The sequence below is a fragment of the Tiliqua scincoides genome, chromosome 13 (assembly GCF_035046505.1).
Source record: "Tiliqua scincoides isolate rTilSci1 chromosome 13, rTilSci1.hap2, whole genome shotgun sequence".
Lineage (NCBI taxonomy): Eukaryota > Metazoa > Chordata > Lepidosauria > Squamata > Scincidae > Tiliqua > Tiliqua scincoides.
This window is the reverse complement of record NC_089833.1, coordinates 14,674,297-15,237,046: the sequence shown is the minus strand read 5'-3', so window position 1 is coordinate 15,237,046 and position 562,750 is coordinate 14,674,297. Positions and strand designations below refer to the sequence as shown.

General features: G+C 44.1%; 3 protein-coding genes and 4 pseudogenes across 3 annotated transcripts; 1 reads left to right on the top strand and 6 right to left on the bottom strand.

The window, feature by feature from the left end:
• Window positions 1–13,012: 13,012 nt before the first annotated feature.
• On the bottom strand, window positions 13,013–28,052 carry LOC136663608 (cytochrome P450 3A21-like). The gene is made up of 13 exons (XM_066640420.1): window positions 27,930–28,052; window positions 26,300–26,393; window positions 25,717–25,769; window positions 22,234–22,333; window positions 22,028–22,141; window positions 21,196–21,284; window positions 19,860–20,008; window positions 19,111–19,238; window positions 18,808–18,886; window positions 16,766–16,926; window positions 14,908–15,134; window positions 13,958–14,120; window positions 13,013–13,509 (listed from the first exon to the last, which is right to left on the bottom strand). The coding sequence occupies exons 1-13, from the start codon at window positions 27,998–28,000 to the stop codon at window positions 13,414–13,416; spliced, it is 1,524 nt and encodes a 507-aa protein (XP_066496517.1). The 5' UTR covers window positions 28,001–28,052; the 3' UTR covers window positions 13,013–13,413.
• Window positions 15,896–16,018, bottom strand: LOC136634135 (5S ribosomal RNA; annotated as a pseudogene).
• Window positions 28,053–32,598: 4,546 nt separating the features above from the next.
• LOC136663606 (cytochrome P450 3A21-like) lies at window positions 32,599–52,182 on the bottom strand. The gene is made up of 13 exons (XM_066640419.1): window positions 52,012–52,182; window positions 50,004–50,097; window positions 48,938–48,990; window positions 46,284–46,383; window positions 46,084–46,197; window positions 45,328–45,416; window positions 43,371–43,519; window positions 41,276–41,403; window positions 40,299–40,377; window positions 38,953–39,113; window positions 36,830–37,056; window positions 35,150–35,312; window positions 32,599–33,578 (listed from the first exon to the last, which is right to left on the bottom strand). The coding sequence occupies exons 1-13, from the start codon at window positions 52,080–52,082 to the stop codon at window positions 33,483–33,485; spliced, it is 1,524 nt and encodes a 507-aa protein (XP_066496516.1). The 5' UTR covers window positions 52,083–52,182; the 3' UTR covers window positions 32,599–33,482.
• On the bottom strand, window positions 44,064–44,180 carry LOC136633731 (5S ribosomal RNA; annotated as a pseudogene).
• Window positions 52,183–78,039: 25,857 nt separating the features above from the next.
• On the bottom strand, window positions 78,040–556,976 carry SDK1 (sidekick cell adhesion molecule 1). The gene is made up of 45 exons (XM_066640872.1): window positions 556,589–556,976; window positions 461,414–461,573; window positions 454,884–454,990; window positions 448,408–448,555; window positions 361,985–362,118; window positions 279,176–279,290; window positions 277,921–278,111; window positions 267,072–267,155; window positions 260,211–260,405; window positions 257,882–257,998; window positions 257,582–257,749; window positions 252,160–252,262; window positions 249,813–249,989; window positions 240,753–240,889; window positions 230,607–230,754; window positions 228,279–228,419; window positions 223,828–224,009; window positions 216,004–216,119; window positions 212,372–212,564; window positions 208,349–208,447; window positions 201,718–201,909; window positions 200,709–200,830; window positions 181,528–181,637; window positions 176,884–177,034; window positions 175,094–175,331; window positions 164,861–164,976; window positions 163,664–163,853; window positions 161,152–161,250; window positions 152,937–153,131; window positions 147,535–147,736; window positions 142,206–142,309; window positions 139,510–139,580; window positions 135,508–135,646; window positions 134,524–134,583; window positions 131,791–131,892; window positions 117,144–117,259; window positions 115,413–115,599; window positions 114,386–114,523; window positions 107,808–107,969; window positions 103,281–103,406; window positions 94,019–94,183; window positions 92,238–92,375; window positions 89,094–89,265; window positions 86,123–86,252; window positions 78,040–78,369 (listed from the first exon to the last, which is right to left on the bottom strand). Exons 1-45 carry the CDS (start codon window positions 556,974–556,976, stop codon window positions 78,097–78,099), a joined length of 6,801 nt encoding a protein of 2,266 aa, XP_066496969.1. The 3' UTR covers window positions 78,040–78,096.
• On the bottom strand, window positions 206,865–206,984 carry LOC136634078 (5S ribosomal RNA; annotated as a pseudogene).
• On the top strand, window positions 399,327–399,440 carry LOC136633721 (5S ribosomal RNA; annotated as a pseudogene).
• Window positions 556,977–562,750: the final 5,774 nt, after the last annotated feature.

Genomic DNA, 562,750 nt, shown 5'->3' with positions numbered 1-562,750 from the left:
CTTTGCTTGCAAATAGAAACTCAGCACAACCCAACCCTTTTCCAGGATTCTTCCATAGGGTGCCTACCCTTGTTTGCCCAGGATTGTGAAGTAGTATATCTGGCCTTGTCTGCCCGGATGGCCCAAGCTCGTGACTCTTCTCTTTCCCCCTCTGTTCAATCTGGGTCCTATTTCGCTTTCCCCCCAACTCTTACCTATTATGCTTCCTCTGAAGGCACCCCTCTCTCCAGCTGCTGCCTCTTTTAAAGGGTGATTTACCTGGTGGCTGCTCCTCCAGCTGACAACTGGCCCTTAGGAAACCTCATTGCCCCATGCCAGCTGCTGGGCCATCTTCCTGCCCTCAGCAGTGCAGTAAGCAGGGGACGGGAGGATGGGCTGTACCGGGTACCAGGCTAGAAAGGGTGTTGCAAAGCGTGAGTGAGCATGACCTCCAGCCTCTTTTTGAGTCAGGAAAAGGCCGGAGTGCATGAACAGTCACAGTGGTGGCTGGGGTGATTTTGTGTGCAAGGAGAAGCTCCAAAGGAGGAGGAAGGAGTGCAGCAGTCAGATCAAGAAGCCACAGCCACTTCCTTTTGCCAGATAGGAAGAGGCCCCCTCCCTTAAGAAAACCCAGAAGTGACATCACAATGTTGCTTTACAGAAGAACAGAAGAACAGCCCCACTGGACCAGGCCATAGGCCCATCTAGTCCAGCTTCCTGTATCTCACAGCGGCCCACCAAATGCCCCAGGGAGCACACCAGATAATAAGGGACCCCATCCTGGTGCCCTCTCTTGCATCTGGCATAGCCCATTTCTAAAATCAGGAGGTTGCGCATACACATCATGGCTTGTAACCCGTAATGGATTTTTCCTCCAGAAACTTGTCCAATCCCCTTTTAAAGACGACCAGGCCAGACGCCATCACCACATCCTGTGGCAAGGAGTTCCACAGACCGATCACACGCTGAGTAAAGAAATATTTTCTTTTGTCTGTCCTAACTCTCCCAACGCTCAATTTTAGTGGATGTCCCCTGGTTCTGGTGTTATATGAGAGTGTAAAGAGCATCTCCCTATCCACTCTGTCCATCCCCTGCATAATTTTGTATGTCTCAATCATGTCCCCCCTCAGGCATCTCTTTTCTAGGCTGAAGAGGCCCAAACGCCGTAGCCTTTCCTCATAAGGAAGGTGCCCCAGTCCCATAATCATCTTAGTCGCTCTCTTTTGCACCTTTTCCATTTATAGAATTCCATTGCACCTTTGCTTTATATCATGGTGTTGCGTGATGTCACAATTTCATCACCCCGGGCGCTGCAGCCTCTGGTGATGTTGCTAGCAAGCGTTCCTATGCTAGAGCAATCAGCTCACAAGGCGGTAACCAAAAAAGGCAACACTACTCATATCTGCAAAATATTTTCAGTAGGTCGAAAAGAGTGTATGGATTGCTTAGCAGCCTCAGAGAGAAGGGGAGGGGGGAATCTTGGCATTTAGTAAGCAAAACATGTGCTTCTAAATGGGATATTTAAAATGAATGATTGTTAATCTAGCCATAATACGTTACGAATGCCACATGCGCGGCACACGGAGTCTTCAGAAACGAAGTCATTAGTGTAACTGCATATGCTGCTCATTCTTTTCAAGATAGGGAAATATGAATAAATCCCTGCTGAGGGACAATTACAGCCTGCCATTCCCGCTGCACAAGGCCATATGCATCAAGGGGTAACAAGATAACATTAATAAGGATTCTGCAGAGAAAATTAGATCAATAATAGCTTGGCAGCTGAACATCTAATTTGAAAATGATCTCCCCAACGGCTTGGCAGGATACAACCAAAATGCTTCCTCTCTGCGTGTGGCGAAACCGTCTCCAGAATTCCACCTTATGCACCCTGAAGGGCAGTGGACAAATCCCAGCTCGGATGCACAGAGTCTTTGGGATCCCAGCTCCAAAGACATTTGCCTGGGACCTTCTTCGTATGACTTACACACAGCAAAAATCGAGTGCCTCCCTTTCCGTACTGGAAGGCTCTGCTGTGTCTCTCATAGGGTGGATTTGGGTATTCTGAAACAGCCTGTTCTGTGCTGGTGTTTAAAAACCAAGAGGCTTCAATGGAAGCTTCAAGTTGTCATAGAGAGGTGAGAGCAATCTGCATAATTTAAAATGGTGTCAAGGAAAGGGTTAACCTCCCCCCCCCCCATGGCCTAGTCCCTATGCTGAATCAACCTTCCCCACCCAGTTACATTTGACCTTTTGTTAAAAAAAACACAACAACTTAAATATGCACACGCGAGATCTGGTTATTATTACCGTGGGCCCTCATCTGTGGGTTTGGCATCTGTGGATTTGAATATGGTCTACAGCTGGAGGGTCTCAGTGATACCCCCAGACAGGAAGTGACTTCCAGGCCATGTGGCATCCCCACACCACTGCCAACCTTCTGGATGCAACTGGAAGGCACTTTTGGTTTGCCTGCATGCTGCTGCCCCCCCCAAGGATTGCATTATCTATAGAATTTGGTATCTGTGGTGGGGTCCTGGAATGAATCCCCCACGGAGACCGAGGGCCCATTTTATTAATAAAAATATTTATATACCATTTTTCAAGAAGAGTCCGTTCCACACTCTTGTAAGGAAGTACAAGAATGCTGAATAAAGTTTATACAGTCCACGTATATCTGTGTACCTGGCTACAATAATTATTAATTAATTATTAATTAATATGGGTATTTCTATACCGCCTTTCTTGGTCCTCAGATTTCTCCTTAGACTTTATTCAAGGCGGTTTACATAGGCAGGCAATTTAAATCCCTGTAGGGATATTTACAATTTGAAAGAAGGCTCTATCTTTCAAGAAACCACAACATTCAGATGTTTCTTTCTTGATCTGGCCACACATTCTGGCCTCCATCCTCCCACGCTCAGAGCAGATGGAATAGCTCGGCTCAGCTTGTCAGCTGCTTCAAGGTCGCACGGTGCCGGTGGCCTCGAACTGGCGACCTTCGGATGTTATCTTCAGGCAAATGGAGGCTCAAACCTTTCATTCAATGCATGTGCAATCTGTGTATAAGGTATGGGCAGCTTATTGATCTGTGAAAATGAGACCAGGTACAGTTCCTTCACACAGAAAGGTGTACCCAGGTTCTATCTGGGTACAGACATTCTGTATCTGAGTGCAATATAATATGCAAAGAGCCCCATTGTCTGAAACAGATTCTGGAGCATCCCTCTCAAGTAGCAGAGTATAGCTCTTGGGGCTTTTATTAAAATACAGGTTATCTCATACTCCCTTCAACGGCTGAAAAAAGGTACCTATATTGAGGGTTTTGAAATGTGCGAATTTATTTAAATGTAAGTGATAAATCACCCCAAAGATAGAGGATTAATCAAGTACACATTCTTTAATCATATGACAGCCTGAAATAAATGACTTTATTTTATTGGCTCTACTTTTGACGTGGACACCAAAGTTGCAAACGTGACAAGAAACCAAGAATTTTTTCAAGGTGCAGGGAGAAGCTTTAAATGTGCTTGAATTTTCGTTGTTGTTGGTTCACAACGAGATCTTCTGTTTTTTGTCATGAAATAAAGGAGCCTTGAGGACCCACAGAAAGGAATTACTGCTGTGAACTTTTCTAAACCACTCGTGAGATCTGTGGCATTGCTAAGGGGTGCAGGGGGTGCACATCACACTGGATGGCACCCTCGGGGTGTGTGTGACCCCGAAATTTTGAAAATCTTGGTATTTTTAAATAATGCCATCATGGTATATATTGTTTGATGGGTAATTTAATGCAGAGTGCAGTGAAACAAACCATGTTCAAATATATGTATTCTATCAAAGGTTATAGTCAAATAACCAGGAAAGGAAAACACAACTGCCTTATGTAACAAAAAGTGGATTTCTTTAACCCAAAACGGACCAATGAGACTGATTGTTTCAAGAGCCAATGGGTGTTATTATGACACAGTAGGGAAGCAATCTGGTGTTAGTATGAGTCAACTCCAATTTCCATGTATCAGAGCTCTTCCATTCAGTTGTGTGAGTGTCATTAATTTGGCCACTGGTTTTTTGTTGGGTGACCTGAACTGTTATATATTAAAATAAAAAAATACAGTTAATGGGAGTGGCACCACCTCTTATGATACCACTGCATTTAGGTTGTGTGCATGTTATTCTAATTTATGGTCTGATATTGATTGCTGGGGCTGCAATCCTATCCTATTATCTGGGAGTAAGCCCCACTGACTACAATGGGACTTGCTTAGTAGACATGCATGGAATTGGGCTCACAAGGAGGTCTATCATGGGGGTGACATGCTGAGCTCTCGCGCCAGGCAATGAAAACCTTAGTAATGCCTCTGTGTGAGAGATAATGACAGGATTTCTTTGCAAAATGCATTCTTAAGCCGGCACCTTTAAATGTTTCTCATCAAGCTACACTCCAAAGAGGCAACGAAGCAACATTTTCAGGGGAAAGTTGAGAAGGAAGGAAGAAAAGTTTGGACTCCATGCATTGTGTACCTTAAAAAATCCATCTTTCAGGGCCAGTCAGAAAGGGTTTTTGTTCTTCTGTAGCAACTGGTCCTCTTTTACGGCTCTCCAACTTTACCTGGGCAGCAGGTATTTGTGCACCTGTCTGAAAAAGCGCTAGATGAATAGCTGGAGGTGTCTATGAGACTGTCACATACTGTCATATACAGCTAGACTGTCACGTACAGCTAGCCCAGGGGTACCCTAACTTTTTGGCAGGAGGGCTGCATCTAATATCAAGGGCTGGAAAAAAAAATAACGTTTTAATTTAAATAAATTTGAATAAGTATATTATTCAAATATTTATATTAAATTTGAATAAATTTCAATACCCATGGATTAGGAAAAAATCTCTGATAGGCCAGAAGCACCACAGACCTGGTTCCATGATTTCTCCCAACAGATAAGTTTTCCTCTTACCCTGAACAGCAGAAATTAATTTTTTTTTAAATTTCTGAAAGGCCAGAGGCTCCACAGACCTGGTTGCATCAAACCAGCAAATAAGTACAAACAGCGCACATGCTAATGGCTGCCCCAACACCCCAAGGAGATTAAATAAAGAGAAGTAAGTCAGAGGCAACAAAACCCTTGAACCAAAGACAGTAAAACACACATGTTGGCATCCTTCAGTCTCGGAAGACTACGGTATCGCACTCTGAATAGTGGTTCTGGAACAGTGTCCTCTCCAGTGTGTGAAGCCAGGGTAAAGTAGGTATGGAGGATAGGTTGTTTCCCATGCAGCAAATCCCCCCTCTCCACGTCGCTGAAATGGTCCAATGGAAAGGCAGAAGCCAATACGGTTGGTTCCAGCAGCGTCGCAGGAGTTGCCAGAACGTGACTGTGTTCAGCCATGAACCGCCTCAAGGACTCTGGCTCCGGATTCTGCCTCGAGGTTGACTCCTGAAGCCTTTCCTATAACTGGATGTAGCCACAAGGCAGTGGAGGTTTGGGATCAGAGTTTTCCTTCTCTCAGATGAGCTGCCGTCCCAGGCTGACGAGTCCCATCTACCCGGTGAAAACACAGATTGAGACATGACTGTATCACAGGCAAGGAAAAAAGTGGAATGATTGGAAATTTGGTTTCACCAGAGACAGCAAACCAATTCAGCCCATGGATCTGATGGCCACACTCCCAACCCCGCCCCACTTTCTATCCTTGTATTTGTTTCGCATCACAAGCTAGAGAACTAGCCTAAATCTGAGAGCTTGGGCTACAAAGAAGTGGAGTGTCTGGGTGTTTGAAAGAAAGGTGGGACTTATATTCTTAAACATCTGAGCAAAATCATGAGGCTACCAACAACATTTAGTGTCTGCTAAATGGAACTTCATCTTCTGAGGGCAGCCTATCTTTGAGTACTAGATGACGGAAACAAGCAGGATGGCCAGACCATCCCACAGCCTCTCTGAGCCTCTGGCTGTGATAGAAGCAGGATGTTGGATTCTTTTGGTCTGATCTAGCAAGACAGTTCTAATGAGGTGTCCTCAATAACTCTGTTTGCAAATCTGGGCCGCAGGCACTGTGGTGAGAGTGTGAGGAAAAGTTAGGACGCAAAGCACGGCCGATTCATGTCTTGCACAACATCGGCATATGTAATCAGACAAAAGCACAGGGCTTTTGTGGTTATTGCTCAATGAATCTCTGGGAACTTGTCCAAGTTTCATTCGTGGAGGACTGTGGCTCTCTCAGAATGTGTTTTTTGGGTGGGGGCGGATTTGACCCGAGGAGTTCTAGGTTTGCTGGTGCAAGACCTTGCACTGGTGAAAATTAAAGTCCTCCGTTGCTCTTTTAGCTTGTGTTGCCGAGACTGTCAAGGGTGCTGACAGATCCGATGGCGCTTATCAGGATCACTGCAAACATTTCTCGGCTGCCTTTCTGTGCAGAGACCTCCGAGGCAGCTTGCAAACATATGGAAATGAGACACAGAAATTCACAGCATCCCCTATTATAGGAAAACACAAAACACACCATCAAGTTAATGGAATGGAATCATGAATAAAGCAGCAGGCGGGGACCTCCAGAGGCTCTCCTAAAAAAGGGGCCAGTTTGGCCTGCTGTCTGAAGGCCAACATAGGAGTGAGAGTTTTTTCCCCCCAAAGAGTAGCATTTCCTTGGCTCTGAGTCACAGATAAAATGCTATGCAAAATCTCCAGCTTTCAGCAATGGGCGTGTGATTTTGTTTGCACTTCCTCAAGAGCGTTCCTCTGCACAACGTATTTTGCTTCCATTGCCCACTTCTCCTGTGAAGACTGGGTAGAGACAGGTCCTCACTCTGGACAAGAGAGTGACTAGCGGAGGTGGGTGGTGGGCTTGATAGGGCATGGGGTCTGCCAGCAAGCACCAGCACAATGGCCTAGCTATGAGATATAGCAGGGGTGCCCAAACCCCGGCCCTGGGGCCACTTGCGGCCCTCGAGGCCTCTCAATGCGGCCCTCAGGGAACCCCCAGTCTCCAATGAGCTTCTGGCCCTCCAGAGATTTGTTGGAGCCCACACTGGCCCAACACAGCTGTTCTCAGTGTGAGGGCGACTGACCTCTCATGTGAACTGTGGGATGAGGGCTCCCTCCACTGCTTGTTGTTTCATGTCTGTGATGCAGTAGCGGCAGCAAAGGAAAGGCCGGCCTTGCTTTGTGCCAGGCCTTTTATAGGCCTTGAGCTATTGCAAGACCTTCATTCATTCATATAAGTTCATCTTTAACATATTCATTTATGTAAATTTATTCAAATTTTAAATGTAAACTAATTCTATCCCCCCACAGCCTCCAACACAGTGTCAGAGAGACAATGTGGCCCTCCTGCCAAAAACTTTGGACAGCCCTGAGATATAGGATGCAGTATGGAGAATGAACGTAAGAAGAGCCCTGCTGGATTAGGCCAGGGGGCCACCAGATGGCCCAGGGAGCAACCAAAACAAGATACCTGCATCCTGTTGCCACTCCCCGGCAATGGGCATGTCAGGGATAGCCTGCTTCTAAAACCTGGAGGTTTTGTATACCCATCATGGCTTGTAACTTGTCCTGACCACTCTAATCCCCTTTGAAAGTCATCTAGGCCAGGCGCCATCACCATATCTGTTGGCAAGGAGTTCCACAGACTAATTACACACTGGGTAAAGCAAATATTCTTCTGTATGTTCCAACTCTCCCAGCGTCTCCGAGGAATGATGGGAGAACTGTTCCCAGTTCTTTGTCGAGCATTCTGCAAGGGGGCCTTGAAATGAGGAAACAAATCAGGAAGGCGTCAAGGAGAGACAGAGGCTTCGTGTAATTGTGGGGAGCCTCCGGAGGTTCCCATGTGGACCCCTTGTGTCCGTAGATGGTTAAATCCATGGATACAGCACACATGGATGTAGAGGGTCCAGTGTATCAGGACACACCTGCATTTTCAACTCAGTTGCTATGTGCCTGCTTTTCCTGATATTTCCAGACACGAGGCTAGAGACTGACTTTTTGTAATGGAAGCTGAAAATTTAGGGAGGGCCTGGAGTATCTTTGAAGGGAGCCAGCCGCCCACAGAGCCTGCACGGCACCTCACAGCATTTGGGGACAAAAGAGTATTGGGTAGCTCAAAGAGGGATAACAGAATCACCGGCCTCTACAGTTCAACCGGAACAGTCCAAATTGCACAGCCTCATTTTCAATGTCAAGCTATCTGTACAGGATTTCAGAGGAGGAAGCTCCCTCCATAGGAAGCGTTTTTCCCTTGGCCTTCTCCTCTATAGTTTGGAGTGCTTTAGTAATTGAGTTTTTTCAGCTGTGAAGTCTTTGAAGCAGACCGTTTATTCTCCGAGCTGGAACCCTTTCACCTCCGTCTCGCATGGAGAAGTTGCGTAAAGAGGAGATCGAGGCTACTTTCCATCACCAAGACCACAGACCTCAAGCCAGCACAATTCCTGGAACTGGCACCAATGGAAAGGCGCATACTGGGGTCACATGCCCGCAGGTTCTCTTTGCTAAATCTGGTTCCAGTGACAAGGAGAAAGGGGTGGTTTGGGGGCTCTTAAAGCAAAACTGGAGCTACCAGAAGGGAGAATTTCTATCACATGTAGCCAGGGAAGCCACATCTCAGATGAATTCTTAGGGGCGCTTTAAAGTTTTCATTTCCCAATTCAGCTGCAGCGCAGATCCGAGTGGCCACAATGCCTAGGCTGGGACTTTACCCAGGGTAAGGGGATGCATGTACCCCTACCCCAAGGAGACCTCCAGCCTGCTCCTTCCCAGTGCTGGATACAGCATCAGCCGAGTGGCCCTGAGGTACCAGGGCTGGTTAGGATTGTGTTGAAAACTTTGGGCCTTTGGACCACCTGTTACCAAAAAGGGCTGTTATGTTTTAAGGGGAATTATTATATTACCCTTTTGGAAACCTCAGGATCGCAGGCTAGATAACAAGACAGCGTAATGCAAAGAAATTCCTTGTTTAGCTTAAAGAGGAGACTGGGAGAAAGATAACTTTCAATCAACGATTATATTTTTATTACAAAACACATAGGTAAACATAATGCACATGGAGAATTGATAAGTATAGGTTTCTAGTACTTGTGTCTAGTGTACCTAGCTTTATGGTGGTTGCATGTGCCGTGTATTTGGTGCATCCGAGAAGGAATCAGAAAAGGATAGGTTGTAGGGAAGGATTTTAGGGGTCCCTGGTCTGCATAACCCAGTTGCTAACTAAGATGGGGAGAGAATGGGAGAAATAGGTGGGGGAGAAGGGAAAAGATTCCAGATGCAAGATATAGTTACCTGTCCTGGGAAGCAGTTGGGGGTGTGTGGAAGAGTCCTATTGAGGACCTGTGCCTTGGGGGGCAGCCAGAGAGAGAGACCATGTGGCCGGAGCTTTCTCTTAAAGGGTTGTGGCTGACCTGAAATGACCCGGATGTGGCCTCCTGGATGCACATGCTCAGTACACACAGTGGTACACGTGGAGTATGTAAAACAGTGGAAGGGTCCAGAAATCAGCTATCAGCAAAGGCTGACCCTGGGGGAGGGGGGGGTAGCTTGCTTCCTGTTGCTACTGGACTTTGGAGTCAGGATGTATCTTAATGGCTGTGATTTAGTTAACAACAGGTGGAGGCTAGGTACTTAGACTTTGCTGCTAAAGTCTTCCTCCCTTATGGTGTTTGCATATGCAGTGATTGGCTTAAACAATAAAGACATTTAAACAATGGATTTACTCTTCCAGTGTCCCTAGAGAATTGAGTGAGCTTGTGACTTGACTCCTTTGTGGCCTGTAAGAGAAGTTTTAGGCCTGCATGATATTTTAAAATCATAACTTGGAAGGGAAAAGGGGATTTTCACGTAACACACCAGGCTCCACAGTGGTTGCTCTCGCCCTTGCCTTCAATCTCATTTTAGTTAAGAAACTGCCAGGTTATTACACAGAGAACAGACAGCTGGCTGGGAGACACCGCCAAGCACAATCTCCCCAAACCTGTAGCCAAGGGGTCAGAAAAAGTAGCATTTTCACAACGTTGTATAAGAAGTGACACACGTCAATGATAGATAGCAAAACAAGGGAGTGGGAGGAATCAGAGATAAGGCTATGACACTTTCCCTAGTCCACAGGGCAATGTTACTAAATATGGAGAGCAGTTAAGGAGAGGAAATGTTTACCACTATGTTTACACTGGCCTGACTCACTTCCATGGCTTGGCCTGCCCTCCGTGTCACATGGTCAAACCTGATCTGCTGTGTATTCAGTGGGGCCTCCTTATCCGTGGGCTCAGCAGCCACGTTTCTGAGCATCTGTGGGTGGTTAGTTTCTGTGGCACCCTGCAACCCCCTTCCCCGGGATTTCAACACCTGGGATTTCAACATCCGTGGACTTAGGAGTTCAAAGGCGATCATGAAACCAATCCTCAGTGGATCTTGAGAGTCCACTATACTCTGATGGCAATTTGTCCCTGGTTGGCTGCGATCCTTAGCGTGCCTGATCTGGGAATGAAACTAAAACAGGAGACCTGGGCAAAGAGGCACTGCATGCAGGCAATGGCACCAAAACTGCAGAAGTTGGGGGAATGAAGAGCAGGATTCGTCTGGCGGAGCGGGCAGGAGGTCTGGTCTAGAGGGTTGAGCCTCCGTTTGCCTGAAGATAATATCCGAAGGTTGCCAGTTTGAGGCCACCGGCACCGTGAATTGTGAGACCTTGAAACAGCTGACAAGCCAAGCCGAGTTATTCCACCTGCTCTTGGAGAGATGAAGGAGCTGCTTGTCAGCCTGCGTGGGAGGAACCTGGAGGCCAGAAAGTGATAATAGACCATAAAAGATCCATCTGAAATGTTGTGGTTCTTGAAAGATAGACCTTTCTTCAACTGTAAAAATCCCTACGGGGATTTAGAACAGCCTGCCTATGTAAACCGCCTTGAATTAAAGTCTGAGGAGAAATCTGACGACCAAGAAAGGCGGTATAGAAATGCCTGTATTATTATTATTATTATTTTGTTAAAAGGTAAACATTTGTATTCAGTGTTGCGGGGGGTGGGGGTGGTGTCATTCATTTATCCTAGCTTATTCTACTCCCCCAGAACAGCTATTTCCAGCCCCCCAACCAAAACCAAGCAGCACAAATATATGAAACAGCACAAATATATACCATTTCACTTGAGGCTGAGCTGTTACGCCCACAGGTTTTAATTCCACATGAATGCGTGTGCACCTCTGAACCCGGAGAAAAGGCCACCTTCATCGTAAGCAGAAACTGCTCCATCTCAACACAGCAAACTGCTAGCTCAGGTTATTGCTGACCTTATCAAGGCACAGCTTGTTTTTCTATCAGTTAATCAGCTTGGTGGAATCTTTTTTATTACACCGTAATCTTTTATATGAATGAAATAGCTTTGACAGGTGACAGATAAAAGAGCTTTCAGGAGTAAAAACAGCTTTCTAACTAGGGAGCGCAGACCAGCTCCTTGCACCAGAGAAGCTTCTCTCTCTTTTTCTGGAATCTACCTTGGAGACATCTTTTATTCATTTATTTATTTAATAAATTTCTATACCACTTTTCTAAAAACCCAAAGCAGTGTGCAACTAACAAACACATAAAGTTGCAACATTAGAATCAGCTATAAAAATAAAAACCATCAAAGCAATTTAAAAGATAACCATAAAAGAGCAGGATTAAAATGTCAGCACTATAAAAGTGAAGAAGGGGTCCCTAAGGAGTGCCTCCCTCCCCAAAGGTCAGGTAAAACAAATGGGTCTTCAAACCCCAGCAGAAACCATATACTGAAGAGGCTGCCCTCAGCTGATTCCAGAGGCGTGGTGCCACAACCAAGAAGGCCCTACACCTGACTGTCATGTCCCTGGCTTCAGATGGAGGAGGTACCCTAAGAAGGGCCCTCTCTAATGATTGCAGGGGACGTGCAGGAATATATGGGGGGAGGAGGTCCTTGAGGTATCCCAGCCCTATGCCATATAGGGCTTTAAAGTTCATCACCAACAGCATGAATTGGATATGAATTTTACAGACATGAGAGAAACAGGACCGTTTGGGGTCAACAGAGGAACCCACCTAGAACATAATTAAAGAATATTACAAAGCCAGTTTCATAGCCAGCAGACAAGGATCGAAGCGGCCGCACAGATTGTGTAACCAAGGTCAGGCAGGAGTCAAGGTATAAAGCAGGAGTGGGAATGCATAAAAGGCAGGTATGCAATAGGTCAGATACACAAAGCTTTAGTCTGGGGGAGGGCAGGTTCTGGGTCTGTAAGCTTTGTGGCTAAATATTAATGAGAACTGGAAGCTCCCTGTTTTAAGCCTCTAAACATTATACCATATTACTTTTTTAATATGGGGAACTTAATCATGCCATCACTTCATGGTTAGAAAACCGGAACCTAGAAAAACAGCAGCTATATTATTTTTCTTCATTTAATCTTTTGCATGATCAGTATTTCATTTCCTGAAAAGTTGGGGTTGAAAAATCTGATTCACTTTTTGAAACGAGGCCCCCCCCCCTATTTACATAAGAACATAAGAACAGCCCCACTGGATCAGGCCATAGGCCCATCTAGTCCAGCTTCCTGTATCTCACAGTGGCCCACCAAATGCCTCAGGGAGCACACCAGATAACAAGAGACCTGCAAGGCTTCCTGGGAATTGTAGTTAAGAACATAAGAACAGCCCCACTGGATCAGGCCACAGGCCCATCTAGTCCAGCTTCCTGTATCTCACAGCGGCCCACCAAATGCCCCAGGGAGCACACCAGATAACAAGAGACCTCATCCTGGAGCCCTCCCTTAACCTTCTGCCCCTGCCAAGTCTGAGGGGCACTTAAAGTATAAAGTAAAGCTTATACTTATAGTATAAAGAGGGTGCAAAGCATTAAATTTTGCAGGGAGCCTCACTGTCCCATGCAGGCGGCCCCTCCCCTTCAGAGCCATTCCGGGCCACTAGAGCAAAATGAAGGAGCACAACTCTGTTTTGGTCTAGCAGCCTGAAATAGCTCTGAAAGAGAGGGGAAGGAGTCGCTTGCACGTCGCGGTGAGGCTCCCTGCAAAACCTAATGCTTTGCACCCCCTCTAGCTATGCTACTGCTGCCTAGTCCTTTAACCGGACTAGCTGAATCAGCACAAGTTTTCATATGTATACTCTCTCTCTCTTTCTGTTTTTTTTGTCAAGGAAACAGGGTATTCCAAGGCATTCCAATCACAAGGATCAAAAACCACATCAAAAGGGAGAGGAGTATAATTTTGACCCTCAAGATGGAAAAAGTCAAAACATGCAACAGCCAAATGTTGCCTCTATTTCACAGTAGGAATAAACTTTGAGGCCCCCACTCAGCAGGGCTGCACCAAAGGAAGGTTCCTCTTCTGGTTAGTTCACTCAAGTTGCTAGTCCTGTATGAGGGGGAGGCAACAAGTCGTGGAAAGAGAAAGGTGACAGCAGCTTCAACCGTTGCCTTTTCGTTATTCCTCATGTTCTGCGATGGTTCTGGGGACAATACTCAGCTTGATAGGCTTTTTGGGCTTCAGGAAAAATGTGCTCTCCAGTTCCAAGGGTATCTTTGTCATTAACACGGGAAAAAGACAAGAAAAAAAAATATTAGCCAACAGCAAGAAACAGGAAAGATTCAGCAATCGTCAACAGCACTGGAAGCAACGGAAAAGCAATCACATATATCCCAAAATTTCTATTTCTTTCTCCCATTCACTTGTAACTTATTTCAGACACCCACTGTGATGGATTAACCAGGGCACCTAAAAAGGATAACAGAGAGATTGTTTGCCCTGCCTTAGGGCAGTGCATCTCAGCCAGAGATACGGGCACCACCTGTGGCACTTTTGTGCTCCATTGGTGCCCCTATTTTTTCAGAAAACTAAAAAAACAAACATTCAAACCTCCTTCCTTTAACTGCTGCTTTGCGAATTGCAACACAGCACTGGGCACCTTGTTTCATTAAATGAACACATGATAGCAAAAGAGCCCAACACGACAAACCCCACAGCCTACCGGCAACTCTGCACAGGTGCGCAAGGAGAATTTCTGGAGCAAGACCACGATGCCCATTTTCACGACCAGGAGCGCAAAGCGCATGGCTATGCAGTTTCTGGGACCTGCTCCAAAGGGCAGGAAGACGTAGGGGTCTCGAGTCTCCTTGTTCTCTTTACTGAACCTGTTTCCAAATGAGAAGAGAGATCAGGCGTGAGGATTCTGGAGGCACTGAGCACTTAATTCCTTCTTTGCTTAGAATCAGATGATATCAAGCAGCTTCCAAAGATATACTGCCCCTGAACATGGAGGTTTCACTCAGGGCTAATAGCCATTGAGATGCTGGTCCTCCATGACTGAAGAAACCTGCTTCTGTTTCCTGCACTTGAGAGCTATCTCAAGTTTCCCCCTAACTGAGCAGAAGCCCGATTTGTGCACAGGTCCCATTCATTTTGACAGGAAAATCATCCTGAACCAAATGATTCTCGACCCCATTGCAAGCCAAAAGTGGATTAGGGCCGCCCAATTCAACCATCAATTCTGCAGCATTTGCTCGGATTCTGACACAAAGAATGGCTTTTAAACAAGTTATCATTCCAGCTAGAAAAATAGAAAACCTGGAGGAGTAAACTTAAATTTCCTATGCGCGTCGTTACCCTTTTGTAGTACATTTCCTAGCTGCCCTTTGGCTCTTCTTTTTACAACACAACATAAAACCAGCCCAGTGTTACCACTGCTAAGGCAGGCATAGGTGTCAATATGCCCACTACAGCTGATTAAATTCCATGCACAGTTTATGGATCTAGATCATAAAGAGGCTTTGCGTGGCAATTCAGAGGCTGGATATCAACCAGTGACAAATACATTATTCAGCTGGTATCATCACACTCTCTCCCTGCTTTTCCCTCTAATTTCTCTGGTGTATATTCATTGGTTGTGTGGCTCAGAGGGCCTTCGCTCCTGCATTGTACCTCTCAGGTCTGAACTCCTCGGGTTCAGGCCAATATTCTGGGAGACGGTGTAGGGTATTAATGGGGATCAAGATCACAGCTCCTTTTGGGATTGTCACACCATTGATTTGCACGGTTTTCTTGCAAGCCCTTTCGATTGTCGCTCCTGGAGGGTACAGCCTGAGGGTTTCGTTCACCACCATGTCCAGATACTCCATCTGAAGGACTGCATCATAGGTGGGAGTGGCCTGCAAAAAAGCAAGGTATCTCCTGGTGAACGCGTGGCATCCCAAGTGGGCCTGATATTACTGGGTGATGTTACTTTGGATCAAGAAACGTGGAAGGAGGTCCATCTCTCACAGCCCAATCCTAACCATTGATGGTGCAGCAGGGTTGCTTGGCCCATATTGTACCCAGTATTGCGAAGGAGCATTCCTCACCTTAGCCTGGGTAAAGCCCGAGCTTGTGCAATGAGGCTACTCAGTTCTGCATCATTAATATTGCTGGTGCAAGTCTGAGCAACCTCTTGTAGGGCTTCCAAGCCCAAAAAGGGAACAGGATTGGTATGCGCTAGCGCTGCCGATCTCCTCTCCCTCCTGATCCTGATCTACCCCATCTCCACCCAGCCCGTTACACACCTCCCCCTCCTTTGCACCACAGAGCGGGAGCTTACCTGCTCCATCGGGCGCTCCTTCTGTACCCAGCTCCAGCAGGGTGGTTCAGGCCTTCCTGCTTGCACTGATTACTCTATGGGTGTTGCAATATTCTTTACTGGTTGGCAACCTTCAGTCTCGAAAGACTATGGTATAAGCCTACAGCACCCGGTATTCCCAGGCGGTCTCCCATTCAAGTACTAACCAGGCCTGGCCCTGCTTAGCTTCCGAGATCAGACGAGATTGGGCATGGAAAGACTATGGTATAAGCCTACAGCACCCGGTATTCCCAGGCAGTCTCCCATCCAAGTACTGACCAGGCCTTGACCCTGCTTAGCTTCCGAGATCATGGTATAAGCCTACAGCACCCGGTATTCCCAGGCGGTCTCCCATCCAAGTACTAACCAGGCCTGACCCTGCTTAGCTTCTGAGATCAGACAAGATCAGGCATGTGCAGGGTAATATTCTTTACTGCATACTTGCAATTCTCTATGCCTGGGCAGCAATCACTGTGCCAGCATAAACTACAGATAGGATTGTGCCACCAGGCTCCTGAGATTCCCAATTTCAATTATTGTTCATAAAATGAGCAGTGTCAGAACAGCTCTGCTGAATCTAATTGGACCCGGACCAGCTATTGCACAGCACTGCACTGAGATGAGTTATTTCCAGGCACTGGTAATGGTAGCTGGGCCATTCAGCTGGGCCTTCAAGCTGTGTTGAGGATAAGTAGTGACCCACTGAATGAGTCAGGACCGCAAATCCCCATATCTGTTGCAGACCATCTGATTCTTCCTCAATTGGCACAAGACCTTGGGAACATCCTAGAGCAGGAGAGCAGGAGTGTCAAACTCATTTACGTAATACAGAGGACCAAATAGCATTCATGATGCTTGCTGAGGGCCAGAAGTGATGTCATTAAGCAGGCTGTAACTAGAAATAAGCACTTTTAACTCCCTAAGGAAGTCTTAGCTGCAAATGACAAGAGAAAATACACAAATATTGATGGTATTTTCAAGATACGAGACAGCCCAGTTATCATGTGGGGCACCCTTTCAGCAGTGACACCTCAGCACAGCTCAGCAGCTGACGGTGGTGCTGGGAGAGGCCAATATAGAGCTTCTGGGGGCCGCAGCTGGCCCACGAGCCTTACGTTTGACACCCCTGTCCTAGAGATTCTTATTCAACCAAACAGGAGGCTCCAAGGGTATCACAAAGACTCTTACCTGGTTGGGAAGCACTTTATCAATCTCCTCCTGCAGCCTGCTCTGCACATCTGGGTGGATGGCCAGGCAGTAGGACAGGAAACTGAGGCTGGTGCCCACGCTCTCGTAGCCAGCCACAATAAACAGAATCGCCTGTGACAAAATCTCTTTGTCCGTTAGAGCTGGAGAAGCACAGAAAACAAAAGCATAAGGAAAGAGAGTCTGGTCCAACAAGAAGCTGACAGAACATACCAAGATCCAGGTCTACAGAGCTTGCGTCCTGAGTACACTTCTGTACTGCAGCGAGTCATGGACTCTTCGCTCACAACAGGAGAGGAAACTGAACGCTTTCCACATGCGCTGCCTCCGACGCATCCTCGGCATCACCTGGCAGGACAAAGTTCCAAACACACAGTCCTGGAACGAGCTGGAATCCCTAGCATGTATGCACTGCTGAAACAGAGACGCCTGCGTTGGCTCGGTCATGTCGTGAGAATGGATGATGGATCTCAAAGGATCTCCTCCGGGAGAACTCGTGCAAGGAAAGTGCCCTACAGGTAGACCACAGCTGCGATACAAGGACATCTGCAAGAGGGATCTGAAGGCCTTAGGAGTGGACCTCAACAGGTGGGAAACCCTGGCCTCTGAGCGGCCCGCTTGGAGGCAGGCTGTGCAGCATGGCCTCTCCCAGTTTGAAGAGACACTTGGCCAACAGACTGAGGCAAAGAGGCAAAGAAGGAAGGCCCACAGTCAGGGAGACAGACCAGGGACAGACTGCACTTGCTCCCGGTGTGGAAGGGATTGTCACTCCCGAATCGGCCTTTTCAGCTACACTAGACGCTGTTCCAGAACCACCATTCAGAGCACGATACCAGAGTCTTTCGAGACTGAAGGATGCCAACAAGGAAATATACTGTTCGGAAGGACCCTGCAATCAGGGTGAAATTAGGCATCGTCAGGGCTGGCTTTTAGGCAACTGGGGAGATTTTGCCCAATTGAACTCCGCACATGGCGAGAGCCCCATGCTGCCCTTCTGCCCACCGCTGTTTCCAACTGGCCTGACATTAGTGCCATGCAGACAGCAGCATGCGTGCCTCACTCTTTCCCTACCCTTGCAGCTCCGGGCACCATCCTCTCCCCCATTTTGCTCCGGATCAGGCTGCTGCAGACAGGGCAGCGACAGGCGAGAGTTGGGGAGTGCTGCGGGCTGGGTGTGTGCTCCCTCTGGCTGACCTCCCAGGTGCCTATTCTGCACAACCACTAAAGGTACAGGAGTCCTATCCACTTGTACCGAGATAACACGTTTTTTTTTTCTTGTTCTGCCTCCATTCAAGCTAAGACCTAAAAAAATTTGAGGAGCCCTGCAAAATTAGAGGGGGCCCAGCAAAAGTTTCTAATTAGGCCCGACAGCACCTAAGGCCGGCCCTGTGCATCATACACTGTCTGCTGTATTGATTTCAGAGTAGCTGAGGACTCTATCGTAGCATGTTTGTTTGGAAATTGGTTGCGAAGAGACTTTCAATGCCTTTCTGTCTCAGAACATGGTCTCTTGTTGGCATCCTTCAGTCTCGGAAGACTACGGTATCGCGCTCTGAATGGTGGTTCTGGAACAGAGTGTCCTCTCCAGTGCGCGAAGCCTGGGTAAAGTAGGTATGGAGGACAGACTGTTACCCATGCAGCAAATCCCCCCTCTCCACGTCACTAAAATGGTCCAATGGAAAGGCAGAAGCCAATACGGTTGGTTCCAGCGGCGTCGCAGGAGTTGCCAGAACGTGACTGTGTTCAGCCATGAACTGCCTCAGGGACTCCAGCTCCGGATTTTGCCCCGAGGTTGACTCCTGAAGCCTTTTCCATAACTGGATGTAGCCACAAGGCAGTGGAGGTTTGGGATCAGAGTTTTCCTTCTCTCAGATGAGCTGCCTTCCCAGGCTAACGAGTCCCATCTACCTGGTGACTGTTTAGTCGCCTCTTACGACAAGTACAGCCAAACTGAGGGCCTATTCTTATCCCCAGCCCCCAGGGGAATATCTACATACTGTTAGAAAATTCAGGGGCATATTTACCTTTATATGAATTTGCCCCATCCGATATGTCACCTGAAGCCTGGGAGTCCACCATGAGTTGCATGAAATCCACCCGGTTCTGCAAGGAAACAGAGAAGCTGAGAGAGACATCAATCAAATATGCAGCTTCCCATGCAGTCTAATAATGTGTCCAAGAAGCAAGAGACAGTTCTGACTGGCTAAGAGCGGGTTATTTAATGCAAGACTCTGCTTCTTTCACAAAGAGCAAAACACCATTGGCCACAGATTCAGTGAAACAGAGGCACGTGCAAGGAAGAGACCAACTGGGTGGAACAGACTGACCGTGCGATCGTTCTTTTGCCGGTCTGCTTTGATTTTCTTGACCACCTCAAAGAAGAATTTGACCGAGCTCCTAGATATGACGCCACTGAATAGCTTGTCCAACAGTGGAATGAGGAAGGGAAAGAGGACTGGAAAGGAGAAAAGAAAGATGACTCTCTTGAGAGAGGGTGCAACCAAGTGGTGACACAGTCTGAAAATCCAGCCAGGAAATCCTTCAGGGGTAGGGATCTGATAGGACAGACTGCCTTCAACACAGCAGAATACCAGCTACTGAGCACATACTCAGTAGGGCTTTTATGAGTAGGTCAATCAGCTGAAGATGGAGGTCATAATTCAGTATGCCGGCTAGCGAGCAAGTTGGAGTGGAAGAACTGGGTTTGTACTGGAGGATTGGGCCCTATTTGGAGTTTTATAAACCATGTAGGGAATGGCAGTTGCAAAAGAGACTGTGAGAAAAGAGAGGCTGCATTGCTACATTGGAATTACAGGAGCTGCTCCCACAATTTTGTTTTAAGTATACTCTATAGGAGAGTGTAGGCCCAATACTATCCAACTTCCCAGCACCGGTGCAACTACACTGCAGCCCTGAAGTAAGGGAACAAATGTCCCCATACCTTGAGAGGCCTCTTTGACTGACACCCCACCATAGGATGCAGTGCACACCCCGTTGGCAGGGCTGCACCGGCACTGGAAAATTGGATAGGATTGGGCCCTAAGTCTGTGTATCCATTCAAAGGGTTGATTCATACAAGCCAACATGAGCATTGGATTGAAGAGGCTGATCTTGAAAAACTTCTTGACGTGCAGAACTAGAGGATCGTTGGGGTTTTTCATGGAATCAATGTCAACACTGAAGGATGTGCTGGTGATCACGTCCATGCTGTAGGCACCAAGGAGCCTGAAGGAACAGAAAGAGGTGAAGACACAAAACGTGGGGTGGATCTTGTGGTTTGGACTGTCCTCCCAAAGAAGGATCTTACGTGAATGACCAATAAGGATTCCCTGACACACTCAGGCAGCAAAATCACATGGCTCCAGGGCTATAAAAAACCAGTAAAAAGTATTCCAAATCGATAATAAAATGACCCTGATTAATCCTCCAAGTCATCAGAGGCATTTTGTGCAGGGAGCCAAACTCAAAAACGGTGCATGTAGATTTTCAGTGAACTGGAATGGACACAGCCGGATACTGAAAATATTATATTTCACACAGGCATTTCTTCTTAAACTATTCATTAAACTAGTCAATTAGAATATAGAAAATACAGAAGTTTAATGTCTGCTTCTGTTCCCTTGCGTCCCTGATGTGTCAAGTTTTCTACATACAGGTCCAGCCTATTTATACACGGATCTGACTCAACACGAATGGCCGCTGCAAATGAGAAGGAATGTGCTGATCCCTGGAGAAGGGGAAAAATGCACCCCTTTAAAATCAGTTTAAAAAACAGAACAGTCCTTTAACAACAGCCTCCTTAATGAGAGAGGAGGGGGCAGCTGGCTGACAATCCATCAATCCTTCTCTCTCCAGGCGACCCCTCCCTTCCCCCTGAGCACATGAAAGAAAGGTGATCACTTTGCATTGGTGAAGGGAGGGGCTGAATGAAGCTTTCTAAGCTCTTGGAGGAGGACTGGTTGATGGACTGTCTTCTTAATGACTCTTATCTTACAACACAAAGGTCAACAAGGCTGTTTTTAAGTCACCAGAGCAAAGAAACTTTGTTTTTTAAATTGATTTGCTATAGTGCGTTTTTTGCCATCCATGTGAGTGCTTGGAATGGAACCCACGCAAATAATAAGGCTCAACCTGTACAGGATTTTTTCTTATATGGGGGACTGTACCCAGAAAAGGATGGCCTTGCTAAACATACAGGGTGTCTACAAAAACACTCCCTGATTTCACACAGGTATAACATGAAATCAGGGAGTGTTTTTGTGGACACCCTGAATAACTCAGAAGGCCTCTAATGCCCATACCAAACAGACACACACAAAATGACAGTGTGTCTCATCTGGAGATGAGACATCTCTTGCTACTTCCATTGCAAAATGGTCTATTCCTTCTCCATCAACACCACGGGGACTTACTCTTTCATGTCTACGGGTTCACCCTTCTCCACTTTCCTGTGGGCATTCTTCACCAAGATCTCCCCGTAACGGTTGATGATGGGCATCATCTAAAACACATGTCAAGGGCTGAGCTGGTGCAGACATTTTGCTATTCATCAGATGAAGTCATGATTGAGAAGTCTTTGGGAATGAGCACTTGCAACGTGACCACCATTATTAAAAGATCTGCCCTGGAGAAAACCTGTGACATTTCATTAGGCCAGGGGTTTTTAGAGGCTATAGTCAGCTGCCTGACTCGATTTCCGGATGGAATGCCAAGCTGTGACAAGCTGCTGTACCTGTTGTGGCAGGACAGAGTCACTAGTGAGCTGATTACTGCAGTGAGAGTGTGCGGGGGGGGGGGAATGTGCGAAGCCCAGGAAACGATGTTTTTGGAGGGTCTCTACAGGCATATTAGCTATGATTCCTGCTGAAGCTCGATGGCACACAGCCAGAAAAGATAACCATACTGTGACGGCAACACCTGGGAACTGAGGGGTTCGTGAATCTTCACAGAACATTTTGTAAAAACCCCACTGGAAAATGGTGGTTTAGAGTGGCCTGCCCATGTCAACTGCCTTAAATGCTGTCTAAAAAACAGAGAAAAGCAGTATACAAATACCTGACATGTCAGATCCAAGACTCCGAGAGAGGACACGGTACTTCATCACCCCCTGAGATAGCTTGCATCAGTCACCCTGCCACTGGGAAGGGCCAAGGACAACAGCACGCTGTCCAGCTGTCTAAGCAAGGTAGTGGTCAAAAACATCATTGTATTAGAAAGCATTAAATCCAGGAAGGGTAGGCTTACCTCCTTCATCCTCCCACTGGTGAAGTTGGGAGATAAGACAGTGCGAATTCTCTTCCATTGGTCGTCGGTGACTACAGTGAGGATCGCGTCCAGGTCTCCATTGAAACTGAAGTCCTATGAAGACCAAAATATAGATGGGTTAAAAACTGGATGCACATGGCATTGCAGGACATCTACTTAGGGAAAGCTCCGTAATGAATACCTACCCGGCGGTTGGTGAAACAGGTGTAGAATTCTTTGATCAGGATGGTTTTGATCATGGTAGGATCCAGAATTGCTATCAATGACTGACGGCCATCAAGCTGTCTAGTTGCCAAGAAGGAGGAGAAAAATCTGCAATCTTCTGCTTTGAATGCTAACCTCAGTTTGTAAGGAGGGGCTCTGCCCAGGGCCAAAGCCAACCCTAGGGTGATTTTGTCAACTTCGCCCTATCGGCAAAACCCCCAATAAGGGAGCTCTGTGCTAGGGAGGCGGGCAGATTGCCTGCTGCCCCAGCTGGCTCCTTGCTCGTCCGCTGACACTCGCGATGACGGTGCGGCAAGAGGAGTATCACTGCTCTTCGGCCCTACATGCCCAGCCACCCCTGTCTCTGTTTGGCCCAAAATGGGCCCCCTGGAAGTAGTTGATGGTGACATCGTCATGCCACTGCAACCTGCTTTCGTGTTATGGGCTGTGTGGCCAGTGCGTTTGGCTCTGGGCTGCCAGCCACTCATCCCGTTAGGTGCGAGGGACTCAAAAACCCTGCAGCTCTTAAGGCTGGTCCTGCCCAGGACATCCTAGCCCCAGCTGCAACTTCTCAGATAGATCAAGGGTTGGCAGAAGATGCTGTCCAGGTACTCGTAGGTACAGGCAGGGCTGTGTGTCTACTGTGATTCTATGGAGGTGCAGAAAAAGCAGAGAACGTTTCTACAGGTGCATCTGTTGGCACTGCTGCCATTTCAGCTCCTCTTGCTCACTGAACTCAATAAAGAATAGGAGCAAAAGAGACAGTGTGGAGGAGAGGAGAGTAGTGGACTCCAGGGCAGGGGTTCCCAAACATTTTAACACTGGGACCCACAAATGACACCCTATCGGGACCCACCTAACTTTACAAGACTTTAAAAAGAAGGTGACCTAGAATTTATTTATTTGCAAAAAACCTTGATTCATTTCTTGTAATGAAGCAGCCCTAATAAATAGCCTCAAGGCTTGAGGGGCTTAGTGATGTGGTCCAGCCTTCACCTGCCCCCACTACCTGTCACTGATAAACTTGGGGGGGGGGGGGAAACGCACCAGAAAAAAATACACTCAGATCTTGATCTCCCTCGGTTTTCACAATCTCACAAACTGCAGCAGCTCAGCCGTTGGCTGACAACTATCAACTTTTAACAACTGTCTTGCAAACTGCAGGAGCTCAGCTGTTGGCTGACAACTTTTAACAACTGTCTTGCAAACTGCAGGAGCGCAGCTGTCTGCAGGGCAGTTAGCAGCAATCTGATTTTTTGAATAGCCTCAGAACTTGAGGCAATTAGATATTCGATCTGTCCATCACCTGTGTTTTCATTTGGAGGTTTTGTGGGACCCACTGGAAAACAGGTCACGGTCCATCAAGTGGGTCCTGACCCACAGTTTGAGAAACACAGCTCTAGTCATCCTCTACAACAGGGGTGCTCAAACTTTCAAATTTAGGGATGCTGGACCTTTAACAAGTGCATAGAAGAGAGAATTTCAGCAGGTGTAGCTTGTCATCTGTGGGATGACAAGTTGCACCTGCTGCAATTCTCTCTTCTATACACTTGTTAAAGGTCCAGCATCCCTAAAGTTGAAAGTTTGAGCACCCCTGCTCTACAACTTCATGCTTCCTCTTCCACTCAATTTATCCCTTCCTTTTTGAGTCTAAGGAATGGGATAGGAAGGAGTGGAGGAGGCAGGTGAACGGATTGAGGTGGACTCCCTGTGCCAATTTGCCAACTGCTCAGTCAGCCTCATGGATAGGACAGCCCTGCAAACTTCGTACTGTATCTGTGCCACTTGGCAATTCCTTCTTCAGCCTATATCGAGGCAGGTCTGAGTGTTATTTCACAGGGAAGAGGGAGACTTAAGCATACTAAGGGCCAGTAAGATGCTTGCCCCATTGCTTACAAAACCAGAATGAATAATGCACCAAAGCAAACGCTGCAAAAGAAATTATGCAAGGGGGAAAATGATGCAAATCTATTTCCATCATTTATGCCTGCCAAATAACTCCATTTCTCTTGGCACACCATTTGGCCAGGCTGCGGAATTTGATTTTTATTCTGTTCAGCGCGGAGGACACACAGCCTTGAGCACAGAAGCTTGCGGCGAGAATAATGCCTGGAGAATAAAGGCACATGTAGAATTATTCTTTATTTAGTACTTAAAATGCTGCAGAGCAGAGAACAAAGAATAACCCTGAAAGATCTATGCCAGGATGCCTTATAACTTAATAGAAGCAACACAACAAGGAAGATGGAAAAGGAAAGAAGTACCGAAGCTCAGGCACATGGAGGTGACACAGTGATCAAGTGGAATCGCAACTGAGTGGGGCAAGAGTGGCACTTGGTCCCAGCAATGCCAGGCTGTTGGCAACCTTCAGTCTCGAAAGACTCTGGTATCTGAATGGTGGTTCTTGCACAGTGTCTAGTGTGGCTGAAAAGGCCAATTCGGGAGTGACAGTCCCTTCCACACTGGGAGCAAGTGCAGTCTGTCCCTGGTCTGTCTCCCTGGCTATGGGCCTTCCTTCTTTGCCTCTTTGCCTCAGTCTGCTGGCCAAGTGTCTCTTCAAACTGGGAAAGGCCATGCTGCACAGCCTGCCTCCAAGCGGGCCGCTCAGAGGCCAGGGTTTCCCACCTGTTGAGGTCCACTCCTAAGGCCTTCAGATCCCTCTTGCAGATGTCCTTGTATCGCAGCTGTGGTCTACCTGTAGGGCGCTTTCCTTGCACGAGTTCTCCATAGAGGAGATCCTTTGGGATCCGGCCATCATCCATTCTCACGACATGACCGAGCCAACGCAGGCAATGTATGCACTGCCAGGCTGATGCATTATCTAACTTACACTGCAATCCTGTACATCAGTGCTTCCAAAATTGTGGGTCGGGACCCACCGATGGGTCACGACCTGATTTTTGGTGGGGCACCAAACAGTGATGGAAAGACCAGATAACGAACTGCCTCAAGCCCTGAAGCTAATAAAAAAATCAGATACCGTAGTTGCTGATTACCCTGCAAAGAGGTACACTCAGCTCCTGCAGTGTAAAAAATGGCTGCTAACTGCCCTGCCTCCTAGATGCAATCAGAAGCTGCTTCCTGCCACATCCAGGAGGTCAGCTGGGGCCCTCCAGCACAGGTACAGAACCTGCACGGAGTCCAATCCACAAGTGCGGGGAATCCACCCTTGCAGCTTTTGTGCTCCCAAGAAGTAACAGGAGCTTAGGACATTGTCCAAATATACAAAGATGGTGCTTTTGCTAAGATTTCTACCACACACATTCCCCCCCCCCCCAAACCACTTCCATATATGAAGACTCCAAGTCTTCAAGCCCACAGAACGCAACTTCCAGGCCAGGCCAGTTTGACACGTCTTTGCATATCTGTTTTCAAAATGACCCACAAGATGAAGGGATATGCTTGCTGAAACGGGAAAACAGGCACTCCTGTCCCTGCCGGGATGAATTTTATGGGACACTCACTTCCAGATTTTACCATACTTCTCATAACACTTCTGGCCAAACTCGATAAACCCCTGCCAAGAAAAGAGAGATGTCAGAGTTAACGATATTTAAATTAAAATACTCTCCTTGAAGTCAGCAGAGAGCACAAAATCATTGGCCCTCAGCAGATGTGCCCCTCATCCTCCACCCAAGCTTCAGAGGGAACCCCCAGTGGCATCTCTAGGGAGTGCAGGGGATTCAGACCGCACTGGCTGACGTGCACAGGGGTGGGGGGTTGGGGGAGTGACACCATTACTGGCTAAAATTTTAAAATCTTGGTATTTCTGAATAACACCACCATGTTATAGATCGTGTTGAAATATCTGTAGTCAACCAAAAGTCTACCAAAAGTTATAGCCAACAAAGTGGCTATACAAAGCCAACAAAGTTATAGCCAACAATCACCACACCCACTGCCCAGGGCATTGTCCCTTCCACTGCATGGAAGGAAGTCCATCCTAAGGGTGATGCGCTGGCCTCCAGCACCAGGTGACGCAAACCCTAGTGACACCATTGGGAACCCCTAAGGGTTACACTTGAACGAACAGCCCGGGATAGTCACCTTCCGGTATATATAGAAGGTCCCAATGAACGGCAAAGGTGTTGGTCCCGGAATATCCAGCTTCCTGAAGGATTTGTGCGGCCAGATCCCGTAGCTGGAGAGACACAACCAGTGGGAGAAATCAACAAGGCGGTTAATTCACAGAAAAGGATCTACGTCTGCAGGGTGAGAAAAAGAGGTGTGGTTTATAACAAGGATATTCCACCATCACTGCCCCCCACTTTCGTGACTCTCTTCCCCACCTGAGCAGAGGTCCCCAAACTAGGTCCACAGGCCATACCTCATTTGAACTGGCCTTCTAGGCCCAGTGGAATTGTAATTATAAGTGCCCCCCTGACTCCCTCCTTTTCTCTCCCCCCCTTGTTTGCAATTATAATGCAGCTTCTTACCCTGCAGGAAGCAGCGGTTGCACACAGAGAGTTAAGCACTAAACGGTTATATTTTTTTTTTATAGAATTGACCCTCTCTGACCAACCACAAGAGCAGGGCTGATTGAAGTAGCCTGGTGACCTAAGGTTTGGGGAGCTCTACCATGAAGGATGGGAGGGGGGGGTGGAGACAGTCTTTTGCATCCACTTATCCCCGTGATGGGTCTTTAAGCAACTTTTAAGGAAGAACCAGGAATTCATGGGTCAGGATCCGGACGTGGTTGTGCCTGAGCAATAAAGACCCAGCTTCAAAGCTCAAGCAACATGTCACTTTGAATGTGTTTGGCTCGATCCTGTGTGTTTTGGGGTGTTTATGCCAAACACAGGTTGGGGTGGTGGAGCCTCAGGGAAGACTGGGAGCAAAATGTGGTTGTCCCCGTACTCCACCAGCAGTGGTTCTTCTGAAACAGAACAGGTGCTCCTGCATGCACAATTTAAACAAGAAAGACAAGCCTGGAAGGATCAAAGTGTGCAATGGACACACAGTTCAGGCTACGTCTTTGTGGACAAAAGAATTACAGAGTGCTGAAGTTTGCACCAAAGGTCTGTGACTTTACTGGCTGCAGGTCAACCAGGAATTCAACCAGTGCCATTTTTGCAGGCATGAAGATGTAGTGCTGGGTGGGGAGGGGAGGGGAGACAAGGACATCATGTCCTGTGCTCCATTGTGAGTTATCTCAGTACCTGCAAAAAGCCCCAGATATCTCTTAGGGGAGGGGGTGGGAGTTTTTTTGCCACTATTTTGCCACTCTTGTTTGCCATCACTTGGGGAGATGCCCAGAGCTGCTGAGAGGGGCAAGATGCCCGAATGCCCCCGCCCTCCCATTTGTTTTGTACTGGACAGTATGCTTTGTTCTGGCACCCTGGAAGCACAACCTGGGTGGGGGATTTTGCCCCTCTGCTGCCCCCTCTTCAGGCCTGGAGAGGACCTAAGGCTGCAACTCCAGGCACTCTTAGCTGGGAGTAAACCTCATTGCACAGAGCGGGACTTCTAAGGAACTGCCACGAGGCTGGGCTGCAGGAGAGGGTCTGTGCGCATTTCATCGCTCGGCGCAGAGGAGGGGGTCGGAGAGGGGCTGAGAAGCAGGACCAGCGCTGAGAGGGGCAGGACCTCCCTCCAGCACCAAGGGGGACCCCCTCCTCTGCATCTACCCCGAGGCTTGCTCCGCAGAACCCAGCACCCCCTTCCCCTCCATACTCACAGCATAAAGAGGGCGAGCAAGACCACGATCAGCACCCAGGTTTCTGGGAAGAGGCTGGCGGGGAAGCCCATCTTGCCCCCCGAGGAGAGAAGCCGCACCAAGCTCTCCCCCCTGCAGCTCCACTTTCCTGCAGCCTCCGGGCGGCGTCGCGCAGGGGGTGGAGAGAGCCAAGGGTCAGGCTGGGTTTATGTAAGTCCTGCGTCTAGGAGGCCCCCCCCCCCGCAGGCATCGCCCTCCCACCGCCTGGCTCCCAGGGCGCAGTGCTGGGCTTGCCTACTCAGAAGTCAGTCCCGCTGGGTTCAATGGACTCCCAGGAAACTCTACACCAGATTGCAACCTGGACGCATCTCCTGCAACGCGGTACTTTTTGTTCCTGCTTTGAAACTGGGAAAGGCGCCAGGGAGGCCCTCGAAAGGGAACAGTAATTGCTCAATTATCCTGGCTTTAAAGGGGTCTCCTTTTCTCGCCCTGCAAATGTTGGATCAACTCCCTCCCGGACTGTCTTCCCAGTTGGGAGTGACCCTGGACCTCAGCCTGGCTGTTCTGTGTTCAGCAGGACTTTTCTTCCTGTTCCCCCAGGACCAACGCACCAGGCTCTTCCCCCTTTCCCCATCATCCCCTGACTGACCCTCTGATGCAGTGGTTCCCAAACTTTTTAGCAGTGGGACCCACTTTTTAAAATGACACTCTATCAGGACCCACCTAGGTTTCCCAGACTTTTTAAAAAGGAGATCTAGAAGGAAGAATATATTTATAGGTAATAATAACCAGAAGGAAAGACCCACAGACGTGCATCCCCTACAGTCACACCTGCTTGCAAACTTCAGGAGCTCTGCTCTTCGCAGGGCAGGTAGCAGCTCCAGTATCTGATTTTTGAAAAGTTTCAGGGCTTGAGGCAATTAGATACTGGTCTTTGCATCACTCTTTGGCGACCCACCAAGAATCAGGTTGTGACCCACCGGTGAGTCCCCACCCACAGTTGTGAAATAGCTTTCTCACACACACCCTTTTCCACAGCCAGTGTGTCCTCGGGATGACAGAGGCTTCTTCACACGTTCAGACCTGATCCCCATGTCCTGCAAGTGCTCTGCCTCTGGACTATTGCTCCCCCCTCTCCAATATGATTGGGTTTTAATTGTGGGACTATGTGCCCCACCCTGAGCTCCTTGGAGAAAGGAGCTTTTCCCCATGTTAATGACAAAGATCCCCTTGGAAATGGACTCCACAGTTTTCCTACAGCCCAAAAAGCCTATCAAACTGAGGATTGTCCCCAGAACCATAGTGGGGCATGAGGAATAAATGATAAAGCAATGGCTAAGAGGCTTTCATCACCTTTCACCTTCCACATCTTATTGCTTCCCCCTCGAACAGGACTAGCAACTTGAGTGAACTAAATGGAAGAGGAACCTTCCTTTGGTGCAGCCCTGGTGTGTGAGGGCCTCAAAGTTTATTCCCACTGTGAAATAAATGCAACATTTGGCTGCTGTGTGTTTTGATTGTTCTATCCTGAGGGTCAATATGATACTCTTCACCCTTTGATATGGCTTAATAATATTAATAATAATAATAATAATAAACTTTATTTATACCCTGTCCTTCTCCCCAAAGGGACCCAGATTAAAAACAGATTAAAACATAATTTAACAACAAATAAAAACATATTAAAAACACATTAACAGATACCATAAAAACAGTAGTCAGATAAAAAGTCATATAAAAAGAGCATAAAGCAGCAGATCATAGAGGATTCAGGCCTGTAAAAAATACTAAAAGATGTAAAAAAGATGTTAAAAAGGCCATGAACTCAGAAGGCTTGTTTAAACAGAAGGGTCTTCAGGCCTCGCCGAAAAGTCTCAAGAGAGGGAGCCATTCTCAAGTCAAGGGTTAGTTCCATAACGTTGGTGCCACTACTGAGAAGGCCCTATTTCTTGCCGCCGCCCCACGTACCTCCCTAGACGGCGGCACTTGTAAAAAGGCCTTCTCTGATGACCTGAGAGGACGAGCCGGATTGTGCGGATCCTTGTGACGGGAATACCTTGAAAACCAGTCCCTGTTTCCTTGCAAAAAAATGCAAACGGGGGAGGGAGGGGAGAGAGAGAATGAATGAATGAATATACACATCAAAACTTGTGCCAATTCAGCTAGTCCAGTTAAATGACTAGGGAGTGTTGTTGATACCGCCAAGCAGAGACACTGGGGCAGCCACACCACTTCTCCATGAGTGCTGAGGGTGCAGTTTGGATGGGGTCATAAGAGAGGAAGAGCTTCTATGAAAAGTGACCTTTCAGAGTGTGCTTGTAGCAGGTTTCTCCATTGGTGTGTGAGGGCCCAATTCTATCCAAATTTCCAGCACTGGGGCAGCTGCAATGCAGCCCCGAGGTAAGGGAATGTTCCCATACCTTGAGGAGACCTCCAAGACGGCCTCCCCAACACAGGAAGCAGAACCTATCCCATAGGCACAGGAGCACCAGCACCGGAAAATTGGATAGGATCGGGCCCTAATTCAGGGAAAAGCTTGGTGGTATTTCCATCACATCACAAACCATTTCACAGTCATTAAAACAAATGGTTTTGGAACTATTGACTTGTCAAAGGTAATCTATACATTTTGTTTACTTGTCGGAATACATGTGTGCATTTTTTTTATTCAAATGTGCTTAGATCAGTGGTTCCCAAACTGTGGGTCAGGACTCACTGGTGGGTCCCAACCCGATTTTGGGCAGATCTCCAAAGGGTGATGGAAAGGACAGATAACTAATTGCCTCAAGCCCTGAGGCTATTGAAAAAATCAGATACTGTAGGGCAGGGCCTCTGAGAGGAATTTTATCAGGGGGTGCAAAGTTTCTTTTGGGCCCCTTTGCAAAGGGGGAGGGTGGTGATGGGCAAGCAGATTAGGGGCAGGGAGGGGCCAAACAAGGTGGGGGAGGGTAGAGACAGCTGGAAAAGTCTTTGGAGCCCAGATCTACCAACCCACATGGGTTGGTAGTGTCACCAGTATCCCATGTGGGCAACAAGTCTGAGTAGATAGGAAATAGTAATAATGCAGGAAATTTCTGTCCCCCCCCCTTTTGACCCTGGGCCCCGGTACAAATTACCCCCTTTACCCCCCTCTCCTAGGCCCTGCTGTAGCAGCTAATTACTCTGCAAAGCGATCAGCTCATGCAGTTTGCAAGCAGGTGTAAATAGAAGGAGACAAATTTTGAGAATCACTTCATGGTTATTAATAAAACATAAAATATTTCTTTCTAGATCTTTTTTTTTTTTAAAGTTGGATGAAGTTAGGTGGGTCCCAACAGAGTGTTGTTTTTAAAAGTGGGTCCCGGTGCCAGAAAGTTTGGGAACCACTGGCTTATTTGGGAACCATTTGGCCCATTAACTCTCATGCACTTTTTAAGCACATACTTTGTTTTCCATTCTACCCGAGAGATATGAAGCCTGTAATTAATGTTTATTTCTATCCCTCAGATTCTGCAGACCTTGGCTGTGAAGCTGGGGACCTGCAAAGAGCGTTTCCAATGGGACCCTTCAGCCCCTAAGGCAGGGGTGCTCAAACTTTCAACTTTAGGGATGCTGGACCTTTAACAAGTGTATAGAAGAGAGAATTGCAGCAGGTGCAACTTGTCATCCCACAGATGACAAGCTGCACCTGCTGAAATTCTCTCTTCTATACACTTGTTAAAGTTCCAGCATCCCTAAAGTTGAAAGTTTGAGCACCCCTGCCCTAAGCCTAGCCCTGCTCCTAGCCAAGGCCTGGGAGCAGAGCAAGGGAACTGGCTCAGCTGGCTGTGGCCCTCCTTCCACAGCTGAGGAGGGGCAGCTCCACCTTGCAATGCCACATCTTTTAAGCATGGAAAAGGGCGGGAACCCTTGACTGGAAGTGAACTCCTGCTCCTGTCTCCCATGCTCCCCACGTCTGAGGGGAAACAGGCCTGGAGATGCCTCACCAAAGATGGTTCAGCCAGGCAGTTCACCTTGAGGGGAAAAAGGTGCCTAGAACACCACCTCATGAGAGAACAGCATCCCTGACTGTTTGGGGGAAGAGGCCTGCCATCCTCATCCCTCTCAGGTGATAAAGCAGCTGCCCCAGGTTGCACTACAACAGGTGCTGTGGAGGGTTAGGCATGGCCTGAGGCGATTTCCTGCCATTCCATGGCACATATAAATGTGCCATATAAATGTGCCATATAAACGCTCAGGCACTTATGTTTATGAGGACACGTGGCACACTAATGCAGGTTTTGCTGCCCTGGGGATGGCCTGCTCCATCCGCTCCTGCAGCCTGGAGGTCACCTGTGCATCAGATCCACTGAAGACCCCTCGTGGCCTGGGCCAGCAGAGACAGAGAGCCTATATGGAAAAGGCTCTGCTCGCTGAGAACAGTCCAGGTCTGCAACATGGACCATTGCGCTGCCTTCCTGCCCTCTTGGTGGATGTTCTGGGGAAGAGAACCCCACTTTGGGAGACTTCTGTTGCATGTTAGAGCCCCAGCTGGTGATGGACTAGCAGCCTTCCCTGTTGGGGTCCGCTGTGACTCGTGGGCCACCAACCTCCCAAACCAGCTGCACAGCTCCTGCAGATTGAGCCCAGGAGCAAGAAAAAGCAAGCGTGAGTATGCCACAACTAGTTTAACCTTTGATTTGCTTCTGAGTAAACACACCGAGTTTCAGGTTTATATTTAATTTTATTTCTATTACAATTTCCCTTCCAAAATGGAGATTCCCAAAGCAGGGAACATAAGCATTAAAAAAAGCAAATGTTGCACACGTCACAGTGCAAATTCATTTCAGTGCCCTCTGCCAGTAGGGCTATACCATTGGGAGGTGCCACAGCTTCCACCTTCAGTCCAACTGGAGTGTACTCTGGTGAGTCTCCATCCTTCAGACTGACGAACCCCGACAAGAGTCAGAAGGCACAAGAGTAAAACATACAATCTTAAAAAAATACACTGTCCTGATTATCAACAATTAAGCATGAAAAAGTGGATAGCATACATTTCACCCTTGGGAAAGAAAAGGAAAACATTTAGACCCTAAAGGTGCCCGAGAGGGAACATGGTTGAGACGTACAAAATTATTCAGGGGATGTTCTTTTCCCCCTCACACAACACCTGAACTAGGGTGTTAGAACAGACAAAAGGAAATATTTCTTGACCCATCACATCATTAATCTGTGGAACTCCTTGCCACAAGATGTGGTGATGGTGTCTGGCCTGGATGCCTTTAAAAGGGGATTGGAGAGATTGATTGAAAAAAAAGTCCAGTATGTATTACAAGCCATGACGGGTATGTGCAACCTCCTGATTCTAGAAGCAGGCTAACTCTGAAAGTGAGTGACCACAGGATGCAGGTCTCTTGTCTCCACAACAGAGAGGAAGGTAACCCTGACCAACCCTGTGCTGGTTTTCTATTTGAAAGGAGTTTATTTTTTCCCATGTAGGAGAGAATTACAAAATGTTATCTAGCACTTGCGGTATTCGGTTCACTCAAGTTTCTAGTCCTGTGTGAAGACAACAAGGTGTGGAAGGAGAGAAGTGGCAGCAGCCTCTTGTCACTTTTATTCCTCAGGTTCAGCCATGGCTCTGGGGACAATCTTCAGCATGATGGGCTTTTTTGGTTTCATGAAACCTTTAGTGTCCAGTTCCATAGGAATCTTTGCCATTTAACAGGGAAGTAAATGATTAGAAAAATATGTTAGCAAATGGGATGAAGGGAAGAGTCAGCAGTAATCAACAGCATTGGAAGCAAATGGAAAGCATATATGGGTCTCCAAACTGTGGGCCCTTGGCCCACCAGTGGGTCATGACCCAATTTTTGATGGTTTGCAAAACTGACAGGGGAGATCAGACTATGTGCATCAAGGGTTAAACAAGTTGCTACTTGGGGGGGGAGCACTGCTGCCCAATCACTATTATAGCCACAGAGGCTTGAGCAGCTGGTAAAATGAAACTTTTTTGGGGGTGGGTCCCAAGGCTAAAAAGTTCGGGAGGTACTTTTTCCCTTTCACCCATAACTCACTTCAGACACCCACTGTGGTGGATTAACAAGGCCACTTAAAAAAGATACCAGGGAGATGGCTTGCCTCTATCCCATTCCACTCAACCAGCTTGTTAACTCTTACCTGAAGTGTTAACATAGCCATTCTGGGGTTATGACTGCTTAATCTCAAGCAACTTGAAGTGGCATATCCCAGTGGCATAGCCAAAGGAGGGGCAAATCAGAAAGCACTGCAGGGCCACCTAAGCAGCCCCTCCCATTCTCCATCAGAGCCATCCTGGGCAGTCATGGCAACGGGCAGGTGCTTGCTGAACCAAACAGCATCTCTGCTCATTGCCATCGCTGCCCAGAATGGCTCTGATGGAGAATGGGAAGGGCTGCTTATGTTGCACCTGCAGTACTTATCATTTTGCCCCCCTCTAGCTATGCTACTGGCATAACCCCTAGGACAGTGTTTGTCAAACTGTGGGTCAGGACCCACTAGGTGGGTCGCGAGCCAATTTCAGGTGGGTCCCCATTCATTTCAATACTTTATTTTTATTCTATTAGACTTGATGCTACCATGGTGTGTGACTGCATTTGGGGAAATGTCACAGACCTGTACTTTTATCAAGCTACTATATATATTCTTTTAACAATGATGGTAAATGGGACACTCCTGGGTAAGTGTGGGTAGGATTCCAGCTTAGGATTGTGAAAAAGTTTCCTGCTTGATGTCACCATCTGGTCATGACATCACTTCCGGTGGGTCCTGGCAGATTCTCATTCTAAAAAGTGGGTCCCGGAGCTAAGTGTGGGAGAACCACTGCCCTAGGATTACGCATTTATTCTAGGAATGAACAGAATCTGAGACAATAGAAGGTCCTGGCTTTTTCCTGGGACAAACCAGAAACATTTGTCCTGGTTTATTCATTCTGAGAATAAAGTGAAACTGGGCAGGTGCACAAATAGGTACAAATTGTGGTACAAATTCTGGGCAGGTGCACAAATAGGTACAAATTGTGGTACAAATTCTGGGCAGGTGCATAAATAGGCACTGCTAGGTACAAACTGGGGTCTGCTTTCAGAGCTCCCATTTGTGCTCCTATTTTTTCAGAAAATTAAAAAACCTCTTTCTTTTAATTGCTGCTTTGTTATTTGCAACACAGCATTGGACAACTTGTTCCAATAAATGAATAAATGATAGCAAAAGAGTGGAGCCCTGCACCAACCAACCCCACGGCCTACCGGCGTCTCCGCACAGGGGCGCAAGGAGAATTTCTGGAGCAAGACCACGATGCCCATTTTCACGACCAGGAGCGCAAAGCGCATAGCTAAGCAGTTTCTGGGACCTATTCCAAAGGGCAGGTAGATGTAGGGGTCTCGAGTTTCCTTGTTCTCTTTACTGAACCTGTTTCCAAATGAGAAGAGAGAAGAGCATCAGGTGCGAGGATTCTGGAGGTGCCAAGTACTTAGTTCCTTCTCTACCTGGAGTCAGTTGTCTGAAACTGGCACTTAAGAACCAACATTTGTAGAAGGAAATCATTTTGACCTAACTGGCTAAAAACAGATGCAAAGGCATGTTCATACTGGAATGAATTACAGTTGTGGGACTGCTTGTAAAAAACCACAATCACTGCTCGCTTTACCAAACCTTCAGTGGGACGTGTGCAGGCATAAGATAAGAACATAAGAACAGCCCCACTGGATCAGGCCACAGGCCCATCTAGTCCAGCTTCCTGTATCTCACAGCGGCCCACCAAATGCCCCAAGGAGCACACCAGATAACAAGAGACCTCATCCTGGTGCCCTCCCTTGCATTCTGACATAGCCCATTTGGTTGCACATACACATCATGGCTTGTAACCCGTAATGGATTTTTCCTCCAGAAACTTGTCCAATCCCCTTTTAAAGGCGTCCAGGCCAGACGCCATCACCACATCCTGTGGCAAGGAGTTCCACAGACCAACCACACGCTGAGTAAAGAAATATTTTCTTTTGTCTGTCCTAACCCTCCCAACACTCAGTTTTAGTGGATGTCCCCTGGTTCTGGTGTTATGTGAGAGTGTAAAGAGCATCTCTGTCTATCTGATAAAGAGCAGATATGTTTATTGGACCTCTGCAATTCATTCTTTCTCCAACAGCGGAGAACCAGATTCCACAGGGATCTCCTGAGCATGATGGCACAGGCCACCAGCAGCTTGTCCCTAGCACTTGATGCCAGTCTTCAACTCCGGGTTCCAACTCAGTCGCAGTTCCTTCACTACTCATGATGATGGTTGTAGCTTTGAGAGATTTCACAAAGCTCTCAGGGCTAAAATATCCTCACAAAAAAAGTATGATTCTTACACAGGTCCCAATCATTTCAACAGGATAAAATCTTGCTGTATTGTGCTAAATGCTTCTGAGCCCTCTTGAAAACTGAAATGGGTTAGGACCATCCATTTGCATTGGCTAGATAACAACTGATGAGGAATGCATACTTTAGCTGGTATAAATATGATTTAGATCACACTCCCCCCGTTTTCCTTTCCTGTTTCTTTGATTTTTATTCATCAATTACACAGGCCTACAAAATTGAGGGTCAGAAATGTTTTTCCCAAACTTTATGGTGGTTTGATATGAATTTGGGGTGCCGATTCCAAAAATGGCATCCATTTTGGAGACACGGCATAGCCTCATTAGTGAATGGTTCAAGCAGCTTCCTCATGAGGAAGCCATAGTGTAGGCTTCCTCATGAGGAAGCTGCTTGAACCATTCACTAAAGAGGCTATGCCGTGTCTCCAAAACTAGACACGATAGAGCAAAACAGATGCCATTTTTGGAATCGGCACCCCAAATATACCTAGGAATTGGTGAAATGTTTAAGGAAGCAAAATGTGTGTTGGCCTGTGTTATTGGGCAAAGGTCTTTCCCCGTGCATTTTACCTCTCAGGTCTGAACTCTTCTGGTTCTGGCCAGTATTCTGGGTCACGATGTAGGACAAAAGTAGGGATCGTGATCACGGTCCCTTTTGGGATCGTCACGCCATTCATCTGCACTGTTTCTTTGCAAACCCGTTCAATCCGCCCTGCTGGCGGGTAGAGCCTCAGCGCTTCATTCACCGCCATGTCGAGATATTCCATCTGAAGGACTGCCTCATAGGTGGGAGAGGCCTGCAAAAAGCAACATATCAGCTGGTCAGTGGGGAGCAATCTAGTAATACATAGGCCGGGGTGGCCAAACCTCAGCTCACAAGCCACATGTGACTCTTTGACCTATAATGTGAGGCTCATGGAAGGAGGTTGACTGAGCTTTTTGCATTACAATTAATAGAAAAAGGAAATAAGATATTTTCAAGCTTTATAATTCTTCACCATGTTTAAGCTGAGAGTCCAGTGGATTAAAACACCAAGTTTTGCAGTGAGTAAATGTATTTAAGAACTCAAATGCTTCTTAAATATTGTGGGTCTCAAACATCTGAAAGTTATTGTATGTGGTTTTTAAATTAAGAACATAAGAACAGCCCCACTGGATCAGGCCATAGGCCCATCTAGTCCAGCTTCCTGTATCTGACAGCGGTCCACCAAATGCCCCAGGGTGCACACCTGATAACAAGAGACCTCGTTCTGGTGCCCTCCCTTGCATCTGGCATAGCCCATTTCTAAAATCAGGAGGTTGCACATACACATCATGGCTTGTACCCCGTAATGGATTTTTCCTCCAGAAACTTGTCCAATCCCCTTTTAAAGGCCACATCCTGCGGCAAGGAGTTCCACAGACCAACCACACACTGAGTAAAGAAATATTTTCTTTTGTCTGTCCTAACTCTCCCAACACTCAATTTTAGTGGATGTCCCCTGGTTCTGGTGTTGTGTGAGAGTGTAAAGAGCATCTCCCTATCCACTCTGTCCATCCCCTGCATAATTTTGTATGTCTCAATCATGTCCCCCCTCAGGCGCCTCTTTTCTAGGCTGAAGAGGCCCAAACGCTGTAGCCTTTCCTCATAAGGAAGGTGCCCCAGCCCCGGAATCATCTTAGTCGCTCTCTTTTGCACCTCTTCCATTTCCAAGTTTTCCATTTCCATTAAGCAAGTCTGGCCACTCCTGACACAGGTATTCACAACTTGACCTTGGCTGACAGCGCAATCCAATTTGGCATGTTTACTCAGGGGTTAGTCCCACTGAGTTCAACGCAACTGACTCCCAGTCTCTCCCTGCAAGGCAGTCTCCAGTCTCCCTTCTCCCCAGAGCCTCTTCCGGCCTGCAAACAGGAAAGTCACCCTTCCATCTCCGCTTCTCTCCTGCTGCTGTGCTCAGGATGCCACGGCCCTACTCTGGGCTTTGGCTCTCCTGTCACTTAACAGCACTGCTGGCTAACATTATTTCTAAGCACTGGCAGTGGTGGCCGGGACCCTAAGCCACCCCTTCAGCTGTGTTGCAGAAAAGCAGTGAGTCAGTGAATCAGAAATGCAGCTTCCCACATCTGCTGCAGACTGTCTGATTCTTCCTCAATTAGCAGAAGACGCTGGGAACACACCAGATGTTCTTAATTAAACAGGAAGCAGCAAGACTATCGGCCCAATCCTATTGGCTGTTGAAGTTACAGAAACATGCTTTCCGGCAGTGTAAACAGCTTTACAGCTGACACAAGTGTGACAGCCTGGCTGCTGCTGCAAGTGACAAGTGGCTGGGTCTGCATAGCTATGGACACTGGAAGCCCTCCACCAGACAGGGGAGGGGTTGGGAGGGAGATGGTGAGGGGATGGAACAGGGAGGAGGACAGATCAGGTCCAGGAAGAGGGCAGGCTTCACGGCAGTGGTGCCCGCTGAATCCTAACCCCTTTCCAGGGCCCAATTCACCTTCATGGGTTATTGCAGCATTGCACCAGTGATATCTCTGGCACAGGTCCAAGATGACCCATGGTATCAGGCAGGGTTTGCCCTTGAGCAAGGGAACAAGTGTTCCCTTACCCTGAAGAGGCCTCCAGATACAAAAACTCCCCCATGGGCACCGCTGCATGGATGCACACAGATTTAGGTAAGATCGGGCTGCCCAAGAAAGGCTCTTACCTGATTGGGAAGCGCTTCATTGATCTCTTCCTGAAGCCTGTTCTGCACATCTGGGTGAGTGGCCAGGCAGTAAGACAGGAAGCTGAGGGTGGTGCCCGTGGTCTCGTAACCAGCCAGAATAAATAGAACAGCTTGTGCCAAGATCTCTCTGTCCGTTAGAGCTGGAAAAGCACAGAAAATAAAAATATAAGGAAACTATTACAAAGGATTCTGTAATCAGGAGGAATTAACTGTTACGCTTCATATACCATAGTATTGATTTCAGAGTGACTTGAGGACCTCATTGTAGTGTAGTTATTTAGGGATTTGCCATGTGGATAAATCCTTAATTACTTGCGGTCACAGAACGTAGTGGCATATCTCATTCTCCTATGACAAAGAGAAGCAGCTGTATTTCTAGGTGAAAGAAGATCTAAAATGTCCCCAAACTGCTCAACGGAACAGGTGTGTTCATATATTGTTAGAGAACTCAAGTGCTTAAGTAGTGGTTTTTGCATAATTGGGATATCTCCCTGGGTATACTGAAGTTCATAGAGTCAGTTCCCACTATCCGGTGATTCACTACCCACAGATTCACTTATTTACACTAATCTTGCACCATTTATGGGATGTTTTCGGTTATCCACGGTCTCTGTTGCCTTCTGAAGGCCTCTGCTAAACGCAGAGAATGTCTTGTGTGTGTCTCTTTTCTATTCCATTTTCTATTTTTCAGAGCCCTTTGGGAGCACAGAAGTTTAGGTAGGTCAACCAGTAAATCAGTCAGTCAGTGAACCATTTTCATTTGTGGTCTATAAGTGTGGCTAACTGTTCATCATCATCACCATTAACACTGAACCACTGTGCCAGGAATGCCCCAGGTGTTTCCAACACAGAAATTCAGCTTTGATTGAAATGGAGGTGTTTTTATTGCATAGAGTGTGCTTTTAATGCTATTCTATTCCATCCCCAGGCATAAGCCTGGCCAGCAGCCTTTGATGTCTTGTTGATGTCAAGGAGCGAGGACTTAAACAGAAGGATAATCATGGTGTTGGCTCTCACAGTAGCAGCTGAGTGCAGCTCTATGAGTTGGCTTTGTTTAGGAACGGTATGGGACATTTTGCTTCCAGCATGGGCGGTGGGACACTAAAAACTTCCACATTTGTTTACTCTAGGGAAGGTGCCAGGTCAGAGCATCAAAGCTTTGACACTCTGACCTGGCACCTTTTGATCGGTTAAACAAACAAATGCAAAAGTTGGTGACCCAGAAGTTTGGCAGTGACTGCACAGATCACTACCATACTTCTGGGTCAGCAAACTCTGCAGCACTGTGCTTCACCAGTCTCCGACCTCATGTCACTGATATTTACCTTTGTATGAAATTGCACCATCTGAGATATCACCAGAAATCTGGGAGTCCACCATGAGTTGCATGAAGTCCACTCGGTCCTGCAGGGAAACAAGGACAGAGAAGCTGCGGCTGGCAGGACAGAGGGTAGTCACTCATATATTTGGCTGCTCATGCAGTCTAATGGGTGTACAAGAATCTAGAGCAGTGGTTCCCAAACGCTTTAGCACCAAGACCCACTTTTTAAAATGACATTCTATCACAGCCGTTTTCAACCACTGTTCCATGGCACATTGGTGTGCCGTGGGTGGTTCACAGATGTGCCATAGGAACTTGAGGGAAGGTCATTTATTAGTAGAGCCAATGAGGATGTGAGCCCTCCACTGGCAGCATGGTGTGCCTTGGCAATTATCAAAAACCTAATGGTGCGCCTTGACAATTTTAGTGCTTTGTCAGTGTGCCATGAGATGAAAAAGATTGAAAATTGCTGCTCTGTCGGGACGCACCAAGGTTTAACAGCCTTTAAATAAAAGGAGATCTAGAAAGAAATATCCATCTGTCTATCAGTAATCATAACCAGAAAAAGACCCTCAGTATTTCTCCCAATATTTACTCATGCGTGCAAACAACAGGAACTCAGCTCCATGCAGAGCAGTCAGCAGCTATCTTGCAAACTGCAGGAGCCGAGCTCTTTGCAGGGCAGTTAGCTATCTGACTTTTGAATAGCTTCAGGGCTTGAGGCAATTAGTTACCTGGTCCTTCCATCACCCTAATCAGGGTGATGTGACCCACCAAGTATCAGGCTGTGACCCACCAGTGGGTCCCAACCCACAATTTGGGAACCATTCTTCTAGAGACAATTCTGAATGGCTAAGAGCTGGTTTTTTTAAAAAAATTCAGGACTTTTGTTATTTCACAAAGTGCACACACACAGCTTGGCCACAGACTAAGTAAAACAGAGGCACAAGCAAGGAAGAGAACTGGGTGGAAGAGACTGACCGTGTGATCGTCCTTTTGCCGGTCTGCTTTGATTTTTTTGACAACATCAATGAAAAATTTTATTGCGTTCCCAGATGCAAATCCAGCACTTAGCTTGTTCAACAGTGGTGCTAGGAAGGGAAAGAGGACTGCAAAAGAGAAAAGAAAGATCATCTTTATGGAGGATGCAACCAAGCTGCAACACAGCCTGAGAATGCCGGAAGTCTTTGAGAGACAGGGACATGGTAGGACCACTTGCCTTCAGCAAGGCAGCTACGGGAGTGAAGCATTTCTAAAGCAAAAGCCAAAAGCTTCATGGAAAACTGGGTTTTAAGCAGAGATCTGAAGGAAGGAAGCAAGGAAGGATTCTGCAGGTATTGCAAGAGAAGTTCCAAGCATGAGGGGCAGCAAGAGAGACAGAACAAAGACATTTAAGGAAGCAGGACATCTTTGGACAAGTGAAGGTGGTGGAAAGTTATAGGCAGAAATATGGTAGGGCACTAGAGCCGAGAGTCTCTGAAAAGAATTTTGTCAGAGGGTACAAAAATTACTTTGGGCCCCTGCTCTTCTCATAATTTGGATCATAATTTCATATGATAATTGGATCATAATTTCTACAGATTATGGTATATAAAACTACGTAGGATTACATAGCGAATACTAGTCTTCTCTGAGACCTCCCCAGAAGCAAAAGGAGCAGACACCGGGTAGATGGGACTCATCAGCCTGGGAAGGCAGCTCATCTGAGAGAAGGAAAACTCTGATCCCAAACCTCCACTGCCTTGTGGCTACATCCAGTTAGGGAAAAGGCTTCAGGAGTCAACCTCGAGGCAAAATCCGGAGCCGGAGTCCCTGAGGCAGTTCATGGCTGAACACAGTCACGTTCTGGCAACTCCTGCGACGCCGCTGGAACCAACTGTATTGGTTTCTGCCTTTCCATTGGACCATTTCAGCAACGTGGAGAGGGGGGATTTGCTGCATGGGTAACAGCCTATCCTCCATACCTACTTTACCAGGCTTCGCGCACTGGAGAGGACACTCTGTCCCAGAACCACCATTCAGAGTGTGACAACATAGTCTTCCGAGACTGAAGGTTGCCAACAAAGACTAGTCTTCACACAATGTAACATTTTCTGAGATCCCAGGAAATTTCTGGCTCCCCTCCTTTGGCTCCTGCGCCCCCTTTTTACCCTGGGTCCAAGTACACTGTACCCCCAGCACCCCACTCTCCTGGGCCATAGTGAGATCAGAATGGAAGAACCCAGGAAATTTTGGACCCCTTCTTTGGCTCCTGGGTTCCCCTTCACACCCCCATCTGGACCCCTTCACATGTGTATCTGGACCCTGGGCCCAGATACAATTTAACCCCTTCACACCCCCATGGGCCCTGGCTGAGAGGTAGGGTGGAGCAAGACCATGGAGGCCCCTGTGCTTCAAGTAAGGCTGGGGGTGAAGTCCAGATCCATTCTGAGGCTATTTTCGGTTAGTTAGTTTCAGGTCCTCAGAAACCTTGTAAACCACACTGGGAATGGCATTTGCGGTGAGACCATCGGCAAAAGCAGTGGTACTCAAACTCCCTGGGAGATTTGGAGAGCCAGTAAGTCTTTGCAGGGACGGGGGAGGCGGCGGCGGCGGCGGGGGAAAGGCGGTGGCGCGATCCCCAGGATCGTGCCGTTCAGGGGGCTGCAGGGACTTGGGTGCACTTACCCAAGCCTCCTGCAGCCTCCCTGGAGTGCGGGGAGCCTGGCGCGACTTCTGGCAGGGCTCCCCGCAGCAAAGAAAGTGGATGCGGAGCGATCACGCCCCGCCCCCGCAGAAGTGGAGCGCAATCACTCCGCATCCACTGTCCCTGCTGCTGCTGCTGCCTTCCCCCTTCCCCTTCCCCCATCCACTGCCACTGCCTTCCCCCCCGCCTCTAGGCTGCCGCCGCCCCTTAAGGGGGCAGAGACCAGGGCCCTCAGGCTGGGGCGTCAGGATGCCCCAGTTTGAATAGCACTGGGCAAAAGGTTGCATCACTATGCTGGAATGAGCTGCCTCCTCACAATTTGCAGGCTGTGTCTATATATGTGCCTCTGTGTGTCTATACAGGGAACGTGTTCAAAGGGTTGATTCATACCAATCAGAATCAGCATGGGATTAAGGAAGCTAAAAGAGAGCAGCTTTTTGATGTTCTCAGCAAAAGGATCGTTGGGGTTGTTCATGGAATCGATGTCAACGCTGAACGATGTGCTGGTGACCACGTCCATGCTGTAGGCACCAAAGATCCTGAAGGAACAGAGAGAGGTTGGGAAAAAAACAAATGCATCAAATTATTATTATTAACAGTATTTATATACCACTTTTCAACTAAAAGTTCACAAAGTGGTTTACAGAGAAAAATCAAATAAATAAATGGCTCCCTGTCCCAAAAAGGCTCACAATCTAAAAAGATGCAAATGAATACCAGCAGACAGCCACTAGAACAGACAGTGCTGGGGTGAGGTGGGCCAGTTACTCTCCCCCTGCTAAAAAAAAAAATGTACTGAGCCATACGGCAGAGAGTGCTCCCTTCCCTTTGTGAGACCTTCCTGTAGAAGCAAGTGATCAGGATTCCCTCACATACTTTGAAGGAAGATAACCAGGCAGCAAAGTCATGTGGTACAGGACCTCCAGGGCTATAGAAAAATTTTAAAAGGCTAATCCGTCTGGTTGGCAACCTTCAGTCTCGAAAGACTATGGTATAAGCCTACAGCACCCGGTATTCCCAGGCGGTCTCCCATCCAAGTACTAACCAGGCCTGACCCTGCTTAGCTTCCCAGATCATGGTATAAGCCTACAGCACCCAGTATTCCCAGGCGGTCTCCCATCCAAGTACTAACCAGGCCTGACCCTGCTTAGCTTCCAAGATCAGATGAGATTGGGCATGTGCAGGGTAACAAGGCTAATCCAGGTGTGCAAGAAAAAGATTCAATCCTCCATAGTCATCAGGCACATTTACAGCTCAGTCCTAATGGGGCTGCCTTTGCACCGATACACTGAAACAGCTGCTGCTGTATCCTGGGTGAGCAGGGAAGCAACCGGAGATCTCCTCGAAGTAAAGGAACATTTGTTCGCTTACCTTATGTTGAACCCAAGCCTGCCCAATGGGGCTAATCAGATCTGTACCAGCTCAGTCACTGGTGCAGAACCAAGTAGCCCCATGTAGGGCTGGGAGGAGGGTTAGGCCTCCTTCGCCATCCCTGTCCCCTCCGGGGCCTGAACCACCCTCTTTCCCCCTCCCCCAGTCCCAGAATGACCTAGCACCACTCAGCCGCACACTCACAGCTGTCAGGTCCTAGGACTCTTCCAGCCAGCATGGAGACCCAGCAGTGCTCACCCACACAGGCCTTCATGCTGGTGCTTCTCTCCATCCGGCCAACATGAAGTGCTTTATGGCACTTTTGGGGCAGCCATCATCTTAGCTACACGGGCAAGACTGGCCCTGCTGCCAGAATGGATCAGCTCCTTAGTGTAGGGAGCTAAACCCAGAAACCAGTTCAGAAAGGGCTTTTTAGTGAATGGTTTTCTACAGCCCAGTTTATGACAATGGAAGCTTGTTTTCTTCAAGTGGCACCTCGGAATCTGAATGCAATTTTATGATTGGCCCAAGGCCCAGTCCTATCCAATTTTCCAGTGCTGGTGCAGTTGTGCCAGTGGGGTGTGCACTGCATCCTGTAGTGGTGGGGCCAAGGTATGGGAAAATGTTTTCCCTTACCAGGGGCTGCGTTGTGGCTACACTGGAGCTGGAAAATTGGATAGGACTGGGCCCCCATTCTCCAGGCACTCTTATTCCTGGATGGGAAGCAATTGGATTAAACAACTGGAGAGGCAGGAATTCAGCCTGTTAGAGGACTCAACCCAGAAAAGGACTCTGCCACATGATTTTGCTAAATATGTAACTCAAGAGGCCTCTAATGATATCAGATAGCACCCCAGGCAGGACTCCCTCTCATTTTGTTCTATCTCCCATTAACTCTCCTGTGACGTCCATTATAAAATGGTCTGCTCCCACTTACCCTCATGGGACTTACTCTACCAACCCCCATGGGACTTACTCTTTCATGCCTACGGGTTCATCTTTGTCCACTTTCCTCTGGACATTCTTCACCAAGTTCTCACCATAATGGTTGATGATGGGCATCATCTGAAACACATACCAAGGGATGTTTCAAAGCTGGTGCAAACACTTTGCTATCCATCAAAAGAAGTCATGATTGACAAGCCTTTGTGTAACCTGACCAACATACTATTAAGAGAGCTGGCTTAGAAAAAAAACCTGTTATGTTAGGCATTGCTGACAAGGAATTGGAGTTCTCTTACTCTATAGCAGCACCCTCAAGTTCACATCACAAGGGTTTCTTATCAATTAGCAGAGCTCTGCCAGCATTTCAGTGTTGATATTCAGCATAGCAGCTGATAAAAGACTGCATTTTTCCAGTCTTCCAAAAGTATTGTAAAGGGCAGATTCTCAGCATTTTTGGGGAAACTGCTCATTTACTTAACCTGGACCAAAAGATCTTGGTCAATGGAATGATGTAACATGGAAGCATGAACCAAGAAATTCATTCCACCCTGTTTGAAATGCGATCTGGTTGTGGTTTTCACAGTACGTTCTGGGGGAGCCCTGACATGTAAGTTCCAAAACCCTGGGAGAGGACACTGTACATCATTGCTCCGTGAGAGAGCTTGCATCAGTCACCCTGCCACTGGGAAGGGCCAACAATTGCACAATGTCCAGCTGTCTTAGCAAGGAGCAGCCAAAAACTCCATTGTACAAGAGAGCATTATAGCCAGGAAGGGTAGAGGCTTACCTCCTTCATCCTCCCACTGGTAAAGTTGGGAGATAAAACAGTGCGAATCCTTTTCCAGTGGTCATCCTGGACTATAGTGATGGCTGTGTCCAGATCTCCATTCAAACGGAAGTCCTAAGACCACCAAGATAGAGATAAGATACAAACTATATGTGCATCATGGAACCTCACAGAGAGCTTCCTAGTGGCTGGCTACCTACCCGACGGTTGGTGAAAGTGGTGTAGAATTCTTTGACCAGGATGGTTTTCAGCATTGTAGGTTCCAGAATGGCCATCATTGGCTGCCGGCCATCAAAAAATCTAGTTGCCAAGAAGGAGAGAAATCTTTGCAATTTGTGCCTTCACTTCAAAACAGACTGTAAAGAGGGATTTTGCTCAGAGCTTCTTCCCCCCCCCCAACCAGAATGCTAACAGGAAGTAAGAAGCCTGCAGTTACGCTGCGCATGCCTGATCTTAGAAGCTAAGCAGGGTCAGGCCTGGTTAGTACTTGGATGGGAGACCGCCTGGGAATACCGGGTGCTGTAGGCTTATACCATGATCTCAGAAGCTAAGCAGGGTCAGGCCTGGTTAGTACTTGGATGGGAGACCGCCTAGGAATACCCGGTGCTGTAGGCTTATACCATAGTCTTTCGAGACTGAAGGTTGCCAACCATTTGTTAGCATCCTCTTAGCCTCCCTCTCCAGAAATTCTGGATGGCTGCTTCTTACATTCCTCTTCTAGCATTTATGTAACAGGCTGCAAAGGAAAACTCAGCAGTGCTTGGTGCCGTAGTAAGTATAGGGTCCCCTTTTATCCCCAGTTTAGGTATCTGCGGAGTGGTGATGTTGGGAATGTAACCCCCACAGATGCAGGGGTGCCTGTATATTGACACAGCAAGAAAAGAGATGGAAATATTAAATAACTAGTTGCCTCAAGCTCTGAGTCTATTCAAAAATCAGATCCTGTAGCTGCTAATTACCTTGCAAAGAGCTCAGCTCTTGCAGTTTGCAAGACAGCTGCTAACCGCTCTGCAAGGAGCCGAGTTCCTGCAGTTTGCAAGCATATGAAAATATAAGGAGATAAATGTGTGACAGTCTTTTTCTGATTATCACTAATAAATAAATATTTCTTTTTTCTAGATTTTTTAGAAGTCTGGTAAACCTAGGTGGGTCCCAATAGTGTGTTTTAAGAAGTGGGTCCGGGTTCTGAAAGGTTTGGGAACCACTGTGTTGTATAGTTATGATTTGCATGCTAAATAAGGCTCTGCTTTGACATTCATCCATTTTTGACTTTCATCCATGCTCTGGTCCCTAACCCGTCGCATAGAGCTTGGCCCTCAGAAGGCAGAGAGGAAGTTTTTTTAAAAAAAAATGTTCAATGACTACAGCAGCCCTGCTTCCCGCATGACGGACACAACCAGAATGAATTATGCAAGATCACAAACCTTACAAAAGGCATCATGCAAAGAGAAATGATTCGGACCTGCTTGGCTTCTTGCATAATTCATGTCAGCCACAGAGTTCAGCTTCTCTTGGCACACCATTTGGCTCGCCTGAGCACAGAATTTGATTTTATTTTTCTCAGCGTGGAGTACACACAGCCCTGGGCACAGAAATTCAGTAGCTGGAAGGGAATGATGCTGGGAGAATAAAAGGCATGTGCAGAGCGATTCTTTATTTAGTGCTTAACATTCTACTAAGCACAGTAGGAAGAATAAAAGTGGTGGAAAGGTAGGCTTCTCTACCACCACCCAAAGCTAGAAAGAAAGAAGCTGCTGGCGTAGAGCTTCCATCCAGGTTTAACAGAGAGCCACAAGATCCAGAGAGTTCCCTTAAAACAAACCATTAGTGCAACATGGGTGATCTGGTAGGTGAGGCAACCCATTCCTGGGTGCCCTTTAGAGAGAAAGGCAGAATACAAATCTAATAAATAAATAAATAAATAAATAAATTCCCCCACCCCCACTTTGAGTGAATTGAAGGGAGGTAATCAGTAAGACAAGTTTATTAAGAGGCTGAAAAATAAAATAGGGTCAAATGTAAGGGATAAAAGCACAGTGCTGATCAACTAGCAAAAGGTAGAAAAAAGCGGGGGCAAAGGCTGGCAAAGATGCTCAGACACAAAGGAAAATAAATATATGCCCTGACTTGACTAAGCGCCCAATCGTAACCAAATTTCCAGCACTTATTCAGCTGTGCCAATGGGGCATGTGCTGAAGGCCCCTTCAAGGTAAGGGAATTTTTTTTTTCCTTACCCAGGGCTGCATCGGTGCAGGGAAGTTGGATAGGATTGGGCCTTAACTGGGTAGAATCCATACCCTAATTGCTCATGCTGTTTGAGGGTGTTGATTCTGCCAGCTAAACATGCAACACTGTAAGGAGGTAAGCTCCCACAAAGCACCAGATGTGTCTGATGCCTACACCTGGGTCAGTGTGCAGAAGGGTGGAGAGGGGACGAGGGGGGGGAGAACTTGGATTCCTGGGAACCCTACTCTTTACAATCATATGGACTTCATTATCCCATGAGTGGGCCAAAGTAAGGTTCTTTGCTTAATGACCAGTTGAGGAACTAAAAGATGCTCAATACCAAACAGGAATACCTGCAGCCTCTTCAGCCACAACAAGGGAAAAACAGACAGAAAAAATGCTGGAAAATCTGAGATTTCCACCATATTCGTTCCCTACAAACCACCTCCATATATGAAGACTCTATGGAATCCTCAAGCCCAATGAGTGCAACTTCCAGATCAGATTGATGTGCCTTTGCATATCTCTTTACAAAAGACCCACTTTTCACTTGCTGAAATTGCAAACAGTCACTCGTGTTCCTTCCACAGCAACACACCCATTGGGATGAATTTTATGGGACACTCACCTCCAGATTTTACCATACTTCTCATAACATTTCTGGTCAAACTCAAGAATCCCCTGCCAAGGAAAGAGAGATGTCAGAAAAACAAGTAGCAAAGGGGGGAAAAAAGGGAGTTCTATGGATCCATTCCAGATCAATGGAAACACACTCCAAACCTATCCTCAACTTATGCTGACTAGACAAGGATAAAATATGATGCCCTTATACTATGCTGTTCACAACTGGACTAGTGTACCTGCAGCATCACTGAAACAATGGTGGTGGTAAAGATAGGTGGCATTGGAGTTGTGAAGGGGAAGAGTGGAACTGAGGAGATATTCTATGCTAGACCTCTGGTGATGGAAGAGCCAGTGCAAGTTAAAATATTCTCCTTGCAATCAGCAGAGTGCACAATGTCTTTGGCTCTCCCCAGATGTGCCCCTCATCCTCCACCCAAACATAAGAACATAAGAACAGCCCCACTGGATCAGGCCATAGGCCCATCTAGTCCAGCTTCCTGTATCTCACAGCGGCCCACCAAATGCCCCAGGGAGCACACCAGATAACAAGAAGACCTCATCCTGGTGCCCTCCCTTGCATCTGGCATTCTGACATAGCCCATTTCTAAAATCAGGAGGTTGCGCATACACATCATGGCTTGTACCCCGTAATGGATTTTTCCTCCAGAAACTTGTGCAATCCCCTTTCAAAGGCATCCAGGCCAGTCGCCGTCACCACATCCTGTGGCAAGGAGTTCCACAGAACGATCACACGCTGAGTAAAGAAATATTTTCTTTTGTCTAACTCTCCCAACACTCAATTTTAGTGGATGTCCCCTGGTTCTGGTGTTATGTGAGAGTATAAAGAGCATCCCTCTATCTACTCTGGCCATCCCCTGCATAATTTTGTATGTCTCAATCATGTCCCCCCTGAGGTGCCTCTTTTCTAGGCTGAAGAGGCCCAAACGCTGTAGCCTTTCCTCATAAGGAAGGTGCCCCAGCCCAGTAATCATCTTAGTAGCTTTGTATACCCAAGCTTCAGAGGTAAACTATTTAGGCTTCCAGAACCACACACAGCCTTGGATACCCACATGCCTGTAGTGATGGAATGTTCCAATGAATGGCAAAGGCATCGGTCCCGGAATATCCAGCTTCCTAAAGAAATTGTACGGCCAGATCCCATAGCTGGAAAGACACAACCAGTGAGAGCAATCAAGGCGGAGCATTCATTAAATTCATTCATTCAGAAAAGGATCTATGTCTTCAGGGAGAGAACGCAATTGAAGACCAGGACATTCCACACTGCTCATTCCCCCAACACATTGCCGACTCCACTCCTCACCTTAGAGCAGCATTCCCCAAAGAGGCCACAGGAGACCCACATAAACACATTTTAACTGGTCTGCTCAGTCCGGTGTTGTCATAAACACTGGAGATGTTTACTGGGGGTGGGATCCAGATTCGTAATTCACAGAGCAACCCCATGCATGTTTACTCAGAAGTAAGATACACTGTTCAATGGTGCTTACCCCTAGCTAAATCACAATGTTTGTCACCACGATCCGGCCCCCTAAACTAGTTGGCAACCTTCAGTCTCGAAAGACTCTGGTATCGCGCTCTGAAAGGTGGTTCTGGAACAGCATCTAGTGTGGCTGAAAAGGCCAATTCGGGAGTGACAATCCCTTCCACATTGGGAGCAAGTGCAGTCCGTCCCTGGTCTGTCTCCCTGACTGTGGGCCTCCCTTCTTTGCCTCTTAGCCTCAGTCTGTTGGCCAAGTGTCTCTTCAAACTGGGAAAGGCCATGCTGCACAGCCTGCCTCCAAGCGGGCCGCTCAGAGGCCAGGGTTTCCCACTTGTTGAGGTCCACTCCTAAGGCCTTCAGATCCCTCTTGCAGATGTCCTTGTATTGCAGCTGTGGTCTACCTGTAGGGTGCTTTCCTTGCACGAGTTCTCCATAGAGGAGATCCTTTGGGATCCGGCCATCATCCATTCTCACGACATGACCGAGCCAACGCAGGCGTCTCTGTTTCAGCAGTGCTAAACTAAACTATGTTTCCCCCCTAAACTATGTTTCTGGAAAGCTGAAGTGGTCAGTGGCCTTGCAGACTCATCTGCTCTAAGCAAATATGAAGAGCCCCAATGGCCCACCTGGTTCAGCTTGCTATCTCACAGAGGGCACAAGGCAACAGAAGACCTGCATCCTGGTGCCACTCCCTCGCACCTGGCATTCAGAGGTAACCCACTTCTAGAACCAGGAAGTTGCACATACTCATCACGGACTGTAACCTCTGATGGACTTTTCATCTAGAAATCTGTCCAATTCCCCTGTAAAGGCATCTAGGCCAGGTGCCACCATCCTGTCCTTTGGCAAGGAGTTCCACAGACTAATTGCATGCTGGGTAAAGAAATATTTTCTTTTATTTTGCTCTTCTGCAGCTCTGGATCCAGTAGTCAGGCTGGCCCTGGCATGGGATGAATACCATATAAATAGCCTCTCCGGTTCACCTGGCTGTGGTGTTTGGGCCTTCTCCAGGCTGGGACTTTCCCCGTCCTACCTGGAGAGGCCAGGAAGCAAACCTCCAACTTTAGCTGTGCATACAAGGCAAGGACTATCCCACTGAGCCGTACAGCCGGCTGTGAGCCCTCCCTGAAGGTGGATTCGGAGTTCAGCCAGAGCCATTATCCCTGGCATGAAGGTTGGGGGAGGGGGGCAGGACAGGACTGCACCTGCTGAACTTCTGCACAGTCTGTGCAACTGTGAAGCCATTTCTGCCCAACGTGGCATATGCGCAACAGGGATCCAAAGTGCCCACGGACCAGTGGGCTGGGCAGGAAGGGGTTTGAGAGCCCCAACTGGGGTGGGAGGCAGGAAGAGCCTCTGGTTGCTGGTCCTGCCTGGAGAGGGACCTGGTCGTGGGCAGGAGAGGCTCTGAAACTGGCGGAGGGTCCCGATCCCTCTGCATCAGGCCCCCTCCTCGGCACCCCCTCGCTGGAGCCCCGCAGGGAGCCCTGCGCAGGGCCCAGGAGGGTCCCTCCGAGGTCGTCCACCTGCCCCTGGGGTGGGCTCCGCCGGCAGAGCCCCTTCCCCTCCGTACTCACAGCAGCAGCAGGGCGAGCAGGACCCCCAGCAGGAGCCAGGTTTCTGGGGAGAGGCTGGGCAGGAAGCCCATCTTGCGCCCCGCGGGGAGACTGCGCAAAGTTGCCCAGGCTGGAAGCCCCTCCGCGCTCCTCGCCCGGCAGCGCCGCTTTTCTGCACGCCTCTGGGCAATCACGTGCGAAGGGCGGAGAGTGTCGAGTTTTGTTTACCGAGTTGGTCGGGAGTCTGGGAAGCTCAGCCCACAGGCGCCGGGCGAGCATCTCTCCGCCCTCCCGCCGCGTTCCTTTCATCCCCCATCGCTCTCCAGGACCTGAAGCCCGTGGTTCTGGAAGGAAAAACACTCTTCACATGCTCAGACGGCTTCTCCTTATTTGCTTTTCATGCTGCCCTTCCTCCAAGGAGCTCAGGGTGGGGCACACAGTCCCACTATTAAAACCCAATCATATTGGGGAGGGGGGAGCAATAGCCCAGGAGCAGAGCACCTGCAGGACACGGGGATCAGGTGTGAACGTGTGAAGAAGCCTCTGTCATCCCAAGGACACACTGGCTGTGGAAAAAGGGTGTGCGTGAGAAAGCTATTACACAACTGTGGGTGGGGACTCACCAGTGGGTCACAACCTGATTCTTGGTGGGTCGCCAAAGAGTGATGCAAAGACCAGTATCTAATTGCCTCAAGCCCTGAAACTTTTCAAAAATCAGATACTGGAGCTGCTACCTGCCCTTCGAGGAGCAGAACTCCTGAAGTTTGTAAGCAGGTGTGACTGTAGGGGATGCATGTCTGTGGGTCTTTCCTTCTGGTTATTATTACCTATAAATATATTCTTCCTTCTAGATCTCCTTTTTAAAAAGTCTGGGAAACCTAGGTGGGTCCTGATAGAGTGTCATTTTAAAAAGTGGGTCCCACTGCTAAAAAGTTTGGGAACCACTGCATCAGAGGGTCAGTTAGGGGCTGTTGGGGGAAGGGGGAAGAGCCTGGTGCGTTGGTCCTGGGGGAACAGGAAGAAAAGTCCTGCTGAACACAGAACAGCCAGGCTGAGGTCCAGGGTCACTCCCAACTGGGAAGACAGTCCCGGAGGGAGTTGATCCAACATTTGCAGGGCGAGAAAAGGAGACCCCTTTAAAGCCAGGATAATTGAGCAATTACTGTTCCCTTTCAAAGGCCTCCCTGGCACCTTTCCCAGTTTCAAAGCAGGAACAAAAACCACTATGTTGCATTCTTGGCTCTCATCTTCTCAGGGCCTCTGCCTCCAACCAGAGCTCTCCCTTGAGTAGCACAATTGGGGTGGTTGCCCTGGGTCTCACATTTTCCTGACCCATATATGGCCAATATAGGGGGACCCTATAAGGGCTGAGTGTATTTACTTTTTGCATTTCTATACTGTCCTTCCTCCAAAGAACTCAGGGTGGTGTATAAGGTTCCTCCCTCTTGTCTTCACAACAACCCTGTGAGGTAGATTAGGCAGAGAAAGATAGTTACTGGCCCCAGGTCTTCATCCTGTAAGGGATGGCTTTGCCTCCAACTGGAGATGAAGGTGAGGCAAGGTGCACCGACCAGTGAAAGATTCAGCAAGCAGGGCATGAACTGAATGCAGTGAATGTTGGCCACTGGTTTTTTGCTGGTTACTCATTTGTTGGGTGACCTGTATGCTGTTTTGCCAGATTCCCAGTCTAGACTTCACTTAGAGAATTATACCCACTTTCAGCTAATTAGCTCCCCTTCTTTCCCTCCAAATGACCCTAGTTCTGCCTTCCAGCACTACTGGACCCACCACCAGGGTAGCTCACCTGTTTAACCCAAGGAGGTTCTCCTCCCACCACTATAGCAGCACTTTGGTCCTCAGCAGGCCTCAGGCATAGCAACCAAAGACAATCTCAGTGCCTCTAGCAGTCGCCAAAGTCCATTCACCAGTCAGTCCATCAGCAGCTCTAATTGTCCATTAGCCATTAATCCAGCCTCACACTTTCCCCCTTCTACTACCCACACCCAACTCTCCCTTCATCAAGTGCTTTTATGCCTGAGGGCCCCATTCCCTTCAAGTGGCTGCAGCTGTGCAGCACAGCTCTGCTGAATGCCCAGGCCTTACCCTTAAAGGGGCCACTGCTGACACCACATCCTACCTCCTCACCAGATCTTCCTTGATTCCAGTTAGTTGGCAACCTTCAGTCTCGAAAGACTCTGGTATTGCGCTCTGAAAGGTGGTTCTGGAACAGTGTCTAGTGTGGCTGAAAAGGCCGATTTGGGACAATCCCTTCCACACTGGGAGCAAGTGCAGTCTGTCCCTGTCTGTCTCCCTGGCTGTGGGCCTTCCTTCTTTGCCTCTTTGCCTCAGACTGTTGGCCAAGTCTCTCTTCAAACTGGGAAAGGCCATGCTGCACAGCCTGCCTCCAAGCGGGCCGCTCAGAGGCCAGGGTTTCCCACTTGTTGAGGTCCACTCCTAAGGCCTTCAGATCCCTCTTGCAGATGTCCTTGTATCGCAACTGCTTTCCTTGCACGAGTTCTCCATAGAGGAGATCCTTTGGGATCTGGCCATCATCCATTCTCACGACATGACCAAGCCAACGCAGGCGTCTCTGTTTCAGCAGTGCATACATGCTAGGGATTCCAGCACGTTCCAGGACTGTGTTGTTTGGAACTTTGTCCTGCCAGGTGATGCCAAGGATGCGTCGGAGGCAGCGCATGTGGAAAGCGTTCAGTTGCCTCTCCTGTTGTGAGCGAAGAGTCCATGACTCGCTGCAGTACAGAAGTGTACTCAGGACGCAAGCTCTGTAGACCTGGATCTTGGTATGTTCCATCAGCTTCTTGTTGGACCAGATTCTCTTTGTGAGTCTGGAAAGCATGGTAGCTGCTTTACCAGTAGCTACTGTAGTTTGTTTAGCTACATATGGTAATATATTAATATTAATAAATAAAGTGAATGGGGGTTACCCCAGCCTTAGTGATGCCTCTGTATTTCGGCTGTGCATAAGATATTGCAATTTATTCTGTATGGTCTGGTAGGGAGGAGGTCCATCATGCGGGTGATGCATTGAGCCCTTGTGTTACCAGCCCTATGAGTCCAGCAAAGACACCGTTATTCCACTCAAAGTGGTGCAATTGCAAAGCTCTGAATCGCCTGAATTTATTATTCTCATACCGTATTATTATTTTTTATTATATTGATTCTGGATTTTCACACTTAACTTGAAATCATTTTTTTTTTTTTAAGTCAGTACATTTTGGATTGAGACAAGGCAGGTTTGATACATTTTATTGGCCAAGCTCTGCATGTCCCTTTCATCTCCCAGTTGCAGTATCCTTCAGCAGGTGCAGCATGACACTTGGATGGAGTGGAGTGCACCTGCTGAATTTCTGCCTGCTGTTAAACCCCCAAAGGCCCTTTGGAGAAAAAGAAGGGGGGGGGGAGCAGCCTTTTGCCAGTGTGGCTGAATGGGGAGTCCCAACTAAGGAGGCCAAAAGAGGGCAGGGGTCTTGTGCCTTCAATAGTCAGATATCTCCAAGCAGCAGCAAGTTCACCTTCCAGCTCTTAAAGGTGCAGGACCTTCTCCTCCGCCTCCTCTAGCAACACAGGTGCATTGAATTATTTGCTAATGAGCCAGGAAGGGGCATTGCAGGAGCCAGTCCCCCCCCCCCCTCCAAACGCAGCAGCAACTTTCCCTGGCGTGGAAAAGCCTGGGGGGGAGGAGGAGTCCCACCTGGTGCCCTGGTAAGAAGCTGTAGAAGTTTGTTTGGTGGAGTGCCAGGTGGAGTGGGCGACGGGGTGGTCGTGATCTCCAGCAGACTGCTGCCCCTGGGGGTGCTCCCCTCTCGACCCTGCACCCCTCACACCAGCAGCCTCTTGGGTCACTCACAGGGAAGGCTGCTGGTGTCTCAGGGGCTGTGAAGCTGGAAGCTTCGAACAGCCTTTGTGTGCCAGGAGCTCGGTGAAGGCTGAAATCCTGTGCATGCTTACTTGGGAGTAAATCCCATAGTGCTGAAACTGAGTGGGCTTGGCTTGCACGTGGTCTTGCCTGCATCTTGCCAAACTCCCAAGCTGTTAACTTCCTAAGGCTGCAATCCTAGCCATACTTACCTGGGAGTAAGGACTAAAGTGGGACTTACTTCTGAGTAGACATGCTTAGGATTGGGCTTCTAAAACTGGATCTGGGAGAGAGAGAGAGAAACATCAATTGCCTACCTCATAAGGTTGTTGTAAGGTTTCCAGATTATACTGTGTGTAAAGCCAATATAATTACTGGGTTGTTATTTTGCCACTGCTTTTACTACCTAGTGGGGAATGTGTTTGTTTATTTTACTGCTATTTTATTGCCTATTTATTTACCGCTGCCTGTTTTATTATGTATGAATGTTTAAATATTTTGATGTTTTGATTTTATTGTAAGCCACCCTGTGCAGTTCTTAACTGGAAAGGTGGGGTATAAAATCATAAAAAGATGTGCTTTGACTGTGATACTGGATTGTATTTATTGCATGCTCTATTACCACTGGCTCTTACTTTCTGGGCAAATCTTAAAGGACCCAGGCTGAAGGGGCTTTTTGGTTTTGTGAATTGAACTTCCTGGATGAAACCTAATTTCATTCAGGGCCATAGCTGGGTGGGGCCAGGGTTTTTTTTGCCCCTCCTCAGTCAGTAGTTTGCCCCCCTAGCATTTTTTCCAAACCTGTCCTCTTTATCTAATCTGGTGTCAGTTGGGGGTGATTTGAAGCCCTTTTTTGCCACATTTTTTGTGCACAGGAAGGTGCTTCTGGCAGAGATTGGGGAGGAGAGGGAGAGTGCATGTGTGTAGAGTGAGGAGAACAGGGTCCTGGGAGGGGGGGCTCCTGGGAAGTTATGACCTCTGGTCACGCTGCCCCCATCCAGAGCACATGGAGAGCAGGGCTGGTCAAGAGCAGCTACAAGAAGGTTGGGAGAGATTTCTACTTGTCCTGGCTGGGGGAAGGGAGGGTGCTGTTTCTTCTACTGTGGAACATGCTAATTACTATAATGGTACTGCTGTGGGGGGGGGGCAGGGAGAAATGTTTCTGTTTAGAGAAATCATGGGGGCAGGTTCTTGCTTTTCAGTTATACTTTTAAAATTAATGGCTGTTGCCTGGGGAGACCCTTTTTCTGGTGGGAGAAAACATGGAAGGCATTTGAGCTAAAGAGAACCAAGAACTTAAGTGTGGGAAAGGTTCTAAGCATTGCGGATCTGGGGAAGCCATGGGTGCATACCCCCCCCCAACTGTCCTGCCAGCAGGGAAGGGCGCCCGCCAGGATGAGAGCAAAATCAGGTGTCAGGGGAACACCTACTGGGCAGGTGTCAAGGAGATTGGCTGGAATGGGAGCCCAGATCTACCCACCCAGCAAACAGACACAGGCTTTAAGCTCAATCAGCAGCCCAGGTCTACCCAAATAGGTAGACCTGGGCTCCAAGTCCAGGTGGGAGCCCAGGTCTACCCACCCAGCAAATAGTCACAGAGGCCTGAGGAGGGCTATTTGATTGAGACATATAAAATTTTGCAAGGAATGACTAGAGAGACGTTCTTTTCCCTCTCACATAACACCAGAACCAGGGGACATCCACTAATGGAGTGTTGGGAGAGTTAGGACGGACAAAAGAAAACATTTCTTTACCCAGCATGTGGAACAGCTTGCCGCAGGAAGTGGTGATGGCAACTTGTTTAGATGCCTTTAAGAGGGGATTGGACAAATTTCTGGAGGAAAGTCCATCACAGGTTACAAGTCATGATAGGTATGTGCAAGCTCCTGATTTTAGAAGTAGGGTACCTCAATGCCAGATGCAGGAGAGGACACCAGGATGCAGGTTGTGTCTTGCTGTCTTTTGTGCTCCCTGAAGCATTTGGTGGGCCACTGTGCAATACAGGAAGCTGGACTAGATAGGCCTTTGGCCTGATTCAGCAGGGCTCTTCTTATGTTCTTATGTAGGCTATAAGCTCAATCAGGAGCCCAGGTCTACCCAAGCAGGTAGACCTGGGCTCCAAGTCCAGGTGGGAGCCCAGACCGAGGTCTGCCTGCCCAGCAAATGTCCACAGAAGCGATAACCCCAGGTTGGTTACCAGCTACCTGCCTGGTTGATCTGGACTCTGAAGGTAGTGCTCATGGCCCCTTCCCAAATATACTGGATCCACCCCTGGTTCTAAGGAGATTCAACTCAGAAAGCTGGGAGGATTCAGTTCAACCAGGTAGATTCAATACATTAAAATCTTCTGTACTTTGTTTTTTAAAAGTAATGAACATTGTAAAAAAAAAACTAGTGTTCCAGTGGCATTACTGTATTTTACTAGCATATCTTTCCTCTTGCTTTGATGTAAATAAATTTTATTGTAATATATATCAATGCATCAGCAATGAGTCATAGTCAAATGTTATGTAGGCGCTATGTAGGCGCTAGATAGGTGTTATATAGTTGCTAGATAGGCGCTATATAGGTGTTAGGTGCTAGATAGGCACTAAATGGGCGCTATGTAGGTGCTAGATAGGCGCTATGTAGTTGCTAGATAGGCGATAGATAGGTGCTAGATAGGCATTGAATAGGTGCTATGTAGGTGCTAGATAGGTGCTATGTAGGCGCTATGTATTTGCTAGATAGGCACTATGTAGGCACTATATGGGTGCTAGATAGGTGTTAAATAGGCACTTTCAATACAAGTAAATACTACCTGCATCCCAGTGATATGTTTTACTTTTGCAGGGTGGCAGGCCTGTGTATTGCACTGGTGTGTAAATGAAAGGATATGTTGCATGTTATTTCTACGAGTATGTAGGCAATACATTTTCCATGGCATGCAGAGATGCATTTATTCAATGCAAATTGTTACTTTGCTTTACAGATAATGAATACATCTTTAAAAAAAAAAAAAGAAAGCCACATTATTTTCTCTTCATGAAATTTGGGGGAGTTTCGGGTATTTGATGTTTCTCCAGACTTATCCTTTCATTTTGCCCACCAGTATAGATACCTGACATCATTGCCCCCCTTGAAAAAATGGTCACCCCCCACCTCTAGAATCCTGGCTACAGGCCTGATTTCATTGCATTTAGAGATTTAAGCAGCGTAAGAGCGGTGATTGTTTCAAAAGTGCAAGTTGCCACCTTTTCATAGCTGGGGTCTGGTGTATTGTTCCAGCCCAGTGGTCTTCACTCCTTTATGCTTCCTGTTAAGAACATGAGAAGAGCCCTGCTGGATCAGGCCAAAGGCCCATCTAGTCCAGCTCTTTTCCAGTTCACACAGTGGGAGAGGGTGCAGTGGAAGGGATGGAAGTGAATGTGGCCTAATGGATGGGCTGCCCATAGATGGTACATTTTCCTGAATGCAAGGGAGATTTATTAATACTAGTAATGTCTTACAAAAGTACTGGAAAGGCTGTGCCACCAAAGTTGCATATATAGCAAGCATTGTAAAAAGGCGAGTGATTTCTGAGAGCAGGTCTTTTTTCAGTTCTCAGTTGTCGCAGGCTCATGTTGTAGACTCAGATCTGGTTCTTTGTTATTGATCTTTGGGAAAGAACAAAGAGGATTATTGCATAAGGACCTCATTACATTCCTTTTACTAGTGACAAGATTCAATAACCTATACTACAGGGGGTGGACTGGTGTATTTTTTTAATAAACGAGAATATCAGCTGCAACTGGTAAAACATTATTTACCGAGTCCTCGACATAGTAGCTTTTGCATTGTCAAATACAAGCACCCTGAATGCCACATCCAATATGCTGGCAAGACAACAATTTTGGCATGTTTCCAAAGTGATAAATCAGCAATAACGATGACAGCTGAAGCAGCCAGTTAGTTGACCTTTCAGTTCCAGGGGCCGCAGCCTCTCTGACTTGGAGAGATTTCCTGTTGGAGAAACCATCAAAATATATTTAGCCAGGAATTGTCTTACTTCCAATGCCCCAAACGAAAGATCTGTCCCACTCCACAGTCTCAACCTGGGCGGCAATGCTTGGCTGCAGTCTTTTACTTGGGTGCAAGCCTCATTGAATACAGTGCAGCTTACTTTTTAGTAAAATAGCTTAGGATGTTGCTTGTTGAAAAGCAGTATGAAAATATTTGTTTACGTAATATCTGAGTGCGTAGTGATAGTGGCAATTTGAATGAACCTAGTAGTGTGGTGGGAGGGAAGGGGTCTGATCCTTCCCTCTGTTCTGGGAGCCCCAACTCCAGTACCTCCTCCATGTGTCCCCCACCCTGTGTCATTAACTAGAAAGAAATCTTGCAAGCAAAGATTACCAAAGATTATCAATGCCTATTACGTTTTTCTTCTGCAACTGATAACAGGGGAAAAGTTGATTTAAGTCAGGCAATTGGTTATGAATGAATGAAGGTCTTGCAATAGCTCAAGGCCTATAAAAAGCCTTGCACAAAACAAGGCCGGCCTTTCCTTTGCTGCCGCTGCTGCATCACAGATGTGAAACAGCAAGCAGTGGAGGGAGCCCTCATCCCACAGCTCACCGAGAGGTCAAACAGTTGCCCTCACACTGAGAGCAGTTGCATTGGCCCAGTGTGGGCACCAACAAATTACCAGAGGGCCAGAGGCTTATTGGAGACTGGGAGCTCCCTGAGGGCCGCATTGAGAGGCCTCGAGGGCTGCAAGTGGCCCCAGGGCTGGGGTTTGGGCACCCCGGTTTAGGGGGAGGGTTAACCCCCCATCATACCACAGACTTATTCCAAATCCCCCTCCCTGCTCTGTTGCTGTTTTATTTATAAAAGAAAGGGGAGAAAAAATAGTTCTGTGATTGGAATTAATTCCTGCTAGTTTGATCCTAAATCAGGATAGATTGGTTCATCAAAGAGGCCTTTTCTGTTCCTTGTGAAGACTGAAAAACACTATTGTATAGAAACACAAAACTAGAAATCAAAGGAGAGTCCAGCAATCCTAACAATCCAAGCCTGAGATCCAGCAACAATTATTGATCTGTTGGAGCTGCAGACAGTCTGAGCCGTTGAACATGCAGGGCAGGGGAGGGGGGGAAGAGCCATAAACTCCCTTGGATGATTTGCAGTCATATGAGGAAGCATGCTTGACTTCTGGGCTACATTTACCTCTCAAGTCAGGTGCAACTGTGATGTAACCTCTGAGTAACGATGGGCAGGTCCAGACAGTGACTAATCGCCAGCTTAGTCCTGGCAGCTGAAGCAGTTTTGCAAGGGATTAAGTCAGCTGGTTCCCCTGTGTCTCTCGTGCAAGAGAGCCATTTAGTTATTAATTAATAATATTTTGAACCCCGCAAGGCTGCTTACGTAAACAGTAATTTAAATGCACAACCAGGAAAAAACAGTTCCACCCAGTTTTGAAAGCAAAGAAATGAGGTCTGCCATTGTCTGGTGGATTGAGGTTCCCAGTATTTGTAGAACAGGAAGGGGGAAGCATGGAAGAGAAGAGAGTGGGGCTATATTGGGGCCACCCCCATCCCTCTCTTCCTTTTTCTGATCCAGGGGGGTGGGGTCGGGGAATAGTGGAGGCAAATGGCAGAAGGAGGTGAACATGCCCCACCATGACACTACTTGAGGCAATTGCCTCAGTTGACCTCATGGATGGGCCAGAAGCACAAAATTGCTTCCCATTTGGTCATCTCACTGGTTCTGTAAGGTCCAGTGACTGTTGTAGCCTAGACGCCTTTAAAAGGGGATTGGACGAGTTTCTGGAGGAAAAATCCATTATGGGGTACAAGCCATGATGAGTATGCGCAACCTCCTGATTTTAGGAATGGGTTAAGTCAGAATGCCAGATGTAAGGGAGGGCACCAGGATGAGGTCTCTTGTTATCTGGTGTGCTCCCTGGGGCATTTGGTGGGCCGCTGTGAGATACAGGAAGCTGGACTAGATGGGCCTATGGCCTGATCCAGTGGGGCTGTTCTTATGTTCTTATGTTGTTGTTATAAAGCATTTACTGGACCTGTGTACAAAGTAATGCACTGTCAGAAACGCACATCTCTTTTGTTGAAGGAGAACCAAGTGTGTGTGAAGCTTGGATTTGAATGGATAATATTGCCCTAGATGTTATGAGGCAGCCCCCCCCCCAAGCACCTCTACAGGGCAAGGCTTTGGAAATGCATCATTGCCAAGCCAAAGTTAACCCATTGCGACCTCAGGGTCCTTCCACATATTCCTTCTATGTGTGGACTGAATGCCTGAACAAGGTTACAGTTGGCAAAGCCTTAAATTCACCCTTGATTTTGTGAGGCTTTGCATTATTCACTCAGACCACCTACATTGCCTCTACACAATAGACCACCTTCTCTGTAGAGAACAGGATGTGCTCAAATCTACAAGTGAGTCTTCTATTTTCAGAATGGCAGGGGACAAGCCCTTGAACCTGGAGCAGGGATGAAAAGCTTCTGTGCTGGAATTTCAGAGTGAAATTTAGGCTGCAGAAATTCTGCAGCTGTCAAGAGTTTTTTCTCCTCTCAGAGAGTTGACAAGAGTACCTTTTTGGGAATAAGGGGATTCTTTTAACTACCTTTAATGCTAAAATGTTTGAGAACCACTGGGTTACGATACATAACATGGGGCTTGTTGCCAGTTATAGGATGTAAATAACCAGAATGCTCCCCCCATCCGCCCAAAAAAAGGACATAAATGTCCAGGGACATCAATGGTTTGTTTGACCAGGATACAACAGCCCAGGATTTAAATGGCCTGGTAAGGATATAAAATAACCAGCCATAGTGACCTTTGTAACCTGCATGTAGCCTATGGAAGGAGAAGGGCAATTCCGGGTGTTATATCACAAACTGATAAGAAAGAGCTGGAGCAGAACCCAGGAGAGAATAAAACAGGCTGACGCAGTCTGAAGTGAAAGTTACCAGGCAGAGAAAAGCCTTGTGTGGTCATATTGGTCATATTCTGCCTGGATACTGAGACAGACCACTTGCTGTATCACTTTGTGCCCATTTTGTTGGGCACAGAATGAGAGAGAGATTATTTTCTTGACTGCTGTGCAGCTTCTGACTGGTCTCTCATACAGCAATAAAAGTGTCGGACGTGTTTCGTATTCGGCTTACTGCACCAGGCGCGAACGGCTCTTTAAGAGCAGAGGCTCAGGATTTGAGCAGAGGCATAAGTTGGATGGCGCTGGAGGGGCACCTGCCCTGGGCACTGTGACAAAGGGGGTGGAGCATGACCGCATCCAGGCTCCACTCTAGTTATGGGGGAAGCTGCAGCGGCTTCAAGTCCCCTGTTCCTTCTCCTGTGGAGTTCTCGGGGGGGGGGGGTCACCACAGGAGAAGGAACATGGCTGTGAATTTGTTGCAACGAGTGTCCCTCCTTTAGGGAGAACCCAGGAGCAGTGCAGGGCATTCACTTCTGGGATCTCACTGGAGGAGGCACTGGCAGCTTCATGTGCCCCATTCCTCCTCTGCAGAGGCTCCCCAAAGGGAGATGGAACAGGGTGCACGAAGCCCTTGCAGCAAGCACCCCTTCTTCTGGAGAGAGCATCACAGGATGTCGCATGATATCACTGCCTTGGATGCTGGGACAGCACATTGACAGCTCTGGATTTGAGCAACACGGGTGGAAAGACGGGGTTAAAAAAAATCCCAGCTAAACATTAAAGTGTTAAATTTTCAAAATGTGGGCTGCCAAACACACTTTGAATGAATTAAAAAAAAAATATGCTTGCAAATTGTAGTGCCCTGATAAAGACTTTCAAAAGGCAAAAATGAACTTTGTTTCTGTGCATGTTAGAAGTTTCCCTTTTGGTATGTTTAACCCCTTTCTGCTCAGCCCACAGATGTACAGATTTGATCCTTGTTGCCTGTATGCAAAGTTGGACAGAAATGGCTTAAAGGGTCCATTTTCCTATGACAGCTAATCTTTTGCTGTAAAGAGAAGGGCAAACAGCATACTGTGAGTTCAGCCACTTTGTCTAATGGAAATAGCAGATTAGGGCTGCGGAGTGGGGATGGGTGCTTGTACCTGTTCTTCTTGGGACTAAATCTCTCTCTCCCCCCCCACTTGTGGGGAGGGAAGAAGGCAGCTGAGGCATGAGATCCTTAATAACTGAACTTCCGCAGCAGGTTCAGCACTGACGTTCTGTATGTGGGTACAAGTTGAGATCTGAAGTGGAGGTTTCCTGGCAAACAGCTCAGGCTTTTCACCACAACATAACACCATTCCCCTTTGTATGCTTGGAGGGGCAGTTTACTTTCTATAGTTACACTAGAGGACCCTTCCCCAGCTCTCTGATGCCGATGTTTCCTTGGGATTTAAGGGGAAATTGGCTTTTAAAAATTGCAAAACCACTAGCAATTATTTTGTCATTTGAGGATAATAAGCCTGGGGAAATGCTGGATAATGGAAGGCAAAAGCAAGTGTGTTAACTATTTCTTTCTTTTTTAAAAAAAGTAAAAGACAAGGGGGAATAATCAATAGCGTCGGAACTGCAAGGCAGTCATCATAGGGGATTTGCTGTTGTGTGTATTGGTGAAACAATCTTGCGCCAATCAAGGCAAGATCACCTTGGGAGTGATGCATCTCAGTTTCCCCCCCTGTGTTATGAAAAGTCCCAGTGGGGCAAAGGAATCCCAGTTTTATCCTGTGTTTGGAAGATGTTGCTCTGTACAAGGGCAGGATGCGTTGTTTAAAGTAAGAAGTTTGTCGGGAGAGGAGGAAATAATACACTTGAGTCTTTCTCCCCCCTCCTTTGATGTCACCAGTGCTCATATCTGCACTGCTGAAATGCTGCAGGAAAAAGCTATTTTGATGTAATTGCACATATGAAGGAGAGAGACTTCTGGAAAGAGAAAGAGAGGGAGGGCGGGCTCCTGGTTTTCCAAACTACACTCCATTAGTCCCTGATTGGTGTCAGCTGATTAGAAGCTCTGGCAAGATCCTGTGGTAGGCACATCAGACTCATGAGTTGCAGCTGAGTCCTGAGTTGCAGTTTCTCCCCCCCCCCCCCCAACAATCTGTACTAAGCCCAGAGAATCTTCCTATATCTGTTCAGGTCCTGCTGCTAAAATGGCACCCAGGACAAAACTTCTGAGTGTGCTTTTAGATCTAAAACACACGGAGCAAGGAGGGCTTCAGTATTGTGCTTTTCTTCTCCAAAGCTCAGCAGTTGAAGTCCCCCAGGACTCGAGCCAAGAGACGTGCAGTTATTGTACCTGATCTAGTTAAGTCCCTTGCAATGGAAGTGCTGCCAACTCTGTCCCATTGTCTTCTCCTCGCTCCAGCCCCTCCATGCTCTGTAATTTCTCAGTGAGGAGCAAGGGAATTAGATGGTCTGTAGCCAGAACTGCATCTCAAAACCCATTTATGAAGGGAACGGAGAATTGTTCTGTTCTGAAGCGCTAGTCTGTTCTCCGTGCCATCAAATATACTGTGTTGGAGGGACAATCTGTTACCCTGCACATGCCCCATCTCGTCTGATCTCGGAAGCTAAGCAGGGTCAGGCCTGGTTAGTACTTGGATGGGAGACCGCCTGGGAATACCGGGTGCTGTAGGCTTATACTATAGTCTTTCCATGCCCAATCTCGTCTGATCTCGGAAGCTAAGCAGGGTCAGGCCTGGTTAGTACTTGGATGGGAGACCGCCTGGGAATACCGGGTGCTGTAGGCTTATATACCATAGTCTTTCGAGACTGAAGGTTGCCAACCATCTCCCTATACTGAACACTATACTGAAATCTATGGTAAGGCCACACCTGGAGTATTGTGTCCAGTTCTGGTCGCCGCAGCTCAAAAAAGACATAGTGGAAATGGAAAAGGTGCAAAAGAGAGCGACTAAGAGGATTACGGGGCTGGGGCACCTTCCTTATGAGGAAAGGCTACGGCGTTTGGGCCTCTTCAGCCTAGAAAAGAGACGCCTGAGGGGGGACATGATTGAGACATACAAAATTATGCAGGGGATGGACAGAGTGGATAGGGAGATGCTCTTTACACTCTCACATAATACCAGAACCAGGGGACATCCACTCAAATTGAGTGTTGGGCGGGTTAGGACAGACAAAAGGAAATATTTCTTTACTCAGCGTGTGGTCGGTCTGTGGAACTCCTTGCCACAGGATGTGGTGATGGCGTCTAGCCTAGACGCCTTTAAAAGGGGATTGGACGAGTTTCTGGAGGAAAAATCCATTATGGGGTACAAGCCATGATGTGTATGCGCAACCTCCTGATTTTAGAAATGGGTTATGTCAGAATGCCAGATGCAAGGGAGGCACCAGGTCTCTTGTTATCTGGTGTGCTCCCTGGGGCATTTGGTGGGCCGCTGTGAGATACAGGAAGCTGGACTAGATGGGCCTATGGCCTGATCCAGTGGGGCTGTTCTTATGTTCTTATGTACTATCTCCTGATCTTGTCTGATCTTGGAAGCTAAGCAGGGTCAGGCCTGGTTAGCACTTGGATGGGAGACCGCCTGGGAATACCGGGTGCTGTAGGCTTATATACCATAGTCTTTCGAGACTGAAGGTTGCCAACCATCTCCCTATACTGAACACTATCTCCTGATCTTGTCTGATCTTGGAAAATAAGCAGGGTCAGGCCTGGTTAGTACTTGGATGGGAGACCGCCTGGGAATACCGGGTGCTGTAGGCTTATACCATAGTCTTTCCAGACTGAAGGTTGCCAACCACCTGTCACCAAGTCTGTCTGACTCTGCCTGAACTGGAACATGGTTTTGATAGATGCAGATTGAGCTGAGCAGCAGGGCTGGGCCTGGCCTCCTCTTGGCATGTGTCAGTTGTGTAGAATAGCTGTGGGCGGTTTGCCACTTCTCAGCCCTCCCTGAAGACCCCAGTTCTTTCCCACATGGCTGTCAGTCTAGTCAGTGCTTCTCATTAGGGCACATGGTACTTGACCCCACTGCCAAGGTGACCATATGGCGCTGGCCTGATCCTGATGGAAGTGGTGACTGGAGCAAGATGTGGCCACCCGGAGAGTGCTGCCCCCAGCTGTGGGGTGGGCTGAGTGGTGCAAAGCAGCCTACTCTGGTGGGAAAGCAAAAAGCAGAACTTGTGTTGGTCTTCCTCTTTTGCAAAGCTTACTGGTTAGGATTCCTCTCTTGAGACCTCCGTTCTATGCCTGCTTACCTGGGTATGAGCTGCAGTGGACCCAGCAGCAGCAACTCATAGGTGCAGCAGGCTAGACTTATTCATGAGTAGACCCTGAGTAAATTTAGCCTTGCTGCAGTTGCCACCTGCCTACTTTTTTTTGGGGGGGGGGGGGAAGGGTATATTTGAGGAAGGGCTGCTAAAGAGGGTTCTATAGAGGTGAGCACACTTACGTGGGGGAAGGTTTGTTGGACCCAAGGACCTTGCCCTTTGAATTAATAATCTTGTAATCTGCAGTAGAAATACATATGTATATGTAATCAGGACCAGTTCACGTTGTATGTCAGTTAAAGGTTTACCAGGAATAGTACGTGTCAAACTTTTGGTGGAAGTTTTCTGTGCTAAGTACATGGCTATGGTTGCATGATGCTCTGGTTCCCAAAATGATATATTTTCCCATTTTTCTACTGCCCTACTTCCAAGGAGCTCAGGGTTCCTTCCCTCCTTTTGTCCTCACAACCACCCTGCGAGGTAGGTGAGGCTGAGTGAAAGAGAGAGAAATTGGCCCAAGGACACTCAGGAAACTTTGAGTGGGGAACTTGAACCTGGATCTTCCAGGTCTAAGTTCTGCACCAGAACCACTACACTATCCTGCCTCTTGTTTTCCATTGTACTGGGCTATTCCGGTCATCTCCTGCAAGAGGCCCTTGTGTAGTGACTGCTTATTCCTTCTCTCTTAGCAGTGGCTGGCAATACTGTCACATGCCAGCGTGGGGATTTCTGCCACTCTTTCCCTCCTGTTGCCTCAGCCGGAAACTGCTTCTCGGTCACAAGGCCAAATGAAACCAGCAGGAAACTGCAAATTACCCTATGTCTTTCAATGAGGTGGGGAAATCCCCCTTCATAGGCTCCCTCTCACCTCCTTTCCTAGAATTCTTGCATCATTGCAAGAATCATTGCACCATTGAGTCTCTCAGTCACATCTCCGGGAATAGCAAAACTTGTCTCTTAAAATGCTTGACTCCACTTGTTGCAGAAGCTCTCTAAACAGATCAGGCAAATTCTTAAGAGGAGAGGTGCACCTCTGGTGTAGCTTAGTGGCTAAGAGAGTGAGCCCAGACCCTCCCAGTTTAACCTGTGTTTCTGCTGTGAATTTTCACTTGGTGGCCTTTGACAAGCTTCTTGGCCTCAGTCTTTCCTATCTGTAGTATGGGGATAATGGGACCTACTTTACAGGGTTGTTGTAAAGATAACATCAGTTGAAATGTATTTCATTCTCAGAAAGCGCCACAGAAATATTGAGGTTTGTTGTTAATCATTAACACACTAAAGCTCCATGTGTACGGGTTATCAGGTGCTAGAGAAAAAGAAGGGGCATGTCTCTCACTTTCACATGTACTGGTGACTCTCTTGCGGTATATATCTAATTGCTGGAAGAGACAGAAAGATAGACATTGATGAATTTTGGTCTGAGGCAGAGAATCAGTTGTTGTGTTCTTCCAAAATGAACTTCTTTACAAACCTCCAAACGGCTTTTCTCATTTAACCTTTCCTGCTTTTGCCTGCCTTAACATTTTGTTTGTTTTGGAGTCCTGGTACTTGCCAAGTTGGGGGGGGGGGATTTCACCTGTAGTTCAACCTCATGCTGTAACTGAGATAAAATACAGCCCTGCTGGCTCAGGTCTGTTCTAAGCAGCACCCGTCTCCCTAAATTTTCTAGCCAATGCCACCAAGAAGCCCAGGAAGGAAGAGGTCTTTTCTGCTGTGGTTTCCTAGTGGTATTTTGAGGTATAGTGTCACTGAAACTGGAGGCTCCATACAGGTTGCATAACGAAGGACGCAATCCTAACCCCTTACGTCAGTGCTTTCCAGCACTGGCATAGCGGTGCCAATGGGACATTGTTGCATCCTGCAGTTGTGTGTCGCTCACGGAGGCCTCCTCAAAGTAAAGGAATGTTTGTTCCCTTACCTCAGAGCTGCATTGCCCTTAAGTCAGTGCTGGAAAGCACTGCGATAAGGGGTTAGGATTGCACCCTAACAGCCACAGGCAGAGCCTACCATGAATTTGTTGAACCTTCTTTAAAAGAGATTATCTTGACTAGTGGCCATTGCCTCATTTTGTAGCATAAGTTAACAAGTACTGTCTTTTGTCTGTCCTGACTCTACTGCTATCCACGGCGTTGGAGGACCCCGAGCAAAATGTTTGTCTATTTTCTCTGCAGCCTGCAAGTGTGTTTGCTCTATTTTTCAGTATTTCCCTGGTCCTGTCTCCTGTCTCCTGTCCACCCTGTCTCCTGTGCACATTGGAATGAATGGCAGCCACCCACTAATGTGGAAGGAAAGGATTTCTGTCTTCAACTTGAGCATAGCTGTCTTCAACTTGAGCATAGCATAGCTTACTGATGTGCCTGACTCTTTTCAAACCACCATCCAGAAAGGGCCAGCTTCACTCATTCACTCCCACACGCTCAGCACGCCATGCAACATGCCTTTCAACAATTTGGAAAAGTCCTCTCTCCTCCCCATGTTAGGGAACTTCCGGCTTCAGGCTTTAAGTGCCAGCTTGCAGCTTTTGGGTGGATTGCATTATGTTGCTGAATTTGCTACATCAAGCAATGATGATGCAAACTCAGGGAAGGGCCTTAGCTTAGGTGAGAGCACAACAGGTCCCAGGTTCAATCCTTAGCATGTTACCAAAAATAGCCTCCCTGTGTTGATCTGATTCTTCATGCCATGTAGATCAAAGTCCTCAAGCTGTGTTAACTCTGAAATGTGGGACATGGAAGTGTGTGTCCCAACAGAGTTGGGAGTTGGATGGAGTGCTGGGGTAGATCCACAGGAAAGAAAAGATTTCTTTATCCAGTGTGTAATTAGCCTGTAAAACTCCTTGCCACAGGATGTGGTGATGGCATCTGGTCAAGATGCCTTTAAAATGGGGTTAGACAAATTTCTGGAGGAAAAGTCCATCACAGGATACAAGCCATGATGGGTATGTGCAACCTCCTGGTTTTAGAAGTAGGCTACCTCTGAATGCCAGATGCCAGGGAGGGCACCAGGATGCAGGTCTCTTGTTGTCTTGTGTGCTCCTTGGGGCATTTGGTGGACCGCTGTGAGATACAGGAAGCTGGACTAGATAGGCCTTTGGCCTGATCCAGTGGGGCTCTTGTGTTCTTGGGAGGGACAGCCTGAAGGCAGAGGCACTGTGGGTGGGAGGCCTAAACCAAGAAGTTTGTCGGAAGAGGAGGCAGGGGATTGAGCAAGGGTCTACTCAGAAATAAGTAGCATGAGTTCAATGAGGCTTACTCCTTGGAAAATGTGCATAGGATTGCATCCTTAGAAGGCAGAAAGACAGGGAAGCTGGCGGTCTGGGTAGGCTGACTGGCATTGGGAATGCTCAGGGGTTTTCTGTTCTCCAGGCAAAGATTCAAATCTGCACTGGAAATTTTGTAGTGAAACCAGTGGGCTGTGTTGAAAGAGGTGGCCCATCTACTGGCTGGGCTGGGAGTACCCACTTATCTCTGCTACTCCTTGAAAATGGGAAAAGGGAGGCAGAACTGAAGAGGAAATGTGCAGGGCTACAGCATCATGGAACTCGGTGGCAGGTGAAGGTGTCCCAAAGGGTGGCCCATCAAGGCATAAGAACATAAGAACAGCCCCACTGGATCAGGCCATAGGCCCATCTAGTCCAGCTTCCTGTATCTCACAGTGGCCCACCAAATGCCCCAGGGAGCACACCAGATAACAAGAGACCTCATCCTGGTGCCCTCCCCTACATCTGGCATTCTGACTTAACCCATTTCTAAAATCAGGAGGTTGCGCATACACATCATGGCTTGTACCCCATAATGGATTTTTCCCCCAGAAACTCATCCAATCCCCTTTTAAAGGCGTCTAGGCTAGACGCCAGCACCACATCCTGTGGCAAGGAGTTCCACAGACCGACCACGCGCTGAGTAAAGAAATATTTCCTTTTGTCTGTCCTAACCCGCCCAACACTCAATTTTAGTGGATGTCCCCTGGTTCTGGTATTATGTGAGAGTGTAAAGAGCATCTCCCTATCCACTCTGTCCATCCCCTGCATAATTTTGTATGTCTCAATCATGTCCCCCCTCAGGCGTCTCTTTTCTAGGCTGAAGAGGCCCAAACGCCATAGCCTTTCCTCATAAGGAAGGTGCCCCAGCCCCGTAATCCTCTTAGTCGCTCTCTTTTGCACCTTTTCCATTTCCAAGGCATGACCACCTCTGGATCTGTTCAGCTTCAGCAAGGGAATGGTTTTGCAGGCCCTCAAGCTGTTCTCTGTTCTCAGACACTGCAGCTGAAATGGGATCTGCAAAGAGCTTTGAAGCTCCCTGCAAAATGCCATATAAGCGTAAAGGTTTGTCTCTGCACTCTGATAAGGAGAAGGCGGGGCTGGCTGCTTCCCTGGTACTGGGGCACAAAAATGGAGGGCAGTTGCCATAACAGCAAGTTATAGCGGGCCACATTTTGCAGCTGTCAATAGCACGGTGGGTCTGCTTGAATGGAAAAGCAGTGGGGGGTGATTGGGTTTTGTAGTCCAGCAGTCACAGCCTGGGGTTTCAGCCAGTGTTACATTTTCACCATCCTGAGCTTTTCAGCCCAGAGTGCGTTTGACAAGACCCTGAGACGTTTCCCTTTCTCCTAAAAGACAAAACTGTGATTCAAGGAAATAACTTCCAGAAAAGAATGTTTTTCTTTTTTTATTATGAACAAAGCTTGCATTAAAAAAATAAATAAAAACACCAAAAGGAACTTTATTTCTTTTGCATATGAAATGGTGGAAGCAGACTTCAATGACGTGTGGTGGAATAAAAACAGACCCAAGTTCTCAAGAACCTCCCCATAGGCTAAAAGCAAGGATCTGTTTACCGTGGTGGTGATAAAGTTACTAATTCTTAAAGGTGGGGTGCCGTATTGGTTTTGTTTTCTAAACTGACAGTAGGTGTACTAAAAGATTCAGCTGAGAGAGTTGGCCAAGAAGCTTGTCTTGCCGCCTCTTTTGTCAACCCTAAGCAACATGTTACTCTTTCCCATAATCCTTTATTCATCCAGAGCATTGGGGACAGTGGACCAGGGATTTTGCTGGTTCAGTGGAATTTTCTGCCACCCATCAACCCTGGATAACCTAACTCTGCTTTTCAGGACTGCTTTACTACCATCTACCTATGCTTTTTTTAATGAGTCAGACTGTAAACTTGTGCATCACAGTTTTTTCTCTGGCCCCGAATACCAAGTGCAGATAAAAGCCCTCCCTCAAAACCAAATTATTTGAGGATGGAAAATTGTACAGGGCATGTAAATATATGCAAATCCTCCCAATTTATATGATTTATCCCACATAACCTGAAATCAACCTGGAGCAGTTTGTGAGTAGCCAAGAAATAACTAATGGGGCTCCTTCCATGCATTGCAAAAATTATCCCACCTTGGCTTCCTGGGGGAAGTGTGTGATAAATGCCCCCATTAACTCTTGCCAGGCAAGGCTAGGATGGTAATCTAGTTAGAGGTTGGTGTGAGAGAATTGCTGCAGGTGTTGTGCTCAGCATTAACGGAAGGCTAAGTACTTTTTTTTCCTTGTGGGTAAATGAACAGCTTATCCTTTGGAAGCATATTTAGCTCACACTGCAGAGACTCAGTGGAAGCAAGTGGAAAAGCTTTTGCTGGACTGTAATATATTGGGCTGCAAGTGGTGATCTGGTCGCATCTTTGGATTCTTTCTTATGGGAAAGACTCTGTGTATGGAACAGTCACTGAACTCTTCTCCATGACATGCGGAGATGCAAGAAATGTATTGGATGCTGGGGCATTCAAAGACTCGCCCCCCCCCCAATCTGTAATCTGCACAGTCCAGGAAAAGCTTGACTGTGGATTCAAGTCATGGTATAACTCTGCCTTCTTTCTCCAGAGATGGGCCTCCCCAACCTGATTATGATTCTATTAACACAAACTCTTGGGTTGGCTCCTTCGCCCTCTCCCTGCAGTCTGATCTGCAAGGTGTTTCCAACAAGCAGTGAGGATTCTGGGGATAAGTCATGGGCTGGCAATGGCTGAAGCAGAGCAGTGCCCTCTGCTGTCTCGTCCTCTGTAACGTATCGGAGAAGCTTGGGGGATTTTTTTTGTCCGCTTGGCTGCACAGCAACAAAGGTGTCAAATTAACAGAGATCTCCTGGTGAAAATGTGCTGGTGCCCCTGAAGAGAGTCAGTGAGAGGAGCTTGGTGGAGAAAGGCAATATGTCAGGCAGCCCTGATCACTAGAAAGGACAAAATTTACGCTTGTAATAGGATAGCAAGTGACAACTGGGGTGTTCTTTTTCTTTTTTTGGGGGGGGGGCTGCTGTTTGTGAAAATTCTTAAGCTCTACTGGTGGATTAGGATTTATTACGGCATTTTGATCGGGTGTTAGGGTGCTGTTGTGTCCTGATTTTGGGAGGTGTGCTGTTCTACCTGCTGTAGAAACTGTCCCCATATAGCATCTTCTGCTTTGGGTCAAAACTATGGGCAGATCCAGTATGCCCCTTCTGTCGTCCTGGCTCTGTGGCCTTTCAGAATGCAGCAGTTCAGGTAGTCCGAAATGAACATGTGTAAGTGAACGTACTAAAATTCAGATGTATGTGTGGAGGTACCCCCATGTGTTCCCTGCTGGGTTGCATGCCTGCAGAGCATCTGAACCCAACCAGTGTGAAGTCTTTGTTCTTTCAGTCAGTGACGTGCATGGATAGTTATGACTAAACCCACCCACCTCGGATTACTCTGGTGCAAAAACAAAACAGAGGGCAGCAGGACTCTTTTCTTGGCCACGGTTCAAAAGGGTCCACAATCAGCGGTGGCAGGCAGGGTGTATTGACAGTAGGAGGTGTTCTCTGTATCTTCAGAATGGCCCTTTCTTCCTGCTGAGTGATCGGTGCCAGCTTCCTCCCTAGTGATGGGAGCAGAGGCTGCTAAAGACTCTTGAATGGTGATGGTCATGGTGATAGTTCAGTGGCAGACTACCTGAACCAGTCCCAGGTTCAGTCCCTGGCAGTATCTCTGGGTAGGGCTGGGGAAACTGTAGAAAGCTGCTGCCGGTCAGTGTTGACAATGGTGTGCTACCCTGGCCAAATGGCACTTGCCACCAAGTGGCAGCTTCGTAGTTGCACCACTCCCTGTTTTGGTAGATCCCAAAATAATGGAAGTGGCTCAAAATGGAGCACAGCAAGTTTCTGCCCAGCTCTAGATTTGATATCGATGTTTGTTTCTTTATCTATCTATGGAGAAGGTGGTGAGGAGAAGGAAGCAGATGGCTTTTTTTTCTAAGTATGGAGATAGAGCCTGTGTGTTCAGATAAGGACGGAGTGTGGATGGGCTGCAAGACAGTCCTGGCCCTTCAGAATAGAAGGTGGTGAAAAGCAGCATCTTGCTGGTTTCCAGGCAAATTATGATTCCCAAAGCTTTCAGCTGCAAAGAGGAGCTGTCTTGCGAGAGCCAGCAATTTCCTCTACATCCATGGTTAATAATAAAAATAAAGCCCACGGTTAATCTTACTGTTATCTCTGCACACTAACAGCAAGGTGTGAGGCTTTGTCAAGCCCCTAATACATGATAATGAGGGGAGGGAGAAATAAATCCATTCCTGTGTCTTGAGGATATCCAGTTCCGTGCTTTGGAATTGCCCGCCCTCTTTGGACTCTGGTTGTAACTGAATAAACACAGCCAATAAAAACACAATTATGGAGATGGATGTGGATTGGGAGAGCCAAAATTACTGTTAGTGTCACCTTTTGCGCCTTGAAAGAATCCCCCCTGATATCTTCCATTTGAAAGGCAAAAGGGAAGGAGGGAACGTTTTGATAAAGCCAATTCCTCTTGCTGTTGGAAAACTCTCAGGAAGGAGGAGCAGGCGCTTTCTATTATAAATTCTCGATTAGGGGGAATGGTGGCTGTTAAAAGTCCATTTTCTTTTGTGCGTCATTCTTTCCAAGCTATTTACCTAAAGAAAAGTGGGACAAAGATGTGCGCTGCTGAGTTTCTCATTCAGACTGGGCTTCAGAAGCTGTCAGCTTGCCTTACTGCAACAGATGGGTATGTCAACAGCAGGGCCGTGCTGGCTCCATGAGTGTCTGAGGCTGGGGACTAACAGGGATGGCTCTCATCTTCACGACCACGCTGAGTTTGCACGAATGCACAGTTGGCCGCTGTTGGGAGGAGGCAGAATGGGTGAGATGGGCCTCCACTGCACCCGGGCAAGGCAGTTTTTTCCATTGTTGCACCTGTGGGAAGGCTCAACACACTTGCCTAACTGAGCAGCGAAGACCTTGGCATGCTTTCTCAGCCATCACCACAATCGAGTCACACAATTGCTGGCCCGCCTCTCAACAACACTAGGACTGCATGGGGGATAGGCACCGTGGAAGCAAGTGTTCACAATTTCATCTAAAAATTCAGAATCTGATTGAGACAAAGAAAAAAATCAAACTGAAATAGGGAGGGTAAAGACATAAAATTGAATCATTAAAGCAATGTCCTTATGGCTTTGTAGACCAGCAGAAAGGTAGAGGAAGCCTTCTCTCCATGTTTGGTGTTTCTTTCCTTGTCTTCACATTAAACTTCCACCGGAAGCCCAGCTCAGCAGCTGTGAGGAAGGGGCCACCCTTTCTCTCTCTCTCTCCAGGCTTCTTAGCACCGATGTCATCGCACTTTGCTCAGTTGCAGAAGTGGTACCTGGAATTGTGGATTGGGATCTTGGTTCCAAAGCCCCCTTCACTGGAGAGAGTATCTCATTCAGGGAAAGCTGACGCAGACATGAACAAACTACCCTGGTATTTAAGATGTGAATGTGATACATGGAAAGACACTTATTTTAAGGCTTGCTCTTCAAATTCCCGGCTTTGAAATCTGGAATTAGCAGCACTCTGACATTCAAGGCCACCTGTATTCACCATTCACTCAGCTCTGTCAGCTGTTGAGAAACAAGAAAGTTCCACTGTGTGCAATTTTTTTTTTGTTTCCTACATCAGTAGAAAGCATATCTCAGGTGAGAGGGCAGGGAAACCTTGTATGTTGGTGCCCTAGGGACAACCAGCCCCAAAGAGACCTCTGTGTGCAAGTCAGGGGGGGTGTGCTGCAGACTCTTACTGACTGACTATCCAGTCTGTATGTCTATAGTGAAAGGGATGCAATTGGCCATTCAAATGTTTAATAGCAGGTGCAAGCAATGTTGGGAAGAAAAATTCGGCAAATAAAAGCAGTGTTGACAGGGCTGTACCAATCCCATTCCTCACCTGTCCTGAAAGGGCACAGGTACAAATAGCCCAGAGCCTGTCTTAGCCTTGCAGGAAGAGGCATTGGAAGGGAATGGAGCAGAGCAGTTAACTTGCTCCTCTCCTGCGTGCACAGAGCAGTGTTCATCTTGGGGCTGTGCTGCTGCAGCTTTGGAGAGGATGTTCACCAGCACTTGCAAGTCCAGTGTTTCTGGAGGAACACTTGTTTGGGGGGCAGGCACAGCAATTCCAAAGATGCAATGTGTTGACAATGGCTTTTCTGCCTGAAGACAGTTGTCACGTGACTTCTGTCAAGCCTGGATGGCTAGAGTGGGATCAACAGCTCCCCCTTGAACTCACAACCCAACAAGAAACATAATGGGCTTTGAGGAAGAGATGGCCCCACCCTGGTGGGTCAAAGACAGGGCTGTGCACAACAGAGAGGAGAACAAAACAGCCTCTTGCACAGAAAGCTGTGACCAGCTGTGCACTGAGGCAGCTTGGAAAAAAAACAGACAAGAGGTAATTTGCAACCCTGTGGATTTTTTTTTTTAAAAAACCCACTTTAGCTTCTTTCAGAGATGTGTGGTTGTTTTTCTCACCCACACAGTGGAGCAATTGTGAAAAGGCACCTGTGGACACCAAAACAGCTCACCCACTAGTGTATGATGTGTCTTTGTATTTAGAAAAAAAAATCATTAAAAATATACATTTTGTTTAAAAAAATCAAAGAAATCTGGTGATGAAATCAACATGGACTTTTTTGTTTGTTTTAAACAGAGCTGCAGAACAGGGTCCCATCAGCACAGCAGTCAAAAAGGGTCAGGTGGGGTGGGCTGGTCTCCTTTACACGGAAGGACACCTTTGGAAAACAGAGATGTGCCATTCGGCCTGCGTGTTCTCCCTGCCAGTTCCCAACGGACGCCCTCCTTGCCTGTGTCTTCCTGGGTTGCTGTCTGCCTTTTGAGATTTACAATGGACATTGGCACATGCAGTCTACAAAGAAGGAATCAGACCCACAATGAGAGCAAAACTGTCAGCATTTCATCCCCAGTTGTTTTCACCTACTGCCATCCATGGTGCTTTTAAGCTGAGGTGTCTTGCAGAAACCCTGGAGAGGGGAATATTTTTAGGAACACAACAAGCTCGGTTGGAGCCGAATAGAAATGAAGGCAAGAGATAGTTGATCAAACACCACCAGGAGTGAACCTTGCAGGCATGGGGAGAGACATGACATTGAGACAAAGCGATTTGGCTGAGTGCTCTGAAGGCAGAAGCAGCAAGGAGAGAGAACGGTGTGGGGAAAGACACATTCCTAGAGTTCCCTCCTCCTCTGGGTGTGTGTTTCCTAACTGACCTGCGTGATATGAGAGGGGAGAGCGTGTTGGGTGATTGTACGATGTCACCCTCAATTACATCACAAGAGTGTGACTTGTCCACAAGTGTGGAATTCATCTCCTTGCTTGAGAAAGGGGGGAAGGGACCCACAGCAGGCTGCTTCCCAAAGCAGCATTACAAAACAACTTTAAAAAATCCCCTTAAATTATATTCCAAAGTGGTTAAAATTGTCAGTTTTTGATCAGGCGTGGGGGAGTGGTTTTTAAAACAATCAAAGCAAGTTCAACGAGTCCCACTCTGCATCTTGGAGTTGATTGTCTTGGGGGGGGGGGAAACAGACATTCACGTTTACATCCATTCTACCCTGATAAGAGGAAATTTACCCACAGTTCACTGGACCCGCCACACACACAACCCAAAGCTGATGGGGCTGCTGCAGATGGCGGCCTTCCAAACTCTGCAGGCTGCCGAGCTTTGTGGTTGCTGCTCTTTTTCCCCCAGTGTCAGACGAAGGAGGAGAAACCTGTCACTGGAGTCCGTGAGCCTGGTGCAGACTGTCCTGTTGGGGTGTACACCCCTCCTGAGCTCTGCGTCGTGATGACAGTCTGGAAGTAAGGATCTGGCTCGCTTGCCACGCACTCCTCGTACAGGTACGGCGTCGGGTGCTTTGTGCCTTTCTGCTGCCGCTTCCACGAATTGTAGTATGTGGGGTCGCTCATGTAATGGTTGACGAAAGAATGCTTGGGCAGCTCGTCTTCATAGTCTGAATCCGTTGCCTGCGGTTTGAGAGGCAGAGAGCGCGTGAGAACTGGTGCTACTGGAGTCAGTTTTAAGCAATGCCTGAAGAAAGAGGGACCGTTGGCCTATCTGTTTAACCATCAGATTTGCAAGTGCAGGAATCAGTTTCTCAGCTTCTCTTTATGGAAGCTGCACTGAAATTTTGAGAAAGTGGGATTTGAAACAAGTTTCAGGGATCCTCTGAAGAGGCATATTGGAGAATATTATGAGTTTCTAGTAAGACAAGTGAGTCCTCCTCATCAGTGGGGCTCCTCATCAGTGGGTTTGGAACTCATGGATTTGACTCGATGTGTGTTCCAAACCTGTGTCAGGAGGACACACAGAGGACCTCTGGATGCTATTGAAAGTGCATTCCAGTTGCATCTAAAAGTGTCTTGAGATGCGCAGAGGTCCTCTGGCTTCCCAAGAAACCAGAACTGCCTCTCAAAGGCCTTCTGAGGCACAGAGAGGCTGTGCAGGGAGGTCCCACACCTCAGGACATCTCTGGTAGTGACTGGAAGACACTTCCGGTCATCCTCTGTGTATCCCCCAATGGGTACTGAGGTTCAGCCTGTGTATTCTTACCAGCCTCTCCTGTGCTATAGTATAATCTTTAAGAATCGCCAAGACTGCTCCCCTAACTTGGACACTGAGGGCCAGCCCAGACATTCAGCGGAATTGACTGACACAGCTTGTCCTGGATTAGGGACACAGGAAACCGTTCCCTAGTGAGTCAGACTATTGCCCGTCCTGATCATGCTCACGTACACAGCCTGGCACAACTCTCCGAATTTCAGACAGACTTCTTTCTCAGCCCAATCTGGAGCTGCTACCAGGGCCTCCTGAGGGACAGTCTCATTTTTGTTTTGCCATTTTAAGACCACAGGGGTTTGGGGACACCATGTTTGAATACCCTCCCATATAAAAATTCCTCCCTGCACATAGAAAAGTAGTATGTCAGAGTAAAGGGCTTATCCTTTTTGGTATAGAGAATTTCCCAGTGTTCTGTACCCTGGGGGTTGGGTCTGTCTTCCCTCCCCACCCCATCAGTGGTACTTGAGAACCAATCCCTGAGATAGCCATATTGTAACCAACCTGTTGCCCTGCTCTCTTTGAACACCAGAGTTAAGCAGCAACATGTTTCATTTATAACGTATTTTAGCTGCCTTAAAAACACATTTTTTAAAATGCGAAATCTGCAGGTTACAGTTTGAAATGCATAAAATCAATTCTCACTTTGCAGCTGCCTCTGTAATAAAACATTCAGCAGTCAGGTTTCAGCAGTGGATTAAGGGCACTCTTTAACAAGCTGCGTGATAGCTGTGTGTCTGCACTGGGGATCAAAAGAAGGTAAAGGGGGGAAAACACACACACACACACACACACACACACACACACACACACACAGCCCACATTTCTGATTGGGAAAGGAATAATGGGTGCTTGAAAAACGCTCAAAGAAAAGTGTCTAATTGGTATTGAAAAGTAAATCTACACAATCTGTATGGAGCTGCTTTTAGAACCTCTATTCACCCATAACAATGAAACCAACCATGGATGCTGTCGACCAAATACTGTGTTAGTATAAGCCTTGGTCATGAAACCTGGATTAATGACAAATATTCAGTACAGCTCGTCCTTAAAATGACTACTGCCAAGCTATTTCTGTACATGGTGTTTTACAAAGTACAAAGGGGCCCTGTCTCGAGCAGCTTACCATCTATACTTCAACACAGGGGAGGCACTGAAATGAATGAAACAGAGGTGCAATGATTTTGATCCACTGGAAGCAGTGCTCCGATGCAGATGCCTTAAGTAGCAGCGATTGGCCTTTTTAAAGGATCTTAAACCTGGATCACTTCCTATCTTGGGGAGGCAGGGATCAAATGTGGTGCTGAAAAGCCCCCTTGATGTCATAGTGAACCAAGTTTATTTCCTTTTAATTAGCATTTGGGTCCTCCAAAATCAAGCACTCAGAGTCCTGAGTACTCTGTTTCATAGGACAAAGGAGCCACACTAACAGTTTGATCAACCCCATCTTTCTTTTTCCAGGTTTTTCTACACCTCTGGTCTGGTCACTTGCAGAAGCCATGACCCTGTCGGGATGCTACCTTTGGTAGGAAGGCCTGGAAGAAGAGACTCTCTCTTGTGTGCAACTGAACTCCATCAGAAACTGGTGAGGAAAATGGTGAAGGCAAAGAGCTGGTTCCTGAATTTGCTTCCTGTTGCTTTTTCTGGAATTTTTCTTAGACTGAGCCATTATTATAAAATCTGTGTTTGTCAGAAAAGGCATAAATGGATTTTTTGGGGTTTTGGATTAAGGAGAATTGTTGTCAGTCCTGTGTGGAGATGCCCAGGGTTGAACCTGGGCCATTGTGCTTGCCAAGTAGGTGGTTGGTCCCTGAGCCCCAGCCCTGAACAGACAAGGGCCGGCTGTGGTCCCAGCAGCAGGCACAAGAGGTGGAGTTCGAGAGCGTTGCCTAAGAGGACAGGATCCAACCACCTTGTTGAAGGTAAGTAGGCTGGTGCCAATACGGGTGACTGCCTAGGCCAGCAGTTCCCAAGGTTGTGTTGCAACACCCTAGGGTGCCACAAGGTCCTTGCCAGGGCATCATGAGTCGCCCACTGCCAGGCAGGGAGACCACAGCAGGACCCTACAAACAGCAGCAGGAGGCTCTGAGCGGTGGGGAGAGCTGCAGTGTGCAAAAACCCTGCTCTGGGAAAAGCTCTCCTGCCCATCCTGACCCTCTTGCCATGATTCTGAGGCCTGCAGCACCTTTTGAACCCAGAAGTGAGTGGCGGCTGATGTCACTGCATAATATGTTTCGTGACATCCCCACTTTCTTCCAGGTTCTGAGGGCATCGTAAGCTGGATAAGCTTGCGAAGTGCTGGCCTAGGCTGTATGTTACCTTGAGTTCCAGGATGAAAGAAAGGCTGGATGTGGATGATGGTGAAGGAACAAAGAGCCAGCAGGCAGCTGAAGAGGGTGGCAACCCCTGTACACAAAAGTGGCATATTATCATCCAGCGCAGGGATGAGTTGGCAATTACGCAGTGCGCCAGGTGGAACTAAGGAGATTCTGGGAGCCCCAGTTCTGGTGCTGATCACCCAGGGATGCTGGAACTTTATTCCTCCCACTGTCCCCTCCATTATTACCCAAATTGCTCCTACAATGGGATTGTGCTTTAGAGTGGCCATATTATTTTTAATGATTCTAAACTATTGACTAAATGGAAGTGCTGCAGGGCCATTTTCAGCTTGGCTGTGTGGCGGGCGCCCTTCCCCGCAACAGGAGGCTGGTTGCTGCGGCAACAGCAGCGGCCTGGAATTTGTTTGAAGGTATGGCTAGATTAGAAATTGACAAGCAGAGGTGCGCGGATGGCTGTGAAGCCACAGTATAGACAAAAATGCTTGACATTTTGAAGTATTTTTATTGGGAAGATGAAAGAAACAAATGCTATTAGGGGACAAATTAGAGACTAGTGGGCTAGTTTAGTTTAAGGCTGGCGTTACAGGGAATTTAAACACAGTCGCGGCGGTCAACTCTTGTTTGAAAAGGGCTGCAGCAAAAGCACTGTGTATTTATTTATAACTAGCCGTGGAAAGCACAGCTGCACACATTCAAGCTTTTCAAATGACCGCAGTGGGAATCAGCACAGTCTTGGTGTCATCGCATCAAACCAGGGTGGAAATGGGTAGTCCTGCCCCCTCCACCTCTGTTCTCCAGTGTTCTTCCCATCAGGATCTCTTCCCCCCGGAATTACTGAATTCCAGTACAACAAATTCCAGAGGGTCTGCTGTGAACAGAAACACTCCCAAGTTTTGAGGTACCATAAATTCGTTGGTTTTCAGGGCACTGTAAGTCTCTTTGTTGTTTTTCCATCTCATTGGAAGCCCAAACTGCCTATCGGTCTGCAGAGCGTTGGTCTAGAGCCAGTTTTTGTCACACCATTTGCAACACGATGGTGTGGCCAAGGATTGAGCAACTTTCAGCAGCCGGGACGAGCAGCTCGTTGGAGCAGTTCTCTTTCAACCTTCTTTTATCCCAGCATCATTATCTTGGTGCTCTCTCTCTCTCTCTCTAACCATTACCAAGAAGCATTATTTATGTGCATGGCTTAGCCTCGTTAAAAAATACCGCTATTTATGTTGGACGGCACCCAAAATGTTAAGACCATTAAGCTTTTGGCGTGGCGGCAGTGTGGTTGATATAGGATCATGGTTATGATCATGATATAGGTCATGATATAGGTCATGATATAGGTCAACAATGGTTCAGGGCAAAAAGACAGGTTGCCTTGGCAAGGATCTGCTGAGGTAAGGTAAATATGGGGGGGGGGAGAAGGACTGCAGCAGGGGGGACTTAACCCTTCTCTCTACTGCCAATGCAACTGTTCCACCCCCATCAAGTTTATTTCTCAAAGCCCAACTGTGGCAAAAGGGCCGAGGTGGAGGGGTCCTTTGCAGGGGAGGAACCAGTGACAGGAGAAAGCTTCAAACACCATCTTCTGCCAGTTCTTCCCTACACAGGCCTTGTCCCCACACCAGCATTTTGGGGAGGACGTAGGAATGCCACCCTTGCCTTGCAGTTGTCCTACGTACATCTTCCCTCAAATGAGGAGGGCTTTCAAGACGGCTGGCTAATCAGAGTTTCACTGTGCGTCCACATCCTCCAATATTTGGTGGAGGAATACAAGTGTACACTTTGCCTGCAGAGCAAGCAGTGCTGTGGGTAATGAATAAGGAAAACTAACGAACTGCCTGTCCATTCTGATGTGATGTGATGTTCTTCTATAAATTGCTCCTGAGCTGCAAAACAGCAACTCCTGGACCCTGAAGCGCAGAGCGGGACTCTTGGACTTCAACCCCTGCCAGGGAGAATCTCTCTCAGACCTTTGGTGACCCGGGAAGACATGCGTGGGGTTGTCCTGTGTCTCCAGCTGCCAGGCCCAGCTGGGGTTTGAATCAAATATATTCTACTTTGTGCCTGTTACAGTGAGTCACACGAAGCTACAGTCTGGGGGAAGAACAGGGGAGTATATGGACCTCAACAAGTGGGAAACCCTGGCCTCTGAGCGCAGGCTGTGCAGCATGGCCTTTCCCAGTTTGAAGAGACACTTGGCTAACAGTCTGAGGCAAAGAGGCAAAGAAGGAAGGCCCATAGCCAGGGAGACAAAGCAGGGACAGACTGCACTTGCTCCCGGTGTGGAAGGGATTGTCACTCCCGAATCGGCCTTTTCAGCCACACTAGACGCTGTTCCAGAACCACCTTTCAGAGCGCGACACCAGAGTCTTTCGAGACTGAAGGCTGCCAACATGACCTAGCCTAGTGCACTAGTCCCAAGGGAGCCTACCCAGTCCAGCATTCTGATTCTCACAGTGCCCCTTCCCCAGCAGTACATGAACCTCTGGTGCTGGGTTGCAGCCACGGTACAAGTCAATGGGACATGGCAAAACTTTCCATCATAGCAGCAGCTGAGGTATCTTAAAAGCACAAGGATAAAGATTTTAAGGGGAAACTTATCAAGCTGATTCTGGCCTTGGAGCCATTATGCATTTGAGTGCAGGAAGTTCTGTCAAAGGAAAATAGTCCTCTGACAGCTCTGCTGTACAAGAAAGAGCACCTGCCAAGCCCTCCTCATGGTAGAGGATCTTTTCCTCTTAGAGAGGAAGTGGCTGAAATCCTCAGGTAAGCAAAGCTCAGCACAGTTCCCCCTCTGCAGTGCTGCCTTTCCCTAACAGAAAGTGAAGAAAGCAAAACAAAACGACACCCAGAAACAGAGCAGGAAAAGAAACAGATGCTTTCTAACTGAGAATAAAATTGTGTTGTGCTAAAGCCACTTTTCCCAGGATGATCAAAGGAGCCTGCAGCCTTTGTCCCGCCTCTGCTGGGTGTCTGTTAAGATTTCCTCCAAGCAACTATAAGCCTCCAGAGACAGACAAGTGCTGAAGAGCCAACTGGAGCCTCACTGGCTATCAATGCCCCCAGGGAAAATGGGAACTTTATTTTGCTTGCCACACCAACGTGGTCATTGTGTTCACAGCAAGCGGCTCAGTTTTGTCCTGCGTAGGAAGCTGTGGGCGGCGGGCGCCTTCACAACAAGGGCAGAGAAGAATTGGTGAAACGGGAGAACAGATCGCGCTTGGTGACCTCCATCTATGTGGTGTCGTCACGCTGAAGTCGCCTCAGGCAGAAGATGGTCATTATGCACCATCAGGAACTGGCATGCGGCACTCCTGACATGAATAGCAAAAAGGCGACACGGCACAATCCATATTTATGCTCAGCACGCTCTGCTAATGGCAGGTTTAATTCCAGGTTGTCACAGAGAGAGGAGCAGAGGCACTGCAAGTGTAATCTCAAGATAATGTGTGCACATCACAAAAGACTGGCTGGAGATGGTACAACAAGCAACGCCGCCTCCCCGGCACGTTGGTCAGAGGGCAGCGCAATGCAGCAAGCTGCCCGGGGAAATTAACGAGAGGTGCCAGGCAGGTAAACGAGAGGAGGCCTCTGCCAAGGAGCAGCAGAGAACGTGCCCTTCTCCTCCCTGCCCTGCGTGCTGATCTTGTTCCTCCCCGGATTCTCGTTGCTGAAGGTCTTATCTCTGAAAGGCTGCTGCTTTCTGGATTTCAGCAAAGGGGATGCTTCTGCAAACAGGTTTTGCTTCCTGTAGGCCTCCCTAAATGCCCCTCTTGAGCCTCTCCTATTACTGGGGTCCAAACTGCAAGCATTTGACGCAGGCAACACAAAGCAGGCCAAAGAGGAAACAGAGGACAGACCCAGCCTGCGCCATTTTCTCTGCACAGAATTGTTGAGTTAAAACCCCCAAAGATGGCAGAATCCCATTATGAGGCTGGAACCATCCTCTGAAGCTGCAGTTCTCCAGCATTTGCACTCCAGTTTCCTTCTGGTTTTTTTTAACCACCTAGTGGATTAGGCATGGCCAGCTGTTGTGAAACATCTGGGAAGCTGCAAAGAAAGCTGGAAGCAACTCCCAAGACAAAAATTCCTGTCGCAGAAGAAAGAGGCTTGTGGCAATTCTTGCGCTCCCCAAAGGATTCCTTAACATCTGCCCCAAGTATCCTGGTGCACAAGAGGGCATTTGAGTATTTTGGTCTCACAGGTTTTGCCTCTTTAATGCTCTTCACATTTCCCCCCTGAATGTGCCTTAAGTGGCTATGGTTTGTCACCCCTGCTACCAACTGCAGCAGTGGCATGATGTGCTTAAGGGGCTGGTATGACCCCCCCCCCGGAGGCTTTAGTAACAAGTGGGGGGGGTGCCTCCCTTTCAGTCTCACAAGAACTCCCACTCTGGAACCAGATTTATGGGAGCCACTCAGTCCAGCAGAACCAGCACTCTCCTCCTGCCCTGTTCGCTCCCCCTGCAGCGAACTAGACTTCTCCCAGAACTAGCTACTGCTCCACCTTGGACCTAAAACTTCACCACACTGAGACTGGAGACAGAGTAGTTTTCATCCTCCGAAAGCTCAGTGCTGTGAACACTTTTCTTAATGTATCTTAAGAAAAGTTACCTTATTTCTCTGGAGCCAAACCAGTCTTAGGTTTGCTGGCTGGGAAGTTATCTGCTTCTTCTCTTGCTTTTCTCTGGGGCTTCTTTACTCTTATCCTGACAAACTACTGCACACATCCTATAAGCCCAGCTTTGCAGCCACAATTTGTCCACAGATGAACAGCCCCACCCCATTCTCTGGCAGTTACTACAACTACTGCAGGGATCTAGACTCACATCTGATTCCGAAGCATCGAGGGGTTTCTCAGTGAGCGCCACACTTTCGGTCAGTACTGCTCCATTGTACTTGTTACAGATGTCCTCGTCGGAATAGTGCAGCCCTCCAGGGCTTGGGCGAGGAGGAGATCTGGAGACATCCAAAGAAATAAAGTTAGGTGCATGACAGCCTTTTTCCTGCTCGCAGCCAGAACACACACAACGTGTGTGTGTGTGTGTGGCGATAAGCTCAAGCAGGCGATAAGCCCACAGAGGCGATAAGCTCAAGCAGGAGTCCAGGTTTACCCAGCTGGTATACCTGGGCTCCAAGTCGAGAGCCCAGGTCTAGCGGCCTGGTTGACCTGGGCTCTGAAGGTAGTGCTCATGGCCTCCTCCCAAACAGACACTGGATTCGCACCAGGTTCTAAGGAGATTCAACTCTCAGAAAGCTGGGAGGATTCAGCTCAACCAGGTAGATTCCATACATTCAAATCTTCTGTACCTTGCTTTTTAAAAGTAATGAATATTGTAAAAAAAAGAGTGTTCCAATGACTAGTGTATTTGACTAGCATATCTCTCCTCTTGCTTTGATGTAAAATAAATAAATTTTATTGTAATATGTATCACTGCATCAGCAATGTGTCATTGACAAATGCTATGTAGGTGCTATATAGTTGCTAGATAGGCACTATATAGGCACTAAATGGGCACTATGTATACGCTGTATAGTTGCTAGATAGGCATTATATAGGTGTTAGATAGTTGCTAGATAGGCACTAAATGGGCACTAGGTAGGCGCTATATAGTTGCTAGATAGTTGCTAGATCTGTTTGATAGTTGCTACCTGTTAGATAGGTGCTAGACAGGCATTAAAAAGGCAATATGTAGGTGCTATGTAGGCGCTAGATAGGCGCTATGTAAGTGCTAGATAGGTGCTAGATAGTTGCTATGTAGGTCTTAGCGCTAGATAGGCGCTATGTAGATGCTATGTAGTTGCTAGATAGGCGCTATATTATTATTATTATTAACAGTATTTATATACCACTTTTCAACTAAAAGTTCACAGAGAAAAATCAAATAACTAAATGGCTCCCTGTCCCAAAAGGACTCACAATCTAAAACTATGCCAAGGAATATCAGCAGACAGCCACTAGAACAGACAGTGCTGGGGTGAGGTGGGCCAGTTACTCTCCCCCTGCTATAAAAAGGAGGTAGGTGCTATAGGTGCTAGATACGCATTAAATAGGCACTATGTAGGTGCTATGTAGTTGCTAGACAGGCGCTATGTAGGTGCTAGATAGGCGCTAGATAGGCGCTAGATAGGTACTAAATAGGCACTATGTAGGTGCTAGATAGGCATTAAATAATTGCTAAATAGGCGCTATATAGATGTTAGTTGCTAGATCGGCACTAAATGGGCGCTAGGTAGGCACTATATAGTTGTTAGATAGGCATTAAATAAGCAACATGTAGGTGCTATGTAGGCGCTATGTAGGCACTAAATAGGTGGTTAGGCACTAGATAGGCAATATGTAGGTGCTAGATAGGTGCTATGTAGGCACTATGTAGGTGTTAGGTGCTAGATAGGCACTAGGTAGGTGCTATGTAGGCGCTATGTAGTTTCTGGATAGGTGTTAGATAGGTGCTAGATAGGCACCAAATAGGCACTATATAAGCACTAGATATGTGCTATCTAGGCGCTAGATAGGTGCTATGTAGTTGCTAGATAGGCGCTAGATAGGTGTTAGATGGGTGCTAGATAGGCACTATGTAGGTGCTAGTTAGGCATTAAATAGGTGCTAGATAGGCATTAAATAGGTGCTAGATAGGTGCTATGTAGGCGCTATGTAGTTGCTAGATAGGTGCTATGTAGGCGCTAGATAGGCACTAAATAGGCATTATGTAGGTGCTATATAGGCGCTAGGTAGGCGCTATGTAGTTGCTAGATAGGTGTTAGATAGGTGCTAGATAGGCACCAAATAGGCACTATGTAGGCACTATGTAGGTGCTAAATAGGCGCGATGTAGGTGCTAGATAGGCATTAAATAGATGCTAGATAGGTGCTATGTAGGCGCTATGTAGTTGCTAGCTAGGCGCTAGATAAGTGCTAGACAGGCCTTAAATAGGCACTATGTAGGCGCTATGTAGTTGCTAGATAGGCACTAGGTAGGTGCTATATAGGTGTTAGATTGGTGCTAGGTAGGTGCTATGTAGGCACTATGTAGTTGCTAGATAGGCGCTATATAGGTTAGATTGGTGCTAGATAGGCATTAAATAGGCACTATGCAGGTGCTAGATAGGTGCTATGTAGGTGCTAGATAGGTGTTGTATAGGCACTCGATAGGCATTATATAGGTGTTAGATAGGCACTTTCAATACAAGTAAATACTACTTGCATCCCAGTGTTATGCTTTACTTTTGCAGGGTTGCAGGTCTGTGTATTGCACTGGTGTGTAAATGAAAGGATATCTTGCATGTTATTTCTAGGTAGGCAATACATTTTCCATGGCAAGCAGAGATGCATTTATTCTATGCCAATTTTTGTTACATTGCTTTACAGATAATGAATACATCTTTCAAAAAAAACAAAACCCACATTATTTTCTCATCATGAAATTTGGGGGAGTTTCAGGTATTTGATGTTTCTCCAGACTTATCATTGCCCCTCTTGAAAAAATAGTCCGTCCCCCCCCCACCTCTAGAATCCTGGCTACGGGCCTGCTTGTCACTGCAGGGAGAGAAATGTAAATTTCAGATCACCCATAAAGTGCTTCTTGGGATAAGTTCAGCACCATTCAGAAGAGATGTGGGATGAGGGTTCAGCTGCTGGGGTGTGCAGTGGATGGAGAGCTGTAACTGTCCTGGTTGCAAAAGGCTTTCTTAGACCTGTGTGAATGTATGCCTTGTTCTGATTTCTGACATCCGCTATGTGTGGCTTGTTGCTGAAGGGCCACCCACCTCTCCAAACAGCGCAGGGTTTGTGCTGTCTTACCTGGTCCCGTTCTTCTTGGAGAAAGTGTTTTTGACATTGAGGTGTCGGCTGTTGAGCTCCAGGGCCGTAAACCCCCCATTATCCAGCGTGACGGACTCTTCCACATTTGAGATGCTTTTTCCTGGGGACAAACGGCGACAGAATGAGCACAGGCAAAGGCCCTGCCAGGGCTCTGCGTGGAGACAGAGAGAAAACCGCCAGTTTCAGACATTTCATCCTTTCTCTTACAAGGTCTTATCCCATAATACAGTTTGTCACAGGGATTTGGTACAGTACACTGGTTGTTGGAGTCTACCAAAGCAACAGTTCAATTCACATTCTAGGAATGAAATCTTTTATCAGGCCATCTTCAGTAGTGTACATTCTTTTTCTTTTTTTAGGGGTGTGTGTGGGGGAGAGTAGGAGCAAGTTTCCCAAGAACATGAAGACAGAGGTGGATCTGGAGCAAAACGAGATTAAGGGCTGTGGTGTTTCTAAGCCTAGTAGCTTGCCACAGTGTGCTCTCAAGGCAAAGAACCCCCATCTAATTCATGAGACTTTAATGTACAGTGAGCCTTCGGTATCTTCAGGGAATACATTCCAGGACTGCTTGCAGATACTGAAATCCATGGATAATTAAATCTGTGGGGAGGGGGGGAGGGAGGGAGGCTGGTGCTGCGCAACAATAACTTACTTGGGGGCCACACCCAGCCATCCAGATGTCATGTTGGCCTCCTGGCCTCCCCACATGGCCAGGAAGCACTCTGAGGCATGGGCTAGACATCTGCAGATGCTCACATCTGCAGAGGCCAAGCCCATGGATAAGGAGGCCCACTGCTGATTTCAGTGGGATTCATTCCTAAGAGATCATCAGAGAGGCTGCAGCCTGAGCTACCTACTGCAGACTGACCAGTGGGAATTACTTCTGAGTAAATATGCCCAGGATGCTGCTGTCGGATGTGTTGCTGCTACTCATTTCCTTTGGATTGCACACAGTGGTAGTATCTGAGGCCTGTCTCGAGAGGCTACCCACCTGGGGCTGATAATAGCACTGAATGTACAGCAGGGGCTAGGTGGGTGCTGGCACTAGTGTTTTCACACAACCCTTATAAGGCAAAGAAGAGACCACAGAATCCAGTGGCAAAGTTGGTTAAGGTGTCACATGAGAAGGGACTGGGACAGGGTGGCTATTTAAACCAAGATGGCTCTTGAGAAGGAGGACAGAAGCTGGATGTGAAATGGAGGGCACAGAAGGCTGTGTATTCTGGTTCTGTGAAGGGGGAGAGTGGCAGACATATGACCCTTCTGTCTCTCTAAAGGCAGAACATCTCATCCACTGGAGGAAGGCAAATGGTGTGCCAAAGCTCATGCCACAGATCCAACTGCACAAATTGCCCGGCCAGTTAATCAGAGGCTGTAGCACAGAATCTGTGGCCCATTCATTCCTCACCAGGATCAATATCCATCTGGCAACTGTAGTCTCGTACAGGGTATTGTGCATGACAGGCCATTTGACTCGGTCACCCAAGTGGGGGGTGCCCTGCAACTCAAAGCCTCCCTTGGACTTCTGCTTGCATCTCTCCCCAGGTCTGGTGCTTTGAGCCCTGGATCATTTAAGTCTGGTGTCTTCTTCAGGAAAGTATTTTATCTCCAGTTTAACTGCAATGCTGCATTAAGCCCTGGGGCGCGAACACAGCTTCTCAGGAGGTGCAGGTCAGAGCTGCCTGTTCACGTCTGTCCTCCAGACAGAGCAGGAGGAGGGAGATGACAGATTTGTCTATGCTCCGTGCATAGGAATCCGTAATAGCATTAGCTTGGGAAAATGCCATGGCATTCATCTATTGCAAATCCCACCAGAATAAAACCTGATTTACTAATACTTGTTAGAAGTGAGTTTTTACTGAAAAAATAAATCCTTTTCCCAAGAGCTGAACTGCAGCTCCTTCCCATTCCATGCCCCCCCCCCCCAAATAAACTGTGCAGCATCACAGAGGCCAGGGCTGGCCCTAGCAACTGGAGGTTTGGGGGAAACACTGGCTGTTGGCATCAAAGAGTTAAGGCACCTGTCATAGATGCATGCAGGCTGGTGAAATGGCACACACCAGCAGCAGCACTTGAAAGGACTCTGGTGTCTCAGGAGGAAAGGGCAAAAAATTGATCTGAGAAGCTCCAGAAGCCAAGTTCAGGGTCTGCACAATGAATATTTAAACACCCCTCGCAGCTGCCGGAGAGAAAGACTGCCGGAGACTGAACCTGGGATATTCTGCGTGCAATGTGGGGGCGCTAGGGTTGAGCTATGACCCCTTCCCACGCTCCTTTCGGGTGTGCCTGCCACTGTATCCTTCCCCTTGTGGCTTTTCCTCCTTTTAAAATGTGGCATCTCCAATGGGGGTCTTTCTCTTGCTTTGCTCTAACAAGCAGCCGGTTTGAGCCTGGTCTGTAAATGCCATGAAATAAGGCAGTAGAATGGACAGAGGGATCTTCTTTTAAGGCCCTTCTGTGTCAGAAACTCCCTGCAAACAGAGAACCAGTGCAACAAGCAAAGGCTGGATAAGAATCCTTGTCCCTGAAGTGTTACCTTTCTGCCTGCAAAGAGCTTTTATACGGGGGAGAGAATTCTGAAATAATTTTCTCCCATGCATTGTATAAAGTGGTGCAATCCATTCTTCAAGTCACAGTGTTTCTTTTTTAATCTTATTTCTTTTTCTGTCTTTTATGTCCCATTTTTCAAAAGTAAAATATCCTTAAGGCCCCTCACAGTCACAATAAAATAACGTGTCATGTGAATTTAAACAGGCAGACATCGTAAAGCAGCAGGAAGATAAAGCCAGGCTTAAGACACAGCATAAACATGCCTGCTGGAACAGACCTGGCCTTTGTTGCCTACCTCACAGCTATCTATGAAGTGGTCAGTTGCCCCTCTCTTGGGAAGCCAGCCCACATTTGGGGCACTGCAGCTGGAAAGCCCCACCCCATCTCTAGGACCTACCCTCTGTACATTTGCCAGTAGGGGCAATACAGTAGGCTCTTACGGTATGAGATGTGGCACTAGGGTCCAGACTTCTTATTCTCTGAGCCACCAAGACAGCTATGGGCAGGGGCACACAGTTTCTGCTCCATGGTGTGTGAGACCACTGGCAACCATTCAAGAGAGAGAGAGCTCACCTGGGTTGCAGCTCCTGTATTTCTTGGTCTGGCTGTGCAAGATCAGTGCAAATACCACCAGCAGGATTAGGATAAGGCTGCAAAGCGCCATCACAAGCAGAAACCACCACTCTTCATAGAAAGGAGAGTCTGTGTGAGCTGCATGGAGAGGAGGAGGACAAATACAGTGTTATCAGTGGGGTGGGGCTCCGAGGGGTAGCAGAAATGGACAGAGGTGCTTAGGTTCTACTTTAGGATGCTGCAAGCCAACATGGAGAACCCAAAATGCAAGTAATGGTCAGATGCCTGTCTGAGCCTCTCAAGGAGATAAGCTGTTCTCTGCTGGTGCTTCTCAACAAAACCCATTTGTGTTCTCTAAGCTGCAACCGCTCAGCTTGGTTGTGGCTACGGAGACTGGGCGCCACTCTGACAGCCGGATTAATTAATTACAGACAGACACAGGTCATCATTCAGAGTGACAGGAGCCCGCAGTCCTTTGCTTCCTGCATTCCTGTGGCTTCCCACAGAAAATGCCTTTCTTTCACTTGGCCAATTTGGAGTGTGCATCAGAGCATTGCGAGGAAGTGGATTAAACAGTTCTGCTCAAGCCGAGAACATACAATAATGCAATTTATTTGCGAGGAGTCGCACATATAGCTGTAAAGGCAACCGCAGCCTGCCCAGAAGAAGGGGGTGACGGGAGGACACTCCTGCAAAGTGTCCCTTTGCAAATGGGTGAAGCGATAGGAACAGGGAAAGGGTCCTCTGCTGTGTTTCTGAAGCGCCTCTCCGTCCTGCACACCTGCTCTTCCCTTGGGATGGAGGAGGACAGGGAGGTTCTGACTCTAAAATTGGAGCTGCCCTCCAATCTTAGGGGCCACCAGGGATAGTGAAGCAGGGCAGAGCAGGGAAATGAAGATAACTGTGATGATGGCAGCATTTTCCTTCCACTTTCCATTATACTCCTGCTAAATTGTACTTGAGTGTCTCGCACGAGGAGCGGAGAAAGGGCGAGAGGAGTGTTGAGTTGTTGTTTTTTAAAAGAGCACAGCATTGCCGGGCCTGCAGAAGACTTTGAATTTCCCCTCAGGTACCAAACTTTTTGAACCATGGAGATTTTTAAAAACTGTTTTTTCCACCTCCCCCCTTTTGCTGAAGCAGCAAAAAGGATCTGAGCTATGCCTCCCTGAAGCTAGTTGGAGCGAGACTCTCAGTTGGCGGAGACTGGAGCACTGTGTCTTACAAGTCTGCGCCTGAGACACGCCACTGGTGGCTGGCACTCAGAAGCAGGGCTTCCCTTAGCAAAACACAGGTTAAAAAAAAATAGGGGTTCAGGCCAGGACTTTCCCTTCATACGCATTCAGAACCCTGAGGAGGGGGTGCAATGGTCAAGGTGGTGGGGGTGCTGGGAGGAGATTAAGCACACCCTCCCTCCACCACATCATATGCCCATAAATCTTCACAGCAGCAGTGCCCATTTGCCGTGAGAATGGTTCAGACTGGTGGTGCGTTGGGGGAACAAAAGCACTTGACCCTGAGCAGAGCAGACCCATGAATCAGCCTCTAAATGTACAAGAGAGAGAGCGCCATGTACTAAGAGGTATCAGTGGACATGCATGTTTGTAACGTACATTTGCAGCCCATTGCAAATGTGTCCCCTCCGTGGATTTATTTTGTAAAAGAAAAATTTCCCACGCAGTTTTTGTATGAAAAAGAGCCCTTGCAGATCCCCAAACTCAATCCTTGACCATGGCAGGAACTGTGTCCAGGTCTGCAGGGAAAGCTTTCTGAAATGCACCAACCTGAGACTGCCACGGAGGGAGCGCTGGGTTCTCCGTAGCCAAACTCGTTCACGGCCACCACGCGGAATTCGTAGCTCACATCCTGTTTCAGCTTGTCCAGACCAATGGTGTAGGAAGTGGCGCTGCGAGGGACGTCCTTCACAAACAAGTCCCACAGTCCTTCATCTAGGGAAGCAACAAGAGAAAGAATTTGGTGGGCATCCCACCTGCAGGCTTTTCACAGAAACAACCTCAAAAGCATTTCCAGCAGCTCAAAGCTAATCTCTGCCACCAGAATTGATTCGGATTATGGTGCAGCATCAGGAATCCCAATATCCAGTCCATGCTGGGAAGGACTAGGGTTCTGTCCCGGAGCCAGAAGCTCAGTGGAGTTGCACTGCTTGAGATTTTCAATAAAGCAAAGCTGAACCTTTTGGGGAAGGGGATTGTGTAAGACTAGAGACATCCCAACATTATGGCTGGGCAGTGGCTTGAATTAAGAACACGTTTCCCTGAAACCCATCCTTAAATACCCTATAGAGAATCTCTTTCCTCAGCTTTTAATATCTGGCAGTGACCTGCACCAGTTGCCTTGTGTGTGACACTTTATAATCTGAATGAGACAAGACGATCTGTTTAGGGCCCCTTGAGGAAGCCATTTGTCTGCAGAGTGGGTGCTGTTCAGTGATCTGTTCAGGTGCCTCTGGGCTTTGTGATCTATGATCCTGCCGTTCCGCTGTCAGGGAATTTATCAGGTACCACCTTGTATCACATACAGTGAATGACATGCCTCATGCAGCCTGTTTGTTGATCAAGGTGATTGGCAGCCCCTCCGTGGACCGAGAGCACTGGCTGAAAACACGACTGCGTTTGCTCCCTTTTTGGGAAGCAGGAGAATAACAAAGTGGGTAATTTTCTCGGTTTTGTTTAAAAATCAAGATCAGAGCATCGTTTGCCTGCATGGATCCAAATAAAATGGAAAGCCACAGTTTATGCGTCGGGTTATATTTATATAGAGGCTATAAGACAGGAAATAAAACACTGTCTTGTTTTTTAAATAATTTTACAATGCAATAAGGAAAGCCAAGAGGTTTTATTTACTTGAAAGAGACAGAGGGTAGATATATAGCAATGGGGAAGGTACGTAAACACAAATGAAAGCTTCATTTTATTCTGCACAACTTCCTTGTAATAGATGGGACTGTCTGAGTTAGTAAATACCGAGGAGAATTTCAATTTAGGGCCTGTCCGTAGGGTAGCTTCCTATTTTAGCACTGTAGCCTCCTAGGAAGACCAAATTCTACTGGGGGATCCTAGTAAAGGAACCACACAGCCTTTTCCATTTACTGGTTACACAGCAGCATCCGTCTGCCTGGCCACTTGACACAGAGCGAAGCCCCCTTGAGGGACTCACCGCCCAGTTTTTGAGATGAGCTGCACACTCTGGTTCCATATGCTTCCTGAAAAGGGCTGCTGGGCCTCCTCCTTTCACAGCCTGCAAACGGCATTGAGCTTTTTCTAGGATTACACTTCAGCCCCCAATTTCTCAGTACTGTTTGCAGGCTGTGATTCTTGACCGGATCCCCTCTTCTCTTCAAACGAGCACTTAAAATGCAGCCTTGTCAAGGGTCCCTTTTCCTGGTGATCCAGGTTCCATCTTGGACATATGAAGCTGCCTTCTACCTTCAGGCCACTGGTTCATCTGGTTCCATGTTGCCTGCCCTGACAGCTCTTGACAATCCCAGATAGTGAGAGATCTTGGACAGCATGGCCTCCACCTGAGGTCCCTTCAATTACAGATGCCAGAGCCTGAAACTGGGACCTTTTGCATGCAAACCATGGTCTCCACCAGAGGTCCAAGACTTCCACATAGCTCTCAGCCTGCCTTCTCCTTCCCTGTGGGTGGCTTTTTCCCATTCTTCTCTGTGCCAGGGCATAAGTTAAAACATGACTTCAGAGTCTGTTTGCAATATTAGGATGGCATGAATAACCCTCCCATCTGGCTGGGTGATCATCAGCCCTCCATTTATGCAGCTATCCCCATTTTTCCACAATTCCGTATGGATGGGGATACAGAATAGTTTTCCTTTCTATAACTGAAAGCTGCAACACCACCTTTCACACTTATACAAAAATGTCAATAAATGAATATCTGAAAGAGAATGTTATTGATATGATCCAGAGAGAGAGAGAGAGAGAGAGAGAGAGAGAGAGAGAGAGAGAGAGAGAGAGACTTTTGCATTCCACAGGGATTCCTCAGCAGTTAGAGCCCAATATGTCCTCCAGCCCTCATCTTGATGGGGGAGGCAGTCCTTGCATACAAAAACTAATAAACAAATTGGTTATTAGTTCCGAGAGAAGCAAAGTTTGCCATGCTAAGCCACACGCCCCCAAACAGGCATCGACGCCGTTACTCCCTGTCAATTCTTGCTTAATGTACTGTGAGATGCAGCCCAGCTGGCTACGGGATTACAAGAGGATTGCTCTCAATTGCTTTTTGCTGCAGAAACATCTGTCCTTTCCTTACGTGTCCTACTGCCTTCATCAGGCACATGTCTTTGGAAAAACACCAACCTGAAAAAAGGGAACATTACTAAGGAAAGAGAAAAAGAAGCCCTGGGCAGACCTTGTCACTCTCCGTGCCTTGTTGCCTCCCAGCCCATCCTTATTTCCTTTAACAGTGAGGGGGGAATGACTTGATTTTGTTTAACCACGCTTGAGTCCTTCATTCAATTCTGGAACGTGCAGAACAATCGTGAAGGGAGACAATCACAGGAAGAATTGCCCAGCCTTTCTCTCATGGCTTGGAAGCATGCTGGCATTTCAGTCTTCCGCGGTGGCAAATGGCACTGCGAGCTGCAGGTGTGAGAACAGACGCTGCACCCACACCAGAGTGCGATTTCACGGGCAATTAATCAGGTGCTCTGGGCTGCATCAAGCTGTCAGTCAACAAACAGGGCTTCGGCCCTAATGACACAGGCCGCTGACAAAATGCCGGCCGTGTTAGAGCTGCGCCTGGATTGAGATCCACCACATTTCCGACTCTTCTCCACCGTGGGCGATTTGCTAGCCTGCATGGTGGCTGGAGAGCTACGCTATAACACCTTGCCCTAATCTCACACCAGTAAACACGGGTGGCCGAGCATTCAAAGGTCTCTCCCAAGCGGGGTCCAACGGGAACCGCATTAAAATGTTAATTTATTTTTAAGGAGAAAAGGTTGGGGTTGTGGCACAGACTCACAAAAGGACAAGGAAGTAAAGTGAAGGCTGACAAACTGTCACTGCGCCGCCCGCCACCCAAAGGACAAAGCAGAAGAAAAAGCCCCCATGGCTGGGATCGGTCAGGCAGCTACAGACTTCACTTTGAATTTACTGGCTCACGCTGGTTTGTGTCCCTGTGTGAGATGGAATAAATAGAAGCTATACAAGAACCATTCGAGAGAGCAGAAGAGAACTGATGAGACATCATTTCTCGGAAGTCTCTGAAACACAGTTCCCAAGAAACTCTGTGCTGTATTCTTGGAGGGACTGGAATTCTTGTCTCTATCTTCAGGGTACAACACTGGCCAGGGGATATCCACTAAAACTGATCTCTCCCCAGAGTCTTCAATGATGATGAGCCTGGGAGACGCCAAAGAAATTTTGCGTCAGAGGTTGGTAGACCTTGAATTGAGATCTGCGAGAGCCAGGCTTTCTGTGTATGTTTTTCTTGGGGATCAAGCTCTTGCGTTTTCTCCTGCCAGATATTTTTATAATATTGTTATTCCTAAATTTAGGATTGCTTTTACTAAGGCTAGGTGTAATGCACTTTTATCAGCAGTTCTTTTGGGGCGTTATGCAAGGCGTCCCTATTCAGAGAGACTGTGCCCCTGCCCTCAAAACGTGGGGGAGACAACTGCCCACATTGTTTTGCAATGTCCACACTATGATGATTTGAGATCTAAATTTATCTCCCCGATCTTCGGTATTGAAACGGGGATGCAGGCGGAGGAAAAGCTTGCTTTTTTGCTTTCTGATGTATACTCAGATATATCACTCAGGGTTGCCCGCTTCTGTTATGCTGCACAGTTGGTAAGGAAGAAAATTGAGAGTGTAAATCTCTGATTTTATGATTTTACATATGTGTAACGGGGTGTTGGTTTTAATTCTGTGTATTTTGTTTTGTTGTTTGTGATCAGCTGGTCGGATGACCGTAAATAAAGTATCTATCTATCACTAAAACTGAGTGGCAAGAGAGTTAGAACAGACAAAAAAAAAATGCTTCTTTGCCCAATGTGTCATTAATCTGTGGAACTCCTTGCCACGGGATGTGATGATGGCATCTAGCCTAGATGCCTTTAAGAGGGAATTGGACAGATCGATAGAGGAAAAATCCATCATAGGTTACAAGCCATGATTGGAACACACACCATACTGGTTTTAGAAACAGGCTACCTCAGAAGGCCAGGTGCAAGGGAATGGCAAAAGGAAGCAGGTGTCTTGTTGTCTTGTGTGGCTTCCTGAGACAACTGCTGGGCCACTGTCAGATGCAGGAAGCTGTAAGAGATGATCCTTTGGCCTGAGTGTTTGCTGAGCTTGTGGATGGTGGTCCTGGATAAGCCAAGATAGTTCTAATGTAATGCCAACTCATAGCTTGTTATGATGTCTGAACCCTCACCGTCTGACAAACAATAGCTCGTGAGTTGCCTCTACTATCTAAATGTAGGACCAAGATTTGAAACCATGCTTTGAGATGCATGGTTTGGAATGCTGCTTTGTACGCATGGAACAGAAATCATGGCTTGGAGCCTGGATTCTGGGTAGCACAAACCAAAGCATAGTGTTATGTCTTCCCATAGCAAGAAGGTTGGTCTGTGTGGTTGGTCTGTGGAACTCCTTGCCACAGGATGTGGTGACAGCATCTGGCCTAGATGCCTTTAAAAGGGGATTGGACAAATTTCTGGAGGAAAAATCCATTCCGGGTTACAAGCCATGATGTGAATGTGCAACCTCCTGATTTTAGAAGTGGGCTATGCCAGATGCAAGGGAGGGCACCAGGATGCAGGTCTCTTGCTCTCTGGTGTGCTCCCTGGGGCATTTGGTGGGCCGCTGTGAGATACAGGAAGCTGGACTAGATGGGCCTATGGCCTGATCCAGTAGGGCTGTTCTTATGTTAGAACATTTCCTAGATTTCAAGCTCAGTTTGGGAGTGGAGCCCATTACTGAGCTCCTTCCAAGGGCTAGTTCTGGTGAGAGTGAAAGATTTGCTCTCTTGGCCCAATTAGGTGCTGATATCAAGAGCAAGATGGTTCCCTGTAGAAGGCTGTTTCCTCGCTCTGTGATCCTCATTCTGCTTACCTTCCAACATTTGAGGAGAAAGAAAGAGATGCACTTGGTTTCAATTATGACCACAACAAATTAAGGTCCCTGACAGACTAACAAAGGATGAACACTACTGATCGAGCCACAGCAGTTAGTGGCTTCCATGTGGCCTGGCCTGGCTGTAATTTTGGAAATGTCGTCTTGAAAGAATTTTGCAGTGGTCTAGAAAGGATGCTTTCACATTTGATCATCATAAGCCTGCACATTTTTTAAAATACATGTCTTGCCCCAAACCACAGTTCAGAATGTTAAAGTTCAGTGCACTCAAACTGTGCACTGAAGACCTCCAGGCTGTCCTTTTCACCAGACCTCTGGGTGCAACAGTTGGCAGACAAGCTAGCAAGCCTCAGGATTAAGAATCAGCATTGTCTGTCGTGGAACACCCATGTGTAAGGTCACCACATACTACAATCATCACACCGACTTTACCCTGCTCCTCACACAGAATCTACCAGACTCCTATAAAACAACCTTGGCGACCACTTCAATGACTGGATATTTATAATAAAATGTGCTTGTTACGCGGATACTGTGTGACTCATTGAACAGGCTTGGCAACTGGGGTGGGGCAGCTGGGATTCTTCATAGGGCTGAATTTGGCTGCCAGGTTCTGAATCTCAATGGTAAGGCTTTCTTCTTTGGGCTCTTTGGCATTCGGTGACAGTTGTTAATGCTGGTCGAGGCACTCAGCATGTTTTAAATCCACTACAGGACATGGCTGGCCACCCCACTGTCTTTGGAATCAGGTGAGCTAAAACTGTAAACAAACAAACAAGCAGCTTTAGCTTGAGGTGATTAAAAAAAAAACAGTAAGCAGGAGTCCTTTGAAATGGAGAAGCCTGCCGTTATCTGTCAGGTGGAGGCAACAGAGGCCGTGGACGGCATTGATTGCACGATGCATTTTTAATTCACAGGCTGAGAGCTATGGTGGAGTGGGGGGGGAAGGCGGGAGAGGAAGAGAATGCAGCATTTAATGTTTAGGGTAATGAGGCCTATAATAGATGACAGCTGAGATGCTAAACCCTAAGGTAATGGTAAGTTGTTTAAATATTGACAAAATGCTAACTCTTTCCATTTGCCTATTAAGAAGCCTTGGTTGTGGTTGCAGAGACACGGGGGTCCCCCCACCTCTATGGCTGTGTGTGCTGCTTGGGATGACCTGTGATGTCACTGACAGCAGCACCAGTCCGGCAGCGAAATAAGGCCCATGTCATCTCCAGCATTAGAGGAGAACAATGACTTGGGAGACAGGAATTAACCTCCTCTCTGGCTGAACTCCATGTCCGGAGAGCAAAATCTTCCAAAGTGTGTGGGGGAGGGGGAACCTTTAGCAAGATACGGAGCATTTTAATGAAGCTGAAGCTTGCATGAAATAAGCCGGCATTCCAATTACTGGCCTCCCCCTTGCCTGGATCACATTTCACGCTCTCTGCAGATTCCACCCAAATAGGAGCCCTACTGCACAAATGGCCCCATTGGCTTATGACGGCGGCATGAATAGGATTAAAATAATCTGTGGAGGAATTAAACGACTCAGTTCTTAGGCCTGGCGAGCAGGAGCAGCGAGGGGCTCCCTCTTTTCCCCTCCATTTGTTTGCAGATGTGGTGGAGTGGGGCCAGGCTGCACAAAGCTATGTTAATGCAGCAGAAAGTCTCCTCAGAGGGACCATCTCAACCGTTGCCCAAGAAGCCAACATACTGCAGGCTGTCAGGCCTGGCACAGAGACTGGCTATGGCAGCAAACAATGGATCCAGCCTAGGAGTCCCTGAGGAGACAGCCAAGACATCCTGGGTGACGTACAGGTGGGGCCTTGGAATCCATGAGGGATCTGTTCCCAGACCCCCTGCAGATACTGAAAACCATGGATAATGCAATCTGTGGTTTTCTGGCCCACTGGAACTCCGAACATGACCGAAGCCATTCTGAGCCTTTTTAAAGCAACTTCTGGTTTTCTCTGAAAATTGGAAGTCACTCTAAAAGCCTCCAGGCGACATTCAAAGGGCGCAATCCTAACCCCTGATGTCAGTGCTTTCCAGCACTGGCATAGCGCTGCCAATGGGACGTGTGCTGCCTCCTGCAGTTGGGTGTCACTCACGGAGGCCTCCTCAAAGTAAGGGAATGTTCGTTCCCTTACCTCAGAGCTGCACTGCCCTTATGTCAGTGCTGGAAAGCACGACATAAGGGGTTAGTCTATGACTCCCAGATGTGACTGGGACAAGGTTCCAGTGGTGTTTGGGAGGTCTGCAATATGGTGATCTGCGGGTTAGGCATCTGCGGTGAGACAAATTCGTGGATGCCAATAAAGAGGTCCCACCTGTACATTCTTTTAATGGGGAGAACAGTCCATTGGGGAGTTCTATGCAAGCCACATTAAACTGAACAGTGGGTGTGCAAGCACACTTATTTTAATATGACTTGCCCAGGTGAACCTGAATTGTGCCCCATGGGCCAGCTCTGTCTTCCACCCTTTATGGCACCTGAAATCTACTGCTGGAGGCAGCTGCCACACTTTCCCTTGTGGTACAACCACTTCTGGGTATAGCCATGATCAATGTATCTTATCATAGGGGTTGTTTCATAGAACAGGAGGGTGAGGAAGGGGAGACCCTGGTCTTTCTTCCCCAAGATGCCAACAGTTCAGTGGGTTCAGCACACTGTCTATAAAAGGCGCAGCCTGCTTCCATTTTCTATGACTGATGCTCCGTCTTTGAAAATTCTTGTTTTATTCAAATCATTAATTTACTTAAACCGATGGAAAAAAAAGTTACAAGCTTCAGTGGCCTGTTTTGCCCAGAAATGATGGTCCTTGAACGATCAGAACATTTCATTAATTTTGTTGTGAAAATGATCATCCAGGCTGCATTGTGTGGAAATTAGGGAAAGGTAATGGAGTAAAAGAGAGCGATGAGCGCCGGGACGGAAAAACACCTGTCCTCAGCACGAGTGGGGATTTGTCGCCTTAGGAGCTAATTTGTCTGGCTGCCCTGAAGGGAGACATTCAAAAGCACTCCAGAGGTTCCAGTAAATGGCACTTCACAGGAAAGGTGAGTGGGGGGGGGGGAGATGCACAATGGAGATGCCAGGGTTTCGGATAAATGTAATGCTCAGTAAGCTCAATGGGACCTTCTGAAAACTGCTTTGGCAAAATCAAGTGTGAGAAGCTGAATCCAGTGCAGAAAACATGGCAGCCTACAAATGCCCTGGAGTTCTGGACCAGTGGTGATTGGTAGTCAACAGCAAGCCCCCTTCAGCCCCCACCTCTCCCACCCACTCTCTAAGAGTACTGCAGGGCTACAGGAGCACCTGGAGTTATAAGAGAAGGTGGCTGCACTGGCAGAGGTCGTGGAAGAGGGGTCAACCCAGGAAGAGAGCCTCAAGGCAGAGCAGGTATAAGTGCCTGGGCCATGACCGTGAAGTGCGCTTGCTGGAAGAGAAGTGGACTAGACTGTCTTATGACATGCTACTCAGTGTGCGATTCCACCCTCTTAATAAACCACAGCAATGGCAAATCACAAAGTCGAGCAGCTGCAGGGCTTCCTGTGCACCAGGGAGCAGGATGTAGTGATTACCTATGCAGGTGCCTCAGGGGAACCTGACTGGTCGGTCCTGGGCATGGGAGCTTGGGGCAAATCCTACAGTTTCCCCACAAAAACTGCAGTCAAGGCCACTCCTTCTGATTTGTCCGCCTCTGTCCTGAGCAGGAAGAAGTTTTGTCCTTTCTCTGCAAGTCAAGCTAGCGAGTCAAGGGCTCGTTTAGGATGGAAAAAGCATCCTGATAACTTTTTAGAGAATGCTTAAACAAGGTAAGTAGAGAGACCCTCTCTTAGTCCCTTTCTTAGTGCATTGATTTCTGGAACCTATGTCTGGAGTTTTGAACCATGAGATTTTTATGCATTGCCTTCTCATGTGTTGTTTGCGTACCTGAAGGTCTGGTTTCTATAACGTAGCCAGTGGTGGGTTTGTTTCCTGAAACTCCTTCGGTCCAGTACAAAGTCAATCCAGAAGCTGTTTTGGAGACCAGAACGTGCTGAGGAGAACCAGGAGATCCTGTTGAAGTTGAATCAAAAGATCTACAGTGAGAGCACGAAAAAGATTCACACACCATGTTCTCTAACTGTGTCAGTGATGAGAGATCAGAAAACAGTAAGTCATGTTGTCTCCTTTGGAAAGAGGTGATAATGCATACCCACTTCCAATCACTCTTGGCACTGCTTTACAGACCCACTTGCACCTCACCCAGAATACACCATGCCTTAAGAAAGCTACTCCAGGGATGTCTGCTGGCCCCAAATAATATTTTAGAGAAATTATTTAGTGCATACCTGGATCACAGGTCCTCCAAACCTATTGTTGATCTGCTCAACCAAGAATGGGGGAAGCATTCTCTCTTCCCTGGGACAACTTTGGTCTCAGGCTGGAGGAAGAAAGCCATATGGACAAGGATTTGCAAACCCTCCCCTTCTCGCCCTGAATTGGCCCAGATATTATTTCCTCTCCTTCCAAAGTGGATGATTTTGAGAACCTATATGAGGTTCAGAAAGTAGCCAACCACCTTATGGCTAACTCGTCTCCCGAGCATCTTCCTTGCCCTGTGCCTTGAAGAGTGTGACAGGGATGTTTTTTGCCTCCCAGTGCCATAGTCCAGGCAGAAACCTTCCCTTGAAGCTATCTAATTTATACAGGTTGCAAAAGTTGGCTTTTGGGGAACGGAATTGTTTGTTTTGTTTGCGCATAACTTTAAAAAGGTGGCAGAGCAGCTTTTAAACTGACCCCTGGGGGAAAGTCGACAGGAGCCGAGGGGCATCCGGTTCGGGACTCCTCATCCCTACAGGACGAGGATAGGGAGGTTAGAGAACAACAAGACAAAGGCAGAGTAGGAGAAGAAATTGGGAATGATAGCGTGATGGGATGTGATAGACGGTTTGGCACAATGAGAGGATTCAGGGATAAAGGAGCGAATAAGCAGCCCATCCTGGGGCATTCCATGCACAAATGCTTTTATGCAAATGCCTGAAGTCTCCGAGCAAAGATGGGAGAACTGGAATGTCTGGTGACAAGGGAAAACATTGACATAGTGGGCATAACGGAAACCTGGTGGAATGCGGAGAATCAGTGGGATACCGCAATCCCGGGCTATAAATTCTACAGGAGGGACAGGGAGGGGCATGTTGGAGGTGGGGTGGCCATTTATGTTAAAGAAGAAGTAGAATCCAGCAAAGTAGAGATTGAAGGTGGATCCAACTCCATAGAATATCTATGGGTTAAATTACCAGGCCTGAGGAGTGATGTAATACTGGGGGCGTGCTATCGTCCTCCAGACCAGAAACCAGAAGGGGACCTTGAAATGAGGAAACAGATCAGGGAGGTGACAAGGAGGGACAGGGTTGTAATCATGGGGGACTTCAATTATCCTCATATTGACTGGGTCAATTTGTGATCTGGTCACGAAAAGGAGACTGGATTCCTTGACATGCTAAATGACTGTGCCTTAGAGCAGCTAGTCATGGAGCCCACCAGAGGACAGGTGACTCTGGATTTAATATTGTGCGGTATGCAGGACCTGGTTAGAGATATCAGTGTTACGAAGCCATTGGGGAACAGTGATCATGCTGTGATCCGTTTCGACATGCACGCCGGGAGAAGAATACCGGGCAAATCTCTCACAAAAACCCTTGACTTCCGACGAGTGGACTTCCCTCAAATGAGGAGGCTGGTTAGAAGGAGGTTGAAAGGGAAGGTAAAAAGAGTCCAGTCTCTACTGAGAGCATGGAGGTTGCTCAAATCAACAGTAATAGAGGCCCAGCGGAAGTGTATAGCACAAAGAAAGAAGGGTTCCACTAAATCCAGGAGAGTGCCCGCATGGCTAACCAGCCAAGTTAGAGAGGCTGTGAAGGGCAAGGAAGCTTCCTTCCGTAAATGGAATTCTTGCCCTAATGAGGAGAATAAAAAGGAACATAAACTGTGGCAAAAGAAATGTAAGAAGGTGATACGGGAGGCCAAGCGAGACTATGAGGAACGCATGGCCAGCAACATTAAGGGGAATAATAAAAGCTTCTTCAAATATGTTAGAAGCAGGAAACCCGCCAGAGAAGAGGTTGGCCCTCTGGATGGTGAGGGAGGGAAAGGGGAATAAAAGGAGACTTAGAGATGGCAGAGAAATTCTTTGCATCATCTTCACGGCATAAGACCTCGGACAGATACCGCTGCCCAAACGGCCCCTCCTGACCCAGGAATTAAATCAGATAGAGGTTAAAAGAGAAGATGTTTCAGACCTCATCGATAAATTAAAGATCAATAAGTCACCAGGCCCTGATGGCATCCACCCAAGAGTTATTAAGGAATTGAAGAATGAAGTTGCTGATCTCTTGACTAAAATATTGTCCCTCAGAACAGCCACAGTGCCAGAGGATTGGAGGATAGCAAATATCATGCCAATCTTTAAAAAGGGAAAGAGGGGGAACCCGGGAAATTATAGGCCAGTCAGCCTAACATCTATACCAGATAAGATGGTGGAATGCCTCATCAAAGATAGGATCTCAAAACACATAGACGAACAAGCCTTGCTGAGGGAGAATCAGCATGGCTTCTGTAAGGGTAAGTCTTGCCTCACGAACCTTTTAGAATTCTTTGAAAAGGTCAACAGGCATGTGGATGCGGGAGAACCCGTGGACATTATATATCTGGACTTTCAGAAGGCGTTCGACATGGTCCCTCACCAAAGGCTAATGAAAAAACTCCACAGTCAGGGAATTAGAGGGCAGGTCCTCTCCTGGATTGAGACCTGGTTGAAGACCAGGAAACAGAGAGTGGGTGTCAACAGGCAATTTTCACAGTGGAGAGAGGAGAAAAGCAGTGTGCCCCAAGGATCTGTCCTGGGACCGGTGCTCTTCAACCTCTTCATAAAAGACCTGGAGACAGGATTGAGCAGTGAGGTGGCGAAGTTTGCAGACGCCACCAAACTTTTCTGAGTAGTGAAGACCAGAAGTGATTGTGAGGAGCTCCAGAAGGATCTCTCCAGACTGGCAGAATAGGCAGCAAAATGGCAGATGCGTTTCAATGTAAGTAAGTGTAAAGTCATGCACATTGGGGCAAAAAATCAAAACTTCACATATAGGCTAATGGGTTCTGAGCTATCTGTGACAGATCAGGAGAGAGATCTTGGGGTAGTGGTGGACAAGTCAATGAAAGTGTCGACCCAGTGTGCGGCGGCAGTGAAGAAGGCCAATTCTATGCTGGGGATCATTAGAAAAGGTATTGAGAACAAAACAGCTAATATTATAATGCCATTGTACAAATCGATGGTAAGGCCACACCTGGAGTATTGTGTCCAGTTCTAGTCACGGCATCTCAAAAAAGACATAGTGGAAATGGAAAAGGTGCAAAAGAGGGCGACTAAGTTGATTGCTGGGCTGGGGCACCTTCCTTATGAGTAAAGGCTAAGGCGTTTGGGCCTCTTCAGCCTAGAAAAGAGGCGCCTCAGGGGGGACATGATTGAGACATGCAAAATTATGCATGGGAAGGATAAAGTGGATAGAGAGATGCTCTTTACACTCTCACATAACTCCAGAACCAGGGGACATCCACTAAAATTGAGTGTTGGGAGGGTTAGGACAGACAAAAGAAAATATTTCTTTACTCAGTATGTGGTTGGTCTTTACTCTTTACTCAGTATGTGGTTGGTCTGTGGAACTCCTTGCCACAGGATGTGGTGATAGCATCTGGCCTGGATGCCTTTAAAAGGGGATTGGACAAGTTTCTGGAGAAAAAATCCATTACGGGTTACAAGCCATGATGTGTACGTGCAACCTCCTGGTTTTAGAAATGGTTTATGTCAGATGCAAGGGAGGGCACCAGGATGCAGGTCTTCTTGTTATCTGGTGTGCTCCCTGGGGCATTTGGTGGGCCGCTGTGAGATACAGGAAGCTGGACTAGATGGGCCTCTGGCCTGATCCAGTGGGGCTGTTCTTATGTCCTTAAACTACAATTCCCAGGAAGCCTTGCAGGTCTCTTGTTATCTGGTGTGCTCCCTGGGGCATTTGGTGGGTCGCTGTGAGATACAGGAAGCTGGACTAGATGGGCCTCTGGCCTGATCCAGTGGGGCTGTTCTTATTTTTTCCAGTGCAAGGAACACAGTCAAACTGAGTATAAGGATACAGCTCTTGTCAGTTTCACTCATACTGGACTGGTTTCTGTGGGCTCCTTGGCCACCTGATTTGAGGTGTGAGTCCTATAAGCAGAGGCCTCTTTGGCGGAGACACCTGGCAAATTGCAATTACGGTACTTGTTAAGAAAGTGACTGAATGATGCTGTGCAACTCAATTCTCTCCTGATTGGAATATACATTTTGAATACCTTCTTTGTTGCTAGGTGTGGTGTTAATGCAATGAATGTGGCTTTTTTCCTCCCCCTCCCCACACTTTTTGACATGCCCTTCCCCATCTTACTCACCCTCTGCTGGTCCAGCGGTGACGTTGGCTTGCAATTCAGGTCCATAGACCATGGTCCTGGCCTGCACACGGAACAAGTAGGTGATGCCCTTGGTGAGGTCTCTGACCTTGAGCCAGCGCTGCCAGTTCCCCTTGATCTCCACTGTCACCACTTTGCTCACCCCTGAAAGAGGCCCATCCAGATGAAAAGCAAGTTGGGCATGAATACTCCCCCCCCCCCCCCAAAAAAAAGCAGTTGAGTGATGGAGCTTATCCAGGCTAGATTACCAGCGAAATGATCTAGCAGTTTGCTCAGGAAGTATTTCTTACAATTAGTGGGAATTTAAGTAGTGATAATGGCCAATTTTCAGCACAGATAAGTGTAATTAGACTTTAAGCTTGATAAGTGGGTACTGACAAGAAAAAACCTTACAGTGCAACTGGGAGATTACCAAGAGGCTGCAGACTTCCTCCCTAATTATACTGGGATGGAGGAGAGGTGAGCAGAGGGGGCTGCAAAAGGCTTTCGCTCTCTTCTTCATCCCAAGCCTTTGCCTGTGGTGCCTCCATGCCAATCATTCTGTCAAATGGCTCCGGGGAAAAATACACCACATCAAATCTCTACTGACCAATGCAGGCATTTACAGCAAAGCAACATGAGTATAAATCTTTAGCACTTCAGGTGTGATTAGTTGTTTAAATGCACTTGGCAGCAGTGAAACCACCACCAGTGGTGGGAGAGGGGGAATGGACCCCGCACAGAACACAGGAGCGACGGAGAAACAAACATTCTCAAATGATATGGTCCTGTGTGAATTTGCTTGGAAAAACACAAATGTGCATTTTCTTTATTCAAGTTCCTTGAAGTGTTCTCCATAGTAGATGCTGCTGGATGGAGGATTTCATGGAGAAAGGTGTAAAAGGAGTAGATGAAAAAAAACCTGAAATCTGCAGATAATGAAATCCACAGGGGAAGGCAGCGCGGCAAGACTTGCCGGGGGGAGGGCGCTGCTTCTGGATGCAAGCAGAAGTGACTTCCTGTTCATGCCACTGACTTCTGGTGACATCAGAACATCTCTGGATGTGGCCAGCATGAACTGGAAGCAACCTCCGGCCGTGTCCAGGAGGCCTTCTGAGGCCCTCCAGCCATGGACACCGCATCTGCAAATACTCACATCCGCAGATGTCGAGCCCATGGATAAGGAAGGCCCAAGAAGTATTTCCTGAGGTATGGGATCAGGGCGATGATGGCAGAATTCAAACTCTTGAAACAGAGAGTGCATTCCATTGCACAGGGGAGAGTACTTGACCTCCTGTTACTTCTCTGTAAAAGATTAATACTTCGTAGGTTCTGCAGGGCAGATTGCGCAGCAGAAATAACCTAAAATACGGCAGCCACTTGCAGTCCCTTCTCACGTTTCCTGATTAAAATTACACACTCTGTCTCCAGTAGTGCTTCATGCTGAACTTCTCACCAGTGCTGAATAGTGAAAGCTCTTTTACATTCTCCTGCTTTCATTTAGAAGTACAATTTGTTCAGCATGGAAGGCATGGAAATTCAAGGCCTAAAGAAAACTTCCTTTTTTTTCTTTTCCTTTTAGGGACAAAAAAAGAACCCAAACAACAATAGTGATTGATCCTCTTGTTCGTTTGAATCAGCAAGAATTAGTTATTTGAAGTCAAGAAGGCAAAAGGTGAACGTGCGATTGGGCTACTGGCAAGGCACAAGAAATATAAAATAAACATTAAATAACCGGCACGGCCAAACCTTTTAATCTTTTTCAAATTTACTTTTAGAATGATTTTACATTCATTTGCAGAGGGATTATCAATTCTTTCTCTGCTGATATTTTGGTAAATTAATCTTGCCATTTAGGCTCCCAGTCAATGGGGCTAGATTAAATTTTGGGGGGTGGGGGGATTTAAAATGCTGTCAGCGAGCAAAGAAAGTATGAGCACAGCTGAAATAAAGGCACTGAAATAAAGGCACTGATCACCAAAGCACTTACTGAGAAGAATGTGCTTCAAAGGGCGGGTGTCAGAATCGCTGGGTGAAGGATGCATGGAAAAGTGTAACAGTTTCTTCTACAGCTCCTTCTCATGAGAACTTTTGTGCCAAAGTGAAATAAGGAGTTTGGAGATTGGCAACTTCAATATGGGAGTACAGTGGTGCCTCGCAAGACGAATGCCTTGCGCAATGAAAAACTCGCAAGACGAAAGCGTTTTGTGATTTTTTTGGTGACTCGCAAGACGAATTTTTCTATGGCCGTGCTTCACAAGACGAATTTTTTTCCCTTTTTTTTTTTGGTTTGTTTTAAATCGCACTTCGCAAGACGAAAATTTCTCAAAACGAAACGACTCACGGAATGAATTAATTTCGTCTTGCGAGGCACCACTGTATATATTATATACATAGTATATAATGTCAAGGTCACAAGGGCTTTCTTCCTGCGACCATGTCCCAGTTTTCAAGGCAGAAATCTTTCCCAGCCTCTGCTAGCTAGATTCTTTTAAAGTGGAGTGGATCGATCCTTTCTGCACACTTGCATGTGGTCTGCCATTGAGTTTTGAGTCCTCCCCCTAAAAAACATCAAACACCTCTGGGCCAGCTTCCACGCGCAGGGCCAGCTTCCACGCGCAGGGCCAGCTAGGCAGGCGGAGATCAGGGGTCTCAATGCGTGGATGAGACGGTGGTGTAGGGAGGAGGGGTTTAGATTCGTTAGGCACTGGGGAACTTTTTGGGACAAGCGGGGCCTGTACAAGAGGGACGGGCTCCACTTGAACCAGAATGGAACCAGACTGCTGGCGCATAACATTAAAAAGGTGGCAGAGCAGCTTTTAAACTGATCCCTGGGGGAAGGCCGACAGGAGCCGAGGGGCATCCGGTTCGGGACTCCTCATCCCTATGGGATGAGGATGGGGAGGTTAGAGAACAACAAGACAAAGGCAGGGTAGGAGAAGAAATTGGGAAAGGTAGGGTGATGGGATGTGATAGACGGTTTGGCACAATGAGAGGATGCGGGGACAAAGGAGCTAATAAGCAGCCCATCCTGGGGCATTCCGTGTATAAATGCTTTTATGCGAATGCCCGAAGTCTACGAGCAAAGGTGGGAGAACTGGAATGTCTGGTGACAAGGGAAAATATTGACATAGTGGGCATAACGGAAACCTGGTGGAATGCGGAGAATCAGTGGGATACCGCAATCCCGGGCTATAAACTCTACAGGAGGGACAGGCAGGGGCGTGTTGGACGTGGGGTGGCCCTTTATGTTAAGGAAGGGATAGAATCCAGCAAAGTAGAGATTGAAGGTGGGTCCGACTCCACCGTAGAATCTCTGTGGGTTAAATTACCAGGCTTGTGCAGCGATGTAATACTGGGGGTGTGCTATCGTCCTCCAGACCAGAAATCTGATGGGGACCTTGAAATGAGGAAACAGATTAGGGAGGTGACAAGGAGGGACAGGGTTGTAATCATGGGGGACTTCAATTATCCTCATATTGACTGGGTCAATTTGTGTTCTGGTCACGATAAGGAAACCGGATTTCTTGACGTGCTAAATGACTGTGGCTTAGATCAGCTAGTCACGGAGCCCACCAGAGGACAGGTGACTCTGGATTTAATATTGTGCAGTACGCAGGACCTGGTTAGAGATGTAAACGTTACTGAGCCATTGGGGAACAGTGATCGTGCTGCGATCCGTTTTGACGTGCACGTTGGGGGAAGAATACCAGGCAAATCTCTAACAAAAACCCTTGACTTCCGACGGGCGGACTTCCCGCAAATGAGGAGGCTGGTTAGAAGGAGGTTGAAAGGGAGGGTAAAAAGAGTCCAATCTCTCCAGAGTGCATGGAGGCTGCTTAAAACAACAGTAATAGAGGCCCAGCAGAGGTGTATACCGCAAAGAAAGAAGGGTTCCACTAAATCCAGGAGGGTGCCCGCATGACTAACCAGCCAAATTAGAGAGGCTGTGAAAGGCAAGGAAGCTTCCTTCCGTAAATGGAAGTCTTGCCCTAATGAGGAGAATAAAAAGGAACATAAACTGTGGCAAAAGAAATGTAAGAAGGCGATATGGGAGGCCAAGAGAGACTATGAGGAACGCATGGCCAGCAACATTAAGGGGAATAAAAAAAGCTTCTTCAAATATGTTAGAAGCAGGAAACCCGCCAGAGAAGCGGTTGGCCCTCTGGATGGTGAGGGAGGGAAAGGGGAGATAAAAGGAGACTTAGAGATTGCAGAGAAATTAAATGAGTTCTTTGCATCTGTCTTCACGGCAGAAGACCTCGGGCAGATACCGCTGCCTGAACAGCCCCTCCTGACCGAGGAGTTAAGTCAGATAGAGGTTAAAAGAGAAGATGTTTCAGACCTCATTGATAAATTAAAGATCAATAAGTCACCAGGCCCTGATGGCATCCACCCAAAGGTTATTAAGGAATTGAAGAATGAAGTTGCAGATCTCTTGACTAAGGTATGCAACTTGTCCCTCAAACGGCCACGGTGCCAGAAGATTGGAGGATAGCAAATGTCACGCCTATTTTTAAAAAGGGAAAGAGGGGGGACCCGGGAAACTATAGGCCGGTCAGCCTAACATCTATACCGGGTAAGATGGTGGAATGCCTCATCAAAGATAGGATCTCAAAACACACAGACGAACAGGCCTTGCTGAGGGAGAGTCAGCATGGCTTCTGTAAGGGTAAGTCTTGCCTCACGAACCTTACAGAATTCTTTGAAAAGGTCAACAGGCATGTGGATGCGGGAGAACCCGTGGACATTATATATTTGGACTTTCAGAAGGCGTTTGACACGGTCCCTCACCAAAGGCTACTGAAAAAACTCCACAGTCAGGGAATTAGAGGACAGGTCCTCTTGTGGATTGAGAACTGGTTGGAGGCCAGGAAGCAGAGAGTGGGTGTCAATGGGCAATTTTCACAATGGAGAGAGGTGAAAAGCGGTGTGCCCCAAGGATCTGTCCTGGGACCGGTGCTTTTCAACCTCTTCATAAATGACCTGGAGACAGGGTTGAGCAGTGAAGTGGCTAAGTTTGCAGACGACACCAAACGTTTCCGAGTGGTAAAGACCAGAAGTGATTGTGAGGAGCTCCAGAAGGATCTCTCCAGACTGGCAGAATGGGCAGCAAAATGGCAGATGCGCTTCAATGTCAGTAAGTGTAAAGTCATGCACATTGGGGCAAAAAATCAAAACTTTAGATATAGGCTGATGGGTTCTGAGCTGTCTGTGACAGATCAGGAGAGAGATCTTGGGGTGCTGGTGGACAGGTCGATGAAAGTGTCGACCCAATGTGCGGCGGCAGTGAAGAAGGCCAATTCTATGCTTGGGATCATTAGGAAGGGTATTGAGAACAAAACGGCTAGTATTATAATGCTGTTGTACAAATCTATGGTAAGGCCACACCTGGAGTATTGTGTCCAGTTCTGGTCGCCGCATCTCAAAAAAGACATAGTGGAAATGGAAAAGGTGCAAAAGAGAGCGACTAAGATGATTACGGGGCTGGGGCACCTTCCTTATGAGGAAAGGCTACGGCGTTTGGGCCTCTTCAGCCTAGAAAAGAGACGCCTGAGGGGGGACATGATTGAGACATACAAAATTATGCAGGGGATGGACAGAGTGGATAGGGAGATGCTCTTTACACTCTCACATAATACCAGAACCAGGGGACATCCACTAAAATTGAGTGTTGGGCGGGTTAGGACAGACAAAAGAAAATATTTCTTTACTCAGTGTGTGGTCGGTCTGTGGAACTCCTTGCCACAGGATGTGGTGCTGACGTCTAGCCTAGATGCCTTTAAAAGGGGATTGGACAAGTTTCTGGAGGAAAAATCCATTATGGGGTACAAGCCATGATGTGTATGCGCAACCTCCTGATTTTAGAAATGGGTTAAGTCAGAATGCCAGATGTAGTGGAGGGCACCAGGATGAGGTCTCTTGTTGTCTGGTGTGCTCCCTGGGGCATTTGGTGGGCCGCTGTGAGATACAGGAAGCTGGACTAGATGGGCCTGTGGCCTGATCCAGTGGGGCTGTTCTTATGTTCTTATGTTCTTCTCTGCTTTTGGAAGTTATGCTCTTGGCTATCATGGTCAGGCCTTCTCCTGGGGCAACACTGTCCATATGGATTCCCTTTCCTTAGGCACACTCTCTTGTCACCTTCAGGAAGCTGACAAAGACCTTTCATCTCGAAAGGACTTGGGGGAATGAGCTGCTGGGGCTGAAGAGATTCACTCTCATGCTGCTGCTCCTGTTTCTGGTATTTCAGTATTTATATGCTTTTGTTTTAAAGTGATTGTTTCAAACTGTTTTCAATGTGTTTGATGAAACATCTGGAAGCTCCCTTGAGGTCATCCCCAAGCCAAAAGGAGGGATGTAATTAAAAACAAAAAACAAACTCACATTGTTCTCATTCCAAAGAGGAATCTCTGCACTAATATCAGCTCCCACCAAGTGACAAGAGGTAGAGTGGTATCAAAGAGACAAATGGTGACATGTATGTTCATGGGCCTCAGTCTGTATGGAGGAGTGGAACCGCCCTGAAGTTGCTAGAGTCAGAGGCAATTTTTTCATCCAAAATCCATCCTAGGCATTCTTACCTTGAACTGGGGCCAAAGGCTCATAGATCACCCGATAGCCCTGCAGTATACCATTGGCTGCGGCTGGCTCCCCCCAGGACACATTCAGTGTAGAGCAGGTGATTTCTGAGAAGGCCAGGAAACTGGGGGCACTGGGGGCTGCAAGAAGCACAGATACAAGTGCACTGAACAGCAGCAGGAATGCTTAGAGAACCGACTATCATAGATCTCCTCTTATTCAACAATATTGTTCCCAGTGTGGTTGTGTGGCCCACAGCAGAAATGGTCTCTCTTTTCCTTTCTGTGCTTCAGAGCCCTTTGCAGCACTAGTGCTGGTTTGCAGATACCTTTGCAAAAGGATCAGTCTCTTGGAAATGAACAACCTTGCTTAGTAAACTGCTTTGTAATAATTCAGAGCTTGTGATCTAAAAACCCAAACCCTTGCTGATGGCTGTACTTGGGAGTCCTCCCCAGGAGTCCCATGGAGATATTGCTCTAATCCAGTACACAGTGGGGGGGGGGGACGACGGACTGGGACCAGGATTGCTTTGGCTCCTGCTCTGCTTCTGTTGGCTGGATGTTTGAATAGGGACCTGCATATTGAGAACCAGGGTTATGTGCAAACACTGTTATCCGTTCTATGAGGGCAGGCCCCTGCTACAACATGGAGTCCATGTTGTCATGCAGGCTGACTAGTGGAACCACAATCCCTGATGGTGTGGAGGCTCAACAGTTGGACTGCCTCTGCTCAGAGCCAGAGCAGCTTCAGATGTCACATTTCCCCTGGGTATAGGAGAGCAGGCAGAAAGAGGCCAAGAATACACATCTTTGTCATGTCATTGCTTCAGATTTGAGCTGGAAATCTGCATCATTCTGGAAAAGGTCTTGGTTCTTTGTGACAGGCAGGTCTCGTGCCTGATCCTTCTGATAGTCTAAAGATGTGTGCCTTGGACACTTTTCCCCCCTTTAAAACGTGAGCAGAGAAATCAGACAAGCAAAAGAGAGTTCATGCTTAGCCGTGCTTTAAACAGGGAGCACAAGTTCTTACCAGCCTGGTGGGTTCTGCCCTGCCCAGGGCTGCTCTTGGGACCATCCCCTGCTGCGTTGAAAGCAGAGATACAGACCAGGTACTTGGTGTAACTGGTTAGATTCTTCAACCGGATGTTAGTTTCTGGGAGGAATAGAACTTTCATTTTCTCTGTGTCATTCTGGCTGTCCACCTCCCAATAGTAAACCTGGTTGGAAGACAGAGAGGGTGATTCACTTGTGACTTTAACCCACAAAATTTACACTACTACGTTTACCTGCCCCAGCAGTACCATTTGTCTTTCCCATAACCCAACCCTGCTACATTTTATACATCAATAATTCTTGGCCTCTGTCTCCTTTTTTCATCCACCCAGCGCAGATCAGGCCCTCAGCAGGGAGCAAAAAAAACCCTGCATTGTGGAGAGAGAAAGCTAAAGTTGTCTCTCTCAAAACACGAGAACTCGGGGTCATCCAGTTCAACTGATTGGCAGCAAATTCAGGGCAGAAAACAGAAAGTCCTTTTTCAGCATGCCACATCATTAATGCATGGAGGTTGCTGCCATAGGATGGGATGATGGCCACTAGCTGAGAAGGTTTTGAAAGAGTATAGACACATTCATGAAGGAGGAGAGGCTTTCCAGTGCCTATCTGCCATAGGGTGGGAAGTGCCTGAACTGCTGATCCATGGTTGCGGGGGGCGGGGGGGGGGCGAATGCCCTCTTGCTCTGCTTGCATCTGGTCAGCCACTGTGGGAAGCGAGATGCCGCTGTAGTCTGATCTGGCCTGTTCAATGCTCAGTGCTTTCCTGGCACTGCCTTCACCTGAGCAGCAGCAGTACCAGGACAAAGATGTCCTCCTCACCCTAATTACTCCCTAGCAGGCAGTGGCGCTGCCTCCAATGAATGTAATGGCTAATCAATCCTCTCCTTGCGCAAGCCAAGAACTTGACCTCGGTGCCTAGCCAAGAGTTTGCCTTGATGTTACAAGCCAAGCTATTAGGACAGCCTGTGCACAAACAAAGAGGAGAAATATACACATTGTTATAGCAGGTAGCCGACTTCTGCCAAGCGGTCCTGCCAGGTTATTTTCACTGGCTCAGCTTTTCTCCATTTGCGGCTCTGGCACAGGGCGAGAAGGCAACACACACAGCCAGGCACCAGGGCTTGTGATAGCTGGGCCTTGGTGCCATCTCCAAATTGGGGTTATAGAACTGCAATTAGCCCTCAGTTGCGGCTCATCTTGCTTCTGCTCCTGGATATCCACTGTGCTTCTTTACCAGCTGTGCCTTTACCTGGACAAAACAGGGCTGAGCAGTGGTCACTCATGCTCCGTTGCAGTTCCAATAAGGTACCTGCCATGTGCCCAGTCCAGGGCCACCCTGGAAAAGTGCTTAGAAATGATAACCAGTCAAGATTGCAGCAGCTGGGCTACAACCTGGAGCCTGCTGCTCTGAGCATAGGACTGAAGGAGATTCAAGACAGACAAACAGCAGGAGCTCTTTGTACAGCAGGTCCTGTGGTGGTGTTATCATGTAGGCCAGAACCGGATGTTTCGACAGACCCATGGAACCTGACCGGTGGTTAAGTGAGGGTGGCGGTTAGTGCAATAGATGCATCTCCACGTATGAAGCGGCCCCTTAGCAGAGAGGTGCAGGTGGCCCTGATTTCTCTTCCTAAGTCTGTTTGAAGCAGGCAAGGCTAACACGCTGAAAGAATTCACAACCGTGCAGTCAAGACGCAAACAGACTTGCCTTATAGCCTTGTATGTTCCCATTCTGGCTGTCAACAGGAGGCGGTTCCCAAGTGACTTCCAGCTGACTTGCAGAGACTGCATTGACTTGGATGTTCTGGGGCGACATTCCTGGCGCTGGGGAAAAAGGGGGGGAAGGAGAAGACTTAGAAGTGCAGGCAGAGCGGGCATCAGAGGCAGGTGGGAGGAGGGCCAGAGCCAGGCAGACAAAATGGTCGGAGTTCGCAGGCTGCTTTCCCCAGAGGCAGTGGCTGCTGCTGCTACTGCCTTTCGCACAACTCTTTGAAGCTCCTCTCCTCTCCTTCCTTCTCCCCACTACTCTTTTCCTCCTTTGTCTGGCTTGAGATCACGGGGAGCAAGGACCTCTTTATCCCGTCTATAAGAGAAAAAAACAAGCCCTTCCACCTCCACTGGGCACAGCATTGGGCTTCTGCTGCTCCTAATTGGCAGCAGGAAAACAGAAGACAAATTCTCCCTCAAAAGGGACTGTAGACGGATTTTGCAACCAGGAGTCGATTCCTTCAGCATTAATCACTGCAAGGGCAGGTAGAGAAAGATCCCAGCACAGGTGCCCCACAACTGTGGAAAGAAGTCCTTTCCCTAGAAGCCTACTGAAGCCCAGGCACCAAACACGTCCTCTTTCCTCCACACTCCTCTCTTTGGGCAGCATTCACTGACCAGGCTTCAACTGGCATGGGGAATTTTAATTTAACTGGGTACTTTGTTTTTATTACACGTGTTTTTGTCATTTGAGCCCTTGGGAAAAGGTGCGACAGAAATGGAAATGAATCAGACACTATTTTCTGCAATGTCCAGTTGTCAAGCACCAGACAGTATCTTTCCTGCACAGCTCCTCGGTTGGCTCAGAGGATGTCCTCTCCCCAAATCTCCTGAGACAGTTAAAAACACATTTGCCCATTAGAAACTCATTCCAACCAATAGCCCAGCTATTCTGGGCTATTTGTGTGATGCCTCTAAGAGCACCAAGGCACAGAACCTGCAACATGCCTTTGGAAAGAAGAGGTGCAGCAGCACTTGGGAAAGAGGAACACAGCCTTCAGCCCACCAGAGGTTCTTCCAGTTTCAGCTGGAGCTGGCTGAGAAAGGAGTCAATATTCCCGCGACACTTTGGCCAAAACACACAGCCTTGGAAAAGGCACCCAGTCGACATTCTGACACCAGCCACTACCGTCTTCCTGTGTTAAGCGGGGGGGGGGGGGAGTAGCTAATGGGCACTTTTTACAAGTGCAGCCATAGCAGAACACAACACTAGCAAACCGTCTCCTTTTCTTGCCCGAAGATGGTACTGCAACAACCTCAGCCCACGATCCTCATTGTCCATTAGGAGACCGCAAACGGGAGCCACAAAACATTTGCCATCCCAGGAAGAGAGCCCTGATTATCTGCTTCTCCCGAGAGCCGTCTACACAGACAACGACCTTCGTAAAAACCACATTATTATTACTGTTATTATTATTTTTGCTCTCTTCCTCTCTGGGGTTATAAAATAAAATAGTAATTAACGCCCACTCAGCCTGACACCAACTATTTATTTTGTTCTAACTGTGCTGTTTCCATATTATCGCTGCCCACCCTGCCGTTAATGGAAATGTTAATAACTGGCGCCAGGTTGTTGTGACAGATGCTCGGGCTCATTATCAGAAATTCTTATTTACCGCTCCATTAAACGACAGAATCGCACACCCAAAAGAAGAAGAAAAGGGGGGGGGGGGAGACGAAACAATTCAATCAAAACTAACTGGAAGAATTTTAAGAGCTGCACTAATAATCCAAAGCATAAATAAAGTTTTGTCTTTTCTTTGCACGCTTGCCATTGGCAGCCGGGTTAACAAATTACTGCTGTACAATTAAAAAGTGAAATGCAAAATCAAGTACAGCCATTAAGCTGCCATTTGATTCAAATGACATAATCACAATCAGGGTAGCAGTAATCATCATCCTCTCAGGTTCTTTTCTGCAGGACGCAGGCAACGCACGGGAGATGAAGACGACGAGTGCTACACTCTGACCAAACATGGAAACTAAAAGCTCTTGGGGCTCTTTGAGATATTAAAACATTTGGACTGGCATGAAAAACCCAGGGGAAGACTTTGTTGGCGTTGACTGCACAGCCATGTGCTTCGCTTCCTGGATACAGACGTTAGCCATGGCTTGCTGTGTTTGTATCTAGCTGGAGCACAACCCAGAACACTGCCCAGTGCCTCCTGGTGTCTGCCGCCTCGGCACAATCACAACAAAAGAAAGCGTGGCTGCGTGCCGTGCTCCTCACCGTTTCAAGGGCAGAAGTGCAGGACCCTGCGAACGAAAGGAGCTCCTTCATTCTGCACAGTCCCTGCCAATCAAGCCAGAAGTCCTGCACTTCTGCAGCTGAAGAAACCACGGCAGGAGCAAGATAAGGGGGCAAGTGATCCATTTTCCGCTTGCTTTTAGCAGGTAGAAAATGGACCGGTGCAGGCTGGACCCATGGCAGGCTGGAGGAAGGCAGCAGTGGCCGCAGACTCAGGGCACAGGGCTCACCCAACGGCTGGGTCATCCATTTGCATCTCTGAAACAGACACCTTGACAGCACCATCCTATGCATGTTTACTCAGAAGTAAGCCCCACTGTATTAATTGAGCTGAATAAACATGCATAGGATGGTGCTGTTAAGTCCCAGCATCGTGCCATTCCCTGAGCAACCAGGTGTCTGTTTCAGAGATACTCCCAGGAAAGCACGCAGAGGATTCCCACCTTAGAAAGTGATACTGCTACTCCTTTCCTCGCTCTTCAGCCAGAATGACTCAGCAGAAGGATCAGGTGCTGCTTTTCTTCCTTTCTTGTTTTTAATCTTATATATCAAAAGATGACCCTGGGGTCAGGCCAAGGCCAGGATATATCTCAGAGTGCGGAAACTATGGTCTTGTTGAGGGAAGCACAGACATGCGTGATCACCAGAAAAGAGGCATGTTCTTAATATGTATTTGTTTATGAAATGTAGAGTTCATTTGCTTTTGCTGTTACCCAACCCCACAAGTATAACTTGCCCCCCCTCAATCAATTGCAGTGTTTTTCAAGGCAGACAGCTGTCCTGAGGACGCTACAGCAGCCAAGCTGTTGATCCTGCCCGCCCCAATCTCCAGAGGCTTATCTGTGGAGCTTCTCCACAACCCCTTGCTGTGTGCACATTTCAGCCTGAGCTACAGATGGTATTTAGCTTCAGAAATGTGCCCTGCTAGGCAGAGAGATTTTTGTTCTCCAAATTCTCTTTGCTGGGCAGCAGACAAATATGCTTCAGTACCTCTCATCAGTGACTAATACAGAGAGGCTGCTGGCATTTTCACCTGTGCTGGGCAGCCTCACTCAGAGCTGATCTAGACAACACAATGATTAAAGCACCACAGGCCTGTTGACATGAAGCACACCCACAGATGGAGCTGCGCTGGCAACGGTCCCGTTGGGAGAAATCTGGGGGAAAATTACAGCATAGGTAAAGGCTGGGACTGGGAACATTATTTTCTACCTCCTGATTTTCTTTCAAATTTAGCTGGTTTTTCTGCCATCCAATTTTCCTCACACTCTGGCTTGCAAACTCGGATAGCTTGCTCTAACTCCATGCAGACCTCTTGAGGAAAGATGGGATGCTGGAAAGGGGGGGGGGAGAGCTGTGGGGTTGGAAAAGGCTCCAAGTCTGCAGTCCTCTTTGAGTTCCAAGCAGGAATGTTTGAATTCCAAGCTATGCAAAATAGCAGCACGAGAGCAATGGATTATGGGTTGTGTTTGAAGTCTAAATTGATGGTGTCACTTGCAGCCATGACATCACTTCCAGGTTAAGGACATCACTTCTGGTGGGTCCCAACAGACTGTCATTCTAGAAAGTTTCTCCCGATCGCCCAATTAAAGAGGTGATCAGAGTTTGTTTTGCCTGGCCTGGACACGAGAGTCTAGTCCCTCCCCAAGGGGGAGGTGAAGGGGGCTGGGTCTGGCAGCCACTTTCTAGACACTAAAACATTTGAGAACCACTGGCTTAGTGGCAGAGCACCTGTTTGTCAGGAAGTTCCCAGGTCTGATCTCTGGCAGCATCTACTGGTAAAGGCTGGAAAAGGTTTCTGCCTGAAGCCCTGGGGAGCTCCCTATAGCCAGCAAGGGCAATCCTGGGCAAGATAGTCTGACTCTCTGTGAGTTCACCTCCCATGTTCTTAAACCAAGTTGGCTGTAACTGCATTGAATGTACCAGAGGTATTATATTTCAGAACACCAAAGCTCAGTTGAATCTGAGGCTGTTTTTTCACTCTAGAATCACCAGTCTCTGAACTGTTGATCCTTGAGGGCGGGGGAGCAACATCAGCTTGTGAGGCCCTGATCCTTCCCATCATGGTCTGCTGCACACCTGTCCTTGCCAAAAGACATCCAACCCTCCCTGGCATGGTTCAGTCTGCTCTTCAGGAAGGCCTGTGCAGACTCAGACTTGCCCTCTGAAGGATATCCTCCCAGAGGACTCAGGGACTGAATTTCAATAACCACAGTTACAATCAGGAGCTACATTTGAAAACCCTTTGATTTCATATCATCTGATTTTTGTGTGGGCAGACACTGATTACCTGGGGTAAAACATTGGGTGGCTGAAACAGGCAAAAAATCAGTGTTGCAGCAGCTCTGCTAGGAATGTGGAACATACATTTTTATGTATTTGCATACGATTTCATAGAAGGAGCAACAGATGTCAACATGAAAGCACAAAAATTAAAAGCTTTCTTACGAAGCTGTTTGGAGCCCGATTGCATTGGCTGAAAACATGGGGTAAGGGTGTCGGAGCAACTTCAGAAGTACAAGCGTATCTTTGCCGGGAGCGGAATTAACGGTTCTCAACAATCAACGACATAAGAGAAGGCAGGATGCCAGCCTGTGTGTTCTCCGTGATCTCTCACCATCAGTCACACACAAACGAGGGGCGAATGGCTTTAGGTGCTGGTGACATTATCAAGTGTAACAGGTGCAAAGAATAACCCTGGGGGAGCTGAACCTGTTCTTGGCAGGGAAGAGAGGGCATTGGCACCGACAGACAATATTCTGACTTGTTCTTGCTCTGCTCAGGGATCTGGTGCTGCTTTTTGTACACAGTTGCTATTTTAAGGATGATTTGCTTTCGCCTCCAGCCTGCTCCCACCAAAGAATCACTCAGGAAAAGAGTAATCGCAAAAAGAAAAAAAAAGGAGCAGACTGTACTATTAATTAGTACACAAAAATGGCAGAAGGATTCTGCCCCCCTCCCCTGGTCTGGATAGCAAAAATCACACAAAAAACCCCAAGCCTGGCTGTGATTCAAGCGTCACACAAGCATCCATGCCATACACAACTATGCACAACGTGGGGCTGCAACATCCTTGCCATACTGGGGTGGGGGCACAGACCCTGCTCTCTCCCCTTTCGTTAAGGACACTGAAGCACTGAACAGGCTGAGCACCGCTTATTTACTGCGCTCTGCCCTGCTTTTCCTTATGCCCAGTAAACCTCCACCACGGTAGAGTCTGGGTTCCTTTCCCATTTCAATCACACGCATAACATCATTCTTTCCTGTCGTCCCAAGTTATATGAGATCCTCCCAGGACTTCTGAGAACCGCACGATTTTCTTTGTTGATCATGTGGTGGGGGCGGGTCTCAGTGCCGCCCTGTCAGGTGAGGGTGGGCTCCTTTCCAAGTCGTTAATGTTGGTGTCCCAAAGCACCATTCCAGAGTGGAACAGGTAACTGGGAACGCTGATGTTTTTCTGTTGATTATGAGAAATAAGCATGAAGAGTGTATATTTTGGGCGGGGGGGGGGGGAGGATCCTAAACAACTGCTAATCCATAAAGTCTTCATTTTAGAGAACGGACCCCCCCCCCCCCACTGGCACCATTTCCACAAAATAACAGGACAGTCTTTTTCTTTACTGCTTGCCATCTAGACCAGGGGTGTCCAAAGTTTTTGGCAGGAGGGCCACATCGTCTCTCTGACACAGTGTCGGGGGCAGGGAAAAAAAAGAATTATTTACATTTTGAGTTTGAATAAATTTGCATACGTTTACATAAATGAATATATTAAACATGAACTTATATGAATGAATGAAGGTCTTGCAATAGCTCAAGGCCTATAAAAGGCCTTGCACAAAGCAAGGCTGGCCTTTCCTTTGCTGCTGCTACTGCATCACAGATGTGAAACAGCAAGCAGTGGAGGGAGCCCTCATCCCACAGCTCACCGAGAGGTCAAACAGATGCCCTCACACTGAGAGCAATTGCATCGGGCCAGTGTGGGCTCCAACAAATCACCGGAGGGCCAGAGGCTCATTGGAGACTAGGAGTTCCCTGAGGGCCGCATCGAGAGGCCTTGAGGGCCGCAAGTGGCCCCAGGGCCGGGGTTTGGGCACCCCTGATCTAGACTGACAGCTGAGAGTTAGTCAATGAGTGAGTGATTCAGGGAAAGTGAACTGAATTGATGGCTGATTCTGAACATGCAGCACTTGATTCTACAATTGTCTCGGCACCAGGCTCTCTCTATTGTGCAAGAACATCTCTTCTTTAAACATTTTTTAAATGTCTAGTTTGTTCCAGTTTCTCAAAGAGCTGAAGTTCTCAAGCTTGCTTTTTACCTGAGTACAGGAAGGGCTACTTGAAAGGTTTCTTTTTGAACAGGGAGCAGACCATGAAGTAAAACACAGCTATTTTCATTTCAGGACAGCAATATGTTTTAAACTATATTGTGCACACTCTGGATGAATTTGTGGTGACAAGATGGGGTGATGTCCTCACATTTAGAAGCTTATAGAGATGCATCCCCGTACAAAAGTATTAGGCTGGGGCAGACAACAAGCAAAGGGTATCACACCTTGCTTGCTGGCTCCCCTGGGGAATTAGTTCGCAATTTTTGTTGCTGTATGGACTATGGGATCACAGTTCATTGAGATTACATTTATCAATGTCTGTTTGCCAGTTGCTGGAGTTTCTCTTTGTGGGCTTCCCACTGGGGCATCTCCCTGTTCACAGGGAGAAAGAGGTTGCTGGACTAGACAGGTCTTTGGCCTGATCAGTGGCATAGCTATGCCATTTAGCACCTGGGGCACAATTTTTTACATGCCCCCCCCCGAAATGCCTTAGAAAGACACTTCCAGTTTTTGGCAAAACCTGAAAGTGCTTTTCTAAGGCTTCTAGCAGGCCTTCTGAGGTTCGGGAAGGCCATGCGTGGCCTCCCCAGGCCACAGAAAGGTACCCCCTGACACCCCCAGGCATGGCGCCTGAGGCAATTGAACCCCCAGTCCCCGTTTAGCTACACCACTGGGGCTGATGCAGCTAGATTGCTCTGAAGACAGGATGTTGGGCTAATGGCCTGAGGCAGGACATTCTCATACAAACCTGCACACTCAGTGGGGCTTATTTCTAAGTAGGCATGCCTAGGATTGCACTGTTGAAGAAGAATACGAGCAGCCCACGTAGTACAGAAACATCCTCTTCAGCATACAGGTTCAGGTGACAGCAAGCTTGCACAGTCAGAATCAATGCAATTAGTTAACTGACTCATTTCACCTGAGCTGTTTAACACGGCTGCCCTCCACTCCAGGGAACAGATTTTAGCATCAAAGACTATTAATCAGACGATGATTGAGAAGGGCAGAGTCCGATCACGCCACCACGACCTCCCTACAACAAGGAAATCCCATGGTAATTTGCCAGTTACATTTATGAGAACTTTTGATCATCACCTGGAGAGCCAGAATAGTTGGAAAAGGGGCTATTTGGACATAAAGAATTTCCCAATACAGAAAGGCACAAAAAGAAGAAAAAAAAAACTAGCCAGGCGAATTTAAGTAAATTTCCTAAACCAGATTAACCCAAACAAAAGTTGACTGTGTCCCATTGAATCTTAACCACACTGGTAAGTGTGATGGAGTAAGTGCCATTGATCAAAATGGGACATACGTCTGAGTAAACATTTATAGGTTTGTGCTGTGGCTATATGTCAAGCATGTTCAGCTCTTTGAGCATATAGGAAACACAGATATTTATTTGATTTCAATGGGCAAAGATTGGTTGTCAAGGTTCCAATCTGGCAAATGGTGGAGAGTCCAGCCATCAGTGGGGCAAAGCAGGTGAGACATCAAGGGGGCCGAGTGTGACCAAGTATCTAGAAACATCATTTTACTGTACTCATTAAATATGGAGTCGGAAAGCAGGGCACAAATGACAAAAAGGTTAACAACACTGTCGGTTTCAGCCATTTCAGCTTTCCTAACTACTTTGCCAAAGTAGCAACAGGAGTTATACCTATAAGACTATTCATCTGACTTCATTATTTTTTAAAAGCATACTAGCTGATGCTTTTTTTTTTTTTTTCCTGGCTGCAGCAGAAGCCCCCCAGATGCACATTTTACGAGTGGCCCTGGAAACTGTGATATGCTGAAGAGCAGGAAGCAAACCCATTTATATTTATATATGTGTTCAGAGAGAGAGAGAGAGAGAGAGAGAGAGAGAGAGAGAGCAAGGGCTGAACTGCGGGGAGTACTTATTGATGCTTGTTCAGATGCACAATTATGGTTCTATGGGAAATATATGGACAAACTCTGTCCTTAATACCACCTTCTACTTATTACGGTATGATTAATTGGAACAGTCCATCATGTTACGAATGGCTGGCAACTGCAGAGTTAACTGTGTGCTCACCTCTCCCATTAAAGCAAATGGAGCTGAAAAGCGCTTCACGGCATTCAGTTCCTTGTTGCCATTACTCCAGATGGATTCTTGGCACGTGTATCATCGTCAACTGGCATGGCCGCATCTCAATGCAAATCTGTGCACTTAACTCATTTGCTCACAGAGAGAGAGAGGAGGAGCAAGTGCGGAATTTTGGGAGGTCTGGAGAGGGAGAGATGGTCCATCTGCCTGGGCACTGCCCAGCCTGCCTAGTCGTGTCTCTCCAGGGTGTGTGACCTTCTTAGCCATACCTGGAGATGCTAGCAGGGATTGAAGCCAGGGATTTCCACTGGCAAAAGATAGCATATGCTCACACTAGCAAGTGGGTCTTGAAAGAGTGATCCAAGATAAGTTAGCTGACATGCCACCACCGAAGCTCTGGCCAAGAGAAGGCCCGGGAGGAAGACCAGCCAACCAGCCGCCTTGCAGCAGGCTGGAGGAGGTCAAGGGATGCTTCCGGACCCTTGTAAAGGCTCCTGAGGCAGGCAGACTTGCTAGTGGAGACCTGCTGGGTGAAGTTCACTTTCAACACCTCCCGCCCCCTCCTCTGCCACTGACCCCCCGCCCCCCCCCCCAGGAGCACAGAAGTAGATCCTGAGAGCAGCCCACAAAGAGGGATCAAACAATTCACATCCTCGGTAGCTGGCCTGCAACTTTCTCAGAAGTGTGCCCTTGGTGTTTTATTCACAGCTTCTCCAGTAATGACCTGCTTCGTGTTATACATCAATGCGCCTCCCACACAGGCAGTGAGGGCCAGTTGCTTTTCGCTCCCTGCACAGTTATTAAGACCTGTGCAATTCTGGCTTTATCCAAGGACTGCATTGGAGGGAAAGGGGCCAGAATACAGCCGCTTTGTTCTTAATATGATCCTTGCTCATTAAATTGCTGTTGATGACCAGCCTAATTGTTTTTATAGGAAAGAAAGAAGCCCTGCTTCTCTTGATCAGCACTAATTTCCTCTGAGAGAGACGGAGTTCACCTCCAAGTGCCATTAGGGGGAGCTCAAAGCGCTGCAATCTCCGCTTCCTGGTGCCTCTTCCCAGGAAATCAATGGGAAATTAGCATACAATTGTCCTGTTAGGCTGCAGCAGTATATGCCTTTCAAATGGCTAGTTTTCTACTCTTGCCCCTTCTGCCCTTTCTACAGAAAGCCCCCTTCCACCACTTCGTCATTTCTGACCATCTCCTTGAGATAGCTGAGGCTACAGGGAAGGATGACAAGCCAGAACATGGACAACAGCAATTCCCAAGCAAACTGCTGTGCCAGGAAGATGTGGGAAGAAGACAGCATATTAGTGACCAAGTGGAGGGACACCATTAGAAGAATGTTCCTCCCCAGTTGTGGCTTGCATTGCAAGCCCATTCATATCCTCCACTAAATGATGGATTTCCAAAGGGGATTAGACAGCTCCACAGAAGAGACAACTGTCAATGCTTCTGTATAGGTGAGGCCTCTTTATCTGTGGATTCGGTACCTGCAGATGTGACTCAGTGTGGGTGCCAGACCTGTACTGGAGGGCCCCACCTGACCTTCCGGATGCAACCGGACACACCTTCCAGATGCATCCAGGAGACTTTCTGAGGCCCACGGAGGCCACACATGGCCTCTTTGATCCTCAGAACATGTGTTGGAAAGACACGTCAGGTTTTTGCAAAAACTAGAAGTGCCTTTCGGACACTTCCAGGGACTTTCTGAGGCCAGTAGAGACCATGTGCAGCCTCCCCAAACCTCAGAATACCTCTGGACATGACCAAAAGGCACTGGTCATGTGCCCCCTGGAAGGGCTGGTTAAGATGAAGGGGGGCAGCTTTGGCTAATGCCTGTGGCTACAAATGCTGAGAAAAACATTTTGACCCCCTTCCATTGAATCCAGGCTCTGTGCTCACAGTGGGGTGGACTGCTCAGGTGGGGCGGGGGCTTGAAACCCTGGGCAGGCAAACACAGGGAGCCACTGAGCCTTCCTCCTGCCTCCCGGCACAACAAGCGGGGCACTTGGCTAAGAGTTCAACAAGGCGCCACTGTGCCGCTTGCGCTGTGCACCACACTGAGTTGTGGGGAGAGGAGCTTATGAGTAATATTAAGAGCTTAATGAGCTGTTAATGAGGCGCTCAGTCAGCTGCTTCAGCTTGCACTGTGAAACCAGAGGAAATTATCTCCTAGCTTCTCTTTTTTTGTCTTGCAAACAGAGAATTAAGGATGACAGATAAACCCATCCAACATACATCTCAATCTGGACATTATTTTCCTGCACATTGTTTGAAGATTTCCTGGTGGAAAATCACATTGCCCCGACAGAAGAATGTGGCGCTTTAAAAATGCTCCCCCCCCCCCATCAATGAGTTGTAGCATCCAGCAGGATGTCGGGTCAACAGGCTGGCATCATGACCCCCTTCTATGTACACCATCTGACCCTTACAGGACCACAACCAAATTGTGGTTTCTATGGAGGGTCCAGCAGGATTGCTATGCTGCCCACAGGGTCTACTTTTTGGAACAGATGGCTGCAGCAGTAAAAGCCCCCAAGCCCTGGCTGGAGGGCAGTGAGCCAATCACCCTGCTGAAGTCAAGCAGGGGCCTGCATGGGCTATTCCCTGGTAATACACCTTGCATCTCACCTGGACACTTTCCATTTGCTTCATTTCACTCTTTCCTGTTGTATTCAAAAGAGGGGAAACAACAACAACACTGACTCTTAACCAAAGCTGCAGTGTTGAACGTCTCATCTGCAATCCGATACGCAAAAGGAAATATAAACAAAGATATAGCAGCCCTGGAATAAGAGTGAAGTACAAATGCAATACTACCTGAAAGGGGGGGGAACACACACAGAGAGAGAGAGAGAGAGAGAGAGAGAGAGAGAGAGAGAGAGAGAGAGAGAGAGATTGGGCCTTCCTGATCCATGGGCTTAGCATCTGTGGATTTGAGCCTCCATGGATGCCAAGCCTGTGCTGCTGATGGCTCCTTGGACCCAACCAGAAGGCACTTCTGGTTTACTGCCTGATCTTTTCTGATTGCAGTATTCTCTCTCCCCTCGCCCTCGCCCTCCCCCCCCCGCCTGCAGAATGCATAATATCTCTGTCAAGGAGTGGGGTTAAAGAAGCTGAGGGAAGGGGCCTTGCTGAAGAAGGGCTGAAACCCTGTGAATCTGACTGACTTCAGTGGGATTTGAGCAGCTTGATTGTGCATAGGGTTTCAGCCAAAGGGCGTTCGTTACTGGACAGTTGGAGTAGGGCTAGGGGGAGAGAGAGAGAGTCAGCTGGAGGAGGGAGGGGGTACATGGCCAGTAAAAACCCTGCCAAAGGCGCCCACATTCCCAGGATTCCAGTTCCCTTCCTCCTTCCTTTACAAGGTTGAAAACAAATTTGGTGTTCTCAGAAAACACACATTTGTACTAGATCCACAGGCTCTGTGCTGTGCACACACACAGTGATATGCCCTGGTTGAAAGCAGGGATTAAAGAAGCTGCAATTACAGCATCTGGAGTTAACCCCCAGTTGGAACCAAGTCCAAACAGAACAGGTGTTTAAACGCAGCTCCCACTTTGATTTTCTTTGTCTGACACCCAAATGCTGCCAGAAGCCAATTTCTAGCCTCTGCCTTTCTGTTTCCAGCTAAGAAACCCTGAGCATGTCCTCTCAGTCTAGGGGCAGCCTGGCAGCATCCGTGAAGCACCTTCCTTTGATTCTGGTCTGCCCATTAACACCTGGATCCCCCCCGAAATCCAGGGCTGCTTCTGCTCCTCCAGCTGTCAGGAGAGAACAGGCTGCTGGGACGCACGACCAATGCTTCAGACACAGGTGGGGAAAACAGTTGATGGAAAATAAATCGGTTCAGTCGTTTCTGGGGACATATGCAGCCGGCGCCGGCAGGGGGGCATTGAGAAATAATTACAGTTAACAGTGGGAAAACAGGCTTGCTTTGGGCTCTAGTAGAACTTGACTAAAGAAACAAATCAAGGCTGTGTTGGAGGAGAAAGGACACCTCGGTGGCGGGACCTCTGCCTCGCTCCTTCCCTCCTATCACACTCAGCTCTCTCTTTACCCAATGAAAAGTGCACAGAGCAGAGGTTTGTGCAAGGATGACACAGCAAGTGTCAAGTAAGGAAGCTCCTTCCTCCATGTTCCTTCTCATTACTGAAGTTGCCATCAAAGCTGATTGTAACTTCTTTAAAAAATTCAAATGAGGGGGAAAGAAATTCCCAGCTGCATCAGCTCCAATTGAGCGTGAAGGTTGTCAGTGCCCCCGTCAGTTACAGCGAAGCGTGTCAGTCCTGTTGTCTCCTTCAAAATGGAGGACGTATCGCTTTGGTTGGCAAAGACGTTGTCTTGCTGCATGTCATGCCTCCCTCCCTCTCTTCCCTGGGCAAACCCACCTCTTGCAAACATCATGCCTTCTGTTCGACCAAAGTACATCTATGGGGTGACAGAGAAGCAGAAGAGCCTTAGCGTAGGGTCTCCTACTTGTTCAACTTCCCAAAAGAGAAGCTCGGAGGGCCCTGGGATCAGGTAGCAAGAAGCTGCCGTGTGGGCAGGCGGCTCCCTTGTGCTCAGCCAGGAGCAAATACAGCAAGGGTTCAGATTTATAACACTCGAAGGAAAACTGAAGGAAGAAGTGAAGCACTTAGCCCTCCAAGGGAAATACCCTGATAACCCTGTGGGTGTCCTTTGTGAAAATATGCATAGTTAGCACCCAGAGATCTCTGCCCAAGTTCTGTGAGGTTTATCTCCATGGTCATTTCTGCCAGACAGCTCCGCAGGAAGGCTGCACTAATGACAGCTCAATAGTCAGGACTGCCCCAAAGCACAGTTGCCCTGATTAATTTATGGCGTTTAAGGAAAAGATAACAGAACGTTGCAGCAATGCTGGAAATGAAAAGGTCAGGAAGAGCTAATAGCTTGTCCAAGGCCCAAGACATCTTGAATGTAATGAAACTGTAATGAAAATAATTCCAGAATTGGAAATGAAACCTTTGCATGTTAACTATGAAATCTCAGGGCAACAGGGGCGAAAGCAGATGGAGGCAAGTGAGTCGGAAGCACAGGCCAAACCCAGCTCAGTGACCTTCCCTCAATGTGCGGCAAGAGGAAGAACAAAATGCAGGGCAGTGTGTCTGAACGCACAATAGAAATGAGCTCACTCTGTGGGAAAGGAAGCCACGTTACAGCTCTGACTTAGCGTGCTGCTTTGTTCCGTGTCACATTGAAGCTGTGGCAGACATATCGGATGTGCCAACCCACACCCCAGAGAGAAGCCCACCATGGACCTCTCAGAGACTCTGGCTCCCTCCTTCAAAACCGCCACCTGCAAATGGAGTGGCCACTTCCATTCAACCCTCTGCATAAGGTGTGAGTCCCTGAGCCAAATACAGCTCCCCCCCGGCACCAAAACCCTGCCCCCTCCTGGTCACGGAACTCTCATTCAGCCACCTCCTCGACTTCGGAGACATCAACAGGCATTGCGCATGAACTCTCAAGCACATGGTTGCAAGCCACCAGGGCTGGAAATGTGCATTTTAAAAAATGCAGCAAAAATCAAGACTGTCAGCAACATGAATTCTGTCCCCAGTACCCCAATGGCTGCTTTTTCTGAGCTCCTCTGGAGTTGTCCATGCAGAATCCCAAATGTAAGAGGCCCCAACTATGGCCAAGTGGCTACAAAGCACCGTACTGGGATGTTTTTGTACAGCAGGTCATACCCCAGAAGGCAGAGACCATGTTTTGCTGGAATCTCATCCGCTTTTCATGCAGGACCAATCCCTGATATCTCAGTTAAATGGATTTTAGGACACAGGGCTGGGAAAGACCCTCCACGCTCCATCCAGAACCAATTGTTCTGATTCAACAGAAGGCAATGTCATGCATTCATTCTACAATTCCAGAGGTTCATTCAGACCGTGCTTTATAGGGCTTCCACAGCCAATTTACTTACCTGCTTCTCCGACAAAGACTTCAACAGGAGCACTGGCAGGGCTCTCCCCGACAATGTTATAGGCCGTCATTACCACTTCATATCTCTTGTACTTTTTCAGCTCTAGAAATGGCAAATAATTGGGTTACAAGCTAGCACTGTCTTTGACGCGGCACAAAAAAGTCCTCAATAGAGCATTAGAAATACAAGGAAACTGAAAAGCATCCAGTTAGCATTTACTGCATCATTCAGGATACATGCGAGGGAGGATTATGCTGGCTTTAAACCAATTTAACTGTCATGGCTTCCCAGGAAGAATCCTGAGAAATGTGTTTGGTGATGTTGAGAATTCTCTCCTAGCGACCCTTCATTTCCCTCAACAGCACAATATTTCCCAGAATTGTCTGGGGAGAGAAGAGGGCAACTGAAATAACCAGGGGCTTGGAGCAGGAAAGGCTAAAGTGTTTGGGGTTTTGTAATAAAAAAAAAAAGATATAACTATAGGAGGCATAATAGAGGTTCATAGAATTATGCATGCTACGGAGGAAGAGGGGACAGAGTAATCTATGAGAGCCAGGATGGTGTGGTAGTTCTGGTGATGGACTCAGAACTGGAAGATTCAGGTTCAAATTCCCGTTCAGCCATGAAATTTCCTGGGTGACCTTGGGCCAGTCAAACTCTCTCAGTCTCACCTACCTCACAGGGTTGTTGTGAGGATAAGAGGAGGGGAGGAACAACATACATTACTCTGAGCTCCTTGGAGGAAGGGTGGTGTAAAAATGTGAAAAATAATACATAAACCAGTTAAATGGCCTGCCAGCAGATCAGGCACTGACATGAGTCCTTTTTCGTGCAACACGCACTTTGCCGGTGGAAGATGTGGTGAGGGCCACTAGCTTGGATGGCTTTAAAGGAGAATTAAACACATCCACAGAAAAGAAGTTTATCAGCGGCTACTAGCCACAACAGAGAACTCATAACCCTTCCCCAGGGATCCAAAAATCAGGTCAATGGCAGGTTTCCTCTGAAATGGGTAAGGAGAGGAAGTCAGGCACCTGGAATTCTGGGGAGGGCTTCACATCTGGAATGGGAGGAAAAGGATAGGAGATCACCAGTGTGCACCTGGCCTCTGGGCAACCATTTCTGAGTGAAAAAGCCCAGGACCTGACACTGACGTAGACGAGAAGAAAGCGAGAGCAGGAAGGAATGGTGGAGAATGAAAATCCCTGGCTTCAGCTCAGTTAATAACTGGAAGCATGTCAGTAAAGAGGAGCAAATCCATGCACAATCCTTCAGAGTGGCTTGTGGATGCCTGCGGTTCTTGGATTTGCATATTCCAATCAAGCCTCTTATCTCACAGAGAATATTGATCATCTGGAGAGCCTACCAGCAGAATCCACTCTGGTGGCCAGGCTGGTAACATCATGAAATTGTGGGGCCTCATTCCGAAATTCTTCACTTGAAAATCAATCTTTCCACTACTTGCAAAAGTACACTTCAGCCAGAACACCGCTCTGGTTCACAGCAAGCCATCGTCTCAGTAAAGGTTCCTGGAGTCTAATAATGACAACCTTTCTAATTTCAGATTTCCTGAAGACTTTACAAGTATTCTGCCCACGTTTCTCGAGTCAAGCGTTTCCTGCCAATTTCAGGTAGACACACAGCTGATGGTATCTGATTTACAGCCTGAATTTTCTCAGCATAATAAATAAAACAATCTGATCTATTGTAGGAAACAGACATTTTTATGGGAATTTGAAACCCCTGCCAATTCAGATGTAAGGACGTTTGTTTTTGCTGTTATAAAGGACATGATCTATTTCTAAGTCAGTGTAGAGGGAAATGGCATTGGAGCATACCAGGGAATCGCCACCATCTAAAAAGGCTAAAGCAGCAGAGGGAGCAAAGAGTCGCACTGGCGCAATTTGTCCATGGAAGGTCATGAAGGCTGGGAGACAAGAGCTTTTAGAAGGATGGAGGGGGATATATGAGAAGAGTCTGAGCTCAGAACAGGGGTGGTGAAGAACAGGAGGGCTGAGCAAGCAGTGACTCAATCACCATCACACACACAAACCAGCACGAATCCCAGGAAAACAAGAACTAATTGGAACCTAGCGGTGTGTGTGCAACTGGGGGGTAGGGAATGCCTCAGGTGTGGTTGCTCTGCACAGCCTGTCCTCTAAAACCACACAGCACAATTCTTTGCCTCTCACAGACACACTTGTCCACATGCACCATGGACGGCTGCTGGACCAAAGACAGTTTCAGCGATTGCCAGCTTTTTGGGCTAACAGCCTCGGAAGCAAAGGGCCTTGGGCCTTTGGTCACAGGCAGCTCAGCACCCTGGACTTAACCCCATGCCTCCCAGAGGTCAGAGATAAATTTCCACAGAGGCCCATGTCTAGCTGGCCTGCTGGAAAACAAACCCCTGGGAAATATGAACCAAGCAAATCCTCACTTCCTATGTCAACAGACGCACCAATGAGGAAACGTGGGACTGTGCATGAGTAAATATGGCTCCACCAGTTGCAAGTTTCTTCCTCTTTTAACAAAAAATAGTTTTTTTAAAAAAAGACTTGTCTCCTTCTGCCATTGCATTCCTTTGTATTGCAAAGCAAAAGGAAATCAGGGAAGCTGCCCCCCCAGTTTAACTTTGTTCCCCCGGGGTTCAAGGCGAAGGGGCTACGGGGTCCACGTACACCTGCGGCCTGCAAAGAGCTACCCAACAGCACGTCTGGAGTTGCGCACACTTACGTGTTAATTCATAAGTTGTTAATACAGAGCTGCTGTTCACTGTCTTGAAGCTGCTTTGGGCTATTCAGAGTAAGCAAAGCAGAAAGTTGTTAAAGTGCAAGGAAACGGTTATTACAAATGATGAACAGCACAGACAGCAGGGCAATGATGCAGTGCGCGCATAGATGGCTTTCAGCTGGAGGACTGCACCTTGACAGGCAATAAAAGCCACATCACTTTCTAGATAACACGCCGAGAGACTGTCAGTCACCAGGGCGCGCAGGCTTCCCTCGCCACACAGAGAAGCAGGCAAACAGGCAATGGCAGGGAGTCTTGAATATCCTCTGAGTCACTGAGCAAACACCCATCGGACGGATAAATCTCCTCCAGGGCTGTCGTCCCCCCAGGATTCTGCGGCATTCTTAGCATTGGGAGTGGGGGAAATGCAAACAGAAAGTGCCCAGTCAGGATCCAAATCAGAGACACACAATGGGAGGATGCCCACAATCACCTCTTAGGAATCCACTGGTTTTACGTGGCAGCTTGTGAAGTGTTTGGGTACAGAGACAGTGCCTCCGATGGCAAGCCAAGTGATGACACAACTCCGCAGTAGGGACACGGCTTTCTCTCTTCCCTCGCCTTTTGCTGTCCCCTCCCAATCAATAAAACCATTAATCTGATTGACTGAGGAAGCTTGTTTGGGTCAACTGATTTACTGGTGATGTACCCCCAAAATGGAAACAGCAGAATGCCGGAAGCTGGAGAACGACTGGACCAGAGAAGAAGAAAAAAGGCCCACAAAGTCAGCCCCTAGGAAATCCCATAAATCCAGCCGCTAGATAGCAGGTACACTCCAGGCCTGTCCTATTTTCATTAACCATTTTTAACACCTGTCCTTTTGATGCTAAGCCCAAAAACTGCAGCCTCCTTTGTGAAGCTTCACCACTGAATAATGAGTGGATGGGAAATAATCGTATTGCATGCACAGGCCTGCGGGTTACTCACGTGTAAGCTCTGCCCGCAAAGCAGAAGGGTTCTTAACTGTCTTGGACTCTGGTCCTGGTCCGGTGCTTTCATACTCCAGCTCCCGGTAATAAATGCGATAGCCCAGCAAGAGCCCATTCAGGCTCTCAGCCTTCGGAGGCTGCAAGGAGGTTCCATTAAAAAAAAAATACAGTCAGATACGAGACATGCCCAGTAGTAGCCAATCAGATGTGCCACTTAAATATATGTACCATAAATATCTGTCAAGCCCAGCTGAACTTTCGAGTGAGGAAGTGAATTTCACAGAGCCCACCTCACTCCCGAATTGGCCTTTTCAGCCACACTAACGCTGTTCCAGAACCACCATTCAGAGCGCGATACCAGAGTCTTTCGGGACTGAAGGTTGCCAACGGTGACCCACGGTAGTGCTGCTCTGCCTGAATGGCCACATGTCGTCCAGGATCCCGAGGAAATAAGTCAGAAGGGAACTGACTATTCTGGGCCTACAATTCAAGCAATTGCTTGGGGACAAATTATGAGGCAGCACAAAATCCAACAGATGAAGTCCAGGACCCCTTCTGGGTGAGGGAAAGTATCTGGGACACAATCTGCAGCCATGATCTGGGGCATGACTTGAAGGTTCCATCTCACCATCGTGTGCACCATTGCATGGAACATAAGAACATGTTCAACTTGCATGTGCAAGTCTTAAACAGACTCATTAATTGCAGGCCCGTTTCTGGTCTCAACAGGGATGCTCGTACTTCAGTGAGGAACAGGGGAGCTTATCAACAATCCTGACTCTCCAAAAACCAGTTGGGGACAATCTTAAGGCCTCATGGACTCTTATAAATTGCTTGGTATGGTGTAACCTCATCTGCCTGACATCAAGTTTTGAAACAGCCTGGGAGTTCATTAGCAACTTGGATGAGAAGGAGGGTTATTTGCACGGGCTTCTTTTGATCAAGAGCAATGCAGGAGACATACGGCCAATTCAGTTAACCTCTGGTGTTGAATGATCGTGATCAGATTTGAGATTTCACAGTATCGCCCACATTCTCCTTTCTCACACATGTCCTCATTTGAGTACAACTCAAGTACAACTCAAGTACAAGGACAACTCAAGTACAACTCAAGTACAACTCAAGGACAAGGACAACTTCTGTTGTCCTTGTTGGTATAGCTGGTGGTAATTCATGACAGGGCCTTCTCTGTTGGGCACTGAGCCTGTGGAACTCCCTCCCACATGATGTTAGGACCTCTCTATTGGTGCTAGTGCTCTGTGAGACTTTAAACATGGTTCTTTTTCCACATGTCTTTAGGCAAATTTTTGCAGTTTAAAGTTGGGTCTCATCTGGTTATATCCGATCTGTTTTTATTTATCTGGCTATTAGTTTTGGTGGGATAGTTTGAAGTTAGTTATTGATTTGTTTGATTTGTCTTTTTAAGCAGGCGTAAACCGCTTTGGGTTTCTGATTGAGAAGGAAAGGCGGAGCATGAACATTTTCAAACACACACACGAAAGCCTCCTGACTCCGATTATCTCCCTATTACAGAGAGAGCAAGCTGGATTCTCTCTGGAGCCCAGATCTTCTCTTGGAATCAGAAGCTATTAAGATACCTGGCACAAAGCTGCCTCGGAGATAAACAGCCTGGGATGCTCTTTCCTCTTTGACTCGATAATCGTGTTTTTCCTCTGGAAAAGGTGCTTTGTGGAAAGGTCAGGGGCATCCAACTCTTATCTGTCTTTCATAGATGCAATGGATTACTCAGGATTTTCTATCTATCTCTAAGAGAGGTCCAGAGGTTCTGCAGAGGCAGGTTAAGTAATTATGAGTGGCAGCTAGGAAAGGCTCGCGACACAACAACAATTTGCTTATGTTGTGAAATGTGGACAAATGCTTTGGTTGACACAGCAAACTGAACAGAGTCAAGGTGAACTGCAATGCCACAAAGGACCCAGAAATTACAGGTCCAACCTTGTTAGACACTGATTTTTTATACATGGATTTGACACAACACGAATGGCAACTGCAAATGAGAATGAATATGCTGATCCCTGGAGAAGGGGAAAAATGCATCCCTTTAAAATCAGTTTAAAAAACTGAACAGTCCTTTAACAACAGCCTCCTTAATGAGAGAGAGAGAGAGAGAGAGAGAGAGAGAGAGAGAGAGAGAGAGAGAGAGAGAGAGAGAGAGGCAGCTGGCTGACAATCCATCAATCCTTCTCTCTCCAGCGGACCCCTTCCTTCCCCCTGAGCACGTGAAAGAAAGATACTTTGCATTGATGAAGGGAGGGACTGAGTAAAGCACCTTTGTAAGCACTTGGAGGGGGACTGATTGATGAATTGTCTTCTTAATGACTCTTATCTTACATCGCAAAGATCAGTAAGGCTGTTTTTAAATCACCAGAGCAAAGAAACTTTGTTTTTTAAATCGATTTGCTATAGTGCGTTTGTTGCCATCTGTGTGAGTGCTTGGAATGGAACCCACGCGAATAATGAGGCTCAACCTGTAGTCTCAAATGCTGGGACTTCCAAAAGTCTCCATTCATTGCAAGCTGGGTTTAAAACAATGAGCCAAGGAACTTAACGCAGCCACATCTAATTCCGTGTTGTGCAATTCCAAGCAAAGGACATAAACGTCACCCCATGCAGGGCAATCCACAGCACCTCCAATTCCGCCTCTGTTTTCAGAGCATTTAGCTGGAGCATGAGCATACTTTACATTTTTTTATTTGAAAACTACAGTGTGGTTAAATTGCCGAGCACCCAAATAACAGAAGCGTCGTAATGACATGTAATTGCCTTCAATTCCCTCAACGCGGCTCGGGTGCAACTATCCCATTAGGTTTTCAGGAAATAAAAAGCACCCAATTATCTAAACTACCACCTATTTCACATTCATTATCCACCCAAAATCTATCAGCGGAATCAACCTTTCTTCCAGCACACGCTCCGCATTGTCCGCTGTTCGCATTTCCATTGGTTCTGGGCTGTGATTGACGGAGAGGTGGGTCGCTGATTAATATCTACATGTGGCTCCTCGGGTAAAATCAGCCAACATGCTGCACACCGGTTCAGCATGTTGTAACTGAGAGCATTGTTGCTGTGTGAACAAGGCCTTCCTGGCATCTGCAGACTAGGCTGCGCTAAGAGACAGATCCAGGAAAATCTGCCGCAGTGACTCTCATGTAAATGGCAAACTATTCCCACCTGCCATGCTGTCTCAGGACAAATTTGCATGCGTGTAGGGCAGTGGTCCCCAAGTATTTTCAACTGGCAGCTCCCCTTTAGGGTTACAATCCTATACACTGCGTAGGGCAGCAGGATTTTCGCAAGGATTCCCAGGCTCCCCTGGCTGTTTTCCATGACTCCCTGGGGAACAGTGGCTCATAGTTTTGGGAACCACTGGTGTAAGGCATAAAGTGGGGAGGTCCTGAGACCAGGGCCCCTAGAGGTCAGGCTCCAGTGTCTTATCTTCTGCACCAGTTTCCACTACAAGCCCGGCAGACCAAGCTCAGTGCTTTAAGGGTGCCTCCCAGGCTACAGCGCCGGCCTGCCTGAGCATTCCCTCAGCTGACCTCCAAGGGTCAATCTCTGCCCACCAGGCCCTTTAAAGCACCTGCCCCAGAGCCTGCAACTCTGGCAACTTGTCTATTATCTACTGGGTGCGAAGTTCCTGCAATCTTGGATCCTGAACCATGCCTGGCTTTGGTTGTGCCCCATCTGCCATTCCACCTGGACTGACAGCCAACTTTTCTCTTGTCCCAGAGCCAGAGACTTGCCAAGGGCTGACAATGTGACACTGAGCCTTAACTTAGTGAGCCACTGCAGACCATGTGCACTCAGGATGTTCAGGAGGACGGAGGGGTGTGCAACATGGTGCTCTGCAATGCCACTGGGTTGGCCAGGCTGGTTGTCAATCCTGGGAGCAGAGTCTTCTGTCCCCTCCTGGTCAATAGAGCACTCTCTTCTGAGCTGACTTGATATCTTAAATTCAATTCTTTTGTATTCCACTAACCTGCCATTGCACGAGGACAGACGATGTGGTGTGTGGGGTCACTGATACGGAATTTGGTGGCTCAGCGGGCACTAAAGGAAAAAAGGAAGAAAGTAAAAGTGAGAAAGGAGCTGAAAAAATCCCCTCCATCAACGAGAGCTCCTTCCTGCTGTGTGTCATCTCCAAGGCACAACTGCACTGCCTAGTGGCACCAGAGCGAGTGAGCGAGCACTTCTCCCCCCCCCCACTGGAGGAGCCCTGCCATCTAAGCCTGCTTTCAGCGTCTATCCTACTTGTGCAGCAAAGGCACAGAATGTATCAGGGACAAAGCTGGAGAAGCTTATCAGGAGCTCCCAGCTCTCCACACTAAAATGCTCTACCGGCAGCACCGGGTTTGCTCAGCAAAATAAATCCTCTGAGTTTGCTGAGGAGGTGAGAAGCTTCTGCAGTTAATCACTTCTGCTGTGTGGAGGCCAGAGTGTGTTCTGGATTCTCTAAAACCCCAGCCCAAAGTGTGTTTGAAAAAAATAAATTAAAATTCATGGGAATGAGTTCCAGAACATCAGCTGTGCAAGTTTGCTGCAGGAATAAAAAGAAAATACAAGGCAAGACAACTAGTGGCACCTTAAAGATAAGGCCGGGATTCAAAAAGCAAGTGCTGGCACACCTCTGGACTTGCCAGAACCGGGGGGGGGGGCGGTTTCTGAGGTTTCTGTTGAGTCACAGACCACCCCTTTCCTGTGCAATATAGGAAGCTGCTTTGAAACGCCACTCAGTTGCCCTTGGCCAGGCTGCAGAGGGGTTGGGAGGTGAGAAACAGGCACCCACAGTCCCCTTGCCTGCAGGAAACTAGTTGTGTGGGTCTTTGGATCCTGGCCAGATTGATTCATTGTTGCTGCATTAGCATCCAGGTGACAACGAGACACCTTATCTCAGGAAAAAGTGAGCTCTTCTGGACCGAGATCAGGCACCCTTTTTGCACTGTTGATGAGCTCTGTGAATGAGGGAGAGAACTGGGGAGAGGAACCAAATGTGAACTGCAGCCGATATAGGTCTGAAAGCAAAGCTGATCTAAATTCAGCCTCATGTGTGACTCCATCTTGAAAACCGCACAAACTGAGACAATTGGGGTCCAGATACACACAATTCAGAGGCCCCAGGTGCCCACAGAAGAGGCAATCTACCTGTTGAGCTCAGGCTTCCTAGTGACGGGGGAACCCATCCACACTCTCTGGCTCCCTCTGAAAACCACTCAGGCGTTTAAACATTCCAAAAAGTCTGAAAGGGTGAAGCTTAGCCCCCCCCCACTATTGAGCCCCCTCAAGCAAAAAAGATTCAGAAGCACGTGAGGGAGGCCCCATTAGCAAGCTCTCCCTGGCACCTGCTGCCTTCTCCCCCGAGGCAGGGTAACGTGGGTGACTTTTTTAGTTTGCGGAAGGTAGGAAGATGATTTTGCAGGGAAGTCTGGGTAGTGGCAGGAGTGAGATAAGGACCCTGTTTTGAGTCAAGCTTAGCACAAAGGAGTTGGGGCCCATTCTGAATTGGGGTCATGCTTCTTGAGTGGGGAGAGCTCACATTCTGGAGTCTGCCCCATTCACAGCTGTGCAACCTCTCAAGTGCTTCCTTTTCCGATATTACATGGGGTGAGTTCTCACCGTGCCTCCCCCTCAAGGGCGAAACATCCTCTACCAGGTGCCAAGAACCTGGAATGAGGGATTCTGGAAGCCGGATCCAAGTGCCTGACTCTGTGCCCCTGGGGTGGATTGTCAGGTCATCAACCTGACATCCAGATGGTTTCTGGCTGGCCATACATTCAACCTTCTGGGTCAGTGGCCAGGAGGGTTTCGCCTGGCCTGCAAACCCTCCAATGCCGGACGAGCTCCTCACAGTGTGAACAATTCGCCACCCGGCTCTGCCTTGACTGCTGCACCTGCTACTCTGCTGAAGCCGCAGGCTCATCCTCTAGCCAAGCAAACACTCTCTCTGCTGAGTGCTTCCCTTGCCTTTCCGACCCCTGCCTGCCTCTCCAGCAACAACTAGCTTTTCCCCCCTCTCCCTGCTTCAGACCACCAGCCTTGACATACCCACAGGGCAGGCACAGCAGCTGTGTGAGCACACAGGGACACAATTACTCTGTGCCCTGGAACAGCGGTGCCAGCATCTCAGCTGGAACTGCCACTGTAAATGCTTCCTGCCTGTGCCATCTAGCAGGATCAAATGTTTATGTGCACAAGACATGAACACCCTCCTCTCCCACCCGCTCTCTCCATAAAGTTCAACCGTTTAGCACAACTGCAGCCTGGAAGTGGATCTGCAGTGAAAACAATGGCGGAAAGTTTTCCAAACACATGCTCAACTCTGCATTCATTTTTAATGCTCCTCAGTAAATTATTCCATTTCAGGAAAGATAATGGTTAGTTAGCACCAAACTTGGAAGACACTCAAACGGGGTTTAATTCTGTTTGAAGGCTCCTGACAGCAAGATTCATTATGGGAAGGCGCTGCAGGATAGTGGCCTATTAAAGGAGGCTAAACTGCGTTACTGCTCATGTCAATGCTAAGCCAACAAGGAGGGCTGCCTGCGTGCAATTCTCTGTTTTCAAGCCTGAAGCGGCACACCGCGATGGACATGACTGGAGAACGCGTCTCCGGGATTAATGTTAAACAGGCAGAGCAATGCTCGGTTTCCACCCCAGGCTGCCTGCTCTGGCCCTCACCATCCTGTAGAGTAGTCACCGCGTCCGTCTCCGCTCCGAAGTCACTGTCACCGATATCGTTGGTGGCTTTCAGACGCAGCTTGTAGGAGGTAAATGGGTTCAGCCTGTAAAACGGAACAGTGAATACAACAGAGGTCAGTTCTTTATCTTCCAGGAAGCTGCCTCACCTGCCAGCCTTGCAGGAAATTCTAAGCTCAGTTTGGGGCATCCACAATGTCTTCTCCGGAGCTTAGGCCACGTCTAAACCAGCGGCAGCAAGAGAGTCATGGAGACTTGTAGTGCTCACAGCCTCTCTTTCTGTCTTAAATACACCTGTCCAGTACTCAAAAACAGATACAGCTCAGGACTGAATTACCAATCCGAAAAGTACATCATGGGATTGGAGAGGCCATCTACAGCTGAACAGCAACAAAAGCCTAACTAGTCACTCAGTGGGCTTCATCTGATTTATCTGTGGCCACCATTCACGCGCCAAGTCTGTCTGTGTGTGGGCAAAACAGAAACCTCAGACCCTGCTTTGCATGTCAAGGGCCCCAGGTTCAGTCTCCAGCAGCTCTGGGCTCTATATTTCTGGCTACTGATTAAGCATCCTATTTTTTTTTTTTTTTTACTGCAGTTTCAGTTCAGTTCAGAATCCTTTATTGGCATATATAACACATACTAGACAAGAAAAATGAGTGATAACCTAAATGTATTCGTAGCCGAACTTCCTTCTACTCAGCTTCATCGTCTGCTGCAAGAAGACTACCACCGGACTGACATTCTCCATTGAGAAATCACTTAGCATACTGGAGATCTTAGCTGAATTGGACAACCCTCACTTGGTTCCCATCATAGAGTCCAGATGCCTTGAGGGTATCTTGGCATAGAGGGAGCAGTACAGAAACAAGTGAATGATGGTCTCAATACTATCTGATCCCAAGCACCAAGCGGTGACAGAATTTGGCCGGTGCACTCTGCTTCTCTTGAATTCTGATTTAAGTAGGAGAATTTCTAAAATTACTTTTGGAACCAGAAAGGAAACAAGCTTTTATGCTCCTTAAACTGGTTTGTACAGGTCCATCCTCTATCCACAGATGAATCTGACCCAACAGGGATGAAATCCACAGGTCCCAATGCACATTAGGAAGGTGTTCTGCCCAAGTATTCTGTCAGCTCTCAGAGCTTAAGAAGTCCTCAAAAGGCCTTAGAAAAAAAACAGAAATGCATTTCTAAGGCCCTGTGAGGCTTGGAGAGGCCATGTGCAGCCTCCCTGGGTCTCAGACCACCTCCCCAATATCCCAAACTGTTGATTCCTATGTCTGCAGTTTGAAACATCTGCAGGGGTTCCAAGAACTATGCACACACACGCAGATTGAAAATAGAAGTTGGAAGTCTGCTTTTCATTTTACTTATCCATTCAGGTGATAACATGAATGAACTGCTACCCGGGCACGCAACACAATGCTCTGCACAAAAGTCAGAAATTTTAAAAAATGGAACAGAATGTTGCTAACACATCAGTTGTGCTTCTGAAACAGAACTCAGTTTAACTCGGAACTTCAAGCCTAAGGCAAACATGACGTGCATCAGAGGCACCCCTGCAGTGTATCTGGAGCAGTTTCCCAAAGTTTGTTTGGGGGGGGGGGAGAACTTTGCAATAACTACCATGAGGGTCTCCATGCAATCCTGCAACGTTTGGCTAGGTGCAATCAGACATGCTTATTGTACCGTTCCTGTCATCGCGGCATCCACCCACACATTTCCAAGAGAATCTGTGCAACATTCTTTGCAGGTGATCAAAGACAACCCCCCATTGCCAGGTACTCAGGAGACATCACCAGATTGTCCAAGGGCAACCAAAGGACCAGAAGGGCAGCTGGCACAGGCTCCCTGGCCACAAGCCTCTTGGTTCATCTGCTGGACAGGGCTGCAGGAGTGCTGTTTTTCATCGGGGTTCCATTTCCAAGTAACGCTGTTACTCAGCTTATTTAACACAGACAGTGACAGGGGATTCCCTGCAGGTTTTCTGTGTACTCAGTGACTTTAAGATATGCAAAGACCCGACTTCCAGCTGAGGTGACTTCAGCAGAGCCTGCAGCACAGCCAGCGGGAGGCTCCCATTCCAGCCACTAACAAGGTCTTCTCGCATTCAGAGCCACACATAATAGGCTTAGCTAATTAATCGGTTAAAGCCAGTGCAAGGCATTGGTCCTGGAGGGCCAAATAGCAACACTGATGAAAGCACTGGGAACAGATGATTAAACACGCTGGGATAAAACGCTTTGCGATGGGCAGCGAGTTAAATAGCTCTGAGCAATCCCCACAGGGAAAATGCTCCTCGGGAAGGGGCAATAAATTGGTCTCTCAGTTCTTGGAATTACACAGTTATTACTGTGTTGATTCCAGCAATTAAGGCCTGGCCCATTCACACATGCATGTTTTGCAGCCATCACAATGGTGGAAATCGCAGGGGGAGCATCAATCCAATTTTGGCCTTCCATTTCTCTTTATGATCCTTGTACCCAAGAATGTCCGGGATCGTCTTCAAAGAGCAGACAAAGCAGCTGTGAGCAAATCCCAAGAGTCTGACAACAAGATGCAGCAGCTATTTGATCAACTCCTTTGACTATAGGAATAAAGAAGCTTTCAAGTTACAAAAAACTCTTCATCGACCAGGGAGGAAGAGCAGCCCGTTCTTAGCGACTTCAACAATGCAAGAGAAGTCACTTTGGCTAACGGTGTCTAAAGAGACTCACATTTCCTTGGTAAGAAAGAGTGAAAGATTTCTATGATTTTCTAAGCACCTGTGAGGGTCAGGAAGAGGCAAACCATGGTTAGCCTTTCAGGAGTTGGTCCCAGGGCTCAGGAAGATCAAATGCAGAACAGAATTGGGTTAGGGGAGGCAGGGCAGGGTGATTTGTTCCAGGAAAAACAAGATAGGGAAGGAGGAAAACAGGTGAACCTGCAAAAATGGAAACAGGAATTCATGGCAGAAAGCAAGCAAAAGGTCACCAGGAAAAGAAAGAGACTCAAGGATCTGTGGGTAGGTGTAGGACACTAGAGATCTGGCTTCAGTAGAGCCCAGTTGCTCTGGGGGATGGCCATAAACAGGCAGTCTCTCCTTGGGTCAGGAGGCTGGAGCCTCTTGCTATCACTCACATTTGTGCCCTGCACTTCTTCCATGGAGCTCAGGCAGTGGATGCGAATTGTTCCTTTTCATCCTCAGAAGAGCACTGTGAGGTATGTGAGGTTGCAAGCGACTGGCCCAGAGAGTCACTTGGATGAGTGGGTATTGAACCCAGGTCTCCCTGGGCCTAGTCCAATACGCTGATCTTTTCTGCTAGAAGGCTGGAGGCCATAAGGCCAAGAGGTGGCAGAGAAATTGAAAGTGGAATCGGTAACTCTTTCGGTCAGTAAGATTTGGGTTTGGGGACGGACCTTATCCATGTCCTGGAAGGGCCTGCTAGGAAGGAGGATGTCTCAAGGCACAGAGGCACACACTTTGCACGCGCAAGGCCCCTGGTTTAGTTCCTGGATTCAAAGCAGTGGGCTGGAAAAGTCTGCCCCAAGCCTCAGAGCACACGGCAGCCACTATTAACAGGCAAGGTGAACTCAACTACAAGGCTACAAGAGTGGGGAAAGGTAGTCGCGGCAGAGGCTCTCCTGTTGATGTTCTGTGCTCCAGGAATGTCCGCCATTTCTGCTCGCGAACATCGTCACCAGGGGGAGCAATGCCCTCCACCTGCAAATTTTCAGAACTGCAGCAAACAGTTCTTAATTTGATGCCAGGAGTCGACATCCCATCACCCTTGTCTTCTTTCCTAGCACGCCAACAGCATTTCAAAGCAGCCGCACCTCCTTTGTGGGGACGGGGGGACGGGACGAGCAGCAGCCGGCAAGTCTCCTTGCAGGTTCAGAGGGGGCTCCGGCAGCCGACGCTGCAAGAATTCTAATTCCAGCCCAATCTAATGAAAGCTGGAGAACACAGTTTAAACAGTGCGATCTTATCTCTCCATTCCTCAGTATGGCAATACAGATAAAATTGCCCTCATTTCATCTGAAAACAAGATAAGGAACTCTCAGAGACAGAATCTCAATGCATGGATGGGAATGAATTTCAACGACCGCCCCCCCAAAAGGAAACTTGGATTTTCCGGAGCGCTGCAAAGCTGAAGGGTTTGGGTCACAACCAAAAGACAAGAAAACATGAAAATTATTGAGGTGAAAGTAGTTGGAAAACCATTTCTTGGGGGTTAAAATCTTGCTTTCCACTCTTGACAAAGAGCTGCCCCTCAGAGAGTGACTGCGAACAGGGGCTGGCAGTGACAGCTCCTTCGCCACGAAACCCAAAAGGAGCAAAAAGGCTTTACAGAGCCATCCGGAGGCTGAACATGGATTTGCTAGAGAATCTCCTTCTCCTGATGACTTATCAGAGCCTTGCCTTACTCTGGCACCAGCAGCTTGACAGTCTTCTAGCTTGCCCACTTCTCTGCTGCCTTTGGTGGGGAAAGGAACAGGGATGCTGTCCAGCATTCCCACCCCCACTAGACACCATGCTCAGTGCCAATCATTAGTCCCCTCCCCAGGCAGCGGGATGGTTTGGCCAATGGGTCACTGGCTCAGCTGCCATCTTGGCATTGTACAGTATCCTTTGAGGTGGGCAGCAGCTGGCTTTGTTTCCAGGAAGGTCTCTGGTTGTATGTGGGGGGGGGGGGAGAGAAATCACTGCTATGGAAGGACCAGAATTCAACAAATGCACAACACAGAGACATAGCTAAGCTGTAGGTAGCAGTCAGGGAGAACCAAGACCAGGAGCCAGGAGTCAAAATTGGAGAACAAGCTCAGAGTCAGAACCAGTACAATTGCCTGGGCAAAGTCTCAGCCTGCATAGGAAGGATTTATAGATCTTCCAGATGAGGAGAGCCAATCTACCTGGAGGGGCAGAGTCACTCTGCACCTGGGACCCTGGCCACTGCCTGGAGAAAGGATCCTTGCTGGCTTGCCCCATGGAGCTGTGGGTGTCTCCTTTGAGCTCTGGCACCTCGTCTCACACACTCTTAGTTACCACCACAACACATCACTGGAATTATTCTGAATGAGACTCATGTTACGCAGACTATACAGCTTCCCTATTGTTGAACGATCCTGTTAGTTTTTACAGGTCTACTCTGCAGACAATTTCAGCCCAAGCATCTAGAAACATGGCTTCTGCACACAAGACCCTTTGTAGTAATGTCTTTGCCCCTCTCTCCACATTGGTCCAAGCCTCGTCAGTGCATTGGGGTCAGAAGACACACCCTGCACCAAAACGGGCTTCTGCGGTTTTCTGCTATGAAACGTGTGGTACCTGTCAATCGTGCAGGCGGTCGCTTCGTGACTGATGGAGGAGGAGTACGTTTGCCAGTCCCCATCTGGCAGCTCCTTCACCTGCACCGTGAAGTAGCGTATTGGAGAAGACCCATCGCTACCGGGAACCCAGTGCAGCTGTAAACTCCGGGAGGTCACTTCAGACTGGGGGACTCGCAGTTCCCTGGGAGGAGCTGGTCGTTCTGAAATGAGACACCAAGTCTTTGATCATGCTCAGAGGCAATGCCCGCAAGAGGGAACTTTGAAGCGTTGTTTCAAACACCACACTGTGTGGCCCGACTGTGCTTGTGGTGCAAATGCTGGAGCAGAGAGTTCTGCTCCGCTTGGAGCCATCTGCCTCCCCCCACCCACTTGTCAAAGTGTGTCTGGATGACTGTGCCCTTAGAAGAGTTGAAAAGCAGAGAGCAGACATGGTAATGGCTGCTGAGAGTGGAGCACACCTGTGCAATGCGCCAGTGATATCCAGGACAGAGAAACAAACACCCCGTGGCTGTGCTAGAGAGGGGCGCAAACACAGGAAAGAGAACTCCACACTTATAAAAGACCAAATTCTTCCAAAGTAAAGCCAATTCTGGCATCTTTCTACTTTACGCGTGTGTCGTGTGTGTTCTGTGAAAATATTCCATTATTTTTTTCATATCATGAAAGGGTTCTATTTTGCCATGTGGCCAGTAATAACAGGAGAAAATGAAGCCCCAGGCATTGTGGAGGCAGAACTGCCTTTTCCATGACCTCCTGGGCTTTCTGCCTCAAAGTCAGCCTGTTGAGATGCTCAGACATCAGACACCAACATCTCCCCATCCACAGCCTCTGCAGCTCCAGTCGCTTGTCAGATAAAGAAAGGAAAGGGAGATATTTAGAAGTCTGATGAACTGGTAGGAGGGCTTTGGGGGAGCACAAGGAGCGACAAATTCTTCTCCAGCTCAGATTTTGGAGGCTTCAACATCTTATCTCTGATTTGAGCTGGGCTTCAATGAGCATCCAAAGTTCTTTCCTGAACCAGGCTCAGGGAGGATCTTGCCAGCAACTCTGGAATCAAGGCCTGCTTATCCCTGCTCAGGTTCAACAGGGTACCCATGAGGTCACTTGTCCTCAGTCTGTGCTCCAAGTGGGTTGTGCTCCTGCCAAATTCAATAGAGTCCTGAGCCCCCTACAGCATCCCCCACCCGCATGCTGATGGTACCTTAACCAAGTGAAACCTGTGATGGGGGCGGTCCCTCAATTTTGCTTTCAGCACTGGAAGTGAATTTACGGTTCATTCACATCAAAATCAACTCCTGCTTTTCCCCAAAACCTTCTCTGTTTCTGCAGCTCAATTATTTTTAGAGGGAGGAGCCTTTCAGTTGTTGCAATTAGGAGACAGAAGCCCCTTGCCAATCCAGTGCAAATTGCCCGAGAGTTGGAGTATGTCCCCATCGATCTTCTCTCCACCCCTGATGTAGAGACACTGGAAAACAGTGACTGGCAACAGCTCCCAACAAATGTGTAAGTGGCAAAACAGACATATGTGAGAGTACAACGGCTTTCTCTCCTCTGTCCCCACAGAGCATGCGTCAGACACGAAGTAGCCCACACACCCCTTTCATCCCTTCTTACTTCCTAGGCAATCACCCTGCAGGCAGTCTTGTTGAATCAGCCAGTCTCACAGGGAGAGCTCTGGGGCAGCAAACGGTTAACCTGCAGGTACCACACGCGAATACAGATTGCACACCTGGCGCCATCTCTCAGTGCCCATCGATTTCAATAGAAAAACTCAATAGAGTGAGGAATAATTGTTTAATTGTTTATCATGGAGCGGATCGATCCTGATTAAAATGGGTGGCATGTAATAAAGCAGGCATCGATTAGCAATACTGCGGTGACTGCCTTTGTGAAGCCCATTCAGTTCGACTCCATCAAAGCCTGTTCCCATAAACGCACCCCTCTGGGCGCCAGATTCTCCTACAGCTCTGCGCAAGAGCCAGTTTGTGTTTGGGGTCTCTCCGCCTGTCGCCCTGCCCGCCCATGCTCTGTAAACATGTGCTTTGTAGCTCAGCGTCTCATGGGAAGCCGTCAGTTGCTCGCTGGTGCCAAAAGAATTGTACGCAATTAGCCTCTGAGAGTCCTCGACACGGAAGACGCCAGTTGTACGAGATGATGCGTGGGTCACCGGTGAAGTGCTGGGGTTATTCTACTGGAGGGAGCAAGTGCCTGGCAATGATCGAGAGCGGACTGAATGCTTTTGTCTTTGTGTGTGTACCTGAAGCACGGCTGGTGCGCTCACCCCCTCTCCCCTGCAACCACATTTTAGTCTGTTTCTTCCTAATGATATCAGAGGTCACCCTCACTGCCACGCAGGTTCCCTGGCTGCATGTAGTAAACCATTTCTGCTGGCCCTCCAGAGCTCAGATTAGTTCAGGAGCAACTGTTTCTGCAGAAAAGGAAAATCGGAGCCGTGACTCTGCGGTGAGTCCTGGCACGAGTAATGAAGTCACTTTCCTGCTGCCTACTCGGCCCTACTGCCTCAGTTTTCTTTTCCTGGAGATGCCGGGAAGCAAACCTGGGCCTTTCAAGTGCTCCACTCTGAACTATGGTCCCTCTCCTGTCTTTCAAGGCAGGGGCTCCTCCTCCCTCCTCAGCAAGGGGCATTTTCTGTTAATGGGAACTGCGATCTGCCAGCCCAGCTTAGCTCTGCTCTCACCAACATGTCTTGCAAGCCTACAGGGCATCACTTGAATGCAGAAATCCAAAGGGATTAGAGCCACCTAGCGCTGCTTTGGTCCAACAAGTGCACCCGGCAATAAGGAGCTCGGGAGATGCTTTGTACAGACCCGTTTGACACTCAGGTTTCTAAGGGAGCTTAAAGGATTACTGGGGTGCCCAGTGCCCATTCACCATGGAAGGAAATTTACCTATGAGTAACTCCCTCTGCAAACCCTGGCTTGGGGGTGTAATGAGACATGATGCTGATCGGGGGTCCCTGTCAGTACCAGGCACGACTACATCGAGTTTTCTTTAACCTCCCTGTCGTCATGTCGTGGGATGTCACTGTCTGGGCAGCACTGCACTGCCACAAAGGGGAGGCCAGCAGCCTCCTCTGCCCAGGAAGGACAGCGCTCGGGCCTAGCAGCTGGAGGTCCTGGTTGAAGACCCCCACTCCTGGAGCCTTCTCTAGCCTCCCTCTGCTATGGATGCCCCCCTGCTTGTCTTTAGGCACCAGTTCACCACAGGGATATGTGGCAGACCCAGCGCACAACCCCTTCCCTGGGTTGCCTGCAGTGGCCCTGAGTTCACTCGAAGGGCCGGCCCCGGTTGCTGCTGTAGACAGAAAAATCCAAAAAGGTTGTTGCTGGCCCTCATGCTACTGTGCTCTTGCGCAGCTCCCCTTCACTTCCATGGAACTTGTGCAGAACTTTTGAGATGGAGTAGGTCAGATCTGTTGTCCTTACTAGCCCCCCAGCTCTGTGGCCTGAGAGGAGACCTCATGTGCCGGGGGGGGGGGGAATGTTAGGAAGGTGTTGCAGACAGATCCATAAATACAGTTTGAGCAGTGCCAGCAGACTTTAATTGTAATGCAGGGGCTTAACGCTCTTTGTGTGTGTGAGGTTTTTTTTTGCCATCCAGTTCCTAGGAACTTAACTATTCTTTCTCATTGCCACACGGCAGGATACGATGTAGGTGGGACACATAGCCACACATTAAGGGGAGAGGTTGTGTTTTATATAATTGCTCTTGTATCCAAGTACCCCTAAATGTGTCACAATCATGGGGGCCTATTGTTAAGGCAGCAAGGGGAGATTATGTGAAGCAGTCATTATGCACCCAGCAGTCTCTTCCCGCAGAGGCTTGTTTAATTGGCTTTATCAGGGGCAGGAATAATGTTTTTCAGACCTCCAGCATCCTTGCTTTTAATCTGTGGGAATGTTTCAGGAGTGGATGGGGGGCACTGCCTTTGGTGTGCTTAAAAAGAGCAGGAAACTGAGCATTCTGTCTCTTGAACGCCGCTTTAAACACCTGACGTTTTGTGACATTCCACCGGTACTGCACAGAAAGGGGGGGCTGGATAGAGTTACTAGGTGGACATAGTGGTAGACGTTTTTAGGGAAGCATCAGACATGCTCTGGAGCATGTAACCGCAGTGTAATATATTCAGGTCTTGACAGGGTGGGCACATATCTGTACTTTAAATAAATCAACTCTGCCTGCAAGTGTGCTTGATTCCCACCTGCTCAGCCAGCACATTTGGAAGCCAACAGTTCATTACTAAAGGCTCCAGTACTCTCTGCACACAAATAAGCCAAACTTGTAAAAGGCAACCCTGGAACTTCCAACTGGTTAGGAAAGTGGGAAGCGTGAAAGAGTACATGATGCGTGTCAGCGATGCAGCCAGACGTAACATGTGCAAGCTGCTTAATAGCCTCTGTGACCTGCCCATAGTTCTCTGTCAAATTCACCAAGGGATGACCTGCTAGGGATTAACATCGGTTACCCATGAGTGGCCATGTCCAGATGTCAGATGAGCCCAGGGGTGAGTCAGGAGGGCAAACACACTCCTGGTTACACATGGTCAGGGCTCGTGGCAATCAGCTTGTGCCTTCAGCTAATCAAGTGAAGCCATTTCGAGGGGAAAATATTTGTGTGGATTACTGATGAAGATGATTTAGGATGCAATCTTATATCTTTACCTGGGAGGAAGTCCAATTAACTTCAGTGGGACTTACATCTGAGTAGACATGCAAAGCATTGCCCTGTTAGAGAAACGTGTATCTTAGGAAAGAGTTAGGAGAATGAGGAAGAGAACCACAGACCCCTGCCAATTTTACAGAAGCCTGGCAGCTACCAGTGGCCAAATCTAACTCCCCAAGTTTCCATGGAGAATCATTTTCCATATGACAATTCTTCTGCTTGCTATGGTTTTGCAGTGAATCGCTGCAAGGACCTGAGTGTCATGAGAAAGACAGTCCAGGGTGGGAATCTATATAGAAGAGCACTCCTGTTCCGCAGTGGGTACACGGGGGATTACCATGGGAGGGGGGAGAGCAAGGCACAACCCAGAGAGGAACCATTCACTTGCTTTCATATGCATGCTCAACTCCCATGAGGCAATGTACTTGTGGCTACTGCAAAGCAGTCCATAATGAAGCAGAGCAAGACAACGGAAGGCCTGCTCACACCTGCATTCTCGAGGCAGTGCACTAAACCCTTCACTTCCTTTCTTGTAATGTCAAGGCGTGACTGTATTCTTCAGAAGGGGAACTGGCTGGTGGAAGGGGGGCTCGCGCATGAGCCAACACAACAAGACAACAGTGAAGCCTGGCCAGGCCTGGTGTGCATGTGTCTGGGGACGCTGACAATTTGACTGTTCTTGCAAGCCCAGAGTTCCACCCCAGCTGCAGCCATTACCTCTCTTCTCGGTGGTGATGACTGTGGCTTCCAAAGGCTGCCCCCAGCCCTGGCGGGTCTTGGCCGAGGCTCGGAAGATGTACGGCGACTCAGGGAGGAGATCTGTAGCCACAAACTGCCTGACGGTAGAGCCAACTTCCACCGTGGTGAACTTGTTTGGGGTGCTGGTGGCCAAGCGGTATGCAATTTGATATCCTATATTCATCACGGCCAAAACAGAAACAAAAACAAAAAGCAGAAAAAAACACAGGGGGTTAGGTTTGTTTTTACAATCTTTTAGCAGGGGGAAAATGCCAAGACTATTAGTGCATCCTAATTACTTATTTATTTCAAGGCAAAACAATGTAATTTGCCTCTTTTAGTGTTTACCAGCTGAGCTTTATAACATCCTCCCATCCCCCAAGTCTGATGCAGTACATTATCTGGGAAATTACTGACTTGTGATGAATGGAAAAGGCCTTCTGAGCGATAATCTACCATGAAATTTGTTTCACATTTCATTCTTTAAAGAACGAGATAGGAGAACAGTTTCATCTTCCTGGAGCATACTGATGTGCTGTAAAAATGCTACAGATACCAAACAGAAATGTATATAGCGGATTTTGACAGGGCAACACTGGTCAAGAAGATTCACCGCCCCCCACCCCATCTCAAGCTCACAAAGGAACAGAGGGAGGGTGGGAGGGCAGAGCAATTGTCTGAGAATACCTCCCAACAGCAGAGCCCACTTTATTTCTGAACCACACCAGGCACGTGCCCCACAGATTGAGATGAACCATCTTTAATAATACTGTTTAATAAAACTGTTAATAAGTAATCATCATCATCATCATCATCTCATCCTGCCAAAAGACCTTCTGCTTGCCTCTCCATTTTGTTCCTCATATTTTGTAGGAATGGACAACCCCCTTTACCCTTTCACTTATCTTTTAGGCAGACTTAACTCCTTTACAGCGTCATGGCACACTCACAGGGGTGCCAAAGGATGTTCCCAATGGTTCCTCCTACTTATTTCCCCAGGCACTGCCAATCTGGGATCTCGTGAGATTTTGTGCGATCTAAGATGGCAGAGCCCAAATATCACAAGATTTGGGCACCACCGTTTTGGACCTCATAAATCTCATGAGATTTGGGTGCCACCATCTTGGATCTCGCAAGATCCAAGATGGCAGTACCTGGCTGAGCCAGAAAGAAGAGGCTGCGGGGGTGTTGTGACCCAGGTAAATTTGGGGACCACTATGGAGAAACTGGTGTTTGCTTTGAATTTCACCTGTTTGACGTATTTATATGCCTCTGAACGTGAAGGAGACTCAAGTGCGCAAACTGTTTTTGATGGGGGGGGGGAGATCTTGATGGGGGGGGGAGGTGGGGTTAGATTGAGAAAACCCAACAGGGAGATCTTCATTTCCAGAAGGTGGCCTCTCTCTGTTCCTCTGAGTTTCTCTCCCGAGGTCAAAGCTCTGATGCCTGGAGACGAGGGAGAACGGGACACAAATCTGCGAAGGTGATATGATCTCACCAGGCAGCAGCAAATCTGCCCATCTGTGATGCCATCTCTGCTTTTTCTTCCTTTTTTTTTAAATTCTAGGCCATTCAGAAACAAACGACTGCTGTTGCAAAGGGAGTGTGAACGCTTGCAGGCAGCTTCTGATAAAGTCTCTGCTGCAAGAGATGTTTGGTGATAGGAAAGCATTTCTTTGCCACTCATCCTCTCCATTCCACAGTCTCCAGTCTGAGAGATTATCAAGCAGAGCAGCTGGTACTGGTTATGGGGTGAAGGGCAGCTGGAGCCTGGGGAGGCCTGGGAGAGACCTGACCTCCATACAGACCCTTCCAACGGTTATCACTGGGCTCACTGCAAACTATGCAAGGCCAGTGTTTCCAGCACAGCATAATGAGCTATTGTCCCCTCGGAGGATGCACCAACTGTTCAGGCGCAACCTGCAAGTCCTCGCCAATGCACTGGGCCTGCTTTCTTCTGGAGCTTATTGGGCAGTAAGTCCAGCTGCTAAGCTCTGAAATCAATTTCTATCAGGGATGACAGGGGTGGCTTTGCTGTAGCAAGGACTGTTAAATGCTTCATCAAGCTACATGGTAGGGAATGTGGAGGATGACGGCCAAATAAACCAAAGCAGAAGCAGCTGAACTCGGTGGTGACAGACATCTGCTAGCCCTCTGACCATCCTCTGAACTCCAAAGAGCTCTGCAGAGACGGAAGGTTTTATTTTTCCCCCTCTCCTTTGGACTGTGCATCCCTGCTGCAGATCCTATACTCACCATATTACAATTGCAACAAGAGAAAAGAAGCTGAAAAGAGAGGGCAAGATCAAGGGATGGAGAAGAGAAAAAGGATGCTGGTGGCAGCAGGAACATGAGATGGGTGTTATCATCCATCTCCTGCTGAAGGGGACACTGACTGCCATACATATATGTGATCGAGGCCAGAGGTGATAAAAGAGGATTCACTGAGCTCTTTGCAGAGGCAATTCTGTACGTGCTACGCATTCCTCTGCAAACTTTTAAAATTTGATTGAGACACAGATGGTGCTAATTGTGTGTAGTGGGGCTCGTGATGCTTTTATGGATAACCTGTCCTCTCCCTATATGTCTCTGTCTTCTCCCCCCCCCCCGGGGGAAACATGATAATTTGTGGCAGCTGAATGGGAAAGTAGATGCTTCTCTTTCCCCCCAGTCAATGTGTCACTGTGAGTCACGTCTCACGTCCCTTGCTGCGTCTGGGGTGCCAACGGAGAGGACCGCATTTCGTTGATACTCAAATTACAACAGACAAGATTTGAGAGCAAGCCCAGTAGTGGTTGAGGCCCGTCTTGGAACTGGGAAACACACAGACAAGAGATTAGAAGGCCATATATATTCAAACTTGGCTCCATAAAACCAAACTACCAAGTGTGTAACCTTGCCAGAGCACCTGAGCCACAAGTAGGCGCCAGGAAAAGCTATGAGATCATCAAATCTTCTTCTGAATTGGACTGGAAAGATTTTGCCGGTCTCATTCCTTTGCCCCGTTTCTAGTCCTCCTGGCTTCCCAATAAACTATGGGAATTTCTAACTTTAATTCTGGAATAAGAACAGTTTCCCCAAGTTCTTTCTGTACGCTGTATTCTTGCCTCCTCCTCCACCTGCTACAGGTACACATAAGTGCACTGGTAAAACACTGCAGAAAAAGTAGTCTTGATGGAATTGTGCACAGGACTATATCAATATTATTTTGTGCGGCGTTTTATTAATGCACAGGAGAGTGCAGAAAGACTGTCAATACTTCAAAATTGCTGTTCTGATGTGTTTCACCCATGCCCATTGGTTTTGTAGAGGAGGGAAAGACAAAAATAACTGAACTCTACTCCAAAACTCCAATATTTGGGGAAATATATCCAGATGAGATTCTTCAGAAGCTTTCCTGCTTGTGACTACATTCCCACCCTGGATACTATCTAGAGGTTGCATCATCTCTCATGAAGTATACAGGTTCTGCATTTTGTTAAGAAATTGATGGCTGACTTAAAAAGAAAAGACTGAAAGGGTCTACCCAGTTCCTCTGGAATTTGCAATATGTTAACGCAAACATTAGGAAAACATTGTACCAGCTGGATGCTGTTAGACGTTCCCATAAAAAAAGAGCACAAACTTAAGAGATCATTAACTACCCACAGCTTCTACGACAGCCAGAGAGCGAGAGAGAAACAGACAGACCCAATTTTGAATATATTTAGCTTTACCCTTTGTAAATGTTAGGTTGCTGTGTAGGTATGCATCTTACATTCTGCACTGGGAAACCCAGGTCCAATTTAACAAAAGCGACAGAGTTTTATTTAATGATTTTTAAAGCCTACGAATCAAAGAGCACATTGGGGGATAAGCTGAAGAGATGTGTTCTGACCTTTCCCCAGTTTCTGTACATGTGCAGAAAGCACAACCAAAGCCACAGAGACTCCCAGCTGGGACAGGAAAGGAACGTAAGGCAGGGGGAAGCAGAATATGGGAGAGCGACACAGAGTGGCATGCAAGCATTAAAACTGGAGATAAATTTTAAATCAGAACGCCATCAAAACAAGAGAATGCATGATGCTTGGAGGGAGAAGGCAGAATATGACAGGGAACCTGCCTGCATCCAGAGTGTAACTAACGTGCAAGTACAGATGCTATCAAGAGAACATCATTTCCAACACGTTTCATTTCTTGCTCTGTTCCCCTTCAAGTCAAGCATGTCAGGGATCAATAAAAATCACATATTCAGCTATTAGAGCACTCAAACACTCATTCTGTTGCTCCGTTATAAACAGCTGCGTGAAGTGCTGGAATAAAGGGAGTGACTTCATGCTGTCCACTTGCACAGCTCTGTGCACGGAGAAAGGGGTGTCCACAGGGTTCGGCTGAACCTTTCCTCCTGCTGCAATGAGCTCAGCTGCTACGAAATCCAGGCCTCGCATGCAGGCTTCTCCCACAGAGAGCCTCTGTGACACGAACTGGAGAGGAACAGGCCAATGGAATCTTTTATGTGAGGTATGGGAAGGTCTCTCTTCATCAGGAACAGCTGCCACAGGTGGTGGTGTGGTGACTGTACACATCCAGCAGAGAGCCAACAGAAGAGGGAACAAAGCCCCTTATGGGGATCTCCTTGCACAGGAATGGATGTAGTGGACAGTAAATACACAAGCCTTCGCTACATTACACAAACAGTTAGTAACTTCAACAGCTAGTTATGCTGAACTAAACCTGCTAGCCAATAGCTATTAACGGCAAAATCTAATGCCAGCACTCATGCATGTCTTCTGTGTGCTGGCAGTGTTGATGAAGGGACAAATGTGGACAAGCAGGCTCGTAGAAAGCCAGGGGGTGGGGGCTAGTTACTTTTGTGGCCTTGTTTGCAAGCCTGTGTTAACATATACAATTGCTGCTTGCCCCCACTACACAGAAAGAGCTGGAGGTGTGCAAAGTCTGTTTTCCAGCGATTACCCACTAAAGACTAACTTATTCAGCCACCACGTGGTCCCGTGTGGTCAATGAAAGCCCCACGTTCTTTGTGTGCTCTTGTGATGGGGAGCAGGATATTTGTCCGGTTCTATAAGTAAAAGGCAATGATGGGGGTGTCCTGGGGAACACTGCTTGACAAGAGCACCCAAGGGAAATGGTAGGTCCTGGAACCTCATCTGCTGGACAGTGGACTCACTCTTGAGTCTTCCCGTACTCTGAGGGAGATTACTTCCTCCTCCTGGTTGTCCCTCCCCCAGACTCATGACCATTTAGCCTCTTTATACTCATTGGTGTACACCCCTCTCAGTTTGTAGATGGTGACTTTGTCACAACCCACACCACTCATTGTGGGCAAACTGGTGGTCTGTGCTTAAGGAGGGCAAACACACATGGAAGTTCGCCACTTGAAATTTCAGAAGACTGAATTTCTATTAGGGGAAAGGTGGCAACTACACAGACTGAAAAACAGTCACATATGGCGGTTGGATGAATTAGGCCTCCAGATGGCAATAATGGCAAAAGGCAGATCACTCCATCAAATAATATGTGGGGCATACAAAAAGGAGAAAAGACGGGTGAAAATGCTGGTTAGAATCAAACCAGAGAAATCAATAGAGGTAAATGGAAAGTGTTCAAAGAGAAATTAATGTATGCCCTGGGGCTACAGAAGCATCGTAGCAATAAACGCAATAGGCATTTTAAAGGCCATTAAGACATGAGCAATAGCAACTTCGTATTAAAAAAAAAAACTCAAAAGACTGCTGAACACGGTAAAGAAACTCACAAGGCAAAAACAAAGGAATGCTTATCAGAGTAGAGAATGGCTATGTGACTGTGGCAATAAGACTCTTCTTCAGGCCATAGGAAGATGCAAGTGTGTGGAAAAATAAGTTATCATGATGAAAAACTGTCTCGGAAGGGGAAAAGTAATAATTCATAGGACCTTGAAATGCTTACACAAGAATGCAGATACTTCTAATTCTCCAGATTTCTATGGCCCTCATCCTGATAGGAAGCTCTCTTTATGAGCTTCATAAGCAGAAACACAATTTCTGATTGGCTGATATCATTATGCGCTCAGCCAATGTGATAAAAGAGCTAAAGAGAAGGCCGACTGAGGGATTGTTCTTGTTGGCAGCCAAAGATCTGCATGCAAGTCAGGAAGGGCAAAGAAGAGCACAAGAGCCCACCTTGAAGAGCAGGACAAAGGTCCGTCTGGCCCAGTGTTCAGGTTCCAACCATGGCCTGGCTGATGTCATTGGGAAGATTGCAAGGAGAGCACAAGGACAACCAGCTCTTCTGCTGTTTGTCCTCAACATCTGGTACACAATTCCATCTCTAACCAGGGAGTTTCACTTATTTATCATGTCTAATAGCTGTTACTAGAACTGCCCTGGCATTTGAAAGGCATCTAAGCTACAGGCCATCGCTGTGAAGGGGAGGGATTGTTGCTCTCTTTGCATCATGATTTCTGGCGCCTGCCCATGGCCTGGCAAATGAGAAAGTCCCACTCATTTCCACCATTGTTTTGGTCCACATAAACCTGATCCTGACCCTTTTCAGACCACTGGGAGCCCTTCTTTAGATGCTGAGCTTCACAAGGGCTTCGAGGATGACTCAAAATGGTTTTTGTACAAAAGCAAGCAAGTTGTGGCATATCTGCACTTTCAGAACCAAATAAAATTCAACAGTTTAATGCACTGCTTAAATGTTGGCTCCCTCCAAGGTAGCCACTTGTTTCCTCAAAAGCAAACAGGTCGGCATGGCTTTCCCCATGACGCTTATGTTGTCCTGTGCTTCTTATCACCAGACAAAGACCATCAGAAGTGAATCCACAACACCAGTCTGCAGCAGCTGCAATGCACCTGAGCAGACAGACATCTATTAATTTGTTGCAGAATTTCTTTTTGGGGGGAGAGGACACTCCGTGAATAATATTGAGAGATTAAAGTTGCTCAGATGTCGTTTGTTGATTTTTACCACTTTGCATTTCAAAGGCTGAAGGTGCAACATGAGATCAAAACACCAATTTGCTGACTTGAACTGTATCCAACTCCACATCTGATTCTTGAGAGAGGCTCTGACAGATATTGCAATACGTTGCAGGTTGAGGCAAGACATAAAGAGGAGGAAGCAACACTAGCCGGGCAGTGGGATGGGTTCAAAGGAGCTCTCTGTTACAGAAGCAAAGAACACGTGCTCTTAGTAAAGAACCACTTAAGGGGTACACACTTATCTGGGAGTAAGTTCTGTTGAACTCTGAGACTCACAGCCCAATCCTAACTGCACTGGAAGAGGAAAGCCAAGTGTATTCAGCACAAGGTAGGTGCCAATTGGAGCGCAACTCAGAGTAAGGAGATTTTTCCCCCTTACCCCATGTCGTGCCCCTCCCCCCCAATGAGGCTACTTGGATCTGCACCAGCAAAATCACTGATGCAAACTAAGCAGCCTGGTGTAATGCCAGGATGGCCAAGAGGGGTTAGAATTTGACCTGCGGTGTCACAACTGCAGGGAACAGACTGTTCAGAGGCTGGACAGCACTTATTTTTAGGGAATTCTCATGTCTCACCTGAATGCATTTCCTGTCGGCGTCAGTCATGCCCTCAGGAGTCACAAAGAGCAATTCTCCCCTTCTTCTAAATGACAGCTCTTCAGATACTTGAAGATGGCTATCATCTCCCCCTAGGCATCTCAAGTTTTTTTAACTGTTCCTCAAAGAACTTGGTTTCCAAATGTCACACTATGTTGCCCTTGTCTGAACATGCTCCAGCTTGCCAGTACTCTTCTTACCATACGACGCTCAGAGCTGCACACAGTATTCCAAGTTAGGTATGACTTGAGATACTGAGATACTCAAGAGGCCATGAGGTGGCATTCACTGGTTCAGAATTTCTTTCATAGAAGTCAGCCTTGGCCTTTTTGGACAAGTTAAGCTGTTTTTGGCATTGGGCAAAAAGCAGCTTAGGGGCACAGCATTAGCCAGTAAAATCCACTGAACTACTTAAAAAATACAGTGTTCTTGGGGATAGGCAGATTTCTCTGTCCCGTCTGAACTTCACTCAGTTCTATTTGATCTCCATTCTGCTGACTTCTGCCAAAGAACCCTAGATTGTTTTCCTATCATCACAAACACACAAATACAGACACACACTCATGGTCAATGCCTTCACTTCCATGCTTCTATTCAGTAGTAGTAGTAGTTGTTGTTGTTGTGTTTGCTTACCAAGAATAATTCCATTGGGCTCTTCTGGTGGCTGCCACACGATCCGTACAGAGTTGAGTCTCACCTCAGGAAACACCAATCTCACCGGAGGGCCCGGAGCTGCAACAACCAAGATGAAAACCAAAATGACTATCATGCACTCAAGTTTTAAACAGAAATATAGACCTGCCCTTCTAAATACTCTTGACCTCGTTACCTGGCCACAATCTAATAAGCAAGTACCATCAGCATGGTCCTGAGTTCCAGGCGCTGCAGCTGGGCAAGCACACCAAAGCTGCTGTCTCCATGACAAATTATTTTTTGTGAGCCTCATGGAGAACTTGTGTAAAGAATCAGTAATCAATACATGGTTGTTAAACAACGATTACCAGCTCTCAGTCATAATAAACTTTATTTATACCTCGCCCTTCTCCCCAAAGGGACCCAGGGTAGCTATGTCCTGTTCTCCCCAGGGACCCAGTCACTATGCAAGCAATAGATAAATAGATACATAGAAATCAAGCTCCAGTGAAAAGATATCCTTTTTTCACCCCTTTGGAGATGGTTGGCATGACTGGGTTGAAAATTCTACCCCAGGTTTATTTTATTTGCAGAAGATCAACTTTAATGGCAACAAGCTAAATGCTGGGTATGTTATTGAATCTAGTTGCTGGTGTCTTAAAAGGCTTCAGAGTAGCTTACTTTTTAACAAGGAATGTCTCTGAAGGGCAGATTGAAGTTTAAAGGCATTTCAGAACTCTGGTTCTTACATGTGTATCATATACAGTGGGGATGTTAAATTACCTTGAGAGGGAGAGGTGATCTTCTATGTCATTCCTCTGTTTATTAGGGTGGAAAGGCAGGATATGAATCATTGAAATAAATACATTCCACAGTTGCTGAAGATGAATCTCATTCTCCAGTCACATTGATAGCTCACAATCTGAATGGCCTCTTCGTTTCATGTACTGAGCATCTCGGTTTGGCCACGAGCACCAGTGGAAGATCAACTGCAGCCACTGCAGATGGCAGGCAGGCAGCCAAATTACCTATATCAAGGTCGCCAGGGAGAGCTAATGATAATTTCCAAATTCGGAGGCATCAATGTTCTCCTTAAGCTGAAATCTCATCTTGCGCCTCGCCTATGATGCTTTTAATTAAATTGATCAAGGAAGAATCAAGCTGGCTTATGTCAGGGCTGTGTGGGGATGGAAGAACAAATAGCACCATTTGCCAACAAGGGCAGCACAAGGAAGATGATAAAATGGTTTGTCAAACAAGAACCTAAGAATGCCCTGCCACATTTGCTTATCCATCTTTCCTCCAAGGTGCTCAGAGCAACACACGTGGGGTTAGGAAAGTGAGGCTCTGTTCCCCAGGAACTCCTAGATCTGTGTACTGCTGTCCCATCTGCTGAGACACCAGTGTCCCTTGGGCTAAAAACTACTTGAAGTTGCCCTCTCTCAGCACTTATCCGTACATTGCTATTGCCATGTCCTTGATGTTTGGGGCTGGGAGGGGTCAGCAGTTGGGTTTGCAAAAATGTGGCTTCCGACCCTAGAGCCAAGACCACCCATGAAGCCAATGGTACCCCAGGCAAAGAATGTCTTTCGTTCACCATGCATTTGTGTACTTTATTTTTCCACTGCATTTGTAGCCCCTTTCATGTCTCTGATTCACACTTGGCATGCTTGACTTATCCTTGTCATGTCCAAAGTGACTGACTTGTGTACAAGGATATACACATCTGCAACTATTCATGCCACAGATAAGCAAATAAATACCCATTTGTTTCCTCTAATCTTGCAGACGCTTTTTAATTTTAAGGGCAGCAGAACTGCGTGGCGCTCCCAAGCCTGCTCTCTCAGGCAGCTGCCTGGGTCACCCATCCCTAAATCTGGCCCTGTTTAGAGCAGTGCACTATCTCGACATCCATGTGGTGAATAAACACATGCGCCCTCATTCCATTCCAGAACAACTTCAATATGTCAAAGTCTAAACGGGAATTCTATGGCTCGGGGAAAGCACTGGAGAGAAGCACAAAATAACGTTTACGTTCATTTTGCAAAAAAGTCATTTCATTATTCTTTTGTTAAGGCTGGGGTAGGCACACTCCTGGGAAAGAAGACTCCACAACTCCCTCACATTCCTTCACAGTTAGGTTTGTTTATCACATCCTATTATGCTGCAGCTTTTTTTTTTATTGCTATGATTGGATTTCTGTAGGAGTTCATAATTGGGCTGTAAAAATTTGCTTCAGGCAGGAACTGGCTATAAAATATAAGGTTTTAGAGTGAAATAGTCTTTTTGTCAATTACCCCCGGGGGGGGGGGGGAGACCATGATTTTGGGAGCAGATTCTCAGCAAGAAGTTAATAGGACTCTGCCTGTTTACATTAGGGGAGGATTTGGATCTTTAAAGATTAAACGCGTAATCAAGCCAAGAGGCTGCTAAAGTGGTGTTCTTAAAAGTCTGGATATCAGAAGTGGTCCTCATCCTCAAACTGGAAGGCCCCAATGACCCAGCCACTCACCATCATCCTTAGTTCTCTCAATGACCGGAGGAGTGCTGGGAACGCCGTCCCCGATACGTGTGAACGCCAGCACCTGGATCTCGTAAAGCAGGTACTTCCGTAGGCCGGCAAGGAGGACCGAAAGGGTGTGGTTCCCTCTCACTAGCTGACTACGTAGCTTGTTTTCCACATCTTTGGCTCTGAACAAAATCTGCAGAAAAAAAGAATATTGAGAAACAGGTTACTCCACTTCTCTGGTCGGAAGGATGTTTCAGAGACAACATTTTGAGAAGGAATTGCTTCCTTTGTGAGAGAGAGTAGTGTGGCATTTTTACAATAATGTTTTATTCAGAAATATATGCGCAGTGCAAGAGAGAAGAGGCACACATCAACACAGACTATGCTAATATGGAAAGCAGCATCAATTCCCCCCAAGCAACCTGCATGCCCCTTGCAATCTCAGCCAGTCTCTTTTGCTGGCTAATTTTCAAATCCAGATTCAGAATGCCTCTCTCTCTCTCTCTCTCTCTCTCTCTCTCTCACACACACACACAGGGCAAAACACCGGTCTCACATTCACCACCCCACAACAGTACCAGGAACTCAGGAAGCTGCTCATTGCCAAGTCAGGCCATTGGTTGATCTGGCTCAGGATGTTCACACTGGCCAGCAGCAGCTATGAGGTTTCAGACAGGATTTTCGCTTGCTTGTATTAGGAGAGGTTGCCAGGAACTGTCATGCCCTGTTGCTAATAGCAACCAGCCATCAAATTACTATAGTCTAGCCACTAGTACCTATTAAGGGACTATCTTAGATAAATAAAAGATCAAAGAAACTACACTATCCTCAACTGGTGGCTTTTATGGTATTCTGTTTTTCACATGTTCAACCTGCAAACAAGCAACTTGTGCTGGAAAGGGACCCCTCCCTGCCTCTTCATCTTCTGCCTGAAGTCCTCAGTGGTCCACTCCAGTAAGAAAGGCCCTACTTGATTGTCCTGATAGCGTCTTCCAGCTCTAAATTAAGATTGTCCCTTGAATTGCTTAGAACAAAAGTTGATGCTCAAATTCTGGTGGATTGCATATAGAACTGGAGGAGGTTTCATGATGACCTTGTTCAACTGCTAGGACTTCTGCACTCCACATGATATGCAGATCATAAAGTCATTCATATAGATATGAGCACATCTCAAGAGCACACTACAAATTGTACTTGTACCTTGTAGCCAAGAATAAGCCCATTCTGCTCATGCTCAGGCACAGCCATCCACGTCAAGAGGATCTGAGTAGAGCTCACGGCTTCAGCCGACACGTTCTCTGGTGGAGCCGAAGGGACTGCAAATGCCCAAATGAACAGAAATTACATGTTGTGTAATTCATTCATATTTCTAGAATCGGCACAACTGTCAAGTATACCACACCTGGAGTATTGTGTCCAGTTCTGGTCGCCGCATCTCAAAAAAGACATAGTGGAAATGGAAAAGGTGCAAAAGAGAGCAACTAAGATGATTAGGCGGCTGGGGCACCTTCCTTATGAGGAAAGGCTACGGCGTTTGGACCTCTTCAGCCTAGAAAAGAGACGCCTGAGGGGGGACATGATTGAGACATACAAAATTATGCAGGGGATGGACAGAGTGGACAGAGGGAGGTTCTTTCCCCTCTCACACAACACCAGAACCAGGGGACATCCACTAAAATTGAGTGTTGGGCGGGTTAGGACAGACAAAAGAAAATATTTCTTTACTCAGCGTGTGGTCGGTCTGTGGAACTCCTTGCCACAGGATGTGGTGATGGCGTCTAGCCTAGATGCCTTTAAAAGGGGATTGGACAAGTTTCTGGAGGAAAAATCCATTATGGGGTACAAGCCATGATGTGTATGTGCAACCAAATGGGCTATGTCAGAATGCAAGGGAGAGCACCAGGATGAGGTCTCTTGTTATCTGGTGTGCTCCCTGGGGCATTTGGTGGACCGCTGTGCGATACAGGAAGCTGGACCAGATGGGCCTATGGCCTGATCCAGTGGGGCTCTTCTTATGTTCTTAAACTACAATTCCCAGGAAGCCTTGCAGGTCTCTTGTTATCTGGTGTGCTCCCTGGGGCATTTGGTGGACCGCTGTGAGATACAGGAAGCTGGACTAGATGGGCCTATGGCCTGATCCAGTGGGGCTCTTCTTATGTTCTTAAACTACAATTCCCAGGAGGCCTTGCAGGTCTTCTTGTTATCTGGTGTGCTCCCTGGGGCATTTGGTGGGCCGCTGTGCGATACAGGAAGCTGGACCAGATGGGCCTATGGCCTGATCCAGTGGGGCTGTTCTTATGTTCTTATGTCAAAGACTTTTGGGAACTACGCATAACAGCAAAAAGCAATCCTTGGGATTTTTTATCAGGGCCTCCAGAAATTTCCTGGAGTTTGGAAAAAAAGATATATTCAGGAATAGCTTCAGCTGGAGTTGGCAACCCTAGACAGGCTGCACCAGAGGCATGTCTCTATGATTACCCTCTGGGGTAGGTCTGCCAAGGAACAACCCCAAAGTGCTCCACACACCAAGGTCCCTGGGACCACTGGTGCCTCTCCCTGGAACTTCTCAGAAACACACACACACACCCCAGCCATTGGGGAGAGCTCTCTGTTGTGGAATCCTCCATAGCAGTGTGGGAGAAGGCTTCCCAAATGCTGTGTTTCCTTTCCCATTCATCCCTCCTTCAAATAAAACCAGTCCTCCCCAGCAATCAGCACACATTCACCATTGCACATTCCTCCCAGAGATGGCAGCAAGACTGACGGAAGACTAAACCTGCATGCAACAGGTGCAAGCAACCACTGGGCAATGGCGTCTCTCCAAACCAGGAACTGCTTTTGCCAAGAGAGGTGAGCCTCAGGCCTCGCACTCCTCGGTCGTAGCATTTCATGCCTGACTGGTGCTAGAGCCTCAGGTGCTGAATTCTGATATTTTATTTCCATAATGGCCCTAAAATGAAGCCCAGGCCTCAAATGTGGTCTGAGTTAACAAACTGCTTTCAAAAAAGGAATAAAAAGCAACCAAAATAATGAAATGAATACATCAGTTCTTTTTAAAGAACGAAAGTTGTAATCTAAAGGTCACACAAGAATTACTGTCACAAACCTTTGCCTGCCAGGGAGAAATCCGACACATTTGCACTGAATCCCCTCTACAGTCATGAGCCTCCAAGCTCCTTTAGGCCAGCTGAACTCCACTCAGTTAATACGATTAGATTTAGAGGTGGCTTTAAAGGTCCCGGCAGAGAGGTGTTTAATTTTTTTTCTACTTTATTGCTTATGTGTTTCCCCCAGCACTTCATATGTACATATCGAATGTCCAAAGGGCACCTTTTCTCAGCCAGCCCCAGAAAAAGGGAGTCTTCCCAGGGAGAATTTTTCCAAATGCTAAGAAAAAAAATGCGATTTTCTGTTCAGTGTGGAAGTAGTGCCAATGTATGTGGTTGCTGGTGGCAGAGAATCACTTGTTTGCATTTCAAAAATGTGCAGACAGAGAGTGGGGCTGTGTAGCTGGTGCAGAAGAGAGACTGTGATTAATGTGCAGCAGAGGAATGCACTTCTCTCCAGTGACAAGGAGGAGAACTGAAGCCCACCTTTGTACCTGCCACCTGTTTCATGGTAGTGCAGCCACACTCCCAGCTGGGAGCCTTTTCTTTCCCCCTCCTCTACCCACGAGACACCAAAGTGTGTTCAAAAACACTCTCTCCTATTCAAAAACACCCACCCCCAGCTCTGCAGCCAGCAACCAGAGCAAAGCAGCTGGAGATCTTGGCTACTTTCGATACAATACTGTTTTTTTTATAGGGAAAATTTAAATTCACATTAGCTGGGTGGGGGAAGAGCTAGTTCATGCGTGGGGGGGGGGACGACACATGTTCACAGTTCCTGCAGCAACTGCATATTTATCATACAATAAAAAGATGGCATTATTCTAGAGCAGTGGTTCCGTTAGGAGCCTGCAGACCACTGAGGCAAACATTGGAATTGTCGTGGACCACATGCAACCCCCTCCATCCCCAACACACACACAAAAAATACAATTCAATTTTGTAGCCCATGGGGGAGTGCTAGGCAAGACAATGGAAATGTCAGCTGTGGAGGGTCCATTCTCTCTAGTGGTCCATGGGGAAGCATCTCGCTGAGTGAGTGCTCCTCCACAGACCAGCAGAAAGTATGGGGAATGAACCCCCCCTGCAGCTGGCACTTCAGCAAGCACTGGACCATCCGAGAGGGTGAAGAATGGAATACCTATAGCCACAGCAGACACTTCAGTGGTTCATGGGGGAGCGCCCACTTGGCAAGACACTGAAAGTGATCAAAGGTGATCATTCTTTTTTTCGAGACCTTGTGGACCACTTCTTAGGGTCTCATGGACCACCTGTGGTCCCCGGATCACAGGTTGGGAACCACTGTTCTAGAGTGTGTGGAGGAGTCAGCAACTAAGGTCCCTGGGCTATGTCTAACCTTGCAGAGGGTACTGACTGCCCCTTCCCCTTTACCAGCGTAGGAAAAACAGTGGAGCTTTGAGAGAGACCTGAGATCACTTTTGGGAGATGCGAGTCAGACCCTTGGATCATAAGAACATAAGAACATAAGAACAGCCCCACTGGATCAGGCCATAGGCCCATCTAGTCCAGCTTCCTGTACCTCACAGCAGCCCACCAAATGCCCCAGGGAGCACACCAGATAACAAGAGACCTGCAAGGCTTCCTGGGAATTGTAGTTAAGAACATAAGAACAGCCCCACTGGGTCAGGCCAGAGGCCCATCTAGTCCAGCTTCCTGTATCTCACAGCGGCCCACCCAATGCCCCAGGGAGCACACCTGATAACAAGAGACCTGCAAGGCATTCTGGGAATTGTAGTTAAGAACATAAGAACAGCCCCACTGGATCAGGCCAGAGGCCCATCTAGTCCAGCTTCCTGTATCTCACAGCGGCCCACCAAATACCCCAGGGAGCATACCAGATAACAAGAGACCTCATCCTGGCACCCTCCCTTGCATCTGGCATTCTGACATAGCCCATTTCTAAAATCAGGAGGTTGCGCATACACATCATGGCTTGTACCCCGTAATGGATTTTTCCTCCAGAAACTTGTCCAATCCCCTTTTAAAGGCGTCTAGGATAGACGCCATCACCACATCCTGTGGCAAGGAGTTCCACAGACCAACCACACGCTGAGTAAACAGTAAAGAAATATTTTCTTTTGTCTGCCCTAATCCGCCCAACACTCAATTTTAGCGGATGTCCCCTGGTTCTGGTATTATGTGAGAGTGTAAAGAGCATCTCCCTATCCACTCTGTCCATCCCCTGCATAATTTTGTATGTCTCAATCATGTCCCCCCTCAGGCGTCTCTTTTCTAGGCTGAAGAGACCCAAAGGCCGTAGCCTTTCCTCATAAGGAAGGTGCCCCAGCCCCGTAATCTCTTAGTCACTCTCTTTTGCACCTTTTCCATTTCCACTATGTCTTTTTTGAGATGCGGCAACCAGAACTGGACACAATAGGTGTGGCCTTACCATAGATTTGTACAACGGCATTATAATACTAGCCGTTTTGTTCTCAATACCCTTCCTAATGATCCTAAGCATAGAATTGGCCTTCTTCACTGCCTCCGCACATTGGGTCGACACTTTCATCGACCTGTCCACCACCACCCCAAGATCTCTCTCCTGATCTGTCACAGACAGCTCAGAACCCATCAGCCTATATCTAATGTTTTGATTTTTTGCCCCAATGTGCATGACTTTACACTTACTGACATTGAAGCGCATCTGCCATTTTGCTGCCCATTCTGCCAGTCTGGAGAGATCCTTCTGGAGCTCCTCACAATCACTTCTGGTCTTCACCACTCGGAAAAGTTTGGTATCGTCTGCAAACTTAGCCACTTCACTGCTCAACCCTGTCTCCAGGTCATTTATGAAGAGGTTGAAAAGCACTGGTCCCAGGACAGATCCTTGGGGCACACCGCTTTTCACCTCTCTCCATTGTGAAAATTGCCCATTGACACCCACTCTCTGCTTCCTGGCCTCCAACCAGTTCTCAATCCACAAGAGGACCTGTCCTCTAATTCCCTGACTGTGGAGTTTTTCAGTAGCCTTTGGTGAGGGACCGTGTCAAACGCCTTCTGAAAGTCCAGATATATAATGTCCACGGGTTCTCCCGCATCCACATGCCTGTTGACCTTTTCAAAGAATTCTATAAGGTTCGTGAGGCAAGACTTACCCTTACAGAAGCCATGCTGACTCTCCCTCATGTGTTCGTCTATGTGTTTTGAGATCCTATCTTTGATGAGGCATTCCACCATCTTACCCGGTATAGATGTTAGGCTGACCGGCCTATAGTTTCCCGGGTCCCCCCTCTTTCCCTTTTTAAAAATAGGCGTGACATTTGCTATCCTCCAATCTTCTGGCACCATGGCCGTTTTGAGGGACAAGTTGCATACCTTAGTCAAGAGGTCTGCAACTTCATTCTTCAATTCCTTAATAACCCTTGGGTGGATGCCATCAGGGCCCGGTGACTTATTGATCTTTAATTTATCAATGAGGTCTGAAACATCTTCTCTTTTAACCTCTATCTGACTTAACTCCTCGGTCAGGAGGGGCCGTTCGGGCAGCGGTATCTGCCCGAGGTCTTCTGCCGTGAAGACAGATGCAAAGAACTCATTTAATTTCTCACGAGCTGTGAGTAATTGGATCACGAGCTGTGACTCCATTTTCCAAGAAACCTAGAAATTTCAAAGAAATTTCCAAGCCAAGTAAGGGCCCAATCCAATCCAATTTTCCAGTGCTGATGCAGCTGTGCCAATAGCGTGTGCACTGAATCCTGTGGTGGGGGGCACTCATGGAGGCCTCCCCAAGGTAAGGGAACCTTTTGTTCCTTACTTTGGGGCTGCATTGTGGCTGTATCAGTGCTGGAAAGTTGGATAGGATTTGGCCATAAGACTCCCTGCAGAGGATCCACAAGACAGTGGTTGTGGGCATGTGACAGGGGAGATATGAGACTCTAGGGAACACAACACAGGGCCTTCCATACCCTTCAGAGAAGCCCTCACATTATAACTGTATCTGCACATTCACATATGCATCTTTACAGAGAGAAAGAAAACCCTCCCAGGCAGGTTATCTAATAATCTTGCGTTTGGGAAAAATTTCTCTGTTCCCAATTAGCTGGAGCATGAAAAAAAAAGAGCATGGAGAGTCCTGCTGGCATTCAGCTTCCTTCTCCCAACACGGGCTTTTTTCATCTTCTCCTAGATTTATCCCGCACAAGGATATAATTATGTTAAAGGAATATAGATTGCCGGGAGCCATGAATGTCTTTGGATCGCAGCCACGGCTTTATCCGTAGATCTTCACAAAGAGTGGCTCCCACATGAAACACTTCTGCGAGAAAGGACAGCGCACACAGAAAGGGGAGCGCCAGATTTCTGGAGAACGAAACAACAGCAGTTTTTTCGGGCTGTGCTTCTTCCTAGGTTCACTTGTTTGATTTCGCCCATCAAGAGGAGAGATTTCTTTATTTTGACGAACTGCTTTTTTTACTTTGCGCTTTTTTGGTTCAGCAGACAGAGTTTCCCCCCTTCCCTCCCCCAGATAGTTCACAGGAGGACAAGATTGAAGATGCTTTCAAATCTTCCTTGGGAAAAAAAGACATGTATGATGGAGTGTTGCTGTTTGGTGAAGTCAAGCCTAGCAATGAAGATAAGGTGGCTTTCCCACCTCTCAAGGTTGGTCGAGGCCACGGGATCTGAATCTTGCCCAGGGCTTGCTAGAAAATGCTGACTGTGAGGATCTGTCATTTTTCAGCATTCCAGAGCAAGTGCATTTGCTTGCTTCCAAGAAGGCGCAATTGAAGATTATGATCTTAGAGGAGGAGGAGGAGGGCAAGGATGAATGAAGACTTTGCTTACTTAATAGAGATGGGCTTTGGGCCCTTTTCAGACTTGCAAGTAGGTCCACAGAGCTCACCAGCCCAGAAATACTTTTTTAAGGGCTGCCACCCAATTAAAGGAATCAAATAAGCAAATGAACTTAAGCAAATGAGTCTTAGTCTTCACAAACTGCATACAAGAAAAGAAAAAGTGGATACTCAGATTCTAGAGCTTCATTGCAATGGTGCCCCATTGACAGAAGCACCGTCAATGAACAGGAGAGGTCCATAAGAACACAGGAAGTCCCACTGGATCTGACCAGAGGCCCATCTAACCCAGCTTCCTGCTTCTCACAGTGGCCCATCAGATGCCTTAGGAAGCTGCACAAGACAACAAGAGACCTGCATCCTGTTGCCACTCCCTTGAACCTGGCATTCTGAGGTCCATGAATGGAAAGGTTCCTTGCATGGAGGAAGGTGATTCTGCTGACAGGGCACCACTGTGCAAAAAGGTCTGGATACTACCCTGTTGCTCTAAAGAAACTTTGTTTCTACTACACAATTGCCCTACATTAACTTTACTCTGTTTTCATTGACCCTCAGACATCCCATAGTAGGCTTCACCCTAGAAGAGACAGTCCATATTCTACTTGCACACCCAAGAGAGAATGCCTCTTCTAAGATGGCATTTGTCACCCACCATTTATATAAAGAGGCATATTTATTAACTCATAACATTGCCTAATGTATAAGCACTTGCGTTAAGATATTTTAAAAACAAAAAATAAGGTAGCTGGGGCATCCTTTTGAGTTTACACAAATATTTCTCATCAATTAATTTAATGTTTTTGACAGTTGTCTCTCTCATGTCATTATATTTTATTGTAAGCTATTCTACGGCAAAAGACACAGTAGACATTTTATGAGCATATAAATGAATAAAACATTGCAGTTCTATGATATTTGCTAGTTCACTCATCCATAAATGACATAACTACGCTAGCCAGTTGCTCCCAGTACAACTCCTAAGCCACTTCTCAAATGAGGGCCTCTGGAAAGCTTGACTGCAGCCTCTAAACATGGCCATGATTATTATTATTATATAATATTATATAACTTTTTATATATATAACTATTATATAATATTATATAATATTATATAAACTTTATTTATACCCCGCCCTTCTCCCCAAAGGGACCCAGGGCAGCTTACAACAGGTTAAAAGCAGATTAAAACATAATATTAAAAAACAGAGAAAAACATTAACATATTAACAAATATGATAAAAACAGTAATCAGATAAAAGTAAGAGCTTGATACGGTCAGCTCTTACATAATCATGGCTATGGACACTCACGTTCCTGAGACCAGTGGCAGCTTAGCAAATATATAACTATTTCAGACTTCCAGGAAGAGGCTCAGGGAGGACGGGAGGGCTTTTCGAGCACAGAGAAGCATGCTTTGGAGCTCTGCCCACTGAGCCAAGTCTCCTACTGCTGTTTAAGTATTTTTAGGACTGCGGGACACCCAACAACTACGCTGTAATACGTATAGTTTTCTACCTATCATCCTGGGATGCAAAAGCGCATGAATGGGTGCACTGATGCGGCCAAATGGACTGTCAGTGCATCATGCTTATCTTCATTGCATCACCACCACCTCCCTTTCTCCCTCCACCATAGTTTCTTTGGCTTTAATTGATCCCTTCCTCCAACAGTAATGAAAATATGCAAATCCGAGGACGTTGCACGGTTTTCAACACAAAAGGCCGAAATCCTGTTTAAAGTGATAAATGGAACTCAGCCTTAACCAAGCAGCAGTGGCCAGCCCAGCCCAGCCCAGCCCCTCTATGATTATGGAGACAAATTGCAAACACAACCCCTACTCATTGTGCAAGTTAGTGGCGGGGATGATTTACTTTCACTATTGAATACTTAATTCAAGAAAGGTCACTCCACTCAATTATTCACCCACAGTCGAAAGGTAAATTACACTGGATGCTCGCAGGCTGGCACTGAGCAAGAAGCCCTGCTTGAAGTTATCCCGATAACAGCTTAATAACCACCTTCTGCAGATGCTAATGAGCAACGATGGCTTATTCTTGCCTTGCTAGCAGGTAGACTGTTTTCTTCCAGCAAATAGGAATCCCTGAGATCTTTGTACTCGCAGGACCCAGACCACCCAACCAAGCGGTGAAGGGTTTGCTGGTAAGATTTATCAGCCGGCACAGTGTGCCAAGAGCACAAACCTGCACATTTTGGTGTCTGCTTTCAAATAATGCCCCCAAGTTTCTGTTAACTAGAAGCCAGCAGTAGCAATGCTTAGGCCAGTCATTCCCAGAGCAAACTATCTGCGACTGTAGAGAACTGCTGGCTTGCAATGAGAAACACACGTCATATAATCAATGGCTCCAAGTGAGGTTCTAGGCACGCCTCCTTTCCATTGGCTTCCTCTGTGTTCCTGTATTGCAAGGGTAGCACCAGAATAACTTGCCCTTGAAGGTGGCCACCTATTGTGTCTCTGAGTGATCTGAGTGCTTCTCAGCTACTTCCAAAGGAACAAGGAGAATAAGGGCAAACGTCTGGAGCCCTGGTGGAAGAAAGTAAAGCAACTGGGTACGAGGAGTAGAAAAATGGTCAGAGGAGCAAGGATTAATAAATCCAGCCAGAACTGCAGCCTCCAGAAACTGCTTTCATGCTAGGGCTATGCGCATGAGTACAGAGCGGGTGGCTTGCCCTTCAGAGAACCAAATACACATCAAACGTTGTACAAATCTATGGTAAGGCCACACCTGGAGTATTGTGTCCAGTTCTGGTCGCCGCATCTCAAAAAAGACATAGTGGAAATGGAAAAGGTGCAAAAGAGAGTGACTAAGAGATTACGGGGCTGGGGCACCTTCCTTATGAGGAAAGGCTACGGCCTTTGGGCCTCTTCAGCCTAGAAAAGAGACGCTTGAGGGGGGACATGATTGAGACATACAAAATTATGTAGGGGATGGACAGAGTGGATAGGGAGATGCTCTTTACACTCTCACATAATATCAGAACCAGGGGACATCCACTAAAATTGAGTGTTGGGCGGATTAGGACAGACAAAAGAAAATATTTCTTTACTCAGCGTGTGGTCGGTCTGTGGAACTCCTTGCCACAGGATGTGGTGCTGGCATCTAGTCTAGACGCCTTTAAAAGGGGATTGGACAAGTTTCTGGAGGAAAAATCCATTACGGGGTACAAGCCGTGATGTGTATGCGCAACCTCCTGATTTCAGAAATGGGTTATGTCAGAATGCCAGATGCAAGGGAGGGCACCAGGATGAGGTCTCTTGTTATCTGGTGTGCTCCCTGGGGCATTTGGTGGGCCGCTGTGAGATACAGGAAGCTGGACTAGATGGGCCTATGGCCTGATCCAGTGGGGCTGTTCTTATGTTCTTAAACAACCATTTTTGGCTTGTGAAAAATTGTCCTTAACATGCAAACACACACCAGATGAACAGGAAACCAGAAGCAATGGCAAATATTAACAAGCAATGGGCTACCACTGCAACAAGATTCCCCGCGTCATACCTGACTCCCGCGTACGACCTCGCACCACGTCGCTCCAGGGTCCTGCCCCAATGGCGTTAAACGCTTGGATCTGCAGTTCGTATTCTGTCCACTCTTCCAGGTCCTCGACTGTGTGTTCCCGCTCCAGCCGATCGCTGATGACCTTCGTCAATACGGGCAGCTGGGCATCCACACACCAGTACTTGATCCTGTAACCTACTGACTCAGGGTTCCCGTTGTACTGTGTATCGGGCAGAGGCTGGGAGCAGAGAGAAAGAGCAGCACTCTAGTGAAGGGCAAGATGGGTAGCCTGTCATTTTCAAAGTGTATGTCATGGCCTATTCCATTATTATTACAAGGCATTTTGTGGCGGGCAAACAGTGGAGGAGATAATTGCCATGTGGCATCAAACGCCCTGGGGCCTTAATCCAGCAGAGGCCGAGCAGCTATACTCTAAACCACAGCGTGGATCTGAAAAGCCCCCATTCAGTTCCACTAGGGGGAGTAATAAACTGTACTGCTGAAACCCTCAACCTAAAGCCTGCTCAACAGAGCCACAACTGGTTAGGATACCACAGACAGACAGACAGACCTGCCCACCCCCCAAACACTGGCAGAACAGAATATTTGGCTGCAAAGTCCTTGGTCGTCTAAAGCAATAAACAAAGCCTTAATTCATGAGTGCTAAAACTTCCGGATCGGATCATCCTTTGTCGACTGTCATTAAGACTTAAAAACGTACTTCACTTGGGTAGCAATGATATTAATGCACATAATTGCAAGTCACGTGACAGGCGCTTTTCATCTTTTCCTGCCTCACTGGCTGCCTGCCCGCTAATCCATCTTGCTTGCTTAGAATAACACACACCTCTTTGACTGGGATCCAAAAACCTACTTTAGGCATGCCAGGGGCCAGTGGGTGCACCCAGGAGGCTTTGGGACTTGTTTTGCTTTGAACAGCAGACTCCCAAAGCATATGCCAGACAAGAGAAAACATCAATTTCCTGTTGTGATGGGAAGGCCCGGTGGCTCAGGAAGTTTTGTCAATGAGCTAGGCATTTGGAAAATGCATGCATGGGATGTTCCTCTCCCGCACAGGAGAGCTACTCGGGTCTAACTGGGACACGTTCTCTGCCTTAGGAATTTGGGAGCACACCCTGGGTGTCAACACAGTAGGAGCCCTTGGGAAGGAGATGTGAAGCAAAAGAGCAGAGGAAATTGGAATATTCGAACGGCTTGCAGACAGATAGGTTCAGGGGTGGATACAGCAGTCAGAGGCGTACGATCACTTCATTTATCAATGGTCCTGCAATTTGTCACCCAGTCCCAGAGTTAATCACTTAGCTCGGTAATCTATCACATGGATATAACCTCCAATTGGCACAGCTCTCTTACATGTTGAAAAATACTCCCTGCAGTTTTACTAAAACTTCAATGGAAAGCAGTGCCAACGAGCGGGATTTCACAGGATTTCCGCAGAATGATGTCACTCCGAACAAACTGGCAGCAGCATCTGGTCTATCCTAATTATATCACATATACAATTTCTTGTTATGTTTTTATCGTTTGGTTCATTCGTGAACGCATCGCAGCTAGGGACATAACCAGAAATGGGCAGCTTCATCTCAAGTCTGCCAGACTGCAGACAAGAAACAGCAGGGACTCCAGGCAGGGCTTTAGCATTTGGGAGAAGGAAGCCACCTTTGTGCAAATGCATGAAGACACTGACTGTGAATTTTGGACACCTGGAGGGGAGACACTAAGTTAAAATGTCATTCCTTTTCTGCACACTTCAGTTACCATCAACTTACCACCCAACGGACCCACAAGCTAGTCTCGCTGGCAGTGCGCACAGTCACACTCCCTGGTGCAACGTCTGGGGGTGCCTGGAGTGTTTGGATGACACGAGAGGGCTGACTGAGCGGGCTCTGTCCAACCACGTTCACCTGTTTCATTCTGAACCTGAAGGACAGAGAAGGGCACAAAACACACAGTACAGATACGTTTTGCAGTGGAAGTGTCGATTGGCCGGTGACCAAACTTCATAGCAGGTGGCTTCGGAGATAGTGAGGAACGAGTTTCACAGCATCCCAGTTGCACAACCTCTACTGCTTGTTGTTAGAAAGAAGACCCACTTCACTTCTTTCTCATGCTCTATTCTTGTTTTACACCAAGACCAAAATGGCCTGTAAATATAAATGTTTCCTTAACTTTCAGCCTCCCTGATTAAAATTTGCTTTCACCAATTAAGATCACCTCCCATCAGCTAAAGCTTTAGTCGATTAACCTACTGATTAAGCCAATTAGAGGTTGCAACCTACTCTTTGCTGATGCTGCTAACACACTGGGTCAAAAAAAAAGTGAACTGTATGTATTAATCCCATTACGCCGTCCCCTGCGTTGCAGTCATTACCAAACCTTTGTTGAATGATCAGCAAAAAGGCAGTTGATTTGGACCAAACTGCTTCACTTTCAATACAAGAATAATAGGCTTATAAATAGGGACACAGATTAAAATGGACTCAATTTGTTCCAACTCATTCACTATGCAGTTGAAGTTCCTGGAAGAGAGCAACAGTTTTAGGGGAACAGCCTTCCCATTCAATGAAAGACGCGACTTTCTGCAGGCTTCGGGGGCTCACACAGCTGTCCTGAGCCAAGGAGAAGCTTTCCATTCTGGACTTCTTGCACCGTAAGCTGTTCAACCTGCCCCTAACAAGGTCTGGATTTCTGCATTAAAGGACTGGTATTGAGGTATTGTTTGAGAAGCTTATGCAATGCCATTAGCCTTTCCACTCAGATTTCAACAAGGAAGTGCATTAAAGGAAAATGCATTAAGCAAAACAACCCTATTAATTTTCCAAACATTGACAGGGCAGAGAAGAAAGAAGGGCACTTGACAAAGACACGGGCAGAGACCAATAATTAGTGCTTTATATGTTTTCCCCCTTTCCATTGTGTAGGAATGTTGTGCCAAGACGATGGAGCTGATAAGCCCAAGTGACAGCCAGAAGGTGAAATCTCTTCCTCATCGTATGGACAGCTGCACAATGGCTTCGGGAGGCTCAAAAGTAGCACAAGTACAATGGGACAAAATGAAGTTCCGAAAGCAATTTGCAGAGAGGTAACCTAGGCTGGCCCAAATCGCCCAGGGCACTTCTTCTCCACAGATTTGTTCAGTAGTGCTGCCACCAATGGTAGTAGCCCAGAATCAGAATAAGCAGGTGAAGCTTTTAATGGTAGGGAGGCAAGTGCTTAGGAAAGCTTCCGCTAATTAGTTTCTGCGCATTAAACTGATGTTAGGCACAGAAGCAGGGGCAGTAAAATAAACCTGCACTTTAGTGAAGTGCAGAAAGAGCAGGTCTAACAATGCTGTCCTTGCCCTAACATATCTGTGTACATATTCACAAGTTCCATTATTCGCCTGATATAATTTGAAACACCTGAAACCGCTATCATCGCATGAGCTATCAGGATGATAGAGATTTTCATGCTACTAACTCAAAGGCTAAAAAACCAAGAAACAAAAGTGAACAGTATCATTGAAGAAAAACAGGCACACTGAAACCACTATGTTCTTTGGTGCTACCCCTTCAGCTGCCATTGATAGGTAGTCCCCACAGGGTGGCAGCTCCTTTTCAAGGCTCAAGAGCAGGGGTGCCCAAACCCTGGCCCTGGGGCCACTTGCGGCCCTTGGGGGCTCTCAATCAGGCCCTCAGGGAGCCCCCAGTCTCCAATGAGTCTCTGGCCCTCTAGAGACTTTTTGGAGCCCGTGCTGGCCCAACGCAACTGCTGTCAGCAAGAGGACGACTGTTCGACTTCTCACCTGAGCTGTGGGACAAGGGCTCCCTCCACTACTTGCTGTTTCATGTCTGGAATGCAGCAGTGGCAGTAAAGGAAAGGCCAGCCTTGCTTTGTGCAAGGCCTTTTATAGGCCTTGAGCTACTGCAAGACCTTCATTCATTCATATAAGTTCCATCTCCAATATATTCATTTATGTAAATTTATTCAAATTTGAAATATAAATTAATTCGGCCCCCGGACACAGTGTCACAGAGATGATGTGGCCCTCCTGCCAAAACGTTTGGACACCCCTGCTCAAGAGGATGAGTAGGACCTGGCTCCTCACGACTGCCATCACGATGAGACCATTTGGATAAGGTGCGACCATCCACCATCAGTTGAAGAACAAATCCCAAAACACAGACTGCAATGGCTTGGCCAAGTCTGCAGAATGAACACCAGTTGGCAGCCACACAAGCTCCTCTGGCGACGAAATTCAACGGGCAGCAACAAAAAAAACGTGGCTCAGACAGATTGAGGAAGAACTAAGGGACTTGCGACTATTGATAAGGCTAGAAATATTGCTAATGATCTCCAAGAGTGGAAGCAGGTCATGAATGACACATGAATCTCAGCGGCACCCACAGCAGCATACTGGCTGAGAGGATGACCTGCTCCCCAAGTGCCAGCTAAGGATCAAGGGAGGCGGAGGAGGACCTGACTTAGCTGAAGCAAAGACCTGTAATGTTTCTGATCACATCTAGGAGATAACTAATCACTGCAGCCAAACTGAGCATGATGCTGTTGCCATTCAGAATGAAGACGTAACCAGCCCTGAGGATGCCCTCGCTCAAAAGGCAGGGTAAAATACGACAAATGCAAAGCATAATTACACCAAATTTAAACTAATCCACAAGCAAGATTTACCTAATCTGCTCCCTAACACAGGGGTTCCCACATGATACCCTGGAGTGAGATGATGTTGCAAGCTCCTGCTCAGAGTTTTTGCATGCTGGGAAAGGCCTGCCCACCTGCCGCCTCTTACCACAGCTTGCAGCATTGCGTCGAGGTCTCCAAACCCAGAAGTAACTGGCAAAGATGTTATTGCCAGTCACCTCCAGGAGCCACGCACTGAATTTGCAGTGGGGAGGGGGGCGTCGCAGGACCCAGAATATTGGGAAGTGCTGCCCTAGCCCAAGGTCACTTTTTTGTAGTCTCCCTCAAATGAAGATCCATCACCCACGGCCTAGTGAAGGAGTCAACATATGCAGACCGATTTCAGTTTGCCAGCACAAATGTGTTTCATCTGATCCCCCATGAAGCTTTCCAATACACATTTCTTTTCTCACTATGCGTCTTTATTCTCCCCTGTTGAGTACTGACTTTACGGCGTCCACTTAACTTCAATAGAAGATATGTTTCTCCATTAGCCAAGGAGTTAAGTTCGTAACAGAATCTAATTGAAGGCAAGCCTCACCAGTTGTCTGAATCACAGCCACTCAGATCATAAAGTAATTGACACTGAACAGTCCTTGACTTAAGAGTTTCTGAACTGCTTACAGGAAAATTCTGTTCGGTATTTTACACACAGTAAGCACTCTGCTCCTCAAAGTAGCAACGTTTCTGTTCTTTGTTCCATGTCTCACATCTGAGATGGCATATTCAAAATTTCTGCCAACAAGACATTTCAGGGTGGGCAGCAGGCGTTCCTGGGGGCGGGTGGAAAACGGGAGACAGGGCCAGGATTCGGCAGTTATGCTGGATCCTAACCCTGTTCCTGGGCAGCCTGGGGCAGCTCCGGGTTGCTTGAATTTGCTCCACCTCTTGAGGTGGCACAGATCCGAGTAGACCTGTTGAGGCTGCTGTGGCTCTCCCCTGGGTAACGGGAAAAGTTTTCCCTTGCCCCGGGCCAAGCCGCAGACAGTCCCAAACTTGCCCTGGATTTAGCCGGCCCATCTTCCTGCCTGCTCCAGCACAAGTTAGGAGTGGGGTGCCTGTCAGTCAAATTAGATCCTTTTTAAATGGTGAAGAAAAAGGCAACCTTCCATACAAGGGTGGACGGGGCAACACAGTGGAAATTTAGAAAGCAGTGGATGGTGTGAACATTAATTTAGGGAACTGAGTGCCACAAGGCGGCAACCCCCCTCCCCAAACCCTTCTCTCAGTTCCAAATCTGGACTGGGGGACCTTGTGACTGCTATTTTTAAATACACACAGATGGAAAGACAATTACACATTTAATGCTACCTTGAGCTTGGCTGAAAGTAGAGTGGGAAAAGAGAGTTAACTTGATTTAAGTTCCAGAACAGAACCAAAGTGATCTAAGGAGCAGGCTGCCAATTTCAAGGCCGCTTTCCCATAAACGAAGCAAGATCAATTTTAATTAAACCACTGCAACTTTCAGTCTAGACAAACTCTCTGCATTGGGATGTGTTAAGTTACTCCACCGCACTATTTAGCAGGGCATTTTACACCTTGCTCCACTTTCCAGATTGATTAATTATTTTACTATGCAACAGCAGCAATTAAAATACATCAAGCAGGGTCGTTTAAGTGCAAACTCTTCGGAGGTGCAAATTTTCCTCCTCCACCCCTGCTGCCAGCTGCTTGTGAGCAGGGAGACTGCCCCTCGCTGCCTGTTGACGCAGCAATTAATTACTTGCTGGGCTCACCTGTAATGAGTGTAAGGCGTGAGATTTGGGATCTCCAGCATCTGAGCGTCTGATTCTTTCTCCACCTCGCACAGTGTCACCCACTCCTCTTCCTCTCCGATAATGCCAACCTGCAAGGACAAGGAGAAAAGTCTTGAGAGAACAGCAAGCTGGAAGGGGGAGGAGGTTTAGGATGTATTCAGACACGACTTCTCAAGCAGGAAGAGTTTACTCTACAGGAATTTCAGTGCTTTAAATCAGTGGATCTTCACCTTGTTGGGTGGGGCTGAGACCTTCCTTAAACCCCACCCTGCAACATGGACCCCACTCCAAGAGTCCAGCAGGTGACGAGGTGGGCAGCTGAGCAGCCAAGGAGCTCCAAAGGGCCACCAATCAGTGTGGGTGGTTACTAGGTCGTTCTGTGCCTCCTTTCTTTCCAGGCCAACTGGAAGGAGAGGTGGGGCATAGAGTGGCATGGCCAAAACGACCACCCCATTGTGAAAGACAAAGGGACAGAAGGAGAGGGCAAGGGTGACAGCAAAGATAGTGCGACCGCAGGGGAGCAGTAGCACAATTACAGGGGGCCAAATGGTAAGTACTGCAGGCAGTGCGACACGCTGTGCAAGCAGCCCCTCCCACTTGCCGCTGGAGCAGTTCTGGGCAGTCATGGCAATGTGCAGGAGACATGGTCTAGTTCGGCGGGCGCCTGCACATTGCTGGCATTGCCTGGAATGGCTCCTTAAGGCAGCGGCAACCCTGCGGTGATCCACCTGAAATCAGGCCATGACCTATTTATGAGTTCCACCCACCAGTTGCAGACCAGTGCCTTTACATAAGACCGCTGGCCTGGCTGCTTTGGTGAGGTGTAGCAATGCCAGGTCCTCTGGATGAGAAATGAAATATTCACTCATTTGAATTTTGTTTGAAACATTTATATTCCATCTTTCAGCTATACATTCTTAAGGCAGCTTACAAGACGACAAACGGATTTCATCAGACAATTACAGGTAGAGCCTGTTTATTCGCGGGGGTTCCTTTCCTGGGATACCAAAAACCTCAGATAATGAAATCTCAGAGTTCTGGATCCCACTTGAGCTCTGGATGAAACTGGAGCCTTGCTCCAGTTGCATCCAAAGCCATTCTGAGCTTCTTCGGGGCAACTACCGGTTTAAGCTGAAAACCCAAAGTCACCAGAAAAAGGTTCAAGGTAGCTTTCTGACCCTCAGAGAGGTTGCATGCCACCCTCCCAGATATGACCAAAGCAACAAACCTTGTTCACATCTGGGAGGTCTTCAGTGGGCTATCGGGGGCAGGGGGGGTTTGGCATCCGTGATGAGGGAAATCTGTGCATGCTGAATCCACGGATAAAGAGGCCCCACCTATAATAAACTTATGAATTAATCAATGAACATTAACTCACATCAGAATAAGAGTACAGGTGCAGCCTATTTATCCATGGATTTTTTAATCTGCGGATTTGTCTCAACGAAAATGGGGTGGGGGTACTGAAAGTCACACACACCTTTCCTCCTTTGCCCTGCTGGTGTCTTGCAGCCCAAAACACTGCAAAAAGGCTCCGCCTGGCACAGGCATGGAAATAGCCCTGGAGTCATGGAAGAGGTTCCCCTTGCCAAGGAACAGTAAGACTCCTGGAGCCCCTGAGGCAGCAAAGATGCAGGGCGGGGGGGGGGGGGACTGTAGCCAGATCACATGCAGCGAGGTGGAGAGCTTTCTCTCTCTCTCTCACTCACACACACAACAGAGGGGATTGCTTAAAAAAACCCAGGGAGTGTTTGCCAAATTTCCACCCCCAGATGGTGCAGGCAATCACCGACACAAGAACCCCCCCCAGATGGTGCGGGCAATCATCAACACAAGCAACCCCCCCCCCCATGGTGCAGGCAATCACCGACACAAGTGAGCCTTCCCAGCATGAGGAGAGTAAGTAAGAGATTTAGGGCACAATTCTTTCCACACTTTCCTGGGAGAAAGCCCCATTGATTACAATGGGACTTACTTCTGAGTAGAAACGCATAGGACTGGACTCTTAAAAGCCCAGCATCCCACCTGTGAAAGAAGTGGGACAGCTGGCAATGGGGATGGCTCAGGAGGTGGAGACAGGAGGGGGAGGAGAGAGGATTGCTTTAAAAAACCCAGGGAGTGTTTGCCGAACCCGCTCCCCCCCCCCCCCAGATGGTGCAGGCTCTCCTGCTCCAGCCATCACAAGCAAGCCTTCCCAGCAAGCAAAGCATGAGATTTACAGCCCAATCCTCTCCACACTTTCCTGGAAGTAAGCCCCATTGACTAGAATGGGACTTACTTCTGAGTAAAAATGCATGGAACTGGACTCTTAAAAGCTCAGGATCCCACCTGTGAAAGAAGTGGGACAGCTGGCAACGGGAGGGCTGAGTAAGAAGCGGAAGGGAGGGTACTGATAACAGCTGCCTTAGTTTCCTTCCATCTGGAAGTGTCAGGCTGCAGTGTGTTTGTGTAATTCTATGGAATTTAGCACAACACGTTTTTTGTTAATTGCGCCGAGTCACAGAACGGAACTAACGCGGATAAATAGACTCCACCTGTAAAGTGAAAGCAAGGGGGATCAAGCATTGAGCTACCACAGGGAAATTTTGTAATCAAATTATTTTCTGGGAAACGGATGAAATATAGACTACAACTCATGGAAAAATGTAAGTCGGCAGGGAGAAAAGATTGGAAAGGCCAGACAGACACAGTGGGGGTGCCATTCCCTGCCTTTTAAAGAGGATGCCCACAGGCTCCAAGTCAAGAGAACGAGAAGTTTGCTTTGTTGTTATTTTAAAAAAGCTCCAATGCCTGGAATCTGCATTGGATCCTCTGTTCTGCCAAGTGCTGTAAGATCATCAAACTTGTATTGATTTCTAGAGTTCAGAGGGTTTCAGAGAATCATGCTTCAGTGCAAAACTCTTCGATAGAAGGAAAGTTAGAGAACAAAGATGCTTTGGATATCCCTGCTGGCTAAGCAGCACGGAGGCTATGCAGTGCTTTGTATTAATTAGCCACTGTAAGTGACCAACAGCCAGCTCAGCAAAGCACATCTGCTAGAACTGTGCCAGCAGGATTGGAGCACTAATAGCAATTTAAAGCATTTTTTTTTTCTTCCATGCCACCTTAGGGGAGAGAGCTGGCAGTTCTTAAGAAAGAAGAAGTGGCAGAACGAAAGAAAGGCGAAGGTCTCAGAGCAGCCCGAAGGGCAGGGTGGGCTGCAAATCTACATACAGAAAATAAATGTTCTTTGCTGATGTATTACAGCAACTCTGCGCAAAAGCAGCCTCATAGCCGTGCAGAGTAAATGGCTCCTTCTGCAGAGATAAGAAGAGCAGAGTGATACAAACCTTGAACTTCTGGTGCTAAACTGAAAGACACCATTGACGAGGATCCTTCACAGGCACAGATGGAATAAACATCATCCCAGACAGATAACTGGCTGGACTGATACCATCTCTCAGAGTGGTAGCCATATTCAATTTGGCACCAGAAGGATCCAAACAAGGCATTAAAATTTTAGTACAGGTGGCCCTCATTAGTGGCGGGTATTCAGAACCCAGGGTTCTATCTGACAACTGAGCTAGACCAGGGGTTCATCTCGCTCAGTACTGTCCTGGCTAGTGGCGGTTCTGCAGGATTCCTTCTCTGCCGCACTCCAACTTGAAATGTTGGAGACCAAAACTGCAAGCTTTCTACACACACTAAAGTCAGTGCCCTACTGCTGGGCTGCCACTGACTCCCTCCCTTGCAGATCTACTCCCTTCTCATGAGCACCACTTCTGCAGAACAGGCAGAAACGAAGAAAAGGCCACTGGGTAGTGTTTGAGCCCCACTCATTTGTCCATGGCAAAACTTTAGCATCGCCCTCTTTCCCATAATGGGATTCCTACATGGAAACTAATGCAGAAGTAGGCCTGCTATTACCATTCATTCAACACCACATGTTTAACCTCTAGCATACAGCAAGCAACTAATGTTCCTTCGTATAAATATGGTGATCCTCTTGATTTAATGAATTATCCCAAGTAGTCATTTATTAATTACATAGTACGCCCAATGCACGTGGTGCTTTTCAAAACCGTGCAGAAAAAAAAAATGCATGAGAGCTGCAAATCTAACTTTTGACAGTGGGGAGATCAGAAGGGGGAGGAATCAAAGGGGTTGGCGATTCTGCAGTGTTTTGTTTTAACGTTTGCGCTTCCAAACCAGCAATTGGAAAGGCAGCGAGAAGCACTAAAAAAGGATGCCCCAAGTGAGTGTTTGAACCAGATCACAGATTTTCATCATTAGAGAAAATGATTGGAAGAGTCTCGGAGGGCAAGACTGACTCAGGACCCGTCTGGAACAGGGGAAGATTCTTCCCTGAAAAGCCAGCTGGGTGACAGGTGGTGTGCTACCTGCTTTGGGGCCAAGGAGGCCATAGACAGACAGAACTCTGGCTACAACTCAGAGACAATAATTATCTCTCCCGTGCCTGCAAATTGCTACGAGTTGTTCTGACAAGGGGGTGAGAAGCACATGCAACAGTGCCTTCTCTCTGAGACCTTCTCTCCGCAGACAGGGCAAGCAAGCCTCATCAGAGCACAGAGAAATTGCTGTTCCTTGTGCAGAAGCAATTCCCGGCTGCTACACAAGCATGTGAAGAGTTAAGTACAGACTAAGGATTCAACCATGCCCTGAAGGCTGCCTTCTGGTACCCAGCAGAATCCCTTGTCCAAAATCTCTCTTTATTATCTCTTGCAGTGACATTCTTCCTTCTGAACTCTTCCATACTCACTGTGTTTTTTATTCTCTAATCCAGCCCCCGGTGTACTGTGACTCTATGCTGTGAGAACAAGTCCTCCACTCTTTTCTGAGTAGGAGGGCCAAGTCATTTTCGGCTCACTGTCTTAAGTGTGGAGCTTATCTGTTCTTCCAACTTTCAACTTAAGTGTGGTGCTTATCTGTTCTTTCCAACTGTTCTTCCAACTGATTATCAGTCAGCCGGGTGAGGGAGGTTCCCTGGGGTGATACCCAAAGGGGGGGTCTGCTGCTTAAACTACTCTGCTTCCCCCCCCCCAAAGAGGAAACTATTTTTAATTTCCTCCAACAAAAGTTACACTACATATGAATTGCAGTTAGCAAGTTAGCCTTTTGGTCCCACTTCTTAGCCCAGAAAATAGTTCAATAATTTCTCAGTTGAGATTTATTTTATTAATTGAGAAATTATTGAACTATTTTCTGGTGGCGCAAAGAAAGGATAGGAAAGTGTAGGATGCAAACACCCGCCTGACCGTTCTGTTTTTAAAAAGAACTCCTATTTTGGGTTCCACAGTCTCAAAATTCTCCCGACACCAGCTCAGGCCAAATGAACATCCCTGACAAGAAATGTTTAGCTCATGGCAAGAGATTCACAATCTTCCAAACACAAGAGGACAAAATATAAAACACAAGCGCTTCTTTCCCGGCCTCAATAACTCTGCAGCTGTAAAAGAGAGATCTTTATAAAAATCAATGAGAAATTTCATGTAAGCCAAAAGCATTTTCTCCCCAAGCAAACTTATAAAGATGTTCCTTTTACATTCGATGCATGAAGCCTGCTCAGACCCAAAGAGTGAAGTATCTAGTGCTCGCAATACGGTAAATCGACCTTGAAAATCCAACCTGCCCGCTTGTTCCAGCAGGGGTAAATTTTCATGACAGTTTTGTAAGGGTGCAGTAAATGTCCAGGAGAACACCCTTATATATGCCTTCCTAGTCTGCTTGGCTTACGACGGTATTTCCAATCTGTCTTGATCATCAATTCTTTGACGAGGATGGGATGAGGAAATAAAGTTTAAAGTCAGAGAAGTTTGGTAAGGAGAGTCATTTCCATGATGGCCAACAAGAATGGAAGTGATGCTGGAGGAAAGTCAATATCACCATTTTACTGGAGAACATTCAGCATAAGATTCTGAGCTACACAGAACCTTCTTTGTAAGCAAATACAACGGCTTAGAGTCATCTCATTTAGGGCCCAAACCTATCCAACTTTCCAGCACTGAGGCGACCATGCCAACAGGACATGTGGTGCATCCTGCTGGGGAAGGGGACAATCATGGAGGCCTCCTCAAGGTAACGTGTACATTGCTATTGCACTGGTGCTGGAAAGTTGGATGGGATTGGGCCCTTAGTCTAAGTCACAAACAGCCCAATCCTATCCATTCCTCCCCCATCGATGCACAAAATGGCAACCGCTGCATCCTATGGTGGGGGGGGGGGCAGTCCAGGAAAACTTCCATGGTGCCTAACTAAAAGTCTTCACCTGTTATTGAAAGGCAACCAGTGAAGCTAATTTTATGTTGAGATTTGGTGGTTTAGAAACCTGTGAGCATCTTCATAAGGTCTGCTTCAAATATCATTACTTTCTTACTTCCACTTAGGGAAAATCAAGCAGTCTCTGTATGGATTTTCAGGTGTAACATTCAAGACAGTGCCTATAGCATTCACTGTACACACTGAAATCATGACTGGCTCTGGGTTCCTAGCACGAGTACGACCACTGAAATTAATGTATGTATGATTGCAACATAGGACAGTGTACCCAAATGATTTTTGTGCTGTATGGATGTGTGTAGGAAATTTGTGTCTCTTTCTGAAGAACTGAACCAGATACAGAGATGCAGGTTGCAATCTTACAGTCATTCACCTGGAAAGAGATTCCATGGAACTCAATGGGACTCTTCTGAGTAGCTATGCATAGGATTGCACTAGAACTTGTTTTTGAAAAATCTGATGTCAAGATGCAAAATTAGTTTCTGACACATAAGTATAAAAAGGTCTCTGTGGCGTGCAAGAGGCTGAGTGCTTGGAGAGAGGGATTCTATCCTACCACTCAGTTGAGATATGAACACACGGATTCTTTGGAAATCAGAGCTCAATACATTGTTTTGCAAGTGCAGACAAACTTAACACAACCAGATAATAGTATAGGACAATGGTATTGTTCAAGCATATGGCATGGATGATTTGGTGTGGGTGAAACCTAACACTTTATATTCCTCTTCGAACGATCTGAGCCTGTATAAGGAGTACAGTCTTTGAAGGGGTAAGCAGTATCAGAGATTTGGGTTAAGTATATAAGAAAGACCCTGAAATGTATGAAGATGCTTTTAAAAGAAAAATAATTTCAGCAAAAGGTAATTAAATATCAGTGTAAAAATGAGATTCAGCCGTTTCTCTTACCCAAGAAAACCAGTAACAGGAAAGATGGAAAATGTCCTCAGATTATGGAACGGTTATCAGTTAGCAGTAACTTTCAATGGGAGCACAATGTTCCTCCATTGTTACACCAGCAACCTGCGTTCTACTATAGTTCCGACGATGTCAGTGTTTTCATTATAGAGGTTTATAACTCAGTCATTTGAAAACGCTTTGGGATGAAATTTGGTACACAGGCTGCCAGCCTAGATGCAATTTTTCCCTCATACAAAAGAGTACTTAAATCGATTCAGCTGTTTTTGATTTAAAGATTGGCAAAAGCATAAAATTGTCAGAGTCTCGGGCACTTTATTTACCAAGCTCTAAAGTGAAAATGACATCAAGAGGAGCCCTTTATACAGTGGATGAATCCTGATGGCACCGTTGACATTGAAAATCTGACTTAACCCTTAGAGCAAGAGAAACTCACAAAGAAGTTTGCCAGCACTGTTCCAATCAATGTGCTTCGCTAGTTAAATGCACGTATTAGGGCATTTTCAGAGGTAATAGTATTATTACCTTTATAATATGTATATGGATATTAGTTGTCATTTTATATAACACACATAATTTAACAATTATAACTATAAAATTAAAAAGTTAAAAACTATATAATTAAAAATAACTATATAATTAAAAAATATAAAACTATATAATTAAAACAATTAAAACAATACAAATAAACAATAATTTTATTATATAAAACATTATTATACATAACAAGATTAATATTATATTATATTATATTGGAAAACAGACCCTGCTTATAAAGGCTTACAATTTCGAACACCGACAAGAAAGCCAAAATGTTTTTTAAAAACATTAGGAAGAAAAGTAGGGCGAATAGAAGAATGCCAAACTTAAAATAGTAACAAAATGGACCAAACTGTCCTAAGTCGCTGAGGCCAAGGAGTCTGTCTCTCCAGGGATGCTTTTGTGATGTGTGGAATCAAAAACAGGTGCTAGTCAGTGAGCAGATTTTAACAGGTGTTTCATTGGCAGAGGTCAGAGACCCTCTCCCCTAATTTTAGCTCTATGCTGCACTTCAAGTTTTCTCCTCTATAAAAGAAATCTTCTAGCTAGCAGAATGCGTTAGATGCACCAAGGGCCTGACACTTTTAGCTGTGGCCTCCTGCCTGGACTTTGGAGACAACAACTCCTCAGTATTTATATACCGCCTTTCTGGTCATCGGATTACTCCTCTGACTTTATTCAATGTGGTTTACACAGGCAGGCATTTCTAAATCCCTCAAGGGGATTTTTACAATCATAGAGGTTCTCTCTTTCAAGAACCAACATTTCAGAATGGCTCTTCCTGGTTTGGTCTCACTTCTGGCCTCCAGTTCTCCCACACAGGCTGACAAGCAGCTCCATCTCTCACATGGCAGCCAAGACGCTTCTTGCTCACACCAAGAGCAGGTGGAATCACTCAGCTGGGCCTGTCAGCTACTTCAAGGTCTCGCCATTCTCAGCTGTTCAGGAAGCTGCCGGTGTCCTGGAACTGGTGACCTTCTGATGTTATCTTCAGGCTAATGGAGGCTCTACCCTCTAGACCAGAGCTCCTGCCCACCTTGACCTGCTCTTCCCCTTCTCTTTCACCATGGCCTGCACCTACTTCCCATCTGGCTCATGGAGCTGCACCCCTCCCCTTCCTTGGGTCCTTCTTATCCCTTCCACCAGTGGGGTTGCTTCATCTCTAACCAGGCCTCTGTGGATTCCATCTTGCCATAAGTTGGCCCACATAGAAACTGGGACTTCTAGATTCTGCTGCCCACAGCTGCATGGCCTGTCAAGTTCTTCTAGTGCACTCTGGGTGAGAGCTGACCTGCAACTTGAGTCTGACCCACACCACACACACCCAATCCCACAAAACCTACCAGTCATTTATGGCATCCTATTTCCTGTTTCTGATGCCTGTCTAAGACTGTCAGAACAAAGATGGGCTGCTGGACACTCAACGGTCCACAATCAATGGCTGGTGTGGGTTGCTCTTGGGGGTGTGTGTCATAAATTGTGCAGGCCTGCCCTATAGAATTTCCCATTAAAACATCAGAAAAAACGTTACCACCGGAAGGTAACAAAGGATTTATTGACATAAGTTCAGGATTTCTTCAGTTCCCACCCAAGGTAATTCTGAACTTGCCCCCCCCCCCAATGAAGTATTGCATGTCACCTGGAACAGGTTTCAATCAACACACACTTCACCATCTCATGACCCTCCCCAGGTTTTGCATTAGCTGCATCTTGGGTAAAAAATAATTACTGAAAGGTTTTGATTTTTTTTTTAATACAAAGCATAACGCCTTGCTTCCCTGAAAGTGATTCTTTTGCTTTTAAATTCAGCTTTGCTTTATTATGCTGGGTTCAAATGTACAGACTGAAGCAGATGAAAAATTAGAACTAATAAATTTTAATAGACCTTTTAAGAAGTATGTCATATGACTGTTCTATAAATCAGGGTGATGGGATTACAAGGTCAAGCATATCTTGACCTGCATGAGGTAAGGAATAAAGAATTGGATTCTCATCTCACAAACTGTGGAGTAAAAAACAATGTGAGTGAAGATTTTGGGGATTCCGGTGTCATTTACACATGGTATATATAGACAGAAGAAAAGGTAAAAGGTTACTGAACCTATCTTTTGAGATAACATGACATCTGGAAGAGTATCCACCTGCCTCTGGACAAAGATGGGCATAACTCACCAGGAGGTTCTCCTGGGAAGCCCAATAGGTCACAGAAGTTTGAAAGGAGTTCCACAACCATATTCTGGCACAGCTCCCATAGTTTCTATGGCACTTGTGCAGGCAGATTGTCTGACGTTACCATTAAGTTTCGGTGATTCCTGAACCAGTTCAGTGCCTGAATTATGGGGAGGGGGATCCTCTTGTGTGATTACCCCCATACCTATTATGGGGTAATTTACCAGGTGGCCATGATTTGACCAAAACCGGAGAGATTTGGGATGCAGCAGGACATGTGTTTATCCTAAAGGGTCCTTCTATTCTCCCCCACCCAATCATTCAAGAACGGAATCACTCAAATTCACAGAATCTATGGACCACTGGTGTCAGGATTGTGACCAACAGGTTGTATCAAGGCAACACAGTAGTCATGTTGTGCACACACAATAGCACCAGGTATCTTTCTTGAGATATTAAGAGACTGTCTAGGTCTCCTGAAAACCTACTATGAACATGCATAGTAAATAAACATTCTACTACAACATTCCAGGTTTACTGTCCCTGCAATTCTCTGGCTTATGGACTAGTGTTCTAAAAATTACTTTTCTTGAAATCCTTCATTGACTCCTGAGCGCAAGATACGTGATACACAGCTCGGCTGATGGCTTGTCTGACTGCCATCGCCTAGGGGAGAAATGCCAATAGTTCTAAGACTGGCCATTATTTCCTTTAAACAAGAAACATGTCTATTCAAAGCAACTTCATTAGGCTTTCAAGAAGCTTGTAAAGACCCTTCTTTCAGAGACAAGCTCTTAACAGCAGTTTACAAAGCAGAAGTTGACTGATGCCACTGGATTTGCATTAGCAGATCCAGGCTTTTAGGATTTGATTTTTGGATTTTAATATTGCTTATAAATTTGTGTTTATTATTGACGTTAGTTTAGCTGGCCAACTTGAGTGTCAGGAAGATACAATTCAAAACCTAATCTTTTACTCCCTATAGCAGTTTGTGAAACTCTCTCCCGAGGAAATTATGTTAGCCATTTTGAAATGTTGTCACTGAGTTGACAGCTGTCTCCCGTCAGATGGTCCACCTGGCCAGGGAAACCCCCAAAGCCTCCATACTTTTGTCAGTGGTGGCAGCCAATGGCCCATCAGGGAGTAGGCAGGTGAGTGCTCCATGGAGGATCCCATGCAGAACTCACTAAAGCTTCAAATCCTATCCATGTTTCCTGGGAGTAAGCTCCATTGAACACAGTGGGACTTACTTCTCAGTAGACAATCATGGGATTGTGCTGTAAACCTAATTTGCTTTAAAACAGACACTCTCAAGTTGTACTCCAAACCATTCCTGTGTTCAGGCTTAAATGAAAGAAAGTGCTTGCTCATTGAGTCGCATGTTCAGGCCCGCTTAACACTGACTGATAGTGACATTGCATAAGAAAAGTGTGCGTTGCAATATCCATTTCTAGATTTGCATCTTGATGATATGCCTGGCAAAGCCAGAGGGCTCAAGCAGCAAAGGAGTCTTCATCCACTGCATCTCTGCAGTATCAATGGTTTCACTGAACAGTTAGAGAAACTTCGTGGTTGGTGCTGCAAAGTGGCAAAGCCTTTTATGTCACCTCTGGGACCTGGAATCCTGGTTCTTGTTGAGGTTACACTCTCCCAGTGCCATCTGGCATTTCAGAAGTGACAGAGCACCTTTACTGTTGATAAAAGGCTTCTTGTGTTCACTGGCAGCTTTGTCTCTCATGCACAAGTGCATATTGATAAAAAGAGTGTAAGCAAAAAATGTGATGGTATGAGTGATTGTATCAAGATCCTTTCTGTTTATTGGTAACACGGCAAAAAAAAAAATCTTCATTTAACCATGCACACACAATCACTCTGACATGGCTTTCTGCAGTGTTTTAAAGGTAGAGACCACAAATGGAAGTTGTGCTGCTGAGGGTGAAAAGGGCTCTGGGCCAGCAGGACTGGTCAGGGGCTGCTTTTAAAACTTTTTCAAAGCAGCTTAATTGAGAACCACCATCAGGCTCAGCAATAGGAAAACTGAGAAATTTGCCTAGGGGGCTTACGTTACTGTCCAGGCCATCATTTTCCCCACAAGCTACCCGAAAGACAGTATGTAGCACATGTTGCATTAAGGGTACAATCCAAGTAGATTTACCTGGGAATAAAGGTACAGGTGAGCCTATGAGGGGTGTCATGATGAGCTCCTGCACCTCAACATTTACCACTATGCTACTGAAGGTGGGAACATTTTGCATGCAGAGTGCTCTGGACAATATTTGGGACACAAACCTAACCAACTTTCCAGCACCAAGGTAAGGACGATGCAACTTGGAAATAAGGGAACAAACTTTGCCTTAGCTTGAGGAGGCCTCAGTGACTGCCCCCCACTGGCACAGCTATGCCAGTGCTGGAAAGTTGGTTAGGATTGCGCCTTTAGAATTACAAAATTGAACAATGGAGGATTCCTACTGATTATGCTCCACTGTGCAAATCAGACCAGATAATTTGGAACTTTATAACTGCAGGAGAAATAAATGAGAATTAAACACACACACACTTCCAGTGTGTGTATATTATGTACCAAATCTTACATGTGCCCTCGCTTCATAACTGCTGTCAGATGCGTGTATTTGGGCTGAAGTATCCAACTGAGAACAAAAGGAAAGTGCAAATAAGCCCCAAGAGCTCCATACTTTGGGGACTGCTGCACCTCTAGAGTAAGGAAGATGCATTTTTTTTTGATGATTTTTTAAAAAATAAGACATTAAGTACATTTTAATCTCACACTTCAGAAAAAAATGCTATTTCTGTTGGCAAAACAGACTACCCTCCCTGCAGCTGTTATGACACTGAATACTTGGAAGAATTTTATGCCATTGTTAAAAAACAAAAAGGGAAGATGCCAGAGTTGATTCTGTCTAATAGAGTACAGTAAAAGTTGTCCAATTTGCAAACCACAGGCTGTTTTCAAGTATTTTGCAGATGTACAATTGAGAATGACAAAAGAAGAACTGAACTCTAAAATGAAGCCCTGAAAGTAAAATGTAGCATACTATAAAGCAAAGGGGACCCGGTCTGGCACTCAGAAAGCCAGGTGGGAAGCAAGGGTCGGCTCTCATTAGCAATCCTGATATTTCAGACGTTTGTCTTTGTGTCTTGGGATTGGTTGAACCGAGACCTTCAAGAGTAACATACGTTTTCCCTTCTATATATTTAAGCACAATGCTCTCTCTGACACAAAGACATCCTATCTATATTTTTTAAAAATCAAAATGAAGAACAAATTAATTCATTTTAAAACATTTGTCTCCTGCCTTCCTTCTTGTGGCTATTCTACAGCTTACAAAGCAGCTAATTGGTAACAATGAACTTGAGCAGAAAAGAAAGGAAAATATCATCCAAACTGAAAGCCACCCCAGCACCCCCACCACTTCCACAACCCTAAACCCCCCCCCCCACAACAGATGAACAAAATTAGCAGATTTTACCCAACCTCCTGAAGGGCAGGGGAGTCCAGGGTAGAGGTCAATTGAACCTCAGTGCATTTCAAGTGGTCAGTGCCACCACCAAGAAGGTTCTGCTCTTGCTGTGTGCCAAACCAGTGGGGTCCCTGAACACATGCTACCACCAAGATGCAGTTGGGAAAATGGAAGGGGAGAACTATAGATCATTATAGATACAAGTGTGGGGCGCTTAGTGATGTTCCAATGAACAACAGACTGTGTACTCAGTAAGACCTTTATTGACATAAAATACAGAGAAAGAACAAAACAAAACAAAAATATACAAGACAACACAACATAAACATCAGTCTTCTCCTCACACACTGCCCAGAGTTCCAGGGCTCTGCCTGGCTACTACCCCAGATAAAAAGGAAGCGACATTATCCAGGGTCTCAGAATCAGGTGTGGAAAGGAGAGACTGAAGCATGACTGAATCCTCCCAGCCTTGCATCCTAGCTAACAATGGGCCTAGATATTTCTTGCGTGATGCATCATGTAGCAGGCAGTGGAAAAAGGTATGCATTAGAGTCTCAATGCAATCCCTACCACATTTGCATTTCCTCTCTGAGTAGGGAATACCACTGAACCTGCCCATTAGCAAGGCTGATGGAAGAGCATTACATCTTGCAAGTGTGAAAGCTCTCCGAGCCTGCAGGCACACCAGGTGGTAAAAGAAGGAGGCCGGTTTCCCAAAACTGACTGGAATATGAAGATGGAGTGGAGAGCATGTGGTTCTGGCGGCACTAAACAGCTCTTGTTGTTCGATATCAAGAATTCTTTCTTTGATGATTCTGTAAGCTGCATCACAACCAATCATACCTAACTCTACAGTGTCCAGCCCTATTGACTTAATTTTAGTTAGAAGATCAGTGATCTCTAAAGGCAGGACTGGAAATGGACTGTGTATATGACAATCCATCATTGGTGCATTGGTTTACTCTTGTTTACTAACTGGTTACATTTGCGTGGATGCTGGAGGCCACAGAGGCATCTTCCAGGGTTGTGCAGGCACTAATCCAGGCTCCAGAAGCCTCTGAAAGCTACTTTCATTCTTTGTAAGCAAACCGTAAGTGAATTTCTGAAAACCAGAAGCAGCTTTCAGAGGCTTCTGTGGGCCATTTTGAGGACCACAGAGGCCACCAGAGCCTGAATTAGAGCCGGTGTGACCCTGAAAGTGGCCTCCAGGGCCTCCACCAGCAAGATAAGGATTTGCTTAACGACTGCTTCACTTAACAATATATCCCTGTCATTAAGCGATGTATACCTGGTACTGTTGAAATGTTGGTCGCAGATTATGACCAATAGGCTGAGCTAATGGCAAGTTGCCAATTTAAGCATCTTCCTATTCCGGGTTCTGTGACCAGCTACTACATTTAGTTTGAACTATGACAGGGGAAAGCAAGACCCACTGCAGTACAAAACACTTTGAGTTGAATCAGGAAGAAGGTTTGGTCAACTGAGAGAGGGATGGCTGCTCCCAGAAGACTTAGTGTTGAGACACTCCACCAGCAAGATACAATTATTTAAAATAAGAGTGGCAGGAAATTGCTTACGTGTTTTTGATGACCGTGTGTGTTTTCTTAAGAGAAAGGAGAGAGAGAAAAATTTCTGCTTCACCTATTCTGGGCTAATGCAGGAACATACAGTAACCATGGTTACCAGATTGGGAGCACACCATAGGTTTCTGCACTCCTTCCTTTCTTCTCTCATGCAACCTTCATATCTGAACCATGGTTAGCTCTAAACAGTTTGCAACAATGGTTTGCAAACAAGTCAAGTTTGCTAGCTATGGTTTGACTTACCTATGGTGAGCCAAAAACAAAACAAGACACAATACAAGTCTAATGCTAAGAGCAGAAGGAGGGAGGAGAAGGCAGCAGGATGCTCAGGCTCTCCTAGTCGTATTTAGATCAGACTATGTTGCATACTCTCAAGGTCCCTCTCCAAGCTATTCACAATTTTATAAACTTCTATCAGATTCCTCCTTCAGAAAGCAAGTTTTGCATATACAGCTAATGCATAGTTTCTCAAACTATGGGTTGGGACTCAGTAGGTGGGCCATGAGCCAATTGCAGTTGGTTTCTCATTCATTTCAATGTATATTTTATTGTTAATATATTAGACTTGATGCTACCATATGTGACTACATCTGGGGAGATGTTAGAGATTTGTATTTTTAACAGGCTACTCTGTATATGCTTTTAACAATGATAGTCAATGGAGCTTACTCCTGGGTAAATGTGGATAGGATTGCAGCCTTTGGGATGTTTGAGGAATTTTTTAGGAACATCAACAGCCTCTTGGGAGGGTTAGGAGTATTCTCTATTTTAAATAAATTTTTAAACTTATACTTATTGTAAAACTTAATTTACTTACTTAATTTGATTTTGTTGTATGGGAGGGGGTGTTAAAAATTTTCCTGCTTGGTTATGTCATTTCTGGCAATGACATCACTTCCAGGTTAATGACATCAGTTCCGGTGGATCCCAATAGACTGTCATTCTAAAGAGTGGGTCCCTGCGCTAAAAGGTTTGAGAACCACAGAGCTAATGGATAGTTTTAATATCAGTGCCACAACTGTTCCAAGAAATGCAAGTAATTTTATTTATTAAGATAGTTATGTCCCACATTTTTTTTCTCCCATCATGTACATGCTAAAGGCAATTTCCAACAGAATAAAATATAATAAAATCCTCTAAAATTAAAACACAGACACAGAGCCTTAGAGAAATGCTGTTTCAGCAATACCAGGATGTTCCTGAGTCATTCAGTCCTAACAATATACTGTGATGCCCTGGGTGAAAGATTCTGTTCAGAAATCACAGACCAGGAGAGGGGTTAAATACGTCTCTCTGTGTTAGCTCAACAAGGACCAAACAGTCTAGAGCAGTCTCATTACCCAATGGACTGCCAGTTTTGAGATGTGGCAGCATCTGAATCTGGTTGAAGGAATTCAGCATTTTAATCTTAAAAGTACCAGATTATATTAGTTATAAAGACCGGCAGGTGAGAAGTGCAATCCACCTGACAGGAGAATAAATGAGGAAGAGTTATTTTCTCTAGGACAGAATGACAGCAACAAAAGGGGCATTGTTCAAAGTGATCATGGAGAGTATTTCTCAGAGGCACACTGAGAGAGTTGAGGTGGGAAAGCTCCAGAGCATTTCATTACTGCATAACAACCTACTCAGTTACATGAATGATTGGAAGGATATTTTAAAAGGCAATTCATTCTGTACCCCCTTGTGGCCTATAATGTAATCTCCCCCAACATGTTCTGCTTAGCATAGAAATGCATGTCATGCAATCTAAAATCGGAAGGATGGTCCAGAAGGAGAAAGGGTACACTTTGAACGTGTGTACAGTAGGATAAGACAGCAGGTCAAAGTGAGGGGGAAAGGACAAATGATTAAACTGTGCCCACAACTAGATCGAGCCCTTCAAATCGAATTATCCATTCAGTCGTGCACGACCCTTGTAATTCCAACCCTAGACCCTAAGGTGAAAGACTGCGGGTATACAAACACTTCAACTACCCCCATTTAGCAGAGGCAGCCTGCAGAGAAATCACGGAACCTATTTTACTTTTTGGAGGCTTATTTGACCATTCTTTACCAGTGATGATATCGACATTGTACTTTAATGAAGTGCTCAGGTGGCAAATATTTTGGAAGATCTTGCTGCTGTCTAAAAGCCTGGACCTATTTCCCCTTGTGCCTGCTGTTGAAAATGCCTCCCCCCCCCCGAAGTCATTTCTCAGTATCTCTCTCCCTAACCCTTTGGAAGCTAATAGCTTCTGCAATCTAATTATCCAGTTGCTAGATGGAAAGGCAGTGGTAAATGTTCTCGCCTTTGCCCTTGTTTTCTGATCAGAACTGAAGCCAATTTCGCTTCTTGTGTGTGCGTGTGCGTGTGTGTCAGCGCACAATGTCTTGCATTAATAAGGAATCATCATCTACCTCTTTTTAAACTGGCATCCTTCAACTACTTAAGAACATAAGAACAGCCCCACTGGATCAGGCCATAGGCCCATCTAGCCCAGCTTCCTGTATCTCACAGCGGCCCACCCAATGCCCCAGGGAGCACACCTGATAACAAGACCTGCAAGGCATTCTGGGAATTGTAGTTAAGAACATAAGAACAGCCCCACTGGATCAGGCCATAGGCCCATCTAGTCCAGCTTCCTGGATCTCACAGCGGCCCACCCAATGCCCCAGGGAGCACACCAGACAACAAGAGACCTGCAAGGCTTCCTGGGAATTGTAGTTAAGAACATAAGAACAGCCCCACTGGATCAGGCCAGAGGCCCATCTAGTCCAGCTTCCTGTATCTCACAGCGGCCCACCAAATGCCCCAGGGAGCACACCAGATAACAAGAGACCTGCAAGGCCTCCTGGGAATTGTAGTTAAGAACATAAGAACAGCCCCGCTGGATCAGGCCAGAGGCCCATCTAGTCCAGCTTCCTGTATCTCACAGCGGCCAACCAAATGCCCCAGGGAGCACACCAGATAACAAGAGACCTGCAAGGCCTCCTGGGAATTGTAGTTAAAAACATAAGAACAGCCCCGCTGGATCAGGCCATAGGCCCATCTAGTCCAGCTTCCTGTATCTCACAGCGGCCAACCAAATGCCCCAGGGAGCACACCAGACAACAAGAGACCTGCAAGGCCTCCTGGGAATTGTAGTTAAGAACATAAGAACAGCCCCACTGAATCAGGCCATAGGCCCATCTAGTCCAGCTTCCTGTATCTCACAGCGGCCCACCAAATGCCCCAGGGAGCACACCAGATAACAAGAGACCTGCAAGGCCTCCTGGGAATTGTAGTTAAGAACATAAGAACAGCCCCGCTGGATCAGGCCAGAGGCCCATCTAGTCCAGCTTCCTGTATCTCACAGCGGCCAACCAAATGCCCCAGGGAGCACACCAGATAACAAGAGACCTGCAAGGCCTCCTGGGAATTGTAGTTAAGAACATAAGAACAGCCCCGCTGGATCAGGCCATAGGCCCATCTAGTCCAGCTTCCTGTATCTCACAGCGGCCAACCAAATGCCCCAGGGAGCACACCAGATAACAAGAGACCTGCAAGGCTTCCTGGGAATTGTAGTTAAGAACATAAGAATAGCCCCACTGGATCAGGCCATAGGCCCATCTAGTCCAGCTTCCTGTATCTCACAGTGGCCCACCAAATGCCCCAGGGAGCACACCAGATAACAAGAGACCTCATCCTGGTGCCCTCCCCTGCATCTGGCATTCTGACATAACCCATTTCTAAAATCAGGAGGTTGCGCATACACATCACGCATACTTCTTCTTAATGGAAAAGTTTATCCTTTTCACTGACTGAAGTGCATTTGCTCTGTTATCTCCAATAGGGAGACACACCTGAAGGCTTACAACTGATCAGTCAATTTATTTAAAACACTTACACTCCACCTTCCTCAGGACCAAGTCATTCCAGTGTGGCTAATAAAAATAAGACAAACCATCTACAACCTGTAGTACTTGCTTAGTAAAAGTCAGACTAGGAAAGAAGGGAGGAAGGAGGGAACCTTCCATTGGCTCTAGTGAAATCTTCAGCTTGGCATCCTGGTACCTCAACTTTAAGAACCTAATCACAACTTCTTGCTAAGTTATCCTTTGAATGATCCAATGTTCATGACTTCAAATCTTGATAATTAAAGTCTGTTACAAATTTGGCTCCTCAGATTTGTTTAAATGATTAAGAACTTATCTGCAATTTTTTTTTACATACCTGACCCTCTACTATCCATTTGGAGATTGCTGTTTTTCCATCGTACCCAGGCCGGAACTGAAGTGTAGCAGAGCGAGGGCTGATGTTTGAGATCACCAAATTGGATGGAGCACCAGGAAGTTCTGTACAGGTCAGCAGAACAAAAGATAAGAAGATTTAGTATTTTTTTTTTAAGAGTGGAAGGTATATGTACACAGCTCAATGTTTCCACATTTGTGTAACTGTATTATTTTTCAGTACTGAAATGCCTTTGATAACTTAGGAGGATCTCCAATCTCTTAAAACAGCTAATGTTTCAAAATAAGCAACACTTTGGTAGATTAGGTAGCCAGTAGAACAATAAGTCAAAACTGGAAATGCAAAGCTCAACCATTAAAGTAGTGTGACATGGGTAGCAGGGTGCAGATGCTTTCTGTGGCAGAGAGAGTAGCAGTTGAGAGGAAGGAGTTGGCTGGGGTGACCTACTTTTCCTTGTTCTCTGCTCCTTGACCTCATTAACCACTCAGCAACCACTGATGGGTAGTGAGGGTCACCCTTATATACACATGGGTCACTGTCATTGAATGACAAGGTGAGATGGGGGAGATACCCAAGCTATTCCTTCCAACTGGCTCTCATCCATCCCACTCCAGTGCGGATCCCTAGTCTCCATTTCTCCTCTTAAGGTATTCATCCAGATGCAAATGTAGGCAAGGATACCAGAATTAACTGCATTGTGTTTGCAACTGAATTCCTATAACTGAATAGGGCATCTGTACTTATTTTATCATTAACAGTGAAAGGTTCCCATTACCAAACATTAGGGTGACCTCCCCCACAAATCTTCTACAAATCAGTGCCCCACCCACACACACCACTGACCAATGTAAATAGAACTGATGCCAAGGTGAATTTCTTTACAGTACTTCTGTACTTAGCTCCTGTGACTTGGATTTTTTTTTAATACCGCGTAGTATAAACATCACACCAATGTTTCTTTGGCCTCCCCCAACTCTGTCATCTTACTAACCGGGGGGAATGCCTGATGAAATAGTAGATGAAGTGACCAAGCCGGTGCCTTTTGCTGTCATCGCCGCCACTTCTATTGTGTAGGTGGTGAGAGACGACAAGCCTGTAATTTTGTACTCAAGAGTTGTGTTAGCAAGAGTGCGAGCCAGGCGAGACTCGTTCCTGCTGTACACCTCCCAGGAGATCTGGTAGCCTGGAAAGAAAAAAGAAGACACTGAAATCAAGCAGCTGTTATCAATGGTGTCTTCGAAGGAGGTTCCCTGAACCTGAATAGGCTCTCAAGTATGTTCAAAAAATATTTCTCCTGCTTGGACAAGGAACCACCAGTGTGTTCATCATTCAACTTGAAGAGGAAAGTGCTCTCTTGCAGGAACCAGTCTCAGGCCATTAATCTCATATATCAGCTGTCGCCAAGCAAATATTGCCCCCCTTTGCTCAGGAAGGGATCCCTCCACTGCCCTGCCCTTGGGAATTCAGAAAAAGCCAGCTCTATGGTACACAGTAGTAGCCATACTACTACTAGTAGTAGTAGCCGTACTACTTAGTGGGGGCTTAGTGTTTGCCTCTCAACTGCCAGCTGAAGTATGAACTCTACCCCTTATCCCTCGGCTTCTCTTACTGGCACCTGTTCACATGGGCCACAAGACCTGCACGAGCCCCTGGCTTCCAGCTCATCATCACCAACGTTCATCCCAGGCACACAAAATGCTTCCTGCTCTGTCCCCCAGTCCATCAGAGTCTAATGTCTTTCCTTGACTATAACAGTCTTTCCACAAGCGGGTCGTGTCATGTCTTGAGAGTTCTCCACTCTTGTCTCTTTGGAGCAAGCTTTTAGGACTGCATATGTCTCCTCCCTCCCTTTTCTGCTTTATATCCTTGCATCCAAGTCTTCTTCTTGGTCTCCTTTCCCCCATTTTCTTCCACTCATATACTGAACGAGTCTCCCATTTCTTAAACCACGTCCTGCCACACTTGATTGCCTCTTCTTCACACACTGCACCGGTTCTCAACCCCTTACAATCCTCTCCAATATTTCTTTATTACTTTTGCTATCTAACCAACCTGCAGGAGCAATCACCGAGACTGTCACAGAACCTCAGGTTGGCAACTCATTTCTCAAATATTTCCCCATATTTTGCACTGAGTGACAACTGACTGGCTAGAAGCATCCATTCTGACTCACTTGTGAATAAGGGAGGGGCCAGACTGCTTTGCATGAAGAAGGCCCCAGCTGCAATCCCCTGCAGCATCTGCAGGTAGGGCAGGAAGAAAAGCCTGAAACCCACCAGTGAGTGCTGACAACAGTGAGATAGATGGACTGAAATGGCATAAAGCAGCTTCTTGCGTGCCTATGTAATACGGCAAAGCAGAAGCAAATGGCTGTCTAACCCTCCCCACGCCACGGTGTGTGAATTTCTTAAGCCAGTCTATAATTCAGGTGTCTGCAGCACGTTTTTCAATGCTGGGTGCATACTAGAAAAAAGTCTCAGTTCCTCTCAGTTTATCACTGACCGCCTGGCCCAACAATAGGAAATAATCCATCCCCAAATGATGAGTATGACTTTAGGGCATAAGGCCAGAATATTAAACCAAAGGCATTGCAAAAACACACTATAGCCTGGTTGGCAAGCTCAATGAACCAGGAAAAATGTGCTTGTACACCTACATTAGAGATAAGGCTACCACACAAAAGAAACTGTCGCCAATGAAAACTGAGGGGGAAAAAAACTTAAGAATGAGATGCTAATCAACCCAGAGGAACATGCTGAGAATTGTAAAGGAATAGAGGGGAAAAATCTCCATTCCCTCCAGCTGCCCTTGCGTACACTATTAAGCAGGGTGAATCATTATCTTGTCTTTTCAAACCTTGTACAGGAAATCTATTGTCCTAATCTGTTAACACCTGACCCTCCACCTCTCTTTTCTGTTGCAGAGTGCCTGTTAAGTCCTTCATCCCTTTGCTCTTTTATTGCTGTCTGCCTTCCATGAACTTCCCTGAGTTTCTATAACCTGATTTTTCTCCATTTTGCTTCTGATTTTGCTTGTTCTCCTCTCTCCCTCCTCTGAACCCCTGGTGACAACTTTATTCTCCCTGGAGGACATTTGAACCTTTCTTATGACAGTCTCTAGAGAACCAGTCAGAAAAGTTGGCTTGATTGCAACTTTTCTGGTGATTAGGATCAGGGCCTGAAAGTATGAGCTGCTCTTGATGTGAATTGGATGTGATTCAAGCTCAAATCAGGAAAGAAATAGTCTAAATCAGCCATTGACTGGTCTGGACTTGAGTGGACTATGAGCACTGACAAAACCCTAGTCCTTCTAGACTCTCTCAGGGCTTAACTTGGAAGGGGGGAAAAGTGCAGTATTCAGGACTAAGAAATTTTTATGGATGCTACTACCACCTGCTAGTGTGTTACCTCATGCTGGACCCAGATATGGAGACACAAAACAGAAACAGGAATAAATCAAGCAATTTTTAACAGTAAAACTGTCCCCCAAGCAGGTCAAAAGATTGGTGTTGGGACGTGTGCAGAGTAAAATGCATCTTGTCTATTTTCTAAGTTATTTCTGTAATTTATTTAGGTTCACTGTGCAAGGTTTTCCATGGGTCTCTATTGCTATGTGACAATAACAAGTCATGTTATAATGAAACACCTGCAGCACGCAACTTAAGTCATTCTTATGTTTGGTAGCCTGTATATAGCTTGCCTTCCCCATCTGCAGGTGAAAGGACTGCAGATGGCTCCCTGAGTTATTCTAGTGCAGCCAGGATGGCAGGGCCTCCCTTACCATTTACTAGCCAGCCAGTCTACCCAAGGAGTAATTATGTTAGCGCCCATTAATGCAAGATTTAATATCTGTATTTATTGTTGATTTTTTTTTTGAAAGTCCTTTTCTGAGTGCTTTCAGCTAAAAAACAAATTAAGGGTACAATCCAAACTGTAGGTTGAGCTGGTGCAGACCCCCTGAACTGGCTCTAGGGTGCTGCAAACATGCTGTAAGCCACGTTAGTGCTGATTCAGGAGTCAGTTAGTCAAGTGCACAAACCTGCATCAGCTTGAGAGGGCCAGAGCCAGCCCTTGTGCTGGCTGAATGGGTTAAGTCTGTACCGGGTGACACAGGGGGAGGGAGCGGGTGGCTGGAGGGCATTCTGGGGATGGGTGTTTTGGGACAAGGGAGGGCGGAATGGGCAGAGGATCAGGCAGGATTATCAGTAGCAGCGTGCATCAAAACCTAACCCCAAGCCTTGTAGTCCTACATTGGCTGCTCGGATTTGTGCCAGTTAAATTGCTGGTGCAGATCCAAGTAGCCCCATGGGGTGGCTGAGACTTGTCATGAGGTAAGGGGCCTGCACCTAACCTGAGCTAGATACAGCGCAGGTCAGTGTGGTCTGTCTGTTCCAGTGCAGGTTAGGATTGTTCAAATAAATAAACAAAAGCACCTTTAAGGGCTGTCATCATTTGTCCACAGAACTTGAGCTCTGAGATAGTAAGACAAGTTGTTGTAACTGAAGAGTACTTAAGGGCTATTGAATTTAAGAGGTGCACATCTGTACCGTAATGCACTAATCACACACAAGACACGTCTCCTGATATTTTAGCTGAAGTTTAGGAAGGGGCCTTCATTTCCTCATCTCTCACAACTGCTCTTCAGATCTAACTTCTAGCATGCAGTGCCTCCACAGATTTAGTCATTTATTTTTATCTTGTTGTCTTCCCTATCTCCAAAGATTCAGGGCAAATTGAGACACTCTATCAAAATCTTATTCACTTGGTGTTCCTGAGGACATTGGTTCCTGATAGTAGAATCAGCACAAGGTGAAAACAGCTGGGCTATCAAGTCATGACTGCAAAGTCTATGTCAAAACACTATGACTGCTCATTTGAATTCAACTCCAGACTAAAGGAGTCCATCTGCCTGCTCATGGGATTGAACAAACAAAGAAGTGCATTGGTTGTTCAAGGTGAGGTGTAAAATATGAACAACGAACAATTCCAGGTGAGGGCAGACTAATGCACTTTTAAAATTGGCATTTGCAGCAGGTTGACTTGTGAATGCTTCTTAAAATGTGCTGGAAGCTTCATCGTATTGCCATGTCTGAAAATGCCACGTCCACCGGCACTGAGCAGTCTGCCAGACACACCCACAGCCCACCAGCAAAGTCTGCTGTCAGAAAGAGCCCCGTCAAACCAGAACAAATCAAATAAAGCAGACGGGCCAAAAGTTGATGGAAAGGAATTGATCCAGCAGAAGCAGCCCTGCAGCCAAAAGCGTGACAGCAGGTGGGAGAACGTTAGGGAAAAAAAAATCCTTCTAACCTTAAAAGCCATGAACTGGACCAAGCAAATGTCCAGGAGAGCCACATTATCGAAGAGACTGAGCCCGTTTTATCTGGCTCAAGTCCAAGCAGGCAGCAGAGAAGAACGACCGAGCGTCCCTCACGCCCTGGCATTAGCGCCTTCTCCACAAGCTGCCGCCTAACTGAAACTAATGACCAGAAGAGTTTCAGAAATAATTTTCTGTTGATCTGGAGTAAATTCTGTATGAGAGAGCAGTACATCCAATCACAAACTGTCCGTCTGCATCCAGGCCCTCATAAATCAGAGTTTACTGAGGGAGAGAGGAAGATACTGAAATGCACAATGAGAGCAATGGGCAAGTTACCCGCACTGGCTGGCTCCCTCCTAATGCCCTCTGCGCCTTCCCCCTCATTCCGTGCATCAGAATTAAAAACCAAGTCACAGTAAATGACAACCGTGCCCAGAAGTGATGAAGTGGGAGCCTCCTAAGCATTTTTAGATTCCTAAGCAGCATTGTGTAAGCCACTGAACCATTCGAGGGAAAGGAATGATTTCACCACCTCCCATCTCCCGGCCTTAAATGCGATGTTCACAACAGGGAAGCTTTTTCTTCCTTATAAACCTTGCCTGGCACATCTTTACACCCCCATAAATAAAAGGCATCCTTGGCTCCCCCCCTTTTAAAATTATTGACTTGATTTGGTGTAGAATAAAAACCATTCCTTCACCCAACCAACTTCCAATGTACTGTCCAGCACCAAGTTGGGACATGTCAACTTCTCACCCTTGCTGGTCCGGCTGCATCATGGTTGGTTGGCAACCTTCAGTCTCAAAAGACTATGGTATAAGCCTACAGCACCTGGTATTCCCAGGCAGTCTCCCATCCAAGTACTAACCAGGCCTGACCCTGCTTAGCTTCCGAGATCAGACGAGATCGGGCATGTGCAGGGTAACAGGGGCTGCATCAGGCAGGCACTTAATCTTGTTCCATTTTCAGAAATTCAAGGTCCTGCAGACATGCTACATTTTCAACCATTGTTTTCTCTATGAATGACAGGGCAACTTCCATCCTCCCCTACAACACGTGAAGGCCCTTGCTTGAGTGCATTACATACCACTGAATCATTGGTGCATTATCACTGGTGTGCTACACTGTCAGACACACACCTCTGTATCTGAACCAAAGAGAAGCTGCTTGCATCTGGAGACTTAGTATATAACTTGATGTCTTGATAGCCATATGTTGCTAGAAAGCAATCCCCAACCCACCCCCAGGACAGACTGGTAGATAATCTGGGGATTTCCTCCCCCCCATCTCTTGTACCTTGTGGTTTGAATCACTTATTAATGGCAGATTTTTCTGTACTGTGAAGGCATCTCAGGGAGGTATTCCTTGTTCATTCTTGCTTTGTGTGCAGGTCTGTATTATATCCAATCTGAGGATGGTGTGTGTAGGATTCCATGCCAATTTGACAGGTGTAAGCTGAATGAATTCTGATTTCCATAACATTCATTTCTGTTGCTTAGGGTGCAATCCTAACTTGCGCTGGAACAGGCAAGCCAGGAGGCTTGCGCTGTATCCAGATCAGGATTGTGGCCAGAAGCGGCTTAGCCAGAGGCAAGGGGAAATTTTTCCCCTTACCCCTGGGTAAGGGCTGCTGGTGGCTATGGGTCTCCTCGGACTTTCTGTCCAACACCTAACTGCTCATCGTCTGAAGAAGTTGCAGAAATATCTATCACAAATTACTAGTAATATGTGCTTATGTTCCCAAAGTCTCGATATATGGACAGCTACATGAAATTAGTTCCTTATGAATATGCAGTAAATAAAAAGTGCAACTGGAAGGCTTGTACAGCAGGGACCAAATGTGCCTAGCACTTTTGCATTCTGGTTGGATGGTCAAGGTGAAGATAAAATAACCATCTTAGCTGATCATGATGCCCTTGTGGTAAAGTCAGCATCAACTATTCTCTCCACCTGGCAGCAGTGGCTGTTGAAGCCTCTGAGGATTGCAGAAAAACAGACACCGAAATAGTGGTGCTTAATCATCTCAAAGAGCTAGTTGGGGTCTGACTGCTCCTGCAGAAAACTAAACTAGTGGCCACGTTTGGGAGCCGGTGGTAATTGGATCTCTAACACTGTCCTTGTTGATTTTTCAGTTTTCCAAAGTGGGAGAGGCAAGCTTGAATTTTAAGTCAGAGATGCTCAATAATAGCTGGCCTCACTGCCTGTGGCAAGGCCACGTGCCCTCCTCGACCCTTCTTCCCTTCCCCGGTCTCCACACCCTATTTTGGAGAGAGTTTTTGCAACAGCTCTTTGCTGCTACTTGCCTGTAATGATGCCGTTTTTCTCCACAGGCTCTTGCCAGCTGACCTTGAGCGATGTGTCCAGAATCTCCATGAAACTCAGATGTCCCACAGCTCCTGGCTCTGGCAATCAGAAAGGGAAATCTGTTAACAGAGGATCTATTTGCTTTGGGTCTGAGTCAGGTGGCACAGTTAGGGCTGAAGACATGAAACCTCCCAGCCAGGGTGAGAGGAGAGCTGCAAGAATAATCAGGGTGTGTTAAGCATCATGTTAGTTATCGCCCAGACAAATTATTGCATCCTTCTCTCAGCTATTCACAGAATTAAAGACTGCAGCTGGAGGAGATTCACTTCCACTGGTTTTCTTTTCTTGATGTAATCTAATCAGAAGAGGTAGACAATCTGAAGTCTGAAAAGGAGGTTTCCTGCCCCTGAATAGGCTAAGGAAACCTGCATCTTTCTCCTTGCACCTTTGCAGACACTGGGCAACCAGAATTTGCTTCTGCAAAGGCAGTGCATGCATTGGACTGGGCCGCTGCAATTTTGCAAGTGCAAATCAAGGTCGAGGATATCCACCCAGCCCCCCTTGGATAAATCCACTTCCAAACAGCTTTTTCAAACTGCTCGCTTGCACAGTTACGATCTTCAGCAAATGCATGCAACTGGGCGGAACTTTGGCAGGATGGAGATTTTTTTCTTTTCATCTGAACAGCTCCTTAAGATAGCATTCCCTGGTGGGTAATGAAAGAGTGTAAAACAGAACGATTGTCCAAAACGTGCCGTCTTCATTCAATCCTGATTTGCGAGACTGCTCGCCCTGCTCTCCCCAACAGACAAATTGAGAAGAGGGAGCTTCGGCTCACTTGCTATTCACTGTGCTTCTGTTACCTGGAACTCTGCCGGATTGGGCTGCCCTCCTGCTCTGCTGACACCACTTGGCAATTCATATTCTGTTTCCTCTTCACTTTTGTCCAGTCTCTTAACTTCCCTCCAGCTATGAAGAAGAAAGATTGCCAATAGGCTTGGCTCTAGCCAATTTGCTATGCTGCACCTGGAATGCAGGGACAACTGTTGGCACCGTGTCCTCATGCAGCCGGATGCCAAGCATCACACCACGAAAGGGCACTCTCGCGGTCAAGGACAGACTCTAGGATCCCCCAACAGGAGGGGCCCAGTGCTTGTGTTCCGTAATTCTCAGTAGTCCCCATTTAAAACTTGGAGTCAGTTTGGACATGCTGTTTGATTATCATGGGTTGTGAATGGAATATTGTGGAAGGCTAGAATGTGAGGACTGAAGTCTGCAGCGGGTAGCTCTGGCAAAGGGTGAGGAACTGCAGGGAGGGCAGTCACACCTAGAAGGAAGCACCTTTACCCAGTAGGCCAGAGATGATCAGGGGGTACTTCTTGACCACCTATCATGACGTATAATAAGCCTTTCTTGCTGGTCTGAGCAACTTTGGAGGTTCTATTCTTGCCATGCTGTCCACAGCTACTATAGACTCTCCTTATCTGGTTCTCCCTTTGGCCATTGCCATGCCAAATTCTGAACTCACAGGAGCCAGGGGTGAGACTGAGAGATTTCCTGGACAAACATGCCAGCCAATCAACCTATCATACTGTCCCTAAAATTCCAGAATGCCTCTGTGTGTTTATAAAATACCAGAGATGTTCTCTTCTCATTCCTTATAATTCAAATCATGTTGATTGACCACTGACAAATGGGGAGGGGGCAGAGAGAGAGTGAGATGGTTGTTGCTGGTGCAGAACCATCTGCTGTCATTGCAGAAAAAGGACAAAAAAAAACCCCAAACTATAGCAAGACTGCAATACTTTTAGTTTCAATATTTGCACTTTTCACTGCATAGCGCAGTGATTGCTCTCAGGCAAAATTATCAAGACACTAAATGAATGTGCCAGTATCCAATCATTTTTCCTCACTGGCCGCAGGGCTGATGTCTTTCTTGCCACCTGCTGCGGTTCTTTCGAGTTGGCTGGACCTCTGCCTGCAGCTTGGTGGGAATTGAATTCTCGCTTTCCTCTGCAGCAAAAGTAGCCCTGCTACCTAGCAGCCAGCTAGGCAGAGCTTAAGAAGCTGAGCTGTGCATCTGGAACGGACTGGTCTGAATCTTCTCCCTCCCATGAACTCACTAGGTGCCCCCCCTCCAGCCACAACCATCCATGTATTGTAAGAATACAAATGAAAAAGATTATCACACTGACAGTGCTGTTGTTATTACTGCCACATGGGGCAAACTGCAAGCAACAAATCTCTTTCCAGCCACAGTGACAACGAGCTCCCGTATGCAAGAAGAGTCAACCTTGCAAGAAGAGGCTGGCTGGCCTGGAGGAGCAAGAGCCCTAGCCAGCCTCTCATCGGTTAAAATGAATCACAGCATTCGTCTGCCTAGGCCAGCACTGTCAATTGTGGCTGGGAGCTACTCTTTTCCAGGCCTACTACCAGAGACCCTCTGAATGAAAAATGCCAGAGTCTGAACTTGGACTTTCTACATGCAAAACCTGCATTGTGCCAAAGAGCTACGACCCTTTTACACCATGTGGAAAAGGATATAAAAACCAATCTCTTGTGCAGCTGGTAAAACAGAACAATACCCCCCCCCCCCCGAGAACAAGTGGTCTAGAGTCATGTTGGACGCAAGTATTTCACAAACAGATCAATTGTTCTAGCGTAATGCGTGTCAATGGAATTTCTGAAGCCTTACAAATCAGATTACATTGACAGTAAATAATCTAAGCACGTGCTCCGCTTTGACTTTTTAGCTTTAAGCAAACACACTGAAAGTTAAGTAGCTTTGCAGATATCCAGTGGTTAGATTGCAGCTGCTTAATACCCAGAAAGTTCTGATGGTAGCAATTCTGCTCTTTGAACATGGAGGTGTCACCAGCTTCTTTTCCAACAAGTCTCTCCCATGGCCAATTTGTCAGCATTTGAAATCAAATACTGACGCAGTCTATAAGACTCTTCCTTTGCAGCATGAATGACTAACAGATGGTTATTCTTGAGGCGCAGGGACAGGAAATAGCCACATCAAGAAGCTGCTGGTATCTCCTGCATTGTCAGGGTTTCTCTCTCCAGCAGCAGGGGTGAGATTTCAAATGGGAAGTGGGAAATTGAAGTGGAGAGTACTTGCGCTGTACACCAAAGAAAGTGTTTCTTCTCCTTGCAGGCACTGATAAATTAGGCCAGGGAAAATGATAAAAAAATTGCCTAAGACACAATATTATAAATTGGACATACTGTGCATGGTTTTTTCCCTTGTTGATTTTTAAATAACACTTAAACTGCTGAGAAGACAACATATAAAATACAGCTTTGAATTGAGGATCCTTTAGAAAAGAATTGTGCTGCTTCCTTTCATAGTTTTGCCAACTTGATTTAATTCTCAGTCTGATATTCAATATTTCAGTCTGAATTGCATTGAACAGGTAGAGCCCAAGACAGCCAAATCCATTCTAAAATGCATGTCTGTATGATAGCTGTGCATCCAAAACAAGTCCTCTTACTTTTATTCCATATAGTTCCCAGGGAATTTCTCCTGCCAAGATGTATGGCACAATGCTAAGTAGCACACACACCAGCACAGTGTATACTGCACTGTGGCAAACGTGCCATAAAGTACTTTGCGCTGAACCCCTGCGCTGGCATCCACGCACGAACAAGCATGTGCCAGATCAGATAAGATTCATGTTGAGTGGCATGAAGGCAGAGCAGGGTGGGGGAGGAAGGCAAGGAGGGTGGAGGTGGGCAGATCAGGCCCAGGAGGGGGGTAGTATAGGCTGCAGCTACACACCAGCCGCATCCTATCCCCCTTCCCACGTCCAATCAGACAACATGGATCCACATGGACACGTGTTGGCTATTTAGCTCATGAAGGTCCAAGCAGACCTGTTGCGGCTGCTGGAATTTGTCCTGGGGCAAGGGATGGATGTCTCTTTACCTCAAGGAGCCCACCAGCCTTCCATCTTCCTTCACAGGATGCAGTGCGGTTATCTTGGAGAGATTACAGAAACGGGCTGCTGGGTACTTACTGTCTTCGTGTGTCTTCAGCAGCTGTGGTGGACTCTGGGGTCCATCCCCCGGGGTGGTGAAGCAGAGGACTGAGGTGTAGTAAGTGGTGAATTTCTTCAAGTTGGTAATGGAACCGCTGTGAATGCCATGAAAATCTGGAGTGATGGTGACTGTTGTCACAGCTTCTGGTGCGTCAATTGGCCAGGCCAGGAGCTAGAATGAAGTGGATTTAACAGGTGATGCAAATCACATTAGAGATGGCTCCCCATCCACAAGCCAATACACTTGGACTGCCAGGGCCTTATTAGCTCAATTGGAAAAGAACAAACATTAGCCGGTAATGCAATTGTCACCACTATTGCTGTGTATACAGACTTAACCTTGTTACTGTGTTGGCTGAAACGGCTTGCACATTACACCCAGTGGCAGAAAGAACTTTGCAAAAGCAAGTCTTGAGAATGTGTTGTTGTTTTAAGTCAGTGGTCAACAAAAAGCGCTTACGGCTACATTTTAAGAACTGTGACAGAGCACAGGGAGAACTTGACCCAGCGGTTAGGCAAGGGGCTCTTAGAGAGAGTCTACTCTGGACAATCAGGGACAGCCCTGAAGGGAGTTTGGGAACAGCACATTCCCTGGCCACTCCTTGATTTAAAGAGCCTTGCCTCATTTGCAACACAGAAACCAGCTTCAGCTGGAGGCAGATTGCACAAGCTGGGACTGGGACAGCTCCTGAGGCCTAGTCCATCGCTAAGAGAGGCCTGGGAGAAAGCCACGCATCCAGGCTCCCAATCAGTTGGACTTCTTAAGAGACTGATTTGACATGCTTGGCAGGATCCTCCCTACTTAAACTGAAGTCAGATGGCAAGAAGAACAAGCCATGCTGCTGAAAGGTCCATTAGCACTTGTTACCTTGATTACTTTTTGCAACACAACACAGCTACATTGCTGCTGAGTGAGTACTATTAATTGTTGCTAATTGGTGCTAATTGACCCTCAGAGCAGGTAAATGAAGATCAAAGCCCTGGCCTACTTAACACGTGGGTGCTCTAGGTTTGCAGACCATTGGCAATTCAAAAAGAGAACCAGATTTTTTTTTAAATCATTTCTCTGCTGCTTTGTGTATAGCTCAGTCAGTGCTGAAGGTTTTCATAGAAAAAAACTGTGCAGGTCTTGCCTCTGGAAAAATGGCTCCAAATCTTGTATTCTGTCACTGGGCTATGCGGCCAAGGACATAGCTGGGAAATAAAGCTAAGCACTTATGGTGTGCTTTCAAGTATTCAAAGCACTCCATGTTGTTTATCAAAGCAATCCACAGTCTTGAGAGGCAGGTCATGCTGTCACCTCAGTACTGCAGCTGCAGAGCTGATCCAGAGGTAGATGCGGAATTGGAACCAGAGAGAAGGTCAAGCCAGGAGGCCAAACTCAAAGGACTCTTGTTGCCCAGGCAAATTCCCAGCCGCAAGGGGCAGAGCAACTTTGGGTTGAGAACACCTGACTATCTATGGTGACGTTCCAAACTCTGGGCACAGCACTTGACCACCCACAGCAGCTGTGCACTGAACTGGCTCAAAATGGTTGCCCTAACAACTCCCATAGAAAAAATCATTCACTTCAGGTCACCTACAGCCCAATCCTATCCATGTTTACTTAGATAAGCCCCATTAAAGTCAATGAGGATTACTCCCAGATACAGGCAGATAGGATTGCTCTGCTAGTGAGCAAAGACGAGAAAAAAATCTTCATCAAGGACTTCTTACTTGACTTACATTCCTGATTCATACTCCCAGGCACTGTCCCACACCACTTCCATCAATATGGAAAAGGTTGTGTTATTCAGAAACAACAACAATGGGCCAATCTATCGCCCACTGATGTTGGGCAATATTGCATTGCTTTACTGAAAAATCTCCACTGGTCTCTCCCGAGGGTGGGCATTAAAAGCTCACAAGATTGTTCAAATGCAGGCGGGGGCACACTGAGTAGAGGGCATCTCCTTGTGGCACAGCACAGACGCAATCTGCTAGGAGAGCTGTGGCGCTACACCTGAGAATGACACCTGGATGACAGCCACCATGCTGATGTGTGCACGAGCCTTAAGAGCAAGCACACCCCCGAAGTTCCTCAGGTTCAGGCAGGCAGAACCGACTCCTTAGCAACACAAGAGAAAGCCAGGTTTGTTTTTTGCCCTCTCCTCCTGCTCACAGAACTGTCAGACTGTGCCTAAAGACTCACTGGAATGCAAGCACATTTTCAAAGAAAAGAAACAATTTCATAATGGCAAGCAGAAAGAAGGGTTTGCATCTCTTTCCTAAGTTATATCTATGAAACACAATGGAAACGTCCAAATGTCAGACGCTGAGCTTTCCATGCCTCTGATGGGTGTAGCATTCGGCAGCCCCACTAAACCAATCCGAGTGCTTTTGCCATGGAAAATCTGCAGTGGGTGGAGTCCGGCTGGCAAGCACAGACATAAAACTTTGACTACTGGTAATTTATAAATCATTACAAAAATTACGTGGTACAGCTAAATATGATAGAGATGTCTTGCCCACACTGTCCATATAACAGTACCAGAAAAAACACCCTATAAGAGACATATGAACTGCACGTTTTCATTCCTCTTTGCATGAACTACAAAGAGGAATAAAAAGCAAAGCACAGCAAAGATAATGGTGACAGTTAAAAGCAAGGATATCAACTACCTGTTGACAGGTATGAACCAATCAACATGTTACTTGCTTTATCCAGTTGTTAAGAACAATGAGGTTGGAATAGATACAAAATGAAAAATCAGAAGCTAGCTGGAATGAAAAGTTGAATTACAATTCTTTGAAGGCCCACTGAATTCAGGACTCTAGCCCCATGATGAAAATGGCTCTGGCACACATCTCAAGCCTTTGACTCAGGTGCAGGCACCTTAAGGCAGAGGTTCTCAAACTGAGACAGACACCCCAGCCTGAGAAGCACCCTTAAGGGGTGGGGCAACCTCACCAGCCGCACTGGCACTCCTGCAATCATGCCAGTGCTGGGGACATTGGGGCTAATGTTAGACTTACCAGGGCCCGCAGATGCCCACTGGAGGGTGGGGGAAGCCTATAGGACTCTCGGCATCATGTTTGGGGGGAAACAGCTCCAGGAAAAGCTTTAGCCAGAATTTCCCCAAATAAAGGAGTCCAGGATCTGTGAGATTGATCCACGACTTCATTCACTGGATCAGAGGCCTGGTCTACACATGCAGCAGAATGAGGTGATACAATACCTGGGTGGCAAAATGAACCATGTCCCTAAAGACTGAAAGTGAGGAGTTGCATTTCTGAATACTCCCTTATTTAAAAAGCTTCCTATGAATAGAAATCTAATAAACTACCACATTAGGCAAAGAATGTGGCTCAATTAAACTCTCCCTGGTGTGCTAGTTCTCTATTTTTAGGAAGTTTATTACGTAGTGGACCAAAGTGGCATCCCTCACCTGTAGTCAGAAATGACACGAGTCTTTGTATCACTCAATTTATTCTGTTGCATGTGTAGACCAGGCCAAGGTAGTATGCAAAGAAAGGTATCTCTGGAAACTGACAGGATAACCATTCAGTTCCTGAAGTCAGTGCACCTGCAGCACAATAAGATGTTTCGCGTGCATGAAGGTAATCCGCACCTTGTATCCCTGATTGATTCCGTTGATGAATTGCTGGGGAGGAGGGTTCCAGAAGAACTGGATGGTGGTGGAGTTCACGGCTTCGGCTTGGACGTTCTGTGGTGGTGCAGTGGGCACTGCTCAATGCCGGTCAGGAAGACGACAAAGTAAAATTGATTGCAGGCGGAGAAGAAAAATTGAAGAAAGGAGAGGTGAAAAGAAGGAACCTTTAGCTGCCACTTGTGATTCACAGGAAATAACAGTGGTGCAAAAGGAGACCGGTGATTTATGTTTCTGATACAGAGGAGTGACTTAAAAAGAAAGCTAATTGGGTTATTTCTCATTTTCTGTTGGAAATTCTTTCAATGGGAAGAGAAGGGGATGAAACGGTTCTTGTGGCTCACTATTAGACCGATGAGCTTTCCCACAGACCCAAGACAGAAGCACCGATGATCATGAGTGAATACATCTCTCTCAATTATCTGTGGCTGTAATGGGAATCCACAGTGTCAAGGTGACACTTCTCAGACTCTTGCAGCAATCCTTCAGGAGAAAAGCAATAAGAGAATTGTGGCCCACTCTTCTGTTTGTTAATAATAGGATTTTGTTTTATTTTTTATTGTGCAAAGTATCAGTTGGAGTAGGGTTCACTCACTTTGGTTAAGGAATTAACAGTGTAATCCTGCGTACACTTACTTGAGAGTAAACCCCATTGACAATAATGGGGTTTACTTCTGCATAAATGTATAGACTTGCACTGCATACTAAACAATCTCAGTCGGTATGATATTGAACACAGAACACTTGTAATCATGTTTCAAATTATACTCCAGTTTGTAAACTAAAACAAGCAAATTCAGTAAATTAAAAAAAAACAAAACATGTTTATACCAGGGGGATGTCACATATAATCTTTCAGTGAGTCATACTTTTCTACAGCTTCATTTCAATGAGAACTTCCCAGTGGTTTCTACCTCTGGTTTAGATCAGCTTGTCCCTACTGCCTCTTTCGCCATCTCTACTGCATCCAGTGAGCTGGGATGACAGACTCAATATGCTGCTTCCGGGTAAAAAAAAAATCTCCTGGGAGACAGGGGACTTTAAGGTGCTTCTGTCTCCTTGGGGAGGTCTGCCTTACGCTTTGAACACAACGGTGGCTACCTGGAATGTGCTGCAGTCAGAATTCTGAAAGCATTTCACACAGAGCTTGCCCTCAGAAATCATTCGTTAACACTTCCCTGCTGCCCGCCTCTGAGCGTCACCTTCCTCTCTCAGAATTCTGAAGATCTTTGACGTACAGGGAGATCTGTCTTTGGGGACTGAGGCTTGCAAGAGGACTCAGAATATCTCAAAGGACTGTCACATGCAATCAAAGAGCTTCTGTTCATAGCCCTTACTTCTGGGAGCTTTTTAAAAACAAAAATGCTGAAGTAATTATTGACAACATTCCCACTAATGTGGTTTTCTTAAAATGGAAAGATAAGAAAAAAAAACACCCAGTTTTAATGGGATGGTAGCATTTTGAACCCAGATTAAATCATGACAGCATAAAAGATACCTGTTGCAAGGAAGAAAAAGGTGGGAGATAAAATCATGAATGGAAAAATTGCCTTTCTGGAATCATGATTTATGGTATTAATTTATTTTTGGGTTTCTTTAGAGAAAATCCTCATCTGACAGTCAATGAATGCAGTTAATATGTGAACAAAACAAAGTTGGCTAATGGCTACCAGCCTTTTTATATGGAAGGATATAGAAATATTTATTAATAGATTCATTAATAAAAGGGAAAGCTGCAGTGTTCAACATTCAGTTTGAGAGACTGTCAGCACTCCAGGGCCAGCCGTCAGAGCTGTGGGGCCCAATGCAAAACATGCTTGAGGGGCCTTTACCCCATGCCCCCCCCACTCACCAGTGGTGGTGAGGCACCAGCAGCAAGCAGTGTCACTGCCAACTTCTTCCAACCGGGGGGTATGCTGCTCACTTCCCCAGTATGGGGCCCCTCCAGACACATTTGGCCAAACTGTCCTAGGGCCAGCCTCGTTCCACTTGCGTTGAGTTACACATCTGTGCCAAATTCTGGGCTTGAACTGCTCACAAATGCAGCCTTCCCATCACAGTGTCAGAGAGAAGTTCCTGGGAGTTCCCTGCCTGGAGTGCCCCAACTCTCTTCCTGTCTCAGAAAACAGATTTAGGGTGGTGGTGATTTGGGCTGAGGTCATGGTGTGGGTGGGGAAGGGGTCCAACCCTTCATTCTGTGCCAATGCTCAAACTTAAATCTGCCCCCCCCCCCACACACACACAATAAAAAGCTGTTATTAGGCCAAATTACACATTCCATTCAAACACATTTTGAACAGACTGTGTTTGTTATTAAAGTTAAAAAGCTGCCATGGGAAGGCCTGATTTTTCATATGGAATAAACTGCAGAGGCTTCCAAGCGTAATGCACAAGTTGTCCCACAGAGGTGTCACTGAAACCAGAACTCTTTTCCCTGGCTGCCTGCCCTGGCAGCATCTTGTGACAAGTTAGAAGAATTCCCCCAATTTTGCTACAAAGCTGGTGCGACAGAACCAACCTTTTCTATATCCTCCTGGTAAAGTTCACTTAGCTGGAAATGTATTAGAACTCAGCTGCTTGAACGGCAAGTTAATATGTTGCATTCTCCAAGTGCTTTTAGCAGAAAAGGTCAGGAAGGCGGTGTGGAAAAGAGCCATTAAATGGACTTGGGCAGCACGATAATGGGAAAAAGAGACAGAATTTAGGCAAAACATGTTACTTGCTACTTGTGCATATGCAGAGGCTCAGAGAAGCAATTTTTAAGATAAATGTTTAGCAAATGCTTGAAAGGCCTTCAAAGAAGCCTCCTGATATTTAGGATGTCAGCTTCCACTTCTAAACATGGCAGGCCCCACAGAGTGCAAGTTCGCTGAGGATTCAATTTTTCTCTTAAGGTACTGGCATCAGTTGCAGAGCTCCAAGACCTCCACCTCAGTTCTAGGCACATTCATTTAATGGATTGCAACAGAATGTCCTCTCAAATAAGCACGCGCACTACGTTTGTAACCTTTGGGATGCACAGTTTGACAATACAGAAGCGTGCTTCCTTCCACATCTCTTTAGGGGAGTAATAAACTGTGCCTACCTGTGCCCCCTTAGCTATTCTCTGCTATGCTTTGCATTTCAGTAAAGAAATGAAAGCACCTGCCATTCAGAACTTCTCTGGGTATTTCTACACTTTTTTACCCTACCAACTCAAGCATTTAAAACTCAAAAGGTTTTCCCTAAGTGTTCCAAGGCAGGTACATCATCCAGGCAAGAAGCCTTCTATGGATGGACTGATCTACCTTCTTTTTCAACTTAACAAGACTTGCTTGAAGCCATGATGGATGCAGATTCACCAGATAACAGCTGAAGGCCCAAATTTACTTTGTCACAGAAAGACAGGTCTGAATTACGGTGAGGAAAAAGGACATCAAAGCACATCAGTCAAAAAGAATCATTGTGCCTTCCAAGGTCAATTTTCAAATGCCGCATTGTACTGAATCAGCATCCAATTCATAGAGTGTGATTACAGACCCTAAACTGCATGTACAGGTTATGCACATCCAGGTTAAACAATTATGTGGTCACACCCTTTCCGTATGCACACAAAAAAATGCACAAACATCCACTTGAAGGAAACTCAGAGGAAGCAGAAAGAGTTGCAAAGGCCTTAAATGAATTACAGCAAACATATGTAGGTCAAAGAGCCATGCCAACTATCACTCTGAAGAAGGCTTTTAAGGTTCAGAGAGAGTCAGTGCCTCTGAACTCGACACCAGACTGCTGTGCCAACAAGCATCTCAAGAGAACCTAATTGGCGTTAGACTGTTGATGCTAAACAAGCATTGAGTAACAGCAATAGTAGTTGTCACTTTGGTGGCAGGGGCCTGTCTTGATGAACTCCCAATAGTTTGGTTACTTGTGTCTAAGGCAGATGTGATTGTGTGACAGTAGACAGCTGCAGGGGTGTCCAGTTGCCCCACAAAGAATCCACACAGCAATCAGCTCAAGGGAATGACATGTGCTAGTCTTCTCCTGGCATTCTCTGGGGAGAGTCATAACAGAACTTCGTGTTTCAGGATCTTCTCAGATTTTCTTCCCAAGACTTAGTACAAATGCTGAGAATCTCCTAGCAGCAATTTGTGTCTTACAAGGAGCTTCTTGTTGTTTCTCTCATCTGGCAGTCCTACCAGGGCTGTATTCAAGGGGGAGCTCTATAGCTGGAGTGGTGATGGCATCAGTAAGAGCACCCAAGTGTTGCCCTTGACATATTTTAGTTTCAAAGGGCTTGAGCCAGGAGAAAACACTCTAAAGAAGGAACTGATTTTGTCTGTGCGCTCTAGTCTTAATGGCGAGTGTCATGATGAGTTCCTGCTCTTTAAATTTTACCACTGCATCAGAGGTAAATCTATTTGCAGCAGTCAGGCAGTGGGGTCTCCTACACAGAAGCATCATCACCGCCGCCATTAGCTCCGATTTGCTTTCTGCCCTCCTAGCTCAGTGACCAACGCCTTGGTTTAAGTGAAATGGTAGGACACGCAGAGAAGAAGGCTGGAAAAGGGGGACTGGCACATCTCCACACATTCGTGATGCATTACAACTCCCTTCACTCCTCTCCTCTCTTGTCAGATGTTGTTTCTCAAACTCTTGCCCTGGATTTAAGAGCTGTTTATTTTATTCAGGAGTGAAAAATGACCACGAGCAGCAAATCGCTGGCCTTTCTCCAACGGCTGTGCAATAAAGGGAAAACCCATCATTTTATGGTGAGGCTCTGACATTAATAATGCCTCAAATTATACTGGGACTAAGCAGCCAGTTCTTTTTCCAGGCTTCCGTCCAGGCTTTCAAAAAGAGAAGTCTTCAAACGCACACAGTTCCATACAGCCTGCATTGGCACAGGGCACTGCCCATGTTGGAGTAATCTGTCCATATTATGAAGCATTATCAACGTAGACTACAAACGTCCAGGCTTTAATCCACAAACAACCACTATCTATCAAGTAGTTAAAGAGCTTTGCCCAAGAAGAAGAGACCCCTGCATTCTAAACGCCACCCTTAATGCAGAATGGAACGCTTTTGATGCACCAGACAGGATTTATGTATTTATAAATGACTACAGACAGCTGGTCAATAAAGGATGATAATAACATCACATAATATCAAGCAAGCTGCATTAGAGCCAATTGCTGGGCTTGAGGAAAGGAACTGCAAGTCTGAGAGGCAAAGAGGTGCTGAGGGAGAGGCTTTGGGTGCTGGGCCAACCTGCAGTGTCAAAAGACAGAAAATGCCAAACCTCAAAAGGCAACAGGAAGGATGTGTAAAAAGGAGCACCAGAGTGGGCACAAACTATTTCTCCGCAGAGATCTTGTCTGTAGTGAGGAATACCATGGGGTCTTATTTTAGCTGGTTAGTCTTTCCTCTCCAAACCAAAGAAAGGGGGTCATGCCAATAGCAGGACAAAGGCAGTTAGGAACAATAACAATGCAACGAACACATCCCAAAGCGTTTTCGAGGGCTCAGCAGTTAAAAAGATACTGTTGGAAGGAGAGGTTGCTTTGTGGCTATTTAATAACAGCCATTTTTCCTGATGAAGACAGATTGATCAATAGCTGTTCAGTTGTCACTCCCACAAATTGGCTTTGCCAGTTGCACCCGACCTTTTACCATCTGAAGCCCTTTGGCAGAATTTAGCTTGCCCCCCTACCAGTTTCCCCAGCTGTCTGTTGCTAGAATCACCCCTGGACATACATACAGGCAACAGCAGTTCAGAATAAATCCAAGGTCTGCTCTTGTAAGCAGCGCAGCACTTGTACAGCTGTACAGCGGGCGGGGTCTTAACATGAGTGCGCTGTCAGAACCAGTGGTCTTGTGCTGCTGCTGGGACCAATAAGAAGAGCCCTGCTGGATTAGAGAGAGAGGCCATCTTGTGCACCACCTGGTCTCCTACAAGTGGTCTGCCAGGTGGCTCAAAGGCAGGTATGAAGACGCTACTGCAGCTGGGGTAGCAGCTACAACTGTTGATCTTCCTGCAGGCTAGTCTTTTATATGCACTGGTCGTCCCCTACCTGCTACAGCATGCTAGAACCAAACGCTTTGGGGGAAACCCAGAGGCAGCCAGCTGCAACCCAACAGGACACTGTCTCACCCGTTTGCCAATTGCATGTGTCAGTTGTCTTAGGCTGCAATCCTAACCACACTTTCCTGAGAGTTAGCCCCATTGAACAAAATAGGACTTACTTCTGAGTAGACCTGGTTAGGATTGTGCCCTTAGCTATTTCACTGTTGATTCCATGGCATGTGGAAGTGCCTAGATACTCAACTCGGAAGCAAGTTGCCTTGTTTATTGACCCATTGAGCTGCGATTGCCATTTCCCCCTCGTCGTTATCCAAAATGCAAAAAGGAAATATCTCCTTGCACGGTAAACGGCTTTTAGTCTTGCAATAATATGGTGCTCTCGTTCCCAGTCAGCAGAACCGCTACATGCACTTTACTGATTATGAAGTAACTGATGTACTGTATCTCAAATGGGGGGTTTTAATAGCTTTCCACTTTTTACAGCCCACTAAAGCAAGGACCATGACACTGTCTACTGCTCAAAATTCAGCACTGGTCTGCACTTTGGAGGAAGAGCCGGAAACAGAAGTGGCCTCATATTCAGATGCAAGAGGTTTCCAACACCAACTGGGAAGTTTAGAAGGTATCTCGGAGAAACAAGGGCAGCAGGGCTGAGAAGACTGGGAAGGAGATGAGGAATACTTTCTTACTACCTTTTTTATCTGCAGATCAAAAAGAGGAGGTCCAAATGGCCTGGGGCCCAGTCTAGCTGCCTTCCCCCACATGCACCCAGAGCTTACTTTCTCTCTCTTGGGTTGTTTTTATTATGAAATTTTGCATCTCTGTTTTTAGGTTAGTGCATGAAGAAAGCAAGCAAGCAAGCTGCCTCAAGTCTTGCAAAAGTAAGGTGGGGTATACATTTTTGAAAATTAATTAAGGGCCCAATCCTATCCAATTTTCCAGTGCCAGTGCAGCTATGCCAATGGGGTATGCACTGCATCCTGTGGTGGGGAGACAGTCACAGAGGCCTCCTCAAGGTAAAGGAATGTTTGTTCCCATACCTCCAGGCTGCATTGTGGCTGGAAATGCTGGAAAATTGGATAGGATTGGGCCCTAAGTGACTTCCACAAGTGGGGATTCAAGTTGCATTTCAGTCCATGTCTATTCTCCCCAGCCCCATAAGCTGTGAGATGGCTTCAGAATGAAAGATGGTACACAAACCACAGATAGGGAGATACTGCTACGGTCCTCAGGATCTGTAGCAGACATTTTTTTCTGGTGAAAAGGCATGACTGCTCAAGAATGGTGCAAGAATTCTCAGTGGCTAACGTGCAGTTCCCAAGGATAAAAGACAGCAATATAAGGAAATCATGTCTTCTGTTGCCCCAGTAAGGTTTGTCTACGACTATGTTCACTTTTAAGATCCTTCCTTTTTACCATTCGAGTTCTGCCTTCTGAAGAATTCAGAATGCTGTGCTGTATATTCCTACATCAATCCTAGCTCTTTTGGTACAAGATATAATCTTGACTACTTTGTACCTGACTACTTTTAATAATGTCCACATTCAAGAGATGAGGCAGGAGGCCTAGAACACACAGTAGGCTATGCAAAGATATTGCAGCGGTTACTTAAATAGCAACAAAAAAGAAACAAACAAAAAAACTATATATAGAAACATGTTCCATTTCTAGAGCAGCTGCAAAGCCTCTAATTCAACGAGAGGCCCAGTTAGAACGAAGCTCACCTCCTTGCAAAGTGTATTCGGTGACTGCTCTGCTGAAGGGTCCCAGGCCAGCTCCATTGTAAGATGCCACCTGGATTTCATACTGAGTCCAGATGATCAGGTCTTTGACCAAGCAGTAGTTAATTTCTGCACTGGTGATGTTTTTGTATTGGTACTCCCCAGGGAGCCCTGCCAGTCGGTACCTGTACAAAGAGAGGACCATTTGTTTCGGCTCAGTGCCTTCAATTAAAGCAAAAGGCACTGATTCCCAAAGCAGTTTCCTTTCTAAAGAGGAAATATACAGAATTTAATGAGGAAATAATATTAATTCTAATAAAACAAAAATAATTACATTCAGCCAGGAGCAACAGAACAGAATCCTGGTTGATTGCTACAATATCTATATTCTGACCTCACCCAGAAGACGCACACTGGGCTAATCAAAACCTGTGTTTTGTCCTGCTTTGTGGCTGCAGAATAATTACACCCTGTCTAATGAAAATGTTGACTTACAGCCCAATCCTAAAGGCACGTTGTGCCAATGCAGCCCCCCTGTACCTGCTCTTGAGTGTTTCACACATGCTGTAAGCCACATTTGTGCTGACTTGAGAGCTAGCAATGCCGGTGCAATGAGGTACTCTGGCCTGCCAGCGCCGGATCCAGTCCCTGTGCCAGTTGGCACAGGTAAGTTCATGCCTAGTGGCATGGGAGGTGAAAGAGGGTCTCTGCAAAATAGAGTTAGTGGGGCTAAGTACCACACGACATACTGTGAAGCCTCAGGGACTAGCACCAGTAGTTGAAAAGCATTATCTTTTATGGATCCGTTTGTGATGGATTATGGGTAGAAAGATGACTGCAGATCAAAAAGATGGTGCCACAACTGAACAGCAAAGTAAAATTACAAGCTTTAATGTGGACAAATAAAAAAGACCACAAAAACACTTAGATGTAAGGTTTAATAACCCTCCATGTGGGACTATGGCGGATTTTAAGATTTATTTAAATGTGCCACCTACTTTGGTTTGAATGTTTTCAATTTGCTCTATGGAATTAAAGGTGAGATGGTTTGTTTTGAGAACAAAGACAGAATTTGAACCAAGCTTTTTAGCTAGGCCCACAAAGCATGCCTTGGGAAAAATGTATACAGTTCGTTCGAATTCCTCTGCGAGCAAGAACGAGTGAAAAATTATATATTAAAATAGATACCGGTACAGTTATAAGTTTTGACATACAATAATATATCTGGATAAAAGGAAGTGATTTTTCTTTATGTTCAAACATTAAAGAACAATGTTTCAAAATGATAAGTAGCTGGGATACAACTCCTGGTAGGACATCAAGTGTTGGAAATGCAGGGGAAATATGGCTAGTTGTTTGTTTATTTTATGGTGGGAACGTGATTGTGATAAGATTTTGAAGATGAATATGAGGTGCCATTGGAAAGACAACTAAAGATGCTGTTATATTCTATTTTGTTTCTGTTATCTTATGCTGAGCCTATTCCAAAAGATTATTTATAGCTAATTTCTGTTAGCAGCAGCAAGAGTTTGTTTCACCAAACACTGGAAGTCAAAAGAAATCAAATCAATGTCCCTGTGGCAGGAATGACCTAAAAAGTCAAGACCATCTGGTGAATCCCTCAAAGCTGGTAGAAAAGAAAACACACACACACACCATATATTGCAAGGAAATAATTAGCAAAAACAAACAATCCTTGGAAGCCTAAGAACTTGAGGGGGGCAGGAGGACTGTTTGCTCTTTCCCCTTCAGGAAACGAGCTGTACAATAGCTGTTCAGAATATGCTAATCCACATATCAGAAATAAGAAGACCAAACAGCAGCCTGACTTGCAAATGAAGCATTATGACTCCGGGAGAAAGCAAACATAGAAACAGCTTGAGTGTCTCTGCTTTTATTTATCTCTAAATTAACGGAAGCTGTTTGGGCAACAGGGCAGGCTTTCCGAGAATGATTCCACGAAAGGCCTTGATTATGTCAGGGCTTCACAGATCACTGCTGAAATGACCACCTTTCAGCCTCTGCTGAAAAAGCCTCGTTCAGTTTGTTCTTGGTTTCCCTGTCCCCACCAGCTGCAGCCAGAGATATTGGGGGGGGGGGGTGAGTGTGTGTACAAACACACTATAATGAAGTCAGGATGCAGGGTGAGTTGAAGAGAGGGACTGTGGCATGGGGGCTCCCATTCATGGTGGTGCCCTGTGTCTTCCTGCCCTCAGCACATAATGAAAGGACAGGTTGTCTCCTGGACAATGCCAGATGTCTAATATTATATTCCAACTAGGTGTCAAAGTCCACAATTACAATGCTTTAAAACATGTTGATTGCTGATATGAATTCACATTTGGAAATAGGAACCAGAGGTCTGGATGCAGACTATTGGCTTTCCTCTCTGTGCCCTGCACACCACTACTTGAAAACATCTTCCCCCTATTTCCTGGCTGTTCTCTTTGCTTGTCTCGCTCATGGCAGGCAAAGAGTGAAGCGCTCCTATGACTTAGTGATAAAATGTCCTGGTGGACACAACAGCCTGCTGGGCAGGAAGGGAGCAGGTGATGGCCAGCTTGGAAATGTCACAGCCTTTTGGTTTTCCCCTCACCGTGAGCTTTGACAAATATGATAACTGATGGTTCAGGACACCTTCAGGAGTTATAGCCATTGGACAACAGAAAGGTGGCTCACTTCTGGGCCTGACAACTTCTGTGCCTGACAGACATAACACCTTGCCAGTCTCGAGCTCTGAATACGCCATGCTAGCATGTCAACTCTTAGCTCCATGCTTCAGTGAAGACTACAGTTGAGTGCAGAACACTGTTGACAGTTGATGCTGCCAGAAAACTAACAAGAGGCTCATGTACCAAATGAAAGCAAAACTAAAATTTTGGGCAGTCTCTTCTATAAGCCAATGGTCTGGTCCTGGGCACTGCTTGCCTGGAAAGTGCCTCTCAAGGACAGGCCTTGAGACTGCGACAAACGCTTGATTTTGTAAGAAAATCTGCTTGGCTTACTAATCAATCAGAAGCAAGAACAGCCATCTTGGGGCCGGCCCAGCATGGTCTAGGGAAACTCAGTCCTGCTGCAAGGTACAGACTACAGTTCTTAGTTCAAGAACTCTGGCTGCAATCCTGAACTCAGGTCCTGGAAGGGGAACAGGGAATTTCTTGGTGGGCCAGTTAGCGCTCCTTGGCTTAACTTTAGAGGCCAAGGCTACTCTGCTCTGAGGAAAAGAACCACCATGTCTACCCACAACTCCTCTAATAGGGTGAGGGCCAGAAGATTTGTCCATCGCTGTTCAGTGACCTGTCAGAACTTCACTTACACATCCTGAGCATCCACAGAGAGCATCCAGTTGGCTGAATCAGAACCCCCATGGCTTCTCTTTGAGTGTATGTACTTTTCAATGCTCTTATCAGAGACATAAAAATATGTCCAGCTCTGTGACACTTTTCGGAACATACACAACTTGAAACAGTTGCCTCTCACTGACCCAGAGCTACTGAGCCTGCGTAAAGGCCCCACAAATGAGGCACTGTGCCTGCGAAACTGCCAGCTCAGCCGTCCATGATTTGGATGACCGTAACTCAGAGACAGTGTATTTTTCTGGCTGTCCAGAGAAGATTCTGCCCAAAGAACAGGTTAGAAATCTACTAAATCAAATAAAAATAGTATTTGGCAACTTAAACTACCTGGTGCTGCTGTGATCAATTACGAGAAAATCCATAGTCAAAAATGGCTGTCACTGAATGTGCTCAACCTCCACCAGTCATGGCAGTCAAAGCCATAAGGAGAAGTGGCAAGCCAATGATACGACTGTTGTCATTGAAGCAGACTCTGCAATTGCAGATTGATTCAATCGTGTCTCTTATGTGTTGATGTATGTTGCAAATAGCCACAGATGCCATTGCTGCAGATACTGCGATTTGCACATTTCTAAAACAAAAAGCCTCTTCGTTCTCTGCTATTTTTGATACAGAATTGCTAATTAGCCCCTGACACAACCAGTCTTACGAACCATGTTTTTCTGTTTCTGTTCAGCGGGTAATGTATTACTAAGGCCAGTGGTTCCATTTCAACAACATTATACTCACCTTTCTCCAAAGCATTCAGGGCAGTGGGCATTCTCCCTCTGCCTTTTGTCCTTGTAACAGCCCCGTGAGATGGGGTAAGTGGAGAGAGGCAGACTGGCCCAAGGTCACCCAGTAAGCTCTGTGACTACGAAGAGATCTCAGTGCAGGATTCCCCATCTGAACTGAGTGCTCTCACCACTACAACCTACTGGCTATCTGTGTGGTTGATAATCCGTACAGTCTATCTGTTCAGTTATAATGTGAAATTAAGTGTTGGCCACAAACATGCTATTAAACTTCTATTTGCCTGATGTCACATTGTGGGAAAACTCCATCTCCACTTTACTTATAGGCTTAGCTGCAGTTTCCACACACGCAAAGGCCACTTACCGCAAGATGTACCCGTGGAGAACTCCATTATGTTCGCTTTCAGGAGGAGGCTGCCACTGAACCATTATCGACTGATTGGTTCTGCCACTGGCCACAATGTTTTTAGGCGGGGCACTTGGTGGTTCTTCAGGTAGCATCAGTCTAAATGGGTGCAAGCACAATGGAAAATGGCCTTTGAGAGAAATGACGCTGGCCTGGGTTTTCCCTTAAAGGCAAGCCGGCTTTGTTTCCAGGGCCCTAACTAGTAACAAGCACAGCTCAGTTGCAGCAGACATGCTTGGGATACTCGCAACAAATTCACATAATAGAAAATCAGTTAAGCAAGCAGACAGCCGGGTTAACCTGATTCTGTTTGAATCGTCCAGCTTGCCGCAATCTGTTAAAAAAGGCTACAAGCCTGACTGAGTTCATGCTCCAACCCAGAACCTGTGACTCTTTCCAATTGTTTCTTTCAGCTTTGAATATATAAAATGGCTACACTTTCCCCCCCCCCTCCCCATGATTTAGATTGCAAAGTTTCTTCAAAGTTCCCAGGAAAGGAGCTGGCTGACAGAAGGCCTGCTGGTGCATTTCAAACTGAACAGGTTAGATACTTCTTTCTCTGTGTCCTAGATGAACAGATTTCTGTTCAGGCCTCAGGGAAATGGCATCACCATTGCACAGTTCACCTAGACCAGGGGTGCTCAATAGGTCGATCGCGATCGACAGGTCGATCGCGAGGGCAAAATGAGTCGATCGCGGAGCTGCTCCAGCTGTTCCTGCAGTTCCACGGCTTGGCCAGCAGGCGGCGCCAAAGAGCCGCCCTCTGGGTTCTGAGAGCCTTCGCAGGGGCAGCCTAGAGTGCGATGAGGGTGTGTGCGCGCTCTGTGACTCTCACCGGGCATGGGGGCGGGCGGAAAAATGAAGTGAGGGCGAGCGCAGTCGCCGTTTGTCGCTCCGCTCGCACCCCCTCCCCCTCAGCGCCCGGGCTGCACAGGAGAGGCTGGAGCTGCGACAGCGCAGGCCACCGGACAAGGGTGGGTGGGGGGGAGGGAGAAGAGAGCCTTGCGTCACCTCGCCTCCCTGCTGTGCAGCTTTTGTGAGAGAAAGCGCCCCTCTCTCCAGCCCACCCCTAGGGTAGAGGGTGGCCTGGGCGCAGCCCTGGGCTGGAAGGTGAGCGGGCGGCGGGGTCCCTGCAGGCGGAGCGTGGGGGGCTGCAGGAGGGCAGCAGGTGGTCCAGGCTGCTCGCTCGCCCGCCCGCTCTGGGAGGTGTGACTGCTGCTGCTGCACCTGCACCTGCTGCTGGACCAGGCGGTTCCTCCCCCCTACCTCCGCAGCCTGTGGGGAGGGGGCTGCCAGGGCAAGCCCGGCCACCTGCTTCTCTGCCTATCCTCCTGCAGGCGGGGGGCTCCCGGCACAGGCCAGGCAGGGCGTCCCTGCGGAGGGAGTGAGCCTGTGCAGGGAAGGCGCTCTGCACGTGCTCAGGAGCACCTCCAGCCGGTGGTGTAGCTGGAGGGGGAGGGGCACCCAGTCTGGCAAGGGGAAAAACACTTTGCACATGCTCAGAGGTGGTGGCACAGCTGGAGGGGGGCGGTAGATCTCCACGCCTTGCTGGGTTTCAAAGTAGCTCTAGAGCCAAAAAAGTGTGAGCACCCCTGACCTAGACTCATAAAACATTAGATGGCTTGGGCCTGCACGCTTGGGAGGCTACCATGGGATTTTGAAGAGTGTCGCAGTATACAGACGAGATAGAAGAAGTTTAGGAAGGTGGGGGGGGGGGGCTATAATGCCCAGTGACTAGAGAATGGATATGGGCACCTTCTCTGTGTTACCCTACTTCAGTGGTTCTCAAACTTTTTAGCATCAGGTCCCACCTAACAAAAAAAAAAATCCCTTTATCAGACTCTATGGCTATAATGGTGAGTGGGCAGCAATGCTCCCCCCCAAAAGCAGGTTGTTTAACCCTTGATGCACATTGCCTAATCTGCCTTGTCAGTTTCGCGAACCACCCAAACGTGACCCACTGATGGGCCATGAATCCAGTTTGAGAGCCACTGCCCTAGTTTACTCTAGTACAAATGGTCTATTAAATTCCACATCATGTTTGCAACAGCAAACATGTGCCATGGAATGATCCATCGTGCACCAGCGATTCTGACCAGAGAATATGGGACTTTTGTGGGACACAATAGAGGAATACGGCTCCAGTAGCTTGGGAATAGCCGTTTGATTTGATTTGTGCCGATACTGCAGGAACTTTTGTTTGCACAAGGCTAATTAGCCAAGAACTGTACTCAGAGAAGTGTTGTCTGCCCCACATTCCCCCAAGGGTTTCGTTTTGCATGGTACCTGCTGGTTTCAGTACTGTATTGGCCTTTGCCCACTTGGTTAACTGCGCAGAGTCTAAATTGGTAGGTACGGGCTGGTGTTAAGCCGCTCACAGTGATATTGGTCATCTTTGGGTCTACGTCCAAAAGGTGTACTTTCCACGGAGAATCTGGTGGAAAGAAATGGCAGTTCAGTAAAAGTAAGCGCAACAGTTTAGCAGCCTCTCTCTGTAAGTGGTCTGATTTGGGATGACTCCCAGGGAGTCAGTGCAACACTGGTATGGGCATTCCAGGTTCTATTGCTCTCCCTGACTCAGATACCTTTGCTCTTCCCACTTTCTGTTACGTATTGGCCTTATATTCACAACCCCATCACCATGTTGTGCAGCACCAGGTTCCATTGGGGAAAGCACAGACATAATACCGTCAAAACTGAAAGGAGTCTTTTCCTATTCAAGATTTCCAAATCAGGGCTCTCTTCTTACAGCTCAACCTGTGTACCCATTAAAGGCAAGGAACTTGGCCTTAAACTGATTTAGCTTCATTGCTTTTGGTTTAATTGCTATGAAGACAGAGCTGTTACACCCCAATACTAAACACATTTATTGAGAAGCAAGCTCAATTCAAACCAATGGCCCTTGCTTCCAAGTAAATGTTCTTAAGATTGGCTGTTAGTCAATTAATGGCCTTGCTTTCAACCAATTAATCAATTGATTAGCTGATTAAAATAAATATTGCAGCAGGTCAGAAAAAAGAAGTCCTATGAGGATATCTAACGAAGGCAACATATTTATTCTTTGCAAGAAATCATCTTCCATTCTCTGCCAGGCCAACAAGGTTTACAGCAATGCCGTTATTAGCAGGAAACACCTTTTCATGAAGAAAAAAACTCTGATTTATATCCAATTAAAATTCACCTTTTAATCCACCTTGTAATTATTTTATATACCTCTATCACATCCTCTCTTAGCTGTCTTCTTTTCCAAGTTGAAGAACCTTAATCTTCTTAACGCTATTTTCTGCCATTACCTCCTTAATAGCACAAGTGCCTTTTTCTCAAGCCCTGCTCATTCCTGAACATATTTGGAAATATACCTTAAGGACTAGAATTCATTCATTGGGACCAAGTGCATATATGAGAATAATTGATGTCTGAGTTAATGTGATTCACAGATTCTAATACAAAACCCTAACACTGCCCAGCAGAACGGCACAAAGACCCAGTCAAAGGCAATTGATATTCTGTTTTCACAGGTAAGGAACATGGAGATGGAAAGATAAGTGCTTAGAACAAGGCAAGGTACAGAAGACAACCCCCCAACCCCCCCGCCCCCACACACTTACTGGAATTAAACTACTGAGAGGCAAAGACCCTTGCTGATCTCCTGCAAATCATCTAGCAATTGATCTGCTATAATGTTATTCTTATTATCCTACTCAGTTATCCTATCCACTTTTCAAAATCAGTGTTGTTAAATTCCTGACCAGTGTGAAAGCCCTTTTGACTTGGCAACAGGTTATTTCCAACTTCTCTGAGAGAAAACTTCTGAGAGAAGTTCATGTCTGGTGGAAAAAAAAACCCAGCCCCCATCAGCCATTGCGGTTAAGCAGATTGAACATTCCTGTAGTGGAAAGGGATGCTGCACATGTCACTGCATAATAAATAAAAACTATATTCATTAACATTTTAATAAAGGAGGAAATGAGCATGATAAAGACAGATGGGCTGTGTATTTCTCAACCCATCTGTTTGGCAGTCCATTACGGCACCACACCCATGAGTGGCTCTGGCTGAAGGATTGTAATGAAATTCTCAGCCAGCCTGGAATATCTTCCTCCGCCAGCTTCCATGCAGGTATAGAACAGTGACTCTCCGAGCCAGATCAGCTCATCACTACTGCAAACCTTGAGACAGAATTCTGCTTTACGGCACGTTTGTGACTCACCCGGGCTGGCGCAAGGGACCTGAAATGGCCCAAGGCGAATTTAGGATTGTCCACTTAGTTTCCACTCCCAAAAGTCTTCACAAAGGGAATCAAGGAGAGAAAATATTTGCTGGAGCCCCAGCAGCAAACTGGTTTTAAAATGTAGCATATCCAGCAACAACAAAGATACCAGCTCATCTCATGTTCCCTTCTCAGCCAGCTAAAGAGAACTTATCTAAAGAGAACGGCAACATGTCCACAGCCCCTGCCTTGCTTTCCCTTTGTGGTCACTCTGCTGAAGTCACTAACTGCACAATAACAAAGAGACACACAATACAAAATGTCAAACAGGCTGGAGAAGCATCACACCAGTGCATTAATCACTAGGACAGAGTTTTTGTTAACACAGACAGCAGCCCGTCAATGTCCTCAGGGATACTCTGCCAGCTGAGCCATCATCAAGGCCACATATTTTAGCTACTCAAAACATTTATTACAAGAGGTCTGGGGGAGAAAGGCCAATTTCTGCCACAGCAAGCAACAGGACTATCATGAACTGTCACGAGGGGTGTGTGTGTGTTCAGTAATGCCTGAACACATGCAGGAAGACATCAAATAAAGAAACCAGGCTGACATAAGATCTCACCTTATCAATAAGAGCTGTGATTAAGTGACTCGAGTGCCTCAAACCCATGAGCACATCTGGATTTACAAGGCCATATTTTCTCCAGTGAATTGCACTACAAACCCCAAAAGTTGCTGGAGGATAAACAGGAGAATAAGCTGGGACACGTGCATGCATAGGGATCAGGCTCTTTGCCTTGTTAATGCCTGACCCAGCCTTGGGTTGGTTATGTGTCAATGAGGGTTACATACATAACATCCCTAGGAATGGATGGTGTCAACTCACTTCTGAGAATATGTACAGTACATCATGACTTTCTTCAACAGGGCTCTTCAAGGCAGCATACATGGGAATTCCAGCCTGTTTCCCCTCCAGACACTGGCTATACCGCTGCCTAACTTCAGCAGGATTGAGGGGTATCAAGCGCCTTTAGACTGTGCCCTAAGTTAGTTAATTTTCCCCTTAGCTTCTGGGCTTTGGCTACTGGTCATGATGTCCACCTGCTACTTCCACATGCAGAGACCAAACTACAGAAGAGGTTACTGATGATCTACCCAGAGTTAGATAAGATCCAACATTACGCTGATGGAGCAAAGCAAAGACATTTATTCCCACACTCTAAAGCAGCATTTCTCAAACTATAGGTCAGGACCCACTAGGTGGGTTGCGAGCCAATTTCAGGTGGGTCCCCATTCATTTCAAGGTGTATTTTATTTTTAATATATTAGTCTTGGTGCTACCAAGATATGTGACTGCCTTTGGGGAACAGATCAGCAACTGCTTGGGAGGGTTATTTATTTTAAATTATTATTGTTGGCATCCTTCAGTCTCGGAAGACTATGGTATCGCGCTCTGAATGGTGGTTCTGGAACAGAGTGTCCTCTCCAGTGCACGAAGCCTGGGTAAAGTAGATATGGAGGATAAACAGTTTCCCATGCAGCAAATCCCCCCTCTCCACGTCGCTGAAATGGTCCAATGGAAAGGCAGAAGCCAATACGGTTGGTTCCAGCGGCGTCGCAGGAATTGCCAGAACGTGACTGTGTTCAGCCATGAACTGCCTCAGGGACTTCAGCTCCGGATTTTGCCTCGAGGTTGTCTCCTGAAGCCTTTTCCATAACTGGATGTAGACACAAGGCAGTGGAGGTTTGGGATCAGAGTTTTCCTTCTCTCAGATGAGCTGCCTTCCCAGGCTAACAAGTCCCATCTACCTGATGGCTGTTTAGTTGCCTCTTACAACAAGTACAGCCAAATTGAGGGCCTATTCTTATACTTATTGCAAACTTAATTTACTTACTTACTTGATTTGATTTATTCACATGCAGGTGTTCAAAAATTTTCCTGCTTGATGATGTCACTTCCGGCCATGATATCACTTCCAGGTTAATGACATCACTTCTGATGGGTCCTGACAGGCTGTCATTCTAAAAGGCTTGAGAACCTCTACTAGAAAGCATCCATTGCATCTTAAGCCACCTTTTGTTTGCTTTTTACAGATGTTTTCTACTGACTCAAGGAAACCTTCATTGAGCTGTTTCCAACTTGTCCCAGCCCAACAAATGTCCTGTGCCCACGACAAGAATGAATGGGAAGCAGGATCTAGAGCAGGGCAGAATTAACATGCAGCCTGAAGTTGCTTAATCAGGCAAATGGAAGATCAGGCAGTAACCAGAATGCTGAATGTCCACAGCTATGCTAATTGACACCAGTCTGTCTCCTGGAGCAATTCTGATTTGTCTGTTTACAGCAAGTGTAAACAACACTTGAGAGTGCTTAACCCAAGCCCTTCGATCTAATGAACAGTTTGATTCAACACCAGAGCCTATTAATCTCTCCACCAACTTAGGGTTGTGCTCCGTTTATACACTGCCTCTGTAGAATACTTTATTTATTCTTTTTTCCTTTTTCTCGGTTGAAGATAAAAGATCTGGCAGGAAGAGAGATTAAACTGAAAACTAATATAAACGAACCCTATTCATCTCCTGGGCACTCTGCTTTGTACAGAGAAGTGGTTTGGGGGGAAGATTCGCTTTCTGGCAGAGCCAAGGATTCAGCAAGTTTGTGAAGTACCTTTAAAATTTAAACAGCAAGCCTTCTCTTGACAATCAAACTAAACCTTTCCAGAGGCTGCTCCTCCCTTCAGCACATAACAAAAGAGATGAGTGGCAAAGCAGCTTGTTGCGCGGCAGAAAGAGGACAAGAGCGTTCCACATGCCCGATCACTTGTGCTGCCCTTTTCTACCCTGCCTCCAGAATAGGAAACATTCCATAAAAATGTCAACACCCACTTCCTTTTCCTTTGGGGATTACTGTCACTCGCCTGACCCAGAAAGCCTAGAGAAGCTCTGCGGCACTGACAACAGGCACACTGGGTCAAGCTATTAACTAAGCCTCCATTATACTGAACAGACAGCGCTAATCTTTCATTTGGTGTGAGCTACCTAGACTGCACTCTCCGCCTGGGCTGGCGCTCTCTTCCGCTGCAAATGACACAGTCCGAAATAACTTCCATTTGCAGTTGTCGCTCTTCAAACACATTAAGTCCCACTCAGGATGGAGAGCATATGATAAGGAATGCAAGTTCTAAGAAACAACTGCTCCTCAGCTAGCATGCTGACATCCACCAGTGGGTAATATCAGGGTATGAAATGCGGCCTAACACAAGTCTATTTGATCAAGGCCTGCCCAGGGGAGCTCTTTCAATGCCCCCCCCCCCAGAAACATCAGCCTCCTTTATCTCCATCTTGTTGCCCTGGTCTGCCTTTTTCGGCTTCTGAAACTAACTAGAAATGGGAGCCACCAACAGGGATGCCATCTGCTGTCCCCAGAAGGGGTGGCCAACAGATCTACCCCCTTCCTCCCCCGATATGTCTCACTCAAAAAGTCCCATTACTCTCCTTCCCCACCCACAGCCCACTCTAGCAGCCAACTAACCAACGCCTGTGCAATCTCCTGGAGCCGATACTGCCTCCTGGAGCCACTGTTCCAACTCTTGCCATTTGCAGCAGCAACCCAGCAGCACATGACAGCAGCCCAGCTTTTGCGCCACTGAAAAAGACCTTGCTCTGCTGGAACACTGACTCTGGCAGTGCAAGGTCTCAATAGAACTGAGGGCATAATCACCAAGAGCTTCCTGAGGTGACACCCCCAAGCCAGAACCCCCCAGGGTTGACATCTTCTGAGCGGGAAACCTTCCACAGAGCCACCGCCCTCCCCGCCAAATATTTCCCTTTTCTCTTCAAAACGTAAATCAAAAGTTGCTCAAACGCTAGCAGCGTTTGCAACAACTGAAAGAAACCTACTTTACTCTGGGTCTGGTGGAGGGATAGGCTTGTCTTCCATAGATGGGATAATTATTCCCCTGAAATTCAGACTTATTACACTTTACCTTCCTTCAACTGCTTTTCAAACAACAGATGGCTTTATTATGGAATCTCACATGGCACATGTGCAATGGATGCTAAAGCTATTAGGAACATATTCATTCCTTAACAATCAAAAGGGGGAAACAATAAACAAATGCAGGACGCAGTCTTGACAACAGGTATGTTACAAAGTCAAACTCCCACAAGGCTTCTTGATTCCGTACAAAAACACCACAATATCGTGTGGCAACACACCCTTGGCAAGTAGAAAAAACGATGCGTGGGCCTCCCATCAACATTTATCTGCATAAAAGCAAGCAGGGATTAGGATGCCTAACACATATTGTACCACTGCTGACAGTTAAAAAGCGACAAATACAAGCAAATGAGCTTGTGGAAAGCATATGTAAAACTCAGTGACAGTTTAAATACACACACACAAAAGCGCCTGTGCCACCAGACAGAACAAGCGGGGCACTGAAAGCAATCTTCGATGCAAACAGCAGGGACACTTGGTATGCAGGAGACAAAAGCGGTGCCAGCAGTGTGTAAAAAATATCAGATGCAAGCTCTGGCAAGAGTGCCAGAGAAGAAAGAGTGACACAACACCCATCCTTCGGTACAGGGGACAGGAGATCTATATTAGCAACTGAGAGATGAAAGTACTAATCCCTCTCTCAGATCACACTCATCAAAAGCTTTTGGAAATGGTGGCGCTTCCATCTTCCTGTGCCACTGGTACTTTCCAAAAGACGGTCAGACAGAAGAGAAAGGAAGAGCTCCAATACTGGCTTCTAAAGCCACTCAACAGCAAGAAAGAGTTAGTACTGAAATACGAGGCAAAGGAAGGGAGACAGACAGTGACACAATGATATATTTTGAAGAAGAGGAGCTCTTCCTGATAGCCCCCCATCAAAAAAAGTCACGCCCCAGAAGGACTAGACAACAACAGCAACCACCCAATGACTTCATGAGGGTGTTTTCTTTCCCTGCCACTCATTCCTATCTTGAAATTTACTACACAGGTATCCATCCAGTATCTGCAGTTTCAGGTACCCATGGTTCTTTGCTCCCCCTGCACACATATCTCGCAGCCATTACCTTTCATTTTCTTCTTTAAAAGTCAAGCGTGTTTCTTACTTTTACAGATGCTATAAGAGCAAAGCAACAAACAGGCGGGAAGCCTGCATGCTAGTGGGACAAATAGTGTTAACAGGAAGCTGGACAGTTCCTACTTCCTGTTGATGTTCTGACTGTGTCCCTCTAGCATGCAGGCTGCTACTAGCTGCTGCTTTGCTCTTATAGCATCTGAAGGTCCATTCCCCTGCCACTCACTGTTGACCACACTGTTGGAGCCAGGTAGGAACTTGGCCCTTGTATAGTGGAAAAGCAAGTGCCACAGTGGACAAGGCCACGAACTACCATTTGAATGTACAGGGATACAACCGATCATTTGATTATTCAATTTCATCAGGTTATCAGAATTAAATATTATTCTTTTTCTGCCAACTAATAGCTATACTATCGGTTTTCGTCGTCTTTTCTCATAGCGTAGGAAAACTGCACATCCCTGAAGGGAATAATTTGCTTGCAGCCATTTGATCCTGCAAAGGCTAAAATGCAGAAGGCAGGCAGGCTTTGATCTGATTATTGGAATAAGCCCTAGTTAAATTCTTCATTTCTTTATACAAGCTTTTAAAGATTCCCAAATATCTTATGCAAGGAATTGATCTTGAAATTTAAAAAAATGCAAAAGCATACACACACTCCATGCACACAGTCCATGAAATCTCAAAACATGCACAGAATAAAATAACACTTTAGTCTCCATAAGCTAGTATATCCTTTAAACTCAGGGTGGGAAACATCTAAATACTATAATACGCACTCCAAGTGCACTCCATGCTTCTCTATGGCTCAATTCGGACATTGCATTTTGAGCTTCCAAACAATGTACTGGAGGACTAAGAATGTGATGTAGATTCATGAGCTTTCCTCTCCCATCCTCAGTTTTCAGTAAAGAGTTTTTCATTACATTCAAATCAGGAAACCCATGATTAGGACTGTAATAATTATGATGAGGGGAACGGCTGTGGATCAGTGGTTTCAAACCATGGTTTGGATTCCTGGTTAGATTAACTACAGTTTTTCTAATTCAAATGCTGCAGCAAACTGGTTAGGTGGGAGTGGATGAGATGCTCAGCACACTCCTTGTCTTGATGTCTAAATTCGGTCTATGTCCCTTCACCCAACACACAGAGAACAAGATCAGCTGGTTGTGATCAGGTGGCCATTTTCAAGTTTGTAGAACCATTTGAACAAATTGTGTTACAATCTTCCCACCACTGATCTCTATGGTCATGTTGTGATGTAAAATGGGTCAGGGCAACCTCTGTTATTCTCCACACGGGAACTCAAGCAAGACAAAATGACTTTCACAAGGTCACCAAATGAATCCATGGGCAATTCAGGATTAGAAGCCAGTTAAAGCAGACTTTTGGGGTCAGAATTCAGCAACTGTTTCCACTGTCCAAAATGGCCCTCCCAAGTGATTAGGCTGCTCTGAAACAAAGGCTCTCTCTCTTTCCACCTGTTACTCCCTGAACTATCTCTCCTTTCTGTGTGCTTACAAACACAAAGCTTAGTGAAGAGCAGGTATCTGATGTGTACTGAGCCCTGTCTGTGGTAGATTACAATGCCATCAGCTAAAATCATTGGATTTGTCTGACAGCGTGTGAGAGTTCAGAAAATCCCTCCGTACTCTCCAGGATTATCGAAGCAATTTCTATAGGATGCTATCAGATCTCTGTTGAGCTTCTTACAGATTTTTAGTGGTGAATTACTGTATTTTCCAGCTGACAGCATCACCACCATTTCCAGGACAGGCTCCTGATATTCTGGATCACATCTGAAATCCATGCAAAACTGCTTTTAGAAACCCACCTTTCTAGCCAATGCAATTGCCATTGCTTTTTTATTCTGGGGCATGCTTACCAAAATATGTCTAGAAAACAACAGAGTGCTTGAAGAACAGGGCAGGAGCCCTTGGCTAAGAAAAGAACCTGCAGCCAGACTTGAAAATATAACACGCATGTAGCTTTTCCAAAATATATCATGCAAGTGCTGGCATGTACTAGGCCTTTCTGTGTACTTAGGTTCACAGAAGTCAGTGGGAAGTTTCCATCAGTGCCACGCGTTGCACATGCACAAACAATTCATTCTTCCTGGACTGAATTTGCATCCTTCTCTTCCATCTCTCGGTCACTTTGGCAAGGCAGAAAGGAGCAGGAGCAAAAACTGCATCAGAAACAAGGATGGCAACACCGAGTATGGTGGAACAAATGGACAGAAGCCAAGGAGGCTCAAAGGGTTAAATGAAGACCACCACTTTGGAAGCTAGAGAATTGCTTTTTATCTTCAAAGCTGCTGCTGAATCTGGAGATGAGGCATTCCAGCTCATTCTGGTCCTTCCATCCTCCCCGACCTCCTGTGACAAGCAGCACTTCATGGGGAAGAGTGCAGATGAAAGGACCTGGGGAGAACTGGCAGAAGAAGCCTTGATGATTTCATGTCTTGGTTCAGAGCAGCAGTTTTAAAGGTAATGGGGGAGTGGGAGGGGGAGCTATCCAGGTGGCAAGCTGGCAACCTCAGAAGGAAACCGATGTGCATCTAAGAGAATCTGGTGGTGATGTTTAGAATTAGAGGAAGAGGGCTTTTAATGGGGGATGCAACAGCAGTTTAAGAGCGTAGATGCTTGGAAAAGAGATGCTGAGGACTCTTAATAGGGATCTGGCATACCAGGAGCTCTGACAGTAAAATGGCAATTCAATTACATTTTTACTAGCGACTTCCATAACAATAGTCATAAGACAAACTTCAAAACTGCACCAGGGCAATGTAATTGAACTCCTGAGCAGCTAACATCAAGGCAGCAGACCCTGGTGTATTAACTCAAACATAAAGGCATGTGCAGCGGCCTGAGAAGCAGCTGCGGCTCTCCGGGAGATCCCAATTAGAATCCCCAGTGTAGCAGAACAAGGGCCTCCTCGCTTGGGGAGAGAACTGCTATCATCATTTTTTCCAGTCACACCTATGTTTGCAAGCAAAGGACCAAGCAGGCAGGCGGGCAGGATGCCAGGTTCGTGGACTCAGCATCCTCAGCCTCAGATACCTGGAAGGAAGAAAAACTCCCTTGGAAAAAAAGTCACAATGGGTGAGAAACATAAATGGCTGCAGATTAGTGATGCTGCACTTACTGTTTTCAGACAGTTCCACAATGTAATAGAGGACAGGGCTGTTTCCATCAAATGGGCGCACCCAGGAGAGGATCACGCTCCTGCCGACAGATGGATTCAGGGAGGCCAAAAGGTTTTGAGGGGGGTGCGGCAGCTCTCTAGGGAGAGAAAAGGAGACCACAGGTAATATGGAACCGACACATGTCAGTGCATGTGCATTTGAGAATCAGGCCCTTGATGGACACCATGCTGGAATCACAAGGAATAAAAATAAGCCCTTAAGAGTGAGTCTCCGTTGTGTCTGGTATCTAAATGATGATTTACATATACACTCTGAAAGTTGACACTTAAATAGCTAAGAGCACTGTCACTTAAGGTGGGGGAAAAGCCAACTTTCTAATTTGTTTTTTTTAATTGAGACAACTCGGTCCGTAAATTCGGTGTACAGTGAATTCTTCCTAATGGAATAGCTGTAAAACATATGAACAGGAGACCAAGGAGGTGAGGAAAGATGATTTAAAGTGGAATTTTCCATACACAGGCAAGCAGGGGACATTGCCGCCATCCATACAGAGCTCCCAAGCAAAATCGCAGTACACACTCCAAGGCTGCTGCCGTTTTAAATGTCCTCGGCAGCCTGGGCCCTGATTGGTAGAATGTCTCCGCTGGTATAATGAAAATTTCTTGGAAAGCCACCCAGGCAGAACAAGTGAAAATGCCTGCAGAAACTACATAACAATGCTAAGTGAAATGCTTCTCTTTAAAACAAAAGAAAACAAAAAAATAGGCTTGAATAAAATCAGAATGTCTAAAAATATGCATGGGTTACAAACCCCGCCCCCCCCAGGTTAGGATTGGGATCTGCAACACCTATTGCTTTCAGCTGAAAACCAGCCACAAAGATTTTTGCCAGTTATAGCCATGGAATGCACCCCCCCCCCCCCCACAAATGATGTACTGTAAGCCACACTACTGCCTCAGGTAGAACATACAAATGGTGCCCTGGTTGGTGGCAATGCAAAAATGACATTGACCATTTCCTGTCCTTTAATGACAACCCAATATCTGCCACCTGAAATGGGCCACCAGACCCTGCCTAATCATACGGCTGGCCTAGGACCACACCCAGAGGTGCAAGGAGGCCAGAGCACACGGGGGCAGATTGGGGAGACTGTCTCAGGGCACCAGATTGCCAAGGCAATGTTTTGTTGGGGGGGGGGAGAGGATTTTGGACCTTCTGCCTCAATTGCCAGAATGTCTTGGCTTAACAATAGCTCAGTGGGTGCTCGGCATGCAGAGGCTCCCAAGTTCAAGGCCTAGTATCTCTAGTCAAGAGGATCAGGTAGGGCAATGGGAAGACCTTTCACCTGAGACTCCAATCAGAGTAGGCAATCCAAGGCTAGGTGGATCTGTAGAAACCCTGTTAGCTGGCAAACCTTAAAACTAGCTGGCAAACCTGGGATCTACTCCCTTTCAAAATGGAGTCCAAATCTCCTACTCAGGAACCGGCGGAATGCAACCAACCCAGTCATTTATCACTGACTGCTCACGGGAACTCCTCTCTCAATATCAATTATCACTGACCCTTGCTGGTCAGACCAAAAAGCAGTAATTATGCTTGACATTCTTTAATTAAAAAATGTACTCATTCCTCTTCATAATTTATTAAGCTGCTACACACTTAGCGCTATCTAAAACCACGAGTCCACATTCATAAACAATTCCAGCCCAGGGATGTGGTTTTAAATCAGCTGTAAACAGCATGCTCTGAATGTCAGATTCCTTCCTTGTGGTTGTAGGGGAAAGAAGAGATATGAATTTAATTTTTTATTAACTTTGAACTATGTTCTGTATTTTATTATAAGCCATACCAGGCTGGATAACCTGCATGGGCCAAAAAGCAGAATTATGTCTGTGTTGGTGAAGTGATTATGGAAAGGGGCCTGTTTCAATACTGTTTATTAAATTCTACTCCAGCCACACCACTTTTTTATACAATGAATGGATGACCCAAAGTGAGCAATGCAAAGAGGGGAAGGAGCTATGATTTTTTTAACCTCACTATGATTTTAGACCTCTGAATACACTTACTTGGCAGAAAGTCCCACTGAATTCAATAGGGTTTATTTGTAAATGCCACAAAATCTGAATGGGGTAAGCAATAATCCCTCCAAACCACAACACGCTTTCACGTGGGGGTTTAGCAGCAACCTTACATCAACACCATCAATAGAAACTGGTTAGCGGGTCTTTTTGGTTAAGTAGCCTTGTGTAGGAACTTGTAAGGCCATAAAATAGCAGTACAATGAATTGTAGCCTGCCGCAATCTGTAACTGCCAGCAACAGATGATGCCGACGCACAGAAGTCCCTAGAGGCAAAGGCAACGAGCATGGAAAAAAAAACACATCTCACTAGAAACAATCACTTAAAACTGGAGAGGAACTCTTGAGCGGGGAAATGTATTGCTCTCTCGATTGTACGCAAAAGTGGAGATTAACAAATATTAATCTCTCTTTAAGAGATGCTTCCATGTCGCTTAAAGGGGGGTAGAAAGCACAGAGTGAAGACGATGATAAATGAGTTGCCACTACCATTATGTATAGTTATGCCCGTGGTGAAAACTGCCACTTTCTTCTGGAAAGAATTAAGTCTTCTTGCTATTAACATCCATGAAATGACTTGCTTGTTATCTGACGGCAACCTCTAGACGGAGGGCCATTCTTCCGTGGCAAACGAAGAAGGAGAAGCACAAGGCCTCAGTCCTCAAAGCACTGCAGGTGGAACACGGGCATTCATAAGAAGATTCATCCTGAAGAACACTGGCTGAGGATTGCAACCCAGTGAAGGCAGCCAACAGCTTTGATTGCTGGGCCTCTTTTGGTTGGCATAAATGTGCATAATGTTTAAGTGCAACAGAATTTAGCTTGAGGTCAACTTCTGCAGGCACGGGAACTCTGAATTCCTGCGGGAAGATGCAAAGTTATGTGGTAGCACAAACCCATCTTCTCTTGGCTGAAATGAAACATGATATCAAACCAAGGAAAAATAAAGATTTCTTTTTCCTCTCAGGGCTGGTTTTTTCCAAACCTCTATAATGAGATGCAATATTAAGATTTTATGTGACAACCATCTCAGCCAGAGCATTGTATCCAAAGCCTATGATAGAATTTTTTTTTTCTCCTTTGTCATCTAAAACAAACTAGGGATCCAAGTTATAAGCCGTCCTTAGTTAAAGCATCTGGGATACATTTTTTAGTCCTGGATTATAACTATTAATATGATTTTTAGTTAATGAGCAATTAACAGAAGAAATATCTAATTTGAGTGATATCTCTGTATGGAAAGAGAAAGTTTGGGCTAAGATGAATAATCTAATCCATGATAATCATGTTATTTCTTATGAAGACTTGAAGACTATGACTGTTTCAATACTTCCCGAGCATGCATTCTTTTTGAGCCCATCTGGCAAAGTACAACATTACAGGGTAAATCCCTTTTTGAATCTTTAGTGGTAATACAGAAGAGGCCTGAAAAAATAATATTTGGCTATATATGAATGGAATAAATGCTATCTATTCTTAAAAGGAAATGAGACAAAAGTTTGAGCTGTAATAACTAAAACTAAATAGTCATCAGTATTTACTCTGTAATATCCCAGCTAGATTTATCTAGGCTAGCTTCAAGGAAACTCTTTTAAAAGATGCTATGTTCATTAATGGCTATTTATCAGTGGCATTAAAAACTCCACTGGAGACACAAGATCTATTCCAATGTTTATGATCTATGTTGGGGTACAGAGCATCCCACCTGGACTGCATCCATAGTCTGGCCTTTTCTTGGTTTTGGAAAATAATTAAACTTATTCACAAAATGACTGGTTAAGCTATTTCCCTGGGATCCCTTATTTAATTAAGAGGTTGGATTAGTGGATCTAGATTTTATATTCACTCTTTTATTAGCAGCTAAGATCAGGTATGAGTTACTCTTTCACTCTCTGAATGGCTTGGAAATACGTATATGGGACACTGCTTTCAATAATGTTAGCTTCATTAGCAAAGCAAACTGACAGGTATTTCAAAAGTGTTCTCCATTTGTTATGTTTCTGAATAATAATTGCCTCCATCAAGACAAACTACAGCCATATGTTTATTCCCCAGTGTTAATTTCTTTTCCTTTTTAGTGATGCTTAACATATTTTAATAAATGCCATTTTAAAAATTTCATGTCAAATTTCATGTGACAAATAGTTTGCAGACGCTCTGCTTTCATGTTCAACAAACCAATTGTTGTCAGACAGTACCTCTGAGAAGGTTAATAGATTTTAAGCCAATATAGGCATGTTCAAATTACTGTCACACCACATTTTCATGAAGTTCTCTGGATTTCTGCCGCAAATGTTGACATGGCGGGGATGGGCAGAGATGAAAAATGTTCATTTAAAAACAACAACAAAAAAAAACTACCTTCCACTCTATTGTGCAGATTTTGCACCTGTTCTCAGCCAGGGTTCCCTTGACCTGCTGCTGTTGAGAGACGATGAACAGGGAAGACATCTCTGTTGCCTAGCAATCTGGGTGACACTCTGTGCCTTGCCAACATTACCTGGTGGTAATTGCTCGACAGTGCTGCAAGACATCCATCTCATTGATCCCTAGTTGCATTCACCACTAGTTGGGAGAAATGAGACTGGGGATAAGACGCTAGACGTGTACCCAAAATGCACATCTCACTGAAAGTAACATAGTGCAGATGGCTGCAATCCACAACTGAATGCACACTGTAATGTGCACATCCTCCATTTGCACTGCAGCACTTTCAAAGGTAAGCATATTTTGATCCACATTCTGCCTCATCTAGTCCATTACGTATGACTAGATTTAGGCACAGGTATGTCAGCCCAGTGGACTCCACCACAGGGATGCATCCCCTCTTCCCACTGTACTTGCTCCTTGTAAATTGCTTTACAAGACGTTAAAAAAAATCAGCAAAACTAAGGTGGATTTTTCAGGGGCGAAAATGTTTGCAAAATACACAAAACCCCATTTGGGTTTCATAGTAGCTAAAACTATCTTAAAATGACCTCAGACGGTGAGGGTCTGGTTTACGGGTTGAGCCTACAGTTATGTTCCTGGGATTATGCTAAATCTCTTCTTCCCTTGCTATTCAAACACGAGGAACTTATTTAAGTGAATGGTAGGGCAAGAGAATACTATTAGGGCCCAATCCTATCCAACTTTCCAGTGCTGGTGCAGCTGTGCCAACATGGCATGCACTGCATCCTGAAGTGGGGGTGGGGCAGTCATGGAAGCCTCTTCAGGGTAAGGGAACATTGTTCCTTTACATCAGGGCTGCATTTCAGCTGTATCAGCACTGGACAGTTGGACAGGATTGGGCCCTTTGATCCTCAGAGATTATATATGGTAGTTACAAATACCCCTATGTTTAAGCAACCAGTTTGTAACTGCCAGAGGGTGGCTGAGAAGTTTATTCAGCAGACACCCACAGAGTATCTTACAAAATTAGCTAAAAGCAAGCTGTTTGCTAAGGGAAATAAACCAGACATGTTTTTGGAAAGATTTCTCAGGGAAAAAAGAGCTCAACAGCAGGTAATTAGAGAGACTATGACTGAAGAGAGGATTACCAAGGAGGCGAGGGAGATTAAGCCAGCCTCCTTGTCATTTTGTCTTTTTTCAAACGCACTCCTCCTCAGTTACAAAAGACTGCCAAAGTCAAGGCTGCCACGGAGTGTGACTTGTGGCAAGTGGCTCGGCTGGACGAAAAAGTGCAAGGCATAAAAAGTGACGCAGTAAAGAAAACGGCAATGAGTTGTGGCTGAACTAGATCCCTGGTGGCAGAGATGTGTCTGGGAGCCCATGTTGCTGTCCAGCAGTCACAAAGAAGGAAGAGGGTGCCATTTGTCATGGAAGAGCAGTGGCTGCAACCAAGCGCTGGACCCTCCCTCTGCCTGCTGCTTTTTTTTTTAGCAATCCCTACCCCTGATTGCAACTTTGGAATGCATTTGCTACATCACAGGGAAATACACCTAGTGGGAAGAACAAAGTGCCACCTTCCGCCGTTGCTTCTCTGCTGCATGTTGAGCCTTTTCTCCTCTGATGCGTTGCAGCCTGTTTGGCGAGAAACCATCTGAACTGAGCAACCAGCCACGTGTGCCACTAAATGGCTCCGTTCAGCCCTATGGTTGTAAACCTCAGCACAGCTTGGAAGTCAATCCCATTGATCTCAATGAGTGGACATGATAGGCTGTAGCAGTCCACACCATGCTCAAGGGGATGTAAAAAGGGCAGACCCTTATTACGTTCAGTGGATTTTCATGCTGACAGCGGCAGCCAAGTTGCTCACTGGATAGAAACTCTTTTATTTTTTTTTATTTATTTACTTCATTTATACCCCGCCTTTCTCCCCAAAGGGACCCAAGGCAGCTTACAACAATAATTAAAAAGAGCACAACTCTTGCCACTATGCCTTCTTACATTTTCACACCAGCCTGATTCGAGAGGCATTTAACAACCCTATGAAAGACATTTTGAATTTTACTTAGGTAAAACTGGGTACGATTCCACAGATGACTTAAGTAAATATTTAGAATCTGGCCTGATTTCAACATGAGCTCACAACATTTGGTGTCTGAGGAGGACAGAGCCTCCTTTTCCTTGTGTTTTTCCCCCCATTGCAGGTAAATTTGGATGCAATCGTAATTTTTCTTTCCTGGATAATAGCCCACCAGAGAGGCTGGAAATTACTAAAAACCTTCTCCATTGTGTGGAAAGATAATCTGCTTTCTGCCTGACTTCTTTCCGATTGTTCTCACTTAGACGAAGCAGGCAGAATGAAAAGGGTACAAATGGCAAGAGGCAATCAATGCAATTTGAGGAATATATGGAAATGGGATCCACAACAAGATGGGTTCTTAACAGGGTGTCATTTGGAGTTTTGTTACCATACATCTCTGAGAATCACTATTATCAACTCTCACTTAATAATGGAGAAACTTGAAATTTGTTTTGCTCCTGCTACTCTGGTATTCGGTCTTCTATTCTTTCTGATGTCCCTGTAGCTCACATAGGTTGACAACTTTTAAGAAATATTTTTTAAGTGATGCATGGATAAAAGCTGAGTTCTGCTATCTGACTTATTTTACATTTTGGAGGTTAAGGAAAACGGGGGCTATGGCAAAAGATGTAAGCTGTGGAAAGGAGAGGAAGATCACTGGATGCCATACTGGTTAGTGGACCTGACCTTGAATGTAAGGAGTCACTGGGGAGGAATATTCACTTGGTGGTAGAGCCCTAGCTTCCTGCATGCATAAGATCCCAGTTTCCATTCCCAGCATCTCCAGCCAGAAGGATCTTAAGTAGCATGGCTGGGAAAGTCCAGTGCTTGAAATGCTGGTGGACCTTCCTATCAGGTGAGCAAATGACAGAATATGATAGGGTATAAAGGACCTCTCACATTTCCTAAGCTCTCTATTTCAGAGATCTTCAGTAGGCGAGTTGGGACCAAGAAACTTGGTCCAAGTTTGGATGTGAAGGGTTGTGGCAAGTGCTGCTGCCACCATTTTGTTTCAGGGCTCTGGCATGTAGCTGAGGCTTCAAGTCCCAGAAGAGGAAAATCCCAGTAGAAGGCTTTGGATGGGGGAGTGGAACTGGCCAAGCTCCTCAATCTTTGATGATCCATCTCCTTCTCCCACCCACATGTTGGCTCCCCGCTCTGCTCATCTCTGCTTCATCTTACTTCCTCTGCTGTTGCTATGCCACTTTCTGCCTCATCTCTATTCAATTGGCTGGTAAGTGAGGAGCAGAATGATCCAGTAGCAGTATATGCTGCTTGGCTGTGACTGGGTGAGCAAAGGAAGGGAACTATGGACGCCCACTGTAGCCACCCACTAGACCAACTATCTTGCCCCTTGGACTTTTGAAGTCAAATGCTCCAGGTTGGGTTTTGAGGTGGTCTCCAAGTCTTGACAACCTCAACAGCACTACTCTAAATCCAGCAAGTTTAAGTTCACTGCTTAAAGATCATGGTGGATACATAACAATACAAATGTGCTATTTGGCTTTCAAAGTCAAGGATATACAGTTGCACCCAGTCTATTCTCTTTAGTCCCTAGGGAGGCACAAGAAACAACAAATTAAGTACAGGAGGTGGCAATCTGTTTGGCATTGCCTTCACTTCCTTGGATTCCAACCAATAGCACGAATGCATTCCAGGAGGAGAACTGAAGGAGAGAGTGTAAAAAGGGATGGTCTGAGAACAGAATTCAATCTAAGCTTGGCACTGAAGAGCGGATGCTGTAATAAAATCGAGATGAATGTAACAAAACCTCAGAAATGAACACTTTATACAGCAGGGTTGAAGAAGCAGCCTCAGGCGTCTTCTCAAGGAGAAGATTAGTTGTGACCAGCCAGCAAAAACTGATGCAATTTCAGAAAGACTTACTACACTACTACTATCTTATGCTAAAAAGATAACTGCATTAGAATATCACCCTGTCTGGCTCAACAGAACCACCTGACTCTCTTGTGTTCCATTTCTGTCAGAGCTCAAGGATCAATTCAGCTTAGAAAAATGTGTGCTCCTTTCAAATTATTGGGTATCAAAGCATTGGGTATCATGGCACACAGGTAGCCATGACTAAACATAGGAAGAGGAAAGTAATATTGTGTCAGGGTCTGCAGAACTAGGACTAGGACTTTTATAATCAGATCTGGGGGACCTGGCCCTCTGAGCACCTTAGGACTGTGTCTGCTGCTCAAACCTTAGAGTTTACATTGACACAACAAGAAGAGATTGAAAATTAGCAAGCAACAAAATAGGATGATTGCTATTGCCGCAATGCAAATCAACATTTGCTATAAAACTTTCGAGTAGCTATAAAATCTCTGGGCTATACAGTTTCATTGATCTACGTGTGGTGAATCAAATTGAAGGAAAATGCCTTTGGAGACAATGGTACTCAAACGGAGAACTGGTTGTGCTTCTTAAAATGCTGGACACAAACAAGAAGGTGATACTAACAATTCACAGCATTGCCCAGACATGCCCACCACAGGAACACTCACATCACTTCCATTCGAGCCACCCTGGAGTCATTTCCGCCAAAGGATGTGACTTCACACGTGTAGTCCCCAATGTCACCGGACCATGTCTGGCTAATGATGAGGGCGCCGTCCTTCTCCACGGTGATTCGGGAGCTGCTAGATGGATTTATGACAACGTTGTCCTTCTTCCAAACATACCTGATTGTCACAGTATTTCAGACTGTTAAAGTCAGCTGTCTATTTCGTTAAAAATGATGACATATCAAGTGCTGAAATTATATGGCAAAAACAGAGCTGCATAATTATATAGTACAGAGACATTAACTAGCAATCTTCCAAGGGCTCATTTGGATGCAAGAAATGCCTGATAGGCCTGCAAGATTAACAAAATGCACGGCTGTTCAAGATGAAGGGTATAATTCTGCTTCTTTAAAAAATGGCAAGTTTCCTATTGATTTCTAACAACATCAACAGGCATGCTAGGGGCTTGGCTTTGGGGCAAGGCCAAAAGACAAGAGACAAGGCTACTCCCCCTCCTCAGCTGTGCCTTAGCTGCAGTGATTGATATAGCATAGATAGCTTTTGTGTGTAGGTCTGTAATGTCAAGCAATTCCACCCCTAGGCTTCACTGGTGACCCTGCTCTGGGTTCCACTTCTGGGCCCCACCAAAATTCTGGCAAGCCTAACTGCAGCCCAAGTTTTGATTTTCATTATTATTTTTTTAAATGCATGGTTCAAAAGATGGCTTCACACACAATGCAGACACAATACAGAGTAGGCATGGCAAGGACCTTCACCCCACAGACAGATTTCTCCTCCTCCGCCCAGTTCTCCTTGCCCTTACATCAGAACAAAACCTACCCTCACCCCCTTCATATGTACTCCTCCCCCCCTAACTGGTCCCAATCCCAGACAATTGTGCCTAAGCCTATGGATGTCATTTCAGGTATCAAGGAGATGATGGGCAACCCTCACAGCAGATGAGGCTGTGTAATTGCTACCAGTATGCATTATGCAATATAATATGAAATGTATCATACAATCTTTCCACTTTTTAAATGCATGACCCACATATTCTCTCTTTTCCATTTCAATATTATGGTTTATAGCAGCAGTGCCCAACCTCTCTGGGAGTTTGGAAACCACTGCAAGTCATTGCAGGGGAGGGGCGAAGGCAGGGACATGATGCCCAGGATCAAGTCAATGCTGGGGTCAAAGGCTTTTTTAAAAACTCATCGATAGCAGTGCTGGCCTCTTGGGGTGCCTGACACCTCCACAGGTCTCCCCAGGCCTCAGAATGTCTTTAAAAAGTGATTGCAACTCACTTCTGATTTGCGAACACAAAACTGGGAGTGCATCATGATCTTTTAAAAAGACATTCTGAGGCCTGGGGAGCCCTGTGGAGGCGCCCATGGCGCTCCCCGCACACCCCAGAGGCTGGTGCTGCTATTGGTGAGTAAAAAAACCACTCTTTGTCGCCGGCAGTGGTGTGATCCTGGGGACCATGCTGCTGTCTTCCCCCTCACCCCATCCCTTAAGGAGGCAGAGACAAGACTTCTCAGTTGGGGCATCACGACGCCCCAATTTGAGAACCTCTGGTTTATGGAATAGAATGATTTTAAATGGTCTATAGTGTGATTTAGCCATAATTCTACCTGCAGTAGGATTTACAAAAAAAAAGGGGGACTAAAAATCTGTTCTCTTTATACAAGTCTAGACTTCGTTCCTTCTATTTTTTTATTTTATTTTTACGCAAGCGGCATTGTTTAATGTTCTCTAAAGGGAATTGCTACATCCTTAGCTAACTTTTTTCCTTTTTCATTTGTGCTACTTTTCATTTATGCACATTTTCATTCTGTCAAATAAAACGGAGAGGGAATTCCTCTAAGATCTACTTGTAGAGTCTGCTAGTTTAAAGGCGTATACTTTCCATTCTGCAAGGTTGAATTTGGTACTTCATTATTTTTGGGGGGAGAGCAGAAAAATAAGTGACATTGTCAGGAATTTTCAAGACCCTCTGTGTAAACATTCCTCCAATCCCCTTCAATCTCTTTGGGTTTTATTCTCATTAAGTATCAGCTTTAGACAAGCCGGTTTTATTGATATCATATTAACCTTGACAGTCAATCATGGGAAGTTGTATTGAAGTCATGAAGTGGAACGTAGCTCATTGTAAATAATACATAAGGTTGAAGGGAAGGGAAAAAGGACTTGACATGATTAATGGCATAACCTACAACCTCATGACGCTGTCATTGGGAATACAGGTGCCAAGCCTGGCATCTGGAAAGAGCGCACCTACACCACTCCGCCGGTTTGTAAGATGAAGTTCAAATAAATGGCACATATGACTGCAGTCAACACTGACCTGATTGAAATTCTGGGGTCATGAGCAGCCTCACATCGCAGCGTTGCTGTGGTTCCCTTAATAACTGTGCTGTCCTCAGGAGGGCGAACAATAAAAGTGCGATCTGAAAACAACACAGCCCACAGTTCAGGTGAAATTGCCAACTTCCATCTTAACTTGGGTGTTTGCCCTCAGAAGGCAGGGAGCAGAGCCATTTGTCATTCCAGACAAGAACCATTTTAGTGTTCTGCCGTTCCCCCCCCCCCAATTCAGTAAACATGTAAGGCTTTCCAGAGCAAGTGTTTAGTGGAAAGGTTTAAGGGAGGGGAGTCACATCCTCTTCCAATTCTTACTTAATTTCCCATAGGATTCCAATCACAGAAACATATTAGAAAAGCAAAATCTGAAGCAAACTCCATAGCAGAGATTTTGTCATGAAGACCAGTGGCTTCTTCTTTGCTATAACTGGGGACCAGGCTTGGGAATGCATGCAGAGGAAGTGGTAGAAACTGTCCAGTTCTGGTGAGATGGAGCCCACACACCGGCATAGAGAATGTCAGTTCCACAAGCAATCTGGGACTTAGGGCAGGCAGGAAACAGACAAGGAGAGTTCAGTTTCTGGATCAGGGAATATCAGACAGCCTTTCAGCACCCTGGACACGTCACAGGGGTTAGAGGTCTTGTCTCAAGGGGGGCCTTAACCTCACTGGGGACCTTTTATACTTCTTCCCCCCCCCCCCCCGACTGTCCCTCTCATGCTCCACCCCATTGCTGAGCAGTGCAGAGTTTTACAGTGCAGAGTCTGGCACTGCTCCATGACTTTTCACCAAGCGTGTTGCTGAACAGGCTCAGTGGAATGTGAAGCCCTAGGATGCCAGCCACTTGATGAAATGTGGCCCAGGGGCTGCAGTGGACATGGAAGGTTTGGACTTGCACATTCGTGGGCTCAGAACCAGTGTCTCTACTATTGCTTCCTTCCTGCCATATGTGCCACGTTCATGTTGCTGCCAAGTAAGGTTCATGACTAGTGGTACCTGTAATCATAGGTAATGCTAAACAGAGTTTCCACTTACTAGAATTGGAAATAACAGTTTAAAGCGGATTTCAGATCCTTAGTCATGCAGAATACTGGTTAGCATTAAATGACTTCACTTAAGATCTACGCAACTGTTTCCCATAACTGTGGGAGGGGAGAATTTGTGTCAGAAAGGGGAAGGGGTGGGAAGAGAGAGCATGGTCCCCCAAGGCTGGCTCTTGGTTTCTTAAACACTGTTAGGAAGGGGATTGGTGCAGTTTCTACACTGGTCCTTAACCCATGTTTGACTTCGAATAGGAACCTTCCTAGGAAGTTACTACCTCTTAGTGCCATGCAATAATACTTCCAAGTATCTTCTTAACTTTTGTTACTCAAAAATGTTTGCAGAACTGAAAGATATTCACTGACACAAACCTGCCCAGGTCCCAGAAATCACCTGGCATTTCCCTGAGCCTTCAGAAATGATCAAAGATTTTTTTGCCAGCTCCTCATTCAATCCTCTGAACCTCCCTGACATGACCAGCTATTTTCACTGTATAAAATACTTTTGATGTACAAAGTGATACAGTCTGCATCTCACTGAAAGGCAACCGATTGCAGCCAATTATAATGATGCTCCAGTGGCCACATCTCCAGAGGAGGTCATTACTGCCACCTGTTTCACAAATGTGAAACTGAGGCTGGGCTGTAATTTGAACAGCTACCTGGTCTCATGCTAGCAACTTGCAGCAGACCAGTGGCAGCACCACTATAGTAGCACTGTGCTAAGTTATGAAAGGGCAGTCGGCCCACCAGTCAGTTCAGATGTTTTGGTTTGATGCTGTTGGATCACTGCTTCAGCAGCTACACTTCACTACCCATTTGTTTCACGTCCCAATTCAAGATTCTGATATTAACCTTTAAGGTCCATCATGATTTGGGTCCAGGTTATCTGAGGGACCGCCTTCTCCCACCTATTCCCACCCTCTTAGGTCATCTGAAGGGTCATTTCCTCCAAGTGCCACCTCTATCCCAAGTCAGAGGGTGGTGGCTCAGAAACAAGCCTTCTCTGTATTGGCACCACAATTGTGTAATTCTCTTCCCGGAGTATTAAGAACTACCCCCTCCCTCATGGCTTTTCAGCGAGGCTCAAAACATACCTGTTTTGTCTGGCATTTGGTTGACAGATGGCTATTTACTGTCTGCGCCTCTGGAATTGTGCTGGGGCTTGACTGCTTTCCTGGACTAATTAGTCCCGTCCCCCCACCATGACTCAAGACTGTGTGTGGAATTTTGCTTCGTTTTAATGTTTCAGTGCTTAACTGTTAAAATTAATGTCCTAATGCCTTGTTTTGATGTTCTTTCCACCTAATTGTTGTGATGCGTCGTACAATTATTATAGAGCTTTGTAAGCCGTCTCGGGCATTTGCTTCGGCATGGTAAAGGCGGGATATAAATTTTTCAAATAAATAAATAAAATACATCATAAAGCATAGAGTAGAGTGGACATTAATTCATACGTGCAAGCAAGACAAGGACCAATGATGTACTCAGAAATAAGAAATGGATGGACAGCCTCAATATTAGATCCATGCAAACCTGGCAGCAGCTGTAATGGGAGAGACGGGAAGGATCAAATAAAATTGCTCCATGGTCAGGAACTATCCTGTGCATAAAAGGGGTAATGTTGCTTAAATCCCACCATTCACACATGCCCAGAAGATGGAGGTCACTGCAGCAAGCAGCAAAAGCACAAACTATGTCTTCAATGCCGGCTGCAGAAAGAAAGAAAGAAGTGCTGCAGACCACATCAGCTGAATCCAGGTACAAGGGAAGAAGATAAATGGAAATGTGAACAAAGCCCCCTTCCTCAGAAGAAATAATAAGCCCTAATGCCTGAACAGATTTCTGTACAAGAGTCAAGTGCTAAGTGTGAACTTCAGACACCATTAAGCACCACGTCTGAGAATGCTGGATATTTCCACTCTACCCCTCGGGTTATGTAGCAGCGCCTGTGTCGTTCTCATAGCTGTACATGCAGGATGTGATTAAATTACATCAAATTAAAAAGGATTCAGCAGGACATTAAATGGAACTGGCAACCTGTGCCTACAAAAAGAAGGAACTTCTTGTTCCTGTTCAGGAGGAACTTCCAATGGAGAGTCAGCCTCTTCGACACCCACACTCCACTGACTAATGCCTGCATCGCAAGCAAGCTGCCTCCTGATCCGTGGAACGGTTGCATTTTGTCAGTATGATGCTGGTGGAGCAGTCACATGGCAGCCAAGATTTATTGTGTATGTATCACTGAAGTCACCTGCAAGTACCTCAAGGGTTGCATTAGGATGGCTTTTGTGAGCATTAAGCAAGCAATTTGAAATGCAGAGGTGTTAAATGTGCATCCTCTGTTCAGGAAAACCAGTCCCTGGGCTGAACTTCAGGTTCAAGACAAGAACAAAAGCAACACACAACTTTATAAAGACCAGGCTGGAGTTACTGAACACCACTCTAACCTTAAAGTTGATCTGATGTTGTTATCATTTTCTTTATGAACATGGCTAGGATGACAAACAGTGGTTTGAACATCATCTTAGTTAAAGCAGGATGAAATTACTTAAGAATAGCCCTTTTGGATCAGACCCTTCCCACCTATGCCAAGAACCTGTTTTCTAGCTGCAGAGAGTAGCCAGCTAAGCTCCTTCAGCAAGTCCAAACCAGGGGAGGAAGGTGTCTTCTCTTGATGTTCCTTCCCAACAACTGGGATTCAGTGCCATTCGGGTTCTTAAAGAGGTTCAAATAACCACTAGGGATAATAGCCATTGCCAGACTAAGGATAAGAACATAAGAACATAAGAACAGCCCCACTGGATCAGGCCATAGGCCCATCTAGTCCAGCTTCCTGTATCTCACAGCGGCCCACCAAATGCCCCAGGGAGCACACCAGATAACAAGAGACCTCATCCTGGTGCCCTCCCCTACATCTGGCATTCTGACTTAACCCATTCCTAAAATCAGGAGGTTGCGCATACACATCATGGCTTGTACCCCATAATGGATTTTTCCTCCAGAAATTCGTCCAATCCCCTTTTAGAGGCGTCTAGGCTAGACGCCAGCACCACATCCTGTGGCAAGGAGTTCCACAGACCAACCACACGCTGAGTAAAGAAATATTTTCTTTTGTCTGTCCTAACCCGCCCAACACTCAATTTTAGTGGATGTCCCCTGGTTCTGGTATTATGTGAGAGTGTAAAGAGCATCTCCCTATCCACTCTGTCCATCCCCTGCATAATTTTGTATGTCTCAATCATGTCCCCCCTCAAGCGTCTCTTTTCTAGGCTGAAGAGGCCCAAACGCCGTAGCCTTTCCTTATAAGGAAGGTGCCCCAGCCCCGTAATCATCTTAGTCGCTCTCTTTTGCACCTTTTCCATTTCCACTATGTCTTTTTTGAGATGCGGCGACCAGAACTGGACACAATACTCCAGGTGTGGCCTTACCATCGATTTGTACAACGGCATTATAATACTAGCCGTTTTGTTCTCAATACCCTTCCTAATGATCCCAAGCACAGAATTGGCCTTCTTCACTGCCGCCGCACATTGGGTCGACACTTTCATCGACCTGTCCACCACCACCCCAAGATCTCTCTCCTGATCTGTCACAGACAGCTCAGAACCCATCAGCCTATATCGAAAGTTTTGATTTTTTGCCCCAATGTGCATGACTTTACACTTACTGACATTGAAGCGCATCTGCCATTTTGCATCTGCATGATCCCTTTAAACACTACCTAAGCTAGTGGCCGTCATCACATCTTGCATCAGATAATTCCATAAATGTACATTCTGAGAAGTTGTATGATCTGAATTAACTGTCATAAAATTTCCATAGATAAGTTTTGTTCTGTCATAGGAGACAGAGGAAAGTTTCTCTCTGGACACATAATCACTGGGTTGTATCCTAAATTTATTTAGTCGTGACTAAGGGAGTCAGTCATGACCAAGTTCCACTGAAAACAGTCATGACAATTTAAACTTAGGATACAACCCATAACTTTATAAACTTCATATTGTCTCATTGTTCAATTTTGTCCTAACCAAAAAGTTTCAAAACTTTAACCTTTCCTTCTCGCGAATCACTGAGATCCAAGAACTTCGGAGACATATTCAATATTCAGATATATAAGTTCTCACCAAAAATAAAGTAAGACAATCATTTTAAAAAATCCCCTCTGATGAAAACAGAGGTGGTATTTTTTTTAGATCTCTTTCAATCTTTCAATAAAACACACATGCATTATTCCTATTCAATTATTGAAGGATTTTTTCCCCCCTTGTGAAATTGAAAGATTGTAATTGGCTTCCTGAGGGCACAATGAGAGCTGATTAGGCCTTGATTAATATTAGAGTTTAAAACAAACATGGTCCTTACTCCACACGGTGAGAGTGGCAGAAGCATGCAGGGCTCCTTCAGAGTTGACGGCACAGCAGGTATAGTTGCCAGCATCTTCAAGGAAAACGGGTGTTATCTGAAGCCCACCAGACTCTAGGAGGATGAATCTGGGGATCTGAACTGAGCCGCTGGCCAGAATTTGGTTCCCTGAAATGTACCAAAACGGAAACAGCTTCAGTTCTCTGATTTGCAGTGCATGAAGGAACTAATGCTATGCTAATTCCTCCTGGCAGACAGTAGTAATTAAAATGATTTCTCAATAGAACCAGAACATTTTACCCCTTTTCCATGCAATGGCAGGCTTTGGTGCCCCTGAAACGTCACATCGTAGAACTGCTGCCATCCCTTCGGTAACGGTGGTATCGGCTGGCGGCTGGGTAAAAGTTGGAGCAATATCTGCAATAAAACATGTTTTTGAAAAAAGAAGGTCACTGATCAGCTCTTTGGACCCAGATCTCTAAACCCCAGGTGCAATTTTTTATCCATTTCTATGCAACCAGTACCCAACAAGCACATGATAATCATATGAACACCTTTCAGAAGAGACAGTAACCTTTCATTATTTGTCTCTCAGAAATTCTCCTTCTCCAACTTGGGTTACTGGCTCAATGAAAAATAAAATTCTGGCAGTTTATGTGTTTGAGGTATAGCACAAAGTTTTAAAAAGTAGATAAATGGAAATAAAAATTATTTGCTTCCATTGCAAGAACCTGCTTCATTAAGGTGAAAAGCAACTTCAGTCCAATATTGGCTTGCAAAACTAAATGTTGGGTAAAAGAAGTTTCCTTTTGATGAAGTATTTTTTACATTTTGGTTCTCTGATTTCCTCACCATCTGTCCATCATTGCTGGATCCAGGTCCAGCTTAAAAACCCTTCCACCCCCACCTTCCACCATAGTAGCAACTGTCATTGCTGAAGATGAAGCTATCAGAGGGAGAAGAGGCAACTGCCAACATTCATTCATTTCACCTGTGACTGAGTTTACACTTCCACTGCAGCAAGGAATAATTATTCCATATGTTGTCATGCCTGAGTCTAGTGGGGAGTCTGTTCCTCCTCTCCTTGCTATTTCCCACTTGTTGGAGGAGGTGAAGATGCTTTCATTTAGCATAAGTTGGAAAGTCATAGGCTTGTAGAAGGTTGATTGGACACATAACAGATGGGGCGAGTGTAGTATTGTTCATATGAGTGGGAGAAAACTGAACCAGAGGGTGTGCCCATTGAATGTGAGTTTGGAAGCTTGGCATTCTGGAGCGGGGGGAGGGCAGATGGTGGACGGCCCCAGGGCGGGCGGGTAGGGAGCAGGAGGCGGGGCTGAGACCCGGCAGTTATGCCAGATCTCAACCCCCGTTCCCGGGGAGTTCAGAGCAGCTTCAAGCACAAGGTAACACAAGTCCAAGGAGACCCATTGGGGCCAGGGTGCCTTACCCAGGGGTAATGGAAAAAGTTTCCCCTTACCTCTGGCTGAGCCACTCTGGGCTCCTATCCCGCGCTGGATATAGCACAAGCCTCTAGGCTTGCCTGTTCCAGCGCAGGGTAGGATTGCACCCTAATTGTGTCGAAGGACCACTTTGGATGCTACTTTTTCCTCAGATGGAAGAGGAAGCTGTCACCTTGGCAGCTTTCCAATATAGTTAAATCTGTGACACTACCCACGCCTTACAGAGTTTATGCTTTTTCTGACACATAAATCACTATACTGGAAAAAGGCCATGTGGTAAATAGCCACTTGTGGTTATGTTATTTAAACACACACACACACACACACACACACACACACACACACACAGAGAGAGAGAGAGAGAGAGAGAGAGAGAGAGAGAGAGAGCGCTTCATCCAATTCCCCTTGTCCAAATCTATTTGATACCTGAGTTTATTGTATCTTCCAGGTCAAAGAAATTCTCTGTGCAGTGATCCCTGCCCTAAAGGCTTGCAGAGAGTTTACTATTTGAGAAAAATTCAGATGATCCAAATGTTCCCTGCTAAATAAAACTGTACTTTGCTTTTAAAAAAAAAAAAAAGACAGCCGGTTCATCTAAAAACAGCAACATGAACTTTTCAAAAGACACAGGGTTTTCAGTGTGATACAAAGTTGCTGCATGGCTGGTCACTAAGATGAAGGTGAGCTGGTAAAGTCACAGTTTGGTTCTCTGATGCAGGTAAGAATGTGCAACGGTCTGGTCTTCACAAACGTCAAAGAGAAGCTCTGTGAACTTGACCTTGCAAACCTCATACCAGCACAAACGGGTTTCATGATGGGCAAAAACTTAGTAGGCAAACATTTTACATTTGTTCACTTAAGTCACTTGAAATAACTTTTCTTATAGAAGTCAGTCAACATTCACATGACCTGTTTACTCATTATGAACTTCAGTTCTCCTTGCCTCATTCCCAGAAAAATGGTCTGTCAAGCAATGTACAGACAAGAAATGCACGCATGGGTAGCTGCTGGAAATGCTATTCTGAGCAAGGGCTGGTGGTCTTAAAGAAAAGAAGTGCTACTAGTCTCAAAAAGATCTTGGAGAAAGTTCTTATACAGGTTGTGTGCATTTGCACCAGAAACTTTCCTCCAACCTTCCTGCCCTCCCATAGACTATGTGTACATACTAGTGACATCCAGGATTGTATGGCTCTGCATCTCCCCAGCTTCATTCTTTGCAAAACACTGAAAGATTCCGGAATCCTCAGGCTGCAGCCTCTGGATCTGAAGACTCCCATTCAGCAGAACTTTATAGCGGGGATTCAGTAGTTTGTTGACAGGGATGGCATCCTTGTACCATACCAGAGTGGGAAGTGGGACACCTGAGCATTGAAGACAAGCAAGAGGGAAAAAAACCCTTCAGTTTATGCATATACACAACACATTGATGTACCCTAATTTTCCATCACATGATTTTATTCAAATGTGCTATTCAGTAAATTATTGCTACACAGCAAAACTTGTATTGTCAGAGGGGGAAAAGCATTCCAAACACAAGTATACAACTCTTGCAAAGATTTGTACATGGAGAACAGATACCATCAAATCTTTTTTTGGCTGTAATCAGATGGCTTGCCGCAATTAGACTTGTCTCAAGTTAAAAGCAATTCACGTCACAATTAGAGAATTAGGGTAATTGTGTCAAGGCTTGAAAAAGGCCTAATGACAGGACAGCACATACTTGACAGATGCAGCCTGTAGGAAGTAAGTCCCAGCAGGACTTACTTTAGAGTAAACTTGATTAGATTTGGGCTGTTAATGGCATTCTTCAGAGTATTCAGATGACTTCACGTTAATATGTTACCTCAGCAGGAATCCCATATTGTATATGGGAGATGGAGATGAGGGATAAGTGGTGGCTTAGACCTACCAAAGAGCTTTATTACAGAGAAAACATTTGTACCAAGAACCTACCTGGCTTATCATTCTTACCCCTAGCTGGTACACTTGACCAGCTCTAAATAGTAAAAGAAAGGAACAGTGTGCAAGCAACAGCAGAATGCTTTAAGCACTATAAGCTATACTTAAACTCTGTATTCTAAAACTCCTCCTCTGATGACACTTGATAACTTCTGTTTAAGAATATGAGGCAGCATCCTTCTACTAGCAGTTGGCGCTACAGCTCAGCCACTCCTACAAAGAACCTGGGAAACACACACACACACAGTTTCCCATTCTTAGGGAGTTATGACTGCACAGCTGTAAAGCAAAACCAGATAAGCAAAATCAAACCGCAAGACTGGGTTGGCATGTTTATTCTGTTGGCCGAGAGCTGCCATGTGATTACCCAATAAGGAAGAACAAAACAAGATTAGATATAAAGCAAAACTACATGGTCAATCAAGAAGCCTAATCAACAGAACCTGAATCTGGATAAAGTAAGCCTAATGACTTCAATGGGCAAGAGGCCGGCTTCTGATTGATCAAATAGGACAAGAAATGTACACCAAATAAGATGTTTACAACAGTTCAGCAATAGGAACACTGATATTCACACTGAGTTGGTCTACCCCAAACCTTTTCCCCATTCATCTTAGTCAAAGAAGCCACCTTCCTTTCCATGTATGAAGTGGCTCCCTCTACCAAAACGAGTGGTGATTTCTTTGCACACAATGTGAAAGGCAAATATCTTTTACTGGATTGATCAGAAAATACTTTCACCTCAGCAAGCTTTCACATTGCATGGAGAGTCAACATCACTCTATTATGTGGGTTTAGTAGCTAATTTAGGCACAGCCTACAATGCCACATCTAATTACAAAGTCAAAAGTATGCGCAGGACCTCAATAGAATAATCCACAACATTCTCCTTTCAATTTGCTCATTTTCTTGTGGAGAATGAAAGATACATTATTCTTCTGGAGAATATACTGACAAATGAGAAAACCATTTTTTTTTAAAGGATGGGGAAAACATTTGAGTGGTCACAAAATTATATTTCTGTACAAGTATGTAATCAGTTCTTGAAATTGCATTTGAAACTTCCACTTTGTTTGAATAATAAAGCTATTTATAGCCTAAGAGAATAATAATCCTGTGGGTGCAAGATGTGTTGTTTGACACAGAATAGATGCGGTGTACCACTGTGAAATAAACACAATTTAAATTTCATACCAAAGTCCCATCTACTGAATTTGTGTACAGTCTGATTGTCAGAATTTTCTGCGCAAGTGTTATTCATCTCTTGAAATCCCCTTGGGCAAACAGAAATTACCACCAAGTAATGAGGAAACAGATGATGCAAAAACAGAAATGGTCCTCCAGACAGAGGATGCTGGAAATGGTTTGAAGCTTAAGTAACAGCAATTCCATTATATTTGACAAAAAACAAAACACAGTGAAATCTGGCACTCAGTATTATCCTCCAAATCCCCTCTGACCATTTAACAATGTTAGGAGAAATTTTAATCATATGATCAGTGGTAGAGCTATCTTGCCAACTGTAACTGAGCCGACAAATTGAATATTATTTCTTTAGTTCTTACAACACACCAATCAATTCAACTGAAGAGCGGCACCACGTTCTAAGCATTGTGAACCTTTGGAGGAGGATCCGGGTATTGACTGATGCTTTAATTATCTTCCCACGAAAGCCATGGGTCAACCCACATACACGGCAGTGCTGCAGGGCGCTTTGTGCTTCACTCAATTGAGAAATCCATAGAAAATCTATAAGGGACGTTTTCTCTCTGATATCTCAAAAAAGGTTCTGGTGATTTTGCTGGGGATGTCACATTGGTGGAAGAACAGGCAAGCTGCTTTTCAACGATCTTCTGGAAAGACACTAGGGAAGAAGCCCATTAGGTAGGCCTGGTGTGCAGCAAGAGTGCCTGAAATGATGATGGGAGTGCCCTGAAATTTCCCCTAATGAGGGGAGTGCCTGAAATCTTCTGCAGAAAGATTGCAAATAGATCCACTAGAAGAAGCCTGTTGCGGGTGCTGAGAGCCAAGTCTGGATTTTCCAAAACAATTTTAAAATGCATCTAAGAATACTTATTTTATAAAATGAGAATCTATTATTTCTATACCATGTTTAACCAGAACAGAGGAAAGCAAAAACAATGGTCAGTTTGTAAAATGAAGAAGAGGCAAAAAGATCCTTGTTAAGCATGTGCTTCTAAATATATTTATTAAGGCAAGATGAATCAGATTTGGCCCAAGACCTCGTGGTGCCTGCAGAGGCACACCAAATGTCGTCCCACTTACCCAGTGGTGTGCTACTCTCTGTCACTTCTCCTCTTCCACCCTGGACTTGGAAAGATCAAGGAAGCTGGAGGAGGAGAAAGTGGTGGGCTAGAGCATCTCCATGCTGACCTCCCAGGACCATCATGACATCATTCATGAGTCAGTTGAGGTCAGTGGCTTCCACACATTACTTTTTAATTTACGTATATGTCTTGAGCATTTGTACAAAAATAAGACCACTGGAAAAAAAAGAGAGAAATTATAACACCCCGGGTCAAATGCGGCCCCCAGGAGCAATTTATCCGCCCCCCTCCATGATAATTGTGCTCTCACAGCTTGATAGTTGGGCTCTCTCATATCTTGAAACTATGAACAAGATTTGCACATTTTCTCTTCTGTCCTTTGCAACTAATGAGCTTCTATGTGAGAATGAAATGCTAATTTCCGGCCATCATCTGCTTCATGATGTCACTTTCTGCTTAATTAAATCACTTCCAGCCCTCAGCGGGCACCATGAATGCTAACTTTGGCCCTCTGTATGAAACAAGTTTGACACCCCTGATTTATACCACAGGAAGGACTTGCATCACCATGTTGTCCTCCTTAATGGCAAACTCATTTCAAAATTTTAAATCAAGACATGTTATCCACAAAAGAAAACGGAAACCATCAATATTTGTGGCAGTTTGTATTTTGTTTAACCATTCCTTAATATCGGGTTTCTGGGGTGAGCTTGGCGAAGATGATACTAGGTGTCATTAACACATTTCCATGCAATGTGATTTTTGTGAAACAAATAAAAAAAATTTCAGACCAAAAATACACGGAAAGTTCTTTCTAGATCATACTATTTTTCTGTGAGTTTTATTTGCTTACAACTCCCCCTCCCCCTCAGCATTTTCCTGGAGAGTTATTAAAATATTCCAAAACTATTTGTCCAACCAAAAATAGAGTTTCAATCCAATTAATAATAATCCCTTTGAGCCTCCACACCACATCAATCACTGACAGTATATAATCCAAGGGAAAAAATGGTAAAACCAATTCTAAAGGAAAATGCATGGTATTTTAAATACTTGCAAACTCAGTTGCAGTTGAGGAATACAAAATGGAGCCTTTCTATCAAGGAAACTGCATTAATAGCAAAGGAACAAGTTGGTCTTTACTAGTTATAATTTCATTTAGAGATAATCTTGTTGTATCGAGTAAATTTAATCTGTGTCTCTCAACTCACACTAGCCAAAGCCTGGATAAATGGGATTTGTGCCAAAGAATGCCCCCAGGGGTAGTGAATAAATGAGGCTGCCTGCCCGTTTACGGACAGGTCCTGGAACAGGATCCACGTCCCATGCTGAAGACCCGAATAGGCACTCCTTCATTTTGCTTTATGTCCACTCAGAAGCACTGGGATTCACAAGGTGTTTTCAAAACAACAAACTTAAAACGTACATCTACAAGTACGTACATTTAGTACATCGTACTAAATTTAGCACTAAGAAATCTGTAAACAGAGGGCTAAGCCAGGTAGGATTTGGAACAGTTGTCAGACTGTGAGGTCCCAATAACAAATTTATGGGTTGGGTACACTGGACTGGAGCCTTGTGTTCCCTCCATCTTCCTCACCACCAACCAGGATCACTTCTGCCCGACTCAAATTCTGTCTTCCTGCTAACTTACGTCATGGTACTGGAAGAGTAAGTCCTCTCCTTCCCAGGGGAGTTTCTTGGCTGGGTGCTACTGTAACTCACTGGAGACTAAGGTTCTTAGGAAGTCACACTAGGGAGACCTCTCTTGAGATCCTGGAGAGTCGACCATTGGGGTAGATATACTTAGCCAGATAAACTTGACAGTGCAAAGATGCTGCCTATAAGATACTTACATCTTGGCTCCTTGTCTATGGAGACAGCTACAATCATAGAGGTATAACTCATCACAGTGCCTGCAACTTAAACTAGCTCACAGCACTGAGGGGATTAGAATTCACAACATTAAAAGACTGAACTGGGCAGCTTCTCTCTCAAAATGCTTAGGAATACGCTGCTATTGTAAAAGGTCTGCAGATGTTGACACAACAGACATAACATATTATGTAGTTTATTCACCAAGTGGTGAGCTCTACTGCCCGCCCCTCCCCCCCCAAAAAAAGTATACCTCTATTATGTCTTCTTATCCATGTCAGGATATGTGTGCATTTTTTAAATTTTAAATTTAGGTACCTGGACAATGATCTGACCTGAGTTCGAGAAATTTCCAGTACATTTAGCAAAAATACAGAATGAAAGCCCCCATTATCACCTCATACTCTCATGTAGGATGAGAGGGGTCAGCAGAAAAAGAAACAGAGAGTCAACACACTGTGAAAACATTTTGGGTGGAATCAGTCAAGGAAGCTTCAAAAAGAGCCCCTTGAAACTGCAGAGGATTAAACACTTGCTCCTCCATATCACGCACAGAATGATCTTAAAACAGCTCTGATGGTGCTCTTCATTTGAGGATGTTATGGTACACTCTTATTTTTAAATATGGACTAGCAACCTGACATCTAATATTAGCCATGACATGTGAACTGAGAAACTGATTTAAGCACTGCTTACAGACTAGGATATTGAGTTTGATCCTGGTTTGTTGGCAGCACTTAAACAACAGTTTCCTGTTCCAGGTACGATGCAAAGTGTGGTTTAGCAAACCAGGAAGTTTTCCATTCACCTCCTTACTCATTTCTTCACAATCCAACCATAGTTTATTGTGTTGTCTGAACAAAGTCATTAAGTTGTTAGGTATACACTTTAAAGCATCTTAAGGTCAGGTGCCCATTTGGTGGCAGAGTCAATTCTCTGCAGATTTAGTAACTTGACGTTTCATGCTCTACTAATTGGATTACAATTCTTGTTTTTCTTTTTTCTTTTTTCTAATTAGCGTGCTAGAGGGATACACAGGTTGGCACCTGCTACTTTAGAATTATCCCTGGAAAAGGCATTTCATTTTAAGTGGACTTATAAATATTTTGGGGGTTTTATAGGTATGCAGACATCCTGCAATTAATGAACAAGAGCTGCTGCAGAAGTGTAACTACACTTCAGTGTTTCTGCCATTGACATTTTCTTCATTTCCACTGTAAAAGCTCCATAATTTTAAGAAACGCGGAGCTTTAACTATTGCAATTATTGATTGTTTCCCTGCATCTCAAGTTATGGGTCCCAGAGCTACTCCATTAATTCACTCAGCTCAAGACACTAATTCTTTTCAGCCACCACCCTGGTTGTGCACTTCCTTTCAGGCAAAAAATGAAAACAAAATGAGGAAGGGGCTGTTTACCCAGCAGGTAAACCTGACTCATCTTTTCAAATCATGTTTCTCATACGCAGCTACTTCCCATCATACAAAATGCACATTTAAGCTACTTGGTAGTCACATGCCATTTCCAAGCGATGCCCAGTCTATGGAATGCCTTGCCTCATGAGGTCAGGCCAATTTTTTTTAATAGCAGGTTTTCATTCTGTCAGGGGGCTAAGGGCCCAAACCTATCCAACTTTGCAGCACCAATGCAGCCACGATGTCAGCCTGAGGTAAAGGAGTTTCCTTACATTGAGGAGGCATCCACGACTGTCCTTTCACAGCAGGATGCAGCACACTCCCCATTGACACACCTGCATCAGTGCTGGAAAGCTGGATAGGATTGAGTCCTGTGTGCTACTCCAGCTCTGGGTCTTGTTAGCTTAGCTCCCTATTATTAGGGCAGAAAAGTGGAGCATAACTTTCTTTATTCATAAAAAAATAAAGAGGTGAGACTGCTTTACACTTACCCATTGCCTGGCACAAGAGTTGCACAGTCTTCTCTGCTTCAGCCAAAATTCGGCTTTCTGGTTCCACAACAAAATAGGGTGGCTCTTAAGAAGAGAAAGCAAATTAGTGTGAGATACTATCTTAGTTCACAGCAGGCCTGGATTCAGGGTTTCTGGTATTCTCAAGTTCACACACACAGGGTCTGGATGTGCACAGGGACACCCATTATCAAATACCAAGTAAGTCAAGACCTTTCAATGAAAAGACCAGAGAAGCTTTTGCTGGCAAGCAGAATATGCTCCAGCATCATGGCTCCTGCACCCAAACATACTCCAGATTGGGACAAATGTATTTAATACTGTCTGTTTCAAATAGTCTCACTTGACTTCTGTTTTGGTTTATGGCGTCTTTTAAGTGATAGCCTCATAAAACAACCTCAACAATTACATGTGATGATGAATATGAATTTCAAAGAGCACTGCACAACTACCAATTTATATTTATGGTTTTACAAAGCAAATTAACATCAGAGCAGAGGCCGCTTTTTATTTTACAGGCGTGAATCACAGAATATGTTAATCTTCAGCTTAGAAAGGCTATCCTGGGAGGTTCATAAAGGTTCGCTTATTTACAGCGGCGCATTTTATAGCAGGGTTTGCCTCAGTATCTACGCACCATCCCATGGAGCTTGGGACATATTGCAGCACAGCATGAGAATAAATCTACATCAGGGGATAGAACACAGTCGTTTTTAATAAGAACTTAATAACGGTTTGTTTTTGAAACCACAAATAGATCTCATAACGCTTTTCTTGAACACAGGAGATTCAAAGTAAGTAATACAATATAAATTACTGGACTTAGCTTGGCATTCCACAGAACTCATTCAACCTCTGAATCCTGAAACATGAAAAGGCAGTCCAGTCCGTCAACACCCTATGTTGGAGATAATTGCATCTACTTTGTTTCTGGTATCCCTTGGGACCAACACAGCAAAAGTTTCCACTAACGGAATTCAGAATAATGGCCAACACTTCAGTGCCACAACCAGAAATTGAAGCTCGAATTAAATACAAAGCAGACTTCAGGAATTGTAGAGTTTCATCACTGATACTCATACAATTATAGAAATCCACCCCTTCGGTATATTTTGTACCTTTGTAGCGTTTAGATCTGTTTTGGCTACATCTAGGCCCACTGTCCAAACAAGCAGAACTAATGCTAATAATTCTTGCCTATGACAAAAAGATTGGGTCATCGTTCAGGCTTTGGGATTCCAACTCTGGTCATATATTAAATGCCATACTTTCTTTAAAGAGCAGCTTTAAAAAAACAAAAACAAAACTAAGCATTAGAGAAGTGAGGTTCTCAATGCTTGCATTTACTCTGAAGACTTCATAGATGGCACATTTTATAGAAACCGTTCTAAGGAGCAGCACTCAACATCCATAGATAGTACAAGATGGTGTAGCATAAGAGGACAGGCCCTTTCCTTTCACTAGTAGTAAAACTCAACATAAATTCCCCTGCCATTGCTTTTCCGCTGAGCCTTGAATGACAGAGCTGCGCTTACCCAACTTTATGGCCTTTACAAGTTGGGAAGGCCAGCACAAATTGCACTGGCTATAGCTTGCAGCAACGAGATGGTATATGGGTTCATTAGGAAGGCAGACCCTGTTGCTGGTTGTCAGCCTCAAGCCAGCTGGGATGCCCTGCATCCTTGCTTCATCTGTCTTGATGCAGAAAACATCAGGGGGAAAATCTTTCGCAGCCATAGACGTGCAATCATAAAAATGATCTTGAAGAAAAGAGTGACTCGTTCTGCTGCTGCCATCTTTATCCAAAGAGTTTGGACTGGAAAAGAAAGGAACAAGGGCCTGATGGGCACATGTAGACAGACAACTTCAGAGCATCTTTATAATTGCCCCTATAATCATGATGGCACACGGAACACCATGCTAATATTAATACAAGCAGACTCAGTATCTTTGTTTAAACTTCTTTGCACTAGGAAGTTGAATTCCCCAGAAAATTGACCTACTGAGAGAAACCAATAAACCTAGCTGTCCGCATGATTTATAGCTTTTTAATAATATAAATGTACACGAATTATTGATCCTGAGTGCCTAAGTAGATGATGGCTATTAATACAAATATATGTCAAAAAACAAGCTAAAAAGCAAGATCGGGTTGGAAAAACATAGTAGACAACAGGATTTCATCATCCTTGCTTAGCCAACGACAACCGGCACCTCAAGGCCATATCCACACCAACACAAAACACAGAGGTGGCCTGCAGTTGTTCCACTGATTACACTGAGGCTGACAGCTGACATGCTTGAAAAGAACAGAGGACTCAGGGCACAATGCATGGAAGTTTTGTGGCTCTAGGACTCAGTGCTGAGCACAAACCAGAAGAAGATGAGGAGCAGGAGAAATGCAACTCACAGCTTTAGCACGGGTTGTGGAACAGCATGCATGAAGAAAGTGCTTCTGGCACTTGAAATGAAAAGACTCTAGCCGCACTTGTAGAGACCACACAAGGCCGGGGCTATGAAGTGCGGCACAGTGAAGAGGAATGTTTACCAGCGCTGCTTCTGATGATAAACGTGCTTCTTATTGAGGGAAACCGAGTTCACCTACGAAGAAGCTGGCTCTTGGATAAACTTACTTTCCTGAGTGCTGAGTCTCTCCATAAATGCTCACCCTTGACAATGTGCACTTTGACAATTGTGGCGTCTTGTCAGTGTGCCAGGAGATGTAAAAGATCAAAAATTGCTAACTTAACTGTTGGTATAGGATTATGACTACAAACCAGGAAGGAGTGGACACCAATCAACTTGGCTCCAGTGTTTCTGAACAGCTGAAAGGATGAATGAGAAGAGAGAGACATTTGTGTCAAAAGTTCATGAAGCAGCAGGGGAAGGTAAAGAACCACGCCAGACACGCGTCTATAAGTCGACCCCCAGATAAGTCGAGAGCAGGTTTTGAGCCATCAATCATGGAATTTTCTATGGCCCTCGGATAAGTCAGGGGTTAAACTTAGGGGGGTGTCTTACTATAGTTTTGTCTGATTTTACTCAAGGCCAGATCCTGAAAAATAACCCGCCACTAATTGTTACCTAAGAACTGTAGTCTCTAATTTATTAAAAACATAGTAAAAGATCATAAGATACATTTTTATTCTTTTTTAAATTCTGGTCTTCACCACCTTTTTGTAAGCACTATCAGAGTAAGTGCACTGTAAACTACATACCAGTTAAACAGTGGTTCCCAACCTGGTATTCATGTACTCCCAGGGACACTCAACAGGACCTTTAGGGGTACTTGAAAAAGAATGGAATAATGGCAGAAAAAGGCAGGCCGTGCTCCAGAATGCCTTGCAAGGCAGGAATGCCTTGCAAGGACCAGCAAGGCAGGAAGGGAGCTAGCTAGTTGGCTGTGAAAGCCCCACCAATAGCTAGTTTTTGGTCATCAATTCATATATGAACCAGTGATTGAAAACCAGCACAGTAAAAAAGCTGAAACATAATATGGAAAGTGAGCAATCACCCAGAATTTCTCAGCACACTTCTGGTGCAAAACAGCGCAAAGGCAGAGTCTTCTGTTCTTCAAACAGAGGAAAAAGAGAAAACACTGTGATAAATACATGAAGTCTGGGCTTTCATAGAGAGGAGATGAGGGCTTGTATTATTAGCTACAAACATTTTGCTAATATGAAGGGTAAAATTTATGAAAATGGGCTGCCAAGGGATATGCAAGTGAAAAAGGTTGGGAACCACTGCAGGAGAACCACGAAATCCACCTTTAAGGTGTCTGTTGTGTTAAGCCAGAAGCTCTACGTACAACAGACAACCCATAACACATAACTGGGAGTGTACAATTCAATTTACAGCAGAGAGATGCAGCTGCATACATTTGCAACCCTTTTTACTCAGAAGTAGACCCACTGCTTTTCATGGGTGTTATTCTTAAGTAAGGGTGCATTGAACTGTAGTCTACTTCAGATGGAAAGGAGGATTCCCATCCTGGTGTTTCAAAAAACAGACCTGCTTTGCAAACGTTTGCAAAGCAGAACCAGACTGCAGCAGAAGGAAGGAGAATAAAAGTTTAACCAATTGCTTCTAAGGAGCTGTGCCTGTCTGCCGCTTGAGAAAGGAAACTTTTCAGAGTTGAAAGTCTTTGCCCTCTGATTGACCCGGAGATAAGGCGAAGTGATAATTGGAGCTTGATCACTTGGCAAAAATTTCATGTACTATATAGGTGAGTATCTATGGTAACTGCAGTGGAGACACATGGAATATAGAAGAACTAAGCTGGGTTAAGTGCCACTGTGCCAGCAGAAGTGAACTGCTGCTTAAGGGCACAATACTAACCAGGTCTACTCAGAAGTCCTATTTTGTTCAATAGGGCTTACTCTCAGGAAAGTGTGGTTAGGATTGCAGCCCAAGCTGTATTGCCACTAGAAATCCATGAGACTATTCTAGAACTGCAGGGGGACAGATACAAAAGCAGGGCTCAGCCTCCTTCCCTAAGCAAAGCAAGGCCGTTCTGCCAGTCACCAGCTGAAGCAAACCGTATCTCTCTGAAAATGTCCGTATACCTACAGGGACTGGGATCATTATGCCATTTGCCATACTAACTGAAGAACAAATGTTCGTTGGTGGGGATTGTCTATTAATCACCAAGGCCCAAGTCCAAATAGGTGACCTAAGATAGAGTAAGGTGCAGACACAGCCCATTACCATCCCATAGAGGCATCTATTTCACACTGAAATGATCCCAGATGATGCTATAACCGGACCAAATACTGTTCCAATAGGCCAGTGATACTCAAACCGGGGCGTCGCAACACCCCAGCCTGTGGGTCCTGGCCTCTGCCCCCTTAAGAGGTGGGGGCAGCCAGGAGATAGGGGGAAGGCAGCTCAGGGGGGCTGCAGGGGCTTGGGTGCACTTGCCCAAGCCTCCTGCAGCCTCCCAGGGATGCAGGGAGCCCTGTGCAACCTTTGGCAGGGCTCCCCAGGTCAGGAAAAGCGAAAGCAGAGTGATCGGGCCCCGCTCTGCAAAACCGGAAGCAGAGCACAATCGCTCCGCTTTCCCTTCTGACGGGGCTGCAGGGGCTGGGATGCACTCACCAGTCCCTGCAGCAGCCGTCCCTGTGTGCAAGGAGCCCTCTGCGAGCACCTACAGGGCTCTCCAGGTCAGGGAAAGGGAGAGTGGGACGATCGTGCTCTGCTTCCGCTTTTGCGGAACGTCAGCAGTAGGTTTATGGGACCAGGCCAAAACGATTGACATTTAATTACCAGTCACTGAGGTTAGGGACAGAAAATATTTATTGGATTAGAATTTGGCAGGGTCACTACAGGCCAAACACTCTTTTGCTTCCAGGGTTGCATTCAGCATGCCGGCCTCCAGTTAGAAATCTCTCTAATAGCACCAGTTTGCTTCTCATAGTTCCATATTCCCCAAGCCATATTCCCCATTCTGGAACTGTCATCAAACGCTCAGAAATGCACATTCTTGCAACTTAGGAAAACAGCTCAACACACAGGGAATATCCCACTGACTCTCCCTACCATGGTTAATCTAGCTGTGGTGGACTGGCACTGCTGGCCCCGATCCAGTATCCCAATAGCCATTTGCTTACAACTGGAGTGAGGGTGCAATTAGTTTCTTGAAGCTCTCTCTCTCCCCCCCCCCCACCTTTTTTTGCTGCCACCATCTGCTCATGTGATTCCTGGCAGTGGTGGTGATCACATTCCCCACTGCTACTGGGTAGAAGCGCTGTCCACTGCTTCTTAGCCAAAAGACCCAGAACATGGGTAAGAAGCTGACTGGGCTTTAAGAAAATTGGGTGAGGGCAGAAGCAAAGCTTCTTGCTTTCACTCTGGCATCTTCTGGCTTGGAAAGTAGTGAAGAAAAACAGTGCCAAGCCTCAGCAGATTGTGGGCAAATGGGGTAAAAAAAAGTCTGCCCCTGCCTCCAACTTGCCAAAATGACCATCAACTTCACAGTCTGCTAACCATGATGGTAAAGTGAGGTCGGGAGATAGGGTCAGCCTTATTAAGAATTATTTTTTTCTAAGTGAGAAGTTTCAGGATAGGTCAATGAGGTTACTACATAAAAGACCTTTTCACCCAAAGATACATGCAAGCAGACCCATGTGCTGATGAAGTGTTTATGGACTGGCGACACTCTCTCTCTCTCTCTCTGTGTGTGTGTGTGTGTATACACACTTACTTTCAGAGTTATCCTAGTATCTCAAAGATAAACCGAAAGGAATTGGATAACAAGCAGAATCTGTTCCATTACCAGTGGAGTAACAATTAAGATAACTATGATTTGGGCACATATAACTTTTTCCCTATAATTTAGCCCAAGGTAGTTATCATCAGTTTCCAAACTTAGATTATTCAGAGGCTGTAGCTACCTACGGCTGAACCAGTGCGAAACAATGGACACACATTTGAGTTATGATGATCAGGGAGACCTGACTCAATATCCCCCTTTATCCATGAGACAAACTGAGTGTTTGTTTGCTATCACTCAGCCTAAACCACCTCCTGAGATTGTTGGGATGATAAAATGGCCTAAAGCCCTAAGATCCTTGAAAGGGGGGGGGGAATCATACAAGTGTTTAAAGAAAATATTATCACCTCTCGTAGGCTCATCAATGACTTGCATCTGGAGGCCTCCAGATCTAAAGATAATCTAGAAGCTCTTGTACAACATGGGTGGCTCTACACAGGCATCAAAACTCTTCTGCATGCAAAGACAGGCTGGATCAGTCATCAGAACGAGGAGGCTACCAACTTACAGCAAAGGTCGAAAAGCACATACCACCTCCCTTGATTGCACACTAGGTAGTGTGCAACCATTTCTTTTGTTCACCCTCCCCTTTCTAGTCTTGACCTATTCCTTTTCACTTTCCTCCCTTCTGTAGGTGAAGTATTTTAGCCCCTTTGGGCTAAATGTATTTGATGTATGATGTGTTTTTAGCTCTCTTTAGCTCTTTTTAGCTTTTTTGGACAAAGATGTGTTTGGACAAATGATGTGTTTTTAGCTCTTTTGGACAAAGATTCCAAACGTAAGTTGCTCTGTTATAAAGGAAAACGTTTGATAAACTAAAGCACATTCGAAAAAAGTTCAGGCAGTCCCATAATAAGAATGATACTTTTTTTTCAGCTTTTAAAGCTTTTCAGCTTTTCAGCCACGCTAGATGCTGTTCCAGAACCACCATTCAGAGCGCGATAGCAGAGTTTTTCGAGACTGAAGGTTGGCAACATACTTCTTCTTTTTTTTTTTTTTAAAGATAGGAAAGAGGAATTCTCCACTGCGCCATTTGCCTTTGCTTCATCCTGTCACTGTCATTGCCAAGTGGTCATTGGCAATGGAGCGTTAAAGCTTCACACAATTTGCTACTTGGTCCCACCAGGCCATCCGGACATCTTTGTATCTGGATACCTTTTCTTTTCCCCTTTGTCCGAGTTTTATTTTCAGTCATAGCCTCCGCTTTAAAGCACAATTGTTCATTTTATGCAGTGACACGATTTCATAAACTCCCACTGAAACAGCCGTATAAAAATAACTATTTAGAGCTGTTATATTAAAAAAAAAAAAAAAAAGGCCTCCAGATACACGAGGAAAACATTGTTTTAAAAAAAATTAGTCCTGTTTTCAAATGAGTGTGATGACAATACTTAATCTTGAGATGGGCTAGTAGAAGAACAAATATGTTCTTATCTAATCTGCAGCAAATCTTCCCCAAACCGCTCTCTGTCAGCTCTGGAACACACTACCCTTTAAAAAATTTATAACAACTGCAGCTAATAAAACCAGAGTTTGGAACCACCTCCGTTTATCTTTGCTGGAATGATATGAAGACATCAAGGGGAGCTTAGCCCTACTTGTTAGAAATTGCAATGCAGCAGTAGGTTACTAACTGATAGGGATCATTTTATTTCTTGATGCATCACTGGCACAACTCACTAAATATTCACATTCGGAACATTTTATGGGCGCTTCTGACTAACATGACTCTAGTGCATTGAAATGTATTCATGTGCACGTGTGGGTTCTTTGGTTTCTGCTGAACTCACAGATAAAATTTAACACCACTAAAGCCAAAGACATTCACTCCACAAGCACGGCACCCTCGCTGAGAGGAGGAGGCTCTGAGTTGGCATGACAAAACTGTATACTGACTATCTCTGTGTTTGCAAACATTGGCATCTGCCTGTCATTATGAAATTGCCCTGGCATTGCCCATACTCTCTGCCCAATGGCTGGCTCAGCAAATGTTAGTTTGGGGCCATTTAAAGCTCATTTTGCCACGGTGTTAAGTGATGCATTGTCTCTGGTTTTGCTCTCCAGATGTTAACAACCAGGCCTGCTCATCATAACATAGTATTATATTAACAAGTGTTCATCTAGCCTCCCCCTAGCCTCCCAAAATTATTGAGGCTAGGTCATGCCACTCACTGTTTAACTCCTGTGCATTTCTAACACATTTTCCAAAATATTATTTCCTTTCCAAAATCCAGATTGCCTTTTCCGTATAACATCACATTCATCCACATTTAGTCTGTTGTTTTTAAATGATGATTCCTACCAACTAGCCCTCAACACAGATTCCGATCATTATCTGTAGATCCTTGGGTCAAATCCCTACGCCCTTATTAGGACACAAGTACGAGGACACCCATAGAGGTCAAGGTGCATTATCCAGAGATCAGGGGGAAAGTTTCCCCTTACAGCTGGCTGAGCCACTTTGGGCTCCTATCTTTCACTGGATACAGCGCAAGCCTCTTGGCTTGCCTGTTCCAGCACAGGGTAGGATTGCACCCAAAGAGCCAAAAATAAAATAAGACCTACATTTCCGTTTCCAACTATTGTTCTAGTTTTCCTCACTGGGAAAGAGGGTTCATATGCAACACACTCTCTCCAGTATTCAGGCTTGTGAAGCCTGGTGGAAAGAATTCCTATTCCGGAAAAACTTTTATGTCAACCTAGAGTACTCATTGAATACAACATTTTGTTCAAGGCAAGCTTCGGAAACTTCCTCCCACCTCGTGTCATGAAGCACAGATCCCAGTGTGGTGCTATCTACTTGTGTACTCTACAAATATTTTATGTGCACAAATGGACAAGCATAATTGAGTCCTTAAGTGCTACTAAAACAGATTTTAATAATGCAGGTTATGGAGGAAACACCTTCAAGGAAGCTTGGAGAGAACTATCTTTTTATAGAGCGTCTTCTATCACTTTTTATTCTTGTCTACACCTTCCCCCTCAAATCTGTTCCCTCACTAATTATGAAATGGCCCTGTTCCATTTGGAGCTCCAGCCTTTTCATGAATTATCCACTAATCTGTTATCTTAGTTTTCTGCTAGCGACCCTTCCTGCTGTTCCACAAATTCATAAATAGCAAAAAATGTAGCAGGTCAGGCTGACACTGGCAGTAAACACTTGCAACAAGAGTAGTTTGCTCTGTAAAATGCATAATACGAGTAATTGGCAACCCATTTGTTTCTAGACTTCCTTTCATCCACTTACTCCTACCTTGAGCTCTTTTCATAATTTCATTCACCAGCAGCCCTGTAAAACCGATCTAAGAAACAAGCAAGGCACTGCCAATGAGGAGTTCACAGGCTACTAATCAACGCTGTCATTGCCAACTTTTAAGATCTTTTCCCCCAGTGTTTATTTTTTTTTCCCCTGCTTTATCTGAGCTCTGCTTAAGTACTGTCTGCACTGGCTTGAAATACTGCGGAAGGCATGATCTGACAGTACAACAGCAAAATTAAATTAGTCACAGTAAAATTGTGGGAATATAGACGAGCTTAAATCCAAATCATAAATAATGGAAATGGGCTCCTGATCTTTAAAGGAAAAGAAGCTGGGAGATCATAATTTTGAGGAATAAAATAAAAGTCCGAAAGAAGCTAAAACCAAAGTTCATACAGTACATGCTGAAATAATAAAAAAGGCACAATGAATAAAGCTGGAACACAACTTTGCAAAGGAGAAACTGCTTCTTAGCCAACACAAAATAAATTTGCCTCTTTCCAGCATGTACCCTGGCACTCTTGGCTTCTGTCCAAACCTGGGAAAAGTAAAGTCTGACTGGATCAGCTTTCAGGTGTTAAGATACTGTTATACTGTTTCATATACTGAACAATGCATGGGGGGGGGGGTAGATCCAGGTTCAAATTTTCACTAAATCATGAAGCTCATTGGATGACCTTAGATGGGTCACTTCCATTCTAACCTTGCTCATAGGGCTGTGGTGAACATAGAATTAGAAGAGGAAAGGGAGAACCTTAGATATCACCCTGATAGCTCTGGGAAATGGGTGGGATGGAAGTGTGATAACAACAAAGAAAACACAAACACACAAGGATTTGCCATGAGCAGCACCTTGGGGGTGCCTATAGAGTTTCATAACATGTTCCTCCCCAGAATGCCAATTTTTTTTGCTAGAGCTTGAAGAATACACACTTTCCTAAAAACTCCACCAAGAACAAGCTGGGAATGAAGCAGGGCTTAGCACAACAGAAACTAAGATGTGACATTTGTTTGATAAGCACTTTACCCTCATGTTTCTTCCAGCTTCATGATCACAGTTGAAGATTCACACCAATGGTCTAATCTAGACAGTATTAATCTTTAGGGAAAGAATTTTGTGATGAATTTGCATTCACAAAGAATAGTGACAGAATTAATTTTGAAGATAACCCTACTTCACCTCTTTGGTTCTGTTTGCTGAGGAGTGGTTCAACTGTAAGGTTGGTGAAATATTAAAATACCCTTTTCTATTTCCTATTGTACTTTGGTTCAAGACTCGTGTTACAAAAAAGCAGAATTACCCAGGATAGACAGGAAAGCTTTTGCTCTCTCTGGCTCAACAGTGCTGCCTTTCAACTGAGCCTCACAGACGTACATTCCAATGTCAGCAGAGGTTGGGTTGGCAATTGCAAGACGTCTCCCCAGACTGCTAACTCCACTGCTTATTTTGATTCCGTTTCTCTTCCAGGTGATGCTTAATTTCTCAGCGGGCCTGCGAGGGTAAAAGTCACACCAATTATTACCGTGAATTATGTTATCTGCGGTAAGAACACGCTGAATGTAGGACTCACCTAAGCTCACCCAGGACTGCAGGTGCACTGGGCAAAAGACTCTTAGAAATAAATTCAGATGCAACTGCAAGGTCTTAAGCAGCTGTGCCTCAGAAGCAAGTGGCTTCCTTGAGTGCCATCCAACAGGCATTGCTAATTCTTATAGCAAAAGTTGTAATGATTTGGTGTGCCTAAGCTAACTACAGCAACATAAATAGGACACTGCGACTTCCATTATAAGTCAATTTTGGAGATAGTGCTAACTATTATCAAGAATGTCTCTGCTTTCACAGGGAAGAGGCAGTCAATTGGCCCTTCTCTGAAAATTTCAGATCTTTATCTCTCACCCAGGATGCATCTATTCTCCTTCTGTATTATTGCTTCCACTTAACATGATTGTGGTACCCAAAGAGCTGCAGACAATTGATGCTCAGCTCCCCTTGCCCAAACACACAGGATTAAAGAGGCAAGAAAAAAAGATCCTCCCAATTTAGCTAGCAAGAAGGGCAGATTATCTGAAGTAATATAATTAATAATGCCTTTCAACTGATACCATTGTAGATCTCTGTCACAAGCAGTTTCCAAGTCACACAAGTTTACTTTTTATTTTTTTCTTTACTAATGATAGACCAACATCATTATTTGTTTAAATTGTGCTCCCTCTCCTGCCCCCCCAAATAACACATATAACAATAACATTAAGCAAAAGTTTAAAAAAAACACTACTGTGGGACCCCGCTGCACAAGAGGTATCTTAATTATAATTCAGGTTTTGAGGGTGGCAGGGCTAATTATCATCATGAATGTCCCTGCTCTCATAGGGGACAGCCAACCGATAATAACATTCTACAAATACGGCTGAGATTACCACGTCTTGGGGAAAAGCTGACTTTGCCCTCCATTCTGCGCACTATCATTTTGAATTCAAAGGCCCTTGCTCCTGTTTCAGGCACGACATACTCCCAAAAACGTCTTACTTGGTTTGCTGTGGTTCTGTTTGCATTACCTGCCATTGGCCACACATTCCAAGATGGCTTCATTACTCCCAGCTACCACACTGGTATTGCGCGGGGGAATCACGATGACAGGTGCTTCAGCAGCAGAGGAGGTGTTGTCAGCCCCTAGGGAAGCGAGAAGGGACAACTTTCAGAAACATTTTGCATTCCAGGGTTAGGATTCCCAGCAGTTACTGTTTATTAGTGCAGGGTTTCCTAAACTGTGATCAGGACCTGCTTGTTGATGGGTCATGAAACTGACAAGCTCATAGGAAAATGTATTGAGTCCTATGGAGAGAAAAACTGACAAACTCATAGATAACAAGGAAAATGTACGGAGTCCTATGGAAAGCAAAACTGAGCCACACATACACATTTACTCAAGAGCAGGCAAGCGTTGATGGACAGGTGAAGGGGAATGTAAGGTCACCAGAATGGTCCTGATCTGATGAACATAGAGCTCAACCAATGCTCCAGAAGGCAGTCCCGTCCCCCCCACCATAGTAAAAAGGATAAAAACAAAGGCTTGAGTAGCTGGTAAGGTGGAACTGGGTTTTTTTAAGCCTTGAAAATCTAGGTGGGTTCCAATAGAGTGTTGTTTTAAATAGTGGGTCCTGGTGCTAAAAAGTTTGGGAATCACAATAGCTTTCTTATTAAGGGACCAGCACTTCAATCATGGGTTTGGGCTGTTGCTCCCCCCCCATCTTCTCCATTACTTTCATTATATCATGCAATTCCTTTTTTCAGTTCTTGAAGCTTTATACCACTGGAAGCAAGCAGATCACAAGGACTGCTCCCAAGCAATATGCAGGAGGGCCCGCTCCTCCAGAACAAATAAATTAAGCTCAAAGAGGCTTTTCCACCACCAAGCGCTTTTATTTTTATCAAACATTTGCTGACTTATATTTTTAGGATCTTTTCATGTTTTGTTTAATCGTACTACTTCCGCGCAGTTTCAAAACAGCCTGCCAGTACTTGAGTGAATTCTTTTTTCAAAGAATTTTATACACCAGGGAACAAATATGAAATTAACAAAGGAGTGTATCACAGCAACTTCAATCCGCTTTCCTTATCAGAAAAGTAAATATCCCAAATCTGCTTCTCTTTTGTGAGTCTATAAACTGTAAATAATTTAGCTTATGCAACATTCAGCATAGGCTATGAAAAAATGGCAGGAGAGAGAGAGAGAGAGAGAGAGAGAGAGAGAGAGAGAGAGAGAGAGATGCTGTCTCAGTCTTGTTTCTTTGTAACAATGTTGATGCATGTATTTAATAAGTACATTAAAATGCCAAAATACACTTGCTTTGCTTCAAGCTATTCATCTGGGGGAAAAAATCCCCACAGCATTGTTTCTCCTACATTACAAAAAAGATAATAAACGATTGCTAAAAATAAATATTAAAATAAAAGAGTATAGAGGAACAGAAAATTAAGTCAGATCTCAACCAATGAACATGCAAACTAGCTCTGTGAACATTATACATCAAGGCGGTAGAGGATTATAAACTCCACCATGATGAGTCAATAAAATTCAGAACTGGCAACTGAAATATTCCAAATCCTTCCATCACCAGCATTAAAAAATTATCCTCAAACAGTAGAGAGGGAATAAGCAATCTTGGCATATTTCATTTAGTTCTTCCTTTGGACATTTAGCAGAACATTGTTTGGAAATACTTTATGGGCAAAGAAAACAGAATGAATAGGCACAATCCAAAATGACCCAGAAGCGGGATTTTTAACTACGCTGAACTAGTCTCAGAGTTGAGAAAGAAGCATAGAACAGGACGGAAAGGTCAGGATCCAAAGCGCTTGTTTGGTAAGATTCTTGGTAGCAGATCTCTGCCCCCAACCCATATTCCAAACAATTTTTTTTCAAACTCCCCTCAAGCAGAAGTAGCTATAATTTTGTGGCACAGAAATAATGCATAATAACTTACATTCACATTATCAGGCAGGTATGAAAGAACCACATGCTTCCAGATAAGCAGGTGGAGATTTAATATTCATATACAGTTCTATTCTCACTATACCTTGAGGGCTTCAAGTGGGAAAAATGACTAGGACTCACTGCCCTGAAAAGAGGGAAGGGGAATTTTCCCAAACAATTTTTCAGGGATCCAGTCAAATGGGGGGAAGACGCTGCACTCACAGAGCTACTCACAGAGTAACTTATTTGACTGACTGGAATCACCTAAGAGAGTTCCAGTTGCAGCTGAAGCAGTGTGGTGAGATGCCACCCCATGCCCCCCTTGGATCACAAGACCATCTCAGACAAAACATGCCCAAGGCAGATCTCCAACTTTCTCTCCACCCAACTCAACCCTCCCCGGCAACTTCCTCAAAGCCCACCCTCCTTTCCACCCTTTCTCTTGTTCATTCTCCTCATCCTCTATCCCCTCTTCAGTGCTGTTCATAAGAAGAGTCCCGCTGGATCAGGTCAAAGGCCCAGCTTCTGGTATCTCACAGTGGACCACCAGATGCCTCTGGGAGCACACAGGACAACAAGATACCTGCATCCTGTTGCCACTCCCTTGGATCTGGCATTCAGAGGTAGTCTATTCCTAAAAACAGGATGATGCCTATTCTCATCATGGCTTGTAACCCATGGTGGTCTATTCTTCCATCTGTCCAATCTGCCTTTAAAGGCATCTAGGCTAGGCCTCCCCCCCCCCCCGCACCTGCCAGGCACATGAAAAGAAGAAAAATCTCTCATTCCAACTATCACACTCTGCTGTTCCAAAAAGCTTCCCCCCCCCCTTTGGAGGGAGTGAAGAAGAGTAAACTGGTGGCCACTCTGGAGCAGCCCCCAATTTACTTCTCCCCTTTTGCAAAAAAGACAAAAATCTCCTGGCGTCCTTGTTCTGATCACTGCTCTGCTGTTTCACAATCCACTCATTTATCCTCATATATTGTTCTCATATATTTATCCTCATATATTTATCCTCATATATTGTTCTTGACCTCAACAAGTGGGAAACCCTGGCCTCTGAGCGGCCCGCTTGGAGGCAGGCTGTGCAGCATGGCCTTTCCCAGTTTGAAGAGACACTTTGCCAACAGTCTGAGGCTAAGAGGCAAAGAAGGAAGGCCCGTAGCCAGGGAGACAGACCAGGGACAGACTGCACTTGCTCCTGGTGTGGAAGGGATTGTCACTCCCGGATTGGCCTTTTCAGCCACACTAGACGCTGTGCCAGAACCACCTTTCAGAGCGCGATACCAGAGTCTTTCGAGACTGAAGGTTGCCAATACAATGTTCTGGAGGGGGGGTGGAAAGCTGGTTCTTAGGTCCTCATGTCATTAGCAGAAGGGAAAACTATATCCTGTGGGGGAAAATGCCCATAGTTATTTGGAGCCTGCTTTTGTTAAGACACTTGGTTTTAACAACATGCTAGCTCTGATGTATGGGGCATAACATCAGAAAGAATAGTCTCCTTGAGTTTTAAACAAGGGGAATAATTAGAACGAGGTAGTACATGCTGGAAGGTCAATAGACAAGGTTCTAAACTGATAGTAGCGCTCGCCTCCACCTGCAGTGCCAGGTCTGTACTTTCTCACTCCTTCATCTGCTTCACAAGGAGCCAATAAACAAGCAGGGATGGGGTGGTAATGACCTCCAGCAGCTCACACTGGATAAGAGCCTCTTTGTGCGCCAGACAGATAAGCCTAGGAGCTGGGGTGAGCGTGATTGTGCCTGCCATGAAACGGATCTGGGCAGGCCTTCGTTTGTGACTGATTACTAATTGCCAAGGGAACAATGGTGAGCAGTATTTGTGCATATTTCATTTTTATTCATGCAACGTCCCAGAAGAAGCCTATTAGCCAAATTAGTCATCTGATAATGGTTTCTGAACATGTGGGGTTAAGATGATGCTGATCAAGACCTAATATGTTTCTTTTGAATCCTGACATAACAGTAGAAGAACACGGGCTTTTTATCTAATGGAGAGCTAATGTGCTTAGGATATTGAATAGCACATAATATGTCACATTGTTCAATTATACTAAACTAATCAAAATGCTCCATGATTGGCCTGCAGGGCATCAAACTGAAGAAATAATTATTCACAAATACGCAACCAAACACACGGCCCTTCACATTTTGGAAAAGACCCTATAATTAGGCAGTGCATCATCACTTTATTAGAGGATGGAAAAGGTAATTTGCCCAGCCATGTTGCCAAATCTTTACCCTCAGTGCCTTCCATCCTTAAGTGATGGACATCCACCCAAATCAGCTTGTAGAAGTTCAACCATATATCTTCAATTGTTCATTGATGAGGAAAAAGGGAGAATAATTCTCCGCCCACTTAAACAATACCTTGGCAAGGAACTGCTGGCTGTACATTCAATGCTCTTGGCACTGCAAACCAGCAAAGAAAAAACCCTGCTCACATTTTTGAAGGGTTCAGTACATCCAGAATGCCAAGCTTGCGTCCCTGTCCCAATCCCATTTTGACCATTTTGACCATTTACCATAAAGGAGAGGGTAAGCAGTGCAAACAGCTGCCAACTTTTACTAGCCCTATTCCTGTGTCTCCTGCAGCAGCACAACTCTCAAAAATTATCTTAACCCAAAGAACAAACAACCCCCCCCCCCCGAGTGAGTTAATACAACATGCAGTGGATGAGCAGAGACTTGAATAATGATTCATGGTGGCTGGGGAGGCCTTGGGCACTGATCTTTGGTATGAGAATTTCGGTGCTGACAAGTGTGTTCTTATGCTCATTTGCAAACCCAAATGTATTCTCCTGCCATGTCAGTGATGAGCAATGGATGAACTCTGCAAATTCTAACACAAATTAAAATCAAAATTTGCAGCATTGGAGTTTCTTTTTCACGTTTAGAAAGGTGACAGTCTCAGCTCCTGCCATGTTCTGGGTGTCTCCACTAGAACCAGTGTCTAACTCCAGGACATTCCAGCACAAATTTCAAAGGGTATTTAGTGTAGTGCTGCAGAAATTAAGCCCATGTTCTATTATGCAGCTTTTCCATTGCAGCTCAGCTGCTGAGCTCAAAAGCAGGTACAATTTTTGTTCTCTCCTCTGAACTTGACTTCTGACAACTCTTTGTGCTCAAAGAGCAATTTGGAAGTTCACACTCTGTCACTGACCTGACCTTCCCCTGTAAGCGCAGCGAGGGGTTTCTTTCGGCACAGAAATGTAGCATTCAACACATCATCAGAGTTTTAAACTTGGAAAAAAACATACGCAGCTGTGAGGCATTTCATCTAAAGAATGCTCAGGTAGCTTTACAAATTTTTTTCAAACTTTAATATCAAATATCTGGCTGGCAGGAGTGTTTAATCTTATTCAACATTAGTTAAAGGCAGCCAACACCATGGTTGGGCAACATCCCCAATTAGTCCTTCAAAGTCACACAAAGAGCAATAGGTGCCATAGCCTGTCCCTGACAACCACCAGGGGGCGCCAGTTAGTTTTCAACCTCTACCAAGCCAGCAAGGCAAAAACCGCTTTGTTCTCTTAAGAATGGAATCTTTGCAGTGTGACAGCCGAAGGAATGTAAAGCAGCTGATCGTTGGAACTGATGCTTAGGAGGGCTACATATATTTCATGATCTACTAAAGTAAGAGAAACATCCTTGCCAATGTATGCGAAGGTAGTAATCTCACAGGAGGAAGGAACAGGCAGATTTTGTGGGATCACACAGGAAAGTTATTAACTTGCTGGTGAAAAAGACAGAAATCCTGGTCTTCCCTTCTGAATCTGTAACACACCTAATTATCAGATTAAGGGCCCAATCCTATCCAAATTTCCATTGCTGATGTAGCTGTAGTGCAGCCTCGAGGCAGCTGCAACACGTGCTCTAGTGGCATGGCTGTATCAGTGCTAGTAAATTGGATAGGACTGGGCCCTAACTTCCATGCTCTATTTGAGACTGGAATTCAGCATTTCTATAGCACTAGAGTGCCACATCCATTGGCCTGGATCTAAGGAAACACAATCTGAAAACACCCATCCATGTGGCTGTAGAACGACTGCCTTCTCACATGTTTCAAACAAACACAGTTTGGGGGACTAACAAGTTGGCGATAGGGAACTGCTGCTCAAAGAAAAAGGCAAACAACCCTGCTCGTGGATTTCAGGTATTATTGCAATAATCCTTACAATAATCTGTCGGTCAGTATTATTATTTCCATATAACAGACTCTGTGTGTGTGTGTGTGTGTGTGTGTGTGTGTGTGTGTGTGTGTGTGCTGAGGCTGAAAGAGATGGCTTGTATAATGGTGAATTCATGGCAGAGTTGAACTGGGGACTTCCTAGTTCATAGCTGTGTCTCTGCCCTAGTACTCACTAGCCGCTCTGATTTCCCCTCTCATCTCTAAGAATCAAACAGTCAGAACAATAGCCTCAACAAAAGGGTTGAGAAAGAGCAACTGGACCAGTTCTACTGACCACAGACGTATGAGATGATGTGAGGTGTCCCCCTCCCCAAAAACACCTCAAACCAATCTTCAGTTGGGTCCTTTTAATCTACAGATTTGGAACCCGTGGCTTTGACTCAGCGTGGTTCTGAACCCATGCTGGAAAGCCCTGCCTGACCTCCCAGACGCGACTGGAAGCAGCTTCTAGTCATATTCGGGAGGCTTTCTGAGGTCTGGGTTGGCCTCTTCAGGCCTCAGAAAATCTCTCCAAAGTGTTGGAAAGGCATTTACAGTTTTTGCAAAAAACAGAAGAGCCTTTTCAACACATCTGGACTGGGCCAGAAGGCACTTCTGGTCATGTCTGGAGTCCTCTGTGGCCTGGACCCGCAGATTTTGATTATCTGCAGGTTTCAGTATCTGCAGGGGTCCTGGGAACGACCCTCCCCCCATGAATAGTGAGGGTTAACTGTATAGATAGGCAACTTAAAATAAAAACCTTATATACAAAACAAATAATGCGAAAAGTTTTTTAAAAAATAAGAATTTTCAATATATAGGCAGAGCATGAAGGAAACTTCCCAAGGAGTGCATGTCCGTAGATAGTATACATGCACTCCCAAGGAATGCTTCTGAGATGTTCTTGCATCAGACAAATGAGAAATGAACAGGAACATGCCCCATCTCTTGAGGCACGCATGATTAGGAAAACCCGTTCCTTACAGGGCAAATGGAAACGGGCTCTTTTTAAGGGCAATTTGGTTCCTGGTTTGGTTTGGTGCCTGCATAGGACAGGGGAGCTCAGCTGGCCCAATACATGCGATGGGAGCATTCACACGTGCAAAGGGTGAACCCAGGCTTGGAGCAGTCCCAGGTGTAAAAGGAGCATGTATGCATTCATAAGTATTATTTTGCAAATTAAAGCTGCCATCCTAGCCACACTGAACACAATGGGACTTACTACTGAGTAGACAAGCATAAGATTGGGCTTCAAGGCTGCAATCCTAGCCACGCTTTACTGAGAGTAAGCCTTATTGAACACAATGGGACTTACTTCTATAATTTTAAGGGAGGGCACCAGGATGCAGATCTCTTGTTATCTGGTGTGCTCCCTGGGGCATTTGGTGGGCCGCTGTGAGATACAGGAAGCTGGACTAGATGGGCCATGGCCTAATCCATTGGGGCTGTTCTTATGTTCTTAAGCCATGATGTGTATTTGCAACCTCCTGATTTGAGAAATGGGCTATGCCAGATGCAGGAGAGGGCACCAGGATGAGGTCTCTTGTTATCTGGTGTGCTCCCTGGGGCATTTGGTGGGCCGCTGTGAGATACAGGAAGCTGGACTAGATGGGCCTATGGCCTGATCCAGTGGGGCTGTTCTTATAAAAAGTTCTATTCAAGAGGAGGGAGAAATGAGCACTGGTCTGCCAGCTAGAGCTCTGGAATACCCCAAGATATATTCTATACAGACATAGCTCCTATATGTGGGGCTGTTCAGAGACCTTAGCAATAATATTCTCTGACAACCTGACTAAGTGTTGAGTGTTTCTCCTGATTTTGAGCACACCTCCATTTTGAAACGAATGGGAAACAACAAGGAACACCTTCTCATTTGCCTGTTACTGGGCCAACGGCAAATGAAAAACGACAAAGAAAAGCAAATGCTGGAGAATGAGGTTTGAAAGAGTCATTTTAAGGGTGAGGAGACACTTTGGGATAAAATTGCATAAGAAATTGCCTCAACTTCAATAACAGCTAACTACAGGGAATAAGAGCTGAAACGACAGCTGCTATTTGATCTCTATGCTCAGTGGAATAACATTTCCTTTGTCTAACCATGTGCTGGTACCATGCAACACCTGCCTCTGAAATATCTGCCCTGACACACCTGCCTGTGATGCGGGAGTCATTTTTCGTAGCACGATGGTACACCGGGACAGCAGTTGGCAACCTCACTTCAAGCACATATTAAAGGCACAGCTATTTGTTAGGTCACTGGCATCGCTAGGAGAGTGTGGGGGGTGTGGGCCGCACCCGGTGACGCGACAAGGGGTGACGTGCCCTGGGGGGAGGACGTGCTAACTTCGCAGGGTTAGGTGCTACCCCATCATGCCATACACCGTTGGATGCAGAATGGCCAGCGGAGTGCAGTACACAAAACCGAACTGAAATCACTCCTTTCATTCAAAAGTTATGGCCACAAAACCAGAAGGAAAAAATGCATGGAGCCCTATGGCAAGTGAAAGTGAGCCGTATCGCGTGTTTACTCATGGGCAGGCATACTTGCCATAGTCTGTTGGAAAAGGCAGGCTGAGAGGAATCCAGTGACACTAGAATGGTCCCGATCCAATTAATGCAGCCCCCCCCCAAAACACCCTAGAAGCTCCCCCCTCCCAGCTGCGAGTCTGAGCCTCAGCTGGAAACGAAGCCACGTGGTCACGTTTACTCGCGAGTAGGCGGGCTTGACGCAGGCTGATAGGCTCCAAGGACGTCAGAATGGTCCTCATCCAATGAGTGCAGCCCCCAAAAACACTGGAGAAGGAGGTTCCTCCCTCCCAGCTGCCTCCCTCCCAGTCTATGGAGCCCTATGGAAAGCAAAGCAGCCTCACAGGCGTGTTTACTTGCAAGTAGGCAGACGTGCCTTGTCTGGTGGTCAGGCCAGGCAAAGAGGAATGTGAGGACACCAGAAGGATCCTGATCCAATAGAGCTGCTCCAGAAGGCAGCCTCCCCCCTCCAAAAAAAGAACAAAAAAGAGGCTTGAATGGTAAGCGGAAAGTTTTCTGTTTTGCACTTGCAATGCTAGGTGGGTCTATTCTGATGTGCCTGATATAGAAGAACTTTAAACTGGGCACTGGGAGGGCTGAAGAGCTCACTGATTCTTTTTGGGGGGTTGTTATTGCAGGCAGACTACAGAGTAAGCCCCACTGACCACTATGGGACTTACTTCTGAGTAGACATGCATAGGATTGGGCTCACAGGCTACAATCCTATCCACACTTTCCTGAGAGTAAGCCCCATTGACCACTATGGGACTTACTTCAGAGTAGACATGCATAGGATCAGGCTCACAGGCTGCAATCCTACCCACCCTTTCCTGAGAGTAAGCCCCATTGACCACAATAGGACTTACTTCAGAGTAGATTCACTTGGTGGAACAGGACTGGCTCCCCCTTATTTACTTATTTTATTTTAATTTAATTGTTTATAATTATTTTAATTTGCTTGATGATGTCACGTCTGGCCATGACATCACTTCCAATGGGTCCTGGATAGATTGTCATTCTAAAAAGTGGGTCCCAGTGCTAAAAGTTTGAGAACTGCTGCAATAAGGTGTTAGTAAGTTGACATGGGTTGCATGTGTGTGAGATTCTACAAGTTTTCAAAATCACTAAAATCAGAATTTGGAGGAATAAGACCATCACGTTATATATCAATCAATGTGTAATTTCATGCAGAATGCAATGAAACAAACCACATTGACATATCTGTGTTATAACAAAAGGTACAGCCAAAAAACCGGTGGGGGCGGGACGATGGTACATCACCACGCCCACCTGGGGCGTTGCCCCGCCCACTACATGGGGTGATGCGCAGGCCTCCTGCACCGGGTGATGTGAATCCTAGTGACGCCACTGTGTTAGGTCAAGATACATAACTCAGAAAGGCTCATCCCTTCTTCCCCAGAATGCTGATCATGGCTGCAGACTTTTGAAGCACTCAAGGCTCCATTAAAAGTGTGTCTGCCTGACAATCTCTTAACACAACACAGCACAGATGGAGAGAGCTGAAGCTTGTGGAGGCGGGGATGATGATAACAGCTGCAATAAGAAAATGACTTCTGTGGGAGAAGCAAGCTCCTTTGCTCACCTATTTCTTTGAAACCAGGTGGATGGCAATAAATGGGGCCTCTCACTCCTCTTATTTCCAACTCCTTCTTATTCCCTCCTGATAAGATCACACCTGATCTTAGGAAACAGGGTGGGGTCAGTCTCTTTGCTGGATTTATTTTTTATTCAAAAGTATTCCACCTTTCTGGTTAAAACTTCACAAAGTGGCAAACAACAACTAAAACACAAGACATCATCACAGCAACAACAAACAAAGCCGCAAAAAAACCTTGCAGAAGAGATAGGTGTGGACTGCATGCTTCCAAGCAACAGCATGGGAGATCTGGCAAATCTCTGTGGGGACAGAGTTCGAAGTTGCAGCATGGCCATCACAGAAGCCTGTCCACGGGTCCTGCCAATGGGATTTGTGTCAGAAGTCAAGCCACAGGGTTGGGCTTGCAAGGTTCAGGTAGACTTAAATGAACGAAGATGACCATCTTAATGAAACCCAGTTCCAGATGGCACAGGTCTGATATCAGCAGGTGCTAACTCAGCAAATCGCATTAGGACGCCACTCTTGACATCCAAGAAATTCTAAAATGTTCCTCTATCTGGGTAGTGGACAGGTCTCAGCTAATCAATTGCATGGAGTAATTGCTTTCATAAGACAATGTCAAGCACCTCTGGCCAGCTGCTACAATACAATGCAATGGTCAGCTAGCCATTAGGCAACGTACATACTGAACTGATAAACACCGGCTAACACAAGATATTGTTCGTTTGTTTTGTACACCCAACAGGCTGGAGATATAGCAAAGGCAGAAAAGTTAGAATAGAAGCACTTCATCTATGAGAGGCAATGGACCAGACCCAATATTTCCAAAGCCTCTAAACACCTATAGTTCATTCCCATGTCTTTTTGCAACCAAACCAATGATGCCCCATTGAAGTTAGCATCTGTACACAGAATCACACAGAGACAACATTCTCAGTTCCTGCCATAAAACGTGTTTCCCTCTGTAAATGATTCAAGAGCTTTTTATTCAAGGCTTTGGGACCCGAGGCGAGCTGCAGCTTGCACTTTTTGCACTTGCACTGTTGTAGACTGCAGTCTCGGGTACATGTCCTAGGTAGTTGTACACTCACTGCATTTTATACAGTGCCTAGCACGCCACTGAAGCTGTAATAATGGACACAAACCAACAGGTGATTCTCCTTTGCTAATGCCTTTGAAATAAAAGGCAGCTGACAAAGTATTGACTTGTGGCTGGCCCAGGAAAGATGAAGAGTACAAATAATTAGTACGGGAACTACCATAGCTCAGTGGTACGGAACATGCTTTATATGCATAAAATCCCAGGTCCTATCTGTGACACAGTTCAAAAGATCAGGACTCCTGCCTAAGAACCCCTGGAGACCTGCTGCCATTTGGAATGGGTTGCCCAGACCACTGGTCTCACAGTGCATATGGCAGCTTCATGTGTTCCTTCAGCAACAGGCATAACAGCAGGGATGAATTTGGAAGTGCAAGAGCTCCTCATGACACCCCACAGTCACACCTCACGGCCACATCTTGCTCATCCAAAAACATTCCACTGTAACAATCAAGTTAATGATTCCATCTCCAGGTACCGTCTCCTAAGTTTCATCCCTTACCATCAGTTAAATAGCATGTGCAAGCATGTACACACGAACACACACGTGGAAAAATCAATCCAGAACTACCCATAAAAAGTGGCAGGCAGAGTGGATGGGATGGTTGGGGCACAGGTCAGGACCAAGGGGGAGAAGAGGTGCTGGAGCACCCAGTTCCCAAGTCCCTCTATAATTTGTTTGGACATATTCACTCTGCCTTTGGGGCAGGAACGATGATTGTGACAAGACAGAAGTGGTTGGCAAGAGTGACTGCTCCACTACTTCCTTGTTTCCAGATTCATGATGCAAACTATGGGTGGTCAGGAGCAGCCAGGGGTTGGAGAGGGAGTAACATTGGTGCAGGCTGGCTGAGAAGGTAATGGTAGAGGTGAGTTGTAGTAGCTGCAGACAAAAGTGGGAGAGTGCTGCTTCCCCCCCCTTCCCTCCTCTACACTGCTGAGCAGGACATAAACAGTCCTAGGCACCAGAGGCCATGGGAGAGAGATTTTGCAAAGTTCTCGGGCCCTATTCTGGATGCCTTCAGTAAAGTCAGCTTGTAGCTATAGAGGAACCATCCTTGTGAGACAGCACCTGAATGTGGCCATTCTGTCTCTTGCATAATGTTGCTCCCCCCCCCCAATAACGTGCATTAATGCAGATTTCTTTCAGCTACAGAAACATGTAGTGCAGAACCATGGCACACTGCATATGGAGATCTGGGAGACCAGCCCAAGCCCAGCACGTGTCAGCTGGTGGTAATCAAAGGATATTAGCAGGCGCAATGAAAATCTGCAGGGAATTGTGGCAGCATCTAAAGGAGGACAGCTCTCAAAGCATATGGTACTTCTCTATATCTTACTAATACACATTCCTACATATATCAACATCTGGACTATGAAGGAAGAACAGACATCAGTTCTCTAAGGAAAGCCACATACATCATCTCACTTTGAATGTGATACAAAGGAGGGGGAACCCTGGCAAGTTCTTAGACACTGAAGCGCTGATTGAGCTTGTTGTTCACATAACTTTGGGAACACAAGAGTCTTTGATGCTGATTACTTTCAATGCACATTTTTTTACCCTAAATATGTATTTTGATTTCTAAATTAAAATCTCAGCTGAATGATTCTACAAACAACCTCTTTCCCTCCTTAAATTTAGAATAGTTTCTTGATTTTGGTCCTGCTGAGATAGCACTTCACAGGCACAAATAAGTTTTGATGCGGTTGGTATCTAAATTCACTAATTGCTTCTAAAAATGCCTACAGTTTTAATCTTGCACTGCATTAATATGTTTCACCAATCATGGATGTAATCCATTGGGTAAACGTAGCTCATAAAATTCCTTGGTCGCCTCCAATGGTATTAGGGATATTACTCTCAATGAGCTGAAAATGGCATAGATAACCTAGGGTACTCCAGTCAGTCATCAGAGTCACATTACAGACCAGACAGTGGTCACAAAGAAGTGTGAAGGGGCTAGTGGCCCAGGTCTCTTATTTCTTGTGTGAAGCTATGCTTGGTCATATGTGCAAAAGCCTGAGGCCCAAATCCTAACCAATTTTCCAGCACTGACATAGCTGTGCCATGCCCCATTGGGTGGCAGTCATGGAGGCCTCCTCAAGGGAATACTTATTCCCTTACCTCGGAACTGCATTGCCCTTACATTGATGCTAGAAAGTTGGTAAGGATTGTGCCCTGAATCGCCAATTGCTGCAAATGGCTTTGCCAAAATGATACATCTACTATGGTATCTACAAAGAATCTAATTTTGTGAAAGGCATTGTATAAATTCAATCTAACAGCTTCTCCCTGTGTGCATATATGTGTATGCGCATTTAGCTTAAATAAACTAACAAGACAGCAGAAAGGGAATGGGAAGGGATTCATGGTAAATGAACCAAAAGGAGAAATCAGTCATTGCACTACGTGCCAACCCAAACTCTCCCTAGAAAGTCCATTTGTATGTTCCTGGAGATAATCATTTCCACTGAAGATCTTTTTAAGCTTGGAAAAGAAATCAACATGCCTTCTCACATCCTCCTCATTTTATTTTTAGAATGAGACTAATGAGGGCTGTTCCAGAATGAGGGCTATAAAACTGGACTGAATGTAAGTGGTTTCGTGTTGGCTTCTGAAATCACTGCTCATGCCAAGAAGCACAAACTGTGCAGCATTTTAAGCTCAAGGTCAACTATTGTTGGCTTCCGTTTACAGTGGTGCCTCTCATAACGAAATTAATCCGTTCCGCGAGTCCTTATGCGAGTTTTTCGTTTTGCGAAGCGCGTTTTTCCATAGGAATGCATTGAAATTTAATTAATGCGTTCCTATGGGCAAGAAAAGTCAGAACAAAGTCAAATTTGGTTTACAAAGTGTTTATTAAGTGCTCTTTAAAGGCATACATACTGTACAGAGGATTTCAAAAACGGGGGGGGGGATGCTGAGTGGGGAGCTTGAAGGCTGTAATCCTGTGCACACTTTCCTGGGAGTAAGCACAATGGGACTTACTTCTGAGGAGACACGCACAGGATTGTGCTCTAAGCTGGGGAGGACACCGCAGCTGCACTCAATTGCTTGCTTTTGCCGTGATCATGGGGGGAAACGTGAAGGAAATGGGGCAGTGAGAGGGTGAATGAGCGATGGGGGGATGCTGAGTGGGGAGTTTGAAGGCTGTAATCCTGTGCACACTTTCCTGGGAGCAAGCTGACATGAAGATCCTCCCCTTACTAGGGTGGACGGGATCATAAAGTGACATGAAGATCCGCCCCTTACTAGGGTGGACGGGATCATAAAGGGACATGAAGATCCGCCCCTTACTAGGGTGAACGGGATCATAACGGGACATGAAGATCCGCCCCTTACTAGGGTGAACGGGATCATAAAGGGACATGAAGATCCGCCCCTTACTAGGGTGAACGGGATCATAAAGGGACATGAAGATCCGCCCCTTACTAGGGTGAACGGGATCATAAAGTGACATGAAGATCCGCCCCTTACTAGGGTGGACGGGATCATAAAGGGACATGAAGATCCGCCCCTTACTAGGGTGGACGGGATCATAAAGTGACATGAAGATCCGCCCCTTACTAGGGTGGACGGGATCATAAAGGGACATGAAGATCCGCCCCTTACTAGGGTGAACGGGATCATAAAGTGACATGAAGATCCGCCCCTTACTAGGGTGAACGGGATCATAAAGGGACATGAAGATCCGCCCCTTACTAGGGTGAACGGGATCATAAAGGGACATGAAGATCCGCCCCTTACTAAGGTGAACAGGATCATAAAGGGACAAGAAGATCCGCCCCTTACTAGGGTGGACCGGATCATAAAGGGTATATGAAGATCCGCCCCTTACTAGGGTGAACGGGATCATAAAGGGACATGAAGATCCACCCCTTACTAGGGTGAACGGGATCATAAAGGGACATGAAGATCCCCCCCCTTAAGACAAACCAGGACAATAAAAAAAAATTCGTTATGCGAAGCATAAGTCATAAAAATTCGTTATGCGAGTTACCAAACTTCGCACACCGCTTTCGTTCTGCGGGTTTTTCGCTGCGCAGGGCATTCGTTATGCGAGGTACCACTGTATATAGTTCTATATGGGAAACATGTTTCAAGATCTAGACTGCTATCTCGGCCCCCAAAGATCTGTTTTATGAGCTTTATTCACAACAGAAACAGAACTGAAAAGCAAAGATCCCGCTCACAGGTTTCCTCCAACAACTGATGGAAACAAACATGTCGGACCAATATGTTGAGAAAGAGATTGTTGGGGCCATGTGGTTGAACATTCTCCACACAAATGGCCTAAACCCACAGTTTTCTTTTCTGCTTCTGTAAGAACATTACCTAACAAATGGGGAATGGTTCGGGTTGCAAAAATCTAGACACAAATAGAATGTTTTTTTTGCATGCCACGTAAAAGGATAAAACCAGAACTGAGTCAGAGCTTAAAAATCTTTATCCTGTGAAAAACAACAAGAAAAAAAGCAAAACAAAAACCATTTCCTTCAAGCATAGATGTTCTTCCAAAGAAAAGTGATGCTTTTCTTTCTCTGTCCTGTGTGATTATCAATCTTATGGATATTTTATATTATAAAATTGGCGCAGAACTCAGCAGGAAGAAAAAATGCAGAGAGCTGTACTTCAGCCACAGAAGGAAGAAAATAATGGAGATGCAAAAAAATGTTTCCTAACAGAAGATAATGGAGACAGCTAAACAAAGTATACACACTGACTCATTCAAAAATAATTCCACAGATGGATAAGCATTTAATTTTCTAATTTCACAATAAAACAGCATTTCTCTTTATGAGGCAGGAATGGTGCTTTTCTATCTCTCTATTTACGTACAGCTCGCCTAGTCATGCACTAAGCATACCGCCAGTATGAAAGCTAAGGGAACTTTATTACTCCGGGTCTTTTTTGTGGTAAGTGATTTTTGTAGTACAGGCAGCATCAACATTGTTAAGATTAAATTGTGAGGTGCCCCTTCCTTGGCCAGGACTAGTGCTTGCATTGATGCAAGATCCGTTATCTGGTGTTCACAGACAAAACACGGTTCAGGAGCACAGTCTCTCCTGGATCTTGCCTTGACTGTTTGCTTTCTATTAAAAATAGAGGTCATTTTTTTTTTTTTCTTGCCAAAGTGGAAAGGAAACAGCTCTCCTGAGCAAAGCAGGGGACCACCTGTATGGCAGCAAAATAGGCCTTATGGTGACAGGGAATGTCTGACATGATGCATTTTATAACTCCAGCCCTGGCGGTTCACCAGAGATGGTAAACAAACAGAATATCTCACATGAGGATGCCTTTTACTGAGTCAGCCCTTTGGTTCATCTCACTCAGTATAGTGGATGCTGATCAGAAGTAGCTCTTCAGTGTTCCAGACACGGTTTTGTTTCTCAGCTGTACCAGGGAAGCTGGGAAATGAACCTAGGACCTTGTGCATGCAAACTATGTGCTTTGCCACAGAGCTATGGCCTCTTCCTAACAAAGCTCCTCTCATGAGCCTAAGAACAAACCAATAAACCAACAGTATGTTTATTGCAAGCCATAATTTTTCTGAAGTCATTTGGGCAGCCCAAATACTGGAAAAGTAGCAATATCCTGCACTTGATGACCCCAAAAGCTCTATTAACCAGAAATTGGCTAAAAGGCCCATTTTCAAAAGGCCATGAGAGTTCAGAACACCTGTGTGCCTCTCCCAGTGGCTGATGATAAGTAACTTTGTTTGGTGTTATTATGGTTCATGGTGGGGGGACATCCATGGGGTTAGGTGTAACATCCTAAGAACTGGAAAATGAACAGTATCTGGCAACCCCTCAGTTCTGGAGATATTTGGCTATTGCAACTTTTACTATATTGTGCATGTGTTGGGTGGTTCTTCCACAAATGACCCCCTCTAAGGACATCCATTGTTTCTTATAGAGCAGGGGTGCCCAAACCCCGGCCCTGGGGCCATTTGCGGCCCTTGAGGCCTTTCAATGCAGCCCTCAGGGAGCCCCCAATCTCTGGCCCTCTGGAGTCTCTGGCCCTCTGAAGATTTGTTGGAGCCCACACTGGTTCAATGCAACTGCTCTCAGCATGAGGGCGACTGTTTGACCTCTTGCGTGAGCTGTGGGATGAGGTCTTCCTCCACCACTTGCTGTTTCACATCTCCGATGCAGTAGCAGCAGCAAAGGAAAGGCCAGCCTTGCTTTGTGCAAGGCCTTTTATAGGCCTTAAGCTATTTCAAGATCTTCATTTATGCAAAGTTATGTAAATTTATAAGGAGGTTGTCCATGACTTTGTGTACCTTGGCTCAACGATCTCCGACACTCTTTCTCTCGATACCGAGCTAAACAAGCGCATCGGTAAAGCAGCTACCACGTTTTCCAGACTCACAAAGAGAGTCTGGTCCAACAAGAAGCTGACGGAACATACCAAGATCCAGGTCTACAGAGCTTGCGTCCTGAGTACACTTCTGTACTGCAGCGAGTCATGGACTCTTCGCTCACAACAGGAGAGGAAACTGAGCGCTTTCCATATGCGCTGCCTCCGACGCATCCTTGGCATCAGCTGGCAGGACAAAGTTCCAAACAACACAGTCTTGGAACGTGCTGGAATCCCTAGCATGTATTCACTGCTGAAACAGAGACGCCTGCGTTGGCTCGGTCATGTCGTGAGAATGGATGATGGCCGGATCCCAAAGGATCTCCTCTATGGAGAACTTGTGCAAGGAAAGCGCCCTACAGGTAGACCACAGCTGCGATACAAGGACATCTGCAAGAGGGATCTGAAGGCCTTAGGGATGGACCTCAACAAGTGGGAAACAAGTGGGAAACAAGTGAGAAACAAGTGGGAAACCCAGGGAGACAGACCAGGGACAGACTGCACTTGCTCCCGGTGTGGAAGGGATTGTCACTCCCGGATTGGCCTTTTCAGCCACACTAGACGCTGTGCCAGAACCACCTTTCAGAGCGTGATACCAGAGTCTTTCGAGACTGAAGGTTGCCAATACGATGTAAATTTATTCAAATCTTAAACATAAATTAATTCTTCCGCCCCCGGCCCCCAACACAGTGTCAGAGAGATGATGTGGCCCTCCTGCCAAAAACTTTGGACATCCCTGTTATAGAGTAACAAGAGATCTCCAGATTCCTGGCAGATTGTAAAATAAAACCATATACCATTCTGACCTTACAGAAATGGGCATGTTTTAGCAAAATGAAAAATAAAGCAAAGTGAAGATGGTAGAAGGTAAAAAAACACCATGTGCAAACCTGAGCTATGTATTCAGTAAAATCTCACCACTGATACTTTTCTGGATTGTACCATTCCAAGACTGCAGGAAGGGGATCGTATCTTTTAATGCTACACTACATTCCAAGAAAAACCTTTCCTGTATTGAGAATGCCACATGCTGGTGTCTGTGAGGCCATTTAAGTTAAGAAGAAGGGAGCATTTCAGAGTTCTCTGAGTTGTTTGGCAAGAAATTATCCTGATTTACTTTGATGTTTCGAGTTCCTTCTGAAAAATGCAGAGGGCCCAGCCTGCGGGAGTTTGTTGCAAATCCTGAACACTTGGGATCAGGTGAGTTAAAAGGATGCTGAAGGCACCTCCTCAGTAACAACAACTACAATTTGTTGCAGGGTATTCCTTCTACCATTATGAGTGCCACCAACTTGAGGAAGACTAAAGGCCCAATCCTATCCAATTTTCCAGTGCCACTGTGCCAATGAGGCATGCACTGCATCTTGTGGTTGGGAGGCACTCACAGAGACCTCCTCAAGGTATGGGAACATTTGTTCACTTACCTGGAGGTGACATTGCTCTTGCACCAGTGCTGCAAAGTTGGATAGGATTGGGCCCTAAGGCTTCTCCATCTTACCAGTACTGCATTCGCAGACTGAGAATGGACCTGTATTGCAACAGGACACCATGCACAGAGGAAAACCGAGAAACTTTGAGAATTCTCTTGGAAGGGATTTTGTTTGTGTTTGATATATGGATATAAAGGATAATTTGAGTGTTTTAGTTAGTTAGTTAGTTAGTTAGTTAGTTAGTTAGTTAGTTAGATAGATAGATAGATAGATAGATAGATAGATAGATAGATAGATAGATAGATAGATAGATAGATAGATAGATAGATAGATAGATAGATAGATAGATAGATAGATAGATAAAAGGTTAAAAAAACACAAATTCACATCCTGAAGTGCTATAATCCAGAGTGATGGTCAAAGTGGCAACATTGTCACTGGATGACTCTGTGGGGTGGGACAAAACTCAGAAAGGCTACTTGGATGGGCAATGAGGTAATGAACTGATGACTTGTTTGTTCACCCTGCTGTAATCTGCATACACGTTCCCAATATCACTGTTTCTTGAAAGAAACATTTTCAGTTGTGTGAACTAGCCATGAGCTGCTCTGAGGATTAACCAGAGAAAGTTGAAAAAAGAATGTGCTGTACTTGCCTGCCTAACGCAGCTGTCATAAAAAAAATGAGATTCTCTCTCCTCAAGTACAAAAACTTAGAGCTCAGTGAATACAAGACAGATTTTGATATGACCCCAAGTAACTTGTTTGAAGCCAGCTTCAGCGGCAGTGCTAAGATTTGAGATTTATAGTTGTCAAAATAGCCTAATCTTGGTTTGGTGTAGAATTAACAACACTGTTGTCGCCATTTAAGAGGAGAACAGAACAAACCTACCTTGAAAGCACAGAATTTTGAAATACAGACAAGCAGACATTAAAAGCATCCATCTAAAACAAACAAGCTCACTTTTTTAACTATTTCACGTACATAGCCGGATATAACCAGCTGATACTGCAAGGAGCATGTCGCACTTTCCTATCGATAAAAATGTCTTTCAGATATGGATTAAAATTATGTCAGGCAGTTGAACATTTTACAGGGAGCCATAATGAGAAGTAGAAAGCTAACCAGATTTTACTGATTGGAAACAAGAGTTCACTCTGAAGCATATCAGTCAGCCTGCAGCACTGAGACTGCCTTTATTCCGCTCTTTCAGCCTAAGCCGCCTTTAAAAAATTGCTATTAGATCTACAAACTCTGAGCAGCTGTAATTGCCCACTGTGAAGGAGAGCACAAACGAAGAGCAGAGCTGTGGGACATGCAAGGCAAACACAGGCTATCTGGATCGCAAAATGCAAAAAAACCCTCACAACCCCTTAGAAAGGGAGAGATGCAGCTCTGCCTTGGTGATAAGCAGGACACACCAATCTTGTGCTAACTCCAATAGTCACCAATTTGCATCAGGGCTCTGTTCAACAAGCTAGTTTTGACCTTTAAAGCCCTAAATGGTCCGCAAATAACTGAAGCATCATCTCCACTTACTGTGGCCACTGGGCCCTGATTCAAGTTTCCCAACTCTCTGATGTACCTGAGATAGTTGTGTTTTTTTTAAGATGTGGTGCCCAAAGTCTAGAACAGCCTCTCAAGAGAGTGTTTCAGTGTGTTTTTGTCAAACACGGGTCACAGTCTGTGAAAGTGCCAGAACCCTTCTTCTTCTGCTTTACATTTTTACCCCCTCAGCTTTCTAGCTTTTCATTTTTCAAAGCAAGTTATGCGATTTAGCTTGTTTTTAGTAGTTATGGCAATTATTGCTCCTTGCTTCCTTCCATTTAAGCCACCTTGAGTACTACATAGAAAAATGGGACAGACATTCTGAGTAAAATGCAACATCAGGCGTCATAGCCCAAAGTGGGGGTTGTCTGTCCAGGCAGAACAGCAGTGGTCACCAGGTCCAAAACAGCCAAGGGTCAAGATCCAGAGCAGCAGACCCTGCTCTAAGCAGCTGGGGACAGGTGTGTGGCCCAGGTAGGAAGAGGTCATGATCCAAGGCAGCAGCAGAGGGTCACAATTAGAAACCTAAGTCAGATATGCAGAGGTCATTATCCAAAACAGCAATCAGGGAAAGGAAGAGGGAGCTTGGCAGTGCATTCAGGCAAGATACACATCGCTTGTACAGAGAGGCTGGCTCTGAGGCTAGATGGCAAGCTAGGATTAGCTCTCAAGCTTAGTAGAGTGGATACTTGGGCAGGCTAGCACTTCGATAGGAATGTTACCCAGGAGCTCGGTCTGGCAGGTTGGTAGAAGGCAGGTTTGGGGTATTGAGCACTGGGGAGAAAGAGAAAGATTGCAGTGATAGACAAGCAGTACCCATTCATCTGCAGGTCCAAACAGCTCACACACATGAAGGATACACAATTAGGGGTCTCTGCACAATCAGGGATCCTGTTTTGGAAGGATCTCTGATCACCTGTCTTGTTGCTCATACATTCTGACCACCTGACAAATGCAGAGAAGTTGAGGATCCCACAATCCCACTCCCCCGCCATGCATTTGTTGTGCCTTGCTTGTTGTCTGGAAGAACCTTGGTTGTTCACACGGGTGAGGTGAGACCTATCAATTGTCTCTCCAAAGCAAAGCAACTCTCCTCACCATCCCATATAAGAACTGAATCAGAGTATGATCTACAAATGAACATTTTGTGCTGTTGATTCCTGGAGCTTTCTGCTTCACACTGCTATTTGAAAGGGTACTCTTGAGTTACTGCCACTCCTGCAAAAGCACCATCAAGGACACAGTCTATCTGGAAGTTCCTCTGAATCCCACTGAAATGAGCTGGAGATCTAATGATATGCCTGAGTCAGGTGACCTGTCAGTGGGCAAGATTCTGAAAAAGGATGAAATCTACACCCTGGCTAGTTGTGCAGAATGAATGTGCATAGGGGGGCTGGCCCAGCAGGAGTGAACTCTGCCCTAACTAGAAGTGTTTGAGGGTGGAGCCTGATGCCCTCTCTGCTCATTCTACACTGTGCCAGGGTGCCAAAACAAAGCAAACACCCACAATGAATGAGCAACATGCCTGGCCCTTTTAAGAGTTCCTTGATTAAATAATAATTATGTGGTTGCTTTTAACTGACCTCTATTACCACTTTATTGCTTATGTACTGTTGCAGTTAAATAGTTTTTAATTAGTATAAATGTCCATTACTCTGGATATTTTCATGGTTGCTTTTATTATTCAAGTTCCTATTCCCCGAAGGCTCAAGGACCACATGTCAGCCAGGTGTCAGGCCAATACGTCAAATCCAGAAATGGTTTCTTAACAACGTTTTCCAGTCATGTGGTGGGCATATAAAATGTGAATTAATTAAACTTCATGCACAGGAGTAGCTGAATCTTAACTGCTGCCTCTGAAGTCTAAGAGGGTGGTGGATGCGTTTCTGTAATGTACAGTATGGAGAGGAATAACGGAAAGTGCTTTGCCCCCTTTTCAGAGCGTGAAACATAATAATAGCTATTGCCAGCAGAATCAAGAAAAGCCATTTTAAAAATGAAAAGAAGTTTATTTCCGAACAACTTGCACCCCCGCCCTTTTATCATCAGGTCTATCTGTGGGAATGCAAAACATATAAAATGGAGCCAAGAATGAACGTTAAACATGTTACGCGGCTAATCCAATTATGCATGAAGTCCTTCCTCCTCCTTTTAACAAACCGAAGGGGAAGGGAACCAGGAGAGTGGAATTTATTACTGCGCCTGAGAAGGCAGCTCTTGGGAAGCACAAATACCTGCTCAAAGTCTCATTCCAGAGATAGCATTCAGAGTGAAACAACTATGAATTCCAGGTTAGTGCGCGCTTTAGTTTGTCTAAGCCTATTTTCCGTGTTTCATACTGCATCCCACACAAAAGGGATGGCAGTTTCCCAGAGAAGGCTAATAAAAAACAGGGACTGAACAGGGACTGCTGTATTCTTAGTCAGTATTTATATAGTGCCATTGCAGAAAAGGCTCTGCCATCACCACTTAGTTGTTCCAAAGGTCCAAATAGGTCCAAATGAAATGAATGACACCCAGTTCATTTGGAGGAATTCGGGTCCTCTGGTCTTCATTTTGGGAGAGCTGACATAGCTTAGGGGTTAAGAGTGAGCAGCAAATCATGACTTCCTGAGTTTGAATTTTGCCTCTGCCATGAGCCTCGTGGGTGGCCTTAGGCAAGTTGCCCCCTCTCCCTCTCAACTGCAATATGGGAATATTAATACTTGGGTTGCAATCTTGTGTATGTTTTATTAAGAGAAAGCCCAATGCAACACAAAGGGGTTTACTTCTGTGTAGACTGCATAGGATTGTGCTGTTACTTACCTTACAGATTTTTATAAGGACTACAAAAGATAATGCACATGAAATGTTTTAAATACCCTGAAAGTGTCACATAAATGTTAAGTATTACTATTCCTTCCAGAGGGTCTCATTCATGTCACTCATCACAACATGAATGCACACTCCTCTTGTACAATGACATCCTGCCTTTGTTCATAAGCCACTTGGGGAAGATGGGCTTGCTTTTTAAGACTTAAATAGCAGCCGGGGGGGGGGGGGGGTTCAACCAAGATTGGTACTGTGTCATGGGGGCAGAGGGATTTCAACTTTTTGTCCTTGTTTCTAACAGGAACCTCTCTCCTGGGTCAAATATGGGAAAGAGGGCAGAATGTGAACTGACAGAACCAGAGACATTAATCCCCCCACCCACCCACCCACACACAATGGTCCTGCTTGGGCTCTCTCAAAAACAGCTTCTATGCAAATCATAAAACCCAATCACACTCACCTCTGCCATGGGTTTAACATAACATATAGTTTGTTTCACTTATTCTGATTGCAAAAACTAGGATAGGATGTATAATACCCCCTCCCACATTTCAGAGAGGAAATATTCTTGAACCAAAAATCACTGCCAGAGCTCCCTTCCCATTCTGCATTGCTGACAGTTGTATGCCATATTCATTTACCCAGCCTGTCCTCCACTGATTTAAAAGCCAATGCTCTGGTACTTAAAGCCATTTTAGAAAAAACGTAATTGCCTAATAATACGCAATCACACTTCAAAATACACCAAAGCCTCTACAGTATGTGAAATGGCACCCTGTGCACCAAGAACAAGATGCATTCACTCCTCCAACTCAAGATACTTAACTTCTAGAGATTTGGGAGAGGGGTGGAACCATGAAGAATTACAATTCAAGGAACTCATGCGAATGAAATGTTAACAAGGCAACCCCCAAAGGCAAAACTGGAATACAAAAGGGATAGTGAGTTCCCAGAAAAAGCCAACTAGAAGTAAGGACTGAGCAAGGAGTGTGTGGGATGATGATTATGCATATGGCACTTTGCATAAAGTGACAGACCCCTACCCAAGGGGCCTACAATCTAGGCTACAGAGGGAGGAAAGGGGATAGAGGCAGGGATAAAAGGGGAAGCAGAAATGACTTTCAGTTACATTTCCTTAAACTTTAAAATTTCCACCACATTAGAGAAGGAGGCCTTTCAGCTCAATTGTAGGTATACCAGAAGTAAAAGTGTGTAGGATTGCAGCCTAACACATGGTTCCAAAGCAGTCACAGAAAAGCTGGGTCTTCAGAAGAGTGAGGAAGCGTTTCATAAGTGTTCTGCAAGTTAAGCCCAAGCATAATTGTAGTGTGGAAGAAAGGACAGATGAGGCTGATGGAGCAAGAAAGATTCCTGGATGGTTAAGGATGCAGCTGGCAGAAAGACCAAAGGTCACTGGCAGGTGTGTAGCGGGATACAAGAGCTGAGAGGTAGGGAGGGGCAAGACTAGGGAGGTTGTTGAAGGTGAGGAGAAGGTGCTTGTGCTGGATTTGGAAGTGGACAGAAAACCAGATAATGTGGCAAGATCCCAAAAAGTGGCAGAATCCCAAGGACCAGGTCCTCACCTGCTAAGACGGTTCCACACCAGTGGAGTTAATTAGCCCAAGCTGGGAACTTTTCTGGCTGCTAGGGAGTTTCACATCAAAGATGAGTATTAAGAAACTAGCCATAAATGCTGGTGCATATTAACCCATCTCCTAGATACACTGTTTTGTTTTTTTTTCAATGTTGGTGCATTGTTTTGCTTGCCATAGCCAATAGTGTAAATAAAATTGAACTGACCTGACCTATTAATTCTCCTCATTAGCTTCTTCTGAAGGTATTCATTCTCACAGACTATCAGACCAGAAACATCTCACCCACAGAGGCGCACAAGAGAAACATATCTTGATCCCAAATTCCTGTAGCCCCAGCCCTCACCTTGGACTGAGAAGTGTGAGACTGGAAGCAAACTTTGCAGCATGCTCTGAAACCAGGCACTACAGTTCATAGGAAGCAGCCTTATCCTGAGTCAACCCCTTGGTCTACCTAGCTTTGCAGCATTGGACAGCATAAAAATTGCATTAGTATTTTGGGAAGAAGGGTTTTGTTTTTTTAAACTTGAGCATCACTTATGCTGTTACCCTTTACCAAAATTAGAAAAAAAAACAGAAAAAAAGAAGAAAAAACCCATGCATTTATGTTAGCTGGCCCTCAAACTTGCTCTGAAAACATTCCAGGGCAATGAAATTACACAAGTGACAATAGCACAGATTTCTAAGACACAGGGGAAGAAGGGGGGGTGCTGTTTTGCTGAAAAGTAAGGTCAGACAAGGCTCTCAGTGTGGCTTCTAATAATCGCTTGAATATCTACTGCTTTCAAAAACAGCAGGTGCTGTTTGTTATCACAAAGAGGCAGAGAAGATAAAGAAAAAAATAATAATAATTCAGACAGAAGCTTCAATAGACATCAAGTGTTTCTTGGGAACAAAGAAAACACCAAATTCAGGTTGCTAGAAATGGAAACCCAACATTAAAAATGTAAATGTCACTTTATAAATGCATGCAAAAACTATCAGCGTAAAATATACTCCAAGAACAAATCAATGCAATGAGTCAAATTACCAGACCTGAAACAGTTTGCTAGAAACTACCAAGCTCCTTTAGGGCACCCCGATAACAATGGGACATGAAAGAAATGCCTGCACCACATCAAACCCAGCAAGGAGACAAAACGTTGAAACAGCCTCGGGATGATCCCAGAGGTACTTCGGAAACTTTTAACCAGCACTCTGTGAGCCGCTCATTTCTCAGACACATGAGCAGATGGACTAAGTATCTAATTCACGGAAACAGAGACACCCTCAACATAATCAAGTACAAAAGGTATAACAGCCATATCAGCAAATTGTCCTGCAGCATCCTCAGCAAAAGGATAATTCAGTACCTAATGAAACATTAACTAATCCATGAAAGCCAAATAGGTTTTCTCCCTGGATACAGAACTACTGACCATATATTTACAATATGATCATGCTGTAGCAGGCTTGTTTTTTAAAAAAGAGGGGGCGGGAGGAGAAACATCTATCTGCTTCATTGACCTAAAAAAACACGTTTGACTCCATCTGGCACCCGTAAATTGGTATGAAGTGGAATTAGAGGGGAAGCATATGATGATCCGACCACAGCTACGTACCAATTCATCAAGTACAGAATAAAACAGAGCAGGGTATGTGTTTAGCCCCAGTCTTAAAGAGCTCTACATTTTCTTAGAGGGGGACACACTGGGGTGGGGATGACAACTCAAATCAGGATCATGTTGTTGGGGGAGGGTGGAACCTTTTCCCTTCCCATATCATTCTCCCAGTGGATACAGCAACCAAGAGAAGACAATTTCCTTTGTTAGGGGAAACTTATGTGCACCCCCACAAACAGCAACCTCAAAGGGGTAGTTTTTAGGAAGACAGTATGGGGGGGGGAAAGGAGTTTAAATCACCCACCTCCAGCACTGTGTTTCTAATATGAATGATCCCCTCCTGCTGTGCCGGCTTTCTACAAACATTTAAAATAACTGGAAATCTCATAATGAATCACTCTAGGCCAAGGCGGTCGAACAATTGCTGTGCACACAGAAACTCCCAAGTTTGATCCCTGGCATCTCTAGTGGGACTAGAAGAGACTCCTGCCTGAAACCCTCGAGAGTCTCCGTCAGTGTCAACAATACTCAACAAGACAGACCAATGGCACGCGTTGGTATAAGACAGCTTCCTATATCTAGCTTGAACCGTAAGCATCTACCCCACACAGTGGCCTTGTTCACCACATACGAAAGAGCGAGTATGTGAAACTTGACGAAAGTCGAAACCAAGGCTTTAGAGACCATACTTAGAGCAGATTCTTCATTAATAGATCAGGGAGTCTCAGACGACCTATCAAAACCCTGCAGGAGGATGTTCTATGAGTTTTCGATGCAATTCAAAAACCTTGATGACAATGAAACTGTCACTAAATGTCACCTGACAGCATCATCCAGGCTCTCCCTCATAGGTGTGAAATACAAGGACCATGATTTTACAAAAAGGGGGGGAAACGGTTTTATATCAATTTCATTAAATATAACAGTTGCTGGTTGAATTCCTGGAGTAATAATGGCTTGCCAATGGTGCCTCCAAACTCCCAGATTTCCAATACCGTACCTGATAGGTAACAAATCCTCCCCTAAGAATCCACCATGTGTACTCCTGGATAAAGACTTTCTTTCCATTGCTGCACACTCCATTTAAGCCAGGCTCAGGGAAGCAGTGAAAGTGGTAGGGATGTAGCTATGATGGGGAGAGAAAATATCTCCTGATTTTAGAAATGGGCTGGGTCAGAATGCCAGATGCAAGGGAGGGCACTAGGATGAGGTCTCTTGTTATCTGGTGTGCTCCTTGGGGCATTTGGTGGGCCGCTGTGAGATACAGGAAGCTGGACTAGATGGGCCTATGGCCTGATCCAGTGGGGCTGTTCTTATGTTCTTATCATGTAACCACCTGCCATTAGACAGGAACAGACTGTTGAGAACCATGAAGTTGGGGAAAGGGCAATATCTATAACAGGTCTGGGCTCAGAAGGGGGTGTTAGGAACTTGACATGTGTGGCTGCCACAGAGATCCTCCCCCTCCCAGCCCATCCCACTCCCTACCCACAATCCACCCTCAAGGGTGAGCTAACTGGCTCTGGCAGAGGTCCCGTGGCCTGCCACTGGTAGCACAGGACTTACCAGCATCAGCTTTACAGTCAGTGGCATAGCTAAGAGGGCCCAGGGATTCAATTGTCCTTGGGACCATGCCTGGTAAGGTGTCAGGGGATGCCTTTTGGAGTCCTTCTGAGCCCCGGAGAGGCCATGAGCTGCCTCTCTGAGCTTCGGAAGGCTGCTAGAGGCCTTAAAAAGACACTTCTCGTGTTAGCAATTTTTTTTTTGCCCCAGAGTGCCAGATCCCTTAGCGTAAGGCCCAGATAAGATTGAGTCATCAGTCCTGCAGACATGATTTGGTTCAGTGAAATCTCAATCTTTCTTGAACTCCCTCAATTTGTGGAGCTCAATCAATAGTTTTTATGACGTACTTTTTCAACTTACCAGATTCCAAAGTTGCAACCCAATCTTCACGACCTCGTTAGCGCTCTGTGGGAAGAGCCACCTCGACAAGTCATGTCACGCACGCAACTCAAGAACAACGGCATGTTGCCATTATTAGGTGACCTGCTTCAGGAATAAACCCGTTTACCTTGGAGACCGAATATTAATAGCGATAGCTCCATTTAATGACTGTAGAAATGCCAAACCTCCCGTCAATAACAACTTGAGCAATGAACAGGCCGCAATAGAACATGTTGTATATGCATCACCAGATGCAATTTCTACATAGAAACAATTTTAATAGTCCCCCTTTTCCCCATCAGCAAGTTTATGCAGCCAGGGATTTATGGCTACATTATCCCTCATAACTTGAGTGATTTACCACTTTATTCACAGTGAAGTTTCCAAATTCTAATGATACTGAAGGGCTTCATTCCCACAACTGCTTTCTCTTTATTTTACTCAGAGTTAGAACTGGAAGTAACAGAAAAGGAAAGAGAGATGTTTAGTTCTGCACCCAGTAGGAAAGGACAACTGAGCACACATGATAGCTAAAATGGGGGGGGGGGGGGAATGCTGTAGCTGTTGAAAACTGATAATAAAAATGACTAATAACCAGGTGGAAGAGAGAACAGTGTACACTGGCCCATACTGCAGACCAAGGATAAAGTGGCCAGTGACCATTTAGAGGTACCCTCTGGGGGAAGAACCCCGGATCTTTCATCCACAACTGCTCTAGGAAGTTTGCATCAGCATGGTAATTGCTAAAGATCAGATCAGCCTTCCGTCTTGATTTCTGATGATATAATGTGGGTCACACAGATAAAAACTCAAGGCATGAAAATGCTGGTATTCCTAATAGTCAACACCGTTTCCTAAATGTCTGTCTACTAATACAGAATGAACAAGCGAGAGCTGTTGAAAGCGTCTTCACTTTCACTTTCAAACTAAAGTTATCCCTTCATTTGGTGATGCAAAGTTCATATTTTGGAAAGGTAAACAGGGCTGTGCAACAGTGAGAGCAGGAGGAACACAGACTAAGAGAGCAGGCAGAAATGGAGAGGCATGCAAGCAATTCAATGTTTTAAAAGCTTTTTGTTTTTCTGCACCAAGTCCCATTTCTCTGAGCCATCCCTGGATGCTGGCACTTTTGATTCTGCTCACTTTTACGTAAAATGCTCAATTAAGAGTTGTTTTGGAATACAGTTGCTGAACACCTACAGCTATGCTATTTATAACCAAGATTAAGGCAGTCTGAGCACTCTCCCATGGTGGAATCCACACACACACATCCTGTCACCGTAATGTACATGCTGCAAAGTCACACTGCTCTCTGGTACTCAGGGCTCCTGGGGCAGTAGAGGAGGCTGTCACTGTACAGCTATACATGTTTACTCAGCAATATTTCCCATTGGAGTCAATGGGCCTTACTCATAAGTAAGCATGCAGAGGCTGAGTTAAAACCTGATACATCATGAATTCAGTTCTGGTGATGTGGCCAATCTGAGTTTGATTTTCTCATAATAAGACAACTTGTGGTCATGACTAAGAAGACCGGTGTGGGTCACATGCCATATTCCACCCTTCCTAGGTCCGTAGAGATCCCCTAATTACAGCAAGGTGAGAAACTGTCAGTGAAGACTGGGCTAGTGAGACAGAGAAACAAGAAAACATGAGCACAGCCTAACAGCTTGCTTGACTCTTGAATTTTGTTTCGCTGTGACCCCATATGAAATGAGGAAAACGGTGTTCCTAAGTGGCTCAAAGCAGTAAAGTTAAAACAAACAAACAAACAAGCCCAGAAATTGAATGAACTGATTCTTAACATTTGATTTAGCTTTTAATTACCCAATAGACAGTAATAGCTCCTTTGGAGCGGTAACATTTTATCGTGTCAATTCGCCTGCCACAAATGCACAGCTAAAAATCATTATGAAATTATTCTTGGAAGGGGTTGCTAGGCATGTGCTGTGCAGGTTTTGCAAATTCTTCGCCTTACAGTTTTTTTAAAGCTTTTATAAATAACTGAAGCAATTAGATTGCAGTTATGAAGCTGATGAAAACCTTTTCTTCAGATTCAAGGTAAGATGACTTGCATGGACATAAAAACATCACTAACATGTAAAAGCTTTCTCTTTCACTCAGCTAAACCACATCTTAATATTTCAGTCCTATGTGACAATTTCTCACATTGGGGTATATTTGGGCCCTTCCAACCTTTATGAAGTCTGTCTCAGGAAAGGAAAAAAAAAAATGCAAGTATCTCCGAACAAGGAACAAATCTGAGAAGCCTTCAGAGAATTGAGAAAACAGACTACAAGCCAAAACAACATAAGGAGATAGAGGGAAGCAGAAGAAAAAGAGATTAATTCAAGGCATTAACTACAGCAGATGAGCTGACTTGGACACTAATTACATTAAGAAGAGATGGAAAGGAGACAAGAAATGTGAGAAGGAAAAGCCAGATGAGGCTTAATTGAAATCACAGCCTAAAAATATCAAGCAAGGTTTAGGAGTGGGAAATATGGAGGCTGAGGCTGCCACCGTACGCACATTTTCATGGGAGGAAGCCACATTAACACAGTGGGATTTACGCTAAGAAAATTTGCATAAAGATTTAGATAAGGACAAAAGAGGCCTTCCTCCCATTTGGCATCCACTTCTGGTTATGTTGCCATTCCACAAAGACTCAGTAAAGAAGCAAACTGATGAACAGCTCTCCTGAGAGTGCTGGCTGGGCACATGTGCAGGAGGTAACCACACCACCTTTCCAATGCTTTAGAAACAATTCTCACAAATATATGCGGGAAGCTGCTCCAGGAGGCCTCAGAGGACTCCTTCAGGCAGCCAACACCATCTAGGTAGTTTCTTGGTGCCACAGACTGTCTAGTCCTTGAGCCTGCTGGGATTAGTGGTCCTCAAGGATGCTTCTTCAAGTGCACTGAAGAGCCACATGAAATAAACAAAGCTTCATATTAAAAGAAAAAAAAGAAAGAAAAACAACCCACTTTACTCAAGACTACCTCAGGAGATGCTCTACGAAAGACAAGTTTTTCAAAAGGCTTTTAAAAACAAGTAAGTGCTTACTGATGTTGTGTAGCGATAAATCACTTTAAGCATCGGAGCACCCAAGTGTGCGCACACCCCGAGAGGCACAAAACTCACCACTCCACTTTTTGTCCTTTCCAAGTGCAGTTGTCAAAGTACACAAGTTCATGGTAACTTGGATTACCAGCAAGTAATGTAGTAAACAAGTAATCAGATGAGTGGAAGCTAATTCTCAAGGAAGAGTTTATTCCTTCACTGGGTTTACTCAGACTAGTCCTTTGCAATTATAGTGAACTTTTTAACTCTTGTGCTGCGAAGAGCTTCTAAGGCAAGTCACAGCTCCGGTGCTACCATTCCACCTACAAGTCTGACTTTTTACATTTTAAAATTTTTTTTATACATTTTAACTACGAACACAAAGGTAGATAATAAAATAAAAACTGAGTCTATTTTTTTGAAGTACAAGAGCTCAAAACTCTTGGAGGTGCTTGGGGTTTCCCCACCTGAGAGCAGGGGTAGAATGCTTCACACAGCACTGGAGTCTTCCAAGGTCAGCTCTGCACACACATGCATGTTCTTCAGTTCCTCCATAAATTCATTGCAAGAAGGCAGCTGCACATCTATTACAATTTGAAGTTACAAGCAGATAGGTTTTTTTAAAGACTATATTGATTTAGATTGTTGTGTTTTATGGCAGAGCAAACATTTAGGAAAGTGAAGTGATCTGAAAGAATACAAAAAAAAATGAACAAAAATGCCTGATTTAGTTGTATTGACTATTTTCTGTGAGGGTCAAGGAGTGAAACCTCTTCAGTGTGGGATGGTAAATTCAAGAAGGAATGAGCAGTCAAAGATCTGGGAGAGACACACAAGCCTACTTCAGATATGGTTAGCTAGAGGGGATCCAAAAGCCAATCCAGTCCACCCTACTCCTGCAACACAGGACTGGTCACTACATCGAATGACTCATGCACAATCATGAGTGCAAGGAGACTTCATAAGAAAGAAGCTCACCACACTTCGCCACCTACAGAGCAATATTTTAGCAATCTAGACATGTGCCTTGGGAAAAAGTCTCACAGATCAGAATGGGATCACCTGGTCCTGCCTCTTTCTTCTTTCCCACCCAGCAAGAAGACCAGGAAGATGAAAAGGAGAAGAAAGAGACGCCTGACTGCAGCTCTAGTGCCTCCACCTCTGGCTTGCTCAGTCAATCTTGTTTGTTACTAACAGGGTTGACAGAACTGAGCGGCACTACTGGAGCTGCAGGTAAGACGAAAGAGAGGATTCCTCATCACTGCACCACATCTCACGCACCCAGCTTCTTCTCTAAGCAGCTGGGTGGGTGAGGAGGGAGAAGTGGTAGTAGCAACAGCAGTGGTGGGCAGCACTTTTTCTGTACATGGGAAACAAGTAAGGGTGGTGGATCTGCTCTGATTTGGGTGGTGGAACTGATCAGGCTGCTCCTGGCCTTGTGGTCAAAAGGTGGAGAAACTCAAGCCAGTGGTTCAAAAACGGTGGGTCATGACCCAATTTCTGGTGGGTTGCGGGCCCACCAACACTGCAATCTAAAATGACAGATGACCTGGAAGTCGCACCCGGGTTGCATGCATGCCACTGCATCATAGTCCGCATTGTGCTGTGTCCCCCAAACTGTGTGTCACACTGGTGCGATGGTCAATATGTACTCAATATGCGCTCATTTATTCTTGGGAAGTGTATGTAACTGTTCCGGCTTTGCTGGTTGGAAAGTGCAGCCTTTGAACTTATCATCTCTGACTCTTTCTCCCTTTAGTGAATCAACTTGATTAAACAGGAACAAAAAAAGAAACGAAAAAATGAATTCCTAGATGAAGCTACCTGACAGCATACATCTCAGCTGGCTCCCTCGCCTCATTCCATCACCTACATACACTCTTCCTGTATCACCAAATTAGGTAAATTTACCTTGCATTACAGGGTCTGAAAAATAGCACTTCCAGATCCGCACAGGCTGCAATATCACCATGGTAATATAAAGCTACACAGAAACCTCTCATTTAAAATTTCCCTGGGCCCCGTCAATTTATGGGCCATTAAAGAGGATTTGGATCGGCACGCAATACCTTTGCGCATTCCATTCCAGTGGCACTCGCCAATGCAATCGCTACCTGACAGACAAAACTAATAAAGGAAGAGGTTTCATAACAACAGATGTAGTGATATTTGAATATTACACAGCAATCACAAGCGCAACAACATATTCATTTAGCATAACACTTTAGAATTTGAGGCTATATATTTCCTGCACCAGCCAAGTTTCTCTGCTTTTATATAAGATGGAAATTTTAAATGCATCCTGAGAATAAGCAGAATAAAATATGCAAACTGATAGTAAAAGTGACAAAAACGGTGCCTGTTTATTTTCTCTCAGACCTTCCGTCTTTCATAAGAATAAGAGTTCAATAAATCTATGAGCCGTTTGGGTATCTCTTAGAAGAAATATAACTAGGGGGAGTTTATTGCACTCTGTAGAATCCTGTAATCTTCATGCAGTCACACAAGCAATAAAATATATATTTTATTATAAATTAGTTTTTGCTAAAAATGCTATGCTGTAAGTAGAAGCCGCATTTGAGATTTAGCTTTGTGGTTGATCTTGGGTCAAAGAGGTTGCATTTTGCAGAACAAGGTTAATACAATAATGTACAAAAATCAGGACAGGTCTGGGCAAAGTTTTGATGAGATTTAAAAGAAGTCATGTGACAAGAGAGTCTCTTTCCCTGCTCAGTGCCAGAAAGACTTCCTCAACATGCTTGGGCAAATTTGATCAACTCTTATGGAAAAGACTGGCTCCATGTTTGAATATGCATCTCAAGGACAGGGAAGACTTTGGGTCTGGTGTACACTGCGCACGGGATCCTCCCTTCTCTCCCTTCCTCTCATACACAAATTCACATACACAAGCACAGCTGTATCTAGGCACATGCTAGCAGGGCATGTGCCCTGGGTGCCACTCGAAGGGGGCAGCACTGAGCAGCAGCTTTCCAGCTAACTCTCGGCTTCCGCTGAGCAGCTGCAAACCATCAAGCACAGCACTGTGTTTGGGGGCAAAAAGCAGCTAGGCCAAAGCCAAAAGTCAGATGGGAAGCTGATGGAGAAGGAATGGAGGCAACAGTCATAATATGAAGCTGCCACCATCCTTTCCCAAACCCAGAAGTGATGTCACGGCATAACATGACATCATGTCATTGAGTGACATCATTGCCCCCCACACATGGTGTCCAGGTGGGAATACAGAAATATTGCAGAATGCCAGCTCGTTCTTTGTTTATGATGCTCCTGTACTTAAGGACTCTGCATGCTGTGCTGTTCCTTGACCACAGCCTCTGCTGGTCCAGGTGGATAAGTGGGGACACCAAAACACACTGTTTAAACATTCCCTTAGTTATGTGTCTTTACACAGACCCACCTCCCCCGCCACACTTACCCCTAGTATCTCACACTAAGAACACAGGCCATCTCAGCAGGCAAAGCTGCTTTGAACCAGTCTTGCACTGCAGCTGCACAGAGGTGCGCTGGAGGGATGGAAACTGGGAGGAAGCTTGAAAAAAACAGTGCTGTCTACCACCATGACAGACTGTTTAACACATGCTCAATTTTGCCATTTGTTTTAGCATCTTCCCCATCACAACCGACCAAGACAGTGCACATGAGGATGTAAGGGATGGAAGCAATTTTTTAATAGGATGTGGGGGGGGGGGGAGAGAGAGCCTATTAAGGAACAAGAAAGTAATAGACCCTTGCTTGCCGAAGCATTCACTCAATCCACAATACAGGCGCATGCGAGTGAAGTTAAGACTAAGGAATTAGACATATTCATTTCAATAGGTCTGCAATTTAATCATCTGGTTGGCTTTTCTAATACAAACATGATTAGTAGCACAGTGTAATGAAATTCACTCTCCAAAATACAGAACGTGCGCTCAGGAAACTCTGCCACTTGATATGCAGCAATTCCAAAGATGCCAGAATATTACTAGTATAATTACTAATATTACAACAGCTCAGGCAGTTTGGTGATGTGCAGAGATCTATGGAAAATATCACACGGCAAGTGGTTTTAGAGAGCAGGCTGCAAGAGGTTGTGGCTGCACGTCACATGGAAAGTACCTGGAACGGTTCATGCTCCTGACTCCCAGACCTCTTCAGGCGCAGCAGGCACAGGAAAATTACTAAAATCAATCTGCCTGGCAGGCCAACCAGTCATAAGAGGCCTCCAAAAGGAACACCGCCAGCATCTACACCTGGCCTGGATGTTTTGACCTTCCCTGCTCATGAGTCCCAGCCCCACTTACAGCTTCATTTTTCAATGAAACATGTTTGCTGATGCTATTCAGGCACAAGGAGCCTTAACCGTTTTTCATTTAATTCAGTGTAGAATGCAATGAAACAAACCGCATTGGAATATCTGTATTCTGTCAAAAGTCATGGCCAGTTAACCAGAAAATGAAAACACAACTGCCTTATGGAACAAAAAGTGAATTTCTTTAACTCAAAACTGACCTATGAGGCTGATTGTTCTGAGAGCCAATGTTATATTATTATGATACAGCAGGGAACCAATAAAGTATTAGTATGAGTCAGCTCTCCTTTCCATGTATCATAATACAGTTACCCCTGCTAACTGGATAAAAAGGCATTTTTCAAGTGGTGCTCCTCTTATATTTACCAAGGGGAGAATAACTGTCCCTCTTCACACCAGCATAATGTCTCTAACCAATAAAGGGCACACTATTTATTTACTTAATTAAATTTGATTTTGTTATGGGGGGCTAAAAAATCGTTTTTGACCTCTGGTAGCCTTAACTATGCCATTGGCTGAAGGGTTGAGGCAGAACAAGTTGGTGGTGAACTGCTGGGGGGAAGAGGTGGGCTTTCCTCAATTTTCACTTTTAAAAGCCTGGGTGTGACATCACTTCTGGTTGTGACATCACTTCCAGGGCATCATTTTGAGCTTGGCACTGGGCTACATGATAATAAGAAACACCACTGCCCATGTTCCTTCAGATGAACAGTTGTCCAAAGTCTTTTGATCAGAACACTTTGGGCATGCGCAGTGCACATTGCCTATTTTTGTCTGCTTAACACAGCCTAATTTATTGATTGGGGGGGGCAGCCAAAAAGTTCTTGGCCTAAACAAAATGAAGCTGGGTTTGAAATTAGGTTGAGAAACTTTTAGCCACCGTCATAACTAGAAGAATATAGAAAGCACACAGAAAATGTGCAGGTGGCATTGGTGAAGTAGAGTGCCCTGGAGACCTCTTGGGTTCTCACCAGTGGAAAGCTCTCAAACCAGTGTTGAGGGGGAAGCTCCATGCATTGTTCATCACAATGATCTGTACTTGATGAAAACATGAATAGCTACAATCACACCCTTATCTGATGAACAGGGTTTCAGCTTTAAATACTTTTAGATCACCACTGAGTAAACAGAGATCTATTTGGGTCAAGGGTTGTGTTTTCAAGAGAGGTTTAAGAAGCTTTCTTAAAAATAAACCATTGTCAAGCCAGCAAAATAAATGCTTGAGGTAAGATGCATTCATCCCTCTAACAGTAAGAGTCATAAAATATGATGACAAAGAAGAGGTGCAAACAGATCTGCTGGTGCAAATACCTTAAACTGGGACATAGCTTCTTGATGTAATCAGAAATCAATAGCTTAAGCCAGGGTTACTCAAACTGTGGGTCATGACCTAATGTCTGGTGGGTCCTCGGCTAGACCTTCTCCCTCGCCCTTGTCTCTGACTGGCGCCAAATTTGAGCCCTTGGGATGCAACTGAAGGCTGCACCAGGCCTTCACAGGCCTCAGAAGGCCTCCAGAAGCAGCTGGAAAGTCACATCTGGTTTACTTCTAGGTTTGTGATAGTGACTTTTGGTTGTTTCTAGAGGCCTGCAGAGGCACACAGCCTCTTCTTCCTGGTTCACCAGGCCAACATTGCACAAGATTTCTGGAACAAGTGAAATGAACTCCTGAAAGAAAGAAAGAAAGAAAGAAAGAAAGAAAGAAAGAAAGAAAGAAAGAAAGAAAGAAAGAAAGAAAGAAAGAAAGAAAGAAAGAAAGAAAGAAAGAAAGAAAGAAAGACTTGCCACTCATTGGATAATGCAGCTGAACATCATTCTAACTAGACAACTAGTCTGACAGTCAAAGAAAACATAGCATGTAAAAACAGGGAGTGTAACACAGTTCAATCTCTCTCATAATAGTAACTATTTCTTAGACTCAACATAAAATGTGAGAAACACCAATCTATATGTTGATCTCTTTAAGTGCTTTCAATTAGCATGTAGATGCTTTTAGTAAGGACACCTTCACACCCAGGCACATTTTTTAAAACAAAAGTGTAAAGTCAATCTTCTTTTATGCATTTGAACGATGGTTCATTTTTCACTCTGCAGCTTGTACTGAATGTTGCCTTCCTGTCGGTTAAGCTCTCTTTGCTGCTGGAGGATCACAACACAGCACACAGTTTTTGAAAGCCAGAGCGTTCACAGGCATCCAATTTCTCCACACTTTCTTATCCTGTTATCTTGCCTACAAGATCAACTTCAAACAAGCAAACATCATTTGCTATGGACAGGTCTATGGACAGGTCGATGAAAGTGTCAACCCAATGTGCGGCGGCAGTGAAGAAGGCCAATTCTATGCTGGGGATCATTAGAAAAGGTATTGAGAACAAAACGGCTAATATTATAATGCCGTTGTACAAATTGATGGTTAGGCCACACCTGGAGTATTGTGTCCGGTTCTGGTCGCCACATCTCAAAAAAGACATAGTGGAAATGGAAAAGGTGCAAAAGAGAGCGACTAAGATGATTACTGGGCTGGAGCACCTTCCTTATGAGGAAAGGCTACGGTGTTTGGGCCTCTTCAGCCTAGAAAAGAGGCGTCTGAGGGGGACATGATTGGGAAATACAAAATTAGGCAGGGGATGGACAGTGGATAGAGAGATGCTCTTTACACTCTCACATAACAACAGAACCAGGGGACAGTCACTAAAATTGAGTGTTGGGCAGGTTAGAACAGACAAAAGAAAATATTTCTTTACTCAGCATGTGGTTGGTCTGTGGAACTCCTTGCCACAGAATGTGGTGATGGCATCTGGCCTGGACGCCTTTAAAAGGGGATTGGACAAGTTTCTGGAGGAAAAATCCATTACGGGGTACAAGCCATGATGTGTATGTGCAACCTCCTGATTTTAGAAATGGGCTCTGTCAGAATGCCAGATGCAAGGGAGGGCACCAGGATGAGGTCTCTTGTTATCTGGTGTGCTCCCTGGTGCATTTGGGGGGGCCGCTGTGAGATACAGGAAGCTGAACTAGATGGGCCTACGGCCTGATCCAGTACACTCATGCTGCAATCCCATTGTGTGCATTATTTTAAGGAGTACACAAGAGCCTTAAATGAGCACCCCTCATTTTGTCTTGATAGATTAACCACTTTCTCATTTTAGGTGAATAGGAAACAATATTAAGAGATTTGTGTGATTAGGGCAGCTTGATAACATCCTGCACATATGAACTGGGTTTTTTGTTGTAAACATCTCAGCAGTTTTCAGAGGGAGTTGACACTGCTATGGAAAACTTATCTTCAAAGATTTATCTTCCACACCTCTACCTCCCCATGCTTAGGACCCCAAATAGTTTGCAATCTCCTCATCTAAATATAAAGCTGTTGCAAAAGGCAAAAATTACGTAGCTTCAAAGTACCAAATTGTGCCACCATTTCTAGTACCAAACTTGTATCCAGGTAATTCCTTTGTATTTGAGTTCAAATCCTTCCGGTTCAGGAAATCTGAGAAACATGCAGTGCTTATCTTCCAAGAACATACATGGGCACGACGTCTTTCTTTATAAAGGATAACTTTTTATATTGAAGGTTCCTCAGGACCAAGAGGTGAAGCCTCTTGAGATCCAGAAACCGGATCGTTTTCTGAGAATTATTAACCTATCGCTACATCACGCTTATCCAAGCCCTGAACTCTATTCTAATAGAAAAAGCCATCACTGTGTAATTAGAATGACAGATGTAAACAAGGCTGTTAATGCCACATTATTGTGGGCAGTGCATTTGCTAGATCTAATCCAGCAAAGGCACCTCGAAAAGGGTGTACATTGTTATAATGCCTGTCTTCCACAACATGCACAAAACAAACAACTGGGTTTGATCCCCCAGGTTATAAAGGCAGCTGTGATCATTTGCAATTGGCCCGAAGTTCACACAGTGCTCTCTCCTCCTCTTCCTGCAGCCAGCATCTTGAAGAATGTTTCTGTGATTTTTCTTGTGCTGTAATTTTTCACTTCTCCACTAAATCTCTGGGAATGTGCTGCTGATGGCCCCAGGAGCCAAAGTGGCAAAGACGAAGTAAAGCGAGAAACAGAGCTGTCTTGTTTAATCTATGAGTGTTCACAGGCAGGATTCTGTGTCGAAATTTGTAATCAGGTGCTTCACTGGTGATGGTGCTGAACTTCCATCAAAGCTGGGGTTGGTGTCACTTGCAGGACTTCGAAAACAATAACTCACTAGCCCTGTGCCTCCCTCTCATTCCAAGGCTCTCAAAACCACCTGGTAACACCTCTCACCTTCATAAAATATAGTTGGCACAATATCCATAAATATCCTGCCCTACTTCCACAGTACTAACTTGTAAACCTCTGTAATTTAGTTTTCAATCGCTTCATGAAAAAGGAGCAATCAAGAATTTCACTTGGCATTACTATAGTCAAGACATTTTCACCCCAACTATTAGTTTTAGACTTTGAATGAGCCAGTGATTTCTTATTGGGCAGTACAGGCCTTGAACCACAAGCCATCTGTTCCAAATACTGATTTCCTCTCTTTACACTCAGTATTTTGCCCAAAAGATCTTACTGAAATTTTCCTGGATAGCCCAAACCCATTCACACTAAGAACAAATAATATGCTCACCTAGATATACAACCATGTAGTGGGCAATGAGATGGCACCTACCTCGCTGCTCACCTGATATCCCTGCCCTACCCCTGAGGCCATGGGCATAAAGTTATTAAAAGTATACATGTAGGAAATTCAGTATTGGGTTAGGCCCAAATTACATAACTGTCCCCCAAATTTTATCTGGTACATCAATAGCACAATCACACATACCTTTCATAATGCTACACCAAAGCAGAAACACTCAGATGTGGGGCAGGAAGTCTTTGTGGGGAGGTAAGGAAAGCATCTGTTTGCTGCCACGGGTAGATTCAGTCCTGGATAACTCGGCTGGGCATGCACTTGCAAAACTGTGTTTCTCTTTTAGCCTCAATAGAACATAGATGTTGTTTTCACACTGGTGAGCTGGCTCTTTTGACCTATCTACTTCTGTACAGACCTCTACACTCCTGTAAGCAGGAGACTAAGTGCTCTGGAATGCAAATTCTAAGTGTGTGGCTGCTTGAGATGGTGATTCTCACCTGTATAATCACCAGCTGCCTTGAACCTATTTATTTCCAGGATGGCACATAGCAGTGCAAGAGTGAGTGCTCCAAGGCCTGTAGGATGGCCATTTGCAAGGAGAAGTACATTTTACGCAGCACATTTGTTCTGTACAGCACCTCGTTTTCAGGTGCTCAAATACCGATACTGCTGTTTTCAGCTATGCAATTTCCTCTCCCTTAGAGAATGGAATAAAACGTCTCCAGGCTCAGGTGGGAGTGAATCTCTTTCAACATCCTCCACATGGAATCTTTGCAACAGGTAGGCAAATCGTTTGACTCGATGTCCTTTCTGTTTCTCCTGCTCTTTGTTTCAAGAGAAAGTCACAGACAACCTGCTAAAGGTGCCAAAAGACTGGCTACAACTATTCAGTTGTTTTATAGTATCAAACCGGGCAGGGCTAATCCAAGATGTTTTGATGCCGAAAATCCACATGGTCCCCTCTTCCCACCTGAAATGCAACCTTCCCCTGAGATGTTCTCCTGTGAAAGCCTCACTGAAATACCAAACATTAATAGAAAAAGCATCTTGCTACTGAGTTCATTGTCCCCAATACTGTCTCTACAAGTTCACAAACTGAAGTAGTTACAATTCTGCAAGCTGAGATCCTTTTAGGGAGAAGACCACCAGAGACTGAACCCTGACCCTCTTACTGTTGTTTGGATGTTTGCAACAACCTCTCAGCCCAGAAGCAAGTGGCTGGTGACTCTGTCACGTGACGTGTTTTTTGTGTCTCCTCCACGTACTTCCTGGTTTTGAGGGCATTGCAGCAGCACTAAGTTTGGGAACCACTGAAACAGAGTATCAACCAGAGGATTCCTGGGTTATGGCTACAGGTGTCGCCGCATCTCAGAAAAGACATAGCGGAAATGGAAAAGGTGCAAAAGAGAGCGACTAAGAGGATTACGGGGCTGGGGCACCTTCCTTATGAGGAAAGGCTACGGCGTTTGGGCCTCTTCAGCCTCGAAAAGAGACGCCTGAGGGGGGACATGATTGAGACATAGAAAATTATGCAGGGGATGGACAGAGTGGATAGGGCGATGCTCTTTACACTCTCACACAACACCAGAACCAGGGGACATCCATTAAAATTGAGTGTTGGGCGGGTTAGGACAGACAAAAGGAAATATTTCTTTACTCAGCGTGTGGTCGGTCTGTGGAACTCCTTGCCACAGGATGTGGTGATGGCGTCTAGCCTAGACGCCTTTAAAAGGGGATTGGACAAGTTTCTGGAGGAAAAATCCATTATGGGGTACAAGCCATGATGTGTATGTGCAACCTCCTGATTTTAGAAATGGGCTATGTCAGAATGCCAGATGCAAGGGAGGGCACCAGGATGAGGTCTCTTGTGATCTGGTGTGTTCCCTGGGGCATTTGGTGGGCCGCTGTGAGATACAGGAAGCTGGACTAGATGGGCCTATGGCCTGATCCAGTGGGGCTGTTCTTATGTTCTTATGTTCACTCATGTGACAGGTGAGGAACCAGAGCAGTGGTGAAAAGCGGAAATGGTTGAAAAGTGCAACCGGATCTTTTTAAGTTTACATATGTTGCTTCCAGTGCTTTTTTAACTAGCAAATTGTAAATGCCTTTTTTATCTTGCAAATTCCTGCTGTAACAGAAGGATTTCTGCAAATGGACTCTCATTAATGCCTTCAGGAATGGGAACAGACCCAGAGCCACAGTCAGTGTATGTGTTCTCCCTCCCTCTCTCTCTCTCATGCACACACACACACCAAAACAGTTTTGAATCAACATGTCATATGCAAATCAACATGGGGAGGGCAATTTTAGCATTTAGAACAGCAGAGAGAGGTTGAAAGAGCAGAGCATGTACTGAATGAATGACCTCCAGGTATAAATGAAATGTATTAAAAAGCGGATCATCGAAAAACGAACCATCAGAAAATGGGGGATACCTGTATTAGCATCTCATTTTCCCCCGCGTACGCAAAATTCTGGTCTTAAAAAAATCACCCATGGAATGAAACTGAATAAACTGAAAGATCATTGAACAAAACAGCAACCACTGCTGCTGGCAGACAGCCCTGAGCAGCAAAGTCGCCCTCTTAGTGAAATGTTGTGAATCCTCAATTCCAGGGAAAATGAAAGAGCATATTTATTAAAACAGTAAATCATCACAGCGGGAAATGCAGCAGGCAGTGCAAACTTGCATAGGATAATTCAGGATAGCACAAGGGTATCACCTCACCCACACTCCGGTGGTCTTTCATGGTCAGTCCATTAACAGCTTTCCAGCAAGCTCTCAATCTAGCATGTTCTTTATTGCCCTGGTTGACTGTTAGGTGTCTCAGAGGTCTCCACCTGGCACCTTTGATTGCTTCTGCATCCACTGCATATTCCAAGAAAACCAATTCAGCATCAGAAATAAACCACTTTACTTCCAGCAAGCAGTCCCCAAAGCCGCAGCACTGCTTGGTTGGCCCTGTAGCAATATCCAATCTGAGAAGTCATATTGTGTTTGCTGCCAACTCCAGCAGCCCAATCTGTCTTATCTAACCACCGATTTCTACAGATTCTGCTTTTATTGTATTGATCACAGTGTACTGATCACTTCAGCTGGCTATTATGCTGAAATCTTTGGTTCAGTTCCCTGAGCTGAGTCAAGATGGTTGCCTGCTTCTTCTGAACTGTGCCTGCTTCCTTAAACATTGCTTGCCTGACCTCCTGCATCAGGTATTAACTGCCAAAGTCCTAATTAGGATTGTACTCAAGGAGAGTGGAAAATGCAACGGAGAGAAAGACAGGCTCCCTGAGGACACAGACCTATACACACTTTCCCCTACAGGACACCAAGGGATTAACTTCTGAGTCAACATGCTTGGAACTGCAGTGCGAACACCATAAGATAAGCAAAAAAGTGGTTGACGAAAAAGCCTCCTGACCCAGCTTGACACAGCTTCTTCTGTACTTGTCCTATTAGCTTCTACATTCTTCTCATTTCTGTGGGCTCTTTCCTCTCATTTATACCTGTTGAGTGTTGATATAGGTGACCAATTTCTATTAAGGTTGCTGGGAATTGCATCAGTAAATCTCCCAGGCACTGGCTTCTTTCTTTTCCCATTAACTTGTTTTCTAACATTTCTAACTTGCTTATGTGGCTGGATGTTTCTTTTCCACATATTCACCTTACTGTTTAGCTGCCCCTTCCTCATCACTGACCATCCACCTTTGCAGATAAAATGAATGCCACAGGGGTCTTCATAATATTTATTTCTACTTCGTTTGTTAGGTAGGTAGAAAAGGTACCCCAGAGAAATGAACTGACATTTCAACTGGAATATACCCTGCTAGTTTGCTGACCTGTCTCCCACTTCCCTTCACTGCTGCTGCATCTGCATCTGCAAGTTGGGCCCAAAGTTCACAAAGGAATTCTTTACCTGGGCAGCCTGAGTCTTATGGGGATGAAGTACATCTGTGCAATGTCAGTTAGAGGGCCTTCAGAGAGATGTGGCCTCACAGCACACAGGAGAGTGGGGATAAGGGCAGGAAACAAGTGCACAGTGGGGAAAATTCAAGACACGTGGAATGCTGGACATTGGGGGGCCGTTGGGGGGGACCTGTTAGTTTGTGGTTCAGTAGGTACATTGTCCCAAGTCTCACAGCTTCTACCTTGAACTCAAACTACATCTTGGGGCACATATACAGCTGGCTCCTAGAGGTACCTGCTATGATGCATTCTTCTAAGCTTAGTATCCAGAAGCATCCTATAACCTGAGCATGACTTCTCCCTGGAGGACACCACCAAAGACCAGTGAATTCATGGACCCAAGTAGGTATCTCCCTAGGCACAACCATCTACTCCTTCAAAGTCCCTTTCCCAAACTGGACTACAGCACTTGTTCTCTGCTTGTATCTGTAAGCAACTTTATCAAGGTTCCTTAGTGCAAACCAGGATTTCAGCTATGCTTAACTCCTGAAAACGGAAAGCATCTTTCTCTTCTACAAGGGCTGAGCATTTTGCTGCCCCACTAGTCAGATCTTCGGTTTTAGAAAAGCTGAGGTAATATATTGAGTCCGAACCGAAAACACTGCCTAGTGTCATCAACTTGTGAACCCAATCCCTTGTACTTGGTGAGTGTTTCCTAACACACTAATATTAGAATATAGGATTCTTATATGTACAAGAAGAGCCTCCATCTTTTACTGTTGATACTCTGCTGCACTAAATTCAAGCCATAGCCCTAGAGTTGCTCATAACTTCTTTCCATCTTACACTTTGGTGCAATCTGACAAGTCACATCATTCTATGTAAGTGCAGATAATGAAATGTGATGAGAACACTTTATGGGTACAAATACTGTATTCTTTTCCAAAGATAAAGGATTTTTCTCCAAGCTATTTTCATTTATTGTCACTCACATTACAGTGTGTGTGTGCGTGTGTGTGAAAATGTGCATGTTCAGGCATCCCTGTAATTTGCAGGGTGCATTTGTAAGCTTCCACATCCAACACAAGAAGCCACTTCAATATCAGGGAGCTTCTTTGACTACAACAGGCAGCTCAGAATTAGGCAGCACCATAAAATTTAAGCCTACAGCAGAGATAGGAGTTGGAAGATGTAAAAATCTAAAAAAATAATTGACATGCCTTGAAAAACAGGGTCCTGCTAAACAGTTTTAAGTCTGTACTTTCTTTGGCACTGACTGGGATACATTTGATAGCCATGCAGACATTAGAATGTGTACTTCAGCCAAGTCTCCTATGGATGCCAGCAATCATAATATATTTCATGCTGTTGAGAAAGTCTGTGGGTCATATTTTTGCCTTTGGTTACATCCTTTATTAACTTCCAGCAATGTGGTGATGATGTAAGGGGAGAGAAAGCCAGCCCTGTCCCACCAAGTGAATTTTTACACCAGTTTCAGATAATTTATTCAGTTGTGCATTTGCTGGTATATGGAAACACCCTGAATTTTTTCTGCAATCACTTACCACTTTTTGGAGGTTCCCTGAAACTGGTGCAAAAACGCGCCGTTGGCAGTGGTGCGGAAATGCATCATCAGCAGAATATGGGTAAGTCTGCATCTGGCACCCTCCTTCAAGTAGCACCCAGGGCAGATGTCCCCACTTGCCACACCCTAGATGTGCCACTGTACGTGGGTAAATTAAGCTCAGTTTATCTCAGAGGCAAAGTAAATACATAAAATGAAGACTACACACTCTCTCCCCCCCCCTTTTGGGTTTTGTTTTTTTTAAACCTTCCATCTGAAATTCTGTAAATTATGGCTGCATTGAGCCATATGTTTCAACTAGAACCACATGTTTCAACTAGAATATTTAGTAGGAATACACTGCATAAATAGCACCTGTCTTTAGCCATGCATACAAATTTCCCCAAATTAGATCCACATTCTAAATAAAGCATCCCATTCATGTATAATTTATCTAAGTCATTTCCACCATTGTTTTGAAATGATATGCTGGACCAAGTATTATTACTGTACAGTTTTGCCAAGTGAATAAAGAATATAGCTGTGGTCTATGCTGGGAGTTTTACTATTTTATTCAATAAGATGTCCTCGATGCTTTGTCCACAGAAGGCTCTGGATAATAACAGAGTTTATTGCCACCTGCAAGCAGTTTCCTTTTCATTCTCATCTGTGGACATCATGGGCCTCCATTTTTCTCTTCTACTTACCAACTGGTGCTTGCTCTCTAGTCTGCTTCTGTCTTTAACCTGCTGTAGCTAAAATTCCTCTCTCTGCTGCATTCACTCGGACGATTCAGCACTACTTAAGATTATTCTAAATATTCTTTATTTCTTCCTTTGACAATCACATTGGTAACACAGTCCTTCACTATTTAAATAAGCTTGTAGCCTGACATATATACAACATACCTACAAGAGGAGTCATATTCACCTTCTCTTATCACATTAATTCCAGCACTGAATCTTGCAGGCCTTCTACCCAAACCCAGGTTCAGACTCTCATCATCTCTCACCTTGATTACCATAAAGTCTGACTTATCATGACTCATTTTAAAACTCTCATCCTGGTCCTACATCCTGGTCAACAAGTCATCATATCCTTTTCTCACTGCTTCAGAATACATCATTCTTGTTCATTCTGTCATCTTGCTTCTTGTATGGCGTTTAAAATCTTTCACTACCTCACTTTCAAATCTCTTCATGATCTGGCCCCTCTCAGTCTTCTTTAATTTCGTGTTACTCTTACAGAGAAAAAATCTATTCCATTGACTCCCTTTTTCTTCTCCTTTGACCTCTCGCCTTTGTTTTACTTCATCCTTTTTCTTTATTTTAATCCCAGTGCTCTTTGTCTTATTTTTAGATCCTCTCTTGCATTTCTCTGTTTCCCTCTCAAACTGGCTTCACCACTGAATTCATCCTCCCTTTCTCTTAATTCAGGATGCTGACAAATTTGCCTCCACTATTTCCCTTTTTTCTATCATATCTGCTTAGACTGTAAGCCTGCAGGCAGGGATCTGTTCAGCACCTAGTATATTACACATGCTTAATAAATATTTATGACAATCTTTCTGCATAGATTTCTCAAGTGCAAAAAAAGAAAAGAAATGCTTTTAAGTGTATCACTATTATGAAAAGTCATTGAACAATGGCCATCTACAGAGAAACCAAAGCCTTTTTAAGATGTAAGGTGCAGGAATGCCTTTCTAGGTAGAGTCAAGTGTCTTTGGGCAAAGAGGAGAGAGAAAAAGGCTAGCAGGCAAAGCACAGAGGAATCCACTGGGTTAGTGAAGATGGACTCTTAAGTCATCTAATTTCAAAGTTCAGGCCAGGGTCATAACCTAGAGGATTTCCAAGCCAAAGGTTATAAGAGACCATACTAGTAAGACGAGAAAGTGAAAACAGGGCACTAAGAAAGAGAATTGAAGACCCAGGGATACTGTTGCCATTTCTAAGAGATAAGAGTATAATGGTTCTTTAAATTGTGATATGGAGTCTTGGGCTCAAAAAGTTACATAGGCAGTAATATTTGCCTTTCACACTTATTACCCTTTCTGGTAGTGAATCTGCCTCCAATCGGGTCTGGAGCAACAAAATGTTGCCTTTTCCAGCAGTGTGCAATGGATGACCCGGACCAGCTTTCTCCATGAATTACCCTCTGATAAAGCAATGCCTGCTGTTTGGATCATTTAGTTTAATAATGCTCTTTGAAACTTTTTTTTAACTTCAGAAATAATTCCACTGTGCCTCAGATTTATTTAAATGCTGGAGCCCATTATGTTGTGACAGCATTCTCTTTCAGTGATTATAGTCCTTAATCGCCATAACCCCAAATTTAGGATGGAACTGAGGTGGCAGCAAGGGAGAAAGAATCTCTCTCTCTCTCCCTCTCTCTCTCTCTCTCTCTCTCACACACACACACACACTCCTAAATCCACTCTGTGTGTGTATGTGTGCCTGTCTGACTGACTGACTGACTGGCAGGCATCTAGAAGTAATTAGCTTTTAAATTCCCAGTTTTCTATGCTGAGACTCATTGTACTTGCATTTTTCAAGAGGAATAAAGACTCAGTGCAGAAAGGAACAAGTTCTCTCTGGGTTGTGTGCTCCTGTGTGGTTTAACAACAAAACAAATGAGTTAGATTAGCAGCAGCAGCAACCATGGCCCCAGGCATTTCTTAGGACTTAATGAGCAACTGGCACAAGTGGCCAGAGGCAAAACTCATCCAGTTGGTCATAACTCATAGGATATATCCAAAACATTGACCATTCTTACTGATGATGCTTTGTCTCTCCAAAAGCTGGAGTCAAAATCATTTTTAATAAAGCCGTATTCATTCTGCATCTGCCTAAGAAAGCATTAACTCCATCACGTTTGGAGATTTTCTGTGTAATCCTTAGATAGTAGCGGATAATATGAACAGTCTTCCCTTCAGAGTAATCTACTTCAGTTCTCATAATAAAACAGATTATATACTTGATGCTGAAATAAAATTAAAAAATAAAGCAGGTGTGATGAGAGCTTAGTCTTAGATCAAAAGATTTAAGCATAGCATCAAGTGTAGCTATTAGTGGAAGAAAAAACAGAGTGGATTTTAAAGTAAGAGCTCTGCAACATTGTTGTTTGTGATTTTTACAATAAGTTTAATGCACAATTACAAGTCTTACTTCAAGCATCCTCACAACAGTCCTGTAAAACAGAACATTAACATTTGATTTACAGATATGGCAGGGAACTGACAAAGGCCACCACCTGGCAAATTGATGGACACACAAGGATAGGCTGAGTATCAGCCATAGTTCAACTGCTTTAGAACATATTATATGTATATAATCTGCCTTCTTGAAAGGGGTCAAAAAAGTTGGACCAACCAACAATAGCCTTTAAGTCTTTCTTGGGAGACATAAGTAGACCATTACTGATGAATTTCTATGGAGCTCAGAGGAAGTAGGAAAGAGAGTGTAAAAACAGTACTTTTTGACATGGATGAAGTTCTTAGGACACAAATGCCAAAGTCCTTTTAGGAAGAGTTCATTACTAGAAGTTTTGCTGCTACTATTGCTGGGGTTGACTGGTTGTCAGATATCAGTTTCTTCTCCAAAGAGCTGAATCCACAGATAGCTGTCTTGGTATTGAGAACACGTTTCTTAAGCACTGGCTGAAATGGATGAGGAAAAGTATACAGTGAAGACACTGAATGAGGGCTTCAAGAAGGACGTTTTTATGTCTAACTGAAGGTGACCTTGGGTGCTGAACTCTAGGCCTGAACAAAGAGAACCACAGAACTTACTAAGTATGACTTATTGAACAGAGAAAGCAGGTAACCCCAGACATAAGATAAATAAAAGTAACTAGATGGTTGTTTTTTAAGACTGTTAAAGAATTTATGGGAAATAAAAAGTTCATTTTATTGGTTATAAAAAATGACTGTGGCCTGCACTAGGCTGAGAGTGTCTCTAGAAGGACAAAAAATTGCAGAGAGCTCTATGTTCCAGCTGCAAGTGATACTAATGATTAGATGTCAACACAGGAATGACTCTTGGAATCCTTACAACTCAAGGATGAAATTCAAGATAAAAATGACATAAGTAGCAGGTGAAGCTCCTTTGGAGAGTGCATGATGTTCTGTGCAACCTCCTGAGTAGCAGAGTCTCCCCCTCCCCCGAACAATATTCATTTAAAGGCCAAACCACACAATTATGGTATCACAGAACATAACTTCCTCCTAGCACATGAATTCAGCATTGATCAAAAGGAGAGAAACAGAGTGACATTCAGAAATTATCTACCCTCCGCAAGTGGTGAAAACCTGCTTATTCAGGATAGTTTTGGAGATGGCCAGTCCCGCACTGTGCCTTAATATGGATCTGTTTACTTCTGTTTTTAATGCTAATGTGTGTGAGAAACCGATGCATGTTCATACCTGGCCAGTTTTCAAAGGAAGCACAAGATATTTAGTATGAGTTGGTGTGTAACTCCTTAATATCAGGACTGTGTCTGACTTTTCAGTGCTGGAACTGTGTGGGGACTCTGCAATTCACTAACTGGGTGTAATTTACTTTGGGACTATGTGCAAGATATTAATGCTAGGACTGAGTGCAATTTATCAGAACTGTGCGCAATGTGGGACACAGGGACTGGAATTAATAGATTAACATTGGGATTAAGTGCAATTTATTAACTTTGGGACTGGGTGTAACATTGGGATTAACATTGGGATTGTGTGCAATTTATTAATATCAGGACTGTGGATATTTTTGCATATTTATTTTATTAGCATTTAGATTGGATGCAATTTTTTCACTAAAACAATACATACAACGATCACGGTTATATTGATATTGGAATTGAATGTAATTATTAGGGTAGAAGAAATTCATAAAGCTGGATAATTGTCATAAATGATGATTTAGAATTTGAGCTTTGGGGTAAATGATATCTCATAACGATAAGAAGTGTCAAATTATGGAATTTATGACCTAACCCTATGGGCTGTCCTGTGTTGCTTTAACTTGCATTCTGGCAGCACAGAATGCTTGATGGCAATCGCAAAATGCAGCATCCCATAGAGCAGGGGTGTCCAAACTTTTTTGGACACCCCTCCCCACGTTCCTGCCAGCCGGGAGCTCTTCCAGGCTCCTCTGGCTGTCTGCCTAATCAGCACGCGGGGCAGGCACCAGCAACAGCAGGATCGTCCAAGCCCCTGCGTGGCTGCCCCTTTTTCTCCTGCTGCCGCGCTACTCCAAGTGGCCGCTTTGCCTGCGCGCACCGCAGCAGCAGCAGCTGCTGCATGACTCCCTGGCCCAGCGGCACACCTGTGGCAGCTTCACGGCACACCAATGTGCCATGGCACAGCGGTTGAAAACCACTGCTCTAGAGGATGGTTATAAATAAAAGGAGAGAGAGAGAGAGAAAACTCAAGCTAAAAATTTTTCTCTTGAAATGTCTTCTCTGTGGAGGTGAGGGGAGCAGAGGGTGGGCGGAGGCATTTGCACATATCCACAGTTTCACACCAATATTGGCAGAATGGTACTGTAAGGTTTGGGATATCGTAACAGCAAAGAAACGGACACATTTCCAAAGAGAGAGAATATCAAGGTCAGCAAACAACAACAACAACAACAACAACAGTATTTATATACCGCTTTTCAACAGTTAGTTTCAACAAACAAGTTAGTTTACTGCAGGGTTGTCCGTTCAAATATGTTCTATAGCAATACGCTAATTGGGATTAGAACATGTGTTCTTTGCATTGCAAAATAAAGGGTGGTGTGTGTATTGATATTCATTTATATTTTGTCCTCAGCCTTTGAAAATGGTTTTGTGTTGTACTTTTGTATTTTCAGAGTAAAAGAAAAAAAGAAACAGCCATAACAGCTCGCCATAGAGCCTGCTACACTGGGAGCAATCAGTATTCAGCCATTCTTATACTGCGGTTCCATATTCCTAATGTAAGTGTTTTACATTTTAAATACACATATCTTGCAAAGATTATTCACATTATAGCCTACTATTCTTCCCCAATTAGAAGACAAGGCTCATATTAACAAAAGGAAAATTTAAGGCAGACATGAGACCCGTTCAGACTTCTTCAGAGAGATGCATTGGAAACAACAGAAGGGACCAGAACACTGTCTGCAAATGAATGGACTGTTGCAACTCTTAGTTTGAAGACTTTTCCCTTAGATTAAATTTCTTTGTCTTGGGGGGGAGGGGGCGGGAAGCCTTCAACAGATGTTTTATAACAGGTCCCCTGTCAGTACAAGTGGAACAGTTTTATTGATTAAGTATGTATTAAAAATTTAATAGCACTAAAGGGTTGCCATTGACATCTTGCCCAAGCTTTTTTTATGAGGGATCAGTTCATGCAGACTTCTAAATGCTAATATGAAGCACTGAGTATCCTCAGTGAGTATTGCCACTGGGTATTAGTCAGAGATATGCATGGCTGGGGAAGATGAACCCAACAGATACTTTTCAGCTTTAGCTTCCTGTTGCCAGAAATAGTCTCATTTCTCATGTGCCAGAAGTGCACATGAGATCAGATGTCTTTCCTTGTGGTTATTTGACCAGTGAAACTCGGAGCCTTACACTTCCTTTCTTTCTCCATGCAGGTTTTTATCACTAAACACAACAGATCCCACCAAAGTTCGATATTTGGACAAGCTTCAACAGAGGAGTGTGCCCAGCCTTGAGGGTGGAGACACATTTTCATTTTGCATACCTTTCTCTTTTTTAGGAGATAGGGATGAGTCAGATAATGCAGTACTAAACTAAATGGCACAGTGTATATATATGACAATTGATTCTGCAACTGTTCAAGCATTCAGATAACAGTCTTAAAAAAACACTTTAACAAAGACTTTCATAGAAATGAGAAGCCACAAATCATCACTGGAAATTAACAGAAATCTCTGTGCTATTTTTAGATCTCACACTGAGAATCAAGACAAGCTACCAGATGCATGAGACCTGGCATGGTCCCCTCTATACGATGTGCTACTTGGAAAGGGCATGACTTCAACAACCTTCTTCACTCAGCATGTTTCTGTAATGGAGTAACATAACTTAAGGGACGGCCTGCCTGGTAGTGCATCATTTTGGCAGAATTTCACCAAAGGGACCTAAATGTTCAGCAGTACCATGTTCCTGCTATGACCTTTTGACTTGTTCACATTGAAGCAGCTCACCTGGGACACTGACTTCCTCGCTTTCCTTGCCTGTTCCCCCCCCACCCCGGCATTACTTACATTGTTCAAGTGCACCTTTGCAAATGCTGCCTTCCTGCTGCTTGACCAACTGTTAGGGAGTTGCAACAATATTTTCACCAGCTTAGCCTCTAGACTGAGAAAAATGGACAACTGTAACCCCCTCCTGTAACTCCATATGCAAACACACCATCTCTTTGCTTTGCAGAGGCCGCTAACCTTTACAAAACACATACCTGTCCGCCACAAAATTATCAAAAAAGGAAATTATGTTCATTAAATAATCTTTTCAGGACTATGATACCCTTAAAATCCAAACATGCCAAGGATGATTGATCTTGGCATCCAGGATTAAGGCAGCATTCTTTTCTTTGATTACCAGCAGCAGAATATGGGGGTAAAATTATAAAGCCATTGAGAGGATTAATGCTGCCTTGACTTCTCTCTCTCTCTCTCTCTTTATCTCAAATGATTAAAATTCTTGAGGAAAAAAAACTGGTCGTAGCATACGCCGGCTGCCATGGATAGATACAGTATCGGCTAAATGCATCAGCTCCCAATGACAGCCAGCGCAAAGGTTAATTATGCATGCTGTATATAGTTTTAATCACTTTAATCAGAGCACCATTCTGCTCCATCCCAGGCTATAACATCTCTACAAGCAAGGAAGTGCTTGTTTCAGAAGAGGAAAGAAAAACGAAGAAATATGGGACGCTCGCTACAGACAACAAAGATAATGTTGAAAGCAATTGACTGAACAAGCCCAGGGCTACATGCCTTGGTGTGAATGCTTATTGTGATGGCCAAGGGTGACTGTAAGATCTCCAAGTTTGGAAACCCTGTCCTGTGACTCACAGCCCTGGCAGTCTCTGCTCCCAGCTTGGTACAGCCAGAAACCATCAGCCTCCGAGAGCTGAAAAGCAATCACAGGCCTACACAATCCAGACTACACAAACACAGAACATTTTCTCTTCCAGGAGCTTGGCACAGCCTCCCCCAATCCCCTTCTACTCCTCTTATCTCTGACCATAATTTTGGCAACGTGAAACAAAAAGCAGAAATTACTAAGTGAAAGTAAAGCAAGTTATATGAACATGTTACTACTAGTCAATCTGCTTTTGTGAAAAGAAAATAAAGGACTCACCATTAAGTCATCCATGGGGATTACACTGGAATATACTCATTTTGATTTAAAATTGAAGCAGCTTTGAGTGCATAGGGTAATTTCATTTCCACCCCCCCCCCTCACACACACACACAGATGGGAACTTCTGAACTGTCAAGAAAAGGGGTATAAACTGTATTCTTGTTGCTCAGAGAAAAGTAGAAAGATATTAAACTGTGACGATTGGTTGGAATTTTTGTATTCAGGTTCATCTATTTCATATGAATTTTTGTATGAATTTTTGTATTCAGGTTCCCAAATTGTGGCTCGGAAGGTCGTCATGACCCACTTTTTGGGTCATGAATTTTTGTGGGTCCCATAGAGGCTGAAGAGAACCTCCAATGAAAATACAGGTGATAGAAAGATCAGATAATTAATTGCCTCAAGCTCTGATGTATTCAAAAATCATATATCTGCTAATTGCCCTGGAAAGAGTTCAGCTCCTGCAGTTTGCAAGCATGTGTAAATATAGGAAGATATATGCTTGACCAATTACTTGTTAATAAATAAATAGATGCCTTTTTCTAAATCTCGTAAACCTAGGTGGGTCCCAATAAATTGCCGTTTTAAAAAGTGGGTCCCAGTGCTAAAAAGTTTGGGAATCACTGATCTATTTGATTTTGAACCATGCTTCGTCCATGATGGTGATCAAGGCTGCTTATGTGGGATTTTTGGGTGATCTCCCATCTAGGCATGGATCAGGCCTAGCCTTTCTTAGTTTCAGCAAATTGCTTTCATCATGCACCCTCAGACCAGATGCCTCAACATCTCAACACCTCCCCAAAGTGCCATTCACTGGGAACTCAAAAATTCCTTCAGTGAAGTGGCTGCTGTTGAAAACTATCTTTTCAGTCTTTCGAACCCCACATGCCTGCAGGAACATTTGAATCCCTTAATCAAGCAAGTCTGCCAGAGTTCATTAGTAATACCGGTGCCAGGAACCACTCAGACATTCCCATAGTTGTGTGAAGCCCCAGTTATGCAAAAATGATTTTTGGCAGCAGCCGCACCAAAAAAATAGTAACGTTGGAATCAGACATCTTTCCAGGGCTGACACAGAATCAACAGCAGCAGGGCCTGGAATGCATTGAGGTTACAATGGTTGATTGACAGTTTCTCTCCACGGTTCATCTTTCTGACATTTCCCTATGTCTTAGAATAAGTTCCTATCACACTTTTCATTTTTTTTGCCTGTAACTTGACTACTGGAGTGTTTGAAAACTGCTCTCTCTGCTAAGCTGTTATAGATCATCTTTTCACATCAGATCAGGACGTTTCCCTAACAGATGAGAAACAGGTTAGGAAAATGATAAGCCTTCAGGTTTGCTATCACTTCACATGATGGGGGTATACTCAAGGGTTTGTCTCTACGGTCCCATTTGTATGAGAAGAAAAAAGTCCTATGAAGCATAAAATTGCAATGGCACACCACTGCTATTATTTGGTCAAGCATCCACAGGACTTTAGTGATTAATTAACACAAGAGATCAGTGAGTATGGATGATATTGGAACGCTTAGCTGAGCCAGAGGAACATTACTGATGATATAAAACAATATGCAGCAAATCCATTAGCAGTGAGGCCTCGCACATTAAGACTCCAATCCTATTGTTTCCCTCACGCCAAAATGGCTACCGCTGTATCCTGCGGTGGAGGGAGCCAGCCCAGAAGGTCTCCTCTGGGTAAGAGAACCATTGTTTCCCCATCCAGGGGTACGTTTCTGTGGTGCAGAGGAGGTTACTCAGACCTGCACTAGCTAAATAGTTGGCGCGTGTCTGTGTGGACCCACACCGTCGGATCAAGTCCAGGAAGGTGATTAGGATTTGGTGGCTGCCGGAGCCACTAAACTCGCATCCTTCCTGAACCTGATCTGCCCCATTGCTGCCTGGTTCTGCCCACTCCCATCCCATCCCCCCACATCTCCTGCCAACTTACCCCATGAACATAGTCTTTACACTACTCGGGAGCACACAGAAAGGCTCCAGCCTTCCTGCTGGTGTCCCAGTAGTGTGTGGATTTGAGCACTGCAAGAGCACCTTTTACGGCAGTCAGCACCAGCAGAAGAAGGGTTCCACCAGTGGCCAGTGAGTATAGAAACTGGGTCATAAGTTAAGCAAACATATGCAATATACATATGAACATACATATGGATAAACATATAATATAATGTATATGTAATGTAATGTATAATGTAATATAATTTACATATGAATATATATAATATACATATGTTAAAAAAACATATGCAATATACTTCTACAGCATTATCAATGCTATGCAGATAACAAGCACATTAGAATTATACGGCATTTTTTTAAAGTTAGTTTTTGAATATTACTGCCAAAGTATTGATATTAAGTGGAAGAAACCTAATGTTGCATGAATGAACAAATGGCGATTGAATATATGGCAGACTGGTAAAATTAATATACAGGTGTGCGCCACTTAACGACGGCGATTCCTGTTGTTATGTGATTATGATGTTAATTGAACATTCAGGCCAATCTAATGCCTTTGTGGTGTAAGCAGACACTGGCTGGCTGCACAGGCTCCTGGAGATAGATGGCCTCTTCTTTGCATTAACAGCCTCTCTGTTGTGCAAACAGACGTTCTGCTGCAGACTGTGGCAGACCTGACTGCCTCATTAAAAGCCTCTTTGTTGTGCTTTGACCACCATCATATATGTGGAACATCCTTAAGGACACACTCCTGTAGTTCCCACTTATTGGAAAATAGAGGAAATGGATAAATATTTTTGAAAAGAAATTGTTTCCTTTTATTATACAGGGGAAGGGACAGTACAAATGGGAACTAGAATGGTCCTTAAAATCTCTCTCACACTCTTTTCTTTTTAAGATCAGCAGATCTGTTTGTTGTATGTGGGGAAAAAAATGTTTTATCCCTTCCTGGTTATGGGCACGCTGACATTGTATTACAACATCAGAATGTTTAACAAAAAGGGAAAATGTTTAAGTTTTGTAGGTCAAATGGATCCCTTGATGAGATTCACATCCCAAAGCAGAACTGCCATGCAGTGAAGAAGGCAGTTCTCACGAAAAACAAGTTTCAAGTCATTCATCTTCACCCCACAAATGAGGACACCTGAGATGGTGTCATGTCCATGGCGGGAGGAGGCCCCTGCCCTGGGGTCTGTACCGAGCACGAGGGGCTTACCCGGTCTAGGCACAGTGGTCGGCGGTGAAGTAATGCACAGGACGCGGGTAGGGCAGCTTTACACAGACGGTTTAATTGAGTCAATCTCTTTACATTCATGGGGCTCGCTGTTTCACGGCCCCCTTCAGTCTACGCTGACTGATGCCGGCATCGGCGGAGTGGTTCTGGCCCCGTTCCTTCGGGTTCCTGGGAGTTGGGAGTCCAGGCTTCCCGGCCCGGGTCCCTCTGCCCTGTGCCTGGGTTCTGGAGGCCTCTGCCCCGGCCGGCAGGGTTCTGGCTGGCTGGCCCTGGGATGGCCCCCGGCCCCTTGGTGTTGGCTCCCTTCTCCGTTCGTACTCCAGGTTTGTAGTTGGCGTCGAGTGCCACTCTCGACCACCACGGCTCTCCAGGATATGCCCCGGGTCCTGGAGGTTCTGGCCCCAACCTCCTGTCTCTGTAGCTGACCGTAGACTCCTCCCTACGGAGGCCTCTCTCCTTTCCCCTTGGCCGGGGTCACCCTTTCCCTCAGGCTTCCTCCTGGCCTTCCACCCCTCTGGCGAGGAGTGACCCCCCTCTTCCCTCTCCAGCTCCCTTATGAGGCCTACCTCCTGCCGGCCTGACCCCACCCTTCCTTCCCACGTGTCTTCCTGCTCCCAGCTGTTCCTTGTCCCTACTCCCCTGTAGGTGTCCTGCCTGGGCCTCCAGTCCTGCTGACACTTGGGGCTTCCTCCCGAGTAGACCTTGTCTCCGCAGGAGACCCTTGTGTCTATGGAACTCCAGGCCACCTGAGCCGGGCCCAGGTGACAGATGGTTACTAATAACTTTTGCCCTTTAGAAACCTAAGAGCTCTAGATTAGACGGTGAGCCTTATGAGTTTCAGACATCTGGAGCTGCAAGAATGTTTTCTGAATTACACTATCACTGCAATGTTCACAATCTAACATCTTAACAAAAATCTGACGTTAAGGGCATGTGTTTACATCTCGAAGAACATAACGCATGCAGTATACTTCCTAAATGTGCTTATTTTGAGAATGCCTTGTACAATTACTCACAGGTTCGAACTAACCTGACCATCTGATGTGGTTTCTCATACTTCCTAGATCAGGTCATATTTTAGCAAAGCGTTACACACTTTTGAGGTTTCGTTTCACGATCTCATTGAAATAAATGGAACAAAGTACAGTATATAAATATTAATACAATATTTCTGAAATTAATAGATCACTGACTGCACTGTGGATTTCAAAAACAGCAAACAAAGTGCTCTTCCAGTTGTGTAAAGAAACCCTTGGCCTATAAATTGAGCACCTGAGTGGCCTGTGGTAGACAGCAATAGTCTTTACCACATGGTGATGTTTGATCTAAGAGTTGCTCCAGGTAGTTCTTTTGGGGGGATAGGAAACCATTGTTTTATTGCTCACTACAAGCACTACAGAATGCAGATATTCACCCATTTAAGCAAATAACTCACCCCTTTTTGTTGGGAGAAAAGTTTTTCAGGGAAAGCTGTATATCAAAAGGTTGGAACCTAGGATATAAGTGATGTCTCACAAAAGTTACAAAGGAAAAGGGACAGATTTGTAGCATAAGAACTCACTTGCACATAACACCATGTACTAAACTGGAACGACGTCTACTTTTGCATTGCTCCAGGAAGCTAAAGGGCTGTCCTTTCCTATTTAGACAGAATGCTTCCCCCTTCTGTCAAATGTCAGCTCCCTGGATTAGCATCAATGAAAAGCAGGAGGCAGAAAGGCATCACCATGATATTTGACAAACTGCAAATCATACACTTTTATCAAATCAATACTTTGATGTTGCAGTACCAGCAGCATACAACCTGTGCATAAAATAACCCTGCTGGAATTTCACAGGGCTACGTTCTACTCAGAAGCCAAGTCATGGCTTGCTATTTACAAAGCTTTCCTGTTTGAAATTTATTAAACAGCAATGCAAATTAGCCCTCAAAATTGGATAGTGAACCGTTAATTGGGTGTCACCTGTGATGTAAAGTCAACACTGATCAGGCAGCCTTCACTCTCTCTGCTGCAATAAAGTTTAGTTTCCTTATGTAGACAATTTCAATCTCATTACACTGAAGATTTTGTTCAACGGTATTTAATAACCCCAGTGTTATCAAGAGACACATCCCTTCGGTAGAGATGATACTGTTTATTGGAATAAATTATACAGCACATTTCTCCAGAATCAATGACTAGTGACAAGTTTGTTTACTGTTCATTAGCAAACAATAAAAGGTATCACTATGGCTGAATAATACTGAGGTTACTTGATTACATTTCCTTCCAATTATTGCACCTGACCTATAACTCACCCGAGATCGGGGCATTTATTCTGAACTTTGTGCAAAATACAGCAGCAATCCTTCATTGTGGCAGCTAACTATGCCCGGTTTAACATTCTGCTAAACAATCAAACAGAAAATTAAACCAGAGTTGTAAAGTGCGAGGTTATGAGACAGTTTATGCAATCTATGGATTCTGATTGGCTCTGGAAAGATATAAAGGATAAGTAATGGTCTGCCAGGAGATTATATTTATCTCTCTGTTAAGAAAACATGTCAACCTTGGTAATGAAAGGAAAAGGCCATAGGAGAAACTGTAGGTCTTTTAGCTTAATCTGATGCTATCAGAGATAATTGTAGAGCACATCAACACTCAATCAGAATTCTCCCCATGTGATAAAAATGAAATTGCTTACCTGTTTTAAACACACAGAGAGAGAGAGAGAGAGAGAGAGAGAGAGAGAGAGAGAGAGACGAACCTGCTCAATACATTCTGCTGGACATCAGAGTTTAATCAGATGACCATTTTAGGTCCTTTTTAGGACTCTATCCCCCCCCCCCCAAGTCTTTCAACAGACACTGCTAAAATTTAAGTTCATTCTCTTATTTCCCACAGTGATTCTTGTAGCAGTCTACTAATAGGCTTTCCTGCTTTTACTCATAAGCCTTTTAATTCAACCAAACATTGGATAACGCTGCTTTTGGATATTTGCATCGTATTACTCCTTTTGTCTCTTCACTGGCTTCCCTTCACTGGAAGCTGCTTGTATTTACTTTCAAATACTATTGCTCCTCTTGCTCCTTCTCTCTTTCTCTATAGGCTTCTCTTCAGACACTGTTCAGGTACCAAATTCCTAGTAACTTGACTGTTCCCTGTCTATGTGCTCTTCCCTGGACAGCTTGCTATCACTGGAATGCCCTTGATCTGCATGATATTTGACTTTGTTTTTACATCCAAGTGCCTCCTTTTCTGTCCACCAAGTCAACAGATCCCTTCCTCCCCCTTTACTTGCTTTGTGTGTCTTCTTTTTATTCTGAGATTGTAAAGATTGAGGAAGGGCCTGTTGTTGTTTCAAATTTACATACAGAAGCTAATAATTTTAGGTGTCTCAAAAATTAACCACCATCAAGTTGTGCGCTAGCTGTCAACAACAGATGCAGTGTGGGATGCTCAGGCATATGTAGAAACTGAATCTTTTTCAGCCTGTATTGCGAACTGATCAAATTGTGGTTGGTTGGCTGGTTGCGTGCCAAGTTTAGCACACTCGGTATGTGAGGCCTTTTGTCATGTCATGTGAGATCTCAGCAGACTCTCAAACAGTGATGTGAGCTCAGATAGAAATACAAAGAGACATGACGCATCACTGAGCTGATACATTCACAAAGTGTAGTACACATTACACAACTGAATACACCTTGACAAGCATCAGTCCCACATGAAACTTGCCCCAATTATGTCATGTGGACTTTCTGTTATGAATTATAAACAAACCTATCCAAAAGATAAAATGGATTTTAATATGGGGTATAACATGTGATAGTTAATAATTAAATGGTTAAATTGGGAGTATGTTGGTGTGTGGTGTTGGAACAGCTCGAGAAATAAAGTGACTCAAGCCTGAAACAACATGCTGATTTTTTTCACGATTTGTTTCTCCTTGACAACTAAAGTCTCTTTTTTGTGTTGTTAGCAATTGTAGAAGAATCCAAATTTACATCCATTCCACTTTCAGTCAACACTATTTCAGTTCCACTATTTCCTCAACAGTCGCAGCTACTTACACCATCCGTATGCTTCTACCGCTTCTCATGGTTTAGATCAGTGGTTTTTTTTCTCTTAGGAATCCAGAGATGCTGTGAACTCCGTAATCTTGCACATGTGCAGGGCAAAGTCAGTTTCAAACTCTCTTCAGTGGATCTTCCCACAATGCCAAACATATTACAGCTTTGTCACTAAGACATGTATTGAGCACAAATTATTTGTTACCTTCCTTTTAAAAATATTGAATGTTTACATACAACACTGACAAAACCAATAACTCAACAGATGCCTTTTTTTTTAACCGCAAAAGAAATGTGCCCTTTACCACACAAATGAAATAAACACAAACTTGCTAATTCAGTAATCAGGACAGATAATTACAACCCTTCAATTGTTTTCCCTTTTTTTCCCAGTTTAAGTTCATGTCGATAAGAGATGGTAAAATTAGTCCACAGGCCATCTGAAGTTTGCTGCCTGCTGATTAAAGCCCTAATTGATTCAGAATGTTTTTCAAATCAATCTTCGAGAATTACTTTGGGATCACAACAGCTACGAGTAAAGAAGCATTTAATCAAACCACTTCTCCCACCTCCCAACTATCTGGATTGAGAGACAAGTAAGCATAAATCTATCCTGGTAAAAATGTCCAAGCGCTTTCCAGGAAGGCACTGGAATAATTCAATCTCTATTTTAAGATTATTTACTTTTTTTTAAGCAGCAGGAAGCAAACTCAGATCAAGCAAAAAAGGGGGATCATTTTATAAAAGGATTACCAAGGCCGTTGTTGGACCAAATCCACTATTATTCTTGCCTGTGGTTGCCAGCCTAGAAACAAGATGGATGCACAAATGCAACAGAGGTGCGTAACTTGGGAGTATTAGTAGAGCTCCATTCTGCGCAATATCCCCCAACTTCTCCTCAAAGTACCCCTCCAGGAAAGTGAGTTGCTGGCCTTATAACTGTCTAAAAGCAAAGTTGCATGAACTGGCTTTTCAATGTAAGGAGTTTAGTGCATTCTATTTTCATACCTCTCTTCCCCCTCCCATATGTTCATTTATAGCTTTTCATTACGATCCTGAGCCTTTGGAGTCATTTCCACTCAGCTCACCCACGCTACTGCCTCAACTAATGCTCTAGGATAAGTCCGGGACATCCTCAAATATTGGAGTCCTTATTCAGGTGTCTTGTAGGGGCACTTACCAGCTGCTCAGTGACCTGCTTCAAATGGCAGAGGTGGTGGCAACTAATTGTTGTTTTGTAAATTTAGAGGGCATGATGGCAGCCCCAGAAAAGAACTTATTGTTGATCACCTTACAACGCTGAAAAAAGAACTTCTCAGGCAAGTCTATGTTGTTCTTCTGTAGTATTTTATCCCATCCGTCTCATGCAGTGTTAGTCAACTGTGCACGTTTTTCTTTTAAAACTTTTTTAAAACTTCTGCAGTGATTAAAGCTTTAAAAAAAAGTTAAGTTCATGTACTGTTATTATTAAGGGGTAATCAAACTCAGTAGTTGCAGAACTACTGACAAAACAAGCCCTTTCAAACGTCTGGGTTTGCAGAGGCCAGAGTCTGGACAGAAGTACTTTAACACAACTGCCCCCCTCTCCTTCCCCTGCACTGATGATTCATTTCAGCTCACCTCAGCTTCCAGTCTCAAAATGATAACACACTTGTTAGCGTTGAAACCACTTAATCCTTACCGTCTCACCATTTCTCTAATAAACTGCCTTACGTCTGGTATGTATAGGCGGAAAAAAAACTTGGCAGGCATCACAAAATACGTGACCCTTCCTGATATCCTGCACCAAGTTATCTGCTTTCTGAAAGAAATTTCTGAACTTATACCAAGGCTGGGGAGTCCACTCAAAACCCGTTGGGGGACACTATCCTAAACTGTAAACAAGGGCACCAGGGCAAACTCACAGGTCATTATAGGATGTCCCCAGTGGCCTCTTCTCCCAGCTCTCCTGGGCACCACCATCTTGAATCACATGTTTCAAGATGGCAGCGCACAGGAGCGTCAGGAAATCGCACCACCAGGACAGGGCTCCATGACTGCAGGGCACTGAGACTGCAGTAGTCTGGGAACTGCTGCTACATGGGATAACCAAAATCTAACAGGAATTGTGTTTGTATGGGAAAAGAGCAATGATATTTCCCTAATTGTGTGGCCATGGTACAGCATGATACCTAAACTCTATCTTCACTACACCACACACATGCAACCTGAAAAGTTAAAAAAAAAATTGCAGATATGGGGCTTGCTTTAACCTGATTTATGCCCCAAGGACTAAAAAAAAATTAGTCCTTTGAATAACGCGCATTGACACAGTCCAATACTTGCTGGCATATTCTCTGTGCCCTGGAAAACATCTAAGAAATCAATGCACATTTTGGCTTCCACTCCTATTTATGTATGTATGTATTTACTTAAAAGGTATTTGTATTCTGCTTTTAAGAGAAATAGCCATATCCAGCAGTTTTTAAAAAATGGCAGCATCAGCATACCGTAATTAAAATGCTACAGCCCCATAAGTTCACTGAGAGAGAGGTATTTTAATGACAACTGGAAGGTTAGGTGAAGAGAGAGAGAGAGAGAGAGAGTCAGGGGATGTAACATAGGCAGGCATTCAATAACTTTGGGCCACCACAAAGAAGGTGCCCCGACCCTTCCCAGGCCTGAACTGCACTCCTCTCTGTCCTCTCTACCCAGTTTTGCCCCTGCCTCACCCTGGAACACCTCATGCCACTCTGTGGCAGAATTACCACAATTCCTCCAACCAGCGGAGAAGCCCAAAGCCCACCGCACTGATTTCCACACCCGCAGCTCCCTCCTTCTAGTCACTGCGATGTGCCTTAATGGCACTTTTGTGACATCCATCTTCTGAACAACATGTGTAAGACCAGCACTGGCCCTGGGTTGGATCAGACTGGAAGTTTTTCAAGTAAACAAGCACAGCATCATCTCTAGTAAAAGTACCTGCTCTGCTTTCAGTTTTGTTCCTCCGTTCTCTTCCTGTTAACAAATTTTAAACTTATTTATTCTCCTCAAGGGTAGTATGTGTGCACAGACAAACTGCTGTATGTGCCAGACACTGCCACTAGCAATCTATAGGTCCAAAGTGCTCTCCTGACCAATTTGATATGTGCCCAGGTATATGTGCAATCCCCAATGAAAATGCCAACTTTCAGAAGCACAACAAACAGTTTAAAATGGCTCTGGTTTGTGTTTAATGTGAGAGATAGTGGGCTAGAGGGCCCCTGAGCTACAGCCGCGGAGTACAAATCACAACTGCACACTTCACAGTGCAAAACAAGTAAAGTTTGACAGTTGTGTGACTGTCTCAAAGAAATATGCTATAACTCTAGAAGAAACCTGAAAACCCATATCATAAATATCATAAAAAGCACAGCTGGGATGCAGAGTGTCAGACTGTTTTGGAGTGTTAAGGGTGGGACACATCTGGATGGAGTTGGGCTCAACCTTCACTGAAAAGAAGGGCTGCTTTGCACATGCATTTTCACACTTTGGGAGACATGGCAGTTGATAATTATTTGTGGTACACAAGCCCAGAAGATGCAGAAAATTATTCTGTTTATTTATCTGGGGATTTTTCATTCTTCCTACCTGCCAAGATGCTCACAGTCTGCCAAGTCAAATATAATCCAAATGTTACAAAACCATATATCAAAAAAAAATAAAAAGAAACAATACATTAAAAGGTAAACCACATTTGCCCAGCAAAAAAAAAAAAAAAAAAAAAAAAAAAAAAAGTGAGGCTTTGGAATAAGGAGCACATCTGGGCAAGTAACACTGTTCACATGAAACACTGCATGGTATTGGTTACATGTGCCGCAATTTGAAAACTACACTTGTGACTGCTTTTCAACAGCATAGGATCTTGTTCTGTGCTATGAAGTGATGGACGAAGGCATACTGCACATCGGGCAATGTTATCTAATAATGCTTTGGCTAAAAAAATAAAGAACTACATGGCTTTGGTGTATTAAATGCACTTGAAGCAACACAAATCAGCCCGCGTGTGAGTTGCCCAAGTTTAATTTGAAAGTACATCAAATTAAATAGTCCGTGGATCATGGCCTAAGGTGGTAAACGAAGCTAAACTGCAGGAATATTTCATTATGGTCCAGATTTTTCTTAGGCCCATCTGGAGTAATGAGGGCTGTCTGTGCAGAAAGGTTTACCGGTGTGCAGTGAATAATCAGTCACAAACCAGCCTATAAATCAGATAACTTGTACTCCAGGTTAATCCAGATACATTTGGAAGGTTGTTATTAAAAATATGATTGGCAAGTGTTCGCATCACAAATATTCCTAATCTAAATTGTAGTTCACTGGGGATTAATATTTTGAAAATATTGGTCCATTAAAGATAACTGCTTACGACAAATCTCATATCTGTAACAGCTTCATTTTGTGCTTCCAACCCTATTGATAGATTGCATCATGAAGCAGGTGAAAATGTTGCAGCTAGAAATTGAAAACCACCAAAACTGCTTACAAGATTATTAACAAGAAACTGAAATGAATTACCCGCCAAGTAACACATTATAAAACAGTTTCACTGGCTCATTAAAATTTTCGCTTTTAGAGAATTCAATAACCAGGGTTGGATTCTAACTTCGTTTAAAATAAACACCTTATATTTTAAAGGAGCAGTGCTCAAATTTATACTTTACCATTGTGCGTTTACAAGCATTGACTTGTACTTCCTGGTGAAAGCTACAAACCATGTTCTCAATGAGGTATGATGAAATGTGGCATGATGCAGCACAACTGCAGTGTTGCCCATTTGACAAATTGTATGTGCGCGTATTGCGCAATTAGTACTTAACCCTCTCTCTGCCTCTTCTACGAGAATCTGTCAGTTCAAATGCTGTTTCTCTCTTCATTCACACCCAAGAGGGGGAGGAATCACCTTGTGTCTTGGTCACTCTCTCAGGTAGATGTATTTGAGGAGCTTTGTTGGTCATTAACATAGATTAACCCTCATTTGCCAACCCCATACAATCTTGCTAAGCATTGCTTCAGGCCTTGGTTACAGTGCCATGCTCATTCAAACATCAAATTCCAGCCTTGCAACACTGTTTCTCCATTTCTGATTTCACATTTATATATTCTGTACTATGCCACAAGAATTAAGGATCCACCACTTCTTTCACCATTGACTCTTTTGAAAGGTACACTGATAGACACCATTTTTAAAATAATCAGCGGAAACAAATAGCCTCACTTACATGATCAAACATCTGTGTAATATGGCCTGATGAGAGGATATCAATCTATAACAAAAATGTATAATTACCCAAGACCCTTTTGTCAAAATAAATTCTGTGTTATACTCAAGTAGGAATTCCACAGGCACCATAAAGTCTGAAAAGGTCTGTCAGATCCCATAATATTCCTCTGCATTAGCCTGTGAAGTGCAAATAACCCTCTCCATCAACGAGTCTAGTATCTGATCTCTCATCCACTGTGTAATCAAAGGCAGTCTCTTTTTCTTCTTGTCCTTGCTCTTCTTGCCTAATGGATTTTTTTTTCTTTTGCTGCATCAGTGCCAATGGCACTAATTTCTATTTTGAAGCATTCAAGTCCTTCTCATTCCCAATATACAAACAGTGGTGACTGAACTATATGATTAGAAAAGAGCATTTTTTTTTAAATCTCATACATCTCCACACTGATGTTTTATCATCACTCAGACACCCAGGCATTTTTGCAGAAGAGTTTCACTTTAAAGTAAGAAAAGTCCTTCTTTACAGAAGATCACCATCATGCACATTATTGATGGCAAGTAGGGAGTGTAATTGCATAAGGTAAAATCAGTAATCACCAATTTCTCATTGAGCCTGCTTTACCTAGTCATTAAGTCAAAACTGATGACCTCTACATATTTGTACTGTGTGTTGAAAAGATTTGACTCTTAGTGCAAGCAGCATTTTCTTGGTTTCCTTAGTCCTGGTAGTCTCAAGGAGATACGATGCCTTTATCAAGGCAAGAAGGCAGCCTTCCAAATAGGTGGAGTCAACATGGAAGTCAACTGTGGTAATTATGGCCATTTACAAATCCAGACTTTCAATATCAGCAATGTCATACAGGAAGACTCTATGCTGAAATCTGTGGGGTCAGTTATTGTAATAATAATAATAACAACAACTAGGTATTTATATACCGCCTTTCTGGTCATCGGATTACTCCTCTGACTTTATTCAAGGCAGTTTACATAGGCAGGCATTTCTAAATCTCTCAAGGGGATTTTTACAATCATAGAGGTTCTCCCTGTCAAGAACCAACATTTCAGAATGGCTCTTCCTGGTTTGGTCTCACTTCTGGCCTCCAGCTCTCCCACGCAGGCTGACAAGCAGCTCCACCTCTCACATGGAGGGCAGCCAAGACGCTTCTTGCTCGCACCAAGAGCAGGTGGAATCACTCAGCTGGGCTTGTCAGCTGCTTCAAGGTCTCGCCATTTTCAGCCGATCAAAGAGCTGCCGGTGTCCTCGAACAGGCGATCTTCTGATGTTATCTCTTCAGGCTAACGGAGGCTCTACCCTCTAGACCAGACCTCCTGCTCCTTGAATAGACTTGTATTCAAGTTCTATCTCACCTTTCCTTCTAGAAGACTCAGAGTGGCTCACACTGAGGTTCTGGTTATCTCCCATCAAGCACTCTTGATGTCAACAATTCTACAGCATCAGTTGTTTGTGAACCACTCACAGAGCTGGGGAGAGATGCAACTTCCAAGAGAGATCATGAAACCATCAGCTCAGCCCAGCCCCTCTGACACCCACCATAAGGTCAGTTGCTGCTTCCTCCCTGCTGGAGCACACAAAGGGTGATATGCAATTTCCCACGTCGCACTCACCACCATGCTCCTCCCCCCCTCCACTAAGCCGCCACTTATATTGCACTCTGAACTGTTAGTCTAATGGTCCTCATCAGCAGACTGGACCTGGAAATCCAATGAATGTCCCAGCCGAAAGGGAATTTTTCCACAGGAGACAAGACTTTGTGCCAAACAGGTCTTTCATAACACAGAGCCTGATCAATTTACCATTAATGCTGACCAAACATTTGCTGTCACAGATACACTGAAATTCTATTAAAGGTGATCAGGTTCAACAGACATACAACAGAACTCTATGCACATCCATTCAGAATTAAGTCCCATTCAACTGAATTTATTCTCAATAATAATTGTGAAGTGCGGTGGTTTCCAAACTGGTGGTTCACAACCAATCACGGGAACTGGAAGAGAGTCATTCCCCCTGAAGGGGAAAGACAGAAATTAGTGCCCCAAAGGCAGCAGTGTGCTCACTTAACTTCCTGCAACATATTCTAAAGAATATCAATAAGTACAACAGCCGGTTCTTTAATAGATTGAGATGTTCTGGGGGTTGCCATGAGTCAGGATTGATACTGTTCTCAGACGCATGCAACAAGATTCCTTTATTTAATTCCACTATGTCAGTGGTTCCCAAACCCCTCCACGGGAGTTGGGGCAATCCTGCTTCATAGTAACCACCAGAACATCTCAGTCTACTAAAGAACTGACCTTTGTACTTATTGATATCCTTTAGAATATGCTGCAAGCAATAAGAAGAGTGCCAGAAGGATTTCTATATGAGGCGCAAGAAATTCCACAACAAACAGAAAACTGAAATTTGATTGATGCATAGTCCAATCAATTACACACATTAATTACCAAAATGTTATTTTTTACTGCTTTCCTCAAAGACTTGAGATCTCTCTGTAGATGAGATCCTAGCACCCACAGTAAAATCGGTTGGTTGGCTACCTTCAGTCTCGAAAGACTATGGTATAAGCCTACAGCACCCGGTATTCCCAGGCGGTCTCCCATCCAAGTACTAACCAGGCCTGACCGTGCTTAGCTTCCAAGATCAGACGAGATCAGGCATGTGCAGCATAACAGTAAAATACACACCAAAATATGAGCAACCAGTTCCTTAGTCAGGGAAGTTGGGAAGAGTGAAAGATGGAAAAGTAGCCCACCTTTAAAGATAACAGATGAAAAGTCCACTTGCCAGAATCTTCATTGTCATCAAGTCAGCGTACTCATAAGAATGCATGCACACACAAGTACTGTATGTTCTTTCCATTCTAGGATGGAACATCTACATGTGGAAACCCTTCTCAGATACTGTAAACAATTTTACTCAAACATGTTTGCAAGCCGCCTTGAAGCTCTAAATGATGGATATAAATTATACATGTGGTCCTTAACAAGAATTTGAAACCATGGTAGAAGCCTGCTTGATTATTCAAAGATTCAGCATTCCCATTTTTTCTGCAGAGGTCTACAGAGTTTTCCTCGTGTCTGTTTCACAGATCCTTTCACCTACCTTTTTAATTCTTGATTTAATATCTCCAATCACCTTGAAAAGCCCATCTGCAATTTTAATCACTCTCTCCTAATTACCTCCTGCAATAGCTATGGGACTGTCTCTCAGAGTGATACCTGAGATAAACCTGCTCTGACTAGGGAAGGTCGGTGCCTGCATGAGACGACTTGCAAATTCAACACTTAGTGCCATTCATCCCAGTCTTTTAAAAAGTACTCAAACTCTGAAAGCAAGAGTGCATTTATTTGGGGAGTGAGTGCTGACATTTTGTACAAAGCAAAAATAAAGCAGTTTTATTAATTTATTTTAAAATGTTCTGTTCCATGTTTTTCCTTCCCATTAGGGAGGCTCTCAAGTCAGCTAACAATAAATACTAAAAAATGAATAATAAAAAGATAAAAATGCAGAGATAAAATAGCAGCATAAAGCAGCACATAAAAGCAGATAAAAACTGCAGGGATAAACCAGAAACAACTAAAAGCTCCAGAAAATCAGGGTGGGGGGGTTGTCCTCACATCAAGCTTTGGAGACATGAAGAACTTAGAGACATGTAAGTTCTTGGGTCATGTAAGTTTGGTGATGGGGGTGGGGTTACATACACCTGTAGGTTGTCAATTCATTTCCCTTAAAGCAAAATACAAAAATGTGAAGGTTAGTTCACCAGTTGAATGTATGAAAAATGCAATACCACTCCCAATTAATTATAGAAATGCCATCAAGCAGTTCTATGGGATAATGTAGGTTTGCACACACAGACACGTCTTTATTTGAAGCTTATGACTTTGCCCTATATTCTTGCTTCATAAAAATCAATGAGAGTTTTGCTATTGACTTCCATAAGAGCAGGGCAGTGCTGCTTGGAAGAATAAGAGAAAAAAAAAGCTTTCACACACACAAACAACTTATTAACATTAAAATCCTCACCTTCTACATGTTTATAATTTCAAGATGCTTGCCAAAAGGAAAACTCTGTGTGCGTGTTTTACAGTTGAAAAATGACTGTCTCAGCTACTTGTCATACATTCTTTTTAACAGAAGAATTTAGTTTATATAAAATGCTTTCTCCTTGTAGCTTGGCAAAATGCTTTTGTTAAGAAATAATGAGCATGTAAAGAGTGACATGTTTATAAGACACTGCAAACTCTGCCAACACAACATATTTGCTTCACAACAGTTAATCTTGGATATGCACATGGAGAATGAAACCAGGTCACACACTTGCAGTACATGAGCTTTCACCACCATGTATAAGGAATGATTGAGGGCTCAATCCCTCAGGGGGGAGGGGGTTCTTGTCCCTGTTCCACAGATATGAATGGGAGTCACACAGGAGCATGATGGGACTTTTACATAGCTCCCATTCATTTCAGTATGGCTCTGGCAGGAGAACATTCCCTTAGAAGTCATATTTTGGCACCAAGGTTAATGGGAGTCTAAGTTTTCTCATTTGTATTCAGACAATGGAACCTAGTCATGCTGGTACAAAATCTTTACTGAAAACGTCACAGAAAGTATATCAAGGGTGGGAAACCCCACATTTTATGACTGGCTGTTCCCTTGAACAGTCTTTCTAAATTCATATTTCAGGTCAATTCATCCATCACTAAAAAGACCACTTGGCATAATACAGAAACTCACAGCTGCTCGTGAACTTCTTTAGAAAACCACAGGGATTTCTTTTGGGGGGGCATCACTTAGTTGGCAACCTTCAGTCTCCAAAGACTCTGGTATCGCACTCTGAATGGTGGTTCTGGAACAGCGTCTAGTGTGGCTGAAAAGGCCAATTCGGGAATGACAATCCTTTCCACACTGGGAGCAAGTGCAGTCTGTCCCTGGTCAGTCTCCCTGGCTGTGGGCCTTCCTTCTTTGCCTCTTAGCCTCAGTCTGTTGGCCAAGTGTCTCTTCAAACTGGAAGAGACCATGCTGCACAGCCTGCCTCCAAGGGGGCCGCTCAGGGTTTCCCACCTTTTGTGGTTCATTCCTAAGGCCTTCAGATCCCTCTTGCAGATGTCTTTGTATTGCAGCTGTGGTCTACCTGTAGGGCACTTTCCCTGCATGAGTTCTCCATAGAGGAGATCCTTTGGGATCCGGCCATCATCCATTCTCACGACATGACCGAGCCAACGCAGCATTGTTGTCTTGCCACAAGTCCGAGTATTTGTACTGGGAATGTGTCATTTCTTTCAGAAAACAGATACCTGTCTGAGAACTCTGTTGGACTGATTTACATTATTGTTCTATACATGCCCAAAAGTAACTAGGTGCTGGAATTAATAGAGAGACTCGCATCAAGTCCAGCAAGAACTAGCAAAAGGAGGCACATTAACAAGGAACACCTCCAAGAGTGGCCTTGGAGGAGGGGTTACTAATTCTGGATCTGCAAAACCAAATTTATTCAGACCAGTATCAAGGCCAGGCAAATGAGATTGTGTTTATCTGGAGCTTTGTCTTCTTTTCCTTGGCAAATGATTTTTAAAGCAAGTCTAATTAAGCTGTCCTGCAGCAAGCTCTTTAAATAATGCTAGTTTAGCTCAACTGCTTGGCTGGTCATGCAGCATTGTGAGAAATTGACAGTCCTTTTATTACGGGTTATTTGTTGTTAGTCATCTAACAGCCCAAAGAAATGGTCACTACGGGACATTACTATTCAGCTGAAATGAAATTTCTAACACAATAACAGAATAAATACCATGTGTTATCAGGGAATTTTTTAACCTTTAACTATGGCCTTGTAACTATTCTCCCGACTGCAGTCATTTTATCAAGAGCCACACAGCATCGGAAGTTATTTGTACAATTCTGCTGGCCAAATTCACAATGTTTCCACCTGGCAGGAAGAAACCGAGACAAGGCAAGGTGGGTGAGAAACTTGGGTGGGTGCATGCTCCCTCCCAATTGGGCAAAGAGACTTTTTCAAGTCATGATCTTCTTACATTTAGCTGACGGACAGCAGCTGTCTGCCTGCACCCCAGCACAGCAACTTTTCTGGTGGCTGTCAGCTGGTGTTGCTTCTGCAACCTTTTTAAAAAAAAAATTGTGAGACCTTTGGGGATTACTTATGTAGCTTACATTACTTACAATGTAAGTAATGTAATATTACTTACAATATTACTTATGTAGCTATGTAAACTACTTTATGAGCTTTTTGATGAAATGTTGTGTGTGTGTGTGTACATATGAAATAATAAATAATAATATTGGAAGGAACTGCACTTTTTGCTTTCTTGCAAAATCAGAATGAAAGTTATTTTTCGCTTCACTATATTCTTTTGCTGCACATACTTCTGTCATTGCTCAAGAACAGCAGGACTAGAAAGAAAGAAGCAAAGATGGAACAGGAAATTGGAATGCCAGATATTGCAGGAGGGAATGTCAAGCCAGGTGTGAGACATAGGTAGATGAACAACACCAAGCCTGTGGAACTTGGAAGCCAGGAACACTGAATCAACTGAGGAAATGAGAAGGGTGAATAAAGCTCCACTGAGATTACAGTCAATATAGGGCCTTTTTTATTTTTTGACATCCTATAAAACTTACAGCACAGTCCTATGCATGCGTACTCAGAAGTCCCATTATGCCCAGTGGGGTTTACTCCCAGGGATTTGGGCACAGGATTGCTGCTTTATGCCCAGGTTGCCAGATGTCTATCCAAGGATTTACCCTTCCTTTAGGTATGCCCTAACAGGATCTGAAAAGAAAATGCATTCACCTCAAAATTACTGCCATGTAATCAGGGACTAGACTAGTCAGGCTTTTCCAACCTTACCCTTCCAACCTTACCCTAGTTCAGGGTTGTTGTGTGAATAAAAATGGATTGGATGGGGAGAACCTGCCTTGAGCTCTTAGGAGGAAGGATGGGATAAATATGAGGTAACTACAATAATGTTGCCAGACTCAGGAGCTGGAAAGATCTGCAGTTAAGTTATTCTGGGATTTAATCTAGCAATCTGGATTGCCTACTTCTGTCCTGACACATGCTGCAATTCCTACATTTTTTCCAGTTAGTTGTAACACCAGATTCAGTTTTTTCCTTCAGTTAGCGCTTGTTATTACGATTAGTGAAACATCATTCCAATATTTTGTTTTCTTGTTCAGTATGTTGAAAAGAACCAGGGACTGCAAGCACACAAGAACCTTTGCACAGGAATAAAATTTTGTTGGTCTTCCAGTAAATAACCACAGTTTGTTCAAGACTGCATTTCCCTGGATGGCATGCATAATTGATGCATGCCACATATTATAGAATGATTGCAAGGTAAATTTAATTTTCCATTTTCCTTGTTTGTGCCCTCTAAGAAGCTCTTATCATCTCATATCAACTCAAGCACAGCCACAGAGATAGGAAACAAATCACTCCAATGAATGTAACAGCAAAAGTGATTAGTGATAGAGAAAGATTAATTGCATGTGCCAGAAATAAATAAAGGGGTCAGGAGCATCCCTGCTGGATTCTAAAAGTGCCATGCAGACAAATATAGTTATATATTCTGATAGTATAAGTGCTGCATACAATTTGTGAACTATACTTTATATAGTAATTTTATAAAATATCTCAAAGTAAAATTTGCATCCCAGTTATACTTGTGTGAGGGCATGAGATGTGTCATGGTCCTCTAGTTCAACCCCCTGCCTGTAGCAGGAAGTCCTCCTAGCACGTTTCCACCAGGTGCCTGTCAAGCCTCTTCTTGACAAACCTGGGCCCTTGTGACCAATCCTATAACAGCATGTGACAGTTTTCTACATGACTAAGCATGCGAATCCCAACTTCATATCCAATTGGGATAGAACAGACCCCTCAAGTGGCCTAATGGTGTCAACAAGTGCCCAGTCAAGCTGGCAGCTATGCTAGTTAAGGAAAAACAAGCTCTGCTTCTTTTCCAGACACCCATCAAGCCCCTTGCAGCCAACTTGTGGACAGAGCAAGACCTGGACACACTCACCAAATAAACATGCTGGTTGAGTGAGACAACATACAAATCACAGTGGGAAAAAATGTATGCACCGCTTTATAGCTGGTCCTCTTTCTCCACATCTGAGAGATTCATGAGAACTGTTGTGCTGCTTCGCTACAAAATACAGGGACAACAATAGCTTCTACATTAGTTACTAGATGTGAAAGAAGGATCTGTGGGGGATAAATTTCAAGTTATGTGTTGCTTGACAGAATTCACACTAACTAAACATATGCCTGGGTGGATTGATAACTATGCCAGCATTTACTCTGACTTAAACTTTAGCTTTATTCAATCAGTTGTTTTTTTCTTCTAGGAAACTGTAGAACCAGAAAATTTTTTGATATGTCAGTGCATTATGAATAGCAATTCTAGCGATACTATCCTTATAGATTTAAGCTCAGCTCCTAAACACTTGTACAGCTTCTTGAAATTAGCTTTCTAGATGACAAAATAATATTGAATGGTTGCTGGAGCATAGAGCATATATTCGTCTGCCTGACGAGAGCCATAGACAGAACAATCACTGCAAAATTTTTCCTGGATTTTTGCTTGACAGGAAGAGATTTTAAAGGTTATCAAGGAAGTGAGCCAAATGAAATGTCATTATTTCCAAGACAGATTTTAAACATGGCATAACTCATAAAGCACTCTGATTTGGTGCTGCATTGGATTCCCATCATATTTGTTGAGAGAACCAATGGCACAGAAAGTTCAGTCACAGCAGAGAAATCCAATTTCCACCCCATCCCCCAATTTCTATTCCATGTACCTTTTCTTGAGATGGAAAAAAAATCTTATTGAAGCATTAATTTCATTTTAGCCAAACTGATCCGTGGAGGCCACGTGAATGTAAAATCCCTGATGGCATGGAATAAAAGCAGTTTGACAAGTTTATAAAGCTGGCATGAGTTTGACCCTGGCGCAGCAATGTCTGTTCTCTGGAGGATCTAGCCTGTTCTATTCTTTTTTCCTCACTGCCTACACCTGAGCTGCTGGAGTTTCCCATCAAAAATTCATGCAACAGTATGTTTCAGACACCCCACCTATATCCTCAACATCTGCTGACTCTGCCTTGCTGTTAAAACCTCAAAGCAAATCCCTTTCTGTCCCGTCCCCCCAGGTTTTCAGCACACTTTGATGGCAAACAGAAATTATTGTTTAGCAAAGTTTCCTTCCTGAGAGGAAAACACTGTATTTGACCCACTAATGATTTAACTTCACAGCAATGATGACAACAAAAGAAAAAAAAATAAACAGAAAAAATATAATAAAACAGTGAGGAAGTAGATAAAGTAGGACAGCAATTTAGGACTAAATTCTAAATGGAAAGGATTTTAAAGGATTTTTTAATCTAAACATTTTCTTAATATTTATGATTTATTGTACATGATAAATGCAGGAGATACTTACATGATAAATCACGTATACTATTCAGGCCATAACTTGACCTAAGGGCAAGTGGAGAACTTTCAACATTTTGGAGTAAGCAAAAGTCCATGTCTGACACAGACAATGATTGTGCTGCCAGCAGGGAGATAAATCCCATAGGCTACTTAGGAAATCAAGGTGGACAAATCAACTAAATTTAAAACAGTACAACCCTCTATTATTTGCCTCTTGAAGCATCTGCATTATGATTAAAGACTAACTTAATAACTAGACAAATTTGAGGGGCTGCTTAACACAACCCCTGTACTTCCAACGCTCTGGGACAAAATCCCTTGTTGTTATAAATGGAAGCTGGCCAGGCCAGCATGACATCCTTATATTTCAAATTAATTGCAATATAACCAAGCCAAGAATTTAATTTTAGTCCCCACACTACTTTAATCTTATCAACAGGACAACGGGTTCCTTCCTTTACACTTGCAATGCTTGGGAGGACGATTTATCTTCGTTAAATAATAATTGGCTTTATTATCTTTTGACTCTTCAGAACCGCTGGCTGGCAAGGTTTTTAAAAATTTCATCAATCTTATTCTTCGTTTTTCAAAAGCCCACACTGGGAAAAAAGAAGATGTCAGACTGCAAAACACATCCTATCTCCCAGCATTAGGCCCCAGAATATCTAATTTACTAATACATCGACTATAGTGACACGCACCTCTATATTTCATATGGACAAGGAAGTCTAGCAGCACAAGCCTCAACTGCAGCTCCAGATGATTAGTGGGGCAAAAACTGTTTTCTGGCAAGATGCCAGAAAAGCTTACAGATACCCATCTTTGGCAAACTTGCCTTTTCAATCATGGACTCACAGCCCAATCCTGAGCTGCCCATTGCACCGGGACAGCATCCTACATGCAACAGGGCAACCTCCAGCGGTTCCTCGGGGAAGGCAACTTTCGTCCCCTTCCTCTGGGTAAGGCAAGTTGTCCCACAATGGGGCTATTCGATTCTGCAGCAACCCTTGGGCTGCTGTAGAATCAAGAGCCTCTGTACCGGGCCCGCAGCCCAACCTGGAAGCTCTGGATGCAGAGGAACAGAGCTCCTCCAGTCCCTCCTGCCCACTCCCTCCCCCAGCATGCCTCCTCCCCATCCTCTCCCCGCCCTCCCCCACCTCCCCTGCCCCAGAATCCTCCTCCCAGTCTCCCCCCACATCCCCACCTATCTTTCTGCCACCCATCGGTTCAGGTGGCCACGGAGCAGCAGAGTAGCCACGGTCCACCGGTGCTAGTGCTAGATCGGCACTGAGGGCTGCAGATGTGCCTTACAGCACGCTTGCAACACTTAGTGCTGCTGGAGGACCGGCGGTAAGAGCTTAGGATTGGGCTCCCGAGCGCCACTCTGTCTTTTTTCCTAACATGCTTTGAGAAAGATCAGAAAGTAGATTCCTTATTGCACTGTTAATGTGTCTAAGGGTAAGGTGCAATGATTAAGCTGCAACGGTCTGGAATTAATAGCCCTTTTATGCATCCACAGGGTGTACAGTTAATGCACAGAGAGAAAACATTTTGGTGGTAGTCTCTGCCTCAATCTACATGTGTTCATTAGAACATCTGTAGACCCTCCACACATCTGTATGCATGGTGATGTTTCTTGATCTTGTGTAAAGGTCCCACTGTGCATATAACCAAACTCATAATGGCCCTCCACAGATGTTCTAATGAATGTGTGCATCAAGAAGTTGGAGCAAGGCAGTCTCAAACACAAGATCATTGTCCATGTTTTGAACACCTGAAAAGGGATGAGTACTCAGAGTTATGCCAGTGGCTATTTATCATTTCCTCTGACCTAGCTCCCAAAAGGAAGAAAAAAAAAGGAAAGGAAAGGTGAGAAATAAGTTATTTGGGTTTACAGCACACATTCTAAGTGCTTGGGATGGAGAAACATTCACAACACAGCTGGGAGGTCAGATATTCTAACGCAGACTGAACTGTCTCATTTTTGATGCCACAGCCTAACACAGCTCTCTTCTTCTGAATTCATCTCCACACACTGCAAAAGTCTCCAGGACCCTGGATTGTAATCACTGTACCAGAGTTACGCTTCTAAGGCTGCTGTTTTGAAGTCTCCTCCACTACCTTTTGCATACACCTTTAGAATCAGCTCCAGCCCACTTACAAGCTTATTGAGTATCACCTTTGTCTATTAAGCTTAGCATATTTATTTCCTTTCTTCCTCACTTATAACCTCAAGGCACCCACCTGCATCTTGTTTACCTAAAAAAAAAATGTGCAAACATCTTATAAGCATCCAGTTACTCTGAAACCTGCTGTTTCTAGCACTGAAGTAACATCAAAAGCAACCGTGACCAAAATTCTAACCTCTTGGTGGGCAAGAATATCCCTTTTCCTCTTATTTTTTAATCATTATCTATCCCTCATCCACCAGCAGACCACCTGGGTGAACTCTGCATCCATTTTTTCCTCACTTTATGCCCATGCCATTCAACCCCTAAGGTGATTGTAAATATTTTATTCACATTGCCAGGGGCCAACTATTCCCAAATGTTAATTAAGATCAGAAAATTAGCTGCACAGTGCATTAGTAGTTATGTAATACAGACCATTAAAGTCTGCTTTGTAAATGAATGCCATTAAATACTAAGCATAGCTGCTTTTCCTGAGATAACAGGAAAAAAGTATATGTGCATGTGTAAAATAGGGAAAATTTTGTTTTGTCATGCGAAATAGAGTTTTCTTTTTCCTTGGCAAGTTGCTACACAGCAAGACTTTCCAAGCAACTTACCAAGGCAAATGAGAAAAGAATTATCAACCCATGAAAATTTCCAATTTTACATGGAAATACAAAATTTTGCCTATTTTAGGTGTTAAAAGCTGCAAGTTATTCCTGACTTGGATTCCTATTTAGGTGACCTACTCATTAGACAACATGGCCCTAAGACATACATTAATTATCACACAAATTACCTTCACAGACCATTCGAGTTACAGACCACTCAAGTCAAGTCGTGTTTAGAAGAGTCTGAGAATAGCTCTCATGGAGAATTGTTCCATAGCCCTTCACAAGGGAATTTATAGACAAAACCGTTACCCATCATTAGTCTATTGACCAGGTCTCAACACTTATAGGGCAAAAGAGCCATCTTATAAAGCAGAATTTGGAGAGCTGGTCTATCAGAACAGAAGCTGCACCTTGCTATTTGGGATCAGTGAAATAATGACCTGAGAAAATGACTCCAGTACCAAGTTTCCAACTTCCAAAACCTTAATGCCTCTACGCTGTCCCGCTCGCCAATTGATTTTGAAAGAGAAGACCGTCAGAAGACTGCCTGGTTAAACTGATGTTCATATCTTTGTGAATTATTCTCAATAAACCAGCTTTGTTGGTCTAAGAGTGCGTGCATCTGGATGCGTGCATGGTTCAATGAGTCACTCACTGAATAAAAGCCCAATCCTATGCATATCTAAGTTCCTTTATAGTCAGTTGGACTTACTACCAGGTAAGTGTGATTAGGATTGCAGCCAAAGTCACATCAGAAGATAACAGTTCCTGATTACACCATCCATTTGCCAGTGAGGACAGGAAACGAGTTCAGGGAATCAGACTCCAAGTAACTATGCATTCAGTGTCCAGTCTTCATTTAACGTTTTATTTGATTCTACTAGATAGTTCTGCAGTCGCTTCAACTCCCCAGTCTATTCATCACCAACAGAGTGCAGATACAGATGTCCCCGTCACAGACATCAATTCATTGTTAGTCAGAGTACAAATTAATGGTCAGAATATCACTCTTTTCCCCTATATTATTAAATAGTATGGGATATACTCCCAGTTTTCAGTACAGACAAGAAGTAATGCAGAGGAGAAATACGCCTAATGGCTTTTGCATTTGCTAAGTCTAGGAACAGCATTGAATGAGCTGCTGCAGAAATTAATGAGGCTACATTTGACTTTCCTCGGCTCTGCCTTTAAAATGTTCTTGCGACTTGAGAATCCTATTTCATTTAAAAACCACATCAAGAGAGAACAGTTGCAACAAAGCAGTAATCACTGACAATTATAACATGCCCAGAGAGGACCAGAACCCCCTTTCCAATGCCTGGACTAGCCAGATCACAGCATTTACTCTTGTCTCAGAGTCACAATCACTGCCCCTGCATTTAGTTTTTCCACGGAAACCCTGCACTTCTTACACAGCTATCCAGCAAAGCTGGCTCAGTTGGCCCATTTTGCTAGCAGAGCATGTGCTCTTAAACATGCTCTCCGTCATCAGCCAACCACTCAGGCTCACTGCTAAAGCTAAAGGGGAATTCCCATACCATTAAAGGTAGAGTCACTGCACGTGTTTTAGACTGCCAGGAAAAAAACAGGCATATCACCTTCTAAATTGTAATTATTTTAAGAAATGATGCTACATGCCAGAGAATCAAAAACACACAAAGAAATCATACATTAAAGAATATTATTGGAACGGGAGAAGACTCCAAGGGCACCAAATACCAACAAAACATGCACGGAAACCCCAACAAGATTCCAGAACGTGGAATAAACCCAAGCTGTTCCTTGCAATTCAAATGGTTTCAATGAAAACCCCACCTTCCCCTGAATGTGCCACCCTTGGTATAACATCGCTTTACTTGCATAAAGCAGGGGAATTAAAAACATGGAGCTGAACTATTAAAAATCTGGGTGTTCCTAAGAAAGTACAGTAGATGGAGATGTAGGATGGCAACCTAACTGAATTCCATCCCTGAGGAGTCTTGGTTGGCCTCGTGCTGCCTGCTTTAAAGCAAACAATGAAAACGGTTTTTCATTTTCATTTTTAGCAGACAATGAAAACTTGAGGTTCCCCTGAGTATTGTCTTTCAGTTTTAAAGGTACCAAGTTGGCCCTCTGTTGAGTACTGTTGACTGCCTCTCTGTTCTGGTTACTGTTACTGCTTTAATTTCTGTTTAAAATGGTTTTAATGTTGTATTTTATTCAACTGTTGTAAGCCACCTTCACAGTCCCTTTGGTGGGACCAAAAGTAGGTCTAAACATATTGTAAATAAACAAAATAAGCAAATACATAAATAATACAATTGCTATATTACATTATGTCAGATGTGCTTATAGTATTTCTAGATACAATGCACACACACACACTTTCTTTATGTATTTTCTTACATACTTCATAAGAGTTCTCAGAGACAAACTAGGCATTACAGCACCCATATCTCCTGGGGTTCCATTCCAGAAACACCCCCACACACACAGACACACGCAACTGTGGATAAGTGGGGATGCCCCCACCACTCCCTGGACCTTCTGGAGGAAAGGGAAGCTGTGCTCCACTTGCTTCCAGGGATAATTGAAAGTGCAAATACAGGGGTTCACTGTACATACAACATTCACAATTCCATCTCCCAATATCTTGTTTGTCTAGCTCAGCAGTCTCCACTTTGGAGCAGTGGAGACTGCTGTGCGACAGCAAAGTCTTTTCTGGCGTGGATGGCGCTTACTGTTCTGCAGAGGGGCCTTGACAAAACACCTCCATTTGCCCCCATTCCTCCTTGCATCCAGATGCTTCTGCCCAGTCAGAAGCGTCTGGACACATGGAGGGATGCGGTGAATGGAAGCACTTTGTTGTGGCTCTCCTGTGGAATGGTAAGAGCTGTTCACGTGAGGGGAGGGCTTTGGAAAGGCGCCATATCTAGCCTGTGGGTCAGAGTCTGGAGAGCCCTGGTTTAGCTGTTTGGGGGAGGGAGGGGAGGAAGCTGATTTACTTCAGCACCTTGGCACAAGGAAAAAATGTTAACATTCCCCAACATACGCGGAAGCTCCAGTATGAATGAAGCTGGCTTTGAACTGCTTTTAAGAACACAAGGTACATTGGGAGATCCAATCACAGTTGTCGTCCCCGCAATGTCTGCTTTTATCCTAAGACATCCTCCGTCTCAATTTTTAGAAGTCTTCATAACAAATGCAAGAACAACCACCTTTCAATGCACAGAAAAGAATAAAGGACAAAACTAAACTTTTTAAAACATTGATTTAAAAAGCCATGGATATTCATTCAAAAATGCACCTCTGTGTGTGTGTGTGTGTGTGTGTGTGTGTGTGTGTGTTTTAAATGAATCATTGTGAGAAAAGCAAAAAGATAAAAGCTTTGGGACTGGGCCCAATTCACTTAATGCACAATGAACAAGCACTCATGATTTAGAACCTGAATTCCTTTCCCAACACCGTTTTTGAAAGCAATGCAGTGGGTGAGATACACGTTAAAACTGTGTTCCTGTGGGGAGCAAAACGTATTCCTCTGGTACTGTGCGTGATGCCTGCTTCAGAACATATTTTTAGAAATATCAGCACTCACTTGTCACGCTCAAGTAAATGAATGGGCTTGTCTTGTTCTCGCCGTTCTTCTCATTGACTGCCTGGACATAGTAGCGTCCTGCATCAGCTACTGCTGTTGCAAGGATAACCAGCTGGTTCTCTAATGTGATGGCTCTGTTTGAAAAAAAAAACAAAAGTGTATACATTAAATTAAGGCAAGAAGAATTCAGTCACAAAACCTGCACAGACTTTCCAATCTGGCAGGCTCGAGGATGGCATTCAGAAGTTACCCTTACCAACACTTCTAGAAGCCCAGAAAAAGCATTAAATTGCATAATCAGCCACAGGTAAGATCGTGGTCCTCTGGAACGTATGAAATTACTCAATTTCTTTTCCTTTAACATAGACTTAATATTCAAAGTAAGAACGTTTCCACATGGAGAACAGATTTCAAACTATTGCTCAGTGGGTTTTTTTTGGAAGATTGTTTGAACAGCAGACTCACCTACCCCTATGCCTGAAACTGCTCTTGAAACCCCACCTTGATGTCAAAAGCAATTTGCCATTCAACTCGAGGATCTGCTGTTTGAGAATTACAATAGATAGCTATTAGGCTGACAGAAATATCTGTGCAGTTCTTTGCATTCAGGCCACAGACTTTGCAAAAAGGAATGTTTAACATCAAAGTACATGAGACACAGGAGATCCAGGATAAGATTTCTTCACATTTTTATTTGAACTGATGACAGATCTCTTGACTCTCAGTGACACAATCAAGTTCTAATATTTACTGAATACAGTTAAAGCCAGTGACATTTGCTACAAAGTTATCTTTTTGTTTGTTTTTTAAAGGAAGCCAGAATTACCCTCACAAAATTGCAATGCTCATTTTGGGGGTAAGGGAAGAAAAAAATGTCTGAATGACATTTGGTAAATATTCAATATGTACGGCCTGTACTGTTATCTCAGCATCATAAACCAAGAGCTGGTGCAAATGGCTAATTAACATGCTTAGCTGAGAAGTCATGAAGGGAAGGGAGAGCGAAGGTGTTTCTAATTGACAGCTATAATTGCACTAACTCATAAGTCAGTGGTGGCAGTGTCTCAGAGGAGCCAGTAAAATCCAGAGTCTAGCATAAGTTTACTCTTTCTTGCAACAAATACTTCCACAACTTTTGCTTCAGGCATTTTGGTACAATTTCCTTCAACGCTAGAAGATATTCTACACACTCAGCAGATCAGTATACAATTTTAAAGACCATCCATACCAATTGCTGAATGAATCCAAACAGTGCAATGTCTGGTTACTGTGTGCCCTGGGGCAAAGTTCAGCTCGGGTCCATAATCTCTGTAACCATTGGCTCCTGGGACTTCAAGAGTTGGCCAGGTGAACCCTGTCACTGGTGTACCCTGTGGTTTGTGCCCCATCTGACAGACTCAAATGCTGTATCTGAGGTAAGATTATGAAGCCAACTGAAGTGGTCACCTCAGTAGTAGATTTTCAGATTTCAGAAGAATTTCAGATTTCTGGATTTTCAGAAGGCATTTGACACAGTCCCTCACCAAAGGCTGCTGAGAAAACTCCACCTCCAGAGGCTAAGAGGGCAGGTCCTTTCATGGATTAGGAACTGGCTGAGGACCAGGAAACAGAGAGTGGGTGTCAACAGGTAATTTTCACAATGGAGAGAGTGAAAAGCGATGTGCCCCAAGGATCTGTCCTGGAACTGATGCTTTTCAACCTGTTCATAAATGACCTGGAGACGGGTTAAGGAGTGAGGTGGCCAAGTTTGTGGATGACATTAAACTTTTTCTGAGTGGTGAAGACCAGAAGGGATTGTGAAGAGCTCCAGAAGGATCTCTCCAAACTGGGAGAAAGGGCAGCAAAATGGCAGATGCATTTCAATGTAAGTAAGTATAAAGTAATGCACACTGGAGCAGAAAATCAACACATATTGGCTAATGGGTTCTGAGCTGTCTGTGACAGTTCAGGAGAGGGATCTTGGGGTGCTGGTGGACAGCTCGATTAAAGTGTCAACCTAATGTGCAGCAGTGGTGAAGAAGGCTAATTCCATGCTTGGGATCATTAGAAAAGATATTGAGAAAACAATGGCTAATATCATTGTTTCCGCACTGTCCAATGAACACTCGAGACAACAGATATGGGAGAAAGGGCAACTTTATTTCATGTTACCAAGAGAAGCAGAGGCTGAGACCTGCAGCATCCGAGGCAGCAAAAGCCCCTGTGGTGCGGGGAGGGACCTCTGGGCGGTACCAGAAACCTCTGCCCCCAGGCGGGCATGCACCCGACTCCAAGTCGCGCCCCGCTGCTGGGACAGCGCGTCTCATCCATGTCTATCCCTTAAGGGGAAGGCAGCTGGACCGCAGACTGCACCACCTCGAGCCGCTGAGCCTCTGAGGTGTGCCCCACGGTCCCGGCCAGGGCCCCGTCTACGTCCTCGTGCCGCCAAGCCCCTGAGGACTGAAATAGGGTTCTGCCCTGCCTATGCCGCCTGAAGGTGCATGCCAAAGTCCCATTCACGCCTCCTAACCCGCACCACCTGCCCTCTTAAAGTGACCAATGGCAGCTTGCAAACAGGGGGGATGTAACCCCCAGGCCCATAACAGTCTGGGGTAGGCGAAAAAAAAACTGCCTGCCCTCGGCCAATCTTGGCAAGCAGCAAAAAATTCCTACCCGGCCCCAAACGGCGACCAGTTAAACTCAGACTGCCTCTAGGGCGGGCGGGCGGGTATTCCCACGGTGCCCACGTGCACAAGGAGGAAGAGGGCTGGGTCTCATCCCCTTTTAAAAGGTCCGTTGTGGCTGCCAGACCCCGCCCCTTCACCTCCCCCTTGGGGAGGGATTGGACTCTCGTGTCCCAGCCAGGCAAAACAAACTCCGAACACCTCTTTAATTGGGTGTTCGGGATAATGCCACTGTGCAAAACAACGGTAAGGTCATACCTGGAGTATTGCGTACAGTTCTGGTCACCACATCCCAAAAAGGATAAAGTGGAAATGGAAAAGGTGCAGAAGAGAGTGACCAAAAAGATTACTGAAATGGGGCACCTCTCTTACAAGGAAAGACTACAGTGTTTGGGGCCTTACAGTCTAGAAAAAAGGTGCCTGAAGGGGGAAGATGATGGAGACATATAAAATTATGCAGGAGATGGATAGAGTGGATAGAGAGATGCTCTTTTCCCTCTCACACAACACCAGAACCAGAGGACATCCACTAAAATTGAGTGTTGGGAGAGTTAGGATAGACAAAAGAAAATATTTCTTTACCCAGTGTGCGATTAGCCTGTGGAACCCCTTGCCACAGGATATGGTGATGGTATCCGGCCTTGATACCTTTAAAAGGGAATTGGACAAACTTCTGCAGGAAATGTCCAACACGTTACAAGCCATGATGGGTATGTGCAACCTCCTGGTTTTAGAAGTAGGCTACCTCAGAATGCCAGATGCAGGGAGAGGCACCAGGATGCAGGTATCTTGTGTGCTTCCTGAAGGACCTGGTGGGCCACAGTGAGATATAAGACGGGCCTTTGGCTTGATCCAGCGGGGGTCTTCTTATGTTCTTATATTAGTAGAACGGCACCCATCTCTGTCCACTTACTTACCTCCATTGCTCTTCCTCCTCTTTCCACTCCCTGGATTGAAAAAAAGGAAGAGGGGAAGAGTACATGTGGAGGGGAAGAGAGCGCTGAGCTAGAAGAGAGACAGAGAGAGAAGGAAGGCAAGAAGGAAGAGCAGAGGCTGGCACATCAGCAAGTAAGTGTGGATCATTTGGCATGCGGCCTCATGGGTCAGGAGGTCCTGGGCGGGTCTTGAATGGAACGCAAATGAAGGGAGAGGATGGGGTTTTTGAGGCAAAAGGCCTCAAATCTAAGGACAAGGGCTTTGAAATAGTTACAGAGAGTGAAAGAAAGCCAGAGCCAATACTCAGAGTGATGATCATGTGAGATATTTCAGCAGCAGCTTTATGGAGTAACTGACAAGGGGAGAGATGGCAGGAGGGAAAGGCAGCAGTGAAGAGATTGCACTAATCTAGACAAGTATTACCCAGAGCAAGGGCTTTAGCTGGAGGGGAAAAAGAATGGATCTTGGACATACTGAAGAGGCAGAAGTTGGATATGCAGGTTACAGCCTGGGTGCTGGGTAGAAGCAAAGTGAGCAGTCAAGGACAACCGTGCTTGCGTGTCTGGGAGACAGGGCAGAAAAAAATAGCTCTGATAGTGTAAGGGGGTGGCTGCTGGGGATGAAGTGCTCTGCTTGCAATTAAGTTGATAAGATAATTGACAGGAACTATTTTTTTTTGGACAGGGCATATCAGTTACATTAGAGCCACCCTAATTAGTCCTAATTTTAAGGGTTTAAACTATATATAGAAAATAAATTATAAAAATAAGACTGAGACCGGTGTGTAATTGGACCCCAGCTACTACCTAGCTAGCTTTTTTCTACTTTCTACTTAAATTTTTAATTTGAATATATTTAAATCAGTTAACAAATGCAAATTATCTATGGCTATTTTTCCCTTCAGGGAGAGGTAGAAGACTAAAAATTAGGGTAAGGTGTAGATAAAAGTAACTTGAGGTACAGCTGAAAATGTAAAAGGATATCTCCCCCTTTGAAAAATTAGAATGATTATCTTATACAACTGTATGGAGAAATGACGGTCCTGGAAAAGAGTGTTTGAAATGGAAGCAAGTTTCCCCAGATGCTTAGTGCAGGGTGAAGGATAGGAATGGGTTGTCCATCTTTTCTGGCATAGTCTGACATTCTTGCCAAAGCTGTTTCTTCTGTCTCACTTGCTACTGATTCTAAGTACACTGATAAGTTGGATCATCTTAGCAAAACTTCAAATCTTTCATGCAAGCTGTATTTTTGTAGAATGTTTGATGACTTCTGCACTGATGACTTGATGCACTGCTGAAACAGAGACGCCTGCGTTGGCTCGGTCATGTCGTGAGAATGGATGATGGCCGGATCCCAAAGGATCTCCTCTATGGAGAACTTGGGCAGGGAAAGCGCCCTACAGGTAGACCACAGCTGCGATACAAGGACATCTGCAAGAGGGATCTGAAGGCCTTAGGAGTGGACTTCAACAAGTGGGAAACCCTGGCCTCTGAGCGGCCCGCTTGGAGGCAGGCTGTGCAGCACGGCCTTTCCCAGTTTGAAGAGACACTTGGCCAACAGACTGAGGCTAAGAGGCAAAGAAGGAAGGCCCATAGCGAGCGAAACAGACCAGGGACAGACTGCACTTGCTCCTGGTGTGGAAGGGATTGTCACTCCCGAATCAGCCTTTTCAGCCACACTAGATGCTGTTCCAGAACCACCATTCAGAGCGCGATACCATAGTCTTCCGAGACTGAAGTTGCCAACACTGGATGACTTCAATCTTGAGGCTACTCAGTTCCAAGAGTCAATATATTCAGATTAGCTCTAAGAACATTACAGATCAAATCCTTTAAGCACCCTAATGTTGCCACAGGATTCAGATTCAGTGGGAACTGTGATCCTGCTGCATTTCTTATTATCTCAGTGACTAAATGCCACACTACTTTCACATTACATTCCAACCCACAGTGGAAAATATTTGCATTTAGATGATGACCCTTCCAGTTTTTTAGTTCTAAGTCAGTGTTTATCATTCCACATCTAGGTCTCTGAAATTTGCATGCTACTTTGTTCTAGGTTGAAATCCAGAGAACCTCACCACTAAGGCTGCGATCCTAACCACACTTTCTTGAGAGTAAGCCCCATTGAACAAAATAGGACTTACTTCTGAGTAGACCTGGTTAGGATTGTGCCTTAACTCTATAAGACAAGGGGGATTCGGACTTGTGTTTCTTGAACAGTAAACTCCAGTACTGCATGGCAAACTTGTCTTGGAAACCTTGCAGGATTTCATAAGCAGTTTCTGGCATGGAATCTCAGAAGTGGGAGAGCCTGCTATTAAGCCATTTCTGCCCAACATTGCAAACAGGGACCAACTATGTACAGCTGGGGGCCGGGCAAAAATGGGTTAAGTGAAGTCACAAATATGAGCCTAAAACAGTTCACTGGATTGGGATGTCTAGAGTGCAATTCTATGCAGGTTTATTCAAAAATAAATACTACTGTGTTCACTGAGATTAACTCCCAGGAAAGTGTGCAGAGGGTTGCAGTGCTATTTGCATTAAAATTAAAGTACTTTGACAAGCAGACTTTATTCTGTGGTGAGATGGTTTTGAAAAATGGCCATAAATTCAAAGAACACAAAACAATTTCCATTTTCATTTTTAACTTCTTGCTCATGTCTTTGTGATTTGGGTTTCTAACAGAACCCTGATTTGGGGCTGTTTCGTTTATTGCACTGCTTGGGGTACACAAGTGTGACAGATTAGTTTAATCTGTCAATAATTTATTCAGATTAGCATAAATTGAGAATACTGGTAAAAGAGTATTATAAAAGAATACTGGTAATATGTGGAAGCTGCACATCTGAAACAAAAATGAACCTAATTGAAAATCAATATGCATATGTAGATGTCACCACCTTGACCCTTTAGGATAGCAAAGGTGCAAGTGAAATAAGCCTCCAAGGAAGATTTGAAACAGAGCCTCTGAAAGGTTAAGAGGTAAAAGAAAACATTACTCATCATGGAGGGAATAATGTTTCCTTCCTGCCAGATGGCACACCTGTCTTCACATACATTATTGAAATACTAATAGTGCAACTGTCCGACGTAACAATACTTTCCACTGCACCTTTAGCATTAAAACCAAGTTAAAGACAGCAGGGAAAACAAAGGAAATGGCAAAGGACACACCTGTCCTACTGAAATATGCGATTACATCAAGCTGAGACAATGACAATACAATAGAGAATGGTCAGAATGGAACCCAGAGGACCATTGCCGGAAATCACCCATTGTTTATTAATTTTGTAAAGTTGATATTTTCTTTAGGATTGATGACCAGTAATAGTTGCATATTATAGTAGGTTGGGCTTATTACATTATTTTTCTGTACATTAACTTTGATTATACAGGTGGGGCCTCAGTAGCTGCAGGGGATCCATTCTCAGAACCTCATGGATACCAAAAACCGTGGATAATGAAATCCATATTTTTGGCCCCTTTAAATCCTCTGGGGTGACCAGAGATGTCCTGGGAGGGCTTCCCTGGGCCTCAGAATACCTTATAAGGACAAAAAAGTCACTTCCAGTTTCCCTCCAGATACCAGAAGTTGTGTTTTTTTTTGTTTTGTTTTGTCAAAACAGCCATTCTGAAGTCTGTAGAGGTTGCAGGCGGATACGCGTGGCGTCTGCAGGCTTCAGAAAACTCTCCTGAAGTGACCAGAGCACAGCTCCAGTCTCCTCTGGAGGGTTCAGGTTGGGCCAAGTTTGGCTCAACGTGAGTCCAGGGAACCCAAGTTGAGCCAGGTCCATGGATACAGAATCCGTGGATAAGGAAGCTCACCTGTAAACTTTCTAAACCACAGTCTCTTCCCTTAATATGAACAAATCTTTGAACAAACATATGTGTGAACAAGTTTGAAACATAAACTGAGATTTCAACTAGATAATTATTACCTTCCGTAACAGCTTTACAGATGCAATGTGTCATATCAAATTGAAAATTACACAAGAGGGATCTCTGACATAGATTTGCTATTGACCACAAACCACAGCCTGGTATCCACCAGGCAAGTAACTTTTTTTCTAAGCCAAGTGTGTTGCTTCTTGCCCAAATTCAATATGCAGTTTAACAAGGACTACCAGCATATTCATTATGTAATTAATTGTATTTTCTAACCTGCCCAATCCTTGAAAGGCCAGGGCAAGTAATATTTAAAAAGAGATAATCGAATAATATAGATTTTTTCCCCCTATCTCACTCACACACACCCCGGTTAAATAATTCCCTAATTTCACCAAAGATAAACTGCTTGCTAACAGAGAAAATCTGGCATAATTCCTCTGGGAGATGCTTAGTTTTAGGCTCTTATAGCTGTTATATATGAAATAAGACAAGATTTCTCAAATTATGGGCCCTGAGAGCATTGCCTCCTTTCTAACCTGCACCCCCTTTATTACTAATAGAGGCAGAAGGAGAGAGATTAGAACAAGTTTCTTCCATTTCTTCCCCATAATTCAATTCTGAAGGAAAGCGTTCGGGTCAGATTTTGTGGAACAAAACAAGAGACTAAAGCCTGGAGAGTTAAATATTTGCTAGTTCTTCAGTAACTAGACTGCACAATAAACAGATAATGCAGGATTACTGGATCATAGTCAAATAAAATCAAAACCACAGAATAGCCTGATTTAGTGTCTACTTATAACAGAGCCATCTGTTTAGGCGCCAAAGTGCAATTTTTAGTTTCAGTCAAAAGCCCCTTTTCCAGGGCTGCAACCCAGTTAATACAAACATCAAGCAGCTTTTTGTGTGATCCCTAATGCCAGGGAGGAAGAAGTATCTGTACATCTGTGCCTTTTAAAAACCTCTGCTTATATCACATCTAACTGGAGCTGATCTTCCTACACTGGGGCTTATGCAGCTCAGCATGACTGATGCTACTAAGAAATGAGAAGACTATCAGTTCAACAACGATGTAATTATTAAGGGTTTCCCAGCAAGACTGTCCTCTACTGGCAAAGTCTTTCTGTTGTGGGCTTGCGATGAATCTGATAGTCACTCTTTTCCAATTATTAAAAGCAATTTCATTTTAATATTTCTCTCCCCTCCCCCAACTTAATTTTCTAAACCACAAGTTGATGCTTGGGGCTTCGTATGACATTATCCTGATAAAGAAGTCACTTTTAAACGATTTTGCAGGGATCTCAGAAATAGCAATAGAAATTTATCAGGGGACCATTTGAAGCTGATAAATCACTTCAAAACTTCAAGTGTCAAATCATTTATCTACCCAGCTTGTCTCGTCTGACCAACAGAGTCTTTGCAAAGATCCAGTCAAGGTCTTTCCAATTCAAAAACCCAATATCTTTTCAAGGGGATCATCCTTGGGATGAAAGTTGCAATTCCTAACTCAGCATGGTCTTATGTTCCACTCGAACCAAACACATCCAGCTGCACACAGATATAATAATCAAAGCTAGTCTGCCATTTCTGAAAATGACATTTTTCTTCAAAGATGACTACAGGTGTGCATTGGTAAACAAAGGGGATACGTTCGGATCTCCATCATTAAGCGATTTCATCATTAAGTGAAAGTTGTACTACAAGCTAGTCCATTTCACTCCATTACATAGACACTAGACACTATACTACATTCAGCCTCTAGATGGGGCTGAATGTAATGAATGTGGCATAATGTCATCTACCTAATGTAATGGAGTGAAATTGACTAGCTTCATAGGGTAATTGAAATTTATGAATTGAAATTGATACAGTAGGCAATTAAGGAACTGCCACCCCCTAAATATGGTCTTTAAGTGGAACGCCGCTAAGTGATGCATGCCTACACGTCAAACTCCTTCCAATTCGATGTTTCACGTTATGCAGTCAAAATTTTAACCAGTGATAGGCAAACTTTCTTTGGCTCAATCTGGAATTACAAAATTTCTCAATTAGCGTTTGGTTAAAAAAAAAGTCACCAGTTTTCCAGGACTTCTCTCCAGTTTGTAATGCTGGATCATATGCATGGATGGTGCTGAGCATGTATACTTTATTGTATTACCAGCTGCAAAATGCAACTTCCAAAGCAAGCCATGAAATTCAACCCATCTTCCCAAACAACAATAACCAGGGGGGAAAAGCCCTTTGAGAAAAGGAGAAGATTTAGCATCTGATCAAGGTGGGAGGCGATAACATCATACACCAATCTCTTTTATTGTTAGGAAGAGACCTGAGATCATTGACTCAGTGAAAATGCCAAACAAAAGGTGATCTGACCATGTAGATCAAAGCTACTAATGAAAATTTCATTTAAATTAAGGGGTCAAAATGTAAAGAAATCCTGAGCCTACACATGCCAAAGCACCTGGATCGGCCTGGCTACTGACCGTGTGTGCAGAATCTCATTTTGCAGTAAGCAGCAGAGAAGGGCTCTTGAGGGAAATGGCAACTGATTCATAATGTAGCTGAGATTATAAATGGACCAATCCATGCCCTACTTGAACCAGGTAATTACAAAATTTCAGTGACATCTCTAATTGAAGCACATATTCAATCTGCTAAGAGTTCAGGATGCAATGCCTATAACCACTGCTTCTCTTTTCACTGACCATTATGGCACAAGCCAGCAAAGTTAAGCATTTTTAGGATTCACAGATGTCAATGGGAGAGATTCAAGCATGTGCTTAGCTGTCCCACTGAAATCAAGGGGACTTTAGCACTATTTCTCTGGCTGAACTGTGCCCTCTAGATTTCAGTTTTCACTTTCATAAGCCACTTTGGGACTGCTCTAAATTCCCTGAAACATGCATTCATCCATTATGAACTTGAATTTTCATGACAGTCATCTTCCAGTGGGACTGTCAACCTTTGAGAGTTGTTGGTAATGATGCTACTCTTTGACATTCATCCATCAGTGCAGAACAAGAACAGAACCACAGCTCATTTTCCAATGGAGAATTCAGCCTTCAGAGGAAAGTAGAGTGAACAAGAATTCTTGACTGTTAAGAGCATAGACCAAGACCAGGAAGAAGAGCACTGAAACCAAGAGCACATGCCTACTCAGAAGAAGTGAGCGTGTCTACTCAGAAGTTGCATTCAGTGCATAGAAGCTTGGAGCTAAAGTTGTGCATACCTGAAAAGACAAGACTCTGGGCTAGAAACTCTGGGCAAAGTTGGGACAGGAGCGAAGAACTTGGGCATTCAATAAAGGTCTAGTAGAGAAAGGGAAAAAAGAGGATTTGCCCAAAATGTTAAAGATTCTTACATTTTAAGGAAATGGAAGCTAACCAGCACATATTCAGAATAATCAGTAAAGTACAACTTTCTGTAAATTCTGTATTGCCAATATCAGTTGCTTCTTGAAGGTTGGAGCCTCTGATTTCAGGTAAGGAAGACAGTTGAGAAACAAAAACCTGAATTGCAATAAGTGGTTCTGTAAGGGATGGAAACATGGGCAGGGTACTGCGAGTCGGAATTCAGTGTTGATAGGAAAACAGTTCGCACACTGAGGCTGTGTACACAAGATTAGTTCTCACAACAGAAATGACTTTACTGTTATTGTTTATGCTACAAGTTTGCCTCAATCTGAAAGGAGCACAATTATCTGGAGTCCACTCTCTTGTCCATTTTGTTTTAAACTACTAAGAGACAAAACTTCATACTCACAAACAGGGATACTTAAAAGACCACACTTGAATTCCAAGCTCTCAAATGTTATCTACCTGTAGCACAGTGGAAATTGTTCTCTAGGACGCTCTGTTACAACCACAGCAGCTCCCAAATGCAACCCTTTCAAGTTAAAGTACAAAACGTAGCCAACAATAGGAGTGCTGGGGGGAAAAAAGTATGAAGGGAAAATATCATTTTCCTTTTCAAGTTTTCATTTTATACAGACCTTACTGTGGCCAAGGGGCCTACATTTAAACAGACTTCTTTCCCCTGCTAGTTCTTTGGTTCATCTTAAAATTCAGTTCATTGAACTTGCCACCCTACTTAGCTTCAATGGGCATCACAACTGGAAGAAAAGTAAAACTGCCTAACTATTTAAAAAAAGATAAGCTAAACAGGAGCTGGCTACTGAAAGCAGAGTTACTGCTCTTCCAAGAGAACAGGCTGCACTAAAGAAAAGCACGAGCTCTATTTGTATTTCAAGTGTTGGTGACAAATTTTCAGTTACAAAACATGGCAATGGTCTCAGTATGAATTAGCATTCTTTGTTCTTAAGCAGGCTCTCTCCATTATTAGTGGGAGAGGTGATCTTGTGTTCTTCAAATTGCACTTAGATTCTGATAGTGCACAGCAACACAAGGGCACGCCAAGCTATGGTTGCAGTCAAGGTTTATTGAGCCCCCTGCAAATGAGATTGAGATTTTTGTCCTACTGTTACACTGACAGGCCCACTTGAAAACACAGCTCTGAACAAAAAGCAAATTAGCAATTGAGTGTCATCGTCCCCTTGTCTTACAGCCACATACCAAGCAGATGGTGGATGAGGTGACAATGACAGAGATGAATTTTTAATGACAGAGCAATTGTTGTTGTCCATAAATTGAGAAAAGCATCAATGCTGCCAGCCTTGCTATCCCCATTGCTGTTTCTGTCTCTGCATTTGGCCACATCAATCCGCTTTTGCATCTCAGTTCTCACAGGATACCAATATTCATTATCTGAGATCTGAAAGCACAAAGAGAATCTAACATGGGCTGTTTCAAGATTCTGCAGCCTCTATGTCTAAATGTCTAAAAAATTAAAGCATACCATAGTATGTAAAACATAAAGCTGTTTTGGAACTATGAACTCAAATCTTTGCAATTTGAATTGACCCATTATCCTCTCTGGTTGGCATTCCTATTCTAGAATAACATTGTTGTCCACCCACAAGAAATTCACATTCTAAGGCAGTGGTTCCCAAGTCAGTGGAACACAGGTGGTCCGCAAGATCCTGAGAAGCGGTCCGTGAGGTCTCAGGGGAAAAAAAAAATCACCCTATATCACTTTCAGCACCTCACCAAGCTACTGCTCCTCCACAGACCACTGAGATGTCAGCTGTGGCTGTGGGTGGTCCTCTGCCCTCTCTGGTAATCCATGGGGAATGCTTGCTCAGGAGGTGCTTCCCTACGGACCATCAAAGAGTGTGGAGAATGGACCACCCGTAACTGCAGCTGGCAATTCCAGTGTCTCACCGTGTGCTCCCCCATGGACTACCAAATTTGGCTGTATTTTTAATGTGCAGGGGGTGGGGCTGCATTTGCATGTGGTCCACGGCTATTCCAATTTTTGCCTCAGTGGTCCACGGGCTCCAGACAGTTGGGAACCATTGTTCTAAAGAGACCATAACCAAAGAACCTCTATGGCCTCCAGATTCAAAGTACTGCTGATTTTTCAAGTCTTTGCCACAAATGCCAAAGAAGTACCTACTCACTGCTTAATAGTGACTGGGCTTGTATTTTGCAAAGCACTCAAGTAAGTGGGCAGATATGGCTGTCTGCAATTCCGTGTATATCTCTGGGAAACAGAAAAATCATGCTTATCCATTCTTCATGTGTCCAGCTCGTGAAGATCTGAAGTCAGCTGCTGTTGATAACCGTGGTGGATAATCCATGCGCTACAAGAAGGCTGTTGCATTCATAAGCAAGAAAGCCCTTTCACTTTGGTGTGGTACACAAAATTTGTTGGCAACTTTCAGTCTCGAAAGACTATGGTATCATGCTCTGAAAGGTGGTTCTGGAACAGCGTCTAGTGTGGCTGAAAAGGCCAATTCGGGAGTGACAATCCCTTCCACACTGGGAGCAAGTGCAGTCTGTCCCTGGTCTGTCTCCCTGGCTATGGGCCTTCCTTCTTTGCCTCTTAGCCTCAGACTTGGCCAAGTGTCTCTTCAAACTGGGAAAGGCCATGCTGCACAGCCTACCTCCAAGTGGGCCGCTCAGAGGCCAGGGTTTCCCACCTGTTGAGGTCCACTCCTAAGGCCTTCTTAAGACTCCTAAGGTCTTGCAGATGTCCTTGTATCACAGCTGTGGTCTACCTGTAGGGCGCTTTCCTTGCACGAGTTCTCCATAGAGGAGATTATCTAGAAGATTTTAACATATATTTGCAGTATTTTGTTTGTGTATTCTAAATTTTTCCCACTTTAGTGTAGACTTGACAATAAAAGTAAGCTAAATATTTTCCTAGCTCTTAATTTTCCTACACTAAGCCTCCAGAATGAAGTAATTTTTGATTCACATTATACCTATCTATGACTGAGTGTTCTTGGCTGAGTCAAATTCCTAGGTTTCTCAATATAACAGGCCGTAAAGGTGCAATTAGTTGTGATGTCAGCTAGATGCAATCAGAATGATTTCCTGGAGTTTTAAAAATATTAATAGCACCCATGGTGAAGAAAAACCCAATGGGGGTCATGGTCCTTAGGGATGGAAAGTAACCCTTTCCCCTCATTCTGCTTTCTCAGTTAAACTTCTCCATTTGCTATTTTTCTTGCTGGGGAATCCTAATGGAAATACGATACCTGCATATTTTTCCTTAGCCACATAGCAGCTTTAGGGAAGGGCAGTTTTAGTCATAAGAATGGTAGTAGGAAAAGCTCAAAACCCCCCCCCCACACACACACACACAGTGTGACCTCAGTCGCATTCAGGGTCCCTGAATGCCATTCTTTAAAAAGCTGTTGCCATTCTTTAAAAAGCAGAAAACCAATAGATGCCAATAGATCTCGCATGTCTACTCGCACCTGCAAAGAATAAGGCATTTTATTTCAGGAGAATGTTCCAGTGTTTGAACAGTTAAAATCTGTGAAAGACTTGAAAGTTACATATTTTAAAAAAAAAAAATCTTAGCGATAAGCATTAGTATTATTACTATTATAGTTTAATTTTCCCTACTTCTGCCTAATGCTTTTTGTGTGCCTGTCAGACAATCTGTTATGACTGCGGGGAAAAGACAACTGCTACTTCTGCTCATTTTCAATTCCTTTAATAGCACTTGAATTACACACAGTGGGTGGGTGGGTATTTCTGTTGCAAACACTAGTTTTCCAACAACCCTTTGTGGTGGAGATATGTTGCAAATCACAGTCCCCGTCCCTTGCATTCACACATTTTGCAGGAAACACAGACTTCTTCTGTAATGGGCATGTTTAGCTTCCTCCCCAAATACTCTCTCTGTCTTCCTTGAAACAATTCTTTTTCTCCCTGTCAGTCAATTCCATGTGTCTTGCACATAGAATACAAGCACATCAGAATGCCTTATACATGTAACTACATCCACGAATAAAGATATCTACACAAAGTTTATCTAAATAAAGAAGAATTTAACTGGATAGTCCTGTTCATTTTAACTCAGAAGCAAGCCCCATTGTCTTCAGTGGCTCTTACTTTCAGGGAAGTGTGCATAAAACTGCAGCCTACTAATGTCATGCAGCTCATGTATAACATGTCATGTATAACACCTGAATTGGAACTTTGACCAGTAAGTTCCAAAAACCATCCTTCTGACATGCACAAACCTCAAACTCTTGCACAAAATGATGCCTTCTACATAGTATTCATACCCCAGCCCACAGGAGGCATAATATAGTGCTACAGATGGCCATAAAGGGATATCCCCCCACCAATTCCTACATCATCACGTCACATCCAGGATAACCCTGTCAAAAAAAAAAAAAAGAGGAAGGATAAAAATGAGACATCCAAGAAATCGTTCCTACTATGGTCAAAGTATTTAAAGGCAAGCAGAGGCAACATCTGATTTTTTAAATATCACGCCCTCTCTCACTTCCCACCCAGAAGAGGGACAGTCATGGGTCCAGTAAGTGCAGCCCCCAAAACAAAGATATTGAGGAGCAAAAGTACTACAAGTGCCTCATGTTACCACAGGTTCCAAACCCACAGGTGGGTCCAACCTGTAGCCTTCGGAGGTGACGGGAGCTGTGCTTCCACCACTTCCGGAGGACCTTCTGAGGGTCCTCTTAGATGCCTCTTAGATGCCTTTTAAGGCTCTGGAAGGCTAAAAATTGCAACTCCTGGTTTTTGGTCAAAAACTAAAAGATGATTTTCTATACCCTATATTTTGTCATGCACCCTGTTCATGCACAGAGATTTCTGCTACTTAAACCATTACAGTCAATGGACAGTTGTACTATGGCATAAAAAAATTAAATTAAAAAAGAATCAAAACCAAAACTAAACACAAACAAATGCGCTTCTAAATGCCTATTCTCTATATTAATATCTGCACAACTACTACTTCACTTTCATAATAAATTCTTTGTTTAAACTGCAAGTCAGTTTAAAAGCTATTAAATCCATTAAACGTGCAGCTACCTACAGTACCCTGCGTATTACATACAAGTAAATGATACCGTTTAGTCTATATTAAAGTTTGTTAGCTGCAGATTTTTAAAAGCTTGAGATAAAATAAAACGTACACAGAAATGCCAGCTACCAATTAAAATACCAAGAGTGGTGAGATTCACAGGAATTAAGGCACTAAGAAAAATATTTCAGAGCTTAATAAGCAAATATTAGAAGATGCCTTGCAAGACAATAAGGAAAACACTGAGGAAGTTATTTTTAGACAAAATGTTAGTTAAAAATCTGTTAACTCTTTCAATGTTAGCAAAATTTCAATGGTAGCAAAACTGGAATTTCAGCATGCCTGCCCACAGCACTTCAGCTACAAGCAGAATGCAGAGGAGGGCCTGCCCTGACTGAAGTATGAGGTAGGTTCATTTGCAGGTTAGTGATCCTTTAGCTTTGGCTCACACATCTAACACTATGCGTGGTCAAAGCAAGCCATGGATGGAAAGAGGGGCTAGTGATGGGGAGCGACTGCATGAGCTGCAGCTGCCTCCTCATTCGCTAGACATACTTCTCAGCCCCTCCCTTCCTCAAACTAAACAACATGAGAATCCCAAGCCTCAGACATGGATCAGATTGCTCTGCAGAGGTCTGGTCACTAGGCAGATATCTGTTTAGCTCATCCATACGGTACTGAAGAAATCTCAAATATGAGGCTGAACTTCGTGGAAGCTAGTCGGAGTTTGCCTCTAGGAGTTACACCTGGAGTTAACAATGCGCACTCCCCATTTTGGAGCTGTGAACAGCATGTTGATGCTCCTCACCTTTCCCGGGACTTTAATAATAGCCATGCCAAGAACTGAATGATGGCAATACTAACGTAGTCCTTGCTGCATCTGCCTTCACATATTTATCGCTTGACTTGCAGACAGTTCTGCTGTGGAGGCTTTGGGGATTTGTTCTTGCAACACAGCAAAACGCTTTGCCCGTGAATCCCCTCATCTGGAGAAGAAGAGGCACGATTACTGAGTTAATGGACAGTATATGCAGTTCCATCGCCCTCCGTCACTGAGTCACATTATCCACTTCACTCTGTAATGAGAATCTCACTTTCCTTGCTCACATTTATGTAAGCAGCATCAGCTATCCACTAATCCTGCAACAAACTAAAATGTACAGGCAGATGCTGGGGAAACATTAAAAATGTTCTTATCGCTTCACTGCAGGGGTATCAACTTTAAACAGGAAATTGATTTCCAGTTAAAAATAACCAAATAAATATATTTTGCTTCTTAACTACACCTTCTGATAGAACCAAATATGTTTCTTTCTTCAATCGCTTCTAAACAGCATCACCAGAAGCTGGCCAACTTGTCTATACAAGCACTTCCTCAGCTGGGTTGGGGGGGGGGGAGGAAACAAAGACAAATTCATCCAGCCAATGAGACAATTAGTTTAAACAAACTGTGAAGCCCCAAAGTAACACAGCTGAGAAGCCAAGACAATAGGCAAGGATCACCAGTGAGGTGAAGGAGAAAATAATTTATAATATACTTGAAAACCAAGAGGAAGGAAAGCCCTACAACCTTTCTAATGGGCTGTTGGTCAGAGACAGCTGAGGCTGAGAGGTGGTTCATGTACCACTAAATAGGCTGTTTGTGAATAGCCTGTAGCACCTGGTGCGGGCCAATTATGCTACTGAACTCGGACCAGACCCACACAGCTACTGGTCACTCACCAAAGCTCAATTGAGTCTCTTTGGGCCTCTAACATTTTCTTCTTAGGCGAGAAGTCTGATTACTCCTGGCATCATGCAATCTTTTCATCGGCCCAGGCCTTCTCAGATGAGTTTGTGTGCCCTTATTAAGTTAGGAACACTGCTGGCTCTATTGTTTAATGTGTTTTTTTTTTGTTTTTTTTTACTGGGTTCCAAAAACTATTTCATTGTGTATATATATATTTTGTAATTGTTCTGGCAATTCTTTTGGATGGAAGTGTGCAACATCGAATGCCTTCCATAATAAATAAAAACAGCTCATCTTATATAGAACACTTCTTTTGTGTGGCTCTCCATTTTACTGTGGAAGAATTCATGGTGATTAAGTGCTGTACAAGCAACATGGGCTTTCAGCAAATGTTTGGTAATCAAACAAAAGAAAACCAAACTCTTGTCAAGCTGAATAGGTACATCCTGTGCAGTTCTGGGAGAACTGTGGTGCCCTGTGACTAGCATCCACAAGAGGAAGCCCTCCAAATTAGGTTTATGGTGCTCTCACAAGACCTGATAAAAAGATTGCACTCAAACTTGCTTCACAAGGGAAATCAAAACCGTTTTAGCAGAGGCTGCCTGTATAGGGGCTGCCTTCCATCACATCTGTCTTTAAGTAGCATCTGGCACTTCCCAGTCAAACAAGATAGTGCTGTTGGGTCTTTACTACTAATCTGTATGAGCGACATCCATAAGAAAATAAATTATGAATGTTCCTTATTTCTTCAATAAAAATATGAGCATTTTTTTCCCAGCAGTGTAGATTTAATGTGCTAAACTGAAAGGTCCAAACATGGTATTGAGGGCAAATGGTAGCTTCAAGCTGTGCCAAACTGTGTTCCTTTCCTTTTTCAGGTTAAGTTGTGTGCTTTGTTTTGCTTGTGAATTTCAAATGAAATTAGGTATCCAGTCTGAACTTTTCTTAAAGGTCATGCTAATTTTTCTTTCTATGGTAGTTTTACTGTCACTACCTCCACTTTGTACAACTGAAGAGGAGGTTTGAAGGGGACAGCTTCTAAAGGACTGGAATTTTTTTTTTTACAAAGTAGGGTAAATACAGCAAGGGTCACCAGGATGAGTGTTTTACTTTTAAATGCACTAATGAAGCATAAGAAGAGGTTCCTGCAGTTGTACCTCCTGCCTCCACCATTCTCTACCTGTCTACAGTTGAATAAACATATGAAGCCCCCTTCCACTGCAAGATACATAATGTGATATGATACATACTTTCCTAGTGGAGTGGTGGGGCAGGAAGCAATGTACATTTTCTTAATCCCTCAAGTAAAAATAATAGGAAAAATATGGGGGAGGAATTTATGCTTTCCAGACATTTGGGAGGTGCAACACCAAACACCTTATCAAATCCCTCAAAAATAATCTCGAATTTACCTCAGGGGCCTGATGATCCACCTCTATTGCAATACTCTGGTTCTGTAGCAGATTTTGCCCCACACAGCACAGCAGCAGCCTTCCCGAGACTGAATCCTGTCATCACACTGCAGCCCTTTTGTACCTTGTGAGTGTTGGGCCCCAAAGAGTTGCTAGACCTCAGTAGGCTCAAAGAGTTGTTAGAACTCAATAGAGGGAATAAAATGAAATTCCTCTTGCAGGTCAGCGACTCCAGGCTCCACTCCCAGTCTGAGGATGCGAGCTAAAGGAAGAGGAAAAAGAGGGCACACTGCCAATTGTGCACATTCCGCACAAAGTTACGAAACTGCTTAGCTGATAAGACAGTTTGGAGAAGGTTCATGAGCCTCCTACGTGACCAAATCTTGCAGAGAGCATGATAGAAAAGTACTGAATGAAGAGTGTTGCTTTAGGTAAAGAGGTGTTCCCTTTGGAGTGTTATATAGTGCTGCTTTGTATAAAATGCTCAGTGCCCCAAACAGCAGCAGGCAACAGTTATGTGGGTGCAAATGGTTGGGAACCTTCAGTCTCCAAAGACTATGTTATAAGCCTACTGCACCCGGTATTCCGAGGCAGTCTCCCATCCAAGTACTAACCAGGCCTGATCCTGCTTAGCTTCCAAGATCAGACAAGATCAGGCATGTGCAGGGTAACAGCCTCCAGAACAAAGAGACAGGTGGAAGATCACACAGGAGACTGGTGCTGCTTCTGGAGGCTGGAACAGGCATTAGGAGGGACAGCAGAATTGGTGCAGGACAGGACAGAAGGCAAGTTGGCAGGACCAGGATCCTGGAGGCTTTGGGGAGAAGCTTTCAGGACACCAAGACACTTCCTCCCAAACCATGACTGTCCCAGGGAAACCGGAAAGTCTTGTCACCCTAGCAACTATTGTCCTTTTATACCATATGCAAATTTTATGCTTATCAATTTTATGCTTCATTGCTTATCAATGAAGATAAGCAACAGAGAATCAACTGCTGCATACACTCCAGACCAAACAGTGGTACTAAACAAAATCACAAATACTGTACCTAGCAGTAGCAGACTAATAGCATTGAATTTGATTCAAACTAACACTATTTTCTTTATAATGTAACAATTTTTAATTAATGCAAAACTACAGTGATTAATTATTGAACTACACAGGAAATCGCCTTACATAGTTTAATCTGCCCAGCTCACAGCCTTGAACCACAATAATAGCAGAGGAGACTAAACTCTTACATGGGAAAAAACTGTGCCTGTGCAAACTTTTTCCCCAAAGAACTATTACTTCTGATTAGAGCTAACAACTGCAGGAAGAGAGTCAGAGAATAATGGATGACAAAGGATTCTTACACACCTCTTGGAACATTATAGCCCCCAAAGCACTAAGGGGCCATCATCAGGGATCTTCTGCGGGGAAGAAGTTGACAGTTAGCTATACACAACGTGTTAAAGTGAAAGCTCACACAAGTGTTAAATTAACAAGGAAAGTTTGATTGTCGCAGTGAGCTTTTTGCAGAGGAGGAAAATATCATACTGGTTAGAATAGTAAGAGTTTTGTTTTAAAAAAATGTGACCCTTCGAAACTGTGACCCAAATGGAATGAACACATTTCTACCTAAGAGTACAAAAATCCTGGTTTTGGAAAAGAACTGTGCAGCAGTTCTTTGTAAGGGACTGTTCCCCCCCCCCATCAGAACATGGTAGAGAAAGTAGCGGTGGCATTGGGCATCACAATCATTTGTGCCATCCCTGCAAACAAACATCAACAGCTTACCAGATTGGAACAACCTTTATGATAAACCATTCATTTTATGATTTACAATTTTATCTCACTGTTTTCAGAACAACCTTATGGATACAGCAGGTTCCACCCACCACTTCCATTTCAGAGATGGGAAACCAAAGCTAACAATTGCTTTGAGTAGTTCAGACATGAGTAGCTCAAGATCATGGAAGGAATCAACGATAGATGCTGAACTCCGGCATCCTCAGCCCAAGTCTACAAGCTCTTTTTTGCTTGTTGTTCAGTTATGTCACAAAAATGCAGAGACGTTTTGCTGAAATGTAATTTTAGAAACCATTATAATGCTGCACAAAGTGTAGAAAATGTTGAATACTAAATTACTCATTTGTACTGCAGAAGTTTTAGAAGTGTAGACTATTACGTTGACTATCCAACGTTGAATACTAAATTACTCATTTATCCTGCAGAAGTGTTAAGAACTTTTTTTTCCTTTTGCTGACAGTTTTGATAGGCACACTCATCGCTTTCCTGTTGAAACTCATTTTGCACTGTACTCTATTCACTGGGGGAATCACAGGGACCTGCCACTCAAGCAGAGGTTTTGTATACTGAGCTCCTAAGAATCAAAGCACTAGAAAGCTATCTCAGGACTTCAGCATCCTTAGACAACTTCTACATGCAGTGCAAAACAGCCCTGCCTTTGTATACTATGCACACCTTAGCCAGAGAAGTTTCCAAATGCTTTATTAGTAATGCCAATATTTCCCATGTGTCAATGTTTATAATTCTTCCTTCCCTTTCATTCCCGGTTCACCACTATTTGAATCTCAGGGTATCATATAACAAACAACAGATTTGCTTGCAGCATTCCCCCACTCAGGAACAGCAATTTATTGTCGCCCATTTTCAGACCACTGCAGTTCTAATGTAATTGACTTCTGCAGCATTAGACGGACAACTTGGCAAACCAGCTCCATAACCACTGTATTCCAGATTTTTGACAACTTCTGTTGAATTTCTCCATAGTACACCCTCAAACAGATTGTATGTTTATTTTCACATCAATCAAGGCGGGAGGGGAAAAATGTACCGCAAGGAAGAAAAACCCACAGAGCGCTTTGTCAGAGGAAGAAAAGAGAACATCAATAATTTAGCACTGTCTTTGTTAATTTCATTTTTACTCCCAGGCATTCAATTAAAGTGTCACATAAAAAAGCAGTTGGTAAAATGAAATTCCAAATCCTATTAAGTGTCAAGGATGTTAAACCTACAAAACTAACACATCCCATAGACTAAGAGCATTTAGCTACTTTATAATGCTGTCAGCAAATATCCCCACTGAATAGTGTTTTACAGGCAATATTTTGGCCATCAAATACAATCACTGAAACATGCTTAAATAATGAGGCCCAAAGGGCTCTTTAACCTTTTGCTGTTTAAGTTAAACAACTCAGAATTCATCAGTTTTGTTTAAGGTGTGGTTCTAGTCTGAGACATGATTGCAAAGTGAATTTATTGCAACTGCATTGAGCAAATTTGCTCAGTCTATGCATTTTAAAATCGGTAAGAACTCAAAAGCTGCCCTGCTGGAGCAAAGGTCCATTGAGTCCAGCATTCCATTTCCAGCACTAGCCAATCCTATGCCCCTGGGAAACTCTCAAGCAAAGCATGAAAGCAAAACAGCCATCTTGCAACTTGTTAAGTTGAAATACTCTTTTTGGAAGTTATCATACTTGCTATGAATTTGGATTTAGCTTCTTTTTAAATGCTGCAGCACCATGGGGACTCCACAAATATTCATGGGTGCTTCGGGTCACAGTATAAGGCCAGACACACATTGATTCAGTAGGTCTCGTGGATATATAACTCTGAGAAGAACTTCAGCCATAACCACTTGTAAAGTGAGGTCGGTTTGGATCACAAAATCAATGTAGCCATCACTGTAGAGATGCAGACTGGGTGTCTCTTAACCCCACATTCGTACAGGTGGTGAGTGCACATTCAGGCCTTACAAATGAGGGCAGTATAATGCTTAAATCACTGCTAAATTTTAATGAGGCAAACATCCATATTTTAAAAGAGTGAAGTCAAATATTAATTGTCATATGCTTGAAGATCTCTTCAGCTAAGTCAGGAATCATAAGCAATTACTAATAACAACCACACATGAGCTAGAGGGAAAGCACAGCCATAACATACTGTCATTTTAAATCCTGCTGTCTTGTGAAGGACTTGTCCTTCTTTGTGATTGCCACCATCTTGGGGCAAAGAAAATGGCCGTACTGGACTGCTCTGGCAGGGTCTCAACATTTCTTGTTTCTAAGGTACAAGTAGTTTTTAAGACCGCTAGTGGGTCAGATGTGTTGAATGAAAGCTTCCTGATTAAGAATGACAGGAATCACTAATGACTTCTCTGTGGTCTGATTTCTAAAAGCTCTTGTTTGACATAGCTTGAGGTCAACTAAAAAGACAATGAATGCTGTTTAGCCAAAAGTTAAGTACATGTGCTTAACTTTTCACCAGCAGAAACCAACAGGACTTCAGAACGCTCAGTGATGTCTGGATTGTGTCCAGAACATGTTGATTATTATCTTGAATGCACAACTTCTACCTCCCTTATTCTATATATCAGCTCTGACACTTACTAAAGTTTTACAGCAGTGATTTTCAACCTTTTTCATCTCATAGCACACTGACAAGACACTAAAATTGCCAAGGCACACCATCAGTTTTTTGACAATTGACAAGGCATACCACACTGACAGTAGTGGCTCACATCCCCCAATAGTTCTACTAACAAATGATCTTCCCCCAAATTCCCACGGCACACCTGCAGACCGTCTGCAGCACACCAGTGTGCCACGGCACAGTGGTTGAAAATGGCTATTTTACAGAATTATCTGTTGGGGGCACTTAATGCAAATTACAGTCTGTAAGGTCTATTCAGTCACAGTTAAGTGCATTTTCAGTCCCATTGATTTCAATGAACTTGTAAGGACTTGGAGATTTGTTGGGTTCAGGCAATGGTGGTCCTGAAAACGTTTGAAGAAGTTAGTAGAATGAGTTCCATGGGATGGATAGAGAACTGGCATTACTGGTGATTTTTGTCTTGTTCATATAACATATTGGAGACTGCTAGTTGAAATCAATAGTAATAAAAAGCATTAATACTCCTATCCAACCTTCTTGAACATGAAACTGGATCCATCTTGAGTCTTTTCTTGCTCCTTCCTCTTCCATAAATTTGAACTTCCTGTATTTTACACCACTCAGCTCAACTACTCTGTTCTTGGATAACAAAAATGCATCTTAGATTAGACTTGTAAAATTTGACTCTCCATCCTGGCTTATTCTACACCCTGTTTCTGTCTTAGAACACTCACCAACATGAATCAGCCCTGATTCTTTCAAGATACTTTCACTGGCCTTTGTCCTGCACACAAAACCAATGTCCTATGACACCAGAGGTGGTTGTTTCCATGAGTAAGATCGGATTACAGCCTAAGTCTTACCGAATGCAATGAGCGTACTTCCGAGTAAGGTAAATAACATTTTTCTCTTATGCTTACTCCACAAGCTAGTTTGCTTAAAAGAAGATTTCAAATGATACCTACCACATTCTTCCAGAGAAGGTATTATTGACAAATTAATTATTGACCGGGGGGGGGGGTGTAATGCTAACCTTGCCCAGGATATGATCTTTTTATTAGCATGAGTTTGCGTTATTTTCTTGATTTTTAATTTGCATGCTTTCAGTAATCTCTCTGCTAACACAACCTGAGAAAACAGGAGATTCACTATGGCAAACCACAGTCCCTACAGACACTTGGTTTCATTTATTATCCAGAGAGCAGTCCTCCGACTTATGAATAATAATGCTGCATGCACAGAGATTTATACTCTATGTACATACAATATCAGTTTCAAAAAGACAAGACAGGTTGAAAGTTCTCAACTGCAGTAGCAAGCATAAATCAACATTTACAAAGGTACTGAAAACAACTAGCACATTACCATAATGCAATGGCAATTTGGGGGAGTATTTATGAAATATCATCTTCTTTTAGGATATTCTGTTTTTAATTTTAAATCTAAAGGTTTTTATTTTGAGTAAGTCACCTTGTGAGAGTGATTGAGAGGCAGACTAAGAGTCCAATAAATATTTGTGGCCGAAGACACCTGAAGCAATAACCTTTCTGAAGCTACCCTAACTCCTCGTGCCTAGATGGGAGATCATCTGAGGTGGGAATCCCAAGTGCTCCACCTTGAATTCCATCATGGAAGAAAGGTTGGATACAAATGCAGTACAGAAATTAAATAAAGATATTGTACACTGATTAGTAATGGTTGATATTGCACATACAGAAGCCATGGAACCTAATGAGGCCTACAAAAGAGGAGGATATTCAAGATAATATTTTTCAGCAAACAAGACAAATCTTTTGTTTGGGCCTCCAGGAGGCTTCAGGATGCCCCCAGATACAGTACAATGCCCCTAGGTCCCGGTGGCACTGCATTTGCCGCAGTGCCAAGGGGGCCACCTCCCACCTCACCCCTGCAACAACTCACAGCGTTCCCAACTCCCTCATAGGCCTTTGGGAAGCACTGTTTTAGGCTGTGCTAGGACTACTATGATTTTCTAGCACAGTTTTCACAAGAACAAGCCACCCCTGTTTGTAACATCAGTGAAAGCCAGGCAGGGCTTGTAGAATAATACCAGTATACAGAAGTTGGAGTAGAGGCTTCAGCAATGTGTAACCACAGGGATCCAAGGGCTGTAATGAGCATATCCTTATATTCCATGGTGAAATGTTGGAGGTTATGCTAAGCTGTGGGTCAAACGCCTCAAGTGAATGGCATAAGACCTCTGGGTTTTCTCCAGTATAGAGCCTGAGGACCCAATACTATCCAACTTTCCAGCACCGAAGCAACCGTGCCAATGGGGCATGTGCTGCATTCTGCATTGGGGGCAGTCATGGAGGTCTCCTCAGTGCAAGGCAACATTTTTTCCCCTACCTCAGGGCTGCATTGCAGCTGTATTGTCAATGTTGTATAGGATTGGGCTCTGAGCAGGTTACATCATGAGCACAGGGGAGAAGAGGCTGATATTACTGGTCAGAAATTAGGGTTTTCTGCAGGCACTACTGACTTTAACACACACACACACACACACACACACACACACACACACTCCTCCCCAAATTCTGCTTATCTAAAAAAGAGTTGAAATATAACATGACATTAAAGAGGGGAGTCCAGTTACAAAACTGTGTTGTTTAGCCACCTCCAGTGTTTTCTTGTTGCAAATCACATGATGCAGCTGCGACAATGGAGTGCTTTTGCCATTAACTGCAGTGAGAGGGAAAAATTGATCTGAAACTCAGATAAATAGCCCTGCCGACCCATCCACCGATGCTATGGCTCAAATTGCTAATCATAAATCTTTCAACTATAATACATCCAAGGGATGGGAGCACATGTTGTCTGCAGGTAATGATATTTGGACTGTATGTCTAAAATGGATCCGATTACTGAAGCAAGAATTCACAGATCATGCAGACCGAGACGGATGGAAAATTAGTTTGCCTATTTTACATGGAACAGCAAGGAGGCAAATCTGATCCTATCACGTGGAGCTAGTGTTTCCCCAGAAATGGAAAACTACAGGTAGCCCACTGCAGTTGGAAGATGCAGGCTGCCAGTATTCAGAAGCCAAATGTTAGATCTGGCTGTAAAAAGTGTGATAATCTGTCACGTACATCAAGAGGATGTCAACTAGAATATAAGAGGAGCAACTACAGCTGTTACCAGAGTTGAAACTACCTTTAGAAGGCAATTTTTAAAGTCACATATATGGTTTCAGGGGGAAATTTCTCTTTTCTTTTTCCTGACAATATTTACAGAATGTGATGGAACTCAGAACATCTACCAAAACAAGGATACAAAATAATACACCACTGGAACTGACCATATCACTGATCTACTATAAAAATGAATGATAAATAATTAGAAGCATACAAAAATCTTGGAAGAAGGAATCTTTTCAATTCTATTTTTCCCATTTTGCACATCCACAAATTTGGATTCTGGCAAGTCGTTGTATGATACAGCAATATCCTTGCAGTTTCCATTTAGAACTTTACTTTTCACTAAAACATCTTAATTGCGTTAATGTAATTTTAATGACAATTATTTCCACTGCCTGCATTACTCTTATTTTTACATCTTTCAATGTTTTTTTAAACTGTTCCTTAGTGTTTCTTATTATTCTTTTCCCAGATTTGAAAAAAAAAATAATGTTCTTCTTAGTTGTTTTGCCAACTTCTCTTTTCAAAGTAAATATATTTCTTTCCAACCTAGTCAGTGTGAACTAAGGCTGCAATCCTATCCATAGTTACCTGGGAGTAAGTTCCAGTGACCATAATGGGACTTACTTCCAAATAGACAAGCCTAGGTTTGGGCTCTAGGTTATCAACATGGATCATTGTTTATGTCATCCATTGGCTATTTTAAACATGTATTTATCATAATCCAAAACATCACCACATGCTTTTTGACATACATGATCAATCACAACAAATATGTAAAAGAGGTTGGGAAAGTCATCATGAGCATTTTTGTCACTAACAGAGCAGTCTGCGATCATTGCTATGCCAAGTCCTTCACTAACCCATAAACTGTACTGTCTCATAAAACCTAATCCTTATTGACACTCCAGAGCTGGAGTATGAAAACATTTCCATTACATGCAAATTTCTCATGGAGTGAGAACACATGGGCTTTATCAGCACCATCCAACTGTCAACATTTACTGTAATTAGTTCTGACATACATAAAAAGAACTGTTAAGTGACACTCTTGGTTGCAGCACTAAGGAGAGAACTAAGACTGATTCTCCTGCCTTAATATGATAGTCAATCATGTTGACCTAATTCAGGCCCCTAACCAGGCCAGGTATCCTTTTCTTTCAGAGGTGGAGCAACCCTCCATGATGCTACCAAGGTAAATGTGTGAGGTGGAACACCAAATCCCATGAAGGGGGAATTGCGGAGCTCCATCCTCTACACAGTCCTCTAACAACATCCTAGAGGAAGAACATCCATCCTCTAACAACACAGTCCTGGAACGTGCTGGAATCCCTAGCATGTATTCACTGCTGAAACAGAGACGCCTGCGTTGGCTTGGTCATGTCGTGAGAATGGATGATGGCCGGATCCCAAAGGATCTCCTCTATGGAGAACTCGTGCAAGGAAAGCGCCCTACAGGTAGACCACAGCTGCGATACAAGGACATCTGCAAGAGGGATCTGAAGGCCTTAGGGATGGACCTCAACAAGTGGGAAACCCTGGCCTCTGAGCGGCCAGCTTGGAGGCAGGCTGTGCAGCATGGCCTTTCCCAGTTTGAAGAGACACTTTGCCAACAGTCTGAGGCTAAGAGGCAAAGAAGGAAGGCCCATAGCCAGGGAGACAGACCAGGGACAGACTGCACTTGCTCCCAGTGTGGAAGGGATTGTCACTCCCGGATTGGCCTTTTCAGCCACACTAGACGCTGTGCCAGAACCACCTTTCAGAGCGCGATACCATAGTCTTTCGAGACTGAAGGTTGCCAATACAATCCTCTACACATAGGAGCACCTGAGTGGTGCACCCACATCATCATATTACCTTGTAAACAAGATGATGGTGGAAGAGGTACCTGCCCCCTCTCCCACTATAGGAATACAATTGTAACCTAGGGCAACAGATAAATTGTACTGCAGTCCAGCCTCATTTCATCCTGCAACCAGCTGTTTCATGTCTCACCGACTGGCTGCTTCTGATAGTTACTTATGCACCTCTCTTTTCTTTGATCTTACACTCTCTTTAGGTTTCCAGGTGCTTCTCTGAATTTTAAATCTTTTGTGAGGGAGGGCTAACACTTGAGTACTTCTGATTTGGCTACTTTAGATTCTTCCAATTTTGAATTGACACATTGCTTTTCAGCTTTCAACTCCTGAAATACATACAACCTGAAAAATTAACATACTGCATAGTTCAAGCCTATGCAGACTTGTTCAGAGTAAGTCCCACTGTACTCAAGGAGGCTTACTGCTAGGTAAGTATGTACAGCAGTGTTTCCCAATCTGTGGGTCATGACCCAGTTACTGGTGTGCTGTGGGTCTGCTGCAACCAGGAAGCCAACAGGCATTATAATGCATGACAGGATGATGCTTCCGGGACACACTAGCATGCAGACAGCATCACTGGCTGAGTCACACCCTGGACTGCCATGCAACTTCCTGGTTGCAGTGGACCTGTGACAACGGAAAATCAGGTTGCGACCCACTAGTGGGTCACAACCCATAGCTTTGGAAACACATTGCATTACGCAATATGACATGGCCAGTGACACAGGCTGCACACCGGCGTGACGCAAAAGCAGCTTTTGCATTATGTGACCCTGCAGCTTACTGGTCTCAGCGGGCTCAGGACCCACGGTGAACAAGGTGGTTCCAAATTAAGGAGTTTGGGAACCCCTGGTGTATAGGATTGCAGCTTAATGCTACTGAAATCTTAATCTTAAGTGGCAGTCTCTAACAAAAATACTTCTACCAGCATGGGAATCATTTTCTTAGTGCTCACCAGTGCCTTTGCACAGCAGAAGCATCATTTCTTCAGAGTTAGTAGAAACTTGTGACAGAAACACCTCTTCACAATCCTGATAAGAAAACCTTTGCTTGTTTTGGAAAAATTCAAGAATTTATTGGTGCCCTTTAGTTTTATTTAATTTCCTTTTGATGGAAGTTCCTTATGTTTCTGGATACCTGATTTGTATTTATAGTCAGACATGACAGTACGGTGTGTGTGTGTATATACTGTATATTTTGACTACACACATGCACAGACAAACAGCCTTTAGCCACAGCCCCCTGTCCTGAGAACCTAGTAACAATCTTTCTTTGTGCTCTGGATGCCAGTGGCTAGCAAATTACATGTGATATTAGCCTGTCCTTGGCACAAAAGAACTTTTCTTTTGAAAATAGTAGCCAAGGCTGCTTGATGTCACTTATAATTTGGCCCTTACATGTGTTCTGGGAGCTATACATCCTATCAGCAGTACGGACATACCCAAGTGACCTGAATTGTTTTAGTGCTTTTCCCTCCTTCCTGTTACCCTGTTAGTGTCTTCTGAAAACAGGAAACACCAGCAGAAACTAACAAACTCTAGGACATTTTGAGAAAACATGTCAAATGGAGAGGCACAGAACTCTGTTTCTCAAGACACAAGTTTTGGTGTTTCCTGAACAAGCTCCCCCCCCCCCCCCAAAAAAAAAAAAAAAAAAAATCAGAGGGCTTGCAACCTGGGCTAGGATCTGGTAAAATGTACCCATTTCCACCCACACCCCACCTCTCATGCTGGGACCGGATGCACAGCATATTACAATTAATATACAGTTAGGTAAGTTCACACTACATCAAATCTATTCACTTCACAGAAGGGTGACCGTTAGTCTTTAGAGTGCCAGGAATGATTAAAGGAAGGAACAAAATAATAAGAAAGTGCCACCCGATAAACAACAGGCGTCATGAGTGATCTCTAAAGAGGAAACTTGGGATGACTCTGTGCTGCAATTCGCTTTGAAAGTCAAAAACCCCTTTTGAACCTGCTGTATTCCCCTGCCTCATCCCATCATTATTTCAACACTTGCTGTTCGCAAGGAAACAGGTGCTATCTTGTCTAAGGAGCTTCTGTTTCTTTCATCATCCTGGAGCTATTCATTGTGCATTGTTACAGATGACAAGGGCTTTTTCTCTTCTGTTACCTAGAAACCAGGTCACACCGATATTGCTGCAGCGCTCCCTGATCAACCTAATGCCGGGGGGAGAGGGCACACTTGGAAAGAGGGCCAGAGAGCACAGGGACTGTTGCAATTTGCTGCTTTTCTCCAAGGAATTTTGAGAAATTAGGAGTGACTCAAATCCAGAACTCCATTGAAAAAATTCACCCTGGTTGGTGCTTCAGGTGTGAGATGATGAGCCATTCTTACAGGAGGCTGGGAGTTCAGGGGAAAGCAGAAACACCCAACTCACCCTCAGGACATTGTACAAGTGGGGCACAGCTCTCTTTAAGCTGAACATGACACCTGTCCTTTTTGAGGGGATTTTGCTCCCTTGGAGTCTTTCCTGGAATTTTTTTTCCTTTGTTTTCCTTTGAAGATGAATTTCTCCCTCTTTTATGATCATATGATATTACATTCCTCTGGTAAACACAGTTTGCCCTTTGCAAGTGTAAAAGGTTCCCCATATGAAGCTGCTTGTTAACTGAGGCCCTCTTTAGCAACTCTTGTCTATGTTCTTCCACTTTAAGTATGGCATAAGTATCCACCATAGTATGACCTGCAGATCTTCGCACCTGCTTCCTCCAAATGCAACAACTGGACCATATATGGCCTCCCTGACCCCCAAGAGGCCCATTAAGGCCTTTAGAAGGCCAAAAACCAGCACTTTCAGTTTTCAGTCAAAAACCAGAAATGCCCATTTTCAGCCTTGAGTCCGGGAGGTTGCGCACGGCCTCCCTTGGCCCTCAGAAGGGCCTCCAAATGCAACCGGAGCTCAGCAGTGGTCACGTTTGGAGAACAGCGGGTGGGAAGATTGGTGGATTTGATTATCAGTCATCAGAGTGCTGTGGAGTTAGGGCCGGCTCCAGGTTAGAGCCGTGGATTCAATGGATTCAGGGCCAGCTCCAGGCTTGAGCCCTCGGCAAGGTGAACACTAGTGAGCATTCTTGTACCTGTGTGGGTCTCTTTCTCTACGGCAATAGCTAGAGGGTATCTGTGTTCTTGGCAGGCCAGCAGACACAATAACACAATACAAAGAGCGGAACTTGATGGGCTGCCGCTGCTGGCTAGGATGCAGTTGTTTTTGCTGACAGGAAACAATGAAAAAAACCCATGTGTGTCACCACAGTAAGGGGAGGAGGGACCTACCAAGTCATCAGTAATCAGGTGCTCACTGGGCTCAATTGTCTCCAAGAGAGCAGTGTAGGCATCACCAGTGGGCCCTATGGTAGTGCTGACCCCTCAGCAGCTGGTCAAGGTACCTTGTGGTACATGCATTATGTACACACCAAATTTTGCCAGCTGGTAAAAGTACCTTTAGAATTTGATTCACCCCCTGAGTGAATTAGTATTGCCTAATCATCTTTACGTATATGATTAAAGGACAATATTAAGAGACACTGAATTGCCTCACAGTACTCTGAAAGTTATCCAGAAGGACACAAAGACAAAAAGAAAGAAAGAATTACTGCAGGAAGCATTCATTGCATTTGATACATAGCAACAGAAAAAGTTCAGTATTCAATTGTGAGCCATACCAAATCCCCAGAGTGCATGGAAGCAACACAATTGCTTAAAAGTAATAGTGTTTGCCTTCAAGTATGTTTCCGTTCAGATGAATAAAAAGAAATCTCTTTCAGCGTGGCTTTCATAGTTCTTGCAGTGCATTACTGATGCCTATTCAGAAACTCATGTTCCAAAACAATCACTATATTTTCCAGCCAAATAGTAACTTAAAAAAAAAAACCACCACTAAAAACTTCAGAAAATTTTTTTGCATGTACTATAAGAAAAGATTTAAATAATTGCACACACACACCAACATGTATATTAAAACATAGGGGGTTCTTCTGTTTTAATTTAAAACAAAATGGTTTAACAAACATTGTCCTGTGCGATACCGCAGCCGTTTTACTGTGCTCTTAGAAGAACTGGTGATTGTACAGTTGTAGTTTACAAGAAAGAAATAAAATTCTATCACATTTGCTATCAGAAAAAGAATGATGAGGATAGTGACATAGCACACTGAAGTTCAGCCTGTCATCTCCATCCTGGAAAATGATTGAATTTCCAGACACTGCTGCTTATTTATGCACTTTGGTTGTCCGTATCACACTCCTTGCATATAAAGGCACACACTCCAGAGAATTCCTCACTGTTCACAATGACACTTGGAAACTATTGCAATACAGTCTTCTCAGGTAACAGCGGAAAGAGGTGTTCTTCTAAATGATTTATTGTAGCAGCCAGCTCTGGAGGTAGCACTTGAAATACTGAGCAAGAACCACAAGCCATGCTTTGAATGTTCAAAACTGGTGATATATGAAAACAGTAATCCATCATGCATCCAAGTGGAACAGGTGGAAACGATGAGCCAGAGACGAGGTTACAGGAGGAAGAGGAGGAAGGTTGTCTTCAGATTAAAACCTTGACTTTTTGGTAAAGCCGTTGTGGAAGAAGAAGACAACCTCTGTATTTGGGAGATGATGGCTTCAGAACCATTTTGTTGTTGTCATCAGACTTATTGCCTTCAATATTGTAGGCAATGACTCCAAGGACCTGACATTTCCGAATATAAGCTAAACCTTTGTATGATATTTACTGGAGAATACTACCTATTTAGGTTAACCAAGCCAAAAGGTAGATCACCAGATGTCTTTGAATATAATTAAGCACTACAGGGCAGCTTCATATGTAAAGTGCAGATACTAATCTCTAAAATGGTTTGGGACAAAGAATATCTGATGGGTTCCTCGTTCTCCTGCCTGCAGAAGTGAGGTGTATGGCCATGAGAGATCTTTGCAGTCATTCTGCTGCAAGTTATGGAGCACTCTTCCAAAGGAGAACCTCCTGGCCTAGTCACTACTCACCTTTTGGCAAGCTATGAACGTGGGACGTTGCAAAAGTCCCTGGATGCTGGTGCTGCTGCATACTGGTGAATTGTGCCCCTCGTAATGCTGCTGCTGTCGCTTCAGTGTGTTTCTTCAGGGATTTTTAAAGCGTTGCTTATTGTTTTTACTGCTTAGGAAACTTTTCTTTCATTCATAAGCAACTTTGCTGACCCTTTGATTCCATAATTGTGGGACAGCAAATACAGCAAGTTAATAAATATTGCGGACTGTGTTCTGCCTGGCCAGCTCACTCAACCTGGTGGTAGGGCTGGACCTGCTTGGTGGCAGAATTGGCTGCTCTGGGCTATGTTCAAGGGGGCTGCTTGTTTGACACTGTGCTAGAACAGTCACACTTAATAATAAATCACCTGCTGTACTTTAGATGTTGTAGGTGTGATATCATTTATGACAGCCTTGCCGTTTCAGCATAGCACGCCAGTGACAAATGCACTTGCAGGAAAGAGGAAGCTAGACAAAGGACACAGCTAATTAAGGAAATATAATTGCTGCTGAAATGTCTACACAATAGTGGAAGAGAGTCTGCTTCCTAGTCTGCGTAAGGTGGAAAGGCAAATGGTTCACTGGATATAGTTGCTGAATGAGAAAACTTTTGAGAAGGATTTTGACCATGGGAAAGGGAACTGCTGGACAATATAGCAGTGGGTTTTAGTTAATCTTCTAGCTTAATTGGAAAAAAGTAATACCCCAACAGTACTATCAATCTCAAGCATGGAAACAATTTGAAAATCCTTTTCCAAAATATATATATATATATATATATATATATATATATATATTTTAAATAGAAAACAGTAACAAAGGTAGAGGGTGCCTTCATTGGGGGAAGCCTGAGAAGCACCTGCCCCAGGCGCTACGCTAAAATAGTGTGCATGACTGCCCCCAGGCTCCACCCTAGTTACAGAGGAGGTGCTGGCAGCTTTGTACAGCCTGTTTCTTCTCCTGTGGAGGTCACATGATGTTGTGATGTCACTGCTCTTGGAGCCGGGGCAGTGCATCACATTACTGAATGCAGATAAATATCAGTAAATATCTCTTGGGTCCTATTTTGCAGGCATGAATGAAAACCCACTTCCTTGCATCACTAAGAAAAATGGTTCTCTCTTTAGGTTCTCTCTTTATCACTAACTATAAACATAACTCAACTCAACAAACCTTTATTAGGCATAGATGACTAGGAGAAAACTTTGTAACATCAAAAAATGAGCAAATTGGAGGTAGCTGGAAAAGTTTGAGTGTTCAGCTTTGCTCTCACTCATTTTCTAGAATGCAATTAACGCCTTTTTCACAGTCCCTGCTGTACCTAGGCTGTGTTTCCACCTGAATTCAATAATGTCTGGCACATTTTCTGAATTCCTCGCACTAAGTTTCACCAAAAAGAAAGTCACACTTAAACGAGGTTCTTAATATAAAATGCGGGAAATAAAGCCTCTGTCTTGAGAACTAGCCTGCCTCTAAAACATGCCTGGCCCTTTTATATTCTGACCTCTCTGCTGTCCTTATTTCAAATGTTGGATGTCCTTCTCATCTGACCTTCTGTAACACAATTTTACATTAAACCGTCTGATTAAGCCACGAGGTGTGGAATAATGAAACTATGGTCTATAAAATATTCTCATTACGCATTTTGTTTCCTTCTGCATTAAGTTTTGTTTTGTCTCTCATTTCCAAGGCTATAAATCTTGTGACAGGATCATGGTGTCACTGATGCCATTAACTTTTTTTCAACAGTGAAAGACACCAGACTTAAACTGCAAGCACAGCAACAACTCAGGCATTTCTAAATCCTAAAAATAAATTTTAAAAAACAAGTCTGCCACTTGCTCCTGATTCTTAGGTTTTGGTAGCATTGTCTTTTTCACAACCTGTAGCAAAGGCTGCAGATCGATAATATGCTAAATGAAAGTAGATGCCCCTCTAATAACATCTGATATGCACACAAAGAAGGAATAATATTGCTAAAGACAGTGTTCTGGATCCAAAGTGAGGCTGCTGTTTCAGTTTTCAGAGACAGAGAGAGAGAAGATATGCAGTGCAATTCAGAGCCTATATCAGATATGTTCAAAATTAGATTACAGCGTGATGCCCCCCTTCCTTGTTTATAGGGTGGCAAATCATCCTTTTTACATGCCAGGCCACTGGCTCTGAGAGGCAAGGCAACGACCAACAATGGCACAGAAAGCAAGACAGCTCTGAGGCACTGTGTTTGCAATCTAGTTCCTTTTCCCCATCCTGCTGTCCAAGGATGGAAGGATGTTGAGAGGAGGTTGCACAAAGCTAACCAGGGAAAAAGCTGGGCCAAGACGCAAGGCTTCTTGCATGTTAGCTTCCATAGGTGGCAATCCTTTTTACTTGCAATTTCCACATCCACATTGTGAAGTGGTATAGTCCCAGGAAGACTGTGCCACATGATTTTCCAAACCATGCACAATGGCTCTTAGCAGAAAAGTATGTGCATTATAAAATTTGCTCAGGAGGTTGGAGTTTCTTAGAACTAGAAGGTACCTGTATTTTTCACTGAAATTTTTGAATTCTTAAAAGGTTTGAGTAGCTATAGTGCTGATTACATAAAACAGAAGTCATCTCTTCCCATGCAGATTTCAAACCAACAGTCACTATGATGCGTGAAAATTACATAAACACAACCATGTGGGCATGTGATTGAAGAGAAACAAGAGGGTGGGAGAGTAACAGCCGTAAACAAATAAGAAGTTATTCCCTGTCACAGTGTGTTTGATGCATTGCTTGATTAGAAGTGAAGTGTCCAAATAGAGTTTATTTGGGTGCAAATGAATTTGCATGGCTTCTGGCATTTCATTCTGAAAAGCTGTCACTGTAAGATGTCTGTCATCTGTCCCTCTAGGAACCGAAAGGACCCTTATGACATAATACTCATCTCTGTGCAGACTAATCAGCATAAGAACCACACACTTCCCCAAAACAATTTTGTCTGCATCTATTTACATTCATTGCCTAAAAGCAATAAAAGCATGATTGTTTAATTAGTTATTGCATTTGCTTCGCCAAGATTCTTAAGCCTAATTTTTAACTGAAGAGAATATTTGATGTCAGATTTCACTCCATCACATCTTTGGGTGGACAAAATTGCTATGTAGTTGACAGCTTTCCTTTTTCCCCTTCAATTTCAGAATTAACTGGAGACAAACTAACAAGCCTATTATCTAGATGCTCAAACACAAAACCAAGCAAGCTGCTCAGCTGTGGCTCTAGCTGGGGGGCACAGTGGGAGAGAAGCCCTGTTGGGTATCCCTCAATGGCATACTTCCCCATGTTTTGACAAGCACATGTATGTAGAAATCTGTTTTTGGTGTCCCACAGTCACAGAGGCAACAGTGAAGAAAGACTCTTGCCTGTTTGCTGCCTGGATCCTGGTGAGGAACCACTATCGTTAAGTACTATGTAGGCCCTGGGTTACCTGGTAGTGGTGGGGAGCCATGGTTTTTTGTTAAGCCTTTGCAACAGCAATCAAATATTATAAAATTCAGTAATAATGGATGAGGTTTAAAAGATTGAACTCAATGCCACTAGGCCTAACAGGATCATTTGGATTTAAGACCTTTCTAGTTCTGTATAACTAATGTTATAGAAACATAACTGGGTTTAACTTGCATAGCATGCAGGAAGAAATAAGTGCAATACAGTGCAAAATACCACTGCATTGATAATTTCATTCATAGATATAAAGGTATGTATACCTTTCTCCTAAACACGTTGACTCTCACTTCATCAATTGAACAGGTATAACAGGATGTAGAGAGTTATGTGAATAATAATTCCTTCAGCAATTCAGTGTGCTTCTTTGAATGTTAAGGGTCAACAGTTACCCTGCACATGCCCGATCTCGTCTGATCTCGGAAGCTAAGCAGGGTCAGGCCTAATTAGTACTTGGATGGGAGACCGCCTGGGAATACCGGGTGCTGTAGGCTTATACCATAGTCTTTCGAGACTGAAGGTTGCCAACCATATAACCCAATCCTAAGCTCTGTGTGCCAGCTTACCACCGGTAAACACTGTCGAGGCTTAATGCTGACCCAGCACCAGAACTAGAGCTGGTGGAAAGCCTGTGCTCTGCCGTTTCATGGTTGCCTGAACTACCTGGCTGTGAAGAGGAAGGTGGGGGTGTGGGAGGAGGTGGGGAGGAGGCATTCTGGGTGCGGGAGGTCAGGGAGGGCGGGGAGAGGGTGGGGAGGAGGTATTCTGGGGGGAGGGAGGGTGGGACCAGTGGAGCTGAGCTCCATGTCAGGCAGCGAGACCCGACACGGAACTCTTTGATTCTACAGCAACTCCAGAGCTGCCCTACAACCAAGTAACCCCACTGCAGGGTTACTTCCTTTACTCGGGGGAAGCGGAAAAAAGTACCCTTCTCCTGAGGAGGTGGCAGCTGATTGCGGTGCGCTGGATGCCAAGGTAGCCATTTTCAGCATCGCGGCAGACCCATGCTTTGGGCAGCTCAGGATTGGGTTGATAATAACCCTATTAAAAATCTTATTTATTTATTCCCTATGAGAATAAAAAGAAGAGAATGTTGTGGTCAAGAAGACATATATGATTAAATCCCAAAGCCAGTAAACTGAACACAGATCAGGTAGGGCTCCTCAAAAGCAACTTCAACTCCAAAACTAGAGGCCACATGACCCCAAAAGATAAAACCTTTGATGTTAATGTCCTTAGCACTAAATTAGACAATGAAGGCAGGTTTGTTGCACTTTTGGCTGATATAAACAACTTTGTAATTACACTTGTTAATCTCAATAGGCCAAACAGGATGACCCTAAGCTTTTTCATTACTTGTTCCCTAGTGGGAAAGATATTGGAATAGCATCCTGACTTTGGCTGCAATCCAGAGGTCTCAAGTGCATCTGCGCAAAAAATCCACACATACACTTAGGTTGTTCCTTGTTTCTTGTTCATGCACGACGGCCATGGAGCAAAGGAGGGAAGGTCACTAGACTCATCATCAAAGATTAGTGTGCAGGCAGGCTGCAATGTTTAATTAAACAATTAAAAAACCAACACCCTCGTTGGTCTAGTTTCAGATTATTCCTGTATGCAGCAGACAGCATACATTTTATTACACACTTATAAGAATGATTTTGAAAAACTCCTTGCACAATTAATTAGGATCATATTTTTCAGAGATCAAAAGGCTTTTAATTGATTAATCTAACTAGTTTATTAAACACTACAGTCCTAGTCTTGGTACAAATTCACTGGCTGTTAGTTGGCCTAGGGTAAAAATCTGACTTGGAAGGAAGACAACTATCTAAAGGAATCAATTTAAAGGATTTTCTTCTGCAGCAAAGTGTATTTCTCTTGCCTTTTTCACCTCCTTAAAAAGGCTTCAAGCTTGAATGATTTTGTCATACACTGAAGGAGAGCTGAGTAGTCTGCTCATGAGTTCTAGCTCACAAAAGTAAGAATTCACAGCTATTTCCCTTGTTGATGTTGATATGATTTAAGGGATGGAAAAGGATTTGAAAGGAGAAAGTGTCGGAATGCATATACAATTTGGAACTAGATTGTACCTGCCAAGCTGTGTGTATCTTCAAAGCTACAGATAGATGTAGGAAGCTACATAAGTACAGTACTCTAATCTCTGCTGCAGGTGGCCCTCAAAAAGGCTTTTGGAAAGTATAAAACCAAGTGCCTTTGAAGGTATTAGGTTACTGGTCTCTGTAGCACAAGAAATATGACCAATGATCCACACTTCTCAGTGGTAAGCTTTTGCAACAGAGTGAACCTTGGTTTTACAGAAGGTAAGAACTGGGAACCAAGTAATGTCTTCTACCAGATAATGGTTTAAGAGAGACTTCTTATAGGTTTTCCCTTACACAACATCAATGAGAAAGCAGAGTCAGTAGGGCTCTTAATACAGTCACTTGCTTATGCTTCAAAATTTGATGCAATAGACATTTTTTGCTATTTTTTACGATAGCAACCTCCTCATGAGGGTTACAGAAGCTTGATAATTAAGAATGCTAGGGAAAGATACAGTGCAATCCTATACATGTTTACAAAGAGGTAATTCCCACTTCTTTGTAAATGGGATTTACTCCTAGGAAAGCGTGTAGAAGATTGCAGACTTTGTGTCTGCCACAATGCTGTATCTTTCTTTCTTTCTTTCTTTCTTTCTTTCTTTCTTCCCTTGAATGATTTACCTTCAGAGTAGATTTAAAAAAAAATACTGTCCAGGAGAAGACACCCAAGTAGTTTTTGTTTACAATAAGAAGTGAACATTATATGTCTTCTCCCTCCTCCCCACTATAAATAGTCAGAGATCATCTTTCTTTTTTATATATACTACATATTTAATTTATGTTTATTTTGTTTTAAAAAACACACACCAAATTCCTAAGAGTCGACTCTACCTTTGACTCTCATTCAATTAAATGGAAATAGAAGGCATTTGGAAGCTTATGAGAAGAGCTCTCCAAGGTACTTGTATTCATCTAGTGGTTCATCCCAACAAATAAAGATTCATGAATCCTGGAGAGGCATTTAGCTTAAGATCTCACCTGAAAGCCCAGAAGGACCAAGTAAGATGGTGCAAAATAGCAAAAACCTCATAAAGCCTTAATGCTTTCTAAAGTAAATGAACACTGAATGCAGCCTCATTTATTTTAGTCTTCAATACCTATGGGGAGAAAAATGCATCCACGATTCATTTTAAAAAATGGGATAGTAACAAATGTGCAATTGTTATGATACAACATGTGTCACATAAAATTTCTGTGCCACTCCTGATCTAAGATAACCATCCTATCACTACAATATTAAGCTTATTTATATTATTGCTTTTTGTTGTTGTTAAGGTAATTGTTTAAAGAAGAAAACATGAATACAATGAAATGAAACCTTAATTCTTCTGTTGGGGAAGAAGATGAACCCAAGTCTTATCTTTCATTAGTGTAATACTGTCATAGAGATGTTTCCCCACTGAGTAATCACTCATACTCCTTGGGCAATGGAAATGAAAACTACTCACTTTGCACTGTAAGTGGAATGAAACTTTTCACATTGAAAGCACATCCCATTCAAATCAACACAATTTATTCAGAGCAAACATGACAGCAGGTGCAGCAAAGCCACACCTAGATACTGGTGCAGTAGACATGGTTCAGTTGTCCTCCCCCCCTTTGGTTCCCAGCACCCTCTCCAGTTTTTGTTTTTACAGTATTATGGTATAAGGTTGTTTGACAGTGTTATGGTCGTTTGACATGTGGCATTGAAAACATTCCGTTCATGCCTCAAAACAAAGCCAAAACCATATCAGCTGTCGGATGGGATGATTCAAAGGAAAACACAGCTTCCTTTCTGGGATAAACATCTGCTTTGGAGGAGAGGCACTGTTGGTTGCAGCCATGGAATGGATGAGCAGAGTTAACCCCCCTATGCCACAGTCCCACCTGACACCAAGCTTTAAAAAAAAAAAAAAAAAAAAAAAAGCCCGAAAGACCATTATACTTCTGATGTCATGGGTGGCTTTAACCATAAATGAAAGGAGCTGAACACAGGTAAGGAGTCTGGGGGTTGAACCACATGTGGGAGAACAGAGGAGTGTGATGAAGGCTAGAGGAGGGGAAGTGCAATGAGCAAAGTGGGACTGTGGCAACTGGGCTCAGTCATCCTACTCCCTGCATCACCATGGCAGCTCCCAAACAAAGGGATTGACCAGCCTGCTCTCTGCAGCATCATGCACCTAACCTTCAGAACTGGGTCTGCAGCTCTTGACCCCAAGAGGGACCTAGGTGACCCCATATCAAACAGGTACTCTCCTCGGTCAGAGCAACATTAACCAACACTACAGACTTGCCCAGCATTGCCCAAATGTCATCACCTGCTTGTCCACGGCTACGATTTCTCCCTCTGGTTCTCCTGCTTTTCAGCTACCTGACCTGACACCCAACTCCAACCTGCTCTGGCCAAGTCTGCTGCCCCGGCTCCTTTGGGCCCTCATTTGCCTGCTCTGGAACTGCACCTCATGGCCATGGCCTGAATTGGAGCCAGTCCAAGGCCTGATGAGCACACCACAGAGCAGTTGATCACTGAGTTTAAAAGCCCTTAATCTCACTTTGTCTTCCTTTTCTGTTCTGGATTGATCCTGACTGCTCTGTGATCCCAAAAGACAATTTACATAGAAGATTTTACTTGCCTGTCTGATTCCTCACCTATTCTAACTTCGCTCATTTGAAAACATAAAATTATGATGGTGTTTATATTCCTGTGGATTCTATCATCTCATTCTAAGTGAGATGACAGGTTGACAAAAAGATGGAAAATTTTATCTGCCTACCTCCCCTGTGAAGATGCACGCTGAGGTGAATCACAATTACAGAACATATTAAAGCGTACCCTCAAGTGCAACAACAGCTCTGTGAACATGCCAGTGAAGCCTAGTCCATGAAAGCAGGCCTGTCATCGAAAGGACACCAGGCTGCATGAATGATACGTTTCATGGCATATTTCTATAGAAATATGAAGAGAACTGTGGGTGGATGGGAATTAAACAAAACTGAATAAATATGCAAAAAAACACGCCATTACTGACAGCCATGTTTTAACTAAAGCATCTTCAGAGGCATAATTTGCTTTGTGATGCTTTCATCAGAGTCCTTAATTACTGGAGCACCAGGTGAGCATAAACAATAGATCTGCAGAATGCAACACATTCCCTCTTTGATGTCTGTTGCTTTTCAAATTACAGTCATAACTTGAAATTCATTGGGGTAGGAGAATTCAGTTTTATGGGAAGTTTCATCTGACACCCCTACATTGGTTTAGGAGGTATTTCTTTGCATTTAGGAGGACTGATTTGGATTTTGTGCACCTCACAATCAGCTGAGCACCATGAGACAAGAGCCACCATGTGGTCATCTTCACAGAATCATTATGCATGTTTAAGGGTACAGCATATAATTGCTACAAAAGAGCTTAACAAGAGCAGGCAAGCAGCCATATTATACTAATGAAGATAAAATACTTTGTTAGTATATGATAAGTTATCATATTATGTTATGATAACTCTGAAGAACTGTGTCCATTTGGTGGGGTTTTAGCATACATGGGTGTCAATTGGGGACTAGGAACACATATCATTACCATTGAAATTAATGGCAACTACATTTTCAATTTACAAGAATTTGCCCTACAAAGAGTTTTTCAGGAACAAATCACCCTTGTAAGGCAGGGGAACACTGTATATATCCAAACACCTCTATTCCCAGATGCCACAACTGCAGAGTGAGAAGACCTTTCAGTCCACAGGAAGCCCAAATCTCTTTTCCACCACTTTTATAGTAGTGGCATATCTTCTCTGTTGTGTAGAAATAACTCTATTGTCCTTGCCATTTGAGAAGTGTGGAGGCTTACCCATGATATCTGCAGTATTCGATTGTGAAGTTGACCCACTACCTTCACTTGTCTGGGCTTTCTTTGGACATCTTCAGATACTACTTCTTCAGTTAGTTACCCTATTAAACATCTATATGCATCCCAGCTTCTTTTTTTCCTATGAAATTTAATATCCAAGCATATAACAGGATCTAATACTGACACATTTTATGGCAGACTAGACCCTTTTATAAAACCTGAACAGTGTTTCAATAGAGGTTTGTTCTCAGGGGAAAAATGGTTTCAGATTGTGCATATCTGTCTCTTTGCCATTTCTAATGCACCGGCTGCAAATCTCTAGAGCTTAATAAACTCTGGCTCAAACCCAAAGGTTTATACAACTTGGTTTCATTGTACATTTGAATTCTGGGTCATTTTAAAAACTGCTGCCCATTATGAGCAATACTGAAAACAGAGTATCAAAGGCTAAATTACCTTACATCTCTAGCAAAACTTACTAGCCATGAGGGCTAAATGAAACCCCATTTTTAAAGGCAGCATTCACCTGAATCCCAAATTCTGTAGACAAGCAGCAGGGGACAAACTCATGCTTTATGAGATTCTCGGAGGCATCTTTGCCTAGCACCTGTTGGAAACAGAATACGTGATCCTGTGGTCTGATCCACAAAAGTTCTTATTTAAGTTCCTTATAATGTGAAACCACTTATAATGTTTAAGAACTCTCCATATGAATATATGGTCAACAAGTACACTCCCTGCCCTGAACCTGCCCAGCATGTGTACATGAAGACTGTGTTCCTATTTCATATTAACATATCAAATTTGAAGAGCTCAAGCTCAGAACATCAGAAACACTTACAGAACATCAGGAACTCAGGAACACTTATTTGGTGTTCCTTCTAGTGTTTGTGAGCTCATTTTCCCTTAGCTTTTGTACTGGAAATGCTATCCAATACACCACTTCTGATACTGACACGCTTCCTTTGAAAACAATGGAGGTATTCAGCCAGCTGGAAAAGACCAGCTGTATTTACATTCCCAGAGTTGGGATTCTAAATAAAATATGCCACATTGCATAATGAACTGGTAGCCTTTGTGATGGATCAATTCCACAATGCTATTCAATTTCCTAAAGTGCCCTGATTGGTTGCATAGCTAGTTCATCCCAGGTTTCAAACTGGACTGTAAAGACAGAGGCACTCTAGGAAGAGCTAGTAAAGTCAGGCTTCTCTGTACAGTCCTACACTGGTAAAAGGCTTGAGCAGACTGGAGGGTTTATAAGCACTGAGCCTCACTGTTTTATATTGCCATGGCTTTTAGAACATTGACAGCAAGCTAGAAATGTACACACAACCTCTCAGTTTGATGATTTTCACATGTTCAAAGGAAATGTGTGTGAACCACCAATGATTTGTCAACAATCCACAAGATCACTTGACAAGCGCCTGAAGGGGTCTGACATCTGCTGCCACCTCTTCCCCCTTGTCTCAAACCACCTAGAAATTTGCCTTGGGACATGAGGAAACCAACAACGGAGGCAGAAACAGCAGCAGCAGGCCCTCCAAACCCCTCTGCTATTGCCTGTGCCCCAAAACAACCCAAAACTTAGCAGGTCATCTGCAATAGTGATGGAAGTAGCATGGGGTACACCACACTCTAGCAGAGTGGTTTTTTCCCCACTGGTTCAAGACATTCCTCCTTCCCCATGCCCTACACCCACCAACTATCAAGTGGTACATAATAATCACATGTACAGTATAGTAGTCACGTTTGCCCTGAAAACAGCAGTTTTCATGGACAATTCAGAATGGATACGATACTGTGAGAGGTTTCCAAATGAACCCCAGCTTTCCTGTCATTTCAGACCAAGTGATAAGGCACTTACTGAGCCCATTTCCTCCTTTAGCACTTCTGATTCCACATTAGATCACTGGGCACAAACAGGAGTCCAATAAAATCAATGTGGCAACAAGCCTTTCTTCTAAAATAAACATAACTGGACTATCTTCCTGCCATGTAAACAGTCACCAAGTGATATACTTTCCCCCATTGCCTATTTATGAAACAGTCTAAAGAAAAATCAGTTGTCTTCAAGGAATGAAACTTTTAATTGTCTGTAAAACATCTTCAAATGACTCATCTTTGTTTCTTATCAGAGGCATGCCACCCTTTTTGTTTATATGAACACCAACAAAGATACAAGACTCTCTTCAAGATGGGAAGATAACAGAAATGATAAAAACTTCTGCTTCTTTTATGAGGTTCACTCCTTTGTTTACTTTGTCTTAAGCAATCTTAAGGTTTAACAATAGTTTCAGAACAACTGACTATCTCATGGTCCTGTGTATATCACAGGCTGAAGGAATGTTTCTTGTTTTCTGATCAAGGTGTAATTATCTGTCTGCTTGTGAAATTGATCTCCTTTTCATGGGCACTTTTAAAAAGATTCTGTTGTTTTTTCCCCCATCTATTTGGTCCTATCCTTTGGTCCTGTGTTAAAAAAACAAATAAATGTTGTTCACTAATGTTATCAGTGTATTTTTAAAAGTGTGTTAAAGGTAAAAACAACAACAACAGAAGATACAGAAATTTAACCACTCAGAAGGATGCCAACCTTTTAATATTATAAACGTATTCCAGCTTTTGCATTTAAGAGGCACTATGGCGTGACAGACATGAGAATACAGAAAAGTTACTTTGTTTTGAAAGCTTTTTATTATAACAAAACTGGCACTCCACATGTTAAAACAAAAAACTCGGAAACCTAAGTGACAGGAAGTTCTGAACACAGTACACAAGAGGAAGCATTTGCAATTCAGTACAACCTACAAAACATCTGACAGTAGTTATGATGATTCCTTTATTATCGGTTGTCTGGAGTGAGGATGCACAGCCATTTGAATTCATGCCACAGTTATAATGGTTATAAAGCAAGGATGTAAAAATGTACAAAGTGGAAGTGCCTCGGCTACATTATTATAATGCAAAGATTGCAAGCCTGGAAAGAAAGGCTAATTCACACCAGGAAGAGACAACAAGAAAAGAAGTGACATTTAGCTCCTGAGAGCATCTTCAAGGTGTGGAACAAATCGAGCATTTTCTCCCTCATTGCTCTAAGAACAGTTCATAGCTCAAGGGTCTTCCTGAGTTTTATTTCTGGCCCTTTATTTGTAGTGTTATTTCTTTCCAGCTCTTATTTTATGGCTTACATTTTATAGGACATTAATTTAGCAGTGAACACTGGGCAGTCTGTGCCTTCCAGTATCACCTTCTTCCTTATCCTTGGTTTTATCCCCATTTATATCTGCTTCCACTGCTGCCATACAACCACACCGAGAAGATACGGTAGAAACGAGATTTACAAGTGCCCTGAACATGTGATTCTGAAGGAAGTCCCACTGGCATCAATATGCAGTTCCACTTTTCTTCACATAGTTTTGCCAAAGGACCTTGATGAAGCTTTCCAAGATAGCCACAAAACTGCAGACTGTTAAACAGTCACAAAACTTTGTGACATAGTTGTTTACTGTGCAGCAGCAAAGGAACAAAGGAAAAAATCTGTATAGCTTCTGCACTGCTGAAACTTCAGAAGATTTACTATGGTTTTAGACTGCTCTAGAGGTAGAAAACTGGCATTTGTTAGCTAGTTTGCTCTCTGCAGGAATAATGAATCACATAATTTTTAATCTTCTTCTGATATGATAATGATGTACTATTTCACTTATATCATGCTATTCCTTGAAAGAACTCAGAATGGCTTACATAGGATAAAGTTTATCCTATAGTTTAGGATATGAGGCATGGAGAGGCTACATATGACTTCACTGGGGAACTCATCATGGGCGTGACAAGAAGGAACCTGGTTACATCCAGGAGGTCCTATGAGGCCCTCCTGCTATGAGGTCAGATCTATATTGAGTCAAATCTGTGGATCCCGAAACCAAGGATAAAGAGGGTCCACTATATATGTAAAATGTTTTTTGTGTACTCATAAAAAATTGCACATACAGGGTGGTCCTCGGTATCCCACAGATACTGAACATGAGGATATTGAGATCCACGGGGGGGGGGGACGACTCTCAGAGGACCCTGGACGCAACCAGAAGTGCCTTACTGTTAAGAACATAAGAACAGCCCCACTGGATCAGGCCATAGGCCCATCCAGTCCAGCTTCCTGTATCTCACAGCGGCCCACCAAATGCCCCAGGGAGCACACCAGATAACAAGAGACCTGCAAGGCCTCCTGGGAATTGTAGTTTAAGAACATAAGAACAGCCCCACTGGATCAGGCCATAGGCCCATCTAGTCCAGCTTCCTGTATCTCACAGCGGCCCACCAAATGCCCCAGGGAGCACACCAGATAACAAGAGACCTCATCCTGGTGCCCTCCCTTGCATCTGGCATTCTGACATAACCCATTTCTAAAATCAGGAGGCTGCATATAACACATCATGGCTTGTAACCCGGAATGGATTTTTCTTCTAGAAAAATTGCACCTGGAGGTGCTAGGAGCTGCCTAGAGACTTCCGTGTGCATCAAAAGAGGCTTCTGAGAGGTACTTCTGGTTTTTCATCAAACTAGAGATGCCTCTCTGAAAGCTCTGGGAGGCCTTCTGAGGTGTGGAGAAGTTGCACATGGCCTCTCTGCACTTCAGAACACCTCTGGGTGTGACCAGAAGGGTACTTCTGGTTGTAAGTGGGAGGTTTGATGAAGCCCTCCAGATGTGGGTCAGGACCTGCTGTAAGTCAAGGAGGGTCAACTTTATAACGTGGCCCTGAGTTTAGCATCTGTGAAATGTTGCAAGCCAAAAGGAAGAAATCATAAGACAAACCACTGAGGAAAATGATGCAGGAGGAATCCTAGAAATGTTTGGTAGAGGAATGAAAAGTGGTTGCTAAAAGTACTCAAAGCAGCAAAGGAACTTCAAAGAAGCTAAGACTAAAATACTGTACTTTTAGCAACAAGGAGATCATTTGTGACTTTTTGTAAGAGCTTCCTCATCCTAAATATGGTAAAATATGTCTCATATCGAATTCATTGGAGAGTTAGTAAAAAAAGAGTAGAAATTTCAATTTTGTTTCTGGACGCCAGCAAAACAACATAGATGTCTATCATTGGTAGTTATCAAATTAGGAGAATCTATCACAGTACATAAATAAATGGGGTCTTCACAATTAGCAGTACTTTGAGAAATTTAACTCATGTTAATTGAATGCTAATGATATGTGCAATTATTCTGGATCACAGGGAGCTATAAGAGAGATTGCCTTAGCATTCAATAGGAGTCCTCAAGCCATCACTTGGAAATTTGAGCTAATTAAGAGGCTTGGGGTTTCCTAACATCATTCTCCATCTATTTTGTTTTAATAAGATTTTGATATTGTGGTGCAGAAGGTCACACCAAGGGAAAAAAAACTTTTAAGGATTTTTATACTCACAGAAGTTCTGCATACAGAGATAAGATTATAACAGAATAAGAATGAGAAGCTTCTGGTGTCTTTATTCTGCATCAGAATGAAAGTTTGAAGACTGCAGCTTAAATCAGCATTTTATCTTGATATGTCCGACAAGTACAGAAAAAAAATAGACTATCACTGGTCCTGGTCCTGTGTTCTAAACACTGCCTAATACACAGAAATTCAACAGGTGATGCTTTCCTGAGCATATGTGATGGAAAAGGTTTTGTTGCCTGAAGTTGTATATCCACTCAATTCCGTTGCTCCAGGGAAGGGAAGGGAAGGAAGGGAAGGGAAGTGAAGGGAAAGGTGCTGCTCTACTAACATGACTTTGGGGATAGGGGAGAAACTTTAGGGCACACCTTTCCTATTCAGAAAATTTAAACCTATGCAATGATGATCCACGAAAGCAAATGAAAAAAGCAAGATTTCATTTTGCCTTTCCAGATCTGATTTCATACGAGTTGTAGAAAGGGCCTCTAACCTGTTTGATGAAGGAAGATGTAGTGATGAAAGTAGGCAGTTACAAAAGCTCTTGCTAAAACCTTGTGAGTTTCCAGTTTTTCCACACTGATGGTGTCACCTTGCTTACTGCCTACAACATTCTATTACTGTTTCAGAGTGCAAAATATTTTTACTTCAGAAGTCAGTTTTAGTGTATAAGAATTAATATGGGATTTGAATTCAAAATATTACACCCCGGTCTTATTTTGCTGGCTTCTTTGAAATTCTTACAAGTGCTCTGCTAAAAAGTAGAAACTGGTTGTTCAATCCATGCCACTCCTGCTTCTAAATTCATAGTGGACAAGCCATTTCTTTTCCATTGCTGTCATTGATCCGTTTATGCATTTCTGACAAACCAAAATATAAAGATTGTGTTTTGCTAACACAGAGCAATGTGTCTGTTCTTTGCATCAAATAAAAGAGGACCACAGGGAATTTATTTTGTATGAAGACGCTAGTGGATTGTGTCAATCAATCAAGAATGCACACTGACTAACCCGGCAACATACCTCTATCCATTTTTTCACATAATATTTTAAAAAGAACTGTACAAGGGCAGACAGCTTCCATATAACTTTTAAATGGGGATGACTGTAATCTGCACTACTAATTATGAAAAAAAAAAATTTCTCCCCATATTCTCAGGTCAACAAATATTTAAAACTATTCCCAACATCCTTATTTGAAAATGAAGAATTAACCACAATGGTTGCCAAATCCTATCCAACTTGCCTGCCCTGGTGTAGCCATGCCAAGGGGGCATGCACTGCATCCTGTGGTGGGAGGTTCGTTATGGAGGCCTCCACAAGTTAAGGGAAAATTTGTTACCTCACCTAGAGGCTGCATTGCAGCTGCACTGGTGCTGGTAAGCTGGATAGGCTTGAGCCCTAATTCATCCATTCATTAAACACTGAGTTACTCTGAGAATATTCTACATTGACTAATCCAGAATTTAAAAAGGCAGATGATAATATAGGGCTAGATGATAGCTGACTTTTCCATAATGATGCCTTGAAAGAATGGGGAAAGCCTTTCTGTGCTTACATTTTGTGTGAACAAAAATGTAACTAAAGCTTATTACAAAGTCACCTGAGATCACTTCCAAATCTCCTTCCCCCTACCGATAATCCCTATTTCTTTTCTCACATTCATCAATGCAGATTAGAGTGATTCTAATCTGTAAACGCAGAAGTAGAGAATGGCTTTTATTTTAGCATGAGTAATCTGGAATGTAAAAGAATGAGATCTGGAAGTGAGAGATGTTTGAAAGCTGAAATTCTGGCGCTCCCTCAGCTTCAGTTTGTAGACTTTCAAGCCTTTCTGGTCAATTCTGACAGGGCTCTTTTTTTCTTTGCAATTATTCTCACATTCATTTTAAGCCCATTTCAAACCCCACTGGATCTTCCATATCTGGAGCCATCCTGTTTAACTTGCTGAATCTCACTCCATTATAAACATAAGAACGTAAGGGCAGCCCTGCTGGATCAGGCCAAAGGCCCATCTAGTCTAGCTTCCTGTATCTCACAGTGTATATTTATCTCATATAAAGACTCCTCGCAGCTACCTAGGTGGATTCACTTGCTTTCCATAGGCTTTTAAATACTTTCTCACACAACTGCAGTTCTACAACTACAATGACTCACCTCTCAAATATATAATTATGCACCACAACTATACTTTTTCACAAACATAAAAGGCTAGAATTTTTACTCCCACACATAACTAGGCCACATGGTGTGGTACTTATAATGCTGGCAACTGCTGGTGCTGCTTCTGCTACAGTTCTTGCATTATTACTGCAAAATCAGCAGGGCCATTTAAAGAGGTATGCCTACTAACACACTTTCCATAAGAGGCCAGGGTGGGCTTGACTCCAGCAGGAAATCTGTTGAAAGAGACAGCAACGCAACATTCAAATAAGACTGCCCTACAGTTGGTATACAGCGCAATCCTACTAACATGCACTGGAACAGGCAGGCCAGCGGGCGTATGCTGTATCCAGTATAAGTTTCAGGTTGTCTGAGGCTCAGCCCGAGGCAAGGGGAAACTGTTCCCCTTACCCTGAGGAGAGCCACAGCAGCCCCAATGGGCCTACTCGGATCTGCGCCACCAAAATCAGTGGCGCAAATCCAAGCAGCATGGGACTGCCCCAGTCCGCCACGGAACAGGGCTAGGATCCAGCATAAGTGCCGGATTCTGGCCCTGCCACCTGCTCTCTGCCTATGGTGTTCATTTAAGATGTTCAAATATTTGAATACTGGAAATGGTATTGTCATTTCAGCAGATGTTAACAATGGCTGCAAAGTTTAGGCAACCAATTAAAAACGTTCTGAAGGACTGGAAGAGTGCTTCCTAGGGTTCCCAAACTTTTAGGATCAGCCCAGAGTCTCCAAGAATCTGCAGCAAATTCTGGGTGGTGACTTGAGTTCCACAAGGTTGGAGCCTCCACCAAAAAGGCCTCATCTCTTGTGCCCATCAACCAGGTATCTATCAGTGGCAGGCCAGAGAGCAGAGTCTCCAGTGTAGATCTCTGGGGCTGAATAGCAGGTCATTAAGGGCTTTTGAAGGTCAAGAGTAGCACTCTGAACTGAGTTTGGAAGCAAATTGTTAACCACTGTGAATGGTGCTAGTAAGTGTTATATACCCCCATCTATTTGCCTCTGCCAGTAATCTGGCTACAGCATTCAGGAACTTCAAGCATCCAAATCACTTTTTAAGGCAGCCCCACATACAGCACATTACAATAATCTGACCTGGATCTGACCAATGCATGGACGACAGTGGCCAGGTTCAACTTTACCAGGTTGGTGCCATCACTGGCAAACCAGTTTATAAAAGCACTCCTGGTGACAGCAGCCACTTGAGCCTCCAGGGACAGCATGTATGCTCTTTACTCTTTACTCAGTGTGTGGTTGATCTGTGGAACTCCTTGCCACAGGATGTGTGACGGCATCTGGCCTGGATGCCTTTAAAAGGAATTGGACAAGTTTCTGGAGGAAAAATCCATTATGGGTTACAAGCCATGATGTGTATGTGCAACCTCCTGATTTTAGAAATGGGCTATGTCAGATGCAAGGGAGGGTACCAGGATGATGATGATGATGATGATGATGATGATGATGATAATAATACAGGTATTTATATACCGCCTTTCTTGGTCGTCAGACGTTATTCAAGGCGGTTTACATAGGCAGGCTATTTAAATCCCTGTAGGGATTTTTACAATTGAAAGAAGGTTCTATCTTTCAAGAACCACAACATTCAGATATTTCTTTCTGATCTGGTTTCACATTCTGGCCTCCATCTTCCCACGCTCAGAGCAGATGGAATGACTCAGCTCAGCTTGTCAGCTGCTTCAAGTTTGCACGGTGCCGGTGGCCTTGAACTGGCGACCTGTGGATGTTATCTTCAGGCAAACGGAGGCTCTACCCTCTAGACCAGACCCCCTGCCCAGTCTCTTGGATGGGATGCAAGTCTCTTGTTATCAGGTGTGCTCCCTTGGGCATTTGGTGGGACCGCTGTGAGATACAGGAAGCTGGACTAGATGGGCCTATGACCTGATCCAGTGGGGCTGTTCTTATGTTCTCTTTTCAATAAACTAAAGTTAGAGTGTGTCAGCTGTGTGCCTTCAAATAGAATTTTGGTCTCTTAAGCATGGGCAAACTTTTATCCAACTATTCTTTTTTCTCTATACTTCACTTAACCTTAAATTAAATATTTGTGCCCCTAGTTAATGCTCTAATGCAACATCCACACATACCCTGGCATGTTCACAAATTCATTATGGCAAGTAAAGCCACATTCTCCAGCCGACAGGATAACTAAACATTCGATTGCTGGAAGCAGGAAGTGGAAGACAGGGAACGATGCCCTAGTGCTATGTGTGGACATGCACCACTGTTGCATCAAATCATCAAAGCCACAGTTGGACAGAACAAGATGGATGAGAGAATCTTAGCTAGTGAGATTGGTAAAAGCTGTTCAACATAAGAACAATCAGAAAGTAGAAGGACCTATTTGGAAACTGACATTCTCCCACAGCACTGTAAATTGCAGTATGCTGAGAAGACACCAATAATTACAATCATACTGATCTCAATATATTGACTTTTCTCATAATTAGCAGGCAGGCAATTTTAAAACTACAGAGTTGCACAAACTCATAATTGTTATTTTTCATGTGGAGAGGAAAATGTAGTAGAAGATGTTCTGTTCACTTGTTCTTATCTAAGGTCATTACAACAACTGTTCTTATGCCGCTGGGAGCACAAAAGAGGAGAAAAATGCATTTTGGTTACACATTTCAATTTCCATTCTAAGTTAGAAAAATTGTGAATCAAAGGGAAAAAGAAAGAGGGCATAGGTTGAGTCCCCCCGCAAGCCCCATGAAGCTAATGGAAGTTGCAGAAGTGCTCTGTAGATTGTGCTCAATTATTTCAATTCATACACCACGAGATACTGTTTGCACTCACCATTTCCTGAGGAAATAATCCAGGGTGACCTTTACAAGGCCAGTTTCCTCTGGAGGGAAGCAGCATGTAGACTTATGAAGTCTTCGTAATAATCTATTTATACTATTTACAGACTGTGCAGGTATTACAAGAATGGAGACACTCTGAACACAGGAAGGGCAGGTTTTCAGCCACACGAACCAAGATGGCCAGTAGATCAAAAACAAAAGTTGATGCCAAGCATAATTTTAAAAATGTTGGAAATGTTTCCTGAATGTCTCAATTTGATCTATTATGGGAGGCAGAAAAAGCCATTGTAAATGCTGCAGGCATGTCAAACACAGAGTGAGGGGGGCACTTGTAATCAGGCAGACCATAAAATGCACAATAATAAATCTTTAAAACTCAAATAAAAAGTAATTATTAACTACACACACAAACCCATTCTTATATTTTCAAGAACAGTGTTTCAGTTTATATGAAACATTGCATACAAGGGAATCATAATAGAACTGTCAATAACAATTGAATAAATAGATGTCAGCTTCCAAACGAAAAGAAACATGGCCAGCGCCATCTGCACAGGCCAACGTTCTTCTCATGCTAAGCAGTGCTACTCTTGCAACAGTGGGTGTAGATTCACCCCAGAGACTCCTTAGCCAAGTACCATTCACTAAGGGCGCAATCCTAAGTGCACGCCTGGGCTGGCGAAAGTCCCTTGTGCCAGCTCAGGAGGGTAGCAAATACGCCATAAAACACATTGAGCCCCCTCATGTGTTGGCTGGGCCAGTGCAGGGATGTGCACCAGCCCACTGAGGCTGCATCCAGTCTCTGCGCTGACGCAGAGAGGTAAGGCTGCATTAGCTGAACTTGGTTTATGCAGGGATCTGAGGAGGGCGGGAAAGAGGTAAGAGGAAGGTGTTCTGGGGTGGGTGGAGGGCGTTCCGGGGGCAGGTGGGAGGCAGGCTGGGGCAGGCTGGGACCTCACAATTATGCTGGATCCCAACCCCATTCCCCTAGCAGCGCAGAGCGACTCCGAGTCTTTCTGTTCTCCTTGGACTTGTGTCACCTCCTGAGGTAGCATAGGTCTAAGATGACCCATTGGGGCTATGGTGGCTTACCCGGGGGTAAGGGGAAGTGTTTCCCCTTGCCTCTGGCTGGGACAATTCAAGCCCCAGTCTTGCGCTGGATACAGCACAGGCCTCCTGGCCTGCCTGTTTTAGCGCAAGATAGGATTGCACTGAATGTTTCTGAAGCTGTAGTTCCAGCCCAAGGTTAGAAGGCTAAGAGGAAAACTCGACAAAACCATTCATAACTGAGTCAGCGCAATGGCAGTCTACTGGAAAGTAGTACACAATGCAGCCTTCATCCCCATGGTCACTCTCAGGAACTTCCAAAAAGTACCACTGCCCGCACTTGCAAACACACGTTCCCTGACTTGTCTAAGTCAAACTAGTTCTTCAGATCTTGTCCCAGGCAAATGGATGACTCTCATATTCCAACATGCCTTTGTACAAAAGGTAGCATAACTGCCCATCAATGACCACTGTCAGCAACCAAGCCAGACAGGCCTGCATTGTACTCCACAGCTTACACTACACACTTACTCTACAATTGGAAGATCTCTCTAACATCCTTATACCTTTTTGCATTTGACACTAAAATATTGGAAGGATCTCTTTTAGTGGCAATAGTTTACTTGCAATTAACTATTCACTACAAATTCAATATTCTGTTTAGTAAGGCAATTAGGAAATCAAGGATTTGAATATCAATCAACAGCTTATACAACACTGCTGCTAATCATATGTTCTTAACTGCCTTAGACAGTCTTTATCAAAAGAGATTTTTTTTCCTCAGCATTGACAGACCCAAGATTATGCATGTTGAGGCCATCACAGGTTATATTCTGATGGCTGCATCACATATTATATTTTGGGAGTGTGCATGAGTGGTGGACATGCTAGAACTGTTAATTGTGAGGAATGTGGACGTACACAGATGTATGAACGCCAATGATTTTTTTTAAAAGGCCTTAATATGAATTTATTTCATTTTCAGAAAAACAAACTGCAACAAACAAACAAACTTTTTTATTTTTAAAAACTCTCAAGATGATACAAAGTCAACAAACATCAGAGTCAACAAATCTACAAACTATGTAAGGATTGGGGATTGGGGGACCAGCAGACATGCCTACAAAGCCAGCAAAATTGGGGGGAAGGGGCCAGACAAAGAGCATAGCAAAGATGGCAGGCACCAGCAGCGTGACTGCAGGACAGCTGTCCAAGAAAGCACTAAAGTAAAACCACCCCCAAATCTTGGCACTCTTCAGCAGCCACACAGCTGCCACCTTGAATTTCCTATAATTAGATGTGCTTGTTTTTGGTGAATAAGATGGATTATAGCCTAAGTCTTTCTGAACGCAATGGGCTTACTTCTGAGTAAGGTAAATAACGTTTTCAAACGCATCTACCTATAATGAAATGCAGCTGTTCTTGCATCACCAGCACTCATGGGTGCAGCGCATTACAGGCAATTCAAAATGGCGGCTGGCAAAATGGCTCTTCTGCTGTGTTTCGGGGGGGGGCACATAAGTAACACTAGGCTGAGAAGTCTCGGGGGATTTGCTGCTGCCACAAAATGAAATCCATCTTCCAGAGTGGATGCCCATACACAGCCATGCAGAGTCCTTGGAACTGGGGGTCGTGATCATTAACAGCTGGGAATTATCATTAAATGTGAGCTGTCGAATTGATATCCCTTTTTTGACTGTCAGGCACTGAATTAGTTCCTTACATATTCTCTGCGTCTTTAAGAGTATGAGTCTAACTAGGAAGATATTAACTGAAGCTATTAACCGATTTTCATACTTACACTGGTAGGAAAAGTTCACAGTGAAAAAGAAGAAAAAATCGATGTAATCGTTCTGCACTGGATCTGGCCAGACCATTTTTTTTACCCAATATGTCACAACACTAAAAGGCAAAGATTCTATAATTACTTCATGTTCTAAATTCTGCTTTTCAGAACAGGGTAGACTTTTCAAAGTGTCTCCAATCCCAAGGAGAAACACTACCCTTGGTATACCAGCTGTGTTGACGTGAACTCTTTCAGATCAGTAAGCCTTGTAGGCAGAATAAAAAATTGCTTTAGGGCAATTTCACACACATTTCTGAGGGAGAAATTATAAAATGCTAACAATGGTGTTTTCTCAGCGAGCATCACATGTGGACATCACACACACACACCTTTAAACACCTGTGTACACTGAACAATGACTCTGGGGACAAGGACACTTCTTAGACATGTTTACATGTTTGCTGCACAGACACTTTATGTATCGTGTCCCCAGTTCATAAATTTGCTGTAGGGAAATTCCAGTGCACACAGTGCAATTAGATTCTCTGTATCAACTATGGAATTTCCACCAGAGTGAACGCATATATAAATATTTAAATATCTTATTTTGGACCTCAAAATTGTAGTATATCAATAAAGAAACAATAAACACATTATGACAATGTGTTATGACAATGTTCTTATGTTCTTATGACAATATACAAATAGCAGGATCAAAGAAAAAGTGCCATTCTAGCTATAAAAAACATACATGGGATTATGAGCAGTCATGGAATCCAGTAGGCTTCCCCTAAGATAACATTCTGCAGTTACAGCTCCCAAACTGAAAAAGTTCTGTCACCTGTGTCCACCTGCTTCACTTCTGAAGGTGGGAGAACATGGAGCAGTACCACTGCTGATGAACTGAGCAGGCACAGGGGTGGGGGGTGAGACAAGTCGGACCTTCTGAAAAGGATTGATGCAGAAGAGGTCATTTTTTAACTGGGCATGCTCATGAGGTAGAGCTAGTAGCCATACAGGGTCAGAACCAGATCAGTCACTAAGGGAGAACTTTATAAGCAAGGCACTATGACAGAAAAGGAATTTGAATGGAAGTGTAAGGCAAATCTTAGCTAGTCAGTAGTAGTAGACAGTGGTAACTCCAGCCAACAGTTTTATGTCTTGCATAGCTTCTCATTAGGCACTGAGCAGGTGCAAACCATTCTAGCAACTAGCCTGAGAACAGCAATCTACTGACAGTTTGCTTTCAAGTATTATACCCTACAGCAGCAGAGGTGGAGCCCTAGACAGCTTCCTGGAGGAGGACAGATGGAGCACCAATCTAAGTCTGCAAGTTCTGGGTTCCTTCCAACTCAGTGAAATGTAGCTGTTCTGTTCTATATACATGCAACTTCAGAGATTCTTAAATTTTGAAAAGCAACAGGAGTCCTGGTAGCACATTATAACTGAAACATGGTATTTAGAGCTCTGAATAAATGCATTACACATTTACTCTTTGACTATAACTTGCTGTATAAGAAATTCGGTGCTTGAGTACACGCACCACTCTTGATAATGGCTTGTACTGCTAATTAACATGCATGTGTTTATTTTTCCTTATTGAGTCATAGTCCAGATTCTTAAGAACAGTGAGGCATTTATCATAACCACGTATGAAATAAGAATTTAACCCACTTGATCTCACAGAGTAGAGTCAGCAGCAGCAAAACTTGTAGCTGTCACTGGTTGTGAGCACAGCAAAAAAATAGCTGCAATGCAAATGTTGTACCATAATCAACTCTGAGACATCTGTCAGGCACATTGCAATGTCAAGCACAAAAGTACAGCCACTTCTCATCATAATGCAAGCAATTTTTATTCGATTATGTTAACAAAAAAGATTGCTTTCAATGACTCTGCTAGTAGTTCTAGTCCTCTTGGGAAGTCTGTCAAACAGAATACATAAGAATCCCCCCCCTATTATGTTTGGGGGGACATTCAAATTTATTTATTAAAAAAGAAAAAAACACAGAACTATGACAGTGGAACCAGACTCACTATGACAGACTCACTATGACAGAACCAGACTCACAGGTACTAGCTGCATTTCTTGACTGCTATACAATGCTTTTATGAACACAGGGAGAAAACTCTCTTCTTGTGCCACAGAGCTTAAAATGCCACAAAGTCATGGTAAACATCCCCAATAGCAACAGAGAATTACCAAGTCATCATTTACCAAGATGCAACAATGCATGCCTTTGTGGAAGAATGGGGAAGGAGGATTTTCAGATATGGGGAGGAATTTTCAGCCAGCAGGCACTTGGGTGAAACAAACCATTTCAGGCAGTAGGTGAAACAGCAACTCACCCAGCACTGCCCCACAGATGGCCTGCAAAAGAAAGGAGGCAAAATGGCACCAGATTGCTTTTCCTCTTTCTTTCCCAATACACTTAGTCCAAATATCTAGTACGGTCAAGGTTCTGTGTTTTTTGGTATCCTTTTTGCGCAGTGATTTTCAATCTTTTTTATCTCATGGCACACTGACAAAGTGCTAAAATGGTCAAGGCACACCATCAGTCATTTGACAATTGACAAGGCACACCATGCTGCTGGTGGGGAGCTCACAGCCCCCAAATGGCCCTACTAATTAATGACACACACACCCCTCAAATTCCCACGGCACACCTGTGGACTATTTGTGGCACACCAATGTGTCACAGTGCGCTGCTTGAAAACTGCTGCTTTTGTGGTACTGCCTTTTCCACTTCTGATGTAGTACTACAACAAAAGATCAGTACTATAAAATAGCAATCTTGACAACTCAGAATTCAAAAACACAGGAAGCTGTTTTTTACAGCTTAGTCCATCTACCTCAATATATTGGCTGGCAGCAGCTTCTCCAAAATTTCGGGAGTGGGGCTTTCCCAGTTCTGCTTGGCAATGCTGGGGCTTGAAGCTGGGACCATCTCCAGCAAGGTTCTCTAATACTGACTTATGGTTTTTCCCAAGACAATAAACTTTTCAACTCCCAAGAGTTTATACTGGCCTCAGCCTTTATAGATTCCAACTTATTTTCTAACTGCCCCATTAGGCAGCAAACACATCCCCACTCCTCACTAGACCTGTGTTACACTGTGTTGTGCAAACAACTGAATATTCTCCAAGCTGGAATAAGGGTTTGATTTTGCCTACTTTCATAAAGCACGCTGCACTCAACAACTCTTCTTACATAGTTATCAAATAGTGGGTATCCTAAAGCAAGGATTCCCTAAACTGACTGGCAGTCAGTATCAAACTATACATGGCATTAAGTATATTTCCTTTTCATTTTTTTTTTAAACAGCAGCCTCAGAATCTTGATGGAAACATGGTGCAGATGGAGGCGACATGTAATTCTTTTCCTGATGCCTCAGACTCAATAAATAACCCCCCACCCCAAACCAGCTGCTTTTGTCTCAAAAGAAAAGCTTCTACTGAAGCCAACTTCCATCTTGGGATGAACAGAAGCCGCGAAAGACATTTTTCATTAGGATCACAGCTTAAGTGGGAAGAGTTAAATCTTCTCTACCAGTACTATGACCCTAATCTCGCTAACCAAGCTGATATTAAAGAGAAAAAAAACCAGAAAGACAATGATATATGTAAAGTATAGCTGAATCTTCAAATTTGTGAACTTTCCATCCCAGCAAGCAATACATTTTAGCCGTAGTCAGTGACAGCATGACCAGGGTCACCACCTGATGCCATACTGCCCTGAATCTGCCTCTGCTGTGGTGTGCTTAAAAGAGTCCCTTACTGGGCTTCGCTGCCTGGTTTTCACAAATCAGGAAGTGCAGGACTTCCCATTTTATCTAAAGAGACTGCATAGCCCCCTTTACATAACAGGAAATCCTGCACTTCCTGGCTTGGGAAAACCATACAACAGAACACAGTAAGGAAACAGATGATCCACAGATGAGCAGGAAGTAGACTGAGACAACTCACAAGCACAGGAGGCTTCAGGAAGTGAAGGGTACCCCAAATCAATCTCCCCCTCTCCATCTGCCACTGACACAAGCCACATCAGCCCACTCCATAGCTGAGCCAGCCCTGCCCACAGTGTTAAAATCTACTCCTTCCATCTAAGTTGTTCCTGTATACCCACCCATTAACTTTTACACAAGTTTGTAGTGATAGAAGGTCAGAAAGGAATGCACTCTCCAGCTCCACTTGTACCTCCAGAGTTTTGTTATATATCCCTCCCCCTTGGACTCGAATGTACACAGAGCTTCTAATGAGAATTTAGAATGAACCTGAAAAGCTGATAAAATACACTTAGCGTGATATACAAAAGCAGAAGTTAGAAGCATATGTTCCCATGTTTGTTTTTTTAAAATATAGACTAATAATGCATACTATTCTTTAATGATACAAAACTAAAACACATATTATTTGTGGAAAATGGAAAAAAAAAAGGCTATGGTTTTGCTGGCATGTACAGGCAGTGTGAGTTATATTAATACAGCTGAATGCACAGCAGCATCACATCTTCATTGTCTAGTGCTATAAGGTGCCCTTTTAATACAGTAAGTGAAGTCTTGGTGCACAATTTATTAGACCAGGTTAAAAATGGCCCCTTAACTCAGCTGTTTTACAGCTATGACATTCATGAGTTATGAGTTCTCCTTAAGCTGCATGTCACAAGATATTATGTACCCTTGTGGAATGCAGTTGTGCTCTTGGCTTCCCCTTACTGAAAGGAAACGGAAAAACTGCAGAACAACAAAATGATCAATGAAAGGACCAGAAGCAGCAACTTTTTTTAGCTTGTTGCCCCAATGTCTCCAAAGCAGCCCTTTCACTTTGCTTCAGAAACAAAGTATTCCATACATCTAAAGGGACAAATAATCAAAGAGATATCCACAACATGTAATCTATAGCTAATCTAAAATATTTACAGGTACAGGTGGGGCCTCCATATCCATGGATCTGACCCACGTTGAGCCAGACTTGGCCCAACCTCGGCCCTCCGAAGGTGACCCAAACTGTGCTTGAGTTGCCTCCAGATGACTTTCTGAAGTGTCTGCCCACAGCCTACATGGGCTTCAGAATGGCCATTTCAGTCAAAAAAAAAAAATTAGCTTTCGGTTTCTGGAGGGAAACCGGAAGTGATGTTTTTTGCCCTTATAAGGTATTTATCCTTGGGCCTCAGATTGCCTTATAAGGGCAAAAAAGTAACTTCCGATTTCCGTCCAGAAACCGGCAGAAGCTGTGGGTTTTTTTTGGTTGAAACAGTCGTTGAAACAGTCGTTCTGAAGCACAGCTCCCATCACCTCTGAGTGACCCATCACTTTTCGGTATCTGTAGGGGGGATCCAAGAATGGATCCCCCATGGATACCAAGGCCCTACCTGTATATAAAATGTATACAGGCATGTGTGCCCCCCGTATCTGTGTTCCCCCCATCCCGTGTTTCAGGATATGTTCCTGCAGCTACCACTGTTATCTGAAATCATGGAAAAACTAATGATTCTAAGTTATCTCTGTATGCTTCCTGGACCAAAGCAAAAGGAAGATAATGCTGCCTTTTACACAGGGTTTGCAAATGAAGAGAGGCAAATTATTAGCACAAATTATTAGCTGGGCTACAAGTAGGGAACCACAGCACATTTTCTCTTGCATGCTCTGGAGCGTGTTGTATTATTTCTATTATGGCGAACACATGGATAAGTTTTATATCAGATCAGTGGTCTGTCTATCTGCTATGATAGGAAGGTACTGAACAGAGGCCACTTACACCACCTGCTATCTTTTTTGCTGGAGATGCTAGGGATTGAACCAATGGCCTTCAGCACACAAAGCATGTTCTCCTCCACTGAGCTACTCTGGCCCTGCCTTGCAAGGGAAGCACAGTGTTAGAGTGGTTCCCATGCTGCAAAGGTAATGTGAGATGAGGTACAAATAGACTGTGGAGCCCAAGGCTGTGCCAGAAGATGAGATTAATATGTTGCCAACTGAGTAACAAAGAAGGTTCTGCCAAGTGGAGCAGCAAATGCCCTTTGCAGGGAGAGGGGATCATTGCACCTATGCAGAGAGATCTGGCAATAGCTTTTATCCCTGCTTTGCTTTCCTTCCTTGCTGCTTTTCAGTCCTTTTCCACTTCTTCAGTCGCTGCTCTCCTGCTTGCTCTCATTTTGTTAGTTTAAGCCTTGTTTCTTTCTAGCTACCTTTTATGAAAAACTAATGTGCAGAAATAATATTGGCACGTGCCACATGGCTGCAAACCACAATTTTTGGCAACACCAAGGCTTTTCTTTGTGAATCTCAGCAGGGATTACAATACCACAGAATCAGCCTGCAGTGGATGTTTGCCTACAGTCTTGGGTTGACTCTTCACTGTATGGTAACATGAAATTGCGTAGGGGGATGGCCCCCTGCCAACAAAAAGGCTCTAAGACAATGTGAGTAAATTATTTGTGAAAGAAGCATTATCATTTCTACATATGAAATCTTCCTCAAAGAAATTTGGGGTTTTTGAAAAAAATAAAAGTAATAGCACTTTTTAGACTTTGCATGCTCAGTGAGTACATCTCTCTTTGTATAAAAAGTATTCTTTTGAGAAACAGCTGGAGCCTGAAGTCAAGCATAAATACTTGATTGCATAATTTTTATTCCCCCCCCTCCCACCGGTAATTGTCAACCTTATGAAAATACAGGTGTTTTATTTTTAATGAATTAATTGTACAGAATGATCAACGTGATAGGTATTTTTCTTTGGGTGCACTGAATATAGGCGTCAGGCAGCTCAATTCTATCCTGTGCTGGAACAGGCAGACCACCTGGCCTGAGCTATATCCAGCGAAGGGTAGGAGGTGATCCCATACAATAAATCCCTTTACTCCAACTGCTCAGGAGAGGGGTTAGGATTGAGTCTAAGTGCCAAAGACCAGTTCCACCCCCTTCTGGGCCTGGTTCACCCACCAGCCCACCCACCCCAACCCCCTACACTGGCCTTGCTAGGCCAGCACAAACTTACCTTTTACCAGGCTGGATCTGGCACCAGGAGGCCGGAGAGCATCCTTGCACCAACCTACCTGGCTCACGAGTTGTCGCAGACATGCCTTATGGCACATTTGCAACACTCCTGGACCGGCACAGGGAACTTGAACCCAGTAACTGCTCAGGATTGTGCTCTAACTGGTGTTTAAAGTTCTCAGTAATACACTTTACTTTAAAAGGCCTGAAAGACAACTTGATGGGATTTCCCCTCAGGAAAAAAAACCTCTAGCAGATTTCATCAGGCAGACTATGTAAGAAAATCGCCTTGCTGAGATCCTTTTAAGCTCCTTCAGACATGCTGTTATTTCACTCCAAAGACCGTAATTGAAGGTTATATAGTACAAAAATTGATTTATTCTTGCTGAAGGACCATTTAAAATTATCTGAACTAAATGAAATGTAAAGCTTAAAAAAAACACCCACATCAATAGTTCTACTCTCAACATTTATTTAAAGGGAGCCTTAGAATAGAACAATAAAATATAATTTAAAAATGAACCAAACAGTTGTTTTTGCTCCCTGAGAGCGCAGTTATTGGCTGCCATATAATTAAGAGAATCTACCAGTGAAAGAATACACAAACCAGCAGGAAATGAAGGAAAGAACAGGCATTTTGTGGGGTTAAGATTTTTAGCTCACTGTAGCAAGGGGAAAAAACTGATCGCGTATCACACAAAGAGTATGAAAGAAATTGCCAGTTAGCAAAAACAGGAATAGAGCTGCTGCAACGTCTCTCATTCTGTGTGTGAACCAACCCACTCGCTAGCCCTGCCACTGCTGCAGTACCACCATACACTGCTCACATCCCAACTTCTGTCAGCATTTCATTGATGAGCAAACTGTCAGTGGCAACAAAACAGTAAAAGTTTCAAATGACTGAAAGGAGTGAAGTCTACAGCACTGCTTAGCATTTTCCCACAACTCATATGCCCACTGCAGTTACTGACTCCTCTTGATCATTCTCTACTTGTTCTCCTGGGCTTGCTCTCCACTGCTCTCTGCACATATGCGAGTCATTCTTTGTTTGGCGTCTGTCATTTTGCCCTCCATGCCTTTCAAATGCCCCAAAGGTTCAAACTGCAGCTTTTGCCTGGCAACCTGCTTTATGACATCCAAATCCATCAGTAAACTAGAATTAGCATTGAAGAATATAGTGCAGTTCCCCAGTTCTCCACACCATGCACAAGGTTCATCTTGGAGATCTTCTTCTATGTGGTGTTGAGAAAACACCTAAGCCACTATTTTGACAGATATTCCAATTATGTCTGATCATTCTAAGACCCACCACACGTAGGTAAATAAAAAAAATGCCTGGTAGCTTCACTGCACTGACATCACCATAAGAGTCACAGCTGGTTCAGAAATAAGAACTGCTTCAGAGCTTTGAAGTCATGTTGTATGGAAGCAGAGGGCAAATCCTTTGAAATAAGAAATATCCCATAAAAGAACCTATCTCCTTGAAGGGGCCCAAGGTAGCTTACAAAGACTAGAAAAACATCAAATCACAATAGAAAACACCAATTAAAACATTAAAACCCTTCACAATAAACAGCATGGCATCATGTCTGTGTAAGCAGATATGGCATCAGAATCCAAAGAAATGCATCAGCAAGACTCCTGATTGTGCCTAATGGCATAAACCTATCCTTGTCTACTTAGAAACTAGTCCCATTGCGTTCAAGGGAGCTGTGTATAGGATTGAAGACAGGTACGTGTGCATGGGACTGAAGCCTTAATCAACTTGTTTGATCACAATTTGGCAATTCTTGTACATTTCTATATCAAGTGATGAAATAATTCTTCCACAGAAAATTCATGAAAACTATACTCATTTTAACTTAGGAGTTAGCTTAGCCCAACAGCTGCATTGTTTCACCCTTCTAGTATAATACATATGGACAAAACCCAAGGGATCTTTCAAATTAAGGAAGAAATCTTTAAAACATAAGCCCATGTTCTGTAGCACAAGATCTGCCTGTTATCTAGCAAAAATTTACCAAAGAACAAGGAAAATAATAATTCAGAATACTAAATGAGCACATACATTCAGCTGTAATGATTATTAAAATCTAACACCTTCTACAACATACTGCAATTCATTTTAAAAGATTAAGAGTATATCCTATTGGGAAAGTCAGAGCTACAAGGCTTATAACAACCCTCAAAAGACTCATAATTCATTAACATATTTCACTGAATAGTAACAGGAGGACTCTAAAGAGCATGCTAATCAATAAACGAGAAATATCCATTAGTTGCTCATTTCGCTGTTGCGTCATACAACACCAAAACAGATATACTTCAAATTACAAAAGTTCATTTTTTTTCTTTTTAAAAGGTAAAAGTGCAGTTCTTATTCTATATAATGGTTTTTTCTCTGTTCTAAATCCACATGGAGTTTCTTCTGAATTGAATTGGTTTATCATGTACTTCAAGGAGGTGACAAGTGATATTTTACCTTTATGAATCTTGATTAGCAAAACCTCAGAGCAATGAACCTTTCACAACGGAAAAAAAATTCAATGGAATTAACACTGACAGCTATAGATTAAAAGCTATCAGGCATTAAACTATTAAGCCTTCATTTCTTTTTTTTACTTCTGTACATTTTTTTGCAAACTACCAACCCATTACATTATCAATGATATATCAGTTTAGCTCTGTTAATGGAAGTCTAAATCACAAGTATGTCAGGAATACACTATTTACAAGGTCATATATCCACCCACTAATCAAAACAGGATCTTAAACAAAGAGTGTGGCTTTCTGCTCAGAGACAGTACAGAAAATACCCCTCAATTTACAGCTGGAGAGCATCCACAGGCCACAAGACCACCCCCCTCCAATACTGCACACCCAAAAGTTACATTCGTGTCTCTCTTTCTGTACTATATAGTACTAGCTATTTACACCCAGTGCTTTTTTTGTAAAAAAAAAAAAAAAAAAGGTGCAGGAACTCACAACTTGTTAATCTTTTATTTATTTATTTATTTATTTATTTATATATAAACCATTTTTTATCGGATAAATAAGTAATAAGATACAACTAGACGTAGTCAATAACCACACACACACACACACACACACACACACACACACACACACACACGTCCATCCCGTGTGAGCTCCCTGATAGCAAAAGCACTCCTGCCACAGCTGGAGTGAAACACCCCATTTTTTTTAGGTGGGGAGGTGCTCCATTGGGCTATAGGAAACTCTCTCCATTGGGCTATAGGAAAGCCTATAGTTAAAGTATTAAAGTGTTCAGAAGTAATATATAAGGTCTTGAGCCCAGCTGGTGGCCATCAGCGCCTCAAGTATTAGTTCTAAACACTTTGAGCCTAAGAGCTCTTATGGCTCAATTGCTAAAGTGCTGGTCTGTGGAGCCAGAGGCTAGGGGTTCAAGTCCCAGGTAGGGCTTAACCCACAGTTAAGCTCCTGGAGTGAGCCCCCTGCTGGAGGCTGTGGGTTAAGTCCTACCTGGGACTTAAAAAAAGGTTAAAAAAAAAGCCTGCCTGGGACTGAACTTTGAGGAGTTTTGCAGCCTCAACAGGCCCCCCTTTTGGCAACTGGCAACCAACCTTTATATTTTGCAGTCATGGAGCACCTCCCCTCCTAAAAAAAAAAATTCTTCCTCATAGGGATTTGAACCCCTAAAAAGACCAGCACTTTAGCAATTGAGCCATAAGAGCTCTTAGGCTCAAAGTGTTTGGAACTAATACTTGAGGCGCTGATGGCCACCAGCTGGACTCAAGACCTTATATATTAGTTCTGAACACTTTAACTATAGGCTTTCCTATAGCCCAATGGAGAGAGTGCTGGGCTGTGGAGCACAAGGTTGGAGGTTTGAATCGCTCCCCAGTCAGCAGTGTGGGGTGGGGGTGGCGCAGGGAGGGAAAAAAGGTGGGGGCGGAGAGGAGGGGAGAAAAAAGGTGCCGGAACATCGTTCCGGTGCGTTCCATTACAAAAAAAGCCCTGTTTCCACAACACCCATATGATAGGCTTGTTTGTATGAGCTAGTAACACCACACAGAGCAATTTACTTGGCCACTACAGCTTTGCTGAATGATGGCATTTGTAAACTGCCAGTCCCTAGTAGCCACTAATATAGTCCCTATGTGGAGGTGCCAGTTCACATGCAAAGCAAGAGCCCCATATGCTCAGGGTGCCTATGTAGAAACGGTCAACAAGTTCAACCAGCCCTTAGGCACATTAGAAACTTATCTGCTCCCATTACTCTCCAGTCTTGCACCCAGTTTATACATACAACAATTCCTCTGACATCAACAGGGTTGATGCGTATTTAACTATTTAACAAGTAAAACCTGAATTCATAATAATTTCTTCTTGGTTCAATATGATGGCCTCATGGTTCTTGAAGAGGATACAAACATATGGGTAAGGGTAAGCATTTGGTAGAATGTTAACCTGAGGTGTGTGAATGTATTTTTTTCTTTTCTCATGCTTAATTATTAAAGCAACAAGTACATATCCTGGCTGGAAGCCTGATTGAAAAGAACCCTGGATACTGTCAACTGACAGGTGAAATGCAATACTTTTATAGTTCCTTGATTAGCTGTATCCTGAGGGTCTTGGGAAGTCAGGTTGCTGTTGACACCTCACTCTTCCTTCCCCCGATTTATCTAGCAACTGATCTCCCTCCACAATGTTACTAATTCCCTCTCATATATAAATCTATTCCACCAGCCTTCCACACACACTCACCTTTCCCACTTCCCAAGCATCAGGTGAAAATAAGAAGATGCAGAACGTAGCGCAATACGCATCTTTCCAACTATTGCTTTCCAACTATGTGGTTTGACAAAGAACTTCCTATTTGGGGCATGGGGGGGTCAATATTACCATTCAGTATGGTAGCTCCTAAAGGTGTATGTTAGATACTTTATATTTAAATTTCATATTTTTAAGTGCGATATAATGATGATGGGACAATGGCTTTCTTCTCAGAGGAATGGCAATATAATAAAATGGTCAACAAGAGCAAATATCCTATTTATTCATATTTATCTCAACTTTAAATTAGCCCCAAGGGAGCTAACAACTTCTAAAACAGATCAGGAAAAAAAAGGACAAAATCTACAAATCAAATTTTACAAATTAAGATAAAAGATAAAAAATACTTCAACAAAAGCTTACGAGCAAAAAGGTTGGCAGAACAGGAGGGTCTTGAATGCCTTTTTAGATGCGGGGGGGGGAGGTGCTGTTCAAGCTACCTGAGGCAGGGAACTCCACAACCAAATATAAACACTGCTATTAAGATTGCCTTATTTTCTCATTGTACAGACGTATTAGCCCAGAGAAAGAAGCAGCAATATACACAGTACAGGAATACTTGGGCCATACTTGTCACTCTACCAACCCAACCCCATCAGAGATGGATGGAGAAAACCAGATGGGTGGTGGGCTGCAGCATCCTGCCTTGATGTTTGACAGCAGCATTGCTGACCTGCTTGATGATCTCCCTCCCCATCAAGAAAGGCAGAAGGGGAGATAAGCAGCAATTGATGGGGACAGGGTCAAGCCTCTGGTACCAGTCATAAATCAGACCTGTCCTGTGGAAAAGGGGGGGACAGGAACTGGCGAAGTGGAGAGAATAGTCTGGATTCATGGCTAGAACTAACCTTGTTCAGGTGGAAGAAGAATGAGTGGTGGGGCTGAGGGAAGAGGATACGCCTAGGACAGAATCCAGGAACACCCTGACCCTCAAAACTCCAGTACAGAGCTTCTGTAATTGACATCTTGGGTCCTTCACTGCTCTAGTAGGCCTTTCCCCATGTCAAGTGGGATAAGGAAATTTCTACCTAAGCACAGACCACAAGGACTTGGGGAAGAGAAGAGTCAATGCCAGGAGATATAGTGGGTTCTGCTGAAATTGAACAGGGTCAGGATGAGATAACCTTTCCCATTCCTGTATGTCACCTTTATTGTGGTCCAGCACAGAGTTCAATGAAGGTCAATGTGACTGAGCACCATCTTCATTCAAATGATCTCTGCAGGGTGCCATGGCTCTCTACAATGTAGAGCTGTCTGGGGGGGGGGGCAGGGATGAGAGGAATACACATTAAAATAAACTACAATGCACTTTTTTTGGTAAAGCGGGCAACAGTTCCTCTAGCAAAAGGGTCTGACTTTAGTTTTATAATCATTAAAGCTCACCCTTATATTCATTATTCTGTCATCCTCCCTTTGGAGCACAGCATCGGTGCTGTATGTGAAAGAGTGTGCTTGCCCATGGAGAAAGTTTGTCAGCTTTACAGTTTTTAATTAATATATTTCCAAAACTAATGTGCACTGGGATTCAGAATTGGATTGGTTCCAGTCTCTGAAGAGACTAAAGAAGCATTTGTAGCTGGCCATTTGCCAGAACCAAAATTTACAAGTGTCCCAATAAACTCTGCTTTTCTGAGCTCATTCCCATTCTTGTTTCCATGGAAACAGGTGATGGATTGCCCAAAAATATGACCTGAAGTTTTAAAATAATCAGTGTTTTGAACCAGTGATCATTATTAAGAGCATCTCACATGCTGTTTCTAGTGTGGCAGTATTCCTAAAGGAGAGATAGACAAGAATAAATGGCGGCTGACAACCAGCAACAAAGTTTTTCGGAGTGTTAGCACATGGCACTGGGTTCTAAACAAGAACAACTGCTACTTTCAGATGGAGAATTTATTAAGGCAACCGAACTAGTCCATTGACATTTGGGCTATAAAAGTGGGAGATGAGAATAAGAAAAATGCATAGAAGACAACCTAGAGAGGATGAGTCACTTCAAAGTATTTTGACTGGTATTAATATATGGCTGGGCTTCCTACAATCATGAATGAAAACAGTTCACAACAGAAACTATTTTCAGTGACATGTATTCTGAAAAATAGTATTGCATGTACAGAACATGTGTGCCGAAGCTGAGCGAAGGCCCCCTTAGCCACAGCCGCCATCTGGGAATCCAGGAGCAGCTGCGAGACCAAGTAGACCCCCAAGCTGCGGACCTGCTCCTTCAGGGGGAGTGCAACCCCATTCAGCGCAAGCCGATAGTCCAGCACCTGCATCGAGGATTTCCAAACCAGGAGAGCCTCCGTCTTATCCGGATTTAATTTCAGCTTGTTAGCCCCCATCCAGATCCTCTCTGCCTCCAGACAGCACTCCAGGCTATCAACCGCCACCCTGGAGTCTGGAGGAAAGGAGAGATAGAGCTGAGTGTCATCGGCATATTGATGGCACCCCACTCCAAACCCCCGGATGACCTCTCCCAGCAGTTTCATGTAGATGTTAAATAGCATGGGGGACAGAATTGAACCCTGTGGCACCCCGCACCTCAAGGACCAGGGTGTCGAACAGGCATCCCCCAGCACCACCATCTGGGACCAATCCTCCAAGTTGGAGCAGAACCACCGCAAAACAGTGCCTCCAACTCCCAACTCGGCCCATCGGCCCAGAAGGATACCATGGTCGATGGTATCGAAAGCCGCTGAGAGGTCCAGCAGGACCAACAGGGACGCACTTCCCCTGTCCAGTCCCCGGCGTAGGTCATCCACCAAGGCGACCAAGGCGGTTTCCGTCCCAAAGCCCGGCCTGAAACCAGATTGAAAAGGATCCAAAATATTCCTATTCCTAGTGCAATTTAACGTCACTTGGGGCCTACAGTTCTGTCAGTCTATGAGTTACCCCTTCACTTAAAACACTCAGCCAACAAAGATTAAATCAATGTCTGCAGATTATACCATTTATAATATCAATGATATTAAAACATTGGAACTGATCTTTGTTCTATTACAACTTCTACAAAATAGTTACACGTGCTGTCCTTCAGGACGCAAGCTCTGTAGACCTGGATCTTGGTATGTTCCGTCAGCTTCTTGTTGGACCAGACTCTCTTTGTGAGTCTGGAAAACGTGGTAGCTGCTTTACCGATGTGCTTGTTTAGCTCGGTATCAAGAGAAAGAGTGTCGGAGATCGGACTCTTCGCTCACAACAGGAGAGGAAACTGAGCGCTTTCCACATGCGCTGCCTCCGACGCATCCTCGGCATCACCTGGCAGGACAAAATTCCAAACAACACAGTCCTGGAACGTGCTGGAATCCCTAGCATGTATTCACTGCTGAAACAGAGATGCCTGCGTTGGCTTGGTCATGTCGTGAGAATGGATGATGGCCGGATCCCAAAGAATCTCCTCTATGGAGAACTCGTGCAAGGAAAGCGCCCTACAGGTAGACCACTGCTGCGATACAAGGACATCTGCAGGAGGGACCTGAAGGCCTTAGGGATGGACCTCAACAAGTGGGAAACCCTGGCCTCTGAGCGGCCTGCTTGGAGGCAGGCTGTGCAGCATGGCCTTTCCCAGTTTGAAGAGACACTTTGCCAACAGTCTGAGGCAAAGAGGCAAAGAAGGAAGGCCCATAGCCAGGGAGACAGACCAGGGACAGACTGCACTTGCTCCCGGTGTGGAAGGGATTGTCACTCCCGGATTGGCCTTTTCAGCCACACTAGACGCTGTGCCAGAACCACCTTTCAGAGCGCGATACCATAGTCTTTCGAGACTGAAGGTTGCCAATACAAGCTGTCCTTCAGACAGACTCTGATACAGAGATCACAGACCCTGGTATGGAAATTAGGAGAGGTATCTTCTCAATAAGTATCTGGGATGGAGTCATTATGTGCCACTAGTGGCATGCAGACACTTTCTAAATGGCACATGCCAAGTCGCCATATACATACAATTTTAGTGTCAGGGAGCTGACTCACCTGGCCGGAACAACCAACCTTGGAGTCCCTACAGTGGGCTGTGCCTACAGCCAAGGCTGCTGAGCTGCCACCAAGTCAGTGGGGCCACCCAGTAGCTGGCCTTGTGTAAGGTCTGCTGGGGCATTACTCAAGCAGCACACCAGCAGGCACTTCTGGATACGCTAAGGCACAGCGGGCTGGCACCCCACAAGTGGCACATTCAAGATTCTTTACATCAAAAGTGGCATGTGCCATGCTGCAGGTTGGCCACCCTGCTCTAGGGAGTCAGAAGTAACCAAAAATTAGGGGCAAATAGGCAAAAGTATTCAGGGGAATCAGGGGCTTTTACCACATTTCCTCCCGACACTTTTTTCATTATACACTGATGTGATGGGAGATTGAAACGCTCCTCCACAGGCTTAATGAGTGTTCCCATTTTTAAAATGCGCTTTGTGTCCATTTATTCTCTTGCACAAAGAGGCTGACCCATTTGGCCTATGTAAATGTTTTCATTCCACAGTAGATTCCATGTAATATATCTGTCATACAAACCGAGCTGAATAATAACACATTCACAGAACAAAGGACCTTGTTTTTTTTACACACTCCAGAAATGGATTCCTGGGCAGATATTTTTAGACCAGCACGGTTTAAATTCCCCCCCCCCTATTTTTAATTGCATAGCTCTTAACCAAAAGTTGTGCTACAACTTTTGTCCCACCAGAGGACAGGTGACTCTGGATTTAATATTGTGCGGTACGCAGGACCTGGTTAGAGATGTCATTGTTATGGAGCTGTTGGGGAACAGTGATCATGTTGCAATCCGTTTCGACTTGCACGTCAGGGGAAGAATACCAGGCAAATCTCTCATAAAAACCCTTGACTTCCGATGGGCGGACTTCCCTCAGATGAGGAGGCTGGTTAGAAGGAGGTTGAAAGGGAAGGTAAAAAGAGTCCAATCTCTCCAGAGTGCATGGAGGCTGCTTAAAACAACAGTAATAGAGGCCCAGCAGAGGTGTATAGCACAAAGAAAGAAGGGTTCCACTAAATTCAGGAGGGTGCCCGCATGGCTAAAGGGCCAAGTTAGAGAGGCTGTAAAGGGCAAGGAAGCTTCGCTTCCTTCCGTAAATGGAAGGCTTGCCCTAATGAGGAGAATAAAAAGGAACATAAACTGTGGCAAAAGAAATGTAAGAAGGTGATACGGGAGGCCAAGCGAGACTATGAGGAACGCATGACCAGCAACATTAAGAGGAATAATAAAAGCTTCTTCAAATATGTTAGAAGCAGGAAACCCGCCAGAGAAGCGGTTGGCCCTCTGGATGGTGAGGGAGGGAAAGGGGAGATAAAAGGAGACTTAGAGATGGCAGAGAAATTGAATGAGTTCTTTGCATCTGTCTTCACGGCAGAAGACCTCGGGCAGATACCGCTGCCTGAACGGACCCTTCTGACTGAGGAGTTAAGTCAGACAGAGGTTAACAGAGAAGATGTTTCAGACCTCATTGATAAATTAAAGATCAATAAGTCACCGGGTCCTGATGGCATCCACCCAAGAGTTATTAAGGAATTGAAAAATGAAGCGGCTGATTTCTTGACTAAGATATGCAACTTGTCCCTCAAAACGGCCACGGTGCCAGAAGATTGGAGGATAGCAAATGTCACGCCTATCTTTAAAAAGGGAAAGAGGGGGGACCCGGGAAACTATAGGCCGGTCAGCCTAACATCCATACCAGGTAAGATGGTGGAATACCTCATCAAAGATAGGATCTCAAAACACATAGACGAACAGGCCTTGCTGAGGGAGAATCAGCATGGCTTCTTATAAAATTCTTTGAAAAGGTCAACAGGCATGTGGTTGCGGGAGAACCCATAGACATTATACATCTGGACTTTCAGAAGGTGTTTGACACGGTCCCTCACCAAAGGCTACTGAAAAAACTCCACAGTCAGGGAATTAGAGGACAGGTCCTCTCATGGATTGAGAACTAGTTGAAGGCCAGGAAACAGAGAGCGGGTGTCAATGGGCAATTTTCACAATGGAGAGAAGTGAAAAGCAGTGTGCCCTAAGGATCTGTCCTGGGACCGGTGCTTTTCAACCTCTTCATAAATGACCTGGAGACAGGGTTGAGCAGTGAGGTGGCTAAGTTTGCAGACAACACCAAACTTTTCCGAGTGGTGAAGACCAGAAGTGACTGTGAGGAGCTCCAGAAGGATCTCTCCAGACTGGCAGAATGGGCAACAAAATGGCAGATGTGTTTCAATGTAAGTAAGTGTAAAGTCATGCACATCGGGGCAAAAAATCAAAACTTCACATATGGGCTAATGAGTTCTGAGCTGTCTGTGACAGATCAGGAGAGAGATCTTGGGGTGGTGGTGGACAAGTCAATGAAAGTATCGACCCACTGTGTGGCGGCAGTGAAGAAGGCCAATTCTATGCTTGGGATCATTAGAAAAGGTATTGAGAACAAAACAGCTAATATTATAATGCCATTGTACAAATCAATGGTAAGGCCACACCTGGAGTATTGTGTTCAGTTCTGGTCGCCGCATCTCAAAAAAGACATAGTGGAAATAGAAAAGGTGCAAAAGAGGGCAACTAAGATGATTACTGGGCTGGGGCACCTTCCTTATGAGGAAAGGCTACGGCGTTTGGGTCTCTTCAGCCTAGAAAAGAGGCGCCTCAGGGGGGACATGACTGAGACATACAGAATTATGCAGGGGATGGACAGAGTGGATAGAGAGATGCTCTTTACACTCTCACATAACACCAGAACCAGGAGACATCCACTCAACTTGAGTGTTGGGAGAGTTAGAACAGACAAAAGAAAATATTTCTTTACTCAGCATGTGGTTGGTCTGTGGAACTCCTTGCCACAGGATGTGGTGATGGCGTCTGGCCTGGATGCCTTTAAAAGGGGATTGGACAGTTTCTGGAGGAAAAATCCATTACGGGTTACAAGCCATGATGTGCATGTACAACCTCCTGATTTTAAAAATGGGCTATGTCAGAATGCCAGATGCAAGGGAGGGCACCAGAACGAGGTCTCTTGTTAACTGGTGTGCTCCCTGGGGCATTTGTTGGGCAGCTGTGAGATACAGGAAGCTGGACTAGAAGGGCCTATGGCCTGATCCAGTGGGGCTGTTCTTATGTTCTTACAACCAGAAGCCATTACACATCTAATAGGCCTCTGAAATTTCAGGCAGACCCTTTCCAATTTCTTTAAATGCACATGCAAACTTAGGTGAAGGGAAGACATAATACTGCTAGAGATTCCACTGAACTTGAAGGATCCTAGATAAGCCACAGGCAGGCTGCTAGCAACTTCCTTTCTCTCCAACGCTAATTAATGCAAAGTCGACTTCATATCCTTTGCCATGAACCAAACTTTTGAAATACAAGCTGAATTGTGTTCAGCACAGTTGACCTGATACTACCAGAATGCAAAAGCCAAACCGTAGCCCAGGCATGCAATGCTTCTCTGTTGTTTTGTTTACTGAATCATGAATAAAGCTTTCAACATGAAAAAGAAAAGCTTTTAAAACAGGCCTCTGAGAAACATACAGCAAAAATCCATAGAACTGTGTTGCATAACAGGCCAGGCAACTTCACAATTCATCTAGTACTTTCTGTTTATCTGTGCCTGGATACTTTTGAAAACCACATACAACCAACATCAAAGAATAAGAAATGCTCTCAGTGCAGATATTATTGCTATTATAGGGAGAAAACAGAATGTACAATCGGCTTTGATTGGGAACTCTTTGCATAGTGGCCCATCCCTCTGTGTCAGTCAACCGAACCGTTGCATTTCTCAGACAGACAGTAGAAGACAGTGACTGGCTCACTAACCTTTGGTGTCAAGATGGTCTCTACCCACAGTGTCTGCTTCTCCTTGGTTTACCATCTCACCATAAGAGCATCTCTTCATCACAGACATCAAATGATGATGTTATCACTGTTCAGCAGGAATAAAACTGGTGTACTTGGGTGAGTAAAATATGCCTCACAGACCTTCCATTGATTGATGGGTAGAGGGAGAACAAGAAGCTATTCAAGCAAGTTCTTTTCTTACTTTGATCTCTAAGTGTAATGAAGTAAAGTTATGGGGGCAGGGGGAGGCACAGAATTAGGCATGCCACACCTGTAAGATTAACAGTATAATCCTACATGTCTTCTCAGAAGCAAGAAGCAGCAAGTCTACTTGATTTTAATAGTAATGTTATAAAATTACAGCCCAAAAGTGCAGTTTTTCTTTGGACAGTCTGCCAGGATATCAGATGGACCATGACACTGCTAGCAGCAGTGGTCCCTTGAGGGCAGCAAACAGTTGCCATTTATCCACTATAATGTCACAAAGGACACATTCTGGCAAGTGGCAGCAGCATAATAGCTACCACGACTCAATACAAACTCCCCCATGACATCAGAGCAGTTAAACCAATGTTTAACCGCTCTGATCTCATGGGGGAGTTTGTATTGCTCCACAACACCACCCTTGAGAGAGGCAGAAGCGCCAGAGATAAAACCCAGAAGACTACTAAAAGCCGATGAGTTAATCAGGAAAGCCATCAAGACTCAGTCACAACTGCATCCACTCGAACAAGTTCTTTCAAATCTTCAAAAATATTCACTTTATCTTAAATCTCTGTGTTGTCGATTTAATTATAAATAGTACTATTAGCAATGAAGAGTTCATGACTCACAACAGGAGAGGAAACTGAATGCTTTCCACATGCGCTGCCTCCGACGTATTCTCGGCATCACCTGGCAGGACAAAGTTCCAAACAACACAGTCCTGGAACGTGCTGGAATCCCTAGCATGTATGCACTACTGAAACAGAGACGCCTGCGTTGGCTTGGTCATGTCGTGAGAATGGATGATGGCCGGATCCCAAAGGATCTCCTCTACGGAGAACTCGTGCAAGGAAAGCGCCCTACAGGTAGACCACAGCTACGATACAAGGACATCTGCAAGAGGGATCTGAAGGCCTTAGGGATGGACCTCAACAAGTGGGAAACCCTGGCCTCTGAGCGGCCCGCTTGGAGGCAGGCTGTGCAGCATGGCCTTTCCCAGTTTGAAGAGACACTTGGCCAACAGTCTGAGGCTAAGAGGCAAAGAAGGAAGGCCCATAGCCAGGGAGACAGACCAGGGACAGACTGCACTTGCTCCCGGTGTGGAAGGGATTGTCACTCCCGAATCGGCCTTTTCAGCCACACTAGATGCTGTTCCAGAACCACCTTTCAGAGCGCGATACCAGAGTCTTTCAAGACTGAAGGTTGCCAACTATAAAATATTAGCAATGTGTGCTCCATTTTCAGAGTCCTAAAGGGTGCTTCCTAGATGCAGTCAGGGCTCTCTTGGGTGAGGGGGCTTTACAATGTGGAAAAGCACATGCTCACTCATGCCTGGCAACAGGATTCACCCCTTGGCTGAACCCAGGGTGAAGGCAGGGCAAATAGCTCAGCATCAGGAACCCCCAGCTTTGCAAAGCAGCCTCAGGGATACCCATCTAACTGCAGAAAGGCAAGGTTATTAGATCCTCCTGTCAGAGGAAAACTCCATTGTGTAAGTTTATAAATTTATCCATACAATACAAGAGAACAAACGAGACAGATTGAGGAGCTTTAATGCTTGTATGGATAAGTACTGACATTCTACTACTAATGCTTGCAGATTTAGAAGCTATTTAAAAAAAAAAACTTTAAAAAAGCATCTGCATTATTCAGTAAATGCACCACTGACTTGGCAATCTCAGAATTTATTGTTCATTAAAAATACATGTTAATTATCACAATTTTAATTAAAGTATTATCTGGTGTATGTACAATGTAATTATGTGCAACTAGCATAAGCTGTAAGGCAGGCTAATATTTGTGAAGAAATGCAGTGCCGGTATTGGTTCAGCACATGTACAATAGAGTGGTGTTTGCTTTTAAAGTGAAAAATCTGTACATGGAACATTAAGCTGAGTCATTGCTCTCAAAGCCAAAACTGCAGCCCCAATTCAAACCATAGCCGGACATTTTCTGATGGCTGGGGGGACTCTTTTGCCATCCACACAGAGGTAATTGACTCTGGTTGTGTTGTGCTAAATGTTGCCATCATAATTTTTACCATTCTGACATGGCAAGAACAGGACACTATTCCTGCAACATTAAATGTATGAAAAAGAGATTTCTAAAGATTTTAATAGAACAATTACACAAAAATATGAGCAGAGGAGCTTCCTTGTTAAGGTTCCCTGCAGTGGATGAGGCCAAGAGCTTTGCATTAGTTAAAAGTGTATTTAGCACTGTAACCACTCTCACACATGCAACATTTAGAGCCCAATCCTAACCAACTTTCCTGGGGTGATGCAGCCATGCCAATAGAGTGTGCAGTGCATCTGGGAGGGGCAGTCTTGGAGGTCTCCTCCAGGTAAGGGAACAAATGCTCCCTTACCTCAGGGCTATACTGTGGCTGCATCTGTGCTGGAAAGTGGAATAGGATTGGGCCCTTTGTCTTTCCTGCTGTATAAGGCCACATACCTAAATGTCACACCTTTGCATATACTATAACTGATTACAGGTGACAAATATTTAAAAAGACACAGGATTATTCTATTTTACAATCATCATCTTAATAAACCTTACTAACAGTCCCACTAAAGCAAATGGGGCCAGGGGGCTTACATATTGTATATTGTATGTATGTTTGAGAGAGAATAGATGCTTCTTTAAGGCCAAATGGTGAGTTCCTAAAAGAGCTGAGATTTGAATCAGGGGACTTTCAGGTTCACATTCCGACCTATTACTTTACGCTACAGTATTCTCTAATCCTGATACGAACTCATGCTTCAAACTGAGTTATAAGATATACTGATTACCTTGGCTATACTGTTTAACTTGGCTTGGGAATCAAATGCCCTTCTGGTATTTACTATTTCAGAAAAACATGGCCAACTTCTATCTAATTTTTATATTTTATATACAATTCTGTTTGCTCCAAGTTGCACACAACTTCTGAAATGGAGCAGTTACTTGGATTTCTGGATTCTAGTTTATACAGTGTGCTCCACATATTTCATACTTGCATTAAAAAAAAAGATGTGTACATTAGACAATACCAAAAATGGTACCAGGCTGTGAATAGAGCTCAGTTCTTAGGTATGCTTTAGCAACAGTGGTGCAAGCTTTTGGGGTTGGTTGACTACAATCTCTGAAAACAGGGGTGGCATGAAAGCAAGTCAAGGAACCCACCCAATTGTGTTGACCTTAGAACCTGGGACAAATGATTGCACCAAATGAGCTAGCACAAGGCAAGGTGGGGGTACTATGGGAAGTTGAGTGCATGTTTTACCCCACAACCCCAAAAAACCATGCACCAGCACTGTCCAGAAGATATGAATGATATACAAGTGCACAGTTGATTGGGAATATCAACAAAAAAAGGACAATTGTACTGAAAATATCCAAAACAAATCTACATATTTACAAATTACCAATTAACCAGTTAAACCAATTAAAAGAAATTTGACTTTGTCAAAGGATTATGGATAGGATTATGGTCTGTTATATTTCATCTACTGAATACATAGGAACCTCCCTTATAGTGAAACAGATCATTAATCCATCTAGGTCTGACTGCTGACAGCTGCTCTGTGGGGTTTCAGTTGCAGTCTCTTCCTGCCCTACCTGAAGATGCGAGGAATTGAAACTTGGACCTTCTTCAAGCAAAGTAGGTGCTTTTTCACTGAACTACAGCTCCATCCTCAGGGAGCAGCTGGTGCTCCCAAAGCATGGTGTTGCATAGCTGCCATCAACCAGACTCCTTCCTGTTTCTGCCTATTCACCTTGTTCTGTACGGCAAAATATGACTCTAGTCATTTTTCTCACCTTCTTTTGTTGCAGCACGAAATACTTCCCATCAGTATATCATTTTTAAATTATTATTTTAGCGTTATTATTATTTTAAATAGTAATTAAGAATATAAAACCGCAGTAAAGTACGGCTTTGCAACAAAGAACAAAAAATACAGTAGAACCTCTTTAAGTTTACCACCCAAAGGACTGGAGGAAATTGGTCAACATAGGGAGGTGGTCAACATATGGGGAAAAAAGGCGTTCAAATATTATCATGTTTAGCTCCCAGGACAACAAATGCAAGGCCAAGTTATTATTTAGACTGGATTTTTAAAAAGTTTTATTGCAAATATCAATGAGAATTGATCCTCTTGTGATGCTTACTATTTATATCATCTATATCTATATCAAGAGACAGAGAATAAACAGTCCACAATCAGTGTTTAAAAAAAAACCCTGAAAATTCATAAGCTTAAAAAAAATTGTAAGTTAAAAAAAAAATACTTGGTTTCATAGCAGACAGCCAGACCAATTCTATCCCTAGCCCCAACAGCTAAAAAAACAAAAGAACACTTTTTTACTTAGGCTGCCTGGCCTCCACTGGGTTTCCTCAGATTCAATAAATGCCAAAAGGTGTTTGATAAGGTCCCTCACTCAAAGCTGTTGAGAAAACTCCACAGTCAGGGAATAAGAGGACAGGTCCTCTCATGAATTGGGAACTGGTTGAGGACCAGGAAACAGAGAGTGGGTGTCAATGGGCAACTGACAAAAAAAGTGGAGAGAGGTGGAAAGTGGAGTGTCTCAAGGATCTGTCCTGGGACTGGTGCTTTTCAACATCTTCATAAATGACCTGGAAACAGGAATAAGCAGGAAGGTGGACAAGTTTGTGGATGACACTAAACTTTTCTGAGTAGTGAAGACCAGAAGGGATTGTGAAGTGCTCCAGAAGGATCTCTCCAAACCGGGAGAATAGGCAGCAAAATAGCAGTTGTGTTTCAATATAAGTGCACTGGTGATGGGAACCAAAGTGAATGGACAGTGGCTTCACTATGCACAAGCAGTATCGCGTTCAGTGGGGAACTTACGGAAGGTAAATTAATACTCTGTGCAATGGTCGAAGTGGTCAAGATACAACTTACGGAGGTGGTCAATATAGAGAGGTTGGTCCCCCATCATGTATATACAGTGTCTGTCCATGCTGTGAAAATTAGGTCAACTTAAGGAGGTGGTCATTATAGAGAGGTGGTCAACTATGGAGGTTCTACTGTATATAATTCAATGTAAAGAAGAGATGAAAGTAAAACTACAGTGAGATCCCAAAGAGGGAGAAAGTCAATAATAAAATATTCTAACTGAAAGTAAATTCTCAACAAATGCTATTGATTATCATACAAAGAGAGAGGCTAAATTCATTTCATACCTAAAAGATTAGCAAGTGACCACCTCATGACTTATTTAAAACCAGGACTGAGACATATCAAAATGTGCTGAAGCAACTCAATAAAGGGCTTAAAAAAACATGTAATGAAGAGAGCAAACCTCAAACTAAATTGGATTACAACATTCCTGGCACAGAACATGTAAGCACTGTATCACAGTTGAGCAGGGGAAGTGGTTGCAACAGCTGTTGAATTAGAAAATCCTCAACAAAAGCAGCAAGCACCAAAAGGATGAAAGCAATGGCAGAGTATTTACTGTATATAGATAAAAGGAGTGAGAAAAGTATGTATTATGCTTCTTTACAGCAAAGAGACACACACAAATATCTTCTAGATAAAGTCTTCAGAAGACTTAAGTTGTGCTCCAGTCTTCAGAGCGTTGCAACAGCAAGCCCCAAGGAAATCCTTAATGATCAGGCACAGGGCATATTAAAAGACTTATTAAAGAGTGATAGGAGAGAGAGGCTTCTAAAGAAATGACTGCCAAACCACTAAAATGGAACAATGAACATTCCAAAACAGTTCAATGCTAACTTGAATAAATGAGTTAAGATGCTGGATTTGCACCTCGGTAACCTTCACCTCACTCCACTTCTTTCGAGAACAATCTTGATGTGGCAATGGGAGCGCTTAAATGAGCACAATTAAAGAAACTGCAAACAAAACATATCTGTAGAACCACACAACAGGAGAACTCATGGATTGACTTTGCTAAGGAAAATATTTACGCATCAAATACAGATTCACCCAGAGTTCAGCATTAAAAGAAGCCAAAACAAATGAGTAGCAGAGCCCTAAAAGGGGAGGTAAAAAAATCCACTCTCCAATCAAGTTATCCAGGAACTGTTGATCAGTTAGCTCAGTTGCTAAGCTCAGATGCTAAAAAAGGAAAGATCAGGATGCAGCAATGATCGTATGAACTATTTGCCTATGGAACACAGCCGAATGCTTTCTACATATTTATCCACGCATACTTATTCAACAGATGATTACCTGGCATTCATTGAGATGCAGTCGAACTGCTTCCATGCAAACATAGTGTGTTTGAGGTGATGTCAAATGATATAAAAGCCCTATCTGAGGTGCTTAAGCTATGGAGACTTTCACACATGTTTGCATTTGATTTGCATTCGATACAGTGTTTGATTACTGAATAATGAACATATATGTGTCAACTCAGCCCGAGTCCTGTTGTTGGATGGGTATAACATTATTCCTCAATATCCACTGGAAGAGATGAAGTAATGCTTGTACTTCAGTTCTCTTTTTCTTTAGGTCTTCAAAGATACTGCCCTAGCTACATTCATAGAGCAAACTGAGCATATGAGGATCAGATGTGATACAGGAGATGTTCAGATCCCCTATATCTTTTTACAGTCAATCTTGTTATCCACTGAGGTTAGGTTCCTGGAAAAACCAGCGGATACTAAATCCGCAGCTAGGGAATCACTGATCCTACCAGATCAATGGGGTTGGGGGAGGGGTAATTAACTTGCCAGCTGCAGAGACACTCATAACACCAACAGATACCCTCAGAATGTCCATAGGAAGCTTCAAAATGGCACAGGATGGTTTCTCCACACCATTTTGAAACTTCCCACAACCATTTTAAAGTTATTAGCGGGTGCCATTTTGAAGCTCTCCACTGTATTCTGAGGGTCTCCTCTGGCATTCTGAATGCAGTGGAGACCTTCAGATGACATGGACAGTTTTAAAATGGTGCCTGCGAATAGTGTGGAGACATTGAAAGTGGCTCTGTCAATAGCTTCAGGATGCCAGGGGATGGTGTGGAGACCTTAAGAATGCCATGGATATCTGAGAACAAACCACAAACACAACAAGGTAAGTGACACTCCTGCTCTCCGAGCGAATCTACAGGTAGCAAGGATGGACTGTATTTTGCTAAAACCACTCATTTGAATTGGGACAATAGACCTGTCCCAAGGAAGTGAAGGTTTACTCTTCCACCCTGATGTAGCCCTAGTCAAAATCTCTCCCACTCCCCACAAAAGCTGTTACAGCTGCAATAGGGAAATAATGAAAGTACAATACAAATACTATTGCATTGGTTTTTTCCCCCTTTTGACTCAGCTATTCATGGAATTCTATGGCTAATAGCAACCACATGCATGATTTGGATTGGGTCTGTGGTTTGAGCAGAAGGGTGGGAGCCTCCTCTTCTAGTGTGGTGGAATTCAAATTGGGGCCTAATAGAGCTTCTTTTAGCAAGCAAAGACATTGGTAGGGCCATTCACAATCTCCCACGCTGCATGTAGCTTTGGCATGAAAGTGCAACACAGCTGATACTTTTTTTGAAGAATCAGTCAGAAATTAGGTAACAGTAACTTATTTCTATGTATTTATGTAAATGTTGTTGTTGTTGTTGTTGTTGTTGTTGTTGATAATAATAATAATAATAATAATAATAATAATAATAATAATAATAATAATTTCCAGCACTAACAGACAATCTCTCTGAACACCATGGCTGACAACAGAATGCATTCATTGGCAATTGACAATGCTACACGATTACTCATTTGTGAATTCCAGTACATATACATTAATTTTCGGTTCTTACTGTTCAATGAAATTGCATGTTTTTTTTTCAAAAGAAAACTCCCTCCTAGCAGTTACTGCAGTTTCATATACACGCAGAGCAGAATGCCCCTCTTGTGAAGAAAGGTGAAAACTCATCTCTCTCCTGAATCATAATCATTTTTTGACCCAGCCTAAGTAACTGACAGTTCTTAACATAATGACCCACGAAGAAGACTATGAAATTGGTCTATTATCTCTGCTTATCACAAGTTCTGGGTGTCTCTCTCTGGTAGAACTGGAAACCATCTTAAGGTGTCAATAGTAACCATTAGAGAGGATAAAGAAGAATGAACAATGCTATTTGCAAAAATACCTCCAAAATAAGAGTGATGGGGGAATGTGTCAAGAACTATCATGATGGGTTCTCTTGCACTATGTTCTTTTTTAAAAACAAATCAGGATGGGAATAGGAGTCCTTAATTTTCACTTTACAAATTCTACAGATGCAGTTTTATGTTCAGAAATGAACATAAAAGGTTACACCTGATAGACCTCTGCCTGTCTTACAGACATCAATGGAGCAAAGTCTCTTTGAGGACAGAAGTTTTAAGCCTATCTTACACAGAAACGTTAACATAAGAGGAAAAATTTAAAATGATGATTTAAATTGTAAATTAACGAGCTCTAGCTGCTTTAAAACTTCAAGGTTAGTCTCAGAATACTGCCAACAAGGGCAAATTAAACAAGCTTCACACTGACCATTGCAGAATGTTATATTTTCATAATTTGATACGTTCTCATTCTAACCTTTACATTCCTGCAGTAGTGGCAAACCTCGTAACCACATCCAGCTTTCACTGTCTTGCTCTTTAGTCGTTTGATCTGAAATAGCTCTTGCTCTATATATTCAATAGCACCAAATCATTAATGCACAGTTAAAGCAAAAATATCCATTGAACTTAAAAAGGAAGGATAGGGAAAAGTAAAATTCCTCTATCATTAACAAGACGGACATGTCATCCCTGATGCAAGACATGAAATGCAATTGCATCACAATTGGGACAGGTTTGAGTTTCAAGTGCTGGCTTTTTTATTTTGGGGCAAGGGAGAGCAACAGTCCCTATTCCAGAACATATCAGCATAGCATCCCTCAAGTGGTGCCATTCTGGTGATTCTTTTGAGATTATTAGCTCTTTCAAAGCAAGGGGTCATTTTTTAAAAATTCCTTTTGCTATGGAAACTGCTTTGTGAAGTTCTTTTTCATTTAAAAATAATACATGAACACCCTTAAAACTAATCATTCTAACATAAGAAGAGCTCTGCTGGATCAGGCCAAAGGCCCATCTAGTCCAGCTTCCTGTATCTCACAGTGGCCCACCAGATGCCTTCAGGAGCACACAAGGCAACAAGTTACCTACATCCTGCTGCCATTCCCTTGCACCTGGTCTTCTGAGGTAGCCTATTTCGAAAACCAGGCGGTTGCACCAAACCCATCACAGCTTGTAACTTGACTCGTCTTCTAGAAATCTGTTTATTCCCCTTTTAAAGGCTTCTAGGCCAGACACCATCACCACATTCTGTAGCAAGGAGTTCCACAGTCTAATTACATGCTGGGTAAAGAAATATTTTCTTTTGTCTGTTCTAAAACTCCCAACACTCAATTTTAGGGGTGTGCTCTGGTTCTGGAGTTGTGTGAGAGGGGAAAAAAATCCCTGTATTTACTCTGTCCATCCCCTGCATCATTTTGTATGTCTCGATCATTCCCCCCCCCCCCCGGCACCTTTTTTCTAAAGAGCCACAAAAGCCAAAGCTTTTCCTCATAAGGGATGTGCCTCAGCCCAGTACTCATTTTGGTCACTCTTTTCTGCATCTTTTCTAGTTCTACTATGTCCTCTGGTTGCCACTTCGGATGTGGCAATATTCCAGATGTGACCTTACCATCAATTGTACTATGCTATTATAATATTGGCTGTTTTCCCCACAACATTATTGTGGGCAACATACTTGCCCACAACATTATTGATGATCCATTAATTGCTTACTAAATCATATAAAGGGATGCTTGGAAGGGAGAAATATGCTTTAAAAATACCCTAATTAACAGAAAAGGTAAAGTTTGGTTAAATTCTGTCTGGCATTTTTAATGTGTTGTAGACTGAGAGAATGTGTATACCTAGAGACAATGTTTAGGTAATCAGAGCACAACCATTTCACTATGAATGGGTGAATTGCTAATTAGGCCAAAGGAAATAAAACTGTCATTGCAGGATAAAAGGGTATAAAAAAAACAAACACTAATTGCCACTTCATTGTCAGACAACACAGTATCACATAGCTCAAAAAACTCATTTATTTGTAAATACCAAAAATCATCAAGTCAGTGCATTCAGAGAAACACCAATTCAAGGGTGTGCCTCTGCTTTTCTAAAAGCATTCCAGGACAGTGGATTCAGAGGGAAGGATTTGGCCTAATGCAGCAAAGCAGATCAAAATATTATTGTCACATGAATTATTCTGATGAACTGTTTTAAGGATTTTAGAACCAGCCCTAAACCAGCCATCTATCTCAAACAAGGGATGCATTAGCTTGCTTTATTATCTTTAAACTTTAATTAGGGTGCTTAAAATGTAAGCTGCGTTATCAAGTGCAATTAGTCATATTTCAAACAGTAATTGATTTTAACTTACATTCTGCTGCTTGGAATAATCTTGTGCCCATCTCTGAACCAAGTCACTTGCGGTCTGGGGTAGCTTGTGATAAGCGGGAAGTTTAGAACAGTGGCCTGCCCTTGAGACACGGTTTTTTTCTGGTCTACATCCAGGAAATTCCCCATATCTGCAGAGAAAAGTTAGAATTTTCAGAAGTTTCATCTTCTGCACATGAGGTTATTTTTTTAGGGGTCATAGAGAAGAATAATTATGTTTTATAGCAGTCATTGGCATTGCTGTAATTAAGCAGGAAGATATAACAGACCTTGTGGTAGTGCTGATGAGTGCAGGTTTGGGGATGTGTAGCGAGGCATGAGGCAAAGCCCAGTGACACTAGGACACCCAAGAAGTGTCTCAGTCAGCACTACTGAGCACTCTCATTTCCTAGGGTAGGCAATTGGCTTTCCCCCCAATTGGAAATTGACATATATAACAGTAAATGAACTTCTGGTCTATAAATTTACAATACATAAAAACACTCCAAAGAGCATGTAAACAAGGTAGTTTTAGCTTACAATTCTAAGATGGCTTTTCCATTGTGAATTTGGGCAGGTAAAGGAAACTAAGACCATTTTGTTTATTCAATATAACACTTTCTATCTTCCTATTTCACCATAAAAAGTCCTCAAGTTGTTGATGTTAAACTTAATATCACATCAATATATACAATTCAAAAACAAAATATTACGAAAGGTGAAATACAAGTGGAAATGAAACCAGCAGTACATTAATGCAGCAGAATAATGGTGCAAACCTACGTATACACGGAAGTAAGCCCCACTGTATTCAATGGGACTTACAGATATGTGTGCATAGGAATGCAGGCTAAAACTGATAAAAACACTAATAGTTCAGAAGCAGGGGTCTCCAAAACCCGGCCCGGGGGCCAGAAGCGGCCCACAGCCAGCCTCTTTCCGGCTGGCGGCCAACCTCTTGTCTCCTGAAAGCCTCTGGCCCAGTCAGCTGAACATGATCAGAACTGTGCTCTGATTGTGTCTGGAGGGTGTTCTGAGGGCCAGAGAGGTGGAATGAATGAGCCCATTCATTCATTTATTCACTCATCTAAGTTCCATCTCTAATTTATGTATTTAAATTTTAGATTTAAAATTTTTGTCCGGCCCTCCACACCATGCCAGATATTTGATGCTACCCTCTGGCCAAAAAGTTTAGAGACCCCTGGTTCAGAGGAATAGGAGGGATTTAGCTTAGCATCTAAATTATAATGGTACCACAGGAACTTCCCTCAGGAGAAAATGCCAAAGGGGATGTCATTACATAAAACACCCTTTCTCCAGTAGACACCTAACTTACTGTAGATATTCAGGTATAGTATATGAAATTTTTGCCAAGTAATCAAGCTCCAGTTATCACTTGCCTTATCTCCGGGTCAATCAGAGGGCAGAGCCTTTCAACTCTGAAAAGCGTCTTTCTCAGCTGAGCTGTTGCTCAGCTCAGGCAGGCACCTCATTAGTTGCTATAGTTACTTTCCTGGGACATTCCAGCCAAAGGTAACCTTTTATTCTCCTTCCTTCTGCTGCAGCCTGGTTCTGCTTTGCAAATGCTTGCAAAACAGGTCTGTTTTTTGAAACACCAGGATGGGACCCTCCTTCCCAGGCTACAATTCAGTGCACTCTTATTACTTAAGAATAACACTCATGGAAAGCAGTGGGTCTACTTCTGAGTAAAAAGGGTTGCAAATATCTCATCTCTTTGCTGTGAATTGAATTGCACACTCTCAGTTATGTGTTATAAGTTATATGTTGTATGTAGAGCTTCTGGCTTAACACAAATGACACCTTAAAGGTGTCTTTGATTCATAGTTCTCCTCATGTCCACCTTAAAGGTGGATTTGATTCATGGATCTCCTGCAGTGGTTCCCAACCATTTTCACTTGCATATCCCTTGGCAGCCCATTTCCATAAATTGTACCCTTTATAATACAAGCCCTCATCTCCTCTCTATGAAAACCCAGACTTCATGTATTTATCACATATTTTCTCTTTTCATCTGTTTGAAGAACAGAAGACCCTGCCTTTGCACTGTTTTGCACCCGAAGCGTGCTGAGAAATTCTGGGTGATTGATCACTTTCCATATTATGTTTCAGCTTCTTTACGGTGCTGGTTTCAATCACTGGTTCATACATGAATTGATGACCAAAAACTAGCTATTGGGTGCGGCTTTCACAGTCAACTAGCTACCTCCCTCCCTGCCTTGCAAGGCATTCTGGAGCACGGCCTGCCTTTTTCTGCCATTATTCCATTCTTTTTTAAGTACCCCTAAAGGTCCTGTTGAGTGTCCCTGGGAGTACGTGAATACCAGGTTGGGAACCACTGTTTAACTGGTACGTAGTTTACAGTGCACTTACTCTGATAGTGTTTACAAAAAGGTGGTGAAGATCAGAATTTAAAAAAGAATCTTATGATCTTTTACTATGTTTTTAATAAATTAGAGACTACAGTTCTTAGGTAACAATTAGTGGTAGGTTATTTTTCAGGATCTGGCCTTGGGTAAAATCAGACAAAACTATAGTCAGACACCCCCCCCCTAAGTTTAACCCCTATCCGAGGGTCATAGAAAATTCCATGATTGTTGGCTCAAAACCTGCCCTTATCTGTGAGGTTGACTTATATGCAGGTGCCTGCGGTGCTTCTAAGGGTGAAAAGATCCAGAGTAATCTATCAAGATCTTAACTGCTGCCTAGGTTCATGTGGGAGAAGGGGATTCTTCAGATACCCCAATTCCAATTTAGTAATTTATGAGTAATTATCAGCACCCCAAATTTTGCCCATAAACACAAGAAGAGTCCTCCTGGATCAGGCCAAAGGCCCATCTAGTTCAACTTCCTGGATCTCACGGTGGCCTACCAGATGTCTCAGGGAGTACACAAGACAACAAGATACCTGCATCCTGTTGTCATTCCCTTGCACCTGGCCTTCTAAGGTAGCCTGTTTCTAGAACCTGGAGTTGCATATACCCATTATGCAAGAAGCCAGTGCAGATCTTTCTGTATCAGCACAATGTGATGACTGAAGTGATCTCCCATTAACAACCTCTCTGTTCTATTCTGAACAAGCAGAAGCACTGAACATTGGAGGTATCAAACATGCAAGTTACCAAAGTATTGATAACTGAGAACAGATCAAAGGCCCACTGGCACACCAAGCTGGCAAAACCTGCTTCAAGTTCCAGATACTCTGACTGCACACATGGTTGCAAAACAAGAGGGCAAGGTCAGACTCTGGATAGAGTATGCATAATTGGTGAGGGCCAAAGACATGTGTCTAGTAAACAGGGCAAAAGAATGGCTAAAGGGGTTGGGAAATTGACCAAGTGCGTGTTTAGAAGGAAGGTGGAAATGGGTGGGCTCCATATACCATAGAGAAGGTACTTGCTTAAAGCTCATGGTCATTGTCTAGATCCCTAGACCATGAAAAGGATTCTGAAGCCGGGCCTGTTTTTATTCAGGCCTGTGAGTATGCATATTTGGTTTGATTTAAGACACAAGAAAAACTGAGGAAAATCAAGGAGTCTGTCCCATGACCTCGCTGCTCTCATTCAATGTAGCAAAAAGACAAAAAACCCATAATCTAAGTATAAAAGATCTAACTAGCCATTTAAGCAGTAGGAAAAAATAAAGCCCAATTTTAAATTGGGCTTTAATCATCAGTGTGATTTTTCCATGCTCCAAAATAATTAACACTGTATGATTCATAGAAGTCCATATCTTTTGTTTACAACTGTAATCAGATTACCTACTTAAAAAGAAGTATTGAACCATGCAAGTAGTTCTAATTAACCTTGTTGTTACATGATCAGTTTGGCTTCTATAATTTCGGCTTTTTCTAATTAAGAATTGCTTCACAATTCTTATGCAACCCCTCTTTGCATTAATTTATAACTCAACTAATTATTTCTGAGCAAAATTCCTCTGCCATAAAAGCATTGAAGTTAGTTATGCTTTTCCAGGTATGCTGTGATTTTAAAGATATTTTACAGATCTTATATTGCAATAACAACTACCACCTGGCTGCCAACATCCAGGTTAAATGTGGGAGCAGAATGGATTTCTTGAATCCCAGTTAAGGCTCAACTACCACTGAAGACATAAGAGTGGGCAGGGGCTCTCTTGGCACTTGAGGCAGAACATCAAATGCTCCCAGCTGCTGCCTCTGCTCCTCCTCTTGCTCCCTAATTTTGGAGGGAAACAGAGTAGAAGAGGAAACATGGAGAAGAGGAGACACTCTAGCTCACTACTCTTCTCACCTCCACACTTCCTCTTCTGCTCTATTCCTCTCTTCTTTTTTTCAAATCCATCAAGTGAAGGAGGAAGAGCAGTGGAGAGAGGAGGCAATTCTTTAAGGCATAGAGAAGCTGACCCTGTTGGTACGAATGTCTTAATCATGGTTAAGCCATCAGGAGCAGGCTCTGAAGTTGGTTACAAATCAAGAGAAAATCCATTAGTAGTGTTTAATGCTGAGACTGATGGCATGCTAAATTGAGGTTAAGGGCAGACACAGAATTCACACTCCAAAAGGTAGGGAAGGAGCAGTCAGTCTCTTAAAAGTATCCCTATTACCCCTGCACTAACTCCATTCAATGTTGGTTAAGTCTTCAAGCCTACACACACTTAACTGAAAATGGAATGTACACAGTGGGATGTACTTCTGAGGAAACTTGTATAGGAATGTGCTGCACTTCTCTTACAATATTTCACAGCCCTATCAACTTTTTTTAACTAGGCTCTATTACATGATGCTCACAAAACGGATACGTAAACAAGGAGTAGCTGGAAGAGTTAATTCCTGCTTGGCCAATTTGCACAGAATTACGTATTGTTATGCTTGATGCTAATATTAAACTGCAGGGGGAAAAAATACATTCAGCACATTTTCCTCATGATAACTCTCTCCTCCATTTAATCACTTCCTTGTAAATGGTCATGTCTAATAAAGAATTCCGTTCACCCACTTCATCTTCCTGTCATTTATCAAATGACAGGCACTGTTGCTGACCTTCCAGTTAAGTGACCTGAGGAACAATAATCAAAGTCTCAGACAGAGACGTGTGGGGTATAAACAAATAGCAGAACTTCAGATGCGTGTGAGATTTCTACTTGTCATATATCTGCAGGCAGTTAACTATATGAAACAGCTGGGTAGGGCTTCCCACTTACAGACCAAATTTAAGCTGATTGACAGCACCAGAGTGCCCCTTCTACTCTTCTCAAGTCAGGAAACCAACTGCGGAGACATAAATTTGCCCTATGAAATAATTTAATGAAAAGTCTTCCGTTTCAAAATTCCCATATAGCAACAAAGCTTAATGCAAAGAAGCTCTACATAATTCTACGTAACAGCGCCAGAATGGGGGGGGCAGAATGGGGGGGAGAAACCACATGGATGTAACAGTATCAATTATGTTTTCAGGATTTTAACTCCAAACTGATTATGAGATCAGTTGTATCTTGCAATTCAAGTCAGGTAACTTGGCATCCGTAGTTGAAAAAACCAATACATATACCCAAAGAAAGTCATGCATTAAATCAGAGGACAAGTTTCACAGTTTATACTATCCAAGATTTGGATGCACACGCTTTGTAGGAGTTGGCTCAATTGAACTTGAAGCATTTGGTCTGAGGGGTGTTTGGCTATCAACTAACCCATTTTTTTGGGTGCAAGAATGTGGAATTTAAACTTGATTCTTCCTGTAGCTCCTTTTAACATGCATTCTTATCAATTTCACTGGCTGCATTCCTATACAGGTGGGACCTCAGTATCCATTGATTTGGTATCTATTGATACCAAGGACCACCTTTAAGTGCCTTGCAACAAAGAAAAAACACCAAAATCCAATTTCCTACTTTCACATGTTTTTATTCTATTAGAGTCCATTATTCACCCCATCTAGTGGCTGAATGCAGTATAGTATCTATACCAAAGCATTCTGGGGTGACAACAGAAGCCAGAAACCTGGAAGCGTGTCTTAAAAGTTATTTTTCCACTGATTTTTTTAAAATCTTCTGGGATTTCTGGAACAGAACCCCCATGGATAACGAGGCATGAGCTATATACATTTTCCTGTGGGTAAGCTCTCCTGAACACAATGGGACCTATTTCTGAGATCTGCATACCTTGGTGTGGATGGTCATTTCGTGGTATTCAGGAGACTGTGAGAAGCTATAAGAAATAAGCAGTGATCTTGCCACATCGTTGAGTGGAACAACTGGTTTCATTGCCCATTATATAGCTTTGAATAATGGTAAGGAACAATAATCAGATAGTACTAGAAATCCCATGCTCAAGGTATGAAACTGGTACAACTTTATCTCCTTTCAGATAAAGTTGTACAGATCTCCAGTAATGGGCAAACTAATGACTGTATAATATTGTAACACATAACCAATTTCATTGGGATTTTGTCAGGAAATATTGGTATAAATGTTGTTCATACATACATGCCACTTGAACTTCTGATTTTTTTTGCATGAGTGCCCCCATTCTGTTCCTTACAACACACTGATAAAAGCCAGCATCAGATCTTTGTAAGGATGGGATAACGTACCTGCAAGACACAAAGAAAATTGCAACATAAAATAAGTGTAATATATGTTCTTAAAAACAGCTGAAGTCTTAAGAAGGGTATCTCTCAGCCACTCCAAAACTAAGCTGTTTTCACCAATCTCTTCTAATATACACTCTACTTCCTATTCTCATGACCATCAGTGGATAAATGGCTTTTATCTTCATTTCTTCTGTGATTCTCTACTATGCTGTATCCAGTGTAGGATGCAAAAAACAAAACAAAACACAATTTAAATAAATCACACAGCATTTCTTCTTTGAGCCATTTAAGAATAATTGAATTCCACATTTTTCCTAAAATTATTAGATGTATTTGAACATTTTTATACCACTCAATATTCCTTCATCAACAAGTCAGGAAAAAAGACAGCTAATTTCTTGCCTGCGGTGACAAAAACAAAAACAAACATCTAAGCAATGATATTGGGAAAGATGTTTGGCAACATAAAATACTTTCTTCTGAAAACTCTTTTCTAAATGACATATTGTAATAAACTCATACAAGTACTGGTGGAGAGGTGCATTATATATTGTAAGAATAACTAGCAGACATTCATCATGGCAAATACGGTCCTCCCTTTCCAGTAAGCTCTCACAACCCTTGACAGTTTCTTACTTCTTCACCTTGTCTCCCTCCTAGTTTGTGTACAAACAATGGCTTTTTAGTGATATGGAGGTGGTTTTGCAAAGACTTCACTGCTGGAACTTGTGATCATTTTTTTGTATCCAGCCTTGGTCTTTGATAAAAAGTGTTTTTGACCATTTTCATGGCACTGGTATGCTGGAAATTCTGAAATTAGCTAAGTAGAAATGCCCAATTTTGAAATCCCCCCCCATTTTGCCACTCCATTCATGAATGATGAATTGAAAGGGTCTCATTTACAAGATTTGGAAGGGACAAAAAAAGCAGGGGGAAAGAGCGTTATAAAATGCTCAGATCAGCCCTAAACATATCAAATAGGTGCAAGGATGGGATCTTAGCCACAGAAGCACTCAAGTTATGCCCTAGCATACATGCACATTACAGGCTTACTCAGCAATATCTATTTCCTTCTTTAACCATTTAGAACAGGGGTGCCCAAACCCCGGCCCACGGGCCACTTGCGGCCCACTGCGGGTCCCCATCCGGCCCCCAAGGGGTCCCCCCACCTCCAATGGGCACCCAGCCCTCACCCCAGCTCGCACTGGCCCGCCGCGCGAGCTTGATGCCTTGCTTTCCCTTGCTGCCACTGAGCTCGGTGGCAGCGAAGGAAAGACCAGCCCAGCCGGCGTACAGGGCCTTTTATAGTGGGAAGGTAACGTGAGACTTGCACGTCTCGCATTACTTCCCATTATAAAAGATGCTGTGCACTTGCCTGCTGGTCTCTTCTTTCTTGCCCATGGGCTGGGCTGGGCTGGGATCAGTTCCCTTTGGCTCTGCTCCCCTCCCCTCCCCTCCCCTCCTGCAACCTGAGCCAGGGGAGAGAGAGAGAGATCACAAGGGAGGGAAGCCCAGCCCAGCTTGCAGCATGTCTCCCTCCCAAGGAAGGGAGGGAGGGAAGGGGGGCTGGAACCAGCCGGCCAGGCAGGCAGTAGTAGCAGCAGCAGCACATGGGCAAGCAGGCAGGCAGCCCAAGCAGACGGAGGGCGAGGGGGCAGGTGAGCAAGCGGGTATGTGAAAGTATGAAAGATCCCCCCTCCATTTGTGTGTGTGTGAATGGGATCATAAACTAGCATGAAGATCCCCCCTTCTTAGGGTGAATGTGATCATAAACTGGCATGAAGATCCCCCCTTCTTAGGGTGAATGTGATCATAAACTGGATTGAATTCATTCATCCATTGTCCATCTCTAATATATTCATTTATGTAAATTTATTCAAATTTGAAATGTAAATTGATTCATAAATGTAAATGTAAAACAGAGAGATGTTGTGGCCCTCCTGCCAAAAACTTTGAGCACCCCTGATTTAGAAGGAATATATGCACAAAATACTTAATGCTCCCAAGTCACAGTCTAGTCACAACTGCTGTATATTCAGCATACAAGTGGAGCCCATTTATCTGCAGATCTGGCTCAATGCAGGTCCTCCTTCAACAGCTTTAGAGCAGCATTTCTCAAATTGTGGATCATGATCTCCAATGGTGTGTTGCAACCTGTTATCTGGTAGGGCATGGGCATGCCACAACCAGGAAACTTCAGGGGAAAGGTGCAACCTAGAAGTTGTTTCTGGGTCACACCAGCATACAACCTGCTTCACTGGTCACACTACACTGTGTCATGCCCCAAACCACCTTATGGCTTCCTGGTCCAAAGTTAGAGGCACAACCCACCAGTGGGTCACAACATACAATTTGAGAAACGTGGCACAATGTGGGAATTGAAGTAGGTCACATACCATTTTATCTTGCCACTCCCTGGCCTCTGCAGGCCCCAGATCCACTGTGGATGAAGCAGTGGGAGTCAAGGTAAGGCGTCTCCCTGCTTTAGAATATACCTATATAGAGCTTTTAAGGGTTTAAATTTCTTCCTGTTCATTCTCAGTAAACCTTACAACATTTCTTATAAGTCAAAGACAGCATTCTTACCATATATGTATTATTAAATAATAATAGCTAACTCTGGCAGACTGGCTCATCAAATGTTATACAGTATTACTATGTACTTGCAGAGGTGAGATTTTAAATACATTTTAAATATTAATGAAATATTAATGAAACTTAAACTGCACTTGAAAAGGCCAAAGCACCTGGCGTTGGGATTGAAGGTATTATTCCATTCAGATGCTGCCTAAACTGAGCCCTGTTTAGCTTTGACAATGCAACAGCACCACACACTCTCAGGGCACTGTCTGGACCAAGGAGCCCTTGCTAGTGAAGTACAATATCTTTGAAAATTGCAAGAAAAGGGTTCTCCTAAGCATTAAATGCAAGCTTACCCCCCAAAAGCCAACAGTCTCTCTTTTACAGTGACAGAGGGATCATTTTGCATGCAAGACAGAAAAAGGCATTTTCATTGTCTGGATGCCAGAAGGGCACTTAAAGTTTCTGCAGATCTGAGCAAGTAATTTAGGAAAATGGACAATTTGTTTGGAGTGGAGCAGCCCGGAAGATACTGGCTGCTTAAGAAATCTACAACAGAAGATGGATTGTACATCAATAAATGAAAATATCAATGAAAACCATGGAAACAAGTCTTTTTTTGTTCTAGAACACAAACAATCATTTGGTTTCAATAAGGCTGCCATGGCTTAAGTGTTCAAAACCAAAACATGGTCTTCAAAAAGATATGCGTCTGAATCCATTCTATATTTTTAGATAGCATCACCAATTTGATTCAAAGAAAATATCAAGGCAATTGCCTGAATCCATCAATTCAACAGTACACATAAGCAGAGGCTCTGCATTTTCTTTGGTCCATTCATATTAAGGATGCTTGACATCCTAAATATATGGAAGAAAATATGACAGCTTCCTTTCAGGTAGAGCTCTGAGTTCTTATCACAGTCCACACTTGCGTCAACTCTTCTGTGATTTGATAAACATTTGTTTTAGTTGCCAGCTTGAACTGCAAAAACAGGAAGGGTTGGTGCATGTGCTTTGGTGGGTCACAAGTAACAAAGGCCTGATTTATGACTAATAGTATCAAGGGCAACATTGTACAAAGACTGCAGTTATTTTCTTTGTCACTGAATATGTTGTAGGGATTTCTGGATTTCTGGTTGCAACAAGAAACTTGCATTCAATTAAAAAATATACTGACAACCTGTAACACCCGCATTTACTATTTGTTTTTTCAGGAAGCAAACTACCTCCCACTGGAGCAGAGGTCAGCCAGGGCAGACATTGTTCAAGAGCCCACACTCATTGGTAGGTCCATCCAACTGAGCTGACCTTGAACGCTCAGTAGCAGTAGCACCTAGTGTAGCACTTAGTGTACTCATCAGGGAGCAGGCAGGGAACACCACTGTATACAGGGTTTCACCTCAGAACCTCCAGGAACCTGGAGCCACACTGCCTTTGAACCCATGATAACATTCTGATTACTTTTAACTGAACCGGAAGCTAGGTTTCCCATGCAGTCATTGATGTTTTGCAGAAATCCAGAAAGTACCATGCTGCCTGCTTACAAGAACAGATTGAGTCCAAATTTAGCAAGCCCAGTGCTATTCAACCAAAAACAAATATACTTCTAGCTGCATAATTTCGTCCTAATGAATAAATGTAATTCCCTGCATATAAATACAAAAGCATGCCGAGTGCATCTTGGTTAGTGGCAAGCAATTAAAAATAAATAATAGACCTGAAATATTCATAGTAACATGTTTTTATTGAAAATTTTGATTAGCTTTCCACACGCGTTCTGTATTAAAAGATAAATGCTTCAAGCATTCAAAACAAGTTAATCAAACTCTAAACAAAATAAATATGCCTTTCATCATGACCCAAGGAACTTATTATATTGTCACAACAAAAGTGCATAAAACAGTACCAAAATATGCTTTTTCTACATATTCCTATAGTAGCAATATGTAATAATATACTGCATCTTCATGCTATACATATTATAACATTCATTGTTATATGAATGTTCATTTTGCAAAATGCTATTTATAATTGCATTCTGAATTCTATTCTTCAAGCAGAAAATATCCACTCTCATTCTCTTTTCTCATCACCTTGTACCTTTCTGTAACTCCGGTTCTCCGGGTACCTACCTTCTCCAATACACCTCTCAAAATATCCTTGGCTTCCTTCAGTTTCTTTGCTGCTGATTGACTGCAGCAAGGCATGCCTTTGTTGATCAAGCTAACAATTGTGTTCACTCAAAATGACACACTTGCTTACTTCTGTAAATCAACCTGGTAGAGATCTTCACCCTAAAACTCATTTAGCATTTCAATTTTATACTTATAACAGTACACTGCGTAGAATGCACACAAGTGCTTTTTTAATATTCAATGAAATCTACAAACTTTGCTTCACCCTGACTCCCCCTCTCCAATTTAGGGCACAATCCCAAGCCCTTATGTCCGTGCTTTCCAGCACGGACATAAGGGCAATGCAGCTCCGAGGTAAGGGAACAAACATTCCCTTACTTTGAGGAGGCCTCCGTGACTGCAGGATGCAGCACATGTCCCATTGGCACAGTTATGCCAGTGCTGGACAGCAGTGACATAAGGGGTTAGGACTGTGCCCTTAGTCATACCAGGCCTCCCTTATTCCTCTGAACCAGTATCTAATGGGGCCCTCACAGCTGACTTGTAAGTTGAGTAGGTGCCATAGAATAAAATAGAAGGGAAATAAAAACCTACCTACACATTCTCTGATACCCTAGATGAAAGGATAATTCTCTTATTCATAGATATTAAAAGCAAATGGGAACTGGTGTTTGGAGACCTGAGGTTAAGATGCTGGGTGGGATAGTGTTGTGAAGTGAGATGTCACACCCCTATGTCAAGCTCCAATTTTGAAATTACAACTTTTTTTGTCAATATATTCAAATAGAACTAAGTAACAATTGCCATTGACATAAGGGTATCCATATACATCAAGTGAAAGTAGATATGATGCGTAAGAGTGCCCAAAATATACTTCCACTGACTGAGGTTTAATGAACATAAGAACATAATTCTATAGCATCTTTGATCCCACTGCAGCTCATTGTAATGCAACAATGCAACACATAACAAAAACAAGAATGCAGTTATGGGGTCATAGCTCAGTGGTAAAGCCGCTACTCTGCATGCAGAAGCTCAGGCACTCAGTCCCTGGCATCTCCAGGTAGGTCTGGGAAAGATCATTGTCAAACTCTGAAGAGTGGCATTCAGTTAGTATAGACCAGTGTTTCTCAAACTGTGGGTAGGGACCCACTAGGTGCGTCGCAAGCCAATTTCAGGTGGGTCCCCATTCATTTCAATATTTTTAATATTGAAATATTTTAATTTAATATTTTTTTAAAAATATTTTATTTTATTTTTAAAATATTTTAAAATATTTTTAAAAATATTAATTTAATATTTAATATTTTTAATATATTAGACTTGATGCTCCCATGGGATGTGACTGCATTTGGGGAAATGTTACAGACCTGTACTTTTAACAAGCTACTATGTATATTTTTTTTAACAATGATGGTAAATGGGACACTCCTGGGTAAGTGTGGGTAGGATTGCAGCCTAAGATTGCAAAATTTTTTTCCTGCTTGATGATGTCACTTCCGGTCATGACATCACTTCCGGTGAGTCCTGACAGATTCTCATTCTAAAAAGTGGATCCTGGTGCTAAATGTGTGAGAACCACGGGTATAGACAATGCAGAGATAGATGAATGTAGTGTCCGACTCAGCGGAAAGCAACTTCAAATGTAAAAATTTGCTTAATTCAATACTGAAAAATTAAAATTGAAATTTTAAATGCCACTTACTTGTATCCACCGGTGAAGGCAGTGATTTCCACATCGTTATGTAGCCACTTAAATTCCAAAGGCCAGCTTCCTTCGGCCAAGCACGTAAGCACAAGACGGTTTCCTTCTAGATGGATTTGGGGCAAACCTGGTTCTGTCTTGAAGTAGGGTGCAACATCATCTGAAACATGGGAGAAAAAAAATGTATGGTCAAACAATAAAATTTACTTACAAATAACTATTTTCTATATATTCAGGAGAGGGCACCCAACTATTAGATCACATGAAAGTTTTGTTAGAGTCACTAAATTCAGTATTCAGTTTACAGAATGATAAATGGACTTGGAGACCCAGTTAAACTCTGCTCAAGCATAAAGCTTGATCACCATCTCTTGACTTAAACTACTACACAAGGCTGATGTGGATAAAATTAAGGTGGGTGAGGGAGGAGGCCCACACACAACCTGGAACTCCTTGAAGGAAGGAAAGAAATAAAATGCTACACTGATGTGCAATATACAATATCTATCTATCTTTTCCACAGCTCAAACAAAATTTAAAATAGCTAAAACCGTTTAAAATACAATACTAATTAAAATATTACAAAATAAAATAGCAACAGCTACTTGAAAACCACTTGAAAACAAGAGAGCCAGGATGGTGTACTGGTTTGGGAATTGGACTTAGACCTAGAAGATCCAGATTCAATTCCTCACTCTGCCATGAAGCTTCCTGGGTGACTTGTGGAGCAGTCACTGTCTCTCAACCTCATCTGCCTCACAGGGTTGTTGTGAGGACAAAAGGAAGGAACCATGTGCATCACCCTGACCTCCTTGAAGGGATGGCTGTATAAAATATGAATAATAACAAAGTAAAACTATAAAAGCCACATTTACACAAAAGTTCATAACAAGACTGAATTTGCCCAAATCCTTGTGATGGAAGAGAACTGTAATCAAGTTACATAAGTAACCAAGTAACTTGGAAGTTACTACTTGGAAGTAAGCCCCATTAATTTCAATGGGTTTTATTCCCAGGCAAGTGTGCATCAGACTGCAGCATAACAAAAGCAGCATGTAGCTTCTGAGAATATATGCTTTACACATCCTAGTCTGCTTGACAAATTTTTTACTCTTTTCTATATTTGAAGTTCTGACCTCAAATATAGCTGCATTTTATACCCTCTGGTATAATATTTGGTGCCAGGCTCTTCTGCTTTCTTGCAATGCACAAGAATTAAATCCAGTTCATTAAACTCTCTTTAGAAAGTTAGAAAAGTAAGCCTGGATGAAATGATTATCACAGCAGGATACGTCGCAGGAGAAATGAAGGGTCTTGATAGAAGCTTTGAACAAAACATCCTACAGTACAGCAAGATTAATGTGCCTTTCAGTATTGTCTTTAGCCAGACTCTCTTAAATTACATTTTTCTCCCCTCCCCCCCAAAAAAAATCAGCTTTGGGTTTGAATAAAAGTTTTTAATAGTGTGCAAGTCAGATATAGTTTTGAAACATGTATCAACCTGTGGTTCAAACTTGTTAAGATGAGCCCATGAGAGGAAAGCACAAGCAGGAACTGTGGATTCAGAGCCCAGTCCTGAGCTCTTGCCGCTGGTCCTCCACTGGCACTGAGTGTCACTAACATGCCATAAGCCATAAGGCATATCCGCAGCCCTCAGCACTGGCGCTAGCTCAGTACCATCTGATGCTGGGCTAGTGCCAGTGGACCACCGCTGCTCCACCGCTCCACTGCCACCCGAACCGGTGGGCGGCAGAGAGGTAGGTGGGGGCATGGGGGGACGTGGGGAGGAGGTGTTCTGGGGCAAGGGAAGGTGGGGGGAGGGCAGGGAGACAGCGTGCAGGGGAAGGAGTAGGGTGGGAGGAGCTCTGCTCCTCTGCATCCAGAGTCTCCATGTCGGGCTGCGGGTCGGACACAGAGGGTCTTGATTCTACGGCAGCCCAAGGGTTGCTGCAGAATCAAGTAGCCCCATTGCAGGGCTCTGCGGCAGTCCCGGCACAACAGGTAGCTCAGGTTTGGGCTGCCCGTCATTTAAATAAAGACCAAAAGGGAACTCCAATTTACTAGAGTGATAATATCAAACAGCATTATTTATTCAAGCTGCACTCAATCATAACTCCTAACACATCGGTAGTAATAGAATCTAGCCAACTTTAGTGAACTAGTCAAATCTCTTTGCTATAATTATAAATGTCAATTCTCTTATAGGAAATCTGCTACCAGCTAGCTATTTTAAAATGAAACAATGCATAAGAGCTGCAGGACATACACACACACCCAGAGAAAGAGAGAGAGAGAGAGAGAATTGATGCTCTTCCCATGGCACTGGGAAAGCATGGATTGGGAATTGTATGGATTGGGCCGGTTTGGCAGCAGAACCACAAAAGGATTGTTGTGAGTATAAAATAGGAGTGAGGAAAATCATGTGCGCTGCCCTGATCTCCATAAAGGAAGGGTGGGAAAATGTATAGTTAAAGATTAATGACCTTTATTAAGTATAAATGTTTACAACATGAAGATATTGTTCAGCATAGCACTCTGGTGCACAAGATACAAGGGGGAAAAACATTCTCTACATGGTAGCTTCTTACTTGTGCCAAAGTAAATAAGCCACCATTATCCCAAGCAGAAATGGGCATGTGAGGTGAGATGGTGAGTGATGAATTCTGCACATATCAAGTTTCAGTGGGTCCATGAAAAACAGCTCACTTCATTAGATAATCAAGATAAAGATTTGTCCTTCTTTCATCTTTGTGGAGGGAGAATGGAAGCTCTGGGAGGAAGCAGAGTTAATGAGGGGAAGAAGTGAGTGACAACATTGCAAATGTATGGAGTTTAGGAGTACCAGGATAGATCAAGGTCTTGAGGTGTGGCAGTAGAGAAACAGGATAAGCTTTTTGGATTTATTAGTCATCTCCTTGAAATACAGGCACTGAATACAAAATACTCATTGCTGTAGGCCTTGTGCACCCAGTAATGGAATTCTGGCTTCACTGAAGCCTGTGGCAAAATTTCACTGCTATCAAAGTAGCCTGGTTTAACATTTTTCTTTAAAACCATCAGAATAATATGTTTTAAAAAGTCTACACACAGTATGTGTCAGAACTATGGAGGAAAAGGCATAAAAGTTTTATATAACTTAATTATGAACAGTTTGCATGCTATCGGCCATAAGCAAGTAAGTAAAGTTTGCCCCAGAGTCCTCTCAAATCAATGAGAATTACCAGCATGTGTAGAAACTCGTTGTGGAATAAATCCACTGGTCCACTTTTTCCCCCTTAGGAAACTATGGACCCATACAATGAAACTTATGTCTGCAAACCAGTTACCCTAATTATCTCTCTGTACCCATTTTTATTAGTTTCCATCAACACCCAAGTTAATAGAAAGATAATGCCACTCTGGGGGGAAATTTCTTGTTGTTTCTGGAATAATCTTTTCCCCATATTTCTCTTACCTCTTCTTTACTCAATAACTTCTGTACGTTAAAAAGCTATTTCTAGGAACTGTGGGCTTTCAAAAACTGACAAGGAACAAAAAAATCCATACTATACAATTGTGCTGTCTACAAAGAAAGGACTGTTATTATCTCCTATGGTGCCCATACACACTGAAATAAAACAATCTAGTACAATTAGCATTTTAGGGACTCCAGAGTTTAAGGACTCCAGATCAAGAAACTCAGGGTGTGAGACCAGGACCTCATCATGATTTGCTCTGTCATATATTTGCTCAGACCTCAGAGATGTGGAAGCATGTGCAACATCAGCTTCTGTAATTGGCAGGCAGTTTGAAGCTTCATGATTGGCAGACCAGTTACAAAAAGGAGACTGGCCTTCTGCCTCTCTCTACTTAAAAAAGCAGTTCAATCCCAGTTTCCAGCTCAAACTGCCCACTAACCTCAGGAACTCTGACTTGGGCAATATACCTTCCAATTCTAGATTCAGGTATGGCCATCCATGATCTTGGCTTGGGCCTGATGCAGAGACACTTTAAATTTCCTCAGCTGTTCTTATCATCCCAAAGATCCAAGCTTTTAGGGCAATGGTTTCCAAACTGTGGGTAAGGACCCAACCTGATTTGGTGGGTCACAAAACTGACAAGCTGATAGCTGACAAAGAAAATATTATGACTTCTATGGAAAGTGAAGCTGAGCTACACATATGGCTTTTACTTGTGACTAGGCAAATGTGCCTTGGTCCAAGGGCAGAGTGAGGAGAACACAATGCCACCAGCATGGAAAGGGCTCTGATTTTTTGAGTTCAACAAACTCTTGAGAAGGAACTCCCAACCTACAAGCTGCCAGGGAAAAAGTACTGAGCCCTATGGAAAGTGAAACTGAGCCACATGTGCACATTATGCACTCATACTCCTGAGAAGGTGAATGTACCTTGCTTCTTACCAAAGATAAGGCAAAGGGGAACACAAGACCACCAGAATGGTCCCAATCTGATGAATGTGGAGCTCAACAAAAGCTCCAGCAGGCCCCCACTACCACAGTAAAAAGGACAAAAACAAAGGCTTGAGTGGCTGGTAAAGTGATTTTTTTTTCAAAGTCTCATAAAGCTAGGTGGGTTACTACAGAGTATAATTTTGAAAAGTGGGTCCCAGTGGTAACAAGTTTGGGAAACACTGTTTTAGAGTGTTAGCAGCTACCTGGGACTAGGCTGAGAACTGAACTTCTACAATTCAAGTATTGCAGTAAGAAAATTATCCTCAAAATTCAATTTTCTTAGGAGCTAAAATTTAATAGACCTATCAGAATATTTTAAAAATATAGCAAGGTTTATAAAATACCCTTATGCTCTGTAAGATTTATTTAAGACCTTCAATAAATTTTACCTCTTTGAGTTTGATTTTCACATTAAATGCAACCGTCATTTTATACATTAGCTAATTAGTGCTTTGAAATAGAAGGAAAATAAAATATGAAGCAAGAATTCAGTCTGAAAAGACTATAGTGTCGGCAGTTCTGACATCCAATTCCTATGACTACTTACCAGAAGCAACAATGTTTTTTAAGAGTTTACAAAGTATTTAATCTTACTTCAGACACATGCTATGCCAGGTTGGTCCAACTTTGGACTGCCAGGGGCCCACATGACCTTTGCAGAACCCCTGGCTAGGGCACCACGGACCAAACTGGAAGTAATTTGCGGTAACATGATGACGTCACTGCCAATTACATCCACATTCTGAGCCTGCAGAATGACTTTGGCAGGTTCAAAACAGAAGAGGGTGCAGTGAAGCTTTTCAGTCTCCCTGCCACAGTGTTCCAGCTTCTCCTTCTTCAAAGGAACACCAGGTACACTAGTAATGATTTTGCATTCCCAAACAGAAACTTGAATTAACCTAGAATTGCCTGATCATTATGGGGATGCTGCCTCCTAATCCTAGGTTTTGATGATGGCTGACCAAGTGTTCACATTTCCTCCACAAAGGGCCAGAGCATACAGCAGAAAACAATCCTTTTTTACTCTCTGCCTTTGTCCATTATAAAAACATTTACAAAAGATGAAGTCCAGGATCCAAAGAGTAACTTTGGGCTTCTGTTCAGCATTTCACTTTTTTTACTTTGGACAGAGCAGACAGTAGTGTCTTTGGCTTACTTTATATGAAATGCCAAAACATGATTTGGTATTCCAGGAGCAAGTCTGGAATTAATATACTCCTTCCTCCCTTCACGTGTTCCAACTCCCTACTGTACTTCCGGGTTCTTGTCAAACTATAACTTGTCATTATATTGGAACTAGAAAAATTGTGAAAATCATACTTTGAAAACTATACTCTGAGTGAAAACCATACTTTGCCTGCAAACGATAATTGGAAACCTGCATCTATGCCTGCTTGAAATTAGTATCCAGCCTGATTTTTCCTATCTCCACTTGGTGCTATCCAAGGTTCTCATCTCCTGGCTGGATTTCTGCTCCTACCCAAACGCCTTCCTTTCCTTAGACCGGGGTGTCAAACATAAGGTCTGCAGGTCAGATGCGGCCCCCAGAAACTCTTTATTCAGCCCTCAGGCGCTGTCAGCACCATGGTCAGCTGCTGAGCTATGTTGAGGTATCACTGCTGGAACAGCACTTTGCATGATAATTGAGCTCTCCTGTATCTTGAAAACATGATCAAGACTTGCACATTTTATCTTCTGTCATTTGTAGTTGATGAGTCCCAAAGCTAGAAAAATGTGCTTATTTCTGGTCATCACCTGCTTAATGACATCACTTCCAGTCCTCAGCAGGCATCACGAATGCCATTTGGCCCACTGTACAATGCGTTTGACACACCTGCTTTAGAACAATAAAGCTGTTTACCTTGGTCAGTACCTTTATAGCTTTTAGGTAGAAACATCCAGGAATAAATTTTCCAACAGTAAACAAATTTCAAGACTGTACCAATTTCAATATTGCCAAATCTGCAATACAGGGAAAAATGAACTTTCCTTCATAATAAACAAAAGCTGGCACGCACACTAATGCAGTACACAAGTGCTCCCTCTACACCAGATTATTACACAACCACAAAGGAACATGCTATCCATTCCTGAGCACACTTCAAATCATGCTGTTAATTAAGAGCAAAACACCTTCAAAAGCATTTCAACTTGATGTATTGCTCTGGAAGCAGGGGAAAGGAAAGCAATTTGGGGAAGGGTGCTGAAAAGGACAGTCAAATTTTCCTTTGATAAAATTCAACATGCTTTTCCAAGACTCTTCAGTAAATAGACTAGCAGAGCTTGGCAAATGATTCTGAGTGCTCCAGAGGTATTAGATGCCATAGTACATGCTCCAACATCAGATTAGAACAGTCTTTAAATTACTCAGGGGCACAAAAGAATTACATCTGCAGACCTGCTCTAATTCACTTCATCATAACTGAATATTTTCTAATAAAAAGTGCAATCTGAACTTTGAACTCTGAAGCCCTTTTCCACCCAGAAAATCTATGAGTTTCATGGGAGGGGAGATACTACCATGAAAATTTGGGAAGCATTACGGAGCGCAGAAACACAACACAAAGCCTAGAAGCACCTAAAGACTAACAAACGTACTGTAACATAAGCTGTCATGGAAAGCAAGTTATGAATTGATAGAAAGGAATGTTAAAGTTAGAATGATTAAGCATAAAGAAGAGCAAGACTTGCTACAAAAGAATCAGCATGGCTTCTGCAAAATAAAGTCATGCCTCACCAATTCTTGGAGTCACAAAGCAGTTTCTCTACTAGAGATTAATAGGAAGAGGATTGTAAATAAAACAGACAATATGGAAAACTCCTTATACAGTATAAATCTATTGAACAACCACATTTCAAAAACAAAATTCTGGCTGCCCAATCTCAAAAAGGGGCATTTAGATGGTTTGCACTCCTTTGACGTTTAGTGCATGTTCAGCTCAAGAGGGACTCTGTCTGCCCCCACACATGAAGGCAGATCTGGGTCATTTTATGAGGCCAAGTGAGAATTGTTTCCACTACCCCAGATTGGGTGTTGGAGTGGATTTTTTTCCCCCCTTTGCCCTTTCGGTGGCCAACTTAAGACTGTCTGAGAGGGTGTGGTGTTTTAGTCAGACTGGTCATAACTGGAACATATATTACAAAGTTGGATTAAGAGTATGGAACTGGTGTACATCCTGAGGAAGTGAAGTGGAACTAGGATATGGCACTTAGGCCAGATCCTAACCCCCGACGGCCTTATACATGTCACTCAGATTTGCGCCAGCGATTTCACTGGCACAAATCCAAGAAACCTCATAGGGCTGGCTGGGGCATTACTCAGGGTAAGAGGATGTAAGTCCCTTTAGTTGTGCCCCAGTCCACACCTAAGCTGCACAGGATACAGCACAGGCCGGTCAGTCAGTCTGCCTGTTCCAGCACAGGTTAGTTCTGTGCTGTAAATCTCTAGTTCATTCAGCAGGACCAGTTCGGATACTGAAAACTTTAAAATGAATAGTATAGAAATGATTATGAGAGAATGAAGGATTGAAGCCTTAAATAGCACAATAAAATAAGTTCTTAAATTCTAGAAGAAGGTATCCACATCACAAAACATTTTCAATTCAGTCACAGAGATCAACCATCTCCAGTTATTAAAGGCAAACTATTTATTCAAGTCCTTTCTGATATTATTCTTTTCAGGTCTGTCAGTCATTAAAACTGGAAAAGGTCATCACCTTCATATTTTATGTCACAATTTTTCTGCACTATTCCCAGCATATTTTATTTGGTATGCTGTTCCTCTCGCACTAAGTACGTTTCTTTAAACATGAGCCAGCAACAAATAAAAAAATGAAAAACTCGCATTCTTGTATGCATTTTATCAAAAGCTGATTCTCACTGTACATTTTGAACTCTGAATGGAGTACAAAAAATAATGAAGAATACAAAAAAGGGTAGGGAAGGAAGAGGTGCACAAGTCCAAAGTTCATTGCTGTTTGTTCCGAAAACAAGCCATGACTGACACCTTGTTCACAAATTACTTTTGTGTGCAAATGTTCTATGATGTTTCTGTGTGAGGAGTTCAAAGATTTCACATGAAGCACTAGCACAAAAACAGAAAAGTGACTTTTTTGTCAAGTGCATTCTTGAAGACCATAAACATTTATAGCATTCTGCTGCTCTCTTTGTTCCCAGATGGTGCACAATGTATCTAAACATTTTTATTAGACATTCCCACAAACGCCAAGACCTTTGTCCAGTACAGTCCAAAGAACAATATCAAATGACTCCATTCATCATCATTCATATTTCAGCTATGCCTCGTAACAGCTGGAGTGCATGTCCAAACTGAGCCAACATTTAATAAACTCTTTCTATCGACTCCAGAGGAATGTCTCTGTCACGTCACGTTGATCCTCTGCTCTCAGCCCGTACTCAAATTCAACAAAATTGCTCTACAGGAAATGATTGTTTCTACTGTTCATTTTTCAGACTCTCTACTGCATCTTACAAGTGCCTCCAGTCATCTGTTTCTGTTACACGATACATCATTTAAATGACAATTCAGAAATTGAACCAGATGGATGTGTAACCCAAAACCACAAAGATGTTTACTAAGAGCAAAAGCTATTAATAATCTAAAAAGTGTACTTTTTAACTGTGTGAGAGAATGGCAGTGTGTGCATTTGCATGTACGTATTGTTCTCATAACAACAAACCATGACTGATCCATTGTTCACAAATTATAGTACTGTTTTCTATATTACAACTATTTGTGAATCTAAGGTCAGTTTCATTCCATTCTACCAGATCGGAAACACAGATACATGAAATACACCCTAAGGCAAGTTTTTGCACTCTCCCAACAAAAGTGGTCACAAAGCAGGGAAACATAATCCATTTTACCAAAATCTCATGAAAAATCATGTGTCTTGTGTCATCTCATCCCTGCCCCCTTATTGCACTGAAGGAGCACTGTTGACAATCAAAAGAGATTAAAGCTTCCGTTGCTAAGATGAGTTCTAGCAATAGAACAAAATTCAGCCCATAGGTTTAAGCTAAGCAACAATGCAATTCAGTGTAAAGTGATGCCCATCATCAACTGGCAAAAAAAACTTCAAACTCACACTGATAGGGTCTGAGCTGTTGGTGAAGATCAGGAAAGATATATTGGGGTCATGGCAAATGGTGCACTGAAAATGCATTCCTAGCCACAAAGTGTGATGATGACCACTAGCTTGAATGGTTTTATAAAGGGATTAGTCAAATTCATGGATGATAAGTCTACCAATGGCTACTAGCCATGATGGCTATGTGCTGCCTCCTAGTTTGACAGCAGTGTGACTCTCAATACTAGTTGAAAGGAACAATGGTAGAAAAGAAGTACAGAAATGCCCCCTTATCTGCAGTGATTCTGTTCCAAAATCCCTCATGGATAGCTGAAACCAGGGGTATGGGCGAATGCTCCGCTCAGCTCTGGAGGGGCTCAGTTCAACCTCACCTCCAAAGGGGCTTCTGCAGAGGCCAAGGATGCCCATCCCTAGCCTCTGCTGGGCTCAGATTGAGTTCTACAGGTAAAAAACCATGACTTCAGGTTTCACAGAGAAAACAGAAGTGACATTAAAGCATTAAAAAGATCACTTCCAATTTCTCTATGAAACCGGAAGTCACTGAATAGCTCAGCCTGAGACCAGCACAGGTCAGGGACAGACATTATCATCCTCCAGAGGTGAGGGGAGTAGAGCTTCCCTCACCTCCAGAGGGGGTGTGCATGGGCATTTGTGTGCAAGTTTTCACTCTGTTCACAAAGCTTTTTCCTATTTAAACCTTATGTGGAGAGGAACAGAAGAGGAAACTGAACACTTTCCACATGCGCTGCCTCCGACGCATTCTTGGCATCACCTGGCAGGACAAAGTTCCAAACAACACAGTCCTGGAACGTGCTAGAATCCCTAGCATGTATGCACTGCTGAAACAGAGACGCCTGCGTTGGCTCGGTCATGTCGTGAGAATGGATGATGGCCGGATCCCAAAGGATCTCCTCTATGGAGAACTTGTGCAAGGAAAGCGCCCTACAGGTAGACCACAGCTGCGATACAAGGACATCTGCAAGAGGGATCTGAAGGCCTTAGGAGTGGACCTCAACAGGTGGGAAACCCTGGCCTCTGAGCGGCCCGCTTGGAGGCAGGCTGTGCAGCATGGCCTTTCCCAGTTTGAAGAGACATTTGGCCAACAGACTGAGGCTAAGAGGCAAAGAAGGAAGGCCCATAGCCAGAGAGACAGACCAGGGACAGACTGCACTTGCTCCCAGTGTGGAAGGGATTGTCACTCCCGAATTGGCCTTTTCAGCCACACTAGACGCTGTTCCAGAACCACCATTCAGAGCGTGATACCATAGTCTTTCGAGGCTGAAGGTTGCCTACTTCTATTTTAACCTTATGTGGAAAAAAATACATCCCCTTCTAATTTTTTCAAGCTGTGTTAGAGAGCTGCTTTCCTTTTATTCTCTTTTTGATGCAAAACTTCAGGGAGCCTTTATTTTCAAAATCCCACTGCCCAAGTTACCTTGTTAAACTTTCTGCGTCTTCATTCTGTTCCATAGTCTGCCAATATATACTACCTACTTATGCTAAAATGCATTTGTGCAAATCACTTAGACAAAGTATGAGTGAGAGTTTGATTAGAATATTGTTTTCTTTAGGTATACACTCTCGAGTCACAATCAAGCCTTAATGGTTGCTAATTTCAGAAGGATGTGATTAGAGTTTATTTAACGATTCAGTATGAGAGCAAATTGAGAGTCAATCAAAATTAACTTGATTTTTTTAAAACTTGAAATTCAAATGTTCTTTTCCTGCACACAACCTATTAACTCAACATCAACAGTACAATAGGTTATAATAATAGGAGACATTGTTTGTATCTATCTAATTTCCAGGATAAGGCAGACTCCTTCAGGATTGCAAGAACTGTGCCTCCTCTACAGGAAGATTATTTTTCTTTAAATGTAGCACCTTCAACTCTGCCCTATCAACTAGTCATTTTGAACAGTTCCCAAGCCAAAAGCTTGGCAGAACTCTGTGCACATTTTTAAAAACAGAAAGGATCTGCTGAACTCCCTGAGTTCTATGTCTGGGACGCAATCACAGTCGCTATCCCATGAGCACATCAATTGAGCCTCAATGAATGACAATGCCTCCTGCAAAAGTTTTAACAGATGTGCAGATTCATATGGCAGGAAGCAGTCCTTAAGTATTGAGCAAATTAAAGCAATGTGATGACCAGCACTATGAATTGGACCAAGATGGGAAGCCATTCCTGTCACTCACTATTTCCTCCTTTGATTTAACCCTCAGTTTTGTAGCCTTCCAGAGTCTGTAGACATTAGCCCTAAAATCAGAACAAACTGTCTTGGGTTTACACAGTTTTTAATGCTACTTAGAACGCATCAATGCGAAATCTTAAGTGAAGTAAAATAATGTTAATACTTCACACTCTATGATAAAAATATCAAGGGCAGAAATGATAAAGACCAACCCATTTGTATAAAGCAGTGACATGACATCAAAGCATATGATGCTCCAGTGCAGGATGCCTGCACTATATATTTGGACAGACATAGTCAGACAACCTGTAGGCTTTGGAATTACTGTGTGGGGCTCAACTGTGCCCAGTATTTGCCAAATTAGACTAAACATGCTAAACATATGGTTGCCAACAAAAATGGGTGACACTTCTCTCCTTTTGTCAAGTCTAACAGAACTTATCTGTCCTGACACTACCACATTCTGATTCTTCCTGCCTGACTTTCAGAAGCCAGTAACGTAAAGTAGGAAACATAGGACAGAAAGCTGTCAAAATGCAAGGCAAGTTCCACTAGATGCTTTGGGTAAGGAAAGAAAGCTAGCTGCACTACTACCAATTTCAGTAGCTGACGTGTTCAGTCTCGCGTCTTACTCCTTTCTCTTTATCCATTTTCATCTAACAGTACCTGATTGCTACAGCTGTGTATTATACAAAAGCTCCTCTGGTATTAAGAATTCACCAAATCACCATTTGTTTCGTCTTACATGTAATGCTGAGATCATAACATTAAAACCTTGCTGTGTGTGTAGTTACACATATCACTGAATGCATATAGTTAATCACAGACCTTTATGACAGGCATAGGATGGACTCAAATAATAACATACAATTATTTGCTCATTAAAAAGCAAATTAGTTGCATTTTGTGTTTGCTTAACATCCTCAGGCAATGCATAACAGGTGCTAATTCTGAAATTGGTTTCAGGTGCAAATAGATTAAATTAGCATGTTTCATGATTACAGAAAACACTTAGTGGACAAAAGCCAATTCAGAAGGCTAACAACAAAACAGATACATTTTCAATTAAAACAACACACATTAAATTAAACTATATTACACAGCTTTATACATGCATTTATCAATAAGTTGCAGCATCTGGCTACAATATGTTCATTTACAAACTTGTAATGTATCTTGCACAATAAGTGACAAGTACAACTTTGTCTTAAGTTATAAACATGTTGAAGAAAAGGAAATATTAAAGAATTAGTGTTATCCATAGATAAAATTATCATGTACACAAATCCCTCGTCATAACAGCATTATTAGACCAGAGTCTAATCCTCTGACTGCTTTCAGTGAGAAACTTTACTAATAATTGAGATAGTTAGCATAAACATTTTGACAAACTATGTTTAGATTATAGTTGAGAAGTCAGTAAAATGCACCTTATAGATTTAACATTTAGAGATAGGGCCCAATCCTCTCCAACTTTTCAGCACTGAGGCAGCTGCAATGCAACCCAAGGCAAGTTTCCCTACCTTGAGGAGGCGATGAGGTGCTTCCCTCCTCCCCCATGGTAGGATGCAGGGCGCATAATGTGTAAAACAAGATTCAAAAGGCAGTCAAAAATCTACAACTAAAGTGGTTTTCTTTTGAAAAAAATAAATCCAGTTGACACCACCCACAACATTTCCATCCCTCATGCAACTGGAAGCAACTGGAACACAGCTCTGGTCACATTTTAGTTGAGCGGGTAAGAGACTTGCAGGTGACCAGAGGCTTGCCACGGGCTGGATAGAGACTTGTCGCAGGTCACATCTGGCCCCCGGGCCGGGATTTGAAGACCTCTGATGTAGATACTGAACAGCTTAAGTAAAAATGCATGATACAAACCCAGGATAAACTGATATTTGAATAGGAACCTAAATATATTAAACATGAAAATCAGCTCACAAAGAAGTACCTTCTTCACTCATGCTTAAATGGAGGATATATTTTTTTTAAGTCTCCATTAAAAGCCTACTGCAAACAATGGAACCTGAATTACAGAACTAGCTCTGTTTATTGGTGGGGAAGCAGGAGCTTGTGTTTCATGATGCATAGCAAACTGCTTTCTAAACTGAGTGTTGTTTCAAATGGGACTGATGGGGGTCTGCTGTTCAAATTTAAAAAGTACTAGTCATAGGAATTACAGTGTTGTTTAATAGCGTGTCTGAGTGCCAGCACATAATCCAGTTCCTTCAGCTCAGAAAAGCATAAAAGAAACCAAGTATATACCACACGTACATGAAACCGCTGGGAGAGGTCATCCGGGGATTTGGAGTTGGGTGCCATCAGTATGCAGATGACACTCAGCTCTATCTCTCCTTTCCACCTGACTCTAGGGTGGCTGTCTCTGTCCTGGAGCATTGCCTGGAGGCAGTTGGGATCTGGATGAGGGCGAACAAGCTGAGATTAAATCTGGATAAGACAGAGGTCCTCCTGGTGCAGAAATCCACGATGCGGGTGCTGGACTATCGCCTTGCTCTGAATGGGGTTGCACTCCCCCTGAAAGAGCAGGTTCGCAGCTTGGGGGTTCTCCTGGACTCCCAGCTCCTCCTGGATGTCCAGGTGTCAGCTGTGGCCAGGGGTGCCTTTGCCCAGCTTCGGCTGGTGCGCCAGCTGCAGCCGTACCTGCCTCAGGCGGATCTGGCCACGGTGGTCCATGCCATAGTGACATCAAGATTAGATTATTGTAACGTGCTCTACGTGGGGCTGCCCCTGAAGACAGTCCGGAAGCTACAGCTAGTGCAGAATGTGGCGGCTCGTGTAGTTGCTGGGGGTCGGCGGTTTGACTACGCTACTCCGGTGGCTGCACTGGCTGCCCATTCGCTTCTGGGCTGAATTCAAGGTGCTGGTTATGACCTTTAAAGCCCTAAATGGCTTGGGACCAGTGTATTTGAGAGAACGCCTTCTTCCTTATAATCCGGTCCGTTCTCTTAGGTCATCAGAAGGGGCCCTGTTGGTTGTGCCGTCATTGAGAGTGGTGAAGGGAATGGTGGCCAGAAACAGGGGCTTTTCGGTGGTGGCACCTACACTATGGAATTCCCTCCCCTTTGAATTGAGAGCAGCTTCCTCATTATTAGCGTTCTGGCGGGAACTGAAGACTTTTTTATTCAGGAAAGCCTTCGAGGCACCATAAGGGCTGTTTTTATAAATTTGTCTTTTACTGCGTGCTATGTATTTTATCCATGTATTTTATTTTGTTTTAATTGTTTTTAACTGTTTTGTATTTTTAATGTTTATCTGTTGTTTTGTATTTTTAACCTGATTGTTAGCCGCCTTGGGTGTCCTTCGGGGAGAAAGGCGGAATATAAATCAAATAAATAAATAAATAAATAAATAAATAAATAAATAAATAAATAAAATACATCACCTCAGCTCTGGCAACTTGCTTTTCAGATCAGAATTCCAGCATCTGCATTATGCACAAAGGTTATGAACCTATAAGTTACCCTGGTTCTTGCAGAGCTCAAGAATCAACAATATTTCCTTGTAAATAGACCTGCATTATTTTCAGCCTCTTAAAACAATGCTGCTAATTTTCCATCTGTTTTAGAGTGGGACTTAATGTAACTTGGAGTAAGCCCACCTGCACATATTGGAAATAGTGCTTCCCTGCAAAACATACAAATCAAGAGAACTCCAGCTCTCCTTTGGCTTCTCCAAACTTATCACTGGCAGTACGAAGAGATAACAACCCCATCCTAACCTTCTCAACGCCTGGTGGAACAGCAGCACCACAATGGCAACCACTGTATCCCAAGGGTGCCATGAAGCTGCCAGAGGACTCCTCGAGGGAATGGGACTTTCGTCTCCTTCCCCCAAGGAAAGCACCAGGCTACACAATGGAGCTTCTCATGTCTGTGCCAGCTATTTTGCCAGTGCAGATGAGAGAACCTCCATGTCAGATTTTTTGCCTTGACGCAGAGGATGGGATCTGGCAAAGCAGGGCTCCAGCAGTCTCACCCCCCTTCCAGACTGGCTCCTCCCACCACCCCATCTTCCCCCTGCCCTGGAACGCCTCCCCCCGCCCTGAAAATCCACACCGCCATCCAGAGCTCGTACCTTCCTCCAGGCAGCATCCTTCTGGCACTGGTCCAGTGCTGACGCTCTTTCCTCCAAGGGTGCTTTCCAGCACATTTACAACACCCAGTGTCAGCTCTGTAGCTCAGTATCAGCACTCAGATACAATAAGATTGGGCCCTAAATCTTCTTCTTAACCCCTGCTAACTGGTTAAGAGGCACTTTTTCAAGTGGGTGCTCCTCTTTTATTTTGCAGGGGGAGAGTAATTGGCCCACCTCACCCCAGTAGTGTCTTTTCTAGTGGCTGTCTGCTGGTATTGCATCTTTTTAGATTGTGAGCCCTGTTGGGACAGGGAGCCATTAGCTTTATGATTTTCTCTGTAAACCGCTTTGTGAACTTTTTGTTGAAAAGCGGTATATAAATACTGTTGTTGTTGTTGTTGTTGTTGTTGTTGTTGTTAGGCACTCCACCCAGCTCTGCCTTCCCCAGAATCCTACAACAAGGATTGCACTTCAGCAGCCACCACTAAAGTCACAGTTTGTGCCACTCCATAGCAGGTCACAGTAACATTCTTGTAGCATATTTTGGTTCAGTTGCCTGATGCCATCAACCTGTTCCCAAATGAATCTTGTGACAGTCGCACTGATTTTCTTACACATTCCATTAATTTGCATCCCTTGACTTCCAGAAAATAGGAACTTCCTGTATTCCATCCTGGATGCAGGAGCCTTGTATTGCAGGTGCTGTTCAAAAAGGGTTTAACTTAAATGCAGTCTGGTTTCCAAATACTATTTGGAAATAGAAACTGAGAGATATATCCTGCAGATTTTGAAGGTGATACATTTTTAGAAGCTATGCAAGAAACTGCTAAATACCTCTCATGAGAGATGTAAAAATGAAAGTGATATCATAAAGTTATTGTCAACTATGTTTATATGAACACCTTTTTATCAAGGAGAACAGAAATGACAGAAAGCCATTTAAATGAGAGAAAACTGAAAGCCTTCAAACCACAAGTTTAAAACTACTGACAGTGTCTGGAGAATAAATAAAAATTCCATTGAAAGAGTAACATAGGTAAAAAGTTTGTAAAAGAAGATTGAGTATTCTTTCTCTTTGTGTCATATTATATAGAACTGAGCCATTTGGCTTTATGAAAAAAAGTCTCACAGAGATCTTGGCCTTCCCCCAAAAATAAACCAAATGCAAGACAGATCCATTCAGTGTTTGTTCGGAGAGGAATCCTAGTACATCCTGTTTTCCAAGTCTCCTTTAGGAGATGGAAAGCATATACACAACTTTCCATTGGCCTAAAGATTCTTTCCCTGTCCTCAATATTTTGAACTTAGAATCCCACTTAATGAAGCTTGGCTGAGGCCATTAACATTTATCTTTTTGATCAACAAAGGCGAGTTTGCTTTATTGTTGTTCAACAAAATAAGTTGTAAAATCATCACTGGCTACATTTAAAAGAGGCAGGATCTGTGCATATGTTTGTGGGCACACACATGTACATATGTAGAAGTAAAAACAAACAATACAATCTCTTCAGAACACAAGAGTCACTCTCATCTCCTTCCCCAACTTTTTCATGGTCCATATGAGCTTCTCTATTATGTTTGCCAAATATATATGGTCCATCTCTAAACCCAAACAGAAAGCATCGGAGAAGGGTAGATGTAAAATTTCAGCTATCCCCTTATATTATCCTAGCAGGCCCCCTCTTATCTAGATGCAGGGCTCATGTCAATGACTTTGGCAAACAGGCTTGGTTGCTTATCATTGCTTCACTAAATGTCTGAGACATGCCTTCCCACTGGTAACACATCACATCAAATGTTGTACTTGACATGCTTATCACTAAGAAGCTCATCGGTGGAATCAGCCTACTACTTAGAAAGTAGCATGTGGGCACTGTTTTTTTCTTTGTAAGTAATTCTGTCAATAAATCACTAAAAAGTAACCTATCTTTACAGCAAAGTTGCATTGGTATTTCACAAGGCAAAGATGCTGTCATTTTTTAAACTTTGTGATTTTTTAATGGCAAAATTATATTGCCCTCCTCCACATACTTTTTATAGTCAGAAGTAGCAATTACTGCCAAGAAACACCAGAAATTTCAGCTTGAAATGGGAACATATATGGAACTTTTAAGTAAATTAAAAGTCAGCCTTTAGAATGCCAACATAGACCATACCCCCAAATTACAAGGAGGGGGCAGTTCAAGTATTTTCTTGACAAATCTGTTCAAATATCCTACTTGACCCTTCCTGCAGAACCATCCTTCATTACATATCCTCCCTCATCCCCAGAATCAGGATGGTTCTTCCCTTTTTATATTCCCTCAAATCCTCTACAGGTCAGTTTAAAGGACTGATTCAAATGTTCTGTTATGATGCAGTTTCCCTTATACATTTGTGTCATTGGGCATTTGAATGGTGGGGGGAGTATAGCTCCCCAAGTGTGACCTGGACAAAGATCCACTAAACCCGTGGTTCTCACAACTTTTAGACCGGGACCCACTTTGCAGAATAACAATCTGTCCAGGACCCACCAGAAGTGATGTCATCAACCCGGAAGTGATGTCATGGCCGGAAGTGACATCTTCAAGCAGGAAATGACATCACTGTTCTCACCTAGTAGTTCATAAACTGCAAATGACAAAATAGTCCAGCTCAGAAGCTTGTTTCAATTCTCACCGCACCTCCCCATTGCTACCAAGCATCCCACCTGTTCACTGTATTAAAGGGAGAGTATCTCAGGGTGTTTTATTAGCTTTTATTGGGTTATTTCTCAGTCATTTTCCAATAGCAAAGTATAAGGAGAAAAAACCTATTTAAACCTTATTTAAACCTATTTAAACCTCCCCCACTTCAGGGATCTGCTGAGGTTTAAGTGCCTGGAGGGGGGTGGGAAGGGCTTAGGCTGGATGGAAGTGGGGGGGGGAGAGGGGGGAATAAAAATGCCCCCACTTCAGGGATCTACTGAGGTTGAAGTGCCTGGACGGGGGTGGGAAGGGAAGGGCTTTGGTTGGATGGAAGTGGGGGAAAAAGAGGGGAAAATAAAAATGCTCCCACTTCAGGGATCTGCGGAGGTTGAAGTGCCTGCAGGGGGGTGGGAAGGCAGAGCTGGGCTGGATACAAGTGGGGGGAGAGGGGGAGCTGGATCACAGGGGAGAGCTTGAACTGGAAGGAGGTGGTGAAAGAGTAAGCAAAACAAACAAGAAACATGCCCCCCATTTGCAGGGAGAGATTGCAGCCCACCTCAAGATAATCCAGCAACGCTCTCTGAAGACACAGCAGCCACACTCACTCCTGTGCAAGCTGCTTTCTTGCTCCTGGGAGGAGATTTGAGTACACACAGGCAAGCTGGGGCAAAGGCAGTTCCAGCTTCAAAGATGGCTGCCTGCCCTCTTTGCCAGCCTCCAAGATGGTGTTGCACATACACAGAAAGCTTAGGCAAAGGCAGTTCCAGCTTCCAAGATGGCACCAGCTGCCTAATTTGCCAGTTTCCAAAATGGCGGCCCACATCTTTCCGTGACCCACCTGACCTCAGGTCGTGACCCACCAAGTGGGCGGGGACCCACAGTTTGAGAAACCCTGCACTAAACAGCTGAACATATCACATGCAGTAGCTTGTGATACTTCATTACCCATGACTATAAACTGTTTAAACAGGATATTTGTTCCACTTCTTATGTTTCATGCATGTACCCACAGGTCTAGATTTTCTTAATATACATTTTTAACAGAGAATTATCAAAGCTTAGCATATAGTTTCAGGGATATCGGTGGCCTTTCCTCAGGGTAAAGCCTCTTGACCAAAGGCCTTGGGACTGAAGCAGAAAAGATATGACCTGCCTGTCTGGTTAAGCTGTGCTGGTAGCTGGCCTGGAACAGAACCCTGTTCCCCTCATACAGTACAATTTAAGCAATATGTATGGATGAGCAAAAAATGTAAACTAAGTATTAAGCTAATTTAGGAGGCTCCAGTCAGGGTGGCCTCCTTTACAATGTGTTGGCCCCAGGAGATTACCACAAGAACATAAAGCATACTGGGGGAGAAGCCAGACAGCAGCCGAGCAGACGTGCCTTCTCAAGCTCTTGAATGGCACTCTGGTTTTTCCCAAAAAACTGTGGATCCCAAGAGACCCTGGGATGTTTGTCAGGAGAGACAAATTCCTCCATGTGATGGCACAATTCCTGAAGAGATAAGCCCCGCCAGGGGGGCTTTCCCAGGAGATTTCGCCGTCTTGGCAGTATTGGTGAAGAATTCATGTTGAATCAAGCTAAAGGCCCCAGCACGGAAAGGCTTTGAAAGAATTAAGTAAGTGTTATTCCGTTTCTGTATGCCTGGCGTGAATTGAGTAATTGATTGCCTGATTTGGTTCATTCTTGCCGTGAGAAGAAGAGGAGGGGGGAGGTTCCCCCCTCAGCTGTCTATCGGTGTGAGGAGAAATCGTAGAAGAGATTTACCAAGCTTGTTATGGTTATCTAAAAATATAATTACAACTTTACAATTTTGAATTTCGGTGGATTACAAATTAACTGTCCTTGGATAAAGTTTAAGTATTGGAGCGTCTATTGCCTTGGTTTGATACTATTGTTTGGGATTGCCTGAAAACAGCTGGATGTTTTGAGATTCTTGCAAAGGAATGTGGTTGCCAAGGCTACAAGTATAAATAAGATAACAGGAACAAAAACAGTGCACCAGTGACATCTAGTGACATCTAGTGGATTTAAAAAGACATTGCAAGAACTGGATTAGTGTTTATAAGTGGAGCAAGGAAGATAATACGCTGAGGACATCTAGTGGTCTTAAAGAGCACTGCAAGCAAAACTTTGAGTTCCACAGGAAGGAAGAACAAAGATGGCAGGTAAAAAAGTCCGAAGTTTGCCAGCGTTGGAGATGGGATTTGGAAAATTAATACAAAAGGAAGCGAAAGGGAAAGACTGGAAACAGACTGTGCAAGACAACATGGAAAAACTGTTGGCAATGGTACAGCAACAAATAAATCAATCTGCACAGACCCAAGACAGCGTGGATGCTTTAACTAAACGATTAGATGAACTCAGTGGACACTTGATAAATGTGAAAATTACATCAGAAGAAGACAAACAAGAGATTGAGAGATTGGAAAAAAGATAAGAAAAGACTAGAATTTTGAGACATGTTCCATGGAGAGTGAGGAAGAAGAGAAAAAAGAATTGTCAAGGCAAGGTGTCGAGATGGGCTGGTGGACGCGCCTATAATTAGATTCAAGATTTGGGAGAGGCAAATAAGAAGGTTTCTATATGGAACAGACACCATTTGATAGACTATTGCTAGAAAATAAAAGAAAAATATACTTTAAAAATGTATATGTTTTTTAGTGAATTTTGAGATGTAAGCAGTAAAACAATGTATGATAAAATGGGCACAAAATATAGGCTATAATATTATAATAGATCAATGGGAACAGATCTGGAAGCATAATATAAAATTTATTTGAGCAACAAATTTTAAAGAAAATGTATATAGAATATTTTATAGATGGTATATGATACCAAAAAAACTGGCAAAAATGAAACAGAATATATCAAATAGTTGCTGGAAGTGTAAATGTGTGGAACATTTTATTATATGTGGTGGATATGCTTAAAAAGCAAATTTATTAGAGAATGGTAAGAAATCTAATACAAGAGATTGTTTAATTGATTATACAGTTGAAACCTGAATTATTTTGTTTAATATTATTTTAGATGTTATAGATAAAGAAAAGGATGCATATTTAGTTATTATGATTTTAATTGTAGTGAGGATTTTATATGTTAGATATTGGAAGGATTTTAAAATACCAATGAAAGATGAATTAATAGAGAAAATAATGAATGTGGTGGAAATGGACAGGTTTTCAGATACAGCCATTATGACTAGTAGTCATTGATAGGTACCCCCCATGATTGGAGGTCCATGGAGGAAGAGGAGTGAGCTATACAAAAGTGAAAGAAGATTCAAAATCTCTGTATAATTCAAACAGTGATATCAGATTCTGTGGTCCACACACAGCATAACCTTCATAATGAGAGTGCATATGAAGGGTTTTGTATTTTTAAAAGATTGTAGAACAAACTTAGCTGTAAGGCACGTCTGCGAGTCCTACTGCCGGGCTATTGCCCATGCTAACCCAGTGCTGGCCGGCGCTGGGCTAGCGCAGGGCTAGCGCCCAACCTCCGCTGCTCAGCAGTCTCAAGACCACAGAGCCGTGGCATGGTGAGGGTGGGGAGGGGGCGGGGAGGGGGGTGCAAGGGAGGTGAGGGCAGAGAGAGGGCGGGCAGGAGGCGCGCTGGGGGAGGGAGCAGGGAAGCAGAGAGGCGGGTCTGTTGGAGCTCTGCTCCATCAAATCCTGTCCATTCATGTAGAGTTTGGCGCCCTACACAAATGCATTTACCTTACCACTGACTTTTTGGTCGGTGGTAAACTGAGTAGCCCCATTGCAGGGCTGCTTTCCTTACCTGGGAGAAGGGGACAAAAGTCCCCTTCTCCTGAGGCACTACCCGCGGCAGGCTGAGGCACGCAGGATGTGGCGGCAGCCGTTCTCGGCGCTGACGCAGCCGCGCGCCCAGGGCAGCTCAGGGTGGGCTGCCTGTTTACAAGACTCAAAAAAATATAGAAAGAAATAATATTTTTAATTATTTACATGTAATAATCAGAAAAAAATTATCTCCCTATATTTGCACAAGCTTGTAAATTGCAGGAGCTCTGTGCAGGGCAATTCTGATTTTTGAAAAGCCACAGGGCAATTAGTTATCTGATCCTTTCATCACCTATGTTTTCATTGGAGGCTGTGCTCAGCTGCTATGGGACCCATCAGAAATCATGTTGCAACCCACCAATGGGTCCCAATCCACAGTTTGGGAACCACTGCTCTAACACATTTGGAGGCATAACTTAAAGGACTAAAATGAACTAAATAAATAAAAGTTACATGTCTCAGAGAGATCCAACAGACAGAATACAAATGCAGAAAAGTAGTTCTGTTGATGAAGGTAAGTAGGCTTTAAATTAAAGCATAGTGAGAATGTGCACAGAGTAAAGAACAAATCCCAGCAGGGCAACTGATGTGAATAAGTGTTCATCAAAATAAGTGTCCTGCTGAATTTCATCATATGAGGACTATTGTGTTGTAACTCTTAGCAACTCTACAACAAACCTTCGCTGGTTACATGAACATTCCCTCCAAGTCTATCTTTTCTTACAATAATGAAATTTGATTATTTTGTTCAGCTTTGTTTCACAAGGATTGCAGATGCATCTGAATGTCTCATAATCAGCATTTAATGATGAACCTGTACTTCTTCCACTAAGAATACATGTTGGCATCCTTCAGTCTTGGAAGACTATGGTATCGCACTCTGAATGGTGGTTCTGGAACAGAGTGTCCTCTCCAGTGCGCGAAGCCTGGGTAAAGTACATATGGAGGATAGACTGTTTCCCATGCAGCAAATCCCCCCTCTCCACGTTGCTGAAATGGTCCAATGGAAAGGCAGAGGCCAATACAGTTGGTTCCAGCGGCGTCGCAGGAGTTGCCAGAACGTGACTGTGTTCAGCCATGAACTGCCTCAGGGACTCCGGCTCCAGATTTTGCCTCGAGGTTGACTCCTGAAGCCTTTTCCATAACTGGATGTAGCCACAAGGCAGTGGAGGTTTGGGATCAGAGTTTTCCTTCTCTCAGATGAGCTGCCTTCCCAGGCTAACGAGTCCCATCTACCCGGTGACTGTTTAGTCGCCTCTTACGACAAGTACAGCCAAACAGAGGGCCTATTCTTATCCCCAGTCCCCAGGGGAATACATATTATAATATTATATAATAATCTGATTGCACAATGCCTATGTGTCTCTACTCAGAAGTAAAAATATTCAGTTCAGTGGAATTCTTAGGTAAGTCTATAGGATTGGAGCCTCCAAATTTGCTTCCAAAGCAAATTTTGCGTGTGTTTACCCAAAAGCAAGTCTGTTGTGTACAGCGGCGTTAACTCTTAGGCAGGTGTGCACAGTATTACAGTCTTCAGACTAATACATATTTAAATACAATACATAACATCAAAATCAGGGCACTTAATTTTAGATATAAGACAACTAATTTTGACCTACTCTAAATGCTGCTTAGATACAGTAATGATAATCTTCTCTGTTCTTTTCATGGCTTTACTGTAATATTTAAGACATGCTTTCTTTAGCTCTAACCTTTTTTCAAACACAAAGAATCTGCTGCTTTAAAAATATTAAAAGTCTTGAATAAGTGTTAAGCTAAATTAATGAGGTACATTTTCTATTCATTTCCTTGATGGGGGCCTATTCAAACTCTGTGCAAGAATTTAAGTACCTGGGTATTTGCTTTGACTTGTATTTTTTGATAGGCATATTAAAATGTATCCATGATGAATTTGAAACCGAGTATGAAATGGTTATACATCTTCGTCTGTGGGGAAATGAGAGATTGTTAGCTTGATAGCTGAAGCACATTTGCAAAGGAGACATGCTATTCATTCTCTGGCAGTGTTCAGTAGCTTTGACTTATCATTCTTCCAAATAGTAAAGTGGATAACCCATGTGCAGGTGTACTGGAGTGGGAAAACAGGCAAAAGGAAAAGGTGGGAGGGAATTCCTGCATACCAGAGAGACTTCTGAGGTACAGGGGGAAAATGCATCTTTAAACAAAACAAACACCCACACCCCATGGAAACTGGTGTCTACATATTTATGTTGTTGCATTAAGAATGAGCTCACTGCAGGCACCAGCAGTTAACCTGGAGAGGATTAACCATGGAATCGAATTCACCCCCCTTGATTATCCCCAAAAGCCTTTCTTCCAGAATTCCATACTGTGGTACATAATCCAGGGTCTTGGAGAGTTAGGGCAAGACTAATTGAATTCAACCTACCCCAAGCAGATAAAGGGTTGAAGCATAAAAAGAGGTTAATTAAAATACAGTGGAAGGATGAGGGAAGTAGTGGATAAGGTAAGGAGGAACAAATCAAGCAAGCAGACTTGGGAAGTGACTTTGCTATTAGCAGTGCCCAGGTGCAGATCTTACACACATAAAATACATCAGCATAAGAACAAACAGCATGCCTACTTCACAAATGTGCTTCAGGTATCACAGACATAAGCAGGTGATTACACTAACACATCTATATCTCACAGATACCCCTCTTGTACTTACTCCAAGATCAACATTAACAGTCTACTTAACTCCTCTCTGATTCCCAGGTGGTATTCCTGCCATCTCTGCAGAAGTGAAGTTGGAACACACTTAAGCAGCTTTGGGCTCGATCTTAAGAAAACAGAGAGTTGATGATACCAAGAGACTGTCTGGTTGGGTGGTTTATGACCACCTGGCATCTCAATCTGCCCTCTGACCTAGTCAGTGGGTTTGGAGGTTCCATCAGTTGGTTCATGCCAATCTCAGTCCCAGATGCAGACAATCCTCAAAGGAATCTGTCTGCTTGGCCATACAGTTTTTCTGCTATGGCACCAAATTCAAAGTCTTCTCAGAGAAGCCTTATGACGAGGCTTTCCTTAAGGGAAACTGATGGCTTGTGGGATAGGTAGGGCCTGGAATGGAGGCCCATGAAAGCAGCCATTCCCACACAAGCTTCTCGTTCAGCTGAGTCCTCTCTTTCCATCTTGGCTAAAGTCCCAGTTCTAGGTAAAGGACCCAGTGTTGAACTAACGAACAGGAACTGAGCAGAAGAAAGGTGCTTCTTGAGGCAACAAGAAACAAAGCGAGTAAGAAGAGAAAAAAGTACATCCATTTAGAAAGTTTATACGTAATGCTGATATTTAGCAGTTTTGCTGACAATCTCAATTTGATTAAGTGTACATATTCCTCAAACTAGGAAAGAAACTTCAACAGACCCCTCTCTGATAAAATCTTAAGAACTTTCCCCCTCGGGGGTATCTGTAACAAGATGAAATTGTTTCCAAATAATTGTGTCAAACTCAATCTTCCTATAATGACATTTTTGCCATGATGAAAACAATAAAATGCAAGGTTCCTTTTTTCTTGTAAAAAATATTAATGTTACATGACAGCAGCAAAAAAAGACTTACAGAGATCACGTTTCAGTTAACCCTGCAGTACTACATTCTGAAAAAGGATCTGCTGTAGTCAAAATTAAAATCAGCAGCATTTTCTGTTCATTTCTTACCCTTATATAATGGCTGAAATCTTTATCATTTTGATTCAGTACCTATCTTTACATCATTCTGGCAGAAGAGCAAATGCTGAAAAGCTGAGCAATCTACCATTTTGAATTATGTTACAAATTTGCCTCGAAGTGGATTTTTATACTTTGATCTAAAACTATTACCAAGTCTTGTACAGCATAATTAAATAAATGTAACCAGCCCTTGGGGACCTCTTGCTCCAAAATGAAATTTCAGATCCAAACAGTGCTTGTAACCGTTATTGTAGCCGTGTCTAAAATGCTGCTTGTAATTTCAACAGGGTAATCAGATCTCCCTAGAAAAGCAGACACTTGTTGATGTGCTTACAGATGTCCCCAAGGACATATTTACAACACCGTGATTTGCACAAATCCTATTAGAGCACAGTACATGTTGTAAAAGGGTATTATGAGTTTTGAAACACTGCCTCTGGAGCAGTAAGGGTCAGCTGGAAAGCTAGTTATTGATCTCCTTTCTTCCTGCACCTAATTTATAATATTATGAGAACTTTTAACAATTGAAATGATGTCTGCCATGCATATTTTTGGTGATTCTGCCTGATTACTTTTTATGGTCTTCTGCCTGGCAAGTTGAAAACATCATTTTACTCCTTTGTACTTTTGAGCCCAACTGTATACTCAGCTATACAAAGAATAGTTCAAAATTCTCAGCTCCAGCATGAGAGGACTACTGTTCTTAGAATCATAGAGTCGGAAGGGACTAACAAGATCATCGACACTGGCTGTCCATAACTACAAAACAAAATAAAAAACCAAAAACCACACACTGTCAATCCATTGGGGGGGGGGAGAATGGGACAAATTGGTCCAGAAAGAAGCAGTCAATTACAGTGGTGCAGTGGGCAAGCATCCACCCATCAACTAAATGCCTCTAACTGTATTTATCCCTTTGTATTTACTCCATACTGCCTGTTACAGACCATTTAATACAATAAACTGTTTTTCGGATGGCAGCCATATAAGCATTAGGTCACTGAACTGGATGAAAAATCAGCCTCATTAGTGAGAAATCACAAAAAGCTACTGTCATTGCTAAAAAAAACAATGAGCAGTTGTTTCAATCTTAATGGTTCCAAACTCCAGTTCTTTTGCCACGCTTCTGGAAACCGAAATGTGACCATGCAGAGAGAGTCTGAAATCCACTCTGCTGAAACAAGAAAAGATTGTCCTTCACAAATATGCACAACTCCAAATTATTTACAAATACTTCTGAAACAAAGGGTGGGGAATGGAGAACCCTGAGGGTTCAAATCTCCAAATAAAAAAGCATGGAGGTTTAACAGTATCAAGCTTTGGAGGATCAGTTTCCTTAAATCAATTACGATCAATACAAGCCAGATGGCTGGGCTGTCACGCCGTATAGAGCTGTCTGTATGATAAGGTCACTGCATCTGTCAGTGGGAGATGACTGCAGAGGCATCACATCTGAAAACTCCCTAACCTCACAGCCCATCTATTTGAGAACACTCCATCAGGGATTAAGATGTGCAGTGAAGGGATTAGATGGGGTTACCATGTTTGACAGTATTTGTCAAATAATTTCTTTTTTTACTTACATGAAAAAATAAGGTGCACCAAGGCAAGGCTGTTGTCCTGACATGCTGAATGTGCTGCTAAGGTGCTTCATTAAACTGTGTTAAAAGAAAACGCTTTTGTATACTTTCCCACAAATTGCATAATCATAAACCATTCCATACTGAGTACCCATTATCTGGAAAACTAGTACTATAATTAAATGTCATTTCTGGGAGGGGACAGATATTACAAGTTCAGGCTCTGCCACATCTGATATTGTATTGCAATTTGCAAAAATCATCTCTCTCCTGCTGCTTCAGAGTGTCACTTGAGAACAGCAGCCTTTATTAGATATCTCTTTCATCATAAAGCAGCGATGATTTCTATAGTTATAAAATGAGAGTTATTGTGGATGCTGATAGATCATACGTCACTGTGAGGAAAAATAAAATGCTAGCTGGTTCTACGTGTCTTTAAAGCAACTTACAACAATAAAGCAAACAAGGGTACCTTGAAGAAAGATCTTGTAACTATCTAGTTTTCCTCCAACAGCTCTAACCATCAACAGATGTTATGAATATTTGCTTGAAATCTTTGAGATACATTTTCTTTCTCTGAAGGTCAACTATACATCACTTCCTTGCTCCCCAGTTCAGTACACATAGAACAATATACCACTTTCCCTTCAAACAATAGTTCAGAATTAGTAGTATTGCAATGCTTAATAGCTGGAGCAGCCATAAATATTTTATTCCAGAAACACTTACCAAATATTCAAACATCATTTGACTGGAACACTTTATATAATTTACATAAAATAGATTACCCAATGAAACTAACTTTTCCATTAGTGTTAAGTGTTTTACACAGAACAGAAAAATGAGATCTATTTGTACGCTGATATATTTTACAAAAGCTTCCAACAAGTGCAAGGAGGAAATTATAGGCCATTCACTGTCTTCAGGCATTTGTATGCCAACACATAATACAGAGGACATGCCTCTCATTAGTTAATTCAAATGAGAAAGGTTTCATTCATATTAGCACAAATTTATTGGACCACATTTTAATGTAACACAAACAAGCTCTCGGAATAATTTTATTTTGATCATAGAAAGTCAGCAAATGCCAAGCACTTATAGCATGTATGCAAAAAACAAAATATACCCAAAAGCTATTTTAGGGTGCAATCCTAACCCACTTTCCAGCACCCACATAAGGGCAATGCAGCTCCGAGGTAAGGGAAAAAATGTTCCCTTCCAAGAACTACGGGGTGTCAGTACTCCGTTCCACTAGATCCTGTCTCTTAGTGTGGGGCTCCGCACCCTACACAAACACCTTTACCTTTCAGTCAGCGATGAATAGAGTAGCCCCATTGTGGGGCTACTTCCCTTATCCGGGAGAAGGAGACAAAAGAAGAGGACAAAAGTCCCCTTCTCCCGAAGTGCCACCTGCAGTAGCCCGTGGCGTGCAGGATGCAGCAACAGTCGTTTTTGGCGCTGCCGAAGCTGTGTGCCACAGGAGCTCAGGATTGGGCTGTAAGTGACTAAATATGTAGGGTACACTTGATTCAGTATAATTTTTGCACTATTGACTACTTGCTTTCATAGTTTCATAATCCTGTAGGGATGGGACAAAAGACTTTTGCCTTTTTTTCCTTCTAAAGGTTTTTTTCATCAATGAATAAATTCAAAGTTTTGCCACATTTCTAATCTATCAAAATAATTCCATCAAAAACTTAACTGAATCTTTTGAATTTTCTTTCAATGCTTTAACAAACGTGTACCTGACAGATGAGGAAAGCTTGCAGACAAAAGCTGCAAGATTGGGGCATAATGATCCCTCTTTCAGATGTCAGGAGCTGTGGAAAGCTTCCTATGTTCCCTTTATGTAGATTATCTGTGACCCTGTACATAGACTAATATAGATTATCACGACAACCAGAAACACTAACACCACCAGCACACACTGGACTCCATATTGCTTGGCAAAGGAGTTAACATGAAAGAAACCTTGAGCAAACCTACCATGGCAAGTTAATAGAGTCAAAAAGCTTTCAGCCTCCCTTGCGGTGCCCTGTTTCAAGCAAGTACAAATATTTTTAATACTAATTTTCTTCCAGAAGCAAACAGTGATCCATAACTCAGTTACTGTTTATATCTTAATACTCTCTTGTCTCCTGCTGCTTACAAATGAAACACAAAGAACTCACTGGGAAACAATCTTATAATAAAAATGTGCAACATCACCAAATTCATCTGTTTACTGGAGGATTGGAAGATACCTGATGAAATACCAGTGTTCAAATCGGGATGTAAGAAATTGCAGGCCTGTTAGTCTTACTTCTGTACCAGGAAAAAGAGTATAAAGTTGGATCTTCCAAACAAGCAGAAGAATAAATTTTTGTTGAGAAGAAAATCAGCACAACTTCTTGAAAGTCTTTATCCTCAATTTTTGAAGTAACTTGAGAGAGTCAACAAATAAGTAGATGTGGTGATGGTAAAGAGATTATCTACTTTATATATAATCCGCTAAGAAGGCACATAATAGATGTCTATAACATTATGAATGGTATGGGGAGAGTAAGCAGTGAGAAATGTTCTCATATAGGACTTCAGAGATGCCAAATAAACTGGCAGTAGATTCAGGACAGGTTGAAGAACGAACATCTCTATATAATGCACAATTAATTTATGGAATTCAATATCACAGGTTGTAGTGATTGGAAATGCCTTTGCAGCAATTAACTGACTTGGTGACAAATAGTGATGGGATGATTTTTGGCAAGAAAACTGCATGGGGTCGAAGTATTAACTCGCTCACCTTTGTACCTTAGTCCTAATCTGCACTCTTTCCTCCCCCCACCATCTCAACAGCTGCTTTTTGTGGAATAAAGAGACATGTCTGCTATTAAGCCTGTCTCTTAATGATGGGCTTAATGATACATGTATATTAACGTTGCACTAAAGACCTTAGATGGCTTTAAAAGAGTATTACAAAAACTCATAGGAGGATAGACCTATCAGGAACTATTAATTATGATAGCAAAACTGAACCTCTCTGTCAGAAGCAAGTATACCTCTGAATAACAGTTCTTAGGTGACAAACCGTCAAGGAGGCTGTTTCTTTTATGTGTTCATGTAAGCTCTAGAGAAGTACCTCAGTGGTTACTGATGAAAACCAATGCTGGACCAGATGGACCCTTCAGTCTCACAGTTATGAAATAAAGAAAGTTGTTTCATTAATATGCTTTTATACTGTTGGAAAAAATGAATCGAGATCATGTGCCGACTTCTATCCTTTCTTAACCACCAATGGGCGGTTATTTTCCCCCCCTTCATTCAATGACCTCAATGCTTTCTAATTAAACCAGTGGGATTTTACATTGTCACTTGCCCTGCCCTGAACTGACTTTATTAGTGTCATACTGACTCCGAAGTTGCTAATGTAAGGAAGAAATGTAGGAGGGAAATATTTTTTTTATAATTCAGGCAATGATACAATATTAAATGAGATATAGTAAAGTGTGGAAATTCACTAGACCATATTAAAATCTGGAATAGGGCTTCCATCTGCTATTTAAGTTTTTAATGCATACTTTCAACGAGCTTAAAATACATGCTACCCACAGGGACAGATACTGCGTTTTCACAGTGTAAACAAACAGGAGACTTTGCTACTCGTAGTTCCATTAATCAACAGCTTACCTTCTAGCATTATAGAACTATTATAAAAGGTATTCAAAAATATGTAAAACAATGAAATACTATTTATGATTATCAGCAACACCAAGCTGGAAAATCTACCATATGATTAAGCAACAGTGGAAAAAAATGTTACTGCTTGAATCCTAAGAATGGTAAGTGGATTTCAGCTAACATAATGGAGTTCCTTACCCTGTATCACTGTAACCCCTTGTGTACCTCAGAAAGCCCAAACCTCACACACACACACACACACACACACACACACACACACACACACCAGTACAATGTTGACTGGCCCAGATACTGACTGGCTCAGAATGTACTGCTCCTATTGGTTCAAATGACTGTCAATCATCTCAAAACTACAGAGTGCTGCAATGAACCAATACTAAAGAAAGTAGCTTAAGGATGCCTTTATTTACCGAAGTTGCCTTTAGATTCTTCACTTGAATTGTAACTTCATTTTCACCATAGACTACATTTCAGAAGCTCATTTATCCACTTACTAGCTTCAATTTCTGTCATATTGTCTGTGCCTCATGACTTTCTTATATTTAATAGTCCTCATTTGGTTTATCTTCTTAGGTGAGCCCTTCAGTCATTTGTAATTTTGTATTTGAACATTAAAAAGAGAAGCAGATGGAAAATTTCATATAGAGAAAACTGAACTCTCTGAAATTAAAGTCAATTACAGCAAAATAGGTGTCAAGTGTCCAGGAGAAGAAAACAACATCTGGGCAGAATGCTATACAAAGCTCACCTTTTATGGTACAGAAAACAGAGGAAGTTTCAACACTACCTTGTTAGCATAGTGTTTCAACTAAGAACAGTAGCATAGCATCTGGCACCCAGGGGGATGTAAAAAAATTTTGTGCCCCCAGGTGCTAGATGCCTTTTAGAAAGTGCCTTTCTAAGGACTCCAGGACTGCTTTTTCACCTCAGGTCCGCTGTCAAGTTTTTGCCTTATCTACTGTCATGTGAAGCTAGGGCAGGCTAACACTGGCATCCCATTAGGTGTTTTCAAAGTGAGCGAGTACAACTTGTTGGCTGTTTGGTCATATACACCTGCCTTTTCTCAGTGTGCCTTGAGTTTCATGGGCAGTTTTGTTTTTGTGTTTGTTTGTTTGTTGGCCTCCTTCCCCAGAGTGTTTCTCACATTGCATTATTTCTTTAGCCAGGGTGGTCAAATCTGGCAGAAATGGTGCAAACCAGGGAGAAGACTAGGGATTTTGATGTGAAGAAAGCAGTGTCAGAAGAGGGACCAGTACCTATCCTTCAATTTTGGCTGGTTGGTCAACTCTTGAATTGCAAAGTCAACCTCCAATGCTTTCCAGCTTGGACTAGGCAGTTCAGCTTCCTTAAGGTTGGTGTAGATGAGCTTGAACTGTAGATAAGCTTGAGCTGTCAAACAACAGCTGCAACTTGAAGTCAGTTTAAGAAAGAATAAGGGGTAGAGATGCTGGTTTCCCATCTCCTCTAGGTAAGATGTCTGCACTGAAGGGGAGAGGAATTTGGAGACAATACCCACTTCTGAGTTGTTTTCAGATTTATGGTTGGTTTTATTCAATAAATGTGGCCTGGTCTATATTCCAATAACATGCCTTGAGTGTTTATTTGGGAGGGAGAGTTGCAAGGGCAATTGAATTTTATAAAGATTTGGTCTCCTGAAAACACTGATATTTTTTGCTGAATTTCATAAGTATCATGACAAAGATTAAAAGTACAAGATAAATATATGCAATTAAGTTTTTTTTATTACTAGACCAAGTCATAATTGATTGCTCATATCCCTAACTACATTAATGACTCCCTAATTAGCAAAACTTATCAGTATCTGTGGCTGGAGGGTTAATGCCTAGTGATAAAAATACAGGTGTGAAATAACTCAATTTACAATATCAGAAGATGTTAATGATCTCACACAAAGAACCAAGGTCCCATGAAAAATAATCTGAATTCCTATTACTACCTACTGACAATCACAGTTTTACATCATGCAGAAATTACTATACTTATCTTCTCATTAGCAACTAATCTCACTCATTCTTCTTGCCAAGCCAATTATAAGAAATTTTCTAAGCTGAAATGAATTAATAGGATACTTGGACCTCACTCATTTTTCTCATGATTGAATAATTGATAACTACTTGCACATAAAGCCAAAATGGTTGTGTTATCTAATTAGTAGAAGTTAGGACAATAAAAACTATAATGTACCAAAATTAATATAAACCTCTATAATTAAATAAATATATTTTTTCTAGTATACAATCATATTATAATGTTGTAGGGGGGAATAGATCTTGAGAAATATTTTCTTCTAAAAAAATCAGTAGCAGCTCCCACTGCAAAATTAACACTGTAGCACTAATGAAAGCACCAACAGGTCAAAATGAAATTAGCTTAAGTGAAAGATGATGTACAACAATTAGCTGAATCTCAGGTTCAGATGCTGGTTTGAAATTGTGGTTAGAATAAGCCAAGATCCTTAGGTTTGGACATCACAGCCAATCCTATCTTTTTCCCAACTGCTATGGGGAGAGGACAGCATGTGTTCTTGAAGCTAAAGGTATGGCATGATGCCACTTTCATGCGATGTCTGAACCAACCCAATAAAATTGATAAAACAACCAAAGGACTTTTCATTCAGCAGATAAAGACAAAACAAGAATGACTAAAACTGAGTTGAGAAAGTTTTAAACAGAAATAATCCATATTTGTAAAGAGGTCTCCAAAATTATAAGATTCAACAGTGGTTTGATTCTTTAAAAGTTACAACTTTATTGATAGTTTTTCTTTGCAATATTTGATGTCTATTCAGTTGAAACTTCTATAGTTTCCCTATGTCGTGGTCTACAGACTCTTCCCTCAAAAGAAATGAGCCTTTATATAGCTCAGGATACAGTTTCAGGTCCACTAGATTTCTCTTCCTAATGTCTTGAGTCTACATTAAGCCTAGCATAGAAGCACTCTGTGTAGGCTGATAATGAAAAGAGTATCCATTCATGTTATGGTTTCTGTTACTTTTTCTTCTTATCTAACGAAAATGGCAACTCTCATTACCATGGCTATAGCTGTGTATGTTGGTCCTTAACATGAGCTAATCATGTTGATCCTTAAAACAGTTAATCATATTTGCTTATGTGAAAATACCCCTTTCTCATAATGTAACTTCTTGAAAGGGAGGGATCCATCTGACCAGAAATATTAGAAAGAATTTCCAACTTCATCAGAAAATAATTGCCCCCTACTTTCATTTTAATCTTTTTGTTAGTTTTCTGAAGATGAAAGAGTCTTCACTTAGACAAATGCATTTTCATGCCAAAGGCTAGGCCAGGGGTGCTCACACTTTTTTGGCTCAAGAGCTACTTTGAAACCCAGCAAGGCCCGGAGATCTACCAGAGTTTTTTTACAATGTTCACGCCATCATAACATATAACATTTATGTGTACAATGTATGTTGGTGTACCTTGCATAACCGCATGAGCCAATATTGCACAACACAACATAATTAACTATAAACATTTTTTGTAATTACTTGAGTTTACTTTGATGACTTGCACTGAAGTGAATCAGCCAAGGATGCATAGTCCGGACAGTAGCTGCTGACAGCCAGCCTCAAGCACACTTCCAAATGTTCATCAGTCATGGTGGAACGGTACTTGGACTTAATGATCTTCATGTAGGAAAAGGCTGACTCACATAAATAAGTGGAGCCCTTCCTGCCTCAGGTGCTCTTATATCCCTGAGGGCCCTATTGCCTTCAAGTGGCTGCAGCTGTGCAGCACACTCTGCTGGATGCCCAGGCCTTACCCTTAAAGGGGCCACTGCTGACACAACATCTACCTCCTCACCAGATCTTCCTCGATTCCAATACAAGTGTGTGGGGGGGGGGGAGCAGATCTCTATATAGACCAGTGCAAAAACAGGGGAAAGGTGTGGCGGAGGGAAGATCTCTATATAGACATCACAGCAAGACCAGTCCAAAACCCCTTGCACACAGAACCAACAGATGGAAGTGGGGGGGGGGGCAGATCTCCATACATACCAGTGCAAAAGCAGGGGAAAGGTGTGGGGGAGGGAAGATCTCTGTATAGACATCACAGCTAGACCAGTGCAAAACCCCTTGCACACAGAACCAACAGATGGAAGTTGGGGGGGGCAGATCTCCATACATACCAGTGCAAAAACAGGGGAAAGGTAAGTCAGCCCTAGTAGAGTCAATGGGGCTCACTCCCAGGGATGCGTGGACAGGAGAGAAGCCTGCCAGGGAGCCTGCCTCTCCCAGGGAGGAGCCTGCCAGGTGCTCACTCCCTGGGCTCCCTGGGCTCACTCCCTAGACTCACTGGACTCACTCCCTGGGCTGGCTCCCTGGGCTCACAAGCCTGCCAGGGGCTCACTCCTAGGGATGCGTGGATGAGAGAGAAGCCTGCGATCGACTCATTTCGCCTCAAGATTGACTGGTAGCTCACAATCGACATATTGGGCACCCTTGGGCTAGGCAAATAAAACAGCCTTGAAGAAAATGCTCAGTGAATTCATAATAATGAGACAAAAGAATGAAGAAATTTTTTAAAGATCAATGAGCACAACAACAAAAAAATCTGTTGTTCATTAAAAACTTCCATTGGAAAACTATTCTGATATAATGAGTTGTTATTAAATCATTGGACATGGGTCCTACTAAGCAGGACAAACATGTGAAAAAAGAAAAACCTCAATATGAAGGTGGAGGAAATACAGGAATTGAATTGCATGCACATTGTTATGTATACATTTCCTGGTCACTGGTCACTTCCTGTGTATGGTTTGGATGTATGTAGTCCTAAGACCTAGAATACTGGTATCAAGGAGTGGGATAAACTGGGAATTCCTCAGCCCCATTTTAATCTCAGCTAGAGATGCATTTGAGGGCTTGCAATGCTCCACCTCTTGTTTGAGAAAAGAATAAGATGCCCCAGGCATTTGTTTCAGGGCACAAGTTCAGCAAGTTTCTCAAATTTCTACACATTGTTTGCTTAAACCACATGTATTTCTATGTATTTTCATATTTATAGGTAACTATGTATGTTTTTTTAAAAACTAATTCGAATTATGTTTGAAGGTCAGGAACATAAGAAAAGCCTGGCTGGATCAGGTCAAAAGCCCATCTAGTCTACCCTCCTGAATCTCACGGTGGCCCACCAGATGTCCCAAGGAGGACACAAAACAGGAGGCTTGCATTCTGGTGCCCTCCCTCGCATCTGGAATTCTGAGGTAGCCTACTTCTAAAATCAGGAAGTTGCACATACTCATCACGGCTTGTAACCTATGAAGGTCTTTTCCTCCATGAATTTGTTCAACCCCCTTTTGAAGACATCCAGGCCAGATGCCATCACCACTTCCCATGACAAGAAGTTCCACAGACAGGTTCCAGTAAAATCTAATTGATAATACTTCTGATGCCAGCAGAATACGATATTATTTATTTAAAGGATTTATATCCTGCCTTTCTCCCAGAGAGGGCAACCAAGACTGCTTATAGCATTAGAACAAAAATAAAAACAATTTAAAAACCAATAAAATATAGAACAAGTCAAGGATCACATAAAAGCAATTAAAACTATGCTGGTTAAAAGCACCAGCTCATCATGTCAGTGGTTAAATGCCATCCTAAATAGAAAGGGTACACCACACAATGTGCAAAATGTCCTTGATCCATGTCTATGGAATACAATAGAGCAGTGATAGCGAACTTATTAAATGGCAAGTGACAAGTCACGATGTTTTGAGTGGCACCCCAGCATTCACCAACACCTAACAACTGAGTTTGTTTTATTGTATTTCATACAAGTGTGCCCCAGTATACACAAGGCTTCCGTTCCAGAACCCCATGTGGACACCTGAATCTATGGATACCTGAATCACTGGATACCGGGGACACCCCCGGAAAGCTCTTCTGAGCCCCACAGAGGCTGTGTGCATCTGCCCGCAGTCTATGCGGGCCTCAGAATAACCATTAAGACCCAAAAAGGTCACTTCTGGCTTTCTTATAAAACTGGAATTGACATTTTTATGAATGTATCTCTTCAGAAATTCTTACTGCAGAACTCACATGCTACTCTGTAATCTGAAAAACTTGCCAATTTGTATCTAACCAGAAAAAGAGAAAGAAACCCTATTACAGTTTGTCATTTCAATAAAACACACACATTTTTCTTGTAGTTTTTATTGTTAATGAGTTCCAAAAATAGAAAGAAAAAGTATAGATAGAGTAATATCAAGGGAAACTAAAGGAGAGACAGTATATATTACATGAGTGCACACATGCTCTTTGTAATATTCTCTTGGCCATCTAACATTTTAATTATGTGAAGAAAGGAAGCAGGTGTTTCAATTGCATTTTGATATTCCTATTCAGAGCATGACTTAATAAGTTCATTCTAGTCTTTAAATCACACACTGATCAGATATAGCTTAGTATCTTCAAATTGGAGCTACCCAATTAAAATTTTACCTATTTTTCCTGAAACTTTGGTTACAATCCTGCAAATTCATTGGTTTATAAGTTCTGGATTTTATTATGTGTGTCAAAGCAAAAATAATGTTCTGGGTACAACAGCAGACTTATTTAGCTGTTCACAGTAAGGGTTAATTTAAATCTTTATAAAGTCTTCAATCAAGCAATACTCAAATTTTACAGAAATTCAGCTGTAATGTCATTTTCTCGTACTAACCTGTCAGTCAGAAAGGCTAAGGAATGATATAACTGCTTTCCCCACTAGCTTATACATATCTTGCTTGATTAAATCTCTTTCTGGAAGACATCCATCTTTTGTTCAATCTCCAGTGAGCATTTGTGTATTGATTATACTCTGGATGAAAGAGCAAAACAAAAACTATTGAATAGTCACAAAAAATTAATGTAAAAGAAGAAATGATAAATGGTTAAACAATGACAGGATTTTTCCTAGACAGCTACTTCATATCTGCTCACCAATACCCTCAATAATTATCCTTTTGAGTCACAAGCATTACAGTCCATCAGCACACTGGCCAGTGTCACCTACCCTGAGGCATTCATTCCAAATTCTGTACTCCTACAGATGGAGTTTGAACCAATGCACCCAAATTAGTATTAGAATGTCACAGATGTAATCTTATTAGCACCCTCCCCCTCTCTAGGAAGACAGAAGTGCTTCATTTTATCACTATGGATGCAAAGGTGATGAGCTACCACTCCGGGTGGTTTAGGATTTAAGTCAAGTCATTTGACACCCAGTCATGCCCAACTAGCCATGACATATTCTTTGAACACACCACATTATTCAGTTCATGTCTACATCTGAAGCCAGATGAGTAGTAATGCATTGATCAGTCACTGATCAGTAACCAAACTTGCAAGTATGGAGTCTGGGTATTTTTTTTTCCTTCCATTTAACTGTTTCTCTGTTAAATGCCTATTTTGCCTACCCAGAAAAGGAGTGTTGTGAAACATATGCTGTGAAGCATCATTAAGGTATAAGACATTAAGTATATAAGAAGCAAACAGAATATTGCCTTTGCAAACAGAAGGACTTTGTCACGATCCTTTGCAAAAGGTGTCAAGGCTGCTGAGAAAAAAACAACCTTGCTGTGTGCATTTTTCTTAAATGCCAAAGCTTTTCTTGGAGGTGAAGATTTCCTTAAAATGGCCTGCTCCTATTTTAGTCTGAAGATGTGCTCTAGTATCACAACATGAAGAGTTAAACAATTAAGAATTCTAACTATATGTGCTTCATTTTCATGATCAATGAGTTCCTTATATTCTGAATAGATCAACCAGCCAGGTGTTGAAACGAGCCAGGATTACTTATTACTATTCTGCATTATTCTGGACAAATGAAACATGCATAATGTACACTTAATCAGTACAGAGCTGTAGTCATGATTCAATTAAACCAAGATGCAATGAGAGCATCATTGTTCCAAAAAAGAGGAAACCAGGCAACTGAACTGTCAAACCCCTCTGCCCAACCCTGACCCATGAGACAGCTGAAGAGTACAATATTTGTTTTTAAACAGAGTGTCACTACTTCAATGTCTGCTTCAAGGCACTGCAGCTAATAAGATTCCTCCCTAAAAATCAAAGGCTAGTTGAAAGTCAATAAACTCCACACAGTGTTTCTAATTTGTGATCTTTACATATTTATTGATCACATCAGACAAATATAAAGAACTCACTTTGCATTTCACAAAACTAATCTACATTCGCCTCTCATTTTCAGGCCAGACATGTTTGGTCAGCAAAAGCTTTGCATGAAATTTAGTCAAAATGACAATAAGGTCTGTTAGTAGCAAGGTCAGTTTTATCATGCTACCTGAAAATGCACATTGCTTTGCACTCTCTATCACCCCAAGACATATTATTAACAACTTATTCTATCACACACAACCACCTGCAAAATGTGAAGAACAAACTACATTTTCCAGAGGACAAGCCCATTCACACTACAAAGCACAAAGAAAATTAATCAGAGCTTGCTGTTCTTTAGAAACATTTACTGGTATTTCTTAAATAAAATAGCCTAACTGAAAGAGCAGAGACTTCAGAAACCTAAATCAACAAGTTCATAACCACACTGACTGCAAATTCATCTACCTCTTCACATCACAACACCCACAAAACATGTCCTACAAATGACTGTCCTCATTTCACATAATTGATCTCTTTTGCTACCTGCTGCTTAATGACCAACTTGTTCACTGGAAAAAAGAATATAACTAATGACAGAAAAGCACAAATGCAGTAATTGGACAACCAAGAATTTTATCTGTAAGATTAATATAGAAGAGCTCACATAAAAACTCCTCCATTCAATAAAAGCTAGAAAAATGCACCACTTAGTGTTCTACCATCTCTTTCCAGCTCAGAAGTGCTGTACTTATCCATCCAAGAAGTAAATAGAAAGACATGGAATGCTTTTTTATATATTAGGGATAGATTTTATGAACAGTTAAAAATTTTTTAGAGCTACTCAGACTGGAAGAATGTGAAAATGCACATTTATTTTTGGAAATAAGCGAAAATTGTCTGGATCACCCAATCACCTGTTTTAGCAGTTACAGAATAAAAGATATTTGCAATTAAAACACCCCTAAAAGACTGCTAAATTAATGGACAAAATCAGAACCTACCAGTATAGTCAAAGACACAAAACTCAGAACTGACAAAGCGGTTTGATGGAAGCAACTCTGTCCAATTTGTTAAACTTCAGGATCATCTCCAAGGTAAAATGTATTAAATAAAGCTCAGGAAATTCAAAAAAACATACTTTTCTGGTTCCTGTCCATCCAGCTACCATAGGTGAGGTGGTCCCTACTACCCTGTCAAGCACAGGAAATACAAGGCGCAGGGAAAGATAATGCACACCTTCACTTGTACAAGATATTATTTAAGGCACCATTTTCCAAGTCCAGTTATAAACACCACTATCACACTGGCTGTCTATACACAATAGCTTCAAACAGCATGGTTCAACTCTCATATTAAATATCCAGCAATCTGTGGAGGCTTTGTTCTTTTTAAGAGATGGGCAGTAGTAAGGAGACTACTGGTGACACGATAGTAATGCCAGACTTACAGCCCAATCCTAACCTTTGCTAGTGCCACAGCACCATCACTAGCCATCACAAACATGCAAAAACCATATTTGCAACGACTCACAAGTTTGCAGTACTAGCAGGAAGCTCTGCACCATCCTGCCAGCACTATATCCAGCCTGAAAGCCAAAGGAGCAGGTAGGTGCTGTGCCAGGCAAGAGGGAGGGTGGCGAAGACAGAACAGAGGCAGGAAGGGGGTGTAATGGGGTGGGGAAGGTGGAAGGGGGACAGTTCAGGCCCAGGAGGGGGCAGAGACAGTGGAGCAAGCCTCCACCATATCCTAAGCCCCGTCCCAGGTCTGAAGCCCTACATGGAACTACTCAGACTTGTGCCAATAATTAGCTGGTACAGATCCGAGTAACTCCATTGGGCAGGCTGGGGTTCAACATGGGAACAAATGTTTTCTTACCCTGAGGAGACCTCCAGCCTGGCCAATATCAGTGCTGGATATGGCATAGGCCATGAAACCCTGCTGCACAGTGCTGAATGGGATTGGGCTGTTACAGTGTCATTACCCCCTCAGTTGCTATGGCTGAATCCCACACTTTGCCTTAGTTCACACAGGAATACCTTACCAATCCCAGTGTGAACAGTACATTCCCCATGGCTGATGTGACCAATACATTCCCATTCATTGCAGTATTTGTGAAGCATTAAGAGGCTGACAATTGTCATTTTCTGTTCCATTTCTCATTTCAAATACATGCTCTTAGAATATTGACACTGAGTCTTAAAAACTAATATGATATCTATACAGTCTTCTGTTTTCTTGCATTCATTTCTTTTTTTAATAAACCTGTTATTGGGACTCTGACCCTTGCATAAGTTGGAGGCACCTTCCCCTAGATGAATATAATCTAAATAAAAAAGCATGGAGAAGACTTTTTCCTTGAAAAATCCATTTTCTCTACAACGAGGCTGTCCTGTTAAATGAAGTCCTGAATAAATACTGTGCCCTAGATCAGAATTTCCTATTTAAATGGTAATTTTAAAGACATAGCTCAACATTTTAGCACAAGGGTCTCTGGGACTATTTGGGAACTATCTATATTATTTAAGCTTTCCGCTATTTTTGTAATTTTCTGCTTTGCTGAAGACAATGTATAAAACAGGTAATTGGACCCAGAGTGAGGTTGCTGACTTCCATTATCATCAATAGCTTCACACTGTTCTGTTCCTATCAGAGAATCAGATTTACCCACTCAGAATTTAAAAAAAACAACTTGATTTCACTTGAAAACATTATCGATATGTTATTTGACTACTTTAAAATAAGAACCACATACTATCCACACGTATCTTAGTGCATGTGTCTCTTCTCTAGCCTCATGCAGGTTTATAACTTTCTCACAATTAATAATCCCTTGTTCCATTGATTGAGGTAGCAGCTCATAAGCATCAGCATTGGGCTACACTACTGGTAACAAAGGATCTGCTGGTTCCTTGGGCCTTGGGCTGCTGTTTCTGCAGTCATATCTTTGCCATGCCACAGAGAAACCAAGCCAGTTCCCTTATGCAGTATCCTATGACTCTTGTAGGTCTTTCTAGAATCTAGAAGGGCCAAAGCATATGTGTGCTGACCATATTAAAAAGATAATAAGTAAGGCTTTCCTACAGGGCAAAATTGCCTGATTCTGTTTACCAATATAGCCAATTTTATTCTATACAACCAGAACTCCAAGAAACCCAAGATAGCAGGCACCCAAGATAGCAAGGAGAAAGGTGGGCTAGACTAGAGCATCAGTGACTAGTGGTGGGCTAGTCTCAGGCACTCTAGCCCACCAATCTCCTCTCCTTCCTCTTCTGCAAAGGTTGGCATGTCACCATGTAAGGGAGACAGCACTCAGCAGTCTGCCTCAAGTGGTGGGCATTTGCGAACCTATGCTGCCTAGGGCCAGGTTCGCAAAATGCCCCCCCCCAAGTGTTGCCATCCCCCACCGTCATTTCTGGGGGGAGGCCTTTGGAGGGCACTTCAGGCAAAAATCAGAAGTGACATTTTAGGCCCTTAGAAACCTTTGGAAGGTTGGGGTCCTCCAAAAGTCTTCTAAGAGCCTAAAACGTCACTTCCGGTTTTTGCCTACTGGAGGCCCCCAGAGGCCTCAGTTCTCCATGCATGGCACCAGGGGAGAGGCGCAGAGGAGTGGACGGCAGCACAGCGCCACCCCCTCCTCTCTGCTGCCCAGGGTATTTGCAACCCTTGCCCTGCCCCCAGGTATGCCAGTGGTTGTGGGAGCTCCTGGGCCAGCTCTGAGATCTACGTGCCTCTCTTTCAGCTTTTCTGCTCCACTTGACCATTATATTCCAAACCACTTTCTAAGTACTTTTCTTTTTGACACAAACTTTATTAAGGGCGCAATCCAAACCCGCGCTGGAGCAGGCAAGCCAGGAGGCTTGCGCTGCATCCAACGTGGGTTTCTGGCCAGCAGCTGCTCAGCCAGAGGCAAGGGGAAGCTCTTCCCCTTACTGCTGGGTAAGGGCTGCTGGCCCCAATGGGTCTCCTCGGACCTGTGCCACCTCTGGAGGTGGCACAAGTCCAAGGAGAGTGGAGCAGCTGGAAGCCGCTCCGTTCTCCCCCGGGGATGGGGGTTGGGATCCGGCATAACCGCCGGGTCCCAGCCCCGCCCCTGACTCCCTACGCGCACGCCCCCGGGGCCGCCCATCACCTGCCCTCCCTCCACCAAGAAACACCCCCTCCTGCCTCCTCCTCACCCCCCACACCTACCTTCGCTGCTTGTGTTGGCGCGGGTGCACTTCTCTGCCTCATATGTCATTGCTATTTACATAAGCACTCTTAATGAGACACAGTGCAGACGCCATGGTATATCACAATTCTATGAAGAACAAAACAAGTAGACAGTAAAATGTTCCTTATTTAAACAGATGTAACTACTGTAGTTCATGAGGACTTCTCCAGGATTTGTACCAAAACTCACTGTTCATCAAAAGTTGTGTGTGTGTGTGCGTGCGTGTGTGTGCACACGCGCGCACATTTGTGCATGCGTGCATGCAAGCAAAATAGGCATGCATGCTAACAATCCAGTAATCCCAAATGCCAATGTAAAACATTCCCACTCCTATGTTTTGAAACTAGGCCACCACATTCTGGACCAGCTAAATCTTCTGAACAGTCTTCAAACCAGCCCCATGAAAAGATCATTGCAGTAGTCTAGGCACAAAGTTACCAGAGCATGTGTTGTAGTGGCCAGACCTGATGTCTTCAGATATGGACTCAGTTAGCACATCAGCCTGCACCAGACAAAAGCACTCCTGGTCATTACTGAGACCTGGGCAACCAGGCTTATAGCAGGGCCGAAAAGCATCCCCGAACTACAAACTTGGGCTTCCAAAAAAGGTTCTACCCCATGCAGCACAGGCTGAATCTCTGTTCCCAGGATGGTAATTCTAAGTGTTAATGTAAATGGAAGACCCACTATACAAATACCAGGTATAAATGATTACAGAAGATCGAATGTACCCAATTGGTGATCAAGTAAACTATTGTATACTGAGGTGGCGTGGTCTGATGTTTGAACGTATACTGCCTGAAGAGCTAAGGAGTACAGTGGTCTTGTTTCCAGTTGGGAGACAGATGCAAGGTTGATACGCTGCTGTTACTTATTGTGGCAGAACAGAATCGCTGCTGAGTTGGTGAGCTACAGCAGTGAGAGTAAGGGGGAGTGTGTGAGAAGGTCAGCTAGCAAAGAACAGAGAACAGCCTTGAGAACCTGTCCAGACTTGATATGTGGCTGTCTCTGAGGCTTGTTGGCATGTAGCTAGAAGAGAAAAACACACTGCAAAGGCAATATCTGGTGGCTGAAGGTTCTGTGAGTTTTTCCACAGAACATATTGTAAAAACCCAATTAAAAATGGTGGTTTAGATTAGCCTGACTATAAACCAGCTTGAATAGTGTTTCAAAAAACAGAGAAAGGCAGTATATAGTATGCATGTATGTATAAAAATATTAGAATAAGTGTTGGGACAAAGTGTTCTAAATGAATAGCATAATTAGCTTTAAAATTACAATCACAATTAAATTATCCTTTTGTAATACAAGCTTTACTCAACAAATTTTCTACAATGAATACATAAAAGTAATTCTATTTACAATATAATTTTGTAATCATATTGCTAACTACCTTCATTCCTAACTTTTAATTTCAATAACTATTAAAGGGCATTTGAGACAGTTTTGTTAATGAATTATATATTTTGAAAGTCAATGTTCCACCACATTTATTTAGGGCTGTAGAGTGGGGTTATGAATAAAGAGTTTAACACAGACCTAGGAGACCTAGTTCCACGTGCAGCTGGTTTTGTGTAGCATTGGGTAAATGGTATTCTTGGTCTCGATTTCCCATCTGTTAAATTAGAATACGGTGAATTACCTCACAGGCCTGATGCAAAAGTGAAAAAATTGTAAACCACTTCACAAATAAAGTGAAATAGTTAGCACACACAGTTCCTTGCTCTAGAACAGTGGTTCTCAAACTTCCTAGGAGTTTTATTCTGGGGTAAGTCTTTGTGGGGGAGGGAATGAGGGCAATGACATGATCCCAAGGATCGCATAGCTAACAGGGGTGAAAGGGGCATGCTTTTACTAAAAGATGGCTGCAGGACGTTGCATGAGGTGCGGGGAGCGCCAAGCAGCCCTCCGCAGGGCTCCCCAATGCTTAGAAAGTTGAAAAAAGCAGATGCAAAGCACTTCCACTTTGTGTTTGCAAGTAGAAAGTGCTTTGCGCCCACTTTTTTCAACATTCTAAACATTGGGGAGCCCTGCGGAGGGCTGCATTGGACTCTCTGCACCTCCTGAAATGTCCTGCAGCCACCTGTAAGTAAAGGCATCCCCCTTCCACCCCTGTTAGCGACGCAATCCTGGGATTTGTGTCACTACCTTTGACCCCTCCCCTGCCCCTTAGAGGGATGAGGAACCTTACACAAACTGATGGGTTGTGACCCACCAGTTTGAGAACCATTGTTCTAAAAAAAAACCATGCCCATTCCTCCTGACATGCTCAGAAAACTTGGAGGAGAGGAGAGTCAGTGGCAACCACAAATTATGCATAGCTAGTTAGATAAAATCCCCAGTGGCTACACCAGAGTCCTTAGGCACACTGAAATTATGTCCTTGGATCTTAGCTATTCAGAAGAACAATAATCATACATCACAAAGAATTAATTTATATTACAGAATGGGGTATTTTAATTCTTGGTGAATTCAGAACAGTACAAAGGCCTTAGTACCATTTGACTTCTGCTCAAGGCATATTTTTCCACAATAAACTATTGCTTTTTAAATCCTTCACACCATTAGGAAGATCTAAACATTCCCATTAACAATAGTAGGTTCTTCACCTGCTAAATTGCTTTACTCCTCTGATAGGGCAATGCAATTTTGTTAGTTTGTAGAAAGTAAAAGAAAAATTTGTGCACATTTGCAGCCTACTGATCTGTTCCTAACAAAGAAAAAGAGGGATAACTTTGAAACCACAGGTTGCAGTCAAGGTTTCTCTTGAAAATTACATCAAGGAAAGAACTGGAGCTTTGTCACTTTTCAAAAGCCAGAGCTATACAAAGTTAAAATGGTAACTTTAAAGTCAGGAATGTTATTAAGTCTGTCACTTGCTGTCACCACAGGAGCTATCTTCACTTGTAACAAATACTATGACGGCCAGAGCTCTTTCGTCTAGAAAAAATGAACACACCTTTTTCAACAGAAAGTAATATTTCTAAGACAAAACCAATTTTCCCTATACAGTTACATAAAGTTATATTAGAAAGCTTTACTTGATAATAAACATGGACTTTTAAGTTAAGGAGAAACGAGACAAAAATGTCCAGGTTTCTTCAATCTTTTCATACGCTGATCACATCCCAATTTAGGTACTAAGAGTTGACAGACAAATTGATATATGAAAATCCCTAAACTCTGATCGTTTTATCTAGCATTCTGTAGAAGTGAATATTTACAAGCAGTAATGATAAGCTGAGAATTTGCAGACTGTAGAAGCATAAATGATGAAATGCTTTACTTGAAAAGTAACAGGATACCATCTAACTCTATTATGATTGCTTTGGATGGCCGCACTCCTTTTGGAGGGAGAAATTATAATTCCTTTTTTGTGCTCCTGCCAATATAAATGCTAGCAATAGGACAATATAGCATTTAACATATGTGATAAAAGCTAATAAGCTAAATTATCATTAAAAACTGTTAAAAATCTAGGCTCAGCAGATTACTTAGCATTAAAAACTATCTAATGTATACTTAAGGAAATTTAATTCAGAAGGCTATATGCTAAAATAGACTATTGTGGTATCCATGGTGTCCTGCAGAAGCTTGCACCCAAGCTATTTATTATTATTATTAACAGTATTTATATACCGCTTTTCAACTAAAAGTTCACAAAGTGGTTTACAGAGAAAAATCAAATAACTAAATGGCTCCCTGTCCCAAAAGGGCTCACAATCTATTTACACAGCACAGTCTATGTGCTTACTATAAGCAAATGGCTCATATTAGCAAATAATCGTTCAATTACTGATTAGGGTGTCATTTACAGCCTGCCATGCTCGATATAAAGAGAGTTACAGCAGTTACTCATCTATAAGATGATCCCACAGATAAGTTGAGGGAAGGTTTTCAGGAAAAAGGTATATCAACAAAACACAAAACAGAAACAACAGCAAAACACAATCAATCCAAAAACAAAAGACAAACACTAATAATGAAAAAGGAGTAGTGAACCTGAGGCCAGACAAGGACTGCTAAAACTCCGAAGTCTTCAGCTACCACTGAAGTATCTGCAGAGAGTGTACCAACTAAAGGGGAACACACCACAGGGGGGGGCTCCCATCACAGAGTCCCCATCATGAGTCCCCACTAGACAGTAAAATAAACAAAAGAGCCTCTATAGATTTTAGGGGATGTGTAGATTCATGTGAAATGTGACCCTTATGATACCTTGGCCCCAAGTCATTTACTGCTTTAAAAGCTTTTGGAAAAAAAAACTGGAAGTGTTTATGCCTTTAAAAGGCATTGTGAGGGCCAGGGAAGCTTCCCTTGCCTTTGGAGGGGGAGTGTGGGGGGCACAGACCTGATTTACAGTTAATTAAAACCAGATACGGGATCTGTAGATACAAGGGTTCCCCTGTATATCATGACGTTCCTCCAATGACCTCAGTGTGACATACATCCTCACAACAACTTTGTGAGATGGATTAGACCAGGGGTGACAAAATAAGGCCTGGGGGCTGGATGTGGCCCCAGGAAGCTCTTTATTTGGCCCTCAAACTTTCCCAGCACCACCATTGGCTGCTCTCAGCTGCTGAGCTGTGCTGAGGTGTCTCTGCTGAAAGGGCGGCCCACACGTTAACTGAACTCTCTCATATCTTGAACATAAGATTTGCATATTTTCTCTTCTGACATTTGCAACTGATGAGTTCCTATATGAGAAAAAAGTGTTCCTTTCTGGTCATCACGTGCTTAATGACATCACTTCCGGACCACAGCAGGCATCATGAATGCTATTTGGTCTGCTGTACGAAACCCTTGGATTAGACCAGGGGTGCCCAAACCCCAGCCCACGGGCCACTTGCAGCCCGCTGCGGGTCCCCATCCAGCCCCCAGGGGGTCCCCCCACCTCCAATGGGCACCCGGCCCTCACCCCAGCCGCGCTGGCCCACCGCGCGAGCTCCGCGCCTTGCTCTCCCTCGCTGTCACTTAGCTCAGTGGCAGCGAAGGAAAGACGAGCCCAGCCGGTATGCAGGGCCTTTTATAGTGGGAAGGTAACGTGAGACTTGCAGGTCTTGCGTTACTTCCCACTATAAAAAACCCTGTGCGCTTGCCTGCTAGTCTCTTCTTTCTAGCCCATGGGCTGGGATGGGATGGGATGGGCTCAGCTCCCCTCCCCTCCTGCAACCTGAGCCAGGGGAGAGAGAGAGAGAGAGAGAGATCTCAAGGGAGGGGAGACCAGCCCAGCTTGCAGCATGTCTCCCTCCAGAGGGAGGGAGGGCTGGTTGGCTGGCCAGGCAGGCAGGCAGGCAGGCATGCAGCTGGGCAAGCAGGCAGCCCGCCCAAGCAAACCAAGGAGGGCAAGGGGGCAGGTGAGCAGGTGGGTATGTGAAAGTGTGGAAGATCCCCCCTCCATTGTGTGTGTGTGAATGGGATCACAAACTGGCATGAAGATCCCCCCCTTCTTAGGATGAATGTGATCATAAACCGGCATGAAGATCCCCTCCTTCTTAGGGTGAATGTGATCATAAAGTGGATTGAATTCATTCATTCATTTTCCGTCTCTAATATATTCATTTATGTAAATTTATTCAAATTTGAAATGTAAATTAATTCTTTTTTTTCTGGCCCTCGACACACTGTCAGAGAGTGTGGCCCTCCTGCCAAAAACTTTGAGCACCCCTGGATTAGACTGAAAGATAGTGACTGGCCCAAGGGCATCCAGTGAGCTTTGTGGCTAAGTGAGGATCTGGTCTAGGAGGATCTGGGCAGGAGGTCTGGTCTAGAGCAAGGGTCTCCAAACTTTTTGGTCAGAGGGCCGCATCAAATGTCTGGCACGGTTTTGAAGGTTGGAAAAAAAATGTAAATATAAAATTTATATAAATAAATTAGAGATGGAACTTAGATGTGTGAGTAAATGACCTCTCTGTTCCTTAGAACACCCTCCAGATGCAACCAGAGCACAGTTCCAGTCATGTTCAGCAAAGTGGGCCAGGGGCTTTCAGGGGACAAGAGGCTGGCTGCGGGCCGGATAGAGGCTTGCCGCGGGCCACATCTGGCTCCCGGGCCGGGGTTTGGAGACCCCTGGTCTAGAGGGTAGAGCCTCCGTTAGCCCGAAGATAACATTTAAGTTCGCCAGTTCGAGGCCACTGGCAGCTCTGTGAATGGTGAGACCTTGAAGCAGCTGACAAGCTGAGCTGAGTTATTCCACCTGCTCTTTGGTGTGAGCAAGGAAGTGTCTTGGTTACCCTTCAAGTGAGAGACAAAGGAGCTGCTTGTCAGCCAGCTTGGGAGGCAACGGGGGCCAGAAGTGATACCAGACCGTGAAAGATCTATCTGAAATGTGCAGGCCTTGAAAGATAGAACCTTTCTGTTATTGTAAAAATCCCTTCAGGGGTTTAGAGATAGCCTGCCTATGTGAACTGCCTTGAATAAAGTCAGATGAGTAATCCGATGACCAGAAAGGTGGTATATAAATACCATTATTATTATTATTATTATTATTATTATTATTATTATTATTATTATTGAACCTGCATCTCTCCAGTCATAGGCAGACACTCTAATACAGTGGGACATCCTGCATTGTTCACAAAGTCACTAACAAAGAAAATTCTTACTATTCTAAACTTTCCATCTCAATATCAGAAAGATATTAAAACACACACTGAGAATCTAAGCTGAAACCATATAACTGGCCATGAATTGACTGCTAAAGATGTTCTACAATGAAGAAAACATTCTGACAGTCATGAATTCTCATTTCAGAGTCCAAGCACTGAGAAGCTGGAACATGTTATTTTAACTTGGTTGACTAAGATGTCACACATTTCTTAAATGCTGTATAATTTATAATTGAAATCTTAATTCATTGCTGATCTTCACATAGAAATGCTACACAGATGGCATTCCTAAGAAATCCCTTGCTTTTTTTTTTTTAATGTAAAAGCAGAGTTATTATGTGCTTTGGGTGATAAACACCCCTCTAAGGTGCCAGTGAAAACAGTTTCTGAGGCTTTGTTTTTCTTTTAAATCCCATGTCCCTTAAACTTTGTCTCCCAAACAGGCTCACTTCATCAATAAAAGCTGAAGTTGTTCAGTTCCTGCTGAATCAGCACAATTAAAACATACAGACTCTGCTATTATTGCCTCAAGCTAGAGCCTGTGGGCACAGCATTTTTTACCTTTTTTTTTACGTTTGCAACAGGACCTGCAGCTGCTGATGTGCTTTTCCCCCCAAAAAACATCTATAGAGACTGCTTCATAAGAAAGCAGAGAAACATGTTTACTGGGTGCAAATCTGCTAGAAGACCACTGGGGCATCAAGATGAAAAAATGTGTGTAATATTATATTATGTGCCAGTATAGTGACCCTACATGTGCTTAAACTATGTAATGTCAGAAATTAAACATAATGGAAGAGGAAATGCCAGGAGGAATGCTAACTAACTATTCTGTTGAAAGAAGACATTCAACTGAATTAAAGGTGGTCTTACAAAGAAAGGAGCCCAGATACTGAACTAATAATGCCCATATTTTACAAGAGTCTGCGTGTAACATCACAGAAGGTCTGTATCAAGACGTGTATCTCTTACATCGCAGAAGGTAACATCAAGTGAAGAATGATGATGCAATGTAATCTTTAAGGCACATCATATAATCTTTCATGGGCTATAATCCAATGGACTCCTCAACCAAGCGAGACTTTTGAATGTCACTTGGTTTGAATTAAAGAAAACTCTCATCTAATTTTGTTGATAGCCATGCACTATCTTCCCATTTGAACACACACACACACACACACACACACACACACACCCTGATCACTCAAAGTATTTTTGCCAAGATTATTAAATTTTATTTATTAAAATATTTTGTCTGGTCCTTTCATTCACAAGAGGACCACCAGGGCACCTGAATAAAGGAGCAGGGGTATTCAAGCAGGCTATATAGGAAAAGAGCACAACTACAATATGGCTGAGGGCTTTACTGTATATTGTTCCTATCAGCCTGTTTCAAATAGCTTTCCTTCTGGCATTTTCTGCCATTGCATGAGTGGAGTCCAGGGATTTTGCTATCAATTATCAGTAGACAGAAGAGAGCTGTGGAAATTGCAAGTACAGTACATGTTTTGACAACAAGGAGAGAAGACAGGATAGCCCCTCAGTTCTTTCAGCTGGGTAGCTAGCTCTGGGAGAACAGTGGGCTGTCAAAGGGATAAGGGAGTCTTTTTTCAAGGAATAAACAAGTTTTTCTCCTTTGGGAACACTGTCTTATACCCTGCTGATGATTAACACACACACACACACACACACACACACACACACACACACACACACGTGTTTAACAGACAGTAGTAAGAGCAACTCTGCCAGAAAAGAGTCCTCGATAGCCTTTATGTTAAAAGCAGTATCAGAGGCTGCTTGGAGCTGAGCCTGTGCCAGAAATTTTCTTTCACACAGAACTCTGACTGCTGTGTTGAAGGGAAGAGACTGAACTTGATAGTAAATTCTGTTCTACTGTTCACATTTGGGGCAGGATAAGGCGTGTTTCTATTCAGAAGAACCCATCCCATGAGATTCTTGCCATTAAGAGTTCTTTTTGGTTATCAGTACAATTCTACTTTTGTTTTTTGGTGTCTTTATTATTATACTACTAGACTTTGAAAGAAAGGCTGCAGTGCCTGAAAAAGTGTGGAAAAACTGTGAAAAAGCTCATAGTCTTGTCAATTTTTCCTCTCAATGGAAAACTTTCTACTCCCTTACCCAGCAAAATTTACTAGGGTTACACTGTCTACTAAGAAAACTGAGGCGATACTTGCACCCACAGCTTCAAAGTGCTTTTTCCCTAAAAATTTATCTATACAACTTCTTGGCCAGAATTAATTTATCTCTCTGTCAAAAAGAGAGAGGAAAAAAGACACACCCACACACAAATACACACCCTGTATATTCTTTATACACAATTGTTTCGGGGGGTGGAGACCACACCAGGTGATGAACTTTGGGAGGGGGTGTGACACCATTACAGACCAAAATTTAATGATTTGCACATCTTATAAATCAAACTGGAACATAAAGGCAGATACTGTTCACAAGAAGAAACATTCAGTAATACTAAACTACACAATTTATTAATAATTCAGGGCTTGAATAGCAATAATCAGTACTCAAAACAGGAAGTTTTAATAAGTTTCTTATAAAAATGATCATTAACAACTGAAGAAAATAGAAATATAAGAATATCACAAGAAAAATTAAAAGCGTAGGCTTCAAAATAGCATTGGTTCAAATGTTTTCATCAACAGACAAGCATTAATGAATATTCATTCCATAAATCATGAGAGTTTGGCTTATAGTTTGTCAGCTGTTTGCACGTCCTACACAATTACTTTAAGAGTTTGATGGATCCAGTTCCATCTGGTGCAAATAATTTCACATGTGCTTTGTATTTTGAATTCAGAAGAGTACATTGCGATCTGTTTCCCAGCATTTAACATTTATCTTTTTAAAGCATACAGCTTATCGGCAATAAAATATACACTGACAGCAACTAAGTTTATAAATATCGTGTTTCTTCTTTGCTTAGAGATATATTTTAAGTGTCCCATTTTCAGTCTTTTGATAATGCATGAATCTACTTGTTAACATCAGTTATATTATTTTAAACATATAAGTTAATGAGGGGAACCTCATTAAACTTTGTGTGGCTAACAGTCCTGCCTATTCATGTCCACTCAGAAGTGAAATGGAGTTCAATGGAACGTACTCCCACATTTTGATAGCTAAAGCCTAACAAATTTGGGGGGGGGGGGGAGAGATGTGCTTTCAACCCTACAACTTTCTGAATAGCAGCATTAATATATTTTTAATGTACTGTGCCTTCCATCTCAAAAATTCAGGGCAGATAACAAATGTTAAAGAAATAGGAAAATAACTGAACAGATAAAATGTAATCGCTGCCAACTTTAATCTAGCCACCTAATTCAGGAAAAAAAAGCTTGCAACACTTACAGAAAATCCCAGGCTCTGGTGAGTAAACAAAATAGGCTTGTTTACAATATTAGAAATTATTCGTGCTGCCAAGTATATGTAAGACTGAGTGGAGTGGAATTGCACATGTGTCCAGATTCAAAGCCCTGCTCAGTCATTCTTTGCTTGCCAGACTAAGAGCCCAATCCTGTGGTCTGTGGCGCGGCTCTACACCGCAAACCACAGTCACAAACGTGCCATAAGGCATGTTTGCGGGGCTTACCGCAGGACTCCTGCTGGAGCTAGCCCAACGCCAGCCGGAGCTGGGCTGGTGTGCAACGGGCACCCAGGTTCCACGGCTTGGCGGTCTCCCGGACCGCCAGGCTGCAGAACAGGGGGTGGGGGCGTGGCTAGGGGCGTGGGGAGGCGTTCCGAGGAGGAGGAGGCATGGCCAGGGGCATGGGGGAGGTGTGTCGGGGGGAGAGGCGGATCTGCGGAGCCGAGCTCTGCAGGATCCAAGGTGCTCGGGCAGGGCTGCTCGCCCTACACAAGCCCCTTTACTTTAGCGGCGACCAAAAGGTCGCCGCTAAAGTGAGTAGCCCCACTGTGGGGCTGCTTCCCTTACTCAGGGGAAGGGGACAATGTCCCCTTCTCCCGAGGAGCCTCCCACGGTAGCACGGGAGGCACAGGATCCGGTGGGAGCCCACCATGGAGCCGCCAGACCTGGGCACAGCGGGCAGCTCAGGATCGGGCTGTAAGAGAATGGCGGGGTGGCTCAGAAAAGTGAACTGTCAGGGTATGACTATGAGGGAACGACATGTCATCTTCAAGACAGGCTGCTGCCGGAGGTGTGCAACTGTGGAGCAGACAGATGAATTCCAAAGGGCCCCATGGCAGCAGATTTTTATATTAATTTAAGTTCAGCCTGCCTATGTAAATTGCCTTGAGTCTATGAGAAAGGTGGTATATACATATTTTCAGTTTTAGTCATGGACAGGAGGATGGTTAAGTAGTGGCGCAAGGCAGATCCTGTTGCTCAATCAAGTAATGTTGCTCAGACTGAGGAAAAACACGAACAGTACAGATCTCATAAGAGATCCAAGGCAGGTAACTGAATCAAATTAAAAGTCAATAAATGTCAATGCAGAACAGGGATGGATTCTGTGTTTGGGGTGGGCCATGAGCACTACCTTAACTCTAGGGCCCAGGTCAACCAGGCAGATAGACCTGGGCTCCTATTCCAACTGCCTCCTGGAGCCATCTCTTCCAGGTGGGGGTAGATCAGGGCTCTGGATTGAACTGGTCTCCAGGCCCAAGGTTTGCTAGGCAGGCAGACCTGGACTCCCACCTCGACTTGGAACCCAGATCTACCTACTGGATAGATCTATGCTCCCATTCTGCCTCTTCCAGGTGAGTAGACCTAGGCTCCCAGCTGTAATTGGGCTGCTCCCCATACCAGTGGATGCCCTTCCCCACTGGTGCTACAGTTTGGGGTGGGCATGATACAAATTACTACAAACATAAAAATACAGAAATACATCTATAAGGGCTCTATCCTATCCAATTTTCCAGAGCCAATATAGCTGCAATGCAACCCAAGGTAAGGGAACAAACATTCCTTTATTTTGAGGAGACCTCCATGACTGCCCCCCCACCACCACAGGATGCAGCACACACTGCATTGGCACAGCTGCACTGGTGATGGAAAGTAGGATAGGATTGGGCCCTAAATCTTTTACACTGTGGATGACTATGGTCTGTTAAAGAACATCTACAATCTAACCCATAGCTATGCATCCATATGGCCCAGATTTCAGTGGGGCATAAATAAGCACATGGAATGCTTCACTTGAATGACAGCATGGGATATCATGAGTTTCTGTTATGTTTTTAAAGCTTCTGCCACCTCTGGAACATTAGTTAATAGTTCATAGTTAATAGCAATAGTTAATGCATCATTCAACAGATCATCATCACTGGGCATTTCAAGTCCAAAGATACTCAGACTGAAAGCAGAGAAAGACCATAAGGAACACCTATTTTTCTATACTTTCAATTACATGGCAAAGGATAGGAGATAAAGTCTGTACAAACACAATACAAAGAAATCTCTGGTCAAACTATTAAATAAAAACAAGGTGTAAACACTAAATTGCTTTCAATCCCTATTAAATAATGTTGAAACATTTCCTGAAAGTACACTTTAAAATATTTCTAACATCAGCACATTTTCTTAGGTATTAAAGCATATTCACAGATACCAATATCCAGCTAAGAGCGCAAGGCACAAGATGTGCAAATCTTACTTCAAACTAAGACTAAAAAGACTCAGTCCTGCAAACAGCCAGTTTAAAATTCTGAAAATTCAAGTAGCTGATTTAGAATAACTACACTGATATAAACTGTCACTCCAATGGCACTGGAGGCAGAAAGGGGTGCAGGCAACTTGCGCTGGATGCTATCCCCCTCCCAGGAGAAGTCAACATACTCCTTTTGTGACCTTGGGCTTGTACCAGCTGAAGAGCTGGACCCAGTGGCAATCATAATGCTTACAGAGGAGTAAGGGAAAATATTTTCCCCTTCCCTTCTCAAGCTTCCTGATTGGGACCCCTCACCGTAGCACAGCCTGTTTTGACACAGCTGCATGCTACGACAGGAGAAGGGTAGGGCTCCGAGTTGCTTATAAAGAGAAGTCCAGTGGCCAAGGAAGTTCAGGATCTCTCTCTCTCTCTCTCTCACACACACGCACACGCACACGCACACGCACGGAATCACTTTCCCTCAAAAGGTAAGAGTTTTGGAATCTCTCTCTCTCTCTCTCTGAAAAGGTCCTACCACTTACTAATACATAGACAGCATTCCTGAAGTAGTACAAATAACGTATACTGCATTTTGAAATGAAGGGGCAGGTAGCTCAGAACACCATGGGAAGTAAATTAGCTTGAAAAGAAATTGTCCACATGTGAAACATAACCAGTGGTGAGAAATTAAAACTGAAGAAGGGGGAAAAAAAGTCAAAGAAGCACAAGGTTATAAGTAATTAACAGGAGCTGCTGAGCTTGAAATACACTCTTGGCAAAAGTCATACCAGAAAAGCCAGGAAATTAAAAATATCAATGGTAAAGAACATGTGAAAGTTAAAGTCAGGGGGTCTCGTGCACTCTAAGCAAAAGAGTAGGTTTCTCCTCTGTCTAAATAGATGGAATGTATACAAACAAATAATCCCTTTTCTTGTTGTATTTAACTTTTAAGGTGTTTATCACTGGGTTTGTTTCTGCTGCTGATGTTGATTCTGTGGCTTTATTGTTTGAAGGTTTTTAAACATCAAACATTCTTATCTTTATCTTTATTTTGTTCTATTAATCCACCTTTGGAGGAGGAGAGTGGGAGATATGTAAACATTTAGAAAAAATAAAATGTTGTGAGCTTTAGAGTACTTAAATGAATTCAAAGTATTGTTTACATGCATGCTCAGATGAAAAGCAAAAAGCATGGATTCTTGCAAACCATCTCTATTCATCTCACTTTTTTTTTTTTTGCCTCACATGGTATTCAACTTCTGTTGTCCATACCTTGATCTTGAACCTGCTCTTGCATCAACTTCACCTGATCAAGATTCTGGAAAAACAGAGCATCCTATATGCACTAATCAGGGGTGCTCACACTTTTTTGGCTCGAGAGCTACTTTGAAACCCAGCAAGGCCCTGAGATCTACCAGAGTTTTTTTACAATGTTCACGCCATCATAACATATAACATTTATGTGTACAATGTATGTTGGTGTACCTTGCATAACCGCATGAGCCAATATTGCACAACACAACATAATTAACTATAAACATTTTTTGTAATTACTTGAGTTTACTTTGATGACTTGGACTGAAGTGAATCAGCCAAGGATGCATAGTCCGGACAGTAGCTGCTGACAGCCAGCCTCAAGCACACTTCCAAGCGTTCATCAGTCATGGTGGAACGGTACATGGACTTAATGATCTTCATGTAGGAAAAGGCTGACTCACATAAATAAGTGGAGCCCTTCCTGCCTCAGGTGCTCTTATATCCCTGAGGGCCCTATTGCCTTCAAGTGGCTGCAGCTGTGCAGCACACTCTGCTGGATGCCCAGGCCTTACCCTTAAAGGGGCCACTGCTGACACCACATCTACCTCCTCACCAGATTTTCCTTGATTCCAATACAAGTGGGGGGGGAGCAGATCTCTATACAGACCAGTGCAAAAACAGGGGAAAGGTGTGGGGGAGGGAAGATCTTTATATAGACATCACAGCAAGACCAGTGCAAAACCCCCTGCACACAGAACCAACAGATGGAAGTTGGAGGGGGGGCAGATCTCCATACATACCAGTGCAAAAACAGGGGAAAGGTAAGTCAGCCCCAGTAGAGTCAACGGGCTCACTCCCAGGGATGCGTAGACAGGAGCTCACTCCCAGGGATGCCTGGACGGGAGAGAAGCCTGCGATCGACTCATTTTGCCTCGCGATCGACCGGTAGATCGAGATCAACATATTGAGCACCCCTGCACTAACCAATCAGCAGGACTTCTTTGTAAAGCCAAACTAGATGTGGCAACATCCATCTCTTTTAAATGCTGATCTGCCCAAATCACATACAGTATAAGGTGGGAAAGGGGATTGGAGATCTGGTTTAAAGGGAGCATGTGACATGTGAAGGATACCAGTCTGCCACTTACCTCCCCAAAGCCCCTCCTTGAGATTCTGCTCGCAGCAGGGCTCCAAATACCAGAAGTGAGACTTGCTGAGAGAAATGTGTTGCTGGATAAAATACTGTGTGGGAAATAGACAATGTGCAAAGTTCGGTAGCACCACTTCATACATAATTGGAGCAGATCCATATTGAAAAGAAAGGGTCTGCTATCATCATATCTACTTTCACACTTCATAACTAAAAAGCTATAGAATCAGATCCTCGCTCACCGTGTTATACCCAAATTGCTAGGAAGGAGAAACTGGTGTAAAATACTTTATAAAACGACAACATTTTGTAATCCTACATTAGGGGAAAATAAGGCATGGTGGCAGGGAGACCGATACACTATACCCAAGTAATCTGAAATAACTCCTGTATTTCATACAGTCTCTGAAAGTAGGAACGTCATCCTCTTATTGACCAGAATAGAGTTACCACCACTCACTTATCATGTTCATTTAACATATATGCCCTTTTGTCCTCCATTATATTGTGCTTATTAGTTTTACATATTTCAGAGCTAATGAAAGCTATCATAAAAAAGAACAAATAGACCTTTATTTTAAGTGAACAAATAAAAGACCTTCCTTGCCAGCCAAGCCTTTTGAATTGGAAATTTGTTCAATCATAGTTTCCTAAAAGATCATTTTTTTCTTAAATGAGGAGTACACCAAAAGTTTAATTGTACCATTTATGCACAGCTGAATAAAGCGCTAAATACTGGATGGAGCCATGAATGACAGAATCACGCACATTACATTACATCCTTCATTACTACATGAAGTTAATGAACACCAAGGATTTATCAATCTGACAATTTATTAGAATGAAACAAAAATATGTATGGTTTTGTTATAAACTATTAAGTAAATGAAAAACGTTCTTAACATTACAGAAAATATAGGTTAGAACATCTAGGGCGCAAGTCTAACCAGGTCTACTCAGAAGTAAGTCCTATTTTGTTTAATGTGGCTTACTCTCAGGAAAGTGTGGTTAGGATTGCAGCCCTAGTTTGATAACAGACTGTCTATTATCAGATTCCTAATCATAATTAAAACACTGTTTTCTGTAAGACATTTTGACTATTAATTACATTTTACAAATGACAATCTTCTTTCTTAACTGTTCTTGGCTTGCAAAAATATAATTAGATTGACACATTATGGAAAGGTTAGAAAATCTATTAAGAATTCTCTTGGCTTACTACATTAGTGCAAACTAAATCATGTTTTAGCATTATACGTAGTATCTTGTATCCTACTAATATTGACAGAAATGCAACTATAATTACATAATCAAATAATTGTTATGAAAATATGCTTTTGAGTATTGGGGCTCAGTAAGTGCCTCTTGCCCAAGACCCACAAATCCACATTGTCAGACCTTCTAGGTTGCCATGGTTCTTCTAGCAGTCTTGTCCAATAGATGAGAAGGAAAACTTTCTACAAGTTTTCTGCTTGAGATGGGAAGGTGTCTAGTTTTTGATTTGTCTGGATTTCAGAATAATTGCATAAACATAATGAGAAATGCTTTCTGTTTTCGCTGCTACCCATATGGGTATCTGCTGGCCTCTGACATTTTTCAGCAGAGCAGAGCAGAGAACTTACAGCCTGTACTTGCACTGTACATGGAAATGAACACAAGGCTTTCTAGTACTCACACTACAGAAAACAAGTCTTGGACAAAATCATCAGGATTTTGGAATAGTCTGGCTTTTGGATGTTTGGATAAGGGATAATCTACCTGTATAGCATCCTGTTTATGGTAGGATAAAGATATACTGTCCAGGAAACTTAGGGCCCAGTCTTATGCTGCTTGCCTGCCCCATGGTACATAGGTGTCGAGTTGGCCACCGCTGTATCCTAAGGGATAGGAGAAGCAGCTAGAGGTCTCTTTGCTGGCACAGAACTGAGGAGGCTCATGTCGGGTTCTGAGGCTCAGTAGGGAGGATAGGATCCAGTGGTAGCCTCTGCTGCTGTCCCGCCCCCTCCCAGGCCCGATCCACCTTTCGTTTCATTACTTCCCCACCTCTCCCCTCCCAGAAATACCTCCCCACTGCCTGGCAGGGAGCTTACTGTCCATGGGTCCAGTTGCTCCTGCTGCCAGTGTGGAGACCCAGCACTGAGTGGCACAAGCCTCCCCACCTGTGCTTCTCTCCTTCTGGCTACTGCAGTGAGTGAGTGGTGCTGACCAGGCAGAGGTCAGAGTGGTGCTGACCAGGCTGCCCAATAGATTCATCATAATTTTGATCTGCCTTTTCTGTTCAATGTGAAGTGAAACGTTTCTTGGAAAAAATGCTTTTAGATGATGGCTGAAACTTAAATTTTTTTCTGAAAAAGTGGAAAGTTTTACAAAAATCATTTTATAAAACCCCAAACTTTTGAGTAAGACATACGCCGAGCAATCCTATGCATGTTTATTCAGAAAGAAATCTGACTATATTCAGTGATACTTAAGTTCCCAGGTATGTGTTCATAGGATTGCAATCTCAGTGAGTTTTTCTTCTGACTGTTAAAACTATCATTATTAACCAAGCTGGAAGCTACTTTACTATGGATTTTCACACTCCTTGCATTACAAATCGCATTATCTTTGCCCACAAATTACAGGCTTTGTGAATGCCATTTATAATTAAAACATGTTAAAATACATTTCACAGTTTATTGATAGTGAAAATGAGCATCTTCTGTTAACCTATTCCAGTAGGGAATTAGGCAGCTACTTGGACTGGAGAAAGCTGTATGAAATGAAAAGGAATTGGCAATACTTCAAGCAGTTTGGAGGTTTTGTTTTCTATTATTTTCTAAAGCCCCTGTTCGTAGGTGATTTGAAAGCTGTACAAATTTAAAGCAATTAAATAAAATGAGGCCCAATGGCCCAGAAAAGCAGATACACTAATAAACAGCAAAATAAATATTCCAACTGTTACAGCATCAGGCCAGCTCTTAGGAAGGACAATGTAGATGCAAATAACCAAACTAAGCTTGCTAATGCCAAAAGCACAATTAACTCTATGAAGGACCACACTGGGTGATCTTTTTATGCTGGCTGTTCACAATTTATTTTCTCTTTGGCTTACTTATTTCCCTTGGCTTTTATATGTTACAATAAACTGCATATTGCTATTTGTCCTTTGCTAGCTTTCCTGTTAACAAGCCCCAGCCTTAAAGTCCCTTCCAAGTCAGAGAAAAATATGGGATCCAAAAGACCATCTAGCTAAAAACTTCTATCCCAATGACAAAAGGAAGTCATTTCTGATGAGGCTGAAATGGCAGCACTTATACCATACAAAGAACCTGCTTATGTACAAGATTTTCTAGAGCCAGGGAAGGTTATGCAATATCAATGAAGTTCCCCTCTCTGTTGTTACATTGATCATATAAGTAAACCACCTCACTACTTATGGTTTATTTTTGAACTTTATTATTTAAAGTTGAAAAAAGGACATGAGTTTTCAGGGAAACATCTTTTCAGCTGCAGTGAATGTGGTCTCTAGGATAGAGACTAAGAACTTTCAGTGTACAGTGGGTCCTTGGCATGGGGAATTCATTACAGCACCCTCATAGATAATGAATTCTGCAAATAATTGAATCCATGGGAGGGGGCACGGCAACTTAACTAGGGGTCACACCTGGTCCTCAGGAGGTTGCACGTGTCTCCCAGACTCCTCAGAAAGCCTCTTGGATGTGCCCAGAAGCTACTTCTGGTTGTGTCCGGGAGGTGGTCTGAGGCCTTCCAGCTGCAGACTCAGTGTCCACTGGAGGGCCCAGTATATTTTGGGAGAACAGAAATGGTAGAGTTACTGATTCTCAGTGTCTGCGTTGTAAATGAAAGTCTGAAATCCTAGTTTGAAGCCGACTGAACAATCGCAGTTTGTGCTAACCGTGGTTTCACATTATGTCTGAATTCACAGACCACTGATAAACGACAGTAGAGACATTGTTCCACATGATGCTTCACCGTGGAGATGGCAGTGTATGTATGAAACTGAATTCTGAGCACATGGGAAACAAAAGGAGATAAATAGCTCCAAGCCATAGTTTGCATGTTGTACATCTGGAAGCTAAAATCACAATGTGGGTTGTTAACAATGGTTAGCACAAGCCATGGTTTTGCACTTGGTTATGTTGGTTGACTTTAGATGTATCTGAATTGATGATCTATTTTTTAATCATGTGCTGTATATTGACAGTTGAATATTCAACTATTTTCGTATATAAGTTGTTTCCTTGATGAATAAACAGGAAACACCTTTCTATATCATGTAAGTCACAGCTTTCCCTGCATTAACGCATGTAAAAATATCTTATGATGGATTTATTGATGTATCCGTCAGTTTATACAATATACATTTGTAGCCATTTTTTTTAAAGTTTATAAGTCTCCTTTACCATTATATCTAGATTAAATTGAATTTTTATTCTGTAAACATTGCTAATTCAAATCTTCTTCTTTGGAAACTTTGAGTACATGCACATTTTAGGAAAGAAAGGAGACTTTGCTTGTCTGTTTTCTTTGTACATTGCTTTGTATGTCAATCTGTATCATTCTACAGTAAGAACTGTTATTGGAAAATTCCACAGTGTCATGTCAGCAAACAAAACCTTAAAATACTTCCAATATTTATGTAACAGCTGCAGGAGCTGAATAAACAAATGTGCAGTGGGGCCATATACATTCAAATGAAATTTTATCAGTCAAGTTATTATATATGCATAGTAAATTTTACTATTTTCCAGTGTATTTCATGGCATTTTGAGTTTGTAAATATTCAGTGTGGATTTTAAAAGTACTCGGTATTGATCTAAGCTGGTTCACATTAACATCAGGGGCAGAACTGGTATTTGTCAGTGGTCAGATTGCATTGAAAGTACTTGAAAATACCAGTAAGAAGGTAAGATTTCAGTAGGTCAGCATGGTGATTCATAGAAATCTATGTTTGTACTCTAAGTAATAGATGTTAAAACCCTATTACCAAGGAATAGATTTCCTCATTTGACTTCAAACTTTTTATCTATTCTTAAAGGGCTGCCATTAGAAACAGATCTACAGAGGGAAAGTTTGTGCTGTCTCTAATTCTTTTGATTAAAAAGAAATTTAAAGACAAGTATTTAAAGACAAGTAAAGACAAGCCATATTATTGTGATATGAACAGATTAAGATGAAGAATTTTCTTGACTAGCCATTTAACAAAATACTTATTATACCAGGAAGCTTAAAACCATATGATTTCCCCCAAATGTTCACAAACCTGTGTGCCCAAGAAAAATGATTTCCCTGAGGCTAATTATACAAGTTATTGTAGTCCTAAAAGGTTAATGACTTCAGAGCACTGTTGATGCATAGAACACATTAAAATCCAGTAACATCTGAATAATTTGCATAGCCAGAAGCTTTTATTAGACAAATGGGTGTGACCCAAAGGACAAAGGACAAGTTGGCCTTCTGGATGGTGAGGGAGGGAAAAGGGAGATAAAACAAGGCTTAGAGATGGCAGAGAAATTAAATGAGTTCTTTGCATCTGTCTTCACGGCAGAAGACCTCGGGCAGATACCGCTGCCCAAACGGCCCCTCCTGACCAAGGAATTAAGTCAGATAGAGGTTAAAAGAGAAGATGTTTCAGACCTAATTGATAAGTTAAAGATCAATAAGTCACCCGGCCCTGATGGCATCCACCCAAGAGTTATTAAGGAATTGAGGAATGAAGTTGCTGAGCTCTTGACTAAAATATGCAACTTGTCCCTCAAAACGGCCACGATGCCAGAAGATTAGAGGATAGCAAATGTTACACCGATCTTTAAAAAGGGAAGGAAGGGGGACCCGGGAAACTATAGGCTGGTCAGCCTAACATCTATACCGGGTAAGATGGTGGAATGCCTCATCAAAGGTAGAATCTCAAACCACATAAATGAACAAGCCTTGCTGAGGGAGAATCAGCATGGCTTCTGTAAGGGTAAGTCTTGCCTCACAAACCTTACAGAATTCTTTGAAAAGGTCAACAGGCATGTGGATGCGGGAGAACCCGTGGACATTATATATCTGGACATTCAGAAGGCGTTTGACATGGTACCTCACCAAAGGCTGCTGAAAAAAACTCCATAATCAGGGAATTAGAGGGCAGGTCCTCTTATGGATTGAAGACCAGAAAACAGAGTGGGTGTCAATGGGCAATTTTCACAATGGAGAGAGGTGAAAAGCGGTGTGCCCCAAGGATCTGTCCTGGGACAGATTATACAAAATTATGCATGGGAAGGATAAAGTGGATAGAAAGATGCTCTTTACGCTCTCACATAAAACCAGAACCAGGGGACATCCACTAAAATTGAGTTTTGAGAGAGTTAGGACAGACAAAAGGAAATATTTCTTTACTCAGCGTGTGGTCGGTCTGTGGAACTCCTTGCCACAGGATGTGGTGATGGCATCTGGCCTGGGCGCCTTTAAAAGGGGATTGGACAAGTTTCTGGAGGAAAAATCTGTTACGGGTTACAAGCCATGATGTGTATGTGCAACCTCCTGATTTTACGAGACATGGGCCATGTATCAGAATGCCAGATACAAGGGAGGGCACCAGGATGCAGGTCTCTTGTTATCTGGTGTGCTTGCTGGGGCATTTGGTGGGCTACTGTGAGATACAGGAAGCTGGACTAGATGGGCCTATGGCCTGATCCAGAGGGGCTGTTCTTATGTTCTTAAGTAGCAAATGGAGCTGTTCTCATGTTTGTGATAAAGATTTTCAGCTTCCTTTGCTAACATTTAAATAAAGCAGATATAAGTCACATTGCCTACTTCTAGTATCAAACTACTTAATATTAATGTGCTTGTTTTTTATTCACTTTAAATAGCAGCAGGATTGGGACCACAGTACGGGGAGAATTGCTTTGCCCCTGTTTCAGAATTCCTGTCCCCTTGATGCTTCTGTTTGTCTCAGAAGGGAAGCTGCAATTGGAAATTGCAATTGCGGTGGCAGCTTATCTTCCAAAATAACCATGAGAAGGCCCTAATGTAAAATCAACTATGAAGATTCTCTAAGATCTCTTGTTAAGCCTCTTGAAACAACTGTGAGCAAACTACTATTTGGAAATTGCAGTAAACTTTAACAGTGAACCATGTAAATTTGCATGGTTCACTGTGGCAGGGGGACTGCTGTTATAGAAATTCAAGATAAGGTCCCCATGAGTGCAGGAAACAAGCTGCAAGGAGGTCTTTTGGACACTGAACTTCAATTGGTGAAGAGCCTAAATCACCTTCTTGTGGATTTTTAAATGTCAGCAGTAGGTTAGAGTAAGAAAAATATCACATTTTGCATTGGGACGTTTCATTGAGAAACTTATGCCAAAGGGGCAGGTTCTGAAATGTTTGTGTTTCTAAAAGAAAGCATAATTTTTTGTTCTGATAACTGAAATGGATGTGGCTGTTAGCAAGCAGTGCTCTTTAGAGAAGAAAGGAAAGCAAATGCATATATTCTTGATAAGGGCTTATGAATTTTTGGTAACAGTGTTGTATCTTGACAAAGATAGAATAAAAGAGAGTGTGATCCTTTACTTCCAACCAATACATTTCTTCAGCTTTCTGAATAGTATGTACTTGTAATTGGCACAGGCCACACAATAAGAACTTTAAAATTAAAGGTAAGTTGTTCTCACTCAGCCAATCTAGCTCTGCAAATGGATTCTTGTTGAATTGTTGTAGTGGCCAACTCAGGGTGATCAGAAGATTTTTCTATCCTGAGGAATATAGAAAATGAAAACCATTTTTCCGGTTATGTTTTTTTGAATCTCTCTGATAGTAAGTTTGGTGGCTAAGAAGAATATTCTATGAGTTTGGACTTAAATATTTCTTTTTGTATTGCAAATAGGCATTTATTTGACTTCTTGGTCTAATGTAATACTACATATCTTTTGACCATAGTTAAGGCTCTCACACTCCTCTTATTCCTCCCTCCCTAATACAAATGTTCACTTTCTATCCTTGTTTGTTTACAGTAGTTCAGCATTTTGGTACCAAACATATTTGGTAAAGTTCTCACTTTACCCAAGGTTTGGGTGAATTTCTAAAGCCTAGTTAAGAGTAAACCCTGACCAGCATAAACAGTGGTTTCTGTTGGTGCAGATACACTGCTCAAAACAATAAAGGGAACACCAACACAATGTCACTCCAAGTCAATCACACTTCTGTGAAATCAAACTGTCCACCTAGGAAGCCACACCGATTGACAATCAAGTTCACATGCTGTTGCACAAATGGAGTAGACAACAGGTGGAAATCATAGGCAAGTAACAAGACACCCCCAATAAAGGAGTGGTTCTGCAGGTGGTGACCACAGACCACTTCGCAGTCCCTATGCTTTCTGGCTGATGTTTGGGTGACCTTTGAATGCTGGCAGTGCTGTCACTCTAGTGGCAGCATGAGGTGGAGTCTGCAACCCACACAAGTGGCTCAGGTAGTGCAGCTCATCCAGGATGGCACATCAATGCGAGCTGTGGCAAGAAGGTTTGCTGTGTCTGTCAGTGTAGTATCCAGAGCATGGAGGCGCTACCAGGAGACAGGCCAGTACACCAGGAGACGTGGAGGAGGCCGTAGGAAGGCAACAACCCAGCATTAGGACCGCTACCTCCGCCTTCGTGCCAGGAGGAACAGGAGGAGCACTGCCAGAGCCCTGCAAAATGACCTCCAGCAGGCCACAAATGTGCATGTGTCTGCTCAAACGGTCAGAAACAGACTCCATGAGGGTGGTATGAGGGCCCGACGTCCACAGGTGGGGGTTGTGCTGACAGCCCGACACCGTGCAGGACGTTTGGCATTTGCCAGAGAACACCAAGATTGGCAACCTCGCCACTGGCACCCTGTGCTCTTCACAGATGAAAGCAGGTTCACACTGAGCACATGTGACAGACGTGACAGAGTCTGGAGACGGCAGGGAGAAAGTTCTGCTGCCTGCAACATCCTCCAGCGTGACCGGTTTGGCAGTGGGTCAGTAATGGTGTGGGGTGGCATTTCTTTGGGGGGCCGCACAGCCCTCCATGTGCTCACCAGAGGTAGCCTGACTGCCATTAGGTACTGAGATGAGATCCTCAGACCCCTTGTGAGACCATATGCTGGCGCGGCTGGCCTTGGGTTCCTCCTAATGCAAGACAATGCTAGACCTCATGTGGCTGGAGTGTGTCAGCAGTTCCTGCAAGATGAAGGCATTGATGCTATGGACTGGCCCGCCCGTTCCCCAGACCTGAATCCAATTGAGCACATCTGGGACATCATGTCTCGCTCCATCCACCAGCGCCACGTTGCACCACAGACTGTCCAGGAGTTGGTGGATGCTTTAGTCCAGGTCTGGGAGGCAATCCCTCAGGAGACTATCCGCCACCTCATCAGGAGCATGCCCAGGCATTGTAGGGAGGTCATACAGGCACGTGGAGGCCACACACACTACTGAGCCTCATTTTGACTTGCTTTATGGACATTACATCGAAGTTGGATCAGCCGATAGTATGTTTTTCCACTTCAGTTTTGAGTATGACACCAAACCCAGACCTCCATGGGTTGATAAATGTGATTTCCATTGATGATTGTTGTGTGATTTTGTTGTCAGCACATTCAACTATGTCAGGAATAAAGTATTTAATAGGCATATTTCGTTCATTCAGATCTCGGATGTGTTGTTTATGTGTTCCCTTTATTGTTTTGAGCAGTGTATATTAGTATACAGGGTGACCCAAAAGGAGGTGGACAGTAAATGATAACATTTATTCCACCTACTTTTGGGTCACCCTGTATATACCCCATATAACTCAATTTATTTTTTAAAAAATCTGACAGATTCCATGCACCAAAGACAACTAACAATAAAATCTAACATTACAGTACACCACAGTTTGACTGAAGAGTTGCAATAAAACAAAGCCAAATCACTACAATGCAAAAAATAAAACAAATGTAAAAACTATACCAGCCATTTTCAACCACTGGTGTGCTGTGAATGGTCTGCAGGTGTGCCAGAGGAGTTTGGGGAAGGATCATTTATTAGTAGGGCCACTGGGGGATGCGAGCTCCCCATGGACAGCATGGTGTGCCTTGTCACATGTAAAAAAACTGATGGTGTGTCTTGACAATTTTAGTACCTTGTCAGTGTGGCATGAGATGAAAAAGATTAAAAATCACTGGTCTACACAATACTCAGTAGTTCAGTAAAAGCAATTACCTTCGCTTAAAGACTTTTCCCCTAAAAAGATTTCCTTTTTCTTTTTAAGGACTCCTTCTTTCCACTTACAGAAAGCCCTGCCTCAGGAGATCAAGATGGTCTACTTTCTGATGCCATCCAGACATCAAATAAAAACTTTTGTTTCAGAGTGCTCACAGCTTGGCTATTTTTTAATTCTTATTTCCCTCCCTCCCACCAATTTATAAAATGATTTAATCCATTGTTTTTCTCTTCTTAAACATTGTACTTTAAAAAATGTGATTGCTACCAGCCTTGGCTATTCTGATAACAAGACAAAGAGATAGAGGTTGCGCATACACATCATGGCTTGTACCCCTTAATGGATTTTTCCTCCAGAAACTTGTCCAATCCCTTTTAAAGGCGTCCAGGCTAGACGCCATCACCACATTCTGTGGCAAGGAGTTTCACAGACCAACCACACGCTGAGTAAAGAAATATTTTCTCTTGTCTGTTCTAACTCTCCCAACACTCAATTTTAGTGGATGTCCCCTGGTTCTGTTGTTATGTGAGAGTGTAAAGAGCATCTCCCTATCCACTCTGTCCATTCCCTGCATAATTTTGTATGTCTCAGTTATGTCCCCCCTCAAGCATCTCTTTTCTAGGCTGAAGAGGCCCAAACGCCGTAGCCTTTCCTCATAAGGAAGGTGCCCCAGCCCCGTAATCATCTTACGTCGCTCTCTTTTGCACCTTTTCCATTTCTACTATGTCCTTTTTGAGATGCGGCGACCAGAACTGGACACAATACTCCAGGTGTGGCCTTACCATAGATTTGTACAACGGCATTATAATATTAGCCGTTTTGTTCTCAATACCCTTTCTAATGATCCCAAACATAGAATTGGCCTTCTTCACTGCCGCCGCACATTGGGTCAACACTTTCATCGACCTGTCCATCACCACCCCAAGATCTCTCTCCTGATCTGTCACAGACAGCTCAGAACCCATCAGCCTATATCTAAAGTTTTGATTTTTTGCCCCAATGTGCATGACTTTACACTTACTGACACTGAAGCGCATCTGCCATTTTGCTGCCCATTCTGCCAGTCTGCCAGTTGTAAAACCTTAGATGCGCAACCTGTTAAATATTTACTGTGCCCACAAACTAATGAAGATATATGTGCATGGGCGTAGAAGCGAACCTTAAGCTTAACTGAAGAGGTTTTTTTATACACCCTTTCCACTCCAACTATTCAAACTGCTAAAGAGGCCACCTGCTTCCTCTCCACAAGCAATGGAAATATCAAAACCTCTAGTAGCACATTGGGCTCTCTCCTGTAGCTCTGGCAGATCAGAGCCCATGAACAACTAATCATCTTGTTATTGTAAACTGTTATGCTCGCTTTAACACTTATCCCAAAAACAAATACAACAATAAATGATCAGTTTCAAAACAACTCTGTCACCCAACAGACAATCTTGTCAGATAAAACTTCTGCTTACTGAAGAGTGGAGCATGGCAATACTACCGGTACTCCAAAGTAGAGAATAACAAATTGTTTTTATTTATTTTTTAGTCGTTAATTCTATTTTACTCTGTGTGTTCAACAAAATGATATACCATTTTATTTTCTAACAATATGTTAATGGTTTATTATAACCTACTTCAAGGGGAAGGGACAGCAAACTGATGAGGGCCCCATCTGTCTGCCACCTTCCTACACCCACCACTGACAGAGCCTCTCCAGTCAGTATTTCTCACTGAGAATGAGCAAAAAGAGGATCAGGACAGTAGCAGCCTCGGTGCTGGAGGGAGAAGCAGAAAAACCAAAAAGGTACTTGCCATGACTATCTGCTTGCTGCACCTACTTAGCTGCAGCTGAGTGGGCAGAGAGAGGCAATGAAGGACAGTCCCACCCCTTACCTTACATGCAGTGTCCTCACTCATCCTCGCATGGGTTTTTCTTTTTAAATGAGCAGGAGGAGAAGAGCATGCCAGGAACTTCCTCTTTATTTTGCTAAAAGCACAATGTGAGGACAAGCATGAGATGGTGCAGGAGGATGATCACTTGTGTAATCTATTTGTCCAAAAGGACAAAATAATTCTTCCTCACATCTCCCTGTAGTTGCAGCCAAGAGGACAGAGAATAAGGAGGTGGCAATGGCACCACTTTTTTTCCCCCTCTTCTGGATGGAGAAGGGGACTACCATTGTCTCAGAGGGAAGGAGGCTCCCCATTATCATATTTAGGCTTTACCTAAAAGAATGAAGGAATGAATTTGTCTGAATTGGCAGAAAGTATACTGTATCATTCCATATGCAGTAGAAACATAACAGTTCTCCAAAAACAAAGCATTTGTGGACTACAGTGGAGTTTTGTCTTTCTATGATTTTGTCAGAAAAAAAGACTAGGAACAGTCAATCAGTGATTATTTTGACAATCTGATGTAATTGCAACAATCTCTTAGTAGTTTAACAATCAAAAGCTTTCACCTTATTTAGCCCATAAATGCTTTACCGCTTATTTACTTAATAAAAATGGTGAGATTTAAGCAAGCATAAATTGGTTCCTTCTACTGCGTAAATAAATTTTGCCACAAAGCCATGAACCACATCTATTAAGTACCTCCTAGAATCTTCATGATGTTGTGTTTGTGGCATACTAGACCTGAGGCAAAATCTGTTTTTCACACCTCATTACCTATCCAGCACATGTTAATACATCAGCTTTCCAAAAGGGACTAAATTGTCAAGGATTGCATTTTAGGGAGAGTGTGCAAAAGTCTGAAAAAGGTCTGCATTCATATATTTTAAAAATACTGAGGAAGCAAAGTTATTTCAATTGTTCAAAGCACAGTCTTGTGAAAGATAAGATGGACAAACATTGTCTCATTCCATCAAGGCTTTGTATCTGTTTCTCTTGTCTGATTTTATTGGCATAACTCATATTGAAGAGAAAGAACAAGTTGCCCAGTTCTCTGGAAAACAATCCTTGTCCAATAATTCCTATATCAGAAAAGAGGCAATACAAAATTCCACATTTATAAGGTATTTATTGCTATGATAATATACCACTGAGCAAAGGCCAACACCTGAACTGGGCTAGATCTGTTGCCTCTGTTGGCTTTCACTCCCCACCCTTTTTAAAAAAAAACACAAAGCTTTTGAAGGCAATTGGAGAACTGATTGAGCACCCAATCCTGTGGTCCACGCCGCACCTCTGCGGTGCAGACCGCAGTCACAAAAGTGCTGTAAGGCACGTTTGCAGGGCTTACTGCCGGGCTCCCGCTGGAGGTGGCTCAGCTCCGGCCAGTGCTGAGCCACCGCCCGGCAGGCGCCTGCGTTCCGTGGCTCGGCGGTGCCTGCAACTGCCAGGCTGCGGAACGGGGAATGGGGGCGTGGTCGGGAGTGTGGAGGAGGCGTTCCGGGGAGGGGGGAGGCGTGGTCGGGGGTGTTCCGGGGTGCGGGGGAGAAGCGGATCCGCAGAGCCGAGCTCCGCAGGATCCTAGGCGCTCATGGAGTGCTGTGCGCCCTACACAAGCACCTTCACCTTAGTGGCGACCAAACAGTCGCCGCTGAAGTGAGCAGCCCCATTGCGGGGCTGCTTTCCTTACCCAGGGGAAGGAGGAGCTTCTCGTGGTAGCGCAGAAGGCGCTAGATCTGGCAGAAGCCCTCCGTGTAGCCACCGGGTCCCGCAGCTCCAGGCAGCTCAGGATTGGGCTGTGAAGCAGCTACACAGAGGCAACACACAGGCCAGGGCACATCATTCTTCACTCCCCACCAATGTGCCACTCAGAGCAGCCACTTCAGTCAGTTTCATAGCCCAACTGGCCCTCCCACCAAGCAACTTTTCCACAACTGTAATGAACTGTTTACAGTTACAATTGTGACTATGTTTTTAATAATTTAAATATTCACATATAGACTGTCCATGAGCATTAAATGGACAGAATTCGTCATTATCTCTGGAAAATCTGGTGGCCATCTTTGAACTTTGAGTCTCAGTTGAGTCTCAGTTCACTCACTCAGTTCAGACAAATTACAGCATGCCCCCATACCTGTGGGTGTTCTATTCCAGAACCCCCTGCAGATAGCATTCGTAGATATGGGGGATGTTCCCCCTACCATCAAAATAACTGGAAGTGATGTTTTTGATTGAAACAGTCATTCTGACATGGGGTGTGGCAGGCACAAAGGGGCCCACCTGCATCTACGGTTAAGTGAAACTGTGGATATGCGATCTGCAGATATGGGGCCCCCCTGTAATCAAGTAAAGTGATGCTGTGAAAGGATTTCTGTATAGTCACAGAGAGAAGCAGCAGCCTGGAATTTCTTTTTCTTTTTTTAAACACAAATTATTGCAGACCTAACATTAGATAAAAACAATTGCAGCTAGGAGTGTCACTGGGTTACCTTGTCAATCTGAAATCAGTGTAGGATTGGCTTCCATTGTACTTTACTGCAGCCAAGGTTCAAATTAATTGCTCTAGGTTTTTGCTACTGTCTTTGAGAGACTATTTCATAGCATGAAATACTCCACTATTGATTTCTCACATTTAAATGTCCAATTTTCTTTGATTACACTTCCTTCCAAGCCCAAAGGCTCAGCCAGACATTTATTATTCCTCTTTACTTTTCTCTACTATATATATATTATTCAGAATTGCTCTACATACATATACAAATGCTGTTACTCGAATGCAAGTACTTTTTCCTTGAGGTACCTATTTCCCCCACTTCCAGTTTAGTCCTACAGTGCTAAATGAGCCATGGGGCATGCTGCCATCTGGGCAGAGTCTCTGAAGCACTTTATTCTATATATAGAATTGCATGTGATTTTAGTCTAGGTAGTCAACTCAAAGAAATGTCAACATGTTGATCCAAACACACTTACTTGGAAATAGGGATAATTGAAATCATAATACACAGCTTTTTAAAAGAGTGATGAGACAAATTCATTTATTTATATTGAGATTTATATTACCTTTCTATACAAATGAACACATAAGGTAGCCTAAACAGCTATAAACAAAATACTAAATAATTAAAAATACAAACCATCACCATTCAGAATCCAAGAACACTACCACCGAAAGGCCCTAGCTAGAGAATGGCCACTAAAATAAGGATCTTTAAAGGACGCTATAAAGTAGGCAGATACAACTCCCTTGGGAGTCTGTGTCATAGTTCAGGCACCACAATTAAGATTTCCAGTTCTGCTGAAACTATTTTTGAATTTTTTCCCCTTCAACATGAAGTAACATTGGCAATTCCTGGAGGCCCTGTTAAAATCTCCAGCAGTGCTTTCAGTAGTCATCTAGGAACCAATGCTGATTCCAGGAGATTCCAGACCAAACCTGGAAAGCTGGCAACGCTAAGTACCTAAGGATGACTGAACAGGCTCAAAGAAGGATAAGACCCACCTACGATCGCAACTTCCACAGTCAGTAGCAGGTTTATTCCAATTACCAGATGCTGAAAACAAGCAGCAGGAGAGAATTACCATTATCATCATGTCCTCCTAGGATCATCTCACTGGCCATTGAAAGAGGAAGAATGCTGGACTACATGAACATCTGGTCTGACCAGAAGTGTCTAATTTTATGTTTTGGAGTGGACTGTTGTCCTTGCATTGTGCTATTCTGTAACATTTTGAATTTTTTTTTTTTTAAGTACATTAAAGTTGATGGGTTGATGGGTTCTGAGCTGTCTGTGACAGATCAGGAGAGAGATCTTGGGGTGGTGATGGACAGGTCGATGAAAGTGTTGACCCAATGTGCGGCAGCAATGAAGAAGGCCAATTCTATGCTTGGGATCATTAGGAAGGGTATTGAGAACAAAACGGCTAATATTATAATGCCGTTGTACAAATCTATAGTAAGGCCACACCTGGAGTATTGTGTCCAGTTCTGGTCGCCGCATCTCAAAAAGGACATAGTAGAAATGGAAAAGGTGCAAAAGAGAGCGACGTAAGATGATTACGGGGCTGGGGCACCTTCCTTATGAGGAAAGGCTATGGCGTTTGGGCCTCTTCAGCCTAGAAAAGAGAAGCCTGAGGGGGGACATGATTGAGACATACAAAATTATGCAGGGGATGGGCAGAGTGGATAGGGAGATGCTCTTTACACTCTCACATAACACCAGAACCAGGGGACATCCACTCAAATTGAGTGTTGGGCGGGTTAGGACAGACAAAAGAAAATATTTCTTTACTCAACGTGTGGTTGGTCTGTGGAACTCCTTGCCATAGGATGTGGTGATAGCGTCTAGCCTGGACGCCTTTAAAAGGGGATTGGACAAGTTTCTGGAGGAAAAATCCATTACGGGGTACAAGCCATGATGTGTATGCGCAACCTCCTGATTTTAGAAATGGGTTATGTCAGAATGCCAGATGCAAGGGAGGGCACCAGGATGAGGTCTCTTGTTATCTGGTGTGCTCCTTGGGACATTTGGTGGGCCACTGTGAGATACAGGAAGCTAGACTAGATGGGCCTATGGCCTGATCCAGTGGGGCTGTTCTTATGTTCTAAAGTGTATCCTCAACAATCAGCTAAAATGTGACAAATGCCAACTCTCAGTTGATCAGCTATATACAAATAGGATTAAAAGAAATTCAAACCAAGTGAAACTACAATATTATCGGAAGACCAACTGACATGATCTGACTGATTGGCTTTTGGTTCTATAACACTGATCTCTGTTCTGTCAGTGAGCTACAAGTTGTTCCTCATAATTGGTTCTTTTGTGTACAAGAATGCCATATCTGTTATACATGAAGTTAAATCTAACAAGCCATCATCTTGTATCACAATACTTGTATCTTGTATCACAATACTCCATATGAACTCCATATGAACTCCATATGAACATCATAGCAGCTTTCACCTAGGTGGTCCTAGGTGATGGTATCAAGCAGGCCCTAGGTCCAACACAGAAGAAAATTGCCCCTCTGAAGTCTGCCACAGGCGAGGTCATCCAGGATCGGGCGCAGCAGATGGAACGCTGGGTGCAGCACTACTCTGAGCTATATTCCAGAGAAAATGTAGTCACAGAAGAAGCACTGAACAACATTGAGTGCCTGCCTGTGCTGGAAGAGCTTGACAGTGAACCAACCCTAGAAGAACTTCACGTGGCCCTGGACTCCCTTGCCTTTGGCAAGGCACCTGGAAAAGACAGCATCCCTGCTGAAGTCCTAAAATGCTGCAAAGAGATCATCGTCACTGAGCTGCATGAAATCCTCTGTCTCTGCTGGAGAGAAGGTGGAGTACCTCAAGACATGAGGGATGCAAACATCATCACGCTGTACAAGAACAAAGGTGACAGGGGTGACTGCAACAACTACCACGGCATCTCTCTCCTTAGCGTTGTAGGAAAGCTGTTTGCCCGAGTTGTACTAAAGAGGCTCCAGGTACTTGCAGAGAGCGTCTATCCAGAATCGCAGTGTGGATTCCGAGCCAACAGGTCCACCACTGTTATGGTATTCTCCCTTAGACAACTGCAGGAGAAATGCAGGGAACAACGACAGCCACTCTTTATAGCCTTCATAGATCTCACAAAGGCTTTCGACCTGGTCAGCAGAGACGGCCTCTTCAAGATTCTCCCCAAGATTGGATGTCCACCCAGGCTCCTCAGCATCATCAGATCTTTCCACAAGGACATGAAGGGCACTGTTGTCTTCGATGGCTCCACATCAGACCCTTTTGACATCCGAAGCGGAGTGAAGCAGGGCTGTGTTCTTGCACCAACCTTGTTTGGGATTTTCTTCGCTGTCCTGCTGAAGCAGGCCTTTGGAACTGCAACAGAAGGCATCTATCTCCGGACCAGATCAGACGGAAAGCTCTTCAACCTCTCCAGACTGAGAGCAAAATCCAAAGTCCAGCTGAAATGTCTGCGTGACTTCCTCTTTGCCGACGATGCAGCTGTCACTACCCACTCTGCCAAAGATCTCCAGCAGCTCATGGATCGTTTTAGCAAGGCCTGCCAAGATTTTGGACTGACAATCAGCCTGAAGAAAACACAGGTCATGGTTCAGGATGTGGACTCACCTCCCTGCATTACAATCTCTGAGCATGAACTGGAGGTTGTCCATGACTTTGTGTACCTTGGCTCAACGATCTCCGACACTCATTCTCTCGATACCGAGCTAAACAAGCGCATCGGTAAAGCAGCTACCACGTTTTCCAGACTCACAAAGAGAGTCTGGTCCAACAAGAAGCTGACGGAACATACCAAGATCCAGGTCTACAGAGCTTGCGTCCTGAGTACACTTCTGTACTGCAGTGAGTCATGGACTCTTCGCTCACAACAGGAGAGTAAACTGAACGCATTCCACATGCGCTGCCTCCGACGCATCCTCGGCATCACCTGGCAGGACAAAGTTCCAAACAACACAGTCCTGGAACGTGCTGGAATCCCTAGCATGTATTCACTGCTGAAACAGAGATGCCTGCGTTGGCTTGGTCATGTCGTGAGAATGGATGATGGCCGGATCCCAAAGGATCTCCTCTATGGAGAACTCGTGCAAGGAAAGCGCCCTACAGGTAGACCACAGCTGCGATACAAGGACATCTGCAAGAGGGATCTGAAGGCCTTAGGGATGGACCTCAACAAGTGGGAAACCCTGGCCTCTGAGCGGCCCGCTTGGAGGCAGGCTGTGCAGCATGGCCTTTCCCAGTTTGAAGAGACACTTTGCCAACAGTCTGAGGCTAAGAGGCAAAGAAGGAAGGCCCATAGCCAGGGAGACAGACCAGGGACAGACTGCACTTGCTCCCGGTGTGGAAGGGATTGTCACTCCCGGATTGGCCTTTTCAGCCACACTAGACGCTGTGCCAGAACCACCTTTCAGAGCGCGATACCATAGTCTTTCGAGACTGAAGGTTGCCAATACAAGCAGCTTTCACCCAGAGAACATCCGGGTGAAACATCTGCCCTTAAGAGGACTCCCAACAATGAACAAATAAAGACCTTGGCAATAAGGAAGCTCTGAGGAGGTAGTGGAACTTAGAGGGGGTAGATGTTAGTCTTGCAGGACCAATTCTCACTTGTTGCGCATGAATACATGCATCGGAACACTAAATGTACATGTATACTGGGACTTGTCGTTAGAGGTGATGTTTGTTCTGAAACAATACCAATCATGTAGTTTAAAAAAAAAATCGTACTGTAAATGTGTGAAAAAGGAAAAAAAAGTGGATATTTTATAAACACCAAAGAAACACTGCATTAGCAATAATCTAATTCTGAAATGACCGCAGGTTTCTAGAATTATATTAAGGCACTCAGGTTTTGTGTTCAATTGCTTAATTTATTTACAATATCTAGCTAGCCATCAGTACTTAATTTAAATTAGCAATATAGAGCTAAAATTTTGAAAGCTTTTAAAGAATGAACTAAGGGGTATTGTGATAATAAATTGCCAGCTAAAATGTCATTAAATGCTTTTTTGTAAATTTTGTTGCATGCCTAGAAGTAAATAAATAAATAGGGAGGAAGAATTACATTATTTCTTATAAAACAGAAAGATCAACATTAGACTTCATTAATCAATGAGACCTATTCTATTCTACCCAATTGAAGCAGTTTTGGCTGATTTTCTTGGGTTTCCTCACTGAATTCAGACTCCCTCTACTGGATAGCTACAGAACATGTTCTTTATACATTTTATTTTACTTCTCATCACAAAGTTGCAAATACTGCATGAAGGTTTCCTACCAGCTGGTAAAAATTATATTATTTCCCTTCTACCCGACCAGTACTCTTCTGAATAGCTCCTGTAAATCATTTCCAAAATCATATATACACACGTACACAGACACTCTAAGTCAAACATGTTGAGTCACTTCTGGGTTCTTTACTTCAATATGGTTAACTTGTATATACTCAAAACTCATTCGACGTTTTGTGTCCACTGATGGGGTGGCTACCTTGAAAACTCAAGTAGGATAAATTTATAGCAAAAACAAAAGGAGGCCAAATTCTCCCCATGCAACTTCTTCCAAAACTAGGAAAACCATTTTTCCTCTATATAGGATTATAGCTATATTTTATTTGTGGCAGTACCAGGCCCCTTCTTCTTCAGCCTCTAAACTTGAAATTTTTCATCTAGATACAGAAGAGGCAAGAGACTAAAAAAAAAAAAATACAGGGTTCTGCTTCACCAGGTTAGCCATTTGAGATTTAATGAAGCACTTTGCCATTAACAGAAGTAAAGATTTGCCCTACAGAAGGAGATCTACAGTTTACTACTGCATAGGCACAGGCATATCAAACAGACCCTTCTAGTCACTTTAAGAGAAATGCTGCCTGGTCTCACCCTTCAACAGCAATAGAACCTTGTTGTTTTCCTCAGTATCGGTCTGTCTTCTGCTTCTTCCTTTGCACCTTTTTCATGAGAATATGGCTCCTATCAGTAATAGAAACCACCTGCAGTCCCAAATCTTGATTATCCACATCTGTGATTATCCCACACATTGACAAAAATGCAGACACATTCAGTGTCAATACACACACGCTCAAGTGTTACCCTTACATCACAGTCAGTTTTTTGATCCTGCAACCCTAACAGTGCCACAAAACAGCACTCACACACTCCACTATAAAGTGAGTACAATGAGTATTGATGAATCAGCACTGAGGCAAGTTATTCCTTCATCTAAAAGAAGAGACAACTCTCTTCCAGTATCAGATCCATATTACTGATTTTGTTCATTATGTGAATGCATAATTAACACCAGGTTTGTAAAATATACTGTACATTCAGTTGTTGCTATGACGCTGCTGAGACATCAGTATTTTTAACATCATATTTGACTAACGGCTCTGATGGACACTTAAATGACAACTGCTAGGAGCACTGCTAATAAGGGGATGCAGTACTTCCCAAAATAGTATACTTTTGTTCAAAATTTGGAGTGTACAATGAAGAAAGGAAGATAAGTAAATTCTAAGTTACAAAAGTTTGACAAAGGTTTAGAATAGCACAGACCAGATTGAAAACACTTCACATAAAACCTCTTTGTATTTCATTTTTGCTACACTAAACTATGAAGAGATTAGTCTGGCAAAAAAAGTGTTAAAATAAATTAAGATAATCATAAAACTAAAATCAAATAAATTGTATATACTGTATATTGTATATACTGTTCATCCATACACTGCTGGTATTCCATTCCAAACCCTGTATAACTCATGGCACAATCCTAACCAACTTTCCGGCACTGGCATAACTGTGCCAGTGGGGCATGTGCTGCATCCTGCAGTTGGGGGGCAGTCATGGAGACTTCCTCAAGGTAAGGCAACGTTTGTTCCCTTAACCTGGAGTTGCATTGCCCTTACCTCGGTCCTGGAAAGTGGGTTAGGACTGCGCCCTTATTCAACCAATTCATGTACACACTGAAGGAATGAAGCTGGCACTGAAGGAATGAATGAAGGCCCTGCACAGGAATGTCCCAATTACTCATCTTACATTCAACAGTCTCAGAGGTGTCTAAAAGGCTGTCTAAATAGAGCTATAAACAAAATTGCAATATCATATCCAAAAAGTGTTGTCCCTCTCTTCTTACTTCAGGAGATGAAACAGTAATAATACCTGGAAACAAAACAAGGATGAGTCTTATGAAACGGTTCTTATTCCCCTTTCCAAGTTGAACCTTGGATGGGTACACTTAATAATGGCTCATATGAATGAAATGGTCCCATTCTACAAAGTCTCTCATAAAGTAAAATTTATTGAAAAGAGGGTCCAATCATAGAAGTGGTATTTAATTACCAAAGGAAACTTTGCTCCTGTTTGATTTGCTGAAAAGCTGACAAAGGAGAAATTCTGACCAAAGACCAAACTGTTCTTCCCAGTTTTAAGTATTCAACTCTTGGGGAAGGTGGCAGATGCAACTCAGGGCATCTGCTTCTTAGAATTACTTGAGTTGCTGTCTATTTTTTACTACTTTCACTCGGCTAAATTTTATCATGCTGAACTGAATTGGATTTGTGTGTATTTGTGTGTATTGATCCTTGAGGCTACAAGATGTCACTAACGATTATTTTTCAACAAGAATTCTTCATTACTACTCATACAAAAAACAGTTAAAGCCAAGACTCCTTAGAAACAAATATGTTCAAATTCCCTTGTGCTTCTAAAAGAACCCGGTTCACATCCCTAACAATGTTGCTTTCATTCAAATTCTGGAAAATGTGATAATATGACAACAAATCACTTATGAAGTGGGATAAAGCAATCATCTTTGAACATACATTAGCCGTTTAGTTTTTCCAGTGATTCCAGATCACTGGAGCTGGATTCATTGCACTAAAGGCTACCTAGAGTTAAAGATACTGAGCAGAAAATTGTTTTTTGCAAAAGGATTGTAGATTTAGAACAGTAATTGCAGGCAACAAAACAAAATGGCACTCTTGAAGAGATATTAGATTTTTAAAAAATCCTTCTCATTTTAATGCACACCGAAGATATCAGTTGAATCTCTAGTAACACGTCCCACGCAGTAGCTTTTAAAATGCCCTAATATTATTTATCCTGATGAACAGGGACCACAGCATAGTCTTTTCAAGCAGAGAACAATGCTGTGAATTCTTATTGCTAATAGTCTAAATTTTTACAGTGTAGTATTTTGTATTGTATTGGCAACCTTCAGTCTCGAAAGACTATGGTATCGCGCTCTGAAAGGTGGTTCTGGCACAGCGTCTAGTGTGGCTGAAAAGGCCAATCCGGGAGTGACAATCCCTTCCACACCGGGAGCAAGTGCAGTCTGTCCCTGGTCTGTCTCCCTGGCTATGGGCCTTCCTTCTTTGCCTCTTAGCCTCAGACTGTTGGCCAAGTGTCTCTTCAAACTGGGAAAGGCCATGCTGCACAGCCTGCCTCCAAGCGGGCTGCTCAGAGGCCAGGGTTTCCCACTTGTTGAGGTCCATCCCTAAGGCCTTCAGATCCCTCTTGCAGATGTCCTTGTATCGCAGCTGTGGTCTACCTGTAGGGCGCTTTCCTTGGACGAGTTCTCCATAGAGGAGATCCTTTGGGATCCGGCCATCATCCATTCTCATGACATGACCGAGACAACGCAGGCGTCTCTGTTTCAGCAGTGAATACATGCTAGGGATTCCAGCACGTTCCAGGACTGTGTTGTTTGGAACTTTGTCCTGCCAGGTGATGCCGAGGATGCGTCGGAGGCAGCGCATGTGGAAAGCGCTCAGTTTCCTCTCCTGTTGTGAGCAAAGAGTCCATGACTCGCTGCAGTACAGAAGTGTACTCAGGACGCAAGCTCTGTAGACCTGGATCTTGGTATGTTCCGTCAGCTTCTTGTTGGACCAGACTCTCTTTGTGAGTCTCGAAAACGTGGTAGCTGCTTTACCGATGCGCTTGTTTAGCTCGGTATTGAGAGAAAGAGTGTCGGAGATCACTGAGCCAAGGTACACAAAGTCATGGACAACCTCCAGTTCATGCACAGAGATTGTAATGCAGGGAGGTGAGTCCACATCCTGAACCATGACCTGTGTTTTCTTCAGGCTGATTGTCAGTCCAAAATCTTGGCAGGCCTTGCTAAAACAATCCATGAGCTGCTGGAGATCTTTGGCAGAGTGGGTAGTGACAGCTGCATCGTCGGCAAAGAGGAAGTCACGCAGACATTTCAGCTGGACTTTGGACTTTGCTCTCAGTCTTGAGAGATTGAAGAGCTTCCCGTCTGATCTGGTCCAGAGATAGATGCCTTCTGTTGCAGTTCCAAAGGCCTGCTTCAGCAGAACAGCGAAGAAAATCCCAAACAAGGTTGGTGCAAGAACACAGCCCTGCTTCACTCCGCTTCAGATGTCAAAGGGGTCTGATGTGGAGCCATCAAAGACAACAGTGCCCTTCATGTCCTTGTGGAAAGATCTGATGATGCTGAGGAGCCTGGGTGGACATCCAATCTTGGGGAGAATCTTGAAGAGGCCGTCTCTGCTGACCAGGTCGAAAGCCTTTGTGAGATCTATGAAGGCTATAAAGAGTGGCTGTCATTGTTCCCTGCATTTCTCCTACAGTGTAATATAGAACCTGACAAATCTTATACTGTACCAGCGCAATATACTTGTGTCATGAGGAATTAGGAGTATACTCCATTAAGTTGTATAAGTTAAATATAATTGCCTGTTAAGTTTGTTCTTCATTGGCCAAAGTGCCTCCATTACTCAGTGTTCAGGTGGTTATGTAGCTAACTTCAGTTACAAAGTGCCCTTCAGTTATACTCTGTTGGTGGGGCTTGACTGATAAGTCTTTCTCCTGAAAAATTTATTTATTCTGATGGATAAATAAATGCATAGGCAATTCTTTCAGTTTAGAAAATGAATTGTGTTACATTACTATTCAGTCCTATACTTCTGAAACACCAGTCTGAATTGCATAGAATATGCCACAGACACCAGCTCAAGGATAGCTACACCAGGACAAACCCCCAAATGGGGTAGAGACATGGAAGAAACCTGAGGGAGAGGATGAAGAGTCAATGTATGCCATTTCCTCAGTCTCCTCCAGATGACAGTATGTCCCAAAGTCAGTAAAACCATGTAAGTCTTGGCATGGGAGTTTAAAACCCTTAGGAAATGGTGGGGAAGAATACACTAGAAAATCAGACCACCTGCATAACCCAGTTTCCTAAGATGGAGCATAGGATACAGACTATGACTGGCTTCATAGCACACCAACCCCCTTTCTAAAACTCATGTTAGGGAGACGGAACTCAGAATATAGCGCATGCTGCATGGAGCCATACCTCTCTGGGTTCGTGTCATGCACACTCACACTTTCTCTCTCACACACATACACATACGAATTTTAGTGAGGGAGAAATGGCACTTTGCACAGATAGTCTGCTGCCCCTCATAGCACATAGAGCAAGATATTTTGTTAATGCTTGCCTTCCAGTCTTATGGCAGGGACTCTGCCTCTGGAGGTCTCAATTCACAAATACCTAATTAGAACTTCTACTCCATCAGGGTGAGCAAGGAAAGCAATAGAGGGAAGAGATTCCCACACAGGTAAGCAGTGAAAGAGAGGAAATTCCATGCCACAACACATTGATGCTGCCCACATTTTACATCTCTGTCCACCTTTCCAGATACTGACCCTTCAGTATTGTCAAATGTGCTCTAGTCTGCTAGCCAGAATGCTAAACATTCCATGAGGTGCTCTCCATCTGTCTCATGTGGTGACTGAATGGTTACACAGCAACACTGTGGAATGGCCAGTGTGAGTTCTAGACCTCTTCTACCTCTTGTGTTCTAGGTGTGCTGTTGGTTATGGCAGGTCCTTTCATTGAGTTCGAACCCAATCACTCCCTAGCAAAAGGGTTCCTTGCAGATGTTGAACTCTCCCACAAGGATCCAAGCTCCTGCCATGGAGAAATTTGCACATTAGTTTTGCATGGTTGCCCTCTCCAAAGAAAACTGTCTTCCTTCCTTTGCTCTGCTGTACTCAAAAAGGCATCTTGAAAGGGCAGAAGGGGACTTGAAACTTTCTTAGTAGTTTCTTAGCAGTTCTCCACTTTTGTCTCCTTACTGCCTGAGCCACAGTAGCTCCTGAGGGCTGCTATGGCTTACTTGTGAAGAGCATGTCATGTCACAAGGGCATCTCTCTCAGTCTGGAGAGTGTGGGGGTTGCTGCTTGTTTTGGGGGGGGGGCTTTCATCTCAATGGTAGCAGCTACTTGGACCTTTGCCAGCCTTCATTCCCTTCTTGGTTCACGCCAATTATGCCTTCTAGTAGACTGTGGTGACTGGCTCCTTGTATACCAGCCTGTTGTCTGGCCAATACTAGACCAACTGATGGGCTACCACCCCATGTTTGGTGGGCTGTGTCAGGGTCTCCACGGATGCTGGTAGAGTTATTGGGAGGACTGTGCCAGTGTGGAGCTGCCTGTGCTCTCCTTTTTCCCTCTCCCCTCATGTTGGGCAGGCTTAGGATATAGTGGTGGCTGCAGCATAACTTAGCACTGCAACATAATAAAATAAATATTAGGACAATCCACCCAATGATAAATATAATAGAATAGACTTACTATGGGATTAATGCATATAATTTCAGGAATACTTATTAGTAGGACTTGCTCTACACATTAATTATCTCTATAACAACCAAGTCGCAGGAGTTGCCAGAACGTGACTATGCAGCCACGAACTGCCTGAGGGACTCCGGCTCCTGATTTTGCCTCGAGGTTGACTCCTGAAGCCTTTTCCACAACTGGATGTAGCCACAAGGCAGTGGAGGTTTGGAATAAGAGTTTTCCTTCTCTTAGATGTCTCCCTATTCAACTTCCTGATACCCACAAACCCCTCTCGTGCCCCTCCCCCTGCATCCCATTTGCCTCACCACTGCTCCCTATTCAACTTCCTGATACACACAAACCCCTGATACAACAGGAGAGGAAACTGAACGCTTTCCACATGCACTGCCTCCGACGCATTCTCGGCATCACCTGGCAGGACAAAGTTCCAAACAACACAGTCCTGGAACGAGCTGGAATCCCTAGCATGTACGCACTACTGAAACAGAGACGCCTGCGTTGGCTCGGTCATGTCGTGAGAATGGATGATGGCCGGATCCCAAAGGATCTCCTCTATGGAGAACTCGTGCAAGGAAAGTGCCCTACAGGTAGACCACAGCTGCGATACAAGGACATCTGCAAGAGGGATCTGAAGGCCTTAGGAGTGGACCTCAACAAGTGGGAAACCCTGGCCTCTGAGCGGCCCACTTGGAGGCAGGCTGTGCAGCATGACCTTTTCCAGTTTGAAGAGACACTTGGCCAACAGACTGAGGCAAAGAGGCAAAGAAGGAAGGCCCATAGCCAGGGAGACAGACCAGGGACAGACTGCACTTGCTCCCGGTGTGGAAGGGATTGTCACTCCCGAATCGGCCTCTTCAGCCACACTAGACGCTGTTCCAGAACCACCATTCAGAGCGCGATACCATCGTCTTTCAAGACTGAAGGTTGCCAACTACTACTAACAACCAAGTACCTTGATGCTACAGCCAAAAACATGCTTTCAGAGCATCCTATTAAAATAGACTAAGAATTTTTTACTGTATTGAAATATTAATAGTATAATAAGAATTCAGTGAATTTTAAATAAACCATGAAATAGTAAGGTAAAAATTGCATACAAATTAGATTTTCTAGCAGATGGATTAACACTATTTAAACAGTAAGTAACATTCAAACTAATTCTATTTAAAAAAGAAAGCGTCTTCACAGAATACTGCAATTTTTATAAAGATCTTGTCACATATGAATTAAACTGAGGTTACAATTACTCTTAAAGTTATAACTCTTTTTTGTTAGTTCCCATGTAGAGATCACAGCAACATAATAGGTCAATGCTCAGCTGAATTAACTTTGCTAGCAATAAAGAGGTATGTAACTTGGGGTTATTTTCAAAGATGTAGGAACCATGGGTACATTTTACATGCTGAAATGTCCTTGCAGTCACAGATGAATTCTCATATATCACAAACTCCAAATTTTGACATGTAGTGTTATATATACATGAATAATGAACATTTAATACCGTTCCTTTTCCCAAAAACAAAGTTCTCCATACAATAATCATATTCATTCCATTTTAGAAACTGAAATGCAAAAATACAATCTCTGATACAGTAATTTGGCTTTGGGATACAATAGTTTATTCAGGTCACAGTTTTGAGTGTTTTACTTCTGCATAAGTAAATCTGAAGTTGGTTTAATTCATCAAAGCAAAAACAGAGAAGACCTATTTCACACATGTGAAAGACACAATCATGTTTAATATTTAAGTAACATCATAAAATTAAAGGAAAACAGGAACAGATGATTTTGGAGAAATCTGTTTCAAAAGCAGTTTTAGGGCATTTGCTCTCTACTATCAATTTATGGCTCAGATTTCCCAATTTGATGGGAAGCTGCACTACCCCTAGCAATTATTTGCACCAGTGCATGGGAAGTACATCAGAGACTGTTGGTTCTACTCTGCTTGTTGGGTATACTCTATCAGTTTATGTATGTTTGCACAGGCTGCCACATGGTTGGCATAATGACACACAAGATGCATTTACAGAGAGTGGTTAGGAGCCCTGCTAATGTCTTCTCTACTACACTAAATGTATACAAGGGCTATTGTGCAGATAGCTATGTCTGGCAGGAGCTGAAGGAAGAAAGGTCTGGGCTAGAGTCATACTGCCAACTCAAAATGTTTCTTAAGCAGGCAGTAGAGTATTTATAGTGGACCTTTGTGAGCTACTACCTCAAACACAGTGACTCATACAATCCACCCTTCATCCCCAATTGCTCTACACAAGTTATCCTTCAAGTACTAACAATATTATGACAGAGGCTGTAAGTTTCAAAACCACTGCTTGCTGCATCTTGATTTAGCAGTGATTCTTGAAGCAAGGAACAAAATGGAAAAAAGCATTCCATGAAAAATGCAGGAGGATGTCATCAATGTTAATACTATGAAAACTGACATCTTTGCTAGAAAGCCTTTGTTAACAGCACATACAGCGCACACTTAGGTATGTTGCAAATGCCATTTTCAGCATATCAGCTTTACAGGGTATTTTTGTATTCCTTGTTCCAAGATGTTTCAATCAGTTCCCTTGTTTCTTCTCTCAATTCTAGATGAGTCAAGTGTGTGTGTGTGGGGGGGGGGGGGAGAATCACACATGACAAAAAGCTGCTTGTTGCCTTTGGAACAGCATTTCCCAACTTACATTGCACCCTGAAGGCCATCCTTTTGAACAGCCAGATGACAAAACATGCCAGAAAAGAGTTCTAGTTACTTAACCTGAACCCAAGAGACAGAAAGCATCTTTGTACCCATGCCAGAACAAAATATTTTGAAAGAAGGCTGCAGTCTTATTCTCAGATTTCATATCTTCTGAAAAAACATGAAAAAGCTGTGAAGGAATTTGTTTCATTCCCATATTTGTCTATCAAAAGAGCAACAGTAACTTTAATTTTGGCCTTAAAATAATTTTTTTAAAAGTTGATTTTATTTCCCTAGTACAGGGCTGGGCAAACCCTGTTCTGAAGACTGGATCTGTCGTTTGGCTGAGTCCTGTGAGGTCCTCCAATCATGAAGTCAGATCCATGTTGAATTGTATCCATGGATTCCAGGTCTGTGGATAAGGAGGGTCCACTGTATTTTATAATCCTTTTCAACAACAACAAAGTTTTCAAAGCCGTTTAAAGCAAATGAGAAGGTACTGGAAAGGCTCACAGTCAAAAAAGAAATGCAAACACCCACACTGGCTGCTTTGGTTGGATCTTTCCACAGTTCTGGTGGGCAGTTTTATGTTAGATTCTCAGGTGCAGTTTTTACATATACAGATTTACAGCTCTCCAAACCTGAGACAGGAATTTTTCTCTGCCTTACCTGAAGACCAGGGATTGAACCCTGGGACCTTCCACATGCAAAGAAAGGCAATCTTACACTGAGTACTTTTGTAAATAAGTCATGTCTCTTTCAGCATTTATAAAGTTTACCAGAGTCTTTTTTTCTGATCTGGAATGGCGTTGCCCTCCTTTATTTCTGCAGCGAGAAGTCAGTTCCCTTGTTTCTCCAGGTCAGTCCTTTAAGAGCTTGAGTCTAGTCTTTCCTTCCCTCAAAACCCACTTATTCTGTTGCTTCTCTTCATGCTGCAGCTCTTTGGCTGTTCTGTAAGTAAATATTTACCATCTCCTTTCACTGGCTTTTTTGGATGCGAATGCAGCTCCTCTACGTGCTGCTCTCCTACAGAAAGTCATACTCACCTGCCCTGAATGTTGCCCAGGATCTATTAACCAGACAACCATATAACAGTTTCTATTACTGAATCCTTTGCACCAACTCGGTAAGTACATGACTGGGTCCGATCACCAACAGCTTGAGAAAGGGACGATGAGCTAAGTTTTTCACAGGCTAGGCTTTTTATCCTGTTCTTTACAAGGCTGCTGAAAAGCGAAAGCTATTCTTAAGTGGAATGTACAAGAAAGTAGAGGGAAAACAGAGAGAACAAATGGAGCCAATTCAATCTCCAACCTGACTACCTGCATTGCCAAAACCTAAAATAGACAGGAAAAAGATCTTGCCAAGATATTACAACATGTGGACAACCACTGTTGGGGAGAGGAAGGCACTGGAATTGCAAGTAGTTGAATTATGTCACCACAAACCAGCATCATATATCACTATAGCCAGAACCATCTCCATACACACAAGGTTTTAAAACTAATAGATGGAGATAAAGGTTCTCTTTTTCCTCATACCCAACTGTCAGCACTTTAACATTTAAGCCTCAGGGCCATTCATCCTAGACAACATCTGGAGTGGCTCATCTCTAGAGTCTTTCCATTAGAAGTATTCTTTACAGGACTTAAGAGGACACAATGCTGTCCGTATACACTACTAATTAAATCTCCTTCAATAGCTGGAGAGTGGCAGTATTTACATGGTATTTTAAAGTGGTTTATTATCAAAGTCACAATATTCTGAATTGGCAGCATGAAAAACTGTCTTAAATTTTAAATAAACAGATTCTCAGGGAAGAAAAAAAGCCTGCACTGGTTGTCCTTTCAAAATTCCATGATCCTACTGCATTACAGTCTGCTTCTTTAAGGTCCAGTACCAACGTTCCCTTGATTGAAGCACACCAGGAATGGTGTTTGCCTTATAGGGTATGCAGAATTGCATCAGGCCTGGGCTACAAACAAAGGTACTGTATATAACTGTCAAAAAACCAAGAATAGTCTTAAGTAGCATGCTTGTCCTTCGACACAAAATACTCTGGAAACAGAGAAACCCTTTAATAGAAAGCCAACCAAGTTCACTGATTTTTTCCTAACTGATTTCTAATACACTGTACTGCATAAGTCCTCTTTTATTTATATTTTAAAAATTCAGGCCACCTGAATTTTAATCTGCAGTTACATTATTCCCATTATGTAGAAACTTCAAAAGGTGACTACATTATTGGCATAGCAAATCATATCACACTCTCTCATCTTTTTATACAGTTATCAGGCAGGATTGACCTGTATCTGTTCCACTAGTTCTTATATCATGTGCATTTCAGAGTCCACTTTTATTACTTGTATAAAAACTGAGATTAGGTTCCGGACATCGCTGAAGAGACATGATGGAACTTGGACAGCAGTAGTATTTCTATCTAGATGTTATAGGTAGAAAAAGAAAAAAGAATAACCAAGAGCTCTTAGGGCACACTAACAACATTGGAAACATAAAAGCACAACCCAAACTACTAGAATGTTGCATGTGTTACAATATAATAAATATTGCATTGTTTCTTGGAAATGAAAGTCACCAAGCATGGTTATTATTAGAGGCGTTCTTACATGTTTTTAACCAGAAGACAGTATACAAATACCTTATATTTATTTACAGTGTGTGCAACCTGCTGAGTTATAAATAAGGAAGAGAGCCATTTTAAACTGACAGGTGTAGTCCAAGTAGTAAAAATGGAGTAGCACCCATTCAAATCCATTTCACTCTTGTGCTAAATGCTAAGGTAAGGAGATGACTAAAAAAATGTCAGCGCCTCTCCAGGGCAAGAACACAACAGACAAATAAGAGTAGTTCCATACTACACAGCATCAGAGAAGGGAGGTAGGTGAGAAGGAGCAGGGTTGCAGGACTTCTCCTAAAGCAGTGATGTCATCAGCAGGACTACTTAGATGCTCACTTTTAAATGCTTAAGAGTTTCAGAGTTAGGTGGGGAAAAATCAGGGTCAGTAGGAGGCACATTGAGAAAAATGTTTTGGGATTAATGTCCAGGTCATTGTCTTTCAATGGCTGCTGTGGCTATTAAAAAACAAGGCCATATTATGCATTTAGGACCAAGTTACACACTACCTTGATGTACATCACTGAAGAAACACATAGGTTGGGAACTGCAGCAAACTAATAATAAAGCTACCTTCCCAATAGGATTTACGGTCATGTTAAAACAAAAATTGCACCTGACAACACAACACATGCATCTTATGTTCTATGATAAATGATATCTCAAGCATTTGCTTATCTACCCTTATTACTAACTAGTAACGAGTTTGAGTTCATTTGAAACTTGAATATTCTCTCCAAATTTCTCATCTTGTATCTATCAAATGCAGCTCCTGTTAGCTTTACAGACCACATCTACAATCATCAGTCTACATGCCGAGGGAACCCCAGGTTTTGGGAACACCCTAGGCAGGGTGCGGAACAGGAAATAACACCCTGGTTCAGTAAGCAATCAGATTTTGTTGACAAGAGAACCCAAGGCTGCATGGGATGTCAGTTTTGTGACTATAGGCCTTGCTCCCTCCCCACATTTCCACAAGGTGGGCTATATCAGTCACACCAGATTGCCACAGACCCATAAAAATATGTTATTTTATCATCTCATTCCCTGGTTCTAGCAAACCATAATGGACATTAATGCCACTTTAAATAACCAATCAGCTCTATATACACAATTTTAAATTATAGATTTGATCAAGAGGCATAAAAAAGTTACACTATCATCTCTTTTGACCTAAGAATATCAGATAAGTCTTTTCCCCTTAAATATTAAGGTACTGTTTCTCATTAAAGAATGCTTAAAACTATGCACTGGTTTTAATCTGCCTAAAAAACCAACTTCAGCTAGTGCTGGAAGAGCCAAAGAAAACAATATTTCTAGGTTATCTTTTACTACTAAAAAACAAAAAGTTCTTAATATTTAAAGTATTTCTTTGCCTCCAACACCTTTCACCGGAACAGAACCCCCACCAATACCAGGGCATATATACAAATGTTTCAATAGTATATGTGGAAGCAGAGGACACTGAGTATTCATAGTGAGTATTCATACTGAAATGACTTGTATCAAATGGAGAAATCTACACACCATTTGTAACAGATACGTTTTTCACCCACTGACTTCAAAGTCTTTTCTCATGTTCTGTAAATAAAATTAGCATAAGATCCTCCAAAATTAACTCCACTACCCACTGCAAAACACCTGGGCTACTATTGCCTGGGGCCTAAAGAACTGAGAGACTTGCTCCAGAAACCCAATAGGAGATTGGATTTCCAAACAGCATCTGCCATGTTGAATAGGAAACTGTAGACCCAATCCTATTCAACTTTCCAGTGCCGATGCAGCTGTGCCAATGGGATGTGCACTGCATCCTGCAGTGGGGTAAGAAGGATGTGCACTGCATCCTCAAGGTAAGAGGGCATTTGCTCCCCCTCCTCAGGGCTGCACTGAGGCCTTATTGGTGCTGGAAAGTTGGATAGGATTAGCCATGTGTTCATAACAGAGAGGAAGTTCAAAAGCACATCATGAAATAGATGGTGGCCTGATATCCAAAGAAAAACAATTCAAACAATACACATCTATTAGGTGTGCCAGAACTGAAGGACTGTAGCCTCTCTACATATACCCATGAGAACAAGTAGACCTGGGAGGAGAAAAAAATATAACCGTTCTTAATGTGCATAATTATCAGTTCACTCCCCAAAAGTTGCCCTTAGAACCAAAATGACAACACATTGGTAGACCTGTTTATGTAAAAGTTATATGGATACAACCCACACTCCAGTATTTAGATTGTCACATATCCACTAGCATAATAACAAAAAGCAATACCATAATGCTGAGCCCATTGAAAAAATATCAGTTATTACCATCAGTAATCAACAATGACTTATAAACAAGAATTTCTTATATCAAAGAAATTGGCATAAATACACTGATTATCACATTTCCATTGTGTTCCACTTCAGACTGCAATCCATACAGGGTCTGAGAAATGGCTGACCATCAATAATCTGTGGTTTTAAATTGCAGAACAGGTTTCACTGCCTCTATATTATGAAATATTCTGTCTGAACAACCATTTTCATTTGCTTGATTGTGAACTGAGTTAATAGCATCTCTCTTGTGTGTTTGGTTTATTTCAAGAAGTAATTTATGAAACCTTCTAGTGTTATATCATAATGCTTACTAATAGATTCTAACTGCCAGTGGCTCCACAATTTAAATGATGCATCTTATTTTGGGTTAATACAAAAGGACTGAAGAGTCATATAATACTTCTGTGTTCATGACCAACTCATCAACCCATTTGAAACATCAATGGATGCACCAGACTTTTCATTTTATTAATGATCATCCACAAGAGTGTGGCACCTGAAACATGCGTTTCCAATAAGATATAACAAGGAATGGCCACAGCTCAACATACAGGGACAATGAAACACAGCCTGTTGCAATGGAAACCTTAGGTTAAGTACATTCCACTACAATATGCATGTTTTTAGAAGTCATACAAGTTTTCAAAGGTCCTCAAAAGGAATACTTTATAACAAGCACACATACACACTTTTCTTCTTACTTCCTGCAGTGGAATGTTCATAATTTACAGAGCCATTTCAACACCAGTCACAAGGCTGCATAGTTGGACTTCCACTTCTTAGAACATATATAACACTTTAGTTGTACTAGTGTTTGAGAATTGTGATCTTAACTTTTGCCACATGGAATAACTTATCTTTCCAGGGCACTGCACTAATACCTGGATATTTTAAAAGATGGCTATTCTTCTCTTAAAGTTATGGAACATCTTCAAAGCTGGATGCAGAAATCTTTTGTAAAATCAATAGTCAGGCACCTTTAAATATTTCCTCATTGAGTTCAGCGAGACTTACTTCCCAAATAAGCATACATAGGATTTCAGTCCCATTTATTTCAGTGGGACTTACTCCCAGGTATGTGTGTCTAGGACTAGTTTTTGAACTGAATGTATAAAGTAATCCATTACTGTATTAACTGATAGTCTATGTACTTTCCAAACCAAGATGAAGGTTACTTTCACCACTCATCCATAGAAAACAATATTTCTTTTAAAGGTCACTTTAATTGATTCAGGCATATGCATGTAAAACTGGGTTCACTGCAGACTTAGGAAATCCAATTTAAATAGCTGCTCAAATATTTGTCTTGCAAAAGGTCACAATGATATTTAGCAAAATTAAAAAGTATACACAATGGAAAAATGTGCATTTTAACTTGTAAGAAGATTACAAGAGAGTTTAGTATAAACATGGCAATATTCAGCAAATGGTTTGCAGGCCTCCATTCTCAAATATTCCAGGAGAAAGGGGGAGTGAGAGCATTCACAACAGGATGAGGGGGCAGATTTATAAGGTTTGAGGCAATGAGCAAGGAGCATTTTAGAACTGCTTTAAACCTGAAACATTCAGAGTGAAATGAGCATCAACAAGGCAGGCCAGAGCAAACTTATACTACAGTCCGATGCTAATGTACTCAGAAAGAAGTCCTACTATGTTCAGTGGGGTGTACTCCAAGATAAGCATGCCTATGACTGCATCCTTAGTTACCTAGCCCCTCCTCTTATGAACTATCCAGTTACTCACACAGTGGCTCTTCCTGATAAATTCTTCTGACTTCAGTAAGATCAAGATCCAGGAATTACTCTCACTAAGGAAGAGGTCACTACACAGAAGACATATTCACTCCTTTATTCTCTTAACTACAAAGACTGGCATGATCAGCCTTCAAAATGCTAGCAAGCCAACTTCAAACCTTGCTCGTTTCTATTCTTTTTAAAAATAATCTCCAATTACAATCAGACCAAAACAAAGAACATGAACCACCACCAGGAAAGTGCTTTGTTTATTACACGGAAATGCCTAGTCAGAACACACGCCCTCTTTTCCTGGGCATGAGTAAGTTCTACACACTACTCATTATCACCCACCCCCACTAGCAGCCAGCAGGGTGTCCAACAGACCGCTGTAGCCCAGCTTCATTACATTCCAATAAATAGGAAGTCATGATTTAAAAAAAAAGTGAAAACAGGATTTGCTGCTGCATCATCCTCAGACCAGCTGTAATATCAAGAGATCAGGCATACACACACATATATATTTTTCACTTCTGCCAAAGAAGCATTATTCTGTATTAACATATATTTGTCCATTTAAAACACACAGAGAATGAGAGAGAGAGAGAAATAGATCCAAAGTGCTGGCACTTGATATTTGAAGTCTATTGTTCCTTTCCTCAGCTATGACCCATCCCTTGACTATAAAGGTCCTTGATGTGGAAATGCTGAGACACGAATCAATTGCACTGTTTATCTGTGCTAAATCCTTGCTGTTGGCAACCAAAGTGAACACTGCTCCAATCACAGCTCACACATACAATGGTATTCATTTTCTGTCTCTCTCTCTCTCTCTTTTACATGCCTGATTTAGCCTTAGCCGGCAGATTTACAAGTCCGTTTCTCTTGACAGCTTAGCTCAATGTATTGTATGTATTCGTGTGTGTGTATATATCACAGAGAGAGAGAAAGAGAGGAGTTAACTCTTCCATTGCCTGGAAACACTTGAAATGCAGATTCATTCCCAAACAGTGGAGGGTGAAGATAAGGAGAGGAACTCAGATAGGTTTACTGATACTTACACTAAAGGGGGCAAATAGATAGAGGCAAAGAGTAGGGGGGGAGGAAGCCAAGATACACATGAGTTTAAAAAAAATACAAAGCCTATTGTTGAAGGCTGCAGTAAGAGTGTTGTCTCTCCGAAGTGGAGCCTACACCAAGGACTGGCTCGAGTAGCAGCATGTTTGACATCTTCCACACATGGTAGGCAGGCAAAGCGTCTCTATAAAGGAAAAAAAGACAACCCCCCCTCGTCTCCAAGCAGCATTACCTTGTGCCAGAGCTTGCAACATGTGGAGCTGAAGCAAGAGAAACGCCCACCATCCCCGGCAGAAGCAGACACCGAAGTTTAACTTTATCATCGCTCCATCTCTCCAGCTATTCCTCCGTGGGGTCATTTTTCCACTCACTTGTTCCCGGACCACTATTTCCTCGCCGGCCCCGGTGCAGAGCCGGAGAACGGGGCCGGTGCTCCGATGGAGGAAGCTCACTCCACCCTCAACAGAGGCCGGCGGGCTCTCTGGACCGGATCGGGGCGGTCGCCCACTGCATCCACGCCGAAGTTTGCGGGGAGCAGGGACCCCCACTCTGGAGACGCCGGGGTCCTTCTGGAGGGTGCTCTCTTCGCATCCCAGCCGGAGGCAGCATTCCCTAGGCATGGCTGTGTGGCACTCGCCGCCCCGGCCGGGGGATCTGACTGCACCACAACAAGGAGGCAGCAATGGGAAGCACATGTGCCCTGGCACGGCACCTCCGATGCTCCGCCAGGGAAAGTGAGTTTGTGCGCGCTGAGTTGCCCAGCCTCAGTGTCTCCGCGGACCTGGCGCTTCCTCACATCGCCTGCGAGACCAGAGGGAGAGAGAACGAGGCAGATCCAGCTCCAGCTCCGCGAGCCACCCGCAGAAAATCCGGACAGCACCTTCCATACCGCAAAGATGACGGAAACTGGTCCCCCTGGGGATGAAGGCAGCCTGCTTAGGTCTCCGCGCCGTCCCTCCTCATCCTCCCTCCCCAGCCCAGCCCACGAAGTTCTCAATTCTTCAGCAAGGCTACAATCCCACGCACACTTTCCTGGGAGCAAGCCCCACTGGCCAGAATGGGACTTACTCTGGAGTAGACCCGCAAGTCCTTAAGGCTGGAAGGCGCCCGAGCCGGAAAGCGACCCCCCACCCCGCACTCGTGTCTTCCCAAGCCCAGCCACGCCGACAGGTTGGGGTGCCTCCAGATGAAGCTCCTTCCCCTTTCCAGGGCTCAGGCAATGGTCGTTAATCCGATCCTGGGGGTGCGTCTGCTGCCTGGCCCTCCTCCTCGGGAAGATCCACAGCCCAGGCTCGAAAGATCCAGAGCCCAGCACCAGCACCAGGTGAACTGGACCCGCGTCTGGCTGCTGCTCCTCCAGCGAGACGGGCAACCAGTGACCCGCCAGTGGGAGGGAGTCTCTTGAACTCTGGCGCTCTCCAAGGAAGGTGGGGGAAACCTGATCGGCTGTGCTCCCCTCCCCGCCTCGGGAGGAAGGGCTGGCAGAGAAGGCAACAGCAGCTCACCTCCGGTGCCACAGCCCGAAAGGCTGCCCCCCTTCTGGCTCCCCCGCGAGAGCAGCAACCGAACGGGGGGGGGGCTTTCAGCAGCAGCAGCAGCAGCAGGAGGAGGAGCGCAGCTGGCCGCGAGGAAGCAGCAACAAGGTGAAATGCTGGGCTGCGCTCAACTCCGGCGTCCCGCCTCGTTGGAGCCCGGGGGATCCTGGTCGCTCCTGCGCCTCCGCCTCACGCAGAGCCTGAAACGCAAGGAAGAAGAGAGCCGCGGTCAGAGAGGCGGCAGGAAGGGACACCACAGCCTCAGCATCGTCGCAGCCTTGCAGGAGCCGGAGACGGCACGCTCAGCCCAGGCTGTGCTCCTCTAGCTTGCCTCCCCTCCCTCCTTTAAGGCTGGCACTCCTGGCCCTCCAGGACTCGCAGCGGGATGCACAAAGAACAGAAGCACCACACAAGCCAGGAAGGGGGGGGGGCAATGCATTGGCCATTGCAGCAGGTGGGCACTCAAGGCTGCAATTCTAAACACCAACACCTGCTTGTAAGTCCCCCCCTGAGATGAAGGCTGCCACCCTGTCCACACTTGCCCAATGACTACAATGGGACTTCTGAGTGGCAAGCATAGGATTGGGCTCTAAGACTGCAGTCCTACGCCTGAGACCTACTACCTGAGAGTAAACTCCATTGAACACATGGGACTTCTAGACATGAAGTGTTCTATGGAAGAGTACTGTGTACACACACACACACACACACTATTCAATTCCCACACTTTCCCTTTCCTCCCCACCAAACGTCCAGTCCACTTTAGCCCAAACAGTTTAGCTTACATGAAAATTTATTTACTTTTCACATTTCTGTACCACCCTCCCTCCAAGCTGCTCAGGGTGGTGTACATGGTTTCCTCCTTCCTTTTGTCCTCACAACAACCCTGTAAGGTAGGTGAGGTTGAGAGACAGTGACTGGCACAAGGTCTCACCCAGGAGGCTTCATGACTGAGCAGCAATTGGAACCCTGATCTACCTGGTCTAAGCCCAACTCCCAAACCACTGCATCATCCTGGCTCTCACCAGGGTTTATGGGGTATACTTCTAAGAAAGTGGATTGCACTCTCCCTTCAGGTTTTTCAGTCAGATCTGTCTCTCTAGCAAGGACGTCCTTTGAAGAGCGTCGCCATTGTGTGAGATGCCTGAGCACCCACAACCCAGGTGCTCCACTTGGGTGCTTGGGCACCTCACACAACAGCAGCACTTTTCAAAGGACTCTGGTGAGGAGGCACTGCCTCATCTGCTTCACCTGCCTCCCCACCCACCACACATCCCTGCTCTCTAGCCCAGCAATTTTCAACCTTTTTCATCTCAGGGCACAGTGACAAGGCACTAAAATGATCAAGACATACCACTGGGTTTTTGACAATTGACCAGGCACACCACGCTGCCAGTGAGGGGCTCACATTGGACCTACTAATAAATGATCTTCCCCCAAATTGCTACAGCACACCTGTGGGCCATTCATGGCACACCAGTGTACGACAGGCCTCCAGAGTGCTCAAAAACCTGTTGTAAAATCTGTTTGCAACTCAAGCAAACAGAAGTGCATTTTAAAAAAATTAAAATCTTCACATGAGTGCTTATTTGAACGTGCAATCCTATGCATGCCTACTGTTAGGCAATCTCTACTGAGTTCCACTTTCACCCAGGTAAGTGTGTACAGGCTGTAGCCAAAATCCCATGGAGTTCAATGAGCTCTGTGTAACAAGCTTCAGGCCCAAACTCTGTTCTTCCTGCCTGAACACACACAAATTCCTACAGCAAAACCCCAACTTTATGCAACCCCCTGCTTCCAGAGGCCCACCTGGTCACTTCCTTGATGTGCGCTGGGCCTCTGACCAAAAATTTTAATTTCACCACATGTGTCAGTTGGACTGATTTTCCCTGCTGAGTCTGTTTGTACTCCATTTTGTAATTGGTGCTTTATTGCTGATTACTTTATGATGCTAATGCTGTTTTGTTAATGGTCAGTGTCATAATTTTATTGTTCTGAGCCTTCTCAGGAGGCTTTTTCCGGGGCCAAAAAGCAGGGTATAACCTGAATACAAAAATACATAACATAAATACATGAACACACACCCAAATTTATCTCCTTCTTTTATCTCCCTCACTTCAGTCATTACACCTTCTTGACCCTTCTGGCTCCCTTGGAAGATGTTATCCTTCTTTTCTTATCTTCCTCAGCTCTCTAGTCCAGCTCTCCTAGATTGGGTTCCTACCTCCAGCTAACAGCATTAATCTCCAGGTGACCACCAAACGCTCAGATCCTGGAAATTTGAGCAGGGCTTGTAGGAACTTGCAACACTATATCAAATTGGGATAATAACCTCCAGGCATATCTTTCAGGCAGAGTTGAAAACTCTAATTCCACCCTTCTCCCTTTACAGGATTTTGTGCTGTTTTGTTTTTGTAAGCATGAAGTTCCCTGTGGATGTCCCTATCTTTCAGCTCAACCTACCTCACAGGACTGTTGTTCCAATTGTCTCACTAGAAAAATAAAAAGAACTCATGTGACCCACTATTGTGACTTCTTGACAGGGGTATCTATTTATATTTTTAACATCTGACCTCATCTTTGTTAGGTGACAAACAGTGCAATCTTATGCACTTTCACCTGGAAGCAAGCTCTACTGAACATTGTGGGGGTTACTCCTGAGTAGGATTTTCACTAAGCTGTGAGACTGCCTGGCTTGAAGCAACAATGTTGTGAGACTGTTGCAACATTGTGCAGAAAGAAAAGAGGTCTGCGCACCAGTGCGGACCCCTTACAGGGAACATAGCTTCTGAATAGGATTGTGTTGCAACAAATAACCACCACAAATAATGCTACCCTGAGCATGTATGCTCAAAAGTAAGGGCCCAATCTATCCAGCTTTCAAGCGCCGATTCAGCCATGCCAATGGGGTGTGCACTGCATCTTGCAGTGGGGAGGCAGTCACAGAGGCCTCCTCAAGGTAAGGGGACATTTGTTCCCTTACCTTGGGGGTGCATAGTGGTTGCATTGGCGCTGGAAAATTGAAGAGGATTGGGCCCCAAATCTCACTGTTTAATAGAATTCACTCTCAATAAATGTGTATAGGATTGCCACCACAGGCACACCTTCATGAGAGTTAGCTCCACTGGAGACAATGGGACTTCTGAGTAGATAAGGATTGTGATTTTTATTCAAAAGTGTCCCACTGTGTTGAATAGTATTTTCTCCCTAGTAAGCAGCCTAGGACTGCAGCTTTAAAACAAACCCGTTAAACGTATTAATTTATTGTATTACATTTATATTAGACTATCCACCCATTTTCATCTAATAGATTGTTTTCATTGTCTTTCCCTAGTTTATAAATACGTTTATTTATTTAGCCATGTAAACCACTTTGTGAACTACATTTTGTTGAGTAATGTTTTGAAAACATCCTTTATCATAACAATAATAGTTGCCTTGAACTCCCAAGAAGGGTGGAAAGCAGGAGTAGACATCTTTTAAATCAGTGATTCTCACACATTTAGCGCCGGGACCCACTTTTTAGAATGAGAATCTGTCAGGACCCACTGGAAGTGATGTCATGACAGGAAGTGACATCATCAAGCAGGAACAATCCTAGGCTGCAATCCCACCCACCCTTACCCAGGAGTAAGACTATCATTGTTAAAAGAATATATATAGTAGCTTGTTAAAAGTACAGGTCTGTAACATTTCCCTAAATGCAGTCATATCCCATGGAAGCATCAAGTCTAATACATTAAAAATAAAATATTGAAATGAATGGGGACCCACCTGAAATTGGGTCCCAACCCACAGTTTGAGAAACACTGTTTTAAACAATCATGAGTAGGGGTGTGTTTTTGTAAAAACTCATAAAAACACTAAACACCACCCTTTTTGGTGTTAAAATATCTGACTAAAAACAATATTTTTTTTTAACTTTATAAGAGATGGGCACACACTCATACACACACCTAAGGTGTCATTTCAGGTCCAAATTAGGTTGACAAACCTATTACAGAAGGAAATAAAAGGGGGAAAAGTCTGTTACACTTTAAAGGCTTAATTTATGATTTTTGTAAAAACTTTAATTAAATCAACCTAATTTGGACCTGAAATGACACCTTAGAGGTGTGTGTGTTTGTTGTCCATCTCTTGTGAGGTAAAAACATTTTGTGTTTTTATTTAGTTTTTATTCTGATATTTTAACACCAAAAAGGCAGTTTCCCCCTTTATTTCCTCTTTTAATAGGTTTAAATCAACCTAATTTGGACCTGAAATGACACACCTCTAAAGTGTGTCTCCACCTTTTATGAGGTAAAAAAAATTATGAGGTAAAATAAGATTATAAATTATAATATATATTATCTTATATAAGTTAAAAAATGTATGAGGTAAAGTGAGTTAAAAAAATTAAGTCTTATGAAGTAAAACAAAATTATGAGGTAAAATGAGGTAACAAAAGTCAAATCTTATGAGGTAAACAAATTAAAAGTTCCTGAAAACAGAACTGGGGCAGTGTGAGAGAGTGTGAAGTGAACTTTTTTAATGGAGCACTAGTGTGAGAGGTGAGCATATTTTTCACACACATCGGCCATTTGTTGTGCACAGCCACTCACAAGAGGCAGCCTGTGGCTCAGCCCAGTTGCAGCCACTGGGTGCTTGGCTGACTGAATAGAGCTCTCAGCGCCTAGTGCTCAACGTTCCAAGCTCCCCCCCCCTCGCTCCTCGCCCTGTACTGGCTGGTCCAGGCTCCTCCCACACACCGCCTCCTGCACGGCCATTGGTCCAGAAAGCGCAGGAGAGGAGGAGGAGGCGCGCGCGCGCCTCGAGAGCCGAGCTTGAAAAGAAAGGAACGGCGCGCGACGGTCTGCTTT

What these genes read in the sequence shown, in the direction of transcription:
- LOC136663608 (XM_066640420.1), bottom strand. Translation starts at nt 28,000, where the DNA reads ATGGGCTTCCCCGCCAGCCTCTTCCCAGAAACCTGGGTGCTGATCGTG. An exon ending in TGGGGCAAATTCATATAAAG is followed by an intron (nt 16,927 to 18,807) that starts GTAAATATGCCC and finishes GTGCTTCTCCAG; the next exon opens with CTCTAACGGACAAAGAGATT. An exon ending in GAGGAGTTCAGACCTGAGAG is followed by an intron (nt 14,121 to 14,907) that starts GTACAATGCAGG and finishes ATTTGGAAACAG; the next exon opens with GTTCAGTAAAGAGAACAAGG.
- LOC136663606 (XM_066640419.1), bottom strand. Translation starts at nt 52,082, where the DNA reads ATGGGCTTCCTGCCCAGCCTCTCCCCAGAAACCTGGCTCCTGCTGGGG. An exon ending in CCACTTTCACCAACCGTCGG is followed by an intron (nt 46,198 to 46,283) that starts GTAGGTAGCCAG and finishes TGGTGGTCTTAG; the next exon opens with GACTTCCGTTTGAATGGAGA. An exon ending in TGGTGCAATTTCATACAAAG is followed by an intron (nt 39,114 to 40,298) that starts GTAAATATCAGT and finishes GTGCTTTTCCAG; the next exon opens with CTCTAACGGACAGAGAGATC.
- SDK1 (XM_066640872.1), bottom strand. Translation starts at nt 556,976, where the DNA reads ATGCCTAGGGAATGCTGCCTCCGGCTGGGATGCGAAGAGAGCACCCTC. An exon ending in TTCATCAGGCATTCCCCCCG is followed by an intron (nt 200,831 to 201,717) that starts GTTAGTAAGATG and finishes TGACCTGTACAG; the next exon opens with AACTTCCTGGTGCTCCATCC. An exon ending in AGGTCGTACGCGGGAGTCAG is followed by an intron (nt 164,977 to 175,093) that starts GTATGACGCGGG and finishes GGGCATTTGCAG; the next exon opens with TCCCTTCGGCTCCACCAGAG.